Source organism: Dromiciops gliroides, chromosome 5 (genome assembly GCF_019393635.1).
Source record: "Dromiciops gliroides isolate mDroGli1 chromosome 5, mDroGli1.pri, whole genome shotgun sequence".
In the NCBI taxonomy this organism is placed as follows: domain Eukaryota; kingdom Metazoa; phylum Chordata; class Mammalia; order Microbiotheria; family Microbiotheriidae; genus Dromiciops; species Dromiciops gliroides.
In genome coordinates this window covers 165,946,267-166,475,165 of record NC_057865.1, presented here as the reverse complement: position 1 = coordinate 166,475,165, position 528,899 = coordinate 165,946,267, and the positions used below count along the sequence as shown (strand labels likewise).

General features: G+C 38.7%; 4 protein-coding genes and 1 pseudogene across 11 annotated transcripts; 4 read left to right on the top strand and 1 right to left on the bottom strand.

Annotated features, from left to right (window-relative positions):
* The first annotated feature begins 74,149 nt into the window (after window positions 1-74,149).
* PROSER2 (proline and serine rich 2) lies at window positions 74,150-149,654 on the top strand. 2 transcript variants are annotated; one of them, XM_043966599.1, is made up of 4 exons: window positions 74,150-74,387; window positions 100,317-100,469; window positions 142,536-142,788; window positions 144,896-149,654. In XM_043966599.1, the coding sequence occupies exons 2-4, from the start codon at window positions 100,338-100,340 to the stop codon at window positions 146,020-146,022; spliced, it is 1,512 nt and encodes a 503-aa protein (XP_043822534.1). In that variant the 5' UTR covers window positions 74,150-74,387; window positions 100,317-100,337; the 3' UTR covers window positions 146,023-149,654. The 2 variants fall into 2 exon arrangements, with proteins under 2 accessions (XP_043822534.1, XP_043822533.1); XM_043966598.1 differs by having other exon boundaries at window positions 74,152-74,387; window positions 100,257-100,469.
* On the top strand, window positions 109,566-109,673 carry LOC122730275 (annotated as a pseudogene).
* Window positions 149,655-166,382: 16,728 nt separating the features above from the next.
* Window positions 166,383-367,673, bottom strand: UPF2 (UPF2 regulator of nonsense mediated mRNA decay). Of its 6 annotated transcripts, none has more exons than XM_043966392.1 (22): window positions 367,550-367,673; window positions 357,694-358,073; window positions 353,983-354,762; window positions 341,052-341,212; window positions 329,380-329,577; window positions 321,345-321,494; window positions 315,641-315,744; window positions 312,055-312,140; window positions 292,830-292,938; window positions 290,186-290,299; window positions 289,709-289,825; window positions 288,151-288,336; window positions 284,943-285,146; window positions 283,744-284,019; window positions 281,497-281,680; window positions 272,111-272,250; window positions 269,216-269,320; window positions 268,794-268,892; window positions 266,958-267,125; window positions 253,313-253,454; window positions 250,601-250,721; window positions 166,383-167,364 (listed from the first exon to the last, which is right to left on the bottom strand). In XM_043966392.1, exons 2-22 carry the CDS (start codon window positions 358,053-358,055, stop codon window positions 167,361-167,363), a joined length of 3,810 nt encoding a protein of 1,269 aa, XP_043822327.1. In that variant the 5' UTR covers window positions 358,056-358,073; window positions 367,550-367,673; the 3' UTR covers window positions 166,383-167,360. The 6 variants fall into 6 exon arrangements, with proteins under 6 accessions (XP_043822327.1, XP_043822323.1, XP_043822325.1 ...); XM_043966388.1 differs by lacking the exon at window positions 166,383-167,364 and adding an exon at window positions 240,436-244,327; XM_043966390.1 differs by lacking the exons at window positions 166,383-167,364; window positions 367,550-367,673 and adding exons at window positions 240,436-244,327; window positions 367,237-367,358.
* Window positions 367,674-386,366: 18,693 nt separating this feature from the next.
* Window positions 386,367-463,879, top strand: DHTKD1 (dehydrogenase E1 and transketolase domain containing 1). 2 transcript variants are annotated; one of them, XM_043965983.1, is made up of 17 exons: window positions 386,367-386,622; window positions 409,949-410,104; window positions 413,515-413,726; window positions 415,103-415,297; window positions 419,066-419,335; window positions 424,771-424,942; window positions 426,653-426,851; window positions 434,214-434,526; window positions 435,150-435,234; window positions 436,361-436,500; window positions 438,331-438,481; window positions 440,955-441,061; window positions 448,958-449,122; window positions 451,223-451,305; window positions 454,526-454,695; window positions 459,863-459,948; window positions 461,483-463,879. In XM_043965983.1, exons 1-17 carry the CDS (start codon window positions 386,463-386,465, stop codon window positions 461,582-461,584), a joined length of 2,766 nt encoding a protein of 921 aa, XP_043821918.1. In that variant the 5' UTR covers window positions 386,367-386,462; the 3' UTR covers window positions 461,585-463,879. The 2 variants fall into 2 exon arrangements, with proteins under 2 accessions (XP_043821918.1, XP_043821919.1); XM_043965984.1 differs by lacking the exons at window positions 386,367-386,622; window positions 409,949-410,104 and adding an exon at window positions 412,643-413,091.
* A 3,380-nt stretch (window positions 463,880-467,259) lies between these two features.
* On the top strand, window positions 467,260-513,031 carry SEC61A2 (SEC61 translocon subunit alpha 2). Its single transcript, XM_043968861.1, has 12 exons — window positions 467,260-467,408; window positions 475,151-475,218; window positions 479,563-479,628; window positions 484,960-485,038; window positions 491,011-491,142; window positions 491,270-491,379; window positions 504,496-504,649; window positions 505,688-505,848; window positions 506,481-506,678; window positions 509,258-509,449; window positions 509,600-509,676; window positions 511,133-513,031. The coding sequence occupies exons 1-12, from the start codon at window positions 467,402-467,404 to the stop codon at window positions 511,317-511,319; spliced, it is 1,431 nt and encodes a 476-aa protein (XP_043824796.1). The 5' UTR covers window positions 467,260-467,401; the 3' UTR covers window positions 511,320-513,031.
* Window positions 513,032-528,899: the final 15,868 nt, after the last annotated feature.

Here is a 528,899-nt window from a genome sequence, read left to right as displayed (position 1 = left end):
ATAAAAGATTTTTTTATTCTAATTGGATTTGTGTGCTAGAGAGTATAATTCTTTAAAGAGGAATACCTAAGGACCCCAATTTCCCTCGTGACAATAGCTACAATGTTGGTTTGGGAGGTAGAAAGATCTGAGTTCAAATTTTGTCTCAAAGTATAAAGACTTTATAAAGCAAGTCACTTAACCTTTCTCAACCTCAGTTTTCTTAACTGTAAAATGAGAGAATAGAACTTTGGTGCCTCTAAGGTCTTAAGTCTATGATCTTTCCATCACATGATGCTCATAACTTGTGGGGCTTATCTCCAACACAACCATACCTTCCTCAATTCCCCAACACTCTTACAGTCTACCCTCTCCCTCTTCAATGCAAGCTCCCCTTTTCTGAGAAAGGTATTAGCCCCTCAGGGCAGTTGCGAGCAAAACTAAGGGGCAAGGCAACATAAACTGAGAGGGATAAGAGTGAAGACATAAGACAAGTTACTTTGTCATCAAAGCATTTTCAAGCAATTTGGGGGAAAACCCCCAAATATTTGACATATTAATAATAGCTAGCATTTATATAGTAAGTTAAGGTTTGCAAAGCACCTTACATACACTATCTCATTTGATAATAAATAAGTCAAGGGCAGCTAGGTGGTGCAGTGGATAGAGCACAAGCTCTGGATTCAGGAGGACCTGAGTTCAAATTTGGCCTCAGACACTTGACACCAATGCACATCTGCTCTCCAATTTGTAATTGTAGAGAATTGCCTGGAGCTCTCAGAGGTTAAGTGACTGACTCAGGATCACCCAGGCTACCCTGGGCAAGTCACTTAACCCTCATTGCCCCACGCAAAAAAAAAATAAAAATAAAGTGAGACTTGAACCTAGCACTTGCATATAGAAAGTGGTTTAAAAAATGTTTGATGAATGAATTAGTGACTACTTCTCTGTCCAATTGCCCTAGAATTTCTGAAAGTTCTCCATCATTTATGAGAACATGGCAGGTGTATTGTCCTTAAATTCTCCTAGGGCAGTCTGAAAGAAGGAATTTATGAGCTACTGTATCTCCAGTCTGTCCCTTTCTTGACATTTATTGCCTTTTTGATAAATGTGAGAGCAATTTTTCTGTCAACAACTTCTCATTTGGAGCCTGGCGATGTTCTTTCTGTCCATTATTTTGTTCAGTATCACATTTGGTCACTGTGAATAGGAGAGATTCTAGATAGAAACCATCCATCTCTATGGCTGCATAAAGCTTCAATAATCCTGCTTAAATACTGCCCCTAACATGCTGACAGCTGCCTTGGAGCACTAACATAGAATTCAGACAAATGGCCACACTTTAATGAATAGCTCATCTTTCTGTATCCCCCATCTCTGTCATTCTCTTACAAATAGATTTTGGGTTTGATTCTTTAAAAAAAAAACAAACAGTTTTAGAGAACTTGGTAAAATAATCACTAGGGCTTGCTTTTTGAGGACAGATTTTATATAAGAATGATAAGTCTAACACGAAGAAGACTGGGGATGACAAGCTAGAAATGAAGGTATAAGGCCTCCTTAATGGACTGTTTATTTCCTCCTCTAAATCTACCATCTCAAAACAATCATGATCCAGGAAGGACACCGAGAGGAAACTTATTAAGGTTTTTCCACCAGGCCTTCAAAAAATAGAATCAAGGTTGGTATTTTTCTCCCACTGCTCCATGCTGAAAGATAAAAATCAAGGATTTAAAAGGAGACACATATATTAAGCGGGAGAAGACCAGGATTTGAATAAATGGTTCATAGAATGTGTTAATGGAGCTATGCTTTGCTGAGTCAGACTTGATTGCTGTGTCTGTTCACGCAAGGCTTTTGTTCTTTTCCTATGATATATGCTGATGAAGACCTCCCAAAGGCAAAACAGGGTCAGTAGAGAGAAGTTCAAAATAGAGAGCAACAAGCATTGGATGGTTCTCAGTTCAGATCCTGCCAGTAGACAGTGCCCTGGCATCTATATATCCAAGCAATGGATAGATAGCTTGGGAACATCTTTTCCCATTAAAGAATAGTAATCAGGAATTCAACTTGAACCTAAAAATTAATTCCCTATAGCTAATAATATTTAAAGAAGCAGATAAAGACAATCCTAGCCCAGTACCTGCTCTTTCTGAGGAGAGCAGAGAGGCCAGCCTCTGGCCCCAACCTCCTGCCTCCTTTTCTGGCTGATATTAAAGTTTCTGTTGGAGAAAGTGGGGGGAGAAGACTCTAGAGGTATCTATTCTTGGTTCCCTGTGAACTACATCTAGACAGACCTAAGCTGCACCTATCTGGACTTTGACTTTGTCCCTCAGGGGGTCTGTCTCCCATTAGACCCTGTTGTCATCATGGTAGAGCTCATTTTAATATGGACCACCCTCAAGTCATGTCAACCAATGGAACTGAATGATGCTAGCCAATTAGCTTTGATCAGTGTGTAAAAAGCTGCCTCTATCAAAAAGAGGAAAAAGGCTGGACTACGGTGGGGGGGGGGGTTGCTCTCTTTTCCCCTAGACTCTCTTTTACTCTCTACTCTCCTTCTTCTCTTGGCTAAATATGTAATTGTTTAGGCCTGTAAGTCTGTGACTAGTGGGGAAGTCAGGGAAACAAAACCTAAATGGGCAAAATGACACAATCCAGACACATCCTCTCCTCCCCAAACTAAATATATACTTTCTGATCATGCTTTTAGTTTTGAGTAGTGTAACAATTGGAATGATGCCACCTGCTAGAGACTTACTGTAGAAAAGCTCCACCATAAGGAGAAGGTCTCTGAGGGCAAGACCATGCATCTTTTCTTTGGCGTCAGGAAGTGACGTTTGCTTGTGGGAGGAAGAAGGGGGAGGCTGGCACTCTGACTCTCTCTCTTTCATGTGGACTCTGGCAGAGAGCAGAGCTAGGAATGCTCTCTCTCTTTAATAGATAGATGAATCTAGGCCTTTCTCTTTCTCTTCACCAAAGTCTTATTCTCCTTAATAAATGCTTAAAAGTCTAACTCTTGCTAAATCTTATAATTTATTGGCAACCACTCATTAGATTTTAGACAGACTAGCTAGAATTTTACCCCTTACAGTAGTGATGATAAAAAAAAGATCATTAAAGTGTCTTTATTTGAATTGAAAGAAATGGGGGGGGGAATCTATTGAAGTCAGTCAACTTGAATTTATGATGCACCAATGAGAAAGGTCCCCACTTTAAAAAAAAAAAAGTCCCTCCTGTCAAGGAGCTTACAGTTTGTGTTATATAAATTATTGTGGAATTAGGCTGGATTTTCTGAAATATTACTAAATTAAGTATTAATGGCTACTGCACCAGTTTGGGCAGTAAGCATTTATTATTAATATCACATATTATTAAAGTATAGACTCAATCTGTCCAAAGCAACTCAGCACCTGCTCTGCAGTTTACAGTGTTAGAGTTGTCCAAGACACTGAGAATTTAAGTGACTTGCCCAGAGTCACATACCCAGGAGGTGTGACAAGTGGGACTCAACAATTAGAAGGAGTATATGTAGACAGAGGGTGTGGTTATACAATAATATTTGTAAGTCTTAACTTTATTATAAGAATAATTAGAAGGAGTATATGTAGACAGAGGGTGTGGTTATAAGGTGACATTGATGGGATGACACTCCAAAAAACCAAAGGGGATAAGAAAGAAATTGCATGGAAGAAGGAGGGGGTAAATTGAATGGGGTAAATTGTCCCACACACACAAAAAAAGAGGCATGAAAGAATTGTCATAATGGAGTGGAAGGGGGGAAAGGGGGGGGCAAAGATTAAACCTTACTTTCATCAAAGTTGGCTCAAAGAGGGAATAACTAACACACTCAGTTGTGTATAGAAATCTATCTTACCCTATAAGGAAGTTAAAAAAAAAAGGGAAGGGGGTAATAATAGAGGGGAGAGGGGGGACTGATACAAGGGAGGGGATATTAGGGAAGGTGATGATCATAAATAAACCACTTGTGAGGAGGGAAAGGGTGGGGGATAAGAGTGAGGGAGGGATAAACAGGTGAAAAATAGCATGGAGGGAAATAAACAGTCATCATAACTATAAATGTGAATGGAATGAACTCACTCATTAAACGGAAGCAGAGAGTAAAATGGATTAAAAACCAAAATCCTACAATATGTTGTTTATAAGAAACACATTTGAAGCAGAGACAAATTCAGGTCTTCTTGACAGACCAGCTCTCTATCCACCATACCAGGCTGCCTCTCCCAATCAATATCTAGGCAAATCATTGCTTATATTAACTGTACAGCTGTTCTTTGAACCAAATATCTGTGATATTCTTTAAACCAAGCATATGTGATAAAGATACAGGTACTACAAAGCAGGCATTAAGACACAATGGGAAAGGGCAGCTAGGTGGTGCAGTGGATAAAGCACCAGCCCTGAATTCAGGAGGACCTGAGTTCAAATCTGGCCTCAGACACTTGACAACTAGCTGTGTGACCTTGGGCAAGTCACTTAATCCTAACTGCCTCACACACACACAAAAAGAAACAATGGAAAAATACCTGGATTTAGAGACAGAGGAACTTCATTCAAATTCGTACGCTGTCCCTTTCTATGGTGTATCGTGCAAAGTTCTGGGCTGACGGCTCTCCAGTCACTTCCAGATCCTACAGGCATATATTACTAACCTCTCCGAGTCTCAGTTTTCTCATCTGCAAAATGAGGGGGTCAGACTATAGGCTTTCTAAGGTTTCTTCCAGCTCTTAATATATGAACCTATGATTCAGATAACAAATTCAGACCAGTACCAATTGCCTAGATATTGTATATAATCAGTCACATTTGTACGAATATACACATAGTTTTTGAAGACTGTTGTGTACCTTTTTACTCCTCAAAGCACTGAGTACCCAAGATGCATAAACACAGAAACATAATATATGCCTGTAGGATCTGGAAGTGACTGGAGAGCCGTCAGCCCAGAGCTTTGCACGATATTTTGGAGAAGGGCAGGACATGGCATTTAGCTGAGAGCATTCTAGATAGGCTTAGTGGGACATGTGTAATGACTAATGAGTTTGGAGTCTGCCCAAGAGAAAACTCCTCTGCTACCACTGTGTACTCCCTCATCACCATCCTCTCTGAGTTTTGGATTTGTTCTCTTCTCAAGGCATCTAAGTGGTTCAGCACATAAAGCACCAGTTCTGAAATCAAACGGTTGTTGAAATATAGTAAAGTTTTACATAATCATACATGTATAACCCATATCTGATTGTTTGCTGCCTCAGGGAGGGGGGAAGGGAGGAAGGGAAAGAGGGATAAAAATTGGAACCCAAAACTATAAATAAAAATGTTCATTAAAAAAAAAGTTGTTGAGTCATGTCCAATTCTTTGTGACCCTGTTTGGGGTTTTCTTGTCAAGGATACTGAAGTGCTTTGCCATTTCCTTCTCCAGCTCATTTTACAGCTGAGAGAACTGAGGCAAACAGGGTAAAATGACTCACCCAAGGTCACATAGCTAGTAAATGTCTGATACCAGATTTGAACTCAGGTCCTCCTACAGTCAGTGCAGTTCCACCTCAAATCTAGTCTCAGAGACTTGGACAAGTGACTTAATTTCTGTGCCTCAGGTTCTTTAACTAAAAAATGGTTCAAAACAGCAACTACTTCCCAGGGTTGTTGTGCGGATCAAATGAGTTAATAATTGTACACTTAGCACAGTGTCTGACACTTGGTAGGTACATAATAAATACTTGTTTTCTTCCTTTCTTCTGAAACCTCATTCTACTGTCAAAAAATTACCCTGTATATTAGACACATTCTCTCACACATGGTCCATCTTCTTGCAACCACAAAAACTTCTGCTTTCCTTGGCACAAATGGCATTCCTAGCCACCCTCTCCAGGACTGGATGCACCTTTTCTTCCAACAGTGGACACATTGAAGCATACTCTTTGCTCCTTGTTGTCACTTCCAGCACATCCCCTGCCGCCATCACTCAGTAACCCCTCATTCTCTGAGGTTCACTCTCTTCGGATCAATTATCAGCTCATCCCAAATCCTAGGGCAGTCATCTACCACCACCACCCCAGATCATTCTCTTTCTTTTGTTTTTGTTTTTGTTGTTTTGTTTTGTTGTTTGCTTTTTTGTTTTGTTTTGTTTTGTTTGTGGGCAATGAGATTAAGTGACTTGCCCAGGGTCACACAGCTAGTAAGTGTCAAGTGTCTGAGGTCAGATTTGAATTCAGGTCCTCTTTAATCCAAGGCCAGTGCTTTATCCACTGTGCCACCTAGCTACCCCCATTCTCTTTTGGAAGGAAATTCCATACTTAGCCCCCAGTCATCCTCTCCATCCCAACCCCTGCCCTTATACTTAAGGAATTCAATATACATATAGATGTGTTTTCAAATTGTCTAGCTTCCCAGTTGATCAACCTACTCAAGTGAACTTGGACCTTCAGTCCACCTAAACTACAGCCAAGATGGTCATACCCTTGATGGTTATCATCATCACCACACATATGAGTTACACATCTACAATGCAGAACTCTGAAATTCCTCTGACCACAATCTCCTAACCTTCCATCTCTCCATATGCCTCACTCCCAAAATTTGTTCTTCATCCTCATTTCAAGTTCCTGTGACTCTAATCTATGCTTTTCCACCCCTGCTGTGAACCTTGCTCATGAACCTTCCTTCCCAATCTTGACACTGTAATTAAATAGTTCAGCTTTATGATTTCTCCTACCCTTGAATCTCTTGCCCCTTTGTCTCATCACAGCTGCTCCCTTTCCAAACCCCAACACTTGATTCCTCCCACCATTTCCTTTCTCCATAATTAGTTGTTGCTGATTGTCATTGTACAGTCTCACAAGCAAGTTGATTGAATCTAATAAAATCTACTACAATTGAATAAATTTATGTTATCTCATGTCTTTTGGGCCTTCGCTGGTGCAGGCTAATACTTACCCACTTTCCAGATCAACTCTCTATCCCTCTCCCATCAGCATCTGTTACAAATCTCTTTTCTCCTAAAAGTTCCTGTACCACCAGCCCACCAGCCTCATCAGAGAACCTTGCCTCATACTTTACAAAAAATTGAAGCCATCCATCATGAGCTCCCTCTTCTCCCCAATCCCACAACTCAAATATGGTCAACCTCCTCTCTCCTTTGCTCCAGTTTATGAAGATGAGGTGGCCCTTCTTCTTGCAGATAGTCGCCCCTGTGTATGTGCCTCTATTTCCATCTCCTCACACCCATCTTCTCTCAGAAGTTGCCCCTTCAATCACTGTACCTCTTTTTAATCTTCAATCTCTCTTTTGGCTCCCTCCTGCTGACTACAGATAGACAAAGTTCTTGTCCATTCTTTTAAAACCATCACTTGACCCTGGTTTATACTCAAGTCTTGTCGTATATTTTTCCTCTCATATATAACCTGGGGGGGGAGGGAGGAGGCACATGGGGAATCAACACTCCACTTCCTCTTATCCCACTTACACCTCAACACCTTGAAATCTGACTTCTGATCCTTCCACTAAACTGAAACTGCTGTTTTAATGGTTACCAAAGATCTCCTAATTGCTAAATCCAATGACCTTTTCTCATTGTTTGCTTTTCTTGACCTTTATGCTGCTTTTTGAACTTGACTTCATTCTGGATAGTCTGTCCTCTCTGGGTTTCCCAGAACGACTTTCCCAATTTGCTCATTTCCCTTGATGGGATAGGTCTAGCTCTAGTTTTTACCCCTGGTTGTTCATGATGTAATATTTATTCCCAGTCGAACCATTCTTAATGCCGATTCTTGCAAAATTTGTGATTTTTTTCACAGACTCATGTTGTTTGAAACTGCATTTAAACAGCCTGCATTCCTAATCACTCCCATTGGGTCTCTGCAGCCTGGAGAGTCTCTCCTAAATCTAAGTTGGACAGCCTGCAGGTTGGTAAATACTCTGCTGACAACTGTGGAACTGCACACCCCAGAGTCAGGAATCTGGGAGTGTGGGGTGTGGGTAAGGGAGTGATTTCATGGCTGATATTGAATGAACATTCATTCCTGCCTAGTATTCTTGAATCCTTCATCTAATAAATAAGTTGATTTGATCTGCTATTGGTGACTATAGTAGTATTTTCCTTAGCTCAAACCCTGACACCTGAGAGATTGGGCCAAAATGATACCATCATCTAGTACAGGGCTTCTTAAACTTTTCCCACTTGCCACTCCTTTTCACTCGAGAAATTTGTACATGACCCTGGGTATATAGGCATATAAAATAGGTATACATAAGCTTTTACTATTTCCAAATTTTTCACAACCCCAATATTCAGTTATTAGACCCCATATGGGATCATGACCCACAGGTTAAGAAGTGTTGAAATAGGGGGCAGCTAGGTGGTGCAGTGGATAGAGCACTGGCCCTGGATTCAGGAGGATCTGAGTTCAAATCCAGCCTCAGACACTTGACACTTACTAGCTGTGTGACTATGGACAAGTCACTTAACCCTCACTGCCCTGAAAAAAAAAGTGTTGAACTAGTATAATCCCTCAATTATTTTATGCTGTGACATGAAAACAACTCTCATATGTTGTTATGTTAAAGGAACAGTCAGGTTGACATGCTCATATATCCATTTGAATATTTAAGCAAACATTGAATGAGTTCTATTTCTTTAGAGGATTAAGGAAGAATCTTGGGTTATCATCAACAAACGAAAAGTGTCCATGTAGTCACACTATGCTAGGAATTTTACTTTTGGTCCAGAACTGTTATTTCTCTAGTGTAGGAATTCCCTCCAGTGACGCTGATCAGGCTGTCACTTATATCAGTCAACCAACAATCATTAATCAAACACCTACTATGTACCATGCATTGTGATAGATGCTAGGAATACAAAAATAAAAATGAAATAGCTCCTGTCTTCAAGGAGCTAACATTCTATTAGGGGAGACAGCCTGACACATATATAAATAAGTATCTAAAGGGTATATATGTGTGTCTATGTGTATATATGTTTAGGTGTGTATGTGTATGCTTGTGTATATGTATGTATGCACAATATATGTGTGTATATCTGTATATGTATATGTAATCTATATCTGTGTATATATATACATGTCAACAAATGTATATGTGTGTTTATATTCATGTGTGTATATATATATAAACACATATACATTCTGGAAATTAGGAGACCAGTTTCAAGAGAGATCAGGGAAGGTCTCATGTATAAGGTGGAGCTTGAGCTGAGTCCTCAAGGAGGGAAGGGAAGATATTTCAAGCATGAGAGACAGCCTAGTACCAGGGCAAGGGGACAGGGAAGGGAATGGTATGTGTATGAAGAACAGCAAGGAGGTCAGTTTGACTGGACCATCGAGTGAGAAAAGGAATCATGTCTAATGGGGATGGAAGGTAGATCAAAGCCACTTTACTGAAGGGGTTTGTGGGGACCAATTTTTAATTGGGGAGTGCTAGCTAAGCGGCTCGCGGCAATATTGGGGCAAGGAAAGAGACCAGCAGCCTCCCTCCCTCAAAACAGAGCAGGATTTATTTAACAAGAATGAACTTAAAAAAAAAAAAAAAACACAAACAGGATCAGTAGGATCAAGGGAAAGGAAATAAAATGGGGAAAAGGGAAATTATATAACCTGAATAACACCACCGCCTGGGAATCAGCTGAGAACACACAGCAGCGTCCTGTCACCTTTGGCGAATCTCCTCCCTTCTTCCCAGCAGACCCCAGACAGCCCCCAGCCAATTGGTTGGCTGCTCTGACAGTCACATGACTGCCCTCACTAGACTTCCAATCATTATAATTTTGGCAGGCCCATGTAGGCGTTGACTAGTGGTGATGACCTGAGGTGCCAGCGCCATGGCGACGGCTACAACCAGTGGGTGGAGCACCGCCGTTTGTGGAGCCCCAGAGGCCAGTGCGCATGCTGAGGTTTTTTTTTTTAATTCTAGCCAAAAGATGGGGTCATAAAAATCTCAAATAACAATTCTTTACAGGTTAAAAAGAAGAGTTTATATTTTATTCTAGAGGCAATAGGGAGCCACTTGATGTTATTGAGCAGGGGCTTGACATGATCAGACAGCACTTGAGAAAAAGTGCTTTGGCAGCTATATGGAGCATGGATTGTAATGAGGAGAAAACTGAGTAAGGGAGACAAATCTGCACTCTTGCAGTAGTCCAGGTGAGAGGTGATGGGAGCCTGAACTAAGGGGGGTGGCTATATGAGTAGTTAGAAGGGGTGTGACAGGAGAGAAGTTTTGGAGGAAGGAAAAACAAGAAATGGCAATTGATTGCACATGTGGGCTGAAGGGGAGAAGGGAGTCGAATATAAGCCTGAGATTGAGAACTTTGGAGACTGGAACGGTGCCATTGCCTTTGACAGAAATTGGCAAAGTCAGAAGAAGGGTGTGTTTGGGGAAATTAATGAGTTCTGCTTTGAACATGTTAAGTTTGAGATGCCAAGGGACATGCAGTTCAAAATGGCCAACAATTGGGTAATGAAAGACTGGAGTTCACAGCGGAGACAGAGGTTGTGTTGGGGTTTTTTTGGTTTGTTTTTGCTTTTTTGCCTTGACATAACTAACTTACTATTATAATTACTGTCATGGGGGCACTGAGTGGTTAAATGACTTACCTATATGTGTCAGTGTTGTTGCCGTTCAGTTATATCCAACTCTTCATGATTCAGTGGACCCTAGCTCACCAAGACTATCCATGGGGTTTTCTTGGCAAAGATACTGAGGTAGTTTGCCATTTCGATCTCCAGGGGATTAAGGCAAACAGAGATTAAGTGATTTGCCCAAGGTCATACAGCTAGTAAGTGTCTGAGATGGAATTTGAACTCTGGTCTTCCTGAGTACACTATCCACTGAGCTGCCCAGCTGCCTTGTATATGTCACTAGCAGAACTTAAGATCTACACCCCACTAAATCCAAAGTTGACCGCTCTATCCATTATTCCACATATCCTCTCGTGCTAAGTAATTTCAGCAAGGCTGGCCAGTAGGCACTTACAAATGATCCACAAGTCATTGATTTCAAGGGTTGCTAAATGAGAATAATCTAATGATCGCTGCATTTCCTCTTCCTTTCTTTCCTCAGTGGCTAAGGGAAATACTAAATGCAGCAGTGGAAAAATATTCCAGCAGAGGGCGGTGGTTGTTCACATTTGGAAGACACCCAGTTAGGCAGGCCATTCCAAGTAACTGCTGCTACTATGGTTCCCCTGAAGTTTGATTTTTTTTTTCTTCCAAAGGAGACAGGAGCCTTGTCTTACCCCTAAGCTCCGGAGTTAACTTGCAAAAGTGAAAAAGTCACCAGGGAGAAGTGAGCTCATGATGGGATTTTTTCTAATAGACTTTGCTGAGCTCATAGAAATGTTATTTTTTAAAAAAAAGATCTGTCTCTGACAGAGTTGTTAGTTCATTTAGGTAAAGTGTGGTGCTAGTGAAGAAAGAAAATTATCTTAATGCCAGTTGGTCTTGAACAGAGAATAGCTATATATTTTGTTTATTTTGAGTTAAATTTCTTAAATGATCAAGCACTTATTTTTTCTCCTGTCCATATTTTTCGCCCATTCCCCTGAAGAACAAAATGATACAAAATCCTCTTAATAAATATGCATAATCAAGCAAAACAGAGCCCCATAGTGACTTTCAAAACCCTGCACTTTGTTCTGCATATTTAATCTATCACCTCTCAGTTGAGAGGTGGTTTTGTGAGCCATTGTATAAATAAATGAGGGTTCTTGGCCATGGTAGGGTTGAAAAGGCAAATAACTGAGAATGTGGTCCATCTTTACTATCGGGGGGAAAAAATCCAAAGTACGGGTTCTATGGAAGCTGGATTAGCGATGTCATCTTTTTCTCTACAGGCCAGATTTCATAATGCAATTGAACAATGATAGAAACAAATACAGGGACTCTACCTGTGATTTCATTGGTGAAGGGAGCTCCCAAGTAAGGAAATGCCCTTGGCAGGTTGTCACCTTCTCTGTAACTTATAGACTTAGAGTTTCCCATCAGACTTGTGATTACCTAGAGCCACAATATGTGACAGAGGTGGGATTTGAACCCAGGCTCAAGGGAATAATTAAATATTAATAACATTTCTAACATATTAGAATACATTAATATTTCCTTCCATGCTTCTTAGAGCAGCTAAGTAGCCCAGTGGATAGAATACTGGACCTGAGATCAGGAAGACCTGAGTTCAAATGTGACCTCAGACACTTACTAGCTGTGTGACCCTGGACCAGTCACTTAACCCAGCTTGCCTCAACTTCCTCATCTGTAAAATGAGCTGGAGAAAGAAATAGCAAACTACTCCAATATCCTTGCCAAGAAAGCCCCAGACAGTTATAAAGAGTCAGACACAACTGAACAACAGCAAACATACTTCGTCAGATATCTGATGTCGCCATCAGAAGCACATCAGGGGGCAGCTAGGTGGTGCAGTGGATAAAGCACTGGCCCTGGATTCAGGAGGACCTGAGTTCAAATCCAGCCTCAGACACTTGACACTTACTAGCTGTGTGACCCTGGGCAAGTCACTTAACCCTTATTGCCCCACCAGTACAGATACAGAGTGACTTGCCCATGCCTTCTCCTCCTGGGTGTTTCTTTTCCATGTCCTTCCATAAATTCTCCAGGAAGGATCCACCCAATCTGCTGGAGGCCTTTCTCATGGTATTTTTGCAATCTGTGCTCACCAGCACAGCACACGGGCTATCCATCTGCCATGCCTTGCTCTTGCCACATGGCTGGCCCTCCTCCTTTCCCAATCATATACTTCCTGAATAATATCCTTTAATGTCACTTCTTGAGCATGGAGCTCTCCAAGAACAGGAAGAGGTAGGAGGTGTGGCAGGGAACTAGTGACCTGGAAGATAATGGGAGCTGAAGAATGACCTCACCTAGCCACACACAGCTTCATCATTTGCTATTACTCATCCATCTGCTTATGTGTTTACCACTAAGTTGTGAGTGTGATGGAAAACTCTTTCTAGTGAGAGAGATAGGTAGGTTTCTGGTAAAAGAATGTCAAAGAAAAGCCTAGTATTTCAGAGTTGGGCAGACTCTCTAGCTGGTCTGGGAAGAGGCTTTTTGTCAACGAAGAGAAATTAAGTTCTTTTCCAATGTAGAATAGAGGAATATATTAATAAACAAACAATCCTGGATTTGGAACTAAAAGACCAGGGTTGAATCCCTCCTCTGTTACTTACTACCTGTGTGTCCTTAAATCAGTCTCTCTGGGACTCAGTTTCCTCATTAGTAAAAATAAAGGGGTTTCCTAAGTGTGGTACAGAGAGAAGAACACTGCCTCTAGAGTCAGAGTTCACTGCTGCTCAGTCATGTCTGACTCTTCGTGACCCCATTTGGGGTTTTCTTGGCAAAGACACTGGAGTGGTTTGCCATTTCCTTCTCCAGCTCATTTTACAGATAAGGAAACTTGGGCAGAGTTAAATGACTTGCCGAGGGTCACACAGCTAGTAAATATCTGAAGCTCGATTTGAACTCATGAGAATGAGTCTTCCTGATTCTATCTTCTGCACCACCCAGCTGCCATCAGAGTCAGAAGACCCAGGTTCGAGTTAGTGCTTACTACTTAGGTGAACTTGACTAAATCACTTAGCTTCCATAGGCCTCGATTTCCTCATGACTAAAATAAAAGGGTAGCATCAGTGTGGTACTCTGGGAGAACACTGGCACTAGCATCAGAAGACCTGAGTGACCTCGCTTAACTCGCTTAACTTCCCCAGGACTCAGTTAGTTCTTTGGTAAGATAAAAAGGTTGGATTTGATGGGCTCTGGGGTCCATTTGGACTCTGAGGCTACAATCCTCTGCCTAGATAATCTCCCAGGTCCCTTCCACCTCCAAAAGCCTATGATCATTGTGATGGAGGAGGCTAAAAGGGTTAACAGATAACCTATCAATAGTAGCTATCAATAGTACCTAAAAGGGTTAATAGAGAAACTAAGGTTTGTGTTCTTACAGTAACCAAGAGGGTTTATCCCTATGAACCTCTACTATCAACAGAAGCTAAGACAGTAACCAGGGACCATTAACCATTAATAGCCATTAATATTCCTAGATGACAGGACACCTAGAAACCAGATCTTAAGTAAAGAGATATCACAAACACAGAGACCCCTTGGGTCTGACAAGTTTAAACATGTCTATTAGGAACATGCGCAGAAAGGACCAAATGTGTCCTTAGGTTCACCTTATGATATGTAAACCCCAAAAATAGACCTCCGAGGAAAAAGGTACCCACCTTGGAGGCTGGCTTAGGACCCCAGGAAGTCCAAATTAGGATAAGACCTCCCATGAACCTCCCACAAGGAGAAGATTCAGATAATGAGATAGCCTACTTTTTCTTTCTATAAATATAACCATTTTCATCTCCATATCTCCCTGGTGGTCTCCCTGTGGTCACTCACAGTATTGCCATAAAACTTAGGAAACTGAGTCACTGAATTTTGTAATTCTTTGGGAAACCTCACAATCAATTTGATCATTCAAACCCATCCCCCACATCAATTGGACTTTGAAAAAAAGAATACTTGGGTTATAATTCAACTTCAGCTACCATGTGACCTTGAACAAATCACTTAATCTTTCATCTACAAAATAAGGATAATAATGCAGGCTTTACCGGCTTCCCAGGGTGGTTGTAAGGAAAGTGCTATAATTACTAATCTTAAGTACCTCTATTTTGAGTAGCTGTAAATTCATCTAGAAATCCCATCTCTCTTGCCTTCCCTCTCCCACTCAAAGGTTAAAACCTTTAGTAAGGAGGGGTAGGCCAATATGCTGAAAAGTAATATGAAGGTCTTCAAGATGATATACAAGATATGGAAGAGGCGAGGTTGGGGGGGGGAGAGGGAGGGCAGCTAGGTGGCACAGTGGATAAAGCACAGGCCCTGGATTCAGAAGGACCTGAGTTCAAATTTGGCCTCAGACACTTGACTTACTAGCTGTGTGACCCTGGGCAAGTCACTTGACCCTCATTGGCCTGCCTTCCCCCCCCCCCCCCAAAAAAAGATATGGATGGGTGCTGCATATCTTACTGATATCCCATTATTCCAAAATCCCCTCCCTGCATTTCCTCCCCAGTTCTTTGTGATGCCCTTCCCTCCCTTTTGTTTTGTAAAGATACAAAATACAGGTCTTCTCTTACTCCAGCCAGTCACCAAGGTGATCTGTTCCCAGGGCCATATATTCATCTCCTAATAAATCTCTTTATTTAAAAAAAGGGAAGTATAGAGAAGAGGTAGAAAATATTGGGGTATATTTGGGGGGACTTGTGACCTAGATCAGGGGGCTAGCTCACTCAAAGAATCGGAGCCTCATCACAAATCTTGTAAAATAAAGAGATTTATGGGGCAGCTAGGTGGTGCAGTGGATAAAGCACCAGCCCTGGATTCAGGAGTACCTGAGTTCAAATCCAGCCTCAGACACTTGACACTTACTAGCTGTGTGACTATGGACAAGTCACTTAACCCCTATTGCCCCATTTAAAAAAATTAATAATTAAATAAATAAAGAGATTTATTAGGATAGGAATATATGGCCCTGGGAAGAGATCACCCTGGTGACTTGTCTGGCTGGAGTAAGAGAAGACTTGTCTTTTGTATCTTTACAAAACAAAAGGGAGGGAAGGACATAACAAAGCAACAACAGGGAGGGGATTTTGGAATAATGGGGTACCAGTAAGGTATGCAGCATCCATCCATATCTTGTTCATCATTTTGAAGACCTTGATATTGCTTATCAGCATACTGGGGTCATGTCCTGCCACGCCTCGTACCTGAGGTGGGAGAGAACTGTTTTTCCCTTGGCCTTGGAGGTTGGGGTTTTTAGGTTTCTTGGAGTCTCACTGCCTTCCCATAACAGTTCCCATAACTGTTCTCTTGCCCCACTTCCCTCCCACCCCCCCACCCCTATCCCCAGCCTGATCTCAAAATATAATTAAATGCCAGTTTGCTTGACCTCTAGTTTTCTCCCAGGGGTGTTCTGGTCCAATTTCTTTATTAAATTTTAAAAAAAGAACACCTTTCATCGCAATTTCTTTAGAATTTTGGATAAATTTCTTTATTAGATTTTTTTTAAACCACCTTTCATTGCAATAGGCTTGTTCTCACCAATGTGGCGTCAGTCCATTCTTAAAAGCCGAATTTATTTTCTGGTCATGGAGTCACAGAGGCTTGGAGAAGAGCACATTTAATCCATTCCTCTTTCTTCAGGCAAGAATGCACCTAGGAAAACATGTTAGGAAGGTGAGAATCAATCATCATTTTAGAGCCCTCTGAGGAAAACAATTTCCCATCCTCCCTCAGTGACACATTCCAAATATTCACTTTCCTGGCTAAAGGCCATTGGAGTGAACATTGCCTAGAATGTCACTTGGCTCCCAGATCCATCTGGCTAAGTCACTTCATGTAATCAGGAGAGCCATCTATGATTCTGGGTATACCCTGGTATCCCAAGAGCCAAGTGAAACCCAACCCTTTTCCTTAACTGTAAAATGAGGGGGCTAGACTAAGATAATCACTAACATTCCTGCCAAACTTAAATCCTATAATCTTACATTAAAGACATTAACATAGTCTGTACAGACATTTCTCAATTAAATGGGACAATGCCACAGATAGAGGGGTAGAGGCAGCTAGGTGGCCAAGTAGAGAGAGTGTTGCACTTAGAGTCAGAAAGACCAGAGTTCCAATCCTCCCTCAGACACTTCCTAACTGTGTGACCCTGGGTAAATCACTTAAACACTCTCAGCCTCAGTTTCCTCATCTGTAAAATGGAGATAATAATAACACCTATCTCCCAGGGTTGTTGTGAGGGTCAAATGAGATAGATAAGTAAAGTGCTTGGAAACATTAAAGCACCATATAAATTCTAGTAGTAGTAGTAGTAGTAGTAGTAGTGATAGTAGATGATAATACAAAAGCAGATAGCATTATGTTGGACTTTGAAATACAGTTTATAACTTTTTTTAAAAATCAGGCTTCTTATTAATTATAGGAATTTGGAGGGGGAGGGGTACTATTAAAGCAAATTTATGTTTCTTAAGTACATGCCAACTAACAATAAAGGAATATAGTCCAGAAGTATGTTGGTTGAAATCAGAATATAATATAAACTCAATCTCAGATGATCCATCCACCTAGGGATTAGTGTTGTGAGCCATCAAGAGCTTGATGATACAAATATGAGATATGACTGACTATAAATAAAATTAATTCCACCAACCACACAGGAACAGCGAGCTCATTATTTAATAGCAATGAAACTTTTTTTTTCAGTTGAGACTTCATAGCTTACTTTATGAACATGGAGATCCATGTAAAATAAATGAGGAGAAGAAAAGGATCCAAACCCAAGGAGAAATAAGTTTTTAATGAGGAAGGAGGAAAGGAATTCAGAAACAAAAGCAAGGTAAAGCCTGACTGGAGTTTTGCATCTCACAGAAATTAAATTATAATTTGATCCCTCTGTGGCAAGCTCTCTATTATTTAGGCATGACATTATATTTATTTACTCTATATAAATTGCCATTATGTAATTAAGTTGGATAATGGACAGATGTTTTTATTAACATCTCTTCTTTCCTTCCATAGATCAAAAAATTAGATGATTATGACTTTGTAATTCAATAAGCATTTATTAAGTGCCTACTATGTGCCAGGCACTGTGCTAAGTGCTCGTTCAAGGGACACAGAGGATTGAGAGCTGGTCTCTGGTTCAAAAAGTCCCTGGTATAAGTCCTCTGCTTCGACTTTGCCTCAATCTCATACTAGTTGTGTGACCCTAGGAAAGTCACTTAGCCTCTAGCATTCAAGGCAATTCAGACCACAACTTCTAGAGCAGGTGCTGACCTTCTTTAGGAGAGGGAGTTCTCTCACTATGAATTCCCAATATTAATGAAATCAAATTTCAGATTTTGAAAAGTTCAGGTGCCTATTGAATCTCTTAAAAGGAATCACCACTCACACATACCATTTCTTAATACCATCGAAAGAAGTGTTTCTAAATACAAATATTTTTTTAACATTATTACACAGTTATATGTCATTCAATTTTTATATTAATCAAATCTCTCTTTTCTGGAGGCAATGGGGGTTAAGTGACTTGCCTAGGGTCAACAGCTAGTAGTTATGAGGCCAGATTTGAACACAGGTCCTCCTGACTTCAGGGCCACCTAGCTGCCCCTGATAAATCAAACCTTAATTTCCAATTGACTCAAATGATAATTTCTAGTGATTCTTTGTGTTTGTTTCCAAACAATTATTTTGCAAGGACACCTAGGCAATTAAATACATTAGTTTCAAGTTTCTCTAGACACCCACACCTACATTCCTCCTCTCCACAAGCTGAGTCTGTCAAGTAATTAGTGATCTGCAATTTAAAAAATAAGTATTGGAGGCATTGCATATTTAACCTCAGACACTTAGGACATCTTGTGTAAGTCACTAGGACTGCCAAATGGGCTCCGTGCATCATCTATCTCATTGGATTGCTATGAGCCCTTTGTAAACCTTACAGTGTCATATAAAGGTAGGCTCTTATTAAGAGAGGGAGGATGGTGTGATGGTTAGAGGGCTAGCCTTAGAGTCAGGAACAGGTAGGTTCGTATTATCCCTTTGTGACTGTGGCAAGTCATGAAACTAAGGAAGAGATCTTACAGTGAATCTTTTTACAAAGCAAGCAAGCCTTTGGGAATATTAATATTCACCTCTAAGTGCTCTATTTTATAAATAGATTTTATAAACTGTATATAAAGTGAGCATGCCTCTGCAGGAAAGAAAAAAAGAAAAGGTCTGCAGCTTTTTTGATTTTTCATTATAAACCTTTTTAGTCTAACTCCATCTTTGTATTATTGGGGAGCCCTCAAATCATCTGGAATGGGCAAGGTGCCTAATTTTCTCTAAGACTTGAGTGAAGGCTGATATACAGAAACCTAGGTACAGATCCTATCTTTGCTATTTACTATCTGTGTGACCTTGAACAAGTCATTTCCCTACTGTGTCCTCATCTGTTAAATAAGTGGGCTGGACTAGACAATTCTCCATGTTCCCTGATAGCTCTGTTATGATTCTAGATTCTCTGTTTTCTCTAGTCTTTGGTATCATTTCTCAGTTCCTGGTTCCAGTCTAAGTAGCAGCCTCTATTTTATATCTCCATCCTTTTATATCTCATCCTTTCTTGGAAAGAGTAACAAAAGCAGAATAAGTGAAGGGATTTATAACTGGATGAGATCCTAGAGATCATTCTAGATGAATCAATCAATAAACATCTATTTAGCGCCTATATGCCAGGCACTGTGCTAGACTATGGGGATTCAAGGGTTTGTGTTTTCTATTTGAGTCACTTTGTTTTATAACAGAGTCTCTGAAAGATGATATGACTTAACCCATGATCATACAAGCTACAAGTAGCAGAGTCAAGAATGGAACCTCTGATAACAGATCTTGAACTGTTTTTCCTATGATATACTAGCTAAAATATAATAAATATGTATCACATGAAGAAGCTAGGAGTGCAGGGAATGGCTGGAATCAGGAAGATCTGGGTTCAAATGTGGCCTCAGACATTTACTATCTGTGTATCCCTGGGAAAGCCACTTAATCCTGTTTGCCTCAGTTTCTTCATCTGTAAAATGAGCTGGAGAAGGAAATGGCAAGGCAAACCACTCCAGTGTCTCTGCCAAGAAAACCCCAAATGGGGCCACAAAGAGTTGGACATGACTGAAACAACTGAACAGCAACAACAATAATGTATCATACATTTAGACCTGGAAAGGACCCTGGAGCCCATCAAGTCAAATCCCCTCCTTTCACAGATAAGGAAACTGAAGCCCAGAGTGCTTAAGTCATGTGCCCAGAATCACACAGTGAATAAGCACCTGAGGCAGAATTTGCTAAAATTTCATCCTTTTTTTTTCTTTTTTAGTGAGGCAATTGGGGTTAAGTGACTTGCCCAAGGTCACACAGCTAGCAAGTGTTAAGTGTCTGAGCTCGGATTTGAACTCAGGTACTCCTGAATCCAGGGCTGGTGCTCTGTCCACTGTACCATCTAGCTGCCCCAATTTCATCCTTTTGTAATCCACCAAATGGTGTTGAAGATGTGGTCAGATGGTGAAATTGGTAAGTTATATAGTCCCTGATCTTGAGGAGTTTACATCTTAATGGGAGAAATAAGATATCCACTTATAGATCTGACCTACATACACACACACATATACACAATATACATATATATGCATAGAGTATAGATGATAGATAGATAGATAGATAGATAGATAGATAGATAGATAGATAGATAGATAGATAGATAGATGATAGAGATAGATGGATGGGGGGGGAGGGAAGGAAGGGGAGGCTATAGAATCTTCTCTATAGCTTGTTTGTTCTCTTGTCATCTCCCCCATTAGACTGTAAGTTCCTTGGGGGCTGGTGCTGGACCTCAAAAACTTCACACATTATCTCAAAACATTTTGTTTCAAATGCTCATCAGCATTGCCAGTGGCCTTGAGGTCTTTGATGCCATTGCTCTGGAAGGAAGAACACAGCTTACCCCTGGCACTAATGTTGGCTGTTGGTGGCCAGACCCTAAATGTCTCCAGCATTGTGCTCAGCCTGCTTCCTGATAGGTCTATATCCAGAACTTTACCTGTCTGGGTCCAAAGTCAGTTTCTGTTTTGGGGGGAAGTCAGAAAAGAGAGAAGAGGTTCTCTTATTTGTTCAAAAGGTTTGCTGTTTTCATACTAAGAAGGATCATCATTGAGTTCTGCCTCCAAGTGGTCCACCGTACTCACTACAACCATACTGCTTTCCGCTCAGTAACTCAATTATCAAGTGTTTCCTCCGTGTCAGGAACTGTGCTGGCTAGGGATTGGAGATATGATAACAAAAATGAAATAGCCCCTACTCTCAAGGAACTTAGTTTCTATCAGGGAAAACAACACGTACAGATGTTGTTGTTCACTCATTTTTCAACCTCGTCTGACTCTTCAAGTCCACATTTGGGGTTTTCTTGGCAAAGATACTGGAGTACTTTGCTATTTCCTTCTCCAGCTCATTTTATAAATGGGGAAACCAAGGCAAACAGGGCTAAGTGACTTGCCTAGGGTCGCACAGCTAGTAATAGTTACTAGATATGTAAGTATAAAATAGCTACACAGTTCATTCAAGGAGATTTGGAGTAGCCAAGGCAATAGTCTCAATAAAAGACAGCTTCATAAGGAGGTGATATATAAGGTGAGCCTCGAAGGAAGTTAGGCATTCTAAGGAAGAAGGGAGTCTGTTCCTGCCATGGGAGACAACTTATGCAAAGATATGGAGGAAAGAGATGGAATGTCTTATGTGAGGAAAAGCAGGGGTCCTGCTTAGTTAGAATGAGCTGGAGAGGAGCAATCTGGAGGAGTAAATCTGGAAAGGTGGACCAGAGTCAGATTGTGGATTTTAAATGTCAGAGGATTTAGAATTTCATCTTAGAGGTAAAAAGGAGTCATAGAACTTCTTGAGTGGGGAAGTGGAGTGGACAGATCTGTGTTTTAGAAATAACCATTCAGCAGTTGTGTGGGGGATTTTAGGAAGGAAGGCTAATTAGGACACTATCCCAGTGATCTAGATGACAGTTGATAAGAGCCTATATTAGGGGGTGGCTTTGTGAATGGAGAGAAGATAGATATAGGAAATGTTGTGGAGGTAGAATTAATAAGATTTGGCTGTGGTAAAAAGTACGCCAGTTTTTGAAGGACCACCCTTTCGGGGAGGAGACTGACGGCCGTGCATGGGCTACGCACACCAGCCCAGCTGGTAAGCACTCCATTTCCGGGGTGCAAGCTTAAAAGGCAAGGAGAGAATGGAAGTGGGAGATCTTTTCGGCTCTCCTTGTTCGCTGTCCAGACGTGGACTGGAGTTCGACTCAGGCCGGCTCACGGTAGCAGCACGTGCTTGACGCGGCTCTTCTCCCCCCAAAGGAGGCTTTGGGCTTTTGGTGAGTTTTATACAGAATATAGACCAAGCTTAGACTTAAGACTATTTGTTTTGTATTTCTACTTTCCTACCCCTCTAATCAACATCACCTTGTAACTACCAAACAATAAAAGCTCTAACTAGAGACCAGAGGCTTCTTCCATTTACTAGTCTGGGAGATAAAGAAGGGAAAAGTTACAAAGGGAGGTTAATGCTCTAGTATCCAATTTTAAATCTCACATGGCAAAGGATTCAATTTGAAGGAGGAGGGAGAGTGAAGAGGTGTGGATGATTCTTGGGTTATAAACTTGGGTGACTAGAAGTCACCTTAACATAAACAGGGAAGTTAGGAAGAGGGGTGCATTGTGGGGAGGGAATAATGAATTGTTTTGGATGTACTGAGTTTGAGGTGTCTACAGAACATCGGGTTAAACATTTCTAATAGATAGTTGGTGATATGGGACTGGAGCTCAAAAGACACAAGGTATGGGTAGGGATGAACCTGGAGACCATTAGCATAGAAATGATCATTGAACCCAGGGGATCTATTGAGATCACCAAAAGAGGAGGTATAAAAAGAGGACAGAAGAGGGGTCTGGGATAAAGGGTTGGGGGTACATCCACAATTACAAGGCAAGGAAATGAATGATGATTTAGCAAAGGAGATTGGGAAGGAGTGGCCAGACAAGAAGGAAATTCAAGTTTATCAAACCCAGAGTAAAGAGAGTATACAGAACTGGGGGGGCAAAAGTGCCCCCCAAAAATGTAGAGTTGTGAAGAAGGCTAAAGGTTGAGAAGAGAACATTGGATTTGGCAATTAAGCGATCACTGATACAGGGCAGCTAGGTGGCGCAGTGGATAGAGCACCGGCCCTGGATTCAGGAGGACCTGAGTTCAAATCCAACCTCAGACACTTTACACTTACTAGCTGTGTGACCCTAGGCAAGTCACTTAACCCTAATTGCCTCACAAAAAAAAAAAAAGAGAGATCACTGATAAATTTGACAAGAGTAGTTTTAGTTGAGTGGTGTTGTTGAGTCATTCCAGTTGTATCCAATTCTCCATTACCCCATGTGGAGTTTTCTTTGCAAAGATACTAGAGTGGTTTGCCATTTCCTTCTCCCACTCATTTTACAGATTAGGAAACTGAGGCAAATAGGGTTAAGTGACTTGCCCAGGGTCACACAGCTAGCACGTGTCTGAGGTCAAAATTGAACTCAGGTCCTACTGACTTAAGGGTGAGCACTTTATCCTCTGTACCACCCACCTGCCCTAGTTGAGTGACAGTAGAAGCCAGATTGCAAGAGAGCAGTTTCAGAAGCAATCCTTTTTTCCATTCTTTTTTTGTTTGTTTGTTTTGTTTTTTGTCTAAGGAAATGTTCATTTTGTGGGGAGGAAGAGAAGGGGGAAGGAATAAACATTTATGAAGAGCCTACTATGTGCCAGGCACTGTGCTAAACACTTTGTAAATATTATCTCACTTGATCCTTACAATAATTATATTCTCATTTCATAGTTGAGAAAACTGAGGCAAACAGATGAAGTTTCTTAGCCAGAGTAAAACAGCTGAGGCTGAATTTAAACTCAGCCTTCTGGACTCCAGGTCAAACATTCTATTCATTGTACCACCTACATTCATCTCATGTTTGTTGACATTTGTCAAGTTAATAATAAAGTTTTTTTTTTAATCTTAACAGTTTTTTTTTCCAGTTTCATGTAAAGATAGTGTTCAACATTCATTTTGTTTGTTTGTTTGTTTGTTTTGGTTTTTTTGTTTTTTTAGTGAGGCAATTGGGGTTAAGTGACTTGCCCAGGGTCACACAGCTAGTAAGTCACTTAACCCCAATTGCCTCACCAAAAAACAAAACAAACAAAAAAAAAAAACAAAGAATATACAAGGAGGGGGCAGGTAGGTGGTGCAGTGGATAAAGCACCAACCCTGGGTTCAGGAGGACCTGAGTTCAAATTCAGCCTTGGATTCTTGACACTTACTGGCTGTGTGACCCTGGACAGTCACTTAACCCTCATTGCCCCACCAAAAAAAAAAAAAAAAAGGAATATACAAGGAGTTGGAGATACAATAACCAAACTGAGGCCCTCAATGAACCTGCATTCTATTGAGACAAAATACAGATAATGAAAAACAAGGAAATTCAAGTTGGCAGAGCATTGGAGGAATGAGGAAAGGCTTCAAGGAGGAAGTGGTACTTGAGCCTTGAAGGAAAAGGATTCTGAGAGGCAGAAGTAATAAAGAGTTCGTGTCTTTATCATGGCAAAGTAGAGGTAGAAATGAGACATTCAGTTTTGCATGTATTCTAAGCCAAGTCCTAAGCTAGGCTACTATGAGTAGGTCAGGGATATGCATTGTTTGTCTACACCATACATTGTGATCCGGGTGCCATCATGCTCTGAAGTTTGCACATGCTGAGCTAAGTTACTGGCGTCCTTACCCATTATCCCAAGGTGTTTCATATGTTAGCTCAGATCACCTGCAGTGATGTGCTGTCTTCTTTACTCTCAGTCCTCACCTCTACAAGTGAGCAGGAGTCCTCGGGTCCATTGACTTTCAGTCCTAATTCTGAGCCTCCAAAGAGTCCAAACTGACTGGTGCTGTCTCAGGCCTGTGAGGGGCTCTATGGCTGGCCTCTACTCTGTTGGGACTACAACAGCTAGAATATGACGAGAGAAGGAATGGCCTTAGGAGTAAACCCCTCTTCTCTTATCGGAAAGGAGTTCCCAATAGCCCAGGATGCCATTGGTCTTGGTATTCTTCCCCAAGCCCCAGAGTGATACTAAAAGCTCACTACTTCTTCTTTTTTTTTTTTTTTTTAGTGAGGCAATTGGGGTTAAGTGACTTGCCCAGGGTCACAGAGCTAGTAAGTGTTAAGTGTCTGAGGCCGGATTTGAACTCAGGTATTCCTGATTCCAGGGCCAGTGCTCTATCCACTGCGCCACCTAGCTGCCCCAAGCTCACTTCTTCTAACCCTGGTTTGGCCCCAGATTTTCATGGTATCAGCTGTTCATCTCCATCTGGTAGATGATCCCAGTTCCTTGACTCTCCTGTATTTTTCTTCTATTCACTAGAGTCTGACTCTGGGGGCAACAATTGGTTGTGATGCATTGTTTGTGTGAGGCCCTGACTATTCATTGGACCTACTGTCCAACTACCTAATTTTTCCTTTACTTGTTATTAGGTGGCTCTCCATCTTGAGGTGCCTAGTAGAGGGTGAGAAAATTTGGATGTTTTAGGTATATATATATATATATATATATATATATATATATATATATATATATATATATATATATATATATATATATTGCTTAATTCTTATTGAAATTCAGAACTATTATATGACTTTACATCTCTACCAACACTGCATCAGTGTGCCTGTCTTCCCATAGCCCCTCCAACATCAACTCCGTCTATCTTTTGTCATCTTTGCCGATTTACAACTCAGTGTTGTTCTAGTTTACATCTCTCTTGTATCTAGTTTGCATCTCTGCCATTAATGATTTAAAGCATGTTTTCATATGGTCATTTATAGTTTACAATTCTTTTTTGAAAACTATATGTCCTTTGTCCACTGAGATGTTAGGGACTGGCTCTTGGCATTATGGATTCATGTAAATTCCCTTATATTTTGGATATGAGACTTTTATTGATGAAATATGATGCAAATATTTTGTTTTCTAGCTCTATATTCATTTATTTTATTCTTGCAAAAGTTTTTTTTTAAATATTCAGTGATCAAAATTGTTTATTTTATATTTTGTGATCTTCATTATTCCATGTTGGATTAAAATTCTCTCCCTACCCATAATTTTAAAAGGTACAAGAGCTCATTCTCTGCTATTTTAAAAAATAATATTACCAGGGCAGCTAGATGGTACAGTGGATAGAGCACCGGCCCTGGAGTCAGGAGGACCTGAGTTCAAATCCGGCCTCAGACACTTAACACTTACTAGCTGTGTGACCCTGGGCAAGTCACTTAACCCCAATTGCCTCACTAAAAAAAAAATTAAATAAATAATAATAATAATAATAATGCCTTTAATATTCAGGTCATGTATCCATTTATTATCTTATTATCTTATCCTTTTAATCTTCAGGTTCCCCACTTCCCTTTGCCTTTCTGCCCACGAAAGAGAGAAAGTCTGAGAAGCCCACAGCTACTTCAAGTGGTTTAAAACTGGCAGAATAAATGGCAATCTCGTTGGGATCAGAAGGAATAATCTAAAGTCAAAGAGATGGAACTGTGGTGAAGCTCTTAATTAAGCATGCGAGTAAAAGAACAGAAATCTTTGTTTTTACTAAAGTAACAACTACCCTTATTGTAACCTATACTTAATCAGCACCTACTATGTACAAGACATTTTGTGAGGTGTCACAGAGGAAAAAAAGAGGAACACAACACTTCCTGTCCTCAAGAAGTAGAGATCTGATTTAAATACTTGAGTTACTTATTTTAAATCAACAAGACGTAGGAGGACGGATCTTCCATCATCCTCTATATGTCTCCTCATGATATGGAGATATATGTGTGAATGTGTATGATATCCCCAAAATCTTAGATTTAATAGCTTAAGCTTTAATAGAGTAAAATTTCATTAAGACTTTTGGGAAACTCTGTGGGGGGGGGGGGGTGTGTAGGGGCATTCAAGGAAGACTAGCACCTTTGGTGTGAAGACTTGTTGAGCCTTTTTCAGGGCTGCTCATCCATCCTTGGTGTCCACTTGATCCATTCAACTCTCACCTGTGGCTCCAAGAAGCTGTAGCATGCACATCGGCCACACCCCGGTAAACTTTCCTGGCTGACTGGCTAGACCACATTGAGGGTAATTGACAGGCCTCAAACCTGTCGGTGAGTTAGTGGGACATCTACCCTAATCATGTGAAGATATTCCCCAGTATAATAGGCAGATCAGAACAATTTGTTCCAACACCCATGAAGGCAGCTGAAACAGGGACTATGGAGTGGTACTTAGAGCTTGGTGACACATTGAAGACATCAACGTCATCCCTGCATCCTGGGTCATCACCAGTTGTCCTGACTTTTGTCTTGCCACTGGACTTTGATGACTCTGGAAGAGAGAGTGAGGATGACAATTTTGTGCAACTCTGCCTCCCTTAAATCCAATTCACACGGAAGTCAAGACATCACCCATGATGTCATTGGAGCTCTTCAAAAAAAAAACCGAAGGACAAACAACAACATAATATTTATATGTATATATTAACGTAGACAAGTTCATCTTTAATAATGCTCTTACCAACCTTGTGTTTGTTTTGTCTTCTCCTAAAATTGCTTTTAATGAGAGGGTAGTGGCTCTAAGCACATTAAGTTTATTTGTTTGCTTTTTAAATGATACTTTGATTTCAAAACCAGACAGTGTTGATGTTGCTTTTGGCATTCTCCCTTAAGGCTTCATGGTAGATAAGTGAACTTGGGCGTTCACTTCTCTGGCATCTATCACTTTCTTAATTTGGATGTACTATCTCAGGTTGCATTTCTTTAAAGTTTAGAAACCTGTGTAAGAGATCACAGAGTAGGGGGCAGCTAGGTGGCACAGTAGATAAAGCACTGGCCCTGGATTCAGAAGGACCTGAATTCAAATCTGGACTCAGACACTTGACACTTACAAGCTGTATGACCCTGGGCAAGTCACTTAACCCTCATTGTCCTGAACGAAGAGATCATAGAGTTTAATACTGGAAGGAACTATAAGAGATAATCTAATCCAACCTCCTTATTTTACAAATGAGCAAACAGAGGCCCAGAGAAATGAAGTGACTTGCTAACAATCACTTCAATAGTAAATAGCAGAGTTGAGATTTGAACCCAGGTCTTCTGACTCCAAATCTAGGATTCTTATAAAACCAGAGATACTTTGCAGAGTGTCTTTTTGTAAAATATTGCAATAAAGCTAGAGCCAGTGCTCTGGACAGGTTTCAAAGAAGACAAATAAAAACTCTAAGGAAAAACTCTTAACAAACTTCCATTTATCTTGGACTTCTTCCTCTCATACTTATTCCATCTTCTTATATTCGCGGAAACATTTGTTGTTGTTGTTCAGTCATGTCCAAATCTCCATGACACCATTTGGGATTTTCTTGGCAAAGATCCTGGAGTGGCTTGCCATTTCCTTCTCCAGATCATTTTACAGATAAGGAAGTTGAGGTAAACAGGGTTAAGTGATTTGTCCAGGGTCACAGTTTGTAAGTGTCTTGAGACTGGATTTGAATTAAGGTCTTCCTGATTCTAAGCTGGGCACTCTATCCACTGTGCCACTTAGCTGCCCATTTGTGGGCAGGGGTTAGGAATGAGAGGACTTTAGGATACACATTAATGTTCCTTCTAACATAGTCATCTTTCACAAAATCCTCAGCCAAGGATAAGAAAAGCAGGGAAAGTCCCTTGCAGGGATGGGGCCAGACAAAGATCCAGGTCATCGGATCCAAGCATTCAAATGCTAACTTGGATCCAATTCTTGGAGCCAATCAAATATAGATCAAGTATATGGTGTCCCATCTTGGCCACTGGTTTCTAATTGTTAATGTATCCACTGAGCTTCCTTCTGAGGTCATGTTGTACCTCTTAAAATCATATTCTCATTGTGCATTAAAAACAAATCACTCCAGTATCTTTGTCAAGGAAACTCCAAATGGGGTTATGGAGAGTCAGACATGAATGAAATAACTCAACAATAACAATACCTTTCAGAGGAAAGGCAGTAACCTCTCAGACCTCCCCACAAGATCAAGCCAAAAACCTCCAAATAATGCCATAAGACAATTTCTGAAGCAGCAGAACCCACAAAAGGATGGGGTGATATTATTTTCCAGTCAAAGATGGCTTAGAAGGTCGGTGAAAGGGGTCTGCTGTGCCGAGGCAGGAGTGGAACCCAACCCTGTAGTTGCACCGACACAGATCCAGACCTAGGTCATGACATGCAAGTTCAGCCCCAGGCTGGCTGAGCCAGAGAAAGAGACCCCCTGGAGCCTCTGAATCAGTTGCAGTGACGGGATCTTCTGGAACTAAGCTCACAGTCTGGTGAGAGGGCTAAGCAGTTGGCCAGGGGAGATTACAGGGCTCATTGCTGGCACTGAGATGGAATTTGGTTGTTTTACTCATGCAGGGAACCAGGAAGCAGTCCTGAGTGGCAGTGGCCTAGGTGGGGGAGGGGCATGGGCTTGCCAGAGCTATCAACCTCAGTGAAACCAAATTTTGTTTCCTGGTTGAAGAACAAGTAGGCCTGGGATTATTTACAGACCACAGCACAGGCCAGGCAAGTGAAGAACCTGCCTCTCCTTAAATTTTACCACCTTGGACCCCCTGAAGCTTGGGACAGTGCATCCTGGAATCAGTGTCCCACTTAAGAAGGAGTTAAAAGTCAAGAAATAGGCTGGCAAGATGAGCAGACAAAAAAAAAGATGCAGACCATAGAAAATTTCTTTGGTGACAAGGAAGATCAAGGTACAATGTCAGGGCTCCTACATCTAAAGCTTCCAAGAAAAATATCAATTGGTCTCAGGCCATAGAAGTGCTCAAAAAGGACTTTGAAGATAAAATAAGAGAGGTAGAGGGAAAAATGGAAAGAGGAATGAGAGTGATGCAGGAAAGTCATGAAAAAAAGAAGTCAACAGCTTGAAAAAGCCAAATGGAAAAGTTCTCTGAAGAAAATAGTTGCCTAAGAATTAGGATTGAACAAATTACTTTATGAGAAACCAAGACACAATAACCAAATCCAAATGAATGAAAAAATAGAGGGCAATGTGAAATATTTTCTAGGAAATACAGCTGACCTGGAAAATAGATTCAGGAGAGATCATTTGAAATTATTGGACTACCTGAAAACCATGATCAGGGAAAGAGCTTAGACATCATCTTCCAAGAAATTGTCAGGGAAAATTGCCCTGATATTCTAGAAGCAGAATGTAAAATAGAAATTGAAAGAATCCATCGATCGCCTCCTGAAGAGATCCCAAAATTAAAACTCCCAGGAATATTATAGTCAAATCCCAGAGCTCCCAGGTCAAGGACAAAATATTGCAAGCAGCCAGAAAGAAACAATGCAAGTACTGTAGGGCCACAGTCAGGATAGCACAAGATCTATCAGCTTCTACATTAAAGGATCAGATGGCACGGAATATGATATTCCAGAGGGCAAAGGAACTGGGACTACAACCAAAAATCACCTACCCAGTAAAACTGAATATAATCTTTCAGGGAGAAAAATGGGATTTTAATGAAAAAGAGGACTTTCAGCCATTTGTGATGAAAAGACCTAAACTGAATAGAAAATTTGACTTTCAAATACAAGACCCTAGAGAAGCATAAAAAGGTAAACAGAAAAAATAAATCATGAGAGATGTTAAAAGGTTAAACTGTTTACATTCCTATATGAGAAGATTGTACATCTAACTCATAAGAACTTCCTCGGTATTAGGACAGATGATAGGAATAAATTTAGACAGAGGGTACAGGTGGGAATTGATTATGAAGGGATGATATCTATAAAGCATTTATCTTTTGTTTATCATGTTTTGTTTGGGGTTTTTGTGTTGTTGTCTTTTGTGGGGCAGTCAGAGGTGGGTGGCATGCCCAGGGTTGTACAGCTGGTGAGTGTCTTGTGTCTGAAGCCAGATTTGGGCTCAGGTCCTCCTGGGTCCAGGGTGGATACTTTGTCTGCTAGGTTACCTAGCTGCCCCATGATGACATCTTTGAAATAAAATTAAAGGGTGAGAGTATTGCACTGGAAGAAAAGGAAAGGGAGAGGTGAAATGGGGTAAAATATCTCATATAAAAGAAGCAAGAAAAAGCTTATGGAGTGGAGGGAAAGTTGCGGGGAGGAGCAGGGGAGTGAATGAGCCTTACACTTATCAGAATTGGCTCAAAGAGGGAATAACATACACACTCAAGTGGGTATAACAATGTATCTTGCCCTGCAGAAAGTGGAGGGGAAGGGAATGAGGAGGAAGGAGTGAAGGAAGAGAGGGCATATTGGAGGAGGGGCAATCAGAAGCAAAACACTTTTGAGAAGGGATAGGGTAAAAGAAGATAGAAAATGGAATGAATATCATAGGGAGAGAATAGGATGGAGGGAAACACAATTAGCAATAGTAACCTGGGGAGGGGGGAATTTGAAGCAGAGGCAAGAACAATGTAAGATAAGGATGAGGATGATGATGGTACTTACTTTGCTGGGCTAATGTGAAGAAAATTCTTTGTTAGGTATAAGGTACTATATAAATGTTAGCTATTATTGTTTTTGCAATAATCAACCTCATGGGTGTTTTGTAAGGAAATCTCCCTTTAAAGTACTATATAAATGTAGTCTACTATTTAAAAAAAACAAGATGAGTAGGATGCTATCAGAAAAAACCTGGAAAGACTTACATGAGCTGAAGCAAAGTGAAATGTACTATGTACAAAATAACAGCAATATTATAGGATGATCTACTGCAAATGACAGTTATTTTCAGTCATGCTGTGATTCAGGACAACTCTGAAGGACTTATGAAGAAAATGCAATATATCTACAGAGAAAGAACTAATGGTATCTGAATACAGATGGAAGTATATTTTGTTCTTGTTTGTTACTATTTCTAAAGTTTTTTTGTCTGATATGTTTTGCACAACTGCACATGTATAGCTTATGTTCAATTGCTTGAGTTCTTTTTTGTTTTTTTTTTGGTGAGGCAATTGGGGTTAAGTGATTTGCCTAGGGTCACACAGCTAGCAAGTGTTAAGTGTCTGAGGCCAGATTTGAACTCAGGTCCTCCTGACTTCAGGGCCGGTGCTCTATCCACTGCGCCACCTAGCTGCCTCTCAATTGCTTAAGTTCTTAAGGGGGAGGGAAGAAAAGAATTTGGGACACAAAGTTATAAAAATCTATGTTATAATTTATTTTTACATGTAAGGTGGGGAAAATTCTAAATAAATAGATAGATACATAAATGAATGAATAAGATAAAAAACCACCACCCCCCCAAAAAACTGCAATACCTTTCAGCCTGTGTTCATATATGGGTTGTGAAGATATATGAGGCAGGCACCTTACCCCAGGAACTTGGAATTAGGGAATACCAACCAACCAATCAATGGAGTTATTTGCAGTAGCCTAACAAAGGGAAGGGGCAGCTAGGTAGTACAGTGTTTAGAGCATTGGGCTTAGAATCAGGAAGACCTAAATTTAAATCCAAACTCAGACACTTACTAGCTATGTGGCCCTGAGCAAGTCATTTAACCTCTTCTCAATTCCTCTTCTGTAAAATGGGGACACACTGGGGAAGGAAATGGCAAACCCCTCCAGTATCTTTGACAAGAAAACCCCATGGACAGAAATCCATGGGGTCATGCAGTCAGACATGACTGAAAAACAATAAACAACGGGAAAGGTGTATGGGGAGATATATTTCATCTGCCTTTGGTGAATGAAGGCATAGATAGAGTGGAAACAGCAATGGATTGAAGACAGGCAGTTAAATTTCAACTCCAACTCTGCTATCAGCCAGCTGTATGAATTTGGACAAGTAACTTTACTACTTAGGGCTGCAGCTTCCTTATGTGTAAAATAAGACGGTTAAGCAGTATGGTTTCTAAAGTTTCTTCTAGCTCTAAAATTTTTTATTCTGCAGAGTGGGAAGGTGGCCCTCTACCCACAAAAGTAATGGGCTGGTCTTTATTGCTCCTGCAAAAGGCAAAGGCTGAAGAGGGAGAGTGTTATTACAGTGAGGATATCTATCAGGTTGGCCAGAGTTAGGAAAGTGTAGCTACATTCAAGTCCTGTCTGTGACATCTACTGATTGTGTTCACCTTGGCAAAGCCCATAGTCTCTCAATGACCCAGGCAACACTTCAAGACCTTAAGTTGCCAAAGAAGGACTGATTTGTACTGATGGAGAAAGTCTCATGGGGAACTCCCTTCACCAATGAAATCATGGGTCCCGTCTCCCTCCTCACCCCACCCCCCAAAAAAAAGAAGTAAAGGAATGAATATGGTACCACTGGAAGGTGATCCCCTGGTTGCTAATCCCAGAAGTTCAAGGAAAGTAATGGAAGGGGCTCCCAATGAGCCCTAAACATATTTAAGATTTAGCTCTGATTGCTGAGCATTTCATGTGAGGGTCTAAATGGGAAATTAGATAGTTTACAACATTGACTTAAAATGAAACATTCTGGTGACTTGGAGTTTTTCTTGAGAAAAATGGTACGAGGAACAGACAAAGCTTTAACTCCTAACAAGACTTTAGGCCTAAATGCTCCTTTTTTTTTTCCCCTAGGGCAATGGCCCAAGTAAACCAGTGACCAAGAAAAGGCATTAAGACAGCCAGAAAGTTTGAGACTTTGCCTGAATTAAGTGGTGAGAATGCAAATGCAATTATATAGCTAGACAATAAACCAGAAACGAAAGCTAATACCTAGTTCATTACTGAGTTTGAATGCAAAACTACAGGCTAGCATTTTGGCTGTATGCCTCAAGGGAACCTTTGATCCTATAATCTGAAGAAGACTCATGCCTCTTATTCAGATATCATTTGAAGAGACTTTATTAATGCTTTCCTCCTGTCCTCCTTTTTTCTCATTAGAGTGGTAAAGAAGGAATTCAGCTAAGTTAAGGGAAAATTTTTATTTGAACTCTGGAAAACCTGCGGGATCAGTTCTTGTTTTTAAAAACAGCACAAAACCACTTTCTGGAGTGTCAGACCCAAGGGAGAAGGTAAACAGCTTTTTGACAGACATGCCGTTCCAAAAAACAGATTAGGTAGAAGAACCCATTAGGCCAAATTGGTTTGGGATCAATGAAAAAAACAAATGTATTACATGGCCTAGAGTTGGAAAACCAAAGGTAATGAGCATGTTGGGCAGGATCCCTTAAATTCTATGAAAACACAGGCAATAGCATAATCAGCTATTGCTTCCTGGCAAATAGAGGTAGAAGAAACGAGAGCACTGTCAGGTTTTATATTCTTAGGTTCAATGATTACTACAGACAATGACTGTGGTCATGAAATTCAAAGGAGCTCCTTGGAAGGAAAGCTATGGCAAATCTGGACAGCATACTAAAAAACCAGAAACATCACCTTGCTGAGAAAGGTCCATACAGTCAAAGCTATGGTTTTTCCAGTTGCAATGTATGGCCGTGAGAGTTGGACTGTAAGGAAAGCTGAGTGCTACAGAATCAACATTTTCAAATTGTGGAGCTGGAGAAGACTTGAGAATCCCTTGGACAGCAAAATCAGATCAGTCAATACTTAAAGAAATTCAGTCTATTCATTGAAAGGTCAAATACTGAAGCTAAAGCTTAACTACTTTGGCCACATAATGAGAAGATGGGACTCATTGGGAAATACCTTGATGTTGGGGAATATTGGAGGCAAAAGGAGAAGGGGACATCCAAAGATGAGATGGATAGATGGTGTCATGGGAGCAATGAAGATGTGTTTGGACTGACTTCAGGAGACAGTGTAGGATAGAAGGGCCTAGCATTTTACCTTCCATGCAACATGTTTACCAAGGCAATGGCTATAAAGCAATGGAAGGATGCTTCATTTATACAATGCCCTGAGTTGAAATTTCATGAGTCTAAATATGAATGACTTCCATGTTAGTTACGTTCTCCTGTCATCCAGGCCAGCTACCACACTGATGGTAAATTCTTCAACTTGAAAAGGCTACAAGCCAATACTAAAGTGGAGGGAGTGTTTGTGCGTGATTTTTTGTTTGCAGATGATTGTGCACTCAGTGCAGCCTCTGAAGCTGAGATGCAACAAAGTATGGACCTATTCTCTGTTGCTTATGATCATTTTGGCCTACAAATTAATACCAAGAAAACACAGGTGCTCCATCAGCTGGCACCAAACCACCCATACGTGGAACCATCAGTTAGAGCAAATGGAGAAGTTTTGAATACTGTGGATAAGTTCATTTACCTTGACAGTACACTTTCCAGGGATGTACACATTGATGATGAGGTTGATGCATGCATTGGCATGCATTTGGAGGCTCCAAAGGAAAGTGTGGGAGAGAAGAGGTATTAGACTGACTACCAAACTGAAAGTCTACAGAGCTATTGTGCTGACCTTATTGTTTATTTATTTATTTTGGTGGGGCAATGAGGGTTTAAGTGACTTGCCCAGGGTCACACAGCTAGTAAGTGTCAAAATGTCTGAGGCCAGATTTGAACTCAGTTCCTCCTGAATCCAGGGCCAGTGCTTATCCACTGCACACCTAGCTGCCCTGACCTTATTGGTTGTATGGTATGAAAACTGGACAGTATACCAGAGCCATGCCAAGAAAGTGAATCTCTTCCATTTGAATTGTCTTAGAAAGATTCTGAAGATCACCTGGCAGCATAAAATACCAAACACTGAGTGAGGTCTTCTCTCTAGCTAAACTTCCAAGCATTCAAACTCTACTAAAGAGAATGCAACTCTGATGGGCCAGCCACATTGTTTGAATGCTTGGAAGTTTTCTTTGGCATCGGGAAGTGACGTTTTGCTTGTGGGAGGAAGAAGGGGGAGCCTGGCACTCTGACTCGGGGTCTTTCCTGTGGACTCTGGCGGAGAGGAGAGCTAGAAATGCACTCTCCCTTTAATAGATAGATGAATGTAGGCCTTTCTCTCTCTCTTTACCAAATTCTTATTCTCCTTAATAAATGTTAAAAGCCTAACTCTTGCTAAAGCTTATAATTTATTGGCGACCACTCATTAGATATTTTAGACAGACTAGCTAGAATTTTAGCTTTAACACATGGTGAAGAATACAGGAACAAGGAGCCCTGTCCCCTCTTATAGAGGCCAGGTTCTCCAGGGCTAAACCTGGTCTATATCTCAAGCCTGGGTATGGAACAGGATGCAGTATCCCAGGTGTTGTGGGCCCAGCAGCAATTCCTTGGGTTTAAATACACACATAAATACACATATATAATATATGCATGCAAATTTAAATATGCTATATTTGAATATGAGAGAGGCAGTGTGGTATAGTTTTGAAGTTGTGGTATAGAGTTGGTCTTGAAGTCATTAAAAGTTCAAGTCCTGATTCTGTCACAAACTGGTTGTGATCTAGGATTTTTTTTCTTCTTTTTTTTTTTCTTTTTGTGAGGCAATTGGGGGTTAAGTGACTTGCCCCAGGATCACACAGCTAGTAAGTGTCGGATTTGAACTCAGGTCCTCCTGACTCCAGGGCTGGTGCTCTATCCACTGTGCCACCTAGCTGCCCCTAGGATTTTTTAATGAAAAAAATTAAGTATGTGTTTTTTGTAGGAGGGGTTGGATTGCGGTAGTTCTATTGTCTCTGTGCCTTCCCATTCCCATACCAAACACCCACTAATTTGTATGGGAGAGCAGAAAGATTTTTAGAATTGAGAAAACTGAGGGACCTCTAGAAACCCTTGGGACTTTGCTGAGATAGCACCTACTAGGGTAGAGGCTACCTGGGTGTACCCAAGACCAAACCAGGAAGTTTAGTTTTAAAAGACAAATAAGCCAAAAGATGCTAGTTATTATCTAGGAATGTTTCTGCTCTGTGCTCTAGATAACTTGTATCTGTGACAAAGGAATCTCTCACTAGAGATGAAAGTGCTCATTAGAGTCCACGCCCTCCAGGACTGAGCCTGATATGAATTATATGTCTGGGTCCAGAGCAGAGGAGCCTTTTAGGAGAGAGAGTGGGTGAGAGAGTGTCCCAGCCCCTTGTGCTCCAGCAGAGGTTCTCAGCGTTAGACAATGAACTTGGTGTTGTTGTTCAGACGTGTCTGACTCTTCATGACCCCACTGGGGGATACAAATACAAAAGGTGATAACACCCTTTCTAGAAACAATGATGATGTTGATTTTAGTACTGTTTCCAGAGTAAGTGGTGGTTGAATGGAATGGGATTGGGGTGGGGGTAACTTCGATGGCAGGGCAGATGGAAAGAATTTGGGAGGGACGCATTGGCTGGGTCCTAGTGCATTGAATGTTCCACCTTCTTCTGTGTCAATTTCCCACCAAAGGAAGCATAAGGTCCTTGTCTGGCTGTCTTTATTTTATTTATTTATTTTATTTTTGCGGGTTAATGAGGGTTTAAGTGACTTGTTCAGGGTCACACAGCTAGTAAGTGTCAAGTGGCTGAGTTCAAATTTGAACTCAGATCCTCCTTAAACCAGGGCCAGTGCTTTATCCAGTGAGTCACCTAGCTGCCCCTCTGGCTGTCTTTAAATGGTATACTGATTCATCTACTAGAAATGGCTTCAATGGAGTTTCTCATGCTCCTTGAAGGCACAGATCTTATAATTATCTTTTCACCTTCCCACAAACTAGAAAAGTATGTGCATATAGCACACACATCATTGTTGTTCATCTTTTGTTCTTGAAAAGGACCAATGACATCAGGAGGGTGACGTTTTGACTTGCAAGTGAATTGGATTTAAGTGAGGCAGGACTGTACAAAGTCACCAGCCTCCCTCTCTCCTCCAGGGTCAGCTGAGTCCAGTGGCAAGACATAGGTAAGGACGACTGGAGATGACCCCAAAACGCATCATAAAGGAGAAAGGTCTCTTCATTGCAGAGGTGGGACACTGTGAATGGGAATGTTGCCTAAAACTCTCAACCAATGTTACTATGACTTGGTTAAGTTTCGGTTAAATTGCTTTTTTCCCCCATTCTTTTGTTTGTTTTTGGTTTTTTAGGGGCAATGAGGGTTAAGTGACTTGCTTAGGGTCATACAGGCTAGCAATGTGTCAAGTGGTCTGAGGCTGCATTGAACTCAGGTCCTCCTGAACCCAGGGCCCATGCTTTATCCACTGCGGCACCTAGCTGCCCCACCCCATTCTTTTAAAATCCTCTGGGTAGAAGACATACAGAGATATATTTGGAAATGAAACCTCCTAAGTTCAAATCTGGCCTCAGAGACTTAACTAGCTGTGTGACCCAGAGCACCATCACTAATCCCAGTGTGCCTCAGTTTCCTCTCTGTAACAATGAGCTATCTTTGCCAAGAAAACCCTAAATGGGGTCACAAAGAGTCAGACATGACTGAAAATAACTGAACAATAACAGTGATATAAAAACAAAAGGCGGGGCAGCTAGGTGACACAGTGGATAAAGCACTGGCCCTGGATTCAGGAGGACCTGAGTTCAAATCCAGTCTCAGACACTTGACACTTATTAGCTATGTGACCCTGGGCAAGTCACTTAACCCTCATTGCCCCCTTCAAAAAAACACAAAAAAAACACAAAAATGAAAAAAAAAGGCATCCATAAAAAAGTTTTCTAAAGAAATTTCAAAAACTAAAAAAGAAAATAGGGAAGGAGAGAAGAAGGAAGAACCATCTCTAGTTCAGTTCAGCCCTTTGGTTCCCAGGGTTAAACTTCTGCACAGCAATTCTCTGCAAGAAGATTTTCCCAGGAAGTATTAACATCCAGTGATGTTAGTTATGATTGTTCTAGATGACTTTCACCTTTTTTTCCTTCAGTATCTTATGATTTATATATTCTGGGGAAAAAAAAAACCCATTCAGCTACTAGCTCAATAGAGTTAGAAGATCTGAGTTCAAATCCCATCGGTGTCTAACCTTGGGAAAATTAACTTCTCTGGACCCCCAATTTCTTCATCTATGTAATGAAAAGGGTCAGACTAGAAGGCCCCTGGCATTCTGTCTTGCACTAGATTTGTGGCCTCCTTTTACCTCTCAGGGTCCTCTCAGATATAAGCTTCCCACACCTGACCAATGGCAGATATTCCCAGGACTCCTTATACAGTTAGCCATATGTTGCTGACATCTTCTCCCCTTCTAGGTGTCAGAATTGCCCTACTGACTCAGAGCTCAGGGCTCTCACCAGTATCTTTAATCTCCACCTAATCTCCTCTTCCTTCCCTTCTCCCTTCAATCATGCACAGGTCTCTCCTTTCTTGAGGGAAAAAAAACCCAAACACCTTTACTCTATTTCTTGGCTCCCTTCCAATGTCAGCCTCCTCTAATAATGTGTTCTCGGGCCCCTGTCTCCACTTATTTATCATTACTTTTCTTCTTAACATCCTGTAATGGGGCTTTGACTTGCTCTATTTCCACTAAGGCTGCTCTCTCAAAGGTCACCAGAGACCTCTAATCTAGTGACTTTCTCTCCTGGTCTCTGCAGTATTGACATAATCATCTCTGCTCCCCACCCCCTAACTTCCTTCCAACTCTTCTCCCTTGGCTTCTCTATTTGATGTGATGAAAAGAACACTGATTGGACTCTGGAGTCAGAATCTGGATTGAAACCTGCCACTGCCACATAGAACCTGTGAGCAAGTCACCTGTATCTCTGAATCTGTCCCTTATCTAGAAAGTAAAAGGGGTTGGGCTAAATGACCTCTAAGCTTCCCTCTGGCTCCAAGTCTATGATCCGATGGAATGTTTAGATTGGTTCCTCTTCTTACTCTCTGAAGATTCTTTCTCTGACTCCCATTACTGGTCCCTCTTCTCTCTCCATCTCTCCTACATATGAATATTTCCCAAGGAATGTTCTATAAGGTTCCAGCGACCTTCTGCTCTTTCTCTATGCTATCTCCTCCGGAGACTCAATCCCTTTTTATGGCTTCGACTATGCTGATTACTCCAAATCTGTATTTTTAATCCTAACTTCACTCCAAAATTCCAGGCATGTATTTCAGACTCTTATATTTTCTGTATGTGTCTCTATCTCTCTCTGTCTCTGTCTGAATCTATAGTTTTCTATCTCTGCCTCTGTCACTCTTATCTCTCTGTGTCAGTCTTTCTCTCTCTCTCTCTGTCTCTGTGTCTTTCTCTACCCAAGAGGGGTATACTCCTAACACAGAATGCAAAGTATTCTAAATCCTAGTGTAGCTACTCACTTAAGCAACTGCCTGAGAGGCAGTATAGTGTAGACAACTGGGTGGCACAATGGATAGAGTGGTGGGCCTAGAGTCAGAAAGACTCATCTTATCGAGTCTAAATCTGGCCTTAGACACTTGCTAGTAGTATGACCCTGGGCAAGTCACTTAACCCTGTGTGAGAAAATAATTATTAATAATGGATTTCGGGGGCGGCTAGGTGGCATGGTGGATAAAGCACCGGCCCTGGATTCAGAGTACCTGAGTCAAATCCGGCCTCAGACACTTTACACTTACTAGCTGTGTGACCCTGGGCAAGTCACTTCAACCCCCATTGTCCCCCGCAAAAAAAAAATAATTAAATAATGGATTCTGTTGGGACCCCAGGATCCCTTTATCAGTGTTTTCTTCCCCACCCCAAGTCCAGAAAGTCCAATTCTTGAGAAAATTTCAGCAAATCTCTATTTGGGACAAACCCAAGGGATACAAAAGAAGGACTGATGGGATCAAACCACACCCTAGATAATGGACTTGCCTTGAGCAACTACTGTGGGGGTCTTTTGCATTCTTTTCCCTGATGTAATCCATTAGAGTTAATTTTTAATTAGACCCCCTTCAAATCATGTCAACAATGGAATTGAATGATGCTAACCAATTAGCTTTGATCAATGTATATGAACCTGCCTCTATCAAAAGTGGATCAAAACTCTTGGAAAAGCTCACAAGCTTTCTCTCTTTTAGGGTCTTTTGAGTCTTGAGTGCTTTTTCTCCTACTTGTTCTAACTGTCATGCTAAAGATTGTCCCTGCTTTCTCTACCATGTGCTGAGACCATGAGAAGTTAGGAGACTCGTGGTCTTTACTGGTATATTACATTAATAAATTAAATATACGTACTCAAAACTGATATCTATAGCAATAGTAACCATTTTTTAAAACACACCTGTTTGCCTCAGTTTCCTCATCTATAAAATGGGCTGGAGAAGGAAATGGCCAAAACACTCTAAGATCTCTGCCAAGAAAACCCCAAATGGGGTGACAGAGAATTGGACACAAACGAAATGACTCAATAACAAAACTGTTCCCCCAGGCCTGAATTTTCTCCCTTTTCAGCTCTGCCTCCTGGCTTTCTTCAAGTCTCAGCTAAAATTGCACATTCTACAAGAAGCTTTCCTGATCCTCTTAATGCTAGTCCCTTTATCTCTGCTGATTTCCTCTAATTTATCTTGTATATATCTTATTTGTACACAGTCATTTGCATGATTTCGCCCAATTAGACCATGACTTTTCTTGAAAACTAAAGCTGTCTTTTGCCTTTTTTAAAAATATGCCTAATATTGCTAAAGTGCCTAGCACAGTGCCTGAAAAATAGTAGGCACTTAATAAATGCCTGTTCCTGGGGCAGCTAGGTGGCACAGTGGATAAAACACTGGCCCTGGAATCAGGAGGACCTGAGTTCAAATCCGACCTCAGACACTTGACACTTACTGTATGACCCTGAGCAAGTCACTTAACCCTCATTGCTCCACAAAAATAAAATAAAATAAATAAATGCCTGTTCTCTTCCCTTCTTTAGCATTTAACACGGTGCTTAGTAGGTACTTAATAAATGCTTATTGATGACTGACTGGAGGGATGAAGTTACCCAGAAATGAAGTTCTAAAACCTCCTTACCTTTCAGAAGATGCAAATCTTTAAAAATCATATAAATGATTGAATAAGGCAATCCCAGCTCCCTCACGTTTCACTCAGTCATCATTCCTTCCTAATGCTTTGTCCTTAACTGCATAACACAAACAGAACTAAAATTTTAGAACTGGTTTAGTAAAAGCAAGCAAAAGTGAAAGGAAATGGATGCTGGAGAGGGGGGTGTGGAGATCCCATAATACTTTCCAAGTATGTATCATCATATTACTTTACCAGCACAGAGAGTTCTTTAGGCAACATGCAAAAGCCTTATAATCTCTTTGGCAACTCAAGCAGAGAGTTCATTTTATAGATCGTTTTATGTTCTTGTCACATCCCCTCCAACATTTATTCTTTTTCTTTTTGGGGAATCAGCTTTGCCAATATGATGTTTGTAAGGTAGAACTTCAGTTGTTTTAATTTGCACTTTTCTAATTAATAGAGTATTTTCCCACATGCCTGTCGATTAGCTTAGAATTCTTCCTTTGAAATCTGCTTTTGGGGGGCAGCTAGGTGGCGCAGTGGATAAAGCACTGGCCCTGAATTCAGGAGGACCTGAGTTCAAATCCGACCTCAGACACTTGACACTTACTAGCTGTGTGACCCTGGGTAAGTCACTTAACCCTCATTGCCCCACAAAAAAACAACAACAAAATGAAATCTGCCTTTTGGTGGGAGAGGTTGTGACTCACAGGTGCACTATAGTGGTCAGCAGATCCTCGACACCGTGAATTAACAGCTGAGGACCTTTGTGGGGGCCAGGAGAGTGTGCTAATGATGTCCAGGCAAGGGAGACACATTTGGGGCAGGGAGATTGGACATCTGAGCAGATGGAGAGAAATGAGCCAGGCATACCTCTGAGGTGCAGTTGCTTCAGGGCACCTCTCCTGTCCTAAAACATAGTGGGGGGCACTGTTGGGTGAGGGGTACCCCTACAAAAAAGTCAGAGGGCTTGAATCTACCCAACACAGTCCTCACTAGAATCATCAAGAAGACACTTCCCAACAGTCACCATCTCCAAAATGGCCTGAAGCACCAACTCTCAGATGACCAGAGAGAATTGATGCTATTATTCATGTGTTCCATGTTCTATGTAAATAACTTTTCAATAAAAGAGAAATGGGAGACCACAAATGCTGTTGATGTGCTAACAGACATGGAAGAGATGGAGTTTCAGCCATTCGTTTCTCCTTGGAAAGATGCAGTATGGTCTAAACATGGTCCCCTGATGGACTCTTTAAAGATATCTGTGAGGCCAAAATTGTTTTCTAGTAATACTAAGATGATATTTGTATATTAAAATTCTCCTCCCTTTTCTACCTACAAATTGTATGAGGCCAGATTTTCTTTATAAACTGCAACCAAAACAATATATATCACAAGAGATTAGATGCAGAAGCAAATATGAGAAACTAGCTATCTTCTATTAAGTCAGACATTAAAGAGAGTTACAAAAAAAGTATGTAAAACAATACCATTCTTCTCATTATTTTATTTGGTTTTAGAAAATATGGCTATTTTATAAAACGTAGTATTTATATTGATATGTAATACATTTGTTGTTATTTTAAATTAATTAATAAATACTTTAAAATTGATCGGTCATAATTTCTAACATGGTAAATATTTATAGCTATCACCCCCCAAACTTAAAACTCTTGGGAATCCTCAATAATTTTTTTAAGAGTTGAAAGGAGTCTTATGGCCAAAAAGTTTGAGAAGTGCAACACTGGGGCAGCTAGGTGGCACAGTGGATAAAGTACCAGCCCTGGATTCAGGAGTACCTGAGTTCAAATCCGGCCTAGATACTTGACACTACTAGCTGTGTGACCCTGGGCAAGTCACTTAACCCCATTGCCCCGCAAAAAAAAAAAATTTAAAAAAAAAAAAAGAGAAGTGCAACACTAGAAACACATGGGTTTGAACAGAAGGTAAAAAGGAAGATTCAGAGCAAAAGAAGACTAGACTAAAAGAAGATCGTGAGAAGCAGGGAGAAGGTAACAATGATAATGAAAGAATGGAAGAGTAGGAACAGAATACTAAAGAAGAGTTTGAAAATTAAGCTGCATAGACAGAATGTCAGTTCACAAAATGATGTCCTTAGGGTTCAACTCCATTTGCTTCTATTGTACTATTGACAGAGAATTATTTCTTCCCTTTACTCCCTTCCTCCCCCACCCCACCCCAAGAGTGTCCATATACAAGGATCTAATAAAAGTGCTTGAAATCATCCTTGAACCAGAGTTTTCCCTGAAAGAGACCTTCTGATCATATTTCACATAATCTACCTATAACTCGGGATCTTTCTCACGGTGGGCTATGAAGTGCTGTTCGATCTGTTTTTATATGGAAGATCCATATATTTCATTTCCTCTCTTGTGACTCAAGCTTCATAATGTCTTTTCTTTGGGACCATAGAAGCCATGAAAAGCTGGAGAGTTTGAACTCTGAGCACTGATAGCCTGTGATACTTCACATGTAGCTAGCTCATTAAGAGAATGATTGAGGTATTCTGAATTTCTATCCTAATTTATTTGTATCTTCTGGGGTATTTTCCAGAAGGCTCAGGATAAAGAATGAGATTGTTGTAACTTTTAGCACAGTCCTACTTCCTTTAGCTTGGAATTTATACTCCCTCTGAGGAATTTGGGACTTGGTCTCTATTTGCTACCCTTGCTTATCACTTTGTATCTTTTGAAGCTTGTACTTGCAATAGCTTTGGTGGAGTGTTGGGCATTCTTTACTTCACTCCTCTGATAGATGGGGCAGCTAGGTGGCACAATGGATAGAGCACAAGCCCTGAAGTTGGGAGGACCTAAGTTCAAATCTCATCTCAGACACTTACTAGCTATGTGACCCTGGGGCAAGTCACTTAACTCCAATTGCCTTAAACATCCTAGCCATCTCCAGTCATCCTGATATGTATTTGCCACTGGACCCTGATGGCTCTGGAGGAGACAGTGAGATTTATGACCTTGCCCAGTCCCTGCCTCACTTAAATCCAATTCACTGAACATCATGACATCACCCTGATATCATGGTCCTCTTCGGGAATGAAGGACAAACAAACAAACAAACAAAAAACCCCTCTAATAGATGTTCATCTAATTGATGTATCATGGCTTGTTCTCCTCTGTAAGCTCTCACATTAGGAAATAAAAACTTTTCTCTCACAGATTTCTTTAATATCAGAGATACTTTCAACTCTACAGCTTAAATAGGGCACAGAAGTTATCTAGGAGTGCAATATTTCAGTTGACCTCCATTAATAGTTTTCAGGAAGAGAAGGGACAAAGAGAAGGAGAGAGAATGTTTATATTGTAGATGCAGAGAAAAGAAACAAGAGATTTAGGGAATATAGCTAGTCATAAGCCATGTAAGTATAATAGAATCAAGAGGCAAGACATTTTTCAGCCAAATTCTAGGTTTCTCCGGTTGCTAAAAGTACAATATGTACATTTAGATTTACCAAAATCTCATCCTTCAAAAGCGTGAAGAGTCACAATGAAATTATGAGTCTGCAGTTGTTTCTACAACTATAAATAACAAAAGATCCAAGAGGAAAAATTAATGAGCAATTTCATGGGAAATGGCCTTTTTTTTCTTACAAATTACTACAGAGAGTGTAAACTAAGGTGTACTCTGCCTCATTCTTAAATTTAGAGGAAGCAGAATCCTTATTTTAATTTTTTTATTAAAAAATATAAATGAACCTGAATATGATGAATTTATAACATTCTTTTTAAAAGGCCTGGTCTAGAGTGAAAGAAAACCAGTTGGAGTGAACTTTCTGAGGCATTTCACTGAAAATTCTATTCCCTTTCTGTTGACTACTGAATGAAAAGTCTGTGAAAAACAGGCTTTTTAGTATCCATAGTTCTTTTACTTCTTTAGTAAACCTCACAGGCATCTCGTCCTTTTGGCACTTGGCTTTATTACTTAACAAATAACACATTTCAAAACTGATTTTTTTTCCCCCGGTACCACATAGTTACTCTCTTGAGACTGTCCTTTACTACAATCTGTGATCTTCGATCCTGACTAACTTTAGAAATGTACTGTTTTCTTCCAAACTCATATTTCTTACTTTCATCTCTAAAAGACAACTTGATAGGATACTTTTAACTGAAATATAATTATGCTCAGGAAATTTAATTCTAGTAAACTCCTTTCCCCTTTTTGTCTATAAAATAATGATGGTGACTCCTCTCCAACTGGATTATAATAGGTGACAAAATGTAGTTTGGTACCATTTACTTGTTAATGGGTTATAGGAACAAGTTTGCTAATAAATGAGAGAAGAACATCATTTTCATCTACATGGGGGGGAGAATGGTTTGCTTAAATAACTTTGTTAAAATTATTTTTAGACAAATAAAATAAAACTACTCATTCATATTTTGTCCATTTATTAGTTGGAGAATTGTTTCCTTATACTTTAATACTTTCATAATGCTTTCAATCTTTCACAAACTTAATCACAGAAAAGGGGCCTATGAAACTTATGAAGTAGTTCTAACACTGAGTTGTTTTGCCAGAAATATTGTCTCTGGCTGAGGGCTTGGAGCTTGCAAAGGATAAAGAGAATTACAAATTTGTTGCTACTACTTCCCGGACTGGGAAAAGAATATTCTTTGGGGCAACAAGTCAGTCAGTGAATGTACAAATAGGAATGGTTGAACAACTCTGGTCACTAACCTACTCCACCATTACTATATCATGATAAATCTGTGACCTTATCATTATTCCCAAAGACATAACTATCAATTTTGGTGCCTAGGGAAAGCAATAAGAAATGTTGCCCACAAATAAACTTTTTAATACAAATTTAAATGCAGGGAATAAGACCCCAGGACACAGGGAAGGAAGACATTTCTGTGCCAGGAGGGAGAGACAGAAACTGCAGGACTGTTGGAGGCTGCTGATAGGGAGGGAAGCTACCCAGAATAGAAGCAGCATGGAACTCCTATGGAGTGTAGCATAGATGGGGAGGAGGAAATCAACCATCTGGTAGCTTCCAATTTTAACTAATTATCCTTGCTAACTAGATGCTAAGATCAGTTGCTTCTAACTATTGAAGAGATGTGTATTATCAATGTTCTGGGACAAAACCCTGATTACTCATTCTAATTAAGATTCTGTTTACCTCTAACACTGGTTCAGATCACAACCCAATCTTACCTTATCCCATCCAATCTTCTCCATATCCTCCTATAAATCCTCAAGGAAGGCTTTAATTTTTTTTCTTTTTCAAATCTATCTTTGAGAATGTTGCAAGCCAGGGATGAAAGGAGAGTAGAGAAGCTAAAGGTAGAGATGGAGTGCTGGCAGCTGATAGGATGACAGATCAGTATGATGCTGTGGACTCTAATCTATCGAGTCATCCATTTGCCCTAATTTACAATCCATCTCTGCAGAAACAACAGAAAAGCACTGTATATTGTCCTCATGTGTCCATGAAGGATAGATAACTGATAGTTAAGGGAGTCACTGACTAGCTTATTCTCTCTAAGCAATGATCAATATGTAACAGATGAGCTCAGTATCTTGATGCCCTAACCTCAAGTGAAGTGTATGACCACAGCTAACTCCTTCAGAGTTTCTAGAGTTGAGCATTAGTTTGAGTTTAGCCTATAATTTCGTAATCTCAAAATGCTTATAAAACAATAATTCTTTCTCTTTCTATTGCATGGCAGGCAACCAGAATTATTTTTTTCCTTAAATGTGAGCTTCCAGTGACTCAAAAGACAGTGAGGTGCGTGGGCAAGTAACTTACTGACAGATTTCGAAAGAGAAGCCAGGTCTCTTAAGAGTCAGCTAGGTGGGGCAGCTGGCTAGCACAGTGGTTAGAGCACCAGCCTTGGAGTCAGGAGTACCTGAGTTCAAATCCGGCCTCAGACACTTAACACTTACTAGCTGTGTGACCCTGGGCAAGTCACTTAACCCCAATTTGCCTCACTAAAAAACAAAAACAAAGAGTTAGCTAGGTGGTACAATGGATAGAGCACTAAGACTAGAATCAAGAAGTACTGAAGTGGCAAACCTTGCTTCATACACTGTCCTAGCTGTGTGACCTGGCTAGTAAATTTCTTAACCTCTGTCTCAGTTTCTAGTCTATAAAGGGAGATAACAACAGCATTTACTTCACAAGATTTTTGTGAGGAGCAAATGGAATAAAATTTATAAAGCACTTAGCATAGTGCCTGGCATGTTGTAGGTACTATATAAATGCTTATTCCCTTCCTCTTAACTATTTTCATATAGATTTAACCATTGAATAAAATTTTAAAAATATTTATCCTTCTAAATAAGTACTCCAAATTTACCTACACTGTTCTTCTCATCAAATTCTCCAAATATTTATCCAGGCAAAATGATTCTACCTGAGACACTTACTGACTGTGTGACCCTAGACAAGACACTTAACCTCTCTGGACCTCAGTTTCTTCATCTGTAAAATGAGGGAGAAAGGACTTGACCCCATGCTTCAAAGTTCCCTTACAAGTATAGTTCTATGATTCTATGATCCTGTGAATTTCCAGTTCAGTTAGTTTTACTTTTACCTTCTTTACTTTTTATTATAAGGGATGGTTCTCTGGCAGTGGGAGGGATAGAAATCTGGAAATGTGGGTTTTCAAAGAAAAAAAAGACTATTTCTAGATTAACAGGTATAGACTTCCCTATAGTGACAGTTTGAGGCTTATAGAAAATGGCCCCTTGTCAAGGTATACTCCTCCAAGGCCTATACCCCTAAAGGAATCAAAGAGAGAGGAAAAGGACTCATATGAACAAAAATATTTATGGAGCCTCTTTTTCTAGTGCCAAAGAACTGTGGAAAATAAGGAAGGGAAGTACTCCCCAATTGGGGAATAGCTAAACAAATTATGGTACATCAATGTCAGAAAATCCTATTATACCATAAGAAATGATGAAAGGGATGATTTCAGGGGAACCTATGAAGACTTGTATGAACTGATACAGGATGAAGTGGGGAAAACAATATACACAGTAACATCATAAAGATAAAACTTTGAAAAACTTAAGCATTTGGATCAATGCAATGATCAGCCATGATTCCAGAGAATCAGCGATAAAGTATAGCACCTATCCATCTCCTGACAGAGAGGTGATGAACTCAAGATGTAGAATGAGTCATCCATTTTTGGACAAGGCTGATGTAGAATTTGTTTTGCTATACTACACAATATTTTTTTTTACAAGGGTTTTGTTTTTCCTTTCTTTTTTTTTAAACTAAAAAAACAAGATGATCAATTAATCAACAAGCATTTACTATGTGTCAGACACCATCCTAGGCACTGGGGTACCAAAGAAAAAGCAATGGTTTCTCCCAGCCAGTTTCTTATAGGAGAGAAAAGTCTCATATATGTCAGTGCCAGGGTCGATAAGGAACCAAAAAGAAAAGTCTAGAAGAGAGGAGGAGGTCATAGAAGTGGGACTGAGCTCCCTTTCCTCTCACAATCTGTGCTGCCCACTGTTAACCCTACACCTAACTAGAATTCCTATACAGGAGACCTGGCTTGAAGCAGCAAAAATCAGGAAAACAGCTTTTGGGACCCATAGATAGAAATCATTGGCCCAGGGCCGGCCTGATGAATAGGTGGTTGTCTGTGTGATGTGATTTCAAGAGCTCCCTCTTGCAAGTCCTTCTTCTTCTCTGTTTACCAAAGTTGAAAATTCAAATTTTTTTGGCTTCATTCCTTCATATGAAATTCAACAGGGGCTTTGTCCTCTGTTAAAATGTAAATTTCCCTGGGAATTTATCTGAGCAGCATTTAAGTCGTTGGTTATTCCACCTTGGTATAAATGAGTTTCAGATCCTTCCTTGAAAGCAGATTTTAATGGGGGCAGGGCAAAGAACAGCCAAGGCTGAGAACATTGGGGAGAAGAATATTCCTTAGGATACACACACACACACACACACACACACACACACACACACACACAAGAAAAGGCAGAGAGAGATAGAGGCAGGGTACTGCATAGGAATCTGTGCTGGATTAGAAGTGTATAACCTGGGCCCATATCCTAAACCTACCACTTAGCACATGTATGACTTGGAGCAAGAAATTTATCCTTGGACTAGATAACCTTTAATGTCCTTTCTGTTCTCAAATTTAACATCCTAAGAGACAGTCAGGCTTCTCTTACGAGGCTAGCAATGCCCTGAACTATAGAAATGCCCTCTTCAAGCTCCATTTGCCATCCAAATAATTTCCTCTTTATAGTCATTAATGCCAAGTCAAAAATTCGGTGCCTGAGATTTCAAGGGAGAAGCTGATGTTATGATATGATATGTGATCTATGATATGACATATCGTGTCATATTATGTTATGTGCCATATTATATATGTTTCTAGAAGTGATCCCTATTTACTCTTTCAACCCAGATTCTGTCTAAGCCCAAAGAAGCTGATCCCTCTTCTCCTCTCTCCCATTCAAAGATGTTTGACCGCTCTCACAATTCATGAATATTGAGCATAAATACAGTTATAATTAATAACTCATAATGATGTTATATTTCCATAGTATTCCTAGGTTTACAAAGTGTTTTCCTCCCTATATCCCTGTTAAATAGGTGATAAATGTTTAATTATCCCCATTTTACAGATGAAGAAACAAAGGTTCACCGAGATAAAGGGATTTAATCAGGATTACATAGCTACTCTCAGAGATAGACTTAAAACCCAAGTGTCGCCTGACTACTGGCACTCTTTCCTCTACAATTTTGTTGTTGTTGTTTAGTCTTTCCAGTCATGTTTGACTCTTCATGACCCCATTTGGGGTTATTTTGGCAAAGATACTGGAGGGGTTTGCCATTTCCTTCTCCAGCTCCTTTTACAGATGAGTAAACTGAGGCAAACAGGGTGAAGTGACTTGCCCAGGGTCATACACAGCTAATAAGTATCTGAGGCCAGATTTGAACTCAAGAAGATGAGTCTTTCTGACTCTAGGCCCAGCACTCTATACACTGTGCCACTTAGCTGTCTATATCATACTGCGTCTAAGGCAGTTGCTTAATTGAGTAGCTACACTAGGATTTAGAACACTTTTCATTCTGTGTTGGGAGTATACCCCTTTCGTGTATAACCAATGGTGGTTCCTAGGGGCTCTTTGTTTCTTGTATAGATGTTTGATTTTGCATGATATGCTCTATAACAGTAAGCTGGGACCAGTTAAGGTGGCCTGATAATCCCCAAGGATCTAAAATGCGCTCTTTTCAAAGCAAGACAACCAGGCTGAGCTAGGACATGGGATGTTGTTGTTGCTTGTCTTTCATTCTTCAAGAGGACCATGACATCAGGGTGATGTCGTGACTTGCACAGAATTGGATTTAAGTAAGGGAGAGCTATGCAAGGTCACCAACCTCACTCTCCCCCAGACCCATCTGGGACAAGTGGCAAGATATACATCAGGATGACTAGAGATGGACCTGGATGTTTAAGGCAATTGGGGTTTAAGTGACTTGCCCAGGGTCACACAGCTAGTAAGTGTCTGAGGTGAAATTTGAACTCAAGTCGTCCTGGCTCCAGGGCCTGTATTCTATCCACTGCACCACCTAGCTGTCCCTAGGACGTAAGTCACCATAACCAAATATAGGATCAGTCAGGACTAGGGGTAAGCAAGGTAGGCAGCCATCTACAGCGTAATGATATAGTTTAGAATAATAAGAAAATTTTAAATAAGATTTTCACAAGTGCACATAACTTCAATGCCATAAATTTACTTCTCCATGGTGGCTGGTGCTTATTTTGTGTGTGAATCACCTATGTAAAAGTGAGGGCTCAAGGTTCCCACTAAATATTAGTCCACTTACACAATTATCCAACCTTGAGGAGGGTTCTCAAATGCCTTGTCATTGCTTGGTTGTTAACAGCCTCACCTCAGTAATAGACTGGAGAAGCTCTAAAGCGGGGGTTCTCAACTTGGTGTCTGGGAACTGGGTTTTTAATATTTTGAAAATTGCATTTCAATAGAATAGATTTCCTTTGTAATCTTCTGTGCTTTATTTTATGTACTTAAAAGCATTATTCTGAGAAGGGGCCAAAGACTTCACCAGACTGTCAAAGGGGGTCTAGGACACACACACACACACACACGTACGCACGCACACATGCACGCACACAATGTTAAGAACTCCTGAGGTCTATGCCCATCTTTGAAAGAGACACCACAAACATGCTCCCTGGGACTCTCTGTGCCCAGGGTATGAGTGGCCTCAGCATAAACCTGAGGTGACAAGAAGCCAGCTCCTTTCTGATAACATCCAGAGTGGTGTAGATAACTTAGCTGGGACATTCCCAGCCAGACCAATACAGTAGAGTGCTCTGCATCAGAAAAAGGTCAGACCTTGGAGCAAAAAGATTGAGGCAACTGGCTTCAGCTGTCTGTCACCTTGCAGGCCACCCACCCCCACTTTAAGTAAGGCCGGGGGAGGCGGGGGGGGGGGGGGCGGATTTTCCATCTTTTAGGGAAGGTAAATCTCTGAGGAAAATGAAATAAGCTCTGGCACAAGGGTTACCTGTGTAACTGAAAAATACATTTACAATAACATAAAAGTTTCAGAATAAAATTAGTAGTATGTCTTCACAAACTTATTAGAGAAAAATGAGAGAGCCTACTAGTTCCCTTCATTCAGAGAAAGAACTGATAAACAGAAGTATATACATAGAATAATTTTACATTTATACCTATTTGTGTCTAATGGTAGCTATGGGGGGAGAAAAAAAGAAATTCACATGATAATTTTATTATACATTTAAAAGGAATAGCAAATTGTGCATAATAAATTTGCAGTTTTGTGTGCAATCACCTTTTTAAAAATTATGCTATGTTATGGAAATGTTTGTTTTATTTCATAAGTTCAAAGACTATAAGATACAAATGTTTTACATAATCGTACATGTAGAACCCATATCTGATTGCTCACTGCCTTGAGGTGGGGGGGTGGAGGGAGGGCAGGAAGGGAAGAAGGGATAAAAATTGGAACTCAAAACTATATATTACTTTAAAAAAAGACTATAAGATACAGAAGTGTTGCTGATATGCAGTGGCAGAGGGTGTTTCCTTACCCAGAGTTCCTCATAACAATCAAATCACTTGTCTAGAATAAAAATAACAACCAAAATAACCCCACCAAACCCCAACATGGTGAGGTAAGGTTTCCAACTGTGAGATTAAAATTGGATATTTGATCATAAATCTACCCTACTTAACCTTTCCCTTAATTTATCTCCCAGACTAGTAAATGGAAGAAGCTTCTGGTTTTCTAGATAGAGCTTTTATTGCATGGTAGTCACAAGGTGATGTTGATTAGAAGGATAGGAAAGTAGAAATACAATACAAATCGTCTTAAGTCTAGGCTTAGTCTATATTCTGTATAAAACTCACCAAAAGCCGAAGGCCACCTTTGGGGAGAGAGACCGAGTCAAGCACGTACTGTTAACCGAGAGCCGGGCCGAGTCAAACTCCAGTCCGCGTCTGTCTGTGCAGCGCAGCCAGGAGACCAGCGGAGCAGGAAAAAAGGCCCCACTTCCGTTCTCTCCTTGCCTTTTAAGCTCGCACCCCAGAAGTCGAGTGCTCAGCAGGCAAACTGGTGTGTGTCGCAGGCGGACTGGTGTGCGTAGCTCATGCTGTTGGTCTCCTCCCCAAAAGGGTGGTCCTAAAAAAAAACTGGCTCTCCATTATCTAACCGACTGTTAAACTTTTTACCACACCTCTTTGACTTCTCAACTCAGTATCAATAAAAGGATTTAGATTCGTCATCTGAATTTCATTATTTGAGGGATGGTTAGTGAAGATCCAGGAAAGGACACAGTGAGCACAAAGGGCCAGAATAGCCTCATCCAAAACAGGCTGCTTCCTTCTCTGACATCGTTTCTAGATTGGGAATGCCATAGAGAGACTTACTTAGATTGTAACTAAGCACTTAATAAATGTCTCTCATGTTATTCTTTTGGACAAGATGGATAAACACAGGCGAGAATAGAATACTATTGCAAGGATGCAGAACCAGTTGATTTTTTCCTTTTTCTTTTTTTTTTTTTTGCAGGGCAATGAGGGTTAAGTGACTTGCCCAGGGTCACACAGCTAGTAAGTGTCAAGTGTCTGAGGTCAGATTTGAACTCAGGTCCTCCTGAATCCAGGGCAGGTGCCTTATCTACTGCAGTAGCTGCCCCCAGTTGAATGATTCTTTTTTGTTTGTGTTTTTTTTTTCCAGTGAGGCAATTGGGGTTAAGTGACTTGCCCAGGGTCACACAGCTAGTAAGTGTTAAGTGTCTGAGGCCGGATTTGAACTCAGGTACTCCTGACTCCAAGGCCGGTGCTCTTTCCACTGTGCCATCTAGCTGCCCCCGCCCCCCGCCCCAGTTGAATGATTCTTAATGACTCAATGGTTCACTTTGAAGGAGGTCTCTGGTGGAGGGCCCCAGGAGTGGATTGGTGTTTGATCCACTGTTGCTTAACAGTTTTGTCAATGACTTAGGAAAAAAAAAAGGTGAAGGAGGTATGTGTGTGTATCAAATCTACACATAAAGCCAAACTAGGATAGAGGGTTAACACATAGATGAGAGAGGATCCAAAATGAACTTTGATCTGGAGCCAAAAGGAAGCCTAGAAGCCATCGGGCCCAACCTCTGCAGTTAAAAGATGAAGAAACTGAGGTCCAGAGAAATGAAGTGACTTTTCCAAGGTCAAAAGGGCATTTTATGGCAGAACCAGGATTCAAATCCAGATTATCTGGCTCCAGATTGAGCCAAGCCCTCTTTCCAATATATTTCTGCCTCCATAATCTTGTCTTACTAGATAGATTCTTGGGCCAAATCAAATAAGGTACATGTCTGATCACCAGAGGCTCTATGAAGGAGGATCTTTACCTTTTTTTTTTTTGATCCTTTACCTTTTGACATTTCAAAATAAATAGATCTCCAGTAGAGAAGTTGACTCTCCTACAATCTTCTTTTACCTTATCTGACCCCATAACATAATTTTCTGCTACGTCCCCCAGACCTCATTCTATCCTCAAAATGCAGGCATAGCCAGGAGCATATCTAAGGGGCCCTGTGCCATCCCTCTCTATTCCCTGGTTATATGCACTTGTTCTCCCAGTTTGGCTTTTAAGAGAACTGGGACATCTCTTAGTTATCTTGATATTGCAGCCAATCAGGCTTCCTTAGCCTGAGGACATGCTGATTCAAGGAGGCAAGCTCAAATGGTACTTGAGATAGCAAACAATGCCTCCCTGGGATAGTGATCAAAACTCAGAATGACTAGTCAGCCTATAAGCTAGTGCTGAAATGTCATCCTGGCACATGCTGACGCTCCTGTTTCAGTTACAAGATACTTTTTCATTTATTTAAAGATCACAAGCCAATGCCACCATCCAACACTCTCTTTACTGGGGAAGAACAGAGAATCAAGTTCATCTTTATTTACATACCCAGACATAACACACATCATGTTTAGGATGTTAGACCCAAACTGTCATCAAAGATGTTTCCATCAATTATCTTACCACCATTTTGCCAAATATCATATTGCATTACTTTACTTCCTTGTATCACTTTTACTATCCATGTCTAGAAGCAGTGGGGCAGATGAAGAGCAATCTCAGAGTGAACAAGACCTGAGTTCATATCCTGCTTCTTACGTATACTAGTTGTATGATCATAGGCAAGGAAACTCTTAAGACTATAAGTTACAGAGCAGTTTATGGGATCCTAGATAGAGAAGTAGGGGCAACTAGGTGGTGCAGTGGATAGAGTGCCAGGCCTGGAGTCAGGAAGACTCATCTTTGTGAGTACAAATGCAGCCACAAATACTTACTAGCTGTGTGACCCTGGGGATGTCACTTAACCCCATTTGCCTCAATTTCCTCATCTGTCAAACGAGCTGAAAAAAAGAAATGGCAAACCACTACAGTATCTTTGCCAAGAAAAGCCCAACTGGGGTTCTGAAGAGTCAGACACAAGTGAAACAATTGTACAGCAACAATGAAAAAGATTTAGAACTAGAAAGAGTCATAAAGACCACCTAGTGTAATCCCTTTGTTTTATAGATGAGAAAACTGAGGCTGAGAGACACTAAATGACTTGCCCAAAGTCACAAATTATAAATGACACAGGTGGAATTTGAACTCAGGCCCTTTGACTCCAAATCCAGTGTTATTTCCTCAATACCATATTGTTTTCTAATCTATATCAATAAAGTTACTACATAGGAAGTTAACTACTCGTGAATTCATAAGTCTAGACCAAAAACAAAAGCAATTATTAATGGGTACTCTTTTCATAAAAATCCTACATTAGTGACAAAGCATTTGGTGAATTGGAGAAATCTTTCATCCACCTATCACTTAAGCAAGTTTTAGGCCAAGTAGGAACTAGGGGGTCTCACCTCCCTTACCTGGTGAAATTGGAGGAAGAGTAGATTAAGGGAGGGATGCATCCTAAGCAAAACAAACTCTAAGGATGTACATAACTATTTATAGTAGCAAAGAATGGGAATCTGCAGAGGTGCCCATAAAATTGGAGAATGTACACATCATAGTATATAAATGTGATGGAATACTATTGGGCTGAACTCTTATCAGCATAGTGGTCAAACAGGCTTCCAGAAGACTCAGGACTAAATATGCTACCCACCTCTTGATAGAGAAGTAAAGGACTACAAATGTAGAAAGAGGAAGATACTTTTGGATATGGACAATGTGGAAATTTGTTTTGATTGACTATGTAGATTTTTTTGGGGGGGGGGGTGGCAATGAGGGTTAAGTGACTTACCCAGGGTCACACAGCTAGTAAGTAAGTGTCAAGTGTCCAAGGCCAGATTTGAACTCAGGTACTCCTGAATCCAGGGTTTCTGCTTTATCCACTTCGCCACCTAGCTGCCTCAAGCTTCTCTCTTAGGAGGGATGTCTCCACACGTTCATGTTGTGTATTATATTTCTTCTTGGGACAAAATATTAAATTGATATTATATTTTTCTATCTGTCTCTGATCTGTTTTGTAGGAGGACAGGTATCATGTTCTCTGATCTGGTTTGTTTTGTAAGAGATATTATAAGATAGTATCATTTCTCTGATCTGTTTATTAATTTTGTAGGAGGGATTAAAGGTTATTTCTATGATCTGTTTGTAGGAGACAGACAGATACAAAAACTATATTTTAATATTAAACAGAAATGGTGCCATGCAACTTGGATTTGATTGGAAATTGGAAATGGAATTCACCCTCCAACACAAGTCATGGCAAGGCACCTTGCAGGAGTTTTCTCCAGAATAAGCTGCAGACTCTGACTTGTAAGGTGAATATTCCTTTCCAGCTTCCAGCTCAAAACTCAAACTCTTGCTGTTAGTTGAGTTCTTGTCCCATGAAGAAACTGGAGTGCTCAATAAAAGATAGCCATCACAAGCTATTTCTAAAAGGTAAGAATTCCTCAGTTTGGGCATATAAATTATTTAATCTGGCTAAATCCTCTTGTGGATATGTTTCATTGCAAATGGTTAAGAAACATTTTTTGATGTGAACAATTATTGCTAAAATGATTAGAATTGACTAAAGACGGGGGCAGCTAGGTGGCACAGTGGATAAAGCACCAGCCCTGAATTCAGGGAGACCTGAGTTCAAATCCAGCCTCAGGCACTTGACACGAGCTGTGTGACCCTGGGCAAGTCACTTAACCCTCACTGCCCAACAACAAAAAAAAATCTAATTTAATTTTTAAAAAAAAGAATTGACAAAAGGCAATGACAAACTAAATTGTCTTAATGGAGCTCCTTTGACAGGTCTAAATTAGGTTAAAGAAAAGCTAAAAAAGAAATTACATGGGATTGTTTCATGTGTGTCTATATTGTCTTGTCTCTGTGTAAATGTCTGAGATTGTCTCATGTGTTCAAGTCTCTATTGAAAAATGTAATTTTGTGCTTGGAATTTAGAAGCTCATGCAGTGGCTAGGATAAGGAAGTGGGAGAAAGGCAGAAAGAAACACTGCTCTAACAACATATTGAAAACTACTTAGAAAGCTGAATGTGGCATTAAAATACTGATTTAAAAATTTTCTTCAACTACAAAGAAAGAAAAGAAAGAAAAAGAAAAGGGTCACTTCAGTGACTACAGAAAGGTAGTTTTACTATTGTTTTTAAAAGCTGACAGTCTCACCAACAAAGGAAGAGTTTGTGTCAGTAAGAGAAAAATCATCAAAAAGGTCAGTGAATTTGATTGGGCCGTCTAGTTAAGAAATCTGGGGATTCATGCAAACTAAAGTCAAGTAAAATTTGCTATATATTGCCATTTACATATATGTGCATATATATATACATATATATGTATATTTTATATATATATGTATATATATATATATACACACAGAGACAGAGAGAGTAGTGGAATAGCTTTAAAAACACAGGAAAGTATGAAATGCTTAGGATAAATGGTTCTTGGGTAAATTATTACTAAAATGAAATTATCAATTGAGGTTCTATAGGATATCATTTGGCAAACAGATCCAGGTGTTATTGAATCAATTCTAGTCTCATTTTCAGTTAAATTTATTATTATGATACTCTATCAGGAAATTTATATAGTTTAAGCTGTGACCTTAGTTATGTGGTTTGTTTGTAACATGTAAAAGAAAAGTGCCCCACCAGTTTAATAGTTCATTGTATTAGAGATATTGTCAGAATGTAGATTCTTTAAATTCTTTTTGGGTTATGAATTTAATTGAGTGTAATAATGGTTTTCTGTGTAGTGGGCATAGAAAGAACCTTGTAGAATATCCTCAGCTATATTTTAAGGCTTTAAGATATAACCACATGCTCAGTAAAGTATAGTAATTTGGTTTTTTGTTAAAAGCTAGAAAAAAGGGGGCAGCTAGGTGGTGCAGTGGATAGAGCACCAGTCCTGGATTCAGGAGGACCTGAGTTCAAATCCAGCCTCAGACACTTGACACTAGCTGTGTGACCCTGGGCAAGTCACTTAACCCTCATTGCCCCGCCAAAAAAAAAAAAAAAGCTAGAAAAAGGAAAAAAAATATATCAGTCTCTAACCATTGGACCATACTGACCTAAGCCTGACTTTCAAACTCTGTCTTCAGTTTCCAACTAGTAAGGTTAGATAACCATCTACTTAATCACATCTAACCATCTTTTAGGCTAAATCTCTAGAAAGACATGAAATCCAATGTTATATGAGTATTGGATATGGTGAAAAAATATATTAGTTATTGGTTAATGTGCTTATTATATGGAATAAAAAAAAATCTCTTTGTGATATCCAAATTGAAAAGGGGCCACACCCGGTCAGCAGAGTTCAGCCAAATTCTTTACCTGAAGGCCATGAAAGCCTCCAGACAGAAAAAGCCAGCACATTTTAACTTTAACTTATTATCTGGGGTGGCTAGGTGGTATAATGGATAGAGCACCGGCCCTGGAGTCAGGAGGACCTGAATTCAAATCCAGCCTCAGACACTTAACACTTACTAGCTGTGTGACCCTGGGCAAGTCACTTAACCCCAATTGCTTCACTAAAAAAAAAAACACCCCCAAAACCCCCTTATTATCTGATAAGTTTCAAATGCAGCTGTGGAGGTCTTAGTAGCTCCTTAAAGAAGGAAACAAATTTTTCCATAGCAGGGGGATCAATTGCCACTATGTATCTTTCACAAAGGTATTATATGAATTTATAAATGATAAATTTTCTTTTATACATGTAGAGTACAAGGCCATAGAATTAAAATGTTACCATTAGTTATTATAAATCCACAGTTGATTTGATTTAAACCAAAATCTGCCCTAAAAGAAATAACGTGTTCTGCATGTGTGCTCTTATATCAGGATTATTGTGGTAAATTAGGACTTAACATTAAAAAGAGTTGTCATTAAGAAACCTACTAGCTGTATGACCCCAAGAAGAGTTCTATCTGCCTCAGTTTACTTTTCTGTAATAGAGCATACTTCCCAAGGTTATGAGGATCACATGATTGTAAAGTGCTTGGCAGAGGGCAAATGTTATATTAATGATTCTCTGTGTAAAGTATAGAGCAAAAGCACATGTATTAAATTAAGAATGCCTGATGACTGGTAATTAATTGGGTTTGTTTCAAGCTAAATATATATATATATATATATATATATATATATATATATATTTTAATTCCCAATGTTTTAAGGTATTATATGTTTCTAAAATTTTCTTATAATGTATAATTTGCTAAAACAATTGTATCTGCTATGGTGAAAAAGCAATTTCTATCAGGGTAGACAAAGTGGAAGATTGTTGTTGCAATATTGAATTGATTGGTTATCAAACTAATACTAAAGTATCTAAATAACTAGTAAGCTTTGAGAAAGATCTTGCTGTTTTGACCTGAATTTATTGGTATTAAGTGATAGTTAAATTAGTGTATGAATTTGATATGTATAAGATATACTAGTGATCATTGATAACTTATGAATTGTCTTATATCACCTTAATAGGATATAGATATTTACCTATGATTTTTATTTGGAATTAGAACATATGTAGGAACACATGTAGAGTAGTTGAGTCATCTCAGAGATTTAAAGGAATTGAGGGCAGTACCGTCTGTGGTTGAGTGGGACACCTTCTATTCTGTTCCCAGTATGCAATTTGGGATTGTTTACACTCATTTCAACCATTGCTTGTTATTGAGCATCTCAAGGCAGATTCATTTGTGTAGTGTGAGATTATTAACTCAGGAATGAAAAGCATCAATTTAACATGGGTACAAGCATAGTTAATGCTTGCTACATAGGGTATATGATCCTTGAGAAGTGAGTTCACTTTTAGTACTTATTATTGGGACTTGCTATTTAAGACATGGGATTATTCTGAGTCTGACTCCAATTATGACCATCAAGGAATGTTGAGCCATATGACCCATGATGCCAGCAACCCTATGGAGTTTTTACATGTATGCATTGAACTGTGAGATTTAAAATTGGATATTAGATCATAAATCTCCCCTACTTAACCTTTCCCTTAATTTATCTCCCAGACTAGTAAATGGAAGAAGCTTTTGGTTTTCTAGATAGACCTTTTATTGTTATGGTAGTCACAAGGTGATGTTGATTAGAAGGATAGGAAAGTAGAAACACAATACAAATTGGCTTAAGTCTAAGCTTAGTCTATATTCCTTATAAAAACTCACCAAACCGAAAAGCCACCTTTGGAGAGAGACCATCTGTGCCGCGCCGTCAGGAGCCCAGACAAGCAGGAAAAGCCCCACTTCTGTTCTCTCCACCCCGGAAGTCCAGTGCGCCGCAGACAGTCTGACGTGCGCAGCAGGCGGACTGTTCGTCTCCTCCCCAAAAGAGTGGTCCTTGAAAAACTGGTGTCTTTCAGTTATCCTAACCGACTGTTAAAAACTTTCATATTTTACCACACATTGCAGGTGGAGTTCTCTTGGGAAAGGCTGGGAGACCAACCTTTTGGAAAAGGCAGATGTACGTATCTCCTGACTCAGTTTCTCCAAATATTACACATGGAATGTAAACTCTCCCACCTGACTGATTTTAAGCCTGGCACATTGAATCGACTGCAGAACTTCTGCCTGGACTGGACATGGAGTATTATTCCCTGAGGGCTTTTACTCTCTTCTTTTATGGCAAATTCCTATAATTGTGTCACTTGATCAGCATGAACACAATATTGACTCTTCATCCTTAGGTTTGGAGAAAAATTAAAGTCAAGTAGATATAAATGTAATTGGGAAAGGTTTAAGAGTTCTGCTTTCTAAAGTATTAGAAAATATTTAGCTTGTAACTCTTATGTGTATCCCTTTGGCATGATATTAACAATGTTTGTGTCAGATACCATGTTAGATAAAGCTGTGAACAGCATGGGGCATTTGTGACACTCTCACTGGATGAAGGATATTTGTGAATAGCTTTTCACTCCTGATGCAGGATCTTGGGGTTCCTGGATTCTCTGTCTTGGTTCAAGGCTTTCAACCTTATGGCAGCAACAATTCTAGCCTATACACCTCTTCACCCTCTGGACCAGGCCTAAAAGGATTTCTGCTCCTTCCACTAAGATCTAGAGACAGCTCTACAACCTTATTCAGCTTGAAGCAGTTACAGAAGAAGAGATCTTCGCCCTCTTTTCCTTTAGAAAAAATGGGGAAATGTAGTAGCAGCCTGGTAGGCCTGAGTCTAGTTAGGGATGCTCTGGCCCTGAGGAGGATACTATGATCATGGAGAAATACAGTTGATCAGCTTTCTGGGGTCAGTTAGAGATTACTCTTTCCTTGGGGAAGCAAAGGAGTTAACCAGATAGCGGTTGGTCAAACAGATAATAAAGCAGTCACCCAGAAAGCTGGGCTCCTTGAATTTACAACATAAGCTTAGTTTGGAGCCAGTCATGTTTGCTATGTGATTAGGACCAGGTAGTGACAATAATCTCAAGTTAGAAATGTGGAATTTTATTATTCATATATCCAAATCGCTAACATCATCATTTTTCAAACTGCTGTAACTTTTCAGTCTTAGGTCTTTCCCCTCACCCCCTTCTCACCTACAATTGAAGTCATTCATTTTGATTTAAGGGAGAAGGTGAAGTTAAGGGATGTATGGCTATCTGTCAACTTTTTTAAGGGTTTAAGTAAACTCTCTAATAGTCACTATCAATGTGCGACTCTGGAATGCAATCAATTGTCCTGATTCCTAGTGATCAGCAGGAGAGACATTAATTGAACTAGATGATTGGGTCTATACAGTAACTGACTTGTCCATAAAGACTCTCTTAAGACTGCTCCTGAGAACTGCGACCTGGCTACTTCGAAAAGGGCTACTGAACTGTTTTGAACTGCCCTAAGACCTAAGAAGGGGACAGCTGCTTCAGACCACAACCCTGGGGCCCTGAGGATGAGAAGTAGATGGTATCCAAAGGAGACAGCACTCCAAGATCAGACTGGACAAAGGCTGAGAATACCCAGCACCCCAAAGACTCTGTGCCTTTCCCTGTGTCCTATCCACCTTGTCAGGTCACCCTATGGTTTTGAATTTTACTACAGGTGGGACTAAGCTTGGTACAATGATCAGTCCCTCTCATGTGACCCCATACTCTCTCAGACCCCTAGTTGAATCTATCTGCCTGTTTGGTTCTGTATACCTACTCAGAAGCCTGGCCATCCCACTCTGATTTATGGATCAGTACCCCTGTGACAGGGATCCCTCATGTGTCATTACAGTGAACCTCCATGCCTTTGCCAGATTAAATGGTGTTCCTGTAAAGGTTAGGTTCCAAACAGAAGCTCTTTGGTCTATGGCGGTCATTGAAATTGACCCCTTGACTAAAAGTGGGGAATGTTAAATGAATATATAGATCACCTGGATTTAATGGAGGTACCTTATTGTTCAAAAGTATTTTTTATGAAAACCTGGGTTAATAGGAGCAAAATGTCCTTCAACTGAACTCCAAACATGAACCCAGATAGCAAGCAGATAAAAAAGACCTTACCTAGAGACGTCTTTTCCCTCAGGATAGTAAGTCCCTATCTTATGGTAACATCTGCGCATCCAAACCCTTTTTTGGAATCCTGTAGTCTTATCATGATGCTTCTGTATTTCCTTCATACTTGTTATAACTGAAATTGCTAAACTGCTTTTTTCTTCTGGGTTGATTTCTGTATCATACAATTGAAACTGACAACGCCCTGTAATCAATGGACTAAAACCATATATACCCTCAGAAATGGGGAGTCCCCTGAGCTTCTCTCTTAAGAGGAAAGTCTCCACATGATCATGCTGGGTGTTATATTTCTTCTTGAGACAAAATATTAAATTGATATTGTGTTTTTCTGTCTGTCTCTTATCTATTTCATAGGACAGGTATGTCCTCTGATCTGGTTCATTTTGTAGGAGATATTATAATTTCTCTGATCTGTTTATTAATTTTGTAGGAGGGATTAAAGATTATTTCTATGATATGTTTACAGGAGACAGGCAGGTACAAAAACTATATTTTAATATTCAACAGTATCTATCTATTTATATATCACAAATAGAAAGTATATAAATACAAGGTAGTTTGGGAGGGAAGGGAGTAGAAGGTGGGGTTGTATGAGGAAAGGCTTTATGCTGAAGATGGTGCCTGAACTGTATATTAAATGAAGAGAGGGCTTCTATGTGTCTGAAGGAGGAAATGCATACCTGGTATGTGGGAGGGCCAGAATGAAAGCATTGAAATGAGGATCAATTTGAAAAACAGAGAAAAAGCTAGTTTGGTTGGATTACAGATTACAGAATGAGAATAATGTACAAAGGGGTAGGAAGATAGGTTGTAGCAAGGTTGTGAAGGACTATAAAAACTTAAGAGAGGATTTATATTTTATCCTAGAGGCAATAGGAAGTCATTAGACTTGATGGAATAGGAGAGTCACTTAAGTGTGCTTAAGGAAAATGATGATGTTGGCAGTAGTACAGAGGTTCCATTGGAGTGCAGAAAGACTTAAGACAAGAAGACCAGTTAGAGGCTGTTACAATAAGAAATTATGATGTGCTAAACCAAGGAGGTAGCTGTGTGAATAGAAAGAAGGGCCTGAATGTGAGAGACGTTTGGGAGATAGAAACAACAATATTTGATGAGTGGCTTTCTGAAGTGGGGTGGAGAGGGAAGTTAAGGATAATGACAAATGAGGTTGGCCTTGGTGACTGGGAGGATGGTATTGCCTCTGATAGAAATGGAGAAGTTTGGAAGAGTGGAGGGTTTGGGCAGAAAGATAATTAGTTCAGTTTTAGATGTATTAAATGTAAGATGTCTCCAAGATATCCATTTTGAGATGTACCACAAGCAATTAATAACATGGGACTGAAGCTCAGGAGAGAGACCAGACTGGATATGTAGGTCTTGGAGGAGTCATCTACATAGAAATGATAATTAAATGTATGGGAACTAATGTAGTTACTAAGAGATAGATGTAGGAGAAGTGAAGAAGGCTTAGGACAGAAACTTGTGGGCATATTCACAGTTAAGTGTATGATATGGATGACAAGTCAGAAAAGGAGACTGAGAAGAAGCAGTCAGACAAGTAGGAGGAAAATCAAGAAAGAGAATAGTGTCACAAAAACCCAAAGAGGAGAGAGCAGATACTGAGCAACATCCATCCAGTATGGCTCATAGATCAAGGAAGATAAAGAAGGAGAAAAGACCAACATAATTGACAATTAAAAGGATGTTGATAACTCTGGAGAAAGTTTCAGTTGAAGAATGAAGTCATAAGCCAGACTGCAAAGAGTTAAGGAGGTAGTGAGGAGAGGGAGTAGAGGCAGCAAGTGTAGATAGCTTTGGGGAATTTAGCTAAGAAAGGGATTAAAGAGGATGTTAGTGAGAAGTTGAGAGAATGTATAAAGGGGCTTTTTTAAGGATAGTGATAGAGTCTTAGGAATGTTTGTAGGGAAGGAACCCAGTAGATAGGAAGAGGTTAGAGATTTGAAAGAAGTGGGGGGAGGGGATGATAAAGAATACAATATACTAGAGAAAACAGGATGGAATAGGATCAAATGCATATGGAAAGGGAATGGTCTTTGCAAAGAGAAAGGCCATCTCTTTGTCAAAGACTGTGGTAGAAGAAAGTTGGAAATGTCAAGGGGTTTTTAAATGACAAAGATGGGGGAAGAAGGTACAAACAATCCTTTGGTGGCATGAATAATCATGTCATAGTTTGTTTCTTTTGTAAATATAGATCTTTCATATCACATTTTCTGGGTAAAATTTCATTTGTATAATTTTTATCAAGTGTATGTAATATAAATATGTTAATATTAACATAATATAAAGCACCTAAAGGAAATGCTAAACATAAAAGACTCATAGCTTGCATTGACAGAATGACTTAAACAGGATTAAGTAACAATGTGTGACTCTTGTTACAATCTCCTGGGAGGCTGATATACATCATCAGACCAGAAAGCATTCTATACAACTGATGATTAGTCATTTTACACATCACCTCCACTTTATACTCTTTCTCTCCAAGTCCATGTCTCTTGGCAAACCAGGCCAGTGACTTGGGCTCCTCCTTTGATAATTGGTCACCTCCAATGAAGAAACTTCCCCTGTTAACAGTAAACTTCACTCAATAGACTTAAGACCCCTGGACAGCTTGAACTTAGAAGGTTACCTCCAAGCCTGTACACATCCAACTAAAGGTTGATGCTTGTTCACCTACTTAGGAAAGAAAGCACAAAGTAGAATAGGGAGCTGAGAGGACAGCTAGGTGGTGCAGTGGATAAAGCACCGGCCCTGGATTCAGGAGGACCTGAGTTCAAATTCGACCTAAGACACTTGACACTTACTAGCTGTGTGACCCTGGGCAAGTCACTTAACCCTCATTGCCCCGCAAAAATAAAATAAAATAAAATAAAATAAAATAAAATAGGGAGCTAGGGGCCCAGACACAATCTCTCTTAGTAGAGTTTCCCTACTCTGACTGCAATATGTAACAGCCATAATGCTTAGATGGGATCCTACCTGGAGGGTCTAAGAAAAAAAGTCAGCCAGAACCTGCCTCTTCTTTTATTTTATTTTTTTTCTTAAGTGAGGCAATAGAGGTTAAGTGACTTGCCCAGGGTCACACAGCTAGTAAGTGTTAAGTGTCTGAGGCCGGATTTGAACTCAGGTACTCCTGACTCCATGGCCAGTGCTCTATCCACTGTGCCATCTAGCTGCCCCTGCCTCTTCTTTTAAATGATGTAGCATCCTACTCCCTGGCATTTCCATGGGGCAATGGAGAACCAAGGGACTGCTCAGAATTTTCTTCATCACATCAAATCAATAAGTCCTTTCAGCATGGGGCCCTGCAAGGCTGGAAGCAGCTAGGAAGTCTATCATTCCCCAAAGGCAAAAGCTCTGAGTCACCACAACCTTGGAAGCACCGGAAGTTTCTGAGGGATTCCTGAGCACATGCTCCCTGGGATGAGCCCTATAGGCCAATTCAACCTCTGCTACGTATATATTTGCCAACTGTAGCACAACTTTTTACAAAGGCAGCCTGTTCTGGTGAGTAGAGTATCAATCTAGGAATGAGAAAAACCTGTGTTCAGTCGCCAAGTTTGTCTCTGGCTTGCGTAGCCTCGGGTGAGTCAGTTAGTAAAGTATTTCTTTAGCTCCAGAATATTTCACTTCAATTCAGGTACGATTAAGTGCTTGAAAATAAAACTCAACAGAAATACACAAGGATGATTATGTCTATAGATGGTAAATCGTGCAACAGTGATGCCTCTTATAGTTAGTTTTCATTTTGGGGCTTAATCTTTCCTAGTACCGCAGATGGTGGTTAATATATGTCAGATTCCCTCCTGGCATCATTATGCTTCATGCTTCATTTATGAAAGAACTGAATATGTTAACAAATGCTTAACAATGCTTGTGTCGTATCAAGCAGATTTTGTGAAGCATTTAAGAAACATGGCTATACGATTTTCATCTGAAATCATAAAGGCTTTTTATATTGTTCCCAACACTTAGCTTGGAAATGAAGCTTGTATTTTCTGTTATCCCCTGTTTAACATCTCTTCAGCTCAATACACACAGATGAATAGTTGGGAGCCCAATTCCAGACTGAACAGACTTATGAGATGTTCATATTTCTAATATTATTATTCTAGAATTCTTTTAACTCCCATCAGGATTGCATTTCCCCCCCAGACCCCCTGCCCCATGCTAATTCTATCATGTTATGATTTTTCAATAATTTGAGAAGGAATCCTTTTGTTGTCTTTATAGACACATCCATGAAGTCTACTATACTGTACCATATATATATATATATATATATATATATATATATATATATATATATATATATGGGCAGCTAGGTAGTACAGTAGATAGAGCCCTGGACCTGAAGCCGGGAGGACTTGAGTTCAAATCTGGCTTCAGACATTGACTAGCTGTGTGACCCTAGACAAGTCATTTGACTCTGCCTCAGTTTCCTCATCTGTAAAATAACCAGGAGAAGGAAATGGCAAACACTCTGGTATCTTTGCCAAGAAAACCCCAAATGGGGTAATAAAAAAAGTTGTATACAACTAATTCACTAAACAACAAAACAGAAATAAGCAATGGACTGGGGATCGAGAGATCTGGTTCTAGTCCTGACCCTGGACTAATTGTGTTACCTCAGACGAATCGTCTCATTTTTCTAAGCCTTGGTTTCTTGTTTGTTATAGAGAGAGAACAGAAATTTAGGTACTGGCAGGAATATGAAACAAACAAATTTTAGACCTACCCTGCTCCCTCCAGTCTTGCTAAGTAATCTGAAAAATGTATCACACAACTAAGTGGCACAGTGGATAGAGTAGAGGCTGGATTTAGGAAGACCTGAATTCAAATTTAGCCTCAGATGCTGACTCTGGACAAGTCACTTGATTTCTATTTGCCTCAGTTCCTCATCTGTAAAATGGGGATAATAATAACATGTATCTCCCAGTGTTAATGAGATAATATTTGTAAAGTGCTTTTACAAAGTGCCTGGTACACAGTAGGTACTATAGATATGTTAGCTATTATTAGCCTGGATCTGTACAGACCCAAGTAATGACTGAGGCCCAATTTTAATTTTAAGTAGAGAAATGCACAAAGAGACACAGAGAATTCCAGTGAGCTGAACTAGCCCCTGAAGCTATGGCTGAAAATGCTAAGCAGGCCTGCATGACAGATTTGATCCATCAAAAAGTCAGCAGATGGCAGTACAGAGCAGCAGAGAACCCAAAGGGAGCTACCCAGCAAGACACCAGTCAACGAAAAGAAGGCAAAGCACCAGTAGGCAGTAGCGAAGCCGATTGACTGACTAGCTCAGTAGCACGAGACCAGCTTGTAGCACAGGAACCCACAGCTTGATAACATTACCAGACAAACTAATGACTTCATGCCTCTGCAGGAGGGTAGCATTGGAGAGGGGTTACAACTAGGATGCAAATCTAGAAAAATGAGTACCACATCTCTATGAATTCCTCTTCTACATGTATTCATTGGCCACTCTCATTGCCTACACATGTTCCCTCTTCTACCAGTGGGATGGGAATATCTGGGATAGTGATCCCCAGTGTGTATGGGATGGGAGTAGGATGTTCCCTATTTGCCTGGGCAAGTCAACTAACCTCTGTCTGCTTCAGTTTCTTCATCTCTACAATGGGAATAATAATAGCATCTATCCATTGCTGGGATGATTGTAGTGAAGATAAAATGAGTTAATATTTGTAAAATGCTTTGCAAACCTTAGAGTGCTATGTGAGCACTAGCTATTGTTATGGTTAAAAGAAATATTAGTAGAGGGCCCATGAGTTGTAGTTTATAGTGGATGCTGACCCAAAACCTGCTTTAAACCTGTGGTCACTTTCAAGTAGCCCCTAACTAGGTGGGAGGATGGGAGATGGGAGTAGTCCTGAGATATGATATATATAAAATGAATAGGTTGAATTATACATCTAGGGTCCCTTCTACCTTTCAAAATCAATGCTCCCATATTGTAATAACAGATACAGACCTAGGTTAGACCCTTAAAAGTGGACTAGGGAAAGGGGCAGCTAAGTGGTGCAGTGAATAGAGCACCAGTACTGGAGTCAGGAGGACCTGAGTTCAAATCAGGCCTCAGACACTTGACACTTACTAGCTGTGTGACCCTGGGCAGGTCACTTCCTCACCAAAAAAAAAAAAAAGTGGACTAGGGGAGGGAAAAGGAATCCACATTTATCCAAAGACCTAAGACAGAAGAAGAGGGAGCTTTATGAGAGACCCAAAATAGGGTCACCTAAGAGAGAAGAACGATTTAGAGGTAGAATGTACAAACCCTCCTTTAGTGGAGTTGACCAGTTGAGCATATTAATATAATCACACAATCATCACATTCATATATAACATATGTGGACACCTTATTATGAAGATTAGAGTCATCTTTGCAGATCAGTAAATCAGAGAAGAAAATAAGGGTTTTTTCTTTTTCTTTTTTTTTTAGTCAAACAGAGTTACCAAAGCAGAAGTAAGATACTAAATTACCAATGGTCACAAATTTGGAATAGTTTATCTCCACTTGCTAAGAAGTAGTCACTAGTGATTCCACCAGAAGTCTCTTAATTTTGAAACCCAATGCACATCACTTGGAACAATGATACCCAGCCTTCTTATGAGGGAATTTAATTTTTAAAACATGCCACTTAGGGATCAACAAGGAAGACTTGTAAATAGTTTGAGACAACAGGAAACTTGTCACCAGAGATTTCTCCAAATCCACTATTTACCAGAACTGTCAAGAATGGCTTCTGACTATATCTCCTCTCAAAGAAATTCCCTGAATTCTAGGGACTAAAAACTTCTGGCTTTCTAAGCCATGCTGACAGCAAGACCTATCACTTAATCACTGACTAACTGAGGGTCCCTGACTTTCAAAATACATCTACTAAGAATCAGAAAAATACGATAAGTAAAATATAAATTACAAATATTCTTTGGTCTACTATGTTCTCATGTGAACCATTTTCATCCTAAGTAAGGTAAAAGGGACAAAACCTACAAGTTTCTTAGCTCCCTTTCAAGGTTTTTTTTTTTAATTCAATGCAATTATTTTCTTAAAATGTTTTTAATCTGGCAAGTGACATAGGAAATTAATTCCCTAGATGGAAGTCTAGATTCCTAGGCCCAGAGAAAAGGGGAAAATTTGACACATTCAAGTATCATTAAAAATTCAAAGCCTAAACATAGACATTCTGGTGAACTGACTCCATTCACAGTGAAGTGCCTTTGTAGCAGGACAACTTAATTGCCCAATGAATAGCAAAATGGCACATCCTAATCCAGAGAACATAATGAAACTCACTTCCCATGTCTTCGTAGAGAGGCAGGGGATTCTGGGGAGGGAATGTTACATGCTGTGAGATGGAACTACAGTGTTAGTAGTTTTTGCTTAATTTTTTCTCTTACAAGGAAGGGTTCAAAAGGTATGTGTATAGGGGGCAGCTAGGTGGCGCAGTGGATAGAGCACCAGCCCTGGAGTCAGGAGTACCTGAGTTCAAATCCGACCTCAGACACTTAGCACTTACTAGCTGTGTGACCCTGGGCAAGTCACTTGGCCCCAATTGCCTCACTAAAAAAACTAAAAAAAAAAAAAAAAAAAGGTATGTGTATAGGAATAAAAGTATTACATATAGCAGTATAAGTAATATCAGGAAATGTCTTATAAAAACGAAAGTCATCAATAAAACTTTAACAAATAAAAAATAAAGAATAAAATTGTACCCACAAATACTGTATTAGCTATTCTCGTTGCTAATCGTTTCCTGATTTAGTATATGTTCTTATACAAAGAACCACTCACATAGAACAACTTGCAGTATTTATAATTATTATAAGTAATAAAGTATCAAACTATTATTTCTCCCAATTCTTTCTTCATCACATAGTGTACCTTTTAACCCATCAACCCTAGAACTTGCTTTCCTGGAAGTCCATCAGCATTCTACTAACAAAGAAGTAAATAATCTATATATCTATAAATAATTTCAGCCCCCCTCCATTTTGTTTCTGCTTTAAAACCCAATAAATTATATCTTTAAGTAATCAATATTTCTTCCATAAATATTTTTTCGAGATAAAATACTCATATAAAGCAACCAAGCAGAATTTCATTTAAGAAAAATGAGCAGTGTCATTTCAGGAGACCTGAAACCACCTTGTTATGATTTTGAGAAGCCTAAGCCTTTTATTTCTCTTTTCTTGGCAATAGTTTTCCCATCTGAAAGTAGGCAGATTGTACTAAATAATTTCTTAGGCCTTCTCCAATCCTAAAAATGTATATGTCAAGATTCTAGTGCAAAACCATGAAACATCCTATTGAGTGGCCAGCACTCTCATTTCACCTATTTTCTTACTCCCTCTAGTGGACACAAGCATTTATTCCAACCAATTCTCCAGGGCAATTCTCTTAAAACAAAATAAATGTTATTAAGCACATAAAAAGTGCTTGATAAAGGTTTGTGAATTGATTGATTGAAATCTCCCTTGCCTCAAATAAAAATGTTTAAATTCACTTACGTTGGGGCTGGGGGGACATTTATAAATAACACTTTTCTTTCTTTCTTTTTTTTTTTTTTTTTTTGGTGGGGCAATGCGGGTTAAGTGACTTGCCCAGGGTCACACAGCTAGTAAGTTTCAAGTGTCTGAGGCCTCAGGTACTCCTGAATCCAGGGCCGGTGCTTTATCCACTGCGCCGCCTAGCTGCCCCTAAATAACACTTTTCAATACAGGACATGTTGTACTGAAAAAAGTGACTGTGAAGGAAGCACTGTGCAGATCTGAAATATTTAAAGTCGATAATTATATGAGGTTTAATCAGAATCAAGATGCTTCTGTGTTCTCTCTCTTAAGTATATACATATATACACATTTGTATATATGTATGTATGTATACATACACACACAGATAGATGATAGATAGATAGGTAGATAGATAGGTAGATAGATAGATAGATAGATAGATAGATAGAGTTTTCAAGAAGAAATTGTAGCTGAATTAAGCCTTCACCTTCTTACTGTTTCTTAAGATGCCCACTTCTCCTTTTTGGTCTGTTTTTTCTACTTGTCCTCATTCCTCCTCTATACCCCAACTATTATTCCTCAAAAGAAAGAACTACCAGAAAAGGTACCAGAAACAATGTCCTACTACTTTAATAGGGTTTATTGATTTAAGTATGTTTAGCTTCAGTGAATCAGAAGGGACTTATCTATGCCTGCCCATTATGTCTTCTCACAGGTTTACAACAAGGAATTCACCATATACCCAAAGTTCAGAGAAGGTTTTAGAGAGGGAGGAATGGCAGGGCCTTCCTGTACAAATAATAATAATAATAATAACAATAACAACAACAATAATAATAAAAACCTTTGAGAGCCTTTCTCAAAACACCTTTTACCACTGCAGGGATGTAGTTTTTCTTCAGACGGAATTCCTTTAGGAATTAGTCTTTAGTATAAATTGCATACTTTGCTTGATACACTGTATGTGTTGAATAATTTTAAAATAATATCAATCTATTACAATGCCAAATTTCTTGTAACAACATAATATGGGGTACAATTAAAGGAGGAAGGAAAAAACACAGTTGAGAAATCTAGGCTCAGAAACTCAGGCATCATCTCAAATCTCACCTTCTGCAAGAGGCCTTTATCACTTCTTTGTTCCTCCTCCCCAACCCAGACTGCTGATGCCTACCTTCTGAGATTACCTTCCATTTACTTTCTACATGGCTTGTAAGTAGATTTTTTTTTTTTTGGCATATTGTCTCTCCCATTAAAATGTGAGCTCGTTGAGAGGAGGGACTAATTTTTTTTTTTTGGTCTTTCTTTGTGTCTCCCGTTCTTAACAGAGCCTGGCACTCAATAAGTGCTTAATAAATGCTTATTGACTGACTGATTTATCTTGGCTCACTAGAAGAATTATTTTCTCTAAGACTTGGGTCAAGGAACCAACTTGCTGTGCATCTTTGACAAGTTGTAAACTTGCTTGGTTTACTAGCGTATTGGATAGATTAAAGTGTTTTGTAAACATTAATTAAAGATGCAGAGTTAGGGAAGGGCTGTGTGTTATTAAATATCAGACAAAGGATAGCAGTTTTCTTCCCTCTAATCAAGCACTTACTCCTTCCCTTGAGAGAGTTGAAAAATAAGGTTAAACCAGGCAGGGCTCCCTCAGTCAATGACTGGACGACTATGGGAAATTAGCTACTTCCCCTTTGACCATCGGTAAAATGTGGATAAGAAAAATCCCATCATCTCACTCATAGTCTACAATTCTGGTGTAGAAGATTGTTCATAATAACTTCATATTTATGTTCAAGGATTTAATGATATCTGATCATTAAAATGATGCCCCTGCCACCTCACTCCTACTTTCTTCCTACTCTCCCAGCACATGAAAGGCATTGTCATCCTCAGTCCAGCTAGCTGATCTGAGTCCATGAATTGCTATACAACTTCTTGAGAAGTTATTTTCATCGTGGCATATATAAAAGGGAAGATCTTAAACTATGAGGGATTTTCCTTTGTCAACCAGTGTTGTGTAAACACAGTAACGCCTAACATTTACGTAACGTTTCACTTAAAGGATCTCTCGAGCCTCACAAAAACAAACAAAACCCAAAAAACTGCATTTTCACAGACGGATAAACTGAGTTAGAGAGATAGACTAGCCCGCGGTCACGAACGCAGCTGGTACTCGTCAAAGGTGAAATTTGAAACTCCGTTTTCCTGACCCTATAACGTGCACTCTGCCCACTGGGTTTGCCCCCTTCCCTCCACATTATTCGTTCCTCATTCCCCTTCCCCGTCCTCAAGGCAGGAGGGTGAATGAAAAAAGACACTATCTCCCGGTCTCCTTCAACACCTGGGACACGTGTATGGGTTTCATTTGCTTTGCATTCTCAATCACCACGTTAGCAATCCGAATGTGTGCAACTCTTGGGCCAGGGCAGTTTTCCTCCAACTATCCGGTGGCCACCCAAAGCACTTAAACCGCCCGACGTGGCCCAGGAAGCCCCCAAACGCCTAACCGGGACTGGAGAGAGAGGAGGCTCGGTGTTGGGCTTCGGGAACTGTTCCTTTAAATCCCTCGCTCCCGCTCCCAGACCCGGCAGGTGGGAGGTGGTGGCCAAGCCGGGCGGCCAGCCCGCCAGCTTCTCAGTGTCATGCAATGCGCATGGGTGAGTGCTGGGTTGCTCTGCAGCAGCTGCGGCTCGGGGACAGTACTCGAGAGTCAGGAGGGAGAGCTTGGCCAGCACAGCGCAGGGGAGCGCAGCTCAGCACCGTGTGCCCCAGGCTCCCTGGCTCGCTCCTCGCCTGGCACCTGCTGCCCCTCTGACAGCGGGGCTTCCCCTGGCCCCCCTGGCAACAGCTAGGTGAGTGAAGGCAGACCAGACCTCCTAATTGGGGGGGAGGGGGGGACTGGAGTTGTTGGTGGGTGTTTTTGTGTGTGTTGGAGGTGGGGGAAGGAGGGGGTTGTTAGCCCTGATCGCTTCTTTCCAAGGCTTTCCTACCGGAAACTGTATTTAGGTTTGCCTTGGGACAAATGATTTCACACCAATGGATGGGCCAAGAATCGGACCCGAGGTTTCTTCTGCTCTCCCCCATCCTCCGCCCCCTTTCACTTTTCCCTTCCCCTGTCTAACCGCGATCTTCCCCCTTTCAGCTGTTTCTTCTCTTCCCTACCCCTTTTCCTCCCTTCCTTTAAAAAGTTCTGAGTGTGTCTGACAACTCTTCTCCTCTCCCCCCACCCCGCCCCCAAATCGGGAAAAGTCTGTTTGCTGAACTGAATTGAATCCGTGTGTGAAGGGGACTGAGGTGGCATTTTCCACTCCAAACAAGGAAACTTGTTTGTCCTTCGGGATTTCAGGGGTTAGTGGCAACTAGTTGGGGACGCAGGAGGGGGGTGGAGGGAGCCTGGAACTAGGAGAAGGTGTCTCTTACTAATCACTCCTCGTCCCGGAATTTAGTACCTATACTTTTGACGTTGGTCTGACCCATAATAATGGGTCTATTCACTTTAGCAATCCGTCTTTTATGCTCTCACCTCACAAGTGAATTCTTGATATGCCCTCTCTCCTTCCTCGTCTTCAGAATCCGTCTCGGACCTCTTGTCTTGTTTTCTAAACTTCGCGTGGGCATTGTGGGTTTCCAGTTTACTTGGAAGGTGGGTCACAAGCCTTTATCACCTGTTAAACTTAGCTTCAGAGCTGTGATCAGTAGCTTTCCTTCTCCTCCCCCCAGCTGGTAATTGAATCATACCCAAATGTTTCGGATCTGCTATTGAGCCAGTGTGGGAAGGATTAAAATGAAAAAAGAGGGGAAAAAATGTGGCTATTGTGGGATAGCTTAACAATAAAATAAACTGCAGTTTTTCAGCTCACTGGTTTTTCAAACTTTCCCAGTATTGTTTGAGCCCGAATTTTGTTTTGCTTTTCTCCCCTCTCCAAGAACCACCCTCAGAAAGCTTTAACTGTTTGCCAAGAGTAGTATGCAAAAACAGAAAACATGAGCAGGAGAAAACTAACAGTAGATGGGAATTAATGTTCTATTATGAGTTCAAGTTGGTTTTGGTGACGGCATTTATTGACCTTTTACCCTGCATTCTCCCCCTGCCCCCCATCTTTAATGCAGCAGGAAAGGAGGGGGGGAGGCGGGAAATCTAATTATCTGAAAGAGATTTAGGGTAATAGATACACCAAACCAGAACTAAGTGTATGCATGGAGGAAAGTTATCAAAGGGGAAACTTTTCTTAGTGGGGTTTTCCCCCACTTTTTAAAGAGTGTAGTCACTGTACTTTGTGCTACAGAGCAATAAGCAAGTTTCTGCCCTGCAAAGCTGTCTGCTGTTTGAATAGAACTAATTGTGTTCCAAGAGGGAGGGGGTCTTTTTAATTTGTGAAGTCAATGTACAAAGACAAACCATTTCCCTTCTTATTTGCCATAGGGTGGGAGAGATCAAAAAGTTCTTCACACCCCCTGCTGGAATGGAGAGTATGAAAGTTTGTGTGTCTAATACCAGAGTTTAGGCTGCAATAGATTAACCCCCTGGTATCAAGAGTACCTGTTAACAGCTCCACAAAAGCTCCACTTTCTTTAGTGGTTCATTGATGTGTGTATGGTTGTTGCCCACCCCACCCCCCAACCCCCAACCCTTCCTGTGTCTAAAATGAGTAAAGAGAGAGGGAAAAAGGCAGAATTGAAAAAGAAAAAAGAAAACTCGGAGAAAACTTTTGGGGTATGTGAGGAGGTGGGGGAAGTACATTATCTTTCTTGTTGATAGGGATGTCTGAATGTCTGGGTGCAAGAACCAAACTGTCAAGGAAGTAGTCCATGTGTCTGGCAGCCTTCCAGTGGGTGTCTAGACAATCAGTTTGTATGAGTCAAACTGATGGAGCCTTTATCAGGTGCTGGAGGCACCTGGCACTGGCTCCCGAGTGCTCCCAGACACATACATAATCTGAAGTTGGTACCTGATATTTAGCCGATCATCTCTAGGAAACATCACAGGATCAAGATGAGCAGAAATGAGCAATAGAGGGAAGAGTGAGAGGTCAAGGGAAGGTGTTCTTGAACTAAAGATGCAAATCATCATTTATGGTGAATATTTTTTTTTGGCGGGGCAATGAGGGTTAAGTGACTTGCCCAGGGTCACACAGCTAGTTATGGTGAATATTTGAGGCCCTACTATGTGGACAGCATCATGCTAGGCATTATACTAATACCATTGTAGATCCTCATTACCAAGGCTTTCAATTGTTTTAAAGGTGAAAGTCATCCTTTGGTGCCCTTTCATTATTTCTTTTCTTTCTTTCTTTCTTTCTTTGGCAGACTAATGAGGGTTAAGTGACTTAATCAGGGTCACACAGCTAGTAAGTATCAAGGTCGGATTTGAACTCATGTCCTCTTGAATCCAGGGACAGTGCTTTATCCACAGCGCCACCCAGCTGCCCCATCCCTTTTATTATTTCCCTTTTTTTTTTTTAAACATCCCTTTTATTATTTCAAGGAGGAATCTTATTGGCTAGAAGATGATTTCAGCACATTCTTCTGTGAGTTTTGCTGCTCCGGGCATTTTCCTATGGTGTTATTTGGATGTTTTTTTGAGCGATAGTGTCATGAGTTCGGGAGCTCACTGCCTTCCCTCCACCATCTTGGCTCCGCCCCAGAAGTAAGGAGGAATCTTGTTATGTTGAGATAGCTGCCAAAGGCTTGAACCAAGCATCCAAGATGATAAGGGACTAGGTCTCAGTTTCTTTTGATTGTCAATGGAAGTTGTGGTGGTAAGCTACCACAGATGCTTGCTGCCTCTTAGAAGTGAGAGTGCAGCTCTACCCCATCTCAATGGCCCCTCCTTTTGGAGTCTAGGGAACATTCCTTTGGTTGCTCTTACAGAAAAGCTTCCACTATCCCTAAGTAGTAGCTGAAGCACTGGGAAGAGCAAGAGCAAAGACAGACAGAATCTGTGTACCTTACACATCCTGATTCTCTAGCCAAGAAATGCCTGTTCAAGGAAAACTGTGTAACTGTAGTTATTAATGATGCTTTTCTTACTCTCCCAGACTTACTGCTTTCATCCTGAAGATACTGTGATTAAGCATGTTTCAGAAAAGTATTGGGATTTATAATCTGTATAATCAAGGTTGATACTGAGGACCTATATAATACAGAGAGAACAGTCTGCCATTCAGTCTCTGAGTTCTGTGAAGAATTGATTTTCCTTTTCCCAATGGAATTTTTTTTAATTGCCCCCTAAGGTGTTTACTTTTAAAAATTTATATGAATAGTGTTGCCTTTTAGATGATCATTTAAAAAATAATTATAAAGTAGAAAATCATCAACAAGCATAAACATTTTCATATACAAAGAGGATTGGGGGCAGCTAGGTGTCAAAGTGGATAAAGCACCAGCCCTGGATTCAGGAGGACCTGAGCTCAAATCCAGCTTCAGATGCTTGACACTTACTAGCTGTGTGACCCTGGGCAATCTGTGTAACCCTCATTGCCCTGCCAAAACAAAACAAAACCAAAAAAAATGACCCATATACAAAGAGATTGTAGATGAAATTATGGCTCAATTCCAGAGAACTTGGGTTTTGGGGTGTTGTGGGGTTTTGGTATATATTAAATTTAATGTGGTAGTATCAGCACTGACCAGCTTTTCTTTGTCCCTTTCTGAACTTCCTTCTCCTGCGTATTTTAAATGTTTTGCTGCCACTCCTTTCTTGCTTCTTTTTTTGTATCACTAAAAAGCTTCCCTTGTCAGAAATAAGTATAGTCAAGCAAAAAAAAAAAGTATTGGACTTCTCTGAAAAGTATTTCTCAATCTTTGCCAACAGCTGGATCAAGATCACTTCTCCACTAGGAAGGGGTAGGCATCAGCCTTCTAGATTAGTCAAATTCAAATGTATTGACCATAGTTCTTCTTTCAGTGTTGTTTATATTTACAAACTTGTTGGTCAGACCACTCTCTTTGTCACCAGCTGTATTTTTTTTTGCCCTCTTCTAGGCTTCTCCTCATGTCTTAAACACACATGCATGTGTGCATGTACATACACACACACACACACACACACACAACTATCTCCCACAGTTAAAATAAGCCACCTGTTAATGTGATTGTATTGTCACTTGCCTCTTCAACATCAAGGAAGGACATGCACTTTGTGTGATGGTCTAGTGTCAACATTGTGGTATTTGACTTGATTTTTGTTACCTATTATTGTTTTCTTACAGAGTTTTAGTCAATGTCTATATTATTCCCTTGGTTATGCCTTCACTTTATATCACCATATAAGTCTTCCCATGTTCTGAATTCTTCCTATACAACCATGTGTTCAGCCATTCCCTCTTCATTGAGCACATATTTGGTTTCTACCTATTTGTTATCCCAAATCTTGCTACTATAAATATTTTTGTCCATTTGTGTCTCTTCTTGCTGTCAGTAGTCACTTTGTCATGTAGTCCCACTAATGGGATCACTGCATGAAAGTCAGCAGGCATTTATTAAGTACCTACTATGTGCCAGTCAGTGTGCTAAGTGCTGAGCAAAGAAAGGTTGGGAGGAGTCCCTGTTCGCAAGGACCAGACAGTCTAATGGGAGAAACATGGAAATGACCATGTACAGACAAAGATATGAACAGGATAAATTGGAGATAATCAACAAAGGGAAAGCACTCACATTAAGGAGCACTTGAAAAAAGCTTATTGCAGAAGGTGGACTTTAGGTGAGAGACTTGAAGGAAACCATGAGGCAGAGAGATGAGAGGGGCAGCCTGTGAAAATGTCCAGCTCAGGAGACAGAGTGCCTTGTGTGAGGAAGAGTAAGGAGGCCAGTGTCAATGGTTCAAAGTCAATCAAGGGAGGTAAGGTGTAAGAAGACTAGAAGGTAGGAAGGGTTCCAAAGCTAAAGAGAGGATTTTATATTTGATCCTACAGGTATAAGGAGTCAATCAAGTTAGTGGAGATGAGATGATCAGATCTATGCTTTGGGAAGATCAACTTGACAGCCGAGTGGAGAATGGACAGGAGTGCAACAAAACTCAAGGCAGGGAGACCAACCAGTAGGCTACTTCTATAGTCCAGGTGTGGCCTGCACCAGGGTAATGACAGAGTTGGAGGAGAGATGTTGCAAAGGCCAATACACAAGACTTGATCACTGATTGGATTTGGAGAAAGAGAGGTAGGGTAAGAAAGAATGAGGAGAGGACAGCTAGGTGGCACAGTGGATAGAGCACCAGCCCTGGATTCAGGAGGACCTGAGTTCAAATGTGGCCTCAGACTAGCTGTGTGACCTTGGGCAAGTCACTTAACCCTCATTGCCCCGCAAAAAGAAAGAAAGAAAGAAAGAAGAGACAAGAATGAAACCTAGGTTTCAAGACTGGATGACTAGAAGGATGATGTTTCCTTCTACAACAATAGGGAAGTTAGGCAAAAGGAAAGGTTTAGGAGGAAGGATAATGAACAATTTAACAACTTTTCTTGCATAATCCAAATTGCTTAACAGAGCAGTTGGCCTGAATCACAACCCCTCCAACATCACTTGTTCCTGCCTTTCCTATTCTTTGAAATTTTGACAGATGTGATACCTCAGTTATTTTAATTTGCATTTATCTTTTTATTGGTGATTTAAAAATAATTTTTAAAATAATCATTGATAATTCTCATTTCTTCTTTTGAAAATTGTTAATATCTTTGACCACTTTGTCTTAAGAGTAATTCTTAGCATTAGTCCCTTTGAGTATCAAACTTTTACCAGGGAAACTTAATGCAAATAATTTTGGCATATATTTTTTTTTCTTCTCACTTTAGCTACAGTGATTTTGTGTAAAAATGTTCATTTCATAGAATTTAGTTGGTTTATATTTTCTTCTATAATATCTTATATCCTTGGTCTGGTTATGATTTCTTGCCCTATCAAAAGTTGTGAAAGATACCACCTAGCATTATTTTCTAATTTTTATTATGATAATAGCTTCCATTTATTACATTTTAATGTACTTGGACATTCTCCTTTGCTGTACATTATACAGATACAAGTATTATCTCTATTTTACTGTAGGATCTGAGACACCTAAAGGGTGTGACTTGCCCAAGGTCATATACATAGTAAGTGGTAGAACTTGTCCCTATGTGTTCTTTCTATAACACCCTACTGATTTTCTATGAAATCAAAATTAACCGGGGCGGGGTGGGGGGGGGGGCACAGCAGCTAGGTAGAGCAGAAGATAAAGCACTGACCCTGGATTCAGGAGGACCTGAGTTCAAATCAGGCCTCAGACACTTGACACTTACTAGCTGTGTGACCCTAGGCAAGTCACTTAACCCTCATTGCCCCGCCAAAAAAAAAAAAATTAAATAAAAAAATAATAATAAAGCAAAGCCTCGGTCCTTATAGAGTAGATGAGATAAAACAGATAACTATAATAAAAGGTAGAATGGAAAGCATAAGAGAAATACTAAGTGCTTTTCTTAAAGGAGAGATTCTTTAACTTCTTGCATAGAGGTAATTTTAAAAAAATGTTAAACAGTACTTAAGTGCACTTAAAAGGACAATAACCTTTTGCTATTTTAAAATTCGCAATTTAAGCACCTCCCAAAATTAATATTTCTATATACAAAGTAGAACATTAAAAAGGATTAACCAAGAATTAATTTTTCTTACATACAGCTTGCCTTTTTAGTATATAATAAACATATTACAAATTAATATGGTAAATAAAATAACATAGTCACGTGTTAATAATTAATACATTATAAAATATATAGTAAATGAAAGCAACATGCTATTATGGAATAAATATAATTTTTAGTATATAATAGATTCAATTTGTTATTCTTAAAGCTATCAAGTCTGTGTTTCATTCTAACTGTACTATTTTTGGGGAGGGCAACACTATTTCTAGATTCCTTCTTTCCCCCAAATCCTTTTCCCAATTAAAAAAGAAAAAAGAAAAATGCAATCCCTGTAAAGAATAAGTATAGTTAAGCAACACAAAACCCAACACGTGCCTTGAATGCTTCATTCTGCATCTTCAGTCTATTACCCCTCTCTCAGGAGACACTGACCTCCTTGCTCTTCTTTTTTTTTTTTTTTGCCTCAGGGCAATGAGGGTTAAGTGACTTGCCCAGGGTCACACAGCTAGTAAGTGTTAAATGTCTGAGGCCAGATTTGAACTCAGGCCCTCCTGGATCCAGGGCTGGTGCTTTATCCACTGCACCACCTAACTGCCCCCCAGAGAAGTTCTTAACAAGCAATGGAGCTTGTTGAGTTCTGCTTGGACATAGGTTTCTGCATTGGCCAAAGGTTGAGACATACATATTATATACCAATGCCTCTAACTTTATTAAATAGCATTGCTGTAAATAGCAATACAGTAAATGCTGTAAGTAGCATTGCTAAGTGAGTTATAGTTTAAGCCATGTTTTGCCTGTTTGTGCTTTTTAGTGTCTTAAAGAAATGGAAAATAGGTTTTTTGAAAAGTCCCTTATTTTTCTCCTAAGTGAAATCTAATAGATGGCAAAATGAATAAGACTGAAAAATGAATAAAATATAAATTACTGTGAAGAAAAAAGCAAACAAACCTAAAATGGTGCAGTTATTATTCCCATTCAGAATTGCTATTTTTGTCTCCTTCCTGTTAATATTATTGTAGTATGTATGAGAACAGAGTTCTTATTTTTATACTTTAAGACCAAAAAAACCCAAACAAACCTTACGCCTCCCCATATATGATACTTTGATGTTCTTAGTGGTCCGTGGATTTGTTTTCTCATTCAAATGAGTTAAAACATTTTTTTTTTGGGGGGGGGAGGCAATTGAGGTTAAGTGACTTGCCCAGGGTCACACAGCTAGTAAGTGTCAAGTATCTGAGGTTGGATTTGAACTCAGGTCCTCCTGACTCCAAGGCTGGTGCTCTTTCCACTGTGTCACCTAGCTGCCCCACAATAAACATTTGAGATGGGTACCTAGCAAAGTTTTCATCAAATGGTACCTGAAGTCAGCACAGTTCCTATTCGGTCCCTTGCATTGCTTTCTATTAGTTCATACTTTATTATTCTAAGAAGCTCATCTTCTGAAGTCTAGCCTACTCGCTTTGGGGAAGAGGTTTAACTTTAGGAACAATTGTATGTCTAAATCATTCTCTTAGCTGACAGTATGCTCTTCTAGAAAGACCTCTTCACTATGGATCTGTTAACAGCCCAGAATACTTAGTTAAAGCCTTTGTACTGATCTGTTTGCATTGAGCAAATCAATTACTTTTATGTGGTGTGGTCCAAAGTAAATTACTGGCCCCACATTAACAGCTGGAGCTTTTCACAATAGAGAGCCCGTCTAAGAGCAAACTCGTTTCTCTGCATTGTTTAGAGATCTCTTTTCAGTAGACCTCTTTTTCCTCCTAAATGGAAGCTTGGTATTGTTCAGGGCCAATACATTTGCCAGTCTTTTTTTTTTTTAAATGTTTGTTCAATACTCTCAACTGGGTTCTTATACTTCAAAGAACATGAGTTTTTAACTGAAGAAATTCCAAGGGGAAAATGTAAAGTCCTATGAATTTATATTGGTTTCTACCAAGATTAAAAACAAACAAAAAACAACTCGGGAGAATTTTTACTTGCTTGATCCTCACAATACTGGAATAGAGTCCTGGCTTATTTAGGAGATATTTTTGGAAGTATTCTTTTCTTTTCAAAGTTTACTTTTCTTGAATATCAAGAAATCCAACACAAGGAATAGAAACCCAAGAGTATTAGTATTCTCATTTTACATAAAACTTGTTCATTTGCTCCCATGCCAACTTTTAGCTTACCCTTTTGCCATTTTGATGAATTATAATATAACCTAGTATATCTGTATACATACATAAATATTTAATTCAACAGAAGTTCTTGAGGGCCAGGGCTGTCCCACTTTTGTACTTGTATTGACATTAATTAGGACAGTACCTAGCACACAATAGGTACTTTATGTCTGTTGATTGAAAACGAGTGTTGACGCAAAGATAAATATTCCTGTTTATTATATGTACTTTCCAACTTAGCATCTGTCAACTTTGGGGTTGTGTGTATATACATATATACACATATATACAATACACATATATGTGTGTATATATACACACATGTATGTATACATACATATATACATATATACCCAGACTACATCAAGTTGACATGACATAAATATATATATACACATAACATATATACCCAGACTACATCAAGTTGACATGACATAAATAGATATACACATACACAGAAAACATGAAGTTGTGTGTGTATATGTACACACATTTATATAGCTGCTTTTCCCACCCTTCGTTGCTTCTTCTGTGCGATGACCAAAAATCACCCATCATCAGTAATGGGTTGCCCAGTAGGCAGTGAATGCTTTGGCAATGGTAACCTGTGAAATGGATGAATAAAAAATAGTTTTAATCTGGTGTGGCCCTCTTTGTTTTCTGCAGTGATTGTTACCAAATAATAAAAAGAGGAGCAAAGAGTGATGAAAAATTACAAATTTTAGACCATTTAAAAATCTTAACTGTTTGTATTCTAAATTGAAGATCTTTGGGGCAGCTAAGGTGGGGCAGTGGATAGAGTGATGGGCCTAAAGTCAGTATGACTCATCTTCCTGAATTCAAGTCTGGTGTCAGACACTTACTAGCTGGGTGACCCTGAGCAAGTCACTTAACCGGTTTGTTTCAGTTACTCATTTGTAAGATGAGCTGGAGAAGGAAATGGCCAACCCCTCCAATATTTGCCAAGAAATCTCCAAATGAAGTCATCAAGAGTCAAAGGTGACTTGAATGGCTCAACAACAACAAAAATGTGCCAAGCACTGTGCTAAGTGCTGGGGGCACAAAAAGAGGCAAAAGGCTGCCCCTGCTCTCAAGAAGCTCACAGTCTAATACTAAATATGTGCAAACAAGTATGTACAAACTAGCTATATACAGGGTAAATAGGAAATAAAAAGGAAAGTACTAGCATTGAATGGAGTTGGGGGAGGCTTCCTATCAAAGCCAGGAAGGAGAGCTGAGTAGGGAAAGTACTCGAGGCATGGGGGACAGCCAAGGAAAATGTCAGGAGTTGAGAGATGGGAGTGTCTTAATTGTGGAACAAGTCAGGAGGCCAGTGTCATTGGATTGAAGGATGTATGATGAGAAATAAGGCATAAGATTGGGGCCGCTAGGTGGCGCAGTGGATAAAGCACTGGTCCTGGATTCAGGAGGACCTGAGTTCAAATCTGGCCTCAGACACTTGACACTTACTAGCTGTGTGACCCTGGGCAAATCACTTAACCCTCATTGCCCTGCCCTCCCCCCCAAAAAAAGGTGTAAGATTATGGGGGGATGGGAGTAGGTGGCATTTTAAAGGCCTTTGAATGCCAGAGTATTTTCTTTTATCCTAAAGGCAATAGGGATCTTTTAGAATTTATTGAGTGGAGTGCTGGTGGGGGGTTGACATGTTTAGAATTATACTTTAGCAAAGTCACATTAGTGGTTGGAGGATAGATTTGAGTGGAGAGAAGAGGCGAACCCACTCAGCAGCATGCTGTTGAAACAGACCAGGAGTGAGGTAATAAGAGGATCTGCACCAAAGTGGTGGCAGTATCAGAGAGAAGGGGGCATATTTAAGAGATGTTGCAAAGGTGAGATAGAAAGGGAAGGTCTAGGGGGAAAGATACTGAATTTAGTTTTGGATGCGTACTCTGATGCTGCTGAATCTTCACCCCCAATCATTGTCCCATCCCTACCCCCACTTTCACTGAGCCTTGAGGAAGAGTGAAAGATTTCAAGGAGGTAAGGAGCAAGACTATTCTATGCATACAGGACAGCCTAGGCAAAGGAATAGAGGTGGGAGATTGTCACATTGGAGAAATGATAAGTAAGCTGATTTGGGTGGAATGTGGAGTTCATATTATTATATGTTATCAGTCTGGAGAGATAGGCTGGACCAATATTATGAGACCCTGTTAAAATTTATGCACCTACCTTTGTTTCTTTTATCACTTTCTTTTATCAACAGAAGGCCTTTCAGAAAACATTCGAGAAGAACATGGCTAAAGATTACAAGCGCTATCACTTCATAAAGCAAATCTGCTCCATTTTATGCCTCTTTGTTCTCCTCCCCCTAGTTTCACCTATATGAATGTTCTTGGAATGATCTCATTTGGTTGGGTTGAGCACCATGTTTACCACGGTCTTGTTTCCCTCTCCACTGCCCTTTGTTTTGTGAGCTGATATTGAATATACTCTTCAGCCACGCTACTCTATAATGTTTTCCAAATGAATTTAGACTCATATAACATTGGATTGGCCTGTTGGGTCTGTCTGGAAGTAGGAGCCAGTGTTTGTTGGCTGAGGTATCCTCTGGGCTCCTGTGGTCTTTTATTGTGGGCACTTTTCCTTTGAGTTGAACTCTTCTTGGCTTGTTTAAATAGGTCAAGGTGAATTGGTCATTTCAAAGCAGTATCTTCTCACCTCTAGCCTTCTAATTCAATAGGGATTATGGACCTTTGCTTTCAGCCAGACTTACACACAAGGAACTAATTCTGAAATGACTTCCACTTGCCATCTTGCATTTGTTAATATGGACCATTCCATCTTTTGTGATCAGTGCTTCAGATGACTGGCATCTTCTGATCCTTTTTAAATGTTTTTATTGAGGCTTTTAAAAAAATCACTATCACTCATAGAACAGTGGCTGGTGGATAGTAGGCAATTAATAAATGCTTGTTGACTGATTCATGAGAGATGTGGGCTCACATCTTGATGTTTATTACCTATGACTCCTTGAGGAAATTCATGTAACTTTACTGGGCCTCAGTTTCCACATCTGTACAATGAGGGTTTTGGGCAGGCTGGCCTCTGAGTCCCTTCCATTCTGGGTCTATGAAAAAAATGCAGTTAAGCCAAACAAAGTAATACACTGCTCACCCAACTCTTCTTAAAGAAAGTGTCCCTGATATACAGATGAGGGGCTTCTCAGTAATCCATAACCCTTTGATCTGTAGTCTCTTTACCATATTTTCTGCCACCCCAACCTAATTTTATTTTATTATTATTTTTTTTTTGCGGGGCAATGAGGGTTAAATGACTTGCCCAGGGTCACACAGCTAGTAAGTGTCCAACCTCATTTTAAATGCCATTTCCACTTCCTCATATGCACTCAGGTACTGAGGTGTCAGAGTTCAAATGGAGTATTCACTGACATCAGTGATGAGAATAGGTCACCAAAGAAATGCTGGAAAACCTGTTCCATTTTTGCGTATATTTGTTTTTGTCCTTCTAGTTTCATTTCTAAATACTTGTATGAGGATCTGGCTTCACTGGGTCCTAAGCCAAGCTTCCCATAGGCTTGTTTTCCTCACCACTGCTTTTTGAAAAGGTGTGGTTGGGTTAAAATTTGCACCAAGGGAGGCAGTACTTAAATGGGTGAGCTCACTCACTCATTGACAAATGAGCCAAGATAGTAAGAGGCCTTCTTTGCCAGAACTGTTTCCTTAGAGTAAACCATTGTATGGTGCAGTGTTAAGAGAAAGTTGGCTATATAAGGTGAGGCCTGATGAGAAAAGGTACTAGCGAGGTATTTTGTTCTGTCTGTTCTTTTGGATACTTTCCTTGATGGTATATTTTGGAAAATGGAAAAAGTGCCAGCGGTGACATGGCCATGATACTGCAGGTAAGCTGAAATTTCAGAAAGAGTTTTGAATAATTTCCAGTTCTGCAGTTAACAAAGTGGTAGTGGTGGTTTTCCTTTTCTTGAATTGAGACAAAACTCTTCGAAGAAAATGGACTGTGACAATGAGTGATTTTTGCGGTTTCTTTGCTAGGTCAGCTCTGTAAATATTATCAGAGAAATCTGGAGTTGAGCAAATACTGTATAAAATTAGGAATTTGATCTTAAATGGAAATGGGCGTAGGGAAGTGCTCAAGTTATAAATAAACTTAGGTGAGATAACTGAAGTAAAATCTAATTCACTTTATTAAAAAATGATTTTCTAGAAAAAAATTGAAATTGAAAATTCACCTTGAATATTCAAATAATAGGAAATGAGCATGTCAATGTCCACCCCCCCCAAAACCCCACTGTTTTGGTTTTAAAAATTTTTTTTTAGTGAGGCAATTGGGGTTAAGTGACTTGCTCAGGGTCACACAGCTAGTAAGTGTTAAGTGTCTGAGGCGGGATTTGAACTCAGGTACTCCTGACTCCAGGGCCGGTGCTCTATCTACTGTGCCACCTAGCTGCCCCCAAACCCCACTGTTTTTATTGCTAATGAATTAGTCTATGCCCAAACAGAAGACACAAGAGGCTCATAAGAACAATTCATCAGTTACTTTTCGTTTTACAAACTCAGCATTTCTGTTAAAAGTGCAGTATCATGTAAGAGTGGAATGTGCCACAGTTACAATCGTGGCAAAAACATAGTGTAAGAAAGGGAGAGCCCAACCTTAAGCAAGCTCTTGTTTCACTACTACTGCCACTGTCACATGAGCAAAACTAACATTAAAGAAAATGATTTGGCTATCTCTTTTCCCCCCCGCCCCCTTATTTCTTTGGAAAAACCACTTTTGATAAAGCTCTGTAACAACACAGAAACTATCTTCACTGTAAAGAACTTTCATGTTTAATGTACTAACACTGTCATCTTCTAGAAGCTGTTTTGATGGAATCCCCAGCAGCTATTTAAAACATAACATAGAGGACATTCTTTTTTAAAATTGTTTATCTTCCTAAGCTCTTGGATTAAATCTTTCCCAAAATCCCTATAAGGACAAAAAGGGAAAAGGATGACAAAAATCCAATAGGCAGTAGATGAAGACAGTTACAAAAGGGATCTTAGAAACCATCTTATCTGAGCCCTTTACCTCTACAAATGAAGAAACTGAGGCAAAAGTGATTGCCCCAAGTCATATAATGAACTAGAGGCAGAGCCAGTATTTTAACTGGGGATGGTACTGCCCAGACAATGGCCTTTTCATTATAGGCATAACCACTCAATTCTGGTTTACTGGCCATATTTAGGGCATACTCTTATAATAATGACAATGTGATTTCACTTTTTTGAATGTGAGTCTTACAAAAAACATGTGAAGTAGATAGTACATGTTATTATCCCCATATCTCAGATAATAAAAGAGAAGCTCAGAGAAATTGTGTCCTTGGACAAATTACCCAGCTACTAAGGGGCAGTCAGACATTGAACCTTTGATTTCAGTTCCAATTCTTTTTCCACTGTACCATACAGCTTCTATAATTTATAGCTTGAAATGGAAAAGGGGAAACTTTTCCAGAAACTGTTAAAATTTCCATTCCTTCTTTAGTTGGGCTGTCTCTGCCTTTAGAGCAAACATTATCACTTTCTTTATACTGTGTGCCAAGACCACGTGCATAAGACTATGTGGCAAATGTTGGACAATGAACAGTAGAGACTAAGTTGGAATCCCTAAACCCCGACCTGTACCAACATTTCTGCAGTTCTCTTGTGGAGAATAAACACTGGTCATGATTAAATTACACTCTCTTTTCTAAATGCTAGCCCAGACACCTGGGGCCTACTTAGTTCCAAGTCACCTGGATTAAGACAAATTATCTTTTCTATCAGTCAATCCAACTAAAGACTAATTTATGGGGAGCATGATAGCTATCTTCAAGTTTCTGAAGAGGCTGTCACATGAAAGAAGAATTAGATTTGTCCTTGGCTTTAGAGGGTAGAATTAGAGCAAAGGTGCCAAGTCTGCAATGGGGCAGATATAGGCTTCATTTAAGGGGGGGAAATTCCTAATGACTAGAACTTTCTGGAGGTGGAAAGGGGTATATGAGGAGTTCAGAGATTCCCCTAACTGGAGGTCTACCAACAAAGGCATGTGACCACATTTTTGGTACAATGGGGATTATTTGTTCAGGTGTGGGTTGGACTTAATCAGGGGGTCTTCTTATTTTTAATAATATTTTTCCCACAGTTACATGTAAAGACAATTTTTTTTTTAGTGAGGCAATTGGGGTTAAGTGACTTGCCCAGGGTCACACAGCTAGGAAGTGTGTGTTAAGTGTCTGAGGCTGGATTTGAACTCAGGTACTCCTGACTCCAGGGACAGTGCTCTACCCACTGCACCACCTAGCTGCCCCTGTAAAGACAATTTTTAACAATCACTTTTTTAAAAATTTAAGTTCCACATTTTCTCTCTGTCCTTCACATCCCCTCTCCCTGAGATGGTAAACAATTTGATATAGGGTATACACGTTCAATCATGCAAAACATTTTACCATATTAGTCATGTTGTGAAGAAGACAGACACAAAGAAAAAAAAACATGAAAAGAAGGTGAAATAGTATTCTTCGATCTGCATTCAGCCTCTATCAGTTCTTTCTCTGAAGGTGGACAGCATTTTTCATCTTAAGTCCTTTGGGATTGTCTTGGATCATTGTATTGCTGAGAATAGCTAAGTCATTCACAGCTGATCATTATATTATAATATTGCTGTTACTATGTACAATGTTCTTCTGGTTCTGCTCACTTCACTTTGCATCAATTCATATAAATCTTTCCAAGGTTTTTCTGAAATCCTCCTGTTCGTCATTTCTTACAGCACGTAAGTAATATTCCACTATAATCATACACTGCAACTTGTTCAGTCATTTCTCAATTGATGGTCATCCCCTAAATTTCCAATTCTTTGATATCACAAAAAGTGCTGCTTTAAATATTTTTGTACAGATAGGTCCTTCCCCCACCTTTATGTAGATCAAAGGTTCTTAACTGAGAGTCTATAGTCCCTCAAGAAGTGTGTGAATATATTTCAAGGGGCCCATGAACTTGTGGGGAAAAAAATTACATCTTCATTTTTTCCTCACCTCTTACTGAACTATAGTATTTCCTACAGTTATAAATTTAAGCATTGTTATTATTCTGTGAGGCTTGACCAGACCATCAAATATTATTCTATCAGCTTTGCCAGACCATCAAAGGGGCCCAAGATATAGAAATGGTTAAGAACCCTTGTCTTGGATGGTATCTAAAGTTCCTTTCAACTGTGACCCTGTGAAAGTAACTATGACTTTGCTTAGCTAGTCTGTGGATAAACTTGAGGTAGGTCTTGCTGGCTAGTGGTTTTTCCTTCATGTACAAAGACTAAGAGGACAGCATACATAATGCAAGCTGTTCCCTGAAAGAGAAATCCATCCTTTTCAAACAAGTCTTCTTCCAATGATGTGATATGAATACGAATAATAGAATGTCTAAATAATCTAAATTGCAGGTAGTAACTCTGTGGACAGCGGGGAAAGCGCTGTGGTGTGTGGAATTAGAATTACTGTTCAAAAAATCATTGTTGGGCCTTACTGCAGTGTGATGTGATGAAAAGAGCATCTGCATTTTAGGGTCAGAAGACTAGTTCTGAATCCTAGCTCGGCCATTTATTATCTCTGAGTAAGTCACTTAATCTCTGGGCCTAATTTCCTTATCTCTAAAATTGGGGACAGAGTGTTCTTTGCTATGTCCTAGCTTACCTAGCCCCTAAGTTACTGATCCTATTTTTTTTTTTTACAGATTTAATGTATCAGTTAGGGTTTTTTTCCTCCCTCACTCCACCTGAGATTTCTACATAGACTGGGTCAAGTCATGCTCATGCTATCCTAGGGTTGATCAGACAAAATTGTAAATCGATGGAAATTTGCCTTCATTTTGTTTTTACTCCCTTTTAAAGCATCTGCCCTGGGTACTCTGATCATCTGGAGCTGCCCTCCCTATTCTATTGCTTTCCAAAGTGTCCAAGGTACCAAATGGTTAATCTACTAGAATAACTTCCCACCATGTCCTTGTTGGGGCAGCTAGGTGGTGCAGTGGGTCTGGAGTCAGGAAGACTCCTCTTCCTCAGTTCAAATCTGACCTCAGACACTAGCTGTGTGACCCTGGACGAGTCACTTAGCCATGTTTGCCTCAGTTTCCTCATCTGTAAAATGAGCTGGAGAAGAAAATGGCAAACCCCTCCAGTATCTTCGCCAAGAAAACCCCAAATGGGGTCATAGAGAATCAGACACGTCTGAACAAGAACAGCAGCATGCCCTTGTTGGTGTGTCAGTGGAAAAAGGAGGATCTTCACTAGATTACTTTCCCAAAGTTGATCTCCTTCCCCTTTCCATCTTTAACAGAAACCACTCCCCCTCCACCCAAACTGTTCTCTACTAACAGAAACAGAGAGTGATACTTCAACCCCTCAGATTACCAGTGCCATGGGATTTTTCTTTTCCCACTTTCAGACATGAATTGCTGAAGAAAGTCAGGAAGCTGTGTTATTTTGTTTACTCATACTACCGCTCCATAGTAGATTTCAAGCTAGGTTGCCTATTGGATAGAGTTGGGAAGACCTGGGTTCAAATCCAGCCTCAAACATTTACTGGCTTGTCAGCTCTTGTACAAATCATTGAACTCATTGCCTCGCTTTCCTCACCTGTGTTCAGTTGTTTCAGTCATGCCTGACTCTATTCTGACTCAATCTGAGGTTTTCTTGGCAAAGATACTGGAGTGGTTTGCCATTTCCTTCTCCAGCTTGTTTTACAGCTGAGGAAATGGAGGCAAACAGGGTACAGTGACTTGCCCAGGGTCACACAGCTAATAAGCTTCTGAGTCCAGATTGGAACTTAGATCTTCTTGATTCCAGATTGGGTGCTCTATCCACTGTTCCCCTCAGATGCCTCTACCAGTAAAATGGAGATAGTAATAGCCCGTACCTGCCAGGGTCATTGTGAGGATCAAATGAGATAATATTTGTAAAGCACTTATAGCACAGAATCTGGACCAGTATCAGTTAATAATAGTCAATAAATATTGATTCAGCACCACATGTGTCAGGCACTGTGCTAAACCACAGGGGATACAAAATGAAAAAAGTCCTTGCCATCACAGGAAGACAATACATAAAAGGTTGAAAAAGAGGAGAAGGGGAAGGTACCTGTGAGGGAGTGGGGCATGATGGAGATGTTAGAGATGTGGCAGAACAATGCAGCTAGGTAAGAAAAAAGATGTCTGAGCAGGGCTTCCTCCTGCCATAGAGATTTGGGAGTTCATAGTTCCACCCTCCAATCAGAGGGGCAGAAGGTAGTGATGAGGCTGAGCACCAAGGCTGATGGGATCTTCCCAATAATGAGCTTCCCAGGGTATGGTGGAGAAGACAGAGAAGTCTCAGAGTAGTGCAGCCAGGCAAGAAATGTAAGAAAAAGGTAGGCACTAGATAAATGCTACCTGTGATTATCCCCTCTTAAATTTCCGATAATGACAGTACCAAATCTCCTCTGGTATCTTCAAGTCCCACTCTGTTCATTCATAAAAAAAAGTTACTAGAACTATCTTTACATGTAACGGAAAAAATAAAATATCTCAAAAAAAAAAAAAAGTTACCTTGCCTCCTGTTTGAATGATAAGTGTGTATGGGGAAAAGTGCATTTATTATGCACTTACTATGTGCTGCAAAAACTGGGGATAATGATAAAAGCAAGATAGTATCTCCTCCCAACCCCCAATTCCCCCTTCCCCACATAGAGCTTACACTCTGATATGGGCAGACTATGCTATAGGGGAGCTCAAATTTGGGGAAAAAGAAAATAAAGAAGGGGTTGGGGGCCAGAGCATGGTTTGGAGCTGGCCAGGAAGGTAATGGCCTGATTTTGGGGAAAGACATCAAGAAAAGTCACCTATCAGAGCCTAGGACTCTAGAAGGAATTAGAATTTATCAATTCCCTTCTTTCATCCTCAAATTTCTATTTCTCTACTTATCTTCCTATATTAGAAGAAGGAATGGCCCTACTTCTTGGTGGGGCTGACCCATCCCCCTCCAGTGTGTCTTTGATTCCATCCCCTCCTGCCTTCTCCTTGCTTTGTCCTCTCTCAAAATACTTCAACGTTTCCTTCCCCGTTCTCTACAAATACATTCAGATCTCCCCATCATAAAAAGACCTTCATGAGCCTACTATCCCCTCACATCCTTTATCCTTTTCTTCCTTCCTTTGACAAACCAATAGAAACAGTAATCCACATCCAGTGTTTCATCTCCCACCCATTCTGAAATCCTTTGTAAACTGGCTTCCATCTGGACCATTCTACTGAAATTATTTTTTCCAAGATCACCAGTGACCTCTTAATTGACAGATTCAAAGGCCTTTTCTTAGTTCTCATATCTTTGACCTCTCTGTATTATTTGATACTCTTTGCCCCACTTCTTGAACTGCTCTTCATTCTTCCTCCTCTCATACTATCTGTTCTTTCTGCCTCTTCCTCTTGTTCAAAAGGAACACATTTAGGGGGCAGCTAGGTGGCGCAGTGGATAGAGCACTGGCCCTGGATTCAGGAGTACCTGAGCTCAAATCCAGCCTCAGACACTTGACACTTACTAGCTGTGTGACCTTGGGCAAGTCACTTAACCCTCATTGCCCAACCAAAACCAAAACAAAACAAAACAAAAGGAACACATTTTCCAGTCTTGTCATCATCCTTCATCTTATCTAGTCCCTGGTTTCAACTATAATGTGGTAGGCTCACAAATTTATGTCTTTTAAGTCTTCTTTCCTGATCTCCAGATCTCCACATTTATAATTGCTCACTAGACAGTACTATTTGCCTATCCTGTTAGCAGGCTAACCTGACCTAACTCCTCCCCTGCCCCTTATATTTCCTTCTGAATTCCTTTCTCCTGGTTTCCATAACTCTATGATAGATACTGTAATTCACAGTCTTTCTAGTCAACTGATACTTGAAATCTCAGAGTCTTCTTTGAATGCTCCTTTTCCCTAGCTTCCCATCCAATCAGTTCTATCATTACAATATTTCTCATCCATTTCTTTTGCCATCATTTGACTTGGGGCTGGTTTTATCTTTTCCCTGGACTTTTGCAATTGTCTCCTAAAATAGCTGACCACCTCTAGTCTCATTCCCCTCCAGGTCAGCCTTCATATAGCTGTATGATTAATTTACATTCTGTAGAAGTCTGATTTTAACCCTCTATGACCCAAAAACCTTCAATGGTTTTCCATTACCTGTTGAAGAGTACTTGACTAAGTTTACTCTGAGTAATTACTTGAGTAATTAAGACTACAAAAGTAGTCTTGTAAGACTACTGAGTCTGACATTCAAGTTACTCTATAATCTTGACACCAGGGGCAGCTAGATGGCGCAGTGGATAGAGCACCGGCCCTAGATTCAGGAGTACCTGAGTTCAAATCCGGCCTCAGACATTTAACACTTACTAGCTGTGTGACCCTGGGCAAGTCACTTAACCCCAATTGCCTCACCAAAAAAATTAATTAATTAATTAAAATTAAAAAAAATCTTGACACCAGCCCACCTTTGTAGAGTTATCTCCAGCCGCTTTCCTATATGTACACACCACTCTGGCTAAACCAAACCACCCACTGTTCCCTGAACACATTCCTCTTTTTCCCACCTTCATCCATTTGCTTAGACCATTTCCTGAAGCTAGATTTCACTCCTCCTCATCTGTAATGGTTGAATTGCTATCTGTATTTCAAGATCCAGGCCAAATATAACAATACGGTATTAAAATAATGTATAATTTAAAATGTACGGGGCAGCTAGGTGGTGCAGTGGATAGAGCACCGGCCCTGGAGTCAGGAGTGCCTGAGTTCAAATCCAGCCTCAGACACTTGACACTTACGAGCTGTGTGACCCTGGGCAAGTCACAACCCCAATTGCCTCACCAAAAGAAAAAAATTTTTTTTTTAATTTTTAAAAGATTTAAAATGTACAAAGAATGTACAAAGGAATAACTAAGAAACATATCAGTGCTAAATGATTAGCAAATGCTATTGGTACTCATAGGAAGAGGAGGTGAGAGTGATCTGAAATAGTAAAAAAAACAAAAACCCAAAACTCATGGAATGAGTAGCTGGATGGTCCAGTAAATGGAACTCTGAGCATGGAGTCAGGAAGACCTGAGGTCCACTCCTGCCTTTGACACACTAGTAATAGTTGTGTGTGGCCCTGGCCAAGTCAGTGAATCTCTTCCAGCCTCAGTTTTCCTATCTGTAAAGTAGGGATAAGAAGAGCACCTTCCTGCCAAAGTTGTAATGTTCCAGTGAGATCATACATATGTCACTTTGAAAACCTTAAAGTGCTCGATGAATGTTAGTTTTAATTATAATTAAATATTATGATGAGAGACAAAAAGGAAAGATAAGGTTTTAGTGGGCAAAGAAGAATAGGGAAGATATTTCAGAAGCAAGGAGCACAAGAAGTAAAAGCTTGGAAGTTGTACTTTAGGGGGGCTGGTCAATCAATCAGAGAAGAGCAGAACGATTATGTAGAAAACAGCAGCAGATGAAGCTGGGTGTGGAGGGCCTTCAAAGCCAGTTTCAGAAGTCTTACTCTGGGCGTTGAGGATGTTTTTGATCAGGGGAATTGGTGTGATCCAAGTGGTATTTTAGGAAGCTGAATTGGTAGTTGATGAGAGAGGGAGGAAGGGACAGACAGGGAGGGAAGAAGCACAGGCACAGAGACTCGCTGGGAGGATCAAGGTGATAAGAACTCAGTCAATCAGTCTGTAAGCATTTACAGAGCTCTCACTCCAAGTTAAGTTCTATACTAAATACCAGAGATACAAAGACTAAAGTAAAACGTCTCTGCCTTCAAGGAACTTACATTCTTATGAGTCTGTCCTTGTATAGCTTTGAAGGAGTCCATGAACTTGAATGGGAGGGGGGAGGATATCTTTATTTTTTACTAACCTCTAACTGAAATTTGACATTTTCTTCAATTATTTAAAAATATTATTCTGAGAAAGGGTTCATAGGCTTCACCACAAAAAGGCTGAAAATCCCTGTTCTGGTAGAAGTTATTAAAGTATGGATTAGCATGAAAACAGCTATTGGGAGAGATATTGAAGAATCAAGACTTCACAATTAGATATAGGGGTGAAGGAAAGAATCTAAAAGCGACTGGGAAATGTTTGTCTGTGTGAAGAAATCACTCTGTGCATGAGCACATCCTGTAGCTTTAGGGATTTGGTAAAGCAAAAAGGTTTTCCTTCACATGGTCAGATGTATTAAACACTTACTATTTGCTAGGCACTGGGGATACAATTTTTTAAAAAAAATAGTCCTTGGTCTCAAGGAGTTTACATTCTAACAGTGGATGACAACACATAGAGGAGAGTGGTGACTAGAGTGGTGATATTTGTTCTGAGGAAGTGGAAATGGTGGAGGGAGAAGGGACACACTCAGCTGAAGGCAGGTGACCTGAGATGGATGGCTCAATGGGATGTCTGGTATCTAGAGCCAGCCAATAGAGTGGGATAAAGGGGCTAGTTGGCACACACTCAATTATCAATCAACTGGGTTGGGCCTTAGGGTGTTGCTTCAAAGAGGATAGATGAACTCCTCTGGTTACTGCGGCCTGGATTCTAGAACTTTTTTTTTTTAATCTATGACTTTAAGGTTTGCAAATCAATCGGTAAATATTTATTGAGCACCTACTGTGTTCCAAGCCCTGTGCTAGTGATGATGATACAAAAAGGGAATACAAAGTGCTTTTGTTATTGTTGTTCCACCGAGTCAGACTCTTTGTGACCCTGTGGACCATAGCATGCGAATATTGTCCGTAGGGTTTTCTTGGTAAAGATACTGGACTGGTTTGCCATTTCCTTCTCCAGTGGATTAAGGCAAACACAGGTTAAGTGACTTGCCCAGGGTCACACAGCTGGTAAGTGTTTAAGGTCACATTTGAACTCAGGTCTTTCTGACTCTGGGCCCAGAGCTCTCACTACTGAACCATGAAACTGACTTACAAAGTACTTTACATACAGTGATTCTTTTGATCTTCACAACAACCCAGGGAGGTAGGAGCTGTTTTACAGGTGACAGAATGGGGGTGGGAGGAAGGAATGGTTAAGATACTTGCCTTGGGTCACAAAATTAGAAAGTGATTTCAACAGAATTCAAACATAGGCCTTAATAGCTCTCTAGTCACAATGTCACACTTGCTTTCTGTCAAAATTAATGGGAAGTTCTGTTTTGGTGTGTTTGGGAATATGTTGTTCTTTAGGTAAATTGTTCTTCAGGTGGCATTGGTTCATCTGATCTCAAGACTCTCAGAGAAGGCACTGTAGGCTTCTTGGCACAGTGTCATGCCAACAAGTATGTGATTGACAGGACTTTCCTCATGGAGCAAATACATAATGAATATAGAATCACAGCCATTTTTGCCCACTGTTTTGTTACCTCTTCTAATCTTGGGAGAGGCTTTGCTAAGGGCACTAGATTTCCTGTTGCTCAGGAGCCAGGCTGGGCTATCTGCCAAAATATTCAGTAGAATACATGGGAGTTGGGGCAGCTAGGTGACACAGTAGATAGAGCACTTGGCCATGAAGTCAGGAGGACCTGAGTTCAAATCTGGCCTCAGACACTTGATACTTACTAGCTGTGTGACCCTGGGCAAGTGACTTAACCCCAGTTGCTTAACCAAAAAAAAAAAAAAAAAGAATTCATGGGAGTGAGTTTACATGGTCAACTCAGTTGCCTTGTTCCTTGAATTTCTTGTTGAAACTCCCCCTAGCCCCTCATAATTTGGCTCTATCTTAAAGAAGATAAAACTCAGATCTCTGAAGAATTCAGAAATCCCATGTTTGGCTGTGAAGCCTCAACTGGTAGCCACCAACTCTTGTCAGCTGACACAGCTTTTTGCATGAGTTTGGGCATATAATTGGACAGAAGTAGGGATGTTTCATGTTGCTTTTAGTGTCTGAAGCTAAGGGAAAAAAGATTGTTTGTGGAATAACAGGGTATATATATATATATATATATATATATATATATATATATATATATATATATATATATACCTGAGACCACCTTCGATAAAAACACTAGCTTTGCAAGGAGGAGACCAAGAGTTCCTACCAATGAGGACAGAGAAAATAACTTAAATATTCTTTACATCTGAGGGACTGTTGGATTTTGTTTTTTAAATCTTAAGGTTTGATTGCAAAGCTGGATTCTAAATTGCAGACTTAGCACTTTGAATCCTTCTCTCTCTCTCCTGTTTTAAATGGATCCGTTCAGTAGACCTGGTTTATGGCCTCATTTTTTGGCAGGTTAACCTCAAGGACTACTAGAGCTACTCTGTCTGGGAGATCCTACAAGGAGCCCAACTGCTTCATGATGTTGTAACAGAAAGCAAATTCAATTCATCCTTCAAGTATTAACTCCTATTCTGTGCACAGGATTGTGCTAAAGTGATTATGTTATCACTAGGAGAGATTTTTTTTTTTTAAGTTTAGATAAGACATATCTCCCATTCTGTTGGAGTTTAGTATAGGAATAAGACAAACAAGACAAGTATAATATATAGCATGTATGGTAAGTACATTAAAGAGATATAAAACATGGTGAACATTTAGGTGGTACAGTGGATAAAGGGCTGGGCTTAGAGTCAAGAAGACTCATCTTCCTGAGTTCAAATTTGGTCTCAGACATTTACTAGCTTTGTGACACTGGGCAAGTCACTTAACTATGGTTGCCTCAGTTTCCTCATCTGTAAAATGAACTGGAGAAAGAAATGGCAAACCACTCCTGTATTTCTGCCAAGAAAACTCCATATGGACTCATGGAGCATCAGAAATGAATGAAAAATGACTTAATTTTTTAAAAAATCATGGTGAAAAGTCCTTACCAACATTGGGGCTAGGGGATGATGGAGGAATAGTGAAAGATTCAAGGACAAGATGATCTCAAGTAACAAAAGTACACTAGATTGAGAATCAGGAGACTCAATTTCTCATGCTGGCTCTGGTACCAACTTACTATGTGACCTTGGGCTAGATTTAACCTTTCTTGACCTTTTAGGTTCAACCAGATATACTCTGGTACTTTCTAGGTAGCAAAATCTCTGAATGAGGCTCTCTTGGTTTAGTAGGAAAACAACTGAGACTTAGGATGGAATTGGACAAGTTTGAGGGAGGAAGTTAGAGGTGGGGATGTCATTTTAAAGAATGAGACTAACATCTAAGTTTTACTTTTAGTTAACACAGGCACTTTTAATGACTGCTGTACTAGAGTTAGTACCTTTTGAATAAAAACCATAGAACAGAATGGTGGGACAAATAGATATATCAGGATTGTTTCTAACCAATTCTGATGAATGTGGTAGCTTTGAAGGTAAGACTAAATCTGTCCAAGATCTAATTATTTAGAGCAGGGGTTCTTAACCATGAAGTCCATGAATTGGCTATTTTAATATTTTATTAACTGTATTTCAGCTTATTTGGTTTCCTTTGTAAGCCTCCGTATTTGATTTTATCCATTTAAAAGCATTACTCTGAAAAGGAGTCCATAGGCTTCACCATACAACCAAAGGAATAGATAACACAAGAAGTCAAGAACTCCTGATTTAGATCCTTGTAATTGAGGGAGCAATGAAAGAGAGGAAAATGCAGGACTGTGAGAGCAGAAGAGGGTGTCCAAACTTGGTTCCACTGCACTTCCAGCCCTAAAAGAGTCCTCATTATGCCTACTTAATCAGCCCCCATGTGTACTTTAGGTTATTAAGTCATCCTTCACATTGTTGACAGAACTGAGCACTCGGGTTTCTCATTTACTTGTTTTGATCTAATGGTCAACTGATTCAAGTATGCTTCCTGAATAAGTTGATCTCTCCCTGGCACTTTGATTTTGTGGGTCGAAAGTCAATTTAAGATTTAGGTCATGCTTATATTGCATGTAATTTTTTTTTCTTTCCAGAAATGATCCTCCACTCTAGGATTCAGTGCTGGCTACTTTTCTTATTGTTTGACCAAGCAGGCTGCTGAGCTTCCTGTGGGGATGCCCAGAAATCATCTGACATCAGACTGTTTAGAAATGGACATGTCACCCAGCTACAGGCCCAGTGACTTAAGCAGAGATGGGAGTCTGGACAGCAGACGGAGCAGTCCTCGGTCCAGAAGTTTTACCTCAGTGAGTGATGGCAATACCTACTTCTTGCATGCATGTGTGCGTGTGCATGTGTATGCGGGCGGGTGTAAATCCCCTCTCTCTAACATAGTTTTAAAAAAAAAAAAATAGCCTTTTCTTTGGGTTTCTTAGAATCTATGTGGTTAGATTTCCTTGTTGAACCTTTCTACTTTACAGGGGGCCCACCCTTAGGGCAAGGGTGGGGCAGAAAAGGGGATGGTGTGTGGGTTCCCTCCTGCCTTTCTGGGTCATTGGGCAGGATCAGCATGTGACCTGCTGCTAAGTACAATGCATTAAGTAAAGGAGTAGAATTAACCCAAAGCTGCTGCCCATCTAACTCACAGCTACAGGCACCCAGAGAAGACGTGACATTGTCTTAAAAAAAAATCCTAACTTCTATTTTTAAGACCTGGGCATATAAAAGGGAAAAAAAAAAAAGCAAAAAAAAGGAAAAGTCTTTGCTTTCTCAGGTAGAGTTGGTAAAAAATACCAAACTCAATATTTGGTATTATTAGGTATTAAAATTATTTTGACTCAAACATAATTTAGCTAAATGTGAATTCATATTACAATATGTTTCAAACAAAACTAAACTAGATAGCTCACAGGGTGTGGGTGTGTGATACAGGATATCTCAGGTATGTACACTTGGGGACAAACACATGAATCCCCTACTCTTTAGTGTGCTTGCTACTGGCTTGTTTCCCTACAAGTTTTTTCTGCCTGCCTTCAAAGGTGGTCTGATAGGTATGCTTTGGACTATCCTTGTAAATTCTCAAAATTACAAAAACTTTCTCTCTTGCTGGCTCAGCCTCCACTCTAGAGGAAACCAGGTAAAACTCCTTTCCCATGGATTAGTTTACCCTCTCTCAATCTCAAACCACAAATTATAGGCTTAGTCAAAACTCAGCAATGGTCATGTAATTTATTAGAAGTATCAAGTAATACTGTAAATACTGTGCTGGGGCTTACAGCCACAGTCACCTCTGTGCTCTGGGAGAAGAAGGGTAAAAAGAGTTACTCATTAGCCTTCGTTGTCACCAGCTGTCACATCTGCTGGTTTAATTGGTCTCAGCTCCATTCTGTTCCTGCTACATACTTGTCTTCTCTCCTCTAGTCCTCTGGTCTAAATACTGTTCTTCTTATATTTCATTTTCATCCCTCTGCCTTCCCTATCTGGTGCACTGGAATCCCCAAACAAATCGAGGTCTCCTCAGAATAGGTATTAAGAGAGAAGTCTGAGGATCCTCACCCCCAGACAAAGTCCTCCAAAACCTTTGTGATCCCTGGAAGGTTACCCATATTCTCTTGGATCTAGATGTCAGCAATCCAGGATTACACTTACAACACCAAGATATAAATCACTTCCTTATGCAAACAAAGCCTACCCCCTTAAACCAAATAAACAGGGACATTCATGGTATTAACCAACTTTTGAAACTTTGCAAAAGTACATTTTAGTTTTAGAAATGTGGCTGATCTTACTCCAAATTCCCATAATACTTTGTATGTATCTCTTACTGCATTTGCAGAGACAAAATAGAAGGTAAATGTCTTCTCCCCCGTGAGTCAAAAAACTCTGGGAGAGTAACAGATATGTCTCCATACAGAAACTAGGACCTAGCGGTTCTTTAATAGTTGTTGAAATGAATTTTCTCCAGGAATATTGCTCCTCTTGGAAGGATAAGGTTCTACATTCAGAAAATTAGCCCCTCAGGGTCACTAGATCTCTGAAGTTCACCCTACCTCCATCTTTCTATTTCTACTCTAGTGGGAGATCCCAATTCCCTCTTTCCAGAAATTTTGAAGCCTGAACTTAACCTGTTACACTGTGTTGCAGATAATTGTGTATAGGAAGTCTAAAGTACAAATAGAGAGGAAATTTGTGTGTCTCAAGTCTTCACTGAAACACAGAGCCACTGGAAATTTTTGATAGGACTGTTACATATAGTATGGGAGAATTCTATTTCCACATTTCCTTTTTAGTACAATTTCACACTGAAAAAAATGTTGGATTACTAAAAAAGAGAAACTTAAGATGAACTGATAAAAATCAGTCTCTAGAGAAATGAATTGCTGGTATGCCTTAGAATGAATGGTTTGGGGACAGCTAGGTGGCACCTGTCCTAGAATCAAGAGGACTTAAGTTCAAATCCAGCCTTAGACACCTAATAGCTGTGTGACTTTAGGCAAATCACTTAACCCCAATTCCTCCTCCCCCCAATGAATGATTGGAATTGGCTACATATTAGTTTCTAGGATATCATATAAAAATTCTTGAAGACAGAAACTAGAGGAAATCAGCTTGAATTTCCCCTCTTCCTCCATTTCTCATCTAGATTTGGAAAACAAATCAGAATGAAAGTATGCAAAACTAAACACTTTGTCATTTTCTTTTATCAACAAGACTCTTAAGGCAGTGTGAAAGACATAGACATTCTAAATTTAGGTGAAGATGACTGAGCATGCATTTAAGTATTTAATTTAGCTTAGTGACCCTTAAAACTGTAGTTTAATTTCATAAGAGTTAGCATGGTGTAGTGGATGGAGAACTGGCCTCAGAGTCAAGAAGACTTAAGTTCATGTCCTGCCTCAGATACTGACTGTGTGACCCTGGGTAAGTCCCCTACCTTCTAAGTTCCATTGGCCAGTGGGGCTAAACTAAAATAGAAAGAGGAGGTAACTAAATGGTACTCAAGTATCCACAGAAAAACACAAATTAGTCTATTTATGTTTTATTATATTTTTATTCAATTTGTTACATATTTCCCAATGACATTTTAATTTTTTTTTTTTTTTAGGCAATGGGGGTTAAGTGACTTGCCCAGGGTCACACAGCTAGTTAAGTGTCAAGTGTCTGAGGCCGGATTTGAATTCAGGTACTCCTGAATCCAGGGCCGGTGCTTTAACCACTGTGCTATCTAGCTGCCCCCCCCCTCCCAATGACATTTTAATCAGGTTCAGGCTCCACTTGGGAGTGTGGCTGGCATGTTTGACCCCTCTGCTTTAGGCAGCTCTCTGAGATATAAATTTCAGATAGCTGTTGATGTTCACTGGTAGAAGGAGTTTCTTCACCTGGAAGTTCTTGATAACAATGAAATCGCTCATTCAGTTCCTATCTTTATCCCTAAAGAACAGTAGCAGACCAACATAGATAATTCAATTTTTAAAAATTATTAAGTGCTTGGGGCAGGGGCAGCTAGGTGGCGCAGTGGATAAAGCACCGGCCCTGGATTCAGGAGTACCTGAGTTCAAATCCGGCCTCAAACACTTGACACTTACTAGCTGTGTGACCCTGGGCAAGTCACTTAACCCCCATTGCCCTGGAAAAAAAAAAGTGCTTGGGGCAGCTAGGTGGTGCAGTGGATAACGCACTGGCCTTTGATTCAGGAGTACCTGAGTTCAAATCCAGCCTCAGACGTTTGACACTTACTAGCTGTGTAACCCTGGGGGCAAGTCACTTAACCCCCATTGCCCTGCCCCATCCAAAAAAAATTATTAAGTGCTTGTTATCTGCTAAACTCTAGAGGAGATGGAGTTTAGACTAAAGGATTATAATCTTCTAAAAACTATTGGCAAATATTTTGAAGGTATAAATCTGACATCCTGTTGATGTCAGATATCCCTCTGAATTATCCCTGTGGGCAGAGACATAAAAGACTTCCTATGATATGCCCAATATTGTATTGATGGATGATAGAAATGTTATATGTGTTCCTGTCCTCTAGAAAGTCAGAATTTTTGTTGTTGTTCAGTTGTTTTCAGGAATGTCCAACTCTTTGTGACCCCATTTGGGGTTTTCTTGACACAGATAATGAAGTGGTCTGCCATTTCCTTCTCCAGCTCATTTTACTGATGAGGAAACTGAGGGAAATAGGGTTAAGCGACTTGCCCAGGGTTCCACAGCTAGTAAGTGTCAAGTGTCTGAAACCGGATTTGAACTCAGGTCCTTCTGAATCCAGGGCCAGTGCTTTAAATCCACTGTACCACCTAGCTGCCCCTCCCCACCCCCACTGGCGTTCTTTTCCTCTGTACCATCTAACTGCCACTGTGAAATTCCACCAAAATACAAAGCAAAGTAAGAGATCCTGAGACATGGTCAGTGGTCCAAGTGCCGCAGGAGTTCAGAGGATGGAAAGGAAGAAAGTTGTACAATGGAGTACTGGACCTGGTGGCAGAAGACCTGGCTTCTGGTTCTAACCCTGCCCTCAATTTGCTAGTAGTCTTGGGCAAATTCACTTAATCCCAGGGAGTCCATTTCCTCATCTTTAGTGTGAGGGCTTGGCATTGGATAAGCTTTGAATTCCTTTCTATCCTATGGGCTAGAATCCTTCACTGAGTAGATGGACCCCAAGCTGCTCTTCTCAGGGATATACAGGCTATGCAGAGACGGAGAGATATGGAGGAAGCATTTAGGTAGGGGTCTCAACAGGAGCTAGTCCGTGGAAGTCGAAGGGCAAGTAGCCCCCCCAGAGAAGAGGGTCTGTGTCAGGGAGAGGGTGGTAGGAAAGAACATTTGAAAGGTAACTTGGTGAAAGATTATAAATAACAGATTTAGAAGCTTGGACTTGATCCTCTAGGTCTTGGGATAGGAACCATTGAAAGTGGGAGTGATTGGAAGCAGTTTCATTTAAAAAAAATACTCTTTCTACTTCACTGTCACACTCTGGCTTAGTGACTCCATCGTTCCTCACTGGTAGAAGTATTTTTGGCCTTGACTGTTGGAAAGTAAGTCATTCTTCTAATCTTGGCCCTAGAGAAGAGATGATGAAGCACGCATTCTCCTCTTGTTTTTTTTTTTTTTTTTTTAGGGAGGCAATTGGGGTTAAGTGACTTGCCCAGGGTCACACAGCTAGTAAGTGTCAAGTGTCTGAGGCCGGATCTGAACTCAGGTACTCCTGATTCCAGGGCCGGTGCTTTATCCACTGCGCCACCTAGCTGCCCCCACATTCTCCTCTTCTTAGGCTTAAGATGAGGAATACTGTGGAAGCAGTGTTGTTTATACCATCAGACTTAGTTTTGTGGGTCAGTTTTGTCTAATTGTTTCTCTTTATTAGAGGAAAGGGTTCAATTTGGAGTATAGTTGGGAAATGATTAATATTGAAAAAGTAACTGATGAAACTTTTTTTAATTAAAGAAGTAAGTTATTTTGGCTCCATGGACTGATAGGAGCCCCTAGAAGTATCAACTATATTTCTCCTCCTAGTCACTGCTGAACTTCAAGAATGTATAATGAGGAAATTAAAGCTATCTATAGTCATGTGAAAAAAAAATGCTATTGATTAGAGAAATGCAAATCAAAACAACTCTGAGGAACCACCTCACACCTATCAGATTGGCTAATATGACAGAAAAAGAAAATGATAAATGTTGGAGAAGATGTGGGAAAAGCTGTTGGTGGAGTTGTGAACAAATCCAAATATTCTGAAGAATAATTTGGAACTATGCTCCAAGAGGTATAAAACTGGACATAGCCTTTGATACAGCAATACCACTAGAAGGTCTGTATCACAAAGAGATCATAAAACAGGGAAAAGGACCCACATGTACAAAAATATTTTTGTGGTGGCAAAGAAGTGGAAATTGAGGGAATGCCCATCAATTGGCGAATGGTTAAATAAGTTGTGGTATGTGAATGTAATGGAATATTATTGTGCCACAAGAAATGATGAGTAGGAAGATTTCAGAAAAACCTGGAAAGATTTACATAAGTTGATGCTGTGATGTTTAAAATCTAAATTGTGGTCACCTTAAATTAGAAGCTTCAGCACCAGTCTTTGGACATTAAACATTTATTAAAGCATAGAGGTATTCACAAGGAATTCAGAAGGAAAAAAAAAAAGTCCTACCTAGCCTAGAGTTCCAGCCTGGTTGGGTTCTTCCTGAAGTCCTCCTCCGCAAGCCTGCTTTAATCAGGAACTCTCCAGCAAGCTGATTGTGGAAGCTTTTTATAGGTCTGGAACAGAGGCGGTCCTTACACACTGCTTCAAGCTGATTGGTTGCTGTCCTCCAAATCCATTGGTTTTGAAGGTGTTCTCAAGTTGAGTTCACAGTCTAGCTTCAGAGAACAATACCTTCTGAAGGGATAGTCAGGTGTGATTACAATCCAGTTAACTTAAAGTAGGCTAATCAGCAGTCAATCACTCTCACTTGATTCAATCAGTCTAGATTAATCTCCAGGTGGGTCTTTGAGTATCTGCTAAATCCCATTATTTCATCACAATGCTGACTGGACTAAGCAGAACCAGGAAAACACTGTACACAGTTACAGCAACATTGTGTGATAATCAATTATGATAGGCTTAGCTCTTCTCCACAGTACAATGATCCAAGACAATTCTGAAAGACTCATGATGAAAAATACTATTCACATCCAGAGAAAGAACTACGGAATCTGAATCCATATCGAAGCATACTATTTTCACTTTTGTTGTTGTTGTTGTTTTTTCTTTTTGGGGTTTGTTCTGATTCTTCTTTCACAACATGACTGATGTAGAAATTGGTTTAACATGATTGTACACGTATAACCTATTTCAGATTGCTTGCCATCTTAGGGAGGGAAGAATGGAGAGAGGAAGGAAAGGAGACAAATTTGGAACTCAAAATCTTATAAAAATGGATATTGAAAACTATCTTTACATGTAATTGGAAAAAATAAAATACTATTAAGTTAAAAAAAAAAAGAATCTGGGGCAGCTAGGTGGCACAGTGGATAGAGCACTAGCCCTGGATTCAGGAGGACTTGAGTTCAAATCTGGCCTCAGACACTTAACACTTACTAGCTGTGTGACCCTGGGCAAGTCACTTAACCCCAATTGCCTCACCCCTCCCCCAAAAAAAAGAATCTGTACTCCCTGTTCCCACCTCTTGATAACCTGCTATCTCTTCAAACCCTTATGATCCGACTTCTGCATGAAATTCCTCTTCAAAGTCAATGGTAACCTTTTTGGTGGCTAAATTCAAGGGTTTTTTTCCTCAGCCCTCTTCTCTTTTCAGAGTCTGTCCTTTGGTGATATCACCATTATTAGTCAATCAACAAGCATGCAGTGAGTGCTTATTAAGGGCCAGGCACTGTGCTAAGTGCTAGTGATTCAAAGAAAAGCTAAAATATGATCCCTGCCCTAAAAGTACACGTATTCTAATGTGTGAAAAAACAATCCAATGACTGTGTACACATCCATGATGTATACAATGTAAATGGGAGGACATCTCAGAGGAAAGGCAGTGGATAGAGCTAGTAAAGGCCTCTTGTACAAGGTGGAATTTGAGACGTGTTGAAAGAATCCAGGAGGTGGAGGTAAGGAGGAAGAGCAGGAATGTGTAATAGCTGTTGAAAAGGTACAGAGTTAGAAGATGGGGTCACTTATTCAAGGAATAGCAAGGAGACTAGAATATTGAGAACAGTAAAATAGAAGAAGACTAGATAGGTAGGGAGGGGCCAAGTTGTGAAGGGTTTTAAGAATCAACCAAAGGCAGATAGATCATCCCCCACTATTGCTGCTATTTTGTATACAGTACATTTCTCTCTGCTTCAGTTCATGTAGGTCTTTCCAGATTTTTCTGATAGTATCCTGTTCATTATAACCTGTATATAGTACCTTAAGCTTGACAGAGAATTTCTTCATAAAAGCCCAGAAAAGTAGGTACCATATGTTTTGCCATTATAATCAATCATTATAACTATTTCCCTCCATCCCACTCCCTTCCCATGACATTTACTCTATCTTCATTTTACCTATTCCTCCTCAGAAGTGTTTTACTTCTGACTGTCCTCTCCCTCGCTCTGCACTCCCTTTTTTCACCCTTCCTTCCTCATTCTCTTCCCAATTGAGTATGAAATCTATTCCCTCCATGAGCCCACTCCAATGAGATCAGGGTCCCTGAGCTAATTCTGTGTTCTAAATTTTTCTTCCTCCCTCCCTCCTCAACCCTCCCTATGAGATCAAGCAATTCAATATGTCATACTGGTGCAGTAATGCAGAACATCTTCATCTTCCTTGAAAATGTTTTGCTTTTTACTGCTCTCTCTTCCAATCTGCCCTTTCCTCCTTCCCTTCTCTCCACCCCCCCCTTTCTCCCTCCCTTCCCTCAGGGCAAAAATATATTACTATACCTACTTGAGTATGTATGTTAATCCTTCTTTGAGCCAATTCTGATGATATTACGGTTCATTCACTCCCCAACTCCTTCCCCCTCTTCTGCTCTCCTCCATAAGCTTTTCTCTTGTTTACTTCATGTGAACTACCTCTCCCCAGACCATCTCTCCCCTTCTACCTCCCCCAGTTTATTCCTCCTACACCTCAACCCTATTTTGATTTTGTATTGAATTCAAGTGGAATTAGGGAACCATTGGGATTTATTGAACAGGGAAACCTGCCCTTTAGGAAGATCACTTTGACCTGGTTTGAATCCCAGTTCTCTCACTATTTAGGAAGATAGGCTAAAGTGGAGAAAGACTTAAGGCAAGGCTACTGCCCAGAAGGCTACTGTGGTAGTACAGGTGAGATGTGATTAAGGGCTTGCTCTAGGCTGGTGGCTTTATGAGGGGAAAGAAGTAGAACGTCCACAAGAGATGTCGTGAAAGCAGAAATGAAAAGACTTGGCAACGTTGGATATTTGTGGTGAATGCTAATGAAGACTCAAGAATGACACATGTTGTGAGCTTAGGTGACTGGCAGGACCTGTTACGGGACAGTAATGGGGAAACAGAAGAGGAAAGGGTTAGGGTTCTGTTTCATACAGGTTGAGTTTGAGATGTGTATAGGACATCCAATTCAAGATGTACAATAGTAACTTATAAGTGAGTGTCAGGAGAGAGGTTAGGGCTGGATAAATAGATCTGAAAATCACCTGTATGGAGATAATGACATTTTAAGGCAAGCATTCAAGGTCAGGATATTTTTGGAGGTGATCTGTTTCCTGCTACTGTTCTTAAGTTAGTAGGGACTTGTATATAACTGGAAAATCTGATCAAGATACAGAGTTTGACTTAAAAATCAGAAATTACTACTTTTCTGCCAAAGGACTCAAATACACTTCCAAAATGTCTCTTGCAGTGGCAGAAGCAATATCTTAACATCTCCCCACCAAGCAGGTTAGGCTAGTTAGTGCTCCCCTTGAGAAGGGTGAAAGAGGTCCTAGTGGCCTTCACAACATACATAGAACTAAGTTGTTGCCACCCACTCTGTGGCATCTGACCATGTTTTTAGATGGTGCAAGCTAATGAACTATGCAGTGGAAATATGTCTGACTCACGATGAGAGGGGATGGGAATCAGAGGGTGGGTCACTGGGCAACAATGAAACCTGAATCAAGCTCAATCAGGGCCATAAAAAGAAAGGAATTTTTAGTACGCTGCTATAATGCATCTAGGACTCAGTTAACTGAAAGATCAAGAGTTGTAACTACACATTCCACAAGTGTGAAAAGTGGGACTGCAGGACTAAGCATTCTCTGCAGGTTGGGGGTGGGGGTCAAGAGAGGCTATTTGGAGATTTGGAGATGTCTCAAAATTTGGCATTGGGTCAATTAATGATCAAGATGAAATAACTTTCTCCCTCCTTGCTCTGACTACTGACCTCCCTGGCTTCCTTTATATATATATATATATATATAATACTATGCAAACTTATGTTTTTCAATACTTTCTCTGGAGGTGGTCAGTGCATATCCTTGCTGATTATCCTTCTGTTATGGCTAAGTCCGTAACATTTACAACAGCAGTTCTTAGACTTTTTAGTCTCAGGACCTCTTTTACATTTTTAAAAATTATTTTAAATTGATATTATGTTATTTTCCAGTTACATGTTAAGATAGTTTTCAACATTTGTTTTTATAAGATTTTGAGTTCCAAATTTTTCTCCCTCCCTGCCTTCCCTTCCTACCTCCTGCTAAGATGGAAAGCACTCTGATATAGGTTATATATGTACAATCACATTAAACATACTTCCATGTGAGTCATGTTATAAAAGAAGAATCAGAACAAAAGGGAAAAATGTCAAGAAATTTAAAAAAATTTTTAAGTGAAAATAATACAGTTCAATCTGCATTCAGATTCCATAGTTCTTTTTCTAGATGTGGAGAGCATCTTCCATGATGAGTCCTTTGGAATTGTCTTGGATCATTGTATTGCTGAGAAGAGTTAAGTCTATCACAGCTGATCATTTTTTAAGAAAAAATTATTGAGGACTTCAACCCCCCCAAAGAACTTTTGTTTGTGTGTGTTATATCTATCAATATTTACTTTATTTAAAATCAAAGCATCTTAGTGCAAATATGAAAATAGTTTTGAACTTGTGGACCCCCTAAAGGATCTTGGGAATCCCTAGATCACCCTTTGTAAGCCACTGTTTTACAATGTCGACATGGATGAATAGAATAAAGTAGCAGATGTTGTTTAAATCTAGAAAGGCAGAAACAGAGGTATTAAAGTAGAACATAATTTGTTCCAAGCTTATCCAAAAGGTCAGTGCAAAAGGCAAGAAGAAAATGGACCCAGACTTGCTTCCACCTAATAATTCAATGCGCTGATGAATAGACCCACCTCTGTTTTTGCTGATCTTAAGAACATCCACACTGTGGTCTTTACTATCGTTATTGTTGTTGTTTGTCCTTTATCAAAGAGGACCACAATATCAGGGTGATGCCATGACTTGCAATGAATTGGATTTAAGTGAGGGAGGGCTATGCAAGGTCACCCAACTCACTCTCTCCTCCAGAGCCATCTGGTCCAGTGGCAAGATACACATCAGGGTGGCTGGAGATGGCCCCAGATGTTTAAGGCAATTGGGGTTAAGTGACTTGCCCAGGGTCACACGGCTATTAAGTTTCTGAGGTTCACTTATAACCTCTAACCGTAACTCGCAACATGATTTTTCCAGCTGTCATCTTTCTCCTAGACTCCCATGTTAATTAGCCTCTCTGGGCCTGAGGTTCCTCCTTTGTAAAATGAAGGGATCAGACTCTACAACCTCTAAGATCCCTTCCAGTTCTACATCTATGATTCTTTTATCTCACAGCCTTGCATCTTAAATGGCTCTTTACCTGGAATCTAAAAGTCAACTCACCATCTTCCCCTCCTTAATGTGCCTTCCCTTGGCAACTTCCCATTTCCACGGGGGGACTACTGTTCTCCATACTGCCCAGGTTCAAAATCGGTTGCCAATTCTTTCTCTACATGTGAAGAAATTGAGGCTAAGTTACTTGCCCAAAATCAAGGTGTGAGTCAATCTGTCGGGGCAGTCTCCACTTAGGGGAGACTGGAAGGGAAGAGGGGGGAGCTATCTATCTCTCAGTCTGCCCAATTGTCCTAATTTTAGCCTGTTGGGTTTTTTTCCTTCTTAGCATCAGAATTCAAGATGAATAAATAAATGCCTGTTTTTTGTTGGTTTTCAAGGTATTAAAAAATTACCAGTATTTTAATGTGCCAAGGAAACTACTACAAAGTACATGTTTTTAATGTGTTCTATATGTTCAAATTTTTTAAAAAATGTCTTTAAAAATACATTTTTTTATTTTTGAGAGAGATAAGATATAATAATGATGGAGAGCTGGCTGTGAATAGGAAGCCAGAAAGACCTGGGTTCATGTCCTGCCATGGAAACATGCTTTTTGTATGTCCCTAGATAAGTCACTTAACTAGGCAATTCTCTAAGACAATAAGTTGCAGAGAAGATGCCCATCTCCTTTGGTAAAGGGCATTTCCTCATCTGAGAGATCCCTATATCAGTGACATTATAGGTCTAGTCCTAACCCCTATCCCTAAATTCATTTTATAGTCAAACCTGACCTTAAGATCACAGTCAGCTTTTTAGTGTGGGCGTTTGAGAGTAAGAGTGTTTTTAGATGATTCGTGAAACCATGTCAAGTTTCTGGTAAGATTAGAGTTGAGTTTTCCTATTAATACATTATCATGATGACTTGTGTTGCAGGCTTCCTCATTTTTCCTGGATGGCAGCTTTCCAATTAGCCAGACCAGATAGCTGGTGCTGTGTTTATGGGGGAGCAGAGAGAAGGGAGGGAGAAGGGTCTGCCAGGAAAGGGTAGACTCCACTCCACCCTTATCATAGTTTTATGCCACTTAAAAAAAAAAAAGCATCATGAGGTCTGGGTTGGGATAAGCCAGACTCTGCTGCATAGAGAGACACATCAAAATGAAGTTCCTGCTTTCCTTGGATTTCTTTGCACTTCTGTTTGTTATCCAGTAGGCAGGGCTTTGTTGAGAGCCTTCAATGTGGCAGCATCCTGTCATTATCAGAGACAATGTTTCTGAGATGTGTGAGGCAGCCCACCCAGTTGACCTGAAAACTTTTAAATTTTGATCTCAGATCTCACCACCGGCAAAAAAGCGTTCTAGCTTTGTGATTCTCAGATTTTACTGCTAATTGAAAGGTGATGGTATAGACCACAGGGTAGCTAGGTAGCACAGTGGATAGAGAGCTGGGCCTGGATTCAGGAGGACCTGAGTTCAAATCTAGCCGCAGACACTTCACACTTACTAGCTGTGTGACCATGGGCACAAAAAAAAAAAGAAGAAGAAAAGAAACATCCTCCTCCCAGAATAGAAGGAAAGCCAAAGCTTTTTTAGAGGATAGATGGGGTATACACTTGAAAATAGAAATTCCTTTTTGGGGTGGGGTGGGGAAAAGCCTGGATGCTTGTTGTGCTCCTAGGAGTAGAGGGGGATTTTTTTGAAATGATGGTCCTGACCTTTGGGGTTATCTCTGTCTCCTAGCTCTGGTCAGGTAGTAGCCACGCCTAACTGACTTTCCTGCTATAGAATTTTATCTCCCCTAACTTCTTAGGTGTGTCAGTCCTGATATCTAGTATAAACTTTAATAGTCCCCTGATTCCTTGATAAGTCTGTCCTGCTATCTGGTCATCTTTGGTTTTACTTCTCACTGGAGAAACTTCTGATTTATCCTGAGCCCCATGTCAGTAAGGATCATAGCCAGGATTTGAAGCAAGAGCCTCAGATGCCAATTGTCTTCCACAAACCAATTGTCTCCATTGGCTCCACATATCACCTGCTATCTTTTAAGCTCTTTCTCTGCAGTTGTATCTCTGATTTCTCATGACAATGGTGGCATAGCTTCAGGAGAAATTAAAGAGAATGAAACCAATCTCTTTCAGAGAAACTGAAAAGAGCAAGGTACAGGGAGGAGGCAGATTAGAATGGAATTCAGTGTTCTGGGCACCACCCTGAGAATATATGGTTTCTATTTCTAGACCTGGGTTAAATATGAAATTCTGTCTTCAGACCAATTTGGCAAACCTTGAGGATGTTAAATTGCACACCTTTAGGCAACATAAGATATGTAGAGAGGCATCCCCAGAGACCTAAGTTTCTCCATGTATATACCAAGTTAAGTCCCTTGAATTTACATGGTTAGATCACAACTTGGCTTAATGAGAGGAGAATGCTATTCTTCTTTTTGTTGGGTTTTGTGGGGTTTTTTGTTTTTTTCTTGTGCAGCAATGAGGGTTAAGTGACTTGTCCAAAGTCACACGGCTAGTGTCAAGTGTCTGAGGCTGGATTTGAACTCCAGTCCTCCTGAATCCAGGGCTGGTGCGTTATCCATTGTGCCACCCAGCTGCTCTTCGAATGATATCTTTCTTTCTTTTTTTGGTTATTTTTGTTTGTTTGTTTGGGGGGGTTTTGGTGAGGCAATTGGGGTTAATGACTTGCCCAGGGTCACACAGCTAGTAAGTGTTAAGTGTCTGAGGCTGGATTTGAACTCAGGTCCTCCTGAATCCAGGGCCAGTGCTCTATCCACTGTGCCACCTAGCTGCCCCAGTGCTATCTTTCTTAATTGGTTACCGAGGATTTCCTGTTTTGAGTTCCATGTGCTATGTCATAGAGAAGGGCAGAGTGGCAATACTGCTAAAAATCTGGCCTATCCTTTTTCTCCTTTGTTGGACCCTCCTCCATATCCTGCCCCTAACTGTGGGTGCCCCTCAGGGTTCTGCCCTGGGCCCTCTTCTCCCTCTATACTACTTCCTCCCTTCCTTCCTCCCTTCCTCCCTCCCTTTCACATAGTGTCCGGAAAATGGTGTGAGGCTCCTCAGGTATTCCTCTGTAAATAATTACACTCTCTCACACAGTCCAATTAGGATTAAAACGGTCCTTTATTGGGTGCTAGAGAAAGTGGCCTAGAGGGAAGTGGAAGATTTAGCCTCCAGGAGGCTGTTTAGGAATATTCTCCTCCTGGAACAGAAGAAATGCCAAAGCTTTTATAGAGGATAGATGGGGTGACCATCTGACAATGGAAAGTTCCTTTGGGGGTGGGGTGGGGAAAACTAGAATGAGAGGTCCTGACTTGTGGAGTTATCTCTGTCCCTCGGCACTACTCAAGTGCTAGCCAAGCCTAAGGAACTTATCTCTCCATACTTCTTAGGTGTATCTGTTTTGCTTCTCTAGGAGAAAACTTCTGAGTTATCCCAGGCCCGTATCACTTAGGGAAATATACTCTTACCTGTGGGTGCTCTTCCCAAAGGAATATAAATTTTGATAGCTGAAAACCCCCATTATCTTGGGGTTTAATGTGCTAAATTTCTTTTTTTCTCTTCCCTACTTATTTATTCTATCATTTTAAAAAAACAACCTGGGACAATTAACTTTTTTTTTTTTTTTTACGGGGTAATGGGGTTAAGTGACTTGCCCAGAGTCACACAGCTAGTAAGTGTTAAGTGTCTGAGGTCGGATTTAAACTCAGGAACTCCTGAATCCAGGGCTGGTGCTTTATCCACTGCGCCACCTAGCCACCCCGACAATTAACTCTTATGCCCCACAGAGTTTCATTTATGATTTTTTGAAATTAGAGCTCTAGAAAACCAGGCTTTGATAAAGCCCACTGGGATTCAAATAGAACCCAGGCCTTAAACCCAAATCACTCAGGCTATCACTGATTGGCCAACAATAGGTCTCAGCCCAAGCTTCACTTTATCTTTGTTTGGGTTTTGGTGGCTCTGTGAGTAAATAACAATTGTTTCTATTTTGGCCAGAAACCCTTGAGGGTTCGTCCTCCCTTCCCAGGCTGATTTTATTTTTTTTTGACTAGGTAAAAGAGGCCATTTTTTGGCCTCATTTCTTATCTACCCATAATCACTGAATGGAAATTGCCTCAGACAAACTGAGACCCGGGAGAGACCTCAACTTAAAAAAGCCAATGTCTCCCCTCCCACTGTATCCTGGGCCATCTCTAGTCTTCCTGATCTATATATTGCCACTGGATCCACAAGGCTTCCGAGGAGAGAGAGAATGAGACTGGTGACTTTGCACCACCCGCCTCAGTTAAATCCAATTCACTTGTAAAGGAAGATATCACCTTCCTGATATCACTGGTCCTCTTCCAGAATGAAGGACAAACAACAACTTCTCTTGGTTATCTCAATCAGCTCCCATAGATTTAATTTCAGTCTTTATAATGATGATTCTCAAATCTCCCTATCCTGCCCCTTACTCTCTGCTCACCTCCAGTCCCTCGTCTCCAATTGCCTTTCAGACATCTTGAACTGGATGTGTCCAGTAGGCATCTTCCCCCCAAACCTCACCCTGCCCCTCCCCCGAACTTCATCTTCTCTATTACTGTAGAGGTCAGTCTTTCAGGTTTACAATTTAGGAGTCTTACTGGACTCTTCACTTTCCTCCCCGCCTCCCCCAATCCAATCTAATGCCAAGACCTGTCAATTTCACCTTTGCAACATTTCTCCAGTGCTCTGCTTCTCTCCTCTGACATTGTCACTTCTCTGGTTGCAGGCCCTCATTACCTCACAACTGGATTATTGCAGTAGCCTTGGGGAGGGGGGGGGGTGGCCTTCCAGGCTGCCCCAACTCCAATCCAGCCTCCACTTGGCCACTAAAGTGATTTTCCTATAACACAGATCTGAGCATGTCACCCTACCCCACCACCACCACCACCACCACCACCACCATCGACAAACTCCTTTGGCTCCATATCACTTCCAGAATTTAATACAAAATGATATGTTTGGCATTCAAAAGTTCCTCTTACCTTTTCAGTCTTCTTGTGCTTTACTCACTACCATGGACAGAAAGGCCACCTGAATTTTTGTCCCAGTGTTGCCACTCTTGCTACTATATATCATGTCATCTCTGCATCTGCTATTAAGTCTTGTTGACTGTTTACAAAGAACTTTTGAGTTTCTCAATTGAAAGCTGACAAATAAATTCCAGTTATCTGTTATTACTCCAGATTTGTGTGATTTCCTTTAGATCACAGAGTTCTTAGTACTTTTTGTAATGTGAATCTCTTTGGCAGTCTACAGAAGTCTATGGATGCCATCTCAGAATAACATTTTTAAATAGACAGAATAGAATATGTAGGTATACAAAGGAAAATAATCCAATTGAAATATACTTTTGAAAATATTTGAAAAATAAATCTTAGAATAGGTCCATCAGCTTCACCAGACTGCCAAGGGGTTCGTGAAATAAAAAAAGGCTAAGAATTTCTGTGTTAACAGCTTGCTTGAATTGATTGTGTTGGAACCGTTTTGTTTCAACATTTATCAAATGCCTACTGGGTTCAAGGCACCTAGCAAACTAGGCCCTTGGGGAATACAAAGGGAAAAATGAAAATGTTCCTGTCTTCAAAGAGTTCACTTTTTATGGTGGAGAGGGGAAAACAATACAATATATACACAAATCTAATACAAGAAAAATTGAGGTGGGAGAAATTACTCTCAACTAGAAAGGATCAAGAGAAAGCTTTGTGGCAGTAATGTCATCTGAAGTTAGCATTTAAAGAGCATATGGTTTCTAAAAGGTGGAAATTAGATGGGAGTTTATTCCAGATTTAGCCATTAAGAATTCATCAGTTTTTAAAAAGGACTCTTCCAACCTACCCCTTCATGGAAGTAGGAGGTCCAGAGGTGTTATACATTGCACATGTTTTCAGACTCTTTCAATGTATTAATCGTGTTGATTTTTTTCCCCTCTTTTGCTTTTTTTGTCTTTAAAAAATACTATTTGTTATATGAGATGGCTCTGTGAGTGGGATACTGGGGAAAACTATGATGACAGACAAAAAAAGACATCAATAAAAATTTACTTTAATAAAGGAAGAAATCATCAGTAACACTTGAAAGAACAGTTTCAGTAAAAAGGTTGGTTGGAAGCCAAACTCTAAGGGATGGAGAAGTGGGTGGGTGGTGAGGCTATTAGAGTCTGTGAGACCAGGCGGTCCTTTCTAGGAGTTTGGCAGTGAAATGAGAATAGTTGTAAATACATGCAGTGTCTTGTTCTAATCTTTGCCCTTCTAGTTTGTAGCGTAGTGTTGATTGCTTTAGATCTTTGCTCTAACTAGTTTATGGTCTGACTGAACTTTTTATTTAGAAATGACTCTCACATTAGTACCCAGTTATTCACTTTATATTAAAGCAATCGAGTTCATTTGCATGTCAATGTTCTATGTCCACCACGTTTAGTATTTTCATATTCTCATCTCAAAAATATTTGGGTTTCTCCTCAGATTTAGTCTAAGAGTCTTTGAATTCACTCTTTTCTTTCTCCTCAAGCCATATTTCCCAGTATTTCCCACCATTCTTCCTCCCTCTGCCTGATACACAAGTCATTGTGTATCAGGTATATGTTGATTCCATTTTTTCAATATTGTGTCAATTCCATAGTCATTGGATAGGAATCTCAGGTTCAGAATACTGACAGTTAAATTACTGTTAACATAGACAGCCTAAAAACTATGATTCTTAATACTCTTATCTTTTTTCCACTATTATGTCAATATTATTGAGGATGAGAATGACACCGAATTAGAAGCTATTTTGTATTTTTCTGTTTCATGGATTGCCATAACCAAAAAACATATCCAACCTGGTGGTGATGAACCCCTCTGTACTTAATTAGGCTGATTCTCAGATAGCGGAGAAAGCCTGTCTTTGTGATTGTACTTGAAGCAGTTCCAGCTTGTGCAATGCTGGTGGTCTTGTCAGGGTCACTTCTATGCTATGATGAGTCATTAGTGTAGGACTTTTGTGTAGACTTTCCCTCAACAAAGCTATGTAATTAATACTAAGTAATATTTGCTCCCAATGTAGTTTTTAAAAATCCCTTTTTGTTGACCTTGGCATGTATGAACTCATTCTGGGCTTTTAGTATTCTGACACCATTCTTAGAGGACCATCCTATGTTTTTGGTATTCATCTTAGTTTAGACACCCTGGTTTTCAGCTTTTGCATTAAAAAAAAAAAGACAAAAAACCCTATGTGGATGAATGAGCTCATGATAGATCCGCATCAGTTTCTTTGAATATCTATTCCTTTTCTTTCTCCTCACAATGATTTTTTATTTGTGTCATCAGAATTTCATTCTGAATAATGTCATTCCCTCCTTGGACTAACTTCCCTTGTATAATTTCAGTCCTTGGGAACATAACTATCCCTCTTCTTAACTCTGAAAACTGCTTTCCCCAAATCTAAATATATGTCCAGCTATGCGTGGATTTCTTCTCCTTTATCATGAGTTCTAAGGCAGAGTAGTCATGCCCTTGCAAGGTTTTCATTCTTTCTATTTTGCCAGGAACTTCTACCATATTGGTTCACATCAGATCTGACATAATGGTTTCTCTCATCACTTCTACATATGAAAGTCCATTATCAATCAGTCACTACATAAGCATTTATTAAGCACCAACTATGTGTCAGGTATTGTGCTAAGTTGCTGGGGATGCAAAGTAAAGCTCTAGAAGAGCTCACAATCTAAGGAGACAATATGTAAAGGACTATGTACAAACAAATTATATACAGGATAAACAAGAAATAAGGGAGGGAAGATGTGACAGAATTAAGGGATTGGGAAAGGAATAATAATGGCTAACATTTATATAGTGCTTTAAGGTTTGCAAAGCACTTATCTGTGTGGCCCATTTAATTCTTATAAGAACCCTGGGAGGTACCTATAATTATTATCTCCATTTTACAGATTAAGAAGCAGATAGAGGTTAAGTGACTTGCCCAGGGTCACACAGGTAATCAATGTCTGAGGCGGGGTTTGAACTCAGTCTTCCTGGCTCCAGGATCCTTTGGGTCTATCCACTGCTCCATCTAGTGGCCTAACTGCTGCTCTGCAGACAAAATGCTCCAATAGATGTACAGAAGTGTCCCTTATCACTGCGATGCCAAGTTTGTGTTCTATTTTCTGAACCCTCTCTTTCCTTTTTCTTGCCAGGTATTCTGAACCCCTACTACAATATCATTTGTTTCTCCTTTCATTAATCCTCACCCACATGTTTCCCATCATATTTGCACTTTGGATGGAGGGGCCAGGGGTGGGGGTGAGGGTGGGGAATGCGTGGAATAATAATTTCCATTTTGGAAATGGTGTGTTTGTGTTGCTTGTTGGACATTCAGTTGGAGGTTGTAGAGATTAAACAGGGAGAGAGAAAGAGAGAGGGGGAGAAAGGGGAAGAGAGAGAGAGAGAGAGAGAGAGAGAGAGAGAGAGAGAGAGAGAGAGAGAGAGAGAGAGAGAGAGAAGATTTGGTAGTTATCTGCATTAGATGATAGTTGAACCCAAAAGATCTGATGAAGTAGATGGGTCAGACAAGTTGGAGAAACCAAAGAGGGCAGCATCATGACAGCTAGGTGTCTAGGAGGAGGGGATTGTTAGCAGTTTCAAATGCTAGAGAGAGATCAAGAAGCATGAAGACTGAGGAACAGCTAACAAATTTAACTATTAAAAGAGATCACTGGTAGTTTTAGAGAAAGCAGTTTCTATTGAGAGCTAAAATTATTAGCCACATTGCAAATGAGTTGAGAAATGAGTGAGAGCAAAAATGGCAGATTTTTCTAGCAATGTAGCTGTAAAAAGGAGGAGAGATGTAGTATAAATGCTTAAGGAGATGATAGGATCAAGCAAAATTCTTTTGGGTTTTGACTTTTGGGTTTTTTGATAGGGAGAATTAATTGGGTTTGTAGGTTGCTGCCAAAGTTGACTTGGGAAAATTGGATACTAAACAGAGGGAGGATGACCAAAAAGACACATTTCTGGGCACAAAAAGAGAAGGACTTGGTGAAGAGAAAAGTCACCTCTAAATCAGAGATTAGAGCAACGAATGATGGGAGAAGGGAGGTGATGTTTAGGGGTATAGAGTAGAAAAGAAGAAACTTGTATTTTCTTATTAAAATGTTACCTGGGGCAGCTAGGTGGCACAGTGGATAGAGCACTGGCCCTGGATTCAGAAGTACCTGAGTTCAAATCTGGCCTCAGACACTTAACACTTACTAACTGTGTGACCCTGGGCAAGTCACTTAACCCCAATTGCCTCTCTAAAAAAAAAATGTTACCCAAGATCCCCTTCTAAGAAGGAGAAAATTGTGGGATAGGAGGCTTGAAAGAAGAAGAGGTTTCAAATATGGCTCTTGCAGATTATAGGAAAGAATCAATTGGGAGATAAAATGACTGCCCTGTAGCAATGAGAGACCAGTTCAGACAACAAAAATTTGGAGTGGACCCATTTGGCATGGTTTGGTGACTTCCTTGACGGATATTCAGGAGCATAAGAGTAGTTATCAATCAACATGGATTTAGTAAGCATTACTACTGTGTGCCAGGCACTGTGCAAAGACAAAAACTGAAATAGTCCTAGCTCTCGAAGACCTTATATTAGTCTATGGGGGAGTGGCAAGGGCAGGGGAGGAAAGGAAACTGATCTGCATAAGTATGTAAAAAATAAGTAGGGGGCAGTTAGGTGGCACAGTGGATAAAGCACCAGTCCTGTATTCAGGAGGACCTGAGTTCAATCCAGCCTCAGATACTTGACACTTACGAGCTGTGTGACCCTGGGCAAGTCACTTAACCCCCATTGCCCCACAAAAATAAACAAATAAATGAATAAATAAGTAAAGATTTTGGGGTTTGGGGGCAATAAGGGAAGGCCCTAACATTGGTGGGAGAAGAGATTAGGAAAGGTTTCATCTTGAAGGAAACTAGAAATTCTAAGAGGTAAGGAAGGAGGAGTGCATTCCAGGTATGAGGGGAAAGCCTACAGAGACAGGAGATGAAGAAACAGATATGTGAGAAACAAGAAAAAGGCCAGTTTGCCTAGATCATAGTGTGTATGTATTAGAGTGCTCTGGAACCAGGTTGAGAAGGGCTTTAAGAAGAGGAATCTGTATTTGATCTTGTTACAAGTACTAGGGAGCCATGAGAGTTCACTGAATAGGGGAGTTACATGGTCAGACTTGCATTTTAGGAAAATTGCTTTATCAGCTATTTGGGTTAGAGAAGGCAGAATTTTGGGTCAGGCAGACCAAAAATTGGGAGGACTCTGCAATAGTCCCAGTGAGAAGTGATGAGGCTTGATCCAGGGTGGTGGCTATGCATGAACTAAGACAAGGGGAGAGGCAACGGAGAAGGCAAATGAATATTATTGTGATGAAAGAAATGACAAATATGACTAGTGCAGAAACACCTAGAGGAGATGTATACAAACTGATGAAGAGTGAAATAAGCAGAATGATTATAGTTTACAAAATGGGCAGGTAATACTTATGTGCCAGGAACTGTGCTAAGTGCTAGAGATACAGATATAAACAAAAAGAGAACCAGTTTAGCCTTCAAGGAGTTTATATTCTTTTTTTTTTTTTTTTTGGTGAGGCAATTGGGGTTAAGTGACTTGCCCAAGGTCACACAGCTAGTAAGTGTTAAGTGTCCAAGGCCGGATTTGAACTCAGGTCCTCCTTGACTCCAGGGCTGGTGCTCTATCCACTGCGCCATCTAGCTGCCCCAAGGAGTTTATATTCTAATGGATGTTGAAATATTTTTAAATGACTAGCCTAATTTTGGGGGCTGAAGCTGACTGGAGGACTAATCTGGGGACTTTTGACAATTTAGCAATCTGACTTCGTTAATTTAATATGGACTGTTGATAAAGTTCCACCACACTGCTCCCAAACTGATAGACTAAAGATTAAGAAGCCTCTTAACCAAATAATCAAAGCAGAGTTTATTTATGAGATACTATTTCAAATTAGGAATATAGGGAAATAAAGTGTACAACCTGACTGCTTTCCTGCGGTCTCTTTCCACTGCGTCTCTTGAGTCTCTTTCCTGCTGCGCCTTGAACTTCTTGAATACAATAAGGGCCTTAGCCGCCTCCGGCCTCAGGGCAAGTTACACTTTCCCTGGTTTGTATTAAGGCCTGTAACCTTGTCAGCCCCGTCTCTCCTTTTCTGAACCGAACTCTCCTCCGTCCTTGTCCGGGCTCCCCTCTAGTCAGCCTCTCTCCTAGTCCTTCCTCGAGTCTCCTTCCTCTAGTCCGTCTCTCCTAGTCAGCTTCCCTTGCTCTAGTCAGCCTTACTCCTCTTAATCTTGTCTCTCTATCTAGTCTGTCCTCGCTCCTTCTTTTTCTAGTCCATCTCCCTCTAGGCTCCTTCCTCCTCTAGTCAGCCGAACTCTCCTTAATCTTGTCTCTCTATCTAGTCCGTCCTCCTAGTCAGCTTCCCTTGCTCTAGTCAGCCTTCCTCCGTTTCCCCCCTCTAGTCTGTCTCCAAGTCTCCCTCCTTTTTTTTCTATCTAACTCCCAGGTCTATATATACCTTTTCTTCTCTCCACTCAAATCTCGGGGCTTCCTTCACCCTCACAGACCAAGCTAATCCGACAGCCAGGGCTGCAGCTGGGGGGGGGGGGGAGGGCTCTCGAGCCTTATGCCTCAGCACAGGCCATCCAGGATCCTTCAGATAGCTCCGCTCAGGTCGGAGGGAGCTGGGGGCTTTTTTTTTTCCCTAGCTGTCTGACCTGGCCCACGGGGCTTTTTCCGCTCAGCTGAAGCTGAGGAGGAGGGGGAGAGACCCTAAGGGCCTAAGGCTTTCTAATCTCAGCCTAAAGGTAGGGTCCCCAAATCAAAATAAATTTCCACATGGAAAAAGATACACAGATCTGGCCTCAGATACTTACTAGCTGTGTGACCCTGGGCAAGTCACTTAACCCCATTTACCTCAGTTCCTCATCTGTATAATGAATTAGAGAAGGAAATAGCAAACCACTTCAGTATCTCTGCCAAGAAAATCCCAAATGGGGTCATGAAGAGTCAGACATGCCTGAAACAACTGAACAACAAAAACCCACAAAAGGGAGCCAAAAAGGAAGATGGACAGGAGGAAGTCATTGATGAAGGTATCTGCACTGAGACATGGTCCTAAAGCTAAAAAAAAAACCCAAAACCCAAAAAACAGAAGTACAGTGAGGAGGAGAATGAATGTTTGCTGGCCTGGGTCCCTCTCCAAGATGTGGGCCCCAGGGAAGAACTCTGCAATGAACAATGAGTGCTGACTGGGCAGAGGGTAAGAAAGCCCCAGGCTCTGAGGGAACTCCCAGGGTGAGACTACAGCTGAGGAATGAACTGAAGTCCAGAAAGTCAGAAACACAGCCACAGTGAAGTGGGGCAAAGCAATTTTGAAAGACAATTGAACTCTGATCGATACAGAAACAAATTATGATTTCAGAGGATTGCTGATGAAACGTGAAACCTGCACTTCTTGGCAGAAAGGTCCTAGACCAGAAGTGCAGAATGAGATGGATTTTTCAGACAAGGGCATTATTGTTGATTTGTTTGACTTTTTTGTACTTGTTTCATAAGAGAGCTTCTATGAGAGTAGGGGGTTAGTGGGTAGTGCTAAAGGGATGTAGATGGGGCCATTTTGTTTCTGCCATTTTAGTTTAAATAAACACTCTAAAATATACGTGATTTAAAATCTTATCACAGAAACTCACTATTTCACAGACAATCCTTTGTTTTCTGTTCTCTGTATACTAAAAGTTTGCATAATGGAATGGTCATGTTTGTTAACCTGACCATAAAAAAAAAAGAAAAAGTGGGGGAAAACCCAACAAAGATAAATGGTGGGAGTAACCTATGATTGTGGTTTGCCAGTGGAAGGATCAGCAATAGGACAAAGGGTCAAGGGATTCAAAAGTAGAGAATAGTGGACAGTTGAATGACTTAAATACAGGGTTGAAATTTTGCAAGGGATGAAAGAGAAGGCAAGAATGACAGACTGCAGCAGGAGGGAGGGATGGAGTGACAGGAGGTTGAAGTGAGGACAAAGATTGGAAGGGATCTCATCATGCAACTGAAACTCCCAAGTGTAGGGATAGGGGATTAGGAAGGAAAGAAATACTGAGCCAGGTGCTAAACTCTTTGATGGAAGAATTGATGTAGGGGCTGCAATTGCCTAATAACCTAAATCTAGGTTTAGGAGGAATGGGGTACAGGGAGAGATGAACATTGTGTATTTATATATAAACATCTGCTGTCCTCCCTATTCAGGGTTCAAATCCCACCTCTGATGCTTACAATCTGTGTTTGGACAAGTCTCTTCATCGCCATGGGTCTTGGTTTCCTTAATTGTAAAGTTAGAGGGTTGGAGTAGATGACCTCTGAGATGCTTTCCTGCTCTAAATATGATTCTCTGCCTTCTTAGATATTATCTCCCATGACTGTGGTCCTCTCTGCCTAAATTGTTAAGCCAACAGTCTGTGGTATTCTGTTTGGTTAGATGTATTTGGGCAGTTTTCTCCCTCCTTGCCCCAACTATCAGTTTCTAAGTGGTGTCACCTAGTAGCTTAAAAAAAAAAAAGCTGATGCAATTTTGTCCTTTATTAATAATCATTTAAAACCTACCTTTTGTAGAATGCCTTATAGTTTATGAATTGTATTCATATACATTATTTCATTTGATTCTTACAACAGCGACCCTGTCAGGTCATCATGGAAGTTATAATTTACAGATAGGGAAATTGAGGGTCAGAGAAATGGAATAGGACATAGTATGATGTGTGTGTGTGGGGGGGGCAGGTGGGCAAAACCCTGGATAGGAAGGAAGGATGGATGGATGGATGGATGGATGGATGGATGGGTGGATGGATGGATAGAATTATTTAGTGCCTGCTATGTCCCAGGCTAAGTGCTTTACAAATATTTCATTTAATCTTCAACAACAGTCCTGGGAAGTAGGTGGTAATATGATCACAATTTTACAGTTGTGAAAACTGAGGCAAATAGAGGTTAAGTGACTTGCCCAAAGTCACACAGCTAGTAAGTATCTGAGGCCACATTTGAACTCAGGTTCCTTTGCTCTATCCACTGTACCACCTAGCTGCCTTGGAAGTCAGAAGACCTGAGCCTCTAGTCCCTTCTCCAGCACTTAGAACCTGCCTCTCTGGGTTTCTGTTTCCTTGTTTAGAAAATGAGGATGATCATTTCTATAGCACTTTAAGGTTCGCCAAGTACTTGACAGCCATCACTTTATTTAAGACTCACAACAACCTTGTGAGGTAAGTTCTACAGGTATTATTAATCTGAATTTACAGGTGGGAAACAGAAGCTGAGAGCTAGGAGCATACAGTCATAGATTTCAAGCTGGAAGGGCCCATAGAAGTCAGTTAGATTTTGTTTTGTGATTGTCTTTGTGTTTGTCTTTGAGATTGGGTCTCCATCTTGTCTATTTTGGAAGTTCAGAGGGTACTCAGAGGCACCACTGATTTGATGGGCACAGGAATTTTCACCTGATCTATTTGTAACTTGGGTCAGGTCACCCCTCCTTAAGCAGCATGGTACCCTCCCCTCCTTCCCAAGGATCAACCATATTGGTACTGGACCTAGTACAGTTCAGAATGCCTCAGCTCAAAAGATCCACCAGCTACTCAGCCTCCCCGATAGTGTACCACCATGCCATTACTATCTACAATGTTCTCTTGGTTCTGCTCATTTCACTCTTCATTATTTCATGCAAGTCTATCCATGTTCTAAGATCAGCAAGCTCATCATTTCTTATAATTTTTAATTTTTCTTTTTTTAAATTTTTTTGCAGGACAATGAGGGTTAAGTGACTTGCCCAGGGTCACATAGCTAGTAAGTGTCAAGTGTCTGAGGCCACATTTGAACTCAGGTCCTCCTGAATCCAAGGCCGGTGCTTTATCCACTGTGCCACCTAGCTGCCCTCATCATTTCTTATAGCCCAGTAGTGTTACATCACAATCATATACCACAACTTGTTCATCCATTCCCCAATTGCTGGGCATCCCTGCAATTTCCACTTCTTCCCAACCCCTTCATTCCTACGGGTAAAATGCCTGAGGTCTAGAGTGATTAGGTTACCTACCTATCCACAGTCACAAGGGGGCAAAGCTGGGATTCAAACTTGGGTCCTGGAACTCCCATTCCGAGTTCCTTCCTTTATAAATAAATGTCCCAGGACTTCAGATTCCAGGGCCTGCACTCTACCCATTCACCTCTGCATGTTTGTTCCTGAGGGGCTAACATGAGAGTTTGGAAGTAGACCGAGTTCCTTCCCAGTAGTATCACTTTGTCAATTATTAAGCATCTTGTAACTGGCAGCTGGGACTGAACCTAGATCTCCTGAGTACTAGTCATTTGCTTGTTCTCTGTAAGAAAATATACTCCAGTAAATTGTGAGCTCCATGAGGGCAGAGACTATTTGGGGAGGGGGTCTCTTTTTGTATGTCTAGCTCTTAGCACTTAGTAGGTGCTTAATGGGTATTGATTGATTGATTGAAAAAAAAGTTTGAGGACCAGAGCTGGCCTCAATGTGCCACATACTGTTTTAGAACTGCAGGATATAATGGGGACTTTTATTAGAGAGGCATTGTAATGCAATTAAAATTAAAGTTAACTAGGTTCCCCTCATAAAGATTTGATATCCAAGAACTATAAAAAACTGATTCAAATATGTAAAATCAAGAGTCATTCCCCAGTAGATAAATGGTCAAGGAAATGAACAGGCACTTCTCAAAGGAAGAGAGCCAAGCCATAAATGGACATGAAAAAAAAGGAATGACCCACTAATAATTAGACACAACTCTGAAGTTCCACTTCGTTCTCATCAAAATGGCAAAAAGTACCTCTTAAAATGCAATTTTTTGAAAGTTTTCAGGGGAAAAGGCATATTATTACACTTTGTTGGAGCTGTGAATTGGCCCAGAAATCCTGGAACACAATCATACTAAAAAATTACTAAACTATGCCTATCCTTTGAGCCAGTGACAACACTACTAGACTTGTACACTAACAAAATCAAGGAAAGAAGAAAAAGACTGATATATGCCAACATATTTGTAGCAGTTCTTTTAATAGTAGCGATGACCTGGAAATTAAGGTAGTGCTCATCAATTATGGAAGAGCCAAACATATTATGGTTTATGAATGTAATAGAATATTATTCTACCATAAGAAATGACAAAAAGGACATTTTCAGAGAAACCTGGAAGGACTTGTATGAAGTGATGCAGAATGAAGTAAGTAGAACTCATAAAACAATTTATACAATAACAATAACATTGTAAAGAAAAACATCTAAGACTTAATTATGGTCAGTGTATGATCAACCCCAATTCCAGAGGATCAGTGATAAAACATACTACCCATCTCCTATCAGTGAGGTAATGAGCTCAAAATGTAGACATATATTTTGGGATGTGGCAAATGTAGAAATTTGTTTTATTTGATGATGCATGTTTGATATAATGATTTTATTTTTCTTTCTTTTAATTTGGAGGGAGATAAAGTTGGGGGGTATTGAAAGATTACCAAAATGGGAAGAAAAGATGGCATATGGAGTATTTTTATATATGGAAGAGAATATAAGGTAAGTGGGCAGCACAGACAAACAGGATAGTTTTGAAAATAACGTATCAAACCCATATGCTTCAAGGGATAAGCAAGCTTTTTGTTTTACAGATTTGCAGCTTCACTGGTTTTTTTGTTTGTGTGTTTGTTTTGCCTATGGAAATGCCCATTATTTGGTGTTCAACTGTAGTAGTTTTGAAAATCCATAAATTTCTAGGCCATTTCAGCATGATTAAAGCATAATTCCTCCATTAGATTGTAGGCTCCTTGAGGGCAGATAATGTCTTTTGCTTCTTTTGGTATCCTCAGCACTTAGCACTTGCCTGGCACATAGCAGGCACTTAACAAATATTTATTTATTTATTGAAGGAATGAATGATATATCTCAGTCTCATAGATAAATTTCTTAACCTTTCATTACATGTGGCATGGTACAAGGTCGTGTTTCAGTATTCTGTCTCCATCAGGGAATTTCTGTTATTCAGGTGCAGTTTTGTTTCTCATTCTATCTATGTATTTGTCAGAGTTGATAGTTATAGAACTGAAAGTGACCTTAGAGGGCATCTAGTCCAACCCCCTCATTTTACAGACAAAAAACCTGAGACTTGAAAAGATTAAATGACTTGCCCAGGGTGACACAGCTAGTAAAGTCTGAGGTGAGATTTGAACCCAGGTCTTCTCGACTTCATTTCACCTTACCATACTGCTCTATCTTTCCCTCAATTGGTACAAAATTTCCAGACCCATTGGGAATTTTTAAAAAGCTTCCTCAAAACAAGTGGATGCTTTATAGCCTGACAACAATGCCTATATATCAAACTTTTGACAGTGGTTTTGGTATAACCTTGAATGAAAAAGTTTGATCAGTTTCATAATTACCTTTTTCAATTCATAAGCTAATCTTTGTATCATTTTGGCCTTGACAATTTTTTTTTCTTCATAGCAGTGCCTAGCAGCTTTAAAACCAAACCAAACAAACAAAAAACACCCTGGTTTTCTCATTGTACTTCCAAACTTTAAGGAGCCTATACTGACTGCCCTGTGGAATAAAAACCATTAACAACCACTCCAGCTCCCAGGTTTCTCTCTCTCTCTCTCTCTCTCTCTCTCTCTCTCTCTCTCTCTCTCTCTCTCTCTCTCAAAGCCGTTTTGTATCAATAACTTGTCAGTGTTGGGGAGCTGTTTTTCATTTTCTAATGTATTTTCCTTTTCTCTTTGGTGTGCCTAAGATGTCGTTGTGGGCTTCAATGATCCTTGAAACACTTGATTTTGCTACACAAACAGCTATTACACTGTCACTGTCATTAAAGTGTGCACTTTAATAGCTACAACTTTTACATATTTCCTTGGAATAACGTCCACTTAACCACAACAAAAGAGATCAATGAGGTACATGTGAATGGAGAAACCTAGCATTCAACTTAGAACTAACAAGGGGGAAACTAGCTCAATCATGTGGTCAAGGTCAGATGTTATGGATCAGCCTGGTATCAGTGAAAGCACATATGTAAGACCATTGCTTTAACAAAAGGAAACCATATTAAAATTATAACATCATTGTTTGTCTCAAGTAATTCACACATGATTTGATTTCATCCCTTGTGTATTTTTTTTCTTCCCCATCCCTTTACGCCCCTCCCACCCCAACTCTTGCTGACTGTCTAGATTTAGATGAACCTTTTTTGTTGTTCAGTTGTTTCAGTCATGTCTGACTCTTCGTGACCCCATTTGGAGTTTTCTTGGTTAAAGATACTAGAGTGGTTGGTTTGTCATTTCCTTCTCCAGCTCATTTTACAGATGAGGAAACTGAGGCAAACAGGGGAAAGAGACTTGCCAGGGGTCCCACAGCTAATAAGTGTCTGAGGCCAGATTGGAACTGAGGAAGAGTCCTCCTGACTCTAGGTCCAGTGCTCTATCTACTGCGCCATCTAGCTGCCCCTTGATGGACACAGAGTTCTTAAAATGAGTACTAATAGTTGCTCTACTCTTCATCCTAAGGGAATTGCTGTGAACTCTGAAATGTTACATAGATGTCAGGGAATATCTTAATCAGCAGTTTAGAGTGGTATTTGTAGTTTTTCCTTAAAAGAAAGTATGCGTGACTGATTTAAAGACAAGTAGCAGAATAGGTAGGTAGTGCAGTGGATAGAGTGTCAGGCCTAAAGTCAGGAAGACTCATCTTCCTGAGTTCCAATCTGGCCTCAAATACCAGCAGTGTGACCCTGGGCAAGTCACTTAATCTTGTTTGGCTTAGTTTCTCCATCTGTAAAAATGAACTGGAGAAGGAAATGTCAAATCACTCCATTATCTTTGCCAAGAAAACCCCAAATGGGGTCATGAAGAATTGGAAACAACTGAAAAATGACTGAAGAGCAACAAGCCATGAAACCCTCATTCTTTCCCTTACTTTCTCTGTCTCTTCTACAGTCATCTTTTATGTTATTCATTTGCATTGCAAAATGAATCATATGGTGATAAAGAAATGGTCAGCTGGCTAAGAGGTAGCATGTTCTTCTCACAACTCATGCTACCAAATCATACTACCCCTAGCCAAAAATAACCGCCTGGATCCCTGTCCAATAGGACAGTGGCTAATAGATTACATAGTTGAGATTTGGAAATATTTTAGCCATCACATCTTTTTTCAGGATCTTATCAGGAATAGAACTGAGCTTTGTTAAGTGGATTTTCTTTGGATGGGGGCATATAGTAAAACTCCATTTATACTTATCAAATAGCCTAATTGTAGGATGGTAGCTTGATAGTTTGTAGGTAATAATAATTGGGCACAGTATTGATATTTTTTAGTATATGCAATACTTTTCATGACTTTTTTCTTTAATGACAACTGTCTCTGCCCATCTACCTAAAGCTAATGATAATGATAATAATGATGATAGTGATGATAAAAATTAATTCTATCTATAGACCTATGCTATCAATGTACTGATTTCCAAGATGGTCAATTTTACATCTTTCACTATAAGATCTAAAACTCAAATCTTTTTTTTGTTTTGTTTTGTTTTTAGTGAGGCAATTGGGGTTAAGTGACTGGCCCAGGGTCACACAGCTAGTAAGTGTTAAGTGTCTGAGGCCGGATTTGAACTCAGGTACTCCTGACTCCAGGGCTGATGCTCTATCCACTACTCCACCTAGCTGCCCCTAAAACTCAAATCTACTGAACTTCTCAGGTTCTTTGTGATTGTGAGCTATTGTGGGATTAGAGGTAGAATCTAACAATTTTGTACAGGTATATTTAGCTGTCAGTGGCCAGACTGTTCTTAGGTCACAGTAATTAGGAGTAAATTCAGAGACAGATACTTCATTCTTTTTTAGAAAGGGAATGAGGAGAATCCATCACTTAGTGTTCCTCTTTTACAGAAGGAGCAGCTTGACTCTGGAATAATTGATTTCATATATTTAGCATTTTGAAGCTTGACTGCCTAAAATTTGTTAGCAGCAAATTCCTACTAATCCTGTACGTACAATCTCCCAGCACATGACCCCCAAACAACACACACACACACATGCATGCACACCATACCCTAGAGGCAAAGTATAGTTTCCCATCCAGATTGGAGATGTTCCAACAAGTGGGTGAGAGGGATGTGAGCAAGTGTGGACATGTGGGAAAGACTTTATTCACTAAGTTGATTATGTTGCGATTTGGAACTTTAAAGCATTTTCTTTTGTTTCATGGCCCAGATATGCATGTAAAGATTCCTATTTGTAGAAAGGAAATTTAATTAAAAGGAAATACAGAATTTCCTTTCTGTCATTTGCACTTTTCTCCTGCAAAGCACACATACTGCATTCTGAATGAATGGGAACAGAACTGATCTTTTCCCCCTGGAGCTCCACCCTTTCTTAAGAAACTTTGTAATCATATTTTCTATTTTTATTTATTCCTTCTTTGTCTTTTGACTCTGTTAAAAGTCAAGTTTTCCTTTCTCGTTGGTGATTATTTAAGAAACTTCTTTTAAAAGCAAAAGCCACAGCATATCACAGGGGCTCACCAAAGATTTCAGTGACCATTCCTTAGATGAAACAGGTTTATACAAGCCCCTTTCATACTCAGAACAGAGACTGGGTTGCTCTCTCTGTCTCTGTCTCTCTATGTTGCTTATGCTAGTTGGAAGAGATGTTAGAGATCCTTTAGTCCAACCTTCTTGTTTTATAAATGAAGAAACTGAGGCTGAAGAAAAGCCAAAGGAGTTGCCCAAGGCCAAAGTACCAGTCTGAGTCCATCTGCCATGGACCTTGCCATGCAGATTGGGATTGGAAGGGGGTGGAGGGTGGTAAGGGAGAGAAAAAGAGATATGGGGGAAAGGCAGTAGTTCTAAACACTGGCCAGGCTTGGTTAAAGCCTGGTTGCTACCAGTGACAGCTGGGGCAGTTAGGTGGCACAGTGGATAGAGCACTGGCCCTGAAGTTGGGAGGACCTCACCTCAGATACTTACTAGCAGTGTGACCCTGGGCAAGTCACTTAACCCCAATTGCCTTAAACATACAGGGTCCTCTCCAGTCATCCTGATGTGTATCTTGCCACTGGACCCAAATGGCTCTGGAGGAGAGAGTGAGGTTGGTGACTTTGCACAGCCCTCCCTCACTAAAATCCAATTCACTGTTACAACCAAGAATGTACTGCCCTGCAAAATTAATCATAATCTTTCAGGGGAAAAGATGGACATTCAATGAAATAGGGGACTTTAAAACTTTCCCAATGAAAAGCCCAGAACTGAATACAAAATTCAATCTACAATTACAAGACTCAAGAGCAGCATAAAAAAGTAAAACATGTAATTCAACAAGGTTTAAATGCTTACATTCCTACATGGAAAGAAGATATTTTTGAGAACTATATCTTTATCGGGACTGATAGGAGAAGTACACATAGACAGAGGGTGTGGGCATAAGTTAATAAAAACTTAAGGGGAGGGCAACTAGGTGGCGCAGTGGATAGAGCACCGGCCCTGCATTCAGGAGGACCTGAGTTCAAATCCGGCCTCAGACATTTAACACTTACTAGCTGTGTGACCCTGGGCAAGTCACTTAACCCCAATTGCCTCACCAAAAAAAAAAAAAATTCAAAAAAAAAAAACTTAAGGGGTGACAAAAAGGATTACACTGGGAGAAGAGGAAAAGGAGGGCAGAATAGGGTAAATCACATCACATAAAGAGGCGCAAAAGACCTATAACAGTACAGGGAAAGAAGGAAAGGGTGAGCATTGTTTCAACCTTACTCTCATTGGATTTGGCTCAAAGAGAGAATAACATACACACTCAGTTGCGTATGGAATTTTATCTTACCCTATAGGGAAGTAGGAAGGGAAAGGGGAAAGAAAGGGGTGGTATGTTGATAGAAGGGAAGGTAAAACTAGGAGGCAAAGGGGGAAAGAAAAACGAAGACTGGGCTGATAGAAGGGAAGGCAAAACTAGGAGGCAAAAGGGGAAAAGGCAAAAGGGAGGTGGGGCTGATAGAAGGGAGGGTAGACTGAGGGAGGTTGTGGTCAGAAGCAAAACACTGATGAGAAGGGACAGGGGAAAAGGAAAGAGAAAAGTATAAACAAGGGGAAAAATAGGATGTAGGGAAATACATAATTAGTAATAATTACTATGAATTTGAATGGGATGAACTTTCCCATAAAACAGAAGCAGAATAGCAGAGTGGATTAAAAAAACAGAATCCTACAATATGTTGTTTACAAGAAACACACTTGAAGCAGGAGAGATACACATAGAATGAAGGTAAAAAGGCTGGAGCAGAATATATTATGCTTCAGCTGAAGTGAAAAAAAGCAGGGGTAGCAATCCTTATCTTAGACAAAGCAAAAGCAAAAATAGACCTATTTAAAAGCAATAAGGAAGGAAACTACATCTTGATAAAAGGTACCATAGGCAATGAAGTAATATCAATACCAAAAAAATATGCACCAAGTGGTAAAGCATCCAAATTCTTAGAGAAGAAGTTAAGTGAGTTATAGAAAGAAACAGACAACAAAACTATATTAGTGGGGGACCTCAACCTCCCCCTCTCAGAACTAGATAAATCTAGCCACAAAATAAGTAAGAAAAAAGTTAAGGAGGTAAATAGAATTTTAGAAAAATTAAATATGATAGCCCTCTGGAGAAAATTGAATGGGGATAGAAAAAAATTATACCTTTTTCTCAGTGGTAGATGGCATATACACAAAAATTGACTATGTTTTAGGGCATAAAAACCTCACAGTCAAATGCAGAAAAGCAGAAATAGTAAATGCATCCTTTTCAGATCATGATGCAATAAAAAATATGTGTAATAAATGGCCATGGAAAGATAGACAAAAAATTAATTGGAAACGAAATAATCTCATCCTAAAGAATGAGTGAGTCAAACAACAAATCATAGAAACAATCAATAACTTCTTCGAAGAGAATGAGAACACTGTGACAACATACCAAAACTTATGGGATGCAGCCAAAACAGTTCTTTGGGTAAATTTTATATCTGTAAGTGCCTACATGAATAAAATAGAGAAAGAGAAGATCAATGAATTGGGCATTCAACTAAAAAAGGTAGAAAAAGAACAAATTAAAAATCCCCAATTAAATACCAAATTATAAATTCTGAAACTTGAAGTAGAAATTAATAAAATTGAAAGAAAACTATAGAATTAATAAATAAAACTAAGAGCTGGTTCTATAAAAAAAATAGATAAACCTTTGGTTAATTTGATTTTTTTAAAAAGAAGAAAACCAAATTACCAGTATCAAAAATGAAAAGAGTAAATTCACCACCGATGAAGAGGAAATTAAAGGAATAATTTGGAGCTATTTTGCCCAACTATATGCCAATAAACTTGACAATCTAAATGAAATGGATGAATATTTACAAAAATATAAATTGCCCAGATTAACAGAAGAGGAAATAAGTCCTTAAATAAGCCCATTTTAGGAAAAGAAATTGAACAATTTATCATTAAACATCCCTAAGAAAAACTCTCCAGGACCAGGTGGATTTACAAGTGAATTGTACCAAACATTTAAAGAACAATTAAATTCCAATACTATACAAACTATTTGGAAAAAATAGGCAAAGGATAGAGCACCAGCCCTGGAGTCAGGAGTACCTGAGTTCAAATCCAGCCTCAGACACATAACATTTACTAGCTGTGTGACCCTGGGCAAGTCACTTAACCCCAATTGCCTCACTACAAAAAAAAAAAGGCGAATAAGAGATCCTACCAAATTCCTTTTATGAGACAAATATAGTGCTAATGCTTAAACCAAGAAGAGAAAAAACAGAGAAAAAAAATTATAGACCAATCTCCCCAATAAATACTGATGCAAAAATTTTAAATAGAATATTAGCAAAGAGATTACAGCAATTTATCACCAAGATAATACACTATTTGGGTTTTTTTAGTAAGGCAATTGGGGTTAAGTGACTTGCCCAGGGTCACACAGCTAGTAAGTGTTAAGTGTCTGAGGCTGGATTTGAACTCAGGTACTCCTGACTCCAGGGCCGGCGCTCTATCCACTGCGCCATCTAGCTGCCCCAAGATAATACACTATGACCAGGTGGGATTTATATCAGGAATGAAGGGCTGGTTCAATATTAGGAAAATGATCAACATAATTGACCATATCAATAACAAAACTAACCAAAATCATATGATTATCTCAATAGATAGAGAGAAAGCTTTTGACAAAATACAGCACCCATTCCTGTTAAAAATACAAGAGAGCATAGGAATAAATGGAGCTTTCCTTAAGAAGATAAATACTATCTATCTAAAAGCACCAGCAAGCATTATATGTAATGGGGATAAGTTAGAAGCCTTCCCAAAAAGATCAGAGGTGAAACAAGGATGTCCATTAAATCTAATTCACTGCAAGTCATGACATCACCCCAATGTCATGGCCCTCTTTGAGAAGGAAGGACAAACACCAACCTGTGATAGGTACAGACACCAAAACAAAGGGAAATGAATGACTCAGGAACTTAAGTGAGACTGAGAAAAAAAAATCAGGAAACCTTGAGTTGAATCACCAGGTGTCTGTTATATTCGTGAATCACTGGCATTGAGAGAACAGGAAAGCCCTAAGAGAAGCTGGACATTGTAAAATATCACTGCTATCAACCACTGAGAGGGCCTGAGTGAAGTTCCACAGAAGCCACCATCCACCTCTCCATTCTTGTTTTTCCTGATTTAAAAATATTTTTTTCTTCCAAGAACCAGCATTCAAGATGGATGTATATTTCTTACAGTAGTGGTTTTCCAGATTTAAAAAATTACTAGGACTTTAATTTGTTAGGGACTTGTGATTAAATGTGTTTTCTGTGTTTTGCATATTCCTTTAAGAAACACTTTTTAAAAAGTGTTTTAATATGTTCAAAATTTTAAACCAGTTTAAAAAAGATGATGTGTTCAAAAGACACCATAAAGCATGGTGGATAGAAAGCTGGCTGGCCTAACAGCCAGGCAGGTCTGGGTTCAAGGTTTGCCTCTGACTCACACTGGCCCTATTGTCAGTTAACTTCCCATTGTCCTAGGCAACTCTGAGGCAGGGCTTCTTCATCTGGTTCTCCATGAATTTGGTGGTGGTTGGTTTTGTTTTGTTTTGTTTTGTTTTATAATTGCATTTCGATATAATTTATTTCCCTTTAATACTGCATATTGTATACATTTAAAAATGTGATTCTACAAAGGGGTCCGTAGGATTTACAGATTGCCAGAGGGGTCAAAAAACCACAAACACTTAAGAACCTCTGCTCTAAGACTAAGTGGAAGAAAAGATTCAGCTCTGCATTAGTAGAGAGAGTTCTCTCTTCCAGGAGTATCATAGCAATGAAATCACAGGTCCAGTCCCTACCCTTGCCTTAGGATGCCTAAAAGAAACAGGCATTATTTTCTATGTCCGTACTTGAGTGTTTCAGTGCCTCTGAGATCTTAGCCATGTAGGTATTGTCTCCATCATGCCACAACCCATCCGTACTGTAATGATTGGAATGATGCCACCTGCTGGAGACTTACTGTAGAAGAGTTCTGCCCATGAAGCGAAGGTCTTTGAGGGCAAGACCAGGAGTCTTTTCTTTGGTGTCAGGAAGTGACGTGGGCTAGTGGGAGGAGGAAAGAAGAGACTGGCGCTCAGTCTCGCGCCCTTTTCCTTTGGGACTCTGGTGGAGAGCGGAGCTAGAAATGTGCTCTCCCTTTAATAGATAGGAATCTATGCCTTTCTCTCTCTTTACCAAATTCTTATTCTCCTTAATAAATGCCTAAAAGCCTAACTCTTGCTAAAGTTTATAATTTATTGGCGACCACTCATTAAATAGTTTAGACAGTTTAGCTAGAATTTTAGCCCTTAACAGTACCTTGTTACTATGAAATTCTTGTCCATGTGCTCCCATAGGTCCCCTATATAAGGTCTATCCCATATCCTGGATTTTGTGCTCTACATATTGTGTATTTTCATGGGTACCATGACCTTCAAGACGCTACCATTCTACAGTCCGTATAAGACACCTTGTTGAAGCAACTAGGCTCTCTCTGGTGCTTCACTCATGCTACCTGACCAGCTTGTTCCCTTTTCTGATATCATATTTCTTGAGTGATAGACCTTCCACTATTTCTTCCTCACAAATCCTAAACAGAAATATGCCAATGCTCCTTAATCCCACCAGCCATATATCTCCATTGCCACTGAGATCACCCACAACTTTGATTGTTCAGCAATTGTGATGTTCCAAAATTTGCCACTATATAGCATCACCAGAAGAACCGTTGTATTAAAAAGATGCAAGTTTGCTCCAAGGAACGGCTTTGGCTCATCAGAAATACAGCACTTGGGGACAGCTAGGTGATGCAGTAGATAGAGCACCGGCCCTGGATTCAGGAGGACCAGAGTTCAAATCTGGCCTCAGACACTTGACACTTACTAGCTGTGTGACCCTGGGCAAGTCACTTAACCCCAAATGCCTCAAAAAAAAAAAAAGAAATACAGCATTATGCTATTTTCCAAATTCAGTTTCACCCATTCTCTTCTTCCTGTTCGACTCTGGCATAACTCATTGCTCATCAGTGGTGCCTGTACTAGATATAAATACTGCTGTGGTAACATAATGGACTGCTTTCCAACTGCATGTTCTTGTCTGGACAAGTGGTATTTTTCATCTATGTAATTTTTCATGTACAGATTGTTAGGCCTCAGTATCACTGAAAAGGCCTCTAATGCTTTGGGGCTTCATGCGGTTAGTACAATATCATCTGCAAACAGGAGTATCCATCTAAAGGATACTTTTTTCACTTGGACTCTGTGCAAGACATCATTCAGGTCAGGGACTAACATTTTTGTCAAAGTTATGTCCAGCAAAGGATAGAGAGAAGGGGTGGTCGGATAGGTAAGAAGAGAACCAGGAGAAAGTGGTATCCCAAAAACCTAAAGTAAAGAAAGTTTCTAGGAGAAGAGAATGATTGACAACATCCAAGACTGCAAAGACGTCAAGGAGAATGAGGATTGAGGAAAGGCCAGATTATATTTATAAAGTACTTTGCAAACCTTAAATGCTGTATAAATGCTAGGTTTTGTCTTTTTTTAAATAATGTATAAATTGTTTTGCTGCTTCTAGTCACTTCTCTCTGCATCAATTGCAGCAGTTTTTTCTGCAAGAGTTCATATGGGTCTTCCCAATTTTCTCTGAAATTATCCATGTCGTCATTTCTTGTGGCGTAATGATATTCCATACCAAAATAATATTCACATTCCATATTTTTTTAGCCATTCCCTAATAGATGGGTATCTTCTTAATTTACAGGGTTTGGGTTGGGGTTTTTTACTACTACAAAAAAGAGCCACTATAAACATTTTTGAACATACAGGTCTTTTTCTTTTTGCTTTGGTCTCTTTGGGGTATAACCTAATAGTGATATTTCTGGATCAAAGGGTATTAATGATTTAGTAATTTTTGACGCATAGTTCCAAATTGCTATCCAGGAACACTGGACCAATTCACCAGTTCCACCAATACTGCTTTAGTATGCCTGTTTTCCAGTAACTACACCAACAATGATGACTTTCCAGTTTTGTAATCTCTGTCAGTCTGCTGACTGTGAGGTGGAACCCTAGATGAGGAATTCAGTTTTAAGAACCTTTTATGTGAAAGACACTGTACTAGGTACTGGGTATGAAAAGAAAAGGGGGAAAAAAGGCTCTGCCTTTGAAAATGGAATAAGCATTTATAGAGTACCTACTATGTGTCAGGTACTATCCAGATGCTTTACAAATTTCATCTCATTTGGTTCTCACAATAACCCTGAGAGTTAAGTGCTAGTATCATCTTCTCTTTACATTTGAGGAAACTGAGGCAAACAGAGGTTAGATGACTTGTCCAGGGTCACACAGCTAGTAAGTGTCTGAGGCAGTATTTGAACTCAGATCTTCCCAACCTAGCACTCTATCCACTGCACCACTTCGCTGCCTCATATAATGAAAGATGCTTACATTCTACTGGTCTTAATAAGCACCAACCTCCTTGTTGAACCATTTTGTTCAACCTGGCAAGTTGTTTACTATGTTTTTTGTTTTGTAATTCTTTTCTTTTTATTCTTTTTTTTTTTTTTGCAGGCAATTGGGGTTAAGTGACTTGCCCAGGGTCACACAGCTAGTAAGTGTCATGTGTCTGAGGCCGGATTTGAACTCAGGTACTCCTGACTCCAGGGCCAGTGCTTTAACCACTGCGCCATCTAGCTGCCCCCTTGTTTTGTAATTCTAAATGTACATAATTCAGCTACAATGTGGGTTAAATTTATTTTTATGGACTCTGACTAACAATTATAACATTTTCTCATTAAGTAATTCTAATTCACTAAGTAAACTTTTTTTTTTTTTTGTGGGGCAATGAGGGTTAAGTGACTTGCTCAGGGTCACACAGCTGGTAAGTGTCAAGTGTCTGAGGCTGGATTTGAACTCAGGTCCTCCTGAATCCAGCGCCAGTGTTTTCTCCACTGTGCCACCTAGCTGCCCCAAGTAATTCTAATTCAATAAACATTTTTCAAGTATCTATTATGTACAAGGCACAATGTTAGATCCTGGACGTACAAAGATTAAGGTGCTTACATTCTAGTGGGGGGGGGGAGGATTTAATATTTTTCCACATATAACTAATTAGACAAGGTAAGGTATGATGGGCGCACAGGAGAAATCCCTTATAGCTGAAGACATCACACAAAGCTTCGTGGAAGTGTCATCTTCACTGAATCATGAAGAAAGCATGATTTTGAAAAAGAGAAATGGAGTGTATTCCAGGGATGGAAGTGGGATATAATATTACATGTTATAATATTCAGCTTTGGTTATAATTTTATTCATGACATTATTATGCAAGTGTTGTTAAGGGAGATGTATTCTGAGAGGTGAGTGGCATATTAAGTTCAAGAAACCACTATTAGGCCGGTTGACTAGAACATAGAACATATGAAGAATTTGTCAACAGAAGTCATGTAAAACCAGACAGGAAAGTATGGTTGGAACCAAATCATCAAGAGGTTTAAATAACAGGCCAAGGAGTTGGTATTTTATCCCATAGGCAATATTGAACTGCTAAAGTTTCTGAGTAGAGAAGTAACCTGTGTATTAGGAAGGTGTTGGCTTCTGTATAAAGGATGGATTGGAGATGGGAGAGATTAGAGGCAGGCAGGCTAGGTAGAGGGCTATTGCAATGATTAAGGTGAGGCCTCCCGACAGAGAAGCAATAGACTAAACATATGCATAATGAGACATGTAATTTTGGACTTGACTAATATGGGATTTTGTTTTGCTTGACTATGCTTATTTGTCATAAAGATTTTGTTTTCTTTTCTTCTTATAGTAGGGAAGGGGGATGGGAGAGAGAGAATAAATGCTTGTTCATTGAAAAAAAAATGTAATTGTGAAGGTGAGAGTTGATGATGATCTGTTTATAGAGTTCCTTAGTAAGTGGGTGCTATACCAGAGAAACGTTTTCAGATTGTTTGTGTTGTCAAAGTAAGTTTGTTAGCATTTGTAGATCTCCTAAATTAGGAGGGTGTTAAATCATACTGATCTGGAGAATGGAGACTGGTAGGAAAAATGCTAGAATTAAATTAAATTCTGGGGCCATCCCTGTACAAAATCTTTCATTTCTTTATTTCTTCCCTAACCTTCCCTTTTCATATCCGTCTGTCCCACTTCATAATTTTTAACAAGATTGCCTTATTTGAGATAAGTTTTCCTTTATACCCCAGACTTTTCCTCCCCTTGTAACTTTTCATCAAATGTCACTATTACCAATTATCCCTTGGAGTTATCCAATTAAATCTGCTGGGGAGGGGAAGCTGAACAGCAGTAAGCAATATGATGATGATAAGCAGACTGATGCTCAGGGGAATTAATGCTGCAGGAACTCAAGTGCTAATTAATCATCACTAGCCATCTGATTGGGCTCTCAGTTAATCAGCTAAACAACATTACTACAGGGTTTATCAGTCAATCAACAAACATTTATTAAGCACCTACTATGTACTTGGCACTGGAGATTCAAAGACTAAAGTGAAGCAAGTCTCTGCCCTCAAGAAGCTTACATTCTTTAGGAATTAACATGTTCATATAAAAGTATGTACGAAATCAAAATGAGGTAATTGGGCAGGGGGTACTGGCAGCTGGAGGAAGAAGGCTATTATAATATTAGATGTTATTATATTAGGCTTTGGTGATGATGTATTCAAGACATTATTCTGAAAGTGTCAAGGGGGATATGTATCTTCAAGGAGATATTTGGGTTCAGACAGCTCTTTTGAAGCCTTTCAGACCACAATTAGCTGCCATATCTGTAGGCAGACCCTGCTGACCTTTAATCTCCCTTAGTTTTCCCCACATTCTAAACAGGAATAACAAGTATTTTATTATTAGAATCTCTCTCTCCCTCTCTGTCTCCCCTTCTCTCTCTCTGTCCCTCCCTCCCTCCCTTCCCCTCTCTCTCCCTCCCTCCTTCTCTCCCTCCCTTCATTCCCCCCCCCCAAGAAGCTTAGAGCTTACAACAATAAATGCTAGAAAGATAAGATAAAAAACTGGTTTTTCCTAAGAAGCTAATGAAGGAGAGTGGCTTTTTGGCTCACTAGTAGCCAAGACCAACTCAGTTATCATTAGCCTCCTATAGGTCTCTGTTGGCTCTATCTGAATGGTAATATTTGTTATAGGCAAGTAAAATGGTGAGCAAGTTAAGGTCATATGGGGAGTCGCTGCCATAAATGGAATGAGAAACCTTAGCTCTGCTCTGTGGGCTGGGCAAGCTGATTACCATCCTCTTCCCGAGCAAGAAGTTTCAGACAGTAGTGGACTCCTATCTCAACTGTATATCGACCCATCTTTTATGGGACTATTTTCACTTCATTGAAACCACTGCTATGTTCTTTTTCTCTTCTCCTCCATTCTCCTACCCCACCCAACATGTAGGATGATGAAAGCCTAAAGCACCTTACCCATGAAGAGAAGGACGTCATCCTGTTTTTTGAAGAGACAATTGATTCCCTAGAAGATGACTTGGAGGAAGAAGCCCTTTGTGATAGTGGTATCCACTGTCACTCTCCAAGGTCACTGGAAGAGAGTACTTCCAGTCACTCTGAGCCAGAAGATATCATTGACTTGGTGAAGCCGATACCTGAGGATCAAGAAGGGAAATGCCTTCGGCACATGGCCCAAGTAGCAGGTGATATGCAGCATGAAATACAAACTAACAAGGCTGTTTCCAGGTTCCCGTTGACTCAGTTAATATTCCTCAGGGCACACAAAAAATTTTTGCTTACTACCCCACCCCACCCCCACCCCCAGTGCTAGCCAGTGCAGAAACTTGTCGAGGCTTGTCAAGTTTTAAATTTGTGTTTTTGTATAGATGAAACATGTACATGGTAATTGGATTTTCCAGACAAGACAGCACATTTTGTTGCCCCCTGTGATTAAAGAAACACATAAGAAAATCCCCAAAGGGGCTGAAGTCACAAATAGAATAAGGAGGTCTACAAATGACTTTTGAAATTATAAATAGCTTTTTCATGAGAGTTTCTAAATTTCTATCAAGGATTGGCCCAACACATACCTACCAAATAGCACCTTCCAACTTATCCCAGATTGATCATGAGGAATATTAGCAAAGATGCTAGCTCTGGAATCAGAGGGACCCAGGTTTGAATGCTCTCTCTAATGCTGTCTGTTTGGCCTTGGGCAGATTACATAACCTCCTTGGGCCTCAGTTTTGACATCTGTAAAATGAGGGGTTTGCTAGATGGCCTCTGAGGTCCCTTTCAGCTCTCATTCTTTAATCCTGTGCTCCTTGGATTCCATACTTCTTTTCCTGTGTGGGGCTGGTGGTGATTTTTCACCAGCTCTCATCCCAACAGCTTATCCAAAATTCTCTTGGTTGGTTGGCATGATTTTAAAGGTAACTCTTCACCCTTCTTTTCTCTTAAAGAAAACTCAGGGTTTAAGAAATGGAATTGTTCATTCTGTATGAATAATGCCAGTTCTCTTCTTTGCTGGGGGGGGGGGAGGGAGAAAAAGCCTTTTCCCTATTGGCTAAGAAAGACCATTTTAGGGTATCAGGAAGAAAAATGTCAACACCTTCAACATATCCAGTATCTATAATGATATTTCTATAGGCATTCCCTCATAGATGTATATCATAGCTCTTAGTATATGGTTTCCAAGAGTTGAAAAATGGGCTTTGCACTTAGCAAGACTAGTCCATGAACAACAGACATCTGTCTCACAATTGTACTTAAGGCTTATCCATCTTGGTAGATCGTGCCAAAGTGTCCTGCTGCCTTAGCCTTAGAGAATCTATGCCATGATGAGGCATCAGAGTGAGGCACTCCTTTCCATTCTCTCTCATTATCCCTTGCCTCCTCTGGTTGTAGGATCTCAAAAATTCTGGAAGAGAGTTTTGGAAGGATGGTAGCAGATACTCTCCCAAGGAGTTACTGCTTTAACTTCATGGTTATTTCTTCAAACTTAGATTTCCACAATATTTTAAAACATAAATAGCCCTTTGTGAGATATTTTTACATAAAAGCTGTTATGTCTATGTGGACCTGTGATTTTTCAAGCAAACAATTTGTTTCTTTACCCCTGTAATCAAGAAGGGAACATGCTGTATTTAGCAACAGAGAAAAGGTGCCTTCTACAAAAGGGAGTGCCCAAAAGATCTTTGATAACACCTTAGGCCCATTATCAAGTAAGAAACCATCATTTGGGGCTTCTCAGAAATATTCTTCCAACTCTTGAATTGCATTGGCTATAGACTACAAACAGACCTTCCATTGCTACTGTAATCTTTAGCTTAAGCACACAAGGTTACCCCATCTAGGAGCCAGTGGAAGCTACACTGAACCACATAACTCATATTGCTTTTGAATAAGCCACTTAACCTCTTAAAATGGCAGGCTAGGTTCTGAGTCCCCTACTAAATGGTAATAAGTTAATGGACAATTCAAAACTTGCTGATAGAATAGTTCCCATTTGTGTCCTAGAAAACGCTTCACAAATGGGAGGGGAGACTGGAGAGTAACAGGCCTGCACAGTGAGTGGCAAAGCCAAGATTCAAACCATGTCTTCTACCTTGGAGTCCTGTCTTTTTGTTCACTTTCCCATCACTAATGTATTGATCCTGGCCCCACTTTATGAAAAGCAGAGGCCAGGGGAACTCGGATAACAGGAGGTGCCCCAGAAATGCTAAAAAGCAACCAGTAAAGGAACCAGTGAATTTACATTAACTGAGGAAAATAACTTATGATGGTTTTCTCTCTCATCTCATTTTACAGAGTCAGAAAATATTAAGAAAGAAGAAGTACCCTCCCTAGAAAGCAAAAAGGAAACAGCTGACAGCATTTCATTGCCAGATTCTACGGTTCCTGAAAGTACCCTTCCTCTGGCTCCACCCCTTCCTGCCTCGACCCCGCCTCTTCCTGCCTCAGCCCCTCCCCTGGATGCCTCAGCCCCTCCCCCGCCTGCATCAGCCCCGCCCCTCCCTGCCTCGCCCCCAATGTCTCCCCAGAAGGAGTCATCCTCTCCGCCGGCAGAGCACCCAAAACTCCTCCACTCTGTACCCACTCCACTCGTCATTGCTCAGAGGATCTCCGAGCGATGGGCAGGAAATGAGGGCCCGTCGCCTACATCCACTTCGGTGGAGGGGAGGTTCAGTGGATGGAAGACTAGGACCTTTGCCTCGCCGTCTTCTCAAAATGGAGAACACTCCCCATGGCACCGGCATGCCCTGGCTTCCCAGACCGTCCCTAAGATTCACCGCTTCCCCAGCAACATCAGCGTAACTAACAGCGCCGGGAAGGATTTCAACAAGACCATCTCCAAAGCAGCGGTCAATGTCCAAGAACGCAAGGCGCAGGTTCTAGCCAACATCAATGGGGTGGCCTTCCTTGGCCCAGGCGAAGCGGAAGACCGGTTACAGAGGAACGAGCTGACTGACCACAGAAGGAGTCTCCTCCCTGAGCAGGCTGCGTGTGACGCCCTGAGCAAGCTGAGCGTTGTAAAGGAAGCCCCGGACCCAGAAAAAGGACGACAGACGAGCATCGACCAGTGTTCCAAGGCTGTGCAAACAGAACAAGCCACCACGCTACCCAACGGCTACCAGAGCATCCACGAGGCTTTGAAGAGTGAGCCCAGCCCTTTCGTCTCTTCTGGCAAGACCATAACCTTCCGCCCCGACTCGGCTCTTCCCAACAAGATCACGCGGCAGAACGTGGCCAAGAGTTTGTATGAACATCGGCAGCCGGACATTGGCCAAGATGTCAGGAGACGGTCGGGCTCCCTCCCAAGAGCTGTAGGATTCCGACCCCAAGGCATCACCGTGCAGTTTGCTGGCCGCGGTTCCACGGAAGAAGCTCGGCGAGAGGCTCTGAGGAAGCTAGGGCTCCTAAAGGAAACTTTGTGAAGGATGATGCAGTGAGGGATGCTGAAAGGGGAGAGGGAGGCACTTTTGGTTCTGATGGGCTAGCCCAGTCTAGCAGAATGGTTGTAATACTCACAACATTCCCCTCCCTCTTAAAGAGCCAGGGGGAGAAAAGAAATGTTCGGAGAAACACAGAGCTGATTTACCTCACTGAAGACTTATAGGTAAAGGCCAAAACACCATTCCCAATTGCTGTGCCATTTGTGGGGTTGGAGCTTCCAGGAAAGTTGGTTCTAACTGTCATCAGGCTTTGACATCCCTGTTCCACAATCCCCCATTTGAACTTTGGTCTCTACCAGTAGAAGATATGCATCCTGCCACACTTCTAAGTCTTCCTTTTTCCACACACAGGCAAAATCCAAGAAATGGAGAGGGGGGAAGGAAGTAGAGAACAAACTATAGACCTTTCAAACCCATAGACTTCATGGATTGTAAATGCCATAACCTTTTTTTTTGGGGGGGGGGGGCGGTGTTTTTACTTGGCATTCTTGAGCCACTTGCTTCCTGTCCTCTTATAATCATCTTCTGTCCTGAAGTACCTGGCTTGAAATAACCAGTTCCGACTATGCCATCTGTGTTTTTCTTCCATCTTTTTTTTTTTTTAAGTAAGGCCTTCTGTTCATATTTCTTTCTGATCGTTATTGTGCCTGGTATATCTGTTTTGGAAGGGGAGGCTTGTTTTAGCACAAAACATGTACTTATTCTCCACCCCCTGCAAATGAATGTGCAATCTGGGTTGCATAAGAATTTTTTTTTTAAAGATTTAAGTGAAGGCTTTATAGTTGTATTACTATAATTTCAGTTTGAAGAGTAGAGAGGGAATGGTGAGGACTTTGATAAGGATGGTGTTTTTTTAAGAAAACAAGACTTTTCAGACTGGGAAAACCCACACCCACATACACATTTGTATGTGGCTTCATAACATTTGATGAAGTGTCCATTTTCTACAGGATACAGCCTCTTCTTCCTATAGTCTTGATGCACTTTTAGCCATCTTCTGTTGGGGATAAATGACACAGAAGAAACGCAAAGCTACTTGAATGCATAATCAGTTTCTAATCTCAATATGTCCCATTCCTGTGATATTTCTTCAGATCAAAAGTAGCTCTTCCCTTCAAACTCTTTTCTACTTCTCCCCAATTAAAATTCTCCCCTCCGCAAAGCCCTTCCCCCACTAAGGAATCCAAAGAACTCAGGTGTTCTTTGACACAAAGACCACTGGCTGATCGTATTCCCAGAACAGTCTCTGAATTTTGTAAGCAGTTACATAACCAGAAGGGTGAGGAAAAGGAACTGACTCTCTCTCCCTGTCATATGTCTCATATGCCAAGTTGTAGCCAAGAACAAGTTTATTAATACTATTCAAGGATGGAATTTTAAACCTTTAAAAATAGATTGGGAGGGGCTAGACTAGGAGACCCAGGCACAGACTTTTATTATTCTCTCTTAGCCATCACGGTAGCACAGCAATTTTTTTCCCTGTAAATGTTGCTTAAATTCAAACTTTTAAATGTGCTGTGAAGGAAATTTTCCATAGTATTCAACTTTGCCTCATAAGTTATATAAAAAGATTGTACTTAAAACCACCAGTATTTAATACCTCACCCCACCCAACCCCATGAATTAATCTCATTTGTTATGGAATCTGGATACTATTTAAAATAAGCATTTAATTTTCACAGCCTTTTTAATAGTTTATTTTAAAGTTAACTTTGTTGGCAGCAAATGTCTAAGTGATTCGTCAGGGCCATGTTTCTGTTAATAGAATGAGATGCATTCTGTTTAATCATTCAAAAGGAAGAAGTTGAAAAATATTCCATCAGTTGGATCCAAGGGTCTCGACATTGCAGAAACTTTAAAATAATCTATATTTGTCACATTACCTCTTGGTGAGGTTGCTTTGTCTTTGGTTGTTTTAAATCTTTGTCATCCAGTAATTTCACCGAGTTTGAGATGAGTTTTGCTATTTTAGTATATTAATCTTTATGATGTTTCTTTGAAAAATAAACTTGGAGATTTTCTTAAGTCCAAGAGGGTGTTTTTTTTTAAATGGGGCTTTGAAAGTGCCTTGCACATAGTAGGCACTCAATAAATGTTTATTAAAGTTAAAGCCAAGTCATTACACTGCTATACACACACACACACACACATATACACACCCCACTATGGTGATCTGACCATGTTCAAAAATCTACTAGTTCAAACAAGAACCAGCTAAGTGATACATTGGATAAAGGGTTGTGCCTGGAGTCAGGAGGACCTGGGTTCAAGTCTAGCCTCAGATACTTATACTGGCTGTATAACCCTGGGCAAGTCACTTAACCTGACTGCCTCAGTTCAAACTAGAAGCCTCTGGTTGGTGCAATATATAGAAATCAGAGCTGAGTTCAAATGTGACTTCAGACACATAATAGCTGTGACCTCTGTCTCAGGCTCTTCATCTCCAAAATGGGAATAATGCTAACACCTACTTCCCAGGGTTATTATGAGATTAAAATATGACAGAATTTGTAAAGCACTTTGAAAACTTTAAAAATCCTACATAAGTACTAGGTGTTTATTTAAATTAAAATGGGAGTTCATTCCAAATTAAAAACACATAATGAAAATGGGACACACTTAAAACATCCATTTTTCCTGATCCAGCCTCATCTTCCCTTTGAAATAGTCCCTAAGAAATATCCCCCATCTGAGCCCATGTCTTTAAGCACTGAAAATTTAGGATAAAGTATAGCTTTGATTTTACCAGAGGGTCACGCCATCCAGTGAGAGTCTTACAACCTAATAAAGGCAGAATGATAATATTTAACACACACACACATCCTTATTTCTTCTCCTTTCCCCTTTAGCTACGTCTGCCCCATGAGGATGAACAAATTTATATACACTCACTTCCTATTACAGTAACATTTTAGAATAGAAGAATTTGCTAGAATAGAAGGAATGTCAATAGCTAACAGAGCCAGTTTGACTGGATTGTAGAGTACTTGAAGAGGCTGATGTAAAATAAATCTGGAAAGGTAGGTTAGGAACCAGACAATAGGAAGCTTTCCAAGTTTGGGATCCTTTTGCTCAGGGGCCTGCTTCTCTCTTTCAATCTTCCTTGAATCCAGTGAGATGAGAGCAAGAAAGCAAAGGGCTTTGTGCCTAAACCTGGTTTTTGCTGCCTTCACCTAAATCAGCTGACTTTTTTTTTTTCTTCAGTAGTAGACTGGTTGTGTGGGATCCTTCATTCTGGAATGTCCTGACGGAAAGGTCTTTGGCTTAAGATATCCAAATGAAAGGAGCTCCCATGAAGAATGTGGCTGCGCTTGAATGATGCTGCATGGAACTTAAAACACTTGCATTTTTTAAAAGAGAGCTCCGCCTTTTCCCATGATTTTAAAAATAAATTCCTTACGGGTGAAGCTCTTTGCTAAGAAGGCACAAAGGGGCTCAGTGTTATACGGTGCCTATTCTCAGTTTTAGGATGGTTGGTGAGGAAGAACAGGGGATAGGTGTGGGGGGTGGGGCAGGCCTAGGAGACAGCTCTGTGTAATTTACCCTTGTCGACCTTGTCCTTCTCCTGCTAATGTTTTCCTGGTAGAAGTATGATGTGTATTATTTATATAATATAGCAGGTTTAATAAACATTTCTTTTCCTAAATGGCTTCTTGTATTCCTGAAATTTTTCCAAGAAGAACAGTTGTAAATTGTACCACTGGAAAAGCATCTACCTTTTTCTAACCTTTTCCTTTTCTCCACTGTCTGCTGGTAGTTGGTAGAAAAATAGGAGACGGAAAGTTCAAATGTGAAGGGCTTATGTTTTTAACCAAATTGACAAGTTACCCAACAGATTTTTGGCATCTTCACAAGGGTTTTTTTCTTTTTCTTTTTTTCCACTTCAAAGTTGAGGCAGCAGTTTTGCATCTTCATTATTAATCTCTGTTAGTTGAATATGGTCTTTATTTCAAGTCAGAAAAAGAAGATAAGATTGTAAATTATCATGCCCTAGGAAACTTGGAAATGTCTTAATATTCAAACTGAGCCATAGACTGCTTTTCATTGGAGGCAATCTGAGTTAAGTGATTTGCCCAGAGTCACACAGCTAATAAGTGTCTGTGGACAGATTTGAACTCAGGTCCTCCAGGGTGGCTGCTCTATTCACTGCGCCACCTAGCTACCCCAATCATTCTATTTCAAAAAGAAAATTCCCTAAAAAAAAAATTCTAGAAGTTTTTCAAAATGAGACCTAGACAACAGTATACTTTTCTTTCCCCTTCAAGATAATAACTTTCAATTTTCAAATGCTTTCCATATTATCAAAGAGAAAAAAAAAATCATGGATCAAAAGTTGGAAGAGACTTGAGAGGCCATCTAATCCAATCCCCTCATTTTACAGATGAGGAAACTGAGGAGCAGAGGTGAAGTGACTTGTCCAAGGTCACACAGATAAGTGGCACAATTGGGATTTGAACTCAGAGCTTGTACCCCTTCTGTTGAGCACTTCTCTTCTTCACCCCCCATGTCCCCCTTAGCAGCACATTCCATATCCAAGGTCATTCAATATTCAACATCAAGTCTGACTTGGGCAGCAAACTTGAGTCTATAACTCCAGTCTTAGCAGGATTTGGACCCAGTTCTTACTTTTCACTGCTAATGAGAAGTGACCTGACAACTCCCAAGAATCAGGTGAATTAACCCCTCCTGAAGAAAAGACCTTAATAGAAGTTACCCTCTGTGTGTGTGTGTGTGTGTGTGTGTGTGTGTGTGTGTCTGTAATTCCATGCCCCTTTTCAACTTCATTGAATTCATGTCTTTTTCCAAGTAGGAAAGCATCTGTTGGTTTGGATTCTGGAGTAGTCAGAAGACCTAGGTTCAAGTCTAGGGTGTGATACTTAGAATCACAGAATTCTAGAATTGACAGATACCTTAGAAGTCATTGAACCCAAACTTCTCATCTTGCAAGTCAAGAAATGGAGGCCTTGAGAGGGAAATTGCTCAAGGTCTCATAATAAATGATGAGTAGGGTGAGAAAAAAATACCTTGTCAAGTAGGATGGGAATATGAGCTGTCACAGGTTTCATTCATAATATTCCATCCAACTTTTTTTCCCCTCCCAAATGCATAACATGTGGATCATAGTACTAAGTGCTGGAGTAAATGCAAAGTTTATATATGATGGGTTCCCTGTCCTCGTTTATAGACTAATGGGGTATAATAATAGCTAACATTTATATATGCAGCAGCTAGGTGATGGGATGGATAGAGCTCGGGTCCGGTATCAGGAAGACTCATCCTGAGTTCTAATCTGACCTCAGACACTTAGTTGTGTGACCCTGGGTAAGTCACTTAACCCTATTTGCCTTAATTCTTCATGTATAAAATGAGCTAGAGAAAGAAACCATTCTAGTGTCTTTGCCCAAAAAAAAAAAAAAGCCCAACCCAAATGGGGTCACAGAGAGTAGGACATGACTGAAAAATGACTTAACAAACATATAGTTCTTTAAAGTTTGCAAAGAGCTTTATATTTACTATCTCATTTAATCCTCACAACAACCCTCAGAGATAGATGTTGTTATCCCCATTTGCAAAGGAGGAAACTGAGGTTCAGAGAAGTTAAGTCATTCCTCCGGGTCACACAGTGTCTGAGGCAAGATTTGAACTCAGGTCTCTCTGACTCTAACATTCTATCCACTACTTCCCTTGATGTCTCTATATGGCTTTCAAGGGATGTGTATTATGGTGAAGTACATTACTTACAAAATAGTGTTATCACAGGTCTGAGGAGAAAGGCTGTAACCAACCAGAGGTATCAGGCAAGGCTATGTGGAGGAAGCATATTAGCTAAGCTGTAAGATGGGTAAGAATTAGGGCAAAGATGGGACAGAAGGCATTCTGTAAGGTGTAATGTAAGCAAATACACAAAGACCAGAGGGCATTTGTCATAGCTGGGAAACGTAGATTAGATCAGGTTGGCCAAAGCATAGGGCATATCATCTAGTTGGACAATGAAGCTGGAAAGATAAGGGAGAGCCTTGAATGTTGGGCAAAGGAATTTATACTTGGTATCTATGCTTTTTAGTTCAGGGTTTCAAGAGACAGAAGTAGCCATACCCATCATAAGTTAACTGTGGTGTTCAATGAAGGACAGATGACCCACAGGAATATACTCATTTGTTCAATGAGTGTATAACAAGACAGACATTCCTTGGTCTACCCCATCTGAGTGCATCTCTTTGGCCCAGAGAAAATACATTTATCTCCAGAAGGTAAGCTCTGTCTATACAATAATAACCCAGTCATGGAACTGACCTCAGATCTTAGAGGCTGAGAGGTTTTTATACTAAGGAAGACAAGAGAACCTGACTCCAAGTCTGGAGTCATTTGCAAATGCACAGATCTGAACTGGTTGAGATAAAGCTAAACACAAGGGAAGCAGAATTTCTTTGGAGGCAAGGGTTACACTCATGATTATTTGTTAGTAAATATTGTTGTCTGTCTCAGAGTGAAAATGCTATCCACATTGAAGAAGAACTGATGGAGGATGACTGCAGATTGAAGTATACTATTTTCACTTTATTTTTTTCATTTTTTTTCTTTCTGGTCTATGTCTTTCACAACTTGACTAAATGGAAAAACATACTGTTGAGTATCAACACATGTCTCTTCCTCTAAGCAAATATGGCACATAGTTTAAGCAGCCTACATCAAAAGCATTTGTTCTATCATTAAGTCGTGTCTGACTCTCCATGACTCTGTGGACCATAGCACTCCAGTACTGTCTATGGGGCTTTCTTGGCAAAAATACTGGAGTGGTTTTCCATTTCCTTCTCCAGTGGATTAAGGCAAACAGAGGGTAAGTGACTTGCCCAGGTTCACACAACCAGTAAGTGTCTGAGGTTGGATTTGAACTCAGGTCATCCTGACTCCAGGACCAGAGCTCCATCTGCTGAGCCATCGAGCTGACTCATCCAAAGCCATAGAGAACCCCTAAGAGTTTTTGATAAGAGATGTGACATGTCTAAGACACAGGTTTTCCAGCAGTCCTAGTGCAGCTTTAAGCTTACTAAAGTTTCTAAAGCTTCAAACTTAATTGAACCTTTAAAGACACCTTTTATTTTAATATTCCAAGGTTTTGTGATTTTTGTTGGTACGGACATACCCTCCACCAATACATATTGCAGGTCCACCATAACTTAGTAGAGTTGATCTCTTGGAATTGCTAGGGCCCAAAAATCAATGAGGCGATGATCCTCCCCAGATTTAGCCAATCCTAGACGACAGACACAGTCAGTCACTGGGCTCACACTCCAATCCTTTCCTTGGTGGATCTTGATAGCCAGAACTTACACTCAGCTGGGATCACCTTCAAGAACCAGAATCACCTTCATGCCCAGGAAGAAGCACAAATGTTGAACTTTAAGGAAACGTACAGTAGAAAGATGGTTCAGGCCGTCAACAGTTTGGAGTTTTTCCCAGAGTAAACTCAGGATGGGAACATGATTCACCAAAAGAGAAAACGGTTCTGTTGGGTGAGGACTCCACAATGGGACCTGGTTCCTGGGAGTTACCTTGGGCTCACCACAACATTAAAAAGACAGTTGACCTAAGGCTTCGTGTGTTAATTTTTGGAGGCTAAAGTTCAGGAAGGATAAATTGGAAGAGAGGAAGTAGGAGAGAGAAACACTGTAAGAGGTTAGTACAGAAATAATGGTGATGATGGTGGTATTTAGCATTCATATAGCATTTTGAGATTTTCAAAACACTTTACATATAAGAGGCAGCCTGTTGGCTCAGTAGCTAGAGCAATGGGCCTGGAATCATGCAGACCTGAGTTCAAATGTGGCTTCAGATACTTACTAGCTGTGTAACCCTGAGCAAGTCACTTAATCTGTCTGCATCAGTTTCCTCTAATGTAAAATGGGGATAATGATTGCTCCTACCCCACAAGATTGTTGTAAGGATCAAGTGAGATAATATTTTTAAAGCACTTTACAGAGTGCCTGATATAGTTTTGTTGCTTAATTGTTTTTAGTTGTGTCCAACTCTTTGTGACTCCATTTGGGGTGTTCTTGGCAAAGATAACTGGAGTGGTTTGCCATTTCCTTCTCCAGCTCATTTTACAGATGAAAAAACTGAGGTCACCAGGGTTAAGTGATTTGCCCAGGGTCACACAGGTAAGAAGGTATCTGAGGCAGGATTTGAACTCAGGAAGATTGGTCTCCTGACTCCACTGTGCCACCTGACATATAGTAGGTGCTTAATACATCCTTGTTCCCTTTCTATTATTTCATTTGATCCTCACAAGAACCCTAGGTGGTAGGCACTATTATTATCTCCATTTTACATATAGGGGAACTGAGGCAGAAAAAAGTTAAGTGACTTGTGCAGGATTGATCGCACAGCTTAAAAATGTCTAGGGCAGAATTTGAACTCAGATCTTTCTGGCTTCACATCCAACATTTTATTCATTATGACATCTAGCTGCCCAGTAGTCAGGAGAATCGTAATGAAGGCCTGAGCTAAGGTAATGGCAGAGGAATAGATAGGAAAAGATGTAAAACTGGGGGGAAGTAGAACTGACAGAACCTGGTAATCAATTGGATATGAAAAAGGAAGAGGCAAAACCTTATTGTGAACAGAATGTCCCATACAGGAATTAGCAACATTAGGGGAAAAGGTAATGGCAACTTATTATAGTTTTAATTCTGCCCTAATATACATCTTTGCTGCCTAGATTCACTCAACTTCACTTCACCAAGTAGAACACTCCTTATCTCATTGATTGAGGGCAACTATAGGCCTTGCTACTTCTTGCTAGTTCAGTTGTCCCTTTGCTAGTCCCTGGAGTATGTCCACTTCCTCTTTTCCACCCACAAGTCCACGGGAGGGCATATTTATGCTCTGGTAAGGAGAACTCTTGGAAGGTTAGAGCCCTTATCTACCTTACCTGATGGCAGAATGCCTACTGGGTCTGACTCAGGGCCACTGGGCTCCTAGCCTGCTGAGCCTGGAGTATGTCAGGGCAGTGAGAACTGAAAAGTGTAGCTATTTCTAAGTAATGAGTTTGGTGAAGAATTTCTCCTGCCCTCTGCCTTCAGTAGGATAAATAGCCACTGTTCTGGTTGCCAGTGGTTCTGGCCCTGGCTGGTGGGATGAATGTCGTACTTCAGAGCCAAAGGGAATGACTTGGTCATTGATAAATGGGCCACACTTCATAAACTTTAACCTCCAAATATTAACACATGAAGCTTTAAGTCAACTGTCATTTTAATGCTATTGTAACCTCAAAAATCAGGGCAGCAAAGTGATACAGTAGATAGAGTGTTGGGCCTGAAGTCAGGGAGACTCATTTTCCTGAGTTCCAATTTGGCCACAGATACTTACTCACTGTGTGACCCTAGGCAAGTCACTTAACCTTGTTTGCCTCAGTTCCTCATCCATAAAATGAGCCGGTGAAGGAAATGACAAACCACTCCACCATCTCTGCCAAGAAAACCCAAAATGGCGTCATGGAGAGTTGGACATGACTGAAAAATGAACAACAAAAAACCCCAGAGATGCTGGGCTTACGTGGACTGGGTCCAATCCTGGGGTCCTTACCCACAAGGACCATTTTCTCTTTTGACACATTATGTTCCCACCCTGGGATTATTCTAAGGAAACTTTCAAAATAAAGCTTAGGCATAGCTCATGTGTAGGCTTTCTCATATGTGAGTAACAGAGTCTTTAGCTCCTGTATAAGTAGGCAAAGTAATCAGTGCATATCATGGAGAATAGCCTTTATTTCAGCCCAGAGAAAAAGCAGAAGAGAGAAAGGACTCACAAGAATTCATAAACAGATACAGAAAATATAAACAGATCCAGCAAACATACAGTAAATAGTAGTTCCCACATTTCAATGAGTTCTCATTTAATACCACAAAGACCTTCTGAGGGTTTGGACTGCCTTGGAAGGGAAAACAGGCTGGAGCTGCTTAACAATAATCCCCTTTTACCACCAGGCCTGGTCAGGCTGCCTAGGAATTCAAAATCCTCCCTCCTCTACACAGGAGGTTGGAATTCAGCAGCATTATCCATCAGCTAACCACAGCAGGGTTTGGGGCTGGGGGCAGACCAGAGGATGTGAGTGAGCACCCATCTGCTTCTGCAGGAACTCTATCAATGGCCCAGCTGCTACCATGTCTTGTCTCCCAGGTCTCTGGCCTCTGACCTGAGAGAGTACAAGTAACTCCCACATATGTGTTCTTGTTCCAAGGAAGCCATTATCGGCTCCTGGGGGAGCATGAGACCGTAAATGCACAGGATTCAATCAATAAACATTTATTAAGTGCCTGCTATGTGCCAGGCACTGTGCTAAGTACTGTGCTAAGCTTCTCCCAATCCTAACCTACCATGGATGCAAATCCACTCTGATTAATCTGTCTCCTGAAGAGAGAAAAGACCCATATGTATAAAACGGACCAGCCAATCAGCCAGCTCATTCTTATAGATGGTGGTTGGAAAGGGACAGCTCCTCCAACAAAAGCCTGTCCTCCTCAGTCCCAGCTAGCCAACCATCTTGGAGACAGTACTAGTCACTGAAAATCAAGAAGTTTTCTGTACCCTTAACAAAGTACCAATAAGTATGTCTATGTAATACTTGGAGGCACACCCCAACACTATCTCTCAGTGAATGGTAGCACAGTGGATCAAGTGCTGAAGACTTGAGTTGAAATCTAGCTTCAGAAACTTATAAACTGTTTGACTCTAAACAAATCACTGAACTCTGTGCCCCAATTTCCACATCTTTAAAAGGGGGAAATAATAGGACCAGGGTTGTTGTGAGGATAAAATGATAGATCTGTAAAGCACTTGGCAACTTTAAGGTATTGTGTAAATTCTAGCAATCATTTTTTCTAGCAATTATTATTATTATTATTCAGGATACTCTGTGGATCTTTTTTTTTTAATTTTTTTTGGGGGGTGAGGCAATTGGGGTTAAGTGACTTGCCCAGGGTCACACAGCTAGTAAGTGTTAAGTGTCTGAGGCCAGATTTGAATTCAGGTACTCCTGAATCCAGGGCCAGTGCTTTATCCACTACGCCATCTAGCTGCCCCTACTCTGTGGATCTTTAACATCTAAAATCATAGGTCACAAGCCCCCACTGAAGTGTTTCCCTTTATCAGTCAGCCAAAGGACATTATTTATTCAAAGCAGAGGCATTTAATGAAATACCATAGCATGAAAAGTTGCAACAAGGGCAGCTAGGTGGCATTGTGGATAAAACACCGGCCCTGGATTCAGGAGTACCTGAGTCCAAATCCGGTCTCAGACACTTGACACTTACTAGCTGTGTGACCCTGGACAAGTCACTTAACTCCCATTGCCCCACAAAAAAAAAAAAGTTGCAACAAAAACTTCCCTCATATATGTTGAGTGTACTTTCCCTCAAATAAATACAGCATCAGAGGGCAAGGAGGGAATGGGAAAGAAAGGGAAGATAATAAGCATTTATAAAGTGCCTACTATGTGGCAGGCTCTGTGCTAAGTACTTTACAAATGTTATCTCATTTGATCCTGGCAATGACACCATGAGGTAGATGCTGTTATTACCCTCATTTTACAGTTGAGGAAACTGAGGCAAATAGACTGCACACTTTGTAAAGAATACACATGGAAAAGCAGCATGTGTGACCAGGGAATATACATAGGAGACCAACTCATGCCCACAACACTGCAGGAATATCTGATGTCTTCTAATGGTGCTATTTCACAGGTTCTGCCGGGCTGCTTCCCTTTTGGACTCACTGATCTTCACTACATTATTTCTAGACACTGCTCCCCCAGACACTGCTGTGCTACATTCTTAGTCCCTGTATACTGGACATACAGTCTTTGCCAAACACTACTTGGCCAGATGCTGTTCTACTGGGAGAAATCCCCTAGAGTCTCAACCTAACCATATGCCCTAGTACAATGGAAAGAGCTCTGGGATTGGGAGTTAGGAAAATCTAAATTCAAATCTAATCTCAGACACTTAATAGCTGTGTGCCCCTGATCCCGGCACATAGTAGACTGCTTGATAAATGCTTATTTCCTTCCCTTCCCCTCTCAGTTTCTTTCTTTTCTTTTTTTTGCAGGGCAATGAGGGTTAAGTGACTTTCCCAGGGTCACACCACTAGTAACTATCAAGTGTCTGAGGCCGGATTTTAACTCAGGTCCCCCTGAATCCAGGGCCGGTGCTTTATCCACTGCACCACCCAGCTGCCCCCATCAGTTTCTGACTCAGCTAAAATCCTTGTCTGTGTCTTCCTTGAGGAAAGAGCAGATGCTGCCATGATTTATTTACTTAACATCCACAGTCCTTCTTAACTTCTTTTATGAAAGGCAGAAGCCCTTACAGAGGAATCAACCCAAAGCCTTTTCTTGGGTTCTAATGTCTTTTTCTCTAAGAACCTTGGCTACTGCATCTTCTCATTTCCCCAACAAGATCTTCTCAGCCTCAGGTACCAAGCTCTTTGGAACAAAAGATCAGCCCACTAGCCAATGCCCTTAGGTTTAGTCTTTCCTTTGGGCTCCTCTTCCTATAAGCTCCTTGAGGACAAAGACTGTCTTTTTCCTCTTTTTGTATCCCCATCACTTAGCACAGTGCCTGGCACATAGTAGGTGCTTAATAAATGTTTATTGATTGGGTGACTAGTCCAAGAGCTTGAGTGTTCTTGAGAGCTCACCCTCACGTATGGTGATGAAGGATCAATTCCATATACCTCCCAAATTTTCATCTCTTAAGGCTAAATAATAAGCTACCTGAGAACTACCAAATAGCTCTAGAGGCTGAGGCTCCCCAGTCTCTTCCATTCTTCCCCAGGGAAGAAAAGACTGAGGGGGGAAATGTGAAGCACAGACAAGCTCAGGTCACAGGCATGGTCACTCTTTCTTCTCCATCCTTTTTTTTTTTTTTTTTTTTGTGGGGCAGTGAGGGTTAAGTGACTTGCTCAGGGTCACACAGCTAGTAAGTGTTAAGTGTCTGAGACTGGATTTGAACTCAGGTCCTCCTGAATCCAGGGCTGGTGTTTTAGCCACAATGCCACCTAGCTGCTCCCTCTTCTCCATCCTTAATTACACTCTTGTCCTTTCATATGTGGACAGGCCAGCCTCCAACACATGGAGGTGCTTTGGGGTACTTATATTTGTACTCATTGTGTCTATATAAGGGGAAAAGTATGTTCAAAATGATCACCAAACATTGCCCTCATCAACTCTCCTTACACGTCGAGAAAGTGTTAGTATTTGCAAGGAGTGAGGTTAGATGGAGAGGGAGCAGTTCCTGGAATGGGTCCCTTTAGGAGGCATACAACCTACCCCTAACTGACTAGCCGGAACACAACTATTTGCCCTCTCTGATTCTATTTGGCCATCATTAGGTTGTTTTCTTTTCCACTGTGCTAATCAACAGTGAGACTATCTATCATTGGGGCATTGAGAAATGTTCCCATTCATCTTGGCAGTGACAGGCCCTCTTTGGGGCTCATTGTCATGACTAATGGAACCTTTTGGTTTCCATGGCCTTTCACAGAATTACATCATTTCCTACGTCACAGTTACAGATAAGTCATTGTGCTGGTGGTGAGGGAGCCCAGCCCTCTTCTGGCTACAACTTGTCCTCCTCTTGTAACACACAACAGATTGCCACACCATGAAATGGGATAGAGGGCTCCTTTTTACTTGGCTCCTGCACATGGTCCTTCAGGGATACTACCCCTGGCTTTGGACAACCACTATCAACACTCTGAAAGCTACTAAGTAGCCTCCGACACATAGTGTGGGCTAACCACTCTAATAATGTGAAGCTAAAGTAAGATAATCTCTCCACCATCCTACTTTCAGGATCTTGTGTTCTAAACAGGCATGAGATATTCAGGGATATTTTCCTCCTGCATTATTATCTTCCACCAAAATCTTCTGATGCAATAACATGACTTGGAGATGACTCCAAAGGATATGTTAATAAAGCAGGATCTCCTTCTTCCACTTCCTCTCCTTTTAGACTTCTAAACCTTCTGCAGTCTGGCTTCTGACTTCACTGATCAACTGAAACCGCTTTCTCCAAAGTCACCATTAATAATATCTTAGTTGACAAATCGAATAGCCTTTTCTTGATCTTCACCCTTCTTGACCTCTGCAACATCTCATGATATCAGTCACCCTTCTTTTAGACATTCTCTTCCCTCTTGGTTTTTGTGACATCTTTCTGTCTGTCTCTCTTCTCTCTCCTCCTCTTCCTGCTCCTTGTCTGCCTGTTCTTCCTGTCTCCTTTGCTGGATCTCCAAGTCCCCCAAGCCTCTGTCACTTCAATTTTCCCTCTGTGCTATCTCATTTGAGATTTCATCAGCTCCCAAGGGCTCAATGATCATGTCTACACCAATAATTCCAAGTTCTATATCCAGCCCTAGTCTCTCTCCTGAGTTTATCCTGCATCATGAACTGCCTATTGAACAATGCAAACTAGGTGTTGTGTGGGCACCTCACCTTCAATACATTCAAAACAGAACTCATTATCTTTCCCTCTAAACCTTCCTTTCTTCTGATTTTTCCTATTACTGCCAGGGGTGTTAAGAGTGGGCCTGGGGGCAGCTAGGTGGTACAATGGATAAAGCGCCAACCCTGGATTCAGGACAACCTGAATTCAAATCTGGCCTCAGACACTTGACACTTATTAGCTGTGTGATCCTGGGCAGAAAAGAAAAGAAAAAAAAGAGTGGGTCTGACACCAGTACCCTGTTAGTTCAGGTTCACTTTTGGGATGAAATGAGGCTCTCTTACATCATTAAACAGTTAACCAAAGGAGGTTTAGTTTACCCTTACCCAGCAAGGGATATGTGACAAGGATACAGTGGCACTCAATTTCTATTAGACACACTCCCAACCCCAGCCCCCAACTCATCTCTATATGGAAATGAGTCTGGTCAGAGAAGCAGAGTAGGTTAACTAGTGTGGTGGGTCTTTAGATATCCCACCAAGTTGGAGAGACCCCAACTTCACTTTTCATTCCCTCAGGTGGACAGAAAGCTACATCAAGGGAGGCAGAGGCCAATCACGATCCACAGATTGGGAAAGCTAATCCCTGGTGGAGGGGAAACAGAAGAAACCTTGGTCCTGTCACAAAGGGCACTGCCATCTTCCAAGTCGCCCAGGGTCATCACTTCAGTGTCATCCCTCATTCCTTACTTGCTCTCATCTCACTGGTCCCATCCGTTGTCAAATCTTGTCATTTCTACAATCACAGCATCTCTCATACAGTCCCCCTTCTCTCCACTCACAACCACCACCCTATTTCAGGCACTCTTCACCTATTGCAATAGACTCCTATCTGGTATCCCCACTGCAAGGCTCTCTCCACTCCAATCCATTCTTCACAGAGCTGCCAAAGTGATTTTCCTAAAGCATAGGTGCGACCACATCACCTCCTCACTCAATCAATTTCAGTTAATAAAATATTAACTCAGGATTGGCATTCAAAGCTCTTCCTTCCCAACCTGGACCCTTTTCATTCTTACCCACAGCCTCCAGCTACTCACTCTATGATCCCCCTAGACTGGCCTATTTGTTGTTCTTCACACAAGGTACTCCATCTTCAGCCTCTGGTCTTTGTATTGGCTGTCTCCCATACATGAAATACTTTCCCTTCTCTCCTCTGCCTTGATGTACAAGTCTTCCTTCACCTTAAGTACCACCTTATTTGGGAGGCCTTTCCTTGTTCCCTCCAGCTATTCACGCCTTTCCTCAAGGTTATTGTCCACTTCTTCTGTCTCTGTCTTGTTTGTACCTATTTATTTATGTGTTATCTCCCCCACTTCCCCACTGGAATGTAAGCTTCTTGAGAGCAGGGACTGGGGTTTTGCTGTTGTTGTTGTTGTTTTGGGGTTGGGGGGGTTGCCTTTCTTTGTTATCTTCAGCCCTTAGCATAATGCTGGGCATATAATAAATGTTTGCTTAATAAATCTCTGTTGATTGATTGATTGATTGATTCTGGTCCTATTGAGCTGAAATGGTTTGAGCATGGGCCAAATGAAGCTTGTATGTCTGTAGTCCAAGGACATGCCTAAGTGATTCATTACCAGAAAGCTAGTAACCAGGTAACTGTTTTGTCCTTTTTTCTTTTCCTTTCTTTTTTTTCTTTTTTTCCCTTTTCTTCCTTCCTTTCTTCCTTCCTTCTTTTCTCCCTCCCTCCCTTTCTTCCTTTCTTGTTTCTTTCCTCCCTCCCTCTCTCTTCCTTCCTTCCTTCTTTCCTTTCTTTCTCCCCCCTCCCTCCTTTCTTCCTCCTTCCCTCCGTTCCTTTTACTTCCTTCCTCCTTCCCTTCCTCCTTTCCTCTCTTCCCTCCTTCTTCCCTCCCTTCCTCCCTTTCTCTCTTCCTTCCTTCTTTTCTTTCTTCCTGCCATAGTACTTCATGAAAACATCTATCAAGGCATGGATGGGTTATGATCTTCATAACCATGGGTGCATGTCCTCACTGATGAAAGCACAGGTCTTCTGAAGTATTAATGACCTCCATGGAAGGTCATTTTTGTGGAAAGACATTTCTGCCATGGCTTTTTTTTTTTTTTAGTACAAATAAAACAAATCGGTTTTTCAAAACATAAAAGATGTGAGGGAACTAAGGAAAGCTTGTCATAGTTTTGAATTGTTTTTTCTTCCTTGATTTAATTGGTATTTAGGAAAGGGGCCAGGCAATATTGAGCTAAGTCCAGTAGTACATTGACGATCTTAGTCGTGTTCAGTCAATCAACAAGTATTTGTTAAGCTTGCCAGGCATAGTGTTGTTCGTTAGAGATACAAAGATGTGAGGGAACCTCTGCCCATAGGGCATCAAAGTTTTCTTGCCCCAAATGTCATTGATGTTGCTGGTGAGGTACAAGGAAGGGGTGTGTTAAAAATGGGAGAATGGTTGTTTAGCATTGCTAGCACTGTATGTTGTCACTTTGGGGGGTCCAGCTGATCCCTGCAATCCTGCCACCTCTTACATAAAACCTTTCCTAATCATCACCTTCCTCCTCAGGCCTCATAGGGCACTTTTGTTTTACACCTTCCTATTGGACTGGTTTATTTTGTGTTAATTATCTGTATGTGCATTATCCCCCTAGAGGTTCAAATTCCATGAGAGCAAGGGCAGTGTCTTATCTAAATGTTTTAGCTCGCCCAGCACCATGACAACGGTAAATGCTTAATAAATATACATCTAATTCACCTGGGACACAACCAGGGCTAGAAGGATTCAGATTGCCCCGACACCTACTGGAGAAAAGGACAAGGGGTTTCTTAAGCATTTATATTGTGCCTAACACATGCCAGGCATGGAGCTAACTAAGCACTTTATAAATATTATCTCATTTGATCCTCATGACAACCCTGCAAAGTAGGGGCTCTTATTACCCCCATTTTGTAGCAGAGGGAACTCTGGCAAATAGAGGTTATTAGTGACTTGCTCTGGGTCACACAGCTAGTAAGTGTCAGAGGTTGAATATGAATCAGGTCTTCCTGACTCCAGGCTCAGCATTCTGTGGCCTGTTCATCCAACTGCCTGCCTACTGCAGGCTAGAAAAGTGCTAAAGAAGGTCATATATGCCCTCTCTTCTCCCTCTATCACATCTGAATGATAATAATCTTTAGCATTTATATAGTGCTTTCAGGGTTTTTTTGTTTTGTTTTGTTTTTAGTGAGGCAATTGGGGTTAAGTGACTTGCCCAGGGTCACACAGCTAGTAAGTGTTAAGTGTCTGAGGCTGGATTTGAACTCAGGTCCTCCTGACTCCAGGGCAGTGCTCTATCCACTGCACTACCTAGCTGCCCCGTGCTTTAAGTTTTGCAAAGCACTTTACATATGTTAATTCACACTAGCTCTAGGAAATAGGTGCTTTCATATATATACATATATATACACACATACATATACATATACACAAATATACATGCATACATATATATGCGTGTATATATATGTGTATATATATATGTATATATACACACACATATATGATTTTACAGATGAGAAAACTGAGCCTGAGAAAGATTACATGACTTACCCAGGGTCCTATAGTGAGTTAGGTGAGTGTCTGAAGCAGGACTCTGACCTCAGGTCTTCCTGACTCTAAGTCCAGTGTTCTATCCATTGTGCCACCTAGCTGCCCATGATACAAAGGGACCATGGCATTCATTGTAAGTATGCCACATCTGGGCAAAATGGTTAAAAATGGGGAGGATTGTGGTTTAGTGTTGCCAACACATTATCTCTCTTGCCACTTCTAGGGTCCAGCTACAGACTTGTCACATAAGGATATGGTCCAAGGAGGATAATAAGAGATGGATCACTTACTTGGTCCTTCCTCTCCCCTTCCTTTTCACTTTTAGTTTGGGATTCAAAAATTACCCATTCTTAATTCACAACACCCCTTCAGTAGGACTTCTACACATGTCTTAAATGTCTGAAAGGAAACTGCCCATTAGGTTTCCCAGCTGTCTTTCTGAAGTCATATTTATTTCTGGAAAGCCAACCAGGACCTAATGGAAAGTACACAACCTTGGATGAAACTGAGTAGTAGTAGTGTTTCGGAAGAGAAATACCAAGACTTGGAGCAGTCACATCCTCTGCTTTCCTGAGCAAATTTCAGACTATGGAAGCTTATGCTCTTGGAGCTAAGTTCCAGGATATTGCCTTCATGAGATATGGGAGCTAGGAGCAAGGTCCCAGGACAGTGATACAGAAATATTAGAGATGGGATTTTGACAGCCAAGGAATACACAATTTTTTGTGTGTTGTAATAGATTTTTGTTACAATGAGTGAGTCAAAAATCTGTGATTCCGTTGGTATGAGAATGCTGTGGACCCACACAGATGGACAACAGGAAATGTCTTAAGGAGTAGCTTCAGAGGCTAATTAATTTGCCTGTAGTTCTGGCTTGCAAGTGTAGAAGATGGGATATGAACCCAAGTCTTCCTGACTATACCCAGTAAGTCAGTGGTCTCCAAACTTGGATAATATAATGAGACCAACTATGCAGAACACAATCCATCCATGCCTGCTCATACTGTACAACTCATTTGGTCCCACCCAAAACAAAAAGGAGAGTAGGTTTTTATTCACCAGTCACTAACCCAGAGCACAGAGGCAGCCCTCTCTGTGCTGAAGAGCCCTGAGGAAGTGAGATGATCTGGGTGTCAAGGGATGGCTATGGATTTTCCCAGTGGTACCTGCACAGGTGCTGCTGTGGGATTCCAGGTAGAAGTTAAATTATAACTGCCCTGAAGCTCTGATGCAGGCTCAGAGTAAGAAGGTTGGCAGCTTGCACAAGGAAGGAAATATCAGATTGGGAGAGTGCTGGGGGATCATGTGGGTGTGCGAGAGACAAATCCTCCAATTGGCTACAGAAGGGAGAGTAGGACAGGACCCATCTTCCCACTCTATCTTTCTATTTTCCAATTGGTTTGTCATATCCCCTTGGAGACAAGCCATAGCCTCAGTTTTGGAGACTAATACATTTCCATGCTGTCCCCCTTTTTTTTAAGCAACATAACAATGAGTATGTTGCAAAAACTACATTTCCTGACTTGCTACCTTTCTAGAATATTATAATATTAATAATGGTTAGCATTTGTGTAAGGTTCATTTGATTCTCACTACAATCTAGTCAAATAGCTACTATTATTACTCCCATTTTACATCTGAGGAAACTGAGGCTGAAATAACTTGTACAAGTCAAACCTGTAATAAGTATTCGAGGCAAGATTTGAACTCAAGCCTACCTGATTCTAAAACCAACATCCTATCCACTGAATCAGCTGGCTTCCTCTACAGCAAGCTACCAGGTCAGAGTTAATAGCCATGTTGTATATAAATCTTTCTGGTGATATTTTACCTGTAGTAACCTTAATAGTTAACTATGCGATCATGTTCACAGGCGTTCTTAAGACAACCTTCTCAGCACATGTCTAGGTAGAATTTCAATTACTGCAAGTGGGCTACTATGTGCCTACTCCTCCTTTGAGTACGGTGAATAACTAACTAGAGGTACTGACTTTGAGAAAAAGGGAAAAGATGGCTTGCTAGCTAGTGCTAAAAAGAAAATGACATAGGCCTATGTCTAAGAAAACACAGACGCACACCCTGTCTATAAGCATTTATGTGTGGATATGGGGATAGATGGGCTCTGCACAGAGTCTGACCCCTTTCCCAACCTCAACTCCCCCTAAGGACAGCTATATTTTAGGTACCATCAGGGATATAAAACAAGTAATCAATGCTATTTCAATAACATGCATATGTTTTAGTAACCAATATTTATTTTGTAATAAAAATAATGCTGGGATAGCCTAGCAGATGATTTAAGGGTCCTCTGTATATTTTTTCCTTTTTTATTGTGTGTTTAATCAAGTTTACACTCATAAACTACATCAAAAAAACAATTAAAATTTCTGCGACCTCTCTTAGTCTTTATAATTCTACAAACATACTTTTTCCATGGTGGTAATCAACATTTACACATAAGTTGCCATTCTACTTTTCTCTTACACTTTGAGTTTATAGACTGGCCCCACATAATACCACTAGTACCAATCATTGCTAATAAATGGTAGCACTTCCTTTAGGTGTATTCGCCCAACCCCCACTCACACTGGCGGTTTGGGTCCACAGAGAGCTGTGGACCATTTCTCCCCTCAGGGTTCTATCACTGGGTAACCCTAAGGGGCCAGGGTTTCTATTACTGTTGCTTATATCTGGTAGGCTCTCCTAGTATCAATTATCCAGCTAACTTCTCCCCAATTTCCATGAAACAGCTGATATCAAAGTATTGTTTTACAAAAGGGTATGTACTGAGAAGGTATAGCAAGGACAATGGTTATAAAACAAACCCCAAACTAGGAGATAACACTCCTCTCTTGCCTATTCACAAGGTCCCTGGGAAGAATGAACTAAAATTTAAAGTACAAACACATTTTAGAGAATGCATGGTGCCAAGGAGTACCTCTCAACTCCTGCCCCTGGGAGTCCTTTTCTCTCTTCTAGGAGTCCCCACCAAGTTTTCTTTAGGGTAAGGCATCACCAATGTACAAATCATTCCCTTGCATAGCTGGAATAGCTCTTTTATGATTCAGTGTCTTAGCTTATGGGTCAATCCACTTCTGGGCTGGGTCAAGCAGGTCATTTGGCTGCTTCGAGAGCTCCTCACTGGACTCATCTAGTGCTGCTATTGGCCTCTGGTGATCTCTGTTATCGACTCTGATTGCTGAGGGGACCTTTTGTAGCTCTTCCGGCCTTGTGAAGCTCTTGTAACCTGGTCCATTCTGTCTTTGGATAACCATTCACCTAAGATCAGGAAGGAAGAAACACAATAGAAATGGAAATGCCAAGCAATCAGGGACACATGGTGACTGGATAGGAGACAAGGTCTGCTGCCCCACTCCTACCTGGGAGCTCACAGCAGTCCTCTTCACTTAAAAACTGGGAAGGAAGGAAAGAAGGAAGAAGTGAGGGGGGAAGGAAGGAAGGAAGGAGGGAAGGAAGGAAGGAAGGAAGGAAGGAAGGAAGGAAGGAAGGAAGGAAGGAAGGAAGGAAGGAAGGAAGGGAGGAAGGAAAGAAGGAAGGAAGGAAGGGAGGAAGGAAGGAAGGAAGGAAGGAAGGAAGGAAGGAAGGAAGGAAGGAAGGAAGGAAGGAAGGAAGGAAGGAAGGAAGGAAGGAAGGAAGGAAGGAAGGAAGATGAGCCGTTGCTGAGTTACTCCTTCAGCTTCTCAGCCAACCCAAAGACTTTTCATTATATAGCATTAGCCCCTCAATCACTCATGGCTGGAAACTGACTTCAGAAGTTTTACAAGTTGAATTAGCAGGAGCAAAGAATATGTACATGCTCTATATAATGTGCCAGTAAGAGTTAATCAGTGCATATTCTAAAGCCTGGAACATCACCCATTACACTCTTTCTCCCCCATCTATTAAAAAAAAAGATTGCTTTTAGCAAATCATCTGCAGTACATTCTGAACTCATTGTCCATATCTCCAATCTGGAATAGTTCTATGGGGTCCTAAAAAGGCTTAAGCATTTTCTTTTGACTATTTCCCCTATTGCCACGTATAGAAAAAAATGTCAAAACAGTCAACTTGATACAGATCTTATGCAGTACTTCATGTATAAATGAAAATCACAATTGCCCTCCACATAGAGATTTATGCAGATTCAACAAACAGAAAACATTTTGCAATGTTTATCAGAGGTTACTGAGTTAGAAATCTCTGGGGTCGGCTAGGTGGCACAGTGGATAAAGCACTGGCCTGGATTCAGTAGGACCTGAGTTCAAATCAGGCCTCAGACACTTGACACTAGCTGTGTGACCCTGGGTGAGTCACTTAACCTTCATTGCCCCCACAAAATTAAATAATTAAATAATTGAATGAATGAATAGGTAAATGAATCAATCAATCAATCAATCAATCTCTGAACCTTAGGGTTACCCAATCAAAGAATCCTGACATGAGAAGTAGTCAACTGCCCTCTGGGACCCAGACTGGATTTTAGAGCAGGAATTGGGGAAGTAGCTCAGATGAAGTACTACATGTGGAGGGTTCATCTCGGATAAGTATTGGGACCTTTTTATTTCTGAAGAACCTCTGGAGAAACTCCATATCTGGGACTTTCACCATTGTATATCCTAGTTTTCAGGACACACTAGAGAAAACAAACAATTTTTCTCTTAAAAAAAAAAAGATTGTAGTTATTCAGTAGTTCATTTTCTGATGTGTTTCCTTACAAGTCAGACCAGTTTCTTTGTGATAACATTTGCATGTTTGAATGCTTATGTACTAATATCTGTTGTATTATTCTGCCCATTTGTTCAAGATCATTCAACTATTTAGTTGTACATAGCTCATAAATGTTCTCCCTATTCCCCCTTTTGCTTTTCAAATGAACATAGACTGTTTTCTTTCTCTGAGATCTTATGGACTGCCAGCCCATAGGATAAGAATAAGGATTATCTCACTACCTTTATGCTTTAAGTTTGAGGGTACTCACCTCAGGGGCCGAGTATCTGTAGAAGGGACAGTGCTCTTACCTTTTGGGAAGGTGTTTTATGCCTTCTATTTTATACCTTCTCAGTAAATTCCCTTTTATAAAAGTACATTAACATTAGCTGATTGATAACTATTGGAGGAGCACACTGGATGGGAGCTCATGAGTGATAACACTACAAGTTGCAAACCTTCAGGGATATCCCTACATCCTTAGGGGAGGAGCATTCACCTGTCCTCTGGAGACTTAGAGATCGGCAGAATGAGCTCAGAAGAGGCACTACAATAGCATGGTGAAAGTCTGTAATGTTCCTCCAAAACATACAATAATGAAATCACCCATTTCAATACTTATAACACTGCTCCTCTGGAACTGTCTTTGATTACATTGTTTTGTCTGAACCATTTAATGGCATTACCTAGGGTCTACCTATACTTCAATAATGTCCAAGAATTTTTATTAAGCACTTCTTAGGAATAAGACATTCTACTGGACATTAGATAATGCAATAGCAAAGTCCTTGATTTTACAGATTAACAAGTGGGTTAGGGCATGTAAACCAATAGGTATGACACAAGAATAAACATAATAAAGGCAAAAGAGAGATACAGATAAAGTGCTCTAAGAGAATTTGAAGAGGAAGAAATCACTTTCTAGTGAGGAAATCAGGGAATAGGCAGCATCTGAGTTGGGTACAGTGGAAAGAGTCTTCGAGTTAGAAGATAAAGATTCAAATTCTACCTTTGACCTTAGGCAAGTCACTTAAACAACAGTTTCCTCACCTATATTATGTTGAACTAGATGGTCTATGAGATCTTCTCTAGATCTATTTATTATTTTCCTCTTTCTGGATGTTTTACCCTCTTAATGTAGCCTAAAATCAAATTAGCTTTTTTTTTTTTGGCTGCCATAGTAAACTGTTGATTCATGTTGAGTTTATAGTTTGCTAAAATGCTTAGATAATTTTCAGGTAAATTACCATCTAGCCAAGCCTGTTTCATCATGTACCTATAAAGTTGATTGGTTTTTATCCCAAGCAAGACTTTATATTTACTGATATTAAATTTCACCTTATTATATTTGACCCTACATTCTAGTCTGGTGACATCTTTTTGAATCCTGACTTAGTGATCCAGTGTGTTAACTTTCACTTCTAGTTTTGTGTCATCTGTGCTTTTGACAGGGTGCCATCTAGGCCTTTGTCCAAGTCAATGATCCATTTGAAAACATTTTTGTTATTCAATAAATAAATATCTTTTAAAATAACTAATAATAAACCAGGTAACGAACCAGCACACTAGGCTTGAAGTTAGGAAAACCTAAGTTCATATTTGGCCTCAGACATTAGCTAAACTTCTGTCTGCCTCAGTTTCCTAAATTGTAGAATGCGGACAATAATAGCACCTACCTCCCGGGGTTGTTGTGAGGATCAAAATGTACATCTAGTAAGTGCTACGTTTTTGTTGTTCAGTCATTTCAGTCATGTCCAACTCTTTGTGACCCCATGAAAGGTTTTCTTGGCAAGGATACTGGTATAGTTTGCCATTTCCTTCTCCAACTCATTTTACAGATAAGGAAACTGAGGCAAGCAGGGTTAAATGACTTGCCCAGGGTCACATAGCTAATAAGTTTCTGAGGCCAGATTTGAACTCAGGAAGATGAGTCTTCCTGACTCCAGGCCTGGTGCTTTATTATTGTGCCACCTAGCCACTCTGAGTGCTATGTAAATGCAAAGTATTATTACTCGTATATATATCTTGTATGTACCTAATTATTTATATGTTGTCTCCTACATTAGAATGTGAGCTTCTAGAGGGAAGGAACCATGTGTTTGTCTGTCTGTCTATACCCATCCCTTAACACACTGCCTGGCTTACTATAAGAGCTTAATAAATACTTGTTGGCTTACCTACCACACAGGTAGAAATCGTCAGAGGTATTATTTGAACTCAGGTCCTCTTACTCAAATGGGTAGTTAGGTGGCACAGTGAATAGAGCACCAGCCCTGGAATCAGGAGGACCTGAGTTCAAATCTGACCCCAGACACTTACTAGCTATGTGACTCTGGACAAGTCACATAACCCTCTTTGCCTTCATTCCTCATCTGTAAAATAAGCTGGAAAAGGAAATAGCCAACCACTCCACTATCTTTGCCAAGAAAACCTCAAACTGGATCACAGAGAGTAAAACACAACTGAAACAACAACAACCTCTGACTCAATAGTCAATGCTCTAGATTTTTTTTTTAATCACAGCCTTTACAAATAACAACAAAAAAGATCATTTCCATATACAAAGAACAGAAAAATAGGGTTATACATGAAACTGTGAAGTTCTGTAACCTACTGATTTTTTTTAAATTACATGTTAAATTAAATAGAGTAGTTTTAACATTTCTGTGCTTCTCAGTGTCCCCTTCTCAACTTCCTTCTGCCCTCTTCTGCTAATTTTTAAAATGTTTTATTCATCCATTCTAGAAAGCAATTCAGAACTATGCCTCCCGCAGAAAAGTTGCTAAAATTGTGGGTCACTGATCCAGAAATACCTCTCTCTACTAAGTCTAAATCCAAAGAGAACAAAGAAAGAGATAAGAACCAATATATTAAAAAAAATTGTATCAATATTTTTTGCAGGGCAAACTAGAAATTAAGGGCTATCATTTGAGGAATGGCTAAACAGATTATGGTATAGAAATGGAATAGAACACTATTGTGCCATAAGAAATGACAAAAGGGTGTGGAAATTTATTTTGATTTGGGGACCCTACCTTTAGGCTGAGATTAGAAAGCCTTAGGTCCTCAGGGTCTCTTCCCCTCCTCCTCAGCTTCAGTTGAGTCAAAAAGCCCTGTGGGCTGTACAAGATGCCAGGTCAGACAGCTGGGGGGGTGGGGGAAGCCCCCAGCTCCCTCCGACCTGAGCGGAGCTATCTGAGAGATGCAGGGCTCTGGCGTAGCCTGTGCTGAGGCATGAGGCTGGAGCGCACCCTCCACCTCCACCAGCCGCAGCCCTGGCTAGTGGATTAGCTTGGTGTGTGGGCGCAGGAAGCCCTGAGATTTGAGTGGAGAGAAGAAAAGGTATATATAGACCTGGGAGTTAGACTCAGGGGGGGTTCAGACAGTCGAGAGAGGCTGGACAAGGAGACAGGGGGCTGAGAAGAGGTCAAGAGGGCGGCTGATGAGATTAGAAAGAAGAGACAGGGGCAGCTAGGTGGCACAGTGGATAAAGCACCGGCCCTGGATTCAGGAGGACCTGACTTCGAATCTGGCCTCAGACACTTGACACTTACTAGCTGTGTGACCCTGGGCAAGTCACTTAACCCTCACTGCCCTGCAAAAAAAAGGAAAAGAAAAGAAAAAAGAAAGAAAGATTTAAGAACTCTGATCAATGCAATGACCAACCATGATTTCAGAGGACAGATGATGAAAAATGCTACTCAACTCCTGACAGAGAGGTGATGCAGAATAAGACAAACATATTTTAACATGGCCAATATAGGAATTTGTTTTCTTAACTATGCATAATTGATAGAAAAGTTTTGTTTTTCTTTTTCTTTCTCGGTGGTAGTGGGAAGTGGGAAGGATGTGGGAAGGAGAGAATTGGTAATTGAAAAAAAATTAAAGTTTCATTTATGCTCTTTACTTTTATTTTTTTATTTTTGCATTATTGTACCTCCCACTACCCCATCCATTTCCCCACCTCCCCAAGTCCTCCTTTGTAACAATTAAATATAATCAAGAAAAACAAATTAACACATTGTGTCTGAAAATGTATGTCTCAATGTGCACCTCTAACCCAAGAAGTGAGAAGTATGTTTTATAATCAGTCTTCTAGAGTTGTGATTAGTCATTGTACTAGACATAGCTTGTTTTGTCTTTCAAAGTTCTTTTCCTTTACAGTAGCAATTAGAGAAATGGTTCTGCTGATTCTGATCCTTTCCCTTTATATCAGTTCATATAAGTCTTCCCAACTTTCTGTGAAATGTTCCCTTTTGTTATTTTTCATAGCACAAGAGAATTCCTATACTATCACTTGTCTGGGGTCACACAGCTAGTGTAACCAAGAAAGGCCTTTAACAGAAGATGGGATTTGAATGGTCATGAAGGAAACCAGGAATTGAAAGTGAGGAGGAAGAGCATTTCAAGCATAGTGAAAAGGAGCTGAGTTGGGAAATGAAGTATTGTGTTCAAGGAAGAACAAGAAGTCCAATGTCACTGAACCATAGAGTAATGGTGACTAAGGTGGTACTTAGCCCCTAGGTGTTTGTTTTTAATTTGAAAACTACCTGTTCATATCCTTTGATGATTTCTCTATTGGGGAATGCCTCTTGTTTTTACATATTTGAATTAGTTCTCCATATTTCTTGGATATCAGACCTTTATCAGAGACACTTGCTACAAAGACTTTTCCGTGGTTAACTGTATCCCTTCTAATGCTCTTTCCACTGTATCACTACCCCCTTTGTCACAGACTTTCCATATTTGTCAGTATAGTATTGTGTTGGAAGTATTGTATTCCTTTGCACTAATGTATGCTGTTTTGATAATATCAAAAAGATATTTACATATATATATATGTACATAGGTATACATATTTTTGTGCTTATTTATTCTAAACTTTTCTAGGAAAAAAAGTATCTAGATAATTCAAACATCAGAAAATCTCAAAATGGTGACAGATGTCAATATTTCCGTTTTAACTATATGTCTCCGTATCTCTAGTACCTCAGAAATGTTTGTATTTTTTTTCCAAAAATGCTTTACAACTTACTTACAATGCTGAAATGTTAGAAGCTATTCTGCTGTTTTTAATCTACATTGCAATAAATGTAAATAACCATTTGTATGGGTGTCCCCCAGGACTCTGTCCTGAACCTCTTTTCCTTCTATACTTCCTCTTTTGGTGATATAATGGATTCCTAGGGGTTCAGGTATCACCTCTATGCAGATGTCTCCTAGAGATAGCTATAGCTATAGATATGGAAGCAGATATAGATACAGATATAGATACAAGTACAGATGTAGCTATAGATAAATCTAGATCTATAGCCTCACTCTTTCCTGAGCACAAGTTACACATTACTAAGGGCCTACAGGCTATCTCCAATTGGATGTCCTACTGCCATCTCAGACTTTACATATCCAAAATAGAACTCATTATCTTTCCCCCATCACACTTCCTTCCTCCAAACTTCCCTCTTTCTGTTGAGGATACTTCTAAATTATCAAGGTTCTCAACCTGAAAGCCATCCTCCATTCTTTCCTGTCCCTCAGTTGCCAATCAAATCATTTGCCCAGACTTGATGATTTTTCATCCATAATAAATCTTACATCCTTTTCCTTCTTCCACAACCACTACCACCCAAAGTCAGGCCTTCATCACCTCTCGATTAAACTTTGCCAATATCTTCCTGACTGGTCTTCCTCCCTCTAAGTATCCCCTCTCCCATTCATCTTCCACACAACTGCCCAAGTGATGATATTCCTAAAGATACATCTGATCAGTTTCCTGGTCCAAGAAGCTCTAAACCCTCTTCTTCTCTTGCCTCTTGAACACAATACAAAGTCTTCCATTTAGTTTTTAATGTTTTAATTAAGTGTTCTTTTTTTTTTTTAGTGAGGCAATTGGGGTTAAGTGACTTGCCCAGGGTCACACAGCTAGTAAGTGTGTGTTAAGTGTCTGAGGCCAGATTTGAACTCAGGTACTCCTGACTCCAGGGCCAGTGCTCTATCCACTGCGCCACCTAGCTGCCCCCATTAAGTGTTCTTTTTTACTTTAAACTTAACAACCATCAACACACACATTTCAATATACCAAGAGCAAAAGGAACTATGAACTTCTGTTACCTACAGTTTACATTAGGAATAGACCTGATATTTTATTGGTGTAGGAAAGTCCCAGATGAGAAACACCCCTTTACCAGTGCAGGTCAGCACCTTCTTTGCAACTACATGCTTAGAGAGTCATATAGAACAGTGGTGTCAGCCTGTAGATAAGGATCCCTGCAGGTTATTTAGAAAACCACAAATTAACATCATATGTTTTACTGTATTTGTATTTATTTTGTTAAATACTTCCCAGGTACATTTTAACCTGGTTCAAGTCATCCTTGGGAGTGTCTTTGGCAGTGTTTCTGACATCCCTTTCTACAGCACTAATAGGTTAAATGATTAAATCTCATGTCACAGAATTAATATGTGTCAATATGAATCTTCCCAATGATATTCCTAGGAGTATGGCTGGTTCTCTATTTGTTTGAATATGCAGCCTTCTGTATCCACACATATACATATGTATACAAGTGTGTGTATATTCAATAACATGCATATTTGTATATTGTGATATATGTATATACACACACTCACATATACATCTATATCTTTTAACAACAAGGTAATAACAAAATCATTCCGTTTGTTTGGCTCTCTTAAAGTTCTTTACAATCTGATTCCAACCTAACTTTCCAGGCTTACTGCACATTCATTTTCTCCACCTTCCGGATAAATTGCCTGCTTCTGCTTGATGTTCCCCATAAATCAAATCTCCACCACCATGTTTTTGTATTGGCTGTCTGCTCTGCTGAGAATGTGCTCCCTTCTCACCTCTGCCCCATAGAATCCCTGGTTTCCTTCTGGAATCAGTACAGGTGCCACCTCCTATAGAAAGCCCATCATATAAGGAACTAATCCAAATTTATAAGAACAATGGCCATTACCCAACAGATAAATGATCAAAGAATATGAGCAGGCAGTTTTCAAAGGAAGAAATATAAGTTCTCAACAGAAATATGAAAACAAGGTCCAAATCATTATTAATTTGAGCAGTGTATCTCAAAGTGTAGTTCTGTGTACCCCTGGAGGTTCCTAAAACCCTTTCAGGGAGTTTTTGAAAATTATTTCCATAAAACTAGTAAAATTTTTTAATTTCTAATATGGTAAATATCAATAGATGTAACCTACATAAATAAAACTTTTGGGGTATACTCAGTAATTTTAAGAATGTAAAGGGGTCCTGAGACCAAAAAGTTTAAGAACCAATGAATCAGAGAAATGCAAAATAAAGAAAGTCCATAGTTCTATCTCACATTTATTGGATTGGCAAAAATGAACAAAAGTAAATTGACAAATGTTGGAGGGGCTATGGCAAAACAGGTACACTAATGCAATAGTGGTGGAGTTATGAATTGGTCCAACCATTCTGGATTGCAATTTGGAACGATGTCCCCCAAGTTACTAAATTGCACATACTCTTTGATCTAGCAATATCACTACTAGGTGTATATATACAATGTTGTTTGTCCTTTGTTCTAAAAGAGGAACGAATGAATATGTCAAAGAAAGAGGAAAAGAATGTATATATACAAAAATAATTATAGTATCTTCTTAATTTAAAAAATAATAAAAGTAAATAAAAAAAGAAAGTCAATTCAGTTACCCTCAGTTGTTAAGGCTCTTCCTCTAGAAAATCCTGGTCTGAGGATTTGTGGAGGTTCCAGGAGGAATTCATCAGAGGAAGGGCTGTAGGGATGGAAGGATGTTCACCTGTCCACAATCTGTGACCAGTAGGGGAAAGGACTGGGGGGGGTGAGGAGGGTTGGGGGATAGGGGAAGGAAATAAGCATTTATATACTATCTACTATATGGTGGGCACTGTGCTAAGAGCTTTACACACATCTCAGGTAGGACAAGTCTGTGAGTCCTATCAGTCCCTTTCTACCTGTCTCCAGGTTAGGGTATAATTCCTGGGGTCAAGTAGGGGAGACTGGGGTGATTTCTGCTCCAGCCAACTGGCATGCATCTCTAGTGTCCTGATCTCCTTGGCAACTCAAAGAGTGAGTTATATACACATACACATAGACATCAGTTTTGAAACTTAAGAGCTAGGATACACATGTGTAAATGTAAATGTAGATACAGATAAGACACATTTTTCTTTATGTATGGGGTAGCTTCCTTGCTGAATGTTCAAAATGTAGAAGATCAACACAAAACTGAATTTATACTTTTCCATTTCTTCTTCCATTTCCACTTGGGATTCCCAAAACTTTTCTCAGAACTGGGCTTTCCCTCCTGCCTCAGGGTGACACCTCCCAGATTAGGAAGTACCTGCCCTAAACAGCTGCAGGAAAGGCTCCCAGACCAACCCTGACTTGATTGTCCACAGTCCTCCTCTTGGCAGCCCTGTGTCCCAGGAGGAAGTGGTTATTTTGGGTTTATGGCTTGATGGGCACACTCCAAAACTCAGATTTTTCATTGACTCCAATGTACTCCCCTTGTGTTTTACCTTTGAGGAGCAAGAAGAACTAAGAGACATCATCTGAGTTGTATCTATACAAATATAGGAAAATCTATTCATCCTGCCCATCTGAGGTGATCTTGACTAGATACTCTGATTCTGCCCCAAAGCTAAAATCTGCCTGGTTTAATGAGTCCTAATAACTTAAACTAGCATTGGAAGAAGCTGGGTAGCACAGTAGGACTTGGAGTGAGGAAAATCTGAGTTCCAAGCCTATCTCAGACACTTACTAGCTATGTGGCCCTGGGAAAGTCATTTGATTTCTCTCTGTGCCTCAGTTTTCTCATCTGTGAAATGGGGGGTAATAACAGCACCTAATTCACACAGCTGTTGTGAGGGGTCAAATGAGAGAATATGTTGAGTGTTTTACTAACATTAAAGTGATATGTAAATGGGGCTATTATAGGTCCTGCACAATTTGGCACCAATCCTTACCAGCTTTCTCTCCGACTACTTTCTTTCTTTCTTTCTTTCTTTCTTTCTTTCTTTCTTTCTTTCTTTCTTTCTTTCTTTCTTTCTTTCTTTCTTTCTTCCTTCCTTCCTTCCTTCCTTCCTTCCTTCCTTCCTTCCTTCCTTCCTTCCTTCCTTTCTTTCTTTCTTTCTTTCTTTCTTTCTTTCTTTCTTTCTTTCTTTCTTTCTTTCCTTCTTTCTTTCTTTTTGGTGAGGCAACTGGGGTTAGTGACTTGCCTAGGGTCACACAGCTAGTAAGTGTTAAGTGTCTGAGGCCAGATTTGAACTCAGGTCCTCCTGAATCCAGGGCCGGGGCTCTATCCATCTCTGACTACTTTCTCAGGGGAACATCTGATCCAGCCTCACCACTGCTACACTTTGCTTACTGTCTTACCTCCTAGGTGGAATGACTTTCTCCTTGGTCTCCTCTCCACCTATAGGAATATGACTCTGGGCTTATTATCCTTGGGTAAGAGAGGGATCCCGGAGGGACTGGAATGTCTCTTCTCTAATATTACTGGCTTGAGCCTCCATTCCAGATATTTTCCCCAGCTGTCTGCCACTGGTGACTAGCTGACACCCAAGCTCCATGCAACCAAATAACACCAATTAGCTTTTACAAAGGAATTTTGATTTCAAAGCTACAGCAAGAACAAAAGTACCAACATGTCCCCATCTCCCCCCTCCCGTCCCCCCAACACGGAGGGCACGCTTTCTTTTCAAAACTCCTATAGAACTGTGTAGTATCTGTGGAGCTATCCATGTAATCAGCTCTGAACCCTCATGGATTTGGATAGGAATCATGGGAAATTTTCAGAGGTATGTCACTATCTGTTTTGTTACCCCTCACCTCCTCCTAACCAGTGAGAAAACTGGGAATTTTTGAAACCAACTCAATTCTAAGTATACAGATTCCAGCAAGCAAAAGCATTGAAATGGTCAAACATTCATTTGGGACAATATGAATGCAAGAGGAATTCTCAAAAAAAGCTTCCTCAAAGAAGTCAACAAGCTAATCCAGAAGCATTTATTAAACCCTGACTAGGTACCAGGCCTGTGCTACATGCTGGGGATACAAAGAAATGCAAAAGCTCCTCCTCTCAAAGAGTCTCCCATCCCACCCCACCTCTATGTCTTATACAAAGTAGAGTCTTAATAAATGGGCATTTATGGGTAGAAATAGGTCCCTATTTTAAGTAACAAAAATCACCCAGCCTGGCCTATGACAAATAAACAGAAAAAACTAGTTGTTGTCACAGGCTTGCTAAGCCTCCTTTTGGTGCATTAAGGAGATCTCATGAAGACCTTCTACCCCTCACCTCCAAAAAAATCAAAACAAAAATTTCTAATGTGCTTATCATATAACATTGTAAATCACAGGTAACTGTGGGGCAACCACTGCCCCGTGTGTGTTGTTTTTATTAGAATGGAAGCTCCTTGAAGGCAGAAACTGTCTCTGTATTTGTACGTTCAGCACTTTAGCAAAGTGCTTCGCAAACAGTAAGTAAACCCTTGTTCACTCATTCATTTAATTCTCCTGCTAAATTCCCCTATTGTACCTTCCCAGAAGGCAGGGATCATGACTTAATGAAACTTGGTATCTCCCTTATCCCTTAACCCAGTGCTTTGTACACAGCAAGTGCTTAATAAATTTTTGAGGAATGATGGAGGAACTTCTACATAAGGATTATGAACAAGACAGCAAGGAATTTAGGGCAGGGACCAAGAAACTAAAGACTGTTGATGTCACCTGATGACTTAAGTGTTAGAAATGTATACACTCACCTTCCCAATTCCCCACCCCCACCCCATGTTGTCCCTGAAATCCATAACCTTGATTTTAATTCTTTTAGCAACTCTCTATGAAATTAAAGAAAAAAGGAAATCCTGGCAGATTTATGCTGAAGGTCCCTTATCTAAGAAGAGAGCAAATGAACAGGACTTAGCCAGAATATCGTATAATGGAAAAAGCATTAGGTTTAGGGGCAGCTAGGTGGTGCAGTGAATAAAGCACTGGCCCTGGATTCAAGAGGACCTGAGTTCAAATCCAGACTCAGACACATGACACTAGCTGTGTGACCCTGGGCAAGTCATTCAACTCTTGTTGCCCTGCAAAAATAAATAAATGGATAAGTAAAATTAAAAGCATTAGGTTTAGAACACCTGGGTATGAATCTTGTCTCTGCTACTTACATATTCACTATATGATCTTGGCAAGTAATTTCTCTTAGAGCCTTGGTTTTCTCATCTGTAAAGCAAGTGGGTTGACCCAAATGGTTCTTCTGCTTCTAACATCACAGAAGTGACTGTGTTATCTTAGCTTTTATTCTAATAGTAACTCACCAGACTCAGGTTCTGGGTCACCTACAGTGGCAGGATAAGGAGAGTTCCAAATCCTTGTTCCTACCTTTCTGGGGGATGGATACTCTAGAACTGCTCTGGGAGCAGCTACTCCCAGAGCTGACGCCCACTCCCGCCCCAAGATTAGGTTCAGAAAATTCTGAGGGAGGTAGTAATTGACAGGGTGGGGGAGAGGTGAATACAAGGGAAAACTATGTGGAGCACTCATTCAAGCTAATGACAGTTAATGGGAGAGCAGAGTAATAGAGACCAAGCTGTGCTGGTCTGCTGCTCCCTTAATGAAAGGCCACAGAGGAGATGTCTGGAGTGGGTGTGTCTTCTAGATGGCCTTCAGAGTTGAGGGTAGGAAGGGTGGTGGTGGAGAATAGCAACAGTTCCAAATTAAGTACTTAAATAAAACAGGCCTTCTCAGTTTCAGATTTGACATTAGATTCAACAAGGGAGAGGCTGAGAGGGAAGGAAATCCAGGGTGAATAATGAAAGCTGGGAGAGTGGGCAGCCTGGCATCCTTGAGGGAGAGTGCCGGCTGCATATGTCTCCCTGAAAGGGGGGGAGGGAGGAGGGGGAGAAGAGAGAGGGAGAGGGAGAGGGGAGGGGGAGGAGGAGGGGAGCGGGATGGGGAGAGGAGGAAGAGAAGAAGGATAAGGAGAAAGAGAAGAAGAAGAAGAAGAAGAAGAAGAAGAAGAAGAAGAAGAAGAAGAAGAAGAAGAAGAAAGAAGTAGAGGAAGAGGAAGAAGAGGAAGAGGGGGAAGAGAGGGAGGTAGAAGAACAAGGAAAAGGGGGAAGGGACAGAGGGGGAGAGAAGGTGGGGGTGGAAAGAAAAACAAGAATCTGTTGCACCAGGCACTGTGCCAAGTACTTTACAATTATTATTTCGTTTGATCCTCTTAACCACCCTGGGAAGGAGGCACTATTATTATCCCCATTTTATAGTTGAGGAAACTGAGACAAACATAGGTTAAGAGAGAGAAAAAATTCCCCCAAATCTGAATTTTAAGCCTCCCAGACATCCAAAAGAGCATCTCCCTTGGTAAAAGGAGTGCAGAGAAAGAAGATGCTAAAAGCCCTAACATTTTGGGTACCATGATACACAAACCTGCTAAGAATCTCAAACTCATGAAAGTAAAAAAAAAAATTTTTTTCAGAGATCTGAAAGGACCCCAAAGTCCAAAAGGATCTTGACAGGCTACAGTACTGGGAATCTAATAAGGTGAAATTCAATGAAATATTTGCATTTGGGTACAAAAACATCAGCTTTACAAATATAAGATGGGAGAGACATGGAAAGGAAGAAGATGTTCTGAAAAGGATCAGGGGTTCCAAGGGACTCAGTATGAGACAGCAGTGTGATGTAGCACCAGAAAAGCTGAAGTCATTTTGGACAAGCATGCAGTAGGGAAGGAAAAAAAGGTTCCAGAAGTGATCATCCCCACTGCCTTCGGTTTTTTCAGGTACATGTTGCAAGAGACAAAATTAGACTCATTGTCAGGAAAAAAAACAACAACCACCTTCCTAACAAGTAGAACTGTCCAAAAGTAGAATGGCTCGATTGGAGAGATGCTGAACTGCCCTTCCTTGGAAATACTCGAGCAGGGGGAGGACATTTGCTACTGGGTAGGTGTTAGTGTAGATTCTTTCAGGCATAGGTTGAACTAGATGGCCTGCTGAAGTCCCGTCTGACTCTTCCCCAGGGAAGTTAAGTGACTTTCCCAAGGTCAATCCAAGAAATAAATGACAGAGGATTAGGATTTGACCCCAAGTCCCCTAATTCCAAAGGCACTCTTCTCTCCACTGTACCATACCATCTCTTCTTCCCCTTTTACTGCCCCTTTGACCTCCCATCCCTCCGGATGGGAGGGACCTAGGCTTGCTGCACCTTTTCAGACTCACTGGGTTGCTTCTCCAGCCTTTGCAAACATCCCCACACTGAGATCTTAGGTTCCCACAACTTCAGGCCAGAAAGCAAGATTAACTCTAGGTCGATCAATAAGCATTTGTTATCTTCCTCCTGTGTGTCAGGTGCTGTTCTAGGCAGTGAGAATACAGACAAGGAATGTTACAATCCCTTGTCACAAGGAACATAGGTTCTAGTGGGGAGACAACATAAATATATAGAGAGAATAAATGAAAATGAACAGAAAGTCGTGAAATGCATGATACTCAGACACTTACAAGCTGTGTGACCCTGGGCAAGTCATTTAACCTGTTTGCCTTAATCCACTGGAGAAGGAAATGACAAGCCACTGCAGTATCTTTGCCAAAAAAATAACATGGCCAGTGCTGTCATATATGGGGTCATGAAGAGCCAGACACAACTGAAGAAACACACAAAAATACACAATAGCTTGAGAGGGAAGGTACTGGCTGTTGAGGGGATCAGGAAAGGCTTCTTATAGAAGGTGACCCTCAAATTGCATCTTTCAAGAATTGTCAAGGATTGTCAGTGGTGAGGAGGGAGTACAATCCAGGCATGAGAGAGAGAGCAGTGCAAAAGTGCAGAGAGGAACAAAGAGGCAAATGGGTAGGTAATGTGAATATTCATTAAGCACTTACTATGTGCCAAGCACTGTGTTAAGAGCTAGGGAAACAAATAAAAGCAAAAAGAAGGACAGACCCTGCCCTCTATGGGGCTTCCATTCTAATGGGGGAAGACCACACACAAAAAGGAGCTGAAAAGTTGAGGGCTGGGGGAGGGGAAAAGATGTCCCTTCATCTCCCCCACCCCAAACCCTCCTCCCCCCAAGGATCATGGTAGCAAAGTCCAAAGAGCCAGAAGCATAGCCAGAGGCAGCCTGGACCCATTCCCCACATGGAAGTCCCCTGGAGGAATCTCACCCATGGGAGAAGGGGCTGGCATAACAAAACAATGTTCTAGGATGAGAAGGCCCCAGATGAGGAGGAGAAAGGCCAATTTGGCTGGACTGCAAAGTATGGGGGGGTGGGGTAAATAGCCAACAAGGCTAGAAAATAGGTTAAGATTAAGGGCTTCTATTCAGGGCAGCTAGGTAGATAGAGCACTGGCCCTGGATTCAGGAGGACCTGAGTTCAAACCCAGCCTCAGATACTTGACACTTACTAGCTGTGTGACCCTGGGCAAGTCATTTAACCCTCATTAACCCTCAAGTCATTTAACCCTGCAAAAACAAAAAACAAAAACCAAAAAATTAAAATTGAAAAAATTGAAAATGTCCTCAAGACTTCATTGGCCCAGGAACTAAGGCTTGAAGCACTGATAAAGCTTCCCCTAGGCCTCAGTACAAAAGCCGAGGCAGGGAGAGTAAGGACCCCTCCCTTGATACTGGCGGCTACCACAGCAGATGCTGTATCCTTCCTGAGTGTATCTTTTCCTTGCAATGGCCAAGTAAACTTCCCATTGTTAACTTTCAGATGATGTTCAAATGGTTCATTTTGTTCCTGTCCTGAACCTGAACCAACCAGACTGGCCTGCGACAGGCCTGGACTATAATAGTCTAACCCAAGCCCCCCATTTTACACACTGAAGCCCAAGGAGGTTACATGACTTGTCTAAGGTCACTCCGTGCTCTTTCCAGCACTATGCTGCCTCTGTCTAAAGCGCTCTCTAGCTCTAGCATTCTAGGATAACATAATAGATCAGAGCTCTAGAGCTGGAAAGGAGGAAAAAAACACCCTAGGCCACCCCCTCATTTTACAGATGAGGAAAACTGAGGCCTAGACGTTAAGTGACTTGGCCAAGGTCCCACAAGTAATAAGCATGAGAGAGAAAGGTTATGGCATGTGTGTGATACATTATGTGTATACATTGCTATGTACATGTGAATGTATATACAAACACATGTTTATAATAACAATGACAACTACGATGATGATAGCGAACTTTTATACGGCACTTGCTATATTTCAGGCGCTGTGCTAAGCCCTTTATAATTACTATCTCATTGGATCTTCACAACAACCCTGGAAGTAGATGCTATTATTTTTGTTTTTATTTTTTTGGTGGGGCAGTGAGGGTTAAGTGACTTGCCCAGGGTCACACAGCTAGCAAGTGTCAAGTGTCTGAGGCCGGATTTGAACTCAGGTTCTCCTGAATCCAGGGCCAGTGCTTTATCCACTGCTCCACCTAGCTGCCCCTAGTAGATGCTATTATTAGCCCCATTTTACAGATGAGGAAACTGAGGCAAACAGAGGTTAATGATTTGTTCAGAGTCACACAGCTAGAAAGTGTCTGAGGCTGAACTTGAACCCAGGACTTCCTGACTCCTGGCCCAGTGCTTTAGCCATTGTACCATCTAGTTGCCCTTAATATATAACATACATGTGTGTATGCACACATGCATGCATGCATATGTGTGTGTTTGGCTGAGTCTTTTCTATCCAATGGGAAAGAGAAACAATATCCCAAAAAGGGAAACTGTGAGAATGCGAAAGGAAATCCAAAAATAGTGCCCCCGTCATCCTTCCTCACTCAGTGCCAACATGAAGTCTGGAGTCAGTGAAGCTGTGGGTGGGATTTCGAGAGGGAGGCCTAGGAAAGGAGTGTCCCTGCATGATTCAGCCTGGGAGGGTCCAAGCCCTGACAGCACAGTCCCTGTGAAAGTCTGAAGAGCTGGGGGGAGAGAGGTGGAAAACTTTCAGGGCAGACCCAAAGTCAGCTGAATTGTTAGCGTTTAACACAACCAGGGTCACAGATCAAGCCCAGGCATGGTACTGAAGGGAAAGGGAGGGGGACCGCAGAAGGAAATGCAAAATCTATTTTTTTCTTGGCCATTGGAAAAGGTGATTCACCCAAAGAGCCAGGGACGAGAGGAGAAAGGGGCAGGGAGATCTTTAGCCCCTGGGAGGACTGGTGTGACTGACCCATCTCCCCTCCAGTTAGGCTTCATATTGTCAGAATGCATCGTTGCCACTGTCTGAGGCCCTTTGTATTATCAAACAACTATCGTAAAATCTCAGATCTGGAAAAGACTCCAGAAGGTGGATTGTCATGCCCAGCCTTTAGCCACGTAAAGGTTTCTTAACTTCTTTTCATAGACTCTAGTGTTCTTGCTAGTCCTCAGATACCACACTCTATCTCCCAGCTTTTTTGCTGAGATGTCACTGGCCTTTTCGAGAACAAAAAACAAACAATAGCAACAACCACCTCGTGCTTGGAAGGCTCTCCCTCCCGCCTCGGCCTTCTGGCTTCCTTTGAAACTCAACTCAAGTCCTACCTTCTTCAAAAGGCCTTTCCACATTCTCTTCTCTCTCCATTTCCCCTTTTCTCTTCTCCTCCTCTTCCCTTCTCGATTGTTGGGCAGTCATTTCAGTCGTGTCCAACTCTTTGTGACCCCACTTGGGGTTTTCTTGGCCAAGATACTGGATGGTTTGTCATCTCCTTCTCCAACTCATTTCCTGAGGCAAACAGGGTTAAGTGACTTGCCCAGGGTCACACAGCCAGTAAGTGTCTGAGGCCAGATTTGAATTTAGATCTTCCTGAGTCCAGGGCCAGCACTCTATCCACTGTACCACCTAGCTGCCTGCCCTTTGAGATTACCTTCCATCTTGCACGTGTAATTTCTGGCATGACAACACCCCCATTAGAATGTGAGCTCCTTGAGGGCAGGGACCACATTTTTGCCTGTCTTTTCATCCCCAAATCTTGTCACACAGAAAGTGCTAACCATGTGCTTGTTGAGTGACTGACAGAGGACTTACTTGTGGCCCAAAAAAGATACGTGTCTTGTTCCAGGTCATACAGGATGAAGGGGATTAGGGGCCCAGGCCTGGGCCCCACAATTGCAGGGCTATTTCAGCACTCTATCACAATCGAGCACCCACCAAACCCCACTGTTCTTATACCAGGAGCCACCCCCCGAGGGCCATGAAGCAGTCACTCATCACACTGGAGATTAGAAGGACAATGGCAGCAGCCTTGGCAGGTCATTTTATCCACCCTTGACTTCTGGACGGGGCCGTATCTGACAGATGGGTCACTGTCCTACTTTTAAAGATCCTTGGGCTTGGAGATAATCCAGGCTCCTCTCACTCACCATCCCTGTGACTTCTAAGCCCAAAACACGCTTCAATGGCTACCACTCCAATAGCTTTATGTGCTGTTGCCCCATATTAAAATGTCAGATGCTCCTTGAGGGCAAGGATTTGTCCCGCTTTTGTGTGTAAGTATATGTGATATAAACAAGCACGTCACAGTACATGCAACATATGCACATGTCACATGTCTGTATTACATATGTAAACACACATACATATTAACCCAGTACTTATACAGAAAGCAATAAGTACTTTAGCATTCATTCATCAAGTGTAAATGACAGGGTAGATCAGCTACTAAGGTCTTGTGCATCCGGCTATTAGCTTGCCTATCTACGGACGATGCCAAGTAAAAATAACTTCTCCGTCCTTAGCAGCTTTAAGTACAAACTGATTCTAGGAGTACATTGGACCTGAGCTAGATGCTGGAAGAGCCTCTCACTGTGACCTCTTCTAGTTTTTAACAGCTCTCTGTCTCTGTCTCCCTCTCTCTGTCTATCTCTGCCTGTCTGCCTGTTTCTCTCCCTCTCTTTCTCTGCCCGTTTGTCTGTCTATCTAGCTCTATCTGTTTCTGTCTCTTCCTCAAATCTCACTCCCATTACCTCCTGTGTCCAGTTCAACCCACTGGCCTTTTGGTCTGTCATATGTTGAACTGATGAAGTTGGATAATATGCCCTTTGTAACAACCCTTAATTAACTTCCCAGGAGGGCGGGTGACATGAGAGGTGGGATGGCTTCCTGAAGGTCCTGGAAGCTCCTTCTGCAAAGGCTCCTTCTTAAAGCTAATAAATGAGCCTCCAAAGCTGTCCTCCAAGGCAGCAGCCTTGGGGGAAAAGCAAAAACCACTGCCTGCCTCCGTGTGTACTTATCAATGCTGGTGGTAGATACCCAAGAACAGCTTGAAGACTGGCGGCTCCTTGGGTGCCTGGTTGAAGAACAAGTTTGGTTTTTCTTTTTATATGGTTTCCAACTCCCCTTGCTTAGGGCATCTTTATGGAACAGTGGGAACAACTCGACTCACTTTAGGGTTTACAAAGGACTTTTCCCTCAACTCCCAAGTGAATAAGAAGTATAAGTATCATCCTCATTTTGCAGATGGGGAAACTGAGGCTTAGAGAGGTGAAATCATTTGCCCTTGGTTAGTAAATATCAAAGCTGAAATTCGATCTCAAGGAATCTCCTGACTTCAAGTCGTAGGGTCATACAATGATCAATTTGGAGCCAGGAAGGACCTTAGGGACTATCTAGTTCCACTCCTTCAATTTTACAAATGGAGAAACTGAGGCTATGTGCCTACGGTCACATAGCTAGTGTCAGAGGCAGGATTTTAATACCCAGGCCAGCATTCTATCTGTCTTTCCACTATACTTTGCTGCTATTTATTAGCTATCTGAGTAATTCTGGATCAAGCCTATGGTCCTTAGTTTCTCCATCTTTATGGTAAGGAAACCAATGACTTTATGATATTTCCTTAGATAATTATTTATCTCAGTCTACCTTGATGATAAGCCCCACTGATGATTACCTTGCTGGGACCACCTTTTAATAATAATAATTCACATTTATATAGTACCTACTCTTTTTTGTGTGATAAACACTTTACAAATATTGTCTCATCTGATCTTCACTACAACCCTGGAGTGTTGGTACTATTATTATTTCCATTTTAAAGTTGAGGAAACTGAGGCGAACAGAAGTTAAGTGACTTGCCCAAGGTCACACAGCTAGCAGGGATTTGAGGCCACATTTGAATTCAGGTCTTCCTAAATCTAGGGCCAGTGCTCAATTCGCAGTGCCACCTAGCTGACCTGATTTTAGGAAGGACGTCAGCCACATTTCATCTCACGTTTGCCTGATCTCCTTAGATTCCACCTCCTTCTCACACCTGCCACACTAACTACACCCTCCCTCAAAATTCCACCCTATGGCCCTCTCCTCCTTATTAGTGACCCTTTCCCAAGGAATACTACTTTAGGAAGGCACAAAGCCATACTTCATCTCCCTCTCTCTTACACTCTACCTCCTTCCCCTTGCCTGCCACATTGCATCTGCCCTCTCCCCCAACCCTAGCTTTCTAGCATCTCTCTATGTGTTATCTTCTCCCATTGGCATATAAGCTCCCTGAAGTTGAGGACAGTCTTGCTTGCTTATATTTGCATCTTGAGCATTTAGCACAGTGCCTACAAGCACATAATAGGGCTGCTAGGTGGCACAGTGGATAGAGTGCTGGGTGTGGAGCCCACAAGATTCATCTTTCTGAGTTCGAATCTGGCCTCAGTCACTTACTAGCTGTGTGACCCTGGGCAAGTTACTTCACCCTGTTTGCTTCAGTTTCTTCATCTGCCAAATGAGCTGGAGAAGGAAATGGCAAACTACTTTAGTATCTCTGCCAAGAAAATCCTAAATGAGGTCACAAAGAGTCAGACATGACTGAACAACAACTAGCATATAGTGCTTTGTCAATCTCTATCATCCATAAATCTATCGTGTCTTTTATCTACCTACCTATCTATCCATCCATCTTTCTATCTCCTTTTCTAATATCTCTAGTATGAACATAGCTTGGCACAGAGTCATGCCTAGGTATTCCTAAGTACCACGCAGAACAATGTTCTTGAGCCTCCACCCCCACCCCCCACCCCCCACCCCATCCCTGGTATCATAAAGACTTGGTGCTTCTTTAAATGAAGCTCTCCTTTGTCCAGTCAAATGCCTTGCCTATTTGCTCCCCTGCGGGACCTTTTTCCTCAACTCCACTGTCTTCTCTTTTCTATTATTCCCTCTCCCATGCAAGCTTTGGTGGCCTGCAGCAAGATCTGAGTGCTGATTACATCCAAACTCTGTCTCCTTTACTTCTCACCTGGGAGAAGATAGTCAGCACAAGACACTCGTAGGTCTCAGTGTTCTCTCTGCAGGCCTGCTCTGTGCTCTCCCCAAGCAGAAGTAGCTTTATGGAGAAGAGGGAAGAGTCAAAGGTACAGAGAGACCTGTGGCACACTGTGACCTTAGGGGATGAGGGAGGTGCTCCCCAAAGCATCTCCCATGCCCACAGGCCAATGCTAGAAATTTCACAGAAAAAGCTCATGTCTGTATGGAATTGGAGCATGTCTGTGACAAACACAGGTGAGGTGTTTAAGTTATTAGCCATCTATTCCCTCATGGGAAAACTATTTCAGATGCTGTTCTGGAAAGACATATTAATGGGGGGAAAGAAGAGGATGCAGGTTGTCCTGGGCACTTGAGACTGAGGAAGAGGCCATCAGTGAGGGAGGACAAGAAAGGGTGGCTAGTGTGGGGACAGGAAGGACAAAGTTTCACCTACTTCACCCTTTGGTCAATGGCCAACCATGCCCCATGATCCAGTTATTCATTTAGTCACACAATGAGTATGTCTTATGCATCAGCTGTATGCCCCTATGTCCTATGCCCTGCTCCCATGTCCTGTCCAGTACACTGAGCCCCAAAAGAAGTCCCATCTGATGCTCAGTGGGAAAACCTGCCCAGCCTGGAGACCTTAGTGAGGTCTGTATCCCCAAAGCACCACCCTGGGCACCCCAGGGCTCTTAATCTTGCATCTACTGACCTTCAAATCCCTGTCATTAACCAAGTGGCTGCCCAGCCTGATGTCATCATTCTACAATCATAGAAGTGGCTCAGAGAAGTAGGGGGACCTGTCTAACTCCAGCAATGAGTCACAAGGCAATCAGCCTGAGAGCCTTGGCTCCTGTTCTCTTGTTTTAATCTGTCTCTCTGTCTCTGTTTCTCTCTGTGTCTCTCTCTGTGTGTCTCTCTGTCTCTCTGTCCCTGTCTCTGTCTCTGTCTCTCTCTTTTTGTGGGGCAATGAGGGTTAAGTGACCTGCCCAGGGTCACACAGCTAGTAAGTGTCAAGTGTCTGAGGCCAGACCTAGACTCAGGTCCTCCTGAATCCAGGGCCAGCACCCTATCCACTGCGCCACCCAGCTGTCCCCTCTTGTTTTAATCTCAATGTCACCTTTGCCCACCAACTTCTTTCTTTATCCTCGGGACTCAACCCGGCAGCTAGGTAGTGCATTGGATAGAGTGCGCGCCTGGAGTCAGGAAAGTCTCATCTTCCTGAATTAAATCAGACACTTACTAGCTGTGAGACCCTAAGCCCTGTTTGCCTCAGTTTCCTCATATACAAAATGAGCTGGAGAAGGGAAGGCAAACTACTCCAGTACCTTTGCCAAGAAAACCCCAAATAGGGTCACAAAGAGTCAGACACGACTGAAACCACTGAACGACCACCACAAATCGAGCTCAGAATCTGATATCCAGGAGGCACTTACTAGGTGCTTGTTGAATTAAACTAAATTGACCAGCAACTAACTTCATTATAGCTCAGTCACACACAGGGGAAAGTTCTTCCTCTGATCTCCCCATTGCCCATCAATTCTCCATGTCCGGGATCCAGAGCTCTTCAGTTCCTCTCGGCAATCATAGCTTCCTATCTTTCCTCTCCCCCTTTCCGCACTCCTCAGACTCTGCTTTGTCCTCACAATTACTTCCAGTGACTCTACCCCTCCCAATACTCCCAGTCCGCCTTCCCTGTTCTGGCCTCACTTTCCTCCTTTCACAGATGACCCTCAGGTTAATAATTTCAACAATAACCTGTTCTCTATCTTTGAATCTCTTGTCACTCCTCTCCCCCCATCAATCTTCTGTTTACAGTCAACTAGATCTCAACTGTGGTTTGCCCACAAGCTTCTACTTTCTCTATCCTAACTGAATGCTGTTCAGTGGCACCAAAGGAAGCCATACAGTACTGCTAACTGGGTGTATTACAAATGTATGTGAGGGCAGCTAGGTGGTGCAGTGGATAAAGCGCTGGCCCTGGATTCAGGAGGACCTGAGTTCAAATCCAATCTCAGACACTTGATACTTACTAGCTGTGTGACCCTGGGCAAGTCACTTAACCCTCATTGCCCCGTAAGTGAGTAAGTAAATGAATGAATGAATGAATGAATAAATAGATAGATAAATGAATGAATGAACGAACAAATAAATGAATAAATAAATAAATAAGTGATTAAATAAATAAATGAAATAAATGTAAGTGAGCTAATCTCAACTGGGCCCTCACTGCTACATGGCAATTGTTTTATGATCCCCTAATTAATTCTAATGAAAGCTCTTGGCCACCTTTGATGGCCTCATAATCTCACACAGACATGGTGAAAATGAGTGAGAAGACACATTTCTGTGCAGTCAGGCATTTTTATTCAATGCCAGTTCTGTAAATATGCTCCCGTCTCAATTATTTGGATGCCAATCATCCAAACAAAGTATTAGGTCTTTGGAGCACTGGCTTGTTCTTCCTTTTCCTTCCCTCCCATTACCAAATGGTGGAGTAAGCCAGAGAGAAATAAGCAAAATTCCAATCAGTTCATTTTGCTACTTGTCAGCAGTTCTGCCCTAGAATCTCCAATCATCAATCCAGTGCTAGAAGGAAGCTCAGAGTCCATATAGTTTAACCCCTCAATTTACAAATGAAAGTGAGGCTGTGGTGGGAACAATATCTTTTTTTTTTTTTTTTTGCGGGGCAATGGGGGTTAAGTGACTTGCCCAGGGTCACACAGCTAGTAAGTGTCAAGTGTCTGAGCCAGATTTGAACTCAGGTCCTCCTGAATCCAGGGCCGGTGCTTTATCCACTGCGCCACCTAGCTGTCCCGGTGGAAACAATATCTTAACCCCTCCTCCAAGAGTTAGCTTAGTTTTTTCCTTAAATGGCCCTGAGATATATTCAAGTATACTTAGTTTGTTCAGGGTGACTTCATCACCAGACACAAAGCAGAGGATCCGGGGAGCTCTTGGAGCTGGTGGAACGTGATGAGCAAGCTGAGGAGCTCCAATCAGCTAAATCATTTGAAGGCCTCCCCAAGGCCTAGCCTTGAATAGCCTCCTCCTATGGCTAAGTAAATCTCCTTTTGTTAAAAATTGAATGATTTAAACATGTCTCATTTTGTTTTATTATTGAATTCAAACTACTGGGGGGCCTGACCTGAATCAGACCCAGGCCAGAACAGAGGCCTAGGTAGGAAATGTCAGAGGTGGGATTTAAACCCAGTTCCATTGACTCTAGAGCCTTTCCAATACCCTTACCCACCTCATAAGTTGGGATATCAAAGTGGGTTAAAGCAACTGAGTCTGATGAAGTTTGTGATGAGCTTTCAGTCCCAGTTGTCTGTGATTTCTCCAGACTCCAATTAGTGTGGAAGAGTTGGGTTTTACTGAAAAAGAGACAGATTTCTGGGTCTGGGTCAGTGGAGAACTCTGCTAATGGAAACCTAGAAGTTGCCAGGATTCCAAAGGCCTCCCTCTCCGAGGCAGTCTCAGAGCAGAGAGGCCTGACACGCCACTGGCAAGGAGCCAGCTTATGAAATACTGAACTTGGAACTTGGCCTTACCTGCCAGCTCTCCAGCAGCCCCACCCACTTCTACTTCCGAATTTGACCTTGTTTCCCAAACCTATGCAGACAAGTCTACAAATCCAAACATCAAAAGCAGTTTATCTTCATTACCTAATCAAGGTAAACAACCGTTGACAACCCCTTCTTTCCTGACCCTTCTAGTTCCCAGCTTCCCCCAACAAAAACATTTCCTTCCCCCCTACACATACTCACACACACACACACGATAGAGTAGTTATGCCAAAAGTATGTACTATAAGATTTTCAGGCAGCTATTTCCTCCTAGCCAGACTTCCGGAATCACAAGGTATTCAGTACAACAATTTCCTAACCACCATCATCCTAATCCTAGAAGGATTTTTTTTTTTGGCTGGGCAATGAGAGTTAAGTGACTTGCCCAGGGTCACACAGCTAGTAAGTGTCAAGTGTCTGAGGCCAGATTTGAACTCAGGTACTCCTAAATCCATGGCTGGTGCTTTATACACTGCACCACCTAGCTGCCCCCTAGAAGGATTTTTAAAGAAGTCATTGCAAGGAAAGCTACACGCAGACTCAATGTAAATAACTGTTCAACAATTAGAACTCTCTGACAATGGAATGGGCTATTCTTGGGCACATGAGCTGAAATTGTTGTCAAAAGCAAAAAACAAAACAAACAAACAAAAAAACAAATAGAAGTTGATAGTCAAAGATTTTCATAGCAGCATTATTTGCATAAATTGCAAAAAACTGGAAAACAACCCAAATGTTTGCCAATATAGTGTTGGCTGAATGAATGAATGAAAAATAATTTATAACTCACTATGTACCAGTGGGGCAGCTAGGTGGCACAGTAGATAGAGTGCTAGGCTTGGAATCAGAAAGACATCTTCATGAGTTCAAATCTGGCCTCAGATACTTACTAGCTGTGTGACCCTGGACAAGTCACTTAACCCTGTTTGCCTCAGTTTCCTCATTTGTAAAATAAACTGGAGGAGGAAATAGCAAACCACTCCAGCATCTTTGCCAAGAAAACCCCAAATGGAGTCATGGAGAGATATACATGACTGAAACAACTGAACAACAACATGTGCCAAGCACTATGATAAACACTGGAAATTCAAATACAATCAAGCAAGACAGTCCCTACTGTCAAGGACTTTACATTCTAATAGGAGAAACAACACATTTAGGAGTGATAGCCAGGGAAAGATATTTTGGCTTGGAAAGTTAAAGGGATGAGTGGAGATTCAGACAGTCCTTCCATCAGTCATGGCGGGTTTTTTCTTATTTATAATAGTTGGCATAGGGAACTCAGTGTAAAACCCCCTTCTACCAGTAAAGATTGGCAGGTGCCCTGAGACTTCATAGTTTTGGACAAGAGTGATCAAGTGATTTGCCCAGAATCATGAAACCAAATGGTAGTGACAGGACTTGAACCCAGACCTCCTTGCCTCTGGTCTGCTCTTAATCCACTAAACTACATGCTGAGTCACAAATTTGCAAGAAAACATTTAATTTTTTAAGAACACAGTTTGTGGTTATTGTTCAGTAATATCTGACTCTTCATGACCCCATTTGGAGTTTTCTTGCCAAAGATACTGGAATGGTTTGCCATTCCTTCTCCAGTTCATTTTACATTTGAGGACTGAGGTAAAAAGGGTTAAGTGGCTTACCCAGGGTCACAAAGCTAGTAAGTGTGTGAGGCCAGATTTGAAGTCAGGAAGATGACTTTTCCTGACTCCAGACCTGGCATTCTATCCATTATACCACCTAGCTGTTCCAAAACATGGTTTGAGCTGTCTCATTAGGTAGTAAGTTCCCTATCCCTGGTAGTGATCAAACAGAAGTTACCCTCAACTGATGTAGATAAGATTCATATTTGGGAAAAGAGGGTCACACTAAATGATCTTTCACCCCTTCTAGATTAGGGATTCTATAAAATATCAAGTAAGTGGAAGAATGATAGTGAAGCATCATTTCCATCACCATGAGGAGTAATAATGAGTAAGGAAGGCTATGTGTCACAGAACTTAATAATAATTAGATCTGGGGCAGCTAGGTGGTGCAGTGGATTGAGCACCGGCCCTGGAGTCAGGAGTACCTGAGTTCAAATCTGGCCTCAGACACTTAACACTTAACTAGCTATGTGACCCTGGGCAAGTCACTTAACCCCAATTGCCTCACTAAAAAAAAAATAATTAAAAAAATTAGATCTGTCCAAAAATAGAATGGTCATTAATGGACATCTTCAAGTGGAGCCTGGATAACCATTTGTAGGGTGTTGTAGGAGGGATGCTTGCTATAGGCAGGCAGTTGGACTAGATAACATTTAATGTTCTTTCCAACTCTGGAATTCTATGAATTTTATCCATCCTCCTGCCAATAAGCAGAATGATACTCAAGCCATCCTTTAAATGAAACTATTATTTTTGCTTTCCTTCATTTTCAGAGAAAGAGACCTTCTATTGTCTAGATATCACTCTCTCTAACATCTAACCTATATCCTTCCAATTTTGATTTAATCCTATTCTCTCCACTTTTGTCTCCTGTATAAACAGAGAATAACTGTTTGTGGTAACTCCAAAAATAGAGATCCCATCACATGTAACAATAACAGGAAAAATATTTTCACCATCAGTATTTACCTTTGCTTTTCCTAAAGAATTTGGCAGTCTCAGTCAGGAATTCAGGGTTCTAGTCTCAGTTAATTTTGTGATGTTGGGTAACCTGCTTTACTTTCTCCCTCAGTTTTATCTGTAAAACTAGGGTATTAGATTAAAGATCCTTTTTTATAGATCTAAGATTCTATAGTTTATAGAAATTGTTTTTTCATTTATGGTCCAGGAAAATTATGTGGCCAAAGTCTCCCCTTTCTCCTTGCCCTCCCTCTTTGTATTTTGTTTCCCAAATGTTAGCCCAGGAAAACTGTATCTGGACTTCAATAAGGCATTTGAAAAGTCTCTTTTCTTTTTCTTTTCTTTCCTTTTTTTTTTTTTTTTTTTGTTGTGGGGCAATGAGGGTTAAGCGACTTGCCCAGGGTCACACAGCTAGTAAGTGTCAAGTGTCTGAGGCTGGATTTGAACTCAGGTCCTCCTGAATCCAGGGCCAGTGCTTTATCCACTGTGCCACCTAACTGCCCCCAAAAAATCTCTTTTCAATGGAGAATAGGAGAAATGTGGGCTATATAAGAGTTTATTTAGGTAGATTTAGAGGTAGCTAAATGGCTTAGTGGATAATATAAGGCCTGCAGACAAGAATATCTGAGTTCAAATCTGGTCTCTGACACTTACTAGTTGTGTGACTCTGAGCAAATCACTTAACCCTTGTTTGCTTTAATCCACTGGAGAAGGAAATGGCAAACCACTCCAGTATCTTTGCCAAGAAAACTCCATAATGTGATCACAAAAAGTCAGATACGACTGAACAACAACAAGGTAGATTTTAATGACTGAACCCAAAAATTGTGTCAGTGCCACAAAGGAGAAAAGTCTCTAGCAGATTGTCTCAACATTTTAATCACCTTTGATAAAGACAAAACTTGCCTGTTTAGTTTTCAGACAAAGAAATCAAAGCTATCTATAATCATATGAAAAAATGATATAGATCACTATTGATCAGATAAATGCAAATTAAAACAATTCTATGGTATTACTTCACACCTATCAGAGTGGCAAATATAACAAAAATGGAAAATAATGGATGTTGGAGGGGATGTGGGAAAGCTGGGACTCTAATCCACTGTTGGTGGAGTTGTGAAAAGATCCAACCATTCTGGAAAGCAATTTGGAACTATTTGCAAAGAGCTATAGAACTGTGCATACCCTTTGATCCAGCAATACCACTGCTAGGTTTATATCCCAAAGACATGCCCAAAAAGAGAAAAAGACCTACTTATACAAAAATATTTATAGCAGCTCTTTTGGTGGTGGCTAAGTAAGAATTGGAAATCAAAGGAATGCCCATCAATTGGGGAATGGCTAAACAAGCTGTGGCATATGATGGTGACGGAATATTATTGTGCTATAAGAAATGACAAGCAGGATAACTGCAGAAAGGCCTTGAAAGACTTGAATGAACTGATGTGTAGTGAAGTGAGCAGAACCAAAAGAACATTGTGCACAGAGGCAGCAATATTGTTTGATGAAGAACCGTGAATGACTTGACTATTCTCAACCATACAATGATCCAAGACAATCCCAAAGCACTATTGATGAAACATACTATCCACCTCCAAAGAAAGAACTGATATTGATGGAACACAGACTGAAGCATGCTATTTTTCACTTTCATTTTTTTTCTTTGATTCAAGTTTTTTTATATGAAATTACTAATACAGTAATGTTTTACATAATCATACATATACAACTCATATCTGATTGTTTACCACCTCAGGGAGGGGAGGAGGGAAGGAGGGATAAAAATTGGAACCCAAAAATATAAATTAAAAATGTTTATTACTTTAAAAAAATTGCCTGTTTATCCAATGTGCTACTGCTAAAAAGATGAGAAGCTCATCTAATATAGCATAATCAGGACTCAGAATGGGCTAGAACAATGGGCTGAATCTATATGGACTAAATATAAAATTTTATTTTTAAAAATTATTTTAATACACTTAATCATCAACAAAAATCAGCAAACATAATGCAAAAGCTTTTTCCAAGGAACAAACAAAACAATTTTTTTTTAAAACCAGCAAAGAAAATGCTCTAAGTCTCTTTATAGGCTTGCCCAAAGTCCTGCCACATTTGGCTATGAAAAAAAAATGCAACTTAATTAGGATAAATGTAAATATAAACTTCAGAAGTATAGGATGGGAGGGACACGGCTTGAAAAAAGTTCATATGAAAAAGACCTGAGGGGTTTGGTTGACCACAAGTTCATTATGATACAACTCTGACTAATCACAAATCTAACAGAGTGAAGCCAGTTCAGAGGAAGTATAGTGACTCCAGATGAAAGAAGGTGATAGTGATGCCCAGACTGCATCTGAAGTATTAGAAAGAATCTGGAATATATCGTGGTATCCTATAAACAGGACACTAAAAAATTAAAGAGCATTAAAAAAAAAAAGATGACTATTGTGATGGGCGGGGCAGGCCTTGGGGTGGCGAATAAAACCATGGTTTAGGGCCGCTAGGTAGCAGCTAGGTAGCAGCTAGAGCACTGGCCCTGGAGTAAGGAGGACTTGAGTTCAAATCTCACCTCAGACACTTACTAACTGTATGACCCTGGGCAAGTCACTCAACCCCAATTTCCTTAAACATCTAGGGCCATCTCCAATCATCCTGATATATATATATATATTTTATTTTTTTGGCAGAGCAATGGGGGTTAAGTGACTTGCCCAGGGTCACACAGCTAGTAAGTGTCAAGTGTCTGAGGCCGGATTTGAACTCAGGTACTCTTGACTCCAGGGCCGGTGCTTTATCCACTTCGCCACCTAGCTGCCCCCCCCCCGGCCTGATATATATCTTGCCACTGGACCTCAATGGTTCTGGAGGAGATAATGAGATTGGTGACTTTGCACAGCCCTCTCTCACTTAAGTCCAATTCACTGCAAGCCATGCCATCACCCTGATGTCATGGTTCTCTTAGAAAACAAAGGACAAACAACCACAAAACCACGGCACTTTAAGCACTGGTTACAAATACAGATGTTTAACCTAAAGAAGAAGAAATTCTGACTTCCAGTCCTATCATTATATAGAAAGTTCTATTTTAAAGGTCACCACTGAAATCATCAGATTCAGCACTGTTCTCAGTCTTCATCCTCCTTGAACCTTTCTTAATCATAAATCCTTGACAACTTCCTTTTTTTTTTTAAAGAAAAAAAGCCTCTCCTCTTTCGAATTCTACACTATGGTCATCATCTTCCTACCTCTCTGACCCTTAATCTCCACTGGCTCCTCTTCATCATCCTGTCCCTCTAGGACTTCAAATTGTCAATGGCTCTATCTGCCATCTTTTCTTTCCTTGATCTACCAACAAACATTTATTAAGTGTATGCTCTGTGCCAACCCCTGTGTTAAATGCTGTCAATATCAAAGGTAAAAGTAGTCCCTGCTCTCAAGGACCTTAAATTCCAATGAGGAAGACAATGTGTCCGCATACTAATGCCTGGATAGACTCGGAAAGGCCTCCTGAAGATGGCAGTACTTGGTCTGAGAAGTGGAGAAAGCCATGGATTCTAAGAGGAGGAAGGGAGGAGGAGGGGGAACATTTCAGACATGAGGGAAAGCCAATGCAAAGACACAGACATGGGAAATGGGTTGTATATTAGGAACAGCAAGTAGGCGCATCTGGGTAGAAAATAGTCTGTGACTCTGACAGTGACTTGCAACAAACCCGGGAGGGCAGGCTGGAGTCTGTCTGTGAAAGCCTTTAAATGCCAAACAGGGCAGTTTGGTTTAGATCCTAAGTGGTAATAGGGAGCCTCAAGAATTTTTTTTTTTTTTAGTGAGGCAATTGGGGTTAAGTGACTTGCCCAGAGTCACACAGCTAGTAAGTGTTAAGTGGCTGAGGCCAGATTTGAACTCAGGTACTCCTGACTCCAGGGCCTGTGCTCCATCCACTGTGCCACCTAGCTGTCCCGAGCCACTAGAATTTATTGAGGAAAGATGTGACACAGTCAAACTTCAGCAAAAAGGTCTAGGACAATCACTTTGGTATCTGTGTAGAGGGTGGGGAGAGACTAATGGAAAAGCCCAGGCAAGAGGTGATGATAACCCTGACAAAGGCAGTGACTATGTGAAAAGAAACCAGAGATGTTGTGGAGATAGAAATGGCAAGATCTGGCATTAGATTTGGATATGTGGGAACAAACCTCAGTAGTACTCAATAGTAACAGGGAAGCTCAGAATAAGGAAAGATTTTGGGGAAAAGATAATGAACTCTGTTGAGGCAGCTAGGTGTGAAGTTGGTAAGAGCATTGGACTTAGGAAGACCCAAGTTCAAACTCTGCCTCAGATATTTACTAGCTGTGTGACCGTGGGCAAGTCAATCACTTGCCTCGGTTTCCTCTTTTATAAAATGTCACAAGGTTGTCATGAGGGTCAAATGAAATAACATGTGCAGGATTTTGCAAACCTTGAAGGGCTATATAAAAGTCACCTATAATAATAATCATTATTTTGGACATAGTACATGTCTAATAAGCAGGTCATGACACTGGACTGGAGCTCAGAAAAGAAAGCAGAAGTGAGAGTTAACTTTGTAGAGATGATAATAGCATCTGAAATCACTAGCTGAGAGAAGGTAGGAAGAAAAGAGAAGATGATACAGCCCTGGACACAGTCCTGGATACACTCTCAATTAGTGGGTAAGAAATGGGTAAAGAGCTAGCAAAGGAGGCTGGGAAGGAGTTGTCAGTCATACATGTAGGAGGAAAACTGAGAATAGTCTCCCAAAAACCTCCAAGGGGAAGAGTAGCCAGAAAATCAACAGTGTTCAATGCTGCAGAATGGTCAAGAAGGATAAGGATTAAGGGAAAAGCCAAAACCGGAGAGAGCATTTTTAGTCAAATGATGAGGTTAGAAAACAGATAGCTGAGTTAAGAAGAAAGTAGAGGAAGTGAAAGCACTGATTAGAGATAGCTTTTTAAAGTTTATTTGAGAAGAGGCAAGCTAGGGGACAATAGCTAGCAAAGACAATAGGTTCTAGTATGGAGTTTTTTAAGGATGCAGGGGATAAGAGTATGTTTGTAGGCAGCAGGGAAGGATTTAGTGTATGGGAAGAAATTGAGTATTAGGGGGGGATAATAGTGGGAGTAATTTGGGGGGAGGGATTGGGAGCACATGCAGCAGAATTGACCTTGGTAAGGAGAAGGTCTACGTCTTCATCAGAGGCTGAAGTAAAGGGGGAGCTGTCCTTAACAGTAGTAGGGAAGTTTAAGAGTTTCCTTCACCTGTAGGGTTCCATTTTTCACTCAGTGGAAGGCCATACAACCCAGTGAAAGACAGCAATGCATTTGTAGTCCAAAACGTTGGGTTGGAATCCCAGCTCTGTCATTCCCTGTGTGGCCTTGAGGTCATTTGACATCTTTGGATCACAGTGTCTGTAAAATGAAGGTATTGGCAATGACCTCTAAACCCCCCCCCCCATCTAAATCTTATAAACTAAGGTGTCTGTGTTAGAAGTCAAAGGTGAAAGTTCTACCAACAAATCTCTGACTCCAGTTTCCATCTCTCTCCTGAGTTCTAGGTCCTTGTTTCCAGCCAAAGTGTTGCCACATGTAAAAGGGGTGTAATGATACTTTGACCAATTACTTCCTAGGGCAGCTGTGAGGGAAACCTTTTGCAAAACTCCAATCACAATATACACATGCTCCACTATTAAAATGTCAAACCAGTAGCCAAACCTACCTTCCTGGTATTCCTCACGCCCACCTTCTCCCTTCTGTTCCCAATTTCTCTGCATTTGCACACACTGTCTCTCCTACCTGGAATGTGCACCTTCTTCACGTCTGCATCCATCCTAAGGGCCCTAAGCTTCCTTCTAGGCTCAGCGTGGGCACTGCCTCCTGTGCAAAACCTCTCCTAATTCCCCACTTGAGGCTCTCTCCCTCCTGCAGTGACCTTGTGCTTGTAAATCAGGACCCATGTTGTAGCTCTTCGATAACAGCTCAGAAAGCTCCCTGAGGGCAGGGATTTTTTTTTTCTTTCTGTGCTTGCATACCCAGCACCACACATGATAGGTGCTTAATAAGCGTTTGTTGAATTGAACTCCAGCCTGTGAACCAGACCTCAGAGTTTATGCTCCCAGGCTGAAGAAATTAATTTACTTAGCTCTGGAACTCTTGTCCTAGGGCAGAGTCATTGTGAGTGGATGTAAGCTTGCTTGACCCACTCAGTCAAGCTGACTCCACACCAGGACCAGGCCACGTTTCACATTCTATCCAGCTATTCATCCAGGCCAACCTGCAATCTATTCTGCCGCTAAGAAGAGAGCTCCCACATCCCACACCTCCACCCTGTTTTCCATCTCTTGCCCTGGGCACAATAATCAAATCAACAGTATCATTGCTTTTGGAAAGGCCATACCAGTTGACTTCTTTATGGCTCCACTCTCTTTTTCCATGACTCTCAAGATCAAAACAACATTCCCAGGCAACTACATCTCTATGTGAGTTGTCTCCTCCATTTGAATGTAAACTCCTTGCAGCTAAGTGGCACAGTGGATAAAGCACTGGCCCTGGATTCAGAAGGACCTGAGTTCAAATCTGGCCTCAGACACTTGACACTAGCTGTGTGACTCTGGCCAAGTCACTTAACCCTCATTGCCCCACCAAAAAAAAAAAAAAAAAGAATGTAAACTCCTTGAGGGCAGAGACTAACATTTAACTTTTGTATCCTGAGAACTTAATACAGTGCCTAGCATTTAGTCAGTACTTAATATATATCTTTTCATTTATTCATTAATTAATTCAATTTCTACTTTCCAAATTAAGCCTTCACTCTATGTTCTGCCAGCACTTGTGCCTACCTGAAGTATGGATGATACACATTTGCATATGGTCTTTCATATAAATGTCGTCCAGTCTTCTTCATGAGTGTGACTTCTTTTTCTCCTTACTCTGTAAACCCAAAGTGGGAAGGGATACATCTTAAAGGTCCTCAACCTCTTTCTTCTCAACCACCCACAGTGCTCTGCACAAAATGTATTCATGAATTATTTTTAATTGGCTGGTTTTTAGGACCTCAAGAATTATAGCATCACCCTCTAGGGGCCCTCAGAATAGTCTACCACCCACTAACTGTGTGCCTTAAGAAAATCATTTGCAAGTACCTGAACTCAAATCTGGCCTCAGACTCATGACACTTACTAGCTGTGTGACCCTGGGCAAGTCACTTAACCCTCACTGCCCCACAAAACAAAAAAAAAAAACAAAAACAAAAGCATTTGCTTTCCCTGGGTCTGTTTCCTCACTTTTAAAATCAGACAGTTAAACTAGATGGTCTCAAAGATCACTTCCAGCTATGATTCTATACCTTTATTCCAATGCTAGGTCCCAACAGACTTCCATTTTTTTAATCCCCAAATCTCCCTTCCAGTATTTCGTTGTCCTTGACTATAATTTCCAAGTCCTCATTTCTTTTCTCTTCCTCTTCCTATCATCAGCTACCATCCTTAAATGTTTTTCTTTTAGAAAACAGGTCTGCCACACTTGAAGAGTGAGAACAAAGAGGCTGCTGTGAGGCAGTGATTTGAAGATTGGTCCTGCCAACTAGGTATGTGACCTTGGGCAGGTCACTTCACTGAATTTCAATTCCTGCATCTTTAAAATGTTGATAACAATACCAGCAATACCTATCCCACAAGGCTATCAAGAGGATCAAATGGGATAATATATGGAGAACAACTTGTAAACCTGAACCTTCTATAAATGTAAGCTCTGATTATTCAGCTGAGGCTTGAATCACAATTACCTGTGTCTTTCTTCACACAGAAGGATTCTCCCATTTTACTGTGGGAATCTTAAGCATCAAGCTCCCCTGGGACATTTTAAGTTATGCTATGATTAACCAGAGGCAACCTAGTACAGCCAGAAAGCGAATGCTTTTTGAATGCTGGGTGAATACCTAGGAGACACAGGACCTGGCTTGGCTACGGCTATGTGGAATTCGACCAATCATTTAGGCCTCAGTTTCCTCATCTATAATGGAGAGATAATAAGAATAGCCCACACATTTATTAGTAACAATGGCTCATAGCTACATGGTACTTTCAGGTATACAAATCACTTTCCTCACTGTAATCCTGTGAGGTAAGTAGTGAAAGTATTATTATCCCCAGTTTAAAACTGGATAAATTGGGGCAGCTAGGTGGCGCAGTGGATAGAGCACCGGCCCTGGATTCAGGAGTACCTGAGTTCAAATCCGGCCTCAGACACTTAACACTTACTAGCTGTGTGACCCTGGGCAAGTCACTTAACCCCAATTGACTCACTAAAAAAACAAAAAACAAAAAAAAAACTGGATAAATTGAGGTTCAGAAAGGTCAACGGATATAACTATGGTCATAAAGCTCAGAAAACTAAGAGGGAAGTTGAGTCGAGTCTTCTGTCTCTAAGACGGGTGGTCTTTCCATGACTCCATTTTCCAGTTTCACAGAAGAAACCCAGGATCCCTAAAAGCACTTTGAAAATTGTTAGATACTATATGTAACACTGGGCAGCAGGTGACACAGTGCACAGAGTGTGGGGCCTGGAGTCAGGAAGACTCCTCTTCCTGAGTTCAAATCTGGCCTCAGAGACTAAACAGTGTGATCATGGGTAAGTCAGTTAATCCTGTTTGCCTCAGTTCCTCATCTGTAAAATAAGCTGGAGAGGGAAACTACTGGGGTATCTTTGCCAAAACAAAAACAAACCCAAAAAAACCCAAATGGGATCGTGGAGAGTCAGACACAACTGAAACAACTAAATGACTTATCTAACATTGGGCATCCCATGGAGCCCTGTCCCAGGGAGTATGCATGAAGACAGGCTTACATCCAGGCTACTTCCAACCAGATATGTGCTTTGTGCTCTTGATAAAAGGTATATGGAGGGCAGCTAGGTGGCACAGTGGGTAAAGCACCGGCTCTGGATTCAGGAGGACCTGAGTTCAAATTTTACCTCAGACACATGACACTTACTAGGTGTGTGACCCTGGACAAGTCACTTAACCCTCATTGCCCCCCTCAAAAGTTTTTTAAAAAATATTTAAAACAAAAGGTATATGGACACAACCAGAGGCTTCTGTTGGTCCCAGATACTACCATCCCACCCTTCCATGATGAAAGGGAGGGGCTGAATCAAAAAGGATTGGTCACCCAGCAGCTGAAGCTGCCTATTTGGTATTTAAAAAAGATAAGTGGGACAGTTAGGTGGCACAGTGGATAGAGCACTGGCCCTGGAGTCAGAAGGACCTGAGTTCAAATCCGACCTCAGACATTTGACACTTACTACCTGTGTGACCCTGGGCAAGTCACTTAACCCCAATTGCCTCACTAAAATAATAATAATAATAATAATAAGTCCACTCCCTTCAATCTCTTCTTTCTCTCTTGTAAATATATGGCTTAATATTGAAATAGCTTTCTGTTGCATTTCCTGTGAAGCTGGGAGAGGGTGCTTCTCTCCTCCTTACTCATATTATCTATGGCATAAGCCATTAATGCTAGGCTGCTGAGCAGATGTGGCCCTTAAGGGAATTACTTGGACAGTGGATCAAAGGCAAAAGTAAGATGCTTTTCTGTGCTTAAAGTATCTGTCAATGTGAATTTGGATTTTTTTTTCTATGCTCAAATATTTCTTTTGTCATGAAGGAAATGGTGTCCTATATCTGATCTGCTTTGTACACTGAGTACCTTTCAAGAAAGAATTTTATCAATCCCCTTTAGGGATGCCCAACACATGAATCAAATCTAAACTTTTTTTTTTTTTTTGCAGGGCAATGAAGGTTAAGTGACTTGTCCAGGGTCACACAGCTAGTAAGTGTCAAGTGTCTGAGGTCAGATTTGAACTCAGGTCCTCCTGAATCCAGGGCCTGTGCTTTATCTATTGTACCACCTAGCTGCCCCAAATCTAAACTTTTTTTTTTTTAATAAGGCAATTGGGGTTAAGTGACTTGCCCAGGGTCACACAGCTAGTAAGTGTTATGTGTCTGAGGGCAGATTTGAACTCAGCACTCCTGACTCCAGGGCCGGTGCTCTATCCACTGCACCACCTAGCTGCCCCCAAATCTAAACTTTTAAGAGATTATTCCCAGTTCTACCCCAGAGTGGGATAATGAGGGATAATGCAGGGATAAGAAGCCAGAGACAAGAAGAAGAAGCCTGACCGGACTCTTTGCAGGTGAACACATGTGATCAAGGAGGTACTTCCCAAGCCCTCACCCTGGAAGTCCTTTTCTCCCTTTGGGGAGTCCTTGTAAAGTTCTTCATAGCTACAGCTATCTGCCAGGCAAGTCATCCACTGCTATTGGGTTTGGCTGCTTGTCACAGTAGACACCCTCCCCCTTCTGTTGAGGTAAGGGAGAAGGCAAAGGCACAAGCTGCCATAGGCTGTGAGGCTGGACTCCTACTAGATGACTCTGCCTAGCCCCTGACCTTACAGTTTCTTCAGACCTTCTTTCAATACCACAAGATTACTGCTCAATCACCTCCTGTCTCCTTTGGCTATTATCACCACCTCCAGTGGATTCTTCTACTAAGTCAGGTTGCCAATGGGACGGCTGATGGAACCTGGGTATCTCCCAAATTCACCGGGTTGATGCCTAGATATGTCCACTACCAGGTGCTCATTCATTTAATTTTGGGGGTGGAGGTTTGAGGCAATTGGGGTTAAGTGACTCGCCTAGGATCACACAGCTAGTAAGCATCAAGTATCTGAGGTCGGATTTGAATTCAGGTCCTCCTGATTCCAGGGCCGGTGCTCTACCCACTGCACCCCCTAGCTGTCCCTCATTCACTTAATTTTGGGGGGGCAGGGCAATGGGGGTTAAGTGACTTGCCCAGGGTCACACAGCTAGTTAAGTGTCAAGTGTCTGAAGCCAGATTTGAACTCAGGTCCTCCTGAATCCAGGGCCGATGCTTTATCCACTGTACCACCTAGCTGCCTCCTCATTCACTTAATTTTAAGGAAAGTCTAGCCAGAAATTTTGAGGGTCTTCCCATCCCAGACTGATATTTTTGTGATGGTAAATTAGGCCATCTTTCATCTCAATTCTTAGCTAGCCCTGAATCACTTAATCAGACCTGGGAAAGATCTTAATTTGGAAAGGCCAAGGTCACCTACTGCATACCAGGCCTTCTCCAGTTGTCTTCTATGTTTTGCCACTGGACTTCTCTGACTGGAGGAGAGAGTGAGGCTGATGGCTTTGCACAGTTCTGTCGCATTTAAATACAATTCACTGGCAAGTCAAGATATCACCCTAGTGATGTCATTGGTCCTCTCCAAGAACAAAGAACGAACAACAAATAAAAAACAGACGGGAAGGGGGCAGCTGGGTGGCACAGTGGATAAAGCACTGATCCTGGATTCAGGAAGATCTGAGTTGAAATCCAGCCTCAGACACTTGACACTTACTAGCTGTGTGAACTTGGGCAAGTCACTTAACTCTTATTGCCTCATCAAAACCAAACCAAAACAAATGAAAAAAACCCCAGACAGGCATCATATGCTTCCTGACACATGGCTGCCATGTTGGAGGATGGGGCCGGCTGTTCCTCTCCCACTTGGCAATTCAAAGCAATTGTCATCACTCAGAGTCACTGAGGAAAGAGAGATGGAAAAGTTGCATCTTTTGTATGCACACTCCACTGAAGCTCAGGACTTCCTGAATCATAGATTGTTCTGGCTCCACAGCCAATCTGAAGACCTTGCATCATCACATAGTACTAGCAACCCCTCATCCATTCATGGCCAGAAGTGGGCTAACCAAAGTTAGTGAGTTGTTAGACTAGAAAGAGGCAGCTTCCAGGATAGCTGTACATGCTCCAAGGAGTGGGCCCTCACTGGTCAGTCACCTCCACCCCCATTACACAGACAAATGTATTATTGCATAAAGTGAAGCATGTTCTCTATCTCTTTTCCAGTCTTCCTTTCTCCTTTATCCAATTCTTTTTGGTTGAATTTCGTAACATTAGACTTTACATTTGTCACCCTAAGTTCAGTTAACACCTAGAACTTCCCATACCCCATGTGCCAAGAGTAATGGAGAGATCCCTACTTCTTAAGGGTCTTAAGGGTCAATTGCCTTACCAAAGTAGAGGCCCTTAGCATACTTCCAACAATCAGTTAAGAAGTCTGCAGCACTATCTTGACTTCGGCAAGTTTCTACCTCCCCAGAGGGAAAAAGAAAAGAGGGGAAAATACTTTTTAAACTTGTAGAACGAGCAACGGAGAGTCTAAAAGTGTCCTATCACCCCTGGGAATTCTGTGTAGTAGGATATTCTCTTAGGAATCTCTCTGGCCTCCAATAAAGTCCTACTTTTATGCCTCATCATGTCATGGAGGTGACACTTGGATTTCAAAGGCTGTGCCAGAAAGGTACAAGCTCTATCAGATCCTACACCAAGCTGGAAAGATTGAGTGTGGGCCCAGAGGATTCTGCCTTTTGTATATGTCTTTTGTTCAAGGGTCAATTTAAGATGGAGGGGATATCAGCAGAGAGTTGGACAATAGGACTGCACCCCTGACCCCTAGGACCAGCTTTTGATTTATCTTGCCTGGGCCCAGGCCTCCAAGGCACTTTCCTGACATCTTGTCTCATCAATCATGGGGCTGGGAGTATCCCCCCATCCTTTCCAACATCCCTTTATGGGTTGTCTTCCCTCATTAGAATGTAAATTCCTTAAGGATAAGGACTGTAATGCTTTTTTGAATTTGTACCCTCCAAGTATAGCACAGTGACTGGCACACTTCATCTATCAAGTACTTCATCTGTCAGTCTATCTTTATACAAATATAAATAAGACTCATAGGTCTAGAGCTGGAAGGGACTTTAGAGGCCATCGAATGCAATTCTCTCATTTTACAGATGAAGAAACTGAGGCATAGGAGTGGAATAGCTCAACACCCATTGTCTAGTAGCTGCTCAAGTCACCTGGCATTGTCTGGAAGCCACTGCCCAGCCCAGTGGAAAACCAGCCTGGTGGAGGGCCAACTCAGCCACCAAGTGAACTGCTTGGCCCAGACTGGCATCATATTGACTGATGCGGCCATCATTGCCACCATAAATATGTTGTAAGGTCCCTCTGGAAAGAAAGAAAAGACATGGAGACCCTGAAGTTGTGGTGTTGTGAATTCCCTCAGCCATATGTGTTTCCTACACATGTGCTGTGCCTCGTGATCACTGTACATTATTTATTCCCATTCTTCCTCCCCCAATTCTGGGTCTATCTGTGATAAAGTGCATGCCTGGTCCTAGAGAACTATTGTTTTTATGCAGTGTGAATAAATGCCTTTGTTAAAGATCTAAGTCTACTGACTGATTAGTAAGGGGAAACATACTGGTGGGGATTTGTGAGCTAGCATTAGTTAGATAACCACCCACAGGATTACCCCTAGGATCTTGAAAGTAGTAACAGCCATCCCTTTGTAGAATCAAACTCCTAGTACTAGTGCAACTTAGGTGAGTGAGCCCCAAGGTTGGGGGTGGGGGGTGGGCAAGGGAAGGGGAAGCATTATACATCTTCACAGCCATAACAACAGCAGAGCAGCTGGGATTATCCCCTAAGTGCTGACGTGAAGAGGGTACAGACTTCCTCTCAAAAAAGGAAAAGTTTACCCGTCCATATTCCACATATCCACTCGGTTGCCAAGCTGTGAATTCTACCTTCTCTCATCCATCCCCTTCTGTCTACTCACACAACCAGCCTAATTCAGATGCTCATTACCTCCCTCATGGATTATTGCAACAGTCTCCTAATTAGCACCACTGCCCCCCATCTCATTTCTCCCCTCTCCTATTTATCCTCTACACAGCTGGCAAGGTGATCTTTTTAAAGTACAGGTGACTCCCCATTCACTCAGGAGCAAAACCAAACACTTCTATTGGACATTTAAAGCCCTTCACAGCCTGACTCCAGCCTCTCTTTCTAGGCTTATTACAAATTACTCCCCTTCTTGAACTCGGTAGTCCTTTGTTTTCTTTGTTTGACACTCCCCCATCCTCATGATTCTGGCCAGCCCATCCCCTGTGACACCCCCTTCACCTCCACATCTTAGAATCCACAGCTTTCTTCAAAACTCAGCTCCAATTCCACTTGCTCTGGAGGACCTTCCATATATACCTCAACCTCCTGATAATTACATTGGATTTACTTTACATATAAAACTATATATATGTGTGTGTTGCTACCCCTTCTCCCAGCAGGACTGCATCTGATGGTCTCAACCAGGGCCAATTCACTGCCACGATCACTTGAACTTGCACCAGGTTTCTGGATCCTAGTTCAAGTTCTGGTATTCTCCTATGACCTGGAGATTCCTAATTCCTGACTTTCCAGCTGCCTGTTGAGGATTGATTGGTGATGGAGTTTTTAATTACTGATAACCAAAACCCTATAATTAATTATAGGACATTATTCTACTATATTGTATTCTTATAATATTTCTATAACTATCATAGTAATCTTAGGATGATTGCTATAAACATTTTTAATCAATGAAGGAAACAGTGGCATAGTGCTGTACAAGGAGGCAGGAAGACCCGTGTTCAGATCCTGCCTTTGACATCAGCTCTTAATGTATATTGGCTTCAGCTAATTCCCTAGGACTTTTCACTTACGTGTGTTTATATATAAACAATTATATATATTTAAGAGGGCTTTAATTTAATCATTCATTCATTCATTCAATAAATACATATCGAGTACATGCACTGGTGCCCTTGGAGGTCCCTTTCTAGATGTGACATTCAATGAATTATAGGAGACAGTTGAACCCGTTGGAGAAAATAAAATCACTGAGGGAGAGAATATGGAGAAAGAGACAACTAGGTTAAAGACAGAGCTTTAGGGAACATCCACACTATGAGGGCAATAAAATGAAGAGGAGGCAGGTTAGAGAGGTGGGAAAAGGAAGAATTAGAGAAGTAGAAGAACTAGGATGCTGTATTGTGAAAAATTCAGAGTGAGTTTTAAGAGCCAATGGAGCGTCAAGTGCTAGAGATTAATCAAGAAGAATAAGGACTGAACAGTGGGCCAGTAGTCTAGAAACCTGGACTCAATTTTAATTCAACAAATATATATTAAGAACCCATAGAGTACAAGGCACCAGAGATATGTGGAGACCATAAGTACCCTAAAAGTATTATGTACAATAAAGGACGTCTGCTGGGCGGTGCCAGTATACAGTGCCTCTACTTGGCATTATGTTTTCATATACAGTGTCCCAGTTTTAAGCATCAATAGCTCAGAGCTCTTTTATATATGAGAATGCAATTAAGCTATTAAAGCTTTAAATTGCCCCAAGACTTTTTGGGATGCCCTAGATAAGCCCTCTAGAAAACTCAGTAGAATGGCTCACAACAAAAAAATATAGGCAGCCAGCCTCGATAGCTACCAGATGATGGAAATAGCGTGGGAATAATGTGGAAATAATGAGCTCTAGGATGGAAAAGAGTTTGTTAATGATAGAAATTCCAGGGGTCACAGTATAACCCCCCTCCTTTCCTTTGACACTATCACCATCAATAATACCCTGGTGCAGGCCCTCATCGCCTCCACTAGCCTGGTGGTTGATACCCCCCTTCCAGTCTATCCTTCACTCAGCTCTCTAACATCTTCCTCAAGCACAAAGTCTGATCATGCCCCGCTCTTTCCTTTTCTTTTTTTTGGAGGGGGGGAGAGTGGGGGAGGCAGTCAAGATTAAGTGACTTGCCCAAGGTCACACAGCTAGTAAGTATCTGAGGTCACACTTGAACTCAGGTCCTCCTTACTCCAGGGCCAGTGCTCTATCTACTACACCACCTAGCCACTGTGTCTCCCTTCTTTAATAAACTCCAGCAGTTATCCATTACCTCCAGTATCAAACATTAAATCCTATTTATCTTTTAAAGATAAATTTTCCCCTTTCCAGTCTTTATTACTTCCATTCACAAAAGCCGTGATCCCGTGACACTGGCCTCCCTGATGTTCCTACCCCATCTCTTGGGCCAGCATTTTCACTAGCTATCTCCAATACCTAGAACTCTCTCCCTCCTCATCTCTGCCTCCTGACATTCCTGGCTTCTTTCAAGTCTCAGTTAAAGTCCTACCTTCCACAAGAAACCTAGAGGCAGCTAGGTGGTGCAATGGAAAGTGTACCTGCCCTGGAATTAGGAGGATCTGAGTTTAAGAGTTTAAATCTCTAAATCCGGCCTCAGACACTTGACACTTACTAGCTGTTGTGACCCTGGGCAAGTCACTTAACCCTCATTGCCCTGCAAAAAAAAAAAAAAAAGAGTTTAAGTCTGGCCTCAGACACTTAGCTTGTGTGACCCTGGGAAAGCCTTTTCATCCTGATCGCCTCAAAAAAAATCTCCTCATTCCTTTTTTTTTTTGGGTGGGGCAATGAGGGTTAAGTGACTTTCCCAGGGTCACACAACTAGTAAATGTCAAGTGTCTGAGGCCGGATTTGAACTCAGGTACTCCTGAATCCAGGGTCAGTGCTTTATCCACTGTGCCACCTAGCTGCCTCCTCCTCATTCCTTTTTAATTCAAGTGCCTTCCATCTAAACATCTCTAATTTATATTGTATATATCTTGTTTTTATACATAGTTGTTTGCATGTTGTCCCCCCCTCATTAAACTGTAAACTCTTTTGACTTTCTTTGTATCCCCAGCACTTCGCCCAGTGCTACTTAGCACATAGTAGGCCTGTAATAAATGTTGATTAACTTGACTTGACAGTGGAGGACAACAGGATATAGATGAGATATAGATGGATACAGATGAGAGTCTAAGGAGATAAAGAAAAAAGAGGTTTTGCCCTTGGTAGCCAATGATTCTGAATCACAAAGGTCAAAGGTCCAGGAAGTAGGAATTGTAAAGCCATAAGATGGAGAAAGAACCAATTCACTGCGGTCCCCACCTTCCCATGACTAAGGGCAGTTCATACAGGGGTAGCAGTATTGGCTCCCACAGCTTCCAATAGGCATCTAGGTTTGGAGTTGGCTCAAGGCTTCTGGTGATTCTAGTCTCAGCCTCAGTTTTGCCTCTTACTAGGCAGGTGACCTTTAACTTTTAGGAAGGTCAATTTCCTCATTTGCAAAATGAGCAGGTCAGAGATGGTATCCTATTTCAACAGGCAGGCCACATTTAGAATATTTCATTCAATTCTGAGTCCCCCAAGTTTAAGAAGAATGCTGACAAGCTGAATTCTTTGGAGGAAGGGGACTAGGATGGTGAAGCCCCCTCAAGCCATGCCACATGGCAGTGGGCTGGATGACTACTTTTCAGGTATGCTATCCAGGGTCTGGTTTGGATTAGATGACCTCTCACATCCCTTCCAAGTCTGAGAATCTGTGATTCCACAGCTAGAAGATTCCTAAGGTCTCCTCCAGCTGTGATTTTCTTTGGTTTGTTCATTCATGATGAGGATGTGATGGAGAGACAATGGTAGATTTAACAGAGAAGTGGCAGAAATCAGGTTGCAAGGAGTAAGGAGTATTTTGTTTGTTCACATATTTGCATATAGACACAGAAACGCAGGGTGTTCTAATAATCTTAGTGGTTTCAAACTATATATAGTGTGTACATATATGTAGTATATGTGTGTGTATACATATATATATATATATATATACATGTACATACACTCACAAGTTGTTTCTAGAAGCCCTAGAGAACATAGTGTCCCTTTTACTGCATGAATGCATGGAAATAGCAGCAAACAGGAAGCAGTTGGGGCATTCTATTTTCCAGGTAGAGATATACCAATATATGAAGCCATCTGGTGCCCCAAGAAATAAGCCTTGGTACTTCTCCTCTGTCATTATTCTTTCCTGTTCTAAGTGAAAGGAGCGGAGCTACAACTTTTCTTCAGTTCCCCAGCATCCCAGTCTGGTTTTTAGTGAGCCCAGCATTGATGCCCTGAGGACCAAGGAACAACCTTCTGGACTTGAGTCAGAAAAAAAGCTGAGATGAAAATGCATCAGGAGATGACACATGTTTTGGATTTGATCTTGGTGGGATCAATGATATTATATATAGGAACTAATCTAAAATTTGAGCCTCATAGGGGAGATTATACCCCAGAGATATTGGAAGAAATGCTTATATATTTGCTGTTGCTATAACCTTGAAGTAAACATACCTTTGCAAAGTGAATTGATGTTAAGTGGTTAAATGGAACTGGGGTTCTAGTTATTGGCTCCTAACAATGGAGGGAGGGGGAATAGTCAGTGGGGGGGGGTCTAGCCATAACACTGGAGAAAAGGGATATACCACAACCCTTCAGAGTTACCCCCAGAATTCTGAAGGGCAAATATAGGCTTCCTGGGTCTGAGAGAGAGCCAGAATACATTTGCCACAGTGGGATTATAGGATCAAAGATGAAAGGATCTAGAGACCACATAGTAAATACAACCCCATCATTTAACATATACTGAAGGACTAGCCAATAGGGGACCAGTCCTATGAGTAAGCTCATTCTGCTCTGCCTGGTGCAGAGCAGCCCAAAAGGACGTCTGAGGAGATTGCTAAAGGACTAAACTCCTATTGAGCAATCCCACCATTACACTCAGAAAAGGAAACCTAGACCGAAGAGGAGCCAAGACTTGCCCAAGGTCACACAGACAGTAAACATCAGACTGGATTTGAACTGGGGCCAGGGCTCTAAGCTCTCTGCTGACATCTGACAACCTGGTATATTGTAAAGAGCAGTAGAATCTGAAGACTTGAGTTCCAATGCTCCTTACTAGATGTATGGTCTTGGACCATTTACGTCATAGGACTTGTGTTGTAGATGTCAAATTAGAAGGGTCCTCAGAGTCCAATCCCCTCATTTTACAGATGAAGAAACTGAGGCCCAGGATGATTAAATGATTTGTCCAAGATCACTTAGATAGTATCATAGATGGGATCTGAATCTCCATTTTCAGAATCCAGAGCTAGAATTTCTTCCTATTATGCTGTGCTCTGAACTTGCTTTCTCTCTTTTTTTAAAAAGGAAGAGCTTGCTTGGATTAGACCATCTTTGTGATCTCGGCACCAGCTGACTGGGAGATAAATACAGGCCAACTGATTAAAGCCCTTCATTCAAGAAGACAGGGAGAGGTTAGTTCCAAGGTAACAATGTTCTATGTAGGTGGTTCTCCATTAGCACAGTGCCTAGCTCAGAGTAGGTACCAAAGAAATGTTTACTGAACTTAATTTAATGATGTGATGGTAGGGTCTGATCATCAATATATCAACAATATAATTTTGAAATTACATTGATTAGGGGTGAACATGAACAGGGTATACCTGTTTTCCAGTCCCTCATACTCCTTTCCCATTTTCTTAAAAGTGGCTCCTTTATCGCCACCCTTGTATCCTCCTAGTATTATTGAGTGGTAGGCTAGGTCTGGCCTAGAGGGGCATCTGGTCCTAAGACCTGGCCATCTCTTTAGGAGATAGATCAGGTGCAGGAGAGAAGGGCTAGCAGAATTCTGGTCAAAGGAGTTTCCCTTGCTTAGAGGAATTTGAACCCCAATTTTCTTTCCCTATAAGACCCAACTAACTCACACCCTACCTAGCCAGATCACCTGAATGCTTCCTCTCTCTTTCCTCCCATCTCAACTCTTTCTACCATTGTTTTTCCCTTGGGAAGACAACTTGTCTGGCACTTGAAGTCAGGGCCCTGATGTTCTTCAGTAAGGGAAGTAAGACGATAAAGCCTCGGGGAGACTTGAAAATAAGAAGCTTTGCGTGTCAACTTTCTTCAGCAAGCATTTATTAAATGCCAATCTGTGTGCAAGGTGTGTACTGGGATGAGCCCCGCTCTTAGCATCAGAACACCTCTGTTAGAATCTTACTATCTCTGGAACTTTGGGGGAAATTATCCAAGGGCCTCAGTTTCCTGTCTTTAAGGACATATGATTCCTCTATGAACAGGGTTAGGAGCTCAGCCTAGGTCTTTTCCACAATCTTTTTTTCCCTCTGTCTCTCTATCTCCTATAATTTCTCTCTCTCTCCCTCTCTTTTTTTTTTTTTTTTGGTGAGGCAATTGGGGTTAAGTGACTTGCCCAGGGTCACACAGCTGCTCTATTCACTGCGCCACCTAGCTGCCCCCTCCCATAGTCTCTGTACTTCCGACTCTCCCTCCATGGTTTCTTCCTCCTTCTCCCTCTTTTACCATGGTTTCTCTCTCCGTCCTCTTCTCTCATGCTTTCTCCTTCCAACCCCACCCTCCAGTCTCTCCTATGTCTTCCACGACCTCACCCCACACACCCCCAACCCCATCCGCTAAACTTGCAGCCTCGGATTGAGTCATTTCCTCCCTTCCCCACACCCCTAGAAAATCCTCTAGTTTGTTTTTCTGCCTCTAGCAAGTGCCAACCCCCCACCCCACACCCATAACCTGAATGTCCAGTTGGAGCCCAGGGCTGTGGGTGTTTTCTCAATCAAGGATAACGTTTCTCCCACAGGGGATTGATTTAGGAAGGGTGGGGCAGGGGCAGGTGGGTGAAATTTTGCCATCTGAGGTTTATTGTTTTGTTTTTGTTTTTTAAAGATCAAGAGAAAACAGGAATGAGGATAAGGAATGAAGGACAGGGTAGATCCCGACTTGTAGGGGAAAGAATGGAGGGGAGGGAACACCCAACAAAGCAGGGTGAAGGTGAAAAAAAGTTTAAAAAAATAACAGCAAGAAGGCCATAGGAAAGGATATTTGAGAACAGAAAACAATGAATAACAAATCAACGTGTAACACATGAGCACCCAACACTGGGTGTTCAGAATGAGGCCAGAATTAGAGAAAAGTCGCTGAGAACCAGAGAGCTGGGGAAGGCTATGGGCTACGAAGTAAAACCAGCAAATTAAGATGTATGAATGAGAAGGAGGATAAGCCAAGGCTGGGTGAGGAGACTTGGCCAGAGGCTCTGGGATCAGAAAGCCTCTATGTCAAATCCTACTTCTGCTACTTACTAGCTCTTACTAGTACTTACTGACCATGAGCAAGTTAATTAATCTCTCCCGGGCCTCAATTTCTTCATCTGTAAATAAGGGGATTGGGCTAAATGAACTCTGAGATCCCTTTTGGCTCTAGATCTATGTATGATCTTATGATGCTAGGGGAAGAAGGGAAGAGAGCTGGCAGGGACTGGGAGGCAAAGGATACAAGGCAAATCCTCCTTTGGCCCCTTGACCTCCTAAGGAGTCTTCCTTCCTTGACCCCTCAGGGGACCATCCAAAGATGAAAATGGAGATTAGTGATCCCTAGTGCTAGTTCTGAGGCAGGTAAATTATTAGTAGCCAATGCTATTAAGTAATATGCACAATGATGGAGCTGAAATGTTTCTTCTCTAGTGATTCAGTAGGCTCCCTTTATTTCCTTGGCTCTGTGAATGGGTGATATTCATCTGCCTACTGAGGAAGGTGTTGTTGGCCTAGGGAGCTCAATGAAGGAAAAGGCAGAAAAAGAGCCAGAATTCATTGATTTCTGTCCCCATTAATTCTAAAATACTCTCCAACCACCTCTCAGGCATTGCTCTCAACTTGGAACAGTACCGAAGGATATTGCATGTTAAGAAAAGAGGAGTAAAAAAGGAAAGAGCAAGAGAAAGAAGATAGGAAAATGGTGAGAGAGAAAGAGACAGATAGGGAGAAAGAGAAAGATCTAGAGAGAGACAGAAAAAGAGAAAGAGAGAGAAAAAGAAACATACACAGAGGAAGACAGATACAAGGAAAGAGAGAGATAGGGAAAGAGATAGGGAGAGACAGAAAAAGACAGCGAAAAAGACAAAGAGAGAGAGAAGAAAGTGACTGATAGAAATAGTGGGAGAGAAAGAAAGAAAGAGAGGAGAGGGAAAAGGAGGAGAGAAGGAGAAAGGTACTGGAAGGGATACAAAAAAGAGGAATTTCTGGAAAGGGCAAAAAGAACAGGTACACTAGGTAAGAGTTCACATAGAGAGCAGGTCAACACCACCTACCTCCAGACTGTCTGAGTTCCAGGACCTTAAGTGAGGTCACTAGGAAGGTAAACAAAATATTTGCTGCTTGGATTCTTGCAAGTCCAGCTTTAAGATATGCAGTTAGATCACTTAGCTATTCTTGGTCTGTATCATTTTTGTTAATCATCCAACAGGTATAAGCCCTACCAATGAAGTCAAATTAAAAAGAAAAAACCTTGGACCCACAGAGAGACAGTGTCAAACAATGGAGAGGATGTTAGACACTGGGTTTTGGAGAGGGAGAACCTAGGTTCAAATTCTGACTTCCACTTACAACCTGTGTGACACTGAACAAGTCATTTCTTCTCTCTGGGTCTATTGCTTCCTCTGTGAAATAAGAAGGTTGGACTAGATGACGTCTGAGGACCCCCTCCAGACCTAGAGCTTCAATCGTGATCCTATGAACTAAGTTAGTCTGTCTTCCCATTTAGCTCAGGCTACAAGGCCTCATAACCAACACTGATGCATAGTTTTAGCTTTTTCCAGGTCCCAGTCTTAATCCCCAACCCCAGGCATTTAGTCAATCAATCAATCAATCACCTAGTATGCAATAAACCTGGGGATAAAAAAGGAGACAAAAAATAGTTCCTGACCTCAAGGAGCTCACAATCTAATGAGCTCATTCAAAAGGCTCATTTTGGGTGAAAAGAAGTCTTTTTACTCCAAGGGGGTGAATTGCTTAGCTTTGACAGCTAAACAGTTTAACACCAGCTCTGGAGTGTAGATCACCAATCCCCATATATGGTTTCCTGTGTCAACTTAATCCCTGAATTCTTGCCAAAAACTTTTAATGACATCCATTTTTGGCAAAGACTGTCTTCATCAGTAATACTACCCAATTTCTGAATGTCACTGTGGCTTCCAGGGGCTTATTAAGGGATTGCTTTCAGAAATATCTCAGAAAGGGGAAGATAATAAAGAAAAAAAAAATGGAGGGGGAAAAACCCATGGACAATATTAATAGCCCCAAAAAGGTAATCACAGGACATTGTGAACTACATGCTCACTTTCTCATCTCAGTAAAATCTTTTTAAAAATTAGCTACATAACATAAAGTATGTTTGATAAAAATATGAGAAAGGAATAGGTAGGTTTTCATGTTTTCTCAGTAGATTGGGACTTGCAATTATGCAATTGACCGAAAAGTAGAGAATCATGTTTATTGAGTCTTTTTTTTGGTTGTTGTTTTGCAGGGCAATGGGGGTTAAGTGACTTGCCCAGGGTCACACAGCTAGTAAGTGTCAAGTGTCTGAGGCCGGATTTGAACTCAGGTCTTCCTGAATCCAGGGTCGGTGCTTTATCCACCTCACCACCTAGCTGCCCCCTATTGAGTCTTGATTATGTTTTTGATTCATAAAGCAAAGGACAGTCTTAAAGGCTGTTTTCCAAAGAACATAGTGAGCTCACACAAGATTCCCTGATAAATGTAATCATAGAGATGATTCTGATTTTTAACATTAAAGAAGGCATAAAATGGAGAGATATGTTCCCCAAAGGTATTCATTCACCACTGTCATAAAGGATGTCCAGTTCAGGGATGCCCCCCAAATGGTGAGGTCTTTCAGATGTTCCTTTTTATGGATAATATTGTGATGACTGCAATAAATCCTAGGATATTACAGAGACTCCCCAGTGAAATTACAGAATCGTGCTATCTCCAAGATGAAAGGTATCTCATGGTCTTGGGTTGTCATAAGCTGGACCTGACTCAGTCCCCTGTCATTTAGATTTGATATTGGAATGAAATGAGACACCAGTAGGTCATTCAATAATTGACAAAAAGAAGCTTAAACAATCAAAGGAGAAAGATATTCAACAAAGATATTCCATGATTCAGATGAGTATAGATGTCCAGTACCGGTCATGCTATCAAGCCAGAATCAGAAGCCTCAAGAGAGAACTGGAGCTCCTTGTGGCTTTTTGAATTCAGACGACCAGGAAGTCACATCAACAGTCTGAAGCAATCAAGGCTCAAGGAGAATTTCCATTGCTTTTAAAGAATTAGCCTCCGGCCTCAGACACTTGACACTTACTAGCTGTGTGAGCCTGGGCAAGTCACTTAACTCTCATTGCCCTGCCAAAAACAAAAAAAAAAAAAACAAGAATTAGCCTAACCTGTAAGAAGTAGGGCCTCAGAAAAAGCTAGCCTAACCTATATGGCAAGGACCTAGGAAAGGACATAGAAGCCAACTAGTCCAACCCATACAGGAAGAAGAATGTCTTCTTCAAAGCATCACAAATGTGGTCATTCAGCTTTTGAGTGACAATCTCCCATCCCCAGGCATTCCACCTTCAGATAGTTCTTACTGTTAAGACGTTTTTTCCTTAAATCAAGTCTATCTTTACCTATGTACAATTTTTGCCCATTGCTCCTGTCTTCTGGAGCCAAGCTGAATAAGCTAATTCTTCTTTCATGTTCTTTCAGCCCTTTAAATACTTGAAGACAGGAATCACGTTCCCTTTGAGGATCTAAACAGTTTCTTTAACCAAACTTTATATGGCATGATCTCAATGTCCTTCCTAAAATGTGGCATCTAGAAAGCAGGTGTTGCTTCAGATATGAAACAGAATCCAATATGACACCACAATTTTTTTTGCTTGACTATACTTAAAAATAACAAGGGAGGGGGCGGCTAGGTGGCGCAGTGGATAAAGCACTGGCCCTGGATTCAGGAGTACCTGAGTTCAAATCCAGCCTCCGACACTTGACACGTACTAGCTGTGTGACCCTGGGCAAGTCACTTAACCCCCATTGCCCCTCAAAAACAAAAACAAAAACAAAACAAAACAAAAAATAACAAGGGAGGGTTTTTATTTGGGCATGGGGGGGCAGAGTGAAGTGACAGTGATGTCAAAAAGAAAGAAAGTGTTCATGAAACATTTTTTAAAACACACAGAAGAGGGGGCAGCTAGGTGGCGCAGTGGATAGAGCACCGGCCTCAGACACTTGACACTAGCTGTGTGACCCTGGGCAAGTCAGTTGACCCCCTTTGCCCCGCAAAAAAAAAAAAAGAGATGAAAATTAAAAAAAAAAACCAGAAGAGAGCAAAAGGAAATTCAGAAGGGAACACAGATGAGCAGGGTAGTGTTGGCACTAGCATATTAAATTTACCAGATATTAAGAAAAAACAAGCCATAGATTCACAGTTTCACATACAATCCTTTTTTCTTCTGCACATTGTATATGGCAATATTCATGTTTGTTGATGATTACCGAGTTTAAAATTTTTTAAAAGAAGAATACAATGGGATGATCACTTCTCTAGTTTTTGACACTATTCCTTGTTTAATGAAGCCTAAGAATACACTTGGTTTTTAGCTTCCATAACACACTGTTGATTCATGAGAGGTCGGATTCCTCAAAAGGGAATCTAACAATCTAAACAATAAGAAATAAGTGCATAAAAATGCCTTCTTCTTATATCATGACATGCTGTTGAAGGGTCAGTAAATTGAATTAGAGCATCAGTACAGATAATGCAGAATAAGCACTGGAGATCAATCAATCAATCAAAAGCATTTATTAAGCATCTACTATGTGTCAGGCACTGTTTCCCCATAGGGGGTGGGGGGAGACCCACTGCATCCAATTCAGTCACTTCACCTTTGGATAATTCTAAATGTTAGCAAGTTGTTCCTTAAATCGGGTCTTTTGTTCCTGTCCTCTGCGGCCAAGCAGATTAAGTATCATTCCTCTTCCATGTGACCTTCCCAGTAGGGGCTGGACTGTGCTAAGTGCTTGAGATACAAATACAAAGAATAAAACAATTCGTAGGCCCCAAAAGAATAGAAAGGAGAGAGGAGGCTGGCATTCCATTTTGGGAAATGGCAAGGGTTCTTAATACCCCAAGCTACTCCCTGACACAAAAAAACACAGCTTCATGATAAAAACCTACTCCTCCAGATGCTGTATGGTGATGATTCTTGGAAAACCACAAGGTTCTGGGTGACCCAAAGTACAGAAACATAACCAGGGCAAAACAATGAGGGCTTTGCTCCAGGCTCCTGATGTATGAGGATCAGAGATGCATTTCTTCTCCTTAGATCACATCTATCTCCATATGGTCCTCTGCTAACCTTTACTACTATACAACATGACTTCCCCTAGGCTATAGATTCCCTCATAGCCCTCTCTGGGGGCTTGCTTCCCCATCTCTAAGATTCCTGACTCAGCCACCCCGACAGAATTGTACCCATAGTTTCATTATCTTCTCTGTCTTTTCCCACTCTCCTCCCCCACCTCTATCCCCATACCAGGTCAATTGATTTTGCCCCAGATGCAAAAATTCAGTATTATGGCTCTACCAAAGGGAAATGGAGAAAGACACATGGCGTGTGCAAGTAGGTTGCAGCATATGTCCAGGGATGACCTACATGCAGGAAGCAGCATAAGGAATTCAGGCAATGTATGATTAGAAAAGGGAGAGTCATGTGGCAAGAGCAAGGGATGCAAAATAGATGCTGATACTGTAAATGTGAAAAAGAGATGGAAGAAGAACTTTAGCACATGGGCAGATCTTCTATGGAAGATCTCTGGGAGAACCTGGACAAGAATCACACAGGATAGAGAAGTGTTAGTGGGTTGTGATCAGGGCCATTGAAGTCCTGAAGAATTTTCAAATAACATGCTATAAATAAAATCAATGAAGAAAGAATTAGAAGTGAAATGGTAGAAGAAGTCAATTTGTGTGAGGATCTATTGAAGGAACTAGAGATGTTTATAAAAGCCAGAAAAGGGTAGACTTGGGGGGGGTGGGACATGCTAGTTGTTTTCAAATATTTGAAGGGCTTTTATGTGGAGGATAGAATAGACATGTTCTCTTGGCTCCAGCAGGCAGAATAATGGGGAGAAGTTGCAGTGAAGCTAATTGAGTTCTGCTGTCAGGAAAAGTTCCTAACGATTAAAGCTATCCCAAAGGGAAATGGGCCACATTGAGAGGTGATGGGTTCTCCCTTCTCGGAGGTCTTCCGACTGAGGCTGGATGACCACTTGTCTGGTATGTTATAGTGGGGATTCCTTCCCGGTATGGGTTGGACTAGATGATTGCTGAGATCCCTTCCAACTCTCAAATTCTGTGATTCTGTGGTAAAGTGGGAAAAAATATTTGCATCAAACACCAATAAAGATATGATATACAAAAATATACAAAGGACTGACACAAAGATATAACACTGAGCCATTTCCCACATAGGTAGAAAACAGAGATGAACAAACATTTTTCAAAGGACTTACAAACTATAACTGTCCACATGAAAACATGCTCCAAAGAACTAAGAGGAATAGAAAGGAGAATTAAAACAACTCAGCCCATGCAAACTGGCAAAGATGAAAACAGATGAGAACTGGGAGAGCTACAGGAAGGCAGGCACACTGATGCATTGTTGGTGGAGCTGGGAAGGGATTCAGTTACTCTAGATTTCAATTTTGTATAATGCAAAAGTAGTAACTAAAACTGTCTACACCCTTTGACCTAACAATCTCACTACTGAACAGATACCCCAAGGAAGTTGATGCCAGACACAAGTCCAATAAATATCAACTATTCTTAGCAGCACACTTTTTGGTAGCAAGGAACTGGAAACAAAGTAAGTGTTCATTGTTTGAAGAATGAAGAAATAATAGCATATGAAGGTAATGGAATATTATCCAGAGACTTCAGAGAAATGTGGGAAAATTTGTACAAAATGATGCAGAACAAAAGAAGTAGAACCAAAAGAACAATATATACAGTGGTTACAATAATGTAAATGAAAAGATCACTAAATCAGTGGAGGTCTTGGAAAAACAATAATGAAACATATCTCTTCCCTCATGGGAGAGAGGTTGTTGCATAATATGCCAGAGGGGGCGGCTAGGTGGTGCAGTGGATGAAGCACCGACCCTGGATTCAGGAGTTCCTGAGTTCAAATCCGGCCTCAGACACTTGACACTTACTAGCTGTGTGACCTTGGGCAAGTCACTTAACCCCCATTGCTCCACAAAAAAAAAAAAAAAAAAAAAAGAGTGGCTGAATGAATTATAGCATAGAAATGCATAATATGCCAGAATAAGGTTTCAGTATTATATATATTTTTAGGCTTAACTGTTTTTCTTTGTCATGATTGATGACCATCATGAACCACAATGCTTTACAATTTATAAAGTACTTTACATGTATTATGCTATTTGATCTTCATAATAACCCTGGGACGTGTATCGACTAGGTATTATTATACCCATTGTATAGACATGAACCTCTTTATCCTGCAAAATCACTTCAGCCCTGGAACATAACACCTTCTCAATTCCCTCTGATCTTGGGGCACCTCACTCTGTCTAATTAGAGGATGGAGACCTCTCTTCCCCTGAACTTCCATTAAAGAGGAACAACTCTCTCCAGGTCAGCTCTCTCTTGATTTCCCACGCAGCTGCACAGCTCTGGTGTTACCCCAACATGCCCCCTTCACTATGGTACCTTTTCCTACCCCTCCTTAAGAAACTTACTAACAAAACAGAGTCAGGAAGAGGCCAAAGTGGGGACATACAGATAATCACTATTTCTGAGTAAAATTCATGAGAAGCTGAGACCAAAATTTTATTCAGAAGCAGAGGCTATTCAGTTGGCTGTCTGAATGGGAGGCAGCTCACTCAGTTCACACCAAATAATGCTCAAGAAAACTAATAAGAATCTATGGTAGGTGACATCTTCCACCTCTGAAAGACACAAAAAGTCAGTCCAGCAGCACACAAGCAACAGAAAAGGGTCCTCTCCTTCCCTGTAAAAGCTAGCATCAATGCCTCCCCGTATAACTAGTGATGGGGCACATGTAATCTGCAAGGCTCTGTGTCTGGAAGCAACAAGAGGAAAGGGATCCCCCCCGAAAGTCCCAGAGTGGTCAGAAAGTACCATTGTGAGGAACTTGGAAGCTCTGGGGTATAGTATGAGGTGGTGATCAGAGCACTACCAACCACTGACTACTGGAATGCTTCAATGCTCAGATCAGGGAGGCCCATGCCCAGGGGTTTTGAAATCTCTGAAACTTTGTCCTGAGATGCAGAGAGCTCTGGAGTTCCAAAGCTCTGAAACTCAAAAATTGGGGGAGAGGGTACAGAGAGTGCTAACACAGGGAAGTAGAGGTCAGCACAACAACACAAAGCACTCAGGGAAAGACCAAGCAGGGATAACCACCCTGGGATGAAGACTGTCCCTGGCACAAAGCACCAATTCAGCTAGAGAGAGAAGTAGAGCAGAGAAGTCTAACCAGTATAAAAAAAATCACTGCAAATATGACTCCATAACAACTATAAGCAGAAACTCAAAGGGGAAAAATAGATTTTCCAAAAGGATTATAGCAACACCTAGAAGAAATGAAGCAAAAGATTTTCTTTTAAATCAAATCAAACCTCTGAAGGAAGGAATTGGAAAGAGAATAAATGGTTTAGAAGGAAAAAGTGGTAAACTCTATCCAAGAAACAGACTCCTTAAAAATTGAAATAGACTAAAAATCATGGACTCCAAGGGACAGCAAGAAATTTTAGAAGAAAATCAAAGACTGAAAAAAGTGTAGAAAATTTCATTGACCTAAAAAGTAGGTCAAAGAAAGATAATTTAAGAATTACTAGACTTCCCAAAAACCATGATTTTTTTTTTAAGTTTGGACACTATATTTCAAGAAATCATAAATGAAAATTGCCTAGAGCTATTAGACCAGAGGGCAAAGTTAAGTTAGGAAGAATCTACTAATCATGTATTTTTTTTTTTGAGGCAGTAAGGGTTAAGTGACTTGCCCAGGGTCACACAGCTAGTAAGTATCAAGTGTCTGAGGCCAGATTTGAACTCAGGTCCTCCTGAATCCAAGGCTGGTGCTTTATCCACTACACCACCTAGCTGCCCCTACTAATCACTTCTTGAAATAATTCCAAAAGAGAAAAACCCAGGAATGTCATAACCAAAATCCAAAACTCCCATGTCCAATTAAAAATACTTCAAGCATTCAGAAAAAACAAAAAACAAAAAACACAATTCAAGCACCAAGGACCTGCTGTCAGGACCACATAAGACCTGATAATTTATACTGAAAGTAAGTATAGGCTTATGACTACAAATAACACCCTGCAATGCTGAGTATACTTCTATACAAGAAAAAAATGGAATAGAAGACTTCCAAACATTGTTGATGAAAAAACCAAAGGTGAGTAGACATTCTGAAATACAAACAAGAATACAGAGAAATCTAGAAAGCAAAATTTATTTGAGCAAATTGGAAGCTTTAGGTTGTAACAACTCACAATAGACAACAACTATAATAACCCATCAGTTTTTGGACAGAAACAGAAATGGTGTGCAATAGTTAGCTGACTTGTATTTTGTGGACCTGAACTTACTGTATTATGTTAAGCAAAGATAAATACATGGTAAAGAATGAATCCGTAATGCTACATCACTTCCTCAAGGAGAGCCCTCAAGTCCCATCCTAGGATCAGTTAATGTCACTGCAGAAGTGATACACCAAAAGGCCCTCTCTAGTTTTCAGGACCTGAATAAGAGACCATAAGAGACCTCAAATAGTCTTTTCCTGGTCCAAATTAGTTCAAAGGTCAAGTGTTTCTAAGGCTCCCAGATTCTTTTAGGTTTCTTTAGCTTCCTAGGAGTGTCTTAAGGATGATATAATCTAAGCAACAGCCCTGAAGAGAATACTTAGCAAGTCACTTAAAAAACATATGGGGGGGGGGCAGCAAGGTGGCGCAGTGGATAAAGCACCGGCCCTGGATTCAGGAGGACTTCAGTTCAAATCTGTCCTCAGACACTTGACACTTACTAGCTGTGTGACCCTGGGCAAGTCACTTAACCCCCATTGCCATGCCAAAAAAACCCAAAACAAAACAAAACAAAAAATCTGGGGCCATCTCCAGTTGTCCTGATATATATCTTGCCAGTGGACCCACATGGCTCTGGAGAAGAGAGTAAGGTTGGTGACCTTGTCCAGCCCTCTCTCACTTAAATCCAATTCAATGCAATTCATGACATCACTCTGATGTCATGGTCCTCTTTGAGAATGAAGGACAAGGGGCAGCTAGGTGGTGCAGTGGATAGAGCACTGGCCCTGGAGTCAGGAGGACCTGAGTTCAAATCCGACTTCAGACACTTGACACTAGCTTTGTGACCTTGGGCAAGTCACTTAACCCCAATTGCCTCACCAAAAAAGAGACAGAGACAGAGACAGAGACAGAGAATGAAGGACAAACAACAAAGGAGAATAGCTTCCTGGCAGTTTAAAGGCCTAAAGAGAAAGAAACAAGTATTTTGGACAGAACCACCAAAAGCATCCTTCTTTCTCATTCCACTGAGGGGTAAAGGAAGGGCAGAAAGGGGACCCAAGTGGACCTGGCACCGGCATGGCCTCTGAGGATAACAATTCTGTTGTGATGCCTCCAGAATGATGCTTAGGACTATGAATCCTAGTAATGTATTGTCAGAAAAGGAGAACTCCTTAGAAACCATTTCTGAGTCAAGACCAAATGATACACAAATATTCCCCTTGGTGTGAGAGGGAAAATACTACATGTTCCATTTTATCTTTTGGTACAAAGAAGAGTTCTGCTCATTCCAAGTCTCACTTAAATCAACATTGGGACACAACAAAAGAAGTCCTACAGCCCATCTCCCTGAGGTCCTTCTACCAAAGGTCTATGACACTTCATGAGGAACCATGTCCAAAGGACAGGTTAGAAGGAAATAAGCATTTATTAAGCACCTCCTGAATGTCAGGCACTATAGTAAGCACTTCCCAACTACTATCTCATTTGATCCTCACAACAACTCCAAGAGACAGGGGCTTTTATTATCCTTATTTTAGAGCTGAGGAAAGCGAGGCAAACAGAGGTTAAGTGACTTGTCCAGGGTCACATAGCTAGTAAGTATCCGAGGCTGGATTAGAGGTCAGGTCTTCCTGACTCTGTGTTGCAACGCTCTAACTACTGCATCACTTTGCTGCCTCTGTTGCCTGGTACCAACAACACTATTACCAGAAAATAATTTTCAGAGAGCTTCAAGTCAGACCATTTCTAGATTAAATGCAGTTTTGTAAATCCCCAGGAAAGAAGGAATCTCTCAATCATATGAAGATACTTTGGGGACTCGAGTGCCCTTGAATAAGCAAGAATAAAGCAAGACCTTGAATTGCCCCCTTAAAGAACCTCATTTTATTTTATTTAATCCTATTTAAAACTGTCATTTTACCACTCCATGGTCCTTAGGTTTGTGATATGAGTGAAGTTTCTGAGCTAGGCAAAAATATTCCATGGAAGCTGAAGTCTCTATTCAAAAAGGAATACAATAAAATACAAGACTAGATGGGATGATAGGGAGAGAATCTTTTTAAAAGAGCATTTTGTCTCAGAAATAAAATGGGAAGTGAAGACATTCCAGTTTAATCACACTCTTGATAGGCAAATGGACTTAGATGTTAGACAATGTCATCTCCAAAGAACAAAGTAACATAAGGGAAAATACAATGGACAGAAATAGAAATTGAAGAGATACCTGTTCACGTGGCCCAACTGTGCAAATCCTATCTTTCGTTGCCAAACAGCCTTGTATTTATGGGGCCAAAATGATCAAAGCTACCTTTGGAGAAGGAATGCGGGGGGGGGGGGGGTTTGCAAGTTCTATCCAAATAAATTTCTACTGCCAGGTTTAGAGCTTGAAAAGAAACCATCTGGTGTTATTGTCTTTGAAGCGGAAAGAATTTAATTCTCTAAACTCATGGCAACAGAGGAACACATTTTTGTATCCTATCCCCACTTCTTTTCCTTGTTGATATGGTGGGAAGGGCCAGGAGCTATGAGTGCTTTAACTACAAAGGGGTATTAATTTTAAAATCAGGGCTAATCCATTCAATTGCAATAGTAAGATATTCCTGCCAGATGTTTACTTTTATGTTATATATGAAAATGCGGCTAGAGATTCTCCAATCAGAGATACTAATGTCAAGTTTGCAAAATCATCTCCTTGCAAGTTAACAATCACAGATTCTCAGAATTGGAAGGGACTCAGCACATTAGCAATTAATTAATTGAATGATTGATTGGTTGGTGGTTACTATGTGTCAAGCACAGTGCTAAGTGTGTGTGTGTGTGGGGGGGGAACATAGAAAAAAAATGAGTTATTCCCTGCTCGCAAACAGCTCATACTCTCATTAGGGGCTACCTTAAATAAGAGAGTTCAACTGTAGGGCAGAGAGGAAGGCCCAGAAGTCCTAAGGGTGTAGCTGTGGAGGGCATGGCAAGGCCCAGAGGCCCTCAGGTTATATAAGTAGGTCAAATGACAGTGCCAGGAGACTGCAGGGCATACAGGCAAGGCAGATGGCAAGGCACAGAAGACCTCAGAAGGCTGTGAGTGTCAAGGAAGATGACAAAAGACAAATAATCAACAGGAAGAAGGGCTGCAGGAAAAAGGGCTGGAATACAATTTGGAATCTGTGAGAAAAGTGACTAAACTGTCCAGAGATGCCACCGTTGGGCATATACCCCAAGGAGGTCCGAGATCAAGTTATGAAGTCGAAGATGGAAAGATCTCCTAAGGACTAAAATATTTCTAGCACTCATACCAGTTTTTGTGGTAGTGAACAACTGGAAACAAAATGGGTGTTCCCCAACTGGGAAAATTGTAGTATGTGAATGAAATGAAATATTATTGTCCTATAAGAAATGACAAATATAAAGAATTCAGAGGAATTTATCTTATTGATGAATGATCTCATCAGTGTGGGCACACCCTTTACCAGTACAAATCCTGTGGGATTCTGATCTATGTCCTTCCATAAATACTAAACAAAAAGTACACTTAACTCGACAGATACTGTGAAAGGGCCAACATCTACCAGCATTTCCCCTTCTCCTACATGTGTTTTCCTTAAAAGGCAAAGAGGCAATTTCCCTATTGTACCTTCCTGGTAGCCTCTGGACATGTTAATGTGGATTTCTGGTCTATTTACATAATGTCCAACCCCTTCAGACTTGGTAGATGTCCCAAGACCACGAGGCACCACACTCTGTCTGACTAGATCCATTTCCACAAGATGAGGGTGGGGGGCATGTCTACCTGAGCTAAGTGCTGCTATATCCTTGTTGGATATCTTTTCTATATTATAGTTTTTGTTTTTGCAGGGCAATGAGGGTTAAATGATTTGCCCAGGATCACACAGCTAGTGTCAAGTGTCTAAGGTGGGATTTGAACTCAGGTCCTCCTGAATCCAGGGCCAGTAATTTATCCACTGCACCACGTAGCTCCTCCACCTTTTTCCATATTATAGTTAAGTAAACCTCCTTTTATTATCTGTGTATGATCTACAAGTGCCTCATATCCATCCAGCATCAGACCTGAATTAATAGGTTACTGGCCTGAATAAGCGCCACCCCTAATAGATGCATTCCCCTGGGGTCTTTTAACAAGCTTTGGGTAGCAGTGCAGCACTTGGGCTGGCCATCTGTTATTCATTGATCTCTCTATGTGTTTTGGCTTCCTATGCCTCAGTCTTTTTGGTGTTACTTTTAATATCACTCAGTGCTAGTTATAGTGGTGAAAGTTATAGTTGGCAATCATTACAACCTATTGTCACCCATTATGTGAATCTCTTTTTGCCCTTTCAGTCACCTGAAACTTTGATTCTTCAGACGTGATTATGTTCCATGATTTGAACTGGATTTGAACTCAGGTCCTCCTGAATCCAGGGCCGGTGCTTTATCCACTGAGCCACCTGGCTGCCCCAGCTAAATTTAATCTTACTGGTATCACTGAGACATAGCGGGATAACATTCATGACTGGGCTTGGTTCTAGCTGGGTATAGTTTAATAAAAAAAAAAAAGGGGGAGTGGTGACTAGAAAGTAAATATTAAGGCATTCTCATGTGAGGAAATCTATGAATCAAAGGAGAGAAACACGATGCAGAATATTTGGGTAAAAGTCAAACAAGGGAGAAACCAAAGTAATTTTGTTGTTGGAGTATACTTTAGACCAGTGGTCTCAGGACTCCTTTACACTTATAGAGTGTAAAGTATTATTTGGTTTATATTTATCAGTATTTACTCTATTAGAAAGGAAAACTGATAAATTTTAAAAATATTTATTTATTCATTCATTTCAAAATAACAATTATAAATCCATTACACGTTAACATAAATAACATTTTAAATGAAAAATAGATTTTCCAAAACTAAAAAGATTAGTGAGAATCATGGCATTGTTTTACGTATTTGTGCAAATCTTTTAAAAGTGCTTTTAAAGGTCTGACTTAATAGAAGATAAGCTGAATTCTCATACCTGCTTCTGCAATTCAATATGTTGGAATATGTTTTGGTTGAAATATATGAAGAAAATCCAGCTTCATAGAGATATGCAGTTGGAAAGAGAGCATTTTGATAGGCAAATAATATCTTAATATTATTATAAAAATAATTTGACCTCATGGACCCCTGATCATAGGATCATAGGGACCGCAGGTATTCATAGAACATATTCTGAGAAATGCTGCTACAGATCACAAGACTCTCCTAGTGGCATGATATATTTGTGATAGTGGACTTCAATTATCTAGACACCTGCTTAATTGATCTCTTTCTCTGTTGTTTTTTTCTCTCCTTTTTTTTCTTCCTCCTCCTTCCCTCTGTTTTTGTCTATTCTTCTGTCTCATCTGCCTTTCTTCCCACCCCCTATATCCAGAGCAGCTAATAATATCTTGATTCACCTTAGTAATAATTTCATCCTTCAAAAGGTAAAAGAACCAACAAAGGGAAATATTTTACATCTCATTCTCACAGAGTAGAACTGGTTTCTGGGGTAGAAGTGATGGGAACCTGGTAGAGGAAGTGACCACTCCATTCTAGAATTTGTGATAGAAGAAATATGAGCATAGTCTGACAAACACCTTCAATTTGGGAAAAGGTAATTTTAAAGGGATCAGAGAAGAAATAGATAGGATCCCATAGATAAAAATCCTTTAATGGGAAATGCTCAAGAATGAAATTCTGAAGACATAAAAGAAAATTATTTTAATGAGGAAGAAAAATGGGTGTCTGAAAAAACCAACTTGGATGTGCTGGGAACTTGCCTATCAACTTAGACTTTAAGGCTAAGTAATGTAAGACTGATTTAAGAGCTTGGCATGGTCCTATAAGAATAAGGCTGGAAATGCCAAAGCTCAGCAGGAGCTGAGGCTTCTGAGAGAAACTATGAATAGCAAAAAGGTTTGTTTGTTGGTTTGTTTTAACCATATTAAGAGGGTAAAAAAGAGTATCAATGCAAGGATAGGTTTTTTGCTTGGAATAAATGGACAATGATAACTGACAAGGGAAGTTGTCCAATTAGCTCTTCAATTCTCATTTTGTTTCTGTTTTCTCTGGAAAGAAGATAACATTTACAGTAGAAATGGCCACAAACAAAAATGACTAACAAGGAGTTGATATTCAGTAAAAGAACAACTGACTAGGGCATGCCAGAATTCAAATCTTGCCCCAGATAATGCAACAACTATGTGATTCAGGGAAAAATGTTTAAACTCTGGGCCTCATTTTCCTCATGTTTAAATTGAGTGTTGGATAGAGGTATTCCTTCCCACATCTAAATCTAGGATTCTAAGCTACTATGATAAAGTCAAGTCACCTGGCCTAGGTGAACTCTGTTCTCAGGTCTTGAAAGAACTGGCCAATGTGATTGCTGAGCCTCTGTCAGTGATATTTGAAACATCATGGAAAATGGGAGATATCACAAGATTGGAGAAGGGCAAATTACTCAAATGTTTTTTAAAGAGGGTGGGGGTGGAGAAATATAGTCTGCAAACTATAAGTCAGAGAGCTTAACTTCAATTCCTGAGAAAATTCTAGAATGGACTATCATTGGTGGTTGGTGAATATCTAGAAAGAGAAAAGGTTATTTTAATGTAAAGAGTTAGCATGGCTTCATGAAAAATAGGTCATGACAGACTAACCTCATTTCCTTTTTTGACCCAATTACTGTTCTAGTAGATGAGGGAAAATGTAAGGAATATAGTTTAAATTTTAACAAAGCTTCTGACTGAATAGCGTATACTTTTTCTGCAGAAAAGATGTGAACATGGATTAGATGATAACACATTGGATCAATACAGTACTAGTCAGATGGCTACATTCAAAACATAGTTGTCAGCAATTCAATGATAATGTGGCAGGAGGTCTCCAGTGACTTACTCTAAGGATCTGTGCTTGGCCCTGTGTTATTTGGAGGGACCTAGCTGGTGAGAGTCAGGAAGTCAGGAAGAACTGAGCTCAAATCCAGTCTCAGACATCTTCTGTGACATCGGGCAGGTCACTTAACCTCTGCCTGCCTCACTTTTCCTCATGTGTAAAATGGAATAATAGCACTTATCTTCCAGGATTATTGCAAAGATCAAACGAAATAATATTTGTGAAATGCTATGCAAACCTTAGTGTTGTATAAATATGAGCTATTATTATTTTTGTAACTTTATCATTGACTTGAATAAAGGCATACATGGTATGCTGATCAAATATGGAAATGATACAAAGCGGGGTAGAATAGCTAACACAATGAAACAATCAGGATTTAAACAGGCTAGAGCATTGGGCTGAATCCAATAAGATTAAATGCAATAGGAATAAATGTAAAGTCCTGAACTTGGGTACAAGAAATCAATGTTCACAAGTATAAGATGAGGGAAGCATGAATAGACAACTGTCCTGAAAAGGATCTAGGGATTTTAGTGGATGACACTCTCTGCTGTATCACAACAGTGTGATATAGCAGCCAAAAATGCCAATGTCATCTTAGGCTTCAAAGAATAGGGAGTTGATACAATGCCACTCTATTTTGTCATCATCAGATGTTTTCTACAGACCATACCTTAAACCTAAATAACTCTTGACCTCATTGATTGGCCAATTATAGGTCACATCCCAGGTCTCATTTTGCCATTGTTTGGCCTCTGGATGGCTCAGGGTGAGCCTAAATAGCAATTGTATTTCTTTAGGTCAGAAATCCTGAGGGTCTTCCCCCTCCCCCTTTTATCTTTTTTGTTTTTTTGATTAGGTAAAAGAGGTCTTTCTTTGCCTCCCTTCTTACCTAACCTTAATCACTGAATGGGTGTTGCCTTAGGCAAGCTGAGACCAGGGAAAGGCCCTAGTTTAAAAGGCCAAGGTCTCCCACTGCATTGGGGCCATCTCTAGTTGCCCTGATAATATATCTTGCCACTGGACCCAAATGGCTCCAGAGGAGAGAATGAGGCTGGTGACTTTGCACAGCCCTCCGTCACTTAAATCTAATTCACTGCAAGTCATGACATCTGTCATGGTCCGTTTTGAGAATGAAGGACAAAGAACAACTCTACTTTGCCATCATCAGATCTCATCAAGAGTGCTAGGGTGAGCTCTGGACACTACAAGTTTAAAAGGATATTAGAAGATAACCCAGTGAGTGTCCAGAGCAGGGTTTGGTTGAAAGCACTAGGAATATTTAGCTTGGAGAAAAGACGACTCAAGGAGGACATGATAGGTGTCTTCCAGTACATTGAAGGGCTGTCATTAGGCTAAAAGGGTGGAAATTGCAAAGAGGTAAACAGGCTCAAAATTTAAAAATATTTCCTATAATTAGAGCTGTCCAAAAAATGGAATGGATTCCCCTTCCACAGAGGTCTTTGAACAGAAGCTGGTTGAGTACTTGTCAGGGTTGTCTTGGTGTATGCCTAGGTTGGAATGGATGGCTGTAGAGAGGTCCCTTCTCGCTGCCAAATTCTGTGACTCTTTTATTCTGTTTTATGCCTATGGAATTTATAATCAGAGATATTTGAAAAAAGTTGTTTCTGTGGCTGTGTCTATCAAAGAACTGTGTGAGAGGCACAAGGATGGAGGACAGCCTTAAGTTTTACTCTACCGAGACAAATTTTTTCTCAATCAACAAACAATAAACACAGTGGGATCCTGTATTTTGTACATCTTTCAATCCAATCCAGTAAGAATTTAGTAAGTACCTTCTTCTAATGTGCGAAGTATTATGCTGGGTACTGGAAATACAAAAACAAAATGAAAAAATTATCCCTCCCCTACGGGGCATTCTACTGAAGGGATAAATGCAATAAACACTTCAGTGTGCACATGATCTGGGAAGCTAGACAAGAGTATGAAAAAATAACAGGACTGAGAAAGGCTTCCTCCCCCAAAATTTTGCATCAAATGTCACTATCAAAGTCGGATATCCAAGCTATAGAGGAAACTGACACAAATATAGAACCAAGAGCTATTCCCCAACAGTTAGAAATCAAAGTTTTCTAAATAAGAATGGCAAAATGATTATATGAAATCTTGTTCCAAATCACTAATAAATAATAAAATATGTATTTCATATATGGTAAGCAGCAATAAATAGATGCAAATGAAAACAATTATGAGGTTTCACTTCACACCCAACAATTTAGCAGAGATGACAGCAATTCACCTTAAAGATGCAGTGGACTTCATGCTCCATGAGTCACAGCATAATAATGGTGATAGGAATCATTCCTATAATCCTTTGTGATTTACAAAGCACTCTGCTGTTATCTCATTTGATTCTCACAACAACCTTGAGATAGGTGCTATTCAAATTCCATTTTACAGATGAAGAAACTGAAAATGAAAGAAGTTACATGACTTGTCCAGGGCCACACAGATTATGTCTAAGGCAAGATTTTGAACTAAGCTCCTCCTAAACTCCAAGTGTAATATTCTATCCCCTGTACCACCTAGCTGCCTGCATAATATTAGTACAAACAACACATTTACATAGTGCCTTAAGGTTTACAAAACTTTACATATTCTCACTTGAGACTCACAACGATTTCGTGACACATATTGTTGTTTTACCAATTTCACAAGTAAGGAACTGAACCTCAGAAGGGTTAAGTAATGCAACAAGGGTCATGCAGTACACTTAGTACTTGAGGTAGGATTTAAATCCTGATTTTCCCCACTCTAAGTCTGGTGCTCTAGACACATGGGCCAGGCCCTGTGCTGGGTGCAGCAGACATAAAAGAAAAAAATAAAAGTTCCTGCCCTTAAGAAGGCCCTTGCACTCCACAACACCAAACTATCTCAATATAGCAGTCAAAAATGTGATCTTGGGCTGTCTTAAGAGCCATGGCATCCAGAATGAGGGGGGTAATGCCTTATTTGTACCTTGCCCCCATCCAATCATACCTAGAGGATTGTGTTTAGTTCTGGGCATCACATTTTAAAAAGACATGGCAAGCTGGAGATCATACAGACTGTGCCATATGAGGACTGAGAAAAGAAGACTTGGGGAGAAAAGGAAGGAAGGGAAATGAGTAACAGCCTTTAGATATTTAAACAACTGTCACATGGAAGCCCTTAAACCAGCTCTGCTTAGCTTCAGGAGGAATGAAGTACAATGGTAGAAGGTGCAGAGAGGCCGAATTTGGCTTCACATAGGGAAAAACCTTCTTTTTTTTTTTTTTTTTTTTTTAGTGAGTCAATTGGGGTTAAGTGACTTGCCCAGGGTCACACAGCTAGTAAGTGTTAAGTGTCTGAGGCCGGATTTGAACTCAGGTACTCCTGACTCAAGGGCCGGTGCTCCATCCACTGCGCCACCTAGCTGCCCCAAGGGAAAAACCTTCTTAATGATGAGAGTTATCCTAAAAACGGAATGAACTCCCTTGGGTGACAGGCTACTCTTTTTTTGAAGTCTTCATCTGAAGGCTTGATGATACATGAGAGGATTTTTAGGAAGATACTAGATGGACTCTGAGTTTCCTCCCAACTTTAAAATTCAATGATTCTTTCAATATATACAAAGGCGATTCTCCTAAAGATTTTATGAAGGCCACTGGTTCATGTTATCACGGAGAAAAACCGGAGGCCATCTAGTGGTCCAACTTGTACCTGAACAAAAGTCCCTTCTACAACTTACCCCAGTGGTCATCTCACCTTTGCTTGAAGGTCTTCAGTGAAGTGGGAAACCATACTCTGACAAATTATGTATGTAGGTGCATAGTGGCTAATATATTCTTTAGGGTGTGTGTGTGTGGGGGGGAGGGCTGGGGTTAGTAATAATATAGAGAGGCAGCATAATCTGGTGGACAGAGAGATGGCCTCGGAAATCGTTTTAGTTTTGTTTTTTTATTATCACAAATAAAGCTGATATTAATACTTTTGTAAATCAGTCTTCCTCGCTGACATTCACAGTAGTTTTGACCATGCTCATCATAAGCAGGACAAATGTGTTACCAAATCCCTTGTTTTTCTTTTCCCCTCAATACATGATAAAAATGAACTTTGCCAACTCCTTTGCTTCCTCAGCAAGAATCTACGAGCCATACTTATGTCACTTTTATGTCATATGGCTTCATTTATAATGAGAATGTCAACATTTACATGATTGAGTTCTTTGAGTAGTATGTATTCTCAGTTAATCATTGGACAAGTAATTCAAATATTTATAGGAGGGCTAAAAAATACAATTTTTGCACTTTCTCCTTTTCTGCTGTGTTGCCAGTTATTGCAGGAGTGAAAGGGAACCATTTATTTTGACCATTTTGGGTCTTTTTCTTTGTTCCATGCATTAACAGGAACAAAAAAAAAATCATGGACAAGAACAAGCCTAATGGTAACGTATCTCTCCCTACATAACTGGGCTTATTCTCATTTAGCAGACTTACTCCGTTGCTAAGACTATACTCGAATACTTTCTAGTACAGAGGAATCTGCCAGAGCTTCTATTCTGTTAGCACAATCTTTAATACTCTAGAATCATCCCCTAGGCACAAGGATGCAAAAATTAAGTGCTCCAATACAAAGTGTTATATTTTGAGTCAAGAGGCCCTGGGGTTGAATCCGTGCCACTTATTTGGACAAATTATTTTACCCTCTCTGGGCCTCAGTTTCATCAGTGCAATGAGGTAACTCTAAAGTCCGTTCCAGCATTCAATCGGAGCCTGTGAGCTACTCAAGAAATACTTGTTGACTGAGTCATTTTAAGATTTTCACCTTAAATTCAAGTCTACAAAAGAAAATAATACCAACATTGGAAATGACTTCAAAGTTCACTTATGCAGCCGCTGATTTTTAAATCTTTATTTTTGGGGCTTTATTGGACCACAATTATTTCATAGACCTGCTTACCTTCATAGAACCGTCCCTTTATAAGTAGAGCAAAACAAGTCCACATGATTGCAGAATTCTACACCCACAGACTCAATATCTTTCTACCAAGAGGAAATGTTTCATTATCGTGCCTCTGAACTGAACATTTAATATTGTATTCAACGTTGATTTGAATGTCTTTTAGAGTTGTTTTCATTTACACGTTGGTAGTCATCATGTCTACATTTCTCCTAGCTGTCTTCTTCCCTTCACTCATGTCTTTCCATGTTCCTCTGAATTTCTCATACTTGTCATTTTTTAAAGAACATTCCATTATACTCGTCACAATTTATTCAGCCATTCTCCAATTAATAGGAAAGCATTATTGCTACAAAAAAACCAAACAAACCCACTGCTGTGAATGTTGCACTCATAGAATCTTTCTGACTTTGATCTCCTTTGGACATCTTAGAATCTCTGGGTCAGCATTTGAATTGAAAATTTTGGTAATTTTTTTCATAATCCCAAATCATATTCCAGAAGACATAGATCAACTCAGTTCTCCCAACAGTATAGTATTTGTGCCTGTCTTTGTTACAGACCCAATGTTAAATATTTGTCTTTTGTTCTTTATCAACTTTGCAACTGAATTCAAATCTGTTGTTTTAATGTACATTTCTCTTATTAGTGATTGACAACAGATTATCTTTATAGGCTTATACTTTAACCACTTATTTATTGGATAGTGGTTTATATGTGTGTGTATATGTACATGCATATAAATGATCTTAAGATCATATATTATGAATATATATGTATATAATACATTTAGACTGATATCTGTATTAATTTATATATACCTTGCACTATACCTGCAATATACCTTGGAAGTCATCCACAATAAGCTAATCATTTTATACATGAAGAGTCTGAGGCTCAGTGAAGTTGTGATTTGCCCAGGGTCACACAACAGCTAAGTAACAGAGCCAGAATTTGAAACCAGATTCTCTAATTCTTTTTCCCCACCAGGGCAATGAGGGTTAAGTGACTTGCCCAGGGTCACACAGCTAGTAAGTGTCAAGTGTCTGAGGCTGGATTTGAACTCAGGTCCTTCTGAATCCAGGGCCAGTGCTTTATCCACTGTGCCACCTAGCTGCCCCCAGATTCTCTAATTCTTAATCCAGGGTGCTTTCCACTGCATCATGCTGCTTCTATGAAATCTCAGATATTAAGTTTCTATTATTAAATGCTTAAGGAAAAAAAAAAAAGGCTTCTCCCTACTTGGCAGCTTCACTTATTCTAGATGCATTTTGTTCATGTAAAACCTTTCATTTTATATAATCAATATTGTCTATTTTATCTTTGGGGATCATCTCTACCCCTTGTTTGGTTATGAACTCTCCCCCTAGTCACAGTCCTTGCACTATTATTATTATTTTTATTTTTTTGGCGGGGCAATGAGGGTTAAGTGACTTGACCAGGGTCTCACAGCTAGTGTCAAGTATCTGAGGCTGGATTTGAACTCAAGTTCTCCTGAATCCAGGGCCAGTGCTTTATCTACTGCACCACCTAGCTGCCCTTCTCTTCCTCTATTATTTAATATATGATCATAAAAGGCAGCCTGGTGTAACAGAAAAAGGGCTGAATTTGGAGTTATGGACCTAGGTTCAAATCCTGCCTTTGTCAGTTCTTTTACCTGTGTGACCCAGGGAAAGTTATTTACTTGTATTAAGCTCATTTCCTCAATTTAAAATTAAATGATGGCACTCAATGCCCTCCAAGGTCCTTTTTAGGTCTATATGATCTTTACATTTTAGTTACTTATCCACTTTGGAATTTGATCGTGGTTTATGTTGTTAATATACTGGTCTAAAATGATAGTTTGTCAAACTGCTTTCAAGTTTTTCTAATAATTCTTTTTTTTTTTGGGGGGGGGGAATGAGGGTTAAGTGACTTACCCAGGGTCACACAGCTAGTAAGTGTCAAGTGTCTGAGGCCCTCAGGTGCCCCTGAATCCAGGGCCTGTGCTTTATCCACTGTGCCACCTAGCTGCCCCCTTTTCTAATAATTCTTATCAAATAATCCTTCCTTCTGTAGTTTATGTTCTTGTTAACCCCTAAATCTAAATGATTATGTCATGAAGATTATTACCATCATGAAGCACCACTGATGGAGGACCCATCTGGGTGTGGTTTTCTGCAGGATTTTAAGATATGGAGGAAAACCAGAAACCAGTGTGAGCCAAGAACTATAAGAAACCTTTGGGCTACAGAAGGTGACAAGTATAATAAACAATTTACAAGTTTAAAAAAAAATCAGTTGGGAAAGGCTATTAGTGGATCAAAAGAAAAAAGTGAAAAAGGATTTTAGATGAGAAGTCTGAATCCCATATCATGAAACAAACACCTGCTATCTCTTTCTAGTTCATCTTTTTCTAAAAAACCTCCACCTCCATCCTCATCCCTTGGGGACCAAATAGATAAGTAGGTTTTCCTAATGGTGGCTGGTCCTACTTAATCACGATGCCTATTATGCTTAAATGCATTATACACTTCCCTTTTTGCTTCTATTGAATGTAAATAAACATTTTCTCATTGACTCACTATCTCTGCTATGAACATTAATTATTAAACCGCTGTAAATCAGATGACTTTAAGCACTATCTCTGAGGTGCCTTAGGTGAGGTGTGTGTGTAAAGGCTGTTACTCTGCTGGATGACCTGAAAGCATGGTACTTTTAAAGTTTTCTGGCATGGCTTATTTATCCCCTTTCTAGTCAACTGCCATTTTAAATGATTTTCAATGTACCTGCCTGGGGCAGTTTTGCTTACTCTTCTGCAGTGGGTTTAGAAAACAGATAACCTAGTTTGTTAGAATTGTGTGTGTAAAATATCATCTGAGTGAAGGCTTAAAGAGGTTCTTCTATTTGGAAGCTTTAGATGCCTCTTTTGGTTGGGTGTAACTTTATTCATTTCCTGGTTCTTAACTGTTCTATAGGTGAATGTTACCATACTACACAGACACATAAACAAAGAGCCTTTTTAGTTTGAGAGCTTAAGGAGTTCTTTCATTAGCAAAATGATTGAATTTGGGAAAAGGAACCAAAACACTTTTGTCAAGTCACGGAAAACCAATATTTTATTCAGTGTGCTTACAAAGGTAACTCTAAAACTGAAGGATGAAATAACTACAAATGTTATTTACTTACTAGGTGATGCACAATACACCCAATAAATTATCATGCATTCTCTTGCCTTTATTTCTTATTTTTTTACTTGTCTTGTTATTTGTTTCTCAAAGGAAGTATGTACAATTCTGGTTCCGGCTCCCCCCACTTACCACAAGTCACAACACTGACAGACGATGGTATTCTTATCTGTAAAAGGGGGAAGCATATGACCTTCCTGACCAAACCTCACAAACCCATCAAGTCAAATGAAAAAATACTTTCTGTGAAGGTATTTTAAAGACTACGAAGTGCTCAAATGGGACCAAGTATTAATGCTATGTAGGATCTTATTTTGCACACTTATTATGGGCCTCAGGCTACAAAAAAATAATAAATTCTTTCTTTTGGCATGGCTGCTATTTAACAAAACCAATTAATATACTATGCTTTGTGGATCATCTGAGAAGGAAATTGGAGGCAAGAAATCACAATTTTCTACCTATAAACTAGGGATCATCAAACCTAAAATTCAACTAAATTCAATAAACATTTACCAAATTACCACAAAGGAAAAAAGAAATAGTCCCTGCCCTCAAGGAGCTTACATTTTATTGGGAAAACATATATATGTACATATATATATATAGAAAAATATATATATATATATAAATATAAAAGTAAACACAAGATAAAATTAAAGAGACTGCACTACTAGGGGGACAAGGCAAGGTTTTATTAGAAGTTAAGTACCTGAGCTGAGGCTTGAAAGGAAAGGAAGGATTCTAAGAGGTGGAGGTGAGGACAGACTTCATCCCAAATAGGCCATGGAGGAGATGTCACCTGTGTAAATGCTCAGAGGTTCAAGATGAAATAAGTTCATTTGGAAAGGAGAAAGTAGACCAGTGTGGCTGGAATGTAGAGGAGGTGAAAGGCAGTGATGCAAAATGTCAGGAAAAGTCGTCTGCTCCTAGAATGAGACCAATATGAGACCAAGAAGTTCTTATTTTATGCTAGAGGTAATGAAGAGCCACTACAGATTTTTGAGGAGATGTGTAGAAGATGATTTTAAGAAGGAAAAGGCTGGAAGCTGAGAGACAAAGTAGGAGGCTATTTGGATAGTCCAGGCAAAAGGTGGGTGAGGGCCCCGATCTAAAGTGCAGATGAGAAGATGATGGATCTGAGAAAGGGTTGAATCACCAAGACTTGGCAATGGATTGATGTGAGAGAAAAATAAGAATCACTGCCCTAAAAGTTTGTGAAGCTGTATGACTGGAAGGCCAATGGTATGTTCAATACAAATGGAGTACTTTAGAAGATAGTTAGGGTAAGGAATAAAGATAAATTCTATTATGAACATCTTGAGATGTTGATGGGATATCCAGGTGGAGATGCCCAACAGGTAGCTGTCAAATGTGTGTCCAATGTAGAGTTCAGGAGAGAGTTTAGGACTGGACATAGATATTGGGAATTTTTGTAGAGACAACAGTACCCATGGGATCTAAAGAGATTTACAAAGGGAGAGGGTGAAGAGAAAGAAGATAGCCTTGGGAAACACCCAGAATTAGATGGGCAAGAGATGGGTGATTATCCTTCAAAGGAGAGGTCCAACAGGTATTAGAAGATTCAGAAGAGAAATGACAGAGAAAGAAATATTCACCAAGTGGCTGACAACATAAAAAAATGCAGAGTAAGAATAAAAACGGAGAACAGAGCATTTAGCAGTTAAAGAGGTTACAGGTAACCTTAGAAAGTGCAGTTTCTGCTGATGGGTGGGATGAGAAGACAGATTGCAAAGAGTTAGAAATAATTAGGTTAGAAGAAAACAGACATTGCAAAAACACATGACATTTTCTAGTTTAGTGGTAAAAAGGAGGAAATATAGGACAATAGCTTGAAGATATGGCAAGACCAAGTTAAGTAATACAAAAAATAGTATATGCCTAAACTTCTCAAAATAATTCAGTAGAAATATATAAAAAGTTCAGCACTGAGGAAGCTATAACACATAAAAGATTACCTTACAAAGATAGAGATGTCACATATCTGAGCCTACATTCTATTTTCAAACATATTTGGAAAAGAGGGAAAGCTGATTCCTTTCAAATTCTGAAAGTCTATGTTTCTAAGATCTTCTGAAAAGGACTGAAGTTTTAAAATTCTAATGACAGTGATGTCACTACTTCCTTTAGAGTTGTCTAAATTAGCCTTTGGGACCAGCCGAAGAGAAAGAAATTGATCTACACATATCACTCTTTCTTTTGAGCCACCCACCTCAAATAGGCTATCTTTACTTTCATTGCTGATGCATACCCAATACCTACAGGTGACTTTCATCACTTGTGTCACTTGGATAAAGGTGGTGCACTCAAAACCCTAATTTAGGCACTTAAGAAAACAAATATGGCAACATCTAGGGAAGTGAAATGAGGCATATATCTCGAAGGAAGAGGATATACACCTCACAAAGCACAAAGTTGGTCCCAGTAGATAATGATTTTTATCATTTATTGGGTTAATTAAAAAAAAAAAAGAAATACACAGCAAATCTAAATTACAACACTTTATTGCAGCATCGGCAAAGGTCAAATTTTTGAAGCTGGTGAAGATCGGGCAGCATTTCCATGTGAAATGTTACAACTTTACAAGTTTTGTTTCTTATTTAATTCTACATGCAGAAACTGAAAACAGTGGTAAAAGAAAAAAAAAGAAAATGGCTAGAAAAAAAAAGATTTAATCAAGTAGTAGCATATAGATGTACTCTTTAACTAAATGGACTATGCCTACTAGAAAGCAAACAAAAGACACAACTATCCTAATAAACAACAGATTGTCAGAAACGGACCAAGGAATCTCCTTTCTACTTTGGGGGACGGGGGAGGGGGGGGGGTGAGGGAAGGGGGGGGGAGGGGAGAAGCAAAATAAAAGCTTTGCTCATACTTTGTTCAGAGACAGAGGCTGTAAACCCATGAAGGCCAACAACATTTTCTGATCCATTTCCTGTTGCCCTTTGGTCATATGCTATGACATGCTGACTGGCACATTTTGGTTTTCAATGATACTTACAATGGGCTTGACTTTATCCCTGTTCTTAAGCTGGTATCAGACTGTTTCTAAGTGATCTGGATCAACATTCTCTGTATAGTAATAGTCTTTGTGTTTTTTTTTCTTTTATCTTAATAGACAATTTTATCTCACTGGCTCTGACGGATAAAATTGATTTCTCTCTCCCATCCTTTGCTCCTTCAAACAAATTCTAAAATGAAAGCCTTCCTGGTGGAGTATCTGGTGTTTGGATATCTTTCATCATTTTGTTGTCCTGCATGTAAGGTTTGACTAGAAGATTTTACTGCTTGCTCTATACTTTTCTACTGTAGTCTTGGAGCCCCCAAATGTATCTTCTTCCAACACAGGATGTTCAATTCAGAGACAATGTAACTCACATCAAGTTTAAAACTTAAGTTCTTTATCCCCCATACTGTTACCATCAAAACCTTTTCTGCTCCGGCACAATCCATCTCATTGACAGTTGTTCTTGGTGTAACTGCTCAGTAGTAAAGTTAACCATCTCATTTCTTTACCTCCATTCTCATGAGAAGATTAACCCTCGCGTGGTTCCCATAACAAAAGGCCTTTTATGCCATAACTGGAAGCTTCAGCTTGTTCCGGTGTTAGTGGAGGCTGGTGTTTCTGCCTCATGGCCCCAGCCTGCCCCAGGTTTAGATTCGCAACTCTCTAGCCCGACATGCTGAGATGTGTCCACTGCTCTCATTCAACTGCTGGAGGACTCCACTATCCACAACATCAGAGATACAGGACCTAATGAAATGACACTTGCTGCTGGATCAACGTCTCCTAAAGGTATAAAGAAGGCAATTTTAAATATTGAATCATTGTAGAACTAGAACTATTGCCAAAGAGAGAAACAATGCTCTTGCTACAGTGATTATGTAAATAGATGTAGCTTCTCCAAATAGACTAATCCTATTACAAAGTATACAACCTCTCTGCCAGACTAAAGCAAAATAATAAGCAGCAAGTAGTACATTGGAAAGATTAATTTCATAGACAATAGGCAGAATGGATGACTTTCTGGATCTTTTTTTTTGTGACTAATTTCTAAGATGTTTTGAATATAGAGTTTGTTTCTTGAATAGGAAGTTACATTAGCAAGGAATATAAAGAATAAGATGTAAATATGTAAAGTGCATTTATTCAAATCCTAATTCGTTTTGCAGCGTCTAAGTGGAAAGGATGTCTCCTAACAAATATTACTACAGGAGAAAAAAACAAAACAACTTTTTCCCCTACAGAGCAGTCAAAATAACTGCTGAAATTAAAATCATTTGAATAAGTGGAATAAGTACTCTAGGAATATTTGTGAAGGTAAAGAATACTTTCAACTTGGGGGCAGTCATGGAAGGTGATACAAAGAGGAAGAGGCACCTGAGCCTTGAAGGAAGATGACAAGTGAGTGCATTCCAGCCTATGCAAATGCATGGAAGTGAAAGAGTATCTAATTTGGCTGGTATGTCTTGTCAAATAAGGGTGAAAAGTTAGGCTGCAGCCATATTGTGTATGGCCTTCAATATAAGACTGAAGAGTCTACATCTTAAACTAAAGGAAAGAGAATGGTACTCGAAAGTTTTTGAGTGGAGTAGTGAGATGCTCAGACTTAGGCCTTAAGAATATTACATTGGTAGCTGTGTAAAGGAAAAACTGTAGGAAGAGAGTCTAATTAAGAGGCTATTAAATAGTTAAGAAGAGCAGGGATGAAGTCCTCAACTAGGGAAATGGTAATGTAAGTAGAGAGAAGGCGATGTTATAAGGGTAGGTCTGATAGGACTTGGCAGCTGATTATATTGAAAGATGAAATCTGAGCAACTGGGAAAAAGAGCCAGTTACAGAGACAGAGAAATACGAAGAGACGGCACATTTGGGGGAAGATGAAAAATTTCAATTTGGACATGTTTAAATTTGAGATTCTAGGAGAATATTCAGCTGGAGAAGTCCAACAGGTATCTGGGAGTTGGAGGAGAAGAAGAACTGGGGGAGAAATTAGGGATAGATAAACACTTTTGGACACATATTAGGTTACCAAAAGGGAGAGGGAGAGAATCTCAAGAGAAAGGATGAGAGAGGGAAGGAGGAAGGGGGAAAGAGCGAGAGACAAAGTGAACTCAGGGCATTAGAGAAATCTGTGTTTCAGAAGGATGCTGTAGCTATGCCAGCTCAAGCTGAAGATAAATGAGCTCTAACTTAATACATCCATCATACAAAACCTCAACAATGAGTAGTAGCTTTCAACTCTGGAGCTGTGCAAAGAGGTCACTGGATGGTGGAAATGCAAAAATATCCAATGGAGTCACCAGGATTGAAAATTATTTTAAAATGGGAAGATCAGGGATCAAGAGATGTACAATTAATTCAATGAACAAGAGATCTAGTTCCATTGTATATCACTGTAACTAAACATTGCACACTTGTTATAGCCTGAAAGCCCAATGACAAAGTCAACATCTTACTTTACACATACAAACTTCAAAGATCCTTAATTATAAAACATGGAAAAACTTTACACTTATAATTAGTGTCCCTGCAAATCAATGAAAATCTAGACTCAAGAAAACTTTAAAATATTATATTATTACATGATACTAACATAATGTTTCTAAGTATATTTCTCCTTATTTGTTTTTATATATTACCAATATTAAAATCTTTTTTGATCCTAGAAAAATATGAAACAACCTGAGAATTGCAATTTCTAGTACTCTTTGTTAAAAAAAAACAAAAACAAACAAAAAAGAAGCCTTTAGCATGTCCCCATCTTCCTGGCACATATAAGTGACAGGCCAAAATATAGGTCTATTTGCAAAAAGTCAAGATCACAGTAAAAAACAAAACACCTCACCCCCCCCTCAAATATTAGGAGAAACATTCTATAGGGCTGTGTTCTTTCTGGTTATTAAATTTAAAACCAAAAAAAGAGAAATATTTATCATTCAAAAAGCCTCAAGATTCATGCTTAACAAAGTCTCTGTCTTTGTCCACCAATTTTTTCATAGTGCTGTTAACTCATTTCTAGAAAGGATTTTGCATTCTAAAGCAACTCAAAAAGAGGAACTAGCTTTCACAACAAATGAATAAGGATGACAGTGTTGAGACTAGTTTTCTGACTACTGAGAAGTCATATACTTATAGAAACATGATAACAGAACAGATTCTGTAGGCTACCATTTCATTTAAACATTCTTATAAATTCTTTGTAGTATGCAGAAATGATTATCAATCCTGATCACCATCTTATGGCTCTCTACTATTACAACAAATAAAAGGAAGGCATGAAAGATTAATTTACTTCTGCTAGTGATAAGAATGCTGAGGTTTTTAGGGGAATTTATCTGACAACTATATTGTCAGCAAATTTGAAATGTCCTTTAGAAATGCTCTTTATACTTTGCCTTTTAGGAAATGAATAAATTTGTGGCTGTAAATTAAATATCGAAGCCATAAAATGTTTCTACAACATGGAAATTTAGAATGAAAGAGCCATCTTTAGAGAATACCACACTTTACAGAGTGCTATTCAAAATAACTATGGAAAAGTAAGGTTTTTAAGAAGAGATTTAAAAGCGGAAGTTGTCATTGCTCAGGCAGGTCACTTTTTCCTCTTGTGTTTCCCCAAAATACGGAGAGGCAAAAAAGAGGATTAAGCTTGCAGGATCGGAAGGAGCCATGGAGAGAATGTCAAAGATTAGGAACTGATAAAATCAGTGAAGAAAGAGTTTTGAAAAATAATTGGGACATTGTAAATAAGCTAAGGAAAGCTTTAAGAGGATGAAAATGACTTGAACAGAACTAATGATTCAATATACGTATACACAGACATACATTTATATTAGATAGACAAACGAATCTTTTCTCCCTTACCAGATTACAAACATGAAGGTGAAGTTACTTATCAACCTTTATCAATCAGCACTCATTTATTAAGTACCTACCACATGTCAGGTACTAAAGTTAGGTGCTAGAGATACAAAGATCAAAATGAAAAAGTCCCTGCCCTTGAAGAACTTTTATTTTATCAAGGAAACCAGCCCTGATAAGCAGATTTGGGGGGGGGGGGGGGGAGGCAATCGGGGCTAAGTGACTTGCCCAGGGTCACACAGCTAGTAAGTGTTAAGTGTCTGAGGCCAGATTTGAACTCAGGTCCTCCTGACTCCAGGGCCAGTGCTCTATCCACTGCGCCACCTAGCTGCCCCTGTTAAGCAGATTTTTAAAAAAATTATACTAAGTAAAAATATAGTGATTTGGGGGGGGGGGGGAAGTGGGGGAGGGGAGGATAAGGAGTCCTTTCTAGGCATGGGAGAACAAGCATTGTGTCAGAATAACCTATGCCAAAGGCACATTATCATGTATAAGGTAAAGAAGTACAAGTAGGCCAGTCTGGCTGGACCACAGAGTAGATGAAGGGTGGTAATGTGCAATAAGCCTGGTATGATAGGCTAGAGCCAACTTATGAATGGAAAACAGAAGAATTTATATTTGATCCTAGAGACAACAGGAAGACACTGCAGCGTTTTGTGCAGGGAGTCAGAAGTTTAGATTGGAGAAAACAAATGTGAGGTAGGTCAACTTGAAGACTGCTGCAATAGTTTAAGTGAAGGGTGATAAAGACCTGAACTAGGGTAGTGCTATGTGACAAAAGAGAAGGTGACAGATGCAAGAGATGTCATGGAGGAAGACCTAGCAATTGATGAGGGAGAAGGGAAGTGTTGAAGGAAGAAGTAAAAGTTGAAGATTACTCTGAGGTTACTAATATGGGTAAATTTAAGGATGGTGGTACCAAAAACCAGTAGAGAAGTTAGGAAGACAGATGAGTTTGGAAGAAAAGATAATGAGGTGCATTTTGAATATGATGAGTGTGAAATATTTACAAGACATTCAGTGTAAAAAATCTTAGTGATATGGTACTGGAACTCAGAAGAGGGAGCAGACCTAGATACATATCTGTGGGAATCATCTATATAAAGATCACTGAACCTATGAAAGCTAGTAAGATCCAAAAAAGAATACAGAAAGAGAAAAGGGCCAAAGATATAGATTTTTGATATATACACAGGGCATAGATCATGGCTGATGATCTAACAAAGGAGACTGAAAAGGAGAAGCCAGACAGGTAGAAGAACCAAAAGAGTAATGAAATGAAAACCAGAGAGAAAAGAACATATAGGATACTCAGAAAAAAAGCCAGGACAGTGCTACACATATGGTAAGCTCTTGAAAATTTGTTGTAGGAACAAAATTCTACTCTAGAAAGCAAATCAGTAGGGTAGTCTCTCCAGAATTTTTTATTTCAAAGATCACAACAGCCTAAAGTTTTATGACTGGGAAAAGGAAAACAGATAGCAATAAGAGATGAGAAAATTGTTGAGTCTGAATAAAAAAATTCAGTGAAATGGAAATTCTAACATGATTCATAATTTTAGCCAGCCACCTAAACAAAGGTCAAATGAGTGAACAACATCCTTGGGATAAAAGAAAAGCCCAAGATTTTAGAAGTGACAGGAAGAAAAGAGCTGTTACCAAGAAGATTCTAGGTGTTCAAAGCTACTTTTTTATAAACTGCAAAAATATCTACAGTAATAGCAAGGAATTTACATTTTTCACTGCTTATTAACCTAGTTTCTATATTTAATCACCAATAAAAACAGACTGTAATGAGCACTTAGACAATTTTTTAAACCCTAACATCTTGTTATATCTAATCAGATATCTTTCTACTTCATTTCTCTAATTTAACTAGGTTTTTTAAAAAGTCAAACTCAACAGATGTTAAAGAACAGAAACTCAAACTGCCATGACAAACCAATTTTCGTAAAAGAATTTAGTTAGGGTTGCCTATAAGCATGCAATTCAAAGAAATATTTTTTTTTCTTAAAGAAGCAAACTACTATGCTCAGATGGAGGCAGTTCTACATAACGGCTACTCCTTAAGTATGGACTTAGAACTGACCCCCTACTTCCATCTTCCACTATTTCTTTCATGTATAGAAAGGATATATTTAGACGACCATCCTCATAAATTGGTAAAAATATAAATATAGTGGTCATATTTAAAAAAGCGTCATGGGCTATTTCACACATCATAAAAGATAAATTCAATAGAACGGACATTAATTATGCACCTCTGGTCCAGTGAGTACCAAGCTAAGTACTAGGGAAGTAAAAAATTCTGATAAGACACAGTCCCTGCCCTCATAGTTTAAGAGAAAAGGTATAGTAAAACTAGCAAAGAAAGTATGTAATCTAAGCATCAATTTATAAAGATGAGAAAACCAAAGTTACTTCACTTTCCAGAATTCTTTAAAACAACTTGGGTATTTAAATAAAATACCAGGGGAGCCATAACAATAACTTGAAATACTGAGGAATGGCTTAATTTGAGGCTCTTAATACAAATTTAATTATCAAAAATAATACACTCAAATGGTTTTAAGTAACCTTGGCATGGATCCCACCAGGAAACTTCAAAACCAAAACATACATCTTAAACAAAGTCCAACCACATACCTAAAAAATGAATACATTACTGTTTTTTTGTAACATTAAAGTCATTTCAGTTGGTCCTGGCATATCAGAAAACAAAAAGTATAATCAGGCCTACCTGTAACTAGAATCTTAGAGGAAATGTAAAAAGAAAAGTAGCAGAAACCAAAAAGTTTACCCATGATGACATGAAACCAAAATGTGTGCTGTTAAAATCAATTTTTAAAGAAAGCATCATTGTCAAAAAAATATTCTTTTCCCCCAAACATTTGCAAAACTAAAACTATAAGAAAATACTGATTAAGCATTGTCTTTAGTTAAATAATCAGCACCTAGAAGAGTGTTCTTTGGATATAGATGCTTGATGTTTATATAGTTGCAATGCAGAACTATTGATTTATTTAGACACAATAAAAATGGATTGCCAATAAATGCCTGAGGCAGCTCTCTGGGCCTTCAAGTTATGGAGCAGGTGCTAATCTGCATGGTCAAAGGAATTTCCTCAATGGGAGTTCCCTAGAGCAAAGAAATCCTAGGTCCATTTTTTCAAGGTGAATGAACAAAAGATGGTCTTACCTCCCACCAGTCTTAAAGATTAGATCTGCATTAGGTGCTCCCTTTGGATGCTGGTAACGGGGCCTTCGCTCACGATTGGTGTTTGCTGGAGCTGGACGTTGTGCGAGAGACTGCAACATCTCTGGAATTATGTGCATTTTTAAAAAACCAAACAATAATTAACTTTAGTAAAATGCTCTTAGATCCTGGGGTGATCAAGTTTTAACCATTTTGCAAGCTAGTAGCACCAACTTTGGGGGGAGGAATCCTAATTCCACTTAAAATGAGTTAAAGATTCCATAGGAGTACTTTAGAGTATAAGATAATTTCAATACCCAACGATCACTTTATTGATAATTTAAATACTACTGGTAAGCAAAGTAGTCATCCCTTGAGAAGAATGATCCTATCAGCAGAACAAAATAACCTGGTTCTATCACACTACCATGGAAGTCTATGTACAATTCTCTCGTGCCAAAAATGGGTACTCCAATAAATATTTACTGATTTGAATCTGGGTGCCAGGCTCACTAAGCATGAATATTAAAAAGTATACTGATGAGGATATATACTATGCTAAGAAAAGAATCATTATCTTTCTCTAGATTGCTAGACTTTATGGGGACAGAGGAAAGAAAGCTAATTCATGTACTTTGGAATCCTCCAAACTAGGGCAAACATAAGTGAGTATCATACCAACTAGGATGACTGAGTCAGAGCTGGTCCTTCATCCCCTGGGAAAAATCAAAACTGAACATGTGCCTCAACTATGAATATGCGCAATCACCCAAGGCATTCTGGAATAAGAATGTAAACTTTATTTCCAGGTTTGTACTGCTGTGTCTCAGAGTCATGAGGTCTAGAATAATTTAAAGTAAGCCATATTTGGCAGAAACAAATATGGTCATATTTTAAGTACACACTAACAGTGTACCTAAGCTATATGTGCAGTCATGAAGGGATAAAATACATACACACACACTTTTGTTGTCTGTACTAATTCTAGGTCTTGTAAAGATACCTCAGGCTCCTTGGCAAATCATCACTGCCCCTTGTTTTTACTTTTTCAGACAGACTAGGGTAATGGAGTAGGGATACAACATGTTAAAAGATAGCTGTCCTTTGTCTCTGGGAGAAGGGAAGAAGACAGGGCATCGCCTAGGCAAAACTTCAAAGAAGGGATTGCCTCTGCTAACAACTACCCTTCTACCTCTTAGCAAAGCCTGTTCCTTATCCTGGAGGAGCTTCATCTTCAAAGCCCTCTACATAGTGACCCATTCAGGCATGACCATCCAAATTCCTGCTACTCGACCCATCCTCATTAAAACATCTAGGAAACAATTTAATTAAATTTATTCTTATTAACATAAGTGAACAATATTTTCCCTAGATGTGTTTACTTTGTGGAAAGAAAGGGAGAGGTAGGGTGGGGGGAGAAGGAGCATAACACAAGTCAATCCTTAAATTATCCCATTAAGCTTCTATATATGAGAGGACCTGGCAAAGGGGGTAAAGTAAATATTTCTGGCCTCTGGTTACAAAGTGGCTCGGGAAGTTTCCTCTGAGGGTGCTATGAAAATTTCAATACCCAGGGGGTATACAAGTAGCTGAGACTAATGTAGAAGCATCCATGGTCATTTATTCCAGGAGTCCTTGGCCAACATATATACCTCTCCTCAAAGTTTTAGGAGACAGGACAGGATATGCACTGTAGTCCCACATATGGCCTAACTTAAGGAGAAACAAACCTCTCCATTTCCCTAGAAGCTATTCCTACTATTATGGAAGGGAAAAGACTAGACTAGAATATCCTATACATCAGGTTCCAGACTGGAACACTGAGGGAAAATTTTTTTGAGGTATAGGAAAGGGTGGGGAATTGGGGCTGGCAGGATGATACTGATGAGAGAATGAAGAAGGTGAGATAATCTGACTGTGATACTAGAATATTTCAGAAGTAGAGAGGTTGACTGGATAGCCTTCCCTGAGTTATAGCTCCAATAATCTTCAGAGGAACTTCAGAGATATTAAATATTTTTACCAAATTCCTCACTTGTTTCACCAGAGATGAATCTAGTAATGTTTGGTACAGCAAAAAAAAAATTATTATAATAGTTTACATTAATTACTCACCATTTCCATCTAATTATCACTTAGTACACTGATCATGCATAAAAATTGTTTCATTTACTTATAAGGTAATACTCTCATAAATATTCATACTATAATCAGAGAATGAAATCAACTATTATCTTACTTTCACCTAGTATGTACCACTCTGCATGCGAGTCCAACTAAGCGTGGAACCGGCAGCATGCTACCAATTTCTCAAGAAAATAATGAAAGATGGTAGAACAAGGCAGGTGGAAGTTTTAATGCTTTCAAAGGAACTTCCTTTTTAAAATAAGTTGTCTAATAAATAAGACAAGATTAAGTGAGCATAACACGGGGACTTTGATACTAATCCCTTGTTTGTTTTTTAAAAAGCATGAAACTTCTGCTCATCAGTTTGTTTAGCTTGATAACTTTTTTTTTTTTTTGGTGAGGTAGTTGGGGTTAAGTGACTTGCCCAGGGTCACACAGCTAGTAATTGTTAAGTGTCTGAGGCCGGACCCAAACTCAGGTCCTCCTGAATCCAGGGCCGGTGCTCTATCCACTGCACCACCTAGCTGCCCCAGCTTGATAACTTTTAACAGAAGAATATGCACTTCTCTTTTCTACGAGTTTCCAAACCTTGATAATCTTCTTGTTCCTGACGCTCGTTGATATCCAGTGTGAGCTTTTTCATTCTCATTCTCTCCTCTTGCTCTGCCTGTTGCTGGTTCCAATGATTTGCAGCAAGTTGGGACGACATTGGTACATTAAGGATCTTAAACTGAAAGAAAACACAGAACCATAAAAACCAACTTGAAGAAAAGATTGAGAAATGAAGATCATTAAGATATATAACCTAATGGTACTAACAAATATTAGGCAAGAGAGGGTTGGGAGGAGGGAGCAACAGGAAATCAGTTATTTCTTTCCATATTATACAACAGAAACAACCAGATACTTTAGAAAGCCCAAAGAAATTCAAATATTAACATTATTAGGTAACAAATAACAGTGAAATGGAATCAATGAATTTTAAGAGTTAAAATTTAAAAATCATCAAGTTCAACAACTCATCCAAAGTAGATTTTCTTCTTAGAAAAATCTTGAGTAGAGGTCATCCGATAACGTCATTGATAGGGAGGCTTACTTCTTGCCAGCTCCATCTGGTTTGGAGACTGTTCTAATTACCGTATGCCTGAACTATATACTAAACAAGGGCTTCTTAAACCTTTCCCACTCACAACCCCTTTTTGCCTGATAAATTTTTACATGATGCCAGGTATATAGGTATATAAAATAGGTATATATAACCTTTTACTGTTGCCAAATTTTTCATGACCCCCACATTCAATTACACGACCACATATGTGATTGTGACCCACAGTGTAAGAAGCTTTCCACTAGACATCCTAAAAGCAATTAGCTGCACATAACTACTGGCTTCTATTAAGCTTGCAGTCTTCTCAAATCCCGAACATCTGATCACAAAATCCAATTCTATACTTATGTAAAAGAAATTTTTTGACCTTAAATACAGACTTTTACATTTGTATCTGTTAAATTCCAACCAGTAAGTTGTTATGTTCAGAACATTCTGATTTTAAATTCTGAGATATAATATTATCAATCCCTCCCAATCTGATGCCAGATGGAAATCTGACAAGTATGCCTTATATAAATCCATTTAAGTCACCTGGCCTATGTTTTCTTAAATTAATCTGACTACCTTCCTTCACTACTAGGTGAAACATGTTTCCTCCCTTTTCCTGTCACTTCCTCCTTTTTGGAGAAGAGACATCCAACAGATATCCAGATAGCTAAAGTCTCTCTTTATTACAAAATATGCAAAGAGGAGACATGTAGAAATCTCTATTAGAAAATAATCATACTGCTGAATGAACCATACTATTTCTTTTGTTTTTGGTGCTGTTGTTTTTTCTATTTTGAGGTTTTTCATCATTGCTCTGATTTTTCTCTTATAACATGACTAATGCAGAAATAGGATTAAGGTTATTATGTGTGTGTGTGTGTGTGTGTGTATATATATATATATATATATATATATATATATATATATATATATATATATATATATATATATATATATATAAAAACCTATATCATGATTACCTGCTGTCTAGGGGACGGGGAGGGAGGGAGGGAGAAAAATCTGAAATTGGAAAGCTTGTATAAACAAAAGTTGAGAACTATCTTTACATGTAACGGGAAAAATAAATAAATAAATAAATAATGCAAAAAAAAAAAGAAAATAATCATAGATGAATTGATTCATGTAGGAGGGAAGATACAGTGAGAAACTAAGTGAGGAATATGTGTGTGTGTGTGTGTGTGTGTAAAAGTATGTATATATAGAGGGGGGAGGGGTGTGTGTGTGAAGGTCGTGTATGTACACACACACACACATAAAATAATTCATTGTTTAAAAATCATCATCCATATCCTCCTAGAACATGTCCCAACTGTCATTTCTTTTCACGGAAAAAATGACAAAGTAAGAATGACAACTACTCGATTTTATATACTATACTGAAAAACCAACACCCATTTCATGAAAGCAACTTTCATATCAAAGAGACACAAAGGCAAATTAAAATCTGAATTCAAAGTGATTTGACTACCAGGATTCCTATTTACCTGTCTCAAAATACATTCCCTGTTTTCATATACCAACTTCATTATTTTCCTATCCATATTCCCATATCACTTTGGTAGAAAAGATCCTTTACTCATCGTGAATTATTAAGTCAGAGATCTTTGAGAAACAAACCACCTCCTTAAATTAAGAAAGGTTCATAGAACTTAGGAGTGAGGTTGCAGAGGTGGTGGAGATGTCAGGAGGAAGGAAAGTAGAGGAAGGTAATTAATTACACTGTTCTTTTTATGGTAAAAGAATCATAAAAAGCAGCCATAATATACCAACCCTGCCAATATGATATAAAATAGATCATAACAACTGATGTTTTTATAATGTTTAAGGCTTGCAAGCACTTTACATACACTCTAATTGGAGACTTACTATACTTCTGTGAAGTATATTTACTACAGGGTATTATCCCAGTTTTACTGATAAAGACTATTACAAAGGTCAAGTGACTTGCTGATGACCATATAACTAGTGATAGAGGCAGAATTTGAAGCCATGTCCTCCTCACTCTATCCACCACACCACAGTGCTTCTTAATGGCATATGGTCTTTAATAAATGCTTACTGCCTGACTGATTGTAGGCTCTACAAAACAGATTAGCAAAGGCAGATTAATGAAGCAAAAAAATCAATAATAGGAGTTGTCAATATCAGAATGATCATTAAAGTAGAAAAACAAAGAAACAAAAAATAGAAATATTTATCACCCTAGTCTACATATCATGTAGGGATTCTAGTTAGGACCGAGCAATTCCTCGGTGAAACTACAAAGATATAGGAGGTGAGAGGACCAAATAAGGTTTTGTTTTTTGCTAAAAATTAACATGTCCTTTTTCTTCATGCTACTAAAGCACTAAATTTCTTTTCAGGGGCAGAAGATGGAGAAATGGAGAGAGACAACAAGTTGAAATGCTTAAATGTTATCACATTGCTCATTAGAGAGAACCTTCTATTTTACTGAACAGTTAGGTGGCATTCTGCAGTGCTCTTATTGACTGACAATCCATTTTTATTCAGTAAGAAAACGGAATTGGGGGCAGCTAGGTGGCGCAGTGGATAGAGCACTGGCCCTGGAGTCAGGAGGACCTGTGTTCAAAGCCAGCCTGAGACACTTAACCCTTACTAGCTGTGTGACCTTGGGCAAGTCACTTCACCCCAATTGCCTCACCAAAAACAAAACAAAGAAAAAGGAATTGCATTACATGAAATCTAGATGTTATAATGCTAGTCTTTGGATCACAGATTTAAAACTTGAAGGAATCTTAGTCCTAATTGGTCTCTCTGCCAAGTCTTTCCCTACTCCAATCCATCCTTCACACAGATGCCAAAGTAATTTTCTTTAAGTGTAGGTCAGCTAACCACATCACTCTATTCTTTTTAAACTCCAGGACCTTCCTATTCTTGCTAGTATCCATAAAATATAAATTCTTGTGTTTGACTTTTAAGGCCTATTACAATCTGACCCCTTCCAGTCTGTCTATGATATATATGTCACACACACACACACCCTCTTCAAACCTAAGGGTCAGCAAAACTGGTTTTGTTGTTGTGCCTTGAACATAACACTCCATCACCATTTCACCATTCCCTTGAACTGGCTTTCCCTAGTGCTTAAAATACTCCACTTCTTCCCCACTTCACCAACACCCCCTCCCTCAATCTCATAAATTTCATTAGTTTCCTTCATGACTCACTTTGAGGACTACCTTCTGAATGAAGTCTTTCCTGATCCCCCAGCTGTTGCAAGTGCTCCTTCCCCAAACCACCTTTTATTTATTCCATCTATACTTCTAGAATGAATGCTGTTTGAGGGGAAGGGACTTCTGTTTTTGTCTTTGTGACCAGGGTCTCACACATGGCAGGTGACTGATAAATGCTCGTTGCCTGATCTAGTCCAACCCCATTTCACAGATAAGGCAAGTGAAGCCTATCCCTAAGGCTAAGTGCCTAGTCTGATGGTGACTCAGGCAGTATTAAGTGGCAGAGCCCATACTGGAAGGTAGGTCTTCTGATCACAAATTCAGAACCATACTGTCTTCTAAGATGCTTTCTTCTCATATGTTACCATATTTGTTGTACAATTGTGTCTGACTCTTCATGACCCCATCTGGGGTTTTCTTGGCAAAGATACTGGATTAGTTTGCCATTTCCTTCTCCAGTTCATTTTACAGATGAGGAAACAGAGGCAAACAGGGTTGTTACTTGCTCAGGGTCATACAGCCAGTAAGTGTCTGAAGCTAGATTTGAATTCAGGTCATCCTGACTCCAGGCCCAGAACTCTATCCACTGCCATGTTACCACATTAAAGAAATCAACAGGAAAAGAAAAGTTTTTTTCTTATTAGGTTCTTTCCTTAGTAGAACATTCCTAGGACTTTTCCTTTTGGAATTTCTTTCAAAATGTAATCTGTAAAATCTATTTTCACTTTGTCTTCTAGTCCTAATATATCTGGGAAATTATTTGTGCTTTCTTAAATATTATCCAGGTTTTCATGCTGATCATTGTTTCCAGAGAGTCCCATGATTCTTAAATTCTCTCTTCTTGACCTGTTTTTACAAGTCAGGTTTTTTTTTTAACTTTAACATTTCATTTTGAACTTAAATACAAAAAGAACCCCCCAAAAACAAACAAAAAAAAACCATTTCCATGTACACAGCACAACGCAAAAGGATTCATTATACATTTACGTTTCACATGGTTTACTTTGTTGGAAAAACTATGTAATAAGTACTACCCATCATTTTCAAAGCTACTCTGCTTTTCTGTACTTCCTTCTAAGTTTTCTTATGTTCCTCTGCTGTGTGTGTTTTTTTCTTACTCCCTCTCCACTCTGTTCTACAGAGTGGCTACCATTAGATGCGTGCGTGTGTGCGGGCGTGCAAGTGTGTGTGTATATGTGTTAAAACATACTATACATTTATTTTTCAGTTCTTCCTCTGGATCTTGATGGCATCTTCCTTCATAAATCCTTTATAGCTGATTTGAGTATTTATAATACTCAAAATGACTGAGTTGTTCAAATTTTTTCTTAGAACAATTATTGCTGTTACTGTGTACAATGTTTTCTTGGTTCTGCTCATTTTGTTCATTATTTCATGCAAATCTTTCCATGTTTTTCTAGCATCCCCCTCAATTTCCAGTTCTTTGCCACCACAAAGAAAGCTGCTATATTTTATAACATATAAGTTATTTTCTTCTTTCCCTAGTTAACTTGGGAATAGACCTAATAATGGCATTGCTGGGTTAAAGTTTTATAATTCTTTGGGTATAATTCCAAATTGCTCTCCGAAATGGTTCACAGTTCTATCAACAGTGAATTAGAGTCCCAATTTTTCAACATCCCCTCCAACACTTGTCACTTTCCCCTTCTATAATTTTAACCAATCTGACACATGTGAGATGAATCTCAAATTTTTAATATGCATTTCTCTAATCAACAGTTATTTAGAACATTTTTCACACACACATACACATATAAAATTTTGATTTCTTGACTGAAAAACTACCTATTTCTTTTGACCATTTATCAATTGAGGGATGATTTATATTCTTATAAATGATAAAATTCCTTATAATTGAAATATAAGACCTTTATCTGAGAAACTGTCTATAAACATTTTCTCCCAGTTTTCTTTCTAATCTTGGTTTTATTTATACAAAATTTAATGTAGTTGAAATTATCCATTTCACACCTTACAGTGCTCTCTAACTCTTGTCTAGTCAAAAATTGTTCTCCTCACCAAAAGTCTGATAGGTAATACATTCCATGTTCTCCTTTTATGTCTACATCATGTATCCATTTTGGCCATATCTTGGTAAATGGTAAGATTTTGGCCCAATTTCCACCTTCCAGCTTTCCCAACAATTTTTACCAAATAATGAAATCTTATCCCAAATGCTTAAATCTTTACATTTGTCAAACACAAGGTTACTATAATTATGTGCTACTGATCTACCTTTCTATCTCTTAAGCCAGTACCAGAAAATTTTGACAATTACTGTCTTTTAGTATGGTTTAAGATCTGGTACTGCTAAATTTCCTCCCTTTACATTTTTTCCCCCTTAATTCCTTTAATATTCTTGACCTTTTGTTTTCCCAAATGAATTCTGTTATTATTTTTTCTAGATCAGTAGAATAATGTTTTTTGGTAATTTAATTGAGATGGCATTGAATACATGGATTAGTTTAGGAAAAATTGTCATTTTTATTATATTGGCTCTACCTACCCATTAATAATTAATAGTTCTCCAATTATTTAAATTTGACTTTATTTGTATAAAAAGTGTTTTATAGGGGCAGCTAGGTGGCGCAATGGATAAGCACCAGCCCTAGAGTCAGGAGTACCTGAGTTCAAATCCGGCCTCAGACACTTAACACTTACTAGCTGTGTGACCCTGGGCAAGTCACTTAACCCCAATTGCCTCACCCCCCCCCCAAAAAGGTGTTTTATAATTATGTTCACATAGTTCCTGGATTCATTTTGTAGATATACTCCAAGGTATTTTACATTGTCTATGGTTATTTTAAATGGGCTACCTCACTATCTTTTCTTGCAAAGTTTTGTTGATAATATAGAAATGCTGATGATTTATGTGGGTTTATTTTACATCCTGCTACTTTGCTAAAAGTATTGATTGTTTGCACTAAGCTTTTTAGTTGAATCTTTAAAGTTGTCCAAGTATGTTATAATAATGTCTACAAAGAGACAGTTTATTACTTCATTTCATTGTCCATTCTATCCATTCTGATTCCTTCAATTTCTTTTTCTTCTCTTATTGCTATTGCTAGCATTTCTTTTTTTTTTTTTAAGTAAGGCAATTGGGGTTAAGTGACTTGCCCAGGGTCACACAGCTAGTAAGTGTCAAGTGTCTGAGGCCAAATTTGAACTCAGGTACTCCTGAATCCAGGGTCGATGCTTTATCCACTGTGCCACCTAGCTGCCCCTGCTAGCATTTCTAATACAATGTTATATAATACTGGCGTTAATGGGCATCTTTATTTCTTTCCTGATCTTATTGGGAAGGCTTCTAGCTTATCCCCATTACAAATAATGCTTGCTGATAGTTTTGGGTAGATGATTCTTATCATTTTAAGGAAAAATCCATTTATACTTATGCTTGCAAGTGTTTTTAATAGGAATAAGTATTGTATTTTATTAAAAGCCTTTTCTGCATCTATTGCTATAACCATATGAACTTTGTTACTTTTGTTATTGATATAATCTATTATTATAATAGTTTTCCTTATGTTAAACTGCATTCCTGGTATAAATCCCAATGGGTCCCAATGTATAATCTTTGTAATATATTGTAGTCTCCCAGCTGGTATTTTATGAAGGACTTTTGCATCCATATTCATTCATGAAATTACTTTTCTTTCTCTGTTTTTGTTCTTCCTGATTTATGTCTCAGTACCATGTCATAAAAGGAGTTTGGTAGGATTCTTTCTTTGGCTATTATTCCAAATAATTTGTTTCATATTGGAATTGGTTGATCTTTAAATGTTTGCTGCAATTCACTTGTTAATCCATCTGGTCCTGATGCTTTTTGCTTAGGAAATTAATTTACAGCCTGTTCAACTTCTTTTTCTAACACACATTTAGATATTTTATTTCCTCTTCTGTTAATCTAGACAGTTTATATTTTTTGTATATACTCTTCCATTTTATTTAAACTGTTTAATTTATTGGCATTTAATTGGGCAAAACAACTCCTTATAATTGCTTTGATTTCATCTTCATTAGTTGTATATTCACCCTTTTAATTTTTAATACTACTGATTTGGGTTTTTTCTCTTTAAAATCATACTAAACAATAATTTATTTTATGGTTACTCCCCCATAAAAACAACTCTTAGTTTCATTTATTAATTCAATGGTTTTCTTACAGTTGTTTTTATTAATCTCACCTTTAATTTTTAAGATTTCCAATTTGTTCTTTTTCTAGTTTTTTAAAATTGCATACCCAATTCACTGGTATGCTTTTTCTCTATTTTACTAACAAACATTTAGAGATAATTTTCTTCTGATTATTGCTTTTGCTGCATCACATACATAGGTTTGATATGTCATCTCATTATTGTTATTCTCTTTAATGAAATTATTGACTGTTTCTATAATTTGTTCTTCACCCTACTCGTTTCTCTAAGATTAGGTTTTTGTGTCTCCACAGTCTCCAATTAGGTGTTTTGTTGTTGTTGTTGTTGTTGTTTGAGGGGGGGGGGAGGGGAGGGCGAGGCAATTGGGGTTAAGTGACTTGCCCAGTGTCTAAGGCCATATTTGAACTCAGGTCCTCCTGAATCCAGGGCTGGTGCTCTATCCACTGTGCCACCTAGCTGTCCCTTCCAGTTAGTTTTCAATCTGTTTCCATGGACACTTATCGAATATAATTTTTATTGCACTATGATCTGAAAAGGAGGCATTTAATATTTGTTTTCTGCATTTAACTATAAAATTTTTATTCCCTAATTTATGGTCAAAATTTGTAAAGTTGCCATATACTGCTGAGAAGGAGTATTCCTTTTTAATCCAATTCAATTCTCTCCAGATAGCTATCATAATCTAGTTTATCTAAGATGCTATTGACCTCAACTTTTCTTATTTATTTTTTGGTTAGATTTATCAAATTCTGAGAGGGGTAGGTTCAAGCCCCCCCACTATCATAATATTACTATCTATTTCCACCTGTAATTCATTTACCTTTTCCTTTAAAAATTTAGATGCTATGGCATTTGGTGCATATTGGTTTAGTATTTATATTGCTTCATTTTTTATGGTACCTTTTGTCATAATGTTGTTCCCTGGGATGGAAGAAATCACTTGTGATAGTGTTTCTCCATGGATTACTTGATCATTATTTATTTGGTCTGGAACAATTTTTAAATTTTCAGACAACCATATTTGATGAAGTTGTCTAGTCATTATCTTAAAAGGGATGACCATAAGGTTGACCTTAAGATGAAAAATATACTATGCATCTTTTTGTGACAAAAATTAACAAATTTAGTTTAAAAGGTAGATTTCTTGGGTATTCAACATTACAACATCAAGTTTTCTGTTAAAGAACATAATTTTTTTCTTCATTTCATAATTTAATATACAACCTGAATACAGGTATATAAAAAGCTTAGAAAGCAATTATTTTATTTTCAACACCACCTCTCTCTCAGTGTTTATTTTCCTTTTACAAATGGCCAGAAGAAAGTTATTTCTGAACACAAACTGCAGACAAAGAGGCCTTTCACTAACTCAAGAATCAAAGATTCCTATAAGGCAACACATTTCACATTTCTAGAAAAACCAAAGAATCTTTGCCAGAAGAACCAACTCCCAAAAGCAAATAAAGTATTAAAAAAAAAAAAAAAGAATCAGAACAAGATACACTTTATTTTTTGGACCACAAAATGACAGTCATTTTTCTTCACATAATGCTCTTAAAACTGAATATTCTTCAAAATATCAAGAAAATTGTAAAGGTTAAAAACTCATTTTATAATCAAGCTATTTTAATCGATTCTCATTTATACTTAAATAACAATTGCTCTTGATAATCTCGGAAATTATATATATATATACGTATATATATATAAAATTATATATAGTCATGCTTTAATTTATAGAAACAAATCCCTTAAACATGTTTACATTACAATCCATTCCTTCTGAATCAAAAAACAACATAAAATAAGCCCACTAACAAAAATAAAATAAGTTTAGAATTTCGGCTTAACAATTTGGGGCATTTTAAAAATCCAGTTTTTTCCAAGTATGTATGTTTTCTATTTACTCTATCACCAAAATGTTTTTTCAACTACTACTTAAGTATGCACAAGCAAATGTGTCAAATATTACACTTCACACTGAGAAGGCCACCTAGGTTTCCCACTCATTCCCCTTTTACCTCTCTACAGTTTGGCTTCCAAACTCACTATTCAACTGAAATTGATCCCTTTAAAGTTGTGTCAAGATAATGGAATGTGATAGATAAGATTTGGCAGATACTTAGGAGCCCACCTGAATGGATTACTGGCTGATTTGACTGGATTACTAGTTGACTAGATTCTAAACACATCTGACTGATACTTGAGAGTACTTAAGATAGCATGGTTCTCAGAAGCTAAAAAAAACTTTGAACTTCTGGCCCAGTCAACCAACCAGCTTGAAGAACCTCCCATTTCTGGGAGGGGACAGGAAGGAAGAAGGAGAGCCTGTGCAGAGAGCTCTGTCTCTTTTGGTTCCTGACTTCACCATGGTGGAGGAGAGACTCCAGAGGACTTCACAGGGAAATTGAGGAAAAATAGGATTGCCAGGCTGTAGGAATTCTGTTCTCAATCTTTCTATCTTTCAATTAAAAACTTAAACTCGTTTTATCAGTGATTTTAGTCAGTTTCCCCCAAAATTGGGGGAACAGATTAGGACCCACATTTAGAATTTTAAATTACACAGTTGTTAGGAATCTCTTAACTGCTAAATTTAATGGCCTCTTCTCAACTGTCATCCTTCCCTCTGCAGCAGTTAATCTTTTCCTTGATACCTTTTTCTATGGGATTCATGATGCTATACTCTCTCCTGGCTCTCCTCCTACCTATCTTAATTTCTTTTTCTCAGTCTCCCTGGCTGATCTTTATCACAATCATGCCCACCAACTATGGGTGTCCCAAAGGGTGCTGTCCTGGGACCTTTTCTCATTCTCTTAATATTTCATTTGGTGATTTCATTACCTCTTACAAATTAAATTATCATTGCAAGGCTGAAGATTCTCAGATCTATTTATCTGGCCCTAACCTCTTTGCTGACCTCCAATCTTGCATCTCTAACTACTTATTGGACATCTCAAACTGGAAGTTCTGTAGAAATCCTTAAATTCAACATTTTCAAAAGTGAAATGAAAAAAAGGATTAGTATCCCTAATTAACACTAATGAAAAAAAATTAAATAAAATATTAGCAAAAAAACTATAGCAATATATCACAAAATCGTGTTCTATGACTAAGTTGGATTTAAACTACAAACCCAATATAAGTTCAATAATATTAGAAAAACTATAAACATAATTGACCATATTCAAACCAAAACCAAGAAAAACCATATGATTATATCAATAGATTCAGAGAAGGCTTTTGACAAAATACAACACTCATTCTGGTTAAAAATACTACAAAGCATGTGAATAAACTGAGCATTCCTTTAAATGATCTTTAGACTCTATTTAAATTGATTTAAAACCAAAAGTTAGAATTATCTGTAACTGGATAAATTAGAGGTCTTTCAAATAAGATTAAAGATAAAGCAAAGATGTCCATTACCACCATTATTATTCAACGAAGTGCTAGTAATGCTAGCAAGAATAATAAGACAAGAAAAAGAAATTCAGATAATAAACCTAGGCAAAGAGGGGGAAAACCATTATTTTTACAGATGCTGTGATAGCTTAAAAGAACCCTAGAGTATCAAACAAAAAACTAGTCAAAACATAATGTCAGCAAAGTTGAAAGAAATAAAATAAACCCAAACAAATCAAAAGCACTTCTATATATCACCCACAAAATCCAAAAGAAAGAGATTTAAAATAATTATAGGCAATATTAAATACTTTTATCTGCCAAGACATACACACACAGGAACTATATGAATACTATTACAAAACATCATTTACACATATGAACACAGATCTAAATTATTAGAGAAATATTAAGTGTTGATGGGTAGGTCAAGTCAATTTTTTAAAATCCTAACAACAATGCTATCCAAATTAATCTACTTATTCAGTGACATAATCAAACTAGCAAATGACTCCTTTGTAAAGCTAGAAAAAATAATGACAAAAGTTATCTAGAGGAACAAAAAGTCAATTATCAAGGGGAATTAAGAAAAAAAAAGAAAAAGAAAAAAATGGGAAGGAAGGTGCATCACAATACCAGATTTCAATCTTTACCACACAGTCAAAATTCTTGAAACAATTTGGTACCGGTTAAGAAGTAGATCTTGATCAATGGAACAGATTAAGTACACAAGAAAAAAGCAAATGTGCACAGTAGCCCAATGTTTAGTAAACCCAAAGATCCCAGCTACAAGGGCAAGAACTTTATCTGACAAAAACTGTTGGGAAAATGGAAAATAGACTGACCAAAATGAGGTAAAGAGCAACATTTAACACCACACACCAAGACAAGTTCCAAATGGTTTCATGAGTTAGACATAATGGGTGACATAAAAAACAAACTAAAAGAGCATAGAGGAAATTATCAGCAAGATCTATGGAAAAATGAAGAGTTCATGACCGAACAAGAGAAAAAAAGATTCACAGAAGACAAAATGGGCAATTCTGATGACATAAAATTAAAAAGATTTTGTATAAACAAAAATTTTAAAAACCTAAAATTAGAAGAAGTAGGAAACTGGTATTCTTTACACCAAGCTTCTCTGATAAAAGTCTCATTTTGAAGATATATAGGAAACATTCAAATTTATAAAAATTAAAATCATTTCTCAATAGATAAATGGTCAAAGAAGATCAACAGGCAGTTTTCAGGAAAAGAAATTCAAGTTTTCAATAGCCATATTTATAAAAATGCTCAAATCACTAATTAAAGGAATTCAACCACAACTGTCATCAGACTGGCAAAGACGAAAAGGAAAATGCAAATGCTGAAAGAGTTATAGAAAAACAGATACATTAACGCACTGTTGGTGGGGCTATAAACTGGTTCAGTCATGCTGGAAAGCAATTTAGACCTATGCTCCAAAATCTATTAAACTAGCCAATACCACTGATATGTTTATACCCCAAAGAGATAAAGAAAAGGACAAAGATGTACAAAAATATTTATAGCAGCTTTTTTTTAATCACAAAAAAATTATTAGGTCCATGTGGACAGAAGATTTCCATAGTGTCAAATGCTAAAGCAATCAAAATATTAGTGTTTATAGCAGCTCTTTTTATGGTGGCAAAAAATTGGAAACTATGGGGGTATTCATAAACTGGGGGAAGAATGAGCAAGTCATGGTAAATGAGTGTGATGGAATACTATTGTGCTGTAAAAAATGAAGGGGATGCTTTTAGAGAAACATAGGAAAACTTGTATGACCTTATGTAAAGTGAAATGAGGAGAACCAGGAGAACAATTTATATAATGACAACAATATTGTAAAAGTAAAACAACTTTGCAAGACTTAGGAACTTTAATCAATACAATGTCCAACCACAGTTCCAGAGGACTCATGATGAAACATGTTACCTACTTTTAGACAGAGAGGTGACAGATTCAGAACAGAGACTGCGGAATACATTTTTTTAAAAAAACATAACTAATGCAGGTAAAGGCATGGTAGGAAAAGGAGGAAGTAGAAGGGAAAGAAGGTAGATTTTTATTGTTTTTTAATGTAGAGCTAGGGTGAGTAGGTAGGCAGGTAGAAAGGAAAAAATTCAAACTGAAAATAAAATAAAAATTTAAAAAGAAAACTAATAAGAAATACACATATTTTCAAATATACATTCCTAGGCATTTTTTCCCTTAATAAATAAGAATGGAATTGCAGCAATAATTTAGGCTCCTAAATAAGGCAACAAATCATGTGCTGTACACAGTTAGTTAAGTAGTCGATATTCCTTAGCTCTTACCTGCTGCTTGTTGCCTTTTCTAGTTAACATGACAAATGGCATCGTGTCACCTGCCTCGGTCTCTCCTTCTCCACCGCCCAGCGGTGGGCCCTTCCTCAGCTGGCTTTTGAGGTGCAGTGGAATAGCGACATCCAATTGGTGTACTTTAACAGATTCACCACTTCGTTGCTTAGAAAAAGAAAGTGAAAAAGCAGGCGAAATACCATAAGATGCTTAAATTTTTAAAGCAAATTTGGGTAGTTTTACTTTATAAAACACAAAATAGGGGGCGGCCAGGTGGCACAGTGAATAAAGCGCTGGCCCTGGATTCAGGAGGACCTGAGTTCAAATCTGGCCTCCAACACTTAAAACGCTTACTAGCTGTGTGACACTGGGCAAGTCACTTAACCCTCACTGCCCCACAGAGAAAAGAAAAGAAAAAGAAAACAAATGAGAGAGAAGCACAAAGGATAGAAATTATTTTAACATAGTTTTAAGCATTTAATAAATCTTCATGTTTTAAGATAAGTCACAGTAAACTACTGAAAATAAAAGCTAATTAAAATGGCTATATTCTAGATAAAAAGCATTCAGGAACACCAGGGAAATATTCTTTAAGATTTTTTTTTTTAAGTGAGTCAAGTGACTTGCCCAGGGTCCCACAGCTAGTAAGTGTTAAGTGTCTGAGGCCGGATTTGAACTCAGGTACTCCTGATGCCAGGGTCAGTGCTCTATCCACTGTGCCACCCAGCTGCCCCTATTCTTTAAGATTTTAAAGAAACAGAATGAAAATAAAATTGAAAAAAGACCAATTTTATGGCCAAAAAATAAAAGCAATGTCTGAACAAGAATTTCAGGGAAGACTTTGTTCATAAAAAGAATGCTAGCCTCTTTATAATGAATCTGATTCTATATAATAAATCAGCTGGAGTAGGGAAGGTTGCATATATAGGCATGCAGGTACATTTTTCCACAAAGAGGGTAGATAAGTAAATTTCCCCCCCCAAAACAGTAAATGGCATTTTAGTCACATGAAGTAACAAATGCACTTTTAAAAAAAGGAAAAAAGCAAGATCAGGACCATTATGTTTTCACTGTACTAATTTAAAGTTTAATAGAGAGTATATTAATTTACTCTGGGACCAAGAGCATGCATTTAAGACTCTTACTCTATTAATCCAATGCCTTAGAAAGGAGCCCTATTTTAACAAAGGAGTTTGCACTAAAAATATTTAACGCTAGGTAATATTTTACTGCAGGCTTTAAGGAAGCTGACCTTAGAAGAAACAAAGAAGGTGAAATCGTTTCATGAATATGTAAAACCATGTAATTTGATCATATAACAATCTAAAGTAGAGACAAGTTATCACTAATTATTAGCATACTATTTCAATGCAAAATTCTTACTATCCTTCTAGAAACCAACTGTCTTCTGTGAAGTCTGACTAAGAAGATTCTTGATTAAGTACTATCTGGTGCACTAAAGATGTACTGCTCACCCAAACCCTTAAATTTGCTGATATTTTTTCCTGGCTCATTTCAAATGGATGATTAGATTGAAACTAGGGCAACAGTGTTGCAAATAACATCAGAGTAGAGTATAAAGCCTGCTACAGATGCGGATAGGTGGGCACAGACAATTTTATGTTTAACTACATTCTACTATCCATTATCCAATGATCCTAATTTACCTTTAACTATTTAGATGATTTTTATTTGCACTGGGTAATACTACAATTAACTACTTCTATTATACCTTAACCAATGATCTGAATATGCTTTCATTTTAGGTATTTAGATGTAAGATAATTTTATTTGTACTAGAATTCTTTAAGAAAACAAAGCAAAAGTTAATACCTGAAGATTTTCCAGCATCATTTTATCCAGAGCCTGAATGAAATCCTCATCCTCTGCACATGGGACATGCTTTAGTCCACCTCCTTTAATCATTACCTCCTTAGTGAAAACATAAAATTATAAATTTCAAATGTAAACTGTTAGACAACAGAGGATCATTTCAATTTTTCTTGCACACTGTCTAGAATAATGCAATGAATAAGTGGGTATTTTATAATATTTTTCAATAAAGTTACGGGAAAAAGAACTGCATTATAAAGAAATGCTTAGCTGGCTACTACATTACAATCATTCATATTTTCTGAAAGGATCTGAAAGAACACAATTATACATCATAATGCACATAGAACTTCCATGTCTAACACTGAAATATCATGAAAAGGATGGTGATTTACAAAGGCAAATTTCTCAGCAATACATACAGTGTTCTCTTCATCAGTTTCATTTTCCTTATTGGAATCTGTAAGGTAATCTGTATTCTCCTCCTCTTCTTCCTCTCCATCATCATCATCATTGTCAGAACCCTCCTAAAATTGTTTTTTAAAAATTATTTTTTAAGGTTAATACCATAGCATACCTGAATACAATTGTAAGGAGTCAACAGTGAACACTGATGTTATTCATGCTTTACAAATCTGATTTCTAACAGTTCTGAATAATCAATTATTGTCCTTGAGTTTCATTCAGCCTACTATGTAGACTGCTTACAATGGTAACGCAATGTTAGCTGGCAACATTTACTGAATACCAGTAGCTGAAAACTCACTTCATTATCTTCCATTGATCTAAACAGTACAAAGATCCTTTGTAGGGCCTCTTCCTTGTTTTCAATAAAAAACAAGTTCTGTGAACCTCCTACATTTTTTTTTTCTCCTATGAAACTAATCTGAAAAGGGGCTGATTTTTACACAGGATTACAGTGGCAAAACATTTTCAAGTCCCCTTTACTTTGTTAAAGAAATCGATTTGGTGTTCTAATTTATTATTTCTCAGACTGAAAGTATCAAGGTGACTATAGGAAGTCTCAGTCTTTGAGTGTTTTTTTAAAAAAGATTTAGGAATGCCAAATTAGTGTACCCTTTAAAGCAATTATATCAAAAGTATGATTTTTTTCTTAAAATTTTTGCCATTAAAGGTTTGAAAAGGAAGAAAGTAATTTGCAAATATGGATTAGTTTAGATACCCACAAGTATTGGCCAGAATAAGAATTTCATCAGAGATCATTCAAAACTGACAATATCACATACACAGTGAAAAAGGGAAGACTAAATAATTTTACCTCGTTCTAACAAATTTGTTATATGTGACTTTATGGTTATAGTGCAACAAATTTTGTTATGTGGTATTGAGAAATGATTTATAAAAGGTCCCCAAAACATTGCACATAATGTCAAACATAGCCAACAGACTACATGGAAGGGGAGGAACATATTTGAAAATCAATATAACATAAAAACAAAATGCATCAATAAGAACACATTTGAAAAAATAAAAAACACTACTAGGGAGGTGGGGGGAAATAAAAATTTTTAAAGTTGCAGCAGGAAGACCTAAAGCAGGGGTTTGTGACCTTTTTTTGGTGTCATAAACTCCTTTTTAGCAGTCTGAGCCTATGGACTCCTCAAAATGTTTTTAAATGCATTAAAAAAAATACATAGGAATACCAAAGAAATCAGATATGTTGAGATAAAGATGTAATATTTGCCCAAACAAGTTCACAGATCAGTCTCCTTCACCCCCAGCACTGCCCTGAAATCTATTCACACTCCTCTTAGGGAATAACTCCTGGTCTAAAAATGAAATCTTACTTAGTGGTCGTCTTTAGATGGATAACACAAAGCAGAAATAAGTTATAAACAATTCATTTTGAAAGTCATACTCAGGACCTGAAGGTAGAATATGATGAAGGAAGTTCTTTTTGGCTGAAGGATTTGGATTTGAGCCCACTTCTGAGCAGGTGGAAATTGTTCTAGATTACCATTTATAGCTCTTCCTATCTTACTATTTCTTCCTCTCTTTATTTTATCTTCTGCAATTCAGGAGGAAGGTGGTCTTACTTTGTCAGGAGATGAGGAAGATCAAACATTGTTTGTTTTCCTTTCTAGTGTCAAAGCTCTGGCAGATTTATACATATATATATTTTTTAATTCAGAAAAAAATACCTTATGTGTTATTAAAAGTTTTTTGTAGTAAATATTCAAGGGGCACCCTTAAAATAAAGTAATAGCTAAATACAAAGTCACTCCCCAAATTATGAATTTATATATATAGGATCCATTTTAGAGAGGGGAGAAGAGATAGTGTAGGAATGTACAACATCTTGACATAAAAATGAAGCAGCAAAATGACCTTCTATTACGCTGCCAATTACAGAAGTGTTTTGCACAGCTATAAAATTTGATAGGCTAACTTGCTCTTATTTCAAAGGAATATTCAGACTAAAGAAAGAAAATAAGATTCTAAAATGTCATCTATACTTGCTATAAATAAGTAAAATTTAATGAAAACCCTATGGGACTGTGCACTACAACATACACTATTTTTTCCACAGTCACTCCTTTTAATTATAAAGCACCATATTAACAGCATGCTTCAAATCATGCAAAAGTTTTCTATTATCTTACACAAGTATAAACATAGCTGTAGCCTTTATCATTTAAATATAGAAAAATGTAATGGCCTTAGGTAGTCACTTCTGTTTTACTTTTAATGACTTGTAGTCATTAATTTAGTACTGACCTATTTCCAGCAAAGGGAAAAAAACAGTATCTAGCAAAAGAGGTCTACAATTATTAAAGTGTAAATGAATTTCAGATTTCTAATGCTATTAGATCTAAAATTCATAGCAAGATTATTAGGACCAGATTTAGAGTTGGCATAAATGATACAATATATAAAGTAATATTGTAAAAGGAGGGGGGTTTAAGAAAAAGGGGTATGAAAGATATGAATCCTATTTTTTTGTTTAAAATTGACAGGATCCGGGCAGCTAGATGGTGCAGTGGATAGAGTACCGGCCCTGGAGTCAGGAGTACCTGAGTTCAAATCCGGCCTCAGACACTTAACACTTACTAGCTGTGTGACCCTGGGCAAGTCACTTAACCCAAATTGCCTCACTAAAAAAAAAAATCGACAGGATCCTATCAATATTTTTCATCACTTTATAAGCTCTATAAAGGGAATATGAACTAACTTTTAAAGAAAGTACGGGAGATAAAATAAATTGTTGTCACCTTAGAAATAGGCTTGGTTTATATAGACTACACTTCAGCAAATATGCCTTTTATAAACTTGGCTATAAATAAAAGTGTTATCACCTCTTCCTCTGGTTCATTTACTTCACTTTCATTTCCAGATTGTTCTTCTGTCTCAGCTCCTCCTTCTTCCTCCTCCTCATCTTCTTCAAGGTTTTCTCCTTCTGTCATGGAATCTTTTGAATCTTTGTCATTCATAAGGCCTTAAAATTAAAGCAGCAAAACATATATAAAATGAGGCAATTTTCAAGAAGTATTTCAACTCATAACATACACGATATATTTTGTTTGTTTGGTTTTTTGTTTTGAGGGGCAATGAGGGTTAAATGACTTGCCCAGGGTCACACAGCTAGTAAGTGTTAAGCGGCTGAGGCCGGATTTGAACTCAGGTCCTCCTGAATCCAGGGCCAGTGCTCTTATCCACTGCGCCACCTAGCTGCCCCTAGTAAATTAAACCTTAAGGTACTACATAAATATGAATAGTTGGTGGTGGTAAAGTTGAGATTCTGGAGAAGAAAAAAAGCCACAAGTTTTGGTTATGGTTTACACACATACACACACACCCTTTAATAAAAACATCCTACTAGAGTCAACTTGATTCCAGTCTTTCCCACATTCTAATCCATCTTATATCACCACTGCCCAATTAATTTCCTTTAAATTTTTACCAAAAAAATTTGAATAATCCCCTGATTTTTATCTCATTAAATCTTCAATTTTCTACCTCTCTTCCAAAGCCCCACATGACTCTCTTATGAATTTAACTGCTGAAGTGAAAAGGCATGATTAAGAGTCGATCTGCATGTGTCACAATGCTAAGCCCTACCTTTTCAACTTTCCAGATTTCTCTAATGTACTTTCTGTTCATGTCAATTTCTTCCTTATCCTATCATTACTGTGTCCAAGGTCACTGTTGCTTCTGTACCTTCACTTAAATGGTTCTTTTTTGCTTTCAATGTAGTCCTGCCCCATCAATTCTTTGAGACCCACCCCAATTCCATTTTGTCCATAAAGATGTGCCTGACTGCTCTAACAATCATTACTGCTTTTGCTTACGCTAAACTCATGGATGCCATACAATTTACCAGTGGGCACTTTCTTGTGTATTTCTCTAATTCATGAGCATTAAACTCATATTCCCTAACAGCAACTTTAGGGCAGAGACCTTGTCTTGTACAGTACTTTTGTATCCCTACAATGCATGTTGCACAATACAGAACAGAAGTAATGGATAATATTTATTAAAAGAAACAGAGATGGAAGTAATCTTAGGGATTATCTAATCTAGTCTTCTAACGGAAGGAAATTAAAAAACAGAGGCTAATTTACTTAAGGTCCAATAAGACTCAGTGAGAATAATTCAACATCTGACCTCTGGCCAACTACTCTTTCCCACGTACCACACGGTTCCTAACTTAAGCCAAACAACAGGAATCACTGTAGCAAATACTGTATAAAGCAAAATTATTTCTCTTATTATCTAGAGTTTACTGAAAAAAATTGTTTTACTACCTGAAATCCATTACATTTTCTCTAAATATTATTTTCACAGGAAAATATAAGAGATGGTTTATCAAATTACAAGATCTTTCTTTATTCCCCTTCCTCTCTGATACCACATAGGTACTAGAAAAATGATTTTGTGCATACTAATGCTGTTGGGAGTAGAAAGAATCGTTGACAAGTCCTATGGCTCTAGGATATACAAAAGATGATTTTGAAAGTACATATGGTCAATGACAAAAACTAATAAAAATAATCACTGCTATTGGAATTCAGACAGAGGAGTAATCCTCTTGGGCTGAAATGGTTAGAGCAAAGAATTCTCAGATGAAGGAGGACTTGGGCTGGCCTTTAATTAGTCTAAATGGGGCGGAAATTTGGGTAGCTGGATTGGAAAGATGAATTGGGTCCCATTAGTGTGCTCAGTATAGACTGTGGGCTTTGTTCTGTAGACCAGGGCTTCTTAAACTTTTTCCACTTGCAATCCCTTTTCACCTGAAAATTTTTTGTGTGACTTCAGGTATATGGGTATATAAAATAGATATAAATAACCTTTTACTGTTGCCAAATTTTTCATGACCCCAACATTCAGTTACACAACCCCATATGTGATCGTGTCCCACAATTTAAAATGGCAGGCTATAGACAATGAGAAGACACAGAAGGTTCTTGACCCTAAAAGTAAAATGATCCAAGTGATGAAAAGGAAAATTGATCCTAGATATGGTATTTAAAAAAGGAGCAGAGAATAGAAACTGAAGATAGATAAACCAATGAAGATCCTATTATAACAGCTAAGACATAAGTGGTCAGGAATCAAACCAGAGTGGAAACAGACAGAAGCAAGAAATAGTCTGAAAGGGCAGCTAGGTGGCACAGTGGATAGAGCACCAACCCTGGATTCAGGAGGACCTGATTTCAAATCCTACCTCAGACAATTACTAGCTGTGTGAGCCTGGCCAAGACGGAAGGAAGGGAGGGAGGGAGGGAGAAAGGAAGGAAGGAAGGAAGGAAGGAAGGAAGGAAAGAGGGAAGGAAGGAAGGAAGGAAAGAAAAGAAATATTATGAAGAAAATCAAGGACAAATAACAATAACAAGGAATTAAACAGATCTTAACTTTTCACAATCTTTCTTTTCCTTCAAGGCATGGATCAGGTGCTATGCCTCATGGTTAAAGTTGAATGTAATTGCTTTTCACACTCTCCTCTAACCCCAGTTGTTAATGTTTTCTCTACCATGACAAACTATCTTGTATTTACTTATGAACATGTTGCAAATTGCTAATAAAATGTAAGTTTCCTGAGGATAAGATCTATTTTATTTTGGTCATCCTATTCAAAAGGCCTAGCCAGAGCCCTGTACAAAGTGCCTCTGTATGAATTTAACTGCTGAAGTGAAAAAGCATGATTAAGAGTCGATCTGCATGTGTCACAATGCTAAGCCTGTAAGAAATTTTTTTTACAAAGGTTTCCAATCAAAATTGACAACTTAAAACAGAAAATATTTAAAGATGAACAAGTGGGGCAGCTAGGTGGCACAGTGGATAGAGCACTGGCCCTGGATTCAGGAGGAACTGAGTTTAAATCCGGCCTCAGACACTTGACACTTACTAGCTGTGTGACCCTCAGCAAGTCACTTAACACCAACTGGCTCACCAAAAAAAAAAAAAAAAAAAGATGAACAAGCAAAGTGATAAGACTATAATCATACTTCTATGATTTTTAAAAATCTTAATATGCATTATTTTCATTTGAGTGTTAAAACATCTAATGAGATAACTGAGGAACTGCTATGCTCATTTTGTAATTTTTGTACACATCAACTTTCCATCTTTAAAGACAGTTGTCTTGTCTATAGCAATCCAAAAGGGCTCCCATACAGTTAAAATTATACTAAAGATTAATTAGGAAATACTTTGAGGTAGCCAAACTCTGATGAAACACATCTTTCCTTTCAGTAAGAGTATGGAATGTTGCATATGCTATCTTAGATGGTAGCTGTACTGGTCGATTTTGCATATTGGACTTTTATTTTTTTAAATAAGGGTTCAATAAATGGAAGAGGGGCAAGCATCTTGGGAAATGATTGTAGTAATTTTAGGCATCAGAACTTTGAAAAATTGCTTTTAAAGTATATTCAATTAGGTTTTGTTTTGCATTCATTCCCAATAAATATTTCCATTTTTATATAACTGTTTTGCCCTTCCCAAATACTAAACCAAGGCAAGCAGAGATGCTACCTATTGGGTTTTAAGTTAATCATTTACCTGACCTGTGGAAAAACAAAACCTAGTCCTCCACGGGCCTCTGTGAAACAGAAATCCACATATTTAGTAAGATCTGTCATGTACACAGGGCTCTTCTTTAAACTTTCCATTATCATAGATAATAAAAGAGGAAAGGATTTCTTTTCACCATTATGTAGAGGGGGAAGAATTCCTGATCAAATAAGGGATAGAGATGATCATGAAAAGTATAAGAAAACTTTAATTAGATAAAATAAAAGAAGGTTTTATATTAACAAAAACAATGCAGTCAAGAGTTAGAAGGAAAACAGTTAATTGGGGAAAAAAATTTTGTGGGGAATTTCTCTGAAAAAGGTATAATGCTTAAGATTTATTGAGAATTTACCAATAAGAAAAAGGAAAAAAGACAATCTAGCAGTTTTTTAAAAAGTAAATTCAAGCTATTAACAACCAAAAAAAATGCTAAAAATCACATGAGAAGTGCAAATTAAAGTAACTCTAAGTTTCCAATTCAAACTCATTAAATTGGTAAAAAAGAAAAAGGAAAATGACAGTTAGCAGAGGGTTAACGGGAGGACAGGAAAATAAATATACTCTTGGCGGAATTGTGAAGTGGTCTAAATAAACACTGTAGAAAGTTATTTGGAACTATACTCCCTGCCCCCCCCCCAAATGATCAACTGAATATGCATATCCTTTGAGCCAGTGATAGCATTGAGACATACATTCCCAAAAAGGTAAAAGAGGGGAAAAGATTTCCACGTACAAAAACATTTACAGAAGTATTTTTTGTTGCAGCAAAGAACTGGAAACAAAGTGATTGCTCATCAACTGGGGAATGGCTGAACAGATTGTGTTATACAACCTATAACAAATTATTAATGAACCATAAAAAATGATGAAGTAGAAGGATTCAAAGAAATATGGGAAGAAAAAAACAGGAGAATAATTTTATAAGGTGTCCCCACAACCCTTAATACAGTTAAAACTATGCTATGATTTTGGGATGCTAAATGTGACTACTATGATATACAGGCAAACAAGTATAAAAGACCTAAGAATACTGATCAATGCAAATCATGCTTCCTGCCGCCTAGAACAAAAATGATGGACTTTTTGTTCTGTCATTCAGTCATCTGCAACTTTTCATGATCCTGTGGACTATACTGTCCATGAAGTTTTCTTGGCAAAGATATTGGAGTGGTTTGCCATTTCCTTCTCCAGTGGATGAAGGCAAACAGAGGTTAAGTGACTTACCCAGGGTCACACAGCTAATAAGTATCTGAGGCTAGATTTTAACTCGTGTCTTCCTCACTCCAGGGCCAGGGCTCAGTCCACTGAGTCACCTAGCTGTCTCAAGCCTACAGTACCCGGAATTTGTAGGCTCTCCCATTCAAGTACTAACTAGGTCTGATGCTGCTTAGGTTCCAAGATCAAATAAGATTGGACATGTGCAGGGTGCTATGGATGTAGAGGTGCAAAATATAAATCTTCTCAGACAAAGACAGAACATGAACTTGTTTTGCTTGACTGTACTTATTTGTTACAAGGGAAGGAAGGCTTTTTTGTGGGCGTGGTGGTGAAAATTAAGGGGAAGTCTTGGTAGGCAGGATAGTGATGTTAACAAAGAAATTAATGAAATATTTTAAAAACAAACAAAAGGCTAGAGGAAGTATAGAAGGGGACATATAAACAAGGTAGGTTTAGTGGTACCCTATTTTTTTTTAATATACCCTTTAAAAATTGTATGTAATAGTTTCATATACATCCTACTTCGATGCTGTTTTTTGTATGCTGAAATGTTCATTTTTGTTGATTTCTGTCCATAATAAACACATTTTTTAAGTTACCAGGATCCTCTGACCACTTGCCAAAGCATAAAAAGTTCATGTTTTGTTTTCTTCTCAAAATAAGAAGGATAAAAAAAAGAGGGGCATACGCAAGAAAATACTGAGACTAGAAGGAGAAAAGCACATTTTCAGAACTCACTGAGATATAGTATTTTCTGTCCCTCCTTTCCTCTCATACTGCCATCACCCTAGCTCAGGCCCTTATTACCTCTTGCCTGGACTATTCCAACATCCTCCTAACAGGTCTTCCTGACTCCAGTCTCTCCCTTCTCCAATCCATCCTTCACACAGAATGCCACAATAATCTTCCTAATGCACAGGGTCTGACCATGTTACTCCCCAGATCAAAAACCTTCAGTTGCTCCCCTTTGCCTAGAGGACAAAATACAAACTCCTTAGCCTGAAATTCTAGGCCCTTCACAATTGGGCTCCAACCTACCTTCTCATCCTCATTTTACTCTACGACCCTTCATGTCAGATGTGCTAGGCAAATGTTGGCCTTCAACCTCTTGCTACACTCTCTGGACTCTGCATATATAAACAGGCAGTCCACTCTGCCTGACATTCCATAGCTCTACCTCTTAAAACCTTTCTGGACCATCCTTGTAAAAAAAGGGGAGTTAAAAGATGTGGGGGAAAAAAAAAATATATATATATATATTATATAGCCTTTATCATATTTCTTCTCTATATTAATACTTGTATATAAACTCCTTGTCACTCCACCTCAATTAACTGTAAACCTTGAGTTCATGGACTTTATCTTCATTTCTATATCCCAAGCACCTAGAATAGTGCCTGGTAGATAGTAAGTGCTTGACACTTATTGAAAATATATAGTGATAAAAAGCAAAGAATGTGGTTCACAATAAATACTTGTCATTAAGAAGAACAAAGGCAACAGAAGCAATGCATCCAAAATTAGAAGGGAGGCAGAAAGCTGGGAAACAATTTTTATGGCCAGTACTTCTGATAAAGGCCTCATTTCTAAAACATATAGGGAACTAAATTAAATTTATAAGAATCCAAGTCATTCCCCAATTGAGAAATGGTCAAAGGATAGGAACAGGCAGTTTTCTGATGAAGAAACCAAAGCTATCTATTCCCATATGAAAAAATGCTCTAAATCTCTAATGATGAGAGAGATGCAAATTAAAACAACTCTGAGGTACCACCTGACATCTATCAGATTGGCTAAAATGACAAAAAAGGAAAATAAAAAATGTTGGAGAAGCTGTGGAAAAATTGGAACATGCATTGTTGGTGGAGCTGTGAACTGATCCAACCATTCTGGAGAGCAATTTGGAATTATGCCCAAAGGGTGATAAAGCTGTGCATACCCTTTGACCCAGCAATACCACTTTTGGGTCTTTTTGCCAAAGAAATCATGGAAAGGGGAAAGGGACTCACATGTACAAAAATATTTATAGCTGCTCTTTATGTGGTGGCAAGGAATTGGAAGTTATGGGGATGCCCATCAATTGGGGAATGGCTGGACAAGTTGTGGTATATGAATGCAATGGAATACTATTGTGCTGTAAGAAACAATGAGCAGGAGGAGTTCAGAGATACCTGGAGGGTCTTGCGTGGGCTGATGATGAGTGAGATGAGCAGAACCAGAAGAACATTGTACACAGTATCATCAACATTGAGTGTTGATCTACTGTGATGGACCATATTCTTCTCACCAATGCAATGGTACAGAAGAGTTCCAAGGAACTCATGATAGAAGAAGATCTCCAAATCCAGGGGGGAAAAAAAAAAAGAACTGTGGAGTATAGATGCTGAATGAACCATACTATTTCTTTTGTTTTTGGTGCTGTTGTTTTTCTATTTTGAGGTTTTTCGTCATTGCTCTGATTTTTCTCTTATAACATGACTAATGCAGAAATATGATTAATGTTATTGTGTGTGTATGTGTGTGTGTGTATATATATATATATATATATAAATATAAATAAAAAACCTGTATCAGATTACCTGCTGTCGAGGGGAGGGAGGGAGAAAAATCTGAAATTGGAAAGCTTGTATAAACAAAAGTTGAGAACTATCTTTACATGTGTAACGGGAAAAAAAATTATTAATTAAAAACAAACCAAAAAAAGAACAAAGGCAAATATTTTCATCCTCAGCAAACTGAGTGAAAAAAGGATTAACTTTTCTATCTGTATAAACAATCATCTTATACATAAAGAATTATCTGCTGTAAATCATATAAACATGAATTTTAAGAATAGTATTATTACTGCAATTGTTTGGAGTAGGAATTCCTTTTAGAACTTATGAAAATAAGCATTTGACAACCTATCAAAGAAAAGGAAATAGATAACTTGAAGGTGATTTAAAAAAGAATAGGATTATCATATAGAACTCTTTGTGAACTTGTAAACAACAGAAAGAAATTTAATACTTGCTCAGTCAGTAGCACCTTGAAAAAACAAACATTTTTTGCTCAATACCAGACACAATAGAATCAGGAGTTCTCTATAAGGAAATAGAACTTAGTATAAGGGATATACAAGATCAATTTAAGAGAATAAAAATTAGTATCTTCTTCACCATGAAAAGCAATTTTAAGAGATTTCTCCCTAAGCAATAAAGGAAAAATACCAAATGACTTAGAAGATGAATCTCTCAGCAAGGTGTCCTTTCCACTACCTGAACAAAAAGGTTCTGACACTGGGCAGTGACTGAAACTCAGTTTGCCTGTGCCACAATTTGAGAAATATCAACCTATATTCTGATACTCGATGACTCTAATCCAGGAGGCTTAAGTGCCCTAGGTCTCCCTCTATATTAAATAACAAGAAATACAATATATTTCTAGTCTTAAGCATTGTTAAATGATGGAAACAGAATAGATTTCATTCTCTTTGAGAATTTTAACATGCCAGGGCCTATATTTAATTTCTCCTTATTCAAACAAGTAAACACTATATATAAATTAATTTACTATTTCTGGATGAACCATTCTTATACAGTTTACAAGCAAGTTATTCAACTACAATACTAGAAAATAGACCTATCTAATAAATGAATCACAAAACAAGAGTAGTTCAGTTCTTCTATATTCCTATTGATAATGCAAAAATTCCACAATAAATGGATAGGAAGGAGCATTCTACCAAAGGAAGTATGTGAACTGTTCAAAAGAATACTTAGCTCTCCTGGGAATGAATGATACTAATAATGCTCATAGTATTGGGGGACTGGAAAAGGGTAAATGGCATAAGACCTGAGCTTTTACTGAGGAGATGAACAAATTCTCTCTACCATTACTTATTTGCAGATACTTTTCAACCTGTATTCTTAAAAGACTGTCTGAGGCACTGACAAGTAAAGTTATTTGCCCAGGGTAACCAACAGTCAGTAGGTCTCAAAGGTGGGATATGAACCCAGGTTACCCTGATTTAAAGGCCAGCTGGATAGAGATCCAATATGCTACAGTGTCTCTAATGAACAAAAATTTAAGAGTTTTAAAAAGGAAAGACAAACTATTACTAACATTTAAGACGACTGCAACTAAAATTGAAGAGTATACATGTGTGTGTATCTGAAATACAAAGAAAAGTCTTAAATCTTAAATTAACAACCAAAAATATGCAAGTTTTACAATTTAAGAAATGTGCTTTTCCTTTACCAACATTTTCTGTGAATCCTTCAAGGTTATGTTCTTTTAAATTGGTATTAACTGAAATGAGTGATTTGCAAAGAAGGAATATCTAAAAATATTCCATAACTCAGAATAATGTATATATATAAAGCACAATGAATATAAAACTATAATTGTTACTATTAAACCAGATACGCAACTACCAAGAATCACTTTGATCTCCCCCCAGTTTGCTTACCTAGTTTTATTAAGAATTCTCGTTCCAAGTCTTGTACTTGCCTGATGGACTCTTCCAGAGAATTACAAAGTTTGATCTTTGGTCTTAACAGCTCTAATGTATCACTGATCATATAGTCTATGTCAATAGGAAAAGGATGGTCTTTTGTCCAAACGTCCAAATTTTTCTTCCACCAAACATATCGCTGGTAATAAATAAGAATATTTGGCTATATGAGAAACTGGTAGCAGATTTTAATCATAAATACCAAATATGATAACAACTGAGAGTAAAAAACAAAACGTATACCATGAGTCTCTAGTCCTTTTCATTACTATAAAACAAAAAAATCTAGTTTAAAGTATTTTTTAAAATTTTACTATTGTGAACAGATTAAAAATTACAGCCTATTTGATAAAAACTTTTTATTTTACCTATGGTGTTTTGGTTTTGAAAAGCCAATTCAAATATCAAAAGGCATGACACTTGAAATGTGGGTGAAAAATTAAAATTTTTAAATATTCATACATTCAAAAAGAGCAAAGTCTACTACTGTGAGCATAGTAATATATAACAGGCAATCAAAAGCTCAAATTTCTTTCAGACTGTACACTCCTTCTCATTTCAGGGAATGCACAAAGAGCTATCATTTCTGGCCTAGTTTCCCAAATTCATTAATTTATTTCACCTCTCAGATATTTCTCTCTGCTGCAAGGTTTTGGCTTTAATTTCATCAACTTTTAAAGATGTATCTACCTTTCTTTATTCAGGGACAGACTGATACCTGGGTCTGAGGGGTATCAATTTCTGAGTACAAATGGGAATGACACTGCTAAAAGATTTTTTTTGTCCATTACAATGCTAGTTGAAGTACTTTATTATTCTAGACATGCCATAGAAGAACTGAAATCTAAACTGTGACACAGAGATATTTTCACCTTTTAATAATACAATTGGTACTGACAACCAAATAAAGTATTGAAAAAGTCTCCACTGGATCACCATCAACTGGAGAATGGCTGACCAAGATGTGGTATATAACTGTGATGGAAAATCATTATAAGTTTATATTTAAGAAATGACGAGCAGGATGATTTCAGACAGACCTGGGAAGACATATATAAACTGATACAAAATGAAGTGAGCAGAACCAAGAGATTATTATATACACTAACAAGCATACTTTTTCCACTTTATTTTTCTTGCCTTTCCCCCCCATTTTGGGGGTGATATAGCTAATATGGAAATAAGTTTTGCATGACTTCACCTGTCTAACTGATATATTATTTGCCTTCTCTATTGATGGGAGAGGAGGAGGAAGGGTGGAAAGAATTTGAACTCAAAATTTTAAAAAATTAATATTGAAAATAAATACAAGTAAAAAAGAGAAAGCCTCCATTCCCAAAAGGAACTGTGCTTTGTTGGCCACTTCATAAAACCTAGGTAATGAATGACTTAGAAGTACCTTCTTTTATGCATTAGAGTAAATTAATTACCAGCGCTAAATAAAAACATCTTTATTTTCTTCCTTTGGGGCTGGAGATAATGTATTCCTGCTATCCTCAACTAGAATGAAATAGTAGGGAGATATAGTACTAAACATCAGTTATATATTATGGGTTAAATGGATTTATGGACTGATGTGGGACCTAACATTTATAATATTCATTTTTAAGTAACTGTTATAAAATCCAAAGGAACCTCTGAAACATCAACTGTTTCTAACTTGGGGCTGATATACATATAAATAAAAATTCAAAGCACTTAACCTTCCTGCCTGCTCATTTACAGTATATTTATTCTAGTCCACAAGCTTATATTGTAAAGATAAAATGTTCTGAGTTGCAAACAATTACTTCTAAAAATGACCACATTTATGTTTTCAAAAAAATTATCTTGTCAAAGAGGATTCCAGATTCTATTCTAAAATAAATTTGTAATTATAGCACCTATCAATACACGTCATCAAAAAGATGCAGAGAAATCAAAGAAAAAATTTCATCACTTAAATGATATCATAATAGAAATTCTAATAAATTATAGATAAAACTATAACTAAAGCATTCATATAGTTTTTTATCTATACAGATATGTGAGGATAACAACAAAAATTAAGGAAAAATTAACATGCTTTTCTGCACTGGACAATATAACTGAATTTAAAATAACAATAAATTGTGAATACTAAGAAGTCAATTATTTAACACAAGTTGAAGACTAGCAATAATTTTAATGACATATAAAACTAGTACATTATCTGATGTCTACCTGAAAATAAACGAGGAAACAATCGAGTTTTCGTTTGCTGGAGCCTCTGTCAAAGTACTGACCACAGGTATCCAGAATAGTGCATACTAGCCTAATTCTGAAGAGATGTTCAGGAGGGTCCAGTGGACTTGGAGTACCATCAGGATTAACACCAAATGATGTAAAAGAATAGAGAGTTCTAAAAATAACTGCTGATTCCACCATTCGGTAATTATAAAGTTCCCCCAAGAATTTGGCACTGCTGATCCGTCTCTGGTTAAACTTAGGCTGGTTAACCTTTAAAAAAAAAAAAAAAAGCAGAAAACTTAAAATATTTAAGACCCATACATAGTATGTGTTTGTAAACAGGTGGAATTTTACATTTCCATTCAAAAAGCTGAATTTTTGGCAAAAAAAACAAACAAAAGGGGGGAAAGATTTTCTTATTCCTCCCACTACCCCTCAAACTTGTTCCCCCTAGAGCATAAATTATTATTTCCTAGGAAAGTGCAGTTACCATGGTTTGACATTACTTAAATTAGTATAAGTATAAATTCACAAAATAGCATCCAGGCACCATTAAACTTATTCATAATTTCTAGACATTTTAAAATGCAACCTTTCTCCTAATTATTCTATATAGTTTCTCTACAATCCATTAAAGAACTTAAATTCTAAGGAAAATATTAAACAAAGTTCCTGAAAGTATTTATCAATATTTGGAAACCTTTAAGTGGAAAACCTAAAAGTCATTACAATTTATTTTATACTATGAACCTTTGACTTCTCTTCGTCTACTAATGCAGTTCCTAATCTGTTTATAACATAATTCCCTTACAAGAATGGCCTGAGACTCAGAGTAGGTGAGTGACTTTGTGAGCACATAGCTACAGTGTCAAAATCTAGATATGAACTCAAGTCTTCCTCATTTCAATTCCACTACATCGTGTTACCTCATAATGGTATTAGTGTGATTAAAATGATAAAAGACAAACACAAAAAAGAAAAATTCTAAATCAGAGAAGAGACTAAGAAATCCATACAGCAGAAACATGCTAATAAAAATAGCAATTACAAAGAGAAAGCAATTGATACAAAAATTCATCTATTACTTAAAAACATAAGTCAAAATTATATTTTAAAATTATGCAATTAAAGGATTTTTATTTTAATTTCTCCATCTGAACAAATTTTGGAGGCTTTGTGAAAAATGCTTTTACCTCCATTCCTAGTCGAATATCTTCTAATACTCCATCCACAACGTGAATTCCAACATCTTCCTGGTAAAGTACTAATCCTGCTAAGAGGTTGGCCACACAATGAATGCTATTATATTTCACATTCCAGATGTTTATCATACAACAAATAACATAGTCTTTCACTTCTGGATCCTGCCAAGGCAGTTTTCGCATCTGTCTTAGTACCTAAATAAGAAATATTTGGTTTAAGGTAATTGCAAATTTTAACAGGCAGTGTTATTTATTAAGAAATAAAGTAGGACAATTATCTCATTTTGATTAATGCACAAAAATTTTAATTTTACATTACATATTAATGTCAATGAAGAACTACTGTACTTAAAAAAAAAAAAGCATTGCTTTTTCTATTTAATCATGCTTCTTCCTGGCAATCACACAGATATCAGCTTAAAAAGTACAGGATGGGGGGGGGGGGGGGGCGGATGCAGAAAAAACTGTAGTAAGCGGAATGAGTCTCTTTAGCATCTCCAGGATTATTTGTTTAAGAGAGAACCTACAACAAAGTAACAACTACTTCCAGACCACAATTATATAGGACCTTTTAAAAATAATTTTACTATTAAAAATTCCAGAGTTAGCTACAACTATGTTCCTGATGACTTTTTCTAGAAATAGTCTTGTCAAGAGTCAAGGATACTCTCTCTCTCTCTCTTTTTTTTTTTTAGTGAGGCAATTGGGGTTGAGTGACCTGCCCAGGGTCACACAGCTAGTAAGTGTCAAGTGTCTGAGGCTGGATTTGAACTCAGGTCCTCCTGAATCCAGGGCCGGTGCTCTATCCACTGCGCCCCCTAGCTGCCCCAAGGATACTCTCTTACCATGGCTACTCCCAACCAACTTCTTCTCATACTTATTTTATACAATGATGAGGATGATGATAGTAGTTATCATTTATATAGTACTTGCTATGTGCCCGGCAATGTGCTAAGTGCTTTACAATTATCTCACATGATCCAACAATTGTGAGAGGCAGGTACAATTAGCACCCCCATTTTGCAGATGAGGAAACTAAGGAAAAGGTTAAGTGACTTGCTCGTCTGAGGTCATATTTGAACTCGGGTCTTCCTGACTCTGGGCCCAGATCTCTATTCAATGTGTCTGCCACCTAGCTGCCCTAAATTGCACCTAAATTGTTAAGTTCACCTCATAATATTTACTGATTCAATGGTCTTCTTTCAACAAGAATATTTACTTACTTGCAATTTTCTTTAACCTTTTAATGTCTTAATAATATGAAATGTATCTTAAAAATATGAATTCTAAAATAGTTTTTGAGATCCTGGAAAGTACTACTACAGCTCCTTTTTTGCTTTGAACAAAAAACGATACTAATTTTCAAAGCTTTACAACATCCCCACACCATTATTTTCCCAGTTTAAATATTACTCTTTCAGCTCCTTCCCCTTTGTAAGATGGCTGACGAACTACTATAATGGACAATAATCCATACCTGGATAGAGTTGATGTGTTCATTGGCAAACCACTTTTTTTTTTTTGAGGACAATAAGGGTTAAGTGACTTGTCCGGGGTCACAAAGCTAGTTAAGTGTCAAGTGTCTGAGGCTGGATTTGAACTCAGGTCCTCCTGAATCCAAGGCTGGTGCTTTATCCACTGTGCCATCTAGCTGCCCCTAGCAAACCACTTTTTAAAAAAATTTTTTAAAAAGGGATATATTCAGAAATGAACGATGTGAAAACAAAAGCTATATAAACACTACTTCTGTCAAGGGCGATGCCATTTTTCAAGTGTTTAAGGTTCATAACTTTAGCATTATCCTTGATTCTTTACTTTCTCTCATCCTACCTATCCAATTAGTTGTCAAATCTTGACAAATTTATCTTCTCAATATATCTGACATCTGACCTATTCTCTTCACTCACACAGTTAGGTAATCCTGCCTCTCAATGAGATTACTACAATAACCAAATCAGTCTCTCTGTCTCTCACTACTGCAGTCCATCCTACGGCATGGACAAAATAATTTTCCTCACCCTCAGATTAAACCATGTCATTCCCTTTTCAATTAAAGGCTTTGCATTGCCTTCTCTTTTAAAGCCTTCATATGATCTGACTCCAGCCTATCTTCAGCTCCATCTCCTACTCTGTCCCTTTGTCCTGCTGTCCCACATGCCAGGATTGCACTTCCTACTGACATCTGTCTTGGAAAATCTGTAAATTCCTCTAAAATGTAGCTCAAGTATCATCTTCCACAGGAAGCCTTTGCTGATCCCCAAACGTCCCCGTTACCAAACTATCTTGTGCTTAACTACTTTGAATACATTTATATTTATTCTTTCATATTTATTGGATATATTTATAGATCTACTGAATTCTCCCATTAGAACATAAGCTCCTTGAAAGCAGGGGTTGTTTCTGTCTTTGTATTTGTATCCCTGGCACTGTGACTGGCCATTAAGAATTTAGTAAATGGTGACTGATTTTACTTAGCTACCTTTTATTATCTTCTTAGTTATCTTTTATTCACCAATTTTCTTTCTTTCCCCTAAATATTCCAAAACTTTAGGAAGTTTTCAAAAATCTTTTTTTAATACCACTGGCAAGTATTTCCCCCAAAAGAACTCTACCAGTAAAGTTTTGATTTTTAAGTATTACTGAGACAAGGTTTTTATAGATGCCTACATACTAATAACAATTATACACATCCTCAATTTTTAGTACTCTTGTATAATGTTCTTCACATTCACTAGAAGATACATAATACAGCAGAAAGAGCAATGAATAAAAGGACTAGGGGTTAACAGACCAACTAAAGGATGTTATTTCTAATTCTGCCACCTTTACCACTACTTAGAATGTGACTGGTTAGAATCAACTTAAACCTAGCAGGCCAATGTCCTTATCATTAACAGCTAAAAGAGTTGGACCAGATAGTCTTTTCTTTTTTTGGGGGGGGGAGGGGGGGAGGCAATTGGGGTTAAATGACTTGCCCAGGGTCACACAGCTAGTAAGTGTTAAGTGTCTGAGGCCGGATTTGAACTCAGGTCCTCCTGAATCCAGGGCTGGTGCTCTATCCACTGCGCCACCTAGCTGCCCCCATTATGTTGATTTAAAAAACTCACAAAAAACATTGAGCTGAGCCCAAGACAAACATTATACTGTCACACGGTAGAAAGCAGGACCTCTAGCAATGAATGATTTCACCAAGATTTACCTTCTCAGTTGTAACCTTGGAGAGGTCCTTGTAAAGGAGTTTACGGATGTATTCCTGGAGAGGAGGGCGCTTCTTCTTCACAGTTTTTTCTGCTGGAGGGGGGTTGCAGTAATAATATGCATTCTCAACCATTGTGACATATCTTGCATCAAGATGCATTGCTTGTTTCTTTCTCATCATTTGTTCCTTTAAAAAAAAGAAGTCTAACTTAATCTCAAAATCTTTCATTCTAAAAGATTATATAATCTCAGAATGGGAACAAAAAAATCAATGAGTTCATAACTGAACTCATCTTCAGGTGGTCACCTAGACTCTGCTTAAAGATCTCAAGTGATAAGAAATCCAATGCCTTCTGTTTAGAAGCCTATTTCAATTTTCCATATACCATTAAGTATTAGGAAGGTGATTCTTATAGAAAGCTGAAAGCTTTTTATTTTTTAAATTCATCCCCCTGCATCTATTTTGCCCTCTAGTGTCAAGAAAGATACCTGTATCCTTTCAAATGACAATTCCCTAAATACCTGTAGTCGGCTATCATTTGCCCATTCCCAATATTCTCTTCTCCGGGCTAAGCAATCCCAACCCAATTCCTTCCAAATACTTCATATAATGCTTGTTCCTTTTGTCCTTATCACCCTCATTTGGCTACCTGTGTGTCCTGCATCTGTGTGTCATTCTTAAAATATGGGACCCAGAAACGAATGCAATCTCAGCAGGGCAGAATTCCCTAGAACTATCACTTCTATCATTCTATAGATTTATATTAATGCTGTACAATATCCCATTGGTCTTTTATTTCCATATCATAATACTGAGTCATAAATGTCACAGGCCACTAAAATTCCCTATCTTTATCATAAGCATTTATATCAGAAGAACTTATCTCCCCAACCTTGTACTTCTGCAGTTCAATCTGTAAACTAAGGGTAGTATTTTACATTAATCCTGATCCAGTTTATTGTTCTAGCCTGCTGGTTATCTTTTTTTTTTTTTTTGCAGAAAAGGATCACAAATGTTTTAAATTAAATAACCCACTCCTCAACATTGTACTAATAGGAAATAAGAACTTAAGCTGTGTCTCAAGATAATGTCCTTTAAGAAAACAGGCTAATTACTTTGTCCTGGTGATTAAAACTGGCAGGATCAGTATTTTAAAATAATACCACAAAAATCAAGAAAAACTAAATTATATATAATTAGATTAAAAAACTATAATTAGATGAGAAAAACCTATAGATGGTAATAATAATAATAATAATACTGTTCTCTAATACAAAAGAGAGAGAAAAATGCTGCCTGAGATAGACTCAAATATCTGCATGTAAAGGTTAAAAAAAAAATTTAGTTATACTGGATTACCTCAACTAGATATACTGAAAGGCAAAATACTTCTCAACTGCAAAGGGCAGCATTTCTCAAACAGGGATAAAACTAAAGTATAGCCATCCGTTGAATATCAAGTAATGGTGATGCTTATAATAAAAGAATAAGATGTCTTGGACCAACCCTGGTAATTATTTTGACTTTTTAAAAATAAACAAAAATTTCTTCACCTTACCAAAAGAACACTGGTTCTCAGGTGAGACTCAGGAGATCTGAAAAGAAACCTTCCACAAGTTTCCAACAGGGTACATGCCATCTCAATATGGTGGTGGGAAAAGTCTGACAGAAGCATCTGTGAAAAAAAAAATCCATAATTTAACTTTTTCAAATAAAGTGTAACTTTAGAACTCTTTTTATTCTTTTTTTTTAAAAGGCCTATTTCAGCATTTAAGAAGTTTTGAAATTTGGCTTTTGTCTTTAAACTTAAAATTTTAACCTTAGATTTTCTCATTACTTCTAATTTTAGAACATAACAGATAATAGGAATAACAAATTTACTTTTCAATGGGTTACATTACTAATCCTTGCTATATTTATTCTGATTATGCATAAATGAATGCCAGTATCCTGTAATATTATTACTAACTTAATTTACAGAGCACTTTAAGGTTTTTATTTCCATCAAATCAAAAGGAAAGATCACAACACTAACCTTTAAACAATGCAGTGTATCATTCTTAGTGAACATTTTAAACTTTGTTAGCTCTCCAATAAATCGAACAGTTTTGTTCTTTGTTTCAATATTAATCTGGTCCTTTTTTCGTACCTATATAGAAAAAAGGAAAAAACATGTAGGTATATAAGTTTGAAATATGTTAATTTCTTTTGATAGAAAAAAATCAGTAACTGTTGTGTTTACTTTGATTAAAAAAAAAAGTTCTAAATTCTTGTTTTCCAATTTACCTTGCATATAGCTTATTTTTACAATTATTTGCATGTTGTCTCCCCCATCGGACAGTGAGTTCTTGACAACAAAGATTCTCTTTTGCCCTTTGAATCTCTAGCCTTAGTACAGGGCCTGGTACACATCAAGCTCCTATACTATGCCAGGCCCTGTGCTAGGTACTTTGGATACAAATGCAAATCCCTACTCTCAAGAAACTTATATTCTATCAGGACAAACAATGTCATTAAGGAGGGGAGATGACAGTGAAGAATGAGAAGCAACTTTGTATAGAATAAGGAAATTTATCTGTATGTTACAGTGAGAGGTTCTGAAACAAAGGTGAGGAACATCCACATTCCAAGTTTAAGGGACAGTCACTACAAAGGCATGGACCATGATAGAAACCCAAGGACCAGGTATGAGGAACTGAGAAAAGGCCAGTTTGTCTGGGTCACAGAGTAAGGGGGAATAATGTATAATAAGTCTGACAAAACAGTTTGGGGCCAGATTGTGAATGGCTCCACAGCTGAAGAGTTTATATTCTATCCTAGAAGTAAAAAGAAGTCTCTAGTATTTAAATAGGACAGTGACATGGTAAGATCTATTTTTGGCAAAATTCTTCAAGATGGGATTGGAGTAGAAAGAGATTTGAATCAGGAAGAACAATTATGAGGCCACTGAAATAGTAGAGTTGAGAGGCAGTGAGGTGATAGATTAAGAGAACTGCACCTGGAGTTGGGAAAACCTAAATTCAAATTAGACCTCAGGCACTTACTAGATGTGCGACCATAGGCAAATCAGTTAACCTGTCTGCCTCAGTTTCCTCATTTGTAAAATGAGGATAATAGTGTGTTCCTGTCTCAAAAGGTTCTTGTGAGTCTCAAATGAGATATTTACAAAGCAACTGGCACAATGCCTGACACATACTAGGCACTTAAATGTTTATTCCCTTCCCTTCTCCCAACCCTCAACTTAGGTAAGAGCTATGTGAGCAGAGAGAAGGGGTTAATTGTAAGATATTGAGGAGGTAGAATCATCACTATCTGGCAAGTGGTTGGATATTTGACAGGAAAGACAGCTAAGGAATCAAATATAATAATTAGGTTACATGAAAAAGGTACATTGCAAAAACTTTATAAAGATGCAAACTAAGGCATCAGAGTAGAAGCATTAAACTATGTACTTTTTAATAATGAAGTTCACTACTCTGAAACAGCCTATGTAATGAATGTTTTCTTACTGGAAAAAAAAATTACATAAATCAACCTGTCATTTGCCATTACTCAAATCCTGTCCAATAAAAATTCTGTTAAATATTTATTCACAAATCCTGCTTCAAACACATAAAAAATGTTTGATATGATAAAATGTTTAGAATCTGAACAGGTCTTTATAGAGAACTTAATATTTTTAACATCAGATTGTGTTGATTAGATGCTTGAAGAATTTGGTTTTTTCAGGGTCTGTTACCCTGTTCCTCCTTCGAATGATTGTCCATTTTATCCTCTTTATCTGGTCACTGTTCTCACTGCTCCCATTATTGACAGGCAGTTTCACCAGGCAGTCTCCCTTGTGAGAGATTCATGATTACTGAATCTTAGGGTATGAAGCTGGAAATGACCTTAAAAGATCATTTAGTCCAAGCAAGCCTATTGTTTTATAGATGAGAAAAATAAAACCAAGAAATTGTAAATGATTTGTCTGAGGTCACAAAGGCATCAAATAGGATGGAAACCAGGCCTTCTTTCTCTTTTTCCTGCACTGGTGAGCACAGCAGTTCATGAAAGCATAGAGGAGCCTAGAGAGGACAGAAGAGAGTTCCCAGAACTCACAGAGGATACCGTCAGCATCTGGTTTTCTATCACAGTATTCAGAAATGACTATTACACTTAGAAACCTTCCCTATAAAAAGACCTGGGAATTTTTAAAGAGAAATAGCTTAACTATATGGTAAAAGCATGAATGGAAAATGAGGTGACAGCCTCATTACAGTTTGTGGGTCTATGAAGTTTCCTATGCCTCAAAAACTGAGTATTGGGAATCCTGTGACACCAGATACCATAGCAACTTGTTGACAAGAACATATAATGGAGCCAGAGAGAATTCTGGGGCTTATGTAATAATCATAACCATAATAATGTAGTAATAGAGTCCATCTTCAATCAAAAGAGAAACTTGACAGTGAAGCCACTCAAGATCTTGGAGCTGGCAGGGAATTCACTAAAGCTATATAATTTCAGAACAGCCATCTATTATATTATTTAACACAAACCAATTTAAGAATTCCTTAATTTCTGAGTTTCTAAGAAAATCTGTACAATCTGAAAGTTAGCAATATATCCAAAAGATCATTAGGTATTTTTTAAACTAAGCCTATAGACATTATGAAATAAGTAGTAAAAATACATACATGAAATCTGAAATCTCCCTTCAGCATTGAACAAAGATCCTCAGCAACATCTGACATACAAGGATGTAATGTAGCAACCAATCTTGCATAAAATGGTAATAAATCCAATCTGCAAAAAGTATATATAGCATGCAAAAAAGAGGAAGATATCAGAATTATAATTCCTTTAAAAATGAGTTTCCCTATATGCTCACACAATTCTAATGAATGTAAAAAGGAATATACTTTCTATATATTTGAAGATGCCACAACAAAATAAAACAAAAGTAAATAATTTATGGAAATTTTTAAAAAGTTGATCCTCTTTACATTTTTTTTCTTTCTTTTTCTTTTAGTGAGGCAATTGGGGTTAAGTGACTTGCCCAGGGTCACACAGCTAGTAAGTGTCAAGTGTCTGAGGCCAAATTTGAACTCAGGTCATCCTGAATCCAGGGCCGGTGCTCTATCCACTGCGCCACCTAGCTGCCCCAATCCTCTTTACATTTAAACACTTAAATTTCTTTTTCTGAACGTTATAATGCTTTATAATGTTACACACCATAAAGTTTATTGAAGTTACAAGTTTATTAAAAAAATCTGTTCAAAATTATTAATGACCTTAATGTAAAAATACATAAAAACCTTGAAATAGTCTAAACATGTCATAATTACCAAATGACAATATAGCCACCACCACAAGTTCACAGATAACCAAGCACTACAGCAGAGTTTAGACCAGAAAACTTATCAATAACAACACTTAAAGCTATCCAAGTTACTTATCCAGCAAGCTCAATTATCTAGAACATGGCTGAAGAAAAACAGGAAGAAATAAAAGACCTCTAAGGCATATATTTTCAAATATGACCAATGCATTGATTTGTTTTGCCTAACTGTACTTACTAGTTACAAGGGAGGTTCTATTCGGTTGTTGAGAGAAGTGAAAGGTATATCACTGGGAAATGACAGTGATATTAATAAGTAACCCCCTAAAGGCATCTGAGCAGACAAAATGTATATGCATTCACTAATATTTGTTTACCACTTCACAGAGAAATTCTCATTTGGTGCCTTTTTCTCTTGCTTTACATATAGTTCTAACAAGTTTCCTAGCTGGCTGCCTGGCTCACAGCAGATAAGAACGAGCATATTAGATGGAGCTAATATGCATACTAGCAGCAAGAAGTAACTGATATAAAAGTGGGTAAAGAAGAATAAAAATTTATAAAAGAAAATATTTTAAAAGCATAATAATTTGAAGCTATTTAATGTAAGAACAAAACTATAAGCCAATTATTGGAAAATACAGTAAATTATGTTCATAGTGCAAGCCCTGAGTCATCAAAACGCTTACCCCGCCCCCCCCCCCCCAAGTCTCACCCCTCTGTCTCACATCTCCATCCTTTTTAGACAATCCTGACTACTTACAATTTCTTCTCTGCACTTTGTTTTCCTGATTCTCCATCTCCTGATCTCCATCTCCTATGGATGTCCTACCTATTGCTACTGGTCTCTCTAACTGCTACAGACCTAGTTCAGACACAACTAATTCCAAGAAGACTTCTTGAAGGCTAGTCCAGTACTGACTCTCTGACAATACAGTTAAATGCTTTCAGCCTTAGAGAAAAGCTTGGAGAGTTCTCCAGGTTTTGCATTTGAGCCCAGCTCACTTTCTTCAAGGGTTGCCATGCATTATGTACCTCCCCCACAGTAGATTCTGAAAGGCAGCATGGTGTAATGATAAGAAGGCTGCAGTTAAGAATAAGGCAAGACCTAGATTAAAATTTGTTGTAGTCGTTTTTTAGTGATGCTCTTTGCCACCCCTTTTAGGGTTTTCTTGGCAAATAGACTCCAGATCATTTCACAGAGAAGGGAATGGAGGCAGAGTTAAGTGACTTGCCCAGGGTCACACAGCTAGGAAGTATCTGAGGATGCTTTTGAACTCAGGAAGATGAGTTTTCCTAACTTCAGGACTGGTACTCTATTCACTGCACCACCTAGTTGCCCAAAGATATGGTTTCTCTGTTTGTCTCTTAATTAGGTATATTTTTACTTTGTCTGAGATCATAACTGCTTTGTTCCTGTTGTTCTTGTTCTGTCATCTTCAGTTGTGTCCAACTCTTCATGATCTCATTTGGAGTTTTCTTGGCAAGGATACTAGAGTGGTTTGCCATTTCCTTCTCCAGTTCATTTTACAGACGAGGTAACAAAGGCAAACAGGGTTAAATGACTCGTTCAGGGTCACACAGCTAGTAATTGTCTGAGGCTGAATTTGAACTCAGGAAAAGGAGTCTCCCTGACTTCAGGCTTGGAACTCTATCCATTGTGCCACCTTAGCTGCCCTAGGTTCAAATACTTGAGCCAATTCTTCCTACATAAGGGATCCTGAACAATAATGGAACCTGTCATCTGTAAAATAAAGATGATATTTTTATTATCTATGTGTACAAGGAGTTTGCTACAGTGGATCTAGCACTGGATTTGGAGTCAGAGACCTGGGTTCAAATGTAACTGATGTTATTTACTATTCTGAGTAAGTCACAAACTCTCTGGGCCTTAGTTTCATCACCTGTAAAATTAAGTGGCTGGACTAGATAACCTCCAACATTCCTTTCAATTTTAAACTGATGATACTAAAATCACAAGTCACAGACTGGATTACTTTTGTGGAGGAAGACTCTTCTCTACTCACACTAATCTACTTTATAGAACTGTTCTGTTAAACAATCAAGAAAAAGACATGGATCAAGACCTTGACATGTGCACAAATCCAAGGGTGTTAGGGATATTAAAACAAAAGAACAAAACTTCTTTCAAGAAGCTTACATTCTTTTGGGGAGACAACATATACAAATACATACAAAATAAATGCAAGGTGGTTATTAAGACAGGACATGTGTACAGAGCTTTAAAATTTTTAAATAATCATGTAAAGAAATACAATGAAATGAGTGCTGGATTTGGAGTGAGGGGGACAGAGTTCAAAACCCATCTCTGACATTTAATAGCTCTATAATCTTGGGCAAGCTCATTCATCTGTCTGGGTCTCAGGTTTCTCAACTATAAAATGAGGAGGAAGAACTAGACAGCTTCTAAGGTCTCCCTCTCTCAGCTACATATTTACTGGCCTAAGACCACTGTCCTTCTGCTGGAACACAAGATTCCTAGTAAATTCACCAAGTTATCTCCAAGCAAGTAGTTACTGTCCACCGTCACTCTGGACCTCTCAGGAAAAAAAAAAGGGTACTCCATGTGTAAAAAAAATTCATGCTATGTTAGTGTACATACTTAATGCATTCAGTATCTATAAAAGCTTCATGCCTATTTTAGCTATATGTGTTACACTGCAAGTTTATAAAAAGCAGAACTTTTGTTTGACTTCACCTATAATATATATGAAGTATAAATTTATTATATTATAAATTATTGTTATGAATGTAATACAATTAATACAATCTTAAGGTTTCTTACAGTAGAGAAATTTTTAAGGAAAAAAACAGAAATCAGAAAAGGTAAACTCAAAACATCTTGTAAAAGATTAATTTCATAATCTAATAGGACAAAGTATTTGAATATTTTATTACCAAGTAAGACATCCTTGTTTAATTGCCAGAGACTTTCAGTTATTCAAGTTAACTTCCTAATGGATTTTTCCTTAGTTAATTAATAATAAAATGTGTATTTATATTTTCAAGGTCTAGAGGAATATATGTTCAAAGTAAACTAGTTGTAGTTAATAATTATCAACTTAATAAACATATACTCATGAACTACAGAAAACTATCAAGCAACAGATTTTAACATGTTTGATGAGTTTATAAGTAAGAAGAAAAGGGGACATATATTTACAGCTATCTTCCATTCAATCATCTCCCTAAAAGTATGTCAAGTGTCTTTTGGATATAAGATATCTGACTACATAAAGCTACTAATTTTATCTCCATTCAAAATACCTAACAAAAATTAAATGTGAAAGTACATTGTTACAGTTCAATTAAAGAATACAAATGAGTTTCCTTCAAAGAAAACAATAAAGGGCCATGATGCTAAATAAGCAAAATATAATAAAGAAAAGGCTGAGATCAACTGTAAAATTGGCATTCAGAAGGCTTTCTCGGTTAACTTCTCATAGAAATGTAAACATTCCTAATGCACTAGCACCATCAAGTGGCAAGTATCTAGTATAAAAACATTACTTTTGGTATTACTAGCAGATGTCCAGGGATGGGGGAATGCTTGGCTTTTATTTTTTATTTTTAAAATTTAACTAGGTGCTGCAAGGTGGCACAATGGATAGAATGCTGGGCTTGGAATCAGGAAGACCTGAGTTCAAATCTGGCATCTCACACTTGCCAGCTATGCGACCCTGAGCATACCCTGTTTGCCTCAATTTCCTCATCTAGAAAATGAGCTGAAGAAGGAAATGGCAAACCACTCCAGTATCTTTGCCAAGAAAACCCCAAATAACTTCACAAAGAGTTGAACACAATTGAAATGACTGAACAACAAAAATTTTAATGTTTCCAAAATATAGATATTCCAAGTAGAATAATTTGCCAACATAAGAAATGCAGAAGACTCCCCTGGAATTTGGCAGGTAAAGTTGTTCAAGTACAAAAAAAGGAAACATTCTGGTTCTACTTCTGAAGGAAACATACATACTGAATTTTTGATACACAGCTGCTAAACTTGAATCTCCTGAACACAAATAACAGACAAGGTCATGTTTAAAACAAGGTATTTTCAAATTCTGTCAGTCTTCACAGGGTACAAAAGTGCTGTTTAAATATATCTGCATGATTTTTTTTAAAAAATCGCAAACTTAGTTTTAATTTTTTATTTCATTAATTATTTTCAAATTACATATAAAAAATTTCAACATTACAAAAAACTGAGTTTCAAATTCTCTTCCTCCCTCCCTGAGAATGTAAGAAATGTGATACTGATTATATGTGAGAAGCCTTACAAAACTTTTCCATATAAGCAACAAAACAAAAGAAAACAGAAAAAAAAGAAAAGTAAAGAAAGTTTTAAAACTATGCTTTGAGCTGCATTCAGAGTTCATCAACTCATTCTCTGGAGGTAGACAGCATTTTTCATCCTGAGTTCTTTGTAATTAGTCTAGGATCATTTGTTTTGATCAGGGTAGCTAAGTCTTTCACAGTTGATCATTCCTGCAATATTGTTCTTGCTCTGTACAATGTTCTGGTTCTGCTCATTTTACTTTGCATCAGAAGATATCTTCTCAGGTTTTTCTGAAACCATCTGTAATGATTGGAATGATGCCACCTGCTGGAGACTTACTGTAGGAAAGCCCTGCCATGAGGAGAAGGCGCCTGAGGGCAAGACATGTGGCTTTTCTTTGGCTTCAGGAAGTGATTTTAGCTTGTGGGAGGAAGAAGGGGGAGGCTGGCTCTCTCTTGCTCTCTTTAGTCAGGACTCTGGTAGAGAATGGAGTGAGAAACATGCTCTCCCTTTAATAGATCTAGGCCTTTCTCTCTCTTCACCAAATTCTTATTCTCCTTAATAAATAATTAAAAGTCTAAACTCTTGCTAAAGCTTATAATTTATTGGCGACCACTCATTAGATATTTTAGACAGACTAGCTAGAATTTTATCCTCTTACACATCTCTCTCATCATTTTTTATAGCACAATGGTATTCTATCACAATCACATACCACACCCTCAGTCATTCCCCAGTTGATGGGTATCCCCTTGATTTCCAATTCTTCCCCATCACAAAAAGAGCTGCTATAAAGATTTTTGTACAAATAGGACCTTTCCCCCCTTTCTTTTTTATTCTCTCTAGGATACAGACTTAGTAGTAGTATTGCTGGGTCAAAGGGCAATTTAAAAAGTTTTATAGGGGGCAGCGAGGTGGCGCAGTGGATAGAGCACCGGCCCTGGAGTCAGGAGTACCTGAGTTCAAATCCGGCCTCAGACACTTAACACTTACTAGCTGTGTGACCCTGGGCAAGTCACTTAACCCCAACTGCCTCACTAAAAACAAAACAAAACAAAAAAACAGTTTTATAGCTCTTTGAGTCTACTTCCAAATTGTTCTCCAGAACAGCTGGACTAGTTCACAATTCCACCAACAAAGCATTAGTGTCTCAATTTTCCCACATCCCCTCCAGCATTTCTTTTCCTTTTCTGTCATGTTAGCTGATCTGATAGGTCTGAGGTGGTGTCTCAGAGTGGTTTGGGGTTTTGGGGGGGGGGGGTTGTTTGTTGTGGGGCAGTAAGGGTTAAGTGACTTGCCCAGGGTCACACAACTAGTAAGTGACAAGTGTCTGAGGCCGGATTTGAACTCAGGTCCTCCTGAATCCAAGGCTGGTGTTTTATCGACTGCACCACGTAGATACCCCTCAGAGTGGTTTTAATTTGTATTTCTCTAATCAGTAGTGATCTGGAGAATTTTTTCATGTAACTATAGATAGTTTTAATTTCTTCTGAAAACTACCTGTTTATATCCTATGACCATTTATCAATTGGGGAGTGGCTCTTATTTTTATAAATTTGGCTCATTCCCTATATATTTGAGAAATGAGGTATTTATCAGAGAAATTTGTGTAAATTTTTCCTGTTTTCCTCCTAATTTTGGCTGTATTAGTTTTGTTTGTGCAATTTCATCTAATCAAAATTATCCATTTTACTTCCTGTGATTCTCTCTATCTTTTATTTGGTCATAAATTTTTCCCTTATCCACAGCTCTGACAGATACATTTTTTTCATGCTTCCCTAATTTACTTATGATATCACCCTTTATGTCTAAATCATATATACATTTTTACCTTCTCTTAGTATATAGTATGAGATGATGGTCTATGCCTAGTTTCTGCCTAACTACTTTCCAGTTTCCAGAGTGATTTTTATCAAATGTCAAGTTCCTGCCCCAAAAGCTTGGATCTTTGGGCTTATCAAATACTAGATTATGATGGTCATTTATTACAATATATTGTTTATCTAATCTATCCCACTGATCTACTCTATTTCTTAGGCAAGTACAGCTACCCCTTCCACATTGGGGGCAAGGGATGAGGGGTTGGGTTAGGGGTGCCATGCCTTCATGATTTGGAAAATCAATGTAAAATTTTGGGGCCCTCCCCTTGTACCAGAGAAGTCTGAGTTTTGTTTTTATCTTTTACAGGATGTTACCAGTACTTTATTGTAAAATTTGGGTTGATATTATTATATGATATAATACATATATTTTATGCACTTCTGAGTTTCTAAAGTTTTTCTGTGTCACCTGCTCGCCTTTACATGTTTTCAACTTCCACAAAACTCCCCCCAAATTTCCATTTAATTTCTTATATCAACCAGCAAGATATCAAAAGTGTGATGGGGAAAGTCATGATACTAGATTGTTTTGATGTAATATTTTTTGTAATATAGTTTTCAATTTTGTACTGCTAGCCCAACTTCCTTCAGTTTTTTGTCACTGATTCCCTTGATATTCTTGACGCTTTTTCCTTCAACATGAATTTTCTTATTTTTTCCCTAGCACTAGAAAGTAATTCTTTGGTAGTTTGGTTACTATGGCATTAAATAAGTAAATTAACTTAGGAAGAATTGTCATTTTTATTCTCTTGGCTTAGCCTACCCATAAGCAATTAATATTTCTCCAATTGTTTAGAACTGTCTTTATTTCTATGAAAAGTGTTTTGTACTTGTGTTCATAGAATCCTTGACTTTGTCTGGGCAGGTAAAGTCCCAAATATTTTATATTGTCTGCAGTTATTTTAAATAGAATTTCCCTATCTCCTCCTGCTGGATTTTGTTGGTAGCATATAGAAATGTTAATAATTTATGTAGGTTTATTTTATATTCTGCAATTTTGCTAAAGTTGGTAAATCTTTCAATTAAATTTTTAATGGATTCTCTAAGTATATCATCACATCATCTGCAAAGGGTAACAGTTTTGTTTCCTCATTGCCTATTTTTATTCCTTCAATTTCTTTTGTTGTTGTTGTTGTTGTTGTTGTCATATTGCTTTGGCTAGCATTTCTAATACAATATTGAATAATAGTAGTAACAATGGACAACCTTGCTTCACCCCTAATCTTGGGAAGGCTTCAAATTTTTCATTGTTATAGCTAATGCTTACTCTTGGTTTTAGATAGATATTGCTTATTATTTTAGAAAGGCTCCATTGCTGTGTGACCCTGGGCAAGTCACTTAACCCCAATTGCCTCACAAAAAAGGGGGGGAGGCTCCATTGGTTCTTATGCTTTCTAATGTTTTTAATAGGAAGGGGTACTGTATTTCTCAAAGGTTTTACTGTATCTGTATTTACTGTGATATAATCATGCTGATAGTTTTCCTATTACTGAATCAGCCCTGTATTCCTAATATATATCTCACCAGGTCATAATGCATGATCTTTGTGATATATTCCTGTAATTGCCATGGTAGTATTTTATTTCTACATTTTTCTTTCTTTGTTTTTGCTCTCCCTGGTTTAGGTATTAAAACCATAGAATGCCAGCATGGAGTCAGGAAAACTAGTTTTTGTGAGTTCAAATCTGGCCTCAGGCACTTCCTAGAAAGGCAAAAACATGATCCCTGCCCTTAAGGAGCTCACATTCTAATGGAGGTACTGTCATGTCAAAAATTACACATGTAAGATATTTATAATGTAAGTGGATGGTAATCTCAGGAGAGCAGGTAGGTGTTGCAGTGTATAGGGTCTGGAGTCAGGAAGACCTGAATTCAAATCTGCCCTCAGATACCTACTACTTATGTGACTCTGGGCAAGTCACTTAACTCTCTTCGCTTCAGTTTCCTCATCTATAAAATAAGCTGGAGAAGGAAATGGCACAGCACTTCAGAATCTTTGGCAAGAAAACCCCAAATGGAGTCACAGCGTCAGACACAACTGAAAAACAACATTCATTAAGGAGACTGAGCTGTAGTTTCTTTTCTGTTTTTGCTCTCAGTGGCTTAGGTATCAAAACCATATTTATGTTAGAAAATGAATTTTGTAGGATTCTACCTTTACCTATTTTTTCCCAAACAGTTTATACAGTATTGGCATTGATTGCTCCTTAAATATTTGGAAGAATTTACTTGTAAATACTGATGCTGGGGATTTTTTCTTAAGGAGTTCATTTATAGTTTATTCAATTTCTTTTTTTTAAGATAGTGTTATTTGAGTATTCTATTTCCTCTTCTGTTAATCTGGGTAGTTTACATTTCTGTAAACATTCACACACAATACTTATATCATCAGTTTTACTGGCATATAATTGGGTAAAATAAATCTTAATTGCTTTAATTTCATCTTTACTGGTGGTGCATTACCCCTTTTAATTTCTGATATTGATAATTTGATTTTCTTTTTTTTTAAATCAAATTAACATATAGTTCATCTATTTTATTAGTTTCCCCCTCAATGGGTGTTTTTTTTTTAAATGTTCAATTTTATTAAGCTCTCCTTTGATTTTAAGGGATTTGTTCTTTTTCTAGTTTTTTATCTCCAATTTACTGATCTGCTCCCTCTTTCACTAATGTAGGGTTTTTAGAGATATAAATTTTCCCCTAAGTACTGCTTTGGCTACATCCCCCAAATTTTCTAATATTGTCTCATTGTCATTCTCTTTAGGGAAATTATTTATGGTTTCTATGATTTATTCTTTGACTCACTTGTTCTTTAGGATTCAGTTATCTTGTTTCCAATTAATTTTTTTTTTTTGGTAGGGCAATGGGGGTTAAGTGACTTGCCCAGGGTCACACAGCTAGTAAGTGTTAAGTGTCTGAGGCCGGATTTGAACTCAGGTACTCCTGAATCCAGAGCCAGTGCTTTATCCACTGCGCCATCTAGCTGCCCCCTCCAATTAATTTTTAATTTCTACTTCCATAGCCCTTTATCAAATGTATTTTTTTTGTATTATGGTCTCAAAAAAGATGCATTTAATATTTCTGCTTTTCTCCCTTTGGTTGTGAGGGTTTTTTGTTTTGTTTTGTTTTGTTTTGTTTTGGCGGGGCAATGGGGTTAAGTGACTTGTCCAGGGTCACACAGCTATTAAGTGTCAAATGTCTGAGGCCGGATTTGAACTCAGATACCCCTGAATCCAGGGCTGGGGCTTTATCCACTGCGCCACCTAGCTGCCCCGGTTGTGAGGTTTTTATGTCCTAATACATGGTCAGTTTTTTTGTGAAAATGCCATGTACAGCTAAAAAAAAAGGAGAGAGAGATACTTTCTATTTCCATTCAGTTTTCTTCAGTTGGTCTAGCTTATCTAACTTCTAAGATTCTATTCATTTTCTTAACTTCTTTCCTATTTATTTTATGTTATATTTACTTACATCTGAGAGGAGAAGGTTGGGGTCCTCCACTAGTATAGTTTTACTATTTCCTTCTATAACTCATTTAATTTTTTCATTTGAGAATTTGGATGCTATTCCATTTGTTGCATATATCTTTAGTATTGCCATTATTAGTCTATGGTGCCCTTTAGCAAGATGTAGTTTCCCTGCTTATCCCTTTTTCTTAGCTCATGATATTTGGGGGGGGGGGGGGGACGGGGGCAATGAGGGTTAAGTGACTTGCCCAGGGTCACAGAGCTAGCAAGTGTCAAGTGTCTGAGGTCGGATTTGAACTCAGGTCCTTCTGAATCCAGGGCCAGTGCTCTATCAACTGTGCCACCTAGCTGCCACCCTGCCCCCCCCCCACCCCGCTTATCCCTCTTAATGAGTTAATTTTTGATTTTGCTTTGTCTGAAATCATGCCTGCCTTTTTTTTACTTCAGGTAAAGCATAACAAATTATGCTCAAGGCCTTTATTTTAACTCTGTTCTCTCTCTGTTTCAAGTATGGATTTTGGTTTCTAATCCATTCAGCAACCTGCTTCCATTTTATGGCTCAGTTTATAACAATCACGTTCACAGCTATGAGCATTTCCCTCCCTTTCTATATCCTTCCACTTATTGCTTCTCTCTTTTTATCCTCTCCCTCATCTGAAGTCTGTTTTATTTCTAATCACTGCTTTCATTTATCTGCCATCTCTTTTATCACTCACCCACCCCTTATCGCCTTCTCCTCCTCCTACCAATGGGAATGCATACGGACAGTTCTTGTTTTACTTAAGTGGATCATTTCACAGATCACTACATAAAGTAATTTTTATGTAATGTGAATTTGCCTGCAGACATGGGGAAGTGAGGACAGAGTAAAGAAAGGAAAAGACGGTTTACCCTTGGAGGAAAGGGTGTAGCACCTGATTCACATAGAGAAGCAAGAGCATATGGGGGATAGGGCCAGCCATGTAGGGAGCCTGGCTGGAACCAAGAGAAAGAATACAAAGGGGTTAGACACATGGGAGCTGGACACAGGAGGACAGGCAACACACATGGCTAGACAGACACGTAGTAACCAAGAATGGACAAAAGACAGACATACCAAGCCTAACATGTGGGCGGGGTGAAGGGCAGCAAAGCTTTCCTCTCTCAGGGCCAGAAGATTCAAACCAATTCCTTGACTCAATGACAGTGGCTGCCTCCTCTGCTTTCATTTGAAGGGTTTTTCAAAAGTCTTTTTTTTTTTTCTTTTGGGGGGGTGGGACAGGGAGATAAAAACCTGCAGATCACTGAGCCAAGGGGCAGGAGCAAAGAGACTACCATACTGTATAGTGAAATTAACATAGGAATTTCTTGGGAATACAGATTTCTTTCAGAATTCTTTAGTTTAAAGTTGAATCTGCATAATGTTAATATACAGAAAGCAAGAACTGTCTATATATTTTCCCCTCTTTGAACCACTGTAAAAGCTCTTCTTTGCATGCCTCTTTTATGCATGAGAATTCACCCATTCTTCTTTTCCCTTCCCCCTTTCTTTCAGTGCATCCCTCTTTCTCACCCCTTCATTTTTTTTGGGGGGGGGGGGGAGATCATTCCAACATAATCAACTCACACCCACACCTTCTATCTTTTAACTTTTAACACTCTAATAATGATAAAGTTCTTAGAAGTTACATGTACCATCTTCCATTATAGAAATGTAAATAGTTTAACCTTATTGAGTCCCTTATTGGTTTTTCTTTCATATTTACCTCTTCATGCTTCTCTTGAGTCTTATGATTGTCAAATTTTCTATTCAGCTCTGGTCTTTTCATCAGCAATGCTTGACAGTACACTACTTCATTAACTACCCATTTTCCCCCCTGAAAGATTATACTCAGGTTTTTTTTGTTGTTTTTTTTTTTTAGTGAGGCAATTGGGGTTAAGTGACTTGCCCAGGGTCACACAGCTAGTAAGTGTCAAGTGTCTGAGGCCGGATTTGAACTCAGGTACTCCTGAATCCAGGGCTGGTGCTTTAACCACTGCGCCATCTAGCTGCCCCGATTATACTCAGTTTTAATGGTTAGGTTGTTCTTTTGGTTATAATCCCAATTCCTTTGTCTTCTAGAGTATCATATTCCAAAGCCTTCTACTCCTTTAAAATGGTAGCTGCTAAATCTTGTATGATTCTTACTGTGGCTCGGCAGTATTTAAATAGTTTCTTTCTGGCTGCTTTAAGTATTTTCTCTTTGACTCTGGAGCTCTCGAATTTGGCCACAAGATTCCTGAGAGTTTTCATTCTGAGATCTTTCACGTTGTGATTAGTGGATTCTTCCAATTTCCATTTTATCCTCTGGTTCTAGGATATCAAGGTAATTTTTCTTGACAATTTATTGAAATATGATGTCTAGGCTCATTTTTATCATAGTTTTCAGATATTCCAATAATTTTAATCTCTCCCTAATCTATTTTCCAAGGCACTTATTTTTCCAATGAGATATTTCACATTTCATTCTATTTTTTTTTTCCTTTTGACTTTGTTTTATTGTTTCTTGATGTTTCATGGGGTCATTAGCTTCCATTTGCCCAGTTCCAATTTTTAAGGAATTATTTTCCTCAGTGAGCTTTTGTACCTCCTTTTCCATCTGCTCAGTGCTGTTTTTTAAGGAGTTATTTTCAGTGTGAATTGTTGTACCACTTTTTTTCTTCTTTTCTTTTTTTTTTTTTGGCCGTGCAATGGGGGTTAAGTGACTTGCCCATGGTCACACAGCTAGTAAGTGTCGAGTCTAAGGCTGGATTTGAACTTAAGTCCTCCTGAATCCAGGGCTGGTGCTTTATCCACTATGCTACCTAATTGCCCCCCATTTCTTTTTTTAAGGTTTAATTTTCTTTAGTATTTTTGTGCTTCTTTTTCCAAACTGTTAATATAGTCTTTTCATTATTTTCTTCCTTTGCTCTCATTTTTTTTAACCTTATTTTTCCTCTACCACTCTTAATTAATTTTGAAAATAATTTTTTGTATCTTCCAGGAATTCTGTTTTGTTTTGATTTTTTAAAATACATATATGTATATATTTTTTTTGGTAAGGCAATTGGGGTTAAGTGACTTGCCCAGGGTCACATAGCTAGTAAGTGTCAAATGTCTGAGGCCGGATTTGAGCTCAGGTACTCCTGACTCCAGGGCCGGTGCTCTATCCATTGCGCCACCTAGCTGCCCTGGATCTTCCATGAATTCTTACCAGGCTTGTATCTAACTCACATTTTCTCTGAGGTGCTGCTTATAGTTGTTTTGACTTCACTGTCTTCCTGAGTTTATGTCTTCCTCTTTCCTGTTACCATATTAACTTATTACAGTCAGGTTCTTTTTTTGTTGTATGCTTACTTTTCCACTATTTATTTTGAAATGTATTTTAAAACTGGGCTCTGTTCCCAGTTTGGGTGGTGGGAGAGAAGGAGTGACAGTGTCTCAAGCTTTAGGCTTTTTCACACTAATTTTAGAGATAGTTCTGGATGTTTGGAAGTTTTCAGAGCTTCCAAGGTGCTGTGATCCAGGGACAGATGTGGTCACTGCTCTTCTAATTTTCATTCTGGTCCTTACCCAAGAAGGGCCCCTGATCCCTTGATTGTAATCAATACCGCTCCTCAGGGTCTCTACTCCCTTGGGACCAAAAATGATACTGTCCCACAGGGATTCCACTCCCTCTTGACCTAAAATACTCTTCTCCACCCTTGAACTATGACCCAAAAGTGGGTATAGGGAATGGAGTTGCCAAACAACTCCACTGTCTGGTCCTGAGTCCAGTGCTAGCACAGTCCCTTGTAATCTCTTTCTGATCAGATGCCAGGTCCCCTTACCATCTTTTGCTTGAGAGCTCCCAAAGCTGCTGTTGCTTCTCACTACCTAGTCCTGCCACTGGTGTTTTCTCCACATGGGTTCTGAGCCAGCTCCCACCCTCATGTCACAGATCTATATTCCCAACCTCCTAAACTGTCTTGAGTTGGAAGAATTTCTCACTCAGACTTTTTGTTGGCTCTGTAACTCTAACATTTGATTTGAGGCGTTATTTTAAAATTGTTTGGAAGAGAATTCTAGGAGAGCTCAGCTAAGTACTTTATCTACTTCATCATCTTGGCTCTTCCCCAAAAGTTCCCCAAACTGAGTGTTATAGATGCTTGAGTATCTCAGGCTTGACTTATTTACCTCCTAAAAAAAGAATATCCTTGGGGGCAGCTAGGTGGCGCAGTGGATAAAGCACCGGCCCTGGATTCAGGAGTACCTGAGTTCAAATCCAGACACTTGACACTTACTAGCTGTGTGACCCTGGGCAAGTAACTTAACCCCGACTGCCCCGCCAAAAAAAAAAAAAAATCCTTGAAAGAGAGTACCCAAACTTATATCAGAGAATTCTAACAACAAAAGACACCTTAAAGAAGATCCATTTCAATACTGCATTTGACAGTGGCAGAAACTGAAGCTCATTTATCAAGCCATACTTCCTACACCCCAGACACCTTCTCAACCTATCATCCAGGCTAGATGCCCTGAGGACCCTATGTCCTGATGGGTAAATAAGTCACCTACATAATTTTTCAATCAGTCCAATCATGGTTCACTTTACTTCCTACTTTGCACCTATCTTCTCATGATAGATCATCCATGTACCCAATTTTTCTCTCCCCAAGCTCTCCAGTTCTGAAAATAGGATCAAATAATCTATATCACTGCTCCTAGAAGGTGGTATGCCAATCTATCACAAAGCCTCACTTACTAACTGTACCTCTCTGCAACAAAGGGCCCTTTCTCTGGCCATCACCCTCCTATGTGTATTGTCCCTTCCTATTTGAATGTAATATCTTTCAGTGCAGAGGGGCTTCTGCTTTTGTATGTGCGTCCCATTACTTAACACAGTAGTTGGTATAAACTAGGGACTTTATAAATGGTTATTAATTCATTTGTATAGCTAGTTAATAGGAAAACTGGGACTAGAAGAAGTAGTACAGTATAATGTCAAGAGAATTGGACTTGGAATCAGGAGAGACTTAAGGGTTTGAAACTTGCCCTTGGTATTTAGTCATTAGATAACTGAGGACAAGTCACTTACACTCTAAGAGTTTCAGTTTCCGCATTGGTAAAATGAGGCTAATAAAACCTGAAGTATGTACCTTACAAAGCTCCTTAGAAGAAAAAAAAATCACTACCAGCAAAAACTATAGGTATCTATTACTTTCACAGGTACAAAAATAAGAGTTTTAGACATAATCAACAGATTGAAGGTTAATTCAAATATAATCTAACATGTAAGTAAAGAGCAAAAAACTGCATTCATGTAAACTTATTTCCCTTACTTCTTCAATTCTCATCAATGAGTAAACTGAAAGTTCCTTACCATTTCCAACAAGATCTCATATGAGAATTTAAAACTATGACTGAGTAATGAGTAATGAGAATTTAAAACCCCATTCCATTGAAGGATGGAATGAAAAGAGTAGAAAGAAGTTGGTCTTGGAGTTATCAGATCTCAAAAAATGCTACAGAACATAATTACCAAAATTATCTGGTACTAGGTTAAAGTAAATAGAAAGTAGAACAATAGACTAACTAGATAAGGCTTAGAAATAAATACACCTATTAGTGTGGTAGCATTCCATAAGCTTTATAACATCATAAACTAAGGAAAGGATTCCATAATTCAATATGAGCTATTGGGAAAACCGGAAAGCAATTTTCTAAAATGTAGGTTTAGCTCAGTATCTTCAGCTTATGTCATAATAAATTCCAAATGGATTAAAGATCAATATTAAAATTCCTACAAGAAAATTAGGGTTTCACTTGCAAGTATGGAAAAGGAAAAAATTTATAAACAAAGATTAGAAGAGGTTAGAAGAAACAATATGGATTACATTTAAGATTTTTTTTAATTTGGGGGGGGGGGGGTTTGGGGTTTTTTGAGAGGCAATGGGGGTTAAATGACTTGCCCAGGGTCACAAAGCTATTAAGTGTTAAGTATCTGAGGCCGGCTTTGAACTCAGGTCCTCCTGAATCCAGGGCCGGTGCTTTATCCACTGCGCCACCTAGCTGCCCCTAAAAATTTGTAAAAAATAAAATCAATGTGGCTAGAGTAGAGAAAAAAATAAAATAGGATGGGGTGGGGTAGAGGGCATGAAAATGAATTCTTTTTCTTTTTTATAGTTTTAATTGTTAAAAAGTTTTCACTTATATAACACCTAAATCTCTTTCCCAGCTTCCAACCAGTACTCCCAGTTTAGCCTCCCTGAGTCAAGCAGAACAAGTCTAACCAATCTGTCATGCTACTGTCCAAGATATATTTAAAGATACTTCATCAACCCACCTTGAAGTCTTCTTTTCTCCAACCTAAACCACCCCTGTTCCTGCAACCAATTTTCATGGAGCATGATCTCAAGGTCCTTCCCCAACCTAGCTACAATATTCTAGTTATTCTTCATCTTTTATCAATGTGCTACCTAAATGTGGGACCTGGGGGTACTGAAGATACAGAATAAGACATACATTTTCTGATACCATCAATCAGGAAACTTGTTTTGCTTGACTGTGCCTATTCATTGCAAGGGTTTTGTTTTCCTTTGTCAGTGGTGGAGGGAGAGAAGAGTGGGAAGTAGAAGACTAAAGATAAAGTAGCAAAAAAAAGGAGGGGGGGCTTTTGCAACATTTAACAGGAAAACAAAAAGAATCACATATAATCAGGATATTTGAAAGTTATATGTTGAACTTATTATTGAAACTAAGCTTTGGAAAAAGAGAAAAAACAAACTATACAGAAACAAAGCTGCACAGACAATTCTCTTTTTCTGTTTTACTCTATGTATGAAAATCCCATTTTATTGGAGTTTTTAAAATTCAGAACTTTTAAATACAAAATTCTAAAAATAAAGAAACCGTGGCTCCTAGAATTAAACACAATATTTCACGTGTGGTTTGAGCTGGGAAAAGTAAAATGAAACTTATATCTCAGTCTTGGATATCACAAGTCTCTAAATGGAGAACAAGAGTGCATTAGCTTTGTTGTTGTTGTTGTTTATACTTTGTTCTCAAAGAAGACCATGACAGATGTCATGAGTTGCAATGAATTGGATTTTTAAGTGAGGAAGGACTATGCAAAGTCACCACCTGTGCTTTCTCCTCCAGAGCCACCTGGGTCCAGTGCTAGAGATATTAGCAGGACGCCTGGAGATGGTCCCAGATGTTTAAGGCAATTGGCCAGGGTTATATCACTTTTTTGCTATGTCTTGAGCTGACAGTCTAGAAACTTTCCTCCTTTCTCCCTAACCACATTAGTGTTTATGGGTTTAACTAGGGATTCTTAACTAAAGGTCATTAACTTACTTTAATAACTATATTTCAATGTAATTGGTTTCCTTTATAATCCTATGTATTTTATGCATTTAAAAACATTCTGAGAAGGAATTCATGGATTTCACCAGACTTCAAAAGAGGCGTGTGACACAAAAATAAAGTTAACACCTAGCTTAAGCAGTCATTTTGTCTATATCTTCATAGGACTATGCTATGCCTTTATATTCCTATTTCATTACCTTACCTACTTCTATTTTCTGCTTACACCTTTTTAAAAATCCAAATGTTATTAGCAAGTTTTCTGAATATATACATCAATCTCTCTAAAAAACTCATCTTTTCCCTCTATCTTAGAACTGTTTTATTTTGTGTTTCTATAATGCACACATTTTCTTGTATACAAGTTGTATTAATTATTATAATGGAATAAAATATCCTGAAACATCTTAAATAACTATACATTTTGTATATAAAAAATTCCATCTCCTCCCAAATCAACAACATCCAATATTTAACAGGTAAAGTTTTTAATAATTTCAAATTTTATCTTTCACTAAATGTCATTCATTGTAGTTTTTGGCTATTGGGTTTTTAAAAAATTCTTAGTGTGGAATATCCCTCCACCAATGAAAGAAGAGCAAGTCTTCTCCTTCAAAGAATAACAACTAATACAGTATAGTACTCTCACCCCTACAGAAAAAAAAATTCTTTCAACTACACTCATGGCTGAGTGAAAAGCAGTCCACTAATATGAATATCCTAAAACTAAAGTTACACACACTTAAACGAAAAAGCTATTACAATTCCTTACATTAGCACACATCTTAAGGAGAGGGGTTTTTTTTGTTGTTGTTTTTGTTGGATTTTTTTTTGGGGGGGGGGGGGATCCAATAATATGACAAAACATCAAGAGAAAGAAATTAGGCAATAAATCCTAACAGAAACACTGATCCACCAATAGCCTTCAGATTGAAAAATGATTTGCATAGCATATCTACTGGCTATACTTAACCATACTAGATGTCATGAAGAATTTAGTCTAGACTCTAGATGAAACAGGATGCAAAAAGCGTACAGAATTAACTTAATAGAAAAATTCTCAAAATGTGCTATAACTACTCACTATTGCCCCATAAGAGCACAAAGGCAAAAATTTAAACTAAAGTTTTTTTAAAAGTAGGGGCAGCTAGATGACACAGTGGATAAAGTACCAGTCCTGGATTCAGGAGTATCTGAGTTCAAATCCGGCCTCAGACACTTAACACATACTAGCTCTGTGACCCTGGGCAAGTCACTTAAACCTCAACTGCCTCACCAAAAAAAAAAAAAAAAAAAGTAAAAGTACACAACATTATTTTCCTTCAAATACTTTATCTTAAAGTTACAGAAAAATCCCAACAGAAATTTTATAACTACTTAAGTAAAAACCAAATGTTGGTGAAAATGATGAAAACTTAAATCAGTCTAATAAAAATAAGGGAGTTAATTTGGATACTTGAGGACTTGATAAATTGAATACATAGGAGTAATATTTGGAGGAGAAATGAGAATTTGGAGCATAACACACCCTTAAAATCACTGGGGCAAAAAAACCCAAACTTATCAAATTACTTTATATTTTTAATGCCTACCTTTGTCTAGGAACTATGAAGAGTGCTCGTACCAACTTCCTTCTATTTGCTTTTGTGTTCATATTCATGCAAAAATCCATTGCTGCCTATAGAAAAAACAAATCAAACATTTTTCTTTTAAAACCTTATTTTAAATGCAGAAAGCAGAAACTCAACCTACTACAATGTTCCCAATGTTAAATGTTTCATGAAGTTGATAAGATTAAAGTATTATAAGTACATTAAAAATGACAAGCCCTTATACAGATGGCTCTCTGGGCTGGCTTAAGGAAATACAAAAAGAATTGCAGGTGATAGAAAAAAATAAGACATCAATAAGTATCTAAATAAATCTTAAGAACAGCAAGAAAATAAATCCCACAGGTCTGCTGTATTTCCAGAATATAATCCTTCACCACATATCTGAGAAATATATATAATTTAGAAATTTAGTAGCCAACTAAGGTATAGAGGGGCTTGCTGGGAATTCTAATTATTCAATTACTGATTATCCAGGTGCTAAATGAAAAATAAGGCAGTAAGAAGATGATGTTTGTTTAGCAAGTAATTAAAGAAAAAATTATAACAGTAGCATTCATCACATAAGAGTTAAGTACTTATCAAGAATTATTTGGGAAATTTAGAATATAGCCAGGAAAAACTTATTATGAATCACAAAAAGTATAGTGAACAAAAAGTATATCTACTGAAAATAAGAGGAAAATGTATTACTCATAGAAACTAATCATAGAAACCTAGCTTGCTGAAAGGATTCCAGACAACTGAAAATTGGTAGCTCAAAGTTGTACATTACAAAAACAACCCTACTGTGTAGTTTATCTCTCAATTAATCTACCTCTCTATTTATAACATTTCCCCAAATATCTACTATTATTTCTAATGTAGCTGAAAAATATGAAAAACTGGAAAAGGTATATTTAAAAGAGGTCTTTAAAAAACAAATGGACTAATGTTTTTTGTTTTTGTGGATTTTTCTGGATTTTTTGCAGGGCAATGAGAGGTAAGTGACTTGCCCAGGGTCACACAGCTAGTAAGTGTCAAGTGTCTGAGACCGCATTTGAACTGAAGTCCTCCTGAATCCAGGGCTAGTGCTTTATCCACTGCACCACCTAGCTGCCCCAGACTAATGTTTTAAAAAAATAATTACAACCACACAATACACTAAAATAAAATTGACATTAACTGTTTATGGTATGTTTATAAAGAATTTTCCTCACAATAACCTGTAAGGTATGTTGTTCAAAGATTCCATTTACAAATAAGAAAACAGAGGCCTCAAAAGATTAACTTATTTGCCCAAGGTCACATCTAGTTAGTAAAATGGAGAAATAAGGCTAGAATTCAAATCTTCTGACTCCTTCCTAGTTCAGTAATTGTTTTAGTACACCATGATGCCTCTAATACTTATAATGGCCAAATTCACAATGGTCTTCAAAAGTTTGCATCATTAATTCATTAACATCATCAAACATAGAAAGCTTAGTATTTCACACTAAAGAAGGGCTCTCAAATTCCATGGTGTATGAAAAACCTCTATTCTCTTCACTGGTTCAGTGTCAACTTAAGAGTCTTCAAAAAGTAGGTCTCTACTAGAATGGTATAGTTTGTCATACTTGATGGGAAACTAACAATTTACAATCAAAGTTAAACCACTGTATTCACCACCTTAAAACTAGTATCTACAAATGTCAATTCATCAATAAATATTTAATTACCTATGCTAAGTATTATACTAGCCATTGGGAAAAGATAAAAATGAAACTGTCTTTCAAGAGAGTGAATCTGCATTTACAAAAAATCTTAAACTGATATCAAAGAAGGTAACCATTAAATCTACAGAACATTTTACTACGTTTATTAGTAAGAATAACAAAAAATAATGTTGGAAATATTCCACAGCTATTGTAAGTCATTTGCCTATACATTTCAATTATTCTAGGCTCTCAGAACATTATATAATTGATTATTTGTTTTGTTTTGTTTGTTTGTTAGAGATAATTGGGGTTAAATGACTTTCCCAAAGTCACAAAGCTAGAAAGTATCTCAGACTTGATTTGAATTCAGGTCTTGCTACAAGCTGGTGCTCTATTCCACTATGCCACCTAGCTGCCCCTAATAAATGCTTATTCTTAACACAAATGGAAACACAGAAATCCCATCTTTTGGGCAATACAATAAACTTCTAACAACCTACTTAGAACATGTGGACATCATACAAAATACTAAGTTTCCACACAACTTAAAAAAATATATACTACCAGTGAACTAGGGAAAAACAAGGGGGGGGGGGGTGTCCGTGTATTTCTGTATAAACAAGGAATAAAACAATCTTTAATCATGAGTTCTGTGTTTCAAAAATAATTTACCTGTTTATTGCAGAACCCAAGAAAATTAACTTGATCCTATGAAAAAGTCTTACATGGTTTTCCAAGATAGCTAAAAGCCAACTAGCTATAAAAACAAACCAACAAACCAACAAAAACCCAAAAATAAATATATGAAAAACTCTCTGTTATACTTTAGAGAAGTATAAAGGAAAGAAAAGCTAATAATGAGATAGAAACCCCGAGGAAATCATTTCAGGGTTTCTATCTACTCTCAGTTCTGATATTAACTGTGTGACCTTGGGCAACTGACCTAACCTCTCTGGACTTCAACTTCTTCATCCAAAAAATAAATGCAAAGGTTGGCCTAGATAGCCTCTAAAATCTCTCACAAGTCTACTGTTTTAAGAATCTGAGATATGTTGGCTTTCCCGTTACCATTTTCTGTCTGCCTCTCCATTCACATCATTTCTAGGGTTATAGAAGATACTACTCACAGTCATGGAAGGCTGGATGAAGTGGAACATGCTAATGATCATTCATTTTCCAAAGCCACTCAGAACTTACTGGTGGCTGGGAGCAGCAGGAGCTTTTAACATCTGAATCAGAATAATGTCACATAACTGTGACAGTATGATTCTCCAATTCATCAAAGCCCTGTTTCTATTGTAATAAAATGATGACAACTCTCCTTTGATGTTTGGCTATAAGGAGAACTTAGTGATAAATAAATAGCTTCAGAAACATAAGATATTCCCAACGGAAATGTGGCCTGCTAAAATCATGAAATCTGTTAGAGAAAAATACTGATATACAATAAACTGATATACAATCAAGTCATTTTTTCAGTGTCCTTTACAACCATATTATATAAAGGATAAGGAGAACAGTTTATTAAAAAAAAAATCACAAACTGTACAGCTGCTGGCCTTTAGACTAAGTAGCTCCAAAGTAGACAGGTGTAGTAGTCTCTATGGAGTTTCAGAATCTAGTAGATTATATAAAGTTACTCAAATGTTTCCAGATTCAGCCATAAAGTCAGCTATTTGAAGACAGAATAACAAAGATAAAAATGAAAAAATACACAATTCCACAAATGTATTCTATTGACAAACTCACTACTTAAGCTTCTTAGTGGATCATGTAGGAAAAACTAAAAATGTAACTTATACAAATTCATATTAAGTACACTACTGGTCGTAGGTCATGATAAAAGACTAGGGATTATCTCTGAGGGTAGAAGTACATAAAATTAACCATACCTTGTCTATGAGATCTCGATTGACACAGTTCGGCAACTGTTGTAGGAAAGCATCTACTATAAGCTTTAGATGAGACCCAGTACTGGCTTCCTCATCTTCTTGTTCTAATTAAAAATTATTATTATAAAACACGCTTTAAAAACATATACAATATGAAAAAACATGTACAAATATATTTTGTGTGAGAAATACCAAGTATTGGGGTTATTTTCTTAATCACTGAAAAAATTAATTATTTTCTGAAAAGTGACCTTAGAAATTCTGAGTATTCCAAATATTCTATTAATACTTCATTTCAGACTTCAAATTCCAACCTGCCCCACCACATAACACACAATACATGCATACACAATACATACACACATGTATGTACATATTACATGTGTATATACATATTTACACACATATATACACAGAATATTAGGAAAACCGTTTTTAATTAAAAAGTGAAACCACTGATAAAATGCAGTGAGGTGCCAACTTGATAAAGAAACATTTAAAAATTACAAGATAAATTAATGTTTGTTATCACTAAATATAAAGTATTCCACTACAAAGATATTTTGTAAAGAATCATTGAACTATATTTTCATGTTATGAAGTATTATTTTTACTAAATGGAATTTCTCTAAATTTATCACACTTTAAATTAAATCTTCAATTTAAGATTCATGCTTTCCATTACCAAACTTTAAATTTTTCAAAGCTTTTATAGTGTGATTAACTGTTGTGCTTTCTCAATGTTAGTTGATCTTGACTGCAGTACAGGTGAAAGTAATGAAAATTCTTCAAGAACGTCAAGCATTAAAGCACGTCTTGCAAGAAATTTAATGTTAATTAATATCTCTGCCAAGCCAGAATAAGAAAAATGAGAAAAATGCATACATTTTTATCCTCCATATAGAAATATATCCTCCATACAGAAATAGCGATGTTAAACTACATGCCACCCATCTTGGTTCCAGTTTTCAACTAATTTTAAGAATTTCAAATTTAACTTTTTAGCTATAGTTTATAGCTTGGTTTAAATTTTATTAGATTGGTGATAAGCAGAATAAATTTTATCCAGAAACATTTTAAAATAATTAATGTTTTATTTCAAATACTGAATCAAAATAATTGGGATTGGTAATTTTAACAGTGCCAAATAATGATTATAAGAAAATGTTTAACAACTTCATAGTTACTCAACTTCATTCTCAGCATTATGTTAATAGCCATCAGAACTAGAAGCAATTAAGTATACTTTCAAATATTCATTAATAACATTGCAACTACTTAAAGTAGACAATAACACATTGAAAATACACTCTTTTGTGGTTGATGCCAATTCTTTTAAAATAACAAACAACTACCGATGGAGGAACTGACCAAAGTGTACACAGGCTGTGTTTAACAACCAAGTTCCTGAAAATTTAACAACCAGCTCTCTTGAGCAACATACTACTGGGTGTAATTAAGAAAACACTTGAAAAATGGACTCTGCATAAGATTATAATTTGAAATGGGCATGGCTTCATGAAGAATTAAAGAATTTGCCAATTTCTGAATACTTTACCAAGTCTTGTAAAAATGTAAAACAAGTCACTAAAAGTCAATAAATGTAATCATTTCTTTTTGTCCTAGTTAATTTGCCCACCACTTGTTGTCACTCAACAACAGATGTTTTTGGGAAAGCATGTACCTACAAAATCCCAAGAAAACTAAAATGTTTCATAATTTAGGTATAGAGAAGTTCAGAGCCATTGGTGAAGGTCAAGCCATCAAACCACAAGGGTTGACAACCTTTCACAGGACATGCTAAGTCTTCATTTATTAATTCATTCATGAGGCAACCGAGAGTTGAAGTTCTCCCTTTTCTTCTAGGACCCATCAGTAAAATTAAGGTAAAGGAGACCAATGGGAACACTCTCCCATACCTCTTAATGGAGGAAATGAAGGGTGAGAATTGAGGATCTTTTGTACTATTCAATCCCTAGAAAAAGGCCAGTTCTAAGGATTTTCATTTACATGTATACAAAAGGTTATCAGCCAGCACCTTAGCATTTGACAAACATGGCTGGGATCAAATGACAACCTATCCAGAAGACAAATGGGACATGAGTTATGTATCCAAAGGGTAGAAGGACATACCTGGGGAAGATGAGAGGAGAGATGAAGGGAAGTCATGCCAAAAAAAGGTAAGAGGACCAAAGACAAACTTTGCCTAATCAACAATTTTGCAGTTATTCAAAACCATCTTAAAGGTCATAGGTTGCTGATCCCAGTCATTCATCACTGACAGTCATAAAGATACATACCATGAAAACTTAATTTATTGAAACAAAAGCTAAAAGGTTTATCTCTAGTCTTTAAGCTTTCAAAAACAAACCAACCCAAGAATATACAAAGTGGCTACCATCAAAAATTCCTAGGTTCAAAATGTAATGCAAAAGAAGACTATTATGATTCTGTCATCTTTGATTGAACAGTGGGTCTCATCTAAATCCAATTTTTAAAAAATTAATGGTCACATTCAATTCTATTAAACATAGCCTCATGACATAACCATTTATACATTTACATCTAACAAAGTTTAACAGATTACAATCAAAAAATAATTTAACATCAGTTAATGTATTATTGATGAAAAATGTACTGTGATTTTAGTGAGACACATAGAACAGTCATTTATAGGAGCACTATATTCTTTATCTCTTCTCAAGAACAGAAAATACTACTTGCCAGGAATTTTTTAAAAATGAAAATAATGATAATAATAGTTAACATTTAGATAGTGCTTTGAGGTTTGCAAAGTGATTTGTATATGTTACTTGATTTTTACAACTCTATGAAGCAGATGCTATTATTATTTCCATTTTACAAATAAGGAAATTTGTGCTGACATAGGTAAAGTGACTTAAGCAGGGTCACATGGTGACACAAATGTCTGAGGCCAGATGTGAATTCAGTTCTTCCTGATGCCTTATCCAAAAGTTTAATACACTGTACCACCTATCTGGTCTCATAAAAAAAGGGGAAAATAAAAAATTAAGCTCCCCACATCTCACTGTCCAGTATAAACACTGTCCTATTCCAGAGTAAGTAGAAAGGAATTCTAAAACAATGATTTCTTCCATCCTTCTCCAGTCCTCTCTGAGTATGCTTTTTTACTTCCTGGGCACACATTCAATACTCCATTCTTACCACTTAATTTTTGTCAGGATAGTATAAAACTTGGTTATTAGTGTGAATAATGAATACCCTCAAGTATTTGTATTTTTCAAACTTGTACAAAGTATTTCTATTGAGCTGGAACTAATTACCATATTTTGCATAATTATAACTTCAAATAGTGCAAATTCAAATATATGTGACTATTTCAGGAGATTTGTTATTCACACTAATTAAGACCTTATTTATATTAGTTGATAACATTAGGTGAGACATTTGTGGGATTATGGTATTATGGATCTCACAGTGATCAAGCAACTTATTTTCCATCTTAAATTACACAATTACATTAAAAGTACTGCAGAAAAACATACCATAAATATGTTAGGAAACATAGAAACTGAAGTGGAAATCAAAAAGGAGCCAGTGTAGTTTTATCAAGAACAGGTCAGTACAGACGAACCTAACTTCCATAACTGACAAAGTTACTAGACTAAAAGAGAATACAGGAGCCATAGTTGACTTAGATTTTAGCAAAGCATTTGACAAAATTTTTCATGCTGTTTTTGTGGAAAAGACAGAGGTATTGACTAGAGTATAGAAATTCATGTAGCCAGAGGGCAACAGGAAAGATATGCAGGTAGATGAATGTGAAGCATAGTCTGAAAGTCAGCTAATTACAGTAGGTTTGGTAGAGTTTATAAACAGGAAAGCTCAACCCTTGAGTAGAGTTTCAAAGCAGTATGACACCCAATGTTATTCTCCCTGTTCTAACTGGTAAATCATATATGGATTGGAGACGGCAAGCCCCAGGTAAACCAGGTATCTAAATTTCTCCAATCAACTTACTTACTGAACACCTTTTGAGTTTTAATGATCATATTTCCAAGTACAAAATAAGGGAGATGAGGCAGTAATTTATCCTGAAAAGGATCTGGGAATCTTAAGTGAATCCCAAGGTCAATTGGTCAATTAGGCTATCCAGGTGACACTAAGAGGTACTCTGTGTTAGGGAGGTGGTGGTCCTGCTGTACTCTGCCTTGGTCAGACCACAACTGGAATAGGGTGGTCAGTTCTTGGTATTGTTATAAGAAGAACATTGCTCTCCCCTGGATGCTCTGCAGCTTATCAAAAAGGATGATGAAGGACATCAACTGCATGCCACATGAGGATCAGTGAAGAAACTAGGGATGTTCACCCTGGAGAAGAGAAGACTGCAGGTATAGGGTGGTAGGGAGAGCCAAGCAAATAGGGGAATGACTTAAAGTAATTGATGAGCTAACAGAGAAGAGGAATTAGACTTGTTCAGTTTGGTTCCAAAGGGGAAAAGGTAGAGCAATGGAATTAAATCGCAAAGAGGAAAATTTAGGCTTGATGGTTGCTAACAAAGTAGAGTTACACAAAAGTGGAATTGCTTGCCTAGGGAGATGGTAGGCTGCCTCTCCTTGTAACTTTTCTGTCAAAGGTTGGATGACCACTTCTCCCCACTCCAATCCAGCCTTCACTTCACTTGCCAAGGGGATTTTTCTAAAGTACAAGTCTGCCCATGTCAGACCCCTGCTCAATGAACTCCAATGGTTCCTGATACTCTCCAAGATCAAAGGTAAAAATCCTTTCTTTGGAATGTAAAGTCCTTCATAACTCTGCCCCTTCAAACCTTTCCAGTCTTCTGACATCTTAATTGCCTCCATGTATCCTGTGATGAACCTACACTATCTTACTTGGAAAAAAACAAACAAGACTTTGCACTAGTTACCACCTCCCCACACCAGTGGCGGGAATGCTCTACTCCCTCACCTCCAAATCTCAATTTCCCTGAATTCCATCAAGATTCAGCTCACATCTTACCTTCTGCAGGAGACATTTCCCAGTCCTTGCAGCTGCTAACGTCTTTTCTCAGAAAGTGAGATATGATACCTTTAGCTATTCTGTGTATCTCTTGTATGTACCTAGTTATTTATATGATGTCTCCCCCAGCTCCTTGAAGCCAAGGACTATTTTTGCCTTTCCTTTTATACCTAGCACTTAGCGAACACCTGGTACATAGCAAGCACTTAATAAATACTCATTGAATGATTCCTGTTCAGGTACAAATTGTATTAAATGGCCTCTAAGTTTCCTTGAAATTCAGATTCTCTAAGTTGAGGTGCCAATACTAACATAACAATGTGTATCTTTACTATATATCTATCCAACTTAAGAATCATGTTCGAGTAAATTTATGGCTAATTTGTAAATATTGGAAGCATGCAATTAAAATAAATTCGGTATTTGGGGGGTGCTGTCAAGCAGTAAAAAAGTAAAATGTCAATTAATTAAAGTCCTCATTTTCCCATGTACTTCAATGATCAATATCAATAATTTGCATTCATGCAGACATATACATCATTTTCATTATAAAGATCAGTTCCCTCAAAGTAATAACCTAATAGCTTTAGAACACAGGGTCAGTGGCTGTAAGTTTCTAGTATCTCATATTCTAATAAAAGGGGTTTATGTACAAAATTATCCAAAAATTAAATCTAAATGTTTTACAAAAATTATGCTTTACCTTGTTCATCAAGAAGTTTCTTTGTAAGGTCTTCTGCTTCATCACCACCCTCTAATTCCAAAGTATCATCATTAATTTCCAGGTTCTCCAACTCAAGTTCCAAATCATCTGTATTTGACACATCTTTATTATCCTTAGGTTCCTTTGACTCTATTTCAAGAGACAGCAAAAGGATCTTTGAATTGTGTGTTACTAATTTCAGGTGTGCTGTGTAAAATAGGGGCAGGGATCAGGACTGGACCCGTGATTTCATGGGTACAGGGAATTTCCTTTTTGGACAATTCCCTCTACCAATGCAAGTATGATGCATTCTCTGCAACTTAAAGTCTTAGAGAGTTGCCTAGAAAATGGAGGGATTAAGTGATGTGCTGAGGACCACAGAATCACTGGTTATCAGAGGTTGGATTTGAGAGGTCTTCCTGGCTCAAAAGTCAGCTCTCTACCCACTAGAGAGCTGCCTCTCATGGAAATAGACATGTATTTTATTAAATTATTTCATTTCACTTCTAACACTTAAGAGTAATCATGTTCTATAAAACCTAGCTAGCAATAAATCTGAAAGAAAATTTAACATGATGATATTATAGATAGACCATCATAGCACTTTGCAAATATAGTTGACATTCCAGAAAAGGGGTGTTATTAAAAAACTAGCTCTGCCTGTAAAGCAAATCAACCAATCAACAAGTATTTTTAAGTGCCTATCATGTTCCAGGCACTAGACTAGGCACTAGGGGATAAAAGTGCAAGGAAAAAATCATTGTTATACTGCCTTCCATTATAATTTCAGAGATGTGTGTGTGTGTGTGTGTGTGTGTGTGTGTGTGTGTGTGTGTGTGTGTGTAACATAAATTAGGTTATCTACTATGTACTCTGTATGCTATTAGATGATATAGGGGATAAAAAATACATAGCTGATATGAGAGGAGATTTTACAGGAAAAGACTCAATTCCGTTTTGGACATGTTGAGTTAAGATGTCTCCTGGACATCTAATTTGAGATGTTCCTTAGACAATTGGACATGTGGGACTGGAGGTCAGGAGAGAAGTGTGGGCTGGATAAATAGAACAGAGAATATTTTTTACATGGAAATGATAACTGAATCCATGGAAGCTGATGAGATCATGAAGGGAAACAGTAAAGAAAGAGAAGAGTAGAGGGTCTCTGATAACTCATGGTTAGCAGAGCTGGATAAGGATCTAGAAAAGGAGTCTGAGGAGAGTCAGACAAGTAGGAGGAGAAACGAGATAAGAGCAGTGTCATAAAAATTTAGAAGAAACTATCAAGGATAGTAGACAATGATGGGCAGTGTCAAAGCCTGAATAAAGGTCAAGAAGGATGAGAAAAGGCCATTTGATTTGGCAAGAAATAGTTTCAGTTGAAAGAAGCTGAATGCCAGCCCACAGATTGTTTAGGAAAAAGAGACACTACTCCACACTACTGCATTTTTGGTGGACCTGTGATTTAGAAGGCAATAAGAAATTACGTAAATAGTGATTAAAATGAGCATACCCTCTGATCCAGAGACTCAACTAAGCTTATAACACAGGAAGATCACTAATAAAAAGTAGCCATATAACTCAGAGTGCATAGGGAAACTTTTTTTTTTAAACACAGCAAATTTGGGAATTTACTTTTTACTTGTACCAGGGTGTTCCTTGCTTGGAGGGGGGGAGGGTAGGTAAGGGTAGACAAGTGGTTCTTCATTTGAAAAGACAATCTAATTAATTAGTTAGGTTTTAAAGAATATTACCATACACAGCAAAATATTTATAGCAGCACTTTTGGTGGTAGCAAACAATGGAAAAAAAGTTAATACCCATAGACTGGGGAGTGACTAAATAAGCTGTGGTACATAAATGGAATGCAATGTTACTATACTCCAAAAAAATGACAAATATGATGAATTTACAAATGCATACGCAGATTTACTTGATCAGATGATAAGTGAAGCAGAGCCAAAAAAAATAATATACACAGTAATGGGATGGAAAGAATAACCACACAGAAACAAAAGTGAATGCTGAAAATTACAAAAGAGTAAGTATAGCCCCAAAGAAGAGAGCTCTGAGAATATACTCCCACTCTACTCTTTTGTAGAAGTGAGAGGTTCACAGAGGTGGAAGACCGCATATATTTTCAGACTTTTTTTTTTTTTTTACATATTACTGATTGGTTTTGCCAATATTTTCACCTTTCTCCTTCCACTTTCTTTAAAAAACATGCTTTGTTATATATAGGATGTGGATAGCTCTCTGGAAAGGGGAAAGGAAGGGATACCATGAGAAATTCTGGAACTGTTCAAAAAAAAATCAATAAAAGTGTAATTTTTAAATGAAAAAGAGAGAAAGGAAAGGAAGTAAAGGCACTTAGTATAAATGGCTTTCTCAAGTTTAACCACAAAAATGAGAAGATATAAGACTAAGCTGATAGAAATGAACAGAAGAGGGGCTTGGTTTTTATTTGTTTTTTTTGTTTTAAATAGTATTTTATTTTTTTCCAATTACAAAAAGACAATTTTAAATATTCTTTATAAATTAAATTTTGAGTTCCAAATTTTCTCCTTCCCTCCCTCCCTCTTCCCTAAGACAGTAAGGAATTTTACATAGGTTACATATATGCAATTATGTAAAACATATTTCCATATTAGGTTGTGTAAGAAGAAACAAAACAAAAGAAAACAACACAAAAATTTAAAAAGTGAAAATAGTATGCTTCAATTTGCACTTAAGTCCATCAGTTCTTTCTCTGCCTGTAGATAGCATTTTCTACTATGAGTCTTTTGGCATTGTCTTGGATCATTGTACTACTGAGAAGAATTAAGTCAATCACAGTTGATCATGACAATGTTGCTGTTACTGTGTACAAAGTTCCTCTGGTTCTGCTCACTTCACTTTGTATCCGTTCATGTAAGTCTTTCCAGGTTTTTCTGAAATCCACTTACTCATCATCTCTTATAGCACAGAAGTATTCCATTACATTCAGATACCACAACTTCTTCAGCCATTTCCCCAATTGATGGCCATCCCTTCAATTACCAATTCTTTGCCAAAAGTGTTTTGTTTTTTTTCCTAATGAATGTAAGAGACATGATTGTGTTTATAGGCAACATAGAAACTGCCAGTAAAAAGGAAGAGACTGAAGACCATTAGTAAAGGTGTGGATAACACAGAGGGCAATTTGCTAAAGATAAGATGGAATAGGAACAAGGATGTATGTAGAAGGATTTCCTTTGCCAACTGCCATTTCTTGATGTGAGACAGGGATGAAGGAGGAGATAACAATGAAAGACATCTTAATGTAAATAGATAAGAAGAAGGAGAAAATAGGAAGCTCTCAGTGAATGGTCTCATTTTTAGGGAGTATTAAGTAAAGTTCTCAATTAAGGGGGTGAAGGGAGGGGGTTTCTTGGGAAGTCTGAGGGGGCATGGAAAAACCAAGTGGGATAGTGAATCAATTAGGAAGGCGTAATGAAGGCCCACTTAAGATTATATAACACAAACTTGTAGTGGGCATACAGTTTTCTCCAGATTCATTCATCAATATGTGAATAGCAACAAAAATAGCAGATGGAGGAAATATTCCAAAGTTGGAGTTTCCACAAAAGGCATGATTGATAGGATAAGGGGGCAAGGCATTTAATAGAACAGGATAGTGTACAGTTGAATTGGTTCACCAAGGGGTCATGATAAAGAAGGGAGGAGAGTGTACACAATGTAGAGATAATGGCCAGGAGAAAACTGAAAGTAGAAGGAATGGAGATCACAGTGAGAAAGAAGAACAAGGCTAGGGGTAATAAGACAGAGAGAAACAGATTAATAAAATATTATGACCCAATAAAGGAGTATCAGAGTTTATAAACACTTGTGAGAGATGTTGTGGGTCATAGGAAATGAGTAAATTGAGAAACTGAGAAATCAGGGTACTTGAGGTACTATTAATATGTATATTAAATTAGGGTATATGGGCAGGACTTGTAGAGGAAAACAACTTGAGGCAGGTGCTGAACTCAAAGAGTAAGGAAGGAAGGAGGTCAGAACACCTACCAGAAGTTGGATGGGGTGATAACTGTGGATTGAATGAACCTTAACGGAAGAAAGGTTTCTTGATGGTGGTAAAGAGACTGTAATAAATAGAAAATGAGAAGTAAGGAGTGTTCCAGTTCATTCATCAAGCTGGAGGTATGAGTTAAAGTGTACCCCATATTAGAAAGTATAGCTAGGGATCCCCACCATCCAGAGCTAGCTACGGATCTCATGTCATCAAAAGTAAGCTAGGTTTTAGTGAGTGCCAGAAGTAAGAAAAAAAAAAGTGAAAGCAAATTTGTTAACTATGGAACAGGCAAACTAGAGGGCCTAGTAGAAAGGAAGGTTTCTACAATAACAGCCATCGATTGAGAATCACTGGAATCAAGTATGATAGGGAGGGAGTATGCTAAGTCATTGAGGAATGAATACAGGCAGATTATCAGTGACAGCCAAACTTGCAACTGGTGGTGACACTGAATCTTGTGAGCCCTAGAAGGCCTGATTCCCAAATGGGCAGGAACTCCCCATAGGAGAAAGTACAATTTGAGGGAGTTTGGACAGAAGAAGACAGAAGCTAGCAATAGTAGGGCAATCTGGTCTATAAACTATCTCCAAAGCACTGGAGAAGGCCCTAGAGCCAAGACAGAAGCCAGAGTTGAGACCCAGAGCTGAAGCATATTTTGACAGGAAGACTCAGAAGGGAGGAGGCCATCAGATAGATGGACAGCTGGATTTGGGGTGATGCAGTCAGTATTCCCTGGAAAATTTCAGGGGGAAAAGGCAAAGGTCCCAAGTAGGCTGAAGAGCCACAAAGCACTGCTTGAAAAGTCATAGGAGAAATAAAGAGGCCACAGGTGGGTTGGCTAAATCTTGGGTAACAGTGTACCCTAAGAAGTTGAGGAATGAAAGCAGAAGTAGTAAAAACACATCAATGCATCTGAGCAAGGCATTTGTAAGGGCCAGAAAGGAGACCACAATAACCTGGATAGAAGAGCAAATATGTGCATGTGTGTGTATAAATGTTGTTGTTGTTGTCTGTCCTTCATTTTCAAAGAGGACCATGACATCAGGGTGATGTCATGACTTGCAGTGAATTGGATTTAAGTGAGGGAGGGTGATGCAAGGTCACCAACCTCACTCTTTCCTCCAGAGCCACTGGGATCCAGTGGCGAGATATTTATCAGGACAACTGGAAATGGCTCTGAATGTTTAAGGCAATCGGGTCTAACCAACTCGCCCAGAGTCACACAGCTATTAAGTGTCTGAGGTGAGATTTGAACTCAGCTCCTCCCAACTCCAGGGCCAGTGCTCTATCCACTGTACCACCTAGCTGCCCCGTGTGTGTACACACACGTATATATGTGTATGTATGTATGTATGTGTATGCATATACATACATGCACATATACATATATGTGTATATGTGCACACATATATATTTCAGAGGAGTAAGGAGAAATAAAACTGATTAAACATGGAGCCAGATAATAGAGATCTTTTTTCATTGATGTCATACTACAGCAATGTAAAGATAAAGTACTACCCCTACAAAACAATAGAAAATTCATGCTGTGAAACTATAAAAATGCTTGGTCCCAAAAGAAGAGATAATGAGAAGATATCTCCCCCAACTCCTTTGAGGGTGGAGGAATCCCATGGTATGGAATATTGCATATAGTGTCAGATTCTTATTCAATATACTGATTACTTTATCAATAATTTTTTTCTCTTCTTCTTTTGTAAAAAAAAAATTTTTGTTATAATGGAAGAGGAAGGAACAAAGAGAGAGATAGCTCATATAACAATAAAAGATAACAAAAATCTATTTTTAAAAATAGTCATAGAATCTTGCATAAGAGTTATATTTTAAGAGCTATTATAGTAAAAAAAAAAATAGTTAAGTGTATAAGATATAGAGAGACCAAGTTTTAGGGCCTTTCAGTAACATAAGGTGATGATTTCTAAGTGGAAGTGAGGAAAGAATACATTCCAAGCAAGGGGACACATAGCCTCCCCAAAGGCAAGGAAACAGGAGATGGAATGAATATCATGTATGGGGAACAGCAAGGAGGCTAGTTTGGCTAAAATGTAGAAAGAATGAAGGATAATAACATGAAATAACCTGCAGCCAAGATTACAAAGGCCTTTAAAGGCTTAACAGAGTACTTTATATTTTGTTCTAGAGACAACAAGGAGTTGAACAGGTTAACAAGGTAAGACCACTGTTTAAGGAATTTAAATTTGTGAGTTGTCAATCAGGTCAGTGACAAGGTCAATATGAACCCTCTCTGCTTCAGAAAAGCTGGAGAGCAACAATAAGACTAGAAAGGCTGCTGGAACCAGATTATGAATGGCCTTGTAAACCAAGAAAATTTAGATGGGAAAAAAGTAACCACCTTACTAATAGGTTTCTGTAAGTTCTGATCTTCTCTCTTCTACCTGTCATGAATTGAAGGAATGATGCTTTTGCCTATCACTGAAGACCCACTTTGGGTAGTGTCCATAAGAAAAGGCAAGAAGGAAATTAATAAGTTCAAATCAAGAATGCAACATCACTAAAACAAAGGTGACTGAAAGAGCTAAAGTGAAGCTTTTCAATTACATAACACTTTAACGAAAGGTATTTTTTCCAGTATGTCATAATTCAGTGCCATATATCTCTACAACCCCATTGGCCTCAGGAAAAAGAGACAAACAGAAATCAATAAATGAAAGTCATATTTATACTATTACAGTATATTAACATATAAGTATGGTTTGTAGCAACCCAGTTTATAACATAAAAATTTTTTTCTTAAAAGTCTTTTTAAAAAATCAGAAAAACTGTTTAGTCAATAAATACTTTAGAAATTAGTATCAGGCAAAGAAAATACTTTAGAATTACCAACATTACAGAAACAGATGCTATCCTACTCTTCATTGAAATTAGTACATGATGGATCTATCTTAAAGCTGACAACTTAAAGGAGGCACATATAATGACATACCACAAAATTCAATATAATCTAATTTCTGTACTTAGAAGTTTCACAAAAGTACAGTGGTAATTTTCATCCACTATGATCCTTCTGATTAGCTCATATCACAATAGATAAGGCAACATGAAATGTTTTCTATATTGTTCAAGAATAGGCGTGCAGACACACACACACACACACACACACACACACACTCAAAAAACAAAACTAAAGTAACTAAAAATAATCTAAAATTCTAAGAGTTGCAAATAAACTACTAAGAATGAAAAACATTTTATAATACATTCCACCTAGGAAATATAAACAATGAAATATCAACACAATAGTACTAAGTACTTTAATGATATCCGCACAACCACAATGCAAACAACTCCCAAATATCACAATTCAGTAAACCACAATGTTGTTGAAAGGTCTATCAAGGAAGTTCAAACAACATATTGTGATCTACTGGAAGATTCCAAAGCCTTTACATAGAAATATCTACATTGTACATCCATCATTTTGTAGTCTGCTACAAGTTCCTGAGGAATCACAGGATTCCCTGAGCTCCCAGAAACAGTAATCCCTACATCCAAACAAATCAAGGCTTGTATTTATTTAATTATTGTATTTAATTATGTACTTACATAATTACCCTTCTAGATTTTGAGGAATCAAGAAGTAGTTCCGCACAAAAAAGATTGGGACCTCCTTGTACAGAAGTATGAGACTAAAGAGAGCCTTTGAGTTTTAACTACAACAATATCACTTTACACACCATCTGTCACATTTTGAGAAAACATTTCTTATCATAATCTTACAATCAACAACTGGAGTATGTTGAAACCAATATGTCACCAGCACAAATCATACCACATTATGATCATTTCAACTAAATTATCAACCTAGCAAAATTTACCCCAGACTATCACCTTAAAAATCTTCAGACTAACAACCTGAGCTTAATTTTAACTAAAGTAATAACCTCCGACAATATATTTTTTGAAACAGACATCTGTATATTTTAAATCTATTTGTAATATTACCTTTGGAATCTTCTTTATTAGAGTCTTTGCTCTGATATGTTCTTTCATTGTCTTTAAACAAAATGGCTGGAACAAAAGCCTTCAAATCAATAAGATTCTCATAAAAATTTCGAGCATCTTCATCCTCCCATATACCACCTTCTAAGTCATATTCTCCAGGTTTACCAGGTGTAAAGATATCGATTCCAGGGCCGTGCTCTACAAACAAAGCACACATAGTTAGCATCATTATATAAATACTGAACATAATAAAAAATGAGAATTTACATTCTACTTAATAATGATTTCCATTTTAATGCTATCATGTTACAAATCATACCCAGAACAAAGAAGAAATATCCAAACAGTTAAAAAAAAATTTTTATAAGACCATCTTCAATTTTAAATCACAAACTCTAAGCGTTTTTAAGAAGTTCAAAAATTTGTTTAAACTGCTGGAAAGAAAAACATGGTGTATAAATGAAATGGGAGACAAGTAGAAGATTTTTACCAATATTTACTCTGAATTCTAAACTTAAAAAAATAATTTAGTAGTCATGTGATATATTAAGTCTATCTTTATGAATGATAAAGCTAAAATGACTAATAGATATCTATGTCCTTTAAATGCTCAGCTCAAGTTTCATCTCCTTTAGGAAGCACTTTGTAACATCTTAAGCAATAGTTATCTCTTCTGCATTCCTACAGTATTTAACATCTACAGAACTAATCTGATAGTTTAATAGCCTTTATAGCACGTGGCTGTGTACTGTTAGTATTATCATAAAACTATACTTTAAGTGTTGGAGACACTATTTCCAAAGAGAATAATGATGACACCAATATCATCCACAATAAATACAAAATGGATAAATGACTTGAGTCTTAAATATCACACTATTAAAAATTAGAAGTTATATACCTTTTCATAGCTTAGGAAGGAGATATATATTTTAATCAAACAAGTGATCGAGGTAATTACAACAATAATAGAAGAAAAAAAAAGACCTCTGCATTCAATTCAAAACGTTTCTGCACAAATAAAATAAATGCATCTAGGAAAGAGAGTAGTCAAATGGGAAGCAGTCTTTGTATCAAATTTCTCAGAAAAGAGTAGTTAATTAATCTCTTCCGGTGACGGACTCGACAGAAATTAAAAATGGTTCAGCGTCTGACATATCACCATAGGTTGTTCTACAACACAGCTTCCAACAAAACTCAGCTGTCACGAATCCCAGGTAACAGAATTGTTTACCTTTATACTAAGAAAGTTGGAAAAGCACCAAAATAAGCCTATGGTGTGTGCCCAGGAAGACTTCAAGGTGTTCATGCAGTGAGACCTAAAGTTCTTATGAGGCTATCAAAGACCAAAAAGCATGTCAGCAGGACATATGGTGGCTCCATGTGTGCTAAATGTGTCCATGACAGGATCACATGTGCTTTCCTGATTGAGGAGCAGAAAATTGTTGTGAAGGTGTTGAAGGCACAGAGTCAAAAAAGTAAATAAAAAGGATATGTTTTTTTTAATAATAAAGAAAATTAAAATGTGGGGGGAAAAAAAAGAGTAGTTAATTAAGAGTCAAGCAGGATGGGGGCATCTAGGTGGCCCAGTGGATAAAGCACTGGTCCTGGATTCAGGAGGACCTGACTTCAAATCTGGCCTCAAGACACTTGACACTTACTAGCTGTGTGACCCTGGAAAAGTCACTTAACCCTCATTGCCCCGCAAAAAAAAAAGAAAAAAAGTTCATTAATGCCCTCCTTTTCTATTTTATTAATGTGTCTTAAGGGACAAAATTTTTATTTTAACTACATCCTAGAAATGCTGGCATTTTATCATTATCAGTTTCTTTCACAAAATTATTATTTATATAATTTCTTCTTTGGCTCACTCATTATTTAGGATCACAGTGTTATGTCTCAATTTGGGTCAGTGACTTTTATCTGTGATCTATGAACAGAATACTATCTTTATTGCATTACAGTCTGCAAAGGATGTATTTACTATTTGTACCTCTTTATACTTATCTCTATGCCCTAATTCATCACCTATTTTGTAAAACTTTGATGTGGTGCTAAGAAATATATACATTCTTTAGTAAACCCTGTTTAAAAGATGCTATAAATCTTTTAGTGCTAATTTCTCCAGGAATCTGTTCAATTCCACATTTTCAATTTTGTTTCTTTCTGCAGATTTATTGAAAATTGAAAGAGGGGAAAAAGTCTTGGGCTATTATTGTATTACTCTATCTTTTTGTATTTCAGTTAATTTTTCCTTTATTTATTTAGATGTTAAGGCATTTGGAGCATATAAATTTAATACTAATATTGATTTGTGGTCTGTATGGTTCCTTTCTGCAAATGTAGTTTCCACATTTATCTCTTTTTGTGTTACATATTTTTATTTTTGCTTTTTCCAATAAGAATGATTACACCTCCTGCTTTTTTAGAATAAATTTTGTTGAAGTTTCTCATTTTGGTTCTATGTATTTCTATGGCTTTTTAGGTGAGTCTTGTGAGCAAAAGATTATGATGTTTTCTTAACCAATCTGTCATTTTTTCCCATTTTATTGGATTGTTTAATCCATTTAGATTTAAAGTTATAAAAGTTAAGTTTTCCTATATCTCTAACACTGGTTTTTTTTTCCTTGAATTGGGATTTTTTTTGTTCCTCTCTCTTTATATATAGCACTTTGCCTTTTATTTACTTCTGCTTAATAAAGAATCAAATCAATTGTTGGAGAAACTAGAGTTAAAGACTTATAGCATCTTCTAAACAAGACTTCTAAAGAATATATATATTTCTCAGAACTACTTAGAACTTTTAAAATGACCATGTAATAGAGCACAGAGATATCAATTAAGAGACACAAACAAAAAGGGACACAGATTCAAGTGAATTTAACAACAAAATCTTAAATAATGAGTGGTCCAAGAGAATAAATCATAAAACAATAATTATATAAAAGAAAATGATAATGATAAATCAACCTTTCTGGGATGCAGCTGAAGCAGTCCTCAGAGGGAAAATTACATCCTTAAAAAAAAAATTGAAAAAGAAAGGATTGATGAACTGAATCTTTATTGTTTTTTAAAATGAGAAAGCCAAAAGACACAAAATAAGCAAAAAAGAGGAGATATTGAATATCAGATGAGAAATAGATATGTTGGGGAAAGAAAGACTGTAGAAATAATTACCACTAAAAGCTGGTTCTTTGGAAAGATTAAAAATATTGATAAAACTTCAGCCAATCCAATTAAAAAGAAAAGGGGAGGGGAAAAATGAACAAACTGCAAACAAGGTACAATCACTAAGCCACAAGAAATAAAAATAAAAAAGAATTATCAGAACATACTTAAGCGTGATATGTTAAACAAAGCCATGAACACAAAAACAAAAGATTAAACAGAGATCATAAATAATCCAATCTTAGAAAAAGAAATAGAAATAGCTACGAATTACCAAAGGAAAAAATTCTTCATCATGATGAATTTACAGAAGAATTGCATTAAAATTTTAAAGAATACCAGGGCAGCTAGGTGGCTCAGTGGATAGAGTGCTGGCCCTGGATTCAGGAGTACCTGAGTTCAAATGCAGCCTCAGACACTTAACACTTACTAGCTGTGTGACCCTGGGCAAGTCACAACCCCAATTGCCTCCCTAAAAAAAAAATTTTTAAAGAAAATTTTAAAGAATACCAATGCTATAAAAAGTAGTCCCCCAAATTGGGGAAAAAGCAACTACTGACTTTTTATGATATAAATATCATCCTAATATTTAAACCATGGAAGGATAAAGCACAGGAGAATTATAGGTCAATTTCATTAATGAATATCAATTCAAAATTTTTAAATAATATCCTGTCAAAGAGAATACAGCACCAGAAAATCATTCACTATAACCAAGCTGAATTGATGCTAGGGAGAAAATGAAATTAAAACAATCATATTAAAAACAAAATCATCCCAAAGTACATGATTCTGAAGAGATGCAGAAAAAGAACAGTATCAATTTATGCTGGGGGAGGGGGAATCTTTTTTACAGTTCATAAAAAGTATCTACCTAGAACCACAAGTATCACATGTAATGGTTCTTAGTAAGTGTAGGATTTAAGACAAAAAAGCCTCCCCTGTATTTTTTTATAGAGTTCAGGAAATGCTAGTAACAATAATGAGAAGTAAATTAAAGGCATTAAGGTTAGTAAAGAAGAGATAAAACTATCATTATTTGCTAATGGCATGATGTTTTACTTAGAAAATCCTAGGGAAGCAGCAAAGATACTGACATAATAAATAGTTTCAGCAAAGTTGTACACTTCAAGACAGCAATAAAATCAATAGCATTTCTAAAGAAGTCAAAATTGGCAAGAGAAATTCCACTTAAAAGAAAACATTAGGCAATAAACTACCAAAAAAGGCAAAATACTTATTAAATTACAAAGTGTTCCTTAATGAAATAAAGAACTTAAAAAGGTGAAAGCTGTGTAAATGCAATTTAAAATTATAATATTAAAGTCAATTTACAGTTTAAATGTCATACCAGTCAAACTATCAAAGGTATAAAATAAAATGACAAATTCATTTTAAGAAACAAAGGATAAAAAAAAAATTTAACGAAAATTAACTTGGATGAATGGGGACTAGGACTTCCAGATATCAAACTACATTATAAAGAAGTCATTGGGGCAGCTAGGTGGCACAGTAGATAAAAAGCATTGGCCCTGGATTCAGGAGGACCTGAGTTCAAATCCAACCTCAGATACTTGACACTTACTAGCTGTGTCACCCTGGGCAACTCACTTAACCCTCACTGCCCCGCAAAGAAAAAAGGGGGAAAAAAAAAAAGAAGTCATCAAAACCATTTGGTATCGGTTAAAAAATAAAGGAAGTTAATGCAAGAGACTAGACAAGGAAGAATCAGAAACAAGGAAACTCAAAAATCCAGTGTTCAATAAACCTGAAAACATAAATTACTTCGCAAAGAAATCCCTATCTGATAGGAAAATAGGAAAGCAGTAGGGAAGAAATTAGGTTCAGATCGATATCTTACATTATATTTCCACATTAAATTCAAAATTATTATGTGACCCATAATGGTTTGGATCATTGTACATGTTTAACCAATATCAAACTTCTTACCATCTCAGGAAGGGGGTAGGGAAAGGAAGACAGGAAAGAATTTGGAACTCAAAAAAATTGTTTTTATTTGTAATTGGGAAAATATTATTCAAAAAATCATATAATAGAACAGTTCTCAAAATAAAAACCATAAAGTATTAATATCTACATGAAATCTATGAGCTCCAAATCATTAATTTAAAAAATGCACATCAAAACAAGCTTAAGGTTTCACCTCACACTCTGTAAATTGGTAAAGATGACAAAAGATGGTAATAATCAATCCAGGAGGGGTTCTTAAAAGATGGGCACATTAGTGAACTGTTGATGGAGCTGTGAATTGGTACAGTGATTTTAGAAAAGTAATTTAGAATTATACAAATAAATAAAGGGCCTAAAATGTCCATACCTTTTGACCCAGAGAGTCTATTACTAGGCTTATGTCCCAAGGAGGCTGTGGATAAGAAAGTCCTCATACAAGCCAAAATATTTATTGCATGACTTTTTGTGATAGCAAAGACATAGAATCAAAGTACATGTTCACCAACTGAGGAATGGCTACACAAATGTGGTATGTGAATATAATGGAGTAGGATGCTAGAAGAAAGAATGAATGTGATGAATACAGAGAATCATAGAAAGATCTTTATGAACGAAGGCAAAGTGAAGTAAGCAGAAGCAAGAAAACATAAGTGATGACTACAAAAATGAAAATGGAAAGAACCACCACGCACAAAAAAATTAAAGTAAATGTTGCAAAATTATAAAGTATAAGCAGAACTCAAAAGAAGAGATATGAAACGAAGTACCCATCCCACTCCATGCTTGGAGATGCTTTCACAGGTGTTACATACTGCACATGCTTTCAATGTACTGACTGGTTTTGTTGATTTTTTTTCCCTCTTCTCTTTCTTTCTTTTTATTTTTCCTTCAAAAACAATGCTATTTGTTATGTGTAATGGGGAAGGGGAGAATACTGAGGAAAACTATGATGAAGTGAAAAACAAAAGTTCAATAAAAGCTTATTCTTAAAAAGATTTCTAGTTACAGCTAGGAGATGATGTTCTCTTAAAAACATGGAATAAAGGAAAATAAAGGGTAAAACAGAAATAATACTTAAACTGAAAAGCTTCTGGACAAACAAAATTAATGCATTTAGGATAAGGGAAGCCGTCAAATAGAAAAAAATCTTTATAATAAATTTCTCAGATAAGGTTTTGGTATTCATAACCTAACAACCAACAGATAATGCTATACATATATGTGTGTAGATAAAGTCAGTCCCAAAAAGGTAAGTGATCAAAGGACATGAACAAAGTTCTCAAAAGAAGAACTACAAACTACTACCAACAGGATTGTTTCAAAAAGTAGGACTCATTTGTGATAACAAGGGAACAGAAAAAAAAAAAGATTATGAAAGAATGCTCCAAATTATTAATGCAACTCCAAAGAAGCCTTGTTTTGTACCTTACACTCAGCAAATTGGCAGAAGACAAAAGATAAACTTCTAGGTCATGTGACCAATGAATCAGAAGACTATGCATGTTCTCCAAACCTTACAATCTTTCAAATCTCTCCAAAAAAATGGAAATTATGTGCAAGGGAGAAAAACAATTCCAGTTGTCTCTATAGTACTTAACATCAAGAACCCTAACAAGGTAAAAATGCAATAAGCACAGGAGAAGTCTAATCCCTAAACTCTTAACATGCTCACTCAGCAAACAATATCCCACTGTCCATGACTCTCATGGAGGGCTGCGTGAGGCAACAAAGAGCATTGCAAGAGAACTCAACACAGGAGCTTTCTGCTGCACAGGGATCACTAAGAGAAGTGAAAAACAGAGGCACCAGGAACAGAGAACCAAGAACAGAGGCAGGCTGTACAACAGAGGGAATGAATACCACTCGGGCCAGTTCCATTCTTCTAGAAGTCACTTGGGGCAAAGACTGAGGGTGATGAAGTAGAAATTACCCAGCATAAGAAGATGAGATAGTTCTGAGGCCAAGCCTCTAGGGAAACTACAATCAAAGGGCAAAGTCAAGAAGTGAGCAATAGGGAAACATAAGGAAAAAGACTGAAATTACCAAAGGTCCTTAGAAGGAAGGAAGTTTAGCTAAAGACCTCAACCGTAAGCAAATAAACCAACAGGGACAATATTAATAACAGAAGGTCATCTGGCTTCCCATATTCCCAACTATGAATAAATACTGTAAGACAAAAGAAAATGAAATAAACACCTAATGAGGCAGAGGACCCTCTGTGGATTTCCAAAAGAGCATGGGACCATAGTGAGAAGTTTATGAATGGTTTAAAAGAAAAGAAATATGAAAACAGAATTTCTAACTTGCACAGCAAAACTAATTGGAAGAATAGGAAAACTTGAATCCATGGTAGCAAATCTCATAAAAGAAACAAAAGAGAATGATTGGGAATGCAAATACACAGAAGTGAAGGACAACCTGAAAGAAGAAAAGTAAAAAGCATTAAGAATAAAAGAAAACATAATCTCCATGCAAGCAAAACATATTATTCATTAAGGATTTAAAGAGAGAATTTAAGGATTAAAGCTTTCTCAGGAGAATATGACAAGTCGAAATTATCAGGATTTTTATATATCACCAACAAAACCCTGCAAGACAAGATAGTAAAGAGATAGATAGCCCATTTTTTTCTTGTTTTGTATTTGTTTAAAATCAATAAAAAATTAAAAGCAACACCCCCCCCAAAATAGATAAGTGGTACAGCTCAGGGAATTAGAGTACTAAGTTTAGTATATGCTTTTAAAAAACCAAAACAACTCTGTGCAAGGAGATTCAGTTTCATGAACACTATATTTTCCTGTTATTTTTAAATAGAAATATTCACATTTGTTGATATTTTGTCAAGTTCAGAACATTTTTTAAAATTTTAGAACAAAAAGAAATATTAAAAGTATATCTATCATATATTTAATATAGCAAACATCCATTTATCTGAAATGATCAGAGAATGAGCTGTTAAGGATTGGTATTTTCCTAATGGTTAAAAACTGAACTTTAAAAATTTTTATTTGGTGTTTGTTGGAATAATAATCTTTCTAAAACATAATATCTGCCTTCCTGACTTAAAATATAGAATACTAACTATATTTACCCTTTCCTGACCAGTTCAAGGTCAGCTACTTATTACACTTTAATTTTTACCTATTACACATTAATTTAAGTATTCATTGTTCAGTAATCCTTACTATGTCATAAAGGGAAGCCTTAAGGGCTAAGGTGTATAGAGTTGTTTACCCAGTAGGAAGTAGCATCACACTACAGTGCTATTCTATAAGTATGTTACTAGTATGGTGCCAGAAAGTTCTCAGAGACTATTAAAAGATAAAAGACTTACCTTACTATATTACTAAATACACCTAAACTGCTATATTATTTTGATTTTTTCTTTTCTAACTTCTTTTCTCTTTTCACCAGTCATAAGGTCTCCCTGCCACTCTCATCCTCATCTCTGTCACTTGCAAAAACATTTTTGCTATTTCCTTCTTCCTTTGTCGGTTTTCCCCCTTTTATCTCTTCTTTCCTTTCCCCAAATTGCTCCATCCTACCTTTAATGCAGCTTAGCTTTCAGAAACTCATAACAAATGTGCTCCTTCTTCTATACAGTTAACCAATCATATTTATCTTGTATAATTTAAATGTTTCACCACGGACAGTACTCAAGTTCTCTTCTTTTATTTCTGGGTTTGGGGTCATTCTGTACAAAAACTAAAACTAGAAAGTTCTCCTACTATATCTGATATAAAACAAATAGTGAATGATAAAATAAAATGCCAATAATAATTCTCTATCAGTGAAAGGATAAATGTTGCATACATATGGCAAAGTATGAATTTTTGAAATAACTGCTTAAGATTATAGGCACAGGGGCATCTAGATGGCGCAGTGGATAGAGCACCAGCCCTGGAGTCAGGAGTACCTGAGTCCAAATCCAGCCTCAGACACTTAACACTTACTAGCTGTGTGACCCTGGGCAAGTCACTTAACCCCAATTGCCTTACTAAAAAAAAAAAAAGATTATAGGCACATTAACTGAATGGCAAAGTACATGTCTTTATTATTTTATCTTTATATAGATATATATATATTTGGGGGGGCGGGGCAATGAGGGTTAAGTGACTTGCCCAGGGTCACACAGCTAGTTAAGTGTCAAGTGTCTGAGGCCGAATTTGAACTCAGGTCTCCTGAATCCAGGACCGGTGCTTTATCCACTGTGCCACCTAGCTGCCCTGAGTTTTTTATTTTATTTTATTTACACATCTATTAAAAAGGTCATTTGGCAACTATGTGAACTATAGATCTGATTTATCAATAACTTATATGTAAACAAGGGAAAATATTTCTACTTATAAAATTGAAAATGTAAACTTTGGTGTGAAAGAAATTTTTAAACCTCCTCGAAGTCTCAATTTGTGATCTCTTACTCTGAATAGCCCTGCCAGAATTCATTTTCTAGTTTCTTTTCCACTTAGTCTTCTGAATATTTTATTAAATCCACTGGAATTTACAACCCATTTTCCAGTGCCAAGTCTTTTGTATGAATTCAGTAAATTTTATTATTACATAAGGTCAAAAATATAGTATATTTTGTGACCATTATTCTGTCAGTTCTCATACTGGAAACCTATAATTTTTTACATTTTTCATTCAACTTTCATATACTGAGTAATCATCTCTTGTCAATTCTACCTCAATAACATTGCTCATATGTGTGCCTATCTATCTACTCCACAGGCACCACCCAAATTAGCAAAGACAATGTAAATTACAGTACCCCTTATAATACAGTAGAGTCTGAAATGGGACCCAGTTTAAAAGAAATTTAGTTGCCCTAAATTCAGTTTAGGACAATTATGAATTTGAGAAATTGTTGTGAGGTTTCCTTTTATCAAAGTGAAATCATCAACCACAAAATGACCAGAAGCACTCTAAAACCTAGCCTTTTAAACTGTGGGTCATGACCCCATATGAGGACACCTAACTGAATGTGGGGGTTGTGAAAAATTTGGCAACAGTAAAAGGTTAGGGGGGCAGCTAGGTGGTGCAGTGGATAAAGCACTGGTCCTGGATTCAGGAGGACCCGAGTTTAAATCTGGCCACAGGCACTTGACACTTACTAGCTGTGTAACCCTGGGCAAGTCACTTAACCCTCCAAAAAAAAAAACAACAGTAAAAGGTTATGTATTTGGGGGGCAGCTAGATGGCACAGTGGCTAAAGCGCTGGCCCTGGATTCAGGAATACCTGAGTTCAAATCCAGCCTCAGACACAACACTTACTAGCTGTGTGACCCTGGGCAAGTCACTTAACCCCAATTGCCTCAATTAAAAAAAATAATAGGTTATATATTTTATATACCTATATACCTGGGGTCCTATAAGAATTTCTTGGATGAAAAGGGGTCACAAGTGGAAAATATTAAAGAAGCTCTGCTCTAAAACATTTTTTGATAATGTTAAATTACATATTAAACCTAGCTATAGAACACAAACATTTTAATGAGGGCTTCATGGTAGTAACTTGGACCTTATTATTAATCTAAATGAGGAATATTAAGATAATCATCATGAATATTCAAGTATCTATGTAATGACTGAATTCATGTTTTACAATTGTCTTCAAAAATTGTCACAAAAATGCATTACTTTAACGTTTTTATTCAAAATTTCCTGACTCATTCTTAAATTCTGCTTTCCTCACTACTACTATACCATATGTTATTGGTAGACACAGGGAAGTTGGGCTGGAGAAGTTAACCAAAACTTTAAGTAGATTATTGTGTACCTCTGAATGTGTCTATATTTCTAAACTTTCTGAAATTGTATGGAATAAAGTTAATTTACTCTTTGAGGAGGGGAGGGGGAGATGAGGGCTAGGTGACTTGCCTAGGATCACACAGCTAGTAAGTGTCAAGTATTTGAGGCTGGATTTGAATTCAGGTCCTCCTGAATCCAGGGACGGTGCTTTATCCACTGCGCCACCTAGCTGTCTCAAGTTAATTTACTCTTACTTATAATTGTAGGATTTCAGAGCCAGAAAGATTCTGATAGATCAATGAACTAGTCCAATCCCTTTATTTTACATATAAGGAAGATAAGGCCTGAAAAGATTATTTGAGGTTATGAAGCACAGAACCAGAACCAGATCCCTGAATCCCAAAGTAAATTTAGTTTCCACTATACCATATTGTCGGGTCTAAACTATATCAGATTTTTAATACTATTCACTATGCAAAAAACCCTGAAAAAGAGAAAACTAGGGTAATTTTCATTTATAGATAAAAACTTAGCCAACAGGGGGCAGCTAGGTGGTGCAGTGGATAGAGCACTGGCCCTGGAATCAGGAGGACCTGAGTTCAAATCCAGCCTCAGACACTTGACACTTACTAGCTGCATGACCCTGGGCAAGTCACTTAACCCCCATTGCCCCGCCCCCCAAAAAACCAAAAACCCTTAGCCAATAAACAACTGTTGATCCTAAAGAAAGGTTAACAATAAATTGTTTTAAGTGTCAAAATTTGTTTACTATGATAGCTTACCCTCTGGTGTTGGTTTGTCCTGAGGAAGATCAGGCATATTTTCATCCAAGAGGTCTGCTAAGGACTGAGAATTTGCCAGTAATTTCTGATAAGACATAGCAAATTCCTCATACTGCTTATGTCGATCTTCACTCAGCTCCCCTTTAGAATGTAGAATGCGTCTATGAATAAAGAATGAAAGAGTCTGATAAACTCATCAAAATCTGTTAGGCTAAAAAGTTACATAAAACTGAAATTTACATGTAAACTATTTTGTGACAATTCAAAATGCAGACATAAAAATAAGGTATCATAAACATTGGTAAGAGTATTCTAAGACAACCTAAAATTAAACTTTTTATTCAAATATAACTAAAGCATTTTATCTTTAATGTGATTTCCTTAAGAATAATAACGAAATAAACAATTTTAATAACCACAGAGGATTAGTTCATCTAAGTGCTACTCTGATAATCAAGTCACAGGAAAACACTTCATTACCAAAAGAACTCAACAAGTTTCATCAGAAAATTCCCTTCAGAAATGAAAGCTTTTAGAGGAAACCCATAGTAATTTAAATCTGTAGTATCCTTGAAATACTCCATATCTTAATTATACTGTAGTCAACTCCAAATTAAACCATGTGTGGATTAATCACATTTGATTTTTAATAATGAATGGCTGAACCAAAAAAAAATTTAAAAAAATAAAATAATGAACGGCTGGGGCAGCTAGGTGGTGCAGTGGATAGAGCACCAGTCCTGGAGTCAGGAGTACCTGAGTTCAAATCCGGCCTCAGACACTTACTTAACACTTACTAGCTGTGTGACCCTGGGCAAGTCACTTAACCCCAAACGCCTCACTTAAAAAAAAAAAAATGAATGGCTTCCAAAAGCCAGTCCTCATTAGATAAGTGGTCAAAAGATAAAAACAAAGTTCTCAGAAAATTCTTCTAAAGTATTAATTACCCTATGAATGTTGCAACTCACTAAAAGAAATGCAAATGAAAACAACCTTTAGGTTTCATCTCATGCCCAGCAAACTGAAGAGATAATAAGAGATGAAAATAATCAATGTTGGAGAGATTGTAGGAAGATAAGCATATTGTGGGTGAATGGTTGATGAAACTGTGATTTAGGATAGCCATTTTGGAAAATACTTTGGAATTATGCAAATAAAGTAACTAAAATGTCCACTATGAAACCTAAACTCCAAGGAGGTCACTGATTAAAACAAAGTAATCATAAAGGAAGAGAGGGGGGAGAGAAGGAAGATCTGTTAAGTGCAGACTCTGTTAGAAGGCACTGTCTTATGGGCATTAAGAATATAATATTACTGTGCTGTTAGAAGTGACAATGGGAACAATTTTTTTAAAAACCGTGAACACTTACATGAAATGATGCCTAGAGAAGTGAGTAGGTCAAGAAGCATTTTTAAGCACTTAATATGTGCCAGACACTATACTAAGGGCTGATCAAAACAATTTACACAAAAACATAGTTAAAATAACTTTGAAAACATTAAGAATTCTGACCTTTGCAAAAGCCAACCACAATTTCAGAGGACCAATGATCAAACATGATGCCTACCACCTAGGAGAAGCCTCTAGGTGGCACAGTGGATATAGTGCCAAACACTTAAAGTTGATTGACTGGTATTAGGAAGACTTGAATTCAAATTTGGCCTCAGAAACCTCCCTAGCTGTGTAATCCTAGGCAAGTCACTAGACTTCTGGCTGCCTCAAATTTCCTCAACCATAAAAAAGAGATATTAATAGCACCTATTTCTCAGAGTTGTTGTAAGATGAGGTAACATGAGATCATATTTGTAAACCACTTAGCAAAGTACCTACACCACAGCAGGCACTTAATACATGTTTGTTTCCTTTCTTTCTTTCTTCCTCCTGACTAAGAGGTGACAGACAGAGTACAGATTGAGCCTTGTGGAAAAAAAAAATATGGTCAATGCCGAATTTATTTTGCTTGACTGCTTATCTTACAGGAGTTTTATTTTTCATTTTCTCCAAAAGAAAACATCTTCGTTAAAAAATAAAATATTTTTTAAAAAAATAAAAACTTAGAAAAAGTTTTATTGCAAAATTACAAAAAACAAGTACAGCCCCAAAGAAGAGATCTGGGAAGACAACTTCCCCCATCCCTACTACTTTTTTGCTTGATTAGATTTCCTTTTTGGTTACAGACATCACATAGCATCCTTGGAATCTATTTTTTTAAAAATGAGATGGATTGTCATCCTTCTCTGAAGTCCTACTCCCATGTCTCATTTGTGGCATGAAAGAGCCTTAAATTCTCAAAGAATACACAGTAAGCACAACTTCTAGCAGTTAGGTAGCTCAGGAGAGCACCGGGCCTGGAGTCTGTCTGGAATCAAGGAAAAAGTAGGTTCAAATACAGCCTCAGACACTACTAGCTATGTGATCCTGGACAAGTGATTGAACCTCTCTTTGCCTCAGTTTCCTCAACTGTAAAACGGGTATAAGGACAGCGCCTCTCTCTCAGGGTGGTTTTGAGGTTCAAATAAGATAATATTTATAGAATGCTCAGCAAAGTGAGTACATAATAGGTGCTACATAATTTGTAGCATATCATCATCATATACTAAGGTGGAAAGGCTTCAGGTACGGGCTAGTGAGAGATGGGTAGTCCTGCAGGACCGTGATTAGCTTAGATCAGAAAGGCTGATCTCCAAAATGGTCACAATGATGAACAGCTAGGCCACAGCTACTCTAAAAGAACAAAAGATATTCAGAAAGTGTTCAATTTATACAAGTAAGCGTTTAAGTTTCTGGCTTTCCCCCAGTTATCATCCAACACAATTCTGAGGGATTATCTAATCAATAATTTGCGTGAGCTCAAGAAATACAAATTTTAATAAGCAATACAAAAGAAAATCCGTCCCAAAAAGTCATATAATACAAAGGCCAACTAATATTACTGTCAAGTGAGTACGGATGATTAAGACTTGCCTGTGGCTGGACCTAATTGCACATATTCGAGGGGTGCTAATCAAGCAAAAAAGTAATTTATGATTCATAACTGAGCATTTCCAAAAGCAATTTATTTTTAAAGTTTTAACTGATTCTTACCACAGGAGTTTTCAAAATGGTCTCAATAAAGTTATTACTTTAATTTCCTTTCATTCTCAAACCTAGGCTAGTAAAGTTAGTTATGAATTATTATTATGATCTTACCAGTTAAAGAATTTACTCATAGTATGATTTATTGGTTATTCAACTATACATAATTAAATTGCTACCCTCTTAAGCTACCCAAAATTTTATCCCTTCACTGTTTGAATATTTAAGTAAAGGTAATGATATTTTAACACAAAACATTTATTTTAGGACAGTGTTTAAAATGTGTGATAGAGCTAATCTTTTGCTTAGTAGTTAATCCTTAAACCCAAAGAAGATCTCAACACTAAGCATATATCCCAAAGCAGTCAATGATGAAAAGGTACCACTTTTACCAAAACATTTACTTTGTAGTAGCAAGGAACTAGAATGAAAAACCCTATTTATTGGAAATTACTAAATGTTATGGTAAATGAACATAATATAATATTAATTCACTACAAGAAATGATAAATATAATAAATACACATAAATATAGGAAGACTTACACAAACAACTGAAAACCAGGAAAGCATGAAAAATATACATGACTACAACAATGTAAATGGAAAAAATAACACAACAATCAAAACTGGATTCTACATGATTATAATGACCAAGTATGGCCCTAGAGAAGAGATATGAGAAGGAATTATCCCCTGCATTTTTGCAAAGGTTGGGGACTATGGGCACAGAACATTATCGTTTTTAATGTCTTGGTTAATTTTGTTGAATTGGGATTTTTTTCATTTTCTTTTTAATTCTTTATTATCAGAGATGGCTCCTTGCGTGAGGAGGAAATCGAGACTTTTGGGAAATATAGGTGATATTATTTAAAAGATAATAAAAAACCTCCCTTCTAATTTGAAAAAATATTTTGCCTCAATCCCAGAAATTTATAGTTTCTTATAATAATAAATTTAATATAGCTTATTTTTAAGTACTGCTACACAGTTATCGTCTAGACTGCTTAGAAAAATCCCAATATATCTTAAATGTTCATTAGAATTTTAGTTGGAACACTACAAAGGAGAATATCCAAACAAATCAGGATATATAAATGTAATGGAATTCTATTTCACCATAAGAATACATAGGTAGACTTGTATGAACTGACACAGGACTGAACCAAATTAACAATATATGTAAAGATTACAATAACAAATGAAAACAATAGAACTCTGATTAACTGCCAATGATTAATTTTGGCCTAAGAAACAGATGTTGAAACACATTTCCCTTCTCTCAGTAGAGAGGAGGACTATAGGTACAGAATACTACATGCTCTATCAGATGGATAGTTTTATTCATTTTGCTTAACTCTTTGTTACAAAGGAGGGAACCAATGAAAGGCAGCGATTAAAAAAGCAATGATCAAAAACCAGCAACTACCAAATGTGTTACATTATAACAACCTGAAACTTTTATTTCTTCCACAAGTTCTCACATTCTTGTTTTATGGAGGAATATAACAGGCACATCCAGTTTGACAGGATATATTCTATTAGCTGAGTATTTTAGTTATGAGCAGAAACAAGATGACTCCCAAATTTATCAAAATAATTAAAGTTAACACTTCAGATAATTTTTTTGTTTTTAATGTTTACTCTGCCTTTTGTACTAGATTAAAACTAGTTTTCTATAGATTTACACATCTCACACATATTTCCTAGATCCCAGCTCTCCAGTTGATTAACATCAACAAGCAAACCAAACTTCAAAAGCAGCAACTTCAAAGCACCCACCCCGCCCCAGAGCCAGTTAAAAGCTAATGTGCACAGTCCTGAGTGTTGTGTTTTATTTTTTAAATGCACTTTTAACACTTTATAATGAACATTTGATAAAGTATGCCATAACAAAAAACTTGAGAAGCAAGAACAGTTGGAAAAATTATCTTAAAGAAGTTTTCCCGTTTACTTAAACATTTTCTTGGTGTCCACTAAGTACTTAACCCTTTGGTGATAGGGGCATATCTATAAGTAATAGGTCTGATCCTACCTGGGATTTTTAGTAATGGAATAATTAAACCTTGAATATTCCTGGTCCACTGAGTTGCTGTGGTCTCAAATTAAAATGTATTTTATTCTGTTAAGTATTTGATTTTAAAATGCATATGTAAAACTCATTGCCCATTTGAATGACTTGATGTACAGACAAAGTAAATGTAATAAAGTATGACAACAAAGGTGGTAAATATGCTTTTTAAACTGAGGCAGCATGTTATCATGGAAAAAGCAGAATATTTAAGAGAACATTGGTTCGGGGCAGCTGGATGGCGCAGTGGATGGAGCACCGGCCCTGGAGTCAGGAGTGCCTGAGTTCAAATCCGGTCTCAGACACTTAACACTTACTAGCTGTGTGACTCTGGGTAAGTCACTTAACCCCAGTTGCCTCACTAAAAAAAAAAAAAGAGAGAGAGAACATTGGTTCAAATTCTTGATCTGTTTCTTGCTACCTGTGAGACTGGACAACTCACTTATTCTCTTTGTGCCTCGGTTTCCTGACCTATAAAGCCTCAGAAAGGAACTTTCAATTATAAATACAATAAATGCAAGTTAATTTCAATATAAAAGTAAATTAAATTTTCACTTTAATTACAGTCTTTTCAGCACTCTACATAATAGATAAAGCAAAGTCATACGGTATTGGTGCCATTTCATTTGACCGTTTAATAAAAACAGCTGATTATTGTTAAATATATGTATGTATATATACATATATATATATATAAAGCACCTTTGTGATATAGCTTGCTCACTATTTGCTTTCATCTTCTATTTCACTTAAAATTCTAAGAGAATAATTATCTGTATAGATCACAATCTTTGTATACCATAACCAAGTATTAATGGGTTTATATGCCCAAAGAAATGAATTCCCTTATAGATTCTGGTAACTAGCCTCTCCAAACTCAGCTAGCTTGGCCTGTAAACGGCTATCAGCAGACTGATACAAGAAGCTTTTCTAGAGTAACAAAACCTGACAGAGTTTGAACTCCATTGGTAAAACCCTCATTTCCATAGCTTAACAAGGCATCAATTTAGGACTTTAGTGAATAAACTTTTATAATGTTATTTATAACAATATTATAACATTAAGACAATCTGAGGGCAAGAAAGAGGCAGCATATAACAGGCAAGCCAAACCACTGCCTAGACCACCCACTCCTCTTAGACTCCAGGAGAGAAATCCCAAGACCACAAGCCCAAGAGCACTGAGAATAGTAGTCTCCTCCACTCCCACCTACCAGGCCACATAGACAGGAGCAACCCTTGTGGAGAAGGGATCTTCTATCCCCACCACCATTAATACCTTCAACGGGCAGATAAACACAAAAACCTTGGGAGAAGCTACTTTCCTAAGAGATTGAACAACTTGCCCAAAGTCAGAAGTAGTAAGAAACAGATCCAGAATATGAACCAAGTTTCTCTCAATAATCTTACTTTTCAAACTGTATCTATCCTTGGTGCTTAGCACAGTTTTATACATACTAAACATTTAATAAATGCTTTTTCATTCAACAGGGAAAGGCTGGGACCCTACATTTTAAAGACTTGGAAAATAAGCAATGGGAATGTTGAAAATGAAATTGTGGAAAATAAGAAAGGCAACTAAAAGATCTTTAGAATTTCACGGTAACTTACATATAGCAGCACGAGTCTCATTTTTCTCTAGTAGAGAACCCCCTGGCTAAAATAAATAATATAGTCACTGTTTGTCAAATATATATTACAAAGATAACTCTACCCTGACTGACAGGCTTATTTTCTTTTATCTACTTTGGCCTAAAAAGACTTCATATTTATTAAGTAACCGTTTGTAGTAAATCCTTTATGGAACTTTTTAAAAGGCTAAATAATGGCATTGGTAGTCTTCATGAAAGGGCTTCATCAGACTTACAGATGTGATAACTGATAAAAGTTAGAAGATAACCTTTAAGAGTTAGTGTAGCAGGGCAGCTAGGTGGTGCAGTGGATAGAGCACCGGCCCTGAATTCAGGAGTACCTGAGTTCAAATCCGGCCTCAGACACTTAACACTTACTAACTGTGTGACCCTGGGCAAGTCACTTAACCCTAATTGCCTCACTAAAAAAAAAAAAAAAAAAAGAGTTAGTGTAGCGATTTGGTCATTGTTGTAATCTTCATTCATAATGAAATTTTAAGATTGTCCTAAGTATTATAGTTAAATAGATGATTTTGAGATTAAAGTTCTTAAGAGTTTGATTTGCTGCCTTTCAAAAAAAAAAAAAAAGAGTTGGTGTAGCTGCAAAAACATTCACCCTGTGGCCAGTCTTATGTTCTATCTGTAACTAAAATGGGCCCCAGAAAATATATACACAAATACCATCAGGCTAATACCTGAAGCCTTTCCAACTTGATAGAAACTGCTGGAGCTATAGGATGTTGGTATATCCTATAACCCAGAGTCATATCATCAAGGCATGAAGCATCAGAGTAGGCTTTAGTTGAGGAAAATATGTAAAAAAAAAAAAACAAAAAACCCAACAACAGAAAGATTAAAACAGACTTCTGAAAGGTACTACAGAAAGCCAACTTACGGCATAAAGCAAAAAGGGGGCGGGGGGCATTAGAGAATTTAAGAAATTTAGTTCTTAATGAAGCTAAAAATATGAAATGGTAGACTATGCCAAAGCCATATTATTTTGGTCTTTGATTAACCAAAGTTTTATAATAAGAAAACCCTGGCAAGAAGACTGAAAATTCATTTTAGCTGTGACTTGTACAAACTAAAAATTAGCACAATACAGACTGAAAATTCTGAAGGAACAGGCAGCACTAGGACTAAGAAAACCTATTGCTTTTAGTTCTCCGTTTCCTCATTTCTCCAAAAATTTGTTTTAGAAATATCCTAATCCTTTTTGTCTCCATTTTACAACTAATTTGGCTAAAGAAATAGACAAATGTCTTCCTCCAGCAACATGATAGTAGGAAACGTAAAGGAAGGTGAAGTTGTTTTTGTCTGAACAAAATGAGAAAGTATCACAGCAATGTATTACAAATTTTCACTTTAAATCTTGATGTATTAGAGCAGAAATTATTTCAAAGATTCTCCTTTCAATAACTTCTAAAAATAATTCTTAACATACTCTCTCCCAACAGCTTTTTAAATACAAATGTTTTACAATTATTATTTATGTGAACTAATTGTATTAAGACAACAATATTTTTTGTCCACGTAATGATTAAAATCCCCCCATATTCCAACTACTCAAATGACAAAATACATTTAGACTTTACTATGTTTGCTGAAAATATGAGATGAAAGAATTATTATCTAGAGTTAACATTTTATAACAAGGCATAGATAAGAGAATAAAAAGGTTTTCTGCTTAGAAATGACTTTTTTAAAAAACAGATTTCCAGCAAAGTAAAAACTGTGTCCATAGTCTATCATATTCAACTCTTATTACTGCAAATGATAGACCAGTATTCTGACCCGGCTTACAAAGTAGCCGGGACCTGAAGTTAACAGCCATAATACCTAGTGGAAAACAGATTTGGGTGTCATTCCAAGGGCTAAATACAATCTATTCTCTCATGGTGTTATATCTTACTTTTTCCAAATTACCCATGTTGACAAAGTAACCAAAAGTATTATACAGACAAAATAAAACATGGGCTAGATGAGAGTACTATTAGGTGAATTTAGACACGGTTCAAGAGTCAAAGAACATTAAGGCCAACATAAAAGCTGTCTCTAGTGAAGTGCCACAAGACTTTATCCTTGGACCTATCCAGTTTACTACTTTTATCAATGCCTTGGATACAACCAAAGAAAGCATAATTACAAAATCTACACGTGACATATAACTAGAAAGGTGAGTTAATACAATAGGAAGAACCGAATATTCAAAGTTAACTCTATAGGACAGTGCATTGAATTAACACCAACAATATTATATTTAGTAAAGATTTGTGTAGAATGCTAGACTTCATTACCAAAAAAAAGTCAATTACACACAAATTCAGGGTAAAGAGACCTAGATTAGTAATTTTTTTTTTTGGTGGGGGGTGGGGTGGGAAGGAGCCTTTATTTTTGACTCTTGAATGACTTAATGAGTAAAGAGTATATTGCAACTTCGGTTCATGTAATTAGATACATTAATCCAGAATATCCAGAATCCAGAACAAAGAGGTGAAAAGATTTATATAATAGTAGTCTGCACTGATCAGCAGACATATGGAGTCCTGTGTTGAGCTCCAAGAATACTTTAATGAATGGCAAAGTGTGTGTGATTGGGGATGGGGGGTAGCATCCGGGATGATGAGGGGTCTGGAAACCATGTCCTACAAAGAGAAGATGCAAGAAGGCATAAGAGCTGTCTTCAAAAAGCTAATGGATTTTTTACTGACAAAGGATGAAATCTGTTCTGGGATGTACCAGAATGATGGACTGTGCTACTGTATATCACTATACTCTGTGTGTGCGTGTGCGCGCGCGTGTGTGCATAATCTGTACTAAATAATTCCAAAACGTGTGGGACCAATAAAGATGACCTCTAGGTCCCTTCCACCCTATGTTATATTATACCAGTTGTAGCAATTCTCTTTCCCTCAAATTAATATCATATGCCAAGAGAAAGGACAGTAAATAATTTTAAAGCAAGCACATACAACCAGAACAGAGAGCACATACCTGTTCAAGATCTGTATATAATTTATATACTTATACCACCTTAAAATTTAAGCTCCTAGAAAATAAGAATTAGCTTCATTAGTGCTCTATAGGGCAACATAATATTCTGGAAGCACTGTCAGCACTCAAAACCCAATGAGAACCTTTTCCAAAAGTAAGTATCAGTTCTCACAGGGCATAGGGTCTTTCATGTGCCTCTAGATACAGCTATAACAAATATTATTCAATTACATTCGAGTGAACTGGAGACATCTAAATACCATAGTGGATAGTGCTAGATTTGGTTTAAATCTTCCCTCAAACTGTCTCTAGTTGTATTACCCTGAGGAAATCACTTAACTTCTCTGGGTGCCTCCTATGTAAAATGGTGTTATAATAACATCACCTATCTCACAGGGCTTTTGTGAGGATCAAATGAGATTGAATATGGAAATGGCTTTACAGACCATAAAGTATTAAATAAATGCTGGAATATTTTTATAAGCTCAGCACCAACCACAGTCTACTGCATATCATAGGTACTTAATAAATGTGTCTTAAACTGAATTTATTCATTGTTAAGAATCAATTATGTGGCCCCACTTTTTTTTCACTTTTTAATATAAAAATTTTCATTCAAGTTCAAAATAGTACAAAATGTAGGCTCTGATTAAAAACTAATGAAATATAGCAATGATCTCTGATAAGGATCTGATATCCGAAACATACAGGCAACTGACAGAAATAAAGAAGACAAAAAGCCATTCTCCAATAGATAAGTGGTCAAAGGATATTAACATGCAGTTCTCAGAGATTTGCAAACTACTTTACAACTACGTGAAAGAAAGCTCCAAATCACTAATATCATAACCAACAAATTAGAAATTATGACAAAGAGAGGAACAATCAATGCTATAGAGGTTTCAGAAAAACAGGCACACTAATGCACTGTTAGTTGAGCTGTGAAATGGTCTAACCATTGGGAAAAGCAATTTGGAAACAAAGTGATTAAAAATGTCCATAACCTCACACCCAGAGATTCCATTTCTAAACATTTACCTCAAAGAGTAAATGATAAAGACAAAGGTTATTAAATATACTAAAATATTTATAGCAGCATTTTTTTTTAGTAATAGCAAAGAGCTGGAAACAAAATCCATTACTTGGAGGAATGGCTAATTAAGTAGTCATACACGAACATAACGGAATATTACTATACTGTAAGAAAATGTGAATATAATGAATACAAGGAAGCAGGGGAAGATTCCTTTGAAATAATGCAAAGTGAAATAAGCCAAAGCAGAAAAACAATATAGACAATGACTACAACAAAACAATCAAAAGTCAATACTGTAAAACTATAAATACCAAGCTTTGACGCCAGAAAGAAGGTATGTTTCTCTTCCTCCTTGCAAAGGCTAAGGTCTATAGCTGTGGAACACTGCACATTATGTCATACTTTTTAGAAAGTCTGTTAGTTTGGTTAAACTGGTTTTCCCCTCTTTTTCATTCTTTGCTGTAAGGGACTCTCTGGAAAGGGAGTAAAGGTGATAGAATGGAAAATGTAGGTGATACAAAAACAAAAGATAGCAATAAAAATTTTTAAAAACTAATTAAACCTAAAATATGACAATCGTTAAGTCACCCAAAATAAAATTATTTCCTACGATAAAATCTGTACGTGCATTTTTTGTTTCCTCTTTCAAAATTTACAAAAGTCCTGGACGTTCAAAGGCAACGGCTCATAGGTTCAGAGATTAGAGAGAAGAAACTTCTGGAACACAACTACATAAAATGTCTTCTTTTTAGATATGAGGAAACTGAGGCCCTGAGACGTTAAGTGCTTGGCCTACAGTCACGGATGTAGCAAGTGGTCTAAGTAGGATTTAAAATCTGGTCCTCCACTATTACATTGGTTGAAGCCTTATTTCTAAAACTACCTTGAATTTCCTCTAGCAACTATAGACAGTCTATACCTTTGGCTTTTATCCAGCTTCTCCCATTTACAATCCTTTTCTCATTAAAAACACTCATAGATATCTCTTGTGCTGCTTCAGTGGCATGGGGTCTACTCACGAAGCCACTTAAAAGCACAATTCTACTACTACAAACAATTGTGAGGAGAGGAAAGACCCCTCTTCTTCTAATAATACCTGTCTGCAATTGCACCTCCTGTTCATTGGTAACTCCTTTATTGCCTCTCTGCCCTCCCACCAAAAAATTAATTACTGCAGCAACAATGCCCACAGGTGATAGCTTGTTAATATTTTATAGCTCTGGGTATTAATGCAATGTTAAAATTCTGAGATCTGGACCCAAATTAAAGACTTTCCTGTACATATCAGGAGATAAGTATTATATCCCATCAGTTCTCCAGGATATATTCCTTTGGGATTTGAGAGGGGCTCCTCTAATACATTTTTTATAGTTGCCTACAAGTAATATGCTTAGCAAATTAAAGAATCTTTCAAGTCAATGTCAAGGTACTCTGAGAACAAAATTCATAAACCCAAACTACCTCTGTCCTTTAAGCAATTCTTTTCTGATTCTACCATTCTACTCTAAATTCCTTTATATTGTTTTTTTTTTTAGTGAGGCAATTGGGGTTAAGTGACTTGCCCAGGGTCACACAGCTAGTTAAGTATTAAGTGTCTGAGGCCAGATTTGAACTCAGGTACTCCTGACTCCAGGGCCGGTGCTCTATCCACTGCGCCATCTAGCTGCCCCTTTATATTGTGCCAGCATCTGACACTAACATGGATAATACAAAACAGAAATAATGAAGTAAATCTATGGTATCAAGTGCAGTAAGAAAGGAGAAAGGGGAAAAGCTATACAAAGAAAAATAAGAGCAAATAAGTAACAGTTAAAATAACAGAGAACAAAATGCTATTCCCCAATTTAAATGAGGGATTCAAAACTGAATAGAAATGGAAAAAATAAGCCTCAAAATAAAAACCACAATACTTGCCAGACTCTACAACAAACAAAATCTACTATAATTTTATATTCAAACATGAGTTCTTAAAAGTATGACATACTGAAAATTTCCTGGTCTTTTAAGGAATCACCTGCAATCAGCCCCTTTTCCATAAGTTTTTTTTTCAGTGGCATCGTGATTTAATATTTAAGTATGTGATCCAAAATACATTCTCAACTCCTGAGAAACATTTGAAAATCACCTGTTTTGTCTCTCAATATTCTGTAGCTCCCTGTGGTCCCTTTTCAGGTGTTTGGTCAAAGACGTAAAGTATTCTTTTAACAGGTTCTGGAAAGGCTGTTGCTTCTCTGGGCTGATTATTTCACTAGGAGGAAAACTCAAGTTAAACTTCTCTGCAGCACCTTTCACTTTCCTTGGTACCAATCCAGCAATATCATCCCCACAATGCCGGCAAAAGCTAATCACCACTGACACATGAGTGTGGGATTCACGATCAGCATTAATAATGTTTTTCAGTTGTTCATAGATTAAGGACAGACCTTCTTTGTCAGTGAAAATCCCCACTATGGTCAATTCTGCAATGAAACGCAAGTCAGTTCTTAGTTTGGTAATGTTAGGAGTCTTCTCCTCTTTTCTTGCTTCAAAATGTTTTTTCCAAACCTGAAGCAGAGATGGGGCAAAGTCAGCATAGCGCTGATGAAAGAGAGAGCACAAGTGCACAGCACAGTTCACATCAGAAATTTTCAGCTTAGCTTCCACAATAGAAGCAACAGCTTCTGCAATGTATTTGCTTAAATTGAGGCCATTAAAATCATGGGACAAGGAGTCTCTCTGTTGCTCCGTAATAGTTTTCAATTTCTTGACAAAAGCTGTATTTTTCTTCAAACTTGAGTCCAATCTGCTAAAGAAATTTTCTTCTGGTCGGTTGTCTGGTGCATTTTGGTTTCTGCTTCTTAGTTCCTTCCTTGCTTGATGTCGTTCCCATGCTTCCTGATGAAGCTGATGAGATTCTTCTTTCTCTCTATATAAAAACAAAACAAAAAAATTTCTGTTTGAGTGAGTCCTTTATAAACCATACATCATAAAAACAGCGTGCTCATAATCCAAGCCCAGAACCTAAAGCAGAAGTTACTTAACTAAAATGGTAGTATGACCTTTATTTAACCACCAAGGCACTTGCATTAAAGTTGGTATTCTTTCCAAAAATATAAATGTTAATGTTCACTATTTTGAACATTTTGAGAATTGTTTTATGTGATCAAATAGAAAATATATTCATTTTATCTACTCATGGCACCAATTTGGGATGATAAGGTATTGTAAAAAAACAAATTAAATTCAAAATGATCTTAAGTTGGGAAAGTGGATAGGTAAAGCCAAATGAAATAAAACAGGGACAATTATTAAAAAATATAAAATATCTCTGAAGGAAAACTCTTGGCTTCAAGGGTTGGATTAGATAACCTTCCAGGTTCTTTTAATCTATAATCCTTAGGGGCAGCTGAGTGGCACAGTGGATACAGCACCAGCCCTGGATTCAGGAGCACTGAGTTCAAATTGGGCCTCAGACATTTGACACTTAGTAGCTGTGTGACCCTGGGCAAGTCACTTAACCCCAACTGCCTCACAAAAAAAATAAAAATAAAAATAAAAATCTATAATCCTATGACTAGGTTTGTTAAAAATCATGGGCAAGACCATTTTCCTCCACAAAGTCCTACCTCAATGCCTCTTCATGGCATAGTTAGGTAATCCTAGGTTCCTAAAGGCTATGCAAGCCAAGTACAACATCTGTCAAATGAGGAATAAGTGTGTTTTTTTAAAATCCACAAAATCTTCAATAAAATAGACAAAAGTGAGGACTCAAGCTAAATTTAAGCCAACAATATGCTACTATAGTCAAAAAGTAACAAACTAAAAAGATGAATCAATAAAAGCATAGAAACCATACACCCTCTATTACACGGTGGTCAAAGTGTTTAAAGTAATTTGGTTGATTTGAAATGCCCCAAATCTGAAAGCAGACAGAAAATCTGGAAAGGAACCACAGTATGGCAATAGAAATTATTAAAAGTCCTACCATGCTAACACAGATTAATGAAGTGACTTTTATCAGAAGCAGTACAATGGAAAGACAAGAACACTGCCTGAGTTGGACGTCTAGAACTACTGTTTACTACCTGCATGACCACTGAGACTTGGTTTCTTCATCTATAAAATAAGGCATTTGGACCAGAGGATCTCTAAAATCCTTTCCAGATGTAAATTCTATGATCAAGTAATACCCTTAAGAAACAAAGCATAAGGCAAACATATCCTTTGTTGAATGCATAATTTTTAAAATTTGCCTTTCACCTGAGTTAAAGACATTTATACTCCCAAAAGAGTTTTTAAAAAATAGCTATGTGCCATTAATAATACAAAGAAAACTGAAACATAAAATTCAGGAAAACCTTGGGAATCAAGATTTTGAATATTCTTAGGCCAACTACTGCTGCTTTGAGTCCAGGGGATAGCCTGCCTGTTGAAGAAAGGTGCAAGAAAGGTTCTGGAGGTTTCTACTTGATAGAATTTAAAAAACTAGAAGTACAGCAGAAAATAAACTGCTTTACAAAGTGTGCAGTTGTCCACAATAGTTTTTCCTAGTCCTCATCTATATTCAGAGATCTCTAAAACTTATAACCTGGAAGCTTCTGATACTATTACCTTTCCCCTCCTACTAGATAAACTCCCCTTCCTAAGCCTCAAAGCATTCTCTTAGTCCTCCTTGCCCATTTGATTCCTCTGTTGCTATTTATCTCCTCCACATCATCATCAGAGTAGGAACTCCCCCAGTTCTGTCTTTGGGTCTCTTCTCTATGTTCTCCCAGTAATCTTACTCATTCCCATGGCTTCAATGACTTCTCTCAGTGCCTACTGCATATCTTCACCTAGATGTCTCACTTGTAATTCAAACAGGTCCAAACCCAAGTTCATCTTTTTCTTTAAAGCAGCTCCTCCTGCTGACTTCATCATTTCTGTAGGCATTGACACTATTCATAGTCTTCCTTTCGGTAACCTCATGGTAAATTCTTTTGACTTTTCCCTCCTTCCTTGTCCCTAAGATTCATTCAAATGCTGATCCCAGCTCTAGATAACAACCTCTCCTCTCCATTTCCACAGCCAAGGACCCAGTTTAGAATATTCAATTTTTTTCTATTGGTCTGATTAGAATAGCTTCCTAACAGCTGTTTCCCCTCCTATGCACCTTCATACCATTACTAGGAGAACTTTTGTCAAGTAAAGATCTATCTAGTTGTATCGTTCCCCTGCTCAAGAATGCCCAGCGCTTCCCACTGCCTACCAGTTCAATTTCCTTTGCCTGACATTCAAGGACCATCACAACCTCAACTCACCCTAACTTTCTAGGCTTATCTTATATTACTTCCCTTTATGCATGTTATACTCTAGCTAAAAGAGTTAAATTTGCCCCACCAAACATCTACTGTAGTGATGTATTTGTGCCCACTTCCCATCCTTATCTACTGGCTAGTAACAAACTTTCCACTAACAATTCTCATAGCTTTCCATTTTGAAACTAAACCCCAAATGACGTGGTATCTCAACTACCTAGACTTAGCCCTCTACTATAAGCACCTTGAAGGCAGGGACGATTACAGAATGTAAACCTGGAACTTAGCCAAGTATTCTAAAAGTTTGCTCTATTGATTTCATTGATTTTGAAAGCTACTCTAGAATTAATGATCTGTCAAACGTGGCTCCAATTCAAAAGCTAAAGTCAAATCTTACTCTGAAGAAAATAATTTCATTTTTTAAAACCTTGTTACTCCCCCAAAAAGAAAATTAGAAAAAAATCTGGAAACACAAGTATTTTATTTCTACAGTCCATTGACCTCTAAGGTCCCCTTGCTTCTCTGAATCTGATTCTATACAGAAATAAGACACTCCTTACTTCAGTTGAGCAGCTGCTTCTTCTTGCTGACGTTTCACCTGCTCTTCTTGCTTCTTTCTCTCTTCCTCTTCGAGCTTCTTCTTTTCTTCCTCTTCTCGTCTTTTTAATTCTTCCTCAGCTTTCACCTTCTCTTCCTCTTTTTTCTTCCGCTCCTTGTCCTCTTTTTTTCGTTTGTCTTCCTCCAATTTTTTCTTCTTATCCTCAGGCACTTTAACTACCTCTCTCTTGGTGCTAAGTTTGACATCATCTTTTGTTTTTTCTCTGCTATTTACTGGGCGCCTTTCACTGCACTCCTTTTCTTTGTTATTTAATAAAGATTCTTTCTCTTCCATACTTGCTGGCTTTTTACGCTCAGCTGGCATTATGTTATCCAGGACAATCTGCAAAAATATAAGAACATCAGTATTACATGTCTGTTAATCTAATGCTTTCTCCTTAACAATTTGTATGCCTTTATTTCCTAAAAAGGAATTACAACTTGACAGCCTATTAAAATTAAATAAATATTACTCAATTTGTGTAAAACTAAAGTACAAGTTCCTGTGACAATTTTTAGTCCTTCCATCACTAATATTTTACCTGCCTTTCAAAATTTTAAAATATTTTTCTTCATGCAAATATTTCATAAACCTTTACAAAGCTAGCTTACACAATATTCCTCAGAAGTATATTATACAGAGTACTTAGGTGGTGCAGTGGGGGCAGCTAGGTAGCACAGTGGATAAAGGACCAGCCCAGGATTCAGGAGGACCTGAGTTCAAATCCAGTCTCAGACAATTAACACTTACTAGCTGTGTGACTTTGGGCAAGTCACTTAAGCCTCATTACCCCACCATTAAAAAAAAGTATATTATACATCCAGAAAACAAAGTACAGATGGTTTGTCCAGCATTATATGGAACCTTGAAAAGACAAAAAGATTTCCTACCTTTTACTTCACTGATGTAACCAATAAATCATACTAATGTAACGATTGGAATAACGCCACCTGCTGGATACTTACTGTAGAAGAGTTCTGCCCATGAAGGGAAGGTCTTTGAGGGCAAGACCAGGAGTCAGGAAGTGACGCGGACTAGTGGGAGGAGGAAGGAAGAGACTGGTGCTCAGTCTCGGGCTCTTTCCTTTGGACTCTGGTGGAGAGCGGAGCTAGAAATGTGCTCTCCCTTTAATAGATAGGAATCTAGGCCTTTCTCTCTCTCTTTATCAAATTCTTGTTTTCCTTAATAAACGCTTAAAGGTCTAACTCTTGCTAAAGCTTATAATTTATTGGCGACCACTCATTAGATATTTTAGACAGACTAGCTAGAATTTTACCCCTTAACAGATGGCTGACCACGAAGAGGAAAGCTAAACCTGTCTTCTGATCTTCTGGTTGGGTAAGAAATTTCCCCTACCCTTTAAACTGCTAAGTACTGGCGCACTGGCTGTGTTTTCCCTTTAAATTTTTTCGAATGGACCTTTTAAACTCCCTAATTACCCTATTTTTGATTTTAGTCTGTTTAACCAGACAAATGGGAGATAAGATCATGTTAATGCTTTGTTTTTGTGGATTTTCTATTTTTCTTTTTATTTTTGTTAAAAGAGCCAGCAACTTACTCACACAAGGAAATATCTCTCCCTCTCCCAACCATGCTTTTTCAGAGAAACCTGAAGAGATTCCCGCAGCTTTTCCCAGTTCTAACACTAATTGTTGCTCTAATTTTGCATGCCTGGAGGCAATGACCCACCCTCTAGAAGCTTTTAATCCCCTAGCACCTGGAGGCAAAGTGGGGGAAGAGGAATCCAGGCCTGAGTTCAAAATCAAGTCTGATTCAAATTGCTCTGGTCCCTCCCCTCCTCTCCAGACCCCACCCTCTACTCCTCCCATGGCCAAGCCCATTGCTTCCCTGGCCTGGGAAGTCCAGAGAACTGATGCGCATGCTCAACTTTCTCTAACTACATTTGCAGCTTCAGGCTCAGCCCTTTCCCAGCCTGGCTGTGCTTCTGAGACAACCTTAGAAAGCCCTTTAAATTCCAGATATGCTCGTTTTGTTCATAATTTTGCTAACCTGCTTTTGTCTTTAATTAGTAATCTTATAAAGCATTTGTATGGTGAAAAGACTGACAGACAATATAGAGGGGTTAAAGAAGAAAAACTTAAGCTGAATAAGAATGACAATCATCACCATAGTTCAAGACTCCGCTTCTTTTGCCATGGAAGGGTATATATTGTACAGAAATGTAGAAGTAAGCAGCAAGGTATTGATATGAGTATTGGGGATTTTAGATACCGGAATCAAAAGTGTTCTGAATTCATTCAGAGTATTAATGTCAGTTCAGAGGTTACATAGGATTTCTATGCTATTACATATACATTTTGAAATTAATGGTATGGGTTTATTTTCGTAGAGATTTTCCTGCTTTTGAGATTGTGTTTTATACTTAGTTTTTAAAACAAGGAGAATATTTGTAAAAGCTTTTTATAGTCATGTGATCAGGTTTATATTTTATAATACTCTTGTTAATATTAAGTTCATATTCATTTAGATTTCCTTAGTTTGAATTTCATTGTCTTTTATTGTTCCATGTGTATTTTCTTCTATTCATTTGTCTATCTAATTTTGAAACATTGCAAGATGGTTTCGATTTCATAATACAATGTTAATTCTAGGAGTATTGTGCTCCCATGTTCTGAGTTGTTTGTTTTTGTTATTTTTTCTCAACTGATTATTTGATCAAACTCTTTAAAGCATTTCCCTGGCAAATTGGTTGCCATGGCAAGTGTAAAGAAGTATTATTTTTAATAAGCATATTCCAAAAAAAAAAAAAAGAGGGGAACATTTGTAAAAGTTTTCTTTTTTCAAAAAAAAAAAAGTTCTTTGAGATTCTGTTGTGCTTTAACTTGTATTTAAGTATGTTCTGATTTTTCACAAAAGTAATTGTATACTAAGTAAAAAAAAAGGGGTATTATTTGAAATTGTTGCATAATTATATATTGTGTTCTGAGTCAAGATGTATTCACATTTTTTGCAATCATTTATTATCCTCAATTTTTAAATCCATATGAGACTTGGATTATGGGAACTTATCATTTAAGACATTAATTGCCTTTATTCTGAGTTATCAGATGCCAGTTGGCCAAGATGCCATCCAATCACAAGAGGAATACATGCAAGAGCAGACACTGAACTGTCACATGAGGGGAGACATGCATGAAGTCAAGGTATGGCCGAGGGAACGGCTTTTGACAAATGTTGAGGTTGGATTCTCTTGGTTTAATATTTTATTTTATTTTTCCCCACAATATTGTACAGATGGCTGGAAGTATTCATCCCACCCATCTCACTTCTACACCTGGCTTCCATGCTCCCTCCTATATGCCTGATGCCATGGACATCTCAGTCCCATGCATCTGATTAAGTCTGACTCAGTTTCTTCCAATATGTTCGGTGGCATGGACATATATTCCATCCACCTATTTTAAGCCTGGCATACTGTATGGGCAGTACATATTGCTCAAGTGTGGGAATGCTCATATCCCATCATTTCTCTGTTCTTTTATGGTAACCCCCATAATTATCTCAGGTGTCATGATAAATACAGTGTTGAATTTGGCCTTGACACCTGTTACCAATTATATTAGATTTTTTAATTTCTCATAATGGCATGAGGATAATTAGGCAGATGATGCAAAAAGTGATGAAACAAAGATAAAAAATTATTTTAAAAAATTAATATCAGAGCAATTGTCTTCTCAATTACCCTCCATAAGGGGGGACTATAGTAATATTATAATTTTAAAGAATGTTTCAATTTTTGTTTTATTATATGTTTCATGTGTAACAACTAAGATTCTGAATTCCCTTAGACATGTTTTTGAGAACTTTCATTGTTGGATTTGATTATTGACAAAGCTATTTTAAAGTTGTATTAAGCTCAATTTTGTAGGAAATTTCCTGGCTGATTACCAGTATCCACACATCAACCCCTGAAAAGACTTCCATTCCACGACTACACCTAGAGGACATCTGAGAAAAGAGTTTCAGAGACTTTAAATGAACAGTTTTGTTTTGTTTTGGTTTGGTTTTTCTCTTTTCTTTTTCTGTTATAATATACACCATCTGTAATATGTATTCTCTGCAGAGGCCCTCCCTTTGCAAGACCAATGTCAAAGCGTCGGTTCATGAGGACAAAAAATCACCCCTCTGGACAAAACTTTCCTCTCTTCCTTTTCTATATTGTTGTTCACATATTATTAGTTAGCAATAGTTATTATATTCTTTTTACTGTTCCATCAAGGAAACATTTTGTTTCTTGAGGAACAACAGGGGGGACTGTAACGATTGGAATAACGCCACCTGCTGGATACTTACTGTAGAAGAGTTCTGCCCATGAAGGGAAGGTCTTTGAGGGCAAGACCAGGAGTCAGGAAGTGACGCGGACTAGTGGGAGGAGGAAGGAAGAGACTGGTGCTCAGTCTCGGGCTCTTTCCTTTGGACTCTGGTGGAGAGCGGAGCTAGAAATGTGCTCTCCCTTTAATAGATAGGAATCTAGGCCTTTCTCTCTCTCTTTATCAAATTCTTGTTTTCCTTAATAAACGCTTAAAGGTCTAACTCTTGCTAAAGCTTATAATTTATTGGCGACCACTCATTAGATATTTTAGACAGACTAGCTAGAATTTTACCCCTTAACACTAACTAGTACGAGAAAAACTGATCTGAGTAAAACATTAAAACTAAATTTCTCCAAGCATCAGAATAAAGAAACTTTTCATGAAGTAGAATAATTTTTTTCAGTTGATACTCTTAACCTGGCATCTAGGAATTTGTCTATTTTTTTTTTTTAGTATTTCAATAACTATTTCAATATAATTGGTTTTTCCTTTGTAATCCTATGTATTTTTATGCATTTAACAACATTGTTGAGAAAGTGGTCCAAGACACAAAAAAGGTTAAGAACTTCTGTTTTAAATATTTCATGGTTAAATTTAGAAAGGTGAGAGCAGGGTGAAATGACTATAACGTGAAGGCAAAAGTCTATCCATAAGATATACTTATGACATTGAGAGGCAGCTTGGTATAATAGATAAAGAGACTGCCTCAGAGTCAGGAAGAAGACCCCAGGAAGCCCCAGGTTTGAGTTCTGCATAGGACAAATAATGGCTTTGTGATTCTAGGAAAGTTCATCTTTCAGTGCCCAGGCAACCATTCAAAGTGAAAGCCAAATTCAGGTGCTTATTTTTACAAACACAAGAAAAAAATGCAAAGATGTATTTAAGGAAGAATAACATTACAAATTTTCTTAAAATGTGCCGTAAAAGTTGCACATGGAGTTTTTAAAGTGTTTTAAAATACAGACTGAAAAATAATGCAAATTATTTATCCAAGAAATGTTTCAATAAATGCTTGTGACATTAATTACGACTTTATGTTCTTCAAGAATTACTGCAGGGGGCAGCTAGGTGGCACAATGGATAAAACACCAACCCTGAATTCAGGAGTACCTGAGTTCAAATCTGGCCTCAGACACTTGATACTTACTAGCTGTGTGACCCTGGGCAAGTCACTTAACCCCCACTGACCCGCCAAAAAAAAAAAGAAAGAATTACTGCAGTGATTGAGGGCCACTTGAGGTAAATGTTGATATCATTTGCCAGATATATTCATTTCTTCATGCTCCTCTCATTCTTTCCTTTTTCTCCCACCTTTCTTGGTCTACATAGCCTAGCAGAGGTAAGTCTTCTAAATCCAGAATCATAATTTACTGTTTTGTATTTTAATTACTTTAAATATATATGCATAGATGTAAATGTACCAAATTAGTAACATTTAAATATCTGGAAATGTAGTTGTCAATTCTTATAATTCTAGCAAATAACAGCTTTAACATATATTTTTTGCTGTTGTCATTGTTGTTTTGGTGAGGCAAATGGGGTTAAGTGACTTGCCCAGGGTCACACAGCCAGTGTTAAGTGTCTAAGGCCGAATTTGAACTCAGGTCCTCCTGAATCCAGGGCCAGTGCTCTATCCACTGCTCCACCTAGCTGCCCCTAACATATAGTTTTAATAGGTGGTTCTAACACACTGCTCTACTGCATACAACGATATTCAGGGCTCTGACATCAGAGTGAGAGTTAAGTTCTGAATATGGTTCCTAATTTTATAATAAACTAAACTCAGTAAGCAATAAGTTTTGTGCTTGTTTCAATAAAATGTAACAACTGTCTGACACCTGGGTATAAGATGGAACTAGAGAACACAGACATTTAAGAGTTTCATTTTGGGGCCTCAGACACTTGACACTTACTAGCTGTGTGACCCTGGGCAAGTCACTTAACCCCCATTGCCCTGCCCACCCCCCAAAAAAGTTTCATTTTGTTCAAATTAAAGCATTTAAAAAATATTATTTCTACACTATTCACAAAATTAGAAATACCCTCCAGCCTCTGTGGATGATTTAGAGGAGGACAAAGGCAACAATTGCTGAAATGAGAAGATATTTGATACTGCACCAATGAAGGAGCACCCATACAATCTACTGATAATAGATCAATTGCTACTTTGAAGCAAATAGCAATGTCAACATAGAATTTAGTGTTAAGAATTCTAATTTTGCCTTAGGTACAAACCACTGCAATTTTCAGATGAGTAGCAAGGGACAGAGATATTAAAAGTTTAACATGTTTAGTTAAGAAGATTAAATCTATAAGTTATTTTTCTTCTTAAAAAATAAAATAAAATCGGGGTAGCTAGGTGACAGTGCATAAAGCATCGGCCCTGGATTCAGGAGGACCTGATTTCAAATCCGGCCTCAGACACTTGACACTTACTAGCTGTGTGACCCTGGGCAAGTCACTTAACCCTCACTGCCCCGCGAAAGAAGAAATAAATAATAATAAAATCTATTAATTACAAATCTATCAGTTGCAAAAATAAAATCTATTAATTACAATCTATCAGTTACAAAAATAAAATCTATCAATGACATAAAGAAAAATAGTTTATGCTTCAAAAGCTTTGCAAACTAGATGCACGTTTGTAGAATATTAGAAATAGAACAGTTTCTCTCTTAAATCTTTGATCTTAACATAGAACCAACTCTCTCTATGCCTAGAAAGACACCACTCTGTATAAACTACTGGAGCCCAAAAAAAGACGTTTGTTTTTGTGTATGTATCCTCAGGGCTCAGCACAGTGGTTGCCACATAATGCCATTTAATAAAAAACATTTTCCTTCATCTGTCCTACTGCTGAAAGTTAATATTCAAAATGAGTCGTCAGCAAATTTACCTACTACAAAAAGTTGAGATAAAAGCACAATTTTCTATATAAATCAGATGGTCTACAGATTTTTTTAAACATAGTCAAACTTTATTATCACTGGAAGGAATCTTAGAAATCAACTAGTCAAACTCCTTCAATTTTAGCTCAGGAAATAGAGACCCAGGGAAGTTTAAAATTACTAAAACCAGTTAAAGGTACAGTACCACAACTAAAACCTAAGTCTCCTGACTTCCCATCCAGTGCTCTTCCCACTATACCAATTTATCTCCGATATTTAGAAAGACAAATTTTTAAAAGCTCACTTGATCTAAACCAAATGTTGTTTGAACATTTTAGCTAAAAAGTTCAACCACATACTACATTACTTTTGATATAAAGCAGAAATTCTTTATTTTAAAATTCTATAATTCACTACTTAGATCAGGTATAAATGCCAGAAAAGTTTACATTAAGTATTAAAAACAATGGAGATAGAAATGTTAAATCTTTTTATTGAAGCCATAGAATGATCCTGAAAATAAAACTGCATTGTCTGAGCACTCTCCATTCACAAAGGTAGTTCAGAACAGTGGAAAGAGCATTGGAATTGAAGTTGGGACATGGGTTCAATTTCTGCCTATGCTTCTACTCATGGGATACATGTGACAACCTCTTGGGGCCTCAGTTTCCTATAAAGGCTTGAATTAAATGACTGTTCTTTCTCTAAATCTATGATCCAGGTACCACTACTATCCATTGTCACCCATAAATGTACTTGGTACTTGATTTCTATTTGAAATGAAAGGGTTTCCATTTGTTGTAAGAAGGTAGCCTAAAGTAATGGAAAAAGCATTGGTTTGGAATCAGAGGGCATGAATTCAAGTCTCAGCTCAGAGATACTTAACTAGCTAGTTGTGTGACCCTGAGCAACGTCACTTAACTTCTCTGTGCCTCGGTTTCCTCATCTGTAAAATGGGGATAATTCTCACATGAGGAAAGCACTTCAAAACATTTTTTTTAGTGAGGCAATTGGGGTTAAGTGACTTGCCCAGGGTCACACAGCTAGTAAGTGTTAAGTGTCTGAGGCCGGATTTGAACTCAGGTACTCCTGAATTCAGGGCCGGTGCTCTATACACTGCGCCACCTAGCTGCCTCACTTGAAAACATTTTAAAAGCACCGTATCAAAGTGAGCTATTATGAACTGTGGGTAGGGAAGTCTTGGAACATATTGATTAACATTGGGAAGTTGTTATTTAGCTAGCAGTGCCCCAACTGCACAAAACAACACACTACCTACTTTCCTAGAATGAACAAAGAGAATATGATAGGTATCATTTTCCTTTTGAGAGGCAACATATGGATTACAGGTTAAAATATTAAATAAGTGCTCTGAGAAATACTCTTTAAGTCAGTAAGAGAATATTGGTTTACCATGTTTTTTAAGGTTCCACGAGTCTAAGGGTATTATTGTTCCCAAGCCCAACAAATCTGCTTCCTGTCTATAATTTTTATCATTTAAAGACCAACAGCAGTCAAAATAGTTTATTTAAAAGGGATTGTGTATGTGTGTGTAAGTTTCACCAAAGTTTACTGCAATATGAAGGTCTGCAGAATAATATTAATCTAAGTTAACCCAAAACTCCAACTTATCAGAAGAAAAAAGCCATAGTAGATCAAAAAAGGGTGAGTACTAGATTTACTTTCGGTTCTCGAGTTATTATGTATATCTCACTTCTTCCCTGCCCTCACAGGCCCAGGAAGCTCAAAGATAAGGCAGGAGACAGAGAATGAGTCTTCTTGGACAGATAACTTCCCTGGTCCTGCTGCGGCAGCCCTGATCCTACAAGTCCGGTGGGGACCCGTGGGAGGGCAAGGTGAACGAGGGAGCCCGCCCGCCCGCCTGCCAGAGGGGATCTAAAGAAGTTAAGCCCAAATGACATTTGCACAGGACCCTCCGCACACCGCAGTCCCGGTCCCACGCCCGCCGGCTCCCCACAGCCCCAGCTCACGGCTCTCCCAGCTCCTCCTCTCAGACCTGCCCCGTGCTTAGCCCGGCAAACTTTCCTTCCCTTTCCCTCTCCTCCCTAACACCTCCATTTACTCGTGGCCCCGGGCTCCCCCTGCCCCAGGACATACGCACCTCCACCCGCTCACACGCCCGCTGCACACCGCATGCTCGCCCCGCTACCGATGCTCCTCGAAGCAACACCCGGCCCCCGACTTCCCCCACCAAAAAAAAACCGAAAATCGCCCCTTAACTCCCCCCCCCTACCCGCTCCACGCCCCCCAACTCCCTCGGACCTCTCCGCCTCCAGCCCTCGGCCCAGCCCAGGCTCGGAGGGGCACGCACCCCCATCCTTCCCCTCCTCTAGTGGGCGGAGGACGGCGACCCTGTCTCCTCCGTCCCCCACCTCAGTCCCCACAAGGAGCTAAGGTAAGGAGTGGGGGGGAGGCGCCTCCTTCGTGTCCCTCCCTCTACCCCCCCCCCCCGCCCGCCCGCCCGCCCGCTCCAGGGAGCTGGGAGGGCAGGTTTCCCTCCCTCTACCCCGCGACTCCAGTCTCCGGGGCTGAGGGCGAATGTGGAGAGGAAAGAGCTTCCGTCCCCAGCACTCACCTCTCGCCTGTTGTCAACATCAGCCCCGGGTTTCCCAGTACCAACTCCACCGCTCCGGCTCTCCTCTCTCCCCTCCCCCCCCCCCTCACCTATCTCCCCGACGAGGACCCGCCTTCCCCTCAGCTCCCCCTCCCTCCCCCCGCCCGCTGGCCCTCCCGCCCGCCACTCACCAACGCGGACCCGAACTGCGGGTGGGGGCGGGGCGGAGGGAGGTGGAAGGAAGAAGCTGTCCGCGCGATTGCCTGAACGAAAGTCTCCCGGCTCGCCAGGTTGCGGGTAGTTGCCTACCACCCGCTCCTCGATTCCTGGATGGCGACCCCTAGGTTCTCTACGGAAATCCCAATCACTCCACCTTGACAAGTTCAGGCTGCTGTCTGGGAGGGGTCGAGAGGGAGACAAGTGGGATTTTCAGACAGGCGGTGCCAAGGACAACCTCTTCCACCTCTCTCCACCCACCACCACCTCCTCAACCCGGGGCCCCAGCAAAGGCAAGGAGGAGCGTTCTGACGGCCGGGAGACAGGAAGTGGGTTGGTCACCAGGAAAGAGAGAGAGAGCAGGAAAGAGAAGTACGCAGGCGCAACCTCGCCTAAGGAGGGGGTGAGAACTGGGACATGAGGCCCTGGGTGGGAGGAGCCAAGAACAAGTACGGTAGCACGTTGAGGACAAAGCTAGCGATTGTTCCATAGGCTCATAAGCCTTAAGGTTTGAGAAGGAAAAGTTTGGGAGAGGAAAGATCTGGGCTTTGGGAAAGGAGTCATTCATTGGAACACGGCAGATAATAGATTTAGCTACGTGAAGATTCGAAGGGAAAAGGGGCAGCGAAAATAAACAAAGGAATGTTTTAATCTTTCCTTAAAAAAAAACCTCCACTCTCTCAAATAAGACGAGTCTCTACTCCCAAGTCTCTACTCCAAGAACCCGGTTAAGTAGGTTTGTTTCCCAAAAATTCCCGTGAGAAGTCCCTGGCCTTTTGAGCATGCCCACGTCACCCCCTAACTTTTGAAAACCTTTACATCACCTAACCAATGTCCCGGTTTCACTGTATACATCCGGAAGCGAAACATCTGTTATGAGTGGTTTAATGATGAATGCACCTTTTTCCGGTTTTGGTTCTTAACCCCCAAAAGAGCGATTTCCAGCCTTTTGGGTGTTGCTATATTATATTTAATTTCCCAAAAGATCCTCCCTTCTAAGAATGCTGTGTACATAAAATGACCATGTTCTCCCCTCAAAAATGGGTACACTTGGGGGCAGCTAGGTGGCGCAGTGGATAGAGCACCAGTCCTGAAGTCAGGAGTACCTGAGTTCAAATACGACCTCAGACACTTAACACTTACTAGCTGTGTGACCCTGGGCAAGTCACTTAACCCCAATTGCCTCACTAAAAAAAAAAAAAAAAAAAGGTACTCTTGGTCTGACAATTTGGGTGGAAGAGAAAGGGAGAGGGTCTGATTTATGAGGACAATGTCCCACTAACTATGCTGCTTTGGGACTTCTTTGGATAGTTCCATCATGCGTCAAGAAACTCATCTGGGGGAAATCTCATGCTGCAAAACTGAATCTGCCCGAGTATGCACATCTCATTGGTACTCTCTTCACCTCTGATTGGACTCTGCCCGAGGACAAAGCCATGAGCTCTAGGGCTCTGTTTAAGAAAAGGGTTCATCATAGTCTTGTTCTCATTTTGGATTTTCAGCTTCCTTTTGTGTGTCTTTCCCCATTCGATCATAAGCTCCTTGAGGGCAGATATTTGTATCCCTGTCAGTACAGTACCCAGCATGTAGTAAGTGTTTAATGTTGATTGACTGGCAAATGGGGCAGAAAATTTAAAATTGGGACAGTTCAGGGAAGTCTGAATCGCATGGATACAATGAATTTAAATGAATTAAAAGTTTTTGTAAAACATTTTGTGACAATGCTCCTTCACTTTTAACAATCATTTTTCTGGGGGACCTACTTTATAGAAGAGGGTTTTAAGGAAGTGTTTTTGTATCTAAACAAAATGTTATATTTTTTAAAATTTAATAATTTTGTGACATCCCTAAAGATTCCCTGACAATTCAGAAAAGTATGGAAAGATTTATCTGAAGTGATACATAGTAAAATAAAAAGAACCAGGAAAATAATATACCCAATGATTACCATAATGCACATAGGAAAAACTATAAAATGAAATGAACTCCATAGAATTAGCAGGCTTGGATTGAAGAGTTGAAAAAGTATACTCTTCGATACAAAGGTGAGGGAATATGAATGTGAAATAATCAATTAACATTAAGTTCCTAATAGGTGTCAGGCACTGTGCTAAGTGCCAAGGGATACAAAAAGAGGCAAAGGATAATCCCTGCCCTCAAGGAGCTAGCAATCTAATGGGGAAGACCACATGCAAACAAATATATGCAAGCTATAGAGAAGATAAAAAGGAAATAATTAACAGAAGGAAGGCTAGTACCTTCTACAATTAAGTAGTAATACAATTAAGAGAATTGGGGATAGAGCACCAGCCCTGAATTCAGGAGGACCTGAGTTCAAATCCAGCCTCAAACACTCGACACTTACTAGCTGTGTGACCCTGGGCAAGTCACTTAACCCTCATTGCCCCACAAAAAGAGAGAGAGAGAGAGAATTGGGGAAGGTTTCCAGGAAAAGAAGGGATTTTAGTTGGGACTGAAAGGAAGTTGGGGAGGTTGGTAGTCAGAACAGAGAGAGTACATTCCAGGCATAGGAGATGGCTAGAGAGAATACTTGAGACACAAGGGATGGAAAGTCTTGTTCATGGAACAGCCAGGAGGCCCAAGTCACTGGTTCAATGAATACTTGTTGAGGAGTAAGGTATAAGAAGATTGGAAAGGTAGGAGGAGGCTGGAATACCCAACAAACCATTTTGTATTTACTCCTGAAGGCAATAGGAAACCACTGGAGTTTATTGAGTAGGGGATGACATGAATGGACCTATGTTTTGGGATAATCATTTGTGGTTGGAAAATGGATTGGAGTGGGGAGAGACTTGAGGAAGGCAGATCCACCAGCAGGCTAGTACAATAATGAAGGCCTGAAGTAATAAGGGCCTGCGACAGACCGGTAATAGTGTCAGAGGAGAGAAAGAAGTAGATTCAAGAGATGATGCAGAGGTGAAATTAACAGGCTTTAAAAATAGCTAGGAGGGGCAGCTAGGTGGCGCAGTGGATAGAGCACAGGCCCTGGAGTCAGGAGGACCTGAGTTCAAATCCGGCCTCAGACACTTAACACTTACTAGCTGTGTGACCCTGGGCAAGTCACTTAACCCCAATTGCCTCACTAAAAAAAAACAAAACAAAAACAAAATAGCTAGGATATGAAGAGTAAGGGATAGTGAGGAATCCAGGATGACTCCTAGGTTGCAAGCCTGAGCAACTGGAAGGATGATGTTGTCCTCTACAGTAATAGGGAAGGAAGGAGGAGGGGAAGGCTTAGAGAGAAAGATTCCATTTTGTAAGTTACATTTTGAAAATATTGAAATATCTGCTGGACATCCAGTTCAAGATGTCTGAAAGGCAGTTGAGATCTGAGCTTAGAGGAGAAGGAAGATAGAGAAATGGCCATGGGATTTAGCAACTAAGACATCATTAAAAACTTTGGAGAGAGCAGTTTCAGTGTAATGAGGTCAGAAGACATATTGTAAGGAATCAAGAGGTGAGGGGAAAGAAAGTGGAGGCATCTATTGTAGATGGCTTTGTGAAGGAATTTAGTTACAAAGGGAATTAGAGATATAGGATCATAGTAAGGATGGAAGCATCAGGGGAAGGTTTTTCTTTTGTGATAAGGGAGACTTGGGCATGTTTGTAGGCAGTAGAGAATGAGCCAGTAGACAGGGAGAGAATGAGAATAAGTGAGAGTGGGGATCACATGGGGGCACTCTCTCCTAAGAGACAGGATGGAATGGGATCACTTGAAGGAGTAGAGTTACTCTTGCTAAGAAGTAGGACAACTTCATCGTGTGAGACAGGGGTGAGGGAAGAGACAGGCAGAAAACACCTGAGTGATAAGGGATGAGGAAGAAAAAAGGAGTTCATGGTGAATGGCCTAAATTTTTTCATAAAATATAAGGCAAGGTTCTCAGCTAAATGTGGGAGGGATGGGAACCATGGGAAGTTTGAGGAGGAATAAAAAGGTTGGGAAGAGCTGCTGTGAAGAGTGGGATGCTGAGTTGATAAGAGAGGTATGATAGAATTGCTCAACAGCAGTGAAAGACCAGTGGACCCACTCAGAATGGTTGTGAGATTTTCTCCATCTTCATTCAGCAATAGCTGGAGAGATCCAAGGCTGAAGGTTTAGGTGGTACGAATATTACATATACAGTCCAAAAAAGTAGGTGTATTAGATTTGATGACCTTTTTGGGGTTTCCTTTTAAATCTTTGTTTCAAGGGCTAGCTCCACGAGAAAAGAAGGTAGAAATCAGAAAAACAATATTATGTTAAGGAAAAGGAATTAACAAAGAAAAGATTTTTGTGATACTCCTTAAACTAATTGGAGCTGTCCTGATTTTACAAAAGTAAGGCTGAGAATCATTGCTGCAAGACTGAAAAAGGAACTCTTTCTGCAAATGGCAATAAAATACAAAACAAAACTACAAACATTAAATAACTACAATGTTCAGAGCTCAGTGCCAATTACTGAGGGAGATAGAAAACTTAAATAAGATTAGTCTAGCCCCCAAGAAGATTAAAATTTAGAGTGGGGAAACCAATTTATTCAGCATAAATGCATTAGGGAACTAACCAAAAGAAACCCAAACTTGGTACTTGAGGTCACAGGGATAGACAAATTTGGGGGAAGTAGGAAAGAAATAAGGAAAGACTTAGAGCAGTCGACAGGGATTCACAATATATCAGCAGTACAGACATAAGAAAATTACTAGGAAGGGTGGTAGTAACAATTCATACCCAAGATAAGCAACATTAAATTAAAGTGGATGCTGGAGACTGAGAGCTTAGGAACCTCTATAAACCCCTAGCAACCAATCAATAAACATTAAGTACCTACTATGTGCCATGCACAGTGCTAAGCACTTTATAAATACTTTATTTGATCCTCGAAAACTGCGGCAGACAAAGGTTAAGTAACTTGCCCAGGAGCACAAATAGTAAGTGTCTGAGGCTGCATTTGAACTCAGGGCTTTTTTTCCTCCAGGTCTAGTACTCTATACATTGTGCCACCCAGCTGGAGCTAAAAGTGATAATTGAATCCATGAGAGCTGATGAGATCACCAAGTGAAATAGCACAGGGGGAGAAGAGGGCTCAGGGCTGAGGCTTATGGGATACCGATCACTAGTGGGCATGGTCTAGCTGTAGAACCAGGAGTGAATGGTGTCAACCTAGAGAAAAGAAACTATGAAGGAAATGAGGTTGATCTACAAGTGGCAAAGCCTGAAGACAGATTGAAGGATGAGAATTGAAAAAAGTCGTTAGATTTGACAATTAAGAAAACATAGGTAACTTTGGAAAGAGCTGTTTCAGTTAAATGATGAAGTTGAAAATTATACTGCAGAGAATTAAGAACAGAGTGGCCTCAAGAAGTTTAACCATGAGGAGGCAGCTAGGTGGCGCAGTGGATAGATAGAGCACCAGCCCTGGATTCAGGAGGACCCGAGTTCAAATCCGGCCTCAGACACTTTACACACTAGCTGTGTAACCCTGGCTAAGTCACTTAACCCCAATTGCCTCACCCAAAAACAAACAAAAAAGCAAAACAAAACAAAAGAAGTTTAACCATGAAAAGAAATAGAGTTTAGGACAATAGCTATTAAGGATGGATGGAGGTTTGTCGTCGTTGTTGTTTGAGACTAGGGGAGAAATGGGTATGTTTATAGGCATTACAAAAGTATTCAGTGGACAGGGAGAGGATAAAGATTAGTGAAAAAGTATAATTGAATGACTAATATGGTAGTATGTTTTACATGATTGAACATGTATAACCTATATTAAGTTGCTTACTGTCTGGAAGGAGACTGAGGGAGAAAGAAAATTTGGAACTCAAAAATGTTTAAATAAATGTTAAACATTTACATGTAACTGAAGGAAAACTAAAATATTGTTTAAAAAAGAAAGTATAGTTGATAGAGGGGGAATCTGCTGGAGAAGACAGGACAGAATGGAATCACTTGATCATCTAAGACAAATTTGCCTTGGAAGGCAAGAAGTCAAACAAGTCAAGTGAAGGGGGAAATAATGGCAGAAGTTATCTTAATGATGTGAGATAAGGAGGGAAGAAGAGTGAGCCACTGGAAGATGAATCCTGGTTGACTTCCATTACATGACTACAACTCTCCAGAGTAGAGTCACTCCTATTAAGTTAGATCATTTCTCTCTCTCTCTCTCTCTCTTTTTTTTGGGGGGGGGGTTGTTTTTGTTTTTGCAGGGCAGTAAGGGTTAAGTGACTTGCCCGGGGTCACATAGCTAGTACATTTCAAGTGCATTTCAAGTGTCTGAGGCCATATTTGAACTTAGGTCCTCCTGAATCCAGGGCCTGTGCTTTATCCACTGTGCCACCTAGCTGCCCCCTAGATCATTTTTCAAAACCTCTTTGCTCCCAGCAGGTGTTATCAGTTTTTTTGCTGTGTGATGTCTCCTTTGGCAGTTCCTCCCAACTTCCAGCAGAGGTCCCAGGTGGAACTTCTCAGACAAGTATATTTTAACCAGGAAAGACCCCCAAATCCACTCTGTCACAGCAAAACGATTTTAGCTTTAAACATCGTCTTCATCATCGAGGGGGAAAATTCAGGAGTTCTCTCTATCTGATAAAAGACCTGTTCTCACCTGCCTCAAGATTCTAGTGATTGAAGACCAGAATGGGGAATTGTGCCTCCAAGATGCAGACTCAGATTAAGTAACTCTACACATAAGAACACCAGATTTGAGAAGCAGAAGTGACTATAGAGATTCAGGAGGCATGCTGCAGCAGGCATTTTAACAATATTATTGTAAATGATGGAAAAACACATTAATTTGGGCCACATAGATTTAGGGAAGTTATTTAGACCAACCTTTACATTTTATTGTTTTTGTTGTTGGTCAATCATGTCCAACTGTTCATGACGCCGTTTGGAGTTTTCTTGCCAATGATACTCGAGTGGCTTGCCATTTCCTTTTCCAGCTCATTTTACAGATGAGGAAACTGAGTTAAGTGATTAGACCTGGGTCAGCATAAGTGTCTAAGGCCAGATTTGAACTCAGGAAGATGAATCTTCCTGACTCCAGGTCCCTCACCCTATCTATTTCACCACCTAGCTGCCCTTCTTAGTGTAGTTTTTTTTTTTTTTTGCTTATTTTTTTGTGTGGGGCAATGGGGGTTAAGTGACTTTCCCAGGGTCACACAGCTGGTAAGTGTCAAGTGTCTGAGGCCAGATTTTAACTCAGGTACTCCTGAATCTAGGGCCAGTGCTTTATCCATTGCATCACCTAGCTGCCCCCAGCTGCCTTTCTTCATTTTACCAATAAAGAAATTAAGTCTTAGAAAGATGAAGTGATTTGCCTAGAATTATGTGGATGGTAATAAGTAGCAAAGACAGGATTTATATCTACATTCTTTGACACTAAATCTAGTGTTCTTACATTGCACTGGGTCCTTTCTCCCTGACACCTGAGATGAGCCACTTCCAACCAAAGGAAAGTTCAAAAGACAAGGAATTTCAGTAACCCCAATTAGTTTTCATTGATAACTGCTTTAGTGACTCCCTGTTGCTTCATGCTATATCACTCCACTTTTTTATAGACAGATTCCCAGGAAAATATGTCTACTCTCATTCCTTCTACCTCCTCTCCTCTTATTCCTCGACCCTATGCAACTGGTTTCTAACCACATCCCTCAAATGAAAGTGCTCCAAGGTTAAATAACTATCATTTCTATATCTTAAAGTTTGCCAAGGGCTTTAAATATGATACATCGTTTTATCCTCAAAACAACCCTGTGAAGTAGATATTTTATTATCCTCATTGTACATATGAGGAAACTGAGGGTGAAAAAGGTTAGGTGACTTGCTGAGTCAGGCTCACATAGTGTCACAAGAAAGATTTTAACTCATCTCCCTGACTCCATGGCCAGCACCCAATCCACAAGTCCAGACCCTAATTTCTGTTTCTTATACTTTCTCAGTCGGTTAACAAGCATTCATTAAGCACTTAGTATGTGCCAGGCACTGTTCTAAATGCTAGAAATATAAATACAAGTAGGAAGAGAGTATACCTAACTTCAAGGAACTTGCATTCCTGTAGCAGAAGCCAATACATAAAAGGACATTGAAAAGGTAGGGGGTGGAGGGTGGAAGGGAAGGGAGATGGAGATACCTGGTTTGGCATGACTAGAGGAAGGCTCCAGTGCAGCTTGAAGAGGAATGAAACAAGTCTGGCCCATACAACTTCCTTAAAGGAAGGTTCTAGGTAGAGCTACTCAGTCAGGGGTCACAGGTACTTCCAAAGTATGAATTACAATGGTGAAGTGAGGCTTAAGGATAAAGAGCTGGGGCATGGTAAAGGAATCCTATAGTACAGCATGGAGAAATGTCGTTAGTCATCTCTTAACTGCCAAATCTGTTGGTCTTTTCTCATTCCTTTCTTGACCTCTTGCAGGATTTTGTGATACTTCCCTTCTTTGGTTGATCCAGCCTTAGTTTCTCTACTGAACTCCAGTCCTTCATCACCAACTGCCTACTAGAAGTTTCAAACTGGATGTTCTATATTCATCTTGAGCCTAACATGTCTGAAACAGAACTCCTCCAAAATGGGTCTCTCCCCTGCATTTCCCTAATTCTATTGAGGGCATTTCTATCTTTTTAGTCACAGAGGGCCACAATCCTGGAGTCATCCTTTACTTCTAACTCTCTTTCATCCCACATATACAATCAGTTGCCAAGTCTTATTGATTCTACCTCTATAACATCTCCTACATGTCCTTCAGTCTACCCTTCTCTCTGCTCCTACAGCTACCAGCCTAGTTCAGGCCCTCACAGCTCTTACCTGGTCTATTGCAATAGCCTCCTAATTGGCCTTCATGCTTAAAGTCTCTCCTCACTCCAATAGAATGTTCTGTTGAAACATTATAAAGAAGTAACTTAAGTGATACCAGTCATTAGTACTATCTACTAAGTCTTAACTGATTTTTACCAATTATTAGTGCTCACCCCCCAAATTACCTTGTATTTATTTTGCATATATTTTGAAAGTATTTTTCTACATACACCATTTCTATGTATGTGCCCAATAAGATATATGCATCTTGAAAGTAGGACATGTTTTCTTTTTGTTTTTGTTTTTTTATCTCCTGGAGCCTAAAAAATTACCTGCAAATTGAAGACATTTAGCAAATGATTGTTGAATGAATGAACAAGTATTTCAAAGCTAAATATTAATGGACTAAATTCCATATTAATTGAAAATGTCAGTGACTAAAGCAGAAAATCCAATATGCTGGTTACAGCAGAAAAACTCTTTAATCCAGAAAAATCTGTGTATGTTAAAAATGAAAGGATAGTGAAAAATTTACCAAGCTACAACCAAAACTGAACATGGTACTAATAATATTGAACAAAGTTGCATCCAATCAAGAAAGCATGAGATAAACAAGAACACTGCAGTACATTAAAAGGTTCTCTGGAAATGAGACTATTTCGGTCTTAAAAATATACGTACTTCATAGTTCAGCAGCAAAATTAGTAAAAAACAAAAACCCTTCACATTCTTGCTAGAATAAGCAAAATATATCAATATCAATAGGAAATTTTAATGCCTCTATGATAAATAATATGATAAATCCCATAAAAAGATTAAGAAGAAAGAAATCCTAGAATGTCAGAGTCAAAAGGGATCTCATAGGCCATACAGTCTAACTCATACTGAACTGGAAACTCCATATGACATATCCAACCAAGTATTATCTCTCCTTTGCTTGAAGACCTTTGATCAGGGGAGAAACACTATCTTCTGAAGTAGTCTATTCTATTTTATAAAAGTTTGAATTCTTAGGAAATTTTTCCTTTTATCAATCCTAAATTTGCCTCTGCAACTTCCCCTCATTAATCTTTGTTTTGCTTTCTGGGGTCAACCAGAACAAATCAGCATTGTGTGACCAGAAAAGCATTGAATTTGGAGTCAAAGTTCCTACCTGCATTCAATTTCCAAATATGCTTGCATCTGTGTGATCTTAGGCAAGTATTTAAACTCTCTGGGCCTCAGTTTCCTCATCTGAAAAATTAGAGGGTTGCACTTAGATGACCTCTCAGGCCCTTTCAGCTCTAAATCTGTTATTCTAAATTTAATAATTCTTCCTTATGATGGACTTTCAAATACTTGAAGAATTACCATTGTCCAGTCAATTCTTCTCTGCTCCAGGATAGACATCCAAGCATTTTCTAAACATCTAAACAGTTTCTTCTCAGTCTTTCAACATCCTACTTGCTCTTTTCTGAATGGTAGCAATAACTTCCATTTATAGAGTGTTTTTTTTTTATCAGATTTACATAGCATCTTAAAGTTTGCCAAGCAATTTACACACATTATTTCATTTATGTCTCATGGTAACCTTTAAGTAAGTTCTACAGTTATTCTCATTTTCATTATTATTATTATTATTATTATTATTATTATTACAGGGCAGTGAGAGTTAAATGACTTGCCCAAGGTCACACAGCTGGTAAGTGTCAAGTGTCTGAGGCTGGATTTGAACTCAGGTCCTCCCAAATCCAGGGCCAGTGCTTTATCCACTGTGCCACCTACCTGCCCCCTATACTTTTTTTTTTTTTTTTAGTGAGGCAATTGGGGTTAAGTGACTTGCCCAGGGTCACACAGCTAGTAAGTGTTAAGTGTCTGAGGCCAGATTTGAACTCAGGTACTCCTGACTCCAGGGCCAGTGCTCTATCCACTGCGCCACCTAGCTGCCCCCTCTATACTTCTTTAATCAACCAAAATGATTGTGATGGTGATTACACTGATCAGAGTTCCTAATTAGTTCAGAGTTGTTTTTCTTTACAATATTGTTGTCATTGTAGAAATTGTTCTGGTTCTGCTCACTTCTGTATTAGTTCATATAAATCTTTCTAGGTTTCTCTGACACTATCCTCTTACATTTCTTACAACACAATAGTATTTCATCCCATTTATATACCATAAACTTTTCAGGCATTCCCCAATTTTTAGGCAATATTGCAGTTTCCAATTCTTTGCCACTTCCAAAAGAAATACAAATATTTCTATGTACTTTTAGTAGGGGTCTGTTTTGTGTAGAACTAATCCCTTTCTTTTAATCTTCCTTTCCCTTCTGTTTTCCTGTAGAATGAAATATATTTCTGTACCCAAATTTGTTTGTGCATTCTTTCCTCTGTAACGATTGGAATGACGCCACCTGCTGGAGACTTACTGTAGAAGAGTTCCACCCATGAAGCGAAGGTCTTTGAGGGCAAGACCAGGAGTCTTTTCTTTGGCGTCAGGAAGTGACGCGGGCTAGTGGGAGGAGGAAGGAAGAGACTGGCACTCACTCTGAGGCTCTTTCCTGGGGACTCTGGCAGAGAAGGGAGCTAAAAATGTGCTCTCCCTTTAATAGATAGGAATCTAGGCCTTTCTCTCTCTCTTTATCAAATTCTTATTCTCCTTAATAAATGCTTGAAAGTCTAACTCTTGCTAAAGCTTATAATTTATTGGCGACCACTCATTAGATATTTTAGACAGACTAGCTAGAATTTTAGCCCTTAACACCTCCTTTTACCAGTTCAGATGAGAATGAAGTTGTGTCACATATTTTGCACACCCCTTGCTTCTTGTTAGTATAGATTTCTACTTGTGTACCCATATTATGTGAGGTAGTTTTCTCTATCCTCTCCTTTTTCCTTCCTAATCCATTCCTTTTTTCCTCCCTTTCCATTCTTCTTTTAAGATCAAGACTGAACCACTATCAAATTCAGCCTCAGACAGACACTTGACACTTACTAGCTGTCTGACCCTGGGCAAGTCATTTAACCCTCACTGCCCTGCAAAAATAAAAAATAAAAAAGACTGAACCACTCCCAGGTCCTCATTTATTTAGACTCCCTCTAAGACCCCTGATGAGGACAGAATTCTGATGGGACACATGCATCATCTATGTATATTAGAATGTAAACAGTTTGTCCTTTAGTCCCTTATAATTGGTGACTCCTTTATATCCATTTATATTCCTCTTGACTCCTGTGTTTTCTCTTTAGTATTTCTATGCAGTCCTAGGCTTTTCAACAGATATTCTTAGAAGTCTTATATTTCATTGAAGATCCATTTGCCCCCACATAATTATACTTAGTTTTTCTGAGTAAGTTTTTTTTGCTATAAACCTATATCCTTTGCCTTCTGGAATGCTGTGTGCTGAACTCTAGGTTCCTTTGCAGTGACAGCTACTAAAGGTTGTATGCAAGTAAGTGTGTGCTGTAGTTTGTCCACGTAGACTATATGTGTCCACAGCCTGTCTAGATGTCATTCGTATGGAGTGATAAATAGGTATCTCTAGAGTCTCTGCCCATTTTTTTCCAAGAGAGACCTTGATTCCTGCCTGGAAAGGAAGTAGGAGGTTGGGCCAGAGGACCACTACTCTTCTCTCCTCAGAGAGAGGGAATTCTAGGCAAGAACTATAATCTATCCCCCCCCCCCCCAATAGGTTTAAAGAAGTGCTTCAGCTTAAAAATCCAAGATTTGACTCTCTTCCTACCAAATTCTGATTACACAAAAACCACAAAATGACCATAGTAAATAGCAAATAAACTCATTTATCTAAGCCAATAGCAAATAGAAATCAGAGATAGAAAGCATACAGATGAAAATATATGTACTAGACGATGCATAGAATGAATTAACTCTTCCACTGAGAACAATATTATCTGAACTCAATCAAGAGAGGGATAGTTCCAGATCTCATCCACAGGGAAATTCCCCAAAGTCTCTAGTGTAATAAGCTCAAGGCTATAATTGAGGTGCCAGTTCTTCTACATGTCAGCATTTCCCTCGAGTCTTTCCCTCCCTTCAGGGACCTGAAGACAGTGTGGAATTGAGTATCTTCTTTAGCAGGTGGGTGACTAGAGGAAGCTAGGTGATAAAGTGGATAGAACACTGGGCCTGGAGTCAGGAAGACCAGAGTTCAAATCCAGCCTCAGACACTTACTAGCTGTGTAACCTTGGGCAAGTCACTTAACCTCACTGAGCCTCAGTTACCTCACCTGTAAAATGGTTTTAGTAATAGCACCTACATCCCAAGGTTGATATAAGGATCAACTGAGATGTTTTTTGTGAAGCTCATAGCACAGTACCTGTGCACATAGTAGGCTTACTATATATTTTTATTTTACCCTCCCCTCCCCATTTTCCTCCTTCTCCCAGAAGCTGAAGCCAAAGACCAAAGATTTCTCCCAAACTCTCACCACCTCTATCCCTCATACAGGTATGAAGCATTGAATAGTCAGTTTTCACCAATGAGAAGAGTTTTGTGCAAATAAATGAGCTTTGGAACAAAGGTTATATGTGTGATCCTTACTGAGGCTCCTCAGTCCTTGAGTTCTTTTTTTTCTGGCAGCTTGCTTGCTGTATATATATTTTTTTCTTTGACCTTGAATCTCTGCCTATAATGGCTCTTGACTATAATGATCCTAGGAGTTTTCATTTTAGGATTTCTTTCAGAAAATAATAAGTAGATTCTTTCTTTCTTTCTTTCTTCCTTCCTTTCTTTCTTTTTCTTTCCTTTTTTTTGTGTGAGGCAATTGGGGGTAAGTGACTTGCCCAGGGTCACATAGCTAGTAAGTGTCAAGTGTCTGAGGCTAGATTTGAACTCAGGTCCTCCTGACTCCAGGGCTGGTGCTCTATCCACTACTCCACCTAGCTGTCCCGTTTCTTTTCTTTCTTGAAATTGGCATCTAGGCTCTTTTTTTAAAAAGTCATTTTAAAACATTCAGGTAGCTCAATGATTCTTAAATTATCTTTCCTTAATTTGCTTTCCAGGTCAGTTGTTTGTGCTGAAATATATATTTTTTATTATTTTTCAGCTTTTGGACTTTAAGATTTCTTGTTGTCTCATGAAGCCATTAACCTCTATTTGGTTTATTCTCACTTTCAGGTAGTTCATTGTTTGAACAAGGCTTTGTACCTCTTATTCTAAGCTGTTAAATGTTTTTCCAATTTTTTCGTCCCTAACTTATTTCTTTTCTAATTTTTTTCACCTGATCCTCTCATTCATTTATAAATTTATTTTTTTAAAAAACCTTTCGTTTGTAAATTTATTTAAAAAAAAATACTTTTTGCCTCTTGTTTTCTATCTTTTAAGAATATTCATGCATTCATGAATGCATGGTGTCTCTGTATCTTCAATCTTTCTGTTTGGTTTGTTCTTTCCTGATATTAAGTCAATGAGTATTGGAGATGAAATGAACCAAGTTATGACCTTGTGAACTTGGAAAGGTAAGAAGAGTCATCAGTCATCCCCTCAGCAGTCAGAGGTAGTAGCAGCAGTCCAGGGAAGAGAGAGCCCTGAGCAGACCCAGCCCAACAGCAAATGGACTCAGCAGCTAAGATTCTGTATCCTGCAAGTAAGAGAATGATTCATCTGTCAGCTGTGCCACACCCAGAAGTGAATTTATTGGAGGGATATTTTGTAACAATCACTTCAAGTTTGAATTCTCTTTCCCAGGGACCATATCTTGTATGCGTGTGTATAGAGGTATACTCCAAAGTTGCTTTCTACAGGAAAGAGACCTTTGTAAAATGTAACTAATGATAATTTGTTAAATGAAGTTGATGATATAGAAACTGTTGATTAATAATGGAACACATCAGATAGGGAATCATGAATAAACATGCTAGAAAAGCCCCCAAGCCCTCAGGGTAACCCCTAAATTAAACAAGAGCCAGAGGAGAGTAACCAGCTGCTGTCTGAGGACTTGACCTGCTAGAATGAGTGCAGGTTGGGAGAATGCTTCCTACACTTTGTACTGGAGCATGTCAAGATATTATTAGGAGACACCCTGTTGTCCAGAGCTAAGGTCCAGCAAGCAAGCTGTACCCTGAGCTTAGCATAACAACAATCCTTTGCACTCACCCTCTAGATGATCTCGCCTTCTGGCAAAATCCCATAATTATTTTGTTGTTTGACCAGCACTAGGTGTTCTCTGAGCTGGGACAAGTTTAAACAAGTATCCATGTTCCAGTCATGAAACCTTCCTACGAATCAAACTTGTCTCATTTTTGCTGTTACCCCTCATTGTCCGGGCTATAGCTCACATAGAGCCATTGGTATAAGTATTGAGATCTCCTCACCCTACCTTGGGTTCCCCCACTAGGGGCAAGGCCCTAGCTCATGTGTCTGGGAGGCACAATTTGCCTCCTAGTTTGCAAGCTGTTTCCCTCACTTTGAAATTAAATTTGTGTTTCATTCCTGACTGTCTTGTCCCTATCCTGCTCTATTCCACTTTGGACATCCACAGGTTAGAGGCCGGTTAAGTTCAGTTGACTATTATTATCTCTCCCATAATGTAGCACAATGCCTTGCAAATAACAGGAGCTTAATAACTGGTTATTAAGTGAATGAAAGAATGCCTACTATGTGCAAAAAAAACCCCAGCTAGGTATTATGTTACTGAGGTTTATTTTCTGTGATGAAGACAGAGAATTCTCCCTCTGCTCCTCTCTCCTAACAAGTCCAGAAGTAGTTTTTTGAAAGTGCCATAGGACTATTTGAAACCTAGTGTTAGAAAAGGGAGTCCTCTATCACTAAAGGCAGGCTCTTCAGTACTGAACCAGATTCAACTGCATGTTGGGTACAGGATAGGGAGGGACATGGTACTTCAACTTGTAGGCTCAAATGATCAGTATCTCAATGCTAGTACAAGATAGAGTTTGGATTTCAGTGCACAATGTGCAAAACTGAAGGGTTTTGATTAGTGAAATGACATCATATTTTGGCATTAGGAAGATTAATCTGGCAGCAGTATGTACACAACTTCAGCTATCCCTTCTTAGGGTAACTAAAAATCTTTCTTTCCTGTTCTTTTCCCTAGCTCCAGAAGCATTTAACTTCCTCCCAAATCCAATCTCAGTCTTCTGTTCCCTCCCCTTACTCCCCCACTTTTGATTTTACTGCCTCAGTACCTCTTCCATTCCCACTGACCACAACTAGTTTCATTTACCCTAGTAGTTGTCTCTTAGATGAAATACTATAATCACTTTCCACCAGCCAGGTGGTTAGAGCACTGGGCCCGGAGTCAGGAAAACCTAAATTCAAATCTAACCTCAGACATTTACTAGCTGGGTGACAATTGGCAAATCATTTCACCTCTGCTTGCCTCAGTTTCCTCAACTGTAAAATGGGGATAATAATAACACCTCCCCTCCAGGGTTGTTTCAAGAATCAAATGAGGAAATATTTGTAAAGCACTTAGCACAAAACTTGGCAAATAGTAGGTGCTATTGTTATTATTATTATTGTCTAATCCCAGCATCAAGATCTTCTAAACCACTCTAGACACTGTCATTATATTTACCTTCCTAAAAGCACAGTTCTGTAAATGTCCTGCTCAAAAATCTCCAATGGCTTCCCTTTCTTTATGTGTCAAATAAAGATCAGATTCCTTCAACTGACATTCAGGTCCTTATCTGATTTTATTCCTTTCCTAACTATTCCCACCCTTTCATGTTAAGTATTGAGTCCACACTTAATGTGTTATTCAGTTGGATTTCTTCTAGAGGAGCCAGAAAGGCTTTCTTGTTGTCCCCATTAACTACTACAACCATTTAAAATATCAACACAGAACCCTACATGACTAGACAAAAAGTACCACTTGTATTTGAAAATGAGGGCAATTCACCATAGGGCCAGATTGTAGAGATGTGGGGAGTAGTTCAGCTTGGGAAATATCAGTTCATTCTAGTGCTAAAATTATGTGATTCCATGACTTCAGTAGATTAGATGCAAAAGATGAAGCAATGAGAACAATACCTCAGGGAGCTCTGGGTTCTCCAAACAAAGACACCCTCTCAACTTTTTATTTATTTTTTTTTTGAGGAAATCTTGTTTTAAAAAAAGGCAGGATGGGAGAATGGCTGAGGAGTGAGAAGAAATAGATCCTCAGGGTCTGAGCTGGCAAGTTCACTGTTATCTGTTACTGAAAAGGTTTAGGATACATTGTAGTAGACAAATCAATTGTATAGTCCATAGATTGCTACACAATTATAATCCTATCTTCCAAATTTATTTTGCTTTCTTCTTGATCCTTCTCATCAGTCTTGTTTCCTTCATTTTCTTCCTTTTCATTACCCAGGCTGTGCCACGGTGAAAAGAGCACTGTCTGTAAACTCAGAGGATGTTCACTAGCTATGTGACCTTCTACTAGCCTAACTTCTGACATGAGGATTAGGAATTAAGGGACTATTTCAGTTTAAACTGGCCAGCGAGATATCAGGACTGATCCACCTAAGAAGTTAGGGGAGATAAAATTTTATAGCAGGAAAGTCAGGCTGGGCTGCTACCTGAGCTAGGAAACATAGATAACTCCACAGGTCAGAACCATCATTCCAAAAGAAAAATCCCCCTGATTCTCAGGGATCTTTCCTCACCCCACCCCCCAAAAGAACTTTCCATTGTCAGGTGGTCAGCCCATCTATCCTCTATAAAAGCTTTGGCCTTTCTTCTCTTAGAGGAGAAAGATGTCTCTAAACCATCTCCTTCTCTTCCACTTCCCTTGGTCACTTTCTGTAGCGCCCAAATAAAAGACCATTTTATTCTAAATGAACTGTGTGCAAGAGTTGTAATTCTTTTTTTTTTTTTTGCGGGGCAATGAGGGTTAAGTGACTTGCCCAGGGTCAAACAGCTAGTAGGTGTCAAGTGTCTGAGGCCGAATTTGAACTCAGGTCCTTCTGAATCCAGGGCCGGTGCTTTATCCACTGCGCCACCTAGCTGCCCCCGAGAGTTGTAACTCTTTACAGAGGAATACCTAAGAACCCCCACCACCTTTCGCCCGTGACATTTCCCTAGGCTCAAGTTTCTTCATCTGTAAAAGGAGAAGGTTAAGCGAGTTGACTTTTAGATCTAGGATGCAGATTAAATTTCCAAAAGGAAAAAAAAATTCATTTTCTAGCCTTTACCCTCCTTCATCCCTCAGACTTCCTAAGCTCTCCCACCCCAAATAATAGGTAGCATTTACACAACATTAAGAACTTTGGGTATATTATCCCATTTGACTCTCATCTTGAGAGGTTTTTACTATCATCATCATCCCCATCCCCATCCCCACCATCATCATCATCATCGTCATTCCCATTTTACATATAAAAAACTTTACTGTGAAGGTTTAATGGCTTGCCTCGGGTCACACAAACTAAGGTCTGAGGTCCAGCTGGGGCTGTCTTCCAAACCCCAAGTGCCCTGTATCCACTGCCATCTAGTTGCCTCACCTACCTGTCTTCTTCCATTATTCTTTCCCCTCTCTCTTAGGGCTGACTTTGGGTACTCGGGGGAAGACTTGTAGCTTTTGGTTTGGGGCTGAAGAGGTGGGAAGAGCCGGGGAGAAAGAGGTGCGAAAGAAAAGAGAAGAGCACGTTCCACTGGCCCTAGAGCGAGGACGTACAGAGGTTTTGTTTCGCATTGTTCGATAAGTGAACCAATCAGTCCTGGACTTGAAAGTTCCGCCCACTCCTTCCCTCCGCTCAAGCTTCCACCCGAGAGTTGGCCCCTGAGGGGGAGGCGCAGGGGGGTGGGCCTTCTCCGTGGGGCCGGTCTCTTATGAGCCAATCAGGCACGGGGGCGGTGTCTAGGGGGCGGGGCTTCTTGCGGGCAGGGGTTGGGGGGCAGCACATGGGCAGCTCTTTCCTAAACCTGGGGGTCCCGAGCCGCTGCTAGGCCGATACCTATTCCTCCGTGCCTGGCTGCGAGAGTCGGGGCCATGGCCTACTCTGTCGCCGCCGCCGTCGCGAGGAGGAGCCTCGGGTGGACCCCTCGACACCTCCTCCGCCGCTGTTACCAGACCGAGCGAGGCGTCTACGGCTACCGGCCGAAGCAGCGGGAAAACGGGGAGCCCCGGAGAGGCCCGGCGAGCCCGGCAGGTTTGTGGGGACTGGCGCCAGGAGGGGAGAAAGGAGCGAGCTGGGCCCGCGGCCGGCTCGGGCCGCCCGCCTGCTGTCCTGCTCGTTGTGGCTCAGGTGGGGCGGCCTCGGAGCCGGGAGAGGCCAGGCAATGTCTGCAGTGGCCCCCTCCCTCTGGCTCCGCGGCCCCTGCTCGCGCGGGGGATCGGCGTGGCGCCTCCGGCCGGTGCGCGGAATGCAGACGGGCCCGCGTCGCCCCGCAACTGCGAGAGTGTCTGGGAAGCCCTTGGCTGGAAGAGTATCCCAATGTACCATGGCCAGAGGAAAAGATCTCTATTTCCAAAACATTGGGAAGGTGGGACTGGAGCATTGAGGTCCCAAGGCTATGGACGCGAAGATTGTGTGCCATCAGGATGAAAGGGGCACTCTGGAGAGAAGGGCGATTTAGTGGGTTTGGAGTCATTTGGGTAGCGAGGCGGTGCCCTGGATAGAGCGCCGGGGCTAGAGTCAAGAAAAACTCATCTTCCTGAGTTCAAATCTGGCCTTAGACACTTATTAGCACTTAAGACCTTGTTTGCCTCAATTTCCTCATCTGTCAAATGAGCTGGAGAAGGAAATGGCAAACCACTCTTTGCCAAGAAAACCCCAAACGAGGTTAGGAAGAATCAGGACACAACTAAAAAAAACGACTGAACAACAACTTGGGGTCAAAGGACATCATGTTTTCTGGTGGACCGTTTAGCAAAACACTTGAGTTTTCTAGGACTCAGTTTTCTCATATGTAAAATAAGGGATTTGGAATAGATCTAGCATCCTCTAGCATCCCTTCCTGCTCCAAATCTATGATCCTATTAATATGGTATTTGGTATCTTAGTGGATAGAGATTTGGACTTGGAGTCAAGAAGAACTAGGTTCAAACCTTGCCTCAGACATCTGCAGAGAATGTGACCCTGGGCAAACCTCTTTTCTGCCTCAGTTTCATCTGTAAATCAGGTATAATAATCACACCTATCCCAAAAGGTTGTTGTGAGGTTCAAATGAAATCATATGGGTTAAAAACTTTGCAAATCTTTAAGCACTATACTATATATATATTAGTTATATTAGCTCCAGACTTAATCTCATCATTACAAGTGATGTAAATTTTTTTTAATTTCATTATTTCAGGTAGTTTCAGCGAATTTGGGTCCCAAAGAAACCTGTTCTAAGTAATAAAATGCTCTGAAACTATTCCCTTTTTTGGATTTATGTGTCTTCAGGGTGTTGCAAAAGTCTTATTTCATTCTTTTTTTTTTTTATTTTTGTTTTTTAAGTGAGGCAATTGGGGTTAAGTGACTTGCCCAGGGTCACACAGCTAGTAAGTGTTAAGTGTCTGAGGCCAGATCTGAACTCAGGGATTACTGACTCCAGGGCCGGTGCTCTATCCATTGTGCCACCTAGCTGCCCCGCCTTATTGCACTTTTTAGCTTCAATAGCATAACACACACACACATATATATATATATATATATACACATGCACATATATATACACACACTATACCATGTTACTAAGATCTTAGATTTGTAGTGGAAAGGGATGCTAGAGAACATCTGTTCCAATATGTATGTTTAAAAACTCCCTCCACTGATGTAAATAGGCAACTTTAGAGTCTTAGAGAGTGGCTTTGGGGAGCCAAGAGGTTAAGTTTAGCAGGAGGAAGAATTTCAATCTAGTTCTTCCTGACGCCAAGATTGCCTTCTTATCTTCTACCCTAAGCCATGCTGCTTACATTTGTTTTTGTCTTTATCTGATAGGCAATATGGAATCTTTTAAGACTTTGGAGTAGAGGAATGGCCTGATTGGATCTTTAAGTTAGGAAGATTAATTTGGCAGTTATATGTATAGGATGGTGGATTGGGCACAGGGTAGTAGGGCAGCGTTGAGACCAAAGGCTGAAGAGAGATAAAAGAGTTTTGGGAACAAGAGATAGGTATGAGAATTATAGGATGTTTGAGTTTTCCAACTTTGCCATAATAGCTTACTGAATCAATATTCATTTTAAAGTTCATACTCTGTGCCAGGCACTAGAGATAACAAATAAAAAAGTTTCTGCCCCCAATTAGCTAAAATTCTGCTGGACATGGGTTGAGGACACAATGCCTACGTAGATAAGTTAATACAGGATATTGACAGGTAAAGTCAACCAGCCATCCTTATGTACCTGTTGTGTGCTAGTCTTTGATTGTGTTAAATGCTGAGGATACAAAGAAAAGGTTAATGTCTGCCCTCAAGGAGCAATAGAATGAATGGACAGAACAACTATGTATAAACAAGATGTGTACAAGATAAATAATCCTCAGAGGGAAAGTACTAAGATTAAGGAGCAGTAAGAAGAGCTTCTTACAGAAGGTAGGATTTTAGCAGAGACTTGAAGGAAGCCAAGAGGGGGGCAATGAGGAAAGAGAGTATTCCAGGAATGCAGAATGGTTAGTGAAAATACCTAGATTCAGGAGATAGTGTGCCGCGCCCCCCCCCCCCATGCAAGGGACAGCAAGAAGGCCAGTACCACTGGGTCATAGAATACGTGATGAAGAATAAAGTGTAAGAAGACTAGAAAGGTCAGAGGAAGCCAGGTTATAGAGGGCATTCAGAGCCAAAGCAGAGGATTTTATATTTGATCATAGTGGTAATCCAGAGGGAGCTTCTGGAATTGATTGAGTGGTATTTGCCAAGTCAAACCTCTAACTTTAGGTAGTGCAATTTTATTTTCATTTTATTTTATTTTATTTTTTGCAGGGCAATGAGGGTTAAGTGACTTGCCCAGGGTCACACCAAGTGTCAAGTATCTGAGACTGGATTTGAACTCAGGTCCTCCTGAATCCAGGGCCAGTGTTTTATCCACTTCGTCACCTAGCTGCCCCCAGGAAGTGTAATTTTATAGCCAAGTGGAAGAGGAATAGACTGGAATGGAGAGAGGAGACCAACCAGCAGCCATTTTAGTAGTTCAGGTCTGAGATAAGGGCCTGCAACCAGAGTGGTGGCAGTGTCAGAGGAGGGGTAGAGCATATAGTGTTACAAAGGTAGAAAGGACAAGACTTGGCCAATAAAAACAAATGCAAAATAAAAACATATTAATTTGTGGTGGCTACTAATAGCGGAGAAGAATTAGTAATGGCCTTTTGAAGAAGGTAGTGTTTGAGCTGAGCCTTGAAGGGAGCTAGGCCTTCTGAGAAGTGAAATTGAAGAGGGAAATCCTCCAAGTTTGAGGGACAAAGGCATGGAGGTGGGAGATGGATATCAAGTAGGCCAGTTTGGCTAAGATTTAGAGTTCATTAAGTGGAATAATGTGCTATCAGCCTGGAGAGATATGCTGGATCCACATTGTAAAGAACTTGTGAAGTGCCGAACAGAGGAAATAATGGGGAAGCCACCTAAACTTCTTGAGCAAGGGAATGACACGATCAGATCTGTACTTTAGGGATCTCACTTTGGATGGATTGGGGAGGGAAAGATTGGATGCATCAAAAACAATTAGGTCTTTGGAATAGTCTCTGCGAGAAGTGTGGAATGTGATCTACAATCACTGTGGTATGATTTAGAGAGAACAGGGGTTTGGAGAGAACTCTTAAGGAGGCTGGATGGACAAGGCCTGGCAAGTGATTGAAAATGGGGATAGGGGGATGAGTGAGAGAGGAGTCAGGGATCATTCCTAGATTAAAACCTGATTGACTGACTAAAAAGAATGGTGGTACCCTGGACGGGGGCAGAGCGCCTGGTGGAGTGGGCACTTCAATGTTTGTTGATCTGACTTCTTTTAAACTAGATAGTAGGAATAGGAAGACCTATAAGTTGATGCCTCTGTCTTACTACAAAACAGTCCAAAAGGTATTTCATTAAGTGCAGTGTTTAGTTAGCAGTACTCTTACCACAAATCCTGAACCCTTTCCTGAGCACTAAACACCTTTGTCCATTTTCAAATCATTTCTTCTTCTTCTTTTTTTTTTTTTAGTGAGGCAATTGGGGTTAAGTGACTTGCCAAGGGTCACACAGCTAGTAAGTGTTAAGTGTCTGAGGTCGGATTTGAACTCAGGTCCTCCTGACTCCAGGGCTGGTGCTCTATCCACTGCGCCACCTAGCCGCCCCCCCAAATCATTTATTTTTACAAGATAGGGGGCAAAAGAAGGGGAGCAGCTCCCTTCCCCTTTCCCCTACCCACTTTCTCTCATTGAGTTTGATATATTATAAACTTGGTAATGTTAAAATGTGCCATTTGAAATCAGAACTGCAGCCTTATATGTTTTTTGTTTTGTTTTTTTTTTTTTTTTGTGGGGCAATGGGGGTTAAGTGACTTGCCCAGGGTCACACAGCTAGTAAATGTCAAGTGTCTGAGGCCGGATTTGAACTCAGGTACTCCTGAATCCAGGGCCGGTGCTTTATCCACTGTGCCACCTAGCTGCCCCACTGCAGCCTTATATGATAGTGTATGATTACCTTGAAAGATTGTGAGGGAAGGAATCAGTGTTATGTATTATAGATTTTGGCTGATATTATTTGTTTTGTTTTGTTTTGTTTTTGTGGGGCAATGAGGGTTAAGTGACTTGCCCAGGGTCACACAAGTAGCTAGTAAGTGTCAAGTGTCTGAGGCTGGATTTGAACTCAGGTCCTCCTGAATCCAGGACTGGTGCTTTATCCACTGCACCACCTAGCTGCCCCCTATTATTTGTTTTTTTTTAAGGGGAGTAATGATTCACTTTCTTTTCTTATTTTTAATACTTTGTTAAGAAAAGTTTAGAGAAAAATCCCCCCCCCCGCCCTCTGAAAAACCTCTTGCATTTGTGTTTTTCTTCAAAATGATATACCTACTTGGACTTACAGCTTTTCCTATTATTTCTCTCTTATCCCTGTTTGGATTGTTAGTTACTGTTCTGTGACTTAAATCTTCAAAAGCAAAGAGATTTTAAAAAGCAGAGGGAATCCACTGCTATAGATGAATTTTTCCGACTAAGACATAAATAGCACTGAGCTATTGGAGAAACTATAGCTTAAACAGGAAAATCATAGGATCATGTTGAGTTGGAAGAACTATTGAATTTACTCTTCTTTTTGTAGATGAGTAAACTGAGTCTAAGTGACTTGACCAGGATCACAAAGCTAGTAAGTGTTTGAGGCAGAATTGAAATTAAAATCTTAATTCCAAGCCTAGCACTCTGAAAAATATTGTTACCTGTCCCCTAACAACCAATTCCATACTTACGCCCACAACCATAATACTAATAAAAAATGATAACAACAATAGCTAATATGTATATAGCACCTACTATGTTCCAGGCACAGCCATAGGAAAGGCTATGGCCTTGGTGGCTGTAGCAGTTCCTCTACCTCTTCCCTTTTCTCACCCCTTCTTTCCTAGCACCATTAGCCATTTGCTTAGTCCGTGATACTATTTCTCAAATTCATTAAGTAAGGAATTAGTTTCCTGGGCTGGTTTCCTCCAATCCTGATACTCCAACCCAGTGCTTCCATATTCATTCTTTTTTTTTTTTTTTTTGCGGGGCAGTGGGGGTTAAGTGACTTGCCCAGGGCCACACAGCTAGTAAGTGTCAAGTGTCTGAGGCCGGATTTGAACTCAGGTACTCCTGAATCAGGACCATTGCTCTATCCACTGCGCCACCTAGCTGCCCCTTCCATATTCATTCTACAGGGGAAATAACATATACACAGAGAAGTCATTACGATAGATAGAAAGATAGATAGATAGATAAAATTTTAAATACAGATGCAGGAGACACTGACAACACAAGTGGAATAGAGAAGGGGACCAGAAAATATCTCATTTAGGAGATGGTGTTTGAGCTCAGCCTTGAAGACAATGGGGATTTTGAGAGTCAAAGGTGAGAAGCTTCCTAGGCTTGGGAATGACTGCAGGAGGGAAATAGGAAATAAAATGTTGTGGCTAGGGAGAATTAAATAAATAGGCCAGTTTGGCTGGAGTGTAGAGTACCTGATGGGTAGTCATGGGAAATCAACCTAGAAAGATGGGTTGTAACCAGATTGTGAAGAGCTTTGAATGCCTTTTTTCTATGTTTTTCTTAGAGGCAAGAGGAAATCACTGAAGCTTCTTCTTCTTCTTCTATTTCTTCTTCTTCTTCTTCTTCTTCTTCTTCTTCTTCTTCTTCTTCTTCTTCTTCTTCTTCTGGTGAGGCAATTTGGGTTAAGTGACTTGCCCAGGGTCACACAGCTAGTAAGTGTTAAGTGTCTGAGGCCAGATTTGAACTCAGGTCCTCATGAATCCAGGGCTGGTATTCTATCCACTTGAAGCTTCTTTTTAAGAAAAAATATTTTTCAATTAACAAGCATTTATTTTCTCTCACTCCTACCTTCTCCCCACCCACCACTGAAAAAAAAAGAGAAAAAAAGAAAACAGTTGTAGCAAATGTTTCTTGAGCAGAGAAATGACAGAGAAAGGCAAAGAGAAAGAGATCGAGAACACAGAAGGAGAAAAGAGACCCCAAGGCAGAGAGAGACTCAGAATAAATCCCTGGAGGTTTAATTTTTTTTCTTTTTTCTTTCTTTCTTTTCTTTTTTTTTTTTTTTAGTGAGGCAATTGGGGTTAAGTGACTTGCCCAGGGTCACACAGCTAGTAAGTGTTAAATGCCTGAGGCTGGATTTGAACTCAGGTACTTCTGACTCTAGGGCCGGTGTTCTATCCACTGCGCCATCTAGCTGCCCCTAATTTTTCTTAAATTGATTTTAAACTTAAGAACCATCAACAAAAGAGAATCAAAAGCACACAGAATAAAGAATAAAATCTTGGCCAAACTCTTACCATTATAAATGCTCTTATTGTCATTGTCATTAGAGCCAAACTAATTACCAACAAAAACCATGTCTGACCTTTTCAAGTCAGTCTGGAATTTTGCTAAATTTGGTGTTGCTTTCTTTTCATATACACTAATGTATATGTAGCCAGCATGTGGAGGTCTAGCAGGTGATGCTGCTTTCTCTCCTTTTCTGCTTCTTCTCCTCCCTTGCTTTGTGAGGGATAGGGGAAGAGAAAGCAGCCGATTATAGCTACAGTGGAAGCTGATAGGATGCAGTAGGAAAAAAAATATTTCCAGCAAGCACTATGCAGGGACCACAATTGGAAGAAAGAAGACGAAATATTCACAAATGTGGGTGTGATTCCAGATGTCATGATCTTGACCAACAAGAAAAATAAACAAGTTTAACTATTGACAGGAGACAGAGGGCAAAGCCAAATGAGAATTAATTTTTTACTACTGAATGAGAACAGCAAAACTATCGAAATGGACAAGGGACTAAAGGCATAAGCTCTTAGGACCTTGCCAGTTGTGAATTCAAGTCATTGAGATTTTTCCATTTAGTGTCTTGAATCTTTTAGGAGAACTGAGGCCAAACCATTCTTTTTTTGGGTGGCAGGGAACGAAGCCACAATACTCCTCTGGATGTATAATATTTTCCCTATTGATAATAGCTATACCCTAGCTTTCATCATCATCACCATTACCAAGGGATTGGGATATTGACCTTTCTACCTTCATTACTATTATAAATGAATATTTATTCTTATCAATTTGTTATTTCTCATTAACAACTTGCCTTCTTTCTGATCATACATTTCCTGTATATCTTTTATGCCATTTTTATAAGTTATTGTTAGCAATATTTTGTACCCTCTTTCCATTGCCCTTTGGGTCATTTTGCAGTATTGATTTTTTTCAGAGATTGTGGTATTCCATGATTTGCTATCATGCAGTTTGTTTGTTTGGGTTTTTTGTGGGGCAATGGGGGTTAAGTGACTTGCCCAGGGTCACACAGCTAGTAAGTGTCAAGTGTCTGAGGTCGGATTTGAACTCAGGTACTCCTGAATCCAAGGCCACTTAGCTGCCCCTGTCATACAGTTTCATAGGGAAAACAGTAATGTTAAAAAGAGAGGTGTTATTTCAGGGAGGAATTTAGGATCATTGAAAGTGCTATAGAATATAGCCAACTTTGGAAACTAAGAAGGCGCCTATTAATTGAGAAATGGCTGAACAAGTTATAGTATGTGAATGTAGTAGAATGCTATAAAAATGATGAAGGAGAGGGTTTCAGAGAAACTTGGGAAGTCTTATATAAACTGATACAGAGGGAAAAGAGTAGAACCAGGAGAACAATTTATTTATATAATAACAGTATTGTAAAGACAAACAACTAAAAACTTAAGAACTCTGATCAACACAGTGACCAATAACAACTCTAGAGGACTCATGATGAAAATGCTGCCCCCCTCCTGACAGAAAGAGGCATTTTTTTGAACATGGCCAATGCAGGGATTTGTTTTGCCTGACTATTTGACAAACGCAAGTGTTTATAATAGGGATTTTGTTTTTCTTCCTTTCTCAAGAAAGAGATAGGAGGGAGATGGAAGAGAGAGAAGGCAGGTTTTCATTGAATTAACAAAATAAAATTTAGTCCAAAAAAAAAAGAATATAGCCTATTGTCTTCCTATTTAGTGTTGCACCCAATTCATTGTCCATCAGCAGCAGCAGTTTATCGAAGATTTAAACAAATGGCCTAACTACCCCAGTGTACTGCCCATCCAATGTCATTCTTCATATCTCCTAAAATAAAGTATAAACTGTTTGTATCTTCTATATTGAGTATGGTGCTTGTTATATGGTAGGTGCTCAATAAGTGCTTGTGGATTAATTGATTCATTCATTGGCTGGCTCTCCTGTGTGGATTTTTGAACCGAACAAATGAGTGGTCTTATTCTGGTGCTGAATGTAATCAATACAATATCATCTACAAAACAAGATCATCTGTAGGATTTCACCATCTATAGGGTAGTTCTCTTTCATTTGGCTCCATGACAGATGACACATTTAGTAAAAATGGCAAATAATGGCAAATACTTTGATTTTATGCCTTACTTGATATTGTTAATCAGAGAAGCTTTGAACATAGTTGTTTGGAGTTACATCTATTTAGGAATTATGTGTGACCTTAACTTATGTACGAATACCTTGGTGGTACAGAGCCTTTAAAACCCACTTACTATTTTGGGTCAAATTCTTATTTGTAATCAGTAAGTACAGTGGTATCTCATGTATGCTATACCTTTCAATCATTTGTATGATAGTAAAGATGTAACCTATTATAGAAGATTTGAGGGAAGAGCCTGGCTCTGTACATTTTCGCTAAGAATACTAGATCCCTGTGGAGATCTTTCTGAAAGACTTTAGAGATAAGAAAGTAAGTATATATGTTGGTAGTTTTTTTGTTTTTGTTTTTGTTTTGTTTTGTTTTTCAGTGAGGCAATTGGGGTTAAGTGACTTGCCCAGGGTCACACAGCTAGTAAGTGTCAAGTGTCTGAGGCCGGATTTGAACTCAGGTACTCCTGACTACAGGGCCAGTGCTCTATCCACTGCGCCACCTAGCTGCCCCTATGTTGGTAGTTATTGATGTCCTCTCAGTTATCTTTTGTGACTTAAAAATATGTGTCCAGACCTGTAATGTCATCCCCCAGGCAAGCCTCTAAGACTCTAAGTTGCAGATGACATGTAGATCTGTTTTGGTGAAGAGTTATACACCCCCTTTGGGGAATAAGACTATGAGACATCTGGTGGCTCAGTAGATAAAACCTGGACCTGAAATCAGGAACACTTGAATTCAAATGTGGCTTTAGGTACCTAATAGCTACGTGACTTTGGGCAAATCACTCAACTTCTATCTACCTGTTTCCCCATTAGTGAAATGGGATAACCATAGTACCTACCTCCCAGGGTTGTGTTGAGGATAAAATGAGATACTTTTAAAAGTCCTTTGCAAACCTTAAAAGTTCCATATAAATGCTAGCCATTGTTGTTGTTATTATTGTTATTAAAAGCTGGCCTCAGACTCCCAGCTGTGTTTCATCCTGGCCATTTTCCTGGCATGCCACTCTGAGGCTATGGCTGATGCTATTGGAATTCCCACCCTAGAGACTATGCCTTGCCAGCTGTCTTTTTAAAAAGTACTCTTTTTCTTTAGTCATGAAAGGGATCAGATTTGGAAAATGTGAAGAATGATCAATTATGAGTGATTCCCACTAGCTATCCTACTGACTGTGCATAAACTTTGCTATCATAGAGAAAGGGTGTCCCAAAAGTTCACAGATATAGAGTGTCACAACGGTTTTAAGCTTAACTTAAAACTGCATTAAGATTTTTGGAATACCCTGCATATATCAAATATAAAGCTTGTGTTTGGGGGTGTGTAAAATAGCATAGAAATGGGAAGGGGTAAAATTAAGTTTGTAATCTTATTCTCATGCCCTTCATCAGGCCCTAGTTTCTGCCATGTCATACCCTTGATAGACAGTAATGACCAAGATGAAATTATTCTAAATATTTTACTTCCATCAAGACTTTTAATTATTCCCAAAATTTGCTTAACTTAAGAAAAGATAGTGACTACATTTACTGCAACCTCTTAGTGATGTTTTCACTGTTTAAACTTTGATCTGTAAAATTTGTGTACCTTGTACCTAGCTATTAGTAATGTCATGTACTTTGGCTCTAAGTGAACCTAATTTTCAAACAAACTTTGATATACTAAGAACTTCCAATTCAGAATGTGGGGGGAGGTATGGATTTAACTCTTAACAGTGTTTATTAAACAGGATTTGGGCGCTATGTAGACTAAAAATTAGTTTATAAAAATTAGAGATAAATAAATGAAAGTAGCTATTTTGTAGTAACTGCTTTCAAAGGAAAGGCTGTAGGAGATGTGGGGGGCATATATGTATGTATGTATGTATATATATATATATATATAATATGTACAGTGTAGAAGAAGAGTGACATTTTGCATGACAGGAACTTTTTAATAACATAGGATAAAAGTTTGACAGTTATTTCCCTAAAATGTGGCAATGTGGATCATAAATACTGATTTTTTTTGGGGGGGGGGCTCATCAAATTTATTAGAGGATAACATAAGGATATAACATGACATAGGACAGCATGACAAAATATAACATATAGAATCATTTTATAAATTGCAAAGGACCATAAGAATATAAATTAGTGTTATTGGACCTATCTTCAACTATATTACTTTGATAAAATGAAAGATTCTAATGATAAACCTATTAATTTAGTATGACTTCTTTTTTTAAATTTAATTTTATTATTTTCCAGTTATATATTACATATGAGGATAGTTTTCAACATTTGTTTTCACTGGATTTTTAGTTCCAAATTTTTCTTTTCTCCCCTCCCCCCTTCCTTCCCTTCTCTCCAAGACAGAAAGCAGTCTGATATAGGTTGTATATGTACAATCACATCAAATATATTTCTACATTAGTCATCTTGTGAAAGAAGAATCTGAGCACAAAGGAAAAACCTCAAACAAGAAGGAAAAAAAACAGTCCAAAAGTAGAAACAGTATGATTCAATCTGCACTCATAATTCACAGTTCTTTTTTCTGGATGTTGAGAACATTTTCTATCACCAGTTCTTTGAAACTGTTTTGGATTATTGCTCTGCTGAGAAGAGCCAAGTCCGTCCCCATTGTTCATCATACAATGTTGCTGTTACTGTGTACAATGTTCTCCAGGTTCTGCTCCTCTCACTCATCACAGTTCATGCAAGTCCTTCTAGGTTTCTCTGAACTCCTCCTGCTCATCATTTCTTACAGCACAATAGTATTCCATTACATTCATATGCCACAACTTGTTCAGCCATTCCCCAATTAATGGGCATTCTCTCAATTTCCAATTCTTTGCCATCACAAAGAGAGCTGCTATAAATATTTTTGTACATGTGGGTCCTTTTTCCTTTTCTATGATCTCTTTGGAATACAGATCTAGCAGTGGTACCACTGGGTCAAAGGGTATAGCCCTTCGGAAATCATTCCATATTGCTCTCTGGAATGGTTGGATCAGTTGACAGCTCCACCAACCAGGCATTAGTGTTCCAATTTTTCCACAGCTTCTCCAACATTTATTATTTTCCTTTTTTGTCATATTAGCCAATTTGATTGGTGTGAGGTAGTACCTCAAAGTTGTTTTAATTTGCATTTCTCTGATCAATAGTAATTTAGAGCATTTTTTCATATGGCAATAGATAACTTTGACTTCTTCATCAGAAAACTACCTTTTCATATCTTTGTCCATCTCTCAATTGGGGAATGACTTGGATTCTTATAAATTTGATTTAGTTCCCTATATATTTTAGAAATGAGGCCTTTATCAGAAATGCTGGCTGTAAAAATTGTTTCCCAGTTTTCTGCCTCCTTCTAATTTTGGCTGCATTGCTTCTGTTTGTACAAAAGCTTTTTACTTTAATGTAATCAAAGTCTTCCATCGTGCTTTTCATAATATTCTCTATCTCTTGTTTGGACATAAATTGTTTTCCTCTCCATAGATCTGAGAGGTAAACTATTCTTTCCTCTCCTAATTTATCTATGGTATCTATGGTATCACCCGTTATAGTGATTTTTTTTTTCCGTTATGGTGATCTTGAACCCATTTTGACCTTATTTTTGTATAAGGAGTAAGATGTCAGTCTATTCCTAGTTTCTGCCATACTATCTTTCAGTTTTCTCAGCAGTTTTTGTCAAATACTGAGTTCCTATCCCAGAAGCTGGAGTCTTTGGGTTTATCAAACAGTAGATTACTATAGGCATTTACAACTGTGTCTCCTGTACCTAACCTATTCCATTGATCCACAACTCTATTTCTTAGCCAGTACCAAATAGTTTTGCTGACTGCCGCTTTATAGTACAGCTTCAAATTTGGTAAGGCTAGCCCACCTTCCTTGTGCATTTTTTTCATGAATTCCCTTGATATTCTTGACTTTTTGTTTTTCCAGATGAATTTTGTTATTATTTTTTCTAGCTCTATAAAATAATTTTTTTGTAGTCTGATTGGTATGGCGCTGAATGGATAAATTAATTTAGGTAGAATTGTCATTTTTATTATATTAGCTTGGCCTATCCATGAGCAATTTATATTTTTCCAATTACATAGATCTGATTTTATTTGTGTGAAAAGTGTTTTGTAATTGTGTTCATAGAGTTCCTGGGTTTGTCTTGGCAGGTAGACTTCCAAGTAACAAATACTGATTTTTTAAAAAACAAAACAAAAACTCTCTAAGAATTAGGCTATTACATTCTTTTTTTAGATTCTCGTGGTTTTTAATCAACCCCCCCCATGTTTGTAGATTATGATCTTTCTTGACTATTGAAATAGCCACTTAATTGATCTAATTCAGTATGCCCTTTCCAATCCTTCTTCTATTCAATGGCCCAATGAATCTTCCTAAATGTGACACTCACTGCTGTGTTCAAGAGCCTTCAGAGGCTCCCTGTTTTGCTCCCCTTTGCCTCCAAGATAAAATATACACTTCTCTGGTTAGCATTTCATAGTCCTTCATATTTTGGCTAGAGTCCACTTTCCTAGGTTTATTAACTATTACATCCCTTTTCCCTATACAACTAGACAAGCTGGTCAACTTGCTCATGCACGACATTCCATTCCCCATCTTTGCCTTGGCCTTTGAACAGACTGTTTCCATTCCTCCTCACCTGTGCCTCTTAGAATCCCTAAGGTGTGCTCGAGTGCTGAGCTTCTGCAAGAGGCCTTTTCTGATTTCCTAGCTTCTGGTGTTTTGTATGACTTCATATTACAAAATAATATTAGGACAATAATGCCCTTGGCAAGAACTGGGTGAGAAAATCTTATCAGTTAATTCTGAGCCAATGCATTTCACTAAATTCTCTTTCCCCCTTGCCAAAGACATAGCCACTTTCTTTGAGGTATCCTCCATGAGTCTTTCAGGAGGAACTCTGTTCTCCTTGAGGATAGTGTTGTCACTGGACAAAGGCAAGGAGGCTTTCACTGATCTACTTAAGAGCATATACCCTTTCTTAAAAAGTTGCCTGGATTAAGGTTAATGTTAAGAGAAGAAAGAAGTCTTATTACTTCAGTTAACAGAACTCTTATTACTTCAGTTAACAGAAGTATCTATTGAGTTCACCCTTGACTATCTGGAAAGGAGATTCACTAAAGGGAAAAGTCAAAGTGGGATTGAATGATTTTAAGAAAGTGATTTTACAAGGATAAGAAAATGTCTCCCATATACATGAAAATATAATAGCACTTTTTGTGGTAGCAGAAACTGGTAACAAAGTAAATTGTCCATCAGCTGGGGAATGTTTAAAGATGAATGGAATGGAATTTTCCACCTGACCTCTGTAACTATTTTCTATCATATTGAAGAATGTAAGAAATGATGTATATTATTCTGTTGTAAGAAATGACAAAATATGATAAATACAGAGAAGAATAGAAGTACTTCATAAACTGATTCTTTCTTTCTTTCTTTTTTTTTTTTTTGGCAGGGCAATGGGGGTTAAGTGACTTTCCCAGGGTCACACAGCTATTAAGTGTCAAGTGTCTGAGGCCGGATTTGAACTCAGGTCCTCCTGAATCCAGGGCCGGTGCTTTACCCACTTCACCACCTAGCTGCCCCCTCATAAACTGATTCTTAATGAAAAATAAGCAGAGCCAAGAAAACAATACATGTAAACAATGACTACAACATTATAATGGAGAATAACAACCACAAAACAATCTATTGAGGTGGGACAAGGATATTGGGTGAAATTTTGAAGATATAAAAGCAAAAGATATCAATAACATTTATTTTAAAAAATAATTGTCAACTGATTTAAAAAAAGGCAATGGCCCTACCCATGTTTGCCATTAAAGGTTTCTTTTATAATTTTCTTTATGACTAAACTACTTTTTTTCTTTTTTAGTGATTTCATTGTGGGGGGAAACCACTAATAGGGAAAATCCCTCCTCCAGTGTACCATAGATGCCTGGAACACTGGGAGATTAAATGATTTGCCTAGTGTATGTGTCAGAAAAAGGACTTTATCTCATGTCTTGCTGACTTCAAGGCCAGCTCTCTAGCTACTTTGCTATTCTGCCTCTCAAAACACTCAATCAATTATACGACTTTACCAAAGTGAGATAGCCTAAGTAATAAGAGGTAAAGTTTTTTGTTTTAATGTCATTTCCAAAACTGATAAAAAGGGAAGGGGAAGGATGTCAGAGAGGAATCATCAAGCTGCCTGAGCTCTCCTTCTGTTCCCTCAAAAAGAACATTAAATCAAGCCTCTGGACGGATTCTGAAACTACAGAACCTGCAAAGAGACAGAGAGACACAGTCTTCCAACCAGAGATAATTTAGAAGACTTCAGGAAAAGGTCAGTCTGACTTAGGCAAACGGGAGGCACAGCTCAGGGCAGCAGCCCAGCGCCAAGGGGGTCAGGGCAAGTCAGCAGGAAGCTGCGGGCCACAGCCGAACAACTGAGGCCCCTGGATCCTGGCTCCAAAATCTGGTGGCTCAGCAGGACAGTGGAAAAACCTACCAGCACCAGCCAAGAGGGCAAGTTGCCAGCTGGAGGGCCACGAACAGGTCAGGCACGACTAGGCCCACTGATCCTAGCACGCTCAGACAGGAAGTGCAGGGTGGGGGTGGGGGGGGGACTGCACACACTTAAAGTCCTCATTGTAAAAAGCTGGTGAAACAGCACCTATACCCCTACACAAGAAGCCCAAAACAGGGACCCTGGTGCCCCCAGAGCAGACCTCAACTTAAAAAATAAATAAATAAGCTGCAATAATGAGTAAGAAGCAAAAAAGAGCCCTCTCCATTGAGAGCTTCTGTATCAATAGGGAAGAAGCAAACACAAACTCAGATGAGGACAATACCCTCAAATTGCCTACATGTGAAGCTTCAAGAGGGAAGGTGAATTAGACTCAAGAACAAAAAGCCTTCCTGGAAGAGTTCAAAAAGGATGTTAAAAATCATTTGAGAGAGGTAGAAGAAAAAATGGGGAGAGAAATGAAAGCAAAACAAGAAAACTATGAAAAAAGAATCAGCAGGGGCAGCTAGATGGTGCAGTGGATAGAGCACCAGCCCTGGAGTCAAGAGGACCTGAGTTCGGATCTGACCTCAGACACTTAACACTTACTAGCTGTGTGACCTTAGGCAAGTCACTTAACCCCAATTGCCTCACCAAAAAAAAAAAGAAAGAAAAGAAAAAAAAAATCAGCAGCTTGGAAAAGGAAGCACAAAGATTGACTGCAGAAAACAATTCCTTAAAAAATTCATCTGGCCAAATGGAAAAAAAGGTGCATAATCTCACTGAAGAAAACAATGCCTTAACAAATTCATTTGGCCAAATGGAAAAAAAGGTACATATTCTTACTGAAGAAAACAATGCCTTAAAAATTAAAATTGGACAGTTGGAAGATAAGGAATCCATGAGCCACCAGGAATCAGTCAAGCAGAATCAAAAGAATGAAAAAATAGAAGAAAATGTGAAATACCTCATTGGAAAGACAACTGATCTGGAAAACAGATCCAGGAGAGACAATTTGAGAATCATTGGACTTCCTGAAAGCCATGATCAGAACAAAAATCTATACACCATATTCCAGGAAATTATTAAGGAGAACTCCCCTAATATTATAGAATCAGAGGATAAAATCATCATTGAAAGAATCTACCAATCACCTCCTGAAAGAGACACCAAAAGGAAAACTCCAAGGAATATTGCAGCCTAATTCCAGAATTATCAGGTGAAGGAGAAAATACTCCAAGCAGCCAGAAAAAAGCAATTTAAATATCATGGAGCCACAGTCAGGATTGTTCAGGACCTGGCAGCTTCAACATTAAAGGACCACAAGGCTTGGAATATGATATTCCGGAAGGCAAAGGAGCTTGGATTGCAGCCAAGAATCTATTACCCAGCAAAAATGTGCATTCTCTTTCAGGGGAAAAGATGGACATTTAATGACATTGGGGACTTTCAATCTTTCCTGATGAAAAGACCAGAACTGAATAGAAAATTGGATCTTAACATACAAGACTCAAGGGAAGTTTTAAAAGGTAAACAGAGGGAAAAGAAAAGTTACTCAATTAGGTTAAACTGTTTACATCCCTACACGGGAAGATAATACTCATAACTCTTAAGAACTGTAAATGTATTTGGGCAGAGAGAAGGACTTTACACAGAGGGTATAAATATAAATTGTCTTTGATATGATGATACAAAGAAAATTAAGGGGTTAAAAAGGGAGTCTTTGGGGAGGAGAAGAAAGGGGAGGTGGAATGGGGTGAATTATATCATATGAAGAGGTGAAAAAAAAACTATTACAATAGAGGGAAAGAAAGGAGAGGTGAACATTGTTTCAACCCTACTCTCATTAGATTTGATTCAAAGAGGGAATAACATATATGTTCATTGGGATAAAGAAACTTAGCTCATTCTTTAGGGAAGTAAAAGGGGAAGGGAAAGGGGGGGACTGATAGAAGGGAGGACAAAAACAAGGGAGAAAAGGGTAAAGAAAAGGGAGGGCAGATTGGGGGAGGCAGGGGTAAGAAGGAAAACATCGGTGAGGAGGAACAGGGTGAAAGAATGGGGAAAAAGTACAAAGGGGGTAAATAGAATGGAGGGGAATAGACAGTAACAATAACTGAGGGGGGCAGCTAGGTGGCGCAGTGGATAGAGCACCGGCCCTGGAGTCAGGAGTACCTGAGTTCAAATATGGCCTCAGACACTTAACACTAACTAGCTGTGTGACCCTGGGCAAGTCACTTAACCCCCATTGCCTCACTAAAAAAAAAAAAAAAACAATAACTGTGAATGTGAATGGGATGAACTCTGCTATAAAACGGAAGCAAATTGAAGAGTGGATTAAAAACCAGAATCCTACAATATGCTGTTTACAAGAAACACATTTGAAGCAGAGAGATACACACAGAGTAAAGGTAAAAGGCTGGAGCAGAATATATTATGCTTCAGCTAAAGTAAAAAAAGCAGGGGTAGCAATCCTTATCTCAGACAAAGCGCAGGCAAAAATAGATCTCATTAAAAAAGATAAGGAAGGAAACTACATCTTGCTAAAAGGTACTATAGATAATGAAGTAATATCAATATTAAATATGTATGCACCAAGTGGTATAGCATCCAAGTTCTTAGAGGAGAAGTTAAATGAGTTACAAGAGGAATTAGACAGTAATACTATACTAGTGGGGGATTTGAATCTCCCCCTCTCAGAATTAGATAAATCTAGCTGAAAAATAAATAAGAAAAAAGTGAAAGAGGTGAATAGATTACTAGAAAAATTAGACATGATAGATGTCTGGAGAAAATTGAATGGGGATAGAAAGGAATATACCTTTTTCTCAGCAGTACATGGCACATTTTCAAAAATTGACCATGTATTAGGGCACAAAAACATCATAGTCAAATGTAGAAAGGCAGAAATAGTAAATGCATCCTTCTCAGATCATGATGCAATAAAAATTACATGTAAGAAAGAGCCATGGAAAAGTAGAATGAAAATCAATTGGAAACTAAATAGTTTCATTCTAAAGAATGAATGGGCTAAACAACAAATCATAGAAACAATCAGTAACTATATCCAAGAGAATGACAACAATGAGACAACATACCAAAATCTATGGGATGCAGCCAAAGCAGTGCTTAGGGGAAAATTTATAGCTCTAAATGCTTACATGAATAAAAAAGAGAAATAGGAGATTAATGAATTGGGCATGCTACTTAAAAAGCTTTTAAAAGAACAAATTAGGGGGCAGCTAGGTGGCGCAGTGGATAAAGCATTGGCCCTGGATTCAGGAGTACTTGAGTTCAAATCCGGCCTCAGACACTTGACACTTAACTGGCTGTGTGACCCTGGGCAAGTCACTTAACCCCCATTGCCCTGCAAAACAAAACAAAAAACAAAAACAAAACAAAAGAACAAATTAGAAATCCCCAATTAGATACTAAACTAGAGATCCTGAAAATTAAAGGAGAAATTAATAAGATTGAAAGCAAGAAAACTATAGCATTAATCAATAAAACTAAGAGCTGGTTTTATGAAAAAAAAACCAATAAAATAAATAAAATGTTGGTTAATTTGATTTAAAAAAAGAAAGAAGAAAACCAAATTACCAGTATCAAAAATGAAAAGGGTGATGTTACCACTTCTTTCACCCTATTATAATAGGTTTGCATTCCTGGTATAAATCCTACCTGGTCATAGTGTATTATCCTGGTGATTACTTGCTGTAATCTCCTTGCTAATATCTTATTTAAGATTTTAGCATCAATATTCATTAGGGAAATTGGTCTATAATTTTTTTCTCTGTTTTTGCTTTGCCTGGTTTTGGTATCACCACCATATTTGTGTCATAAAACGAATTTGGTAGAACTCCTTCTTCACCTATTTTTCCAAATAATTTGTATAATATTGGAATCAATTGTTCTTTAAATGTTTGGTAGAATTCACCTGTAAACTCATCTGGCCCTGGGGATTTTTTCTTAGGCAGTTCATTAATGGCTTGTTTAATTTTTTTTTTTCTAATATGGGTTTATACCAGGAATGCAGGGCTGGTTCAACATTAGGAAAACTATTAACATAATCAACCACATCAATAAGAAAACTAACCAAAATCATATGATTATCTCAATAGATAATGAGAAAGCTTTTGACAAAATACAGCACCCATTCCTAATAAAAACACTAGAGAGTTTAGGAATAGATGGAGCTTTCCTTAAAATAATAAACAGTATCTACCTAAAACCATCAGCAAGCATTCTATGCAATGGAGATAAATTAGAGGCCTTCCCAATAAGATCAGGGGTGAAACAGGGATGTCTATTATCACCCCTATTATTTAATATTGTACTAGAAATGTTAGTTTTAGCAATCAGAGAAGAAAAAGGAATTAAAGGAATTAGAATAGGCAAGGAGGAAACAAAACTATCGCTCTTTGCAGATGATATGATGGTATACTTAAAGAATCCTAGAGAATCAACTCAAAAATTACTTGAAACAATTAACAACTTTAGCAAAGTAGCAGGATATAAAATAAATCCACATAAATCATCAGCGTTTCTATACATGACCAACAAAGTCCAGCAGCAAGAGATAGAAAGAGAAATTCCATTTAAAGTAACAGTAGATAATATAAAATACTTGGGAATCTACTTACCAAGACAAACCCAGGAGCTCTATGAACACAGCTACCAAACACTCTTCACACAAATCAAATCAGATTGAAATGATTGGAAAGATATCAATTGCTCATGGATAGGCAGAGCTAATATAGTAAAAATGACAATACTACCTAAATTAATTTACTTACCCAGTGCCATACCAATCAGACTACCTAAAAATTATTTTATAGAGCTAGAAAAAATAATAACAAAATTCATCTGGAAAAACAAAAAATCAAGAATATCCAGGGAAATAATGAAAAAAAATTCACAGGAAGGTGAATTAGCAGTACCATACCTGGAGCTTTACTATAAAGCGGCAGTCATCAAAACTATCTGGTACTGGCTAAGAAATAGAGTGGAGGATCAATGGAATAGGCTAGGCACAGGAAACACTAGTAAGTAAGTAAATGACACTAGTAATGTAGTGTTTGATAAACCCAAAGACTCCAGCTTCTGGGATAGGAACTCAGTATTTGACAAAAACTGCTGGGAAAACTGGAAGATAGTTTGGCAGAAATTGGGCATAGACCAACATCTTACACCTTATACTAAAATAAGGTCAAAATGGATACATGATTTAGACATAAGAGGTGATACCATAGGTAAATTAGGAGAGAAAGGAATAGTCTACCTTTCAGATCTTTGGAAAGGAAAACCGTTTATGACCAAACAAGAGATAGAGAATATTATAAAATGCAAAATGGATAATTTTGATTACATTAAATTTTAAAAATTTTGTACAAATAGAAGCAATGCATCCAAAATTAGAAGGGAGGCAGAAAGCTGGGAAACAATCTTTATGGCCAGTACTTCTGATAAAGGCCTCATTTCCAAAATATATAGGAAACTAAATCAAATTTATAAGAATCCAAGTCATTCCCCAATTGAGAAATGGTCAAAGGATAGGAACAGGCAGTTTTCTGATGAAGAAACCAAAGCTATCTATTCCCATATGAAAAAATGCTCTAAATCTCTAATGATGAGATGCAAATTAAAACAACTGGGAGGTACCACCTGACACCTATCAGATTGGCTAAAATGACAAAAAAGGAAAATAATAAATGTTGGAGAAGCTGTGGAAAAATTGGAACACTAATGCATTGTTGGTGGAGCTGTGAACTGATCCAACCATTCTGGAGAGCAATTTGGAATTATGCCCAAAGGGCGATAAAGCTGTGCATACCCTTTGACCCAGCAATACCACTTTTGGGTCTTTTTCCCAAAGAGATCATGGAAAGGGGAGAGGGACCCACATGTACAAAAATATTTATAGCTGCTCTTTATGTGGTAGCAAGGAATTGGAAGTTGAGGGGATGCCCATCAATTGGGGAATGGCTGGACAAGTTGTGGTTTATGAATGCAATGGAATACTATTGTGCTGTAAGAAACAATGAGCAGGAGGAGTTCAGAGAAACCTGGAGGGTCTTGCATGAGCTGATGATGAGTGAGATGAGCAGAACCAGAAGAACATTGTACACAGTATCATCAACATTGTGTGTTGATCTACTGTGATGGACTATATTCTTCTCACCATTGCAATGGTACAGAAGAGTTCCAGGGAACTCATGATAGAAGAAGATCTCCAAATCCAGGGGGAAAAAAAAAAGAACTGTGGAGTATAGATGCTGAATGAACCATACTATTTCTTTCGTTTTTGGTGCTGATGTTTTTCTATTTTGAGGTTTTTCGTCATTGCTCTGATTTTTCTCTTATAACATGACTAATGCAGAAATATGTTTAATGTTATTATGTATATATATATATATATATACATATATATATATATAAAACCTATATCAGATTACCTGCTGTCTAGGGGAGGAGGGAGGGAGGGAGAAAAATCTGAAATGGGAAAGCTTGTATAAACAAAAGTCGAGAACTATCTTTACATGTAACAGGAAAAAAATAAAATACTTTATTATAAAAAAGGGTAGGGGAAGAGGTGCTAACAAGTCAATCAAGCAATCATTTATTAAGCATCTACACTATGTGCCAAGTATGCTAGGGCTGGGTATCCAAAGACAAATATAATTCCTTCCCTCAAGAAGCTCTCATTCTGCGGAAGGGAGACATAGACATTTATAAGTCTAAATAAATACAGAGTATTTATAAGGTATGGAAGAAAATGCTGTCTTTTAAGCACAAGGAAGGAAGGAAACAAGCATTTATTAAGTATCTACTATTTGCCAAACAGTGTGCTAAGCCCTTAATAAATATTAACTCATTTGATCCACATAGCAGCCCTAGGAGATGGATGCAATTATTATCTCCATTTTAATTTGAGGAAAGTGGGGCAGTAAAAGGTTAACTGACTTTTCCAGGGTCACATAGCTAATAAATATTTAATACTGAATTTTAATTCAGGTCTTTTTGATTCTACCATATGACCTTGCAGCCGCTATAGGCCTAGAAACATTTTTTTTAGGAACTAATTTTTCATTCAGTCATTTTCAGTTATGTCCAACTCTTTGTGACCTCATTTGGGGTGTTCTTGGCAAAGGTAGTAGAGTGGTTTGCCATTCCCTTCTTCAGCTCATTTTACAGATGAGGAAACTGAGGCAAACAGGATTAAGTGACTTGCCTGGGGTCACACAGCTAGTAAATGTCTGAGGCCTGAGTTGAACTCAGGTAATTCCATATTACCATACTCTCTCCATTTTATCACCTAGAACTTATTTAGATTGTTCTAAATCTAAAATTTTTTCTGCTTGGACAAATAAAAGTCCGAAGTGACAGAGTCCCCACATGCCTTTGGAGTTACGGTTTAGTTTTCCCCGACAATAGGCAACATCACACAATGGGACAGAATACAGTTACAGAGCCCAGATGAAAACTTGATTATAATTTTGCTTCATCAAAAATAACTATAGTAATGATTTCCTTGGGCTATATGTCTGGTGATGGAATCTCTGGTTCAAAGAAGGTGGAAATTTTAGTCACTTTATTTGAGTAATTCTAAATGGCTTTCCACAATGGTTGTATATTGATTCCCAGCTCCACTGACAATATGTCTATCTTCCTACCATCCCTTCAGCATTGACTAGTCCTGTACTTTTGTCCGCTTTGCCAATTTGTTGGGTGTATTTGCATGTTTCTATCATTAATGATTTGGAGCATTCTTTCATATGGTTATTAATAGTTTACAATCCTTTTGAGAACTTATTGTTCATATTCTTTTACCACTTATTGGGGCTATGTTCAATTTTTAAGGGCCTTAAAATTTATTTGTAATGCTGCATCTTCTGCTCTTAGACAACTTTTAATAAACTGTTTTTTCCTTTATATTAGTTGATCATGGTCTTGCCCGTTTGGTCACAGCATACTGTGAACATGGCCATAAAGCTGCCAAAATCAATCCCCTTTTTGCTGGTCAAGCTGTGATGGAGACTGTACCTGAAATCCAGACTCTTGTTGAGACTCTCCAGGGACCCTTCAATACTACAGGTAAAGTTCAGTAGCAGTCATGTTTGGAATGTGAGAACTATCAACCTGGGACATTCATGTGCATCAATCTTCCATTCTATATCTATGCCATTTACATTCTGCTTATTGAAACCAAAGCATTACATGGAGTGTACAAGGGTAGTCTGGGGAGAGTACTTACCATGTGGCAAGTCAAAATACTTTTCTATTCTCACAGAATCTTCTGGTGACAATACTTTTTCATCTGAATTAAGATGGAATTCTTAGTCTATGTACACATTTACCTTTCCTAAGCAAGTGGTGTTGAGCCAATGGAATGCAATGGAGATTGGATGTTGATTCATGATTCTGATTTCTATTTTGGTTAAAATGTTTTTGCTCATCCTACCATATTTTAAAACATTTAGTGACAGCTATCAATGAAAAGTGATAGCTAGTGATATGATATTGGATTAAAACCAGACACATTGGGGGCAGCTCCACAGTGGATAAGGCACTGGCCCTGGATTCAGGAGGACCTGAGTTCAAATCTGGTCTCAGACACTTGACATTATCTGTGTGACCCTGGGCAAGTCACTTAACCCCCATTGCCTTGCCCCCCAAAAAAACAAAAAAGAAAAAACAAACCCAGACACATTTATCAATAGAATTGAGATCATAGTTAAATCCATGGAAACTAATGAGTTTATCAAGAAAAAATGTAGAAGGTAAAGAGAAGAGAGCCCAGGACAGAATTTTGTGGAACACCCATAGTTAGAGGAAATTATATGGATGTTGAACCAGTAAACAAGATGCAGAAGGAGTATTCAGACAGTTTGGAGGAGAGTCAGAAGAGATTAGTGTTATGAGAAACCACAGGAGAGAATATTCAAGAAAGAGAGGTGGGTCATGAGTGTCAATGGCAACATGTACATCAGGAAAGATGATAACTGAGAAAAAACTTATCAGGTTTGTCAATTAAGAGATCATTGATGACTTTGCAGAGAGCAGTTTCAATTGAATGATAAGGTCTGAAGCCACTTTGCAAAGGGTTAAGAAATGAGAAGAGAGCAAGTAGAAGCAGCCAGTATATACAATTGGAATTCTAAACCTGGGTGAATAGGAGGTGGCAGAATTCTAAATAGAAATAGATAAGTTAGGAAAAAGAATAGATTTAGGGAGAAAAGAAGATGAGCTCTGCTTTGGACATGTTGAGTTTGAGATAATAAAGGGACACATCCAGGTTGAAATGTTTAGCATGATAAGGTTACCTAGAGAGAGTTTTTAGAGGGAAAGGTAAAGAGGGTCTTGGACAACCTTAGTGAAAGCAATTATGACTGGATATATAAATATGGGAGTTAACTGCCTAGAGGTAATTGGACTCATGAGACCACTAAGGGCAAGAATATAGAAGGAGAAAAGAGGGCCTTCCCATTCTTATGAAGTGGGAGATAGATGATGAAGCAGAAAAAGGATGCTGGAAAGGAATGGGAAGACAGATGGGAAGAGAACCAGGGAAAATCAGGATCATGGAATTCAAAGAAAGAGTAAGTATGCAGGAGGAGAGGGTGACTAGCAATATTAAAAGCAATTGAGATTTTTTTAAAAAGTCAAGAAGGATGAGAACTCAGAAAAAGCCATTGTGTTTAGCAGGTGGGAGATCATTGGTAACCTTGGATAGGAAGTCTTAATAAAGCATTGTGCTAAAAAAAAATTAAAAAAATAAAGCATTGTGCTCACAAGTTTGATTTTAAGTAGCTGAAGAGTGAGTGGTTTGTGGGGAAGTGGATACAGGGACTTTAACATGTCTTTCTTGAGACTCCCCAGTAAAAGGGAATAGGGATATAGGATAATAGCTTGAAGGGATGGTAGGTTCAAGTGAAGCAACTCAGTGAATCATGATATAAAGTCAATGAGAGCCCACTTGAGTTTGGCTACAATAAATTTGTAATGAATCTAATTTTCATGGTCCTCAGCCATCATTCTGCAGCATAGGAATAGAAACAGATGGTGGCAAGGCCGTGGAATTGATGACTCTCAGAGTGGAATGGTGGTAGAGAAGGGTCCAAGGAATTTAAGGTGGAGGACACTGTCTAGTTGAATTTGTCAATTATAGAGTAAAGACTAAGAAGAGAGGTCAATAAGGCCAGATTGAAAAAAAGAGAGAGTTAGAGATCAAGGAGATGATGAGGGAGGAATGATCCACAGGGAGTGGCCTTGCAAAAATAACTCCATGGCATCCTAGGGGTCAGAAGCCTATAAATAGGGAAACTTTGGTCTAAAGTATATAAAGAATAGATATAGACATATTAGGTCAATATTGGGGTTCTGATCATTATGTCGATATTGATGTGTGAGGATTTGTGTTACTCGAGAAGTCATAGTTGATAAAAAGTTTACATATAAAAAAGAAACAATAAATAATTACAAGTATATAGGGGGCAGCTAGGTGGTACAGTGGATAGAGCACCAGCCCTGGATTCAGGAGGACCTGAATTCAAATCCGGCCTCAGACACTTGACACTTACTAGCTGTGTGACCCTAGGCAAGTCACTTAACCCCCATTGCCCCACAAAAATAAAAAAACAAACAAAAAAACAAGTATATACACAGCATCACTAGCAATTTAAAATGCAAATTAAGGTAACTTTAACAAACTAAAACCCCAACAACACAGGAGAAGAGAAGTTGACATATTAACATGATAGAATATTATGTAGCTTATGTAAATGATTTGCATGAAATATGTAAATACCTGGGCAATTATATAGACACACTGATTACAAACTTGCCAAAGACTGGAAACCATTTGGGATGATATAATTCACTGGATTTTTTTCCCTACAGTTGCTTAAATTCATTAAAAAATTCTATTGTAAATGTATTGTTCTGATCTTTAAACACATGCCTCTCTGACCACGTGTCCATCAAGACCTACTTCTACTGTAATACTGTAATTTTGTGGGGATTATATTTGTGGGAGTTCCTGGTGAAGACAAAGGAATGCTATGGGCTACTTTAACATTTTGGTGAGTTTCTATCACATTTTATTGGAGAACTTGAATTCTCCATGTGAAATTATAACTATAGAGTGGGAACATAAAAATCCTTAGCATTAGGAAATAGATGTTTGTTCTAACACTGAAGAAATGTAGGCTTTCTTTTACCACTATAACCTCTGACCACTGTGTCCTCAGTTTCACAAAACTGACATCTTTTAAATTCAATAAACTTCAATAAACATTTCTTAAGCATCTGCTATGTTCTAGGCACTGTGCTAAGCACTGGGGATACAAATAAGAATGCTTTATTGGTGTTTTAATAAAGTCTGGCATGTTTTGAAAGTTTAAGAAAAGGTTATGTGAGCTGAAAGCACTGTTACAGAATATGCTTTAATTTTTAAAAAATAACTGATTATTCTCTGCTTTTATCATCTTCAATTTCTGCTCTAGGATTACTGAGCATGGGGAAGGAGGAAGCCTCTCTGGAAGAAGTGTTGGCTTACCTTAACCACATCTACTGTGGGCAGATTTCTATTGAAACAACTCAGCTGCAGAGTCAGGAGGAGAAAGACTGGTTTGCAAGTAGATTTGAGGAATTAAAAAAGGAAACATTCACTACAGAAGAGCGAAAACATCTGTCCCGACTAATGCTGGAATCTCAGGTACAAAATGTTGATGTGGGGGCAGCTAGATGGCGCAATGGTTAAAGCACCGGCCCTGGATTCAGGAGTACCTGAGTTCAAATATGGCCTCAGACACTTGACACTTACTAGCTGTGTGACCCTGGGAAAGTCACTTAACCCCTATTGCTGGAAAAAAAATGTTGATGTGGAAATAGTAGTACAAGATATCTGTGAGTATGTTGAAACAATTTGACTCATTTATTGCAGAAATATTTAAATCTGTGATTGTCGGTTGAAGAGTGGAAATTATGACTTTATATTTATTGATTTAACAACCCAGAGTTTCTGTTTAATGTTTGTGTATCTGTGTGTACATGCATTGTGTGTGCTTAGAAGGATATGCTGGGAAGTAATGGAGGGAAAAGAAAAATACAGTTTTCTAGAAGAAGATGTTTTAGATTTCAGAATTTTTTCTATCATGTCTATACTTTTCTTTCTTTTGTCTTATTGGCACTCTTCTAAAAATATCACTCTCATCTCCCACAATTCCCCAACCTCCCAATAGAACCTGGCCCCGTAACAGAAAAGTATAGTCAAGAAAAAACACATTGGCCACCCCTGAAAACGTATGCTTTGTTTCATACTATAGTCTACCACGTCCTTAATTTTCCAGGTTGATTACATGTCTCACCCTGCCCTATGTGCTGCATTCAAACTATTTTGCTTGCTGTCCCCCATTCCTGACTTTATATCTCTTGTCTCTGTGCCGAGAATGTTTTCCTTCCTCATCTCCTTAGAATCCATACCTTCTTTCAAGATTCATTCAAGTGCCATTTCTGTGGAGAAGACTTCTTGTTTCTTCCTGTTGTCAGTGCATCCCAATCACTGTGGGTTGGGTTTTTTTTTTGGGGGGGGGGTGATATAGCCTGTATTTATTCATCTGTGAATGTGTTTTCTTATTCCAGTAGAATATGAGTTTCTTCAGGCCAGGGACTGTCTCACTTTTGTATTTATATCCTCAGTTCTTGGCATATAGAAGGCACTTAATAAATGTTTGTTTACTGATTGTCAGGAATATATTCCTAAATGACTAGGACAAGTCACATAAGATATCTAAGCCTCAGTTTTCTCACCTATGAAATGGGAAAAATAACACTTAGATTATCTAACTCTGAAGTTGTGAGGAAAACACATTTTCTACCTTATAGTGCCAAAAAAAGATGTAAGCTGCTGTTAGTTTTGACAGTTTACAGTTTTAATTGAACAGGACATGCATATAAGGTAGTAGATACCGTGGAAAGATGGAAGATAAACTTGAGACATAGTTCCTGCCCTCAAGAAGTTCAATTTGTGAGCCTTACAAGTTGTGCAGATGCTTTAGTATTGCTAAAATAGCTGATCTTCTGCTCTCCCAGGAGTTTGACCATTTTTTGGCCACCAAATTTGCCACAGTAAAGCGATATGGTGGTGAAGGGGCAGAAAGCATGATGGGTTTTTTCCATGAGTTGTTAAAGATGGCAGCCTATAGTGGTGTGACAGATGTCATCATTGGAATGCCCCATCGAGGGAGACTTAATTTATTGACTGGTCTTCTACAATTCCCACCAGAGGTAAGACAGATGTTCTTCCTTTTTCTTCTTTTGCTAACATTGACTAACCTACCCTTCTTTTTCAGACTGAAATGACTGTGCTTTGCTTTGAAAATTCAAGTAGGCATGTGTCAACTAGTGAATTAAATCATACTCTATTGAATAAGACTAGCTTCAATTCTCAGCATTCAGACTGAGTTACTGTATGTCTTCTTGCACATTTATTTTTCTTTGAGGGAATTTTAAAGCTTACTTTGTTTCTCACAAGGATGTTAAGATTAAGTAGATTAATTCTAGGCAGAATGGCATACTGTACTTTCTAAAGAGACTCATGTCCATTCATTTGTAAATGGTGTTTTGTATCATAACAGAATCATATTAATCACACCTTTTAATCCAAGAGCCCAGAACTCTCTGTTTCTTACCCCTTCTAATTGATCTGCCTTTAAAATTCTCTCTGGAAACTTTAGGATAAAGATTTAATAGTGGGGGACATCACAAAAATCTTAGATTAATAAGTTTATTTAGTATTAACTTTCGCTCATTCTATGTCATGTAATTGAACGTAATTGACTTTGATAAGGACAAGTAGGTGGCACAGTGGATAAGCCTAGAGTCAGGAATACCTGAGTTCAAATCCGTCCTCAGATACTAACTAGATATACGACCCATGGCAAGTCACTTAACCATGTTTGCCTCAGTTTTTTCATCTGTAAAATGAACTGGAGAAGGAAAGGGCAAACCACTCCAGTATCTTTGCCAAGAAAATCCCAAATGGGGTCACAAAGTATTGGACATAACTAAAAAAAGACTGAACAAGAACAAAAACTTTGATAACCTTCATTCATTTAGTTGTTGTTGTTGTTTTTTAATTCCATGAAACTATGCAATAGACTAGAAAATGTCGCAAAGTTCTATAACATTTTATGTCAGAAATTGTCTTCAGGTATAAAGGACCCAGGTACACTTTAGGGATTTTCTCATTCTAATACTAATTTCCTATAGTCCCCACCCAGGAAACATGGAGAAACAAACATAATCCGTGGCTTATTGAAACTGATTCTCTACTGGCATTCACAATTTTTCAGAGAAAAATGTTACTAAAAAGAGGAACACAAAGTTGAAATACTAGGATGAGCAATTATTAGTCTCAAAGACACATTTAAGTTCCCAGGGCCTCTCACAGTTCTGGTGATAGGAATCTCTCTGGTGAGGGCCCTCCCCCAGGTCTTATCTGTTCACATGATCTCTAGCTAGCCACTTCCCAGGATCAAGGAGGGGGTATCACAGTGATGCATCTCTCTCCTTTCCCTCCAAATTCATGCTAATCTTTATGGCCCTATACACTTTAATTTTTCACAGCAAGTCCTCTAGTATTCTACAGCCATCTACAAGATGGGTATCACAAATCTGTTTTTTGTCTTTTTCTTATGTACAATCCCTTTTTTCACTTTTCCTGTTCCATCCTTTCCCAGTCACCAACTAGATCCATCATCTTGCATATTGCTTGGGGCTACATATAATTTATTTCCCCCCTTTTTCTCTTTGTATGAAAAGTAGGAAAAGAGGCAAACATCCCAGCACTTGCTAGTTGTCCCTCACTTAGAGCAGTGGTTCCCAGCCTGTGGACCAAGGACTCCTGCACTCTTAGCTGATAACAGAGTTATCCCAAGTATTGTCATTTCAGTCTTTATCTAGCTCTAATAAAACATTCATTATGAATATTACTACTACTGTTATCATTGGGAATCGCTGAATTGTTTTAATATCATTAATATTCAAGGGGTCCTCACTGTTATAGAGTTCCTATTGTCTAGTGGTTAGGCCCTAGAGATTGGGATTGTGGCTCTGTCACTCAGTTAGTTTTGACATGTGGCAAGTACTTAAATACCTGTGCCTCAATTTTCCTAATTGTGAGAGGTTGATGATTAATCCTTTCTCTCAACTGTCCCTCTTTAACACCACTTCCAAAGTAATCTCTCTTGTGCATAGGTCCAATCAAGTTGTTTCCTTGCTCAGAAACTTTTTGTGACTGCTCATTATCTTTCAGCTAATACAGACCTCTTTATCTGTCCTTCAAGTACCTTCATGATTGGGTCCTAATCTACCTTTCTAGCTTTGTTATATTTCCTTTTCTTAATTCTATTCTGTAGTCAAACTGGACAACTCACTTTTTTCCTAATTCATAACTTCAACTTGAGAAAAATATTCCCTAAGTGGGGACTAAGATCTGCTGAGTTTCTATGCTTTTCAAAATCATTAAAGCAAAATTCTTAAAATATGAGTAGTCTCTCTCAGCTTCTTTCATTGCTGTCTACAAAAATTCACAGATAACCTCATTCTTAAAAAAAAAAAACAAAAAAAAACTTTTACCCAAGACAATGCCAAAAGACTCATGGTGAAAAATGTTCTCCATATTCAGAAAAAGAGCTATGGAGTCTGAATGCAGATTGAAGCATACCATTTTCACTTTTGTTGTTGCTTTGTTGTTGTTTATTCTTTCTTGCATTTTTTTCTTTTTGTTCTGATTTTTCTCTTACAACATGACTAATGTGGAAATATGTTTAACATAATTGTAATGTATAACCTATATCAGATTGTTTGCTGGCTTCAGGATTGGGAAGGGGAGGGAGGGTGGGAGAAAAATTTGGAACTCAAAAAAATATCTTTACATATAATTGGAAAAAAATTTAATTACAAAAAAGCTTTTACTTAATTCTACTATCTTCTCAAGCTATTGTCCCATATGTGTCCTCCCTTTCACAGCCAGACTCCTAGAGAAAACTAACTACTTATTTCCTCTTTTCTTTCATCCCATCAAAATCTAGCTCTTGACCTCATCACTTAACTGAAACTGCCTTTCCAAGATTACTAATTATTTCTTAATTATCAAATGTCCTGCCCCTTTTCTCAGTCCTTTTCCTTATTAACCTCTGTAGCATTCGAGACTGTTGACCCTCCTCCCTCTTAGATACTCTCTCCTCTCTGGGTTTTTGTTATACTGCTCTCTCCATATCATCATAGTAATATGATCCCTATATCATCAACTAATTAGACAATTCCAAATGAATGTTCCATTAGCCCTTGAAACTCAACATGTCCCCAAATAAAATTCGTTATCCATCACTGTAACTCTTCCCAGTTTTAGTAGTGGAAACTTTTCCTAATGGCGTGGAGATGGAACTGATAAAACTCTGGGCCTGGAGTCAGGAAGATCTGAGTTCAGATGTGACTCCAGACATATATTGGCTAGGAACCACAACAAATCACTTAACCTCTGTTTGCCTTAATTTCCTCAACTATAAAATGGGGTCAATAACAGGACCTACTTCCCAGGTCATTGTGAGGTTCAAACGTGATAATTTTTGTAAAGCACTTAGCACATAGTAGGGACTATAAATGCTTATCCCCTTCCTTTCCTTCCCCAGTTACTTTGTAGCTCCTTTGTGTCTATTTTGTATTTGCTTTTCCCAAGTCAAAGATATCTTGATATGTGCATTACTAATAGGCTTCTATTAAAACATGTTGATTTTGAAGTTGGTTTTAAAGGCTTACAAATTGTTCTCAGCACTGAACAGGTGAATTTGAATGTCTTTTTGAATACCTACCTGCAATATCTTCTGTAGATAATGTATACAAATAGTCCAAGGCTGCCAAAACTCTTAAATTGAATAAATTTTCTTGCCTTTAAAATACGGAGCTCCCTTAATTCTTTACCGTGATAACAGGACAATTTTCCCTTTGTGCATATGTTTCAACTACTATACTCTGTCCATTTACTCTAAACAGCTGATGTTCCGTAAGATGCGTGGCTTAAGTGAATTCCCAGAGAGCATCTCTGCTACTGGAGATGTCCTTTCCCATTTGACCTCTTCTGTGGACCTTGATTTTGGGTCTCATCGACCTCTTCATGTTACAATGCTGCCCAACCCCTCGCACCTTGAAGCTGTCAACCCTGTTGCTGTTGGTAAAACTCGTGGAAGACAGCAGTCACAGTTAGATGGTGACTACTCTACAGACAGCTCTGCACAGCCAGGAGACAAAGTCATATGTCTGCAGGTATTGTAACCCTTTATTTTGGGACTGGGTGGGCAGAGATGGAAAGGACTAGGAAAGCTATGCTTAGTGGGCTTGGAAGATGATTGATGACTGGTGTCCTTCTTCTAGAAAGACAACTTCTTGGTCATTTAAACCTATCAACACCAGATCTAAAAACCAGACTTGCAAGGAGCTGGCCCTAGCTCCCTGGAGGGATCTTTCAGCTGGATTTTTCTCTTCACAAGCATTTGGAATTTGTGCATAGTTGCTATAGCCTTCTCTTTTCTTTTCAGCAAGTACAGATTAAATGTCTCCCTGAAAGTTTTAGCCAACTAGGAATCTGCATGGTTTTCATAATTCTGAAGCCTGGTGGCAAAATGTTAGTTAGTTTATTACTTTTTAAAATAAGACTTAAAGCATCAAAGCAAATTCAACCAAACCATTATTATGTGCATTTTTTTCCTTTTCATGTAGCCCAAGCAGAAGATATCTATTAGATTAACCTTCACTTTTGTAATTTTAGGGATACAGCTAGGTTTTATTTATCATAGTCTCTTAATAGGGACCTAATGATTAGAAATTAATTAAGGAGATTGAGGCTTTTTGCTTATTTTGGTCAAGAGGGTTTCAAATCTAGAGTCGATTCCTCGAAAAACCAACTTTAAAGTTGAATCCCAATAGATCTTGGCTCCAGAGTGTGTTTTGTTAAAGAATAAAGAGGGGGCAGCTAGGTGGCACAGTGGATAGAGCACCGGCCCTGGAATCAGGAGTACCTGAGTTCAAATCCGGCCTCAGACACTTATACTTACTAGCTGTGTGACCCTGGGCAAGTCACTTAACCCCAATTGCCTCACTAAAAAAAAAAAAGAATAAAGAGTTTTTACACAGAAAGGATGTGGTTTTTTCCCTATTCAGGGTAGTAGTAAATTGATGTATCGATAATTAGAAATTGAAGCAATCAGGTAAATTAACCAAATGACATGGAAGTAAAATATTCAGCTGATTACTTCTAGCAGAGTGAATAGAGAACTGGTCTAAGAGTTAACAATCTTGGTTCGCATCCCAGCCCTGCCATTGGTGTTAGTTGTGTGATCATGGACAGGTCACTTGACTCCTCTAACTAAAACTGAGTTTCCTCAGCTGTAAAATAAAGGCTATCACTTTATGATTTATTAGGACCAGATGACTAAAAGTGTTTTGGGAACTGTAACAGATGTAAGTTAACAAAATTACTCGAGTAACTGTGTTATTGACCCTCCAACTGCATGAAAATTGTCTCATTTCTAACAGAGACAAATGAAATGAAAAATGAATGGGCTGCCTGAGTTTGGTTAGGAAAAAATAATCAATTCAATGAACAGATAACTGTTTACATCAAATGCCAATGTTCTATTTCAAACTATTTCTTTTTTTTAAATTACTGATATCTTTTACTTTCATATTACCTACATTTCTGGGGCAGCTAGGTGGCGCAGTGGATAGAGCACTGGCCCTGGAGTCAGGAGTAACTGAGTTCAAATCCGGCCTCAGACACTTAACACACACTTACTAGCTGTGTGACCCTGGGCAAATCACTTAACCCCAATTGCCTCACTAAAAAAACAAACCAAAAAACCCCCCAAAACATATTACCTACATTTCTGAATATATCCTCCCTTCTCTGCCCATGGGACTATCCCTTTTAATAAAGGATAAAAAAGAAAGGAGAAAAGAAAGCATTTCAGCAAAACTGACTGACATATGAGCAGTGTGATAGTATATAAAATATTCCCTCACCTCTTATGCAGAGGCATTTCAAGTAATCAATAGTAAAGGCTCTTTCCACTCTGACCTGTAAGCAAAAAAAAATTTTGGTCATTCACATTTTCCTAGTGAATAATAGTAAAAATCATTATAATTTTAATATCTGACATTTAGAAATATTATTACAAATCTAATAGAATTTAATATTTTATTTTCTTATTCAGTATAAATTACATTTATAATATGACAGCTTTATAGTCTATCAGGTACTTTGCTTACATCCTCTCAATGAATTCTCACAATAACTTTGAACAGTAAACACCGGTTTGGGAATTAGCCCCCCTTTTATAGATGAAGGAACTGAAGCTCTTAGATTTAAGTGACCTGCCCATAGTTATTCTGTGAATAAGAGACTATATTCAAGGTTAGTCTCTGAAGAAAGTATGGGAAATAAAAGATTTTATTTAAAATAGTAATAATATCTCACAGTTCTACAGTGCTTTGAGGTTTGTTTATATATATATACACATACATATAAAAATATATGTATAATCTCACTTGACTCTTCACATGAAAGAACTAAGGCTTAGCAAATGGCTAGTGTTTGAGGCCAGCTGACCTCCTGTACCTCCTTTCTTTCCAGATGTCTCTATTTCTACTATGACTGTACATTTCTTGACTTGTTTTAGCTGTATTATGTAATTCTGACTTCTGGTGGGGGCTTCCAACTGGAAATCTTTAGAATGAACAGCTAATTCTTCTGACACTGCTGTTTTCTTTCTGCCCTTTGCTTATCTTCCTTTGAAAAGTGTGTTGTTTCTGAGGGGATGGACTTTTCCTCCTAGTCCCTGATGATGAAGCCATCCCACTCAGAATACACCCATCAGGTTGCTTCAAGACACTTAGGTTTGGATTGAGCCTCCTCTGCCCTCCCATTACTTTATTTTGTTCCAACGGCATTTTTGTTTTTCAGATTTATTAAAAATTGCTTCAGAAAAAAAAAAGAAAAAGAAAAGTGTGTTGTGTGTATGTGTAGTGGGGAGTACAGGGTGAGACCAGCTTTAAAAAAAAAAAAAGGTCTATTGAACAGATAATACTTGCATGTTTTTACACCAAGAACCACAAGAGCATGACAAAATGGTGCAAGTTTGGAAACAGATGTTATATCATCTCCTAGCAGATGAAATGAATAATCACTTCTGTTATAAGTGTTTTTTAAAAGGAGTACTGGGGGATAGAAGTCTGATTCATCGCCCCCTTGCTGAGTTCCCTTTTACTCCATTATCCTGAAAGAAGAGTTTCCAGCTGTGAGGAAGAAAAGCAGCTTCTTGGCCTGTGTGTCAGGAGATTAAGATGCTGGGTGACAGAGAAGGCATCTACAATTCAAAGAGGGGAGTGGCTGATTATGGCATTATTTTTGCAATTTTATTTAAGGGTACCAGAGAGAGAAAAGGTTTTCTAGCCTTGATTAGAGTGGGGAGAGGGTACATAGTTGTTGGGGTTTTTTTTCTTAGACCATTTTTAGGTATAGAGTTGGCAAAGGGAAGAGTGGGTTGGTTGTTCAGAGGGAAGAGAGAATTTAGTCAGAATTGAAGGTTTAAGAGTAAGTAGACAGAAACCCAGGACCTAGGAGGCACCACATGGCCTATTGGCTTTGGGTCTTTTGTGGCATTCTGAATTCTGCAGTAGTGATTCATTAATGTGAATGTGATACTCCAGTATCTTTATATAGTCTATACCAGTATGGAAAGCAAATAGTTCCGACAATGTGATATTAAATCAGGTTATTAAGAAGGCACATGTTTTGGTAGCAATTTTGAAATAGATTCACTTCCAAGTGGGTTTTTTCCCACTAAAATATCTAGGATTTTTTTTAAATGCTGAACTTAAACGTTAAAAAACAGCACACCCATGCCCACAGCAAAACATGCAAAGAGGATTCTATATGAAATGATTAATCTCCATTTCATACTGCATACATGTTAAACTGGCCTGATGTTTGTGCTTTCCCTGAACTTCCTTCTGTTCTCTCTTCTGCACATACAATGCCTGGAGTTTTACTGCAGCCAGAGTTCTCCCTTTGGTCCAGGTCTATGCAGGACTCCATCTTCAAACCAGTGTTTCAGAGAATATCACTGCTTTCAAAGTTTATGTTTGGATGATTCCCATTCTTTTCCAAAACCTCTACTACCTCTTTCCTTGCCTCCTGGCTTTTCATCCTAACCCACCTTCTGATGGCCAGATTTCATAATGGTTCTGGTCCTCATCTGAGAAATTTGAGCATTCTAGACACATAGCACGCTCTATTCCATTTGATTTTTACTTTTCAGTATTAAAAATTTCCAGATCTATTATTTGTTCAGTTAAGTGCTCCCTCCACTGATGCAGATAGTAATTCCTCATTAATATAATAACTGGTACTTAAGAGCTGCTTTGGCTAAAAAATTCTTTATCTTGCAGCAAACTTAGCGATGAACTTCTTTTTGGAGACAGGCCTGATTCAGGCTGGTACCTTGTTAGTTCAGGTTCAGTGTTATAATGAAATGTGGCACTCATAGGTGATTCAACAGTCAATAAAAGGAGGTTTACTTAGTCATAAGCACAAATGGGATATTCAATAAGAATACCCTAGCACTTAGCTTGTGCAGATGAGAAACCTTTTACTGACCCCTTTCATCTCCTTACAGAAATAAGCATGGTCAGAAGGGCAGAGTGTGGTGACTCAGGTAGTCTTGGGACATCCACCAAGGCTGAAGGGCCTTGACTCTACATGGGTGGAGCTCTTGATGCCTTTAGGTAACCAAAAAGCCATCTCATGGCCAGGGGCTATTGGAAAGCTACCCCAGGAGAAGAGCATCTAGAGTCTTGGCCCCCTGCAGTAGTCAAGTTCTAAAGACAGATATATTTCCTTTCTAGGAAAATCTAGCCTAACCCATGTTATAAGGTGAGTTGGGGTCCTGATAGATAGTGGTCCTATCACATCTCTCCACTTAGTTGTGTTAGATCTTGGACAAAAGAAATAGAGCCCCTTTTGGAAAACTGCAGCTTTGCCTAGGATTTGCCAGAGTTTGTACTTTTATAGCATAGATTTTAGGAACCCAGGGTCACTTCTGTGCTAAGATGAGGTATTAGAGTAGGACATCACTGAAAGGGGTGAGGTTGATCATTAAATACCTAATTTCTCTCTCATAGCTTCTTGTTTCTCTTATGAATCTTATTGCCACAACCTCTCAATTCCTTGCCCTTCCCATTACTTCTCCCATTACCATGTTCATGGCACCAGCTACAAGATACAGAGAAGACTAGGTGTTATTATCCGTATACATTTGATGGAAGTAGAAGGCAAGGAAAAGGAGGCTGAGTGTTTTTTTTTAAAATACTGTCTAGCAAGTTCCTTTTTGTCTTGCAAGCTGCCTTTATGAATAAAAGTATTTTAAGAATAAAAGCTCAAGTGTTGTTGTGTGCTCTGGAATATATGTTTGAATAACTGGGATGCTTTGGGTGATATAGGGACAGAGGGAATAGATCAACTGGTAATGGCTCCTGGGAGAAAGGAAGTTGGGAAGCACCTTAAGTACCTTTTGAGCACAATTTAATAATTTTGGAAAATCTTATGATGAATAGATTTTTTATATCACTGTTTAAAAAAACAAACCCTGTTGATTCTACCCTGATGCTTAAATATGTTATGTTCCTTTCCCCCCATAATTTAGGTTCATGGTGATGCTTCTTTCTGTGGTCAAGGGATTGTTCCTGAAACGTTTACCCTCTCTAATCTCCCACATTTCAGAATTGGTGGAAGTATCCATCTAATTGTTAATAACCAGCTGGGTTATACCACTCCAGCAGAAAGAGGAAGGTCTTCTTTGTATTGTAGTGACATTGGTAGGTACCATGGCTATACCAGGGGTGACTGATTCAGTCATGCTGTTTGTGTAGAGACTGCAATATTTCACTGGGTGTGTGATCTCTTCAATGTGTATGTACCCTTCAGTGTAGCATAGCTCCTATTCCATCCATACTTCCTAATATTGTGTGATTCTTGACTGTGTTTCTCCCCCATTGAGGGCCAATCTCTCTTAGCTGTTGGAATCCTTCTTCTAAATCAGGGGTTCTTAACATTTTTTATGTCATGGACCCTTTGGCAACCTGGTGAAGCCTATGGACCCCATTTGAGAATAATGTTTTTAAATGCACAAAATACAAAAGAATACAAAGGAAACCAATTAGGTTGAAATAAAAATGTAATTTTTTTCCCATCCATGTTTATGAACCTCCCCATAAAGGGTGAACTCTCAAAGGGGTTTGTGTAGTCCAAATTAAAAACCCCTGCTCTAGATAGATTTTTTGTTTGTTTGTTTGTTTGGTTTGGTTCTTTTTTTAGTTTTTAGTTTTTAGGGTTTTTTTGTTTTTTTGTTTTTTAGTGAGGCAATTGGGGTTAAGTGACTTGCCCAGGGTCACACAGCTGGTAAGTGTTAAATGTCTGAGGCTGGATTTGAACTCAGGTACTCCTGACTCCAGGGCCAGTGCTTTATCCACTGCGCCACCTAGCTGCCCCCTAGATAGATGTTTTAACATTTTATGGATACCAGTATAACAATCAGGCTGTCCATCTATTATCTCTTATTATCTCTATTATATATTATCTCTATTATATCTGCTAAGTGACTGATCCATCTCCCTTTTTGATCATACACTTACTAAATAATAAGGCTTATGTTATTCTTTGTGAGCAATTATTTAACCTACTTATTCCCACCATGCATCTGTCCATTTTCCTGTTGGGCCACCTGTAATTTTAATTCTTCAGAGTGTGGGGTATTCCATGATTCATAGTTATAATGTCACCAGAGCATATTTGTGTTAAAAAGTTCTATGTGGTATGTGTGTCTGTGTGCGAGCATATGTGTATGCATTTGTGTGTGTGCATCAGAGAACAACTTAGGATCACTGTAATTGCTGCACACTTTCCCTAAAACAAGTTAGTGTGATCCTTTCCTTCTATTCACTTTTAGGTCTACCTGACTCCATCTAAACTAGTCTACATACAATATATTTTCCACAGATAAATAAATTCAGAGGTTTGTCCATGCATGTCAGAGTTTGGGCAATAGGTTCTCTCAGGCTTCTTTATCTCTCCTATTGCATTTTTTTTTAGACATGGCCCAATAACCAACAGAAGTACTATCAAGTTGATGCTTGGCTTGAAAACATTCGAATCTACTTTATGATTTTTGAATATTGTTAATATATTATATAATTTTTTAATATTTTTGAATCTGCTATATATTTTTAGATGTTCTCAGGGTAGAAAATATAGAGATTTTGGGACTGCCATGCATATAATGAATTGAAACATCTTGACAAACTTTGAAATATAACTAATCTGTTACTATACTGAGCTTCAGTCTCTCCTGTTAGACTGTTAACTCCTTGAGAGAATGGACTGTCTTTTGCCTTTCTCTGTATCCCCAGTAGGTAGCACATAGTAGGCACTTATAAAATGTTTATTGATAAGTGACTGATGAAAAAAAAAAGATTTCTTCCATGTTTGTTGCTACCTAGCCTGATTAATATTGCCACACTCTACTTCAGGTAAGATTGTTGGCTGTGCTGTAATCCATGTTAATGGAGATGACCCTGAGGAAGTGGTCCGGGCCACTCGCCTGGCTGTGGAATACCAGCGCCAGTTTCGCAAGGATGTGATTGTTGATTTGCTGTGTTACCGGCAGTGGGGTCACAATGAGTTGGATGAGCCCTTCTTCACCAATCCCATGATGTATAAGATCATTAGGTAAAATGATTAGGAATGTTTGTTTAATATGCACCATTAAAGTATGTCTAGCTTCATGTGTATTCCTTATCTCTACTTATTTTCCTATGACAATATTTTATCTCTATTTTACATGTAGGAAAACTGAGACAGAGGGATTAGATGAAGAGACTTACCTAATACAACAAAGCTTGAACCAAGAATACAAACTTTCCAAAACATATTTACCATAAAGAAACACTTATAATTAGAGGTGTGCTGGTAAATGTTTAACAACTGGCTCTCCAGGGGAAAAAACCAGTTGCACACATGACTTTTAAGTTTAATATGCATTAACATATTCTTCATCACTTCTTAAGCCTAGCCAGTCAACAAAATAATAATCGAGCTTTGACTTGTAGAGTTTGCCAATTTCTGAGGTGTAAATACTCACACTGAAAATTTAACATTCAGCTCTCTCTTGAGCCAGTCAGTATGAGTTGGCTCCAGCACACCCCTATTCATAACTATGGAATTGATTAGCTTCTTGGTGAAAAGGAAGGATTTAGTTGATTCTAGAATCAAGGATTGAAAGGTGAACCTTAGAGGTGATCTCATCCTTAACTATAATCATTATAATCATAACTACAGCATTCCTAAAAGTACTACTCAGTGTCTGCTGAAGACTTATATAAACAGGAAAATCTCACCTCCACCTGAGGCAGTCAGTTTTACTTTTGGACAACTCAGTTTGAGGAATTGAGGCAGCTAAATGGTTCAGTGGACATGGTGCTGGATCTGGAGTCAGGAAGACCTGTTTTGTTTTGTTTAACTGGGTGAGGACTTTATTTGTAGCATGCTGGATTTCTTTTTCTGAGATTTGGTTGGTTAGATTCTGTATCCCTGTTTTACTAATTTCCACATTAAAATTTTTATAAATATCCATTCCATTTAGTTTTTTCCACCTTTTGTTGGTATAACATTCCTAATAACTTTCTTTTTTCCTCTCCCCTTTAATGAATTCACTTTTGTCACTTCAATGGTGGTAATTTTTTAAAAAATCATATTAACTAATGAAGAATTGGAGTTTGGGGTCTTTTCACATGTTTTAAATCATTTCAGTAGTGTTTTTTAAAATTTAATTTCTCTCTTTTGATGTTTAAAATTTCTATTTTTGTGCTTGTTTGGAGATTATTAATTTTTGTGCCTTTTTCACTTTTTAAAATTTCTTGCTAGTTTCATTAGTTTTATCATTCTTTGATCAATGCATATGTTCAGAGATAGTTTTCTTCTAAAGAAGAGGGAATCTTTTTTGTGTCATAGCAATCTGATAAAACCTATAGACCTTTTCTTACAATAATGTTTTATATGAATAAAATAAAATATGTGAAATTATAAGGAAAACCAATTATATTGAAATATAGTTATTGAAATATTAACAAAGCAACTTCATGGACTCCCTGATAGCTATCCATTGACTTCTTAAGGTTCTGTGGACCTTAGGTTAAGATCCCTGCTCTAAGGACTGCCTTAGTTGTATCTTACAAATTTTGATACATTGTCTCATATTTGGTTTTTATGGTTTTCTGTCTCCTACATTCATTTATTAGTTCTTTTTTTTTTTACCTAGCTCATAATTTTTGAAAAGTTGCTGTCAGTGCTGAAAAAAATGGGCATACTACACAAGATACCTATTCAGTAATTGACAAAGGTCTAACCTATCTAATTTTTCTGACATTTGATTTAAATCCATAATTTTTTAAAAAAATCTTTTTTTGCATAGATTTGTACAGTTTGAAAAGGGCATGTTGAAGTAATCTAAAGTAATTGTCTTACTAATTTGGACTTTTTACAATTCAGTTAGCTTTCATTTTTAAGTACTCAGATACTTTTACATTTAGTGCATGTATATTTAGCAATGGTGTTTGTTTCAGTCAGCATGATGCTTATACTTTATACTTATAAAGTAGTTTTTGTTTGTCTTTCTTGTTAGTATCAGTTTTTACCATTGTCCTTTACAAAATCATGATTCCTATGCATGCTTTTTTGGATTCGTTTAAAGCATTATAGTTTTGACTCTAGCATATAATTGTTAGTTTATATAAATCTTCATTTTAAGTGTTTCTTTGACCACAAAAAATTGTTGGGTTTTATTTTCTAATTCACTGTTACTCTTCCATTTTATGGGTGTCTTCAGCTCACTAACATTCAAGGTTATCATTAAGTTTGTATTCCCTTCAACAAATCTTTTTATTATCTTTTTTAAATTAAAAAACAACAATAACATAAAATATCTGAGCTAATTTTGCTTAAAACAAACAGATCCCTCCTCTTTCCATCCCCAGCCCCAAACCCAGATCTAAATTGGTCTATAGATCTTGTTCTAAAAATAAAATAAACAAAAGACCTAGCCCTAGATAGCATTAGCTTGTTTTACTTGAAACAACCTGCCCCAAATCTGTGCCATGTATAATTCTTCCCAAACATCAGGTGAATGAATACATACACCTTTTTTCTCTCTCTTCTTCAATCTAGTCCTATATAACTTTATTCTATTTTACTACCATAATGTTTTTATACATTCTTTACCTAACTCAGATAACAATGTAGTTAATGAGCCCCATTTTATGCTACCCTTCACTTATTTGAAAATTTGTTGGAATTTCATCTGGATTTCAAGAAATATTATTAAGTCACTTTATCCCCTTCTCTTGACTTTCTCTACAATCCTTTTGTCTCATCATTTAGATCAATGGTGTCAAACTCAAATAGAAATAGAGACTATTTAACCATACACAGATTCCTAAAGGCTGCATGTTGATTTAGAAAACCACATATTAATATTATCTATGTTCCATTGTACTTTTATTTATTTTGTCCACTATTTTGCAATTACACATTTTCTTTTGGAGACAGTTGGGGTTAAGTGACTTGCCAGGATCAACATGTCTGAAGTCAGATTTGAACTCAGGTCCTCCTGACTCTAGTGATCTATCACTGTACCACCTAGCTGCCCATCTTTCTATTAAATTTTAATCTGGTTCAGACCTATAGGCAGTGTCATATCCAATGGACTATGTGTTTGACACTTCTCATCTAAACCCATAGCTATTTTCTGTTGTCACAATGATATACTTGGGGGGCAGCTAGGTGGCACAGTGGATGGAGCACCGACCCTGGAGTCAGGAGTACCTGAGTTCAAATCCGGCCTCAGACACTTAATATACACTTACTAGCTGTGTGACCCTGGGCAAGTCACTTAACCCCAATTGCCTCACTAAAAAAAAAAAAAAAAAAAAAAAAGACAATGATATACTTGGAACACACAAAGAGCCACAATCTTCTCCTTATATTATGTAAACATTGACCCATTAACCAAGTCCTTTAAAGATATTTTAATTTTTCCCCTTTTTCCTTTTCTTTTATCTACTGAATTTATAACTAAAAAAAATCTGATCTCAACTCAGATTATTTCAATTTATCCTTAAAATCATAAATTATATTAAAAAATCCATCTTTTTTTCTTCCTCCTCTAGGAGTATTCTCATTTGTTTTTTATCAATCATCTTTTGGTATTAGTGATTTTCCTTTGCATGAGCTGTCTGTCCTTTGCCACAAATAAAATTTTTTTTAACCTTAAACTTTTTTAGTTTGACCATTATATGGTTTTTTTTTTAAGTTTATTTATTTATTTTGTGAGGCAATTGGGGTTAAGTGACTTGCCCAGGGTCACACAGCTAGTTAAGTGTCAAGTGTCTGAGGCTGGATTGGAACTCAGGTACTCCTGATTCCAGGGCCAGTGCTGGCCATTATATATATATTTTGCAGGGCAATGTGGGTTAAGTGACTTGCCCAGGGTCACACAGCTAGTAAGTGTCAAGTGTCTGAGGCCGGATTTGAACTCAGGTACTCCTGAATCCAGGGCCGGTGCTTTATCCACTGCACCACCTAGCCGCCCCTGGCCATTATATTTTTAAGTGAGTAAACCCTAGGTTTCCTCTTTGTTGGATCCTTATGGATTCTTTCCTAATGTATTTTGCCCTATAATTCTGATGTGTCCAAGAAATTTTCTGGCAATATTTCATTCAGGCTCTTTGATCTGTGAAGGAGTATGGTTGGGGCAATACCTGTTTTGTATAAACTGGACTGATTTTTGTTGAAGGAAGTGGAGAGGATTTTTTTTTTATGGTCATCATTAGTTCATGGGTTTTTTGTTGTTGTTGTTTTGCCATATGAAATATTAAAAAAACCCCAAACTTATGGGGAATCAGTGTTAGAGCTTTTAGTGGAATTTCCACTATTTTGTGCTTTTCTGACCTGGTGTAGATTGTTACCATGGTGCATACAGAGGCAGAGGAGAGTAGCTTTATTTGACTTGTATCATTTTAAATCTTAAATATGGTTGTTTTTATTACATGTTTATAGCTCATGAGTCTCTTTGGATTCTAATACTCAGCCTGATTTCTGTTTTCTGATTTCTGATTAAATTCATTGTTGAAATGGGAGGAAAGTAGTACAGAAAAAAGGGAGCCTTGGGCAATTGTATTGCCAGATAAAGAAGCATAGTATCTGTGGCTATAGCTGCAGTTGTTAGTATAGCTTCCATTAAAGTAAACTTAATGAGGAAACTCTTGAAGGCGTGTCTTTTAGTGGAGTTGAGGCTTTGAGTCTCAATTGTGATGGCTTTTCAGTATATTGTAAGCATGGATGTTACAGGTTCTTGGAAATTAGTACTTGGACTGGCATTTAGAATAGTTTCTTTGCCAGTTTTTTTTGAACTTGCAGATGATACATCTTCCCATCTATCTTACTGTGACTCTAAGCTACTATGGAAGTTCGTGCTTTATGACTATTTTCTCTTTTAAAGGTAGTAAGTGGGTTTCTTTTTGTTTTCCTTCAGTAAATTTCACCTTTCTTTTACCCTGCAAAATTGCTTATCATATTAGAACCTCTTCTTCTTCTCCTTCTTCTTCTTCTTCTCCTTCTTCTCCTTCTCCTTCCTCTTCTCCTTCTCCTTCTTCTTCTTCTGCTTATACACAGAACTTCAAAGTTGTAAATGGACTTCAGTACCCATCCTGTCCAACCCATACTGAAAAAAGAATTCCCATCACCACACATAAGAGAAGTGGTTTTTCTGATAAGGTTTCTTTTGTGAGGGTTTCTCTTCTTTCTGCTCTTTGTTGTTTTTTTATCTGGTACATCTGCCACTGTCTTGAGGTGATTCGGGGAAGTTGAACTTAGTTATCACCCCCTCCTGGTGCTCTATCCACTGCACCACCTAGCTGCCCCTGTAATGATTTCTACGTGTTTCTTCAGAATTCATTCTTGAGTGCCTCTTGAGTAACACTTCCAAGAATATTAGTCCATTGGGTCCCACCTGTCCTTTCCCTGAATCCTTTTAAATCAATCTTCTAAAAATATAACATGCATGCTAGACTATGAGCAGCTTTCCTCTGCTTCACTATTATGAACTATTTAGTAGAGTAGTCCACCTCCCCCAAGGCTCCTGTTTTTACTATAGCTCCTTTTTTTTTAAATTAATTAATTAATTAATTTTTTTGGTGAGGCTATTGGGACTTGCCCAGGGTCACACAGCTAGTAAGTATTAAGTGTCCGAGGTCGGATTTGAACTCAGGTACTCCTGAATCCAGGGCCGGTGCTCCATCCACTGCGCCATCTAGCTGCCCCATATAGCTCCTTTTTTAGTCAAAATAGTATGTTTCTTTGTGGCCTCCTCTACCTTTTTAAGGATGAAATTATCGTCAATTATTATCAGCAAGTTACAAACTTGTCAGTTGATTAACTTTTAGGAGACAGGAGAGAGAAAGGAAGGTAGATATAGGAAAGAGGGAGAGATGGAGAGAGATTGATTGATTGATTTAGGAAGCCAAGGTCTTGTACTAGTACAATATTATGCTTTTGTGCCAGGGGGTTTCTAGTATCCCTCTGCACACAGATGTATGTAGCACATTTCATTAGAATGTGCATTTTAGCAAATTTTTAAGGTAAGCATTTGTTAAATACTCAATCATAAAGCTAGAGATGGGAACTAGACATGATTCTAAAACAATTTCATTGTTTTTAAGAGAACTCCCGAGTAAGGAAACTCCACCTACTAATGCAAACCTGCATTACAACTTAAAGAAAACCTTTTCTTCTCTTTGAGTGTTAAAGAGTTGCTCAGGGCACTGAAAGATTAAATGACTTTCCTTAGGCCACTTAGCTAATATATGTGTTAGGGGTAGGACTTGAACTCAGGTCTTCCTGGCTCTGAGATGAGCTCTCTATCCAATGTTTGTTGACTTTACTTGACTATTGCACTTAGTAATAAAGGACACTAATTGAAAATAAATGTTGCAAAACTACAAAGAATAAGCCTGAGACCAATGAAGTGATGTGAAAATACCTCCTTCCCACTTTTTTGAAGAGGTGGGATGTGTGGAAAATTTCACTGTCAGATTTTTTTTGATATGTTGCTAGATATTACTGAAATATTCTCTTCTTTAAAAAATTATTTGTTACAAGAGAAAAGGAGAGGGAAATATATAGGGGAAGTCTGAATAATATAAAAACAAAAGATTTTGGTGGTTATTTGTAAGAATGAACTGGTTTGTTTACCTATCTAGCATCCAATTATCCTTATATAATAAGAGAGATGAATAGACAAACAAATAAGCAATAAATATATAAATTAATATGACTTAGAGCCCAAGTTTTGTATCCCCAAATGTTGATATTTTAAAAACTATCCATCCTACTTCTTAATGTCTCCAGGGAAAATGATTATACAACCTCTTGTTAACTCACTGACCTTCCAGGTCAGCTTAATCTTCCTTCTATTTAAAGGGATAGAAAATATAAGAAATAACTCATGCATTATCTTCCCCATGAAGCCCTTCTTGACCCATCCCCTCCACTATTTGTGATCTCTCTTCAATCTGGGGCAATCAGGGCAGCTAGGTGCATGAGTTATTTCTTATAGGTAAACAAACCAGTTCATTCTTACAAATAACCACCAAAATCTTTTGTTTTTATATTATTCAGACTTCCCTATATATTTCCCTCTCCTTTTCTCTTGTAACAAATTTTCCACACATCCCACCTCTTCAAAAAAGTGGGAAGGAGGTATTTTCACATCACTTCATTGGTCTCAGGATTATTCTTTGTAGTTTTGCAACATTTATTTTCAATTTTTTGAACCACTGAAAATTTACCAGCCCTCAGGAAGAATTAAAAAAACTCTATTCAGTCTCCTTCTAAGATAAGGTGGTAGGATAAGTATAAATGTTTTATTTGTTGCTTATCTGGCAGAAGGTAATTACCGTGGTGAGAAGCTGTTTATAATTTCAGAGGCTTTCAAACTTGCTTATCATTTACATTTCCCTTTTTCTATCTCCTGAACAGATCACGAAAAAGCATCCCAGACTCCTATGCAGAGAGCCTTATTGCCCATGGGCTTATGACCCAGGATGAAGTATCTGAAATAAAGACCTCTTATTACTCCAAGCTCAGTGACCACCTGGCTAATATGACACTTTACAGCCCACCTGCAACTAATCTGCAAGCCCACTGGCGGGGCCTTGTGGAACCTTCTGCCAGAATCACCACCTGGGACACTGGTGTACCCATTGACCTCCTGAGATTTGTAGGAGGAAAGTCTGTGAAAGTACCTGAGCAACTTCAGATGCACAGTCACCTTCTAAAGACCTACGTTCAGGTACATTCCTGTCAGGGACTATTCATTTAACTAGCCACTGTTTTGTTTACTTTGTTTAGCTCATGGAGTGAATTTGGACTATTCATTTTTAACTATTTATCTTAGTTCATGTTAAAGGCACATATTGCCCACCCTTTTTCCTCTTCTTTGATTCTGGGGATAGCCCTGCAGAGAATTCATTCATTGTGGTTAGTGGTCTAAATAAAAAATAACCCATTTTGGGGGGCAGCTAGGTGGCACAGTGGACAAAGCACTGGCCCTGGATTCAGAAGGACCTGAATTCAAATCTGGCCTTAGACACTTGACACTCACTAGCTGTGTAACCCTGGGCAAGTCACTTAACCCTCATTGCCTCCCCCCCAAAAAAAATTTTTTAAAACCCATTTTCATTTGACTAAGCACATAAAAATAAAAAACAAAACCCATATACAAAAGGAGAAAATTGCTTAGATATACAAATTTATTAGTGAATTTGTAATTCCTGAATTTTCTCTGGGCTTGAGGGATTAGACTGAAGTAAAAATTATAGAGGGCTATTATTAATAACAATATTTAAGATCAAACCAATGAAACTAAATGTGATCCATTTTATTTTTTTCTATCCCACTCCCCTTAATATGCAGTCCAGGATAGAGAAAATAAAGGAAGGAACGAAGTTAGACTGGGCCACTGCAGAAGCTCTAGCCTTGGGCTCATTACTTGCTCAAGGTAAGATACATCTCTGGTTTACTGCTCAGCTCATTGCAAAGGGTATTTTCTTTTTTTGTTTTATGATCATGTAAAATGTTACCATATTTGTCATTTTGTACAAGAAAACTTGATTGAAAGAAAAAAAATGAAAGCTAGTGAAAAATAGCCTGCCTAAGTCTATTCCATTAATAGCAGTTCCTTCTTTGGAAGTGGAGAGTATGTTTCATCAATAGTCCTTTGGGAATGTCTTGGATCATTGTATTGTTGAGAATCATCAAGTCATTCACAGTTCTTCATCAAACAATATTGCTGTGACTGTGCACAATGTTCTCTTGGTTCTGCTCACTTCATTATATATCATTTCATTACATGTCTTTCCAGGCCTCTCTGAAGTCATCCTGCTTGTCATTTCTTTTAGTACAATAATATTCCATCGCCATCATATATCACAGCTTGTTTAGCCATTCCCCCATCGATGGGCATTCCTTTTATTTCCAATTCTTGGCCACCACAAAAAGAGCTGCTATAAATATTTTTGTCCAAATAAGCCTTTTTCTCTTTTGAGGATATAAGCCTAGCAGTGATATTGCTGGATCAAAGGGTATGCACACTTTTATACCCTTTTAGACATAGTTCCAAATTGCTCTCCAGAATAGTTGGATCTTTTCACAACTCCACCAACAGTGGATTAGTGTCCCAGCTTTTTCACATCCAATATTTTCCATTATTTTTCTAATATTTTTTAAATTTCAGTCGCATTTGTTATCAATGATCAAATGTTTGTTCTGTCTTCTACCATCACTCTGCCAAACAAAAAGGAAAACAAAACCCTTGTAACAAATAAACATGATTAAGTAAAACAAATTCTCATACTTATTATGTTCAAAAATAACATTTAATTTTTTGAACATACTAAATGTGTAGAGTGTCATTAACACTTATACTCACCTATGAACCATGTTTATATGTTTCTATATACATGACTATCTCAATTTTTAATAATCCCACCCAATATTTTGCCTTAAAAAGGGTTCTCAACCTCAGTCTGTTTACTAACATGTTCATTACTCAGGATCATAATTAATCACTAAGAATAGTGTTTATGTGTATCTGATCTTGTTTTGTCTTTTCTTTCTTGCTCAAGGTTTTAATGTCCGTCTGAGTGGTCAAGATGTTGGTCGTGGAACCTTCAGCCAGAGGCATGCAATGATTGTTTGTCAGAAAACAGATGACACATATATCCCTCTGAACCACATGGATCCTGATCAGAAGGGTTTCCTAGAAGTATGATCTTTCAGCTGTCTGGTCCAAAGATAACCTAGTAAATTGAAAATAGGGAAAATAGGGCAATAGGAAGGAGGATGTTCCAAGTTATACAGTTTTTTATCCAGTAAATCAAAAGGACATGTTCTGATAGCTAAAGACATTCTCTTTTATACAAAGAATTCAGAATTTGTACCATAAGTCACCAATCTAGTCTGGGATGTTGGCAGCCACCTACCATTTTTTGGTCCACCTTAACATATTGAAATGGCTTCTAAAAGTCCAGTTCTCACCTCAAATCTTTCCTTTCCAATCTGTAATGAAATAGTCCTGACTGCCACTTTATATATATAAACAATAAGAATGAATGAGATATCTATTCCCCTGGAGGAGTTGGTAATCACATATGTTTTTGTGGAGAGTAGCAAACATGACATGCAAAGAAGTACACGGTACATTTTGGAGGATTTAACAAAATAGGTGACATAGCCTCTGACTTTAGGGACCTTACAGTTGGTGAGACAACACATATGCATTGTGGTGGTAGTGATACATATCAGGGTCTCTATTGGGTAGCCAAGGCTAGTGGTTTGTTTTTTGGTTTTTCCTAAAAGGAAAGGAAGCTGTCCATGAGAGTTCATTGGTTTGAGGTTTAAGGCTTGAGCCATGGCATGGCTTCCTGGTTGCCTAAGCATAAAAGAGGTCAGCCCATGAAAAGTTATTTAGCCCAGTGCCTGGCATACAGTAGGTGCTTAATAAATCTCTCTTTGTTTGTTTGACTTGTGTTAGTGCCCCTCAGATGGGGTGGTATCCCACTGCTGTGCAATTACCACACCCTGCTGACCATACCTGGCTAACCAAACGTGCTTCTATCGATAGATGAGGAGGATATGACTCTCCACCCCAGTGCTTGATCCTTTCTGGGTATCCTTCCCTTGCTTATGTCTAAGTAAACTTCCTTTCCTTAACTATTAGGTGATCTTTGATTGGTGCGTTCTGTTCCAATCTCAAACCTGAACTACCAGACCTTCCTAAGTCAGGCCTGCCCATCAACATACATGAAGTATAGTCATTCATATGTTATTAGGTGCCTACTTAATATACATGCACTGTGCTAAGTGCTAAGGATACAAATTCAAGCAAAACAATTTCTGCCCTTACAATGTCAGAGGAGACATGTACTATATTATATGTAGGCATATGCAAAATAAAGGTGTTTTTTTGGAGGAGGGCACCGGCATCTAGAGATTACCATGTCAAATGTGGCTCTTGAGCTGAGTCTTAAGAGAAAGCAGAGGCCTAGGTGAAACATGCACAATACAAATTGAATTCAGAACTGTCTAGGGAATGTAAGACATGAGAGAGTGAGGTGGTGTTAAGTAGGTAGGGCTTCCTGGAAGAGCTGCATCTTGAGCAAGTTCTTTTAGGTCATGAAAGACTTGTACCATAAAATCCCAGCGTTCTCAGTGAACTTGAAATTCTAGCTCTTCAAGTTCCAAATACCAGTCTGATGTTGAAATTGTAGATATCTAATCAAGAGCAGTATTTTTTTATGGTTTCCCAGACTTTGTTACAATTATAGTAGCCCCAGAGCTGCTGTACGGTGTTTGTCCTTGCACAAAGCAGATCATATCCCCATTGCTTACATCTTATCTCCCCTTCCCACCTCCCTTAGTACAGTAGCTTCCTAACTGAGAAGAATCTGAGGGAGGATGCAAACAAAGCCTTCCTTTTGAGCCTCTTCTCCTCAAATGCTTCCTGTCTTTTCTAATATTCTAGAAAGAAAATGTTTCACCTTTGTGTGACCATGTGTTTCATACCTCTCCCTCTGCCTTATTTTCACTGAGTTAGGTGAGCAATAGTCCTCTGTCGGAAGAGGCTGTTCTGGGATTTGAGTATGGAATGAGCATTGAAAGTCCCAAGTTACTGCCCATCTGGGAGGCTCAGTTTGGTGATTTCTTCAATGGAGCCCAGATTATATTCGACACATTCATCTCTGGAGGTTGGTAGTAGCATTGACATTTTCTGAATACCTGCTAGATGGCACTGTACCAAGCACTAACAGGAAATTTTCTTTGATCATTCTTTAAAATGGATATACATTTCCTTTGTAAATACTATTTCCTGGAGCAGAAAATAGCCCTATAAACTATTCGTACTTCCCCATGCTCTGTTGCCATTTTCCTTAAATGAGGATTAAGGGGGTTTATGCATCAGACAGTTGAGGGTTTATTTTCAATCCTTAATCGAAAGATGTACTGTTAGCCCTTCTGTATACTGTTCCATATTTCTTGCATTTGCTTGTTCCTGGGATGTGAATAAGTCACTATACCTCATAGTATTGCCTTTCCTTGCTTTATACTATAATCAGCCCTTTATTATCCATTCTAGTGGAGAGATACATTAATGTAAATAATTGAAAACTGGACAGAATTGACCCTATGGGTTTGAGGCCCTGGCCAGCCACCTATCTAAGGAATCCTGCAATGAAGAGCTTTTTCCAAGCACATGAACTCATGGAAAAATGAGAATTCCCCTTTGGGAGAACTAGAACGTCAGTTTCTTCATCTGTAAAATGACGGGGTTACATATCTGATTGCTTGCTACCTCAGGGAGGGAGGAGGGGAGGGAGGGAAGGAGGGATAAAAATTGGGACTCAAAACTGTAAATAAAAATGTTTATTACTTTTTAAAAATGAAGGGGTTAGACGATGTCACCTCTTAGGTCCCTTACAGCTCTAAAGCCTATGATCCTATGAAAGGCACTCCTGTGGTGCAACTGACCTGTTTCCCATGTGCATGAGTCCTGGGGGGTGGAAGGGGAAGGCTGAGAACTAGGGCTATTCCTTGTGGTAAAATTCCTGCACCCATTTGCCTCAGTGCCCCAAGTAAGTCCTTGCTGACCCTGTTGTTTTCAGAGTTTAGCAGCTGAAATCTGTTGTGAGAACTAGCCCCAGTTTTCTGGCAGCATTGAGATTAACAATGCCACTGAGTTATCATATCATGGTCCCTCCCTATGTTCCCCCCGATTGGGGGAGGGGCATGGCTACAAGTCCAATGGGCAACAGCTTCTGAGGCACATGTGTTTAAGTAATAATGTGGATAATTAGCATTTGAATATTTAGATCAATCTATGTAGTAGATATAACTATACAACATGCCTTCTAACATGCATATATACATATGTATATATCTATATGTACAATTTTTTGCCCAAACTTGTAATTTCATTAGTATAGGGAGCTCCCATTGAGAAAACTTCACCTACCGATATGGATGGGCACCTTCTCTGCAACACAACTTCAGTTGCTGGGGGCACTTAAAGGTCTGCCCCAGATAACACAGTCAGCATGTCAGAGACAGGGTTTACCTCCAGGTCTTCCTGTCTCAGGACAGCTCTTTCTCCTCTCTCCCGTGCTACCTCTCATGCACCATAAATACCTTATAAATATTGGAGTCACTTGACAAGAATCACCCAGAATTGGCACGTATATACAGTTTGTCATATGTAACATTGGAAGGAATACCTAAATTGATGAAATCACAAATCCATGTGCATGTTGAGATAGGGCATATACCTGCTAGCAATAATCAAGGTAGATGACAACTAATAAAGGGTCTAATCCTATTTTAGGCAGCTAGATGGAATAGTGGGTAGAGCTCTTGGCCTGCATTCAGGAAGACCTGACTTCAAATTCAGGCGCAGACAATTATATCTGGGTGACCCTGGGCAAGTCACTTAACTGCTATCTGCCTCAGTTTCCATATCTGTAAAATGGGGATAATAATAGCACTCAAGGGGCTGATATGAAGGCCAAATAAGTTAAACTATATAATATATGCAAGTTAGTATTTTAGCATTTTGCAAACCTTAAAGTACTATATAGATGTCAGCTGCTAGCTATTACTAATGTTTTAGGTTCTTTCTATTTAAGAACAAAGAAGGTTGTTTTCACCTGGTATAAGAACTATGGGGCAGCTAGGTGGCACAGTGGATAAAGCACTGGCCCTGGATTCAGGAAGACCTGAGTTCAATCCGATGTCAAACACTTGATACTTACTAGCTTTGTGACTCTGGACAAGTCACTTAACCCTTACTGCCTTGCCAAAAAACCAAAACAAAACTTTGTATGAACTTTCCTACTCGTGGGATTATTTCCATTGTTTCAGAAACAAGCTTGTTCACCTTTGGATTGTGTTTGTAGTTGCCTAGGCTCAGTTCCCCATTCTCTTTCCTCCTTGGTATTGTTAGCTGGTACCTCCACCAATTAGACAATTTTTATTAGGATGCCATAGTACTGAGTGAACCTAGGATCCTTCCATTAAACTACAGCGCTACCTAAATTGCCATTTTAATCAATTGAGACAATATTGCTTGCTGGGAGCTGAGGAGGAAGTAGCATCTGTTCCATTATTCACATCCATGTGCACCTGTGTTCTGCCAAATCCAGTTCTCCTTTCCTGTATCTTTCCCAGGTGAGTCCAAGTGGCTTCTTCAAAGTGGCATCGTCATTCTCCTTCCACATGGTTATGACGGGGCTGGACCAGACCATTCTTCCTGTAGAATGGAGCGTTTCCTACAGGTAGGTTTCAATGTGGATGTATGCCCAAAACAAACAAAAAGCCCCAACAGTTTCCAGGAGCTGCTTTTTCTCGTAAGAATTTTGTTTCAATTTTGAAAGATATCCAGCAGACTGAAAATGAAACATGCTACCTATGTGCCAGAGAGGTGCAGAGAGAGAGAGAGAGAGAGAGAGAGAGAGAGAGAGAGAGAGAGAGAGAGAGAGAGATTTTCAGGCATGACCAAGTGGGAATTTGTTTTGCTTGAACTGTGCATGTTTATGATGAGGGTTATTTATATTTTCATTTCTTTGTCATTGTTCAATTGGGGAGGGTCAATGAGAGGAATAGGTTATATATGCATGCAAAAGACATTTTTAAAATTCATATATCAACATATAAATATAAATAATCATTGTCATCTATTTTAATAAATGTTGTATATGTTTAAATATATCATGATGTTAGCCTAAGGAAGCTTTGAACTAGGTAGGGCCATTTGGCTTGAGACTCAGTGCAGGGGGCAGCTAGATGGCACAGTGATAAAGCACCGGCCCTGGATTCAGGCGTACCTGAGTTCAAATCCAGCCTCAGACACTTGACACTTACTAGCTGTGTGACCCTGGGCAAGTCACTTAACCCTCATTGCCCTGCAAAAAACAAAACAAAACAAAACAAAAAAAGAGAGAGAGAGAGAGAGAGACTCAGTGCAGTGAGAATGCTTAGCCAGGGACTAAGATTCCTTGGCTTAGGATCTCTCTTGGTAGCATTGCAGCCTGAATGCTTTAGTCTAGTACCATGTGCACTGCAAGATCTTCAGACCCTTTTTGGTTGACTAGTTTGAAGTGACCCAAATCATGTTTCCCTTGATCAAACTGCTTTTCAGCCAAGGCAAGGGCAAAGAAAGCTGTCTTGGAAATCTAATGTAAAATTAGAATAAGGCAACTGAAGAAAAGAGACGACCAATATAACAGCTCACATTTATGAATCACTTGAAGTTTTATAAGATACTTTTCTTTAGATATAGAAAAATAAGACTAATATGGAAAGTCAGTTTGAACATCTCCTCTGGCTTTCACAAACACATACTGTTTGTAATTGCATAAATTTCTCTCCTAATATTTTTGTGTTGATCACCATCCTAACAACTTTTTATTGGATTCTCATCCTCATTTGGTTAAAGACTCACTCATAGTAAAAGAGGTAACCTAGAGCATCTCAATAGGCAAGGCAGCTTCCCCACCCCCACCCCAGATTGAGCATTTTGGTTTTATTTATTCTATTTTTTTTTAGTTAACAAGCATTTTTTTCTTTCCCACCTCCCCCTGTACTTTGGAGGGGAAAAAAAGAAAAACCAAACCCTTGTTAACAAAAATTAATAGTCGACAGACCAAAACACAGGTCAGGTGAGCTGAGAATGTACCTCTCCTTAAATCTTACCACCTGGGTGTAAAGGCTAAAATTCTAGCTAAACTGTCTAAAATATCTAATGAGTGGTCGCCAATAAATTATAAGCTTTAGCAAGAGTTAGACTTTTAAGCATTTATTAAGGAGAATAAGAATTTGGTAAAGAGAGAGAAAAAGGCCTAGATTCCTATCTATTAAAGGGAGAGCACATTTCTAGCTCCCTTCTCCGCCAGAGTCCAGAGGAAAGAGAGCGAGACCGAGCGCCAGTCTCTTCCTTCCTCCTCCCACTAGTCCGCATCACTTCCTGAAGCCTGGTCTTGCCCTCAAAGACCTTTGCTTCATAGGCAGAACTCTTCTACAGTAAGTATCCAGCAGGTGGCGTCATTCCAATCGTTACAGTCCCCCCTGTTGTTCCTCAAGAAACAAAATGTTTCCTTGACGGAACAGTAAAAACAATATAATAACTATTGCTAACTAATAATATGTGAACAACAATATAGAAAAGGAAGAGAGGAAAGTTTTGTCCAGAGGGGTGATTTTTTTTTTGTCCTCATGAACCGACGCTTTGACATTGGTCTTGCAAAGGGAGGGCCTCTGCAGAGAATACATGTTACAGATGGTGTATATTATAACAGAAAGAGAAAAAAAACACAACAAAAACAACAAATCAAAACTGTTCATTTAAAGTCTCTGAAAGTCTTTTCTCAGATGTCCTCTAGGTGTAGTCGTGGAATGGAAGTCTTTTCAGGGGTTGATGTGTGGATGCTGGTAATCAGCCAGGAAAATTTCCTACAAAATCGAGCTTAACACAACTTTAAAATAGCTTTGTCAATAATCAAATCAAACAATGAAAGTTCTCAAAAACATGTCTAAGGGAATTCAGAATCTTAGTTGTTACACATGAAACATATAATAAAACAAAAATTGAACCATTCTTTAAAATTATAATATTACTATAGTCCCCCCCTTATGGAGGGTAATTGAGAAGACAATTGCTGCGATATTAATTATTAAAAATAATTTTTATCTTTGTTTCATCACTTTTTGCATCATCTGCCTAATTATCCTCATGCCATTATGAGAAATTAGAAAATCTAATATAATTGGTAACAGGTGTCAAGGCCAAATTCAACACTGTATTTATCATGACACCTGAGATAATTATGGGGGTTACCATAAAAGAACAGAGAAATGATGGGATATGAGCATTCCCACACTTGAGCAATATATACTGCCCATGCAGTATACCAGGCTTAAAATAGGTGGATGGAATATATGTCCATGCCACTGAACATATTGGAGGAAACTGAGTCAGACTTAATCAGATGCATGGGATTTGAGATGTCCATGGCATCAGGCATATAGGAGGGAGCATAGAAGCCAGGTGTAGAAGTGAGATGGGTGGGATGAATACTTCCAGCCATCTGTACAATATTGTGGGGAAAAATAAAATAAAATATTAAACCAAGAGAATCCAACCTCAACATTAGTCAAAAGCCGTTCCCTCGGCCATACCTTGACTTCATGCATGTCTCCCCTCATGTGACAGTTCAGTGTCTGCTCTTGCATGTATTCCTCTTGTGACTGGATGGCATCTTGGCCAACTGGCATCTGATAACTCAGAATAAAGGCAATTAGTGTCTTAAATGATAAGTTCCCATAATCCAAGTCTCATATGGATTTAAAATTGAGGATAATAAATGATTGCAAAAAATGTGAATACATCTTGACTCAAAATATAATATATAATTATGCAACAATTTCAAATAATACCCTTTTTTACTTAGTATACAATTACTTTTGTGAAAAATCTGAACATATTTAAATATAAGTTAAAGCACAACAGAATCTCAAAGAACTTTTTTTTTTTTGAAAATAGAAAACTTTTACAAATGTTCCCCTCTTTTTTTTTTTTTTTTTGGGAATATGCTTATCAAAAATAATACTTCTAGAATCAATTTACACTTGCCATGGCAACCAATTTGCCACGGAAATGCTTTAAAGAGTTTGATCAAATAATCAGTTGAGAAAAAATAACAAAAACAAACAACTCAGAATATGGGAGCACAATACTCCTAGAATTAACATTGTATAATAAAATCAAAACCATCTTGCAATGTTTCAAAATTAGATAGACAAATGAATAGAAGAAAATACACATGGAACAATAAAAGACAATGAAATTCAAACTAAGGAAGTCTAAATGAATATGAACTTAATATCAATAAGAGTATTATAAAATATAAACTTGATCACATGACTATAAAAAGCTTTTACAAATATTCTCCTTGTTTTAAAAACTAAGTATAAAACACAATCTCAAAAGCATGAAAATCTCTATGAAAATAAACCCATACCATTAATTTCAAAATGTAGATGTAATAGCATAGAAATCCTATGTAACCTCTGAACTGACATTAATACTCTGAGTGAATTCAGAACACTTCTGATTCCGATATCTAAAATCCCCAATACTCATATCAATACCTTGCTGCTTACTTCTACATTTCTGTAAAATATATACCCTTCCATGGCAAAAGAGGCAGAGTCTTGAACTATGTTGATTGTCATTCTTATTCAGCTTAAGTTTTTCTTCTTTAACCCCTTTATATTGTCTGTCAGTCTTTTCACCATACAAATGCTTTATAAGATTACTAATTAAAGACAAAAGCAGGTTAGCAAAATTATGAACAAAACGAGCATATCTGGAATTTAAAGGGTTTTCTAAGGTTGTCTCAGAAGCACAGCCAGGCTGGGGAAGGGCTGAGCCTGAAGCTGCAAATGTAGTTAGAGAAAGTTGCGCATGCGCATTAGATCTTTGGACTTCCCGGGCCAGGGAAGCAATGGGCTTGGCCATGGGAGGAGTAGAGGGTGGGGTTTGGAGAGGAGGGGAGGGACCAGAGCAATTAGAATCAGACTTGATTTTGAACTCAGGCCTGGATTCCTCTTCCCCCACTTTGCCTCCAGGTGCTAGGGGATTAAAAGCTTCTAGAGGGTGGGTCATTGCCTCCAGGCATGCAAAATTAGAGCAACAATTAGTGTTAGAACTGGGAAAAGCTGCGGGAATCTCTTCAGGTTTCTCTGAAAAAGCATGGTTGGGAGAGGGAGAGATATTTCCTTGTGTGAGTAAGTTGCTGGCTCTTTTAACAAAAATAAAAAGAAAAATAGAAAATCCACAAAAACAAAGCATTAACATGATCTTATCTCCCATTTGTCTGGTTAAACAGACCAAAATCAAAAATAGGATAATTAGGGAGTTTAAAAGGTCCATTCGAAAAAATTCAAAGGAAAAACACAGCCAGTACACCAGTACTTAGCAGTTAAAGGGAGAGGGAGGGGAAATTTCTTACCCAACCAGCAGATCAGAAGAAGACTGAGGGTTAGCTTTCCTCTTCGTGGTCAGCCATCTTTAAAGGCTAAAATTCTAGCTAAACTGTCTAAAATATCTAATGAGTGGTCGCCAATAAATTATAAGCTTTAGCAAGAGTTAGACTTTTAAGCATTTATTAAGGAGAATAAGAATTTGGTAAAGAGAGAGAAAAAGGCCTAGATTCCTATCTATTAAAGGGAGAGCACATTTCTAGCTCCCTTCTCCGCCAGAGTCCAGAGGAAAGAGAGCGAGACCGAGCGCCAGTCTCTTCCTTCCTCCTCCCACTAGTCCGCATCACTTCCTGAAGCCTGGTCTTGCCCTCAAAGACCTTTGCTTCATAGGCAGAACTCTTCTACAGTAAGTATCCAGCAGGTGGCGTCATTCCAATCGTTACATGGGACTCCCTGAAGCTTGGAATAGTGCATCCTGGAGGCAGTGCCCCACTTTAAGAAGGAGTTAAAAGTCAGGAAATAGGCTGGCAAGATGAGCAGGCAAAAAAGGGTGCAGACCACAAAAAGTGTCTTTGGTGACAAGGAAGACTGAGGTACACCCTCAGAAGAGGATAGCAACATCAGGACTCCTACATCCAAAGCTTCCAAGAAAAAATATGAATTTGTCTCAAGCCATAGAAGTACTCAAAAAGGACTTTGAAGATAAAAATAAAAATTCATAGTCAAGCAAAACAAATTCTCACACATTGGGGATGTCCAAATATATATCTCATTGTGTCTATCACCTCTCTCAGGGGGTAAGTAGCATTCATTATTGTTGTTTTGGGTTTTTTAAAGAAGTTTATCATTGCATTGATGAGAGTTCTTAAGTCTTTCAAAGTTGTATAATATTGTCATTATAATACAAATTGTTCTCCTGGTTCTACTTACTTTACTATGCATCAGTTTATACAAATCTTCTGAGGTGAAAGCATCCCTTATCATTTCTTATGGCACAATAGTATCCCATTATACTCAAATACCACAATCTATATTCCACTTGATGCATACCCCGTTAGTTTCTAGTTCTTTGTCACCACAAAAAGAGGAGTTATAAATATTTTTGTACATATGGATTCTTCTTTCTTTGATCCTTTTGGATTAGTAGTGCTACCATGGGGTCAAAGGGTATGCACAGTTTAGTAATTTTGGGGTATATTTCCAAAATATTTCCAAAATGACTATGCTGATTATCATCTGTTAATGTGCCTATTTATTTTCCTTTCTCACCCCACCATCCTTTGCCATTTTCCTTTTTTTTGTCAACTTTTCCAATATGATAGGTATGAGGTTGCTTTAATAGTAATTTTTCTAATCATTAGTGTTTTAAAACATTTTTTCATATGATCATTGACTGGTATCTTGGATTTCTTCCCTTGGGAATTGCATGTTCCTATCCTATCACCATTTATCAGTTGAGGAATATGAGCCCTATCTTTTAAATCAGAGGACCTATGTTCAAATCTTGCTTCTGGTATTTACTATTTCTATGACATTGGACAAGTCACTTAAATTCCTCATCTCTAAAATGAAAATGTTGTACTTAATGACTTCTCAGATTCCTTTCACCTCCACATTTGTGATTCTGTGATATAACCTTTTCCTTTCATTTGTACTTGTCCCATCCAGAAAAGAGCTATGTAAAGAGAAAAGCCCTTAGTTAAAGAATTATAACATACTTTCTTTATGCAAGTGTCACAGTTTGTATGTCAGTGGAGTGGCGTTGGGTGAGTAATTAATTTTCAAAACTTTGAAATGTTTGCTTTTAGGGGACAGCTAGGTGGTGCAGTGGATAAAGCACCAGCCTTGGATTCAGGAGGACCTGAGTTCAAATCCAGCCTCAGACACTTGACACTTACTAGCTGGGTGACCCTGGGCAAGTCATTTAATCCTCATTGCCCTGTCCCCCCTCCCCCCAAAAAAGATTTTCATTTCTTTCAAGTTTCATTTTTTGGTTATGAGCAATCAATCAGGCAGCCCCAGCTTACTTTTACAATGGTATTTGAGATACATTGAAACTTCAATAAAATACTCTTAACATTTTAGCCAAGCCTGTTCAGTGACAATTGCCAGAGTTCACTAATGGCCCAACATTTCACTGTCGGTCTTGCAATTTTAAGTCAGCGTAGTTGGGAGGAAGACAGAGAGATAGAAGGTGGGAGGAGACAACTGGGTAGAGGAAGAATGGTGAGTGCTCTCTCATTCTCATGCCATGTCATCAGAACTAATTCCAAGTGGCCATTTAACAATAGGGGAAAATATTTTCCTTCTTATTACCCTTACCCTTCTCCCTCCTCTGCCAAAGCAGTGGGTGACTAAATGGGAGGAATAAATGAGAATGAGCACTTTGGGATGTGTGCATGCATGTGTGAGTGTTCTTTTTCCAAACATGAAGTAGGTAGGCTTTGTATGTCCTGTTAACAAAGTCCTTGAGATCAGTTTATTTATTTATTCGCTTTTTAGTTATTAGATGACTTAAAGTTTGGAGTAGATGTTAGACTTTGGATTTCCTAGAAGTAGACTATGGTCTGGGATAATTTGAAGGCTCATGTACAATGCAGGGCTTTGTCTGAAGGAGGTAAACTTAATACTTTAAAAAATTATCTTTATGACTTAAAGTCTTAACTTTTTTCCTTTTTATTTACCACTTTATATTTACTTGCTTTAAACTATTGTTCTCTCCCACAAGTTTCCTGTGAAGTAATCAGGAAAGCCCCAAGCATATCTACATATCTGAATATAATTTGCATATCCTTTTATAGACTGGGCATATTATTCTTAGACGATTTTAAAGTTTAATGAGACTTATGTTATCATTTGTGTACTTCCCTCTTTTTCTTTTTGTCCTCTTGTAATTAATACTATATTAGATTCTCCACACTAGAAGTAAAACAGGGAAGAGGAGGTAGATATACAAATCCAAGGGAGATAGGGAAGGACCATAAAGAATTTTAATCGAGGCCGTGAATGCTTTGGGGCTACATTTTGAAAAACAGTCCTTTAGACCAACATCAGCTTCTCTTTTCTGGGATCATTCTACATTATGGGAGGAAAGAAGAAAGATTTCCCTTTTTGAGTAGATTTGCAGTTAAAAAGCATGATGCAGCAATTTTTTTCATTTTCTCATTTTTCTTTTTTTCTTCATTTCTCAGATGTGTGACAGTGTGGAAGAAGGAGTGGATGGAGATAATGTCAACATGTTTGTGGTGCACCCGACTACCCCAGCCCAGTATTTCCACTTGCTCCGAAGACAGATGATTCGAAACTTCAGAAAACCCCTCATTGTTGCTTCTCCAAAAATGCTACTCAGATTCCCTGTAAGTAGGAAAAACCTAGCTAAATCAATCTCCATTTTTCTTTATACTTAATAATATCACCTTCTATTATTATTTTTACCAAAGCCAGTTCATTTTCTGAAGGATTTCTAAGGCTCTTTGGAATTGTTCAGCTGTTTTCACTTTACAAAAGTTTGGAAAAATGAAGAGGGAGATAAGATTGTTCTGGGCAGTACTAATGTGGTTAGTACTAGTTAACCACTAGGAGTGCTTAACTAATAACCACCTTAAGAAACTGCTTACAAAAGTCTAGTTCATCCATACAGTAAGTGGGTGAATTAATCTATTGATTTTTAATATGTTAGTAGCAGACTTAGAGTATGTTGAAGTAAATAGGTGATATTGTGAACCTCCTTCAGGTGAGTTTATAGGGTTTAGACTGGAACACAACTATACAGGTAGAATCTTGTTTGAGGAAGCAGAGATGTCATAAAAAAGGAAGCTTATTGCTATATGAATTCACATTCAAAAGCAAATTGATTGATATCCCTTCTACCTCTCAGAGGTAAATTTATTCTGAACAGGGTATTCTTGTTAAAACAACATATTTCTAATTTAATGGAAAATCAAGCATAGCAGAAAATTTCAGACAATATCTGGGATAGTTGTTTTTGTCCAGGGTAGTCAAGATGTTAGACAGGCTGGACATAGAGTTTGCTTTTCTATGATGTTCCTGTTTTCACTTTCTTCTCTTTCACTTTTGAGCACCCCACTTTCTCCCAGGACTTCCCATGCAATCAAAAGTAAGGGGTGTTGCAGTGGTGTTTATGAGGAGAGGTGGCAGGAGATGGGAAAGAAATGGCAGCTATTTGTATAGATGGGCTTTTTCTAGTTTGGGGACTGAAGTTGATGTTTAGATGCCACCATGAATAGGACATGCACTTAAATTATTTTGTCAATTACTACTCTAAGGCATTTAAGTCCTTCCTACATTTTTTTCACCCAGAGCCCCAGTGCCCAACCAAATGCTCTTTCAGATGACTGACTGGGATTAGGGGAATGGTGTTTGGCCAGAGAAGAGAGCAAAGCTAATTAGATCATCTAGGGATGATCCAGGGATCAAATCCCCTGCCTATTGGAATAGTGTGGAGGGACATACCAATGATGCCTTGCACAAAACAGAGAAGAGTCTCCTCAGACCCTCCCATGGCCACTGGTGCAATCAGAAATCTACTGGAAAATGAGGCTAATTTGTGAGTAATTGTGCTATTTCCAGCATAGGAAGAGCACCATTTAGCTAGGTTATTTATGGGAAAGGAAAGCTAATTAACGTCACACTGATGGGCATAAGACTGGCTATTATTATACTATTGTCTTGGGCTAACCAGGATTATCTGTTAAGGGAGGAATCATTCTTGGTAAACCTTTAGAAAACAAAGAAGATCCTAGATCTCCTGGACCAAGGGTTTTCTCTTCTTGTTGATGTTCTATGAGTTCCACCCCGAGGAGGAGGTAGGGATGGAGCAGTTGGCTGTTCGCGGTACCTCTCTTAGAGCTGGCATTCTACCCACTGGCAAGAAGAGTTTGTGGTAGTGTGGATAGAGCCTAGCTTGCATATCTGACAAAGCTCATCAAGATTTCACTAACAGTCCCACTTTGTAACATAGCTTTTTCTTCCTTAGTGGAACTACTTCTGGCAATGTTGTCATGAGTGGGTCACACACATTTTATTGTAGAAATAGTCTTATGTTTAGGAGTATGCCAGAGCCAGCCAGAACCAGCTCAGGACCCAGCTGCTAGTGAGCATTAACACTGGAAATCAGCAAATGCTATAAATCAGGGTTTGATTCATTATTTTGTTGATTGTCTAGACTTAAGAAAGTGATGGAGAAAATGTTAAATAATGCAGATTAAACATAAAGGTATGCCGTGTTCACATTCTGCCCCGAAGAGCCAGATGTTAAACATTCCCCTATTGCTGGTGTTCTTTCCATGTTAGCTGACTGGGGTTTCACTTGAACTTACAGCTCAGGGCTTAGAAAATTCAAATGAAAATTCAATTCAAATCCTCTTCATATCAAAAGCATTTTCAGTTTATTCTAACACACCCTGTGCTGCGTTGTTTTTTTTTTTCCTCTTCAGGCAGCTGTGTCGAGTTTTCAAGAAATGGCACCAGGGACAACATTCAGACCTGTCATTGGTGATTCTTCTGTAGATCCTAAAAAGTAATTTGATTTTTATCTTTATTATGTGTAATAGTATGTTAATGAGCAGGGAAACAATTACAGGGTAAGGAATTCAGAGTTATCAAGGTCTGGCAAGAGGTGTGTGTGTGTGTGTGTGTGTGTGTGTGTGTGTGTTTTGCTTTAAATTTATTGTAAAAAAGAAGTCTTCTATCCTAAAAGAGACTCTTAGCAAAAGAAATGAATAAAGTTTTTGCTTTTTTACTGTTACCACCTGACTGGACAGGCATTTTAGAGGAATTAATTACAATAGGGTGAAGCGTGGAACCCTTTTGTAACACTAGTGTTGTCAGACAGGACTAGAACCTTTGTTATAAGCCAATGATTCAATGCTGGTCTTTTGTTTTATGTAATTGTTGTTTTCTAGGCCAGTAGGAATAATTTGTGTTATACTAGGATTCTACTGTAATTCCACTTTTGTAAGACATGCAACAAACCCAAGAGCTCTTTCTGATATAGGGCTACTGGGGGAGGGAGATAGGTCTTAAACTATTTACAAAAACACATGTGGCAAATAAATATTAATTATAAATATGCAGGGAAAGAATGCTTATATAGTAAGTACTGGGGATACAAAGAGAAAAACAAGACAGAGCTCATAGTGCTTTTAATTGCTAATATGTAGAACTTCTAATAAGGACTCTTCATACTCTAAATACAAAGTGCTTTATAAATACTTTAATAAATTCTCTGCCATAAGGGATATATACCTTTCATAGCTTGCACAGAAGTTGCCACCCCACTCCCCTTCCCCGCTTTTTTTTTAAGTGAGGCAATTGGGGTTAAGTGACTTGCCCAGGGTCACACAGCTAGTACGTGTTAAGTGTCTGAGGCTGGATTTGAACTCAGGTACTCCTGATGACTCCAGGGCCAGCGCTCTATCCACTGTGCCACCTAGCTGACCTGCCCCCACTTTCTTTTAGGCATAGAAACTGAAAGTCAGACTTAGCTGTGTCTACAAACTAAATTGTCTAGATCAAAGATTTTTAAGTTCTCTTGTGTCATAGACCCCTTTGGCCTCTGGTGACGCCTATGGACCCTTTCTCAAAATAATGTTTTCACATTCATAAAATAAAAAAGCAAAGAGGTATAATAAAGAAAACCAATTATATTGAAATAGCTATGTAATTTTTTTTCCATCTAAGTACTTGAATCCCCTGAAATCTGAACTCCCCAATTAAGAAACTCTGTTCTAGATAGAATCTGGTATTTTAGCTTTCATTACTACTTACTGCTCGGGCAGGTGGGACTCGTTAGCCTTGGCAGGCAACCCACCTAGGGGAAGGAACCCTGATTTTAAACCTCCCCTGCCTTTCGGCTATACCCATATATGGGAAAGGCTTTGGGAGTTAACCCCGAGGAAAAATCAGGATGGATGTTGGACATCACATCCCTCTGGCAACTCCTGTGGTGGCACTGGTGCCAAACTGTATTGGCTCTGCCTCTCCTTTGGATCCACCAATGTCACAGAGAGAGAAAACCTGCTGCATGGGCAACAGCTTGTTTTCCATATTGATCCGACCTGGCCAGTGCCCTGGATAGGATATTCTAGCTAATCCTTATGGGGTAGATACAACACGGGATGCGGCAGTTACTGGTTAGAAGTCATTCAGGAGCTGCGGCTCCCATATTGGACTGCACAGCCACACTGTGGCCTGTGGCTCTTCAAGGCGCTGATCCATGGTCATCCGAGACTGGTGGAGGCCTACTACTACTACTACTACTACTACTACTACTACTACTACTACTACTACTACTACTACTACTACTACTACTACTACTACTTACTGCTTTATACACAGGGTACTAGAAATCAGGCCACAAAAGCCTTTCCCCCAGCTCACTTAAGTGTGCGAGCTTGCGCGCGCGCGCGCACACACACACACACACACACACACCCATGAGGACCATATAAGGGATAGAGATTCAAGGCTAGCACCCTGGTGCAAAGGGCTCTCAACATCTACACATTCCCACACTTGTTCTGCTCTCCTGCCAAGTCCACAGCAGGAAACACACTCAAGACAAGTTCTGCCTCTTCTACTACACTTAACCTTCACAGCCGCCAGGCCAGCCTTCGGTCTCTTGTTACAAAACCCAAAGTTCTCTGCCTTCTTGGGAATCATAATCTGTCCCTTTCCCACTACTCCCACAATGCAGGAGGTAGGAGGTGAGGGACAGTGATCTTCCCAGCTCAGCAGCATCCTAGTCTCCTAATATAAGGTGCTTTTAAGACAGCTTGGAATCAGTGCCTAGAGGAGGGAAAGTTTAAAATAATGAAGGCCAGAAAGTATGGCTGAGTGTAGGTATAGGATAAGTGAGCCCATTTGAATCCTGTCACATTGTTTTCTCAGCTAAATACTTAAAACTGTCTTTATTTTCTTTCTCCAAAAGGAAGTGATTTATTTATACTTTGATCAATAGTCAGTCAGTTAACAAGTACTTACTTTGTACTTATTATGTGCCAGGCACTGTGTTAAGTGCTGGGGATGCAGAGAAAGGCAAAAACAGTATCTACCTTCAAGGGGCTCACAGTCTCCTGCAAGTGACAATCCGCAAACCACTGTGGACAAACAAGATCTGTTGGGAGTAATCCTAGAGGAGTCTCCTCTGCAGTAAATCTTACTTTGCTGGGAGAATTTCTTAATTATAAACACAACAAAAATAAACACAATGACTACAATAATATTAATCAAATCAATGTAGGGAGATAGCAACTGTTTACATAATAGTATTGGTACCAAACTGTGAAAGGCAAGGGGCACAGCCTTCCTTTCTGTTAACAATTGATCAACTGTTTGGGGTGGGGGAAGATATATTTTGTAGAAAGTTTTTCTTTGGTGTTTTGGGGAACTGTCTGCCAGATCAAAACAAATTGTGGGGGGCAGCTAGGTGGTGCAGTGGATAAAGCACCGGCCCTGGATTCAGGAGGACCTGAGTTCAAATCCGGCCTCAGACACTTGATACTAGCTGTGTAACCCTGGGCAAGTCACTTAACCCTCATTGCTCCACAACAAAACAAAACAAATTGTGTCAGCACATTTCACAAAATAAAGGGGAGAAACCCCCAAACCCAGTAACATTTAGGCAAATTTTATATATATATATACACATACACACACACACACATATCTACAGAAATCAATGTTCACTCTTATGCTACTCACTCTCTACCTCCCCCTTTCCTCTTTCTACCCAACAGCGTCAAGAACATCGTTTTCTGCTCAGGCAAACATTTCTATGCTCTGGTGAAGCAAAGAGAAACTTTAGGGGAGAAGAAAGAGGACTCTGCTATCATCCGCATAGAAGAACTCTGTCCTTTCCCACTGGAAGCATTGCAGCAGGAGTTGAGCAAATACAAAAATGCCAAAGGTAAAGGGTCTTGGGAGCAGATTTTCATGGAGAGCTGCCTGACTTCAAGTTACTTTCTTGGCCCTGGATGCCACTTCATGTCCCTTTATTTTTGTATTAAAATGACTATTGGGGCAGCTAGGTGGTGCAGTGGATAGAGCACCAGCCCTGGATTCAGGAGGACCTGAGTTCAAATCCGACCTCAGACACTTAACAATTACTAGCTGTGTGACTCTGGGCAAGTCACTTAATCCCAATTGCCTCACAAAAAATAAAAACAAAAATAAAATGAATATTAATCTTCCTAGGACACCTCACAAGTATTTCTTTCCTGGATGCCTGGATCCCCAAGGTAATAGAAAGTACTTTTCAATTTGCCACTTAAATTATAATTGCCAGCCATATGATGGCAATGTTGAGCTTCTTGAAATAGTCACATTGGGTTATGGCTGCACCCTCCTGTATTTGTGGCACAGTGGCAGTAGAATTAAAGCACAAGGACACCTTGCCCCTAATACACACAGTGCAACGGCTGTTCCAAATCTTCGATTTTTGCTTCGGGCCTCCCAGACCGTCTCCCAACTCCATTTGAGCAGAGAACTTTATCTTCTACTTTCCTGAGGAAAAGAGGCTATTTGCCATGAATCCCCCTTTTTTACCTAGCCTTTCTCCAAGCCCCATTACACTGTCCAGAATCCTCTGCTCCTTTGCTACATACAGCCTCTGCTGAGGCCAACCTCTCCACTTTTAATCCCTTCCTTTCTTGCCATTTCTGGGAAATTGCCCCTCTGATACCCCCCCCCCTTTCACTTCACTTCCAATATTTTCTTATCTCTTGGATCCTTCCATGCTGTCTACAGACACGTTCATTTAAAAAGTGACACTACTGTCCCCTCAACCACATCTTTTCTCCCTTCTTTGGTCTGGATCTGAGATGTCATTGTATATGGAACTGTGGATGAAGGAACTCTGTCAGTACATATCAGCAACTCTTTTACAACTTTTAGTCATGGAGCATTGGACCAGGCATTAAAACGTTAAATGACTTGTCTAGGCTCACATTGCCTGTCTGCTCCATAGGCAGTACTTGAATCTCGGTCTTCCTTACTCCAAGACTGACCCTCTATCCCTGGCACCACACTGTCTGTAGATCCAAAATATCAGCCTGTCACTCTTCTCCCTTGCATAGTCAGTTTCCTAGAAAAAGACATCTAGGTCCTGTACTCTGGATGGCCTCTCTGTAGCATTTGACAGTACTGACCACCTCTTCTTGGATCCTTTCCTTCCTCAGCTTTCATGACACTACTCTCACCTGCTTGTTCTACCACCTTTCTGAACCTTCCTGCTCATTTTCCTTTTCTGTGCTGTCCCTCTCTAACCCTGGGTTGTCTCCTCAAAGCTTTTTGTGGGCCTCCTTCTTGACTTCTTCTCTCTCTTTGATAATCATTAACTCCCATAGCTTCAATTATCCCTACTGAGATGATTCCCAAATTTATATACCTAGCTTTAATTGCATTCCTGAAATTAATCCTCATTGTCATCTTCACCCAGATTTCTCAAAGACACCTCAAAGTTAACATGTCCAAAATTCAACCTGCCCTCATTTCTTTTTTATGTCTTCTTAAAAATTTCATTTTTTAAATAATAAACTTTTTTTTTTGCATGGCAATGAGGGTTAAGTGACTTGCCTAGGGTCATACAGCTAGTAAGTGTCAAGTGTCTGAGGCCAGATTTGAACTCAGGTCCTCCCGAATCCAGGGCTGGTGCTTTATCTACTGTGCCACCTAGCTGCCCCCAATAATAGACATTTTTATTTATAGTTTTGAGCTCCAATTTTTATCCCTCCTTCCCTCTGTCCCCTTCCCCCTCCCTTAGACAGTAAGCAATCAGATATGGGTTATACATGTACAATTATGTAAAATATTACCATATTAGTCCTTTCAAACATTCCTATTTCTGATAAGGGCACAACCATCCTTCCAGCTATCAAGGGTGGCAACCTTGGAATCATCCTTAGCACCTAGCACAGTGCTTGACACATAGTAAGTGCTTAATAATTTGCTGTTGATTGATTGAGTGATCCTTGACTCCTCTCCTTTACCTCCCAAAATCTGTCTCCTTTCCACTCATACTACCATAGGCCTGCTTCAAGCCTTCTTCACATCTTCACACTACCCTACCCTGGACTATGGATGTTGTTTAAAATTAATTGCTATAGACACCAGTTTTGTGTAAGCATATTATTAATTTATCAATATTATACCAGTAAAGGATTGACCATGTGTCTCCCTAATTTCTCATGGTCTTGGGACACGTGGTAGAGAAAGGTTCAGAAGGCCAATTAGCAAAAGCAGGAGAAAAGCCCTAAAAGATCCATGCTGTCTCCCAAGGAAGGAGACCAAAGAGAAGGAGCTTGAGAGAGACCATGTGATCTCAGAAAGTCAAGAGAAGTTCACATGGCCACCTGTCCAAGTTTTTTATCCATTTGGATAAAGGACAGGTCATTATACATTAATCAAAGCTAATTGGTTAGCATCATTCAATTCCATTGGTTGACAAGACTTGAAGGTGGTCTACATTAAAATAAACTCTGTGCAAAAGACCCTTCACTCAAATTGCTCAAGGCAAAGTCTGTTACGTAGGTGTGGTTTAATCCCATTAGTCCTTCACCCTTATAGACAAAAAAAAATCTATCTCCATTCCTTGATGAAGTTTCTCAAGGAGAACTGGACTTGCTAGATTGGGGGAAGGACTGAGAAATTCATCTCTGAGTCCCCCAAGAAATCAATTATTAATAATTATTTTCTAGGGGCAGCTAGATGGCGCAGTGGATAGAGCACCGGCCCTGGAGTCAGGAGTACCTGAGTTCAAATCCGGCCTCAGACACTTAACACGTACTAGCTGTGTGACCCTGGGCAAGTCACTTAACCCCAATTGCCTCACTAAAAATAAATAAATAATTAATTAATTATTATTATTATTATTTTCTTACATATGCAAGTAACCTTCCATAATGTTCTCTACCAAGTCACCAGGACATCTTCCTAAAGCACAGGTCCAAACACGTCAATCCTCTGCTCTAGCATCTTCAATTGTTTCCTCTTGCCTCTATAATAAAATTCCTCACCTTGGCCTTTAAAGCTCTGCAGAATTTGGTTGCAGGGGCAGCTAGGTGGTGCAATGGATAGAGCCCCAGCCCTGGATTTCAGGAGGATTTGAGTTCAAATCCGGCCTCAGACCCTTGACACTTACTAGCTGTGTGACCGTGGGCAAGTCACTTAACCCCAGTTGCCTCACCAAAAAAAATTAATTTGGTTGCAACTTAACTTTACAAACTTATTTCCCAGCATTCACCTACAAACATTGTGTGCTCTGGCTCAACTGGCCTTTTGCTGTTCCTTGACTTGGCATTCCTCCTCCTGCTTCTTATGTTTTCACGGGCTACCCACCATAACTAAAATGCATCCTTCCTTTTTCTGCCTCTTATATCCTTAGCTTTCTTCAAGGTTCTCCTGAGGAATCAGCTCCTTCAGGAAACTTTTCTTGACTCACTCAAACCTTCTCTCTAACCCCCCAAGATTCTCACTTTCATCTATTTACTGGTTTACTTATTGTAAGCTCCAATAGAACGTAGCTCCATAGGGGCAGATAGTGTAGGGGGGCGTTTTGTCTCTTCCCCATACCACATGGTTAATGAATGAACTGAATGGAATTGAACACAACCAAGAAAAAAATAGTCGTTTTTTTTTAAAGGCCCATGAACAGCCACAACAGATGTCATAAAGCTCATGAACTTTACTTATCAGACGACCCCTTGATCCCTCACTCAAATGCTCTTCTATACAGTCCTGATTAGTTGCAGTACCCAGTGTCTAGGTCCCACTCCTGATTACAAGAGCGCATATCGCTGCTTCAAGCAGCAGTGAGAAATTATATCTTACAGGTGGAGAGCTAGTAAAGAGAAAAAAAAAAAAACCACAGTAAAAAGCTTTGTTATAATGAAAAGAACACTGACTTTGGCAACAGTTGATCGATGCTCATTAACACCCTGTCCCTTTTACTGCCTGCCTCTGGGACCTTGTTGGGCAAGTAAGCCACTAAACTAACTCTTCAGGACCTGAAAATGTGAGAACATTTAAGAGAAATTCCAGTAGCCCATCATAGCCCCTGAGGGCATCATTGTTTTCAGTGATGTTTGAAATGGTGACTGTGTCAAGAAAACATGACCAAGTGATGTCCAATCCACTCTTCTTTAAGAAGGTATATACTTCAGTGACCCAAGACAATCCCAAAGAATTATTGATGAAGCATTCTATCCACCTCCGAAGAAAGAACTGATATTGATTGAACACAGTCTAAAGCATGCTATTTTTCACTTTCTTTCATTTTTTTCTTTTATTCAAGTTTTCTTATACAAAATGACTAATATGGTAATGTTTTACATAATTGCACATGTATAATCTACATCTGATTGCTTTCCACCTCAGGGAGGGGGAAGAGGGAAGGAGGGATAGAATTTGGAACTCAAAACTTCAAATAAAAATGTTTAATTTTTTTTTTTTTAGTGAGGCAATTGGGGTTAAGTGACTTGCCCAGGGTCACACAGCTAGAAAGTGTTAAGTGTCTGAGGCCGGATTTGAACTTAGGTACTCCTGAATCCAGGGCCGGTGCTCTATCCACTGCGCCACCTAGCTGCCCTAATGTTTAATATTTTTAAAAAGATGATTAAAATAATTGATTAAATGTTAAATGATTAAAATAAGTGCTCATGATTAAATGAATACTCAGCTACCCAAGCAACTTGTCTGTCAAGAAAGAGCTTGGTAGGGGGCAGCTAGGTGGTGCAGTGGATTCAGGAGGACCTGAATTTAAATCCAGACTCAGATGCTTGACACTTACTAGCTGTGACTTGGGCACAGTCACTTAGCCCTCACTGCCCCACATAAAGAAAGAAAGAAAGAAAGAAAGAAAGAAAGAAAGAAAGAAAGAAAGAAAGAAAGAAAGAAAGAAAGAAAGAAAAGAAAGAAATAAAGAAACAGCTTGGCAGCTCCAGCTAAGTGAGATTTTTCTGTGGTGCAACACAAAAGAACCAGAGTTAACTGTTCAGGGCAAGCTTCACCGTATCATTTTTGAAAAGGATACCTGTTTGTGTATATGGTGAATTGATGGGAAGCTCCTTTCCCTACAGATTTCATTTGGAGTCAAGAAGAACCACAGAATATGGGTCCATGGTTTTTTATCTCCCCGAGATTTGAAAAACAGCTGGCCTGCAAGGTAAGGCTTTTGAATTTTGTTTTATTTTGCTTTGCTTTTCTGGAGTATCTAGAAAGAAATTTAATCTCACTTGCCATTTAAACTTTCTTAATGTACGTATTCACACATTCCAAAAAGCAAACTGGCATTAAAGGTAGTTGATCTTGAAGCCAGAAAGACCTGACTTTAACTCCTACCCCAGATACATCCTGGCTGTGTGTGGCCCTAGACAAAATACTTAATCTTTCAGTTCTGCAGGCAACTCTCTGAAGTTGCAGAATAGGGACCGGCCTTGTGTTGGTATTGGGAGTTTCTTCCCTAGAAATTCCTTATGCCAACAAAATCACAGTACTGATCCTCCAAAAAAAAAAAATTCACACAAACTCATCATTCTTTCAAAATAGAGGACTACAGAGTTATTTATCAAGCTATATATGTGTGTGTATCAGCAACGTGTCCCCAAAACCTTCTCTCTCTACTGCCTCTATTATTTGATTGCCCAGGATTTCTTGACCCAGAAATAGGGTTCCTGAGCACTATGGGAGCAACGTGATCTGGTAACCTGAATGACTGTGCTTAACTTCTATAGAGTTTTAACAGAAAAGGAATTGGGAAACCAACAACATTTACTCCTCCAGGGCTGTCTTTAAGACTGGTACATGTCCAAGGCCAAACTGTCCCTGATAGAAATATTCCATGAGTAAAATTAGAAATTTTAAAATGATGTTTTTCATTCTGTTCTGACTACTAAATTGTTAAAGGGTTTCTAGCTTGGTTAGTACAATTAATACGTTTTTAAGCCTGATGTGAAATTCAAGGAGAAGCATTTACACACACACATACACACAGTGTATATATGAGGCTAGATTTGAACTCAGGTATTAATACATACATATATATGTATATATGTGTATCTATTTGTACATATGTATGTATTTACATATACAGACACATACACACATATATATGCACATGCTGTAGCTAGGTGGTTAATTGGAGTGCTAGGCTTGGAGTCAGGAAAACCTGAGTTCAAATCCAGACTTGGACAGTTATTAGTGAACTTGGGTGAACAGTGGGTGAACTTGGGCAAGTCACTTCTATTTGTCTCAGGCTTCTCATTTGTAAAATGAGGATTATTAATAGCACCTAACTCTCAGTGTTGTTGTGAGGACCAGAAAAGATAATAGTCATGAAGTACTTAGCACAGTGCCAGGTACATAGTCAACACCACATGAATGCTATCTGTGATTATAATTATTATATAATTTGAATGAATGAATAAACTTTAAGGATAAACAAGTGAGTACGAGTGAGAAACTTGGCTTTGGAGTCAGAGGACTTGGGTTCAAATCCTGCCTCTCACCCCTTTCACTTGGGTAGTTCTGGATAAGTCATTTATCCTCTTCAGACTTCAGTTTTCTCATCTGTAGAATGAAGGGGCTGGACATAGGTGGTGCCTGAGGTCCCTTCTAGCCTTCCCTCTGTGCTAGCATTAATAGTGACATTGATCTAAACTAATCTAAAACATGCTTTTTCTCCCCCACTCTAATCACAGCTTCGTCTGGTGAGCAGACCTCCTTTACCAGTACCAGCTGTAGGAATTGGAACCATACACCTGCAGCAGCAGGAAGAGATACTCACCAAGACCTTTGCTTGAGGCCTTTCTCTGAAGAAATGCTCCTTCCTTTCAGAAACTGCCTTAAAAAGAGGGGCCTCTATTCCTAATTCAAGCTCAAGCTTCCCAGCCTGTTGTTATCTTAGAAGTGGGACCTTACAAAGGCAGATGATTGTCAACAGAGAAAACGGGATGGAGAGGCTTGCATGTGAACTTTTCCTGAATCCTTAATTTGTTTACAGTAGCTAATCTATTTTGGCCAGGGCTATACTCTTGAAGCAAGGTAGGGAATCCTGAGGCCTTTTCCCCTGATTGTCTCCCAAACTTCTTTTATCCTCATTTTCTGGGTATGAATGTGCAAAAGATCTGTGATTTCATCGCATTCAAGTTTGGAAACTTTCCCCAACAATACAGATCATAACAGAGTAGGTCTTTGACTTAACGGAGAAGTCCTGGGGGGTTACTTGAGATATACAAGGTGTCTCCAAAGCCTAAGTGTAGTTTTAAGCTTTAATACATTAAACTGTTCAACTTCAATCACTTAAAAGTGTGCCAAGACTGTTCGGACACCTTAGTATCTCACATATTGGTTAACTGACCTGATCAAGACCACAGCCAATCAGTTTTAGAGACAACATTTGAACTCTGGTCTTCTTCTACACCAAGCTGCCTCTACAGTTTTCTAGATTTTATAAACAAAATGTTTTCATACTTGAGTCACCGTTGTATATCATCTCGATTCTCCATCTCACTTGTTATTGTAAACCTAGCTTAGTTTCATTGCTTTTTTGCCTTTCTACCTTCCCACAATTCTTCTGACTACCAGTAGCTTTGGATTTCAGTATATATTGGAATCTGGGGTGCTCTCTGTTAAAACTATCTTTAAAAATGTTGCATCAAGTGCTTCAGCAAAGCCTAGAATGCTCCTAATTTATGCTTTTAAAGATTGGGGCACTTTACTTGGCCAGTTATAATGACCCTTTTTAATTAAAGGATTTGTGATCGGTAAGCTACAATAATACTGATTTTCAGATAGGTGCGATTTGGTGCTTCACTGAAAATGACCTGTAGCCTCTTATCAGAGCATCCTTTCTCTTTCAAATTGCTTTTAGAAACAGTGACTATAACCTTTGGAGAAGTGCTAAGAGGATTTCAATGCTCTGGCTGTTACCTGTAGGAGCCATTTATGAGGGAATGGTGGCTATTTGGAGGTGTATAAGAAGTACTATCTTATTTGACAGAGGAAATTTCCTGATCCAAGATTCTCAGGGACTCTTAGAAGTCACTGTCCTCACTGAAGAATTCTGAAATGATACCTTGTACTAGAGGCTTAACTAAGTAGGTTCAGTCCTGTGCAGCTGAACCAGTTGGAAACCCGATGCTCTTCAGTACTTGCACCTTCACTGCTGGAAAGAACCCATCTACACTTTTTTTTTTTGTGCATATAATTGGTAGAGGTGGGTTATGTTTATCAGCTTCTCCTGCTTTGAGAACAGGTTTATCACTGTTATTTGCAACATACAGTAGCAATAGGTGTGTGTATTGATCCAAAGTATTATGTATAGTAGTAGTATTAATTTTCCTTTTATTCATTTATTCCTTAATATTCCTGCTCTGAGTAAAGACATAACTGTGCCAGTCATAAATTGCTAAAATTTCAAAGGTCAGTGTAAGGTGAGACTTGTTATTACCGAGTTCCAATTTTAACTGGAGAAAATTAAAGCTGTAACACAATCTAATCTTTTCAAACCTCTGCAGTTTTTTGAGCAAAAGGGAATGCTTATTTAAACTATAAACATGACCAAATTAAGCCACCTTCTTAAGCAGCTTTCCCAACTTTTAATTTTACAAATTAATCAGCTCCTCTTCATTTCACTCCTCTATAGCTTCAATGATGAAACATAAAAACTCAATTTTTTTGTCATCTTAACCTTGCTCACTTCCAATTATACTTTGAATGTCCATGTAAGAAAGAAATGTCCAAAGAGTTTCAAATAAAATGTTTCTTGTTAATTAAGCATTTATTTCACTTTCCTCTTAGACACGGGAAGAATTTTAAAATAATTCTAAAATGCTTAAAATAATTGATCTTACCCATTCCCAATTGTATCCATGTATGTGTTGAAAGAAAATTCAAATTGCCCCCAAAAGCATAAAAATTGGTTACAGCTAGACTCTTGGGGTTTGGGGGAAAACATAAAGAACTGTTTGAATTGCAAAATTTCATCATGCAAAGCTGTTTACCAAAACCATTATGTTCAGTGAATGAAATAAAGTCTGAGTTCACAACTGTGAAAATGCTTATTAGGTCTGAATAAAATTATATCTTTTACTTAAGATGTTGACATTGTTTTCAATTATTTGTCACAACAAGGATTCCTCATGAATACTTTTTATAGGCTCATTACAGTTTATTATTTTTTCCAATTACATGTAAAAACAATTTTTAGCATTTGGGGTTTTTTTTTAATTTTTAGTTTTAAATTCTTTCACTGTACTCCTTCCTTGAGAAAGGCAGGCAACTTGATATAGATTATACATTTGCAGTCGTGCAAAACATTTCCACATTAGCCATGTTGAAAAAGAAAACACAGACCCCCTCAAAAAAAAAAACCCAAGAAAAATAAAGTTTTAAAAGGATGCATTCAGATCTGCATTCAGAATCCATCAGTTCTTTCTCTGGAGGTGGATAACATCATGAATACTTTTGTAAGGACTTTAAAGAATTTTTAAAATAACGTGCACAATCACTCCCTAATTATTCCCTAAGCTATTTGCCTTCTGAGTGGCATTTCACAAATCCAGTTTTCTTAATGTAAGGAACCACCAATATGTATCATAGCTTACCTGCTTTTCTGTCTTCTCTTTGCTCCCCAATATAGCCCTCAATTATGCAAAAGCACCTTCTTTTTCAAGGTACTTTGCATTTGATAACAAATTAAGCCTTTTAAACCTGTGTTTCTGCTATTGACAATAACATCATTTTGGGTTTTTATCCCATTCCTATAAATATTTTCAGTATTTGTATCAATTGGAAATTTAAAGTTCTTGTAATTCCCTTTTCAAGGATGGAATACTTCAAATAAATAGCTTTCAGAGGCATGGTTAAGTAGAGATCTAGCTGGGGATCTTAGTAGCTTTGTAAAGCTATTTCAAGAAATCAGCTAGTATTTTCATTAAACATTTACTCTGTTCCAAGGATTGTATTTAGTATTCTTAAATATAATGAGGGAATAATGGTAGAGTGCCTGTTTTACTTGGAGGAAATGTTTAGATCTAAGGTGTATGGGATATTTGGGAGGACTAACACTTCTGGGGTGAGGGCTGGGACAAACCCTTTTCAGGGCTTCTCATCTCCTTTTGGTGTCCACCTCTCACCTCTCACCTGTGGCTCCAAGAAGCTATAGCATGCACATCACAACACCCCAGAAAAACTGTCTCAGTAGGCAGGCTAAACCAAGTTGAGGGTAACCTACAGGTCTACAGCTTTGAGCCTAGGCCCCTTTCCCAAGGTATTGAGAGTATGATTCAGGAAAAAGTATATGATATTTCTTGATCACCCTTGCATTTCTCTAGGCTGGTTTTTTGTTTTTTGTTTTTCAGTGTATTCTCCTCTCTCATATGAATGAGTAACAAGGTTCAGGTTGGGGTCACTAGTGAAGAATGAAGAGTATGCACTTCATAGAATCCTGGAGCTGTGGCCTTATTCTGTGTCTGATTAATTCCACACACACAAAAGTGCTTCTTTGGGTGCACAGCCCTGCAGAATCAGGAAGACCTAGATATAAATTCAGCCTCAGATAAATGACTAGGCATTTGACCCTGGACAAATCACTTAACTTTTCTGACTCCTCAGTTTCCTCATGAAGATAATTGCACCTATCTCACAGAGTTGTTAGGAGGATGAAATGAGATCATATATGCAAAGTACTTTGCAAACCTTAAATCCCTGTGTAAATGTGAGCTATTATTATTAACAATAAAATTTTGATAGGACAAAGTCCTAATGGATAGAGGAATGTGATACACCATTATGATACAAAAAAAAAAATACATGATAAGTACAATAGAGTGGTGGCAGTAAAACACTCTTTGAGGTTCAAAGTGTGGTCCAGAAGCTTCCTGAAGGAAGTGGTAGTTGGGATAGGTTTTAAGGGGTAAGTCAGAACTAAACATGAAGAGAAGGATCACATAGCTAGTAGTGGCTTATAGTGTTAAACTGCAGCAAGGGGCAAAATCCTGATAGGGAAAAATTGGGCCCAGGTCTGACTATGTCATCCTCCTATTAATAAACTCCAGTGGCTAGCTATTACTTTCAGGACCAAATATAAAATCCTCTGTTTGAATTTCAAAGTCTTTCATAACCTGACCTTCTTCACTTTTCTAGGCTTCTTATACCTTACCCACCTCATCCCCTCTCCCCCAACACACACATACATACTATTCAATCCAGTGACACTAGCCACCTCGCCCAGGTAACATTATCACCCTACTGTAGGCATTTTCACTGGCCGTCCCCCATATTGGAATTCTCTCCCTCCTCTCTTCTCGGCTTCGTTCAAGTGTCAGCTAAAATCCACCTTCTGCAAGAAGCCTCCCCCAGCCCCACTCAATTCTAGTGCCCGAGATGATCAGTTTCTCCCGTCTATATCATGTTTGTTGTCCATAGTTGTTTGCACCTATGGTATCTCCCCGCCAATTAGATTATGGGCTCCTTGGTAACAAAGACTGCCTTTTGCCCCCTTTTGTAGCTCCAGCTCTTGCTTAGCACAGTACCTGGATAATGGTAAGCACTTCATACGCGCCTGTTGCCTTACAGTAATGGTGAGTCAGTAGGAGGACATCACTCCCATGCAAGGGGTTTGTAGGATAAGATCCTCCCCTCCACCCCCTCACCCCCAAAAAGGACAGCTCAAGGAGATTTACAACAAATGGAGAGGCAAAACATTTATAAAAGGATGACTTGGCCAACACCCTGCCCCTTTTATCACGAAAAGCTCTATGTGCCCCCATCCCCTGGAACGGGTCCTGCCTGATGGCCCCCTGGGTCAATGCCGGGATGAGGAGGAAGAGGATCAGCAAGGGATGCAGCCATTTTTTTAGTTTCCATAGGTGGATACAGAAGTCCCTTTGCAAGGTTAAATTCTGATTCCGACCCCCTCGGGGCTTTCTTTTCTTTTTTCTTTTTTTTCTCCGTTAGAAAATGAGAACTTTCCAAACGTAATCAAACCCTAGAAAAAAACCCCAAAAGCCAGTACTTAACCTCTGACCCCTCCGCTGGGAGGCAGAAGGTGGGGGGGGGGGTTCAGGTCCTTTCTGGGTCCAGGCGTCCCACAGGTGCCCGACCAGAACGATGTCAATAAGCAAGCTCAGGTCATCTGCGACTCATCTACCACGGAGGCTGCGGCATTTTAAGAGCAAATAAAGAAGAGCTGGGCGTGCGCTGCTCCCATTTGGCAGGGGAAGATATCTGATCTGGAGATGAAGTGGGGGTGGTGGAGAGGGCCGACATGAGAGTTGGTCCGAAAACTCTTCTAATTACTGACGGTGACCATGGCAATCAGAGAGACGACAACAGCAGTAGCTGCACTGGTGCTGGTGGCGGCAGCAGCGACCCCCGGAATCAATCCCAGGCTGCCCCTTTAAAAATGGGCGGGTCCGGGGGCGGGGAGGCGGGGCCCGTCATGTGACGAATCCTGGCCTATCGGCTGCGGGGGGGAGCGGCGAGTGGGTGGAGTCGGTGCGGGTCTCGGCCGGTCGGAGCGAGTCAGGATCTGAGGCCGAAGCAGCGGGACCGGCGGAGGAGGAAGGCAGGGCCGGGAGGCCGCTCGTCTCCGCCGGGTGCTCCCAGCCGCCGCCATGGGCAGTGAGTATGGGCCCCTCGGGAGTGCCTCCCTGCGGCGGAGTCCGCGGCTCGGAGGTGGCCAGGCCCGGCGTGAAGGGTCCTGCACCCGAGGGGGCACGGCCGGCCGACCCCGGCTCCACGCCCGCCGCCGGGTTCTCCTGGGCTTGCGGTACCGGCCGGCCGGGACGAACCGGGGAGGCGTGGCGGGCGGTGCCGGCGGAGCAGGATGCCGCTCCAGGGCCTCGGCGGTCCCCACTCCCTCAGAGGACTGGGGCGGCGGGTGGCAGGAGGCTGGAAGGGGAACCGGTCCGTGGACGGCAGCCGAGCGTCCCAGGCCCGGAGGGGCCGACTTGGGAAGCACGGAGGGGCGGCGATGACCTCGGGCTGGAGGGCACGATGGCAGCCGCTGGCCGGGGGAAGGCCCCATGGCACTGACATGGGAAGGGGGCGTTGTGGGCTAGGTGTTCCGAGGGTTGGGTTCAGGACCCCGGCTGGGGTTCAGGTAGGAAGGAAAGGGAAAACTTAACTCTGTGACCATTTCTTGCTGCTACTTAGCAGCAGGTATATATCAGTCGGTACTTTTGGGGGTGGAAAGCTCCCCAAGTCATTTGCCTTGGCGACTGAAATCAGATTGGGGAAGGAGGCATAACGAAGTTATTTCTAAAGCCACAGTATTTACTTAGTGTTGCCATAGTGTTTAATAAGTTCCTTGAGGTCAGGTCCTATGTTTATATACCTTTTTACTTCCCACAGAATCAAGACTACAGTAAACACTAAATATTTGACACGAATGATTAAATGGCGCTTCTACTGGCAAACTTTACTAGATTTTCCATATAAGTTACAAAGTAACCCATGTAAGGAAGATGGAATAAACACATTCTTATAAATATACGTGACAACAGAGAGAATTTACATTTATGCCTTACAGAGTTAAATGCTAAGTAATCTGGCTATGTGAAAAGGAAAAAGTATGGGCATATGGCGATTTCCTGAACAGATTATCATTTTTTGCCCCTATGTGAAGGAGCACTAAAGATTTAGGATGGTTCACATTTACATACTAGTCAAAATGATACCTAGGTAACAACCATTTCCTCCTCTGAGAACTTAAGTTCTTCCACCAATGAGTTAAGTGCTATAAAATTTGAAGACTGGGCTTGGAAAATTGCATGAAAAACTACTGACCAGTCTTATTTAATTTCTCACTAACTTAACTACAGAATATGATTTTATGTCAAGTACAAAATAAGCTATGGAATGTGTTAAGAGAATACAGATTCCAAAGCATAGAGAGGGAATTATAGTTATTACTTAAAGCTTCACATATCTCTGTACATTTTAGAATTGCAAACTGTAATAGAGTTTGAGAGTTCCTCCTCTTTGATTTAAGCATTCTTACAAAATTTTTGCTTCAGTTATCCTCAGATATTAGTCTCACTTAAAAATATATAGAGAAAAGGATATTCTAGTACTCCCCAATTTTAAAGCCCATAGAATGTCAGTTCATCTAGTAAATTATACAGATGAATTCTTAAATCTGTTTTTTTAATTAAAATTTTGTTGGTAACTTCTACATTATGTTAATTTCCATATAGTACCTTCTCCCCTCCCCCCCCCAATACATTAAGGCTTCCCTTGTTACAAAGAAACAAGTAAAATGAGCCAACATGGCCACCACATTTGTTAGTATATGCAACATTTTGCACTCATAATTTCCTTTCCTCCCCAAATCTGCAAGGAAAAGAAAAGTTGTATTTCCTCACTTCTTGGGGGCCAAAAATTCAGTTTTGTTTTATTTAGGGTTTTTAGTTTACAGTAGTTGTGTATATTGTCCTTTTAATTCTGTTTCCTTCATTGATTTCCATTCCCTCTCATATTTACCTTGTTAGATGCAAGAGAGACAACCTCTTAAGACTTTTTCATTGTTCAGTACTTGCAATTTTTGCATCAAATGGGAAGAAGGAATAGACTGGATTGTAAAAGCAAGATGAAAAAATAGGTTTCAGAATGAGAGAAACCATGCCCATCTCTTGTACAGAATATAATCACTGCTGCTATATAGATACCCAAACCACCTTTGAACCTTTTCTTTTCTTTTCCTTTCTACAAACTCATAAGACAAGTGAATAATGCTTAGAGTAAGCTCATGTTTTAAATCCTGGAAGTATGTAAAGTGTGGGTAAACTCTAGTGATGTTTTATTTGAGCATACCCCAACCCCTTGGGATGAAGGAATTATGTGTAAAACAGAAAATAATTTTATTTCCTAATGCTTGTTGAGATTCATAAAGTAAGCATTTATTAATTGTCTACTGTGTGCCAGGTGTTGTGCTAAGTACTGGGGGTAAAGAGACAAAAAAAAAATCTGTTTTAACAGTCTCTCCCCTGAAACTTAGATTCTTTTTCCAGGAAGCATCATAAACAAAGACATATAAATACAAAGTAATATTGGTGGGAGAATTGGGGGTAGGAGCACTAGTAACTGGTAGGTGCAGGCTACACTTCCTGCAGATGGTGGCACTTGAGCTGAGTCTTTAAGGAAGGTAGGCATTCTGTGAGGTGGAGGAAGTATCCTGCAGCCCTGGGATAGAGAGCCTGTGCAAAGGCTCACAGATGGGAGGTGGAATGTTGGATATGGGGAACAGCAAGTGGGCCAGTTTGGCTGGGACATGAAGTACATGAAAGAGAGTGACATTCAGTAAGCCTGGAAAGGTAGTCTGAAGCCTGGCTGTGAAAAGCTTTAACTGCCAGACAGAAGAGTCCGACTTTATCCCAGAGGTCATTGGGATCCCCTGGAGCTTCTCGAGAAAGGAAGCGGAAAAAAGATCTGTGCTTTAAGAATATCATTTTGGCACCTTTGTGAATGGTGGATTGGACAGGAACGAGATCAGTTTGGAGGCTATTGCTGTAATCCAGGCAAGAGATGATGAGGACCTGGACTAGGGGGCATTTGAATGGATTGAGAGATGTTTTAGAAATGGAATTAAAAAGACATGGCAGGGGGCAGCTAGGTAGCACAGTGGATAAAACCTTGTATTCAGGAGGACCTGAGTTCAAATACAGCCTCAGACACTTGACACTTGCTAGCTGTGTGACCCCAGGCAAGTCACTTAACCCCCATTGCCCCACAAAAAAACAAAAACAAAACAAAACAAAACAAAAAAAAGACATGGCAGTAGATTGGGTGTCAGGGGATTAGAAAGAGAAGGAAGAGTTGAGGATGGTTCTGAGGTTGCCAACCTGACTGAGTAGAAGGATGGGGTTGCCCTCAACAGAAAGAAGGGAAATTAGGAAGAGGGTAGGGTTTAGATAGAAGGATAATTACTTCATTTTTGACATATTATTGTAGATTAGTGGACAGAAACCTGGCCTGAGAGCCAGGAAGTTCTGAGTTCCAAGTCTCACCTGAAACAACCTGATTCTGTGACCCCAGGCAAATTGCTTAACCTCTAGGTGTTCTAGGCCACTGGTGTCAAACAAACCCCTATGAGCTGTATATTGACTTAGAAAATCTCAAATTAACTACAAGTTTCATTATCTGTGTTGGTTTAAAAAATTTTTTTTGCTAAATATTTCCCATTTACATTTTATTCTGGTTCAGGCTACACTCAGTAGTTTTGTGGGCAGCATGTGGCCTGCAAGTTTGACCCCTCTACTCCAGGCAGCTGAGTCTATAAATTGCAGAGACTGTATTGGTAGGAGTTTCCTCATTTAGGAAGTCCTTGTTTCAGTTAAATCAAGTCCATGTCCCTTCCAGGTAGAATTGTTCTCTGGGCAGTTTTTAGTATGTGACTAGAGCTCAGGAGAGGCGTATGTATGTATGTATGTATGTATGTATATGTGTGTGTCTATATATTACACACTTATACATATATCTCTGTATCTATATATACCTACATATCTATCTATCTATCTCTGTCTGTCTATTTTCCGAATATACATAATCTGTAAACCCATGGGAGCTGATGAGTTTAACAATGTAGTGTTGGGAGAAAAGGACCTAGGTGAGAGCCCTGGGATATGCCCATACATAAGGGGTGAGTTGTGTATGATAATCCAATAAAAAACAGCCAGAGGACGAGTTCCATGAAAAAGCATTCAAAACTCAGACAAGAGAATATTCAGGAGCAGTGGTGATCAGGAAGATCAAATGCTTTGGAGAAGTCTAAAAGGATAGGGATCTTGAAAGACCATAACATATGTCAATTAATTAACCTTGGTAACCTGGGAGAGAGTGGTTTCAGTTGAGAGAGAGTAGGATGGTTAGACAGCTTTTCCTAGGAGTTTGTAAGAGAGAGGAGAGAGATGATGTTAGCTTGAGAGATGGTAGAGTCTAGTGAAAGTCTTTTCATTCTTTTTTTAAGGATGTGAAGTTTGTTTGTTTTGTTTTGTTTTGTTTTGGGGCAGGGCAATGAGGGTTAAGTGACTTGCCCAGGGTCACACAGCTAGTAAGTGTCAAGTGTCTGAGGCTATATTTGAACTTAGGTCCTCCTGAATCCAGGGCCAGTGCTTTATCCACTGCACCACTTAGCTGCCCCCTAGGATGTGAAGTTTTAATTAAAAAAAAAAAAGCCTTGATGTTTGACTGTTTACTATGTGATTGGGATTTTTAATTACCAGTAGGCAATATAATAATACATCTCTGACAAAGTTGGGGTGAAAGTTTCCTTTTATGTAGCTTGCCAGAATTGTTTAAGTGGTGGCATAGGTAGGGCTTACTCCAAATTAGGTGTAAATATATTTTACAATCCTCCTGATGTATTTGTATTCATTAGTTTAATAAAAGTAATTAAATTGCATTTTTTGCCAATCAAAAGATACTTTTTTTTATTCTGTTCCCACTACTATCTGGTTGCTGTAAATGTTTGGTATCATATAACCTTTTGAAATATAAAATGTATTCCAACCACAGATATTTTTCAGATACTTTGTGTGCAGAGAACATTGTGCTAGGCCCCAGGGAAGGTACAGAATTTAATTATTGCAAGGTCCCTGCCTTCATCAAGCTTCTTTTTGAGTAGGCGAATGGTTGAACTAGAGCAGTATTTTTTTTTTTTTTGATAGAGGCAGAAATCATTGACATGTAGGTCATTTGGTTATCAGAGCAGTTCAACTTCAACAAACATTTACTAAGTGCCTGCTTACTGCTAGGTAATAGAAAAATAAAGAGAGATGCAACACGGTAGTCTTCTCAAGGACCTTTTACAGGTGAGGACAATCCCACCAATAACTGTAATACAAAGGAGAGTGAGAAAAAGGCTTACAAAACTTTTCCTTGATCCTACCATCCCACTGTGATGTTTAAAATCTAAATTGTGGTCGCCTTAAATTAGAAGCTTTAGCACCAGTCCTTGGGCATTAAACATTTATTAAAGCATACAGATATTCCCATGGAGTTCAGAAAGTTAAGAAAAAAGCCTATTTAGCCTAGAGTTCCAGCCTGGTCTGATTCTTCCTCAAGTCCTCTGCCACAAGGCTGCTTCAGTCACGAACTCTCTCCAGCAAACTGATCGTGGAAGCTTTTTACAGGTCTGGAACAGAGGCGGTCCTTACACACTGCTTCAAGCTGATTGGTTGGCATCATCCAAATCCTTTGGTTCTCAAGTTGTTCTCAAGGTGTGATTACAATCCAGTTAACTTGAAGTAGGCTAATCAGCAGTTAATCACTCTCACTTGATTCAGTCAGTCTAGATTAATCTCCAGGTGGGTCTTTGAGTATCTGCTAAATCTCATTATCTCATCACACCACCAAACATGTCTTCTGCCTTTCCTTCTTTTCACAGCAGATGTTTTAGGAAGGAGCTGTCACTTTCTCCCAGGAACAAAGCAGGGGACATCAGTAACTAGCAATTTTGGCAAGAAGGGGGTAGGAGTGGGAAGTCTATTTCATTTATAGGGTGTGATATGAGCAAAGGTGCAGTCCTAGAAGTAAGCACAACAGGAATGGGGTAGTCCCTACAAGTAAACTATAGAAAGGAGAGTCTTTTGAGTTATGACTAAAGAGGTAAGGTGGAGCCAAGCTTCGGAACACTTTGAGGAAGACTTTATTAATAGACTTTTGAGTAGGAGAGGGCCATACTCAGACCTGTTGCTTAGGAAGGTTATTTTGGCAGCTCTGTGGAAGATGGATTGGAATGGGGAGACACTAGAACCTGAGAGACCAATTGGGAACCTAATATTGTAGTTAAAGTGATGAGAGGAAGGGGTCCTGAAAGAGACTGGTGATTGGTAATAATAGTAATAATAATAATTGCTAGCACTTAGCACTTTAAGCTTTGCAATTTATAGATAAGGAAACAGATTTATAGTACTTTAAGCTTTCCATTTTATGGATAAGGAAACTGAGGCAGGCAGAAGGTAAGTGCACCTTGGGTCACAAAGCTAATGTGTCTGAGGTTGGATCAAGTCTTCCTGACCCCAGGTCCAGTACTGTATCCAATATTTAGCTCCACTAGCTATGAGAAGGGAGAAGAGATGACAAATGAGATGGTGGGAGTAAAACAAGAATTGATACCTGGTGTGTGGAAGAAAGAAGAGTACAGGATGACTTTGGGCATCATAAATAACATAAACAGATTTGTGTTTGAACAACATACATATCTATACATACATATTTATTTATTTGCCCCCCTACCCCACCCCACCCCCGGCAATGAGGGTTGAGTGACTTGCCCAGGGTCACACAGCTAATAAGTGTCAAGTGTATGAGGCCAGATTTGAACTCAGGTCCTCCTGAATCCAGGGCCCGTGCTTTATCTACTGTGCTGCCTAGCTGCCCCAACGACATATATTTTAATCTAAAATTCTAAAAATCTGCATGACAACATCTTTACTTTTAGTCTTCTAAATTTTTTTTTTGAAAGAAAAGGCAAATCTAAACAGACACTTTCAAACCTTATAAAGGCTACCTCTTGGAAGTACTGGCATTAAATGCTTAGGTAGAAAGATATTAAAACAATAACCTTTTAAAAGAATGAGCCATTATTAATAACTCTAATAGCATCTTGGAAACATAAATCTGCCTACTTATTTAAACATTAGTCGTGTTGATAATTTCTCAGCTGTCATTATAGAAGCAACTAGCTAATATTCCTGATGTGTCTATTTATGAGTTATCATAGAAAAACTGCAAAATGCTATAAAGCTAAGTTCTGGCGATAGTGAAAGTGATTCCATTTCATTAGCCAATGCTTATAGTTGTAAGCAACAACAATGCCTGAAGGTACTGTACAAAACCAATTTCATTTAATTATCTCTTCCCTGAGAATAGTCAAAATAAAATGTGCACAAGGCTTTTAGTTTATAAATGGAAAAAATATGCCCAAGTTTAGAAGTCTTTTGTCAGATTTCATACCATTTTTTTAAATGAGAAGAGGAAAAAAGCAACATAGAGTTGCATTTATATTTTTTTTTTGCTTCTAATATCTAAATCATTATCTTTGCATTTATATCAGAGGGGAAATTGAACAGCGGCTTTTGTTACCTTTAAGTTGCAGACCATGACAGTAATATCTAGCATTTTGTTTCAGTGATGAGCCAAAAAAGACAGATGTCTTTTGGTTGCTGTCTTCGGGGCAGATTGGGGCGTTAATTTATAAGTTGGAAATAATCATGAACTTTGGTGAAAGACAAGCTTTGACATTCAGATTTAGAGAAGGCTTATATTTGTTTCTATACAAAACTATAGCTTCTGTTGTTAAAAACTGGAAGATGTTATGAAACTTTGTAATATACTCATAAAATCATTTTTTCTTTTAACAGTTAAATTTTTAGAAGTTATAAAACCTTTCTGTGCAGTTTTACCAGAAATTCAGAAACCAGAAAGGAAGGTAAGTATAATATCTTGGCCGAATAGAGAATATTTGTATTTCTTGTCCCAATTTTTAAAGCTGTTGGTCAATGTTCTTTTTTTCTTACTATTTTGTGCTACTGTTTGCCCTAGTTTAATTTAACCTTGATGATTCATGTCCCCAAAATTATCAGTTCATGTTCTTCTCAGGTAGAAAAAGGGTGAAATGTGGATTAACTTGAACAAGTCTAGGCAGATTATCTTATGATTTTAAAAGCAGTTATATTTTATTTAATATCATAACATTTCTATAAGAACTAAGGCCTTTTTTGGTATACCTATCAGCTAATATGTAGCATTTGCCAATATACAGTTATCTAAATGCCTATTATTTTTCTCTGCCTATCTCACCTAAGCTGGAGGTGCAGTGGCTACTCACAAGACCAGTCCCACTGTGGATTGACTTTGTTTGCTCCATTTCCATCCTAGGCTGGTTCACCCCTCCTTAGGCAGGCTGGTACTCCCCTTGCTATTGGGGGGCTCACCATATTGGTGCTGGGTTTTTCATATGAATGCCTCAGCAGCTTGGCCCACTGCAGCTCAGAATTCCTGAGCTCAAACTATCCAGCATCCTCAGCCTCCCCAATAACAGATTATAAGCATGTACCACTATACCCAGCCTATAAATGTTTGCTCATCCTGCTTTGGTTTTCCCATGAATAATAACTGTGGTAAATTATTTTTATCTTCTCAAAGATAAGTCCTGTAAAATTTTTTTTGAACAAGACACTAAAATAATAATGATTATATGCCAAAATAGTTGGAGTTTAGAAATTCTTGATCCTCAATCTGGTATTCAACCTATGATGTCTGAGCTTAATGGTTAAGTTAATGAAGTCTGCTGTATATTCAAGACTTGAAAAGTCGAAATTAGTTAAGCAAATTGATATTCCAATAATTATTTTGTTTAGAAAATAGAACTTTGAAAATTTTTCAATTTCATTAAGTTGCGTATGCAATATCTATGAATGTAATTGCTGTTAATTGGAAATAGATGGATAAGAAAACTGACAGAATGATCCTAAATTGTAGCATTATTTAGATAGATGACTATTGGCTTTGGCTTCCTTCATGTAAATAATAAAAAAAAGTATCTTCTATTATAATAATGTTCATTTTTAAGTATAAGGAAAAGTTAAGCCTTAAGTAGAAAAAGATGAATTTTGATTCACTGTCCAGAAATGTGTAAAAAAATTAAAGTACTCAGGAAAATTATGCATGAATTTAAATATCTTGCTAGTTTACTATAATATTGCATGATTTTCTACTTTGACCTAAATTGGATTAAATGTTTCATAAACAGGCTAACAGTACATCTAGAATTTGGAAAGCATCATTAATTTAAATGTATAGTAGGATCTTTTAAAAAATGGGATGAAAAAATCAATTAAAATGAATAAGGATTACTAGAGTTAAGAGAAGTCAGAGCAGATAACTGGCAAAAGCTAACAAGTAGAATTTCTAAAAGGTACATCAAGAAAGAATGGTCTGGGCCAGCTAGGTGGCGCAGTGGATAGAGCACCAACCCTAGAGTCAGGAGGACCTGAGTTCAAATGTGGCCTCAGACACTTGACACTTACTAGCTGTGTGACCCTGGGCAAGTCACTTAACCTCAATTACCCTGCAAAAAAGAAAAAGAAAGAAAGAATGATTCTCCTAGTGAGCAAATAAAAAAAATTCCATACATTAGAATCATAGAACTTAAAGGAATCTGAGAGTTTGGTCCAACTCCCTCACGAAACAGATTTTTACTTACCTACAAGCTGGTTAGTGATGGCACTTAGACAAGAGCTGGGGCTCTGCAGACTACTAGCCAGTGCTCTTTTAAATTGTGCTACCTCACAAAAATAAATGATGAAGGTAAATTTCAAACCCCACAGTGGACTACACAGTCATCAATAGTCTGCACTATACATATTTGACCACCTTGTCCATGGAGTTCTTTAGTCCAAGTACAAGCAGAAATAAACATATTTAGGTATAAAAAAGGATGAATAATGCCATAAACAAACTTTTTTATTTCACTATGTACTTTTAGTCAATTATTTTGCTAAACAATAAAGTATTTTAATCAATTATTAATATATTAATTTTTACTAATTATATTCTGTTTTGTATTTATGGTCATTGCTGATTATAGATTTTATATTTAAGGTTTTCACTAAAGTCCTACTCCATTGCCTTGTTTTCATTTTGTCATGACGACCTTGATTTTTTAAAAATACATCATACTGGGGCAGCTAGGTGGCGCAGTGGATAAGGCACCGGCATTGGATTCAGGAGGACCTGAGTTCAAATCCAGCCCTAGACACTTGACACTTACTAGCTGTGTGACCCTGGGCAAGTCACTTAACCCCCATTGCCCTGCCAAAAAAAAAAATACATCATACTGATGCCTTATGTCTCTACATCACAGCCTTTTCACTTAATCCTTTTCCCCAGATTAAATTCTCATGTGACAAAAAACAATTAAGTAAAAATAGCTAATATAATAACCACACTTGAAAAAATGTATAATATGTTATCTTAGTAGTCCTTTTACCTCTGCCATAAAAGGGAAACTATATTTCATTAACAGTTCTTTGGGACTTAAAATGTTTTTTTCAGTTACTTCAGAGTCTAATTTTTTTAAATTGATATTTTCATTGATATTATATCTATATCTATCTATCTATCTTGTTGCCTTGGTTATAGTTTACATTGCATCAGTTAATTTTTTTGTTCTTTTGTTTCTCTGAACTCATTTATCATTTATTACCCCATATTATAATTTTTATATGGCATGGTTTTTTAAACCACTAAAAGGGTTGCTATGAACATTTTCGTAAACTCTGAACTCTTGTGGACTATATCAGTGAATCAGCAGTTTTTCCAAGCTGAAAATGTTCTGAGTATAGACCAAGTAATCCAACTGTATGCCTTCTTTCTGAGGACTAGCCTAGTTAAAAAGTCAAGTTCATCATAGGATTTCATATAAGGTGAATTTCTAGGCTACAGCAACTCTTTTGACCATCTACAAAAGATAAAGAGGGGTTATAATCATATTTGGAAGAGATGTCATGAGTTACAACCTCAGTCATTCTATCAGTTCTTTCAATTTCTATTTTACCTTCTGCTTCTAGAATATCAGGACAATTTTCTCTGAGAATTTCTCGGAAGATTATATCTAAGCTCTTTTTTTGGTCATGGTTTTCAGGTAGTCCAATGATTTTCAGATTATCTCTCCTGGATCTATTTTCCAGGTCAGCTGTTTTTCCAAGGAGATATTTCATATTACCCTTTTATTTTTAATTCATTTGGATTTGCTTTATTGTGTCTTGATTTCTCATAAAGTCGTTAGCTTCTATTTGCTCTATCCTAATTCTTAAGCAATGATTTTCTTCAGAGAGCTTTTACACCTCCTTTTGCATTTGGCCAATTTGGCTTTTCAAGCTGTTGACTTTTTTTTCATGACCCTCCTGCATCATTCATGACCCTCCAGCATCATTCTCATTTCTCTGTAAATTTTTTCCTCTACCTCTCTTACTTTGTCTTCAAAGTCCTTTTTGAGCACTTCCATGGCCTGAAACCAATTCATATTTTTCTTGGAAGCTTTGGATGTAGGAACTTTGACGTTATTGTCATCTTTGAGAGTGTATTTTGAACTACCTTGTCTCCAAAGAAACTTTCAATGGTCTGCTGCTTTCTCTGCCTACTCATCTTCCCCGCTTATTTCTTGGCTTTTAATTCCTTATTAAAGTGGAGCACTACTGCCAGGATGCACCATCCCAAGCTACAGGGGGTCCCAGGTGGTACAATTTAAGGCGAGGCTCTTTCTCAGCCTGCCTGGCCTGTCAGTAACCACGGGCCTGCTTGCTCTTTAACCTGGAAGCAAAAATCTGATTGAAATCTGATTCTTTATGGTCTGCAAGCTTGATGTGCCTGTGATCCTCTCCCACTGGGCCTCTGTCACTCAAGTCCACTTCCTGGGAAATGTGCTCCACCTCTGCTCCCACAGAGACCTCCCATGCATCTTAAGAAACTCAAACTTTTAATTTACATCTATTCATTCATTATATCAGTAACATCAATTCATTGACCTTGCTTTAGGAAGAATGAGTGATATTATTTAATAGTTGTTCAACTTTTGGTTTAATTCATTGATAACTAGGCTTGAAAGGAGGTTTGATAATTCATGTTACCTGAAAGGTAAATTATGGTGTGGAATGTGTTTACACATGGATACAATAAATGTTTGTTGAAATAAAATACTGTGAAAATTTGTCATATATTAGTAAATATTTCTCGGGTTGTATTCATTTCAGTGCTGTATTTTGTTTTACAGATTCAGTTTAGAGAGAAGGTATTATGGACTGCTATAACCTTGTTCCTTTTCTTAGTATGTTGTCAGGTATGTTATTCTAACATTGTATCTATATTCAGTTGTGGGTTGGTGATACTGCCTTAAGATTTTGGGTTGGATAGAATTTAAATAATGTGTTTCGATCAAATTTCAGTGCCATATTTGCAATTTGAAAGCATATTTTCAATAAATGTAAGTATTGAAAATTTTTGAAATTAAAAATTTTGAACATCTGCAAATTAGAGTACCTTTTGAAAAATGGATTCATGAATATATTGAAACTCTGAGATCCTCTAAAGGAAAACAAGTTTATGGTTAGTGAACATGACTAACAAATTCAAGTAGGCTTGTAGAACATTTTTTTAAGTAAGAAATTTGAAATAATAGCTATTTCTGCTTTTTCTGTTGGAATATCTTAACAATGAGGACAGGGGCAGCTAGGTGGCGCAGTGGATAGAGCACCGGCCCTGGAGTCAGGAGTACCTGATTTCAAATCCGGCCTCAGACACTTAACACTTACTAGCTGTGTGACCCTGGGCAAGTCACTTAACCCCAATTGCCTCACTAAAAAAAACCAAAAAAACCAATGAGGACGAAGTTAAATAAAGGCACAAAATGAGGCACCTTTCAAAACTATTTTGTTTTCTTTTCGAATATGCTCTTGGTATCTTTTTAATATCACCTTCATTTCTGAGCTAGGCAGTAAGCTATCTCTTGTAACAAAAGTTTTGTTTAAAAGAGGAAAAGAAAAGACATTTGGCAAAATCATCCAGCATGTCAACTGAATGTGAGAGTGTGCAATGTTCCACAGCTAATAGAACCCATTCAGTTTGGGACTTTTGTTTGTTCTTTCTATTTATATTGTTGCAGTTTTGTATATCCTTTTTTTGGTTTTGATCAGTTCACTCTTTATCAGTTGCTGTAAGTATTCCCATGATTCTCTGAGTCTTTCATATTCATTGTTTCTTATGGTACAGCAATATTACTTTATGTTCATATGCCATCATTTATTTAGTTCTTCCCCCCAAATTGAATATTAGGTTTGTTTCCAATTCTTTACTCCAACAACAACAACAAAATGATGCTGGGAATATTTTGGTGTATATGGGACCTTTCTTCGACCTCCATTGGATCTCTGTCTAGCAACAGGATCTCTGGGTTAAAAGAAATGAACATTTTAGTCACTTTTTAAAAAGCATTATTCTCAATTGTTTTCTGGAATGGTCGGACTAATTCACAGCCCCTCCAACAACGTATAGTGTACCTATCTTTCTGAAGCCCCTCCAGCATCAGCATTCCATCTTTAGCCATCTTTGTCAATTGGCTAGGTGTTTCCAAATTGATTTTGGAGAGTAAATAGTAAATGAAATAAAGGTTCGTTATTAATGGTGGATACCTTTTGGATAAAATACAAACTCCTGAGCCAGGCATATAAAGCCCTACACAATATCTCTTCTACTTATTTTTCTAAATTTATTTCCTATTATTTTCCTTTAAGAATTCTACATTGTAGCCAAACTTCCCTAAATTTGACATTCTTTCTCCCTTCTCCATGCCTTTGTATATGTAGTCTATTCCCTGTGCCAAGAATATACCTCCTCCCCGTAACACACACACACACACACACACACACACACACACACACACACACACACACACAATCTGATCTTCATTCAAGGTACAGGTCAAGGGTTACCTCCTATCATCTCCCCTCTCCCCCAGTAAAATTTAAACTCCTTGAGGACTATTCAGTTTAGTTCATCAGATATTTACTAAATGCCTATTGTGTGTAAGACATTGAAATAAGAATGCAAAAAATGAAAATTTAAAAAGTTCCTGCTCTCATGGAACTTACTGGGTTGGAGTAATAAGATGCAAGACAAGTAAATAAAAAATAATTTAAGGAGAGAAGGAGCCCTGGCCACTATGAGGATCAGAGAAGGCTTCCTCTAGGTATTATTAGTATCTGAGCTGAGCCTTGAAAGAAGCCTTATGAGGAATATTTTAGACATGTGAGACAATAAAGGAAGCTTAATTTTTGCCTTTAGATCCCTAGCACCTCACATCATAGTTTATTAAAGTGAAAATAAAGAGGTACTAGCTATAAAGCTAGCATGCTTATGTTGGAGATGAATAGAATGCTTAGTTGATAATAAAGTGGATTTTAAATCCATGCCAGTATAGATTTTTAAATATAAAAGAGAAAACTTATCAAAAGCATAAAATCACAGATGAGGCCAATAAGGACAGTGCATCTATAGAACTGCTTTATCTTTGATATGTCAGTGTATATATATATATATATTGGTGAGGCAATTGGGGTTAAGTGACTTGCCTAGGGTCACACAGCTAGTAAGTGTTAAGTGTCTGAGGCCAGATTTGAACTCAGGTCCTCCTGAATCCAGGGCTGGTGCTCTATCCACTGTGCCACCTAGCTGCCCCTTTCAGTATATTTTTTAAAAAATACTATGCTGATCTGTTAAGTGATTGAAGTTGTCTGTATACACTGCCTGAACAAAATTTCCACTGTAAAAATATTGCTAAATTCTCTTGACTTTGAAAGATTTTCCCATTTTGGCCTACATTTTCTTCCATTGTTAACAAAATGTAAAAATTCATCTGATCAACAAAAATCTTCTAACCTCCCTAATTTGTGGAAGGTCTAAAAAAAACTTTCTCCCTTTAGATTTTAATATTTTTAATTTCTAAAAACTGAACTTTTAATTATATCAGCAAGGCACTATAGGCATAAATCAGCAAAATATTATTAGGTATCTTTATAATCTTTTTTCAAGGATAAGAGTTTCTGATTACCCCCCCCCCCCAGTTTGATTTATTACTGTACCATTATGAAAGTGTCTCTAGTCTTAAATGTAGAGTAGAATAGAATGGGCTAGGATTCTGTAGAAAAGTAGCTTCTTTCTCAACATGGGGAAGACATTTAGATTTTTAAAGTACTTTCCCCTTGCTTAATTTTTTATTTTTGATCTCCCTTATTTGTGTTCTTTGCTTCTATTTTCCAAGATAAACACATATCATTTTGTTGTAGGAGGCAAGAGAACTACTACTGTCCATTACTGCCCATGGTTACATCTAAATTACAGTGATGACTGATGAGCACAGTAATTCCTTTGTTGTTGTGAACAGGCTTACATAAAATGGCTCTCTATTCCAGTCGCTACCTTCAACTGTAGAAAAGTTGTGTCAGGTACTAATGGAAGTAAAAGAAGAATTTGATTTTCAGAAGCCTTTTCAATATAGCCAAGGAGGGGTTTGCTTATCAATGAATAGAGTTTACATCTTACTCGGTGTACATGGGAGGAAGTTACTGCATCTACCATGAGAGATTGAGAAAAGCAGTTCATTCATTTATTTATTGGTGATAAACATTGTGATTTAAAGTTTTGAGTTCTGAATTCTATCCCTCCTTTTCCCTCTCTCTCCTCATCCCTCCCTGAGGCAGTAAGCCATCAGATATAGGTTATACATGTGCAATTATGTGAAACATTACCATATTAGTCATTTTGTTCAAGAAAACTTGAATTAAAGAAAAAAATGAAAGAAAGTGAAAAATAGCTTGCTTCAGTCTATGTTCCATCAATATCAGTTCTTTCTTTGGAGGTGGATAGTATGCTTCATTATTAGTCCTTTGGGATTGTCTTGGATCATTGTATTGCTGAGAATAGTTAAGACACTCACAGTTCTTCATCAAACAGTATTGCTGTCACTGTGCACAGTGTTCTGGTTCTGCTCACTTCACTATACATCAGGTCATACAAGTCTTTCTGAAATCATTTTGCTTGTCATTTCTTATAGCACAATAATATTCCATCACCATCATATACCACAGCTTATTTAGCCCAATTGATGGGCATTCCTTTGATTTCCAATTCTTAGCCACACGAAAAGAGCTGCTGTAAATATTTTTGTGCAAATAGGTCTTTTTCTCTGTTTGGGGAGATATCTTTGGGATATAAACCTAGCAGTGGTATTGCTGAATCAAAAGATATGCACAGTTTTATAGACCTTTGGGCATAGTTCTAAATTGCCCTCCAGAATGGTGAGAAATGCAATTTAAATATTTGGCCTTTTAGGAAAACTGATTTAATTCTAGAAATATAGGCTACATTTCCTTGTTCCTCATTCTTCACCTTATATGTAGAATACCTATGTGACCAATGTGAGCAGTAGTGTGGAAGTAGTACTTCCTGATCCTTGCTTACTCGGTTTATTCTCTAACCAGGAAATGAGTTAGTTTGTTCATGGTCGGGGTGGAGGGGTGGGGAATATAGTGTTAAATGGCTATGGGAAAAGTGTTCATATCTTAAATATGAATGATTATTTTAAAAAAAACGAATGATTATGGTCATCACTTCAGAATTTGAAGTTGTCTAAAATCAAGAAATGCCTTGGTTTTAAAAGTCACATTGTTCTGACTAATGTGGAAATATGTTTTACATGATTGTACACGTATAAACATATCAGATTGTTTGATATCTTGGGGAGGAGGAAGGGGAAGGAAGGAGAGAGAACAATTTGGAACTCAAAATCTTTCAAAAAATGAATGTTGAAAATTGTCTTTACATGTAATTGGAAAAAATAAAATACTATTAAGTACATTTAAACTTACTGGGGCTGGGGTAATAGCATGCAAGACAAATTGTTCCTAGGACATTTCCCGATTTCTTATATTTGTTTTTGGGTTTTTGTTTGTTTTTGGTTTTTTTGTGGGGCAATGAGGGTTAAGTGACTTTCCCAGGGTCATACAGCTAGTAAGTATCAAGTGTCTGAGGGCAGATTTGAACTCAGATCCTCCTGAATCCAAGGCCAGTGTTTTATCCACTGCACCACCTAGCTGCCCTCTCTTATATTTGGTTTTTAAATGAGACTAACTTACAAACTGGAATATGTAGAAATGGTGTGCTATAGTCATTGAGAACTAGCCTTGGAGTGAAGGACACCTCAATTCAAATTCTGTCTCTGATATATACGAGCTTTGTGACTGTGGGCTAGTCATTTAACCTTGCTTGTACCCCCAGGCAACTCTTTATGACTATAAATTAGAGGAAAATTGCTGATCTGGAGTGAGCCCCTGACAATGTAAACTCACAGGTACAGACTAAAAAAAATTTGAAAATCTAAAATACATAGAAATGTATATGTGTTAAGTAGAAAAATATGAAATCAGCCAGATAGATACTTTAAATTTTCAAAAATTTGCTTTGTTTCTTTTCTGATTGCCTTCATTCTAGAACAGTAAATTTCATTTTCTTAGATTGTTCTGCTGTATGCCTACAAAAAGCAGTGTAGTATGAGTATATGTTAGATTTACACAACAGATTTTTGCCATGTATTTTAATATTTTCATATATTTTACAGATACCGCTGTTTGGAATTATGTCATCAGACTCCGCAGATCCTTTCTACTGGATGAGAGTTATTCTTGCTTCTAACAGAGGTCAGTGATTCTACCATTTCTCTTATTTTTTTCCTTGTTGTTTCTGGTCCCAAATTGTCCTAGACACCCTTAAAGGAAAGTGTCCAGTGGATTAGTTCTTGAAATACTTCATGTTTTGGGCATTACTGATAAAGTTCAACTTCTTAAGAATATCTGTTACGGGCAGCTAGGTGGCACAGTGGATAAAGCACCAGCCCTGGAGTCAGGAGTACCTAGTTCAAATCTCTAATCAGACACTTAACACTTACTAGCTGTGTGACCCTGAGCAAGTCACTTAACCCCAATTGCCTCACCAAAGGGGAAAAAAAAAAAGAATATCTGTTACATAGGGGCAGCTAGGTGGAGCACCGGGTAATGCACCGGCCCTGGAGTCAGGAGGAACTGAGTTCAAATCTGGCCTCAAACACTTGACACTTACTAGCTGGGTGACCCTGGGCAAGTTACTTAACCCCAATTGCCTCACCAAAAAAAACAAAACAAAACAAAACAAAAAGAATATCTGTTACAGCCTTGGCAAAAAAGAAATCAGATCAGTATCATTAGATCAATATGAAACATATCAATTTTTTTTTTGCCAAATTGATTAGGATTTTGTGTATCTAATTCTAGTATTCCAGTAGATCTGTGATTTTAGTGATGTGGGTTTTCAACAATAAAGATTGAAATAAATCCATTCCCTCTCATCCATGAACTCTTCTAAGTTCCTGATAAGTCTTCCAAATAGGTCTTAGGAAACTAATGTTCCACAACACATAACCATAGTATATCCCCAGGGGATATTGTTGTTAGAAAAACTCAGCTTTTTTTTTTTCTTTTTCTTTTGATGAAAAATTTATTTTTATTTTCAGTTCCAAATTCTCTTCCCCTCTCCACCCACCTTCACTTTTTGAGAGTATAATAAACATGATACCCATTATACTATGTGAAGTTACACAAAATGTATTTCCACATTAATCATATTGCAAAAAATTGCAAGAAAAATAAAGAAAATGAAAAAAAATGCTTCAGCCTGCAATCAGAGTTCATCCGTTTTCTCTCTGGAGGTGAATAGCATTTTTCATCATGGGTCATTTGGAATTGTCATAGATCATTGTATTGTTGAGAATAGCTAAGTCTTTCACAGTTGATCATCCTTGCAGTATTGCTGTTATTGTATACAATGTTCTGATTCTGCTTAAATCCCTTTGAATAAGTTCATATAAAACTTCCCCGGTTTTTTCTGAAACCATCCTGCTCATCATTTTTATAGTACTATTAGTGCTATAAAGTGCTATAGTATGGTTTCATAATCATATACCATAATTTGTCCAGTCATTTCCCAATTGATGAGCATCTCCTCAGTTTACAATTCTCTGCCACCACAAAAAGAGCTCCTATAAATATTTTTGTATATGTGGTTCCTTTTTTTTAAACTCTCTTTGGAATACAGACTTTAGTATGGTATTGCTGGATCATAGGGTATTGCCCTTTGGGCATATTTCCAAATTGTTCTCCACAATGGTTGGACCAGTTCAAAACTCTTAACAGTGCATTAGTGTCCCTATGTTTCCACATCCCCTCCAGCATTTGTCATTTTCTTTTAGTGTCCTAATATGATAAGTGTGAAGTGGTACCTCAGAGTTGTTTCAATTTGCATTTCTTTAATTATTAGTCCTTTCATACATTCATCAATGGCTTTGATTTATTCTTCTGAAAACTGCCTTTTCCATTTTGTTGACCATTTATCAGCTGCTGAGAACCATTTTTTTTTTCAAAGAGAAGCATGGGGTTATTAAAATCATTTTTCATTTTCATAAAGGCATTCCTGCTTATTCTCTTCCTCCTATTTAATTCTGGCCATGCTCATTATTCTTTTGCAGTGGCTGTCAAATATAAATGTTGGTGAATGAATTCTATAGGTTGTCTGTCCAATTGTATATTCTAATCTGGACAATAGCCATTCCTTAGCTACTTTTTTTTTTCTATAAGAATAGTTGGCCAAATTCCTTTGAATGATGATAGACCTCACTGAGGATACTTTATTGTTCTGGGGCTTCATGCAAGCAGCACAAAGTCACTGCAAGTAGGATCATTCTGATAAATTAATGCTCTCTAGGGGACCCCTCTTCCCAGAGAATTCTGCACTATTTCCTCTGTGACAATGGTGGACAACTCTTGCAAGGATATATGTCCTTGTTTTATATCTTGTTTGATATTAGTGTTCTAAAATTTGTTGAACAAGGTTCTCTTTTAGGGAATCTTGTATAATTTTGGCATACATGTGAGAGGTACCTGGGTGAAAAAAAGTCTTTAAGGTAGTGTTTTCTTCCACCAAATCAAATGCTTTTTTGTAGTTAGCAAACAAGCAGTGTGGGATTTCATATTTTCTACATATTTCAATCAAATGTGTATGATGAATCTGTGTTCTACTGTGAAATGTTCCTTGTGAAAGTCTTATTCTCTTGTAAAACTTTCATTAATTCATTCTTTGATGTGTGTGTGTATAGAGTAGTCTTACAAAAATTTCTGTATTGTTGAGAAAGACATATGGGCCAGTAGTTGTTGATGCTCTTCACATCTGCCTTTTTTTCAGTAATAATAAATTTTTTTTTTCTTTGCACCTTTGGTATCTGCTTAGATACCTTGAGAATACATCTCCCAGTACCCTCCAAATTGTATTGTCTTCACTCTGGATTTCCTTGTATTTTCTTGATCTAGTTCAGCTATTTGATTCATCTTTGTTTTCTTAAGTGTTGTACCCTCTACAAGGACATCCAGAGCCACATGTCTTTATCTATTTGTTGTCCTCCACTGAGCTTAATGTTTAAATGTTCTCAGGATGACTTTCTTAGTTGGGTGGATTACTGGGTTTTCTCTAAGCTTTTTTCATTGCTTCCCACTGTTTTATGAAGTGATATTCTTATACTTTTCCACTATCCTTCTCTGTATGCTCTTACAAATTATCATATATTCCAACCAGTGTTACCTTTGGCTATCTTACTACTTGGCAAGTAAGTCATATTTCCTAACTGAGGCAGTTTTTAGGTTCTGTCAGTCTCTTCCTTATGGCAGTATATTTATATAAATTTAGACCTAAAGATGAAAAATGAAGTAGTTCTTCCCTTAAAGGACCTTACATTTTACTGGCTTCCCCCTTTATCATTATTCTAATAGCACTGTTGTTGAAGCAGAAAGGCCCACATAGGACTGAAGGGTATTTTGTAGTTTTCATAGTTTTGTGTCCAAAGAATTAATCACCAAGTCACCAACCTACTAGTGTGCCTTTCTGTACTTTGCTTAGCTGGTCCTTAAAAACCAGACATGATCTATTGCTAAGCCTTTCCTGAATGATATAAACTGCCAGATTTTACTCTGCTAGCATAGCCAGAGTCACCGAGACACCATGATGAAACATCTAAATGGCATTTTATGGAGATATCCGGAACTCTAGCAGCTCTCTGGGCACAGAAGCCCTGGAAATGGTAGCACTTTCCATACTTCTGGTCCTGTTGCCAGCTCATCCCTCACAGCCATCATTCAGAGATGTGGCTTCTCTGGAAAAGGGGCCAGCCAATTTTTACACACAAGGCAGGCAGACCACCCTGAGGGAGAGTCAGAAGGCAGCATGTGACATGCAGATCATGTTACTACTACAACTGTGATCTTAATGGAGAAGGGCTAGGACCCTGAATCCAAGAGCCTTGACAGTAGTGTTAGAAATGCAGATAACAGCTTGAATTAGTGTTTCATATCTCAAAGAATCCAAGCAGGCAGCAGAATGTGATTGAAGGCTTCTTTATTTCATCTTCTTGAAGATGGGCACTCTTCTCAATGTGTTGGAGAGTGCACGGAAATGAGGTCCTGCACCATTATTTATGCCCACCAAGGGGTCCCTCCCAACTAGTCACATTACAGTATTTTACAATCCCCTTATATACATTACAGTTTCTATTTACATACAGAATGACAGTAACAACTAATTAGATTGCATCAAGTAGACCAATCACAGTGCTAGAAGGTAGCAGTTGACCAATTAAATTGTACAAACTGCAATACCAGACCATAACCTATTCTGGGCAAGAATGTCCACTCCTCCTTAGAAGAATGCTGTGTTAACATACATGACTTTTCAAAAAACAAAACTTAAGTCAGGGTTTGAACTCCGGGGTCACTTGGGAATCATCTTGGGCACCTCAAGGTGAATTTCCAGGTCAGCTTAGTTCCTATAAAGCACAGGCCCCATTCCAAGCCCTGCTCGGGCACAAGTCCCAGAGGCCCTGACTTCTTGGGGCTTTGTATGGTGGGCAGCCCCCTACTGGGTAATCCAAGCAACAAGGTCATGGAGTTTGAAACTAAACCCACCCTCTGTCCCCGGGACTCTAAGAAAAGTCAAAATATGGTCTTTTCTCTCAGTAGTAAGGCTTCCACCCCACAAGCAGAGATCATCCTGGGAAGCAATACCAGTAGAGATGGAGCCTGTAGGTGTGACAGCCACAACTCCTAAAAACCTAGAAAAGTCCTCCACCCTGTTTAATGGATTCTCTTCAGAAACTGATAACATTTTATCAGGGAAAAGACATTAAAGAAGAGGGGTTAACATTTCTGCTTCTCCATCTGATCTTCAGCTGAAACCTTTCAGATGTGTTGTCTACCCCTTTAGAATGTGAGCTCCTTGAGAATAGGAGCTGCCTTCCGTTTTCATTTGTAACCCCAGGGCTTAGCACTTAGGAAGCACATGATATATACTTTGTTCACTCATAATTTAACAAAGTCATATTCTGATGCTGCTTGTGCTATTGGAGGTAGCCCTGGGTTCTTGGAGACTATAGAGGATGTGTTTTTGCAGGTCCTGAGAAACAAGCAAGACTTTGATTATGTGTCAACAACAGTTTTTATGTCCAATGTTCAAGTCTGCAAAGGCTTGAATAAAATAACCATAATTTTATTTTAATAAAATATTAATTTTTATTAATTTTTAAGTTAAATTTAAATTTAATTAAATAAATTTTTAATTTAAAATTTAAGTTTAATTTAAAATCTCAAAATCCATTTAAATAAATAAATGGGTGGGATCAGTTAAGTAAATAATTAAATTTGATTGAATGGCATTAAATTTTATTTAATAATCCCCCCCAAAACAATCACAAGTAAATTCACAAATGGCAGTGGTTTTTTTGGCTACAACAACTCATGAAATTATGTAGTAATATGTAAAGGGATTCTTATCTGCATCTATAAAGAGAGATTCCATATTGATGAAATCCCAGAGATTCCATATTGATGACGTATTAAGAAGTTATCCTGTTAACTTCCAGAGGAAGTTTTTTATTACTAAGTACATTTTTTAAAGTATGAGACTTAATAAAGCTTTTTTTAGACATGTTAACTGACTCATGGCATGCAGTTTTTATTGTTTCATTAGTCTTATCACCAAGTAATTTGGTCTCCTTTAGGAATATTTGGGGCAAAAATTTTGTAAGATTATTTACCAAAGTGTAATGTTGTTGTTGTCAGCAGCAGCTGCAGCAGTCGCTAACATTTATATAGTACTTGTTATATGCCAGGCATTGTGCTAAGCACTTTACAATTATTATCTCATGATCCTTACAACAGGCTTAGGAGGAAGGTACTCATGTTATTCCCATTTTACAGATGAGGAAACTGAGACAGAGAGTATTTATGTGACTTGTCCAGGGTCCCACAGTGTAAATGTCAGGGGCAGAATTTAAATTCAAGTCTTCCTGACATTCTATTCACTGCTCCACCTAGCTGCCCCTAACCTTTAATATGTTTATATTTTTTACGTTTTTTTCCAGTGGTTTCTGGTCATTTTGATTTAGTACATGAATAATACATAGAATGTAACTTTTAAGAAATGAGGTGGTATTTCTTATCTAGAGAAATTCTTGAACATTTACTTAAATAAATCAAACACTGCTGTTGTGTAATAATAAAAATTATGTTGTGCTTCTCTCCCCTCCATCACCACAAAGGAACTTTAATGGAATTGGGTATCTCTCCAATCGTAACATCTGGTTTGATCATGCAGTTGTTAGCTGGAGCTAAAATCATTGAAGTTGGAGATACACCAAAAGACCGAGCTCTGTTCAATGGAGCCCAGAAATGTGAGTATTAAAGTTGACTAAGATATCTCAAACTTATTTTAATTTCAAGGACATTTCTGTTAACAGTTTTCTACTTTTCTGTTCTAGTTTAATTTTCTCTCTCTTGTCTCTTCTTTTTTAAAATCAGTATTTGGTATGATTATAACTATTGGGCAAGCCATTGTGTATGTCATGACTGGAATGTATGGAGATCCTGCTGAAATGGGTGCTGGAATCTGTCTACTTATAATCATTCAGGTAAGATCTTATTTTTTCAAATATCAGAATAACAAAACTTTCTTTTTTGTTTACTCCTTCAGGCTAGTCTTACCTTTGATTTTAATATAATTTTAGCTGCATAAATAAGAACACTTAAATAGCAAAACTAATTCATAGACTTAAATAGCAAAACTAATCCATAGACTTAAAAATAGATGATTTGGGAGAGTATGGGGGAAAAATTGGCATAATATTTTTACTCTAGTATGTTCTTTAAAAACTTAAGGATAGGGGCAGCTAGGTGGTGCAGTGGATAAAGCACTGGCCCTAGAGTCCGGAGGACCTGAGTTCAAATCCGGCCTCAGACACTTGACACTTACTAGCTGTGTGACCCTGGGCAAGTCACTTAACCCCCATTGCCCCACCAAAAAAAAAAAAAAACCCTTAAGGGTAGTTATAGCTTAAATTTGTTAAACTTTCTATATGGAATTTCTTTTGAAAGCCATATAGAAGTTTATATAGATTGCAGTTCTTTTCTCATATATGAGTGAAACACCACTGATAACTTAGTTGATTTCTACAGGTTTAGGCTGCTTGTTTTATATTAATGTAGCAAAGTGGAGTTAGTCTCAGTTACCCTAGAAATCAGAGGTTTGAGAGGAATTTTCTAATGAGCCACCAGTGTTTTAGATTTTTCCTCTTTTACTTATTTGATTAAGACTAAATCTTTTCGGGCACCTAGGTGGCACAGTGGATAGAGCACCAGCCCCGGATTCTGGAGGATCTGAGTTCAAATCCGGCCTCAGCCACTTAACAGTTACTAGCTGTGTGACCCTGGGCAAGTCACTTAACCCCAATTGCCCTGCAAAAAAAAAAAAAAGACTAAAACTTTTCTTATTTTGGGATATGATACAAGTTATATCTGTTTCAATAAAAATAGAACATTGACTTAATTTTCATTATTTAAAAGATGGGCTGTCAATTCCTTAAAAACAGTGGAGAAAATAAGCTATACTAAAGATGGTTTTTTATGTTTTTAGGGCTCTGTATGCTTTCCCCTAATGTTAAAGATACTGATTAAATGACTTAGAAATCAATGTAATTTTTTTCTGTTCCCTTGGAATATTTTTTTTTTGTGGTAACCAGTGTTTTAGAAAAAAATGTGTTTTTTAAAAATTGATACTCAAACTGGACTGATCTAAACAATATGCTTAACTCACCTCTGATTTTATTGAAGTTTTTTGTAGACCATTGTAGAAATATGAAAACAGCATTTAGAATTTTCTTCTTACTAAACTGGATAGATTAAATAATAATTGACATTTTATATGTGAATGAGGTCCCTAAGTTATATTAAAATAATTATAGACAGTACTGAGAAATCTAATAGTTATATTTTAAGATTGGACAAAACAATTTACAGATTTACAAACGTTAGATAAACCCTTATTTAATTATTTGTCAGCACTGCAATTGTAGTAGTTTGTTTTTTCTGTGTTAGTGGAGAAAGAATAAGTGAGTAAATGGATGGCTTGTTATAGTTGTGACTTAAATACTTTGTAAAGATTGAACATCTGGATTACAATAGAGACAACATTGAATCAGGGTATTTTTATATATAAGCTTAGTTTTTTAAGAGTATGTCCTTTGGTTGGCCATAATGTATTTCTTATGGTTAGGCAATTACCATTGTAGCAGAATCCAATGCTTAATGATATGTCATTATTTTTAAAAGTATTTTATTTTCCTCAATTACATGTAAAAACAATTAATACCCATTTTTGTTTTTGTTTTTGTTTTTTGTGGGGCAATGGGGGGTTAAGTGACTTGCCCAGGGTCACACAGCTAGTAAGTGTCAAGTGTCTGAGGCCGGATTTGAACTCAGATCCTCCTGAATCCAGGGCCAGTGCTTTATCCACTGTGCCACCTAGCTGCCCAATACACATTTTTAAAACTTTGAGTTCCAAATTCTCTCCCTTCCTCCTTCCTCCACCTTTGAGAAGGCATGTAATTCCATATAGGTTATACATGTGTAGTCATGCAAGACATTTCCATATTAGTCATGTTGTGAAAGAAAATAGACAAAAAATCCTCAAGAAAAATAAAGAAAGTACAAAATATTATGCTTCAGTCTGTAGTCAGACACCACCACTTCTTTCTCTGGAGATGGATAACATTTTTCATTATAAATTCTTCAGAATTATCTTGGATCATTTTATTGCTGAGAGTAGCTAAATCATTCACAGATGATCATCTTACAGTATTGCTGGTACTTTGTACATAGTACATTTCACATTGCATCAGCTCATGTAAATCTAGATTTTTCTGAGATCCTTGTAATAGTCTTCCACCTTCCACATCACTTTCTTTCCCCATTCTTCTTCCCGTTCTTATACTTGAGGAGTCTGGAATACATGTCCCCTCAAATAGCCTGACTTCCCAGTTCATAAAACTCCTCAGTTCCCATAACCTTTATCTTTCACTTTACCTCAGCCAGCAGAAGGGATGGTCTTACCTTAAAACTCACCATCATCTGTAACTTGTGCTAATTCTGTGATCCTTAATTCTGAATTCCCTTCTCTCATCATTGTCTCCTGTCCTAAATTTATTGTTCTGTTACCTCTATTCCCTCATCCCTTTCCTTTTCCTAGTCTGTAGTTATAGATCCCTGCTTTGGCATCATCTCCCTCCTCCTTTCTTTCCTTTTCCTAGTCTGTAGTTATAGATCCCTGCTTTGGCATCATCTCCCTCCTCCTTTCATCATCTTGATCTTATAGTTCTTGTTGTTAACCAATTCAGCTATGCACCAGTGTTCCTAAATGCCACTTTCATCTTGCTAAATTCCAGGTTACCCCCAGCATCCATCTTCTCTGCTTGAATTTCTATGTTAATCAAATGCTGCTAGAGATAGTTACACAGCTCCTGCCTCAATACACTGTAATTCTTTGATTCAGTCTCACATGGGTCCTCATTCCTTTATGGCGATTCTTTTATTGCTTAAGTAATTCCCTTTGGTCTCTGACAACAACTTTTCCATCTCTCCTTTAGCCTCTGACATCACCCCCTTCTCCCTTATCTTCTACCTTACTGAAAAAAACAAGAAAATCCATTTTAAGCTCTTTCTCCCCTACTTCAAATCTAAAAACTCCTTTACACCATTCTCCACCTTCTTCCTTGCTCTAATCTCTAAGGAAGAAATGGACCTTCTCCATGTCATTGCCAATCCTATCTTCTCCATTCTCCTTTTTTATGTGTCTCCTTTGATCATTTACTTTTTTTCCTGATCCTTATTCTAGCTTTATTATTTACACACACACACACACACACACACACACACACACACACACACCATCAACCCTTCCTCCCCTCCTCGTTACTTCTTAACTTTTCTATTACTGTCCAGAGTTCCACCATCCTCCCAGCCATCCAAATGTTACCCTCAATTCCTCATTTTCACTCTTCCAGCTCCAGTTCATTATCAAGTCTTATTGTTTCTACCATCACAGTCTCTCTTTTACATGTATATGCATACATATCTATATTATATACACATATATGTGTGTGTGTGTATGTATACACAAATACAAACTGTAATGATTGGAATGACGCCACCTGCTGGAGACTTACTGTAGAAAAGCTGCGCCATGAGATGAACGTCTCTGAGGGCAAGACCAAGGGTCTTTTCTTTGGCGTCAGGAAGTGACGTTTGCTAGTGAGAGGAAGAAGGAAGAGCCTGGTGCTCTGACTGGGGCTCTTTCCTGGGGACTGGCGGAGAGCGGAGCTAGAAACGTGCTCTCCCTTTAATAGATAGATGAATGTAGGCCTTTCTCTCTCTTTACCAAATTCTTATTCTCCTTAATAAATGCTTAAGAGCCTAACTCTTGCTAAAGCTTATAATTTATTGGCGACCACTCATTAGATATTTTAGACAGAATAGCTAGAATTTTAGCCTTTAACAATACTCTCTTACCAACTTGATGCAGGTTTTTATCACCTCACTTCTTTGCTATTGCAATAGCTTTCTTGTTCTTCTCAAGAGAAGAGGACTTTGTACAGTTGAGCTGTTTTACCAGAGGTCAAGATGGAGAAGATCATAAGGGGGAAGGGGATGGAAAAAGCATTTATATATAAGCACCTACTCTGTCAGACACCGTCTAAGCACTTTATTCATTTGAGAAAGACAGCATAGTAATTATAAGAGTGATAGCCTGGGAAAGGAAGGAAGGAAGGCAGGGATGAAGACATTTACTGAGCACCTCCTATTTCCCAAACACTGTGCTAGGTATATGACAAGTATCTCAGTCGATCATCACACTAATCCTGGCAGGAAGATTCTGTTATCCCCCATTTTACATTTGAGGAAACTGAGACGAATAGGCTAATTGACTTGCCCAGAGTCACACTAGTAAGTGTCTGAGCTAGTGTCTGAGGTTGGATTTGAACTCAGATTTTCCTGGCTTCAGACCCAGTGCTTTATCTACCATGCCACCTAGCTACTTTGCTGGCAAGATTGGAGGTCACAGTGAGAATGAAGAACAGGCTTAGGGGTTGCAAAGTGGAGAGAGAAGTGGAATGACAACAAATTATGTTCCAGAAAAGAAATTTCATAGTTCATGAACACAGAAATTGAATACATGTGGGAGATGGCAAGTTTAAGGGCATGGATGGCCATCTTTATGTAGTTGAGGTGGATTAGAGAACTAGATTGTGGGAAATGAGTGAATTGAGGGACTTTGAGGTGAGGTTGTTTGAAGGAGTATCATTATATGTTTTTGAAGTCCCCTAGTATGAGGACAGGAGTTGGGGAGGAGAGAAAATATAAACTATGCTCTGAATTCAATGAGAGAGAGACAGCTACAGAGGTCAGTGGATAAAAACTATCAGAATCCTGATTGGGTGACAAATATGGAATCAGTGAACCTCCATCATTTGGAGAATGGTTAAACAAATTATGGTGCATGGATTGAATGGAATGTAATTCCACCAGAAGAAACAACATATGAAGATTTCAGAGAAACAGAGAAAAGACCGTAAACATTAAACAAGCACCCACTGTGTTACTGGGCTAAGATCCATGTGAATTGATGCATAAGGAAGTAAGCAGACACAGGAAAACAATAGACAACTACAACAACCTAAGTGGAAAAAATAATAAAACTAAAAGGTGTGCAGTCATAATCAAGATTGGCCCCATGGGAATGATGAGAAAATGCCTCTCCTTTCATTGGGGAAATCTATGACTGCAGGAGTATACAGTATTGCATGCTTTGAAGAGTTGGTTGGTTTTGTACTTTTTTGGGCATGGCATTGGGTTTTGTGGTGTTTCCCCCCCCCCCATTTTCATTAATCTTTGGTAGAAGAGAAAACTTGATGAGTAGGGGGAAGTGTATAGTTAGAAAAACAGTGGACATCAGTACCACTTTAAAAAACACACTTTACCTTTACTCTGCCATCATTTTTAGCTACCTTCCAATATCTCTTTAACCTTTCACTTCCAGTCTCTTGAATCTATACTCACAGCCTCAGCTCCCTCCCTTTCAGTCTGTCTTCCAACACTGATATTGGTATCCAGGGATATCAGAGAAATTGCTTGAATTTATCTCCTTTCCCCCCTGAAAAAAATCCTGGAGTAAACAAGACAAGATCATAAACAAGCAAAATGTCATAGAGGAAGGTATCATAAATGGTTGTGTATTCAGTCTAATGTCTGTCCCCTTCTCTCCACTGACATAGACAAACTTAGGTAAGGTCCTTATTACCTTTTGCCAAAACTATCACAGCAGCCTCCCAATTGTTCTCCTGCTTCCCGTCTTTCTTTTCTTAAATGTTTTCCACACTGTTGCCTGGATTCTGTTCCTAACAGTTAGATTTGACAGTGCCATTCCCTCAACTCAAGTTGCCATTGTTTAGGGATTATTAATCATTTTTGCTGATGAATCCCACTGGCCATCTGATGAAGGCTATGCACCTCTTCTCGGAATATTTTTAAATAATTGATGCAAATGCTAAATTTAAGTTAGAGATGAGTGAAAATGAAGATGTAGCTTTTTCCCCTTCCAAGCTCACAGATCTCTTGTTTAGGAAACCTTGCCATAGTGGATATTGAGCTGGTCTCAAGGCCAGGAATATCTGGGCTCAGGTCCCATTTCTGACAGATACTGGCTGTGCAACTCAAGGCAAGAGCTCCAGACTAAGGGCAACATGGATTATAGAGAGAATCTCCTCACCCAAGAGCTCCCTATACTGATGAAATCACAGGAGATAGGATTATAGATGTAGAGCTGAAAGGGACCTTGAGAGGCCATTGAATCCAGCTCTGCTATTTTAGAGATAATAAAACTGGGGAACAGAGAAGTTAAGTGACTTGCCCACTGGCACTCAAATTTCTGAGGTGGAATTATAACCTGAGTCCTCTTGACTGCCAAGAGCAGTATCTTGTCAACTACTGGTCTCTGTCCAGTCCCTTGCCTTTATTCATCTACGCAGAAATCTTCAGTGGCCCCCAATTGCCTCCAGCATAGGACATCAGCTTCTCAACTTTTGGCATTTAAAGCACTCCACGCTATTGCTGCTACCTTTTCAGTTGTATTTCTTTTACTTCCTTTCACACGTTCTAGTCCAGTTGGCTTGCTTGCTATTCCCCATGCACAATTCCATTTCTGCACCAGCTGTCAGTCCCCCCCCCCCCTCACCGCACCCCTTCCCATGTCTGGGATGTCCTCTCTCTTCACCTCTACCTCTTAGAGTTCCTAGCTTGTTGCTAGTTCTGATGAAGGAGGAGTCTTGCCTGACTCCTTCCCCAATTGTTCATGTTCTTTACTCTTGAAATCACTTTGTATGTATTCTATGTTCCTTTTCCTTCCTCCCCACCTCCCAGGTTTAATGGAGGCTCCTTGAGGGAAAGGATGTTTTATTTTTGTGTCTGTATTTACTATCCACAATGTAGAAGTGAGCTCCTTGAGGGCAGAGGCTGGTTCTTTTGTCTCTATATCCCCAGTGCCAGCCCAAAGCTTTGTAATTACTTTGTAATTCATAGAAAGAGATGAATAAGTGCATTGAAGGGCAACTAGGTGGCGCAGTGGATAAAACACTGGCCCTGGATTCAGGAGGACCTGAGTTCAAATCCAGCCTCAGACACTTGACACTTACTAGCTGTGTGATCCTGGGCAAGTCACTTAACCCTCATTGCCCTGAAAAAAAAAAGTGCATGGAATGAAATTGAATTCATGGAGGAAAAACTGTCTGGTGAAGTGAGAGGGATGGAAACCTTGTGAGAGAGTAATCATATCTACTTAGAGCTTGTAACTATGAAAGAAGGGAACGCTCAAGGAAGACTTTTAGATTTAAGGAAAGTGTATTGGGAAATGTCTAGTGTAAGAATGCTGTCAAAAAAATTTTAATTAAAAAAGAATGCTAAGGTCAGTGACTCTAAAAGGGGATGATGGCTCAAGATAATAAGCATGTGGTAAGCATAGTTTTTACATATAATGTCATATAATAATAGTGAAGAAGAAGAAAAGGGGGAGGCATATAAAGAGACTGATATGACTTCCTAGGAAACTGACCTCATTTTTTTTTTTAAAAGAACATGTACAGGGGGCAGCTAGGTGGGGCAGTGGATAAAGCACTGGTCCCAGATTCAGGGGGATCTGAGTTCAAATCCGACCTCAGACACTTGACACTTACTAGCTGTGTGACCCTGGGCAAGTCACTTAACCCTGATTTCCCTGCCCCGCCCCCCCCCCCAAAAGAACATGTACAGAAGGTTAAAAAAAGTTGGGCACATTCCTAAGGTTAGCTATAAAAAAGAGTGGAATGGAATTGTAAAGCTAGCGTTAGGAAGATTAAACAAGCAGAATAACTTAAGGTTTGTGAAAAAAATCCTAAAAGCTATAAATAAGACTTTTTCAAAGCTTTGTTCATAGGAAAAAGAGAGAGAGGAAAGCACCACTGCCTGGGGCATATGATGTAGTATTAACTTGAGAAAAGACTTAAAACCATAACAGTAAATGATAGGGAGTAGAACAGTAACATTCCTTATTTTGTTTCCATCTTGTCTTCATAGATTGAGCTTAACTCTGGAAAAGCCAGAACAAAGTCTGACTTGAAGCCCCAGATAACCGAGGAGGTTAACAATAATGTCTTTAAAAGAGAATTTTCTAAATCCAGACAAATCATACTCCAGAACTGTTAGATATGATTATGCAACCCCTGTAGCTAATTTTTGAATATTTATGGAGAATTTGAGAAAATGTGCCAAAAGATTGGAAAGCTGCATATGCTCTAATTTTATAAAAGGAGAAAAAATGTATGTTCTGGAGCCATAGATAGTGAGATTGACTTTTTTGGCTCCCAACAAAATTTGAAATTGAGAATTAGCATGTAGCTTTTTTTAATTTAGAAAAGTTTAAAAAATTTTTTTTAAATAAAAATTTAGAAAAGTTAACAGTGATCACTATATGACAATTATGATGATGATGGTGGTGGTGGTGGTGATAGTAATGGTAGCGGTAGTGGTGATAGTAGTAGTAGCAGTAGTAATAACTGGCATTTAATATAGCACTTTCAGGTTTGAAAAAAGCTTTTCCTGTTATCTTATTTGATTCTTACAACATCCCTGTGTGGTAGATGTTATTATTATCCTCATTGTACAGAGGAGGAAACAGACTGGGAAAGGGTATTCTATTTGCCCAAGGTTATCCAGCTATTTAAGTAGCAAACACTGAATATGAACTCTGGTCTTCCTTGACTCCCAAGTCCAGCAATCTGTTCATTGTGCCTACCGAGTAACCTTACACAAAAATTCATATGTTCACTGAGAAACTATCAAATCAGCTTGCCAGATTGTCTTTGTTGTTTTTTTTTTAAGGTGGGAACTGGGTAGATCACAAAAATAATTGGCATTTATATAGCACTTTAAAGTTTGCAAAGTCCTTTACATAGATTATTTTATTTGAGTGCAAGAATGCTATCAGAGTATATCTGGGTTTTAGCATTTAGGATAGTCTCCTGTGATATTTTTTGTAGCTTGTATGATGGGACAGTTAAGTGGCTTGCTTGTGCCTAAAGAATTTTGATGTGAACAGATTAATGTTGACTTGAAAGAATGTAACTGAATGTTTCTAGGGCTCTTTCTTTGACCCTATCTCCTTTTTTAAAAAATGATCCAAATCCTAGACTTAGAAGGCATATTTATAATGTTTTTAGAAAACAGAAAAGTGGGGGCAAGATATATCACATTGGGTGACAGAGTCAAGATTTAGGAAGTGATGTAGGTTGGAAAGATTAATAAGATGAAATAACAGGGACAAATTTTAAGCCCTGGACTTAGGTTCAAAAATTCAACTACACAACATATATATATATATATATATGTATATATATATATATATATACATACACACACACATATATATGTATATGTGTATATGTGTATAGATGTGTATATATATATATATATATACACATCTATATGTATATGTATATAGATATATAGATATAACCTGTATCAGATTATCTGCTGTCTAGGGGAGGGGGGAGGGAGGGAGAAAAATCTGAAATTGTAAAGCTTGTATAAACAAAAGTTGAGAACTATCTTTACATGTAACGGAAAAAATAAAATACCTTATATGTAAAAAAAAAAAATTCAACTACACAAACACAGGATGAGGGAAATTGGCTTTAAAGAATTTGATTATATTCTCAATATGACTTAAGTGTAAGGTGACTAGAAGTTGTTGTTTGTCCTTCTTTCTCAAAGAGGACCATGACAGATATCATGACTTCCAATGAATTAGATTTAAGTGAGGGAAGGTTGTGCAAAGTCACCAACCTTACTCTTCCCTTCAAAGCCATCTGGGGCCAGTGGCAAAATATATTATCAAGACTATGAGAGATGACTCTGGATGTTTAAGGCAATTGGGTGTAAGGGAGTAAAATTCTAGCTAGTCTGTCTAAAATATCTAATGAGTGGTCGCCAATAAATTATAAGCTTTAGCAAGAGTTTAGACTTTTAAGCATTTATTAAGGAGAATAAGAATTTGGTAAAGAGAAAGAGAAAGGCCTGGATTCATCTATCTATCAAAGTGAGAGCATATTTTTAGCTTCATTCTCCACCAGAGTCCTGATGAAAGAGAGCTAGAGCACCAGCTTTGCCCCCTCTTCTTCCCACAAGCAAATGTCACTTCCTGACGCCAAAAAAAAGCCACATGTCTTGCCCTCAGGCGCCTTCTCCTCATGGCGGAACTTTTGTACAGTAAGTTTCCAGCAGGTGGCGTCATTCCAATCGTTACATGGGTTAAGTGACTTGCCTTGGGTCACACAGCTAGTAAATGTCCAAGGTCAGATTTAAACTCAGGTCTTTCCAACTTCAGGGCCAGTGCTTTAACTACAGTGCCTCCTAGCTGCTGACTAGAAGTTAGCACACTGTATACTGTAGAATAAGGGAGGTAATAGTCTTGCTACATTTATTTCTCTGGACTTCAAGAAACTAGAATTTGTTTTTTTGGTTTTGGGGGGTAATGAGGGTTAAGTGACTTGCCCAGGGTTACACAGCTAGTAAATGTCTGAGGTCAAATTTGAACTCAGGTCCTCCTGAATCCAGGACCAGTGCTTTATCTACTGTGCCACCTAGCTGCGCCTAAGAAACTAGAATTTGCAAAGAAGTGATCACTATGTTTAAGAGTTTTCAAATGACACATATACGATAGTTGAAAGAAATGGAAATATTTAAGCTGGAAAAGAGAAGACTTGGACATGGGGAAGGATATGATCGGATAGCTGTATTCAAATATTAGACAAGTTATTCTTTGGAAAGAGGATTGGATTTGTTCTTTGTAGTGCCAATGGAACTAGATAGGGCTTCTTAACATGGGGGCTGTGAACTTGGTTTTCAACATTTTTTTTTTCTAAGTGAGGCAACTGGGGTTAAGTGACTTGCCCAGGGTCACACAGCTAGTTAAATGTTAAGTGTCTGAAGCCGAATTTGAACTCAGGTACTCCTGACTCCAGGGCCGGTGCTCTATTCACTGTGCCACCTCGCTGCCCCTCAACATTTTTTAATAGCTGTATTTCAATACATTTGGTTTCCTTTGTAATTTTAAATATTTTATCTTATACACTTAAAAACATTATTCTGAGAAGAGGTCTCCTCTAGGCTTCCCCACCATGCCAAAGGTGTCCATGACACAAAAGAGATTAAGAACCCTGAACTAGAGCACATGAGTCGAAATTACAGGGAAATAGATGCAACTGCATTAGAAAGTACTTTAATAGGATGTCTTGTGGAAAAAGGAAAGTTCTCATACTGGAGAAGGTTTAAGCTGAAGTTGGCTGCTTCCTAGAAGGAGATTCCTGCATTGGACGAAAAGTTCGAGTAGATTACCTCCCAGGTTCTTTCCAAATCCTAGATTCTGTGCTTTTATGAATGTAGAAAAGCTCCAGGAGCAGGCATCAGTCCTTCTTCCCATTCTTCATCTGCTAACTCTTTTCCCCCGTTTGAAGAGTAGAAGCTTAGTTTTCACATGTTCCTTAGGAGCTGACATAATTTAAAGGATAGTGCTCTTTGTGATCTTATCATTTTTCCTCATCTGCAAAATGGGAATACTTTAAACATACCTTCTTCATAAGGCTTTTGAAAATGTGGAAGTCGTTAAGTTAAAATCTGAAGGTAAACATTATTATAAATAAAGTGAATTTGTGAAAAGTAGTCATGTGGAAAGGTGATTTTAAGTTGCCAAAGGGCGGAAAAAACCAAAACCCTTTTCTTTCTCTTGTATTTTCCTGTTCTCTCCCCAACCCATAGAGAGCATAGCACAGTCCTGGTATTATAGTAGGTGCTCAGTAAACACCCTTTGGTGTTAAATATTTGGGAGGTGGTCAGAGACCTGTGATTTCATTGCTCTAGGGTAGTCCTTTCACTGATGTAGACTTGTAACTTGTCTATAATTTCTTACAGAGATGCCTGGGACAGTGAGAGGTTGGGTGACTTTCCTACAGTCACACTGCTAGTATTGTTAGAGGCAGGACTTGAACCCAGGTCTTTCTGCTTGTACAGGTAGCTTTAAATCCACTATACTAGGCCACCTTTCATGATAAGTTAGGAGCAGATAATAACCCTGGTTCAGAGACAGCTTGCTATATTTACTCACTTTAACAAATATTCAATACATTAGATGTATACACAGTACACCATGATGTATGTTGAAGGAGATGTAAGAATAAATGAATACATTTATATAAATTTGGTTTATGTAAGTATTATAATAAATAAAATCCCAATAAAATTGTTGCAGATTTCTTTGGCTTATTTAGTGCCAAAAACTTTTTTAAGCTAGAAAGGAGACTCATAAATTCCCATAGGTCTTTTTCTGTTTACACCCTATGTTCTGGTCTTTTGAAACTGAAATCTAGGATTTTGAACATTAGGTCATCTCTGAAAATTGAAATGGTTTTTGGAGAGAAAGATAGCATCTAAGGTAACGGTCTTTAAATAGCTTTTCAGTCCCATCCCTTTCCCAGCTGGATAGTAGAGAGTGAGTAGAAGACGAGAGCATGGAGCAAATGAAATTGCATTTGACTACCTCTGCAGAAAAAGATTTTAATTCATGCTTTAAGGTGCCTGAGATAAGCAGATATCATTCCCAACTCCTTAATGGCTAACCAGAATGTTGGAGAGGAACTGGCAAGTCCTGTTTTCAAGGCCTTGACATTTGGGCATGTAGCTGAAAGGTTCATTTTAAAGAGTAAATTGCTTTTAAATTTATGCGTGTTTTTTAGAAGTGTCTTTCAAAAAAAAGAAATCCTAAGCATTTTTAATGTCTCATAAACTGAAATTAGTAAATGTGGTGAGAAAATGAGTTTAATATTATGAAAGCTACAATGCAACAAAATGTATGTTAAAACTCCTATTAGAGTGTTATTTGGATGTTCCAGATACTCTAATGTTCAGAAAAATCAACCGGGGAGTTAGTCTCTGAGGAGGCAAAATCCAATTATAAAGATGCACATGGGCCTGTTAATATTTCAACAATTAGGTTTTAGTATTAATCGTGCCTATCCTTTGAAAATAGTTGATAGTATTCATCTTTTCTTCCCTTTTCTTGACTTTCTTGATTTTATTCTTGCTTCAGCTTACTTGCATTTCTTTCCCCACAGTTGTTTGTTGCTGGTTTGATTGTGCTGCTGTTAGATGAGCTGCTACAGAAGGGTTACGGCTTGGGGTCTGGTATTTCCCTCTTTATTGCCACCAACATCTGTGAAACCATTGTCTGGAAGGCCTTTAGCCCCACTACCATTAACACTGGCAGAGGTACATTGCGCAGGGACTGCAACTGCACGAGTTTTGCTGGATGTGTGCTGTAAATTATGACATAATGTAGCAGTACATGCCTATGGACGGATTGGTTTGATGTCCTGATGAGAAAAGCAATGCTTGACTATTCAAAAAAACAAGAAGCAGATGCTTCTGGAGTAGAAAATATTAAATCAAGAAACTAGATGAAAATTTCATCCTCTGCTCACTTGAAAATTCAGTGGTTGCAAACAGATTTTTTTTTGTTTTGTTTTGGTATTTGTTTGGTAACCTTCCTTAAACCCTCGCTGTAGGAGTCTGGATTTCTGGGCTAGAATCATTTATATATTAAGAAGTTGGCTAATTTCAGCATTCTCATGGACATAAAAATGTGGTGGATTGAGTATTTTAAAATAATGACTATTGTGTTCATTGTGTAATCAAGGAGCACTAATACTTTTGCTGTACTTCTAACTGGCTATGAATAGCAGCGGAAATTTCAGATATTTCTTTCTGTCTTCCCTTATCTTCCCCTCCCCCCATTTCTCCTCAACCCCCTTCAAATGCCAGTCTAAGTCCTTACTAGTTCAGTACTTGAATTCTGACCCTAATCTTAAACAAATAGAAATGCTGGGGTTTTTGTTGTTTTGGGGGGAAATTGGGGGAGTGAGGAGGTGATAATTTATTAATGTACTATAAGTACATTTTTATTTATTTTGCTTTGCTGCTGCCTTCTTTCTAAGATACCCTCTTATCCTTTCCCTTTTCTCAGTATACATTTAGTAACTAAGAAATCATTTTGGTTTATTCTACTTTTGAGCTAGTCTCAAAAAGAGCCTTGATAGAATTCCAAATTTTATTCTCAAACAGATTTATTTGCCACTTTGATATTATTTAAATGTTTCCTTGAAGAGATGGCTATTTTACAAGACCAATATTGAGAAGTTTAGGTCTTGTTTTATAGCAAAAAGTGGAAATGCAAACTTATTTGTTTTAACCTTTTGAGGCAACATCGGACAATGAGTCCATAGTCAATTTTCATTTTGCTTCACCCAGGCACTGAGTTTGAGGGTGCGGTCATTGCTCTGTTTCACTTGTTGGCCACCAGAACAGACAAAGTCCGTGCTTTAAGGGAAGCTTTCTATCGTCAGAATTTGCCTAATCTCATGAACCTCATCGCTACAGTTTTTGTGTTTGCTGTCGTTATATATTTTCAAGTAAGTATAATCTCTCTAAGTGAGATATTGCATATTTTATTTGGATAAGGAAAGTCAGTTTGGCATAATGAATAGAGAGTCAGCCTTGAAACCAGGGACACTTGTGTTCAATTCCCATCTCTGTCATATAGTGTGCACGGGACCCTGGGAAAACACTTAATGTCTAAGTCCTCTAGACAACTCCCATGACTCTTCAGTGCAGAGAAGGTGCCACTTTGTATTGATAGAAGGAATTTCTTCATTAAGAATTTCCCTATAGCAATGAAATTACCATTAGGTTTCAAAAGAGAAAGAAGTCAGTCCTTAGTCTAACGTTTCTTATCTAGATTATCAAGTCTGGTGTCTTAACATTCTCAGAAAACTATGTAGAATCTTTTTAATGTTCCCAAATCTGATAAATTATATAAACAATTCTGCTTTTTAGCCATATAATTTTGAATGTGGCCACAAAGTTGATGAAAAAACTCAGTTTAAATTGTTTGGGGAAGTATTATAGAAATGTTCACAGTAGCATCGTACTTTCAATAGCTGATGTTCTACAATATATCTTATTGTCTTGTGGTTTTGTGAATTTTTTTCTTGGCATCTTATTTTGTATTTAATTTCTATCTCGATTTTTAATTTCATTTTAGGGATTTCGTGTTGACTTACCCATCAAGTCTGCTCGATATCGTGGACAGTACAGTAGCTATCCCATCAAGCTCTTCTATACCTCCAACATTCCCATCATTCTTCAGTCTGCCTTGGTTTCTAACTTATATGTTATATCCCAGATGTTGTCTGTTCGGTTCAGTGGCAACTTCCTAGTTAATTTATTAGGACAATGGGCTGTAAGTATTATCTTATTTACATTAAGCACTTTAAAATTTAATCATTGGGAAGCTAGGTGGCGCAGTGGATAAAGCACCAGCCCTGGAGTCAGGAGGACCTGAGTTCAAATCCGAGCTCACACTTGACACTTACTAGCTGTGTGACCCTGGGCAAGTCACTTAACCCCAATTGCCTCCCCCCCCCCAAAAAAAAAATTAATCATTGACTTTAAATTAATCTTTGGGAGAGAGTTCTTGCAAGAAGTAATAGATGTTGCTATGAATGTCAAATTCACTAACCCATATTAGGGTATTTACTGAGAGAAAATTGTTATGTACTTCTCTTAATGCATTTACATTTTTAGTCCCTAACAGAAAGAACTATTTAGTGGATTTGGGCTAATAAAAATAAGTGAAAATGAATACCTCTTTTGTAATCATATTTCAAAACTTCACCTTTTATAAAAAGGATCTCATGAAAAATTATTTGTTCAGAAGGCAATGGTTTGAAATTTTTATGGTTCCATTTTTACAATTTCATTTAACTCTTTCTGCCAGAATGGGAATAAGGTAGGATGTAATTCAAATGGCTTCAAAGGAAAAAATGATTAACTAGGCAGTCTTATTTCTGAGGCTACAGCAGACAGTAGTGAGGACATTTTTCTAGAAATAGAATCCAGTAATTGTAATATGCTGACTCCCTTATTAATAAGCCAAGAGGTCTCCTCATTACTGCATTTCCCAAAGTACCAAAAGGATGATGTGTTCTTGCAGATTATAAATCTAAGATTTGTCCTTTTAATTTCTGACGTTTGTTTTAGGTACTTATTTTAAAGGTTTAAATTCCAAATTCCGTTTTTGTACAGGGGTAGTGGTGGTCATGGGGAATTTTTCTTTAACTGTAGAACTGTAAAACATTTTGTCCTACATGCTGTAGCAGAATACAAAATTCCAGCATTTCTCCAGATACAAAGTAATATGAGTCTTATTATAATCCTTATCTTAGAAATGTGGTAAAATTCCATTGGTTTTATTATATACATTCACTTTAATTCACTTGGTCTCCTTAGTAATAACTCCAATGATTCATTCCCATATATTTTTACTGACAACTACTTCTTTCTTTAACTAAACCTGTGAAATTTAGTGTTTAAAGAAAAACACAGCCTCTATTAAGTATATGTATCTATGTATATGTATTACTTAGTGTATCCTAAGAACATTTGTTCAATGTTCAATGAACAAATGCTTATTTGAAGAAAACGGGTTAGTTCCTTCAACACAGGATGTAATTCCTCCTATTGATTATATTTATCATGGGCTAATATATTTCCAAAGTAGTTAATACCTCATGGATTATTCTTCTAGAAATACTTGGTTATGCTTCTTTTCTAGTGATAGTATTAGGAAATCAAAAGGTTAATCTTAAAAATCCTCCTTATTTGCTAATTCTTGTTGTTACATAACGTGATACCATATTATAAGAGGAGGAGTGCCTTTTCTGGTTGGATATATTTGGGACTAGTGGTTTTAGGGAAGAGCAAAGAATTCTGGAATCAGGCGAATTAATCATTGTATGCTGAAATTGAGTTGGACCCTGTAATAAATTGCTCTGTCACAATATGTAAAGCACTAGTGTTTGATAACAGACTTTGAGCTTCAGTTAGCCTTTTATATTTTTCCACTGGTTTCATCATCATCATCTCAGTCATTTCACAATAAACACGTGCTCATTAAAAATAAGATATAAATTTTTTTGGAAGTCATTGCAGGCAAATTTTTACATTTCTGTCATCTGAAACCACATAGAGCAGATGTGTTACACTGATTATTTTCCACAATCAGGTACCTGCAAATATTGGGTTATCCCCTTTGCATCTGAATGTTCCAGTTATATACCACTGCATATAATTTGTAATAGTTCACTCAGAAACAGAGATGGGAACATGTTATTCTTCAGAGAGAAACTTGAGATACCTACTTAGATGAAAAACTGTGATAGTGTGCATAATGATTTTCATAACCTTTATAATAAATGTATCATATATTGTATATGAAAACAGATTTTTAAAAATTAGGTTTATTTACAGTTCTAAATTCTCTCCTTCTCTCTTCTCATTCATCCATTAAGAACATAAGAAAAACAGAACTTATTAAAAATATGTATAGTTATGAATAATAAATTTTCATATTAGCCATATCCAAAAATGAAAGAGAGAGAGAGAGAGAGAAAGAAGGAAAGAAAGAAAGAGAGAAATGCTTCAGTCTGTACTCTGAATTCGTCAACTCTATCTGGAGGTGGATAACATGTTTCATCACAAGGCCTTTGGAATTGTGGTTGGTCATTGTGTTGATCAGAGTTCAAGTATATACAAGTCTTTCAGAGTTGATTAATTTTACAATAAATTGTTCTCCTGTTTCTGCTCACTTCATTAATTCATACAATTCTTCCCAGCTTTTCACAAAAAGAGATTTTTAAGCTTTTGCGGTATCATCAAATAAAAATGCATTGAAGAGTCTAACAAGAACTTTAGAAAATTCAAGAAGCCTTAGGAGAATCTCAGCTTGACCATTTGTTTGCTTTTATTCCTATTCCCTAGGATGTCAGTGGAGGAGGTCCTGCTCGCTCCTACCCAGTCGGAGGCCTTTGCTATTATCTTTCTCCCCCAGAGTCTATGGGTGCCATATTTGAAGACCCTGTCCATGTGGTTGTTTATATCATCTTTATGCTGGGATCTTGTGCATTTTTCTCTAAGACATGGATAGAGGTTTCTGGCTCCTCAGCCAAAGATGTAGGTATATGGATGATTCCTGAAAGCTTTTTGAACTTCTAAAACTGTCTGAAGTTGCTAAAAAAGCGGACACTATGACATTTGTTTTTGATTAATCTTCACCTATACCCTATAGGAATCTGATTTAAAATATTTTTCCTGTGTTGGCAGGTAGCAAAGCAACTTAAAGAACAGCAAATGGTGATGAGAGGTCACCGAGACACCTCTATGGTTCATGAACTTAATAGGTAAAGTCAGTTAAAGTCACTTAACCATTCAGAATTCTTTTTGTATTTTTCCAATCAGGCTGAAGTTCCTATGTTCTGTATTCTCTTTGTTCACATTCATGTTTTAAGTATTAACATTGTCCTTTTCCTTTGTTTCCTACAAAACAACTGAAAATGAATAAAAAAATAGAAATATGCCATCTTAGGTGATTTCTCCCATTTGCGGATGTATTCTGAATAGTGCCTGCTTACCTCCTAATACTATACACATAGCAGGTGCTTAACAAATATTTGATGGATTAATTTAAATATCATATGTCAGAGGACTAGTAGCCCATGAATCAAAAAGCCTAGGTTTTGGTCTCAATTTTGCCACTACTAACTTTGTGACCTCGGGTAAGTTTCTTAACTAGAATTCAGTTTCTCCATCTACAAAGAAAGAAAATATAACCCAAAATTTGTAAAGCTCTAAAAATTTATTTGATCTGTAGTTTTTATAACTGTTAAGATTAGGATGATAATTCTTGCATAAAATGAGTATAATGCACATTAAGAACTTTGTAACCTAGCAGAAACCTAGCATATGTAACTATAACCTGATATTATTAAGAATAATGGGGAGCTAGATGGCACAGTGGATAGAGCACCGGCCCTGGAGTCAGGAGTACCTGAGTTCAAATCCGGCCTTAGAAACTTAACACTTACTAGCTGTGTGACCCTGGGCAAGTCACTTAACCCCAATTGCCTCACTAAAAACAAACCAAATAAAAGAATAATGGGGGGCAGCTTGATGGTACAGTGGATAAAGCACCAGCTCTGGATTCAGGAGTACCTGAGTTCAAAATCCATCCTCAGACACTTAACACTTACTAGCTGTGTGACCCTGAGCAAGTCACTTAACCCCAATTGCCTCACTAAAAAAAAAAAAGAATAATGGGGGGCAGCTAGGTGGTACAGTGGATAAAGCATCAGCCCTGGATTCAGGAGTACCTGAGTTCAAATCCAGCCTCAGACACTTGACACTTAATGGCTGTGTGACCCTGGGCAAGTCACTTAATCCCCATTGCCCCACCAAAAAAAAGAATAATGTATGAGTATATGAAATTAATGAAACATTTTGAAATTTACCTTGACAGCCACAAGAGCGTATACAAAGGAAACTAGATGATACCTTGTTTTTCATTAGACTATGCCAATTTTGGTTGCTAATTCGTCATAAAAAGCCACATTATCTCTTTGATCCACATAAGTGCTTTCTTATTTTCGTGTCAAAGGTTTTTTAGACTTTATTTTAATAAGAAAATTCTAATAGTATGAGACATATATGTGATTGCTATCAGAAAAATTTGCTGCCTTTTTGTGAGTTTAGTTTTATTTATGTTTCTTTAGTGATAGTATAGTATTGGTGAAGCTACAACGTACAAGAAATTCTGGCTAATGCAGCTTTTCATTTTCTTTCTTGCTGGTTCTCTCCCAGGTACATCCCCACAGCAGCTGCCTTTGGTGGTTTGTGCATTGGTGCCCTCTCAGTGTTAGCCGACTTCCTGGGGGCTATTGGTTCGGGCACTGGAATTCTACTTGCAGTCACAATTATTTATCAGTATTTTGAAATATTTGTTAAGGAGCAGGCTGAAGTTGGAGGAGTTGGTGCTTTGTTTTTCTAAATGTTCGACTATTTCATTATTCATGTGAAAGGGAAAATATTTTGAAACATCATTTTGGTCCGATAATGCTGTGGCTTCCCCCTCCGCCATCTTGTTTTAAAGTGCTAACTGCCCCATTTCTCTAATGGGTGATGAGCTATGCCTGTGAGCAGCATTAGTACCAGCTGCCTTAAAACTAAAGTTTACATTATTTGTTCAAAATATAGCTATCTTATCTATCTAATGTTCCCTATATTGCTGGAAACCAGTGTATCTACCTTGCTGTTTTGAACCACTATGGTGAAAGGTATCAGTTTGATATTGGTAGACACTTTTGCATACAAAACTCAAGAATAGTAAATATTTCCCCAACTTGTGTTTTCAAATAAATGCAGTTCAAATTGCCACTTTCCAGTACTTTTGAGCTTATTTAATGAGTTCCTGAATACATTTATATCTAATCTATATATTTAGATGAATTACTTTTTATACTTTTTTAACTCACAGTATCCACCTCACTTCCCTTCTTCTCCGTATCTTCTTCCCCATCCACATATTTCCCCCTTCCCCTTTTAATTGGCATGGTTTATTTTGTTTTGTTTTTTGGTGCCTGTCAAGAAAGCTACTTCTCAGCTCTGAAAGTGGAAAACAAAATAAGCCACAAACATATTCCTGTCATTTTAAGCAACTGAGCCCAGTGTTTCCTCTTAGTATATATCCCTCCTCAGTTTTGATTCTTCCTGCTCTTTTCAATGACAGTCTGTACTGTCTGTGTTGTTGACCATGCCTTATTTCATTAAGTCACTTGAGAAAACTCTCAAGATACTAAGCCCTAATTTTTCTTGTTTGTTTTAAGCTCCCAAAGGAAAGATAACAGTATTTGAAGTTCAGGTGGTAGAGGGAGGAGAGAGGTGGAAAATGAGTAATTCATGCTAAGAATTTATGTATGTTGTTGCACTTTATAGCAGCGACATAAATGTAAACATTAGACAATAAACTTTTATTTAATAAACCTGACTCATTTTTTTAAGAAAAGAAAATATAAAGAATTCTTGTGGTAAATTTTCTGAAATAACATGTAGGATTGTGTGCTTCTGAGTTTATGCTGAAAGGCTAAAGTAAGCAAAAACCAAGTTATACTTAGTATTTTAATTTTGAAATGCTGAAAAGGAAGGTGATTAAACTTAAAGGAAGTTCAAGTTTATGTGATGAAAATATGAAAGGTGAAGGAAAATAGTGTCACAAAACAGTATTTGCTGTTTTTGGCTAATCAGCAAGTGCCATGCCCATAGTCAGTGCTTTATAAATATTTGTTGATCTTTTAATTTTTTTATTTTTTGCACAGGGCAATGAGGGTTAAGTGACTTGCCTAGGGTCACACAGCTAGTAAGTATCAAGTGTCTGAGGCCAGATTTGAACTCAGGTCCTTCTGAATCCAGGGCCAGTGCTTTATCCACCGTGCCACCTAGCTACCCCCCAATATTTGTTGATCTTGATATGAAACAGTTCTAAGGTTTAAGATTAAACTCTTTTTTTCCAAAAATCACGTGTTGGTTGTTTTTCAGAGCCCTGCTTTGTTTTACCCTTACAAAGTATGCAGGATAGGGAATATATTATTATTTATATTGGCCTTGTATTTAGTTAGCAACAAGAGCAGCATTTTTATTATAATATAGTTACTATTTTATTTAAGAACAAAAAACAATTTGTTCCAGTGACACTTCTAACAAATTTCATATCCAAAACTGGAACTAACATGGATACATAGGGATGTTTCCCATCACTCTTTTTTGTGGGGTTGGGGCAATGAGGGTTAAGTGACTTGCCCAGGTTCACACAGCTAGTAAGTGTCAAGAGTCTGAGGCCAGATTTAAACTCAGGTCCTCCTGAATCCAGGAGTGCTTTATCCACTGTACCACCTAGCTGCTCCCCTCCCCCCCCAGCACTCTTAAATGAGTACCTTTGTGGTACCAAATGTGTATCTGGGATGCTCGAGCAGAGGAAGGGAAAGGACCCAAGGACTAGGTTGAAGCTGGGATGGAGAGAAAGACCCCAGCCTGAACTCAGGCAGAGAATGCTACAGGAATACTGAAGCAGTCTGGGTGTCAACTTGACAGAGAGAGGTACAGAAGCAATCATGTCATCCTGACATGTCATCAGAAGGTATCCTGTCTTGGACCTGCATTCAGGATGTGACAACCTCCTCTGACCTGTCATACCTGAGGACTGCTACTATTGGTGATATGTAGAACACATTTGTATATGTCATTGTTAGAAGGAACTTGGAAAGAATTTCTACTGATTATCCTTGGCAGGGAAATAAATGACTTGGGGGCACAGGTGGTATTTTTATAATTTTCAGCAACTGAAAGTATGATCCTTAGAAAAGAAAGTAGGGAGGCAGCTAGGTGGCACAGTGGATAAAGCACTGACCCTGGATTCAGGAGGACCTAAGTTCAAATCCGGGCTCAGACACTTGACACGTACTAGCTGTGCGACCCTGGGCAAGTCACTTAACCCCCATTGCCCCGCAAAAAACAAACCAAAAAAAAAAAAAAAAAAAGAAAGTAGGAAATGGGAACTGAATGTTTGTCTAAGAAGATTCTGCTGTAGAGGAGGTTTTAAGTTTTTTGAACCATAGCATAAGATATAGTGACCTTGATCAAAGACATAAGTTGTATTGAAGGATTATATCAGGCTAGAAACTGGCTGATCTGAATAAGCAGGCACTTCTCTTTCTGTCTCTCTGTCTCTCTGTGTGTGTCTCTGTGTGTGTGTATGTGTCTCTCTCTGTCTCCCTCCCCATAATACAGCTAAAGACCCCAAATAATCCTAGAGGCCAGTGGGTATGCTATAGGAAGCCCTCAGTATTACCCCAGAGACAATATGGAAGAGGGCCAGTAATACTTTTCTCATAAATCAGTTGGGTGACTATGTCATTCTCTTTCTCAAGAAGTTCCACTGTCTATCGCTACTAAGATCAAATAGAAATTCTTTTGTTTGGCCTATAAAATCCTTCAAATATGTCTCCAGCCCACATTCTACAGACCTGGTAGACATCATTTCCCCACGTCTACTCTACACTTCAGCCAAACAGACCTAATTGCTGTTCCTTTGATAATGACAATCTGTTTCCTGCCTCTGGGCCTTTGCCTAGGCTATGCCCCTGATTACTCCCCACTCACCTGTATCTCTTAATCCCTAGCCTCTTTCTAAGATTAAGTACCACCACCTACATGGGACCTTTCCTGATCATTGTCTTCCTCCCCTTCATAGTCCTTCCCCTGTGTTATTTTGTATTTACTTTGTAGATGCTATTTTGTGTATGTGTATGAGTTGTTCCCCAATAGAAGGTCAGCTCCGTGAGGGCAAGGCCTGTTTCATTTTGGGCCATGCTTATCCCCCAGTGCCTGGCACACAATATATTTAATAAGTGTTAGTTGATTTTTTTATACACCTATATATGGGTAAGAAAATGAACTTAACCAGTTAAAATGATCCTAATTCGTGGAGATAAATAGGATTTCATGAGTGTCCCTGAAAAAGTGTCATGTGCCTTCCTTTTTACTGGAATTGGTGGGAATGTGTGTGTGTGCTCTGTAGTATTATTGTATGTGGAGATGCTGTTTGACTTACTGCACGTGAAAAAGCTATTCACCCGTGTGGAAATCTACCAGTCTAAGAAGAGGCTCATGGTAGAGGCCGTTCAAAACCCCGTGAAAGGAAAGGAAAAGATGCAATGTCATAGCAGGAATATACTAGTCTGTTGGGCCAGCTGGATCTTCATTCTCTTCTGGATGTGTTTCAGTGAAGAGGCCAGCACTTCAGAAAGCCCTGGGTGGCAAGAGGAGCCCAAGGCTACTTTATTTCCTCCAGGGGGGCTCTCCTGTAATGTGGCCTGGGATTGTGTGGCCCTGCTGTTGCTTCTGAGTGTTGTGTCTATTCTTTCCTGTTGCTAGGTGAAGGAGACTGAAGATGGCTGTTACCTTGTGATCAGCAGAGTAAGCCACCACAAGTCTGGGAAGGGAAATCCATGCAGGGATTTGCTGGAAGTAAGCTTGAGAGGAGTGAAGCGCTGAGTGCCCTGCCTGCCTCAGCCCAGTGTCATCAACAAGCATTTATTAAACTCCTGTTATGTGAAGTACTGAGGATAAAAAGAAAGGGGGTGGGGCAGTCCCAGCCCTCAAGGAATTAACAATCTCGTGGAAGGGAAAACCTGCAAACAATTACATACCAACAAGATATATACACGTTATATTGGCACTAATCTCAGGGAGAAGGCAGTGGCTGAGGCGCAGACTCCTCTAAGGCTGTGCTTGCATTTGGAACTGAGGTTAGTGGGCTTGATGCCAGGTAAAAACTTGTCAAAAGTTGGACCTACTCTTCTCCAGGACTGTGGTGGCATAAGGGAGGGTGTGCTACCAGGTGTTAAGGGTATTGTTTGGCCAGTACATTCCTGCTTTGTCCCTTTGTAAAAATTTATTGATCAGAGGCAGTTGGGTGGCGCAGTGGATAAGGCACCCTGAATTCAGGAGGACCTGAGTTCAAATCCAGACTCAGACACTTGACACATACTAGCTGTGTGACCCTGGGCAAGTCACTTAATCCTCATTTCCCTGAAGAAAAAAAAAAAACCTTATTGATGATAACTGGTTAAATGGAACTGCTAATCTATGGCTGCTAGCACTAGGGAAGAGCATACTAGAATCGGCTTGAACTGATAGCATTAGAGAAAGACTTCCCTGCCCCTTCAGAACTCAGAAGGGGAGAAGGGGAAATGTAGCCAGAGTGTATCTACAGTCTTACTTCAAGTACAAAAGGCCAACTATGAGAGTTTAGAAATTTGAAGTGTAGTTAGGGAAAGAATTAGGGAGAAATAAGATGTGCTGAGCTTTAAAAGGAGAGGGGGGTGCAGCTAGATGGCGCAGTGGATAGAGCACCGGCCCTGGAGTCAGGAGTACCTGAGTTCAAATCCGACCTCAGACACTTAACACTTACTAGCTGTGTGACCCTGGGCAAGTCACTTAACCCCAATTGCCTCACTAAAAAAAAAAGGAGAGGGGGGAAGTGGGAGGGGAGGCTATTCAAGACAAGAATAAAGGGAAGAAAAACACAAAGGCAGAAACAGGTTGCTTTAAGAAAAAATCGAGGAAAGCAACTTGATCAGATGGCTTCTCATCTCTCATTCAACCAACAATTATTTTTGAGCCCCTGCTCTATTTAAACCTATCTGCTTTAGGATTAGAAAGTCCCATTTATTTATTTGTTTGTTTATTCATTCAGCTGTCTGTTTATTCACTATTTATTTGCTTATCTATCTAGCCATTCATTCATAGATAAGCATTCCATCACCATCATATACCATAGTTTGTTTAGCCATTCCCCAATTGATGGGCATTCCTTTGATTTCCAATTTTTGGCCACCACAAATAGAGCTGCTATAAATATTTTTGTACAAATGGGTCTTTTTCTCTTTTGGGGGGCTGTTTTTGGGATATAAACCTAGCAGTGGTATTGCTGGATCAAAGGGTATGCACAGTTCTATAACTCTTTGGGAATAGTTCCAAATTGCTCTCCAAAATGGTTGGATCTTTTCACAACTCCACCAACAGTGGATTAGATTCCCTGCTTTCCCACATCCCCTCCAACATCCAATATTTTCTGTTTTTGTTATATTTGCCACTCTGATAGGTGTGAGGTGATACTTCAGAGTTGTTTACATTTGCCTTTCTCTGATCAATAGTGATCTAGAGCATTTTTTGATATGATTTATAATCATATAGCTTTTATTTCTTTGTCTGAAAACTGCCTGTTCATATCTTTTGAACATTTATCAATTGGGGAATGACTTCTATTTTTATAAATTTGACTCAGTTCTCTATATATTTGAGAAATGAGGCCTTTATCAGAGATATTTGTTTCAAAATCTCCCAGTTTACTGCTTCCCTTGTAATCTTGGTTACATTAGTTTTGTTTGTGCAAAAGCTTTTTAATTTTATATAATCAAAATGATCTATTTTACATTCTATTTTACTCTTTGTATCTTCTTTGGTCCTAAATTCTTCCTCTGACCATACATCTGACAGATAAATGATTCTATATTCTCTTAATTTACTTTTATGTGTAAATTATGTACTCATTTTGACCTTATTTTAGTATATGGTGTGTCAGACTCTTACTATCTATGTGACCCTGAGCAAGTCACTTGAGGAAGGGAAGGGAAGGTGTTGTGTCCTCCAGTCTCTCCCTCACACTACTATTAGATTTGTTGTCAGTATGCATGTAGAATTATGGAAATGTGCACTAGATTGAAGTTAAAGGGCACCCAAAGGATTATGGAGAGGGACAAGTAGATAGACTACATTTTTGGAAGCTGGGCAAAATGAAATCTAGAGAAAGGTTCCCGGGACATTGGCCGGGAGCTCTATAGGATTTATGGGGGGACATGGACAAGAGTTACATGATATCAGAAGGGATAGGTGGATTGCAATTTGTACTACTAAGTGGGAAGGGAAAAAGTATATAATGCCTACTATGTGCCAGGCACTTTATAAATGTTATTTCATTTAATCCTCAAAACAGCCCTGTGAGATCGATGCTGTTATTATCCCCATTTTAGAGAGAAGAAAACAGGTAAACAGAGGTTAAGTGACTTGTCCACTGTCTTCCTGGCTAGGTACAGTGTTCTATCCACTGTGCCACCTACCTACCTAATTCCCTGCCACTGACAGTGACACCAAAAAGCCACTGCAGTATTATAATGTTTGCCTCATAACAATTAGATAACACTCTACCTTTCTTTATATTTATGACCAATTTGTGTAATATAAAGATTATTTTTATCTTTAAAGATCTGAAAAAAAATTACTCATGAAACTATTTCAGATGTTTGAGCTTGGTGATCCTTTAAGAACATGTTTTATTTCTTCCTATCAAATTGCTCTAATCAAACACACTATCTCCCATTGTGTCCGTTTAGGTGCTTTATATTTTTGTAGACCTGGGAAAGCCCTTAGCTTAAAAAGGCCAAAGTGTCCCACTGCATTTGGGACCAGCTCCATTGATCCAGATCTATATCTCCCCACTGGACCCAGATGGCTCTGGAAGAGAGAGTGAGGTTGGTGACTTTGCATAGCCCTGCCTTATTCAAATCCAATTCACTTGCAAGTCATGACATTACCTTCTTGATGTCATTGGTCCTCTTTGAGAATGAAGAACAAACAACAACAAATAAATATCTACTTCTTTTAAGTTTTGTAACATAATCCAATATGGGATCGCTTGATAGAGTTTAGGAAATTGGGAAACCCATCAAACACTTGTTTTTGTTTTCTGTAGGCCCTATGATGAAATATTATGGGTAATTTCCTTAAGTTGTGTTTACCCCCAGACTCTGGTGATATCATCTCCAGATTCTCACCTTGTGTGCTGAGTCAAACTGAATCAAGTATATTTCCTGATGATATTATTAATCTCTCTTGTACTTGTATTTGTTATGATTGCTCCTTTTAAATTTATATTTTAAAAAGTTTGCATGTGCTTTTCCTTTTTTGTTAAATTTCCTAATGGTTTGTCAATTTATTGGTTTTTTTGAAAAATGGTGGGGGGTTTTTGTATTAATTGATGAAATAATTTAAAATGATTTTATTATAGTTTCTATCTGTACAATTGTACTTTAAATATAAATAATTTACAAATACAAATAATTATAAACATATTATAATTTTACTTTGAAATAAACATTTTCATCCTACTATCTCTTTAAGGTATCCTTAAATTATGCCCTTTCTATTGCTAATTCAATTATTCTTTTGTTTTCTTATCTACTCATTCCTCTTGTGTTATGCAATACACATGTGATGAAGTATGGTACCCTCTTCCTGACAGAGATGTAATGGGCATGCCTAGGTAATGAAAATTTAGAGAGTGTATCCAGGAGAAGGGGTGTTAATGACAGCATCAAAGGTGACAAAGAGGTCAAGAAGGATGAGGACTGAGAAAGGGCCCCTAGATTTAACATTTAAAGATCGTTGGAAAGATCAGTTTCAATTGAATGATGAGGTTGGAAACCAGACTGCAGAAGGTTTAGAAGGGAGAGGAGAGCAGGGCACCTAGTATATAAATGACTTTCTCGAGGAGGTTAGCCACAAAAGGAAAGATAGCGAATGATAGCTAGGAGGGTTGGTTGAATCAAGTGAGCATCTTTTAAGGATGGGGAGTTATGGACATGTTTGTAGGTAGGAAACCAGCCAATAGAGGAAGAACCTGAAGTTTAGTGAGAGTAGAAATGGGAAAGGAAACAATCTGCTAGAAAAGTTGGGCTGGGGGGCAGTTAGGTGGTGCAGTGAATAGAGCACTGGCCCTGGATTCAGGAGGACCTGAGTTCAAATCCAGCCTCAGACACTTAACAATTACTAGCTGTGTGACCCTGGGCAAGTCACTTAACCCTCATTGCCCTGCAAAAAAAAAAAAAAAGGAAAGAAAAAAAAGTTGAGCTGGAATAGATTCAAAAGTACATACAGAGAGGGTTTTGCCTTGACAAGGAAAAGGACCACTTTTTTATCTGAGAAGGAAAAAAGGAGGAGAGAAGTGTGAGAAGCAGAGGGTAAGAGGAAGCTTTCAGTAAATGGCCTCCATCTTTTCAGTGATGTATGAAACAAAGTTCTTGGTTAACAGCATATAGAAGGCAGGGGCAATGGCAGGTTTGAAGAGAGAAAAAGGTGCACACATGGATAGGTGCACACACAGTTTCCCAAATCTTAATGAATTTTAAGCTACTAAAGTTTTCTTCCCTCCTCAAACCTACCATACCACCTCCATATATATGTACATGTATGTATGCATGAATGTGTACATGTGTAGTATATGCATATGTGTAGCACATAAATGCATGTTGTATTGTCCTATGCTATAGATGTATGTATATATGTATGTATGCGTGAATATATATTCTCACTCGATCCTCACACCTGTGAGATAGGTACCTTAAGTTGTATTATTCCCAACCTTACAGAGGAAGAAACTGAGCCTCAAAGAATTTAAATGATTTGTCTGTGATCACACAACTAGGAAGTATTGAAACTGAGATTTGAATCCATGGCACTCCTAACTCTAAGTCTAGCAATCTTTCCATTACTCTATCCTGTTCCTCTGAATTTTCACCTTATCTCTCGTTTTTAGATTAGTGTTTTCTCTTTTTTTGGTTGGGACCTATAGTTTCATTGAGTATAGGGAATTCTATTTACACAGCTTGCTAACTTGTCTATAATTTAGTCTTAAAGAGTCACCTTGGGCACTTGAGAGAGTAAGTGATTTGTCCAAGATTACACAATGTGAGAAACAGGTGCAGACCACCTTCTCAAAATAAGTTCTTTCAGAGGCAAACTTGGTATGACAAAAGCTTTTATTGCATTCTCATGAGAATGGGCACCCACAATAAAAACAGTGAGTGCCAGTGCTAAGAGTGTGCAGCCCATAGTTATCCTAAGCCCTAACACAGTAAGTCCCTCCCCCAAGTCACCATAGGTTGGTTACTTCAGATTCACAATCTTCCCAGAAGATTTCTAACTAAATTCTCCTTGATATGTTACCCCTCCTATCCACATACACCTTCATGCAACCCGTGATCGAAAATGGGGTGCAGGGGGCAGCTAGGTGGCGCAGTGGATAAAGCACCGACCCTGGATTCAGGAGGACCTGAGTTCAAATTCGGCCTCAGACACTTGACACTAGCTGTGAAACCCGGGGCAAGTCACTCAACCCCCATTGCCCCACCAGAAAAAAAAAAAAAAGAAAAAGAAAATGAGTTGGAGATTTTAGGCATGGGAGAAGTTAATATTAATAAGTCTATTAAGCAAGCACAGTAGTGACTAAGGTTAAACTTTTACCTACTTTTACTAGAGCACTGACAGGAGTCAGCTCAAACTGGTTTTTACCAGTTCTCTTTTTAATCCTGAAAAACTTACTTTTCTCACATTCTTGAGTTGACATAATTGACTAGATAACATTTCCTTGCTGTTCCTTATATTGGTATGCTTTTCTCTAACTGAAAAGAGTCCCCTACAATATCAACTTGTTACTGTACCTCACAACAAGAAATCTGTGTCTGAGGCAATTCTTTTTATTTTTTTTGAGGCAATTCTTAAAGCCAGGTCTTTTTTTTAATGTCAAAGACTTCTCAGTTTTATTTTATTTTAATTCCTTAGTTACTATCCAATTTCTTTTCTCTTTTGGCGTCTCTTGCATTTTGAGCATTCTGAAGGAGTTTTATCTCTTGGTATAATCCTTTGAGCCATGTTGTGATGCAGAATATTTTGGGGGTTGTCATGGATCCAAAATCAGGACTGGAGCCTACATCAATACATATCCATGCCAGATCATGCCAAATGACATGATTCCAATAGCAAAAAGTGTTTAATCAAAACAAAACAGTGGGATAAATATCAATTCAATAAGATGATTAACCTGCACCCATACACATAAATGACCAAAGTCATTTCTCTTGTCCCTTTAAGGCTGACACAATCAATTTTCCATTTAATGTCAAGGAGATCTTATTTGTAGAGTGCTTAGCATATTGACTGGTGCATAGTAGGCACTTCATACAAGCTTGTTCCTTTTCTCCCTTTAATCTCTCTACATCTCCAACATAGAGAAAGGAAAACAACCAGATTAAACTTACTGCAATGGTGTTGAAGTTTAGAGTGTGAGGATAGTGTCCTAGTTAGCCATTATTCATTCTCAGCACAGCAGGCTAGAGAACACTGATTTTGGGGGCCTTGAAAAAACCATTGAAGTCTCCTGCCACAGTTCTTGTAGTCATCATGATGACTGAGACAAGATGCCATAATTTAGGATGCTGTGGTTTGGTCCAATCTGCGTGCTTTTTTTTTTTTTTTTTAGTGAGGCAGTTGGGGTTAAGTGACTTGCCCAGGGTCACACAGCTAGTAAGTGTTAAGTGTCTGAGGCCGGATTTGAACTCAGGTACTCCTGACTCCAGGGCCGGTGCTCTATCCACTGTGCCACCCAGCTGCCCTGCTTTTTTTTTTTTTTAACATGCTGCTGCTTGTTGTGCTCCCATATCCATCCCTACCACTTGACTTGACTCTCATAGAGCTTTTAGAACCTCCCATAGTTCAGAGTCTCTTTATTCAAATCCTATGCAGGGGATATCACGATTTTAGTTGTTTAAGCCCAGAGTTTGGGGAAATTTAGTCGAGAAAATTCCCTCAATAATTTAGATTCCCTTGACTCCAAGCATTGTGAGATATGGAGTCCATGAAAATGCTCTCTATGCTTGGATCTTTTATATTTTAAAATGTCATTATTGTGTCACAAAGGTATCCTGGATGGGAACTGTGTCTACTGAGCGCATGACATGGGGGATGAGGGCTAAGGCAGTATTTCTGTATTCTTTAGAGATGAGGTAGGAGTTCTGGCCACAGGGGCTTCAGAAAACTCTGGTCTTTGGAATGGGGACTATAAACTAGAGTTTTCTATGTGGATGGTTATCATGACTGCCTATCAACTCCTGGAGGCCAAAGCAGTGGAGGTATGCAGTGGGGCTGATAACCGTTGGAATATAGAATCATGGGTAAAGGGAGTTATTCTAGCATTTGGAGTTCAAAGCATTAAGTTTGGACATATATAGTTGAACATATATGGTTGGACTCAAATGATTGAATTAAATGAATGAGGGGTAGTGTTTTGATGGTATTGAGGACATTTAGGTGGGTCTGAGTTTTTATTTCTATTCATTTTAGTAGATGAGTCCCACTAGTGAAATCTAGATTATCCACATAGAGAATTATCTATGATAGTTTTGAAATCTCTTATACAGTACCTGGCACATGGCAAGTACTTAACAAACACTTGTTGCCTTGACCTACTGGTTTTCAGAATATTTGGGGTCCTTTACCCTCATCTATTTCTTAAAATTGTCCTTACTAAGTTAGGGACAGGACCTGTGATTTCATTGATATTAAAAATTCCCAGGTAAGAATGCTCCTTCTACTAACACAAGTTAGCAACTTCCCTGCAAGCTATGTCTTAGAGAGTTACTTAAAGCATGAGAACTTTCTTTTCTGAAGTACAGTTCAGAGATAAATTGTTTCCTGCACATGTAGGAAGAGAGGTGAAATATAGAAGGAGTGAGGCACATGATATAGGTGAAGGAAGCACCATTAAGTTGTCTCTCACCTCTCTGGCTTTCCTGATTGGCTTATCTAAGCACTTCTTTCCTCCTTGGTTTCAGACTTAAAGATTCTTTAGGAATCACATAGTCACAACATCTCAGAATTGGAAAAGACCTCAGAAGCCATATAGTTCAATCCATGCTGGAATTTTTAATAATAAAATAGGCAAAGGAGAACCATAGTTGGGAATTTCAGCATTGGGGGCAAATCCATTTGAGGGTTGGGTTTGGGAGGAAACAGAAACTGTATGGATAACCCAAAATCAGGGAATACGACCTGGTTGTTGAGAGTCTTGCTGATCCCAGGCATCCTGGTGTTGGTCATCTGTGTAGGTAATTTGACCCAAAGGTTGCAATAATGTTACCACAGAGGGACACCTTAAGAAAGGGGTAAAACTGCTAGGTTTATATCCCAAAGACATCCCCCAAAAGAGAAAAAAACCCTATTTGTACAAAAATATTTATAGCAGCTCTTTTTGTGATGGCCAAGAATTGGAAATCAAAAGAATGCCCATCTATTGGGGAATGGCTAAACAAACTGTGGTATATGATGATGGAATATTATTGTGCTATAAGAAATGACAAGCAGGATGATTTCAGAAAGGGCTGGTGGGGCAGCTAGGTGGCGCAGTGCTATCCTCATAGGTAGGACTCCAAATGTGGTTGGTAGAGGATGGGGAGGATTGTTTTCCTCTTCCAGAAAGCCTTTGGGGCAGGAGGCATGCATCCTTCTTATTGTGGTTTTCTACCCTTTGTGATCCTCCCCTGGCCAACAGTGCAAACTCCTTTATACAATCACTATGGGGATGAATAGATGCATCTTTTGGGGAGGAGACACTTCTTCCCAGATCCTACTGCCCTAGTCACCCCAATTCTTGCTGGGGGGCTTTTGTAGCTATGCCAAAAGTAGTCACCAGTGAGAGATAACCCAACACCTCCTAAGATAGCCCATTCCACTTTTTTGGGGGTGGGGTAATGATGGTTAAGTGACTTGCCCAGGGTCACACAACTAGTAAGTGTCAAGTGTTTGAGGTCAGATTTGAACTCAGGTCCTCCTGAATCCAGGGCCGGTGCTTTATCCACAGTACCACCTACCTGCCCCCTCCAATTCATATTTTTTTTGGAAGCTTTGGATGTAGGAACTTTGACTTTGTTATCTTCTTCTGAGGGTGTATCTTGATCTTCTTTGTCACCAAAGGAATTTTCTATGATCCACATCTTTTTCTGTCTGCTCGTTTTGCCAGCTTATTTCTTGATTTTCACTACAACAGCCCGGTGATCTTTTGAAAAATCTTTTCAGGGAAGGGTGAAAGGCTTGATGAGAATTAGTGCCCTTCTTTGGATTTCTAGAGTAATGAGGTTTAGTGTTTTTGAGAGTGAGAGAGACAGAGACAGAGACAGACTATTTCAGGGTATGAACTGCAGAAACAAGAATTGCTCTTGTAAATCTGTCTTTTCCCCCTTAGACCTTCTTAGGTCATTTAATCCCATCTATTGCTTTGCTAATCATCGTTTTGTCATTGTTGCCTTCACTCCAGAACCCTCTATTAGGATGCTGTTGCTTCAGTGGGCAAAGCACTGGCATCTTGTGATTTGATTACATAAAAAGTACCCATCTCGGTTGCTCTCTAGTGAATTTGCCCTTTCTTCAAAAGCATGAAGCTAAACATATGTAGCGATGCAGTCAACTTGTTACCTGTCATTTTGAACTGGAATTGGGGGGGGGTGTCCTCTACTATCCCTTCTTTCATTATTTAAAAAAAAATTTTTTTTTAGTGAGGCAATTGAGGTTGTGACTTGCCCAGGGTCACACAGCTAGTAAATGTTAAGTGTCTGAGGTTGGATTTGAACTCAGGTCCTCCTGAATCCAGGGCTGGTGCTCTATCCACTGCACCACCTAGCTGCCCCCTCTATTATCCCTTCTAACAAATTTGTATCCCTAAGGACCATCCAGAGGTATGCTGCGTTATGGGATAGTGTCTGGCAGGACTTTAATCTTCAAAAGACCCTGACTGTCCAGTTTCATTTTTTGAGCATCAGAAGGGCAGTGGTTGTCCTTGAGAAAGGCTTTACTGTGTATGTACCTCAAGTGTTAGAGCCTGAAAGCTTATTCTATCCCTTGTGAGAAATGGGTGGTGACTCTTAGAGGAAAAGAAGGCTTGTGGGAAAAGGTGAGGAACAGCTGTTTTTCATGAACACCCAAAATACAAAGGTTACCAATTTTCTATCTTGATTTTTTTTTCTCTCTTCTCCTCTCCCTCCTTCCCTCCGAGCCCAAATCTGGCCCCAGACATAAGCTACCCCACCCTGTCTGCCCCACAAAAAAACAAAGATAAACAAAAAATAAATGCTTTACAGATATCATCCCTTCATATTCAATTCATATCTGTGACCTCTAAGTATATTCCTTTCAGGGGCCCTAATACTGAGAAAGTTCTTATGAGTTAGAAGTATTCTCTTCCCATGTAGGAATGTAAACAGTTTAACCTTTTAATATCCCTCATGATTTCCTTTTCCTATTTACCTTTTTATGCTTCTCTTAGGGTCTTGTATTTGAAAGTCAAATTTTCTATTTAGTTTAGGTCTTTTCATCACAAATGCCTGAAAGTCCTCTTTTTCATTAAAGTCCCATTTTCCCCCCTGAAATATTATACAGTTTTGCTGGGTAGGTGATTCTTGGTTGTAATCCCAATTCCTTTGCCATCTGGAATATCATATTCCATTCCCTCTGATCCTTTAATGTAGAAGCTGCTAGATCCTGTGCTATCATGACCAAGCCTTCACAGTACTTAAATTGTTTCTTTCTGGCTGCTTGCAATATTTTTTCCTTGACCTGGGAGCTCTGGATTTTGGCTATAATATTCCTGGAAGTTTTCACTTTGGGATCTCTTTCAGGAGGTAATTGTTGGATTCTTTCAATTTCTATTTTACCTTTTGTTTCTAAAATATCAGGGCAATTTTCCCTATCTCTTGGAAGATGTTGTCTAAGCTCTTTTTTTGATCATGGTTTTCAGGTAGTCCAATAATTTTCAAATTATCTCTCCTGAATCTGTTTTCCAGTTCAGCTGTTAGCCCAAGAAGCTATTTCACATTACCCTCTATTTTATTTATTTATTTGGATTTGCTTTATTGTGTCTTGGTTTCTCATAAAGTCACTATCTTCCATTTGTTCAATCCTAATTCTTATGCAATTATTTTCTTCAAAGAGCTTTTCCATTTGGCTTTTCAAGCTGTTGACTTTTTTCTCATGACTTTACTGCATCACTCTAATTTTTTCCTCTACCTCTTTTATTTTATCTTCAAAGTCCTTTTTGAGTACCTCTATGGCCTGAGACCAATTCATATTTTTTTTTGGAAGTTTTGGATGTACGAGCCCTGACGTTGCTATCCTCTTCTGAGGGTGCACCTCGATCTTCCTTGTCACTAAAGAAACTTTCTATGGTCTGCATCTTTCTCTGTATTCTCATTTTGCCTGCCTATTACTTGACTTTTAACTCTTTCTTAAAGTGGGGCACTGCTTCCAGGATGCACTGTCCCAACCTTCAGGGGGTCCCAGGTATTACGATTTAAGGAGAGGCAGGTTCTCCTCTCACCTGGCCTGTACTCTGGTTTGTAAATAGCCCCAGGCCTACTTGCTCTTTAACCTGAAAACAAAATTGTTTCACTTTGGTTGCTAGCTTTGGCAATCTTGCGCCCCTCCCCAATCTGGGCTGCCACTCAAGACTGCTTCCTGGTTCCCAGCACGGTTAAAACAATTGATTTCTGCCTCAGCACCAGCAGAGACCCCTGTAATCTCCCTCCCACTAACCACTCAGCCCTCTCACCAGACCATGAGCTTGGTTCCAGAAGAAGCCACAGTTGCAGCCATTTCAGAGGCTCAGGAGGTCCCTTTCTCTAGCTCAGCTAGCCTGCGGCTGGATCTGTGTTGGCGCGGCCATAGGGCTAGGCTCCACTTCCAGTACAACAGATCTTTCCTGCCGACCTTCTAAGCTGTCTTTGGCTGAGAAATAATCTCACCCTATCCTTTTGTGGGTTCTGCTGCTCCAGGAATTGCCTTATGCTATTATTTGGAGGTTTTTTGGTGTGATCATATGGGGAGCTCAGAGAGGCTACTGACTTTCTTCCACCATCTTGGCTCTGCCCCCTGGCCACAATGTTTCAAAGATGATTGACATTAGTTCATCAGTTAAACATGCCATTTCTCCAGTATTCTGGGATATCATTCATTTGGGCCTAGTAACCTGACCACAAGGGCAGCTGAGGATTCTATCTTCTTAATTATTTTGGGTATGGATTCCCTATTGTTATATTTTTTCCATCCTTGATAGTCCAGAGAGTATTTTCCACTGTCAAAGAAAACAGAAGCAAACCAGAAGCACTCCCTACTCTTTGTTTTCCCTTATTGTTATCCATCCTATCCCCGCAGAGATGTGCTGGCAAATATTAAACAGTTTAGTCTCCAAAAGACCAAAACGCTGTTAAGTTTACTTTAAATTGTTAACATTTCCTCATTCACCTTCTTAAGTCTAGACCACCCACAAAACAATAAGTGAAGTCCTGATTTGTAGCATTTACTAATTTCCAAGAGGGCAAATGCTAACACTGAAGATTTAACAATCAGCTCTCCCCAGCTGGTAGGCTGGTTCCAACACATCCTTGCATCCACTTTAAGGAATGCACTTAAACCCTTATTTCATCTTTTCTCTAATATAGCCAACCACTCTCTCCAACATTTTTGGTCGCTCTTAACTTTCCTGGCAACCTTAGTTTATTTTGACCTTTGGCATCACTGATACTATTCTTACAGTGTCATACCTTTATATTCATTGCTGGCAGGAAAGTTGGGTCCAGGGCAACTAAAATTCTTTTGGTGTTGTCCCCACTGGACTACCATTCTACAACTAATACTATTGTTACTTTCCCCATAAAGCTATTATTATCTGCTGACCTGGTGGTGTCATTGACTACAAGTTGGTTATGTATACTGCTGGGCTATTCTCCTTGCTGTCATCCCTAATGCTTCTGTTGCTATCATGTCTTCTTTCTGGACCTGGTGAACTATCCATTGCATCAACCAGACCCTAACATTAATGGAGGAGGCTACCACCTAACTTCCCCTACTCCTGTACCCTCTGTCTGCAATCTACTTCTTTCTTCACTTACTTTTGGGGTGGGGGAGAGAGCAGTTCATACAGCATGGTCTGGATTCTTTGGGTGACATGCTACTCCTGCCTCAGCACATCTACACTGGATGACATGGACCATCCTTAGTATACTGGGATTTATGCCTTGGGTCTAAGGATTCATACTATAATTTTGTTGGGGTCTCATGGGATTAGAAGAAACGTTGACCTATCTTCACAGGTCCAGGAGTCTAATATGTGCCCAAGTCAGGGGCTTGCATTGAA

Coding starts and splice junctions, on each gene's coding strand:
- PROSER2 (XM_043966599.1), top strand. CDS start 100,338: ATGCCCAGAAATCATCTGACATCAGACTGTTTAGAAATGGACATGTCA. Junction 100,470..142,535: donor GGTCCAGAAGTTTTACCTCA/GTGAGTGATGGC, acceptor CCCAACATGTAG/GATGATGAAAGCCTAAAGCA. Junction 142,789..144,895: donor GCACATGGCCCAAGTAGCAG/GTGATATGCAGC, acceptor CTCATTTTACAG/AGTCAGAAAATATTAAGAAA.
- UPF2 (XM_043966388.1), bottom strand. CDS start 358,055: ATGCCAGCTGAGCGTAAAAAGCCAGCAAGTATGGAAGAGAAAGAATCT. Junction 321,495..329,379: donor TAATAAAGAAGATTCCAAAG/GTAATATTACAA, acceptor CTCTTGAAATAG/AGTCAAAGGAACCTAAGGAT. Junction 281,681..283,743: donor GTTTCCTCGTTTATTTTCAG/GTAGACATCAGA, acceptor ATTTATTACCAG/CGATATGTTTGGTGGAAGAA.
- DHTKD1 (XM_043965983.1), top strand. CDS start 386,463: ATGGCCTACTCTGTCGCCGCCGCCGTCGCGAGGAGGAGCCTCGGGTGG. Junction 441,062..448,957: donor GAATGGAGCGTTTCCTACAG/GTAGGTTTCAAT, acceptor TTCATTTCTCAG/ATGTGTGACAGTGTGGAAGA. Junction 449,123..451,222: donor AAATGCTACTCAGATTCCCT/GTAAGTAGGAAA, acceptor TTTCCTCTTCAG/GCAGCTGTGTCGAGTTTTCA.
- SEC61A2 (XM_043968861.1), top strand. Junction 475,219..479,562: donor TTCAGAAACCAGAAAGGAAG/GTAAGTATAATA, acceptor TTTGTTTTACAG/ATTCAGTTTAGAGAGAAGGT. Junction 509,450..509,599: donor CTGGCTCCTCAGCCAAAGAT/GTAGGTATATGG, acceptor CTGTGTTGGCAG/GTAGCAAAGCAACTTAAAGA.